Below are 521331 nucleotides of genomic sequence, written 5' to 3'. Positions count from 1 at the left end.
AATAGTCTTGTATATTTATTTTTATGTAGCACAATTATGTTTACAGCACTTTTTTGAGAGACCAAAAGTAAAAGCATAAATGTGAATCCTGTCCAATCAATATCACACATATAGTAATGTGTACCATTGTACTGTTGAAATTAATAGACGCCATACAGGAAAAGTACAGTCTTGTGCATTTTAAATCATAAAAAAATAGATTTTTATTTATATTCAGGTTCTTTTTCTGTCTCATTTCCCTTTCTCATCATTAAGTACTTAAGGGCCCGGGGTAATTCTCACATCAGACCTCTGTGCTTTTCAAAGCATAGCATTTTAACCACAGCTGCTGTGGACCTCAGTGTTTGGCCAGGTATCACCTGAGTGTCACTGAAATGGACTATTTCTTGATCCCACTGGACAAAGTGCACAGCATTTCTGTATAAAGCGAGTCGTCGATCCTAAGCTGTGGCCTCAGTTCGGGCCCCTGTCCACACAGACTGTTCCAGATGGCGAAGGGAGATACAGCAGAGGTAAGGCCACAGTCCTGTGCTGTGACACAGGTGGGGAATGGCCTGTTTAAACCCACAGGAAAGCAGGCCTGGCAGACGCCCCCTTGTCCTTCTATCAGCTGTCCATGCCTACAGAGAGAGACCACAGTTTCCACGCTGCACTTGGGACACTGCATACACATGGGTTTGCTCGAAAAACTCTGCTACACCAAGAAACTAGCTGAAAAACTTGTGTAGTGACCGCGATATTTAATAATAGAATATTTTGTGTCAGCATGCCTGAAAATGGGCAGATAAATATTCCTTTACATTTAATTATTGAGTGAATTAAATTTCTATTATTTTACATTATAACAGACAGATAGATAGATAGATAGATAGATAGATAGATAGATAGATAGATAGATAGATAGATAGATAGATAGATAGATAGATAGATAGATAGATAGATAGATTGATTGATTGATTGATTGATTGATTGATTGATCAATAGATATAGATTGGATGGATGGATGGATGGATGGACAACCGATGTAGGTCAACACTAATCTAGGTGGATCCTGCTTTTCTTGTCATCTATCAGTCTGGGACCACATTAGCCACTTGAATGCTGTTAGGTGAGCCAGAATGGGCATTTCTGGCCGTATGTTTCCCCATCTGAAACAGATAAAGCTGTCCTGCACACCTTTGACTGTGGCTACAGCTGCTCTGCCTGCTCTCACATGTCCTCTCTGCCTACAGCTGTCCCTCTCTCCATCCAGGGCCCCATACGAGGAGCTCCGGCGACCACTGACGTGGACACACATGAAAGCGTCATGGACAACTCTCCTGAGCTTCTGTTTCGTCCTAAAACCTTCTCAGGCTTCAGCTGGCAAAGTGCCCTCTCGTCCATTGGGAAGGTCAGTGTGAGGTGGGACTGAGAGGGTCTGGGAAGGGGGAGCAATTAGGTAAGGTAAAAGTGCTGTTGGAGATCTTCTACTTTAGTCTTATCCCTAAGGACGGGGGAAGGGTTGTGCGTCTGTGCTGCCCGTCTGGAACAGGGGGAATGCGAATGTGTATCTGTGTATGTGAGAAAAGAGGATTTCGAATGAGATCCCCATTACCTTCTCCTGGTCAGATGGAGCCATATGGGACATGTGTGTTTTTATGTGTGTGAGCTTGACAGATGATTGTACAATGGCACAGCTTCAATAGATTTGAAAAGTTCTGTATATTTGAATATGTTCTTAACTGTTATCCTTGTAAAATATAAAGAATGATTGATTCTTAGCATAGTCTTAACCCTTAAATAGCTGCTCTATCCTAAGGGATCTTTGAGAGACAGCAGGGAGTAACACTGTGTGAGTGAGCCTGATTTCTGAAGAAAAAAAAAACATTGAAAAGAAGGACCCTGCGAATCTCAGTGTCAGTCAGGTCAAGTGATCTGGTAAATATTATCTGGCAAAAACTCACCACAGCACAGTTAAAATGTCTATGAACAAAATGCTTACTTTCCCTTTATTTGTTAAATCATTTTATTTTATTTGTATTAAGTCAGGCCTGTTCTATAATGTCTCATTTTTTAGGCCCAAGAGCTATTTGCATGCCGGTTCATGATTAGATTAGATAAGATTTAACTTTATTGTCATTGCACATGTAAGGTACAAGGCAACGAAATGCAGTTAGCATCTAACCAGAAGTGCAATAAGGTCTACAATATGTACAATACAATATTGTCAGAGGGAGGAGTTCAGTAAGGATGTGTGTTCATCTGAGATTCCCCAGAAATAAATAATATTTTTCATTTAAATTATTTATTCATTTATTTTGTCTTATAGAGACCATCAAGACATAGTCTTTACATTTGCATGTTTTTGGCGATGATACCACACTTTTTGATTTGTTTCTTAATGTTAAATTACTTTGCAAAGATAGGCTATTGCAAATTTTAACTGACTGCAGTAGGTCTACATGTAAAATAATGCTTATGACCTGTGTTGTCTGGCAGGATGGAGAGCCCAGACGTGTGTGTGGACATGAATATTCATTTAAAACCTAGGTCAAACTGAGAATACAACAATACTACAATACAGCTTGTGAAGTTCACTCCAGGATTTGTATGCAAGACAGTGTTCTAATAATAATAATAATTCATTACATTTATATAGCGCTTTTCTGGCACTTTACATTTTTCTGTGTGTGACAGAGCCACATCTGCCCATATCAACTGGATGGACTCAATAATTAGTTTTATTTTTCTAGCAGAGTTTTAACTCTGTATATTTTGTTAAGCAGTGGCACTTCTGAGGACTCTCTGCTGTGCTCTGTGTTGGATGCGGTGGCCTCTGGCAGGTCCGCTGGATGAGGAAAACAGTCTCTCACTGCCCCCAGCCAGTGCAGCTGTTACTTGGGTGTGACATCTGGGCTTGATAGATAGTCATGATGCCAGCGGTGCCCCAAACACCCCTAGGTGCCACACACTACATCCATGCCACACCCCCTGCACATCCTACTTTTCCAGATGCATGCTGGGGAACTATAGGGTGCCATCCAACCTCACCGCCTCACAGCCAAGGCTCTCAGACTGTCAGCCAAGCCATATGTCAAGGTCATATTGGAGTGAGAGAGAACTATATTGTTCCTCCTCTGAGTGCACTTAGTAGTTCTATAACACAGAAGAAAATTGTGTTTTTATAATAGCAGTTGTTGATTTGTGAAAACAGTCCAAAAGGGTATTTGGTTAATGCTAGCGGTGTTATAGAAAAGTCCAGTCAAAAATTAAATTTAGCTAAAAATGTTGGTTGCTTCATTAGAACAAATTTGAAGAAATGTTGCATTATATATCACTTGATCACCAGTCCTCTTCAATGAATGGGGGCCATCAGAATGAGAGTCTAAAAAGCTGCTAAAATGATTCACTGCAGGATGCGTTATTATAGATTATGACAAGAAGCGATGGTTAAAAAGCCTTAATGATTGATTTTTTTTAACATGCTGTTTTTTACTTCACAAGACATTAATTGGTACTAAAGTTGTACGGATTACTTGTGGATTATTGTGATGTTTTTAGCATCTTTTTGGACTCATTCTGATGGCACCCATTCACTGTGGAAGATCCATTGGTGAGCAATACTACATTTCTCCAAATCTGTTTCAAAATTTACTTTTTTTTTTTTTTTAGCAAATTTTCATTTTCGGGTGCACTATTCCTTTAAAAAGTGTTTTGTTTGTGTGTTTATTTAAGATGATAAATATGGATTATTAGCACTTTCAATTAGCTTCCCAAGTTGGCCTACTAACTGACATCATGAAACAGCTTTGTTTCAGCTTGGGAACCAAACATTTTATACACCCATGGCTGTGTTTGAAATAGTCGATGAGTACTGTAGTTACTTCTTTTGAATAAGTACTTACTTTGCAACCATTTAAAAAAGCAAGAATGTGTGCAGTATGAATGTAATCTGGATGCACTACATTCAAGTTGTCAGTGACATGTGACCTGCCAGCGTCAGCTGCGTCGCTTCACTGCCATTTACAGCTCCTCTCCCATGGCCTCATGGGATAGTAAAGTGTCCATCTGAATCTCTTCAGAAGTAGTAGGTCATTCATGCACTTTTAGAATTTTTTGCTACCTTATAAATTTAAAATACTACTATTTTAACATACTTGCATCCTATATATGAGAAAAATAGTCATACAACCCTTTTTTTAAATACTGAAAAGATAATGATTTCTGTTATCGGTTCTTGCATGACAATAGAATTGTATATCTTTGTTATTAAATGATTATTCCTTAAAGGTACTAAAACTATTGTTAAATGAACCTGATGTTTTTTACAATTCCCATGCCTATCCTATTAAAGTCAATGCACTTTGCAAAATGAAACTTCAGACTGTTTCAATTTTAGTACAGAACAGTGATTTAAAAGAGTCTTTGTCAAATGTTATAAAACTTTTTTAAAACCACTTCAGCTGTTATTTTGATTTTTTGAGAATTAGGCATATGCAATATTGGACCCACCGGTGGGTCCCCAGAGTTGATGTGGTTAAATAGTGATGTCATTTCTCTCTCTCTCTTGCTTGGAATGTTTGTTGTACTAAATTTGTTTTCTGTCATTGTGGTGTTTTCTTCCTCGGGATGGGCACAACTGGGAACAGCTGGACACAAGTTTAGTGATGTTGGTTTTCATTTTTCTCTGAGGGCTCAACATGCCTTCACAGGGGACAAAGGGACTGAAAGATACACATCTGGAGGCGCAGACTGTATTTGCAAAACAACAACTGGAAGACATATCTTCCCACTTTTCTTTTCTTCATGTCTTGAAGTATGTTTGTCTTGGCTCATCTTCAAGGTACAGACATCACGTGGAACCTCCCAGAATGCAGAGAATCTTCTCTGTGAAGATTCTTTTTCTGAATCGTGGTGAGTTACCAAGTGCTTTTTCACACAGGAAGTTGATCACAGTTTTTTAAGCTTTGTCACAGTATAAACAAATATTTTTTTTAATAGTGTGATTGTTGCAAATGTTACAGAAATGCATTTGTAACAGGGTTTCTTCAAGATCTGTAATGATTTAATGCACCACAGAATACTTTTTATTTTAATGGGACCTGCATAACTACTCACAGTGTGTAGTTGAGGAAAGAAATTGGCTACATTTTGGATATGGGTGAAAATTAAGGGTTCAGTTTCAATTCTTTTGTTTTTGAATATATAGAGCATTTGAAATGTGGAGCATATTACATAAGCAGGTGTCTATCCAGATTATTAGGGTCAAATGGTTAATATTTTTTATGTCTCTGCATCTGTCATTAAAGGGTGTGTGTGTAAATTTGCTCATTGTACTCAGTCATTTGTGTGCAGTGTGAATATATAGTACAGACCAAAGGTTTGGACAAACCTTCTCATTCAAAGAGTGTTTTTTTATTTTCTTTATTTTCATGACTATGAAAATTGTAGAGTCACACTGAAGGCATCAAGGGCAATTTGACCAAGAAGGAGAGTGATGGGGTGCTGCGCCAGATGACCTGGCCTCCACAGTCACCGGACCTGAACCCAATCGAGATGGTTTAGGGGTGAGCTGGACCGCAGACTAAAGGCAAAAGGGCCAACAAGTGCTAAGCATCTCTCGGGGAACTCCTTCAAGACTGTTGGAAGACCATTTCAGGTGACTACCTCTTGAAGCTCATCAGGAGAATGCCAAGAGTGTGCAAAGCAGTAATCAAAGCAAAAGGTGGCTACTTTGAAGAACCTAGAATATGACATATTTTCAGTTGTTTCACACTTTTTTGTTATGTATATAATTCCACATGTGTTAATTCATAGTTTTGATGCCTTCAGTGTGACTCTACAATTTTCATAGTCATGAAAATAAAGAAAACTCTTTGAATGAGAAGGTGTGTCCAAACCTTTGGTCTGTACTGTACGTCTCCATGTGGTTCTGCCATGATTAAAAGCATACTGGAACTCAAACTGAAGAAATATTTAATACTTACCAGATAAAAATTTTAACACAATCTAACAAAAATAACAAAAGGAATAAATTAAGTTTTCCCTATAAGTGTTTTTATGGATGTTATTTTCACCAAAACAGGCCTACATCTTTATTTTTATTTTTATTTTCAGAATATATTGCATGATGGTACCCATATGAAAAATAAACTGAAGAAATAGAAGCTCTCCTTGGAAGGTTTATGCATAAAAATAATGATGTCCGGTTATGGAAAAAATCTTTTTGAGTCAGATCTTTTCAGTGAATCATTTGATTTACTTCACAAGTCAAGTCTGATTGATTCGTTTTTAATCAGACTGACCCAAGGTGGTTAGCTAGATACTGTAACTAGCGTCATGTCCACATATAAATATTTGAGTAAAAAATAGACATCCTTGTCAACTGCTTTAGGAGATCTAGAAGGCACTACAAGGAGGCTAACTTTACAAAAAGCATTCCCATAATCTGCCAAATGTCTTGAAAGGCACATCTGCAAGCCCCTCCTTAGACAAGCCCACCACTGCATCTCCTCACATCTCGCTCTCTCTGATGGATGGTTTGTTGTAGAGTGAGCTGAAAAAACAGCCACTTGCAATTCATCAGCCCTGGAATAATGAGCGGAGAGCTGCATTGATTTAGCCCAAGGCTTACAGCTCGAACATCTGGCCTGGTTGGCAGCCATAGTCAAGGCCAGCACTATTGGAAAGCTTTCTTTGGAGGGTCCAGATGCAGAGAGAGGAGGATCGGTACAAATGCTACAGATGGAAACGCTGGAACAGATGATGTGGTGGGCAGCTCCCGCCACCGTTGGCACAGGTAGCTTGTCTCCAACAGCTGGCACAGGTTAGACATTCCTGGGAATTGGTGCCACAAGGCAAATGTTCGCACTGGCAGAGGTTGTGGTTATGGTACATATACACACTGTTCGTACAGGTATCATCAATCAGGCGGACCGTGGAACTGAATGATAATAGGAAAATAGTTCATCTTTGCTTCTGTTTATGCGATTTATTTCTCCCGCAAATCTATTTAAAGCAAACCAAGTAACTGGATAGGTCTATGCATTTCCACTTTTTGTATGTCAAAGAAGTTAAAAGCAATAAATGACTTTTTTTTAATAGTTCCATAAACAAGAATGTATTACTGAGTGACTTTGTCAATTTTATTCCTCCGTCAATGAAAATAGTTCCAAACTAAGCCACAGCAAAATAAACCATGGCATGTCTCCAAGCAGTGATGTTTAATTTCTGAGTGAATAATGAGTAATGATCTTAAACTTTTTACACTTTATTATGTCTTTCCATTCATTTCACTGAATACATTATATATATAAAAAAAGGATTTATTTTATAAGGACATAATATTTTCCCTTAAGACGCGTTTCTGGTGACATGGAAACATACTTGAATTGTAAAAAGTCACCAATGGCATTTATCAAAAACAGCCAGAGAGATATCTTTCTGGTGTAATTTATTTGTGCTGTTTAGAGTATATTATGAAAAATTCTGCAATATTTCAGTCATGAATTAATTATGAAAGTTAACTAGATTCTGTTCACTAGTGAAAATGTGACCAGCAAAACTATTACATTTTTCCATTAGCATTGATGCCCCTTAAGTTTTTGTGGTGCATTGTGGGATTTTCTAGGGAGCAACATTCCAGTGCACTAGAGAGATTTTGGGATTAAGACTTTTAATTGGCCATGGAATGAAATTAATAGTGTTACTGGCCCTTGAGTGCTCTTGGAACGTTACTCAACCAATCAGAATCAAGCACTGGAACTAAGTCTTTGTTACATGAAATGTATACAACAATAGAAAAATTCTCTATTATATGAAGTATGCTATACTTATAAAGTAAAGAAACTGAAAAAAGCACATGCTTCATACTAAAAGTGACACTTACTGTATACACACACACACATTTGGCCATACTGAGGCATGCTTTTGGATTCACAGAGGAAAAAATAACAGATTGTGTGTGGGGGTTGAGTCTGAGACTGTGAATATAATGGTCTTGCCCAGATGTATGTGTCTGGACTGCTCAGATTGGCACAAAGCTGGCCACTGCTCACTGATGGACATCTGGATAGCAAATTGGTTAATGGTGCCTCCCAGCCAAAAGGTAGTCAGCCATCTCTTCTCCCAGCAATGCAAGAGCTGCCACACATCTGTGTTCCACCTACCCCGGGAAAACATCCCCCTACAGGCCTGAGAAGAGGCTGGAGAGTGACAGGGGGAATAGTGCTTAGTCCAAACCAGATCTCTGTCATGATGTGGGTTTTAAGATCACTGAGTGTCCTATCAAGTTTGAAATGCAGCAAAGACTTGTTTTGTTATATATCATTTTTATATGTAAGTTGTGGGTTTTTTCAGTGACTCCTTCTAAATGTTACAATGTTACACCAGTAGGTGGTAACCAACATGGACAATCATTCAATTTGAAGTGATTCATTCAGAAATGCCAATTCATTAAAGGAACAAGATGTCTCCGGAATTTCACATTTGTGATTTACTTCTTCAAGGAATAAGTCCAATTTGTAATGGTTACTTTTCTGAAATGAGACACCCTAGATGATATATGCGACTAAGAAATGCAACCTCCAGAGGGCACAGCCTTTAAGACATAGCCAGGCAATATCGGTAAGTAACTTAATCATTCTCCAACCAATTTGTTCAAAAAAAGCCGATTAAGTATTGTGGCTTTTACTTTATTTGAAACTATTTTCAGTGAAGAAATAAAACTACATGAAGTAACTGCACTTAATATCAATTTTTTGGTTGTTGAAATGTATAAAAATAACATTGCACTCTCAATCAAGATATAGGTCTGAATATCAGCAGGGCTGCATAACATATATATAATGATAACATAGTTTCAAAAGTTTCATTTGTTAACATAATTACACTACACTGGTTAACAGTTTTAAATATTATTCTGAAGAACAATTTGCCGAACAAATAGTTATTGATTCCATGTTTTCGTTAATTCATTTCAACTGCAGGAACCTCTATAAAAACTTTGATAAGATAAATGATTACTTGCATACCCTTAAGGGACGATTTATGCTGATAGCATTATCAGAAACATGGATGCAAGAAGAACGAGGTGTTATATTTCATATTGATGGATATGAATTGTATCACATTAATAGAACAAATAAGAGATCAGGAGGTGTTGCATTGTTTGTGAATGAAGATTTAAAATGTTAACAAATTCAGTGTATGACGATGGCAATTGATGATATAATGGAATGCATATCGGTGGAAATTGAGTTGGAAAAGATGAGTAATATAATTGTTACGTGTATATACAGGCGACCTGGGTCTCTGATGGAAACATTTATTGAAAAGATGGATGAGTTGTTGAGTAAGGTAAACGAAAACAAAACTTTTTTAGTTTGTGGAGATTTCAACGTTGATTTATTAAAGGTTACCAAGCAGAAGTCATCCGCTGACTTTCTTGAGTTAATGTACGGAAGAGGGTTATATCCGTTGATTGATAAACCCAGTAGAATTACAGAGCAATCAGCAACCTTAATCGATAATATCTTTATAAACTGCTCTAAAGAAAACATTAAATGTGGATTAGTTATAAATGATGTAAGTGATCACTTGCCAAGTAAAGAGAAGACAGGGTGTATATTTGTAAGAGTAAGAAACGATGATGCTATAAATAGGCTGCGGAATGATCTCCTAAATGAAGAATGGGAAGGGGTGTATGTGGAGGATGTTCATGCTGCCTACAATGCTTTTTTGAAACTGTATATGACATATTATGATAAACATTGTCCAATAGTGGTACACAAACAAAAAGCAAATGAAAATAGAAAGCCATGGATATCAAAAGGATTGATGAATGCATGCAAAAAGAAAAACAAACTTTATAGAAATTTTATAAAATATAGAACAAATACTGCTGAAATAAAATATAAGGTGTATAAAAATAAGCTAGTATTAATTATGAGACAGGCTAAGAAGGATTATTATAATAAACTGTTGGATGATAATAAAAATAATATAAAAGGTACATGGAACATTCTGAATAAAGTAATAAGGTAATAAAACAGCACACACAGTCCTGCCTGATCATTTTATTTATAATAATAAGACACTGTATGATTTGAATGAGGTGGCTAATGAATTTAATTCTTTTTTTGTAAATGTGGGGCCAAATCTGGCAGATAGTATCAAGATACATGACACGTCATTGCAAAGAGGATGGAGAGGCGATAGTAGAGTGCTGCAGTCAATGTTTTTAGGGGATGTCAGTGAATCAGAAATTATGACTATTGTTTCTAAGTCCAAGAGTAAGACTTCCATTGATTGTGATGGAATAGATATGGTTATATTAAAAAAGACATTTGATTGTATTGTCAAACCCCTTTGTTATATTTGTAATCTTTCCTTTGGAAGGGGTATTTTTCCAGATAGAATGAAGAGGGCAAAAGTTATTCCATTATTTAAAGCAGGAAATAAGCAAAGCTTCAATAACTATAGACCGGTTTCATTACTGTCACAATTCTCAAAAGTACTGGAAAAACTTTTTGTTTACAAGTTGGACAGTTTTTTAGAAAAGTATCACCTGCTGAGTGAAAGCCAGTATGGCTTTAGACAAAAAAGGTCCACAGCAACGGCCTTAATGAATATTGTTGAAGAAATAACAATAGCAACAGATGAAAAGAAATTCACAGTAGGAGTGTTTATTGATTTAAAAAAGGCATTTGATACTTTGAATCATGATATTTTACTTTCTAAATTAAGTTTGTATGGAATGAGAGGAATGGCCCTTAATTGGTTGAGAAGTTATCTGCATAACAGGAAACAATATGTACAGTTAACTGATGTCAAATCTGAACTTATGGAAATTAAATGTGGGGTACCACAGGGTTCTGTTTTGGGACCTAAACTTTTTCTTTTATATATTAATGACATTTGTGATGTTTCCAAATTATTACAGTTTGTTTTATTTGCAGATGATACTAATTTCTTCAGCTCTCAAAATTTATGGTCTTTGGAAATAGGAAAATAAATGAACCTGTTGCTTTATCCATAGATGGAGTTGATATTGAGAGAGTGTTTGAGTTTCGTTTTCTTGGTGTAATTATGGATGATAAGCTATCATGGAAACCTCACATAACACACATTAAAAGAAAAATCTCCCAAAATATTTTTGTTTTAAACAAAGTGAAGGAGGTATTAAATAATAAAACAATGAAAATACTATATAGTTCACTCATCGTACCATATTTTATTTATTGTATAGAAGTCTGTGGGAACACATATCAGACAAATATAAAACCTTTATCTATTTTACAGAAGAGAGCTATAAGAATTATTCATAAAGTCAACTACCGAGAACACACAAGCAAATTATTTGTTAAATCCAGAATATTAAAGTTAGAAGATTTGGTTAAGTTTCAAACACTAATAATTTTATTTAAAGCAAGACATAAAATCTTACCAGAGAAAATACAACACCTTTTTCAGTTAGAAAAAGAGTTCAGTAGGAGAAGGTATAATTTTAAACATCAATTTGCACGTACAACAATAAAACAAATGTGCCCCTCAGTTATTGGAGTAAAATTGTGGAACTCATTGCATGAAAATCTTAAAAGTTGTAGTAATATTGGACAGTTTAAGTATAAGTATAAACAGAGTATATTCAGTCAGTATTAATATGGTGAGGTCTATGTTTTTGGTTTTTGTTTTGTTTGTTTTTTTGTGTATTGTATATGTATTGGATTACATGTTGATTTGTTGTTAGGGCATTGCCTGATTTATTATATTATACTGCATGAATGCTGATATTTAAACCAACATTGTTTTTGTCAGTGTAATTTTGGCTGTAAGTTGTGTAACCAAGGTTATTTTTTATTTTGTTTTTGGAATAGGGGACAGATATTATAAGATTTAATCTTCTTTCTGTTCCCTTTTGCACATGGGAATTTAAATTATCTAAAGAAGAAAATGAAATGTTTTGTGTTTTTACCATGGAGCAATAAAACAATTAAATAAATAAATAAATAAAAAATGTGAATTTATACATTTACTAATACATTTGTATAATAAACTTAATTACTAATTAATTACTGATTAATTAAAACATATATATTATTTGCCTATTTTATGTCTTCTCGAAGCTGCAAAATCTACTTGGCTCAAGAATCTGTTTGAATGAGCATGACGCCTCTGCCCCAACACAGCTGTTAACATTAGTTAATGCACTATAAACTAACATGAACATGAAATTCTGTAAAAAGATATTGCTCATATATAGTAAATGTTAACTCATGTTAATAAAACCAGACCTTATTATAAATTGTTACCATTTTAATATAACAATGTATTTGGCAAATAGTTTTTCAGGGTTGCTGGAAGTGCTGGATTACCAATGGCACATCACACACCGCACTGCTCCAGATTCTATTATAAGCAGATGTGAATGTGTATTAGACCTTGAAATCATAACACAACACATTAATATATTGGACTTACAGTAACATTTGGTACACTGGTTTCACAAATAATCCATTCAAAGGGCATTACCATCACAACTTGTGTAAGCATGTACGTAAGAATTGCTCAACTGAGAGAAGAAGCATTGAGAAATTAAACGAAAGCTTCCTTTTTGTGGCCTGATCTCCGCCATCTGTGGATAAACAAGTTAAACACACAGCAGTTTCCCCTGACGCCTGAACCTTAGAGGATGTGCCCTCCCCACAAACAGATGCAGCATCTCCAGAGGCTTTGGGTGTGCTGTGGGAAAGAACAGCTGTTCCCCTGCCTAATAAGAGGGCTGCAAGTGAGACAGGTAGGTCATGAATTATTTACTTGAAATGTTATTGTTCTTAGCTTCTGTTAAAAATGTCACCGGATCCTCTAATCTGCAGGAAGTGATTTTTAGGGTGCGTTTATTAGATTTAATTATATGTTGCAAAGCGGGTACATAATTTCACTTGACAAGTGCAACATTGACTGATTTCCTATTAGGACTGTAAGACTGTAATGAATCACTTTAGATAAAAGCATCTTCCAAATGCATTTTTTTTTTCATTAGCCAATAAGCTCTCCCAGGTGAAAAACTAATTCTTCCATAATGTATTTAAAGTGCTGTATTTCTGTGCTCTTATTTTGTTCTTAATATACTAAAAAAGAGGTAAGGTATTAAGGTAAACTTAAGATCATCTAAGTGTACTCAACTGTGTTATTTTGGGACTCCATGACTATGAACTAAAATGCACTTTTAACATACTATCTCTGTATTTAAAAAGTGTATTTAGTTACCACTTGAACCATCTTTCATATACTAGTTACAGTACACTCAAGTTTACTACAAGTGGTGACTAAACATTTTTTTAAATACAGATATAGTAACATTCCAAAATAGCACAGTTGAGTATACTTAGATGATCTTAAGTTTATCTTAAAGATGTGATCTGATAAACTATTACTTATTGTTTGATGACACTAGTCTACAGACGTAGACATAGACTCTCATTGATTGATTGATTGACTTACTGATTGAGCCTAACTCATACAACATTCTATAACTTTGTTTTGTAGATAAAATCTTATGCTAAAGTTGTAACTTAATACTTTATGACATTTAGAATATCTCCCACTGACTCGCATTAATATGAGTCAGTGTGAGATATTAATGTTCAGCTTTTAGAATGCTGTCATGATGTCATTGTCATATTTCCAAACTGAGTTGTGATTTTCTATTTTTTGCATATTGAATTATGATAGCTTTTGTTTTCATAATCTATTAGAAAATAGGCAATAATACCACCAATATTAAGGCCAATTTTAACCAATACAGGTATCTCTTTTAAATGGAAAGCAATTTTTGAGGATAAAATTGGTAATTTGCTCATGTGCACTTCAGATCTTATGATATAAAGCTCACGCTAAATAAATAGTGTAGTATTAGATCAGTATTAGAAGTATATCTCTCAGCCTCAAAGCGTGGTTATATATGACGTTTTGAATGGAAACACACACCTTATTTGAATGACTAATAAAGTCATAATACATTTTGCCCCACATTTGTATTTCAGCACAGAGCTATAGCACTTTTTCCAGCTGCGTTATTTATCACCCAACATTAACCTTCATTTATCAGCATGCTTTCACCAGTTAAAGACGGATTCGTCCATATGGCTGGGTGCTTCATTAAATGCTAATTATTATGAGGTGTAATAATTGTGAGGGTGCTGTGTGCACTGGGTGACGTGCTGCTGCAGTGTCCCAAGAGAGGAGGAATAGACTGAGCTCCGGATAAACAATCCCACTGTTCTCCCGAGACTGTGTGATCGCCCATCTGATGATACGGCCGCATATCTCCAGCTCATCCTCTCCCCTGAGAACACGTCTCTCTGTTGTCTGTCTGTGCTGGGTGTGGAGGAAGGGTGACATTGCTGGGCTCATGTCTCATTGTGGCATCACTCCAGATTTCATAAAGTTTTATAGTTGTGTGTATTTATGCACTACTCTATCCACACCTCGATTTGTAAAAAAAAACAACAACAACAACATTTTTATTTCTGTTATGCCTTACTTTTTTTCTTTTTTTATGCACAACCCCCAGACGTGCTTGTGTTATATAAATATACGCTGTTCCTTTCTGCTTTATGCCTTCTGCTAGGTGCTGTGTTGTGTCAGCAGGTTTCTTGTATAGGATCCAACTTTTCTTTCTTTTCTGATGTTGTTCATCATATGAATCTTGTACTGAGAGCTTGGCTTACTATCACACCTTAAGATTTCCACATTATGCAGTTATTTTAAAGATGCCTCACGTGCTGAAGTGTATGATGAAGATCCACAGAGTTGCTAGTTGGACACTTTCTTTGGGTTTATTATAAATATCACAATCCTACCTACTGCCAGCCGGAGTTGGACACCTCTGAAGCGTTGTTAGGTGTGAGTAGTACTGAGATGGTGTGGATCATATTATGATGTTGCTGTCCAGCTCTTCATCATCATAAGCCACTCTTGAACATCTGCTATAATGATGGGTACATTCTTAGAAAAGGTATGGGAAAACCTTCCTCTGAATGCAAAAGTATGTTTTATCCAGTTCAACTGTAATAGAAGGTCTTATTGATAATATTTGATGTAAATCATTATTCATTCCCACAGACACACACACACACACACAGGCACTGTTAGATGCCACACTGAATTTAAAATGGAATGGAAATGAGGCTGTGAGGGATAGACTTACAGTTTTACAATGGCACACACTGTATAAAGGTCCCAGATCATGTAATTTTCACAGCTTCCAAAACTTTTCCACAACGTCCAAAAAAAAGTTTTTGTTAAGGTTTTTTCCCCCGGAAAGATTATAAACATCATGTTTCATCAGCTGAACAACTGGAATGTTGTTAAACGACAACAAAACCCCTTCAATGCATTAAACCCATTAATATAAATAAAACCCATTAAATTTACATTTATCCCTAACAGCCTCATTTTCACTCCCATCAAAAAGTTTTTTTAATTGACACTGAGAAAGTGACCGGTCCATATGTTAGTGTCAGAATCCAGACCAGAGAAGGGACACATCCTGTTGCTCTCTATGGCTTCAAAGTGAGAATAAATGTATTTAAGATCTGGACACAAACCCAGTATTGTTAACCGTAGAGCATTCAACTGACCACAGGTTTCAGGCCTTTGAATTCATACATTACTCTCTGCATGGATGACATAATTCATACCTGCTGTGAGCGGTGAATTTACTTAATGTTTGCGTTTGGGGCTGTACATTGTTCATGGTCTTTGTTGTAGTTGTGCAGCTGGACAAGCTTTCTGCTCTATTTCATGTTTAATCCCATCATAAAGGACAGAGTACTTGTATAAACATGTGTATAGGTCTGTCTAATAGCTCATCTCCAGATGAAAGTCCTCATGATTTGGATGAGCATGTACAATAGCTTTCCACCACAAATATATTAATATTCCCAGCTTTCCCTATTTTTACTATAAATTACACATATAATATAATCTTAAAGTGGTAAGTATGTATAATCTAGTGCATGTAAGAATGCATGAAAGGCATCAGCTATACCATATTTGTGTTTATGGTGGAAGTTGAGTGAATCCAGTAAAGAATCCACAAACATGGATTCCACAGTGACCCCAAGAGGTGGGAATGCAGAAGTACCTAATTAGAATAAACTGTCAAATATGAATTAATTGGCACTCCTAGCATTACATATATACTGTATATGTACACATAAACACAGAACATAGTCTTGTTTTGTGTTTGCACATTTTCTTTTTAAACTTACATTACAGTTTCAAGCATAACAATACAAAATCAATATCTTGCAAATTCACACTGCTGTACCCTTATCTTTCTGAAGGCATTTGTAAGATGAATTTACATGCCAAATATAATTAATTAAATTAATTTGCATATATTCTAAGTACTGTAAAATATACAATTATAACAGTTATCAGTTAATTAATCCAAGTTGATTATTTCTAAACTGTAACAATAAAATAAAACGCCTTTTACCAGTCCTCTATCGCTCTTCTGAAAACTGCTCTTAGCTGCACAGAAGCGAGGTCTCACATCTTTGACTTCAGTCTGAACAGATGGAGAGAACTCCAGTAAATATAATTTCAAACATCAGCCGTGCTTTGCTGATGGCACCGCCGCATTCAAGAGACTGTCATCTCCAAAAAAACATTTGGGATGATCAAAAAGTGCCTGTTGATTTTGTGGAGCAGAGAACTAACAGCAGTTATGCTAATAGTTGCAACAATATGTAAAACAGACAGTTTTTGCATGAAAACAGTTTGGGGATTGTGCATTACTGCTTAATAAAGAGTGAAATATTATTATAATATTAAAATAATAATTAAATATTACTATATTGCCTAAAGACTGAATAAAATAAAGTTACACTTGTGATTCTATATATACAGTTACACTTGTGTTTTATTAATATACAACCTTAGATCAATGAAAAGCTAATTCAGGAAAACTTGGAAACATAACATCCGATTTGCTTTATATTTCATTATAATTGATTTGACCTGTTGTGAATGATAACTCTTGTACAGAAGGAATATTGTTGAGTGACGACATGGAAAACAACAACAAATCACATGCCTGGACTCATTTGCCACATCAGCTTAATGAGGCCATTATTTGCATTAAATTATAATGTTATTATGTCAACATTACGGTACCAGTAGGACAGTGGTTTGTTTTGAAATGTATTAGTAACGCCAATTAGTTTACTGGGATTCATGAGTGTGGGAGCATGGATGCTGATGGGCGGTGCGTTCAGCAGCCAAATATGAAAAACACGTGACTATGTCCACGAGCTCCTGAGTGAACTTGGCGCATCTGTGGACCATTGCACATACTTAGCATTGCAAAAGTTCACCTGTCGACGCCGCGATCTCACACACAATCTGAATATATGGCATGTTAGCACACGAATATAGCCTTCAGCACAATACTTATGATAGTTTATTGTATTTTCTTTTCTTTATCTAACTGCATTTCATTATTTATGTATAGATTTATAAATTATTTCTATATTTTTTTTCCTAACAAAAAGTTTTTTTATTTTTTTTTTATTGTAGTGTTGGCTATAGCTCAAACTATTATGGTAGTAGCGACAGCACAAACATTTCGGTAACCATATACACATACATTGGGGTACATTGCATTACAAATTTGCCTAAATTAATTTAACAAAAAAAAGATTTTAGAATAGGCCAATGTAGGCTACCCATTTTGCCCGCGTATTCAATTTGAATGACTATTAATAATCTCCCAAATTAAAGCTCCCACTAAGGAAACGACTTGGTAACATTTCATATGATGATGATGATGATAATCAAGAATAAAAACAAAATATCCAATTACAATAACCCAAGTATTTTTTTTCATCCGCTAATAGACGCTAAATATCGGATAAATGATAAGCGCTTCTCAAATGTAATGTTTCACTTTAGACTGTTTCTTTCCGTTGTATTTTGTAGTAGTAATTCTAGAGTTACATCAGACACTGGCGCCCCTGTTCCTGATTCAGAAGAGGTGTAAGCGGCCGTGTCGCTGTCCCCGTGCCCCCATCTCTCCGCAGCGCTGGAGGAAGTTGCAGTACACCTGTTCTTCACCGCTGCTCGGCCCGTGACTACAGTACCCACGTAACATTGCGCAATGTCCCTCGATCCGCGCGCTGCGCCAGTCTGCTCGAGGAACCCGCTCGCTCGGCCTTTTTTTCTGCTTTCTCACTGTTGCCTGGTGTCAACCTACGCCGAGAAAAAGACATCCCTCCCTCTTCCCCCCTCAGCGGCAGCTTCCAATTTGCCTTCGCTTTTCTTCTCGCCTCTTCCATTGGCTTGCGCGCTGCCAGTCAAGCGCTTCCTCTTTACAGGAGAGTTGAGTAGCAACAGCTCGGAAACATCTGGCTGCCGCAGCTCTCGTCGCTCCGCTCGCCTGCTCCGTCTTTCCTGCCACTGCAGGTTGTTATGAAAAGCTGTTGAAAGTCAATCGAGTTGTTTTTCTCGCTGAGAGGATTAGACGGAGGAAGCAGGAAGACGCTGGAGCTGGTTGTCTGTAAGTGTCTGTGATACGAGGTGCTCTTTAAGGAGATGAAAGGGGGGTTGGAGGCACGGACTGGATTGTTATGGGGAAAAGTAGCGATCGTTTTCACGCGACTGTCGGTCTTGACGCGCAGAATGAGTTGCTCGAGCGCGTGGCATCGGGGCCTGTCGCAAAACTGTAACACTGCAGTTTGAACGCTTACTTTTTATTTGTTAGCCTCACAAGCTAGCTTTTCCTGAACGTACGGGGTCAGGATCCAGAGAAAGACCGTCGGCAGTGCTCTGTGTGTGTGTGTGTTTGTGTATGTGTGCGTGCGTGTGTTTGTGTAGGTGTAGCCTGCTTTAATACCATTTCCTACCTCGGTGGACTCGTAGTTTGTTTTATCTTATGTCTGTTTGTTTTGCATCGTAGCTTTTAAGTTGAAGAAGGGGCTTACTTGGCACCATTCGGATAAGACTTTCAGGACAACTTCCCAGGTTTGAAAACAAGTTCCCTTTGACATGTCACCGTATAAAACAATGCGCTAGCGTTTTACCCTCATGTTTACCAATTGCTTTGTAAACCTAAACACGTAATAAGCAAGCCTAATCGTTCAACTACATATTGAATGAGAAGCTCTTATTAGCTTAAAAACCCCTGAGACCAAGTGTAATGCACGTGACAGATGCAGCAAACTCTTAATTCTTGTGGCATTTTATGCATTTAAAAATATTCATGAATATCAATTAGCTATAAATAAAAAAAAAAAAACACGAAATATTCTGTTCCTATTCATGAGTGTGACATCTTTCAGGAGAGACCTTCAGATTATATTTGTGTATCTTTGTTTTGCTGATCTTGATGGTAGTAGGAAACTTGTTTGGTTCGCACTATGAGGGAGATACTTAAGAAGTAATGAGGAATACAGTGCCTTTTGTTTGAACCATACTTCTAAGGCTTGTATGATTGCTCCCATTGTTTCTTATTTCTTTATTTTTCTTCAGTTGTCCAAAGAGTTAGTAAAATGAATGATGGTAATGGTGTGGCCAGTGAACCATAAAGAAGTCGAAAACAATATCAGCTGCATGGATTTGTCAGTTGCAAATGTGCTGTGCTGGCCTTTGTTTATGGTTACTGGAAGGAGAAGGAAAAAAAAACTTGAGGGTATTTAAATTCTCAGTGCGGGAAACTAGGTTAGAAAAAAAGTGTCGGCTTTCAGACGGACCCATTTCCAAGTTCTTCTTTGCTGAGAGATTTTAACTAAAGGGGGGAGTTGGCTAGTTTTCTACAGAAGCACCTCACAACACTTCCCTTCCTCCCGTTTTTTAAAAGGGGGGAAAGAGAAACAAAGTTGTATAAAGGAGAGGCTGGTGGCAAGAGTGTAGAGGAGTAGCATATGGCACTAAAAGGAGCACAGCTGGAGGTAGCATTTCCATCTGAACATGATGTCAGAGCAGCTGACAGGCTGCCATCCCCCAGTCTTTTCTTCTAACGCACAGACTGGGAGTTAGTGTGTGTGCGGATCTGTGTGCAGGAGGAGGCATCGCATTCCCCTCCAACATCTCCTCCACTTTGCATCTGTCCCTCACAGTTTGATTTTCTCTCTCTTTCTCTCGCGTCTCTACCCTTTCATTGATTCGGCGAAGGGAGTTACAGCCGGCGCTACCACAACAGTGGACTTAATCAAGTTGATGCGTACTGCAGGTACTGTACCAGGGGGGTCCGGGCAACAGGGATGTGTTTTGAATAGGGAGCTCTCATTAAGTCTTTTTGCGTGTCTGCCATCAGAGTGTGTGAAATGGGAAGTAAAGGATTTCGAGCTGGTGTAGTGTAACAAGGCTGGGGGACAAGTGACACTTTTAGTTGCCATGAAGAGGTTTCCAGGCAAGCGTTTGATTATTCTGTTTGTTTGCAGGTCTTCTATTTGGTTACTTCGTTCTCAATGGCAAATTGTTGCTCTGTTGTGACAGTATAGAGCGCCGTTGTTAGGGTAGTTCAATATAGTATTACAGATTTATAACTAGAAACTCTCATGCGTTGATTTGCTGTTAAAAGCTGTTTTTCTTTAAGGAACGAGATCTTCTAAATCTTCTAAAGCGATCAAAAATGCAGAAATGCTTTTAGCTAAATAAATCTGCAACTTTATATAATCGCGCATTCTTCAAAACGTCCCTTCGTCAGGCTTTTGCTCAACTCTTTCCTTTTTTTCTTGTTTGTAAGGACTAATTTAGAACTTGCAGATTTGAGCTGCCTGAATTGGCTAGACAGCTGTAATCGCACTCCTCCTAGTCTTAATCTCTTTATCTGGGCAGCAGCTGCCATATGGTCTCAGTCAGCTGGATCAGATGTTCATAAGCCTCCTTCTCCGTCCCTCTCTGTCCTCCCAGTCTCCTAATTTGATCGCTGCTACCTTGCGAGCTGTCCTGCAATCTTTATTTTTAGCCATCTTAAGGATTAGGATTGATGTGGACTACGGGGCACTTAAAGTGATTGTATTGTAAATCTGCTGTGGACCGCCTCTTTGGGAAGGATGTTCCATTTCTCCAAAGATTTGGGGAGGGGAAAAGGGGGAGGAGAGGGCTGGCGAGAGGTTTGTTATCCCCCTGTCCCCCTATAAGCCCCTCATTAATGAAGGTCTGAACACTCTTTGGGGTGGGCTGGGTTTTTGTTGCTTGCTATTCCAATCAGATTTAAATGAAGATTCAAATTAGTCCATTTAAGTCTGCTGCTTGAACATGACACCGGTGCATTTTTTTAGACGGGAACAATCTCCACGGGTAACAGGTGTGATTTCATAATTTAATTTAAGTTTATTTTATTTTTCAACTTTTTTAGTTTGTAAATTGTTTGTGTTTTTTTTTTTAAGATAGTGTATATTTTTAGTGCATATTTTATTTGCAGATTGTCCATCTTTGATTACGCACGTCATGCTGATATTCTGCAACCTCAGTTGTCATTACTTCAGAGATCATGGTACTTAGTATGCTTATGCAGTGTGCCCATGATGGTGAGCTGTTTGTGTACCTGTAAGCCTGTTACCTATACTTGACGTCCTGGCCAAAGTGGGTTATTATAAATAACTGCTCCAGGAGCACAGCGAGGAAAAACAGGAAAGATTCTCTTGCGCAGGCATCTGTGGAATCAGGACTTCAGCTTCTTACATCACGCCATCTGATTATATCCAAACAGTACTGATGGGATGCGAACGGGAGAATTGCTTTAAGTTTAATTTAAAATTGGGATATTTTTCATTTACATTTTTGCGCTAATTTCCCTGGTCTCGTGCTTTTAAACTTTTAATTAAAATGGTTAGTGTAAAATGTTATATTAAACGCACTACTGTGTACTTTAAAGTGCACAAGCGAGGAAAATGCAATTAGCCTAATATATAATCTGTGCTGTTATTCTTTTTGCATGTGCTTTTTTGTAATCCTTTTATGTCAGGACTGTGGTGAACATTTTTCCAGTGTTCCCACAGGGGTGGAGGGAGGGAGGGATAGAGAATTAGAGTGTGAGAGTATGTCTGTGTGCATGGAGCGAGAGAAAGAGAAAGAGAGGGGACAGAGCGGGTGGGAAAAGAGAGAAGTTCCACACAGAGCTACAGACAAAACAATTGTTGTTGCAGTGAGCCTCACTAACATCTGTGGTCTTTTGCAGGTTATGAAGACAGCATGGAGTTTCCAGACCACAGCAGACATTTGCTACAGTGTCTGAGCGAGCAGAGGCATCAGGGATTCCTTTGTGACTCCACTGTGCTGGTCGGTGATGCCCAGTTCCGAGCCCATCGTGCAGTGCTGGCTTCATGCAGCATGTACTTCCATCTCTTTTACAAGGACCAGCTAGACAAAAGGGACATTGTTCATCTGAACAGCGACATTGTCACGGCCCCGGCCTTCGCTCTCCTGCTTGAGTTCATGTACGAAGGAAAGCTCCAGTTCAAATCGCTTCCAGTGGAGGATGTGCTGGCTGCTGCCAGCTACCTCCACATGTACGACATCGTCAAGGTGTGCAAGAAGAAGCTCAAGCAGAAAGCCACGGCCGAGGCCGACAGCACCAAGCGCGAGGAGGACGCATCAAGCTGTTCGGACAAGGTGGAGAGCTTCTCAGAAGGTGGAAGCACGGGCCGGCCGGCCACCGCCGACCTGCTACAGAGTGACGACGAGGACATGGAGAACAAGCGGGACAGCCCTCAGGAGCCGGGGAGCATGTGGATGCGTCTGCCTTCCGCCCGGACCACGTCTCCCACTACGAGCCCCAGGGAGGCGGAAACACATGGCCCCAATGCTGGCAAATCTCCTGCCGGTAGCCCCAGCAGCTCCACAGGCTCCCTCTCCCGTCGCTCGGCTGTGTCTCGGAGAGTCTCCGCTGACACCGATTGCGTGCTTGACCTCTCTGTGAAGTCCGGTCTGGGCGGAGGTCCTGGGGAGACCATAGCTGGCACCCCTTATTTCTGCAGCTCTGTGACCCCAGACAGCCTCCAGAGTGCCCTGGTTCAGGTCAAGGTGGAAAAGGACACGGGCTCGGACGATGACGAGCTGGTGAGCGGTGACTACGAGATGGAGCACAGCGGTGTCAAGGAGCCACCCAGCACCAACGGGACTCACCTCAGCCTCGTGGCGCAACGGCGCTTGGGCCTGGAGGCTCACCTCTCAGCCCTGCGTGAGGCCTCGCTGGCCAGTGAGCTGGAGCGGGACGACAAAGGAGGTGACGACGATGCAGACGTCTTGGGAGGGGACAGTGAGCGAGCACAGGAGGCCGTGGGGGTCGAGAACTCCCTGTTGCCTTACGTCTCCAGCATGCTGGGGTCTCCACATACTCAGATCTTTATGTGCCCCTTATGCAACAAGGTCTTCCCCAGCCCACACATCCTGCAGATCCACCTCAGCACGCATTTCCGCGAGCAGGAAGGCGTACGGTCCAAGCCAGCCGGCGACGTCAATGTCCCCACCTGCTCCATCTGCGGCAAAACCTTCTCCTGCATGTACACGTTAAAGCGCCATGAGCGGACACACTCGGGCGAAAAGCCCTACACATGCACTACTTGTGGCAAGAGCTTCCAGTACTCGCACAACCTGAGCCGTCACGCCGTTGTGCACACGCGCGAGAAGCCGCACGCCTGTAAGTGGTGCGAGCGGCGCTTCACTCAGTCAGGGGACTTGTACCGACACATCCGCAAGTTCCACTGCGAACTGGTCAACTCACTCTCAGTCAAAAGCGAGGCGCTCAATCTACCCACGGTCAGAGACTGGGCACTGGAAGATAGCTCTCAAGAACTGTGGAAATGAAAGCTAAACGTATAGCAGACAGTTTGAACTGCTTGTTAAATTAATGAGAGAGATCTGAGTGGCATTTTGTTGGGGCAGAGAGGTGAAGGTAAGAGTGAGGTGGAGTGACTTCCGAAGGGTCTGAATCAGTCATTTTTCTTGTATGTACATTGCAAATCTTGTTGAATTGCACTTTACTAGCACATGAAAATGTTACTACTGATTTCCTTTTAATATATTTTCTGGTCTCTTTAGGGGTCTCTTTTCTTTTTTCCTGTTCTCTTTGGGTTTTTTATAAAAATGGGTGCTGGTCTCAGTAACTAATTTTGACAGAAAAATTATTCATTGGGATTTTCAACTGTATATAATTTACAGTGTTTGTATACGCTCCTAAATTTCAAGGAACTTCTGCCATGAAAAGCATATGAAGATTTCAGGTAATAGACAAGGAGTTAAAAACTAAGGACACACTAAACGGGTACTCTGGTCATAAATTTACCTGTACACACTCGTCTCTTGTTTGAGTGAGTGTGTGTATGAATATATATATATATATATATAGTGCACTACTATAATTTGCAGATAACATACCTGATGTGTGACTGTTAGCCGTGCATACATGTGTATTTATGCACATACACACACGTACACACGTAGTGTGTGAGCAGGTCAGTCCTTTAAATCCCACGAGGAAGCTCCAAGCTTGCGTTACTTAAGCTCTTGTACATTTTTGACTCGTTATAGGAAACTTGACTGATGGAAGACAAACAAGGCACTCATGCAATGTACAGCCTCCTTTTTCATATTCATTTTTTCTATCTATCTTGATATGATTTGAAGTCATTTTCGCATTTTAGTTGCGGTCTCTCCACATCACTCGTTTGCTACTGAGGTTGGTTTTTACATCGGCTGCATTTCTAGAGATTTCTGTAGTGTTTTATTCAAATTTTTCATTTTTAAAATGGAATCTGTTGTTGCATGATGTCTGACCTGTATATTGAAAAAGATGTGACTTGCTGTATTGCTGTACACTGTAATTGACTGATTCATTACAGTCAGGGCACCTGTCTGTTGAGAAAAAAAAGTACCTTTAATATTACCGCTGTAGAAATTGCATGAATTTTATTTAACTTTCTTTCGTTGTTGTTTTGCATCAGAGAGTGTATTTTTTATTAACTAATTTGTTTCCTTGGTAGATTTGAGTTTTTTTCCTCTCATTAGAGAATGAATCGGGGTTCTGGTGAGGTGGTTTTTTCTGGGCTGTGAAGATTGTGGAAATGCACTGACGTTAGGCTGTAGTATCTACACATGCAACGCGATTTGGTTCCGACTCGCTGTAGGATTCGGGGGTTAACGAGGGGCCAGGTCTCAGCAGAGGCTGGATCGCTATGTTTATTGTTCAGAAGGCTAGCATGGCTCCTGCTAGCATCTCCTCACGCGCTGCTCTTCCCAGTGCTGGGTCCTCAACTGCTGTTTGTCTCAGTGTCCTGTTTACTGGCTGTTGTCATTTGAATCATGTCAGCTCTGTTTGTAATTTATTTATTTATCTTTTCAATTGGCACTTGCTTCAGATTCGATTGCCATGAAGACACATGTGCGTGGCTGATGGTACAGCTCTTCTTTATGGGTGTCCTCAGCAGCGCACATCTATTTGGAGAAGCTGAAGGATCTTTAAACAGCATAAAGCTGGACACACTCTGATCTGAGTGGTTTGTGTGCGTGTGTTTGTTCAATAAATAAGTTTTTTTTTTTTTGGTCACTAGAACGTGTTTGGCAAGGATGGTTGCACCTTTGAAGCTTACTGAAATTAGAATTATGTGCAAAAGAGGCCTTTATCAAATGTATACGCTTAATTATTAACATAATTGAATGGACTTCAATTAAACATCTATAAATTTGTGATTGTTAACTTTTTTTGCTGCATTTGTGATTTTGAAAAATGTTTATTTTGAAAATGTTTTATTTTTTCTTTTAATTTGCAGATTTCTTTTATTAACAGTGTGAAAATTATGTTCATTTTGTTTGTTTGTTGGTTCATTTCACAAAAAACAATTTCATTGTCAAATCCAGAGAAATAAAAAGCAAAGAAAAATGAAAAGCATATGGCTTATCGCTGGAGATGTAGATCAGTCACTCACATAGTGCTGAAATGCTTGAACTACTTTAGTTAGAGAGGGCCGGGGGCTCCGCACATGTTTGGAGCAGGACAGGAGTGTGCGGCACACGGGCCTATGCAGGCCTCAGGAACTGTCCTACCATATATTTGGCTGGTGCAACGGCTAGTGAAAAGGTTGAGCTTTGCCAACAGCGCATGCCCCTCATGGCGTTTTGCACGGTGGTACTCTTACCTTTTGCACTCTAAAATGTGACAAAAAAAAAAATCAACTGTGGGGTTGATTTTTCTATGCTTTCTTTTTCTTTATGTTTTTTGTTGGCTTCTATTGTACTTGACCGCCTTAAACTACTGTTATCAGCTTATACTCAGAGGGTGAAAACTGGAAACTGTCGCTGGAATACTGGATGTCTTTCTTGGACTTTTTTTTGTTTGTTTGCTTTTTTTTCAATGGAAATGAAGCTGTGAAATGGCCTATGAAGCATATCCATAAATTAGACACCCCTTTAGTTTACTTGAAACCCAGGAACCCCAGTGTGAAGAGTAACTGTCAAATTCAAACTTGGTGGCTAATGAGTATGGGAAAGAAAATAATAAATATCTGTTGAATTCAAGGACAATCGGTGTCTGAATAAAATAAAATAAAAAAGTTGATTCGATTTCACATGTAATTGCTTCCCTTCTGAGATTTTTTGCTATGTTGACATTGTTCTTTTTATGGATTTAGACATTTAGCTTTGACAATCATAGTATGTTTCATTTTCTCAAGGGAAGTAAATTATGAGGCTGTTTAGTTTTGTACTTTTGGTGTGCTGTTGGTGAAATTTTTAAATTGTGTGCAAACTGCAATAAATTATAAGAACCTAAACCTCTCCGTGCCTTTTTTCTGTCAGAAACTTCTGGCAGGATTTGCCAGAGCAATGATGATGTACAGATTGGTGAGACGGTGTTTGTGTTCTTGCATTCAGTTCAATAATCTTATTTACTGTAGATGATCGTGTGGGTGGAAACATGTTTTCCAGTGCGTGAGGTCTGTGGATTGAGTATACTGTCCGGATGCGTGTGTGTGTGTGTGTGTGTGTGTGCGTGAGCGTGAGTGTACGCGGTCTTACATGGCTCATGTGTATATGCTGCTTTAATGGCTGGCTGGTGCTCCAGTAAAGGCGTGGGTTGGACCTGGGAAAATGTGCAGCAGCTTGTATGAAGACCAACCCCTCCTCCTGCATCACACACACACACACACACACACACACAGGCTGCTTCCAAAGCTCCTCAAGTACAGTTTTCCAGCAAACAAATCAGCTTTATCTAATGTCTCGCTGTTCTGCAAACCTGGCCTACAGATGCACTAAAGGCTGACCACTTTTAAGTCAGCGAGCGTTACTCAACAGGCCATTGCCACAGATGGTCCCGTGCTGTAAGCCTGCCCCCCTTCCTCTCTCTCACTCACACACACACACACACACACACACACAGCACCTCCTTCTAATTGGTGCTAGATTTAGTTTTAAAACTCATTTTGAACTTAAGATCCATTTCCGCTTGTATTCTTGAAGAAATCTGAACAGTGCCTTATTTTATATTTCTCGACAATATTGTGCACTCTTTCGCTGATTTTCTCAGAGAGCTGAGATTTGATTTGTGACATTCACATACAAATCTGCGTCTAACATCTGGTTGGAACGGACAGTTGGAGCATAATGGTTTTGTCTCTTTGCTTTTTTACTATGAATTTAGGTCATTAATTTGTATCTGTCCTTTGTTTACTCAAGGAGCAGAGACAAAGGGGCAGCTGTGGAAACATTTGGCTGTGCCGAAGGGTAGTGGGCTCGATGTGATGAGTGTGTTACCAGCTTGGGCTTCTATATGTAGCTCCACCACAGAAGTTAGTGGGAGCCGCGTGCCAGCGTACTGGGGGAGAGGCGCACATGGCATCAATAGGGCAGCCGTTGCACTGAGGTATGACTGATTCTGCCCACGCAGATAGCTGCCGAGTGCCTCGCCATACTCTGTGACCAGCTCCAAATATAATGTACACTAGAGAAGCACAGACAGGAAGAGGCCTTTCTGTTTGCTGGCGTTCGAAGAGGAGCCACAGCAGACGACATGCTCCGTTAAGTTTATTGAACGTCATTAATCCTCGTGTTCTGCTTGAATATGAGTAGATTATAATGTGTCAGGTTTATTTTTAATGACACTTCCTAATCTTAAGAGAAATAAATATAAACACAATTAATTATAAACTAATTTGATAACCCTCTAGTCCTTCATGTTACATTAATTATAATTAGGCTCTCAGAGAAAATTAATAATCTGATAGGTGAGCACATGCAGATATTCCCGTTTTTGTTTATTATTTTTTTTTTCTTGATTAATGAATATCAATCACATTTCTGTCCTGAAGAAACAGATGAAGGTTCTTCTTCAAAAAACAAAAACAAAAAAAACAGGTTCTATTAAAAACTCTTCAATGAAACAGTCTTTAGAAACCCAAAATGGTTCTTCTATGGCACTGCTGTGAGAAAACCCTCTTAATTTTTTAAGAGTGTAGGTGTTGATTAACATATTAAAGTAATTTGAATGGGAAATGAGGTTCATTTAAAAATTGCTATTATAATTGTTACACAATATGGGTCTCTTGGACATTCAAACGTAAAATGATATGAAAATAGACTCAAATTGATATTGACAGTAATACAGAAGTTAAAATGTAGAAACATAAAAGCTCACAGCTAATTTTTTTCTTCCTGTCTGAATAAAACAGGTTAACATATTATAATATTGTGCTGTTTTATTAATCAAAAAATATAAACATGATACATATGTAATAATACTTACATGTTTGTATACTTGCGTATGTATATTAACATTAATATACCAAAAGATTAACATTTTCATAAAATATTTCATTTAGTCTCCTATTCACCACAATTTGGTGAAAGAAAATTTCCACTCATGAAGAGTCCAAAAAAGTGCTGGAAATTCAACTGCAGCCAGCAGTTAAGATGTAAAGAATTTGAGGGAATGAAAGGAGCATTAAGCCTTACATGAAAGAGAAAAGGAAAAGAGTACAAGAGCTGAGCAGATAAAAGGTGAGAAAAGCAGGCAGGAGGGACGACGTCTTTTTTCTTTCAGTTGTCTGCCTCATTTAAAAGGCAGCCATTGTTGAGCGCCCTGTGCACACAGACAGAAGGCAAGCAACAAGCGGCCTGTCTTGGCCCTCCAGACAATGCAGTGGTGCTACAGACTGTCAGGGGTGGGGGAGAGGGGACTGCGTGGGGGAATATTTTTGGTTTAGGGAGGGGTACGCCATGCACCCTGCGTCCCCCAACAAAAGAAGACGCAACCCCAACTTAAATGTTAGTATGCGTGTGTCTACGTCTGTGTGTGCAGGTTGTGGTGCTGTTGGTAAGGACTGAGAGGCGCATGTTGTCATCTGTACTAAATGATGATGTGGAAGAACTGCAAACCAGTGAACAGGAGAGTTTAAAGAGTTTGGCAATTTTTACATACACATTTTTAAATCCAAAAACCTGTACAACTGACACTGAAATGTTTGAAGGAGACTTTTAATTTAATACAAAAAACAAACCTTCAGAAAGTAATACAAATCCTTTACCTCTTAATATTTGTCCTGTGGAAGAATATCACTTGATTGCAATTCATTTATAGCAATGGTTTTTGGAAAACTCTTCTAAATTCTATTCTATTGTATTTAGAATCCTACCATTACTCCAATCTTCAGCCGCACATGATCCTGATTTGCTGCTCAAGAAACATTTTTATTATCAGTTCTGAAAACAGCTGCTTAATTTTTTGTCTTTACAGAATAAAAGTATTGTGGCAACAGTTGTGGCACTCAGTGTTCACATATTTCAGTGTGATGACTCTGTGTAACTGACAGTTGTCCCAAATCACAGATTTCCTAACTGTGTTTCTGAAATGTCTCTCTCTACTTTTTTCGCTCCCCTACATCTCAAATAAAAAGAATATTTTCAGCTCAAATCAATATTTCATGTCCTTTCAAATGGTAATAAGTCCTATAATGTACAATCAGCAAGTCATTATTATGAAATACTCCTTAATCTGAGACTTATTGTGCTATAATGACAGGTTGACTTTACATGATCCCTTCCATATAATAGCCAATACAATTCAACCAGAAATTATATTTTACAGGACTCTTGTATTTCCTTGTTATACTGCCTTTTGCAATGTTGGAGGGTGGGCAAACCCTTGAAGTGACTTGTTTGGTCGGCTGTTTCTTTCTCTCAGAACCAGCTGTTGGTGGCTCTTCTGCCCTCTGTAGATAAGTGGGCAGCAGGGTGTGGGATGTTGATAGGGGGTCTTGGAAGGATTTAGTCAGCAGCGAGTCAGCACTTTTCCTGGGTGCAGTGCTGTGACCTTAATGGGGGTCAGATAGACACTGCATATATACATCTGCTTATATACCTATATTCTAAAAAGGTATCCATATCTTGTGGAAAAATATCATGATAATTTTCTGCATACACTTCTGGAAGGGCACATTCAATTGATCAAAAGTGACGGTAAAGACATTTAAAAGTTACAAAAGATTTCTATTTCAAACAAATGCTGTTCTTTTGAACTTTCTATTCATCAGAGACTATTAAAAATGTCACAGTTTCTACTAAAATGTTGAGCAGCACAACTGTTTCAGTATTTAAAAAATACAAATAGTTTCTTGAGCAGCAAATAAGTACATCAGGATGATTTCTGAGGGGTCTTGTGACACTTAAGACTGGAGTAATGATGCTGAAAATTCAAAGGAATAAATCAGATTTTAAAATTTATACAAATGGAAAATAGTTATTTTAAATTATAATAATATATGACAATTTTTACTGTATTTTTTAATCGGCTAACTCCAAAACCATCAAATTCAGAAGCCATATAGTGTAAGTTAAGTAGTAATCGGGTTAACCAACAGCTCAATGCACACTCTACAGACACTTTCAGTGGTGTGTGTTGTAAAAGCTTTGTTTTTCCTGCTGTTGTGCAGCTCAGTTCTTGCAAAAGTCATTTCTAAAGAGACCCCACACCTGTCCACCCCGAATGTGTGACTCAGCAGGGCTCACACACTCTTTACACATGTGCTTGTAACTCCACATGAAGAACACACACACTGTTAGAGCAGAATATCACACTCCAACACCTTCCAGATATGACCATGCCAATACAGACCTCACATCCATACAAACATTACCATAAGGGAATAGCGTCAATACATTTTTGGTGTACAATAACAGTTAACCATAGTATGCTTATAAATTAATGCAAACCAACAAGAGTGCAGTGGCCTCGTCATTTTCAAATCTTTTTTGTCTTAAGCTACAGTAGTTTGTGCACAAAGAGGAGCATTGTCGTCTCAGCCGGAGATGCCAAGCTCTCTGCTCACTGCGAGGTCCGGCAGCGTGGGCCCCATCTGTCGCCTCCACCAACCTGCAGCAACTCAGAGTGGCCCGAGGCCGACTCGCAGGATTAATGCGCACATCCTGAACTGGGTAAGGGAGAGAGAACGTGGGCTCAGCCTGTGGGACCTGGCACAGCCAACGTGCCACATTCCCTCTCACAATGCTGCATTATCCACCACCGCACAGCAACCTTGGCAGGGAGCTGAAAAGAAATCCTGAAGGAGGACGGATGTGATACTGCTACTTTTAACATTGATGCGTCCTCCAATAGGCCTCTTGATTTTGTCCGTGTATGCAGCATAGATTTGTGCAGAAAATGCCTCTGAGCTTGTGATGAGGGACACGGACTGCTGAATGGTTACTGAGTGTAAGATCACTTGCTGATGACACTGTCTGAAAACTTTGACAAACAAGTAAACACTACAGGCACTTTTTTTAAAGGGAAAAGTGGCACGCTTGGTACATATGCAGGATAAGACATGAAGAAAACCCCAGATTTTGCATGAATTCTAGCTTTTTAAAAAAGGAATTTTATAGAAATTTGGGGTCTTCTAAAACTATTATTATCTAAAACTATTCAAAAGTGTTTTCAGTTGTTAAAATAAAGCTGAAGTAAGACTAAATATAAATATTATCTGAAAATAAAAAAACTAACAAAAAAAAAAAAACACTTGAAAATTAGAACTGTGGCTTTGGCAAATAGCTGAAATTAAATAATTTAAGTTGAAGTAATTAAGTTACTAAAACCAAACCTGAAAATAAAAATAAAGCTAAAAATGAATATTAAAAAGAACAACAAGAAGAAAAAGTAACTAATAACACACAAAAAATACTTTGAAACAAAATCTGAAATTGCTAATAAATTTCACAAATAATTATAATATTAGTAATGGCAAGTAATAAATTGAATTAAACATTCGATTATTAATTTTCTTGTAAAACATACTCAAATAATCTTATAATAAAATAAATAAATCATAAAAAACATTTCAGTGTATAAATAAATTACTGAAACGTCAAAATGAAATGAAAACTGAAAATATGAAAATGAAACCAATTTAAAATATTAATAAACAATAGTACCCTATATAAATACTGCTAGTAACATCGCTTCTAAATGATAAAATGTAAAAATAATTTTCGGACGCAGTCTGTCAAGGTTTGATGGATATAACACAAGTTGTAATTTGCCATGACTTGCACAATTAGCATCAGTCCAAAAGATGCTGTGATAAGTATATCTACAATAATGACAGCATTTTTCTAGTTTTATTGACGTACCTCCTCTGACAAACATGGCTTCTGTTAATTACTGTTACATTACTGAAATGATAGTAGATAGAAGTAATTTTGGATGGTTTTTTTGAGTAATTTTTTCGGGAAGTTTTTAGACAAACACTTTTCAACCAACAATACTCATTTAAATTAATTATTAAAGAGATTTATTTGGAAGTTTCAAATAAAATCCAGTTGGTTTATAAAATCTGAGGGGGTGAGTCATTTTTCAAAAACAGTAGCGAAACCTCAACTCTGAATTTCATTAAAGCCAGACGCTCTTAATTTCAGCTTCACGTCTGTATTTCATTTCCTCATTCTGAAAGTCTCAGTGACTAGTTTGGTTTCACCAACATTTTCTTGAAGTAAATATGTAGAACAAATCTGACACATTCAAGTCATCCCACCAACAAAAACATCTGCCTCTTCGTGTTTGCGTCATGAGCTGCGTCCCCGTCCCAGCCTGAGAACAAGCAGGCCTCAGAGAGTGAATGAGCGTCTGCACCCAACACACATCTGCACACAGCATTATCATTAGTGCTCCCGCATCGCCCAGGATCACTGACAAAATGAACAATACCAACAATCACTCCCTTCAGCTGCAGCCATATGGGCGCCATACTTAGATTGCAGGGGAAGAGGAAAAAAGACAAGCAATTGTACTGGCATCTGTTTGGCAGTCCTTAGAAGCTGTTGCAAGATGAATCTGCTGTGCGAGGAAAGTTTTTCCCTCTGTCTCCCTCTCTCTTTGGACCAGTGAAAGTATTGGAGGTTGCGCTCATCCTCCAATTACTGTACCTGCTCTTTAATGTGGCATCCTAATGGGATGGGCGAATACAGGCCCAGATGGTGAGACAAAGTGCTTTCTTCCAGGGTTCTTCTGAGGCGGTGCAACTAGCTGGATTACTTTTCCCTTTCAGTGCAGCTTTGAAATTTCTCACATTTCATTTACAAGAGATTTTATCTTAAAAAAAAAAAAATCCAGCTTGCAAATAGCATTGAGGGTCTTTATCACATTCAGTGGCCACAAAAAATGTCTGGACACGAGTCACGCTTAACAATTTAGGCCTTTGCATTGAAAAAACATCAGAAGCATGCAAACTAGCATTAAAAATGCTAAATTAAATGTGTTTACCTAATAAAATATCATATTTTGTATAATAAATAAAATATAAAAAGCTAATAATAGTAATAATAGTTATACATATGTATGTATATATATATATATATATATATATAATAAATCTGAAAAAAATTTAACAATAAATATAATACATTTAAATTTAAAAGTATAAAAATATCAATATATAAATACATTAATAATTGAAATATATAAAAATATATTAAAAATATATAGAAGTAGATATAGAAATCTATAGATGTGCTATAATCATATGTATATATATATACCTAAAATAATCTTATTTTGTAAAATAAACAAAATATTAAAATATATACAAATAAAAAATAAAAAGCAAATAATAGTTATACAAATTTGTATAAATATAAGATACAATAAACACTGAAAATGCATTATTAAATGTAAATCAGTATAAAAATATACTGAGTGTGTGCATATATATATATATATATATATATATATATATATATATATATGTATATATATATATATATATATATATATGTATATATGTATATATATATATATATATATATGTATATATGTATATATATATATATGTATATACATATACAGTACAGACCAAAAGTCATCACAGAAATAAATGATAATTTAAAGTATAATAAATGTAAAACAATTATTTTAAGTTGTAATAATACTTCACAATATTACTGTTTTTTCTGTATTTTTGATCAAATAAATGCAGGCTTGATGAGCAGAAGAAACTTCTTTCAAAAACATTAAAAATAGTAATGTTTCCAAACATTTGGTCTGTACTGTATATGAAATACAATAAATATGAAAGATGAATTAATACATATAATTATACATTTAATAGTATAAATATATCAATATATAAATACATTAATAATATATATAAAATATATTTAAAATATATAGATGTAGATGTGCTATAATCATAGCATGTATAAATGTAAAAATATAATAAAATATAATTAATATAAATATTAATAATAATAATAAATACATTTAAATCTATATATATGTTATTTCAAATACATAGATGTACATATAGATTTATAGATAAATGAAAAATTATTATAAATAATTTTTGGACTTTTTAGGACTTTGTGGTTGTCATCTGTTAGTGGGTTCCTGTGATGATCTACACCTGGAGATACTGTGTGGAACACCTGTGCCAACTCATTTTACACAACCGCTAAAATCACCATGATGAGTTCGTTAAAATTAACTACAAAATGGCTCAAAAATAAAGTGAATCATTTGTTTTCAGATGCCACCTGGTGTAATATTTAGTTTAAAATGTAATAATATTCGTCAAACATTTTTAAGTGTCACTTGTGTATCCTCAAAAGTGTCCTCACACATTTTGGAGCACCTGTATAAAACTTGGTGAACATCTGAACATAACTTAAAGCCTTCACACTCCTGCAGACTTTATGTGTTTGCACAGGCCATGCCTCTTTGTCGGCCAGTCCGTGTTGTTCTCGTCCTATTACACCCAGCCGTGCAGCACTACAAGCCTTGCCCAAACAGGGCAATCCCTCCTGGGCAAATATTTAAAGTCAAAACAGCTCTGGCTCCATAAAGCTAGTTGGGTGGTGTGGCTACATCTGTCAGTGGGGGGAGGAGTGTACGAGAGAGCGTGCATGTGTGCGGACGAGCGCAGCAGCTGCTGAAACGAGTCTGGACGCTGCTGACGCCAACACCTGTCCGCTCTGGAGACATGGGGAAGCAAATGTCCAGGCAGAGCTGGCCACAGACTCCCACTGCTGTCCAACCACAGGGTGGATGATGAACTTAAAGAGGGCCACGCTTCAAAGTGCTGCCTTTTCCAGCAATGATCACCATTGTGCATGTGTGTGCCTCGCCTGCCAACAAATATTGAGTTACAGTGATTTTGACTTCAACAATGAAGACCATTTAAAGGAATACTCCGGGTTCAACACAAGTTAAGCTCAGTCCACAACATTTGTGGCAATGTTGATTATCACAGGAAATGATCTTCACTCATCCATCATTTATTTTATCTATCTATCTATCTATCTATCTATCTATCTATCTATCTATCTATCTATCTATCTATCTATCTATCTATCTGTTTTTTCTGTCTGTCTGTCTGTCTGTCTGTCTGTCTGTCTGTCTGTCTATCTATCTATCTATCTATCTATCTATCTATCTATCTATCTATCTATCTATCTATCTATCTATCTGTTTTTTCTGTCTGTCTGTCTGTCTGTCTGTCTATCTATCTATCTATCTATCTATCTATCTATCTATCTATCTATCTATCTATCTACCTATCTATCTGTTTTTTCTGTCTGTCTGTCTGTCTGTCTGTCTGTCTGTCTGTCTGTCTGTCTATCTATCTATCTATCTATCTATCTATCTATCTATCTATCTATCTATCTATCTATCTGTACTTAGAATGGAAGTAAATAGGGGCAATTTTTGGAGCATTAGAAGTGAAAAATGAGATGGTTATAACTTTATAAAAGCACTTACATAAATTTTCCTGTTAAAAGTTTATTATTTAAGTTTTTTATTGTCATTTAAGTATAACATTTTCATGACAACAGATTTGATTCATAAATAAATGTTCTCATATAAGGCGAGTTCACTTTTTTCCCCCCATTAAATGTCAAAATATTATTTAAATCATGTTGCTGAACTCATGAAACTACAAGTATATTGTTCAAAACTAATTTTAATAATCACCAATATACCACAAGTGCTGTCAGTTAAGCTTAACTTAACTGCACTGCTATAATTCTAATAGAAAAAGTAGGTTACACTTTATTTTAAGGTGTCCTTGTTACACACGTTACATCTACTTACGATTATAATAACAATAAGTGATGCATAATTACATGCAAGTAACCCTAAACCAAACCCTAATCCTAACCATATATATACTGTATATAAGTACATGTAGTTAATTAATATTACTCAGAACTTAATGTATAATTACACTGCAACAAGGATGCATTAAAATAAAATGTAACCAAAAAGTACTTCCTGGCTAAAGAAATGTCAATAAAGGGCTGCACGCCACTCCTCTGAAACACTTCGGACAGCCCTCTCGGCTAATGTTTTTCTGAGCCATGTGTGGCGTCTATAACCTCCCTCCAAAGCCCAACCCCCAGTTCTTATGCCCCACAGACAAACACAGACTCCACAAGTTTCCCCCCAAAAAGCAACAGCCAGTACTCTAAACTCATAAACACCCCCCTGCACACACAGCCAGCCCCCATCTGGCGGCCCCTGGCCCTGGCCCCGTTGGAGCTGGGGGCTGGGGTGGAGCTGAGGTCAGGGATCAGGCAGACGTTGGCCCTTTGCTCAACAGCTGCCCGTGTTCACAAGCCAGGAGGAGGAAGTGGCAGCCGCCACTGCAGCAGCAGCACATCTGCTCTAATGAGTGTGTCAAAGCCACTAATGCACAGACACACACACACTGAACTGGCCCTCCCCTGACCTTCTCTTCACACACTTAGCACACCATCAGGCCAGAATGGAGCCCTTTGTGTGGCAGTGTGTTTGTGTGCGGTGTTTCGTGAAAGGTTCAGAGCTCTGTTGTGTAATGAGTCAGCTGTGACATGAGGAAGAACTGCAAAGACATTTAATTCATGCCACACACACACACACACACACTGTGAAGGGTCTGAAGGACATTACACTTCTGAATCTATCTCTGTCTGTCGTTCTATAGTTTCTATCTATTCTATCATTCTTTCCATCAATCAATTTTTCTGCCGTACTAGCTATCGTTCAGCCATTCTACAATTATAAAATATTTTTAGTTCCTTAAAGAACCTTTTAGTTGAACTTTTTTGTCATTGTGTGATGAACCTACAAACTGTAAGAAACTACTGTTTTTCTCTACACAAATATATTTTTACTATTTAAAACCTATAAACAATAGTTCGCAAAGAATGTTCCTTCGCTGTAAACATTTCTTTTTCAAAGTTAAACAAAAACAATGATCACGTTTCACGCACGTTTTACAAGAAAATATACACATTATTGTATAAAATATTTTGACATTATAATATACACATATTAATAGGTGCACTGTATTTGCAATATTGGTGGAAAAGTATTAACAACAAAAATACTAACACTAAATCTTAATAAGCTAAACAGGTTATTATCAAAACCTAACACCAATGATATTTTCAGCATTAGATCTAAATCATAATAAGGTTAAGCTGATATGGTTGATAGAAACCAGTTCAGTGAATCTGTAATGAGAGCAGGAAGACTCCTTCAGTCTCCAGGGTGTACAGTATGAGAGATCTCATCATTCTCACCACAGTCTTCACCTCCTACTACATCGCACATATGTGTACATTTATATCCAGGCACCTTCACCAGCCAAACAAGCCAACACACATAGCTCTAACATATAGATCTGCTTGTGAAAGCAAAACATTTCTATTCCAATATCTTCAGTAACACCATCTTTATGATCTGTTCAGCACTCTTTAGTTTTCATAAATACATGACCAGAACTTTTTACAGCAGTTTTAACACATATTAAACATACCTAATAATTCAAGCGAAGAGTGAAATATATATAATAAAGTTTACTGAGTGAATTATAATTTTTTTGCACAAATTGCAGGGGTCACACATCACACAGGTGTCCTTTCCACCACAATCAACAGTTTTGCTCGTTATAAAGTTTTATAAACATTTCAAAATGTAATGCAAAATGTAATTTCCATCGAACTGAAGTTACAGATTGATGTCACATTGCAAATGACCAGCAAATCGCTGAAAGATGAGGGGGATAAAAAAAAAACAGACATTTTTACAAAATAAAAATTAATTACCTGAAAATAAACTTTCCTTTATTTAATAGTACGCTAAACGTTTGTGTTCATATTAAAAAATAAAAATATATAAAAATACATAAAAAACACCTTTATGTCTATGTTTTTAATAAGTTCCCAGCCTTACAGCTAAATTTAGCCTCACCTAGGCCACGCATATGACAACATTCAACAATTAATATCTAAACTCACCGTAGAAACACGGGGGGAAATCCAAGAACAGAATGTTATCGTTATCTAGGAGTAATTGTGTAGCATCACAGGTTATTGTCAAACGTAATTACGAGGCTCTTTTTCTCGATGTTAAAATCAGTGGGTCTCGCCGTGTGTTTGAAGGTAAATGTCTCCCCCTGCTGGTGTGTTGTTGAACCTCGTATTTCCAAGAAAAGACTAGGGGAGTTTCATCGTACCCACCTTTTTATCGATTCCAAAAACTGCAACAAAAATACAGCTAAAAATGAAAAAAGACAAAAAAGGAAGTGTTTCTCACTATATTACTTTATTGACTGGAGTGTCATGACAGTTGTCTGCCATTCATCCAAGATAAACAGAGTGAGTGAGTTTTGGTGCAAATCCCTCTAGATGTTCATGCACACCAGCAAAGTGTACAGCAACAGAAAATTCAAGAGAATATGGCTTTGTGTTCTGTATATACATACATTAAAACCCAATCAGCAGCAATACAACACAGAAACAGCAAAGGATTTCAGAAACCAAAAAAGTTGCGTTTGTGCAAACATACTGTTTTTTTAATGTTTCAACTGTCCTATATCCTTGCAAATTGAATTTGTTCAGAGGATATTTTGTGATAATACAAGTTAAATGACATGTAATAGATGCTACTAAACAAGTTAACAGGTTACACCGTTTATTCGGCAGCTGTGAGCAACAGAAGATACAAAGCATCACACCATCATCAATCTGAAAAAGAATAGAGTTATTATCCTGGATTGTTTACAAAGGCTCTTTATATCACAGCATTCATTTATCCATTAAGATACTTCTTTGGATGCATGTACACTTGGCAAATGGTAATGACACTAATGCCCTCGAAAAAGCTAAAGGAGGTTTTTCAATTAAAAATCCATATAAGTTCAATCAAATGAAGGATTGGTTTTCAAGTTTCATTGTTCATCTATATAAACAAGGCACACTTTATCCTATATTACTTATTTACTGGAAGGTGCAGTACTGAGGGTGAGACGAAACAGAAGCAGCAACTCTGGGTTTTTGAAACAACCCAGTCATATTTCAATAGGCAAGCTCTGTTTAAATCATTTCTAACATCTAAAGGTTCTGTAAATGTATTACTGGAGGTCAGAAAAGCAGACGACCTCCTCCAGCTGCTAGCAACCACAGAAGTGTGTTTTACTGGCTAAACAGAGCCGTACAGTACATCCTGATATGTGTCTGAATTCACACAAACGTCTTAATGATCTATACTTTGACAATCTATATTGAAAGGCAAGTTCATTGATATCTCATTACAGTGGCTTTAATATGCTTGTGGCATAAAGTTGTACAGTTGAACAATAAAAATCTGAGGACTGTGCAAACGTTTACATACATTCAATGGAATCATAACCCTGGCCTGTATAATAATATATGCTTCTTGAGGCACATTTGGATTATATACTTTTTTTTTTTTTTTTTTTTAGAGCAAATTAAATAGATTCAAATTTAAAGATGCTTCGATAAACTGTTTTACTTCTATTTTCGGAAAAACAGAAAACACCTACTGTAATCGTATTACATTTTGAAGCTGTATTGTACAGAATTTATATTCAGAATCGCTTAATATTGAATCTCATGGGTTTTTATGCATCTGGTAAAGAAACATTCAAATTGTCTTTTAAAAACAGTATGTTTAAATGAAGCTGACTTGAGTAAGTCTTTAAAACAAGGAGTGAACACATTGCATAACCACTGATTCCTGTATGATAAAACAAACAAAGAACATTAAATATAACGTGTATAAGTAATCGTTTTACCCAATCTATAAGAAAAATTTATATCTAACAACAATATACATCACTACTGATGCCTGTTTGAAGTAGTAGCACATGTACACCATATGGACTCAAGATGGAGATATTGAGTTTAAGAGAGCTCAAAATAACAGAGGAGAATGATGTAAAGCAGATTAGAAACAGTTAAATGATTACAAAAAAATAACTAGTTGAAAAGCCCTTTTTGATTTACCACAGGAATGCCATTATTTATGGCAAATACTCCATTTCAGAGGGCTACAGGATGATCTGAGTGGCACGCAATTATGTTCTTGCCATGGAGAAAATGAAGTGAGGTGGGAAAAGAAACATATGAGCAACTTTCCAGCCCCGAGTCCAGAGTGTAATCCAGCCAGTGCTACATGCAGGCCGAGCAGCCTCTTAAAAGAGCTGGATCATTGATTCCCGCGACTTCCCAACACCAATCCACTTTACTAAAGCAAAAATGGAGTAAGTCATTAGGATCGCTGTAGTAAAACAACCCAACTGCATTTGAAACGATCAGACTTACAAGAACAACTTACAGTTATAGTGACAGTCTACCCTCACCTTCACGTCATTCTAAAGCTGTATGACTTTATTTTTTGGTAACCGTTTACTTCCATATTATTTTTTTGTTCCACATTTTTGGATTTCAATGGGAATCAAAACCGTCTGGCTACTGACATCTTTCGGAATATCTTTCCCGTTTCACAGCAGAAGGAAAGTCATACAAGTTTGGAATGACATGACATGACGAGTAAATTATTTTTGGAAGAACTATCCCTTTAAAGTCTTACCAGGCACGGCCAAGTGATCTTCAATGTAGCAGACGTATTTCTGTGCATTTTCTGGTAGCTCTTCAAAGGTCCTGGCAGCAGACGTGTCAGTTTTCCAGCCTGGCAGAGTCTCGTATTGCACTTCAACCTTCTGTAGCACCTCTTGGTTTGCTGGGAAACATGTATGATATTGAACTACACTAGATTTTATTTCATCTACTTGTGTGATATTGGAAAAGTGCTGCTTACCTGGGAAATGTGGGATGATTTCACCATCTACGTTGTATGCCACACCAACTTTGATCTCAGGAAGCACATCTAAGATGTCAAGTTTGGTGAGAGCTAAGCTAAACAGACGTATAGAAGGATGCATTTAAGAAAACAGTATTTTATAAAGCACAAAGAGAGAAACCAAAGGAGACATCTCTGAACACTCACGCTGTGAAGCCATTAATCATGTGGGCATATTTGATGAGCACCAGATCCAGCCAACCACATCTTCTTTTGCGACCTGTGGTCACGCCCACTTCCTTGCCTCTCGTCTGCAAGAGCTCTCCAATTTCCTGTGAAGAAGTACAGTATCCCAAGCGCAATGTTTAATTCCTTTGTGTATTTACAGTATGTGTACAGGTATCTTAATATATGCAGTGAATAGTTTAAACGGTCAAGCTTTTTATTGGCAATTTTAATAATACTATATGAGTAATTTGAATTTAGATGTCTAGATTACTGTTGTCTGGTATAAATAAAAAACCTTCTTCCCACTAGATGGAGCCATTTCAAAACTCAAAACTGCAATTTCTAGTAAAAATATATTTGGACTAACTTTATATTATGTGTATATTATGTTAATATATTATGTTTAATATAAATCATACTATGTACTGACATTTCAAATATAATTATATGAAACAATGCACTTATTGTCTACATGCATGTTTTTACATTGTCTTTATAATCGAAAAACACCTGCAGAAACTCCACAAGCAGTTAATTTCTGTAATATTAATATCTGTAATATTAATATATTAAGTTAAGTTTAACTTTTTGTTGTTGTTGTTGTTGTTAAAGACACTATGTATTGCTATGTACAAGTGTGACCATAAAATTAAACCAAACACTATGAAGCACATTATGAATAGGAAATCATAAATGTCTCATACACAATGTATTCTTTGTCATGTAGTGTGTTCCTCCAGTCTCTTTATTCCTGTATAAATCTATCCGTAACAATAATTATGCTCGACTAAAGTCAGGGTCATTACTGCCAAAACATAACACTGAATGCACCAGAATATAAACAGTAGTGCAAGCTCATCCAAACAATGCAGAAACAAAAGAGGAAGTTAAGCAGCTGCTTACGTTGTTCTGTTCTGTAGGGAAAGCTCCAATCCCAACTCTCGTAGTGTAGGCTTTGACAACTCCATACACTTCACCTACGTTCTGGGGCGGCATGCCCAGACCAGTACACACCCCTCCCACAGTGCAGTTTGAGGAAGTCACGAACGGATATGTCCCTAAACAAAAGCATCAGATCAGCGCTGCGTGCCAGTGAAGTGTTAGTGAAGCTTTAGGCAACGTCAGGGTTATTTTCATGACTGTGTGTACGACAATAGACCTTTGTGTCTGTCAACACCTATATTTATTTTGTAAAAAAGTTAGAGGCGCACAGCACTGCTTAAAATCACATTAAATAACCTTCAAAATAAAATTTTTAGGAACTAACAAATTATTTTTTTTACATGGTGAAAAATAAATTAAAGTTAAACCTATTATAATAAAAAAAAATCAAATGATTAAACAGTATATTAAGAAAATGTACATTTAAAATCACTTTATAAGTGACCGAAGTGTTAGTAAAGTTGTAGAGAATGTAATGACACTTATTTTTTTATTTAGAGTGATAAGTATCTCCATCTATCACAGTAAAAAAAAATAAAAAAATTAAGTAGACAATACATAAATCATTCAACCTTAAAAATAGTAGGAACTATATTATTTTAACATTAAAGATAAATAATGAAAAAAAAAAAACATACAATGTGTGAGACTGTATTATTGACTTGTAGACTTATTATTGTTGATGGTTCACAGGACTTAACTAATATCAGAGGACTTTCCCAGAAGTTCACAAATGGGAAACAGCTGGTTAGCACATTGCATAATCTTATGTTACACATGGTCAGGGAATGGTATGTACGATGTGTTTCGGTGTATCCATTACTCACCAAAGTCTATGTCCAGCAAGGCAGCATTGGCACCTTCCACCAGAATCGTTTTTGAAGGCCCATGTAGCGCCTCATACATGAAGAAGACTCCATCTCTCACCATGGGCTTTATCCTGTCTACATACGTCTGAAAAAACAATGTCAGAAAGCCTGGTAACCTTTGTTGTCCGTGTGTCACAATAGATGTTACTGTTGTGAATACAGTAATAAAAAAATATATATAAAAAAAGTTAACATTATATGACCTATATGATAAAAATATGTTGTGAATCTCTAACTCTAACTTATCCAAGTCCTATAAAATCTTGCAATTAACTGTTATGACATCTAAGCTTCTCACCTTGAGTTTCTCAAGTTCCCCATCCACATCAATCTCCAGTGATGGGTACATAGACTTATACTGCGAGGCCAAATGTTTAAATCTGTGAAATAAGGCATAAGACAAGTAGCATGATCAGTTGCTCTTCCATTGTTTTGGTCAGATTCAGTGTTTTTACAAAGGGTGAGGCTTAAAAGTCAGTCTATGGAAATGTGACATGAATGGGTAAGAGTTGAGTTGTCAAGCCCATTGGAACAGGTATAAGCACACCCTGACCTCTCTGAGAACTCCTGGAAGTCAGCCAGAAGGTCACATATCCTCAGGCCACTGCGGGCTGCTTTGGCAGAGTACACAGGCCCGATTCCTTTTTTAGTTGTTCCTAAACTAGGTGGTGAAACAGAAAGAAGGTGAAACTCGGGAGTGATATTCACATGCATTAGTTGGTTGTTTTAAAACAGAGGTCTGCAACCCTTATTCAGGGCCTCCTAAGTGGATATAGAGATAGAGAAGTGAACGTGTTACATACAATATTGAATAAAATTAAAGGAACACTCCACTATTTTTGAAAATAGGCTTATTTTCCAACTCCCCTAGAGTTGAACAGTTTTACCATTTTTTTATCCATTCAGCCGATCTCTGGGTCTGGCGGTAGCACTTTTAGCTTAGCTTAACATAGATCACTGAATCCGATTAGACTGTTAGCATCTCGCTCAAAAATAACCAAAGAGTTTCTATATCTTTCCTATTTAAAACTTGACTCTTCTGTAGTTAAATTGTGCACTAAGGCTGACGGAAAATGAAAAGTTGTGATTTTCTAGGCTGATATGGCTAAAAAACTGTACTCTCATTCCGGTGAAATAATCAAGGAACTTTGCTGCCGTACCATGGTTGCAGCAGGAGCAGTGATATCACACAGCGCCTGAAACAGGCTTATTGGAAGTTACCTAGCTGGGACTGTTTTCAGGTGATGCGTAATATCATTGCACCTGCTGCTCCCATGGATCCTAGCCATATCAGCCTAGAAAAAATCACGACTTTTCATTTTCTGTCAGACTTAGTACAAGATGTAACTACAGAAGACTAAAGTTTTAAATAGGAATAATATAGAAACTCTTTGGTCATTTCTGAGCGAGATGCTAACGGTCTAACCAGATTCAATTATCTATGCTAAGCTAAAAGTGCTGAATGGATTCAAAAACGGTAAAACTCAACTGTTTAACTCCAGGGGAGTTGGTTATTTGCTTATTTTCAAAAAAAGTGTTCCTTTAAGTTTCATTTTGTTTACATACACATTTTTATTCAACACTTCAAACTGATGAAAAGTGAGGGTAAAAACGTCTTTACTAATATAAAGAAATTCTGTTCTTTTGAGCTTTTTTATTCATTAAATAATCTTTAGAAAAATAATAATAAAACTTCATTCAAACTTCAATCTTCACTCTGACAATAAAATGTTCAACTTGGATAATAATAAATGAATCCTGAGCAGCAAATCAGCATATTAAAATTATATCTAAAGGATCATGTGACACTGGAGACTGGAATGAAGACTGCAGAAAATTCAGCTTTGCGTCACAGGAATAAATAACATTTATAATATATTGAAATAAAATAATACTTATTTTAAACTGTAAAAACATTTAACAAAATTACAGTTTTTATTGTATTTTTTATCAATTAAATGCAGCCTTGTTGAGCATAAGAGACTACTTTCAAAAACATAAAAAAATCTTATGGACCACAAACTTTTGAACAGTAGTGTACAACTAAAAGCCATTGAACATATCATTTATTGATGTACATAATCACTTATTTGTACACTACATTTTCATATCACATAATGTTTTAACGTGAAAGGGACTATGAAATATTCATCTGAACTTCAGATTCTTAAATTTAACGCCAGATTTAGCTAATATTACATTTAATATTGTATTTGTCATATATTGAATGTTATGTCATTAAGAGTATAAAATGTTTTCTTTTTGCAGATAGATATATATACAGATATATATATATTCACATTTCACATTAAAGAACTTAGGACTGAAAGTTAATTACTAAGATTAACCTGAGCGGTTAGAAAAGCCACCAATACATGACTAAAGTTGATCTCTCAAAGCATTTTTTCTTTTGTTATGAACTCATGTCATAACATGTTGCTAGCGTGTTGTATGCATGTGCATAAAGCAGGGTTTTTACTTTTTGCCAGCTTGTTGTTGCCTCTCCTGTTCCTGGACTCCATCCACAGCTTGATGGAAATCAAACACTAGAGGCAGGAGAGTGTATACATTACAGTGAGACAACTCATCTCTCTGAGCTCTGAACCCAACATGCCAAAGCAGGTCACCATAACAACACTTGTGTTGACTACGATTGATCCTGTGTCCTTTCATTATAACCACTCCTGCTGAGAATCTAGAATTACAATAAAAGTCTCAAGGCATAAGCCTGATGATACACAGGGCAACTTTCTGAGCAATGTTGCTGGGCAACTTTGGTTAATGTTGGTGTCAACGGGCAACCAGGTGAGACACGAGGCCCACGACCAATCTAAAATATGCAGATAAAAATCTGTTACCCATTCTCAGCAGAAAAGTGCCCAAAATCACTGCTCAAAAAAAAGTTGCCCGACAAAATTGCTCAAAAAGCTGTATCATCAGCAAGCAAAGCATAAAAAACACACAAAAAAACTGAGGAGTAAAAATGCATTGATGCATCAAACAACATTTAAAGGTCACGTTTTTCACGCTTTTTTGAAGCTTTGATTGTGTTTACAGTGTGCATTATAACATGTGTTCATGTTTCGCGTGTAAAAAAACAAATTATTTTCACACAATTCACCTATCTGTAAACCGCTGTTTTCACTGTCATAAAAACGGGCTGATGACTTCCTTGTTCTATAAAGTCCCTCCTTCAGAAATACGTAACGAGTTCTGATTGGGCCAGCGGTTCCTGTGTTGTGATTCGACAGCAGCTGAGCGCAGGCTGCCCTCCTGGAAACGCGATTGGGCTAGTATTGGAGTAGTTTTGAGAAGCAAGTGGGCAGGAGCATGTGCTGGAGATGTACTTATAATCACAGGAGCGTTTTTACTGATGAGATGTGCATGAAAATCGCATTTGATTTTTTTGCACAGCCCTAACATCTAGTTAACAAAGCTAAACAGCGTTGCCCTTTGTGTAATAAGTTACAGAAACTGTTAAACGCACCAACTTAAATAATAAAATACAAGTAGCGGTTGTGGTCCATAAACAACACCTTCTCCAGACAAAGAGGGAACTGCTCCATCTTTCAAGAATAATCTTCGTGTGAATCAGGCATTAAACTGATTGAGATTGAGGAAGCTGTCCTCCGCAAAATGTGCTGCACATAGTTTTACATGTGGATTATAATTTTCTGGAACCGAGTTAAACATAAATTGTAACCATTAATCTCCAAGTACAGTGTCCCTGGGAAGTCCAAACAAAGGTGATTGGACTCCGAGATGAAAATAACAGCGTTTCGACGACATGGTGACAAACACAAACGAAACTCTTCCTCTTCTCCGTCAGAGCGCAACAAGACCACGCCCCCCTTTTTGTGAATTCATGTGGGCGGAGGTTAGTCAAAAAAACTGTTTTAGTGACGTCATTACTGCAGGAACTAGAGGGATGTAGTCCAAACGGGTCGTTTTTTGTAGGCGAATTCTGTTAAATAAAATATCTCGCTTGGCATTGAACTTTGAGCTTTAGAATCTTACAGATATTATTTATACTCTAAAAGCAACATTACACACTAACTCAAGTTTAAAACATGGGATCACGAAGAACGGGACCTTTAAATGCATTATTAAATATTATTATTGATATTAAGCTGTTATAGCTAGTTAGATTTGCAGTTCTTAAAGGGAACAGCAGTGCTTGCAAGACATACAAAGAACAGTGTTAAACATTCAGGTTCAGGAATTTCTAAATATGGAGTCAAAGGGGATTATTTCCAAATCTGATTATAAATTTCATATTAAAAACAGATATTACTGTGCTGACATTTTTGTAAGAAAAAATACCAGTATGTTAGAGGAAATAAAGTTTCTTGCCCTGCTTGTTTTTATTAAATAACAATTCTTGACCATTTTTTGTTGTAAAAGATAAATCCAAATCCAGAACACCCAATGTACATAGTTTATATCAATGCATTAATTTGGCTAAAGTTACATACACTACCATTCAAAAGGATGCATTAAACTGATCAAAAGTAAAGACATTTATGTTAAAAAAATATATATATTTCAAATAAATGTGGTATAAACTTTATATTCAAAGTATATAAAAAACTGTATTCATTTCCACAAAAATAGTAAGCAGCAGAATTGTTTTTTTTTTTCAACACTGATAAAAATAAATGTTTTTTGAGCAGCAAATCAACATAATATAATGATTTCTGAAGGATCATGTGACCCTAAAGACTGGACTAAAATGCAGACAATTTAGCTTTGCCATCATTGCAAATAAGTATTATTTCTAAATATATTTAAATAAAGAACAGTAATTTAAAATTTGAATAACATTTCACAATATTGCTGTTTTTCCTGTATTTTAGTTCAAATAAATGTATTTTTGAATGGTAGTGAAAATATTCAGTATTAAGCATAAATTTGTTTTTATAAGTCATTTTATGATATGATGGTGTTTATATGTCATGAGAGCCATCAGCCTACCGATGTGTGCACGGTCAGAGATGACAAGCCTGTTCTCCCAGCCTTCCACACCTACAAGCAAACTCACTGTTAGACTCCTGTGAATGCTCACTAATACTTAATTATACAACCCAAGGCACAAACAATTAAACAAACCTTTTCCTTTGCGCACATTCTTCTCAGCCTCCTCGAAGAGACCCGGCAAATGAATGACTACACCATTACCTGCAATCAAATGAGGAGCTGTCAGTCATCACATGTTTAGCCACAGACAAACTCATACAGTTTGTACAATCACAGAAACTTGTTTCTTGGGTCATGCTGTGATCGTTTTAGTTGTGACAATATCACAGATGGACAAGCAAGTTGTGTGCTTGTCCATTCAACATTATTAACTTCATAAATATGCAAAAATAACATTAACCAATCTTTATACATGTACAGTGAGAATTCTTTAAAAAAAATGGAACAAGAGGTAAAGGATGACCCATTTAAAGTCTGAAAAGCCTAGTTGTGTCATTCCAGGTTTTGGAATTGATAGAAAGGGTTGGAATATTGAAGAGGAATCTTAAAAATCACACATATCAACCCCTAAGCCCTGCAACACAGATTTCTGAAACCTGTATAATCTAATGTACTTTGAACTTTTTCAAGCACTTCCAATACATCATGCTAATCTACAGTACTGGCAAATGAATCAGAAGGACAAACACAGTAATGGCCATTAGCAAAATTGGATCTTTGCAAATAAACTGCATAGATTGCACTCAGCTATATTAGTCTGCATATGCTGGCCAACATCCAAACACTCCAACAGGAAGCTGAGATCTTTCCTGAACTGGTTGCATGAGAATGTGCACAACTCACATAAGACATGTTATCCAAATGGAGGGAGGAAATTTGACATATTACTCACCAATGAAGGCAGTGACCTTAGGGTTAATAATTCCACTGGGTAGAAGGTGGAAGTCATATTCCACTGAATCAACCACGACTGTGTGCCCTGCATTGTTGCCTCCCTACAGGAGAGAAGAAACACAAAGACTTAGCAATCCTTGAGAAGATGACAAACAAATCTGGGATAGTTAGTTCAAATAAAAAATTCTGTCATTATTTACAGTACTAACCCATGTTGTCCAAAATATCATGGCTGACTTCATGGAACATAAAAGTAAAAGATGTTCTTAGAAATGCCTCAGTGTTTTTGTCCATACAATGGAAGTCATTACAATCCAATGCTGTTTAGACCTCAAATATCATCTTTTCGTGTCCCACAGAAGAAAGTTTTTGGGTGAACTATCTCTAACTATCCCTAGCATTACTATGGTATGGTATAGACATGCTTAGACATGCAGTTGTGAAATGGAAAAATCTGAAGCATGTAAACAACACTGATTTTGGTTGTTAGGTGTGGATTTTATGTGAGAATAACTCTATTGCTCAATTAGATACAAGTAGGAAACCAGAAAGAATCCATTTGACATTTTCTGTATGAATTTTGTGTTGTATCCTTCAGATCAGAAAGGACTTAAACATGGTAAATTGTATTAAACAGCTAAAATTACTACATTCTTATTTAAGGCTTAAAGCATATAAGTATTGTTTTGATTAATCCTTTTTCCAATCACTTGTTTCAGTTTTTATAACCAATTCTTACTGTGTTTCTAGATCCCTACTATCACTACCACTCGCAAACCATGCATCACACACTGTAGGCAGCGCAATCCTAACTAGGGATGCACCAATCATGATTTTTCATGGCCGATTCCGATATGAAATTTTTGCAAGCAAACTGCTCAATTCCGATACCAATTTCCGATTGTTATTTTTTTTAAGCAACAAACAAGAAAGAAGGAAAGTATGCATAAACATGTTTATTTGGTATTTAATAGGCCAAACTGGCTTTTGGCTATTGAAAACAATAAACATAATAAACATCTGAAATTAATGGCAGTAACTGCACCGTAAGTAGCCTACATTCAATACAAACATAGATGGTACAGACATCAGCATTTACAGTAGCTTTTGTTTTTGAATTGGGTTGAAACTACATAGGACTGGCCTTAAATGAAAACATTAACTGTAACCATGTGAAATTAAAGGCAATTACTGCATAGTTCTACGATCCAAACAACACAATCAACACACATTCTATTAGATGTTTCTTAATTGCAGTGTTTGGAATAACGGCGTTTAAAAGAACGGCGTTAGGTAACGACGTTATTTTTTCAGTAACGGGGTAATCTAACTAATTACTTTTCCCTCAGTTACAACGCCGTTAACATTACTGAACGTTAAATGCGGTGCGTTACTATGCATTGATTTGATATAAACTATGCAATCCGAACGCACCCCTGGCTCACACAGCGAGTGAGCAGGTGGGTTAATAACAAGATAAGCGATTATGATTGGCTAAGGCAGAGTCATGTGTTTCATGGTAGCCAATCAGAGCCAGTGTTTTTACACACACGCGCCAGCGGCACCAAACACACAGTCACACACACGCAACAGCTACACAGAGATTCGCAGCAGCAGCAGAAATGGAAGTCGGAAGTCGGTGGGTTTAAAAAGAAATATAGGCAATATATTACAGAAAGCTTGAAATGTCTACTTTTAAACGAACATATTCAAACCAAAATAAATAGGCTACTCTCTGATTATGTAATCCATATGGAGATCATGGCGAGTCCGCATTGTCAACTTCATCTTTGCAGCGACACAGAAAACACCAGTTTATTACTAAACAATTAAATGAGTCCTTGCATTACTTTAACCGGTTCTTTGTGGCAAGCCTTATGTGTGCGGTCATAATGCTTCTTATCCTGTAGGCTATAGTCTATTTAAGTAATTAAATTAATATAAAGGGGCGACGCATTTACTACTTTTAAAAAATGCGGGTCAGGAAGCGGGTCGGGTACAATATTTTCTTTTTCTTTTTTTGCGGTCCGAGTTGCGGGCGGGTTAGTTGAAAACATTGGTCGGGTGCGGGTTGTTTATACATTGACCCGCGCATCACTGGCGCAAATCCAAAAATACTACTGACCTTAATGTCTATCAGTAACTCCTCTCTTTCTTCTCTGCTAATTTCTCCACTGCTAAAATGACATACTACCATAACAAAATTAACAATTCGTCTAACTTTCGCATGCTCTATAAAACATTTTCCTGGCTCCTTTGTCCTCCTCCTCCCCCACCTGCAACAACTCTAATAGCTGACTACATTTTTCTTTTATAAAATTAAAAACATCAGTCCACAATTTTCCACACCACAATCTGTCAAGCACATCTTACCATCTCACATCCTTCTCTTCACTCTCTGAGGCAGAAGTCTCCAAACTCATCCTTTCTAATCATCCTACTACTGTACTTGTCCGCATGATCTTATTCCATCTCATTTCCTTCAGGCCATTTCTCCTGCAGTTGTACCTGCACTCACTCGCATCATTAACATATCCCTCCGTGCTAGTGTTTTCCCCTCAACATTTAGACAAGCTCGCAGAACCCCACTATTTAAGAAACCCCCCACAACCCATCTCTTTTAGAGAACTACACACCAGTTTCCCTTCTTCCTTTCATTGAAAAAACACTTGAACAAGCTGTGTTCAACCAAGTCTCTGCCTTTCTTACACAGAACTACCTCTTTGAAAGCAACCGATCTGGCTTCAGAAGCGGACATTCAACCAAGACTGCCTTGCTCTCAGTTGTTGAAGCCCTAAGACTAGGGATGGGTATCGTTAAGGTTTTTACGGTATTACTACTCTTACCGATACTGCTTAACGGTCCGGTACTTTAACGGTATTCTTATCGGTACTTTGTGTTGTGTTACTTTGTTTTGTGTTAGGCAGTCGAAAACTTTGCATTTCTCTGTCTGCACATAATGCACTTTTGAAAGATGCTTTGACAGATTGATTGTGTTTCCGCCCTTACATGAAAAATGTTGTTGCACTTATGACAACCAGCGTTGTCTGCATCAACTCTAGTGAAGTAAGGGGCCGTTCACATATCACGTCTAAAAACGCGTGGAAAACGCTAGGCACGCCGCTTTCTGATTTTTTTTCCCCAAAGCCTTCGGGCACTTGCGCTCCTGAGGAGTCTGCCGTTGCTAAGCAAAATCCACATACAGCTATCAGCTGTTCCTTCATCTTGGCTGAGCTTTCAACGCTGTTACGGAAAAGGTGAGGAAGTCACATGACCTGCGGTGTGGTTTGGTAAGATAAAATGTGCACGATAACGTTATTAGCAAGCAAATCTCTTCGTCATCGTCACTCTTTATTATTAAGCGGGAGTATTCATACTGTTATGTCTGTGCGTGCACCACGCTCGTTGTGGTGTGTGTGTGTGTGACTGACAGACAGTCTCCAGCAAACCCATCGTTTCATCACAATTTCACCATCCTGTTAGGCACATCAACCATAACTCATTCAAAAGTAGCCAGAAACCTTGGAGTTATGACTGTTGATCAGCTGACTTTCTTAGACCACATTGCTAAATCTGTCTGGTCCTGCAGTTTTGCTTTATTCTACATCAAGAAGATCAGGCCCTTTCTTTCATAACATGCTGCACAACTCCTTGTTCAAGCTCTTGTTCTGTCCAGGCTGGACTAATTCAATGCTCCATTGGCAGGTCTTTCAGCCAGTTCTATCAAACCTTTACAATTAATTCAGAATGCGGCAGCAAGATTAATTTTGAATGAGCTGAAAAGAATGCATGTCACACCTCTGTTTATCATTTTGCACTGGCTTCCAATAGCTGCTCGCATACAATTCAAGGCATTGATGTTTGCCTACAAAACCACCACTGGCTCGGTACCCCTTTACCTACATACATTACTTCAGACTTCTATGCCATATAGAAGCTTGAGTTCTGCAAGTGAATGTTGCTTGATTGTGCCATCCCAAAAAAAGCACAAAGTCACTTTTACGGACTTTTAAATTAAATGTTCCCTCGTAGTGGAATGACCTGCCTAACTCAATCCGTGCAGAGTCCTTAGCCATCTTCAAGAATTGGGTAAAAACACATCTCTTCCATCTTTATTTGACCCTCTAACTCTAGCACTCTCTATTCTAATTCTATTCTTAAAAAAAAAAAAAAACTTGTCCCTTTTAGACTTGCACTCTATTCATTTGCAGCTTGTTTAAATCTAATCTTTTTGTATTCTATCTGTTTTATTTCATTTATTATATAATTAACCAAAGCAAAAAATACCTCTAACACTAGCTTGCTCTATTCTTTTTCTATTCTATCTGTTTTCTTTTTATTTATTATATTATTTAAAAAGTCCTTGCTATGTTAACTGTTACTATGTTAAGCTAATTTAGACCGGTTTGCTCTTTTGTTGATTTTGATTGCTTTCATTGTCCTAATTTGTAAGTCACTTTGGAAAAAGGGGCTGCTCAATGACTAAACGTAAATGTAAATATAAAGCACAATGAAATTAACCTTGTAAATGAATGTGCAAAGGATGAACATTCCACATTCCAGTTCTGCAGAGTTACATTTGTTTCATTTTCTTTTTATCTGTCACCCCTTAAAGCTGTGAAATTATGTTATATGTTACATAAACTGGACTATGCAATGAATGCAAACTGGATTCCTTGTTGACACGTGACTGAAGAGAAGGGAAACCATAGATAACAGAGCACACTTGGAATGCCAACTGTTACTATTGTCAAGAATCATCAAGAGTCCTCACATATGTCTGTTTTCAACATGGCGTCAATCAGCTCTGACCTAATGTCACATCTGACGGAGTTCGCACAAAGTGTGCTCAATAAATCAGTCTTTAATCCAGCAAGGAACAGGGCAGAGCTATTTCAAGACAGGTTTCCTCGGAGCAGTTTAGTAGTGAGTGCGTGGATGCCTCTCCTTTTTAGATCCATTTACGATGTTCTCATACCCATGGTGACCAAAAGCGTTGCTGGAGGCACTTAGCATTACAATTATGAGCTCCTATTACAAGGTTACTTTTGATTCTAAGGGCCCAGCCTGGGAGATTTTTTTATTTGAATTTTTACATCACATTTTCATAACAGCACAGCACACTGACAATTTAGAAACTTGGGAAGCAATGGCTTCATGTAATGAATGTAGTTTCATTACACGCAATAAATCTCTGCATATCACACATTTACATTTAAGAACACGGAATGTAAAGAATGTCTCTGTAAACCAAGAAATCTCAGTATAACACTAAAAGATTATTTTTTTTCTAAACTGTGTTTTTTTGCAAAAATGGATTGTGAAAAGCTTGTTAATGTCAGCAAATATATTTGTTTGTTTTTTTTCCTCTTAAATGTTTAGGAGAATCAATTAGTGCTCATTGTAAATAGAGTCAATTTCAATTTCATTTTGACTTTAATTTGTATTTATACTACATACAGTATTAATTTCTAGAGAAAAGAGGTTTCGTTTGTTTCAGAGAAAGCTCGGAAGAGGCGAGTCATATTTTGAGTCAATAACCTGGAACATTTCTTTCATATGATGTGTCACATTTGCTCTCATGACTGTCTCTGGGGTTTCAGGCCATGTTGGATGGCGTCCAGTGTTCCAAACATGCTAAAAGTGGCTAGAGTGAGTGATCTACTCCACCATCTGTTTGAGGAGGAACAATGGATTGAGGAAATAATACAGGGATTTCTAGCAAAGTTACCACCTTATCACACAACGCTCCATCAGCATTAAAAATGTAGATGAAAAAGTACCAAAACAATGCCATGAAATAGATTGATTAAATAATGTTTCAGTGGTGAGATTATACTGTTGTGACGTTCTGTCTGGTTTGGTTTTTGTTGGTTTCTCAGAATAAAGAGTGTGTGCACATTTGAGAATGAGAATGATGTTGAGACTGACTGTGTGCATTTATTAAAGCTACAGTCCCTTACTATTTTTGGTTAAAAATGTTTAAGTACAGCCAGTGTTCAAAATTATTGCCTTACCTTAACCCAATTTTCTAAGTTAAAAGAAATTAAATTTGAATGGTATTAGAGATTAAACTGTACAGAAATTGAAATCTAACATAATGTAATGCTAATACACACTATATAATGCTGATATGATGTGATATGAGCTAACCAATGGAAAGATTTAATCGCCATTGGTAGCGCGATTTATTGTAATGCTTTTTTAATCAGTTGGTCAGAACAAAATGGCAGACTTGTTACTTACTCTTTCAGATAACAATATCCTTTGAAAAACCTTATATGAATCATACTTCCAAAATTTAGAATCTGTGATTCCGAAATACAGTAAATATCCACACCAGTGCGGTGACTGACAGCCACACGTACTAAAAATGTACTCCTCAAAACATTGGATTCATCCACGCCGAGGTGCTGCCCTCAAGTTAAGAAAATAATTCCACAAATAACTGCAATTACAGGTTTTAAACAGAGATGGCGACAAAGAGGCAAAATGCACAGACTGCAAGTTTAAAAGGATCACTCCACTATTTTTGAAAATAGGCTCATTTTCCAACTCCCCTAGAGTTAAACAGTTGAAAATAATAGTCCCCAGCTGACTTCCAACGGTAGCCTATTTTTAGGGGCTGCATAATATCATTGTGCCTGCTGCACCCATGGTACGGCAGCAAAGTTCCTTTATTATTAATTTGTGACGTGACATACAGCCAAGTATGGTGACCCATACTCAGAATTCGTGCTCTGCATTTAACCCATCCAAAGTGCACACACACAGCAGTGAACACACACCGTGAACACACACCCGGAGCAGTGGGCAGCTATTTATGCTGTGGAGCCCAGGGAGCAGTTAGGGGTTCAGTGCCTTGCTCAAGGGCACCTAAGTCATGGTATTGCCAGCCCAAGACTCGAACCCACAACCTTAGGGTTAGGAGTCATACTCTCTAACCACTGGGCCACGACTTCCCCATTACGAAGCAAGATAAAAAATAAAAAAAAAAGTCAATGGTTTGGTCGTTATCTGGCTCAGCTCGGTGTTCATCTTCAGTTCTCTCTTCACAGCAGTTCAGTGTACTGTTTGAGTAAATGGATTACTCCGGGATATTGGTTTGTTTTAACTCAGAGGGAGTGTCAGCCACATTAAAAAAAGTTAACAGCTCAAGTCATTTGTGGATAAATGCTTATTGGAGATGCAAACTGTTTCAAATGATTCAGTTCGATTTGGTGAACTGGTTCAAGAAGATCCAGTTACTAGGGAGGGGCTTTTTTTCCGCAAATATCACATTTGAATATTTGAGCTCACAAAAAACGAATATTCGAATATTCGTTTATTTAAATTAAGTTTAATGATAGACAGACGTTATTTTTCAGCAACATTTATTGCTTCCGTCATTTTTGAACAAGCTTACACACAATAAGCTTGAACATTACACATCGTGTTTTGTAGCTGAATTCCTTTAACAATGCATGCAAACAAACAAAAGTACAGATTAAAAGCCAAAAAAAAAGCGAACAAAGAAAAAACGTAAAACAGCCAGCATCAATTAGGATATTGTACAGAATGCTTACACGTAACTTTGAAACTGTCAGCAAATATTTTTTGCTTTTTTTTCCCATTGTTTTACATGTTCTTGTTAAGAAACACGGGCATATAAACATGATCGGGGGAAAGTCGGCTCCTTAGTCTGTTAACAGTAAGGCCGGCTGCGGAGAAAACGCGCTCTGACGGCACAGATGTTGGCGGGACTCACAAATAACTGTGTGCTAAGCGAATAAGTTTTGTAAAGCGCTTCGTGTTTTCGTTTCACCACTGAATGGGATCCTCATCTGGTGGAATACATGGCTCCAGCAAGAACTGTTCCCACTCGTCTCGGCTGGACTCTCTGTAATCATCGCTGGAGAACTGGCTCAGCCTTTTCCGACGAGTGGGCATTGCATCCTCTTCATCGTTGGTGACGGCGGCTGCATCCGCACCACTCGCATCAAGAAAAATGTTCTAATAATGTCCAAAAAAGTTTTCATCGAGAAAACTGAGATGTTTGTGCCGAGGGTCTAGGGCGGACACGAGAAGAGGAATTTTCACTGCATTCTCCAAGTTAGCGGTGTTAATTCGTTGCTTGAGAGATGCCGCAACAATGTTCTTCAATTCGGTCACTTTCTGTGATTCTCCACGGCATATTTGAAGTACTGTAAAAGACAGCAGTTCTTATTCATTAATTAATTATTTTTTGCTTGCATACATCTCCAAATATGCCGTGGAGAATCACAGAAAGTGACCGAATTAGGTTTTATTGTGGACTTTTTTTTTCTTTTTTTATGGCAAGCAAAAATATAGCGAAATTCGAATATCATTTTTATTTATCGAATAAGTAGAGCAGAACGAATATTCAAATGTTCGACTATCCGTGCACACCCCTACTGGTTACATCAAGTGATTCGTTCGCAAACCAGATATCACTACACTGCAGTGAACGCGCTCACGACAGACCCGGAAGAGAAGACAATGCTGAATAAAGTAGTAGTTTTTGCTATTTTTGGACCAAAATGTAATTTCGATGCTTCAAAACATTCTAAATCTCTGATGTCACATGGACTACTTTGATTATGTTTTTCTTACCTTTCTGGACATGGACAGTATACCGTACAGACAGTTTCAATGAAGGGACTGAGAGCTATCGGGACTAAATCTAAAATATCTTAAACTGTGTTCCGAAGATAAACAGAGGTCTCACGGGTTTGGAATGACATGAGGGTGAGTCATTAATGACATCATTTTCATTTTTCGGTAAACTAACCCTTTAAGTTTTCCTTCATCAATGCCTTTACAGAAATCCATTATTCCCAGTCAGACCCAATTTTTCAAAATTACTATTCATTTCTTTGTGTAAAACTTTTTTAACTATAATGAATACTGGGAAAAAAAACTAAATTAATCATATAACACTTACTGTTATCAAATAAAGCATTTGGGACTTGAATGACACTGGGTTTAAAAATGGCAACTTATTTATCAGTAAGCAACACACTTTGCCTCACTGATAAACAAACAGCTGCACATTACACAGTTAACATGACCACTGCAACGCTGCAGTCAAGGGATTTCCACAGATACTCAATTATCAAGCTGACGTTAATGTACAAGATATTTTAAGTCACTTAAGTTTAAATTTTAGTAGTAGAGATATATTCTTTGAACCAAACTGTGTCAACTGCAAAGTCAATATAGCAAATCTATAATATTACAGAATTTATCTGTAAGAGCGACAGATGGCCTTTCATTCTTGTCAGACTTGGTGTTACAGTGACAGACCAAACCAGAAAAGTAATACCAAAAGTATAACTTAACTAAAGGATGCTGATATACACTGCTCTAGATGGTTATAAAGCTCACTAAAATCTCTGTACATTCTGTATAACAGGTTAGACTGACTACCGTCTTTTTGTCATCATATAGATCTGGAGACATCGGTTTCCCCACATGCCTGCAAAACCATAAACAATAAGCAAGCCACAAGCAGCAAATGATTAATATAAGCCTGCAATACTACAGTGTGAAACAAACCAACTTGTTAAAAGATAAAACAGATTTATAGGCTGACATGAGAAGAGGCAATATTAAAACAAGTTAAGGGCATTATAAGAGGTCATGCGTTGTGTTTGATCCTCTGGTTTCCGGACCGACATATCAGTTTGGTGTGACATGGAACAGTCATTTTTCCATTCCATCTGCCTGTAAGGAAAACCAGTCAGACTGCTGAGTGCACTGTTTTTATAAAAAGAGTAACACTATCTGCTTTCTGTGCCATCCATTTCCACAGCACACACATGACAGTTTGCATGGTGCAGCACCAAGTGTCTTTTTTAATGCAGTCACAACCTTGGCAGAATACAGTCTTCTTAAGGGAGAATCCTTGCAATGTGAACCTGTTATCAATACCATGCATAGTGACAGGGGGGTGTAAAGCGGCCTGCTATTTGCTGCTCTCTAGCATAACACAACCACTGGTGTGCTGCCACTTTCCCGTTTGTCCGTAAAAGTCCTCTTTTGACGAATCTAAACATTATGCCATTATGCTATATAATTATGTATGTGTGAACATAGAAGCATTTAACCCCAATTAGGGAATCTAAAAAGAAAAACATGGCTTACACACACAAACACATATACATACATACAGTACATAAATACATATTTCATGATTTTTGTTATACAATAAATTTCATATATTGAACAGTTTTGCAGTACATGTTAAGTGAGAGCACAGCAGCGTCTGAAAGCCATGAGGCTGAAATAGTGACACCTGTTTCTTTCTGACGGGCAGTGAGAGATGTTGACATATGGAGCCATATGCTATATAAACCTTTCTTTAGTACACTGAACAACTGCTTAACAAAATATGTGTTTTTTTTTTTTTTACAAATATATATATATATATATACACACACACACACACACACACACTTGGCCTGGGGCATTTTATATAATAAAACAATTTAGGAATATAAACTTTTAACACAGTTAAAAACATCTTATAAATAATACATTTTGCAATTACTTTGAAAATACTTAAATATATATATATAAAAAGTTTAAGATTGGATCCAGAAAGAGCAATATTAGAAAACTCACATTAACAGAAGAATATTCCATAACGTAATTTATGGTTTTATTCATTTTAAAGAGTTTTCCAGACCTGGAAACAAGCATTTTAAAATCCCCTGATATTACCTTGATTTTGTATGAGCGTGACAATTAAGACAGACTTTAAAAATTAAGTGATTTTACAAACCAAGGATACAGCTATTAAAGTGTGTGTGTGTTTAGTCTATAAAAAAACATTCTAGCAATTGACTAAAATATAAATGTTGGTATTTTTATAGCAACATTGTTGGACATAATGTCTGAAGAATCAGTAAGCTGCAGGATTGTGTACATTTATAACACATGGGCACACGAGACAACTGCAGAAAATCAAGTAGCTGGAGGTTAATGTTCCTTGAAATCAACTATTATTTTAATTATTAACACTTGCAACATCTGCTTTGACTGTAATACTCAAATAAATACCACACCCTCGGGCGTCATAGACTTCAAAGGAGTCTTGCCCCTTGTGTTTACATCCTTTTCAAAACACCCCGGATATTCCAACACTAACTGGTGAGCTAAATGACATCTGGTAAGATTTCAAGGCTACATTTCGCTGGCCTTCGCTCAGAAATCACGCTGGCTTCAATATCACATAATTCAGTCAAGGTGACATTTGCAAACACCCTACATGGTGCACTGCTAGCGAAGCTAAACAAGTAACGTTAAGTTAGGCGCTGTCCATTTCCGCTTTGATAACACTGCAAGAGCTTTCACAACAGTGAACATGCATTCAGTTCTTCACAGGCTACTCTCTGATCAGCCATGAATATTTCCGGACAAACAAGCTTGTTGATGATGTACACAGCGCAATCTAACGTTACACAGTACACCGGGGATATTCACATATTCAAACACTAACGTTACAGTTTTCATAAACCAACCTGACATCTGCAGACCATGTCAGCGTCCTGGGCCAGCAGGTCCACCACCTTTCCTTTCCCTTCATCGCCCCACTGTGCTCCGAGCACCACGGTCACTTTGTTGCCCACACTCGGGCATGTCACCCGACTCGATCCTCCGTCCTGCGATTGTGCGTTCCCGCTGTCTGACATGACCGTCTCCCTGCAGCTCCGCAATGATCCTCCGACACACGCTGAGCTCACCTGAGCACACACACACCGAGGCGGAGGCGGAGGCGGAGTCTCTCTCTCTCTCTCTCTCTCTCTCTCTCTCTCTCTCTCTCTCTCTCTCTCTCTCTCTCTCTCTCTCTCTCTCTCTCTCTCTCTCTCTCTCTCTCTCTCTCTCTCTCTCTCTCTCTCTCTCTCTCTCTCTCTCTCTCTCTCTCTCTCTCTCTCTCTCTCACACACACACACAACACTGAATATAACCAAAGATAGTCTTTGATATAAATTACAGCGCTACACTCACACACATACAGTAATCTTTTTTTAATTAACGTTACTCTGTGCTTAATTTTTCAATAAATTCTTCATATTACAAACAACATGGGCCTTTGTTTTGTATAACATTTCCCGACAGTATTTATTAATTTATCATTTGTTTGTTTAAACCATAGACTGTTTAAACATAAACTTCCAACCGTCGACGTGCAGTTATTGTATTGTATTGCAATAGGAAACAGCGACGCCCGTAGCCTAAAGCGAGTATTACAGCTAATCGCTTTGGTTGCCCCTTAGCTTTTGTAACGTTTTTAGTTACACCAAATTACGGGGGAACAAAGTGGAACACGATGTTGAGATTTGGCGTAACGTTAGTGTTAACGTACATTTTATTTTTATATTTTCAAACTGTCGTCGGAATTTGGAGGTAAATTATTAACCAACTAATCTCCATTGATCTTTGGTACTTTTAGTGTCACGAAGCTATGCTATTGATATGTAAATTATTTGTGATTTCGGTTACTGTTTGTTTATTATCAGATACAAGCAGATTTTGGAGGATAAAGAGTTATTCATCGTTGACAGTACTGTAAGTGAAGATAATCTTTTACAAAAATCACGATTGTAACCACTACCACAAAAAAATATCACCGCTAAAATACAGTGTCTTCGATTATTTTAGACCGTTTTCGCCTTATAATCATCCTCGTATATTTATTTCTGATGTTTGGTTTCATTTTTATCTAATTATATTTTGGGGGTTGCTACTGTAAATAATGTATTTAAGGGATAATCTTGTTCATTGTGATTTTAAGGTCTCATAAGCGAACTGCTTTCTCACCCCCAATATAAAAACATAAATAGTTTTTTTTTTATCAAAATACGAGCATGTCGTTTTATCTACATAATAAACCACAAACATTATGTTTCATTCAGATTTTTTTAGAGTACGAAGGATCCTCTTTTTTGGAGTGGCAATATTCTGATGGTTGTCATGTGACTAATAAGAGGTAACAGTTACTTCACATAATAAGTATCATACTTTTCTAATATATAGCTTTATTAATGTGTATTTATGTCTAATCAATTAAATTAAAATTTATTTCTTAAACAAACTGATCCAATAAGTTCACCTCATGCTGTTATGTGGTGTAAATCCCCTGGATTTCAAGCTGTAAAGCCAATTGTTTCTGTAAGTACACACAAATACCTCATGAGGTTTCACATATACTTTTCATCAATTCACATTTTTTAAATATTTAATAATTTCTTTGCAGAATGTGTCTACAGAAAAAGAAGAAAAGCGACACCTTTATATAAGTGACTCATTTTTCAGGCTTGCGTGGTATGCTGTTATTCCTTTGCTCAGGTTTTAACCAGCTCAACTTCTTTCAGCTTTTATTGCACTACAAAATGAATTGCTAAAGTGAGAAAATACTTTGAATAGAATTATATATGCAAAAGTTTTTTTTTCTTCTTTCTTCATGTCCATCAGAAATTCACCTGAACGTGACCCCCAGGTGAGACCTTTACTCTAATCAAACCTTTGCTAGATGCAAACCTGCATCACATGCAGGTTGAATTGTTCCCTTGTGATTTATAATGCTTTTTGATGTGTGCTGTAGACTGTCAGAATATGGATCATTGATCCGGAACTATCCGATGAGGCTGAAATCATAAACACAGCAGTGATTCCCTCTGTAGTAAGTCATCTTCTTAAAACCCCTATTGTTGGTTGTGAATTGATTATTGTAAGTGCCTGAGAATACATCTCTGTACCTTTCCAGTATTTCAGATATCTTACTAGGTGTTTATTTATCGGTGGAGAGTTTGCAGTCATTGGGTTGTCTTCATTCCCTCAGACAAGCGAGAGTTATTTTACAAATCAAGGGTAATGCGGTTCACTTCTATTCAAAGTCAGGCTTTTTCCACGTTTACTCACTTTTTAAATATATTCATTAATGTTCAATAAATATATTTACAATAATGATCTGTATAGTAATCTTTCACAATCATGATTTATTTCAGGTTTTGGGAGGCTCCCCTTCTTGGTGTCCATGAATATCATAATTTTCACATAACCAGTCAGTCAGTATCTTTTCATGGAAAATCTGTTGCTTCTAGTCAACATGTCTTCTACAGGACATCCCCAGAGAAACCACATGGCGACAAAAATGTGTCCTTACGCCTGCCAACTGGTAGTCGAATGTCGATAGTATGGGGTGCATGTACCCCTCACCGAGCCTTGCTCCTATCTGACAAAGGCACATTCATAACTAAAAATGCTTTCCTCACTTATGAGGAGATAACGGTTGATCCTGGAGAACTTTTAATGCCAGCTGAGGGTTATTATGTTGTTTTTGATGCCGTCTTATTGGAGAATGGCTCGATTTTCCGCATAGGAGATGCTCTTTTCTGGAGGGACAATGAGGAAGGAATATTGATGAACATTCCTATAAAACTGCTAGGTGAAGGGCTTAAAGGCCTGAGTTTTAGGACTCAGTGTGCAGATAACTACAGCTTGCTAGTGAGTGTCTCCCATTTGTAAATATCAGTTGTGTTTTCTCAATATGAGGTCACAAAAATGTTGATTAGTCTCTTGAATTTCACTTGCAGGGTTTTGAACTTTCCACAGTTCTTGCATGGACAGACCATGAGCTTTATAAAGGTAGCAAAGCTCTGGATTGGAAGACTAATAGCAACTACATGTCAAACATTCTGAGTCTTCCCAAAACTACTACTATTCTTACTGCTGCATTTGGATCCCATCCAGCATCTTTTGGTGCACTGGTGATGTACACAGACTCTGTACAACTCTCCTTGCTCACATGCTATGAGACTGAAGGCATCTGGAAAACCAGAACTTTACTGAGTACAAATGTTCTCCAAGGACCATTTCAGATGCTCTTTGTCAGCGCAGCATTGGAAACTCTGCTGGTGTGGAACAAAGATACCATACTTTATAGTTTTCATGATGATAGTGAATGGCGTTACCTACAAATAATGGATTCCTCCAACATAAGCCAAGAAGCAAGTGGTAGCCACATTCACCACGTGGTCATGGGTGAGTGGAAGAAATCAGATTATCAGAAGGGCCAGCAGTTATATTTCTTTCAAAATACATTTGAAATGCAAATAAGCTTGATTTGTATCTCTAATAAGAGTTTTATTTAAGATTAAAGCAAGTTTAATCATGACAATTCTCTGAAGATTTTAGCATGGTGATGGATATGACAGTGTTAACGTATTTGGTCTCGGCGGAATAGATCTGCTACGCTGCTCCTGCTGCTGAATTGCTGCTGCTCTTGGTTATTGCTGTAGTTGTAGATTATTATTGCTGCTGCTGTAAGCAAGTACAGGATACATCATACAGTAGCGATATGGTGCTGTGAGTATTTAAGACATACTGCTGCTGCACAAATAGCATATAAAATAACCTGTAGCAGATCTATACAGGTGGAACTGGGGAAGGTGGAGGGTTTCAGAGAAACTCTGAAAAGCGTGTTGCAGGAATCTAGCGAATACTAGCCAGCCATATAAATGCAAGGCTGTAAGCACATTGGCTGTATATGCAGCATGAACCAAGTTGTTTAACTCTCTGAATATAACCAGTTACATTAACAACACATCAGCCTGCGCTATCTAGAGTTTCATGACTAAATTAAATATTTTACATAAAATAAAATGATCTCATGTTCCACTGTTTGTGACTTTGCTCTACAGACAGCTCACGGAACATGCTGGTAAAGATGGAGAACAATGTGCTGTTCTTCTGTAAATTCGGCACAAATAAACTGTTTCGGCTTCCCGCCTGGAATGACCCTGGACGTTCTGTAGTGCTCTACCTAAACCAGAAAGAGCAGATCATTATGCTAACAATGTTAGATGGAGGTTTGCATGTAAAGAAGTACCCTTTTCAGATGGAGATCATGAGTGCCATGCAAGGGGAGGTCCACAGATGTCCTTTTATTGGCTTCACACACAACATGAACAGGCCTGTCTACTACATCGACAAGGAAGAAGCTATTGAGTTTTGGGCCCAGGTAAGTTAGAGTAGACCTACTGTAGTTCATACATCACAAGGGAAGTTACCAAATAAGCTATGCCATGGTAGAACCATTTTGAGTTCGGAAGTGAGCAGTTTATAAATGAAACACATTTTTGTTTGAAGAGCACACTGAACATATTCTGAAGAACCTTTTCCACTACAATGAACCTAATTTCTGATTAGTAATATGCATTGCTGAGAATTCATTTGGACAACTTCAAAGACGATTTTCTCAGTATTTTTATTTTTTTTGCACTCTCCGATTCCAGATTTTCAAATATTTGTATCTCTGCCAAATATTGTCTGATCCTAATAAACCATACCCCAATAGAAAGCTTATTTGTTCAGCTTTCATGTGATGTATAAATCTCAATTTCGAGAAATTGACACTTAATGGTTTGGGTTTTGTGGGTCACAAATGTTAAAGGTTCTTTGTGGAGCCATAGATGCCAACCAAATATTTTTATACTTCTTGTGTATTTCCAGATAGTCTACCATGAAGGTGAAAACATTAATGTGACGCTAAGCTGGAACAAAGACCATGTGTTGCAGATCACAGAAAGGACCCATTTTGAGAGTGTGTGCCATCTGGATACAACAAACAAGGTCTGGACAAGAAGGGTCTTTTACTAAAGCCAGTCTTCATTGAGCTGTGTTTAAAACTATTTAGGTAGTCAGTTGTTTGTGATGCTTATATAAGCAAAGCCTGGTCATATTTACTATCTTTTTCCAGACATTTACCATTTATCAGGATGCAGACTACAAAGACATGATTAACAACTCTGATCTCATGTGAGTGTTTTTTTTAATGTCACATCAATGAATGATTCTTGTACAGATAAATTTAACCATTTTAGTTAAGAGAACAAGTTTTTCCAGCTATTATAACAACCATCTTGTCCTAGAATTAAAAACAGCCAAAACTCAAGTGACATAGTCACTATGGAGCTGCTACCAACCCAGATTGATAATTCATGCAATCTGCCAAAAAATCAGGTAATTTTTTTTGGCTGCTGGGGGGTTACTGAAGATTTTCCTTGTTCTTATTTGTAGAAAAACATTTACTGATGAGAAAGCTACTGTATATAGATAATATACCACTAAATAAGGCATAAATTGTTTGTAGATTTCTCATGTCTTTGTGGGCTGCCCACCAAACAGACACATTCGTGTTATAAAGTAAGTGTCATCTGATTATCTAAACAAACCATTTAGAAAGTTATCCTACAACCATCTACTGTAGCAGTTTAAACCTTTTGACCAGACTTATCATGTTGTTCCTTTTAGACCACTGAGAATTCCATGTAAGATGAACGTTTTTGACAGCTATACCATTCCAGGGTAATATTCACTAAAAACATGACACTTAATAATAGAATACATTGAATTTGATTAAGTCCTGCTTAATAATTTTCCCAATTTTCTTTTACAGATCTGTACTTAGTAATTCATCAAAGGATCTGGTGAGAATCCGTCCTGTGTATTTGTAGATAATAATGTTATCATTTAATCAGCATCACTGAGACAAGAATGAGAACCACAGTGTTCTTTTTGTAATTGAGTCATATTACAGATTTATATAACAAAAAACAAAACAATGCAACTATATTGTGATGACCCGTGCTATAAAAAAAATACATGTGAGGCAACTGGTGATAGTCATGAGTTCTCCAATGTCTCACAGACTGTGTTCTATGACTGGAAGAGCTTTGGCTGTGTGTTGAGAATCCACTACAAAGATGAATTTCGGCCAGACATTGAGATGTGAGTAGGACACAAGCATAATGAGACTCAAAGCTGAAATTAAACCTGAAACAATGAGCAATATGAGTCCCACACTGTTTTACTGTTAGCACCTACAGTAAAACAGTGTGTGACTCATTGCTAATTATGAGGACATATTTCTTTGAGGAAGTAGATTGTTGTTGCAGTGCATTTTTTATAAAATTGATCAAATGTGCAATATATAATATGATCAGGGATTTTTATTTTCTGTAGGTATGATGGCGAGACATTCGTGAGCAGTGTTGATGCCAACTTCATAGTGTGGGAGTATTTTAATCGAAAAGACTATTACTTCAGTGCGACCATGCATCAGGTAATATGTGTCAGATGTGTGTGTGTTCGGCAGTATGTTGCTGTAGAAACCCTAAAGCTTTCTTTGGCTCTGCAGGTAGCCTGCCTTCATGAGGCCCAAACATGGACATCTATGTTAGTTGATGAGAAGCATCCTGAAGAGGCCTGGGGGCCTCATGTGGGTGTCGTTTACTGTTTTATCTCAGTTTAGTTTTCATAACCTGGCTCTCTCTCAGGGATATGAGCAATCGTGTGGTTTATTAGCAATGAAATAAAAAGGGATGTGTGTTATGTCTTTCAGAATTACAGGAGCTGTTTTGTTGACAACTCTGAAAAACTAGGAAACCTTGACCAACCCTATGAAATCATGAATAGGAGTTCCATGAATTTTCTAACCTTTTCTCAAGAACACAGTGCTATTTATGTTTTCAACGTAAAGATTGTGGACCCAAATTACAGGTGCCTGTCACTTTCTTTTTAAATAGCTCTAAAAAAGATTAATAAGTGAAAATAGTTAATAAGTGAGGGATAGTTCACCCAAAAATGAAAATTCTGTCATTAACTACGTAATGAATTCTAAGAGCTCTCAAAATATCTTAACTTGTGTTCCGAAGATGAACAAAGGTCTTACAGGTTTGGAATGACATGAGGGTGAGTAATTAATGACAATTTAATTTTTGGGTGAACTATCCCTTAAAAAGAACAATGGGTCTCGTTTACTAATGGTTACATGTATTATTGGTATTTATACACAAGAACTTTTCACTAAAAATTTCAGTGTAATTTACAATGAGCATACACACATTAAATTGTTCTTAAAGGGTTAGTTCACCCAAAAATGTAAATTCTGTCATTATTTGCTCACTCTCAAGTTGTTCCAAAGCTGTATGGGTTTCTTTCTTCTGCTAAACATAGAACATTGTTAACCAAACAGTTGACGGTAGCTATTGACTTCCATTGTAATTTTTTCCATACAGTGGAAGCCAATGGCTACTGTCAACTGTTTGGTTACCAACATGTTATCTATTGTACTCAACAGAAGAAAGAAAGTCATATAGGTTTAGAACAACTCAAAGGTAAGTAAATGAGGACAGTTTTCATTATTGGGTGAGCTGGTGCTTTAAACTTGTTCTAATGTTAATATAGTTGCAGTATTAAACATGCCCAAGGTATTTCCAATTCAGGTTCTTCTCCTCAACCTATGCTTTACAGCCTCCCTTCCTCATATTTGATATGAATTATATATTCAATTTAATCTTAACATGTTTATAGGCTCGTTTTTGCATGTCATTTCAGTTTTTCCTACATCTTCCTTATGCAGTTTTCAAACACAAATTCTTGCATAGGCAGTTAGTGAATAAGACCCATTGTTTTTTATGGTGTGTTACTGAAGATGCTAATAACCTGTAGTTTTAGTTAAAAATTTGTAGTAGATGATCCTGGCCACCTGATGCCAGAAACTTCATATGCTCTGTTGTGAAAAAATATCTTCTTATTTCTTTCCACTCAGCTTTTGTGATCTTCGTGCTGTATTTGCTGTCCAAACATATGGAATCCCAGAGTAAGCAATTAATTTCTCCTCTGTTATTCATCTAAAGATCATCTTGGAAAATATTTAATGATTGAAACTATTAATCTGCTTTCTTCACAGGGTTGATGAGCTCTTGCCTCTCTATATGTTGTTGTCCCAATCCATCATTACACTCATCATACTGTGCATCAGCTTCTACGGATATACCTCCATCTTTCGAGACATGCTTCAGAAGAAATGCGTGTGAATGTTTAGTTAGTAGATTGTGTATAGTGTACAAATCCAGGTGCCTTGTTCGTTATTCATTGAATTTTCTGTTTAAATGATACTTAACCATTCAGTTCAGTGGGACGATTTACGCACAAATGAATTCATGAATGATATTCACATCTTATGTTTTATAAATAACACCCATTGTTTTCAAATCACATATATGGATAGTCACTTTACTATCAATGAGCCACTTTTAACAAAATTATAACTAATTTTCAGAAACTATATGAAACCATATGTAATTATGTGCAATTTGTGGAATTCGAAAATGGATTTAGAAACTAATATAGCTTGTTTTATATATATATATATATATATATATATATATATATATATAAGAAAGTTTACCCCACCCCCAAATGAGTGTCACAATCTCACATGCTCTGTTGTTAGAGATAATATTGCTATTTTATAAATTCCATTATTTATAGATTCAAAATATGTAATAGATAACTATTCCAACTATTTTAATTGCAGAACTATAACATTATATACAGGTACCATTCAACAAAACAAAACAAAAAATACACAAAATATCTTGTTAAAGAGTTGACTTGGTTTTAATGTTGTATGGGTGTGTAACGATGCTTTAATGTAATGATGAGGTGCCCGTGTGGAGGCTGTTTTGTTCTATAAAAGCAGCAGAGTGGCAGTAATGCACCGCTGTGAGGTTGGCCATCATCATCAGGCACGCGCATTCAGTCAGTTCACCTCAGACAGATAAAACGGGGGAGGATTCTCATATCTCTGGTGCTAAAACGTCTTCCTTTTATCTGACGTTCGCCTGCTTTCATTTCCGTTCACTGTAAAATCACTTCGTCGTCTGAATGGCTAAGTCTCCACGCAAATTGTTATCTTTCTCTTGTGTGCCGTTCATTTTTGTCTCCGCTGGTCATATAGCTAAATGGCAGTTAGCCTAGCAGCGTCGCTACACCCCGTAGCAGGACTAAACAAAGTGGCCTAAACATTGTCAATGAAAACCACCTTCAGGACCAGCTCTTGGATGTCTCTAAACGGTTATAAATCAGCAGAGGTCGAGATAACGCTGCAAAGGTGCTCACGAGGGTAAAGAAAATAAATCCGTGTGCTGAGAAAGAGTGAAAAGGAAAACGGGGGAGGACAGCAGCAGCAGCTAAAGTGAAAGAAAAACATCAACATCCCTGTGATGGCAAACGAGCCGGTTATTCTGAACGTCTATGATATGGTAGGTGACTTTAAACAAATACAGATAACTCGCTCCAGTGACAGAGAGGTGTGTAGTATGGCATTAGTTCAAAGCATTTATTGGCTGTGTCGCAAAACCCGGTGAGCTGCCTACTTGGGTAGCACTCTGCACACTCTTATATGAGTACTTAGTCAGCTTGCTTGGTCCTGTGTCAGCATGCATGCATTTTAAAGCTCCATTAGTAAATGCAATGGAGAAGAGATACAGTTTTATAGTCTAAGAAGGAAATGTGTGCGGTAGCTATTTGGAAGCTTATCAGAGAGGATCCAGCTTCTATTTACTTTCATTAACCATACTCAAGTTTAACCACGTTCCTGTAGTAACAGACAAGTTTGTTAGATGTAGAATTTTAAGTATTGAAATGACAGTCTAGCTGAAAGCTTTGACCCAGTTAATTCAACTGTCATTTGAATCCAGCTGTGTGATCTGAGGCAGCTGTTGAGAAGTCAGGCTAAACATAATGGATGCTTTGCCTTTTAAAATGAGCAATATAAAATACAGCAATATTACAGCCCTCTCCATAGAAGTTTCAATTAATAGCTAATTAATATTAAAGGGTTAGTTCACCCAAAAATGAAAATTAGGCAGTGTTTTACTCACCCCACAGGCATCTTATGTGTATATGACTTTCTTCTTTCAGATGAATCCAGTTGGAGTTATATATAAAAAAAAAAATCTGGCTATTCCAAGGGTTGCAGTGCTTCAGTCCAAAAGATGTTACCGTATTTTTCGGACTACAAGTCGCACCTAAGTATAAGTCGCATCAGTCCAAAACTACGTCATGACGAGGAAAAAAACATATATATATAAAACATTCAAAACATAATAATCACTTTAATGTAGCATGCGCCAACAGTTGTACATGGAAGCAGTTCCGGGCTGATGACAAATGAGGTCGGCATTGCATGTGCAAAAGTGTCAGACAACAATTCTACAGTGTAATTTTCTTTTCTGTCAATCTCAAAAGCAAAATCAAAAACAAGCAAGGTATGGAATAAAAGCCAAAATGGAATTTCACAGAAAGACATGAAGTGCACTTCCTGGTTCAAAGTGTTCTGTAATCACTTCATTCCAGGTTTCCTACTCGAGCTCATGAGGGGTTTTAGCGGGCTTCTGCACCACAACAGCATTATATGGGCCTGCAAACACAAACTTCTGAAAACCAGTTTCAAAAGATACATTTAATACACGACTATAATGAACTACAAACTAAAATATTTTTTTTGGGTGTGTACAGATAACAACATTGTCAGAACAATCCCATTCACAATGATTCTCGAAAACTACATAAAAAGCTGTATTATGCATGCCAGGCCAGTAGTTGGCGATGTAAAGAAACACTGTGAATATGTATTATGCTTGCAACACTGTTTTCCCAAATTCACACATAGATATAAAAAAAAAAAAGTTTACGCAGAGATGATAAATGTATTTTGCATTTTGAAACCCATTTCCAAAAGTTTATTTTCAGGCCTCCAAAATGCAGCTTTTGTGTAATTGAGCTTCCAAATTTTTTTTTTTTAAATGGTGTGAATGCCTCCAAAGTGCAAGTTTTTGAAAGCAATATTATTACCTCTCCTTGCAAACCAAAAAATGAAAATGATGATGTCACTTGCACGTGTATTACACGTTCAGTCTATAGGAATGCATATTTATGCAGACACAAAGTGTTTCTTTACAAAGTGACATCACCAACTGCAGGCCTAGCATGCATAATACAGTAGCTGTGTCCAAAACCGCTCCCTATCCACTATATAGTGCACTATATTGGGTGTCAGCCATTTTGTCTGAATATGTCAGAATTATGAGTGAACTTCATTTGTGACTGCATTCCCTACATTCATCCACTACTTTTTACCCACAATTCATTCTGATTTCGAGTGTACAACCGATGTACACTCACTGAAGCACTATTTCCCACAATCCAATGTGGAGAAGCAAGAGTGGGAAAGAGCGAGTTTGAATGAGAGATGTCGTTTACATCTTTATTATTTCTGTTATAATGCTTATTTCATACAATGTATATAAAAATGTTATATAGGCAAGAACTCTGTTTAATATTTTACTAATTTACTGAGGTGGCATTGTTGTTAACTTACTAAAATGATGATAATTTGGTATTATTTTAATCTCTTATCTGAGCTCAAAACGCTGCTCCGGAGAGTCAAGACACAAAATAACAAATACATAAAATTATGAACTTCTTAATGTCTGTTTATTTTTGTTCTAAGTATTTTATTAGTATTTAATGATTATGAACATAAAAGCGAAACATACCATATATGAAACCACAAAGCTGACACGGAGGGATGTATAATTACAATATAAAGTCATTTTGAGTATTATTGCTATTAATATTATTTTCTAAAATAAGGTACATGTAATATAAAAAAACAAATGACAATGTTTTTGCAACCTCTCCATGTCTTACGCGCAGTGTATACGTCACCGTCCGAATCCGTTCACTTATTTGTTCACTCCTTCCTGATATAGTCCACTCAACTGCTATACACTATTGGTGAATGGGTGAACGAGTGAGCGATTTCAGACAAAGTGTTTTTATTCGATTTGGCAGAACTGTCTGAAGGGGGATTGTTTCAAAAACATTGTTGTCATGTAATCATACTAGGGCTGTGCGATAAATCGAAATAATTGCGATTTGAGTGTGCGTGATTTCTAAATCTCTTTATAGCAAAAACGATTTTCCGCAGCCCCAACCTCCCGCAGTCAGGGGCGCCCCCAAGGGGTGGCCAGGGGTGGCCACGGCCACCCCTGTATAAACTCTGGCCACCCCTAGGATTATTTACAGTGGGTCCTATTAATTTAAATGCAGAATGTAAATTCACAATAGTTTAAGAAGTGAAAAAAAAGTGCAGCACCTGCTGCAGCCACAGTTTTGCGTCTCTGAGCACAGGGCCGGCCCGCGGTATAGGCAAATGCTAAGGGCGCCACTCATCCATAGGGGCGCCAGAATGAGTGAACCAGTGAATTTTTTTTTTTATTTATTTATTTATTTATTTTTTTTACATATTTTTTTTATAATAGGCTACTATTTAAAAACCATTAATTCGAAATACTACCAAATAAAGCAAAAAAAAAAAAAAAGTCCGGCTATTCAATCTTCCCCTATCCATCGAGTGCTTGAAGTGCGTCAGAAACAGAGCGCGCGCGATCAGTTGTTGGTAATTTGTGTAGCGTGCCCGACGCCGCATCCAATGTAGACAGCACTGCTTTTGTTAACACACAGCTCGTAGAAACGGGCCTGGCAGCTCGCGCCAGTTCTAGACACGGTGAAAGTTTCCTGATTGTGACGGAAGGCCGAATTTACATGACACATTATAAATGAGCATAGTCTGCGATAGATACAGTGCCAAAAAGAAGAGAAGAGGATAAAGACAGAGGTAAAGAGATGTAGTGAAAGAACAATTTATTGCATAGGAGTAAGATACTATAATTTCATGGCAGTTATTTTTACCTTAAACTTAATGTTAGCAGTTGTTCTGAGTCCCCAGACTGTGATTTTGTACAATCATGTCAGTTTTAAGACGCATTTTTTATTATCACTTTTTTTTTTTATTAATGTTTTACTCTACAGTTGTGCAGGGGATACAGTACAAGCCAAAAGTTTGGAAACATTACTATTTTTTAATGTTTTTGAAAGAAGTTTCTTCTGCTCATCAAGCCTGCATTTATTTGATCAAAAATACAGAAAAAAATGTAATATTGTGATATATTATTACAATTTAAAATAATTTGTTTTCAATTTATTATACTTTAAAGTATCATTTATTTCTGTGATGCAAAGCTGAATTTTCAGCATCATTACTCCATTCTTCAGTGTCACATGTGACATCCGGTCTATCACATGATCCTTTAGAAATCATTCTAATATTCTGTTTTATTATGAGTGTTGGAAACAGTTCTGCTGTAATGTGTGTGTGTGTGTGTGTGTGTATATATATATATATATATATATATATATATATATATATATATATATATATATATATATATATATATATATATATATATATATATGCGCTAAATCATGAACACAATGACAGGGTGAAATGGGCTGTGATGCATGGGGCGCCAGGTAAAATCTTTCCTAGGGCAGCAAATTGGTCAGGGCCGGCCCTGTCTGAGCAACATTAAAGTGTTTCGTTCCTGAATGAATCAACCGTTTAAATGATTCGGTTCAATCGCAATGACTCACTTATTAACAGTGACTCGCTGCCACCTATTGGCGGTTTTAATTTCACATTTAATGGAACCTTTTCATTTTTTAAATAATTTCAAACATCAGTTTTCAATGTTTTATCTTTAAAATATCAAAACATTATTTGTTCATTTGTAACTGCAGGTTAAAGTATTCCATGTTCCACGGAGCTGCATTAAACAGTGTGTAAAAACATCTAAATGGCACTTCAGATGCAGCTTCTGTTTTATCTACATTGCAAAGATCAATTTTGTTGATACTGATTGCATTTGCTTGGTAACAGCCCAAATGCAAGTATTTGACCTAAAATATGGTGCACACTTTTAGAAACAATGGTGTAAAGGTAAAAAAAAAAAAACTCAGGTGTCTGCACAATTAAAAATAAGATATCAGCACAATAACACTCAGCAAAATAGGGTAATTATCGTTATCGATAAAATCCTAGAACTCACAGAGATATAACTTTTTGTCTATATTGCAAACCCTTATTTTTTAATGTGCCACCCCCAAAATATACTGTGGCATCATTTGGCCACCCCTGATAACATTTTCTGGGGGCGCCACTGCCCGCAGTATGTTATCTCAACCAATCAGGATGCAGCGCACCTAAGTGGAGCGCTAGAACAAAGCAGAGTGGGCATATGCCTAACTCCAGGTTCACACACTCTGTCTGTGATGTGTAGCCTTTTTTTTTTTTTTTCGAGCCCATGTTAACGGATCAGAACTAGGGATGGGACGATAACCGGTTTTATCGATAACCGTGATAAAATGTGCTGAAGGTTAGTAATATCGTTTAAAAATGAATTATCATTAAAACCGTGTTTGATTATCGCGGTTTTAATAACTCGCTATTAAATCATGTCCAGCCAGCAACAGTCTGACGCAAGTGCAGCGCACAATGTTTTTTTGTTTTTTTTCGAGAAGGAATGGCGAAAGTCAGTGACTTTTCTATGCTTTTCTATGCTTCTACACTTTTCATTGTAAGGAAGGAAATGCCACAGAATTTAATCTTTCTTTAAATTAAGTGCATAGAGTTGCTTGTTTTATTAGTTATTTGTTGATTATTAAATATAAAACTTGCTGAAATGTTTTCAGTGTGAGCATCAACTATTTTTGAACACTTTCATCTCGTTTCAACAAAACCGTGATAATATTGATAATCGTGATAATTTTAGTCACTATAATCGTGATATTAAATTTTCATACCGTCCCATCCCTAATCAGAACGTTCACACTGCATGCGGTAAAAGATGAGAACAGAAAAGGTTATAAATAGAAAGGTGCGAAAAGATTTAATATGTTGCGCATGAGTACAGAGAGAGTTGTGAGTGCACAAGACACAGGTTGAGCGAGAGGAGACACGTTGTAAGGCAGCATGTATCTGAGCCTTATACAGTCTATGATCGAGCACACACATCTGGTTCTGTTAACAGAGCAAATCACGACCACGACTTAGGTGCCCTTGAGCAAGGCACCGAACCCCCAACTGCTCCCCGGGCGCCGAAGCATTAATGGCTGCCCACTGCTCCGAGTGTGTGTTCACAGTGTGTGTGTGTTGGGCAAAACATATAACACCTGAGGCACAGCTACAGTGAGCTTTATGACCAATGCATGGCAAAAAATAAATAAAAACACATCCCTGAACATGGGTTTTATTTTATTTTTTAATTATAATTTTTTGCCATATTTCTAACTTTTGTTTGACATCTTTACTTTGTGATTATTTTGACTTAAGTCTTTTCTAGAGACATGTTACAACTGTTTGATAAAGCTCTCATTAGTTTTCTTTTGGAAATATGTTTCAAATTTATACTGAATGCATTTATGACTGTAAAGCATGCCTGTGTGTGTCAAAATCATAATTAAAATCGAAATTGCTAAATGTATCAAAAAATCGTGATAGGTTTTTTTTGTCCATATCGCACAGCCCTAAATCATACCCTCAGAGATTTGAAGTTATGCAACCGTACATTCCAGAAGTAAAAACCCCATTCATCCTCTCCATACGGAATTTTTTTTTTTTTTTACGATAAACTACAGGCTAAGACATTAAAGACAGACCTGCTCTAAGCTATGAAGTTGTTAATTGATGGTATATGCTTTTGTTGGAGCCATCAGCCCACATTATTTACATTTATTTATAAACAATCATGTTCAACAGCAGAATGTCCATTGGAAAAACTACATTATAAATGATTCTGCAAAAGCCTTCACCAATTCCAGAACTGAAACAAGCAATGTGCACCAGAAGAACTCTTTACCACCCATCCACTCTCATGAAGCAGTCCACTGAGTCCAGTTCCCTACACTCTCAAATAACTTGAATGCACAATATATTTGGCAATAAATGTAAATATGCACATCTTTTAAATTAATAGTCACATTTTTGCCATAATTTTTTATTTTATTTATATAATGTACAATTCTTTGTGGATGTAGATCTCCTCTATGTAAAACTCCTTTGAATGTCATTTAGTTACTGTTACCTACCCTCTTAAAATACATTTTGTAGTTGTCTATCGACCTGAGGACCACTAGGTAACTTTTTGGATGAATTAAATGTGTTGCTCTCAACCTTTCCTGAGGATGATACTCCCCTAGTTATGCTTGGAGATTTCAACATCCACCTAGATAAACCTCTGTATGCTGATTTCCACTCTCTGCTTGCCTCTTTTGATCTCAATCGAGTGTCAACTACTGCTACTCACAAATCAGGTAACCAACTGGACCTTATTTATACATGACACTGCTCCACTGATCATGTACTTGTTACTCCACTGAACACGTCCGATCACTTCCCCCTCACTTTTAACCTCAACATGGTCCCTGACACATCACTTACCCCTCCACATGTCATCTTTCGACGTAACCTACGCTCACTCTCACCCTCCCAGCTATCTGCAATGGTTTCATCTTCACTTCCTTCCCCTAAACTGTTAGCATCTTTTGATGCTAACAGTGCTACTGATACTTTCTGCTCCACTCTTACATCTTGTTTAGACACTGTTTGCCCCTTGTCTTCCAGGCCAGCCAATACCACCCCTTCTTCCTCTTGGTTATCTGATGTTCTACGCGAACACCGTTCTAAGCTTAGAGCTGCTGAAAGGATGTGGCGCAAATCCAAAAATACCATTGACCTCAATGTGTATCAGTCACTCCTATCTTCCTTCTCTGCTAATGTCTCCACTGCTAAAATGACATACTACCGTAACAAAATTAACAATTCATCTAACTCTCGCATGCTTTTTAAAACATTTTCACATCCTCCTCTTCCATCTGAGGCAGAAGTCTCCAAACTTATCCCTTCTAATCATCCTACTACTTGCCCGCTTGATCCTATTCCATCTCCTCTCCTTCAAGCCATTTCTCCTGCAGTTGTACCTGCACTCACTCACATCATTAACACATCCCTCCATCCCTTTTTCCCCTCTTCATTTAGACAGGCTTGTATAACTCCACTACTTAAGAAACCCACCCTCAATCCATCTCTTTTAGAGAACTACAGACCAGTTTCCCTTCTTCCTTTCACTGCAAAAACACGTGAACGAGCTGTGTTCAACCAAGTCTCTGCATTTCTCACACAGAGCAACCTCCTTGACTGCAACCGATCTGGCTTCAGAAGTGGACATTCAACTGAGACTGCTTTGCTCTTAGTTGTTGAAGCCCTAAGACTGGCAAGAGTGGAATCCAAACCTTCAGTACTTATCCTGCTTGATATGTCCACTGCTTTTGACATGGTTAACCACCAGATCCTCCTATCAACCCTACTGGCAAAGGGCATCTCAGGAACCACACTTCAGTGATTCGACTCTTACCTATCAGATAGGTCCTTCAAATTATCTTGGAGAGGTGAGGTGTCCAAGTCACAACATCTAACTACTGGGGTGCCTCAGGGCTCAGTTCTTGGACCACTTCTCTTTTCTGTCTACATGGCATCATTAGGTTCTGTCATTCAGAAACATGGCTTTTCATACCACTGCTATGCTGATGACACTCAACTCTACCTCTCATTCCATCCTGATGACCCGACGGTAGCTAATCGCATCCCAGCTTGTCTAACAGACATTTCTTGCTGGATGATGGACCATTACCTTCAATTCAACCTTGCCAAGACAGAACTGCTTGTGATTCCAGCAGACCCATCGTTTCATCACAATTTCACCAGGCACATTAACCATGACCTCAAAAACAGCCAGATACCTTGGAGTTATGATTGATTGATCAGCTGATTTTCTCAGACCACATTGTTAAAACTGTCCGGCCCTGCAGATTTGCTTTATTCAACATCAAGAAAATCAGACCCTTTCTTTTGGAACATGCTGCACAACTCCTTGTTCAAGCTCTTGTTCTGTCCAGGCTGGACTATTGCAATGCTTTCTTGGCAGGTCTTCCAGCCAGTTCTATCAAACCCTTACAATTCATCCAGAACCCGGCAGCAAGATAAATTTTTAATGAGCCAAAAAGAATACACCTCACACCTCTGTGTATCAGTTTGCACTGGCTACCAATAGCTGCTTGCATAAAATTCAAGACATTGATGTTTGCCTACAAAACCACCACTGGCTCTGCACCCATTTACCTACATTTATTACTTCAGACTTATGTGCCCTCTAGAAGCTTGCGTTTTGCAAGTGAACATCGCTTGATTATGCCATCACAAAGAAGCACAGAGTCACTTTTACTGACTTTTAAATTAAATGTTCCCTCCTGCTGGAATGACCTCCCCAACTCAATCAGAGCAGCTGAGTCCTTAGCCATCTTCAAGAATCTGCTTAAAACACATCTCTTCCATCTTTATTTGACCCTCTAACTTTAACACTCACTATTCTAATTCTATTCTTTAAAAAAAATCTAACTACCTTTCTAATCTTTTTGTATTCTATTTTCTTTTCATTTATTATGCAAGTGTGTGTGTGTGTACATTTGAGACCTCTAACAGTAGCTTGCTCTATTATTTTTCTATTCTGTTTTCTTTTTACTTATTATACTATTTAAAAGCCCTTGCTACGTGTACTTTTAAGCTAACTAAGACTTGTTCTAGCACTTGTATATCATTGCTCTTTTTGTCGTTTTTGACTGCTTCCACTGTCCTCATTTGTAAGTTGCTTTGGATAAAAGCATTTGCTAAATGAATAAATGTAAATGTATATATTATATCTTTTAGCCTACATGGCGTAAACCACTGTATGTCACAAGTCACTTTGTGCTGTGTAAGGCTTATTTTTTTACATTAATGCACATTCATTTTACCCCAAATGTACAAAATGTTGTGGGCTGGAAAAAAAGACAATAAAAATTGACCATACCTTTTAAGTGTCATTGATCACAGACACTGAGTAACATGAATAGTCTCCATTTTAAAGATTTAGTCGGTCTCGTGTGTCTCATTGACCCTTTGAAATGTGGAATTGTATACTTAGGCCTCTTCACTCATAGTAGTATGTTGGACTGTTTTAAGCTTATGTTCTCACATAAAGATTAAGGTTAGAAATTTGAGCTGCTCCAGGTTTTAAAAGATGTCAAATAATCTTAATTAGGATGGGAATCACATTACAAGTTACATGCCCTTAGTTAAGCCTATAAACCATGTAGGAGATTTGTAGCTTATAATGCTGGAAATGGTAAATTTGTCAGTAGTAATCTTTTTGTTTTAACCGATAAATGACCTGTGATTTCTAGTGTAATTTGAAAATTTGAGGCTAATTAATTATTTTTCCATGAATCCACGAATATCACAGGTTTGTGTCATGAACCTAGGTTCCAGCCTGACCATAAGGTCTTTTACTGGAATAAAGTCCCCTTACGGCAGTTCCCAAAGGAACTTATCAGAATGAGTTTTCCCACATAGTTCATTTCAGAGCTTGTAGATTTTTTTTTTCTAATCGCAGCTCTTGGCATGAGAATACTCTTGCTGAAAATCACACTTAGAAGCCAGTTGCTAATCACAGAGAGACTAATCCCCAGTTCTGTGATGAAGGATATATATAATAAGCTTTGAAGTAATTGAGGCCAGAAGGATAAGGGTCTTATCTGACAAGCCTGAACAATGAGTTGGAGAACCGTCTAGCTGATACATTTTTCTCATCCCTTTTCACATATTTTTGACTAACTTTTTGTATTTTTTTTTTTTTTTTTTTTGCATTTTAACCAAACAACACTTTACATTATGCCAATTGATATATATTACTCCTCACTGCAGACTGTAGCGCGGTGACGTCACGTATGCGTATATGTATTTACCGTAAATACGATTGTGCGCCATACTGACTTTCATTAATGCGCATATCCAGGTTCATTCACTTCCGGATGTTCGTAAGGTATGGTGGATATGAGATATTACTTTTGTTTTCTTAAAAATTTGCGTTTAAATTGCTTTTAATTGTAAGAATGCTTTGGTCATAATCATAGAGAGTGTCATTGCAAATGTGTGCGATTTCAAACATTTATGACATGTTTTATGATATAGTATTTGAATGCTGGTCTTTGAAGGTCTTATTTCTCCTAAAATGAACCATTAAAGATGTCTTAAAATAGAGGAGAAAGACTTTATTAATATAAGTAATGCCATTGATGGTTGCATGCATTGCAAAAAAACATCATATTTGTAATCTTTTTCATTAACATTATCAAAGACTAATAGATACTGTAACACATGTATTGTTCATTGTTAGTTCATGTTAATTATTCCATTAACTAGTGTTTACCAATGGCACCTTATTGTAAAGTGTTACCTCTTAAATTGACCTTCATATGTCTTAATATGTCTTTTTGGGGACCTTGTCAGTGAGAAGAAATTCAGAGAAGAGACCCACTTCATGTGGCTAGAGTACTGTAATTATCTGTTTTTCCTTCTCTGACAGACTGTATAGCCTGTATAGCAAATGTAAAATTTTCAAAATGAAAAAAACTTCAAACTTTCAGGCCATGCTTTCTCAAGCCAAGCCAACCTAAATTTTGACTTGACAAACTTTATTAATTTAGTTGACGTTAATGCTGGTTATAAATTAAATCTCTTAGGTAGTTTACAGACAAAGCAAATAACACTTTTTCTAACACCATGCTATAATATATTAAAAATACATTTAAAATATTTTCCTTGTAGAGATCTTCTGCCTTTCTTCAAAATGATTTAATATTGCTTTAGTATTGTTTGTTCTTTTATGTAAATTAGGTGTAGTGAACTGGAGTGCATTGTCTGAACAATACAACTAGTGTCCAGGCGTCATGTTCTCTGACCCAGTGCCTCCAGTGCAGTGAGATATTTAAAGACTGTCCACCTGGCTGTGTGAGGAATCGCAGGAGGAGAGTCCTGTGTGGGTTTTATCCAATCAAAGAATTTGAGGGCTACTGCTTGGCTTATTGTTTTATCAGTGATAGAGGTGAATTTCAATTTTTTTCTTGTGTCATGTCTATAGTCTTAATCTATATTTGTATATACAATTATATTTTATGTTTTGCTCTTTGAAATGAATAAAAAAGATCACTGTCATCTTTTTGGTTTTTTTGGAGGCACCTTGCATAAAATGGGATGCAGACACTGAAAATATACTGTATGTAGTCAACTGAACTTAAAACTACTTTATTGGCTTAAATGTTTCCCATGCAGAATTGCCAAATCAAAAGAACAATGTCCAAATTTATAGTTAATGAATAGATAAACAAGAACCATAGCAAAAGAAAGATTAAAATAAGAAAGGCTGTTAGAATAAGAAGTGGCTATTTATACTAAGTGCAAATGGCTATAGATTCTATTTATACTATGTTAAAATAGCAGGATTTTCTGCTATTTATATTACTTATTGCAAATAGTGGCAATTATCTGCACCTCAGTATTGTAGTACATTATAAAACAGTATGCAATAATTACTGAGTGTAAATTATAATTTTAATTAAAATTATTAAATGGATGCCACCATATTAGGACAATAAAGCCCTCCCTCACAACTTTTTGACTATTTCCTTCGTTTTTATTTAAAATAAATGCTTTTCTGATGTGATTTGAAATTTGAAAAGGGAGAAAAAAAACTGTCAAAAGGCAGATTTGGACCTGGATCGATTGCAACAAATTGCAACACCTTTTACCATCTGCACTATTAGAGCTGACGACTGTACTTTATCTGTTGTAATGTTGACTAGCTCAATAAGAAATATAAGGTGCCATTAAAGTGTAATATTACAATATACACAGTGAAGTAAAGTGCAACAGAATGTTAATATATTGTAAGTAAGATACTACACAGATATTACAGAATAAACTTTAATTCCATATAATTTTACCTCAAATGAGACATGGTTATTTTTCCCGTCTTTTTTTACACCTAAATGTTCTTTAATACTTTAACATTTAATTAGAGTTTTCTGTTAAGTATGCGCATCGTTTTAATGCACGCACGGCGCGAAAACAACTAACGTCATCACGCAATGCAAATTGCAAGCGCATGCGCGGTATACACATAGTGACGTACATACGTGACGTACGTGACGTCACCGCGCTACAGTCTGCAGCGAGGGGTGTCTCTCACCGCAACGCAAACAAACAGCTTTACTCGGGAGCCAGAGTTGATTTCACGATACTGTTACCTCACAGCGCTGCAAGATCCAGTGAGAAGTGTTTGAACTCATTGCAGAATGAATAAAGATTGCTGTGAAATCCTGTGAGATGCATTTAAAATTTGCACAGAAATCTGTTATAAACCGATCAAACAGCGCTGACATAGGGAACCAGAAGCAGTAATGCTAACTGTAACCATGGTGTTGTGACAGAAATAGGCAGAAGTTATTGCATTCTTAATTTCAGGGTTTGTACAGCCTTTTGAGAGAAATTTCAATCGAAATCAATTTTCTTTAACTTACAACTACAAACATTTCACACAACTATTTCCAGCACTTTAAAGTTCTAAATAATCAAATTTTTTTATGAATGTTTTTAATAATGTTTATAGCTAGCTTATGAATATCCACTTCAAATGCACATATTGCTCATATTTGGGGCACCTACAGAATATTTCAAAAAATCTAAAGATTTTGAAAGTTCTGCACATCCCTTATTTGTTCCAATAATGATTTAAGTTGCCCATATAATATGATATAATTTATTTTTAACAGGAATGAAAACCAAGCCGTTAGAGTGAAAGTACAGTGCATTCAATGGATTGTTTAACAACGTACCAGTTGTTTGGCTCATGAAACCTTTTTAGAAAAAAAAAAAAACTTTCAGGAGACAGAAAATTACACAAAAATGACATTTTATATTGTATGTAACATTTTTCTGAACATTGTAAATCAAAACAGCAGTCCAGTTTTCCTTGAAACACTTTTACCATTTGACTATGTGACACAGACTTGTTTTGCTTCCTTATAGTACTGGATCAATGAGTTCACTACCTCTCTGGGAATTGGAGTCTTCCACTCAGGAATTGAGATCTATGGCAGAGGTAACACTTGCATTATGACTCAGACACAAGTGAGTCAAGCTGCTCAGAAATCTAATGTTTAACTTGACTGACTGTAACATAGAAAGAAGGGGGTGTCTAAACATAACCAAACCTCACATTGTAGATGATCTGTGGATGCAACAGGAAGAGACCTTGACATTTTAAGCAGTTTCTGCCTTCAAAGGCTTCCAGTTTAAACCGATGAAGAGGAGATGTTTTGTTTTGCAGTTTGTGTGCTAACAATCTCTCTGTAAAGGCAAATCGTGGAGAATCTTTAATAACATAACTCATACTTTCTCTTTTATTGCAGAGTTTGCCTATGGAGGACATCCTTATCCTTTTTCAGGTATATTTGAGATAACACCTGGTGATGCCACAGAACTGGGAGAGACGTTCAAATTCAAGTGAGTCACTATTTATCACTATGCTGATCCGACTGAAAGGATATGTCTGCAAAAACCTCTTCCTCTCTCTGCCTCTTTCTCACAACCTCTTTACTTTCTACTTTCTTTCTCAGAGAGGCCATTGTTTTAGGGAGCACAGACTTTACAGAAGAGGATGTGGAGAGAATAGTGGAGGAAATGGGGAAGGAATATAAGGGGAACGCCTACCACCTCATGCACAAGAACTGCAATCACTTTTCCTCAGCACTATCAGAGGTGAGCTGAAGGAAGTGTGTGTGTGTTTATATATTCCTCAGCACTATCGGAGGTGAGCTGAAGGAAGTGTGTCTGTGTGTGTGTGTGTGTGTATATTCCTCAGCACTATCGGAGATGAGCTGAAGGAAGTGTGTGTGTGTGTATATTCCTCAGCACTATCGGAGGTGAGCTGAAGGAAGTGTGTGTGTATACAGTGTGTGTGTGTGTGTGTGTGTGTGTGTGTGTGTGTGTATATATATATATATATATATATATATATATATATCTCTTTTGGGTCCACTTTGCCGTAAAGAGTCTAAAATCTCACAATATCTCCCTCATGTCTGCGGCAGATCCTCTGTGGTCGAGAGATCCCACGCTGGGTGAACCGGCTGGCCTACTTCAGCTCTTGTGTGCCCTTCCTTCAGAGCTGCCTGCCGAAGGAGTGGTTGACGCCGGCCGCACTGCAGTCCAGTGTTAGTCAGGAGCTCCAGGGAGAGCTGGAGGAGGCGGAGGATGCTGCTGCCTCTGCCTCTGCCTCGACACCGTCCTGTGCCGTGGCACCCGCTCCCAGACCTACCCGACACCAACCGCGCCGATGAACCCTGCTGCCTTGAGTGACCGGCCATCTCTGGTTTGAGCTGTTCTGCCAACAGACCCCACACGGCCTCTCCTGAGAGACTAGCAACTCACCAGCGGACTAGATGAAACCCACCGTCTGTGTTCACGGTATTATTTTAGTATGCTCAAGTGGCCGTTACGGGCCTGGAAACTCTCGATCTTGTTTACTGTAAAACCTTCTATGAGTTCATCAGTGCTTTGACTTACGTTTTGGCCTTTTGTTTTGTTTTAAAAACTCAGGACTTAAATACAATGGCTTTGTTTAATCTGTTTTTTTTTCTGTTTTTTTAATGCATTTATTATGCTGGAGTTGCGCACTAGCCTTTTTCCCCTTATTCCTACAGAAAGCGCCTAGTCAGTGAATAATTTTTTTTATGGAGAACATTTGTTTACAGATTACTTGCGTCCAATCCGTGTATGATTGTGGTGTTGTGTGCGGGTTACAAAAGCCAAATCTCCACACTTTTGTAATGACACACATCCCACACTTTGGTGACTGTGCCTGAAGATTTTTACCGTTATGTGCTCCAAGAGCTCTGCACTCTTTCTCTACAGATCTCTACCTGTTCGGTCTGCTTTGAGTGGCAAGCCTCTTGTCCTATGAGACCTTCCTCAGATGTTTTACACCTTTTTAGTTTTTAGAGTCTTATATGTACTTGAGACAACATTTGTATTCCATTTTATGATTATTAAATAAAATATACAAGTCTGTTCTCAAACAAAGTTATCCGTTAATTCTGACAACTCTGTGGAAAAACAAAAGTATTGTTCATTTTTTGATCACTCTTGTCATTTCGAATCCATGTGTTTCTTTCTTTTATCAAACAAAAATACAAATGTTTAGCAGAAAGTCTGAGCTGCTCTTCTCCATATAATGAAAGTGAAAAGTTACTAGTCTCCAAAAATGAAAAGTGCTATACAACTTGTGCACTGTATAAGTCGCCTGGATAATGTATAAAAGCTTTGTGAGAGGAATGGACTAAAATTTAAGTTCTTGAATAATTGTCATGGCCATGGTCACCATTCACCTCAGTATGTGGAATACAGCGTCTTGGCTGTTCTACTAAACCTCTTTTGTCTTCCATGGAACTTTTTAAATCTTGTGGATTTCAGGAGATATGAGGGTAAGAGAATGATGACAAATCTATCATATTATATAACCTCTTTTTCATATCCCACTTGGTCTCAATTTAAAACCTGTTGAGAAGTGTTGTGAACATTAGTTAGGTATTATAGTGTATTATGAGTATTATAATGCTAATTTTTGAATACATTTTAGCTGTTTGCTTTGTTCTTTTTTCAGATTTTTTTTTTAATGGCTAAAGTCTGGGAATGGTCATTGTGGCATTGAAAACTATTAGAGTTGTTCAAAAATGAAAATGCTGTCATTCACTCACCCTCATGTCTTCTGAAATCCTCATGATTTTCATTGCTCCGTGGAAGACAAAAGGAGATGTTTAGTAGATCAGCCAAGCTGCTCTTTTCACACAATGAAAGTGAAAGGATACCACAGTTGTCAAGGAAGATTTCTATTCAAGATTTTGAATTATTCATTGACTTAAACATCTGTTGGTTCCTAACATAAAGCTATCATACATCTTCAGGCAACTTAAGTTTTATGGACCACTTGCAAGGCTTATTTAAATATTGCATGGGAAAGAACGATCCGATTGGTTATCCAGATAGAGAAGTCAGCTGATGTTGCCAAGTGTAAACGCGCTTTATTCTGATTGACTGATGATCCGATCTGATTGATCTGATCATGGTGATCACATGTTAATGCCAGCCAGAGTTTGGTTCATTTGGATAATGTGAACGCTGTTTTCTGAACTCGGGTGCCCACCTGCAAACTGTACCTGAATGCGCCTAAAAGGGTGGTCTGGGGTATGGTTTGCTTATGGTGTGAACACAATCATACTCAATCATGAAAAAGTGAATTGGTCAAACAGTGCATTATTTGTTTACTCACTCGCTTTCCTGATAAGCATATGATGCCCTGCAGTGGAGTCCCACGTTATTTTGAACCTTTGCATTACAATCTTGACAAATGGACCCCGTGCCGTTCACTGTTGGCACTATGGAACTTAATCAAATTTTTCAAAATCCAAAGTATGAACAAACCAGTTGGAGGGGGAACAATCAAACTCTGGTTCAGACCAGGCAAGCGAGCAAAGTGTGAATGTTGCTTAAAGCATTGATTTAAAGTGTCAGTTATTGCATTATTATTTCAGTCAACCCTATAACATCCTTTGTTACCCCAAACTACATATAAAAGCCTGATCAGTGGCATAAAATTAATCAATGTAGTTACTTAATCCTTTGTTACTCATTAACACATGAACTTCCCCTTGCTCTGCCCTCTATGGGAATGATAGTGTTTCCATTAAGTGCTATTAGAAGTGTTGTAACAGATTCAGCATTTCGACACCTCAGTAAGGATGCATTTAACTCGCCAAGCAGTTAAATAAAGGATGTATTGATATTATGAATTGGCGAATTTTACTATACCAATATTTTTTAATTGGCTGTTAAAGTTTATATAGGAATATTGCATGACACACTGATCCTTTAACAATGCATTGGCGCAAAAAAACACACCTTTTGGACAAATCTCCCAGCATGATTTATCAACTGCTACAAATACTACCTAAACAAAATACAGATTTTGTGCACTTTATTTTCTGTACCAGTTTTTAAATTGGCCTTTGAAAAAAAAAAACTTAGTCTCAGCCTCAGATGTCACGCCCACAGACCGTTTGGCTGAAAGTCTGATGCATATGGCACACAAAAGTGGAAACACTTCATATAATTATAATTACGTACCGAAGGGGGAGGGGCTATCAGACTCAGATTATGAATGACAAAATAACCTTATATAATTCATACTATACATGGTTGCGTACATAGTGCATGAATACGGTGCCATAATGCAAAGTGTAGTGCATCATTTGGGACGCAGCTCTTGTCTTGCCAAAGGACCGACAGAGCCCATTGATCTAACTTGATGAGCGCTCCAAATGCAAACTTTGCATGCAACAATCAGGCAGCAATTGACAACGCCCTGATCCAATGGCATACAGGCATCATCAGTTTGACAGTTCTCTAGCCCAATGATGTTGGGGGATCCAGTGGGGCCCTATGCGACCGTCTTGCTCACCTATGCCTATAAACGGCACTGAGTGGATGTGTTGGTTTTGCACTTTTTTATGTTTTAGAGGTTCACCCTGTCATTGCTGTGTACTTTTTTCTGCATTGTGTCAGATTTATAGATTGTACAAACATTTCTAAGATTTTTTTAGTTTTTGTCAATTTCCCATTCATTTCCTATGGTCGGTCATTTTTTACACAAGTGTGACTATTTTTAATTTTTTTTACGATCAATTAGTTTGCTAAAATTATGCCTTTTTGTGTGTGTTCACATTCCAAATGCCATAAAAGTCCCCAAGTTTTGTTCCATTCTGATGAAGCTGAAACTAAAAAAACTGAGCGCACCATAGAGTTTAAAACAAAACAACAAACTAACAAAAAAGAGAGAGAATTATTCATGTTTAGTGAGGGATGAGTAAACAATGACAGAATTTTGAATTAAGACATTTTTGGGTGAACTATTACAAAGCTGTAAAATGCTAACAATCAAAATAACTCTTATTTGTTCAATTTAAATTTTCTCACAGCTGCGTAAAGAACCCAGATACTGTTTCCACAGTGTCTGTATTCACAGAGTTGGTTTCCTCCTGTGTGTTTGTCCTCGCACAGCAGGGAAAGGCCTTCAAAATGTCACCAATTCCATTTGTAAGGAAGATTGAGAGGAATGGGTCCACCAGTGGACCAAGATAGAGAAGAAGATCAGATACAAGTCCCAAGTAGTATACATAAGAGCTTAAAGCCAATGCTTTGAGCAGAGTATTTAGGATAAAGGGAAGGTAAAGCATGCTGTAATTACACAAGATGACCCCCTGCATACCCAGAATCTTGTTTCTGTTAGTCACAGGTGCTGGCCGTCTTGTACACCACAAGGCTCTAAAAGAATCCAAAAAGAAAAACCCCAGGAATGGCAGTGGGAGAAGAAGAGCTATGGAGAATAAGATGATATATCCTTGGTACGCCAGGAAAAGTATTGCAAATGGAGCTGCCCACACGGCCAATGAAATCATGCTCGACTGTTTGATTTTCATGCAGAAGGCATTATATCGTGGACAGGTTACCAACAGATATCGCTCCTGAGCAACACAGACCATGAACACAATGTTAGATATGATCCCAAAGTAGAATATCAGGGAGGATATGTCTGTACTCTGCATACTGGTTTTCTGAGCATCCTCTGCAGATGTTTTCGGTCGCCCAAGGATGTTGAAGATATCGGATGCGAGAAGGCTTATTAGGTAGATGGGAGCAGCCTTGCCAGTTTTTGCTTGCATGCCCATGAGGTAGATAGAAAAGCCGATGCCAGGAAGCCCAACAGCAAATGAGATCCATCTGATGATCTCTTCAATGTGGTCTACACGGATGGTGCCATTGTTCAGAGGAGTCGTGTTAGTACTATCCAAAACTGTGGTGTTATCCATATGTTGTAGAATCATGCTGGTAGTTTCTAGTTCTGGCTACCCAAAATGTGAATAATATATAAAAGCTGAAGCATTTGGTTATATGCCATGTCAAGAAGAATATGTTCTTCAGTTCCAGTAAGCAACGCGGAAAGCTATGTGGCTCTTTACTGGGGTAAACAGATCGGTATATTTTACCTATCACCATTTTTATGGCTCTTCTGCAAACTGTTCCTGTAAGCACTTTCATTGCTGGTTAGACGATGCAAATATTTCCTATGTATTCACATTAGTTTTATCTATGCAAGCTCTTTCTAGAAGCAGTTTGGGCCAATGAGGAGTGTTAAGTTACACATGAAAAATAAATATATACAAATATTTTAATTAAAATATTGAAATTCAAACAATGCGAGCTTTTCTGACAATTTATTTCATTGACTCACATTATGCCAACACATTCAACAATACTGGAAGCAACATTATGCATTTTATACAGTTTAATAACAGGTTAATAACTTAGACAATAGTAACAAAGCTAACAATTGCTAACTTAAGACCACTTGACTACTGACAATCTCTTGAAGCAAATATTCAACAGTTAATAAATATTGTTAAATTATGTCTTCTCTATTTTTAACCACAGCAGCATTCACCTGATGTCATCCCGTACTTGCTTGGCACTCAATCTGATCATTCATTCAAATTTGTATTGTATTTTCTTTACAAAAGCACATCGGCATGGCACATTCAAGCATTGCAGTCAAGCACAAAGAGCTTTAAATCTTTGACTGTTATTATATATTTGAAAAGTGAATGAGAACATATTATCCTTCCTGTCTGATACTTGAGAAACTGTTATGAGTACATGAAGAGGGTTGTGCCAAGGAATCACTGATAAAGTAGCATCTGATCTGTTTTAAAGCGAAAAACTAAGCATTCCTACATTGAATCATTCAATGTGTGCTTGTTTACGGTACATAAATAAAGACCCAAAATTGGGATTTTGTTCACCTTTGGCCTCCTGAATCTAAAGGTTCTGTAAACATTGCATGTATAAAATGACAAATCATAGGTTTGAAAAAGATTTGAAACACTTGAAAATTGAGGTGCATTCACATTAGCAACTTTTCAGTGAAATTTTAGTCACTTTCAAACCAAGCAGCTTACTTTTGGTTAATGCAGCCAATCCACATGGCCAACTTGAATCTGTTATGAAATCTGAATGGGGAATTATGCATAATTTCCAGTCGGGTGGATTCCCAGTTGAAATGACTGGATTTTGCCAATGAAAATTCGATGAACAACCACAAATGAGAACTAGATTTTTATGATTTATGAAGATAATGTACGCGATGCTTGTACATGCAGGACTTGATGCACACAGGTGCTTCAGGTAGTTGCTAAAGCAATGCTATAAGATTTTCAAATGTTCTTAGTATGTTGCGATGCAATTCCTATGTGGTTTCTAGAGTTTTCGGGTGGATGTTTACTGGTCAAATCACATGACTTCTCCATTTTATTGGCATTTTTCCTGTTTTATTGCCCGCCAGTTCAAAATTTTAAAGAAATAGTTCCCCCCAAAATGATAATTCTGTCATTAATTACTCACCCTCATGTCAGTCCTAACCCATAATACCTTCATTCATCTTCGGAAAAACACAAATAAAGATATTTTTGATGAAATCCAAGAGCTTTCTGACCCTGCATAGACAGCAACACAACTGAAACAAAGGCCAAGAAAGATAGTAAGGACATCGTTAAAATCATCCTTGGGACATCAGTGGTTCAACCTTAATTTTACGAATCTACAGGAATACTTTTTGTGCACAAAGAAAACAACGAGAAAATAATGACTTTATTCAACAATTTCTTCTCTTCAATGTCAGTCTCCACTACACATTCACAAGAGCATGACGATGCATGTTCTGAAGATGAACAGAGGTCTTGTGGGTTTGGGATGACATGAGGATGAGTAATTAATGAGAAAATTCTCATTTTTGGGTCAGCTATCACTTTAAGTCAAATCACTTATGAAGCACCACTGATTAAACACATGCACAATTTGAACCGCAATCTTTTTAGCTAAATAATTGTAAACATGGATCAATGGGAATCCAAATCAGGAAGAGAAAGAAAGGGATCAAATGGATACAGATATAAAGCAGCAGGGATCATGCTGAATAAAGTCTAATTGTTAAAGCGTCCTCAGAATCACTCATGTTGGAAATCTATAGTCTTTATGTATCATATTACAGATTTGGCGTGGTACTGTAGATATAATCAAAGCTTTCAAAATGCTTGACTTGATCTATTGTGTTTTTTGATATTGGATTCTGGCACCAGATACATCCTCCATTATATCTGTTGTTTCAATTTGAAGACTGAATGTGAGTAAGTTTGTTTTTTGGGGTTATTTTAAGTCTGAAGAAGGCGATGAACTCTCTGTAACTGTATCTTTGAAAGCACTAGACGATGCATTTCTTCCTGTCCTCGGGCGCAAGGCATCATCACACGACCGACTAACACAGCATCCCCTTTCTTCTCCTCTTTTGCCTGAGAGCAGAAGGAGAAAGAATAAAGGATTTATATAGACCCAAACGATGTACATTTTGTGTATTTGTCTTACCTTCACAAAGGAAGTGCAGGGAAAAGTGGCAAAATCAGACGAGGCTTGAGCACCAGGCCTGTGAGTCACTACATGTTCAGCAACCTCATCCTTCAGAGAAATAGGTTGCTTAAATAAGTGCAAGAGACATTTTTACGATGACTTGATGGTTTCAAATAATTTTTGGTTTACCTTAAGCCTATCGAGTGTTTCACTGAGTGATTGCAGTCTTGCTGTTTGCTCCAGGAGCTGCGCACTGGGACTCACTGTTAATGAAAACACAAGCACTGTAGAATAATTACTGTATGACAATAGAAATCAAAATGTAAGTGTAATTATGCCAGACCTGGAGATTTCCCAGTGATGTCCACAACTTTCACATTGGCACTCATCTGGAGGAGAGTATCCAGCAGTTGGTCTGTTTTGCGGTAGAGCGCGCTGGACAGCACCTCAGACCTGCAGCCCTCTCGCCAGCCCAGCTTTGGCACATTCAGAGGAGGAAGAGATGCCAGCTGTGCACGCATCTTTTCTGCCTGCGGTCCACATAAACACACAAAAACAAAAGTGAGAATAAATCTTCAGTGCCTGCATTGGGGAAATGTGCTTGTGAAGCAGTAGCGGAGACCTTTAGTCTGTTGTTCTCGTTCTTCAGGTGCTTTATACTGAGTCGCTGAGCTTCGATCTGCTGAGTCAGCAGTGGAGAATCTATTACTTGCACTCCTGCAGCTGAACAAACACCTTTAACATACAACAAATTACATGTTAACAAATACAGAAACAACTCATGTTTTTCTAAAATATAAAAAATACTGTATATACACAGCAGTTCAAAAGTTTGAGATCAGTAATTTTTTTATAGAGAAATTAATACTTTTATTTAGCAGTAGAGCCTTTTAGAAAAAAACCTGAACAAAATATCAGTTTGCACAAAAATATTAAGGATGAAAAGCCGTGCAGCAAATCAACATATTACAATGATTTCTAAAGGATCATGTGACACTGAAGACTGAGTAATGTGGCTGAAAATTCAGCTTTGCATCACAGGAATAAATAAAACTTTATATATATATATATATATATATATATATATATATATATATATATATATATATATATATATATATATAATATTTCACAATAATACTGTTTTACAGTAGCAGCCTTGGTGAACTTATTTGAAAAACAAAAAAATTTACCAACCCCAAACACTTGCCATGTTAGTGTTTATTAAAATATTATATTATTTCAAAGGGGGCATTTTCTGGGTGTATAATATTAAATCCATTCAGCTTATTTTAATGCATCACTAAATAGAGATGATAAAACAGATGCAATTAATGAGATTCCAAATATTACATTGATTTACAAAGTATATATATAAGTGATAATACTCGTTATAAAAAAAAATAAACCCCTATTATTATTATTTATTTATTTTCCTGTTATGTCTAGTTGTCTTTACATTATCATGTTTGTTAGATGGCTACATAATGTAATAGATGAGAAGAAAGAGTCCAGAGATAGTTTTATTGCAGACATGAAATAACATGTAAGCTGTGAGGAAGGAAACTACACTGTTGAATACTACTTAAATATATTAAAGAGTCTTCGACCAATCATAATCAAGTATTATGTGCAATAAATGACACTTTGTTATGGTCACTTATTGCATGGCTCTTGTTTGCAGTACATGCAACTCGTAAAAGCATATAAGCAAGAATAACATACATGCACACATGCAGCTCACAGAGAGACCATGAGTGGGAGGAAAAGAGAGTGAAGAGATATAAATGTCACACTGACAACAAATTTACCTTTTTGTTCTTCTAAAAGGAATAGAAAAAATGGAAGACATATTAGACCAATTAAAATAAAGACTTAAGACATTTTAGCTTAGTGTTTAAGTTAAACTGATTCCCTCATCTGTCTCCCACCTGCAGTGATGCCACAAGTCACAACAGAGGCGATGCCAGAGCCTTGACTTCCTCTCAGGCCCTCCATGGTCATCTTTGATTGGCTGTTGATTCTCTGCTTAAGCTCTACTTTCTCTGCCTCTAGTTGGTCTACGTCAGCCTGGAGAGCATCCATGGTCTCTTCAAACTCCCTACAGATTATAATACCCATATTAAAATAATATAATTTCCCCATTTCTATAATGGAACATTAAGACCCAAATTAGGAGTTATGTGCAACAACCCTCTTTGTCATCACTTACTTTTCCTTCTTTTTCAGGAGCGAAACGGTCTCATCTAGGACCGTCTGGATCTTCTCTACTCGCTCATCTGCATCTTTAGACGAACTGTCCAGCTTTTTCTCCAATAAACTGAGACGCACATTCGCCTCGCTCAGTTCTTCTCCCTAGAAACAAGACAATTTCGACACCATTTCAAGCTTTTGTTATCTTAATGCCTCTTGGCATGTCTGACCATGATTTCTTCTACCTTTATTTTAAGGGATTTCTTGAGCTCTTTGATGACAGTTTCTCTGTCTTCAAGTTTGAGGCCGAGTCCTTCAGCATCAGTGATTTCTGCCCTCAGTGCTGCTGCTCGGACTTCCACAGGAGATACCTACAATACATGCATATTGAGACACAAGCACAAAGATTCATAGCCGTAGGGTTAGACAGGCAGACTGAGCTCAGACGCACTGCATTATGAGGTCTTTCAGAGTCATATTCTCCCTCCTGCATTGCAGTAGCCATCTTGTTCATGGTGGCTATGACAACACTGCATGACTGACGCAGACACTCTTGAGGGTTTATGCCCTGTGACCCATAGATCTGAAAAAAGAAGAAGAAGAATTATATTATATTATATTATATTATATTATATTATATTATATTATATTATATTATATTATATTATATTATATTATATTATATTATATTATATTATATTAATGCTTATTTGAATAAAAAAATTATTTAAAAATAATATTTGTTTTTTAAATAAGTGACAGCAATGAGAATTGCTTAAATATAAAATGTCCAAACATATTATGTGCTTAATAATTAAGCACTTAATTAATAATTGTCAAAAAAATAAATAAATACCTAATCGTTCACAGTTCTGGGGTCAGCATATATATTAAACTGATCAAATGCAGTAGTAAAGACATTTATACTGTTACAAAATATTTAGATTTCAAATAAATACTGTTCTTTTGTAGTTTATAATCATAAAAAATTCTAAAAAATACAACTTAGCAGTTTCCAAAAATATTAAGCAGCACAGTTGTTTCTTGATCAGCAAATCAGCATATCAGAATTATTTCTAAAGGATCATGATGTAAGAGTAATGATGCTGAAAATTCAGCTTTGCCATCGCAGAAATAAATTACATTACATTATTCAAATTACAATATGTTTAAAAAGAATACATTTATTTATAATTGTAATAATATTTCAAAATGTGACCACTGTATTACTGATCAGTCTTGAACATAAAAGACTTAAACATTTTGTATGTTATTTTTATTTCTTTTTTGTGGTGACCCACACTTGTTTTGTACTGTATACCTGTTCAGCTGCTTTAAAGGCCATGTCTTCCAGTTTGACGGCTGGCAGTCCCTCGTGTTCGCTGAGAGGGGCGATGAGTTGAGCGGCTGCTGCTGCCACTTCCTGCAGCACTGCATTCACCCAGGCCAGCTGCCTTCTGCTGTCAGCCAGGGTCTCACACACCTACATCAGTGGAAGCCTTAGATATCAAAGGTACAGAAACAATTGAATGTATAGATAATATGAACATGAGGGCTGCACATCACCTGTGGTCCAAAGCTGAGGGCAGCTGGGATGCCTGGTGCGTCTGTGCCTGGCATGCGACGACGGATCTTCTTGCAGAACTGTCGTATGTCACTACAGGAAGTGTCCAGATCCTTCAGCAGCACAAAAAACGTTTCCTCGTCCTGCCCTGTCTGTATGAAGGCCTTCAGACGCCCGACCTCTACTGCCATACAGTCCAGAGCACTCTGGGTAAACTAAACAGACACGTGAAGATGTGTTAAAGGTATGTGTACCGATCCGGGTCTCTCTCTTTGAGTTTGTCTAAGTGAGTTGCTTACTTTGATGTGGTCTGCTAGCTGCATGGTACAGTCCTCAGGCTGTCCAGCGAGATGAATACTGTAAAGGTGCTACAACAAAGAGAAATGCATGTCAATAAATATCTCTAATTGCATATTTGAGGATACAGCCAGAGCTTGAAAGACCAATAGTAGTTCACTAGGTAAGTTTAGGTTTCAATCTTTGGCATGGGAGATGCTTTACTGCAGTCATGATACTGGGTGAAAAATATTTTTTCTATCAGATGGGTATGAGTATTATTAGCTATATCAGCTTATTAACTTTGACCAAGCACAATGTCATATGCACAGCGTCAGTAGTTTTTATCAAGGAGATACGTCTGATATATCTACAGTAACATCTATTTTTTTTAAACAAATTAATACGTTTGATTCAGTAAGGATGGAGATATTAAACTGATCAAAATTGGCATTAACATCATTTAAATTCATAACAACACTACTGTTTTTACTGTATTTTTGATCAAATAAATGCTGTCTTGGTGAACATAAGAGTGAATTATTGGAATGAGCTGTAAAACATTCTGAAGAAAAATAATGAGAATATATTAATTTATGAGAAATATTATTTCATTCTGCAATGCAAGTTCTACAAAATGGCATTGTGCTGCGATACCTGATAGTATTTAATAGCTTTGGTAAGAGGTTCCACATTGACGGTTTCATCCAGCAGGTCTTTATATAGGAGGTCTATGAGGAAATCCAGGGATCGCTCATGAACGCTCATCTCAGAGTACAGAGAACCCACACGCTTGTACACCTCCACACTGCACTGACTCAGAGCACTGCACATGACAGATCAAGAGAGGCACAAGACTTTTGAGGTGCTTTACCACAACCTCCCGCTTCAACAAGAAATAATGCCATAATTCATGAAGCCTTTAATGCTCTTGAGGATGTTAGTAAGTGTGTGTAAGTTTAGGCAAACTGACTGTTCATATTTGTGCAGGGTTGCCTGTAGCAGTGTGAGAGAATAGACGAGTCCAGCAGCAAAGCTCAGCTGTTCTCCGGCGGCTCCTCTCATGCCAGGCTTCTGAAAGCACGTCTCAGTCAACTCAAACTTCTCCTGAGCCTGCTTACTGATCAGCTCTGCCTACAGCATACATGCACAAACACATTCAACCAAAACTCACAAAAATCACATAGCAGACTGGAATGACCATGGTTTAGTGGTTAGCAACATGTATATTCAGAAAGTTGACCTTGCAGATGAGTCGTGGGATGAGCAGCAGAGCCAGGATACAGTCATGGTCTCCTCCGTGTTTCAGGAAGGAGTCAGGCATGAAGGAAATCAGCAGTGACACCTGTCTGTTAGCCTGAGCTACCTCCATTTTACGCAGCTCCATTTCTATGGCCTAGAATTACAAACAGACATAAATTATGAGAGACACAAACATCTGGAATGTTTCCTACAGGATTTGTTTTTGTTTTTTTACCAACATGGGACATCCATCCTCCAACAACAAAAAAATAACTAGTACTAAACAAGAGTTGGTAGTAGGTAAGCATTTTTGTAGGTAAGAAAATAAAGTGAAAACAATACAAATGTTTATACATTTTTATTTGAATTAGAAATATTTCGGAACATTATGTTTAAAAAAAAATGTTTTTACTGTCCCTTTAACACATCTGTGCTATTAATGTGCTATTATTAGTATTAACAAACGATTTAAAAATCTTGCAAGCCCTTAACTTTTGAACAGTAATATGCACTATTCAACATTTGAAGTGGATCTAAACCTTTCATCAAAGTTGTCCTAAAACCAAAATGCATTCTTGTCTTAGGACAACTTTGATGAACTTTTCTGATCCACTTCAAATGTTGAATGTATTTTATTGCTACTCAGTTAAACAATGTCATATTGTCATACAAGTCAGCAATTAACCTCTGGCTCATTTTGAGTACAACATACAGTAATATCCTGCAGTTCAGTGAAGAAATGAATCATCTGACAATTCAGTTCATAATAAAAAAACAAAAAAAACAATGACCCCTGTGTTCAGTTCAGACTGATTTACCAATCAATTCAACTGATTCATTAAAAAACGATCATGAATTAGTTTGTGAATTTCATCTGTTTATTAAAAATCACAGGACTACATAAAAAAGTAGCAATTTTTTGCTTGTCTGAACTTTTTCATTACCTGGATGTTTTAGTAAGTCATGAATTTAAATAGATGTGAATTGGATCCTGAATAGCAGTTCAAGAAATACTGTATAGATTCACCTTGGCGTAAGCTTTGGTTTCTGCAAATTTGATCTTGAAATCGAAGATCTCTGCAGGCTGTTGCTGCTGCTCAGTGCTGGCTTCCTGTTGGCTCATCAGCTCCCTGTTCACCTCCTGCTCCACAGACACACACACACACACACACACACACACACACATACAAACTATGTGATGTATGTGTCCCATTTGATTTATGAGGTCTGCATTTTAGGCTGTATTAATGTGGTGAGGTTAATATGTTGTGAAGCACAGCGGCACCTGCAGGTGTGCGGTGAGCTCTCTGTATTTCTGGATGGTCTGCTGGTAGTCTGCCACTGTTTCTTGTGCCGCCTCCACCCGCTTCTCCACCTCCCTGATGCTGGCAGCACTCAGATCCAACTGCTCTCTCAACTCCAGCTCCGTCTCTCTGGCGTTCTCCTGCAGCTCATCATTCATCTCATTGATGGCCTCCTACCTCAGCACGTGTACACAAACCTCAGTATACGGTTACATCATGGCACATACTTCTACACAAACTCTTTGAACACTCACCAGATCTGTGACAGTTTCTCTGAGCTCCCGTACTTTCTCCTCCAGGTCTAGATTACGCTCCGTCAACATCTCCACCATCTCCTCTGCCCCTAGAGCAGCATCCACCTGACACACGAGCACACACATATTCGAGTGATCATTACCACATCTATGACTAGGGGGTCACTGATCTTGACTAAATCACGTTTACAACTTTAATGAGAAGAAATGTATATTTAATTTACACAGTGAAGAATATGCAGCATTTTTATACGTGATTAAACAATTCTTTTTAATTTTTTGTGATGACACTGGTGACAATAATTATGAATTTTCCATGGTATCAAAAATGTTAGTATCATAAAGACCATATTTAAAATAAAATTAACAATATTGCCGTTGCGCTACAGGCGTCCCGAGTTCGAATCCAGGCTTGAGGAGCTTTCCTGATCCCGCCCCCCTCTCTCTCACACTTTGTTTACTGTCACTTTCACACTGTTCTCTGCTAATAAAATGATTAAATATTTCAAAATTGAAATGTAAAACATTTCTTTTAAATATTTTTCCTATGAAATTGCAATGGAAAAAACATAGCATTCATTGAAATAGCTTGAAGTACCATAGTATTCTTTTTTGGACATGGACCATGGTACATAAATATGATATTCATTCAATACAATGGTTCAATGATATACCATGTGTTATCAAATGACTGTTGCAAAATGACTTTTCTCTAGAAAAATATGATTATATTTAATTTATAATGTAGATAATAGTAGTATTAAAAATGTTATATTATAATATATATGTTATATTGTCAAATAATTATTATAATATATTATTGTTTTGATATGTAACATTATCATATTTATCATATCTCTCGAACTCACAGAGATATAATAAACTCTCATTACATCTTTCAGTGTTAATAGTGGCACCACTCACTTGCTCTTTGAGCTCATCAACTGTTTTCTCAGCCATCTTCATTTCCTCCCGTAGGTTCTCTTTCTGGCATCTCAGCGCATCCAGCTCAAAATTCTTCTTTTCCATTAGCTTCTGTTGCTTCGCATGCTCTTGTTTCTCTGATGCAGACAAGTCACGCATCCTAATGCACAAAGCAGTTAAGATCAGGATCTTCACAGAGCACAACCAAAGTCAAACAACACTGATGTGAACCACTGGACTCATCCTTACACACTTACCTCACCAAAGCCTCCTTCAGTCGAGCATTCTGCTCCTCTAACTGCTTCACATGGTAACTAGACGCTGCTCCATCTGATCCTGCAGGCCAGTTATTATAGGTTCATCAGTGAATACTAACACGCGTACTGTGAAATTTTGGGATCAATAACATTAGTTTTTTGTAAATAATTAAATACATGAATTTATCAAGGACTCATTCGATTGTTCAAAAGTGTCAGTAAAGATTTGTATAATGTTACAAATAATTTCAAATAAATGCTGTTCTTTTGAACGTTCTATTCATAAAAAAAAATCCTGAAAAATCACTCTGACAACTGGAGAAAGGCTGCTGAATGAGTAGCTTTGCCATCACACCTGTGCCCCGACTAGCATATGTTTAGGTGTGTTTGTACCTTTTTCCTCTATCTCATGTTTGAGTATCTCCAAGTCCATGGTCAGCTCCTCCACTCTCTCTTTTAGAGCGTCAGCCTCCAGTTGCAGTGACTCGGCCCGCTCTTCAGCCATTTCCTTATCCAGTGTGGCCATCTCAATGGCATCTGCTGTATCCGCCATCTCTTCCATGTAGCGCTCTTTAGCTTCAAGAGCTTCCTTAGCTTCCTGCATAACAGGATATCAGCCACTTTCATTAACCACACTCTGACACTTATCGTGATATATTCCTGTGCAGTAATTTGATACCTTCTTGGCCTCCTTGAGATGTTTCTGCAGTTCATTTTGTTGTTCCTGCATCTTACTCTTCCACTCCTGCAGCTGCTCCAGTTGAATCTTGTGTTTCTCAAGCTCCTTCAGCTTTGCCTTGTCTTCTGTCCTCTTCATCTTCAGCGTCTCCAGCTTCTCCTCCAGGTCCTTCACCTGGCCACGCAGTGACTCCTCTTCCTGCAAGAGAGTGAATGCATGCATGCAGAGTGCGGACACTGTAAAAGACCTTTCACATTTACGTGAATATCAGAGAAAGGTCGTGCTGTGGTTTTTGTCGCACAATAGTTCTGAACCTTCTAAATGATTTGGATGTAACCAACCAGTATATTTGATTTGTCCACTAACAATGTGTAAATATATACATTAATGGAGAATTCGGTCATTTTTTCATTCATTTCTATTACATCTCAAAATTTGTAGTTAAAAGTTTTGGAAATTTTATACAAACAATTAACTAATATTTTATCTTTTATCTTTTTTCATAATCTTATGAAATTACAGCTTGATTGAAAATGACACACAATTAAAATATTCTAAAATATTCATATTTCTATAACTGGTTTTAACATTTTTAGGATTGAGTGTCTAGACCTGGGACAAGGGTTAATAATAAAATCTGTTAAAGAGTCATTTAAATTATAACTTGTATATATATATATATATAAAACCCATTATAAATGGGTGTTATAATATATATATATATATATATATATATATATATATATATATATATATATATATATATATATATATTATAACACCCATTTATAATCAGTAAACAGGTAAATAGCCTTTTGTTGAACTTTGCATAACAATCTGTGACCTTGACAATTAAAAATAATGCAAAAATGAATACTTTCTAGTTTGAAAATAAAGACAGAATGAAAGTAGTGGTTATATTTGTGTCTGTATTTGTGACCTTGGTGGGTCCTGGGATGGGAGGTGCCCCGGGTGAGAGCAGCGTTCCCACAGGTGAAGGTATAACTGGAGCAGCCAGTGGTGTTTGGGCAGGTGTACTGGGTTCACTGCTGCTCATCTCACCAGCAGAAGCTGATCCTGAGCCCAGCTTCACCCCCACTCCAGCCCGCGTTTGCTGAAAGACACACGCACAGACCACTGAAAAACTCTCTGATGAATCACATCAACTACAAACTTTAATTTAGCAAACACAAGCGCACACAGATGTGACCTGCAGGACCGAGCTCACCTTGGGCCTTCTGGTGGTGGTCTGAGGAGAAGACAAATGTTTAAAGATATTTGACCACCACAGGTCAGCAGACAGATGAAAAATGGAGAATCAAGGAAAAATAGGAGAAAACACATTTATAGCAAAGATTACTAAAAGAAAGAAAGGAACATGCATTAAAAGAGAACTGAAGAATCTGTGTGAGTCTTAAAAAACGACTTGCACATTTTTTCCATCACATGATGATAAGCTTGCTTTTGTCTTTAATATCAAAAATGTTCTTTTAGCACGTAAGGAATCAAACAGTAAAACTCTTTATGGCACTATCTGTCTGCCAACAAAGAAGAGTGCCTGGCACAAACCGGGTCAAGCTATTGCACTCGTTTACATACAGGCATGCACACATACACGCACAGACTGTCAGCACGTTACACATAATATGAAACATTTTTTTTAAACTGTATGCCATTTACATAAGTTACACTACCATACAAAAGACTGGTGTCAGTAAGATTTAAAATAAGTTTTTTTTTTTGCTCACTAAGGCTGCATTTACTTTACGATAAATACAGTAAAAACAGCAACATTGTGAAATATTTGTACAATTGTAAATAGCTATTTTCTATTTTAATATATATTAAAATTGTATTTATTCCTGTGATGCAAAGCTGAATTTCCAGCAGCCATCACTGCAGTCTTCATTGTCACATGATCCTTCACAAATCACTGTAATATGCTGATTTGCATCTCAAGAGTTTTTATTATTAATATCAATGTTAAAAACAGTTATGCTCCCTCGTATTTTGGTGGAAACGTAGCATCATAAATGTCTTTTCTGTCACTTTTAGTAAATTTAATGTACTTTTTCTTAATTCAAATGTATTAATTTCTTTCAACAAAATCTTACTGACCCCACTTTTTATTATAATGTATATACATACAGTGGCCCTAAAAGTCAAACTTATGAATTTCATTCCACTGTTTTTCAGTCCTGTCAGAGCAACTATGAATATGATCAACTAATCAGAAAGTGTCCAGATACTTATAATTTTGAACAATATGTCTGTTGTTTTATTTTTTGTTGCTATCTTTTTATGAATAATTTTACTAGTAAGTTTTGTTTGTGATTTATCCATTTAACATCAATACCACATTTAGATATTCTGTATTAAAATACAAAAACATTCAAACATTTTTACGTTAGATACTTTTTGTGGCCACTGTACATCATCAATTCATGTTAGTAATAGTCACCTATTAAGGGAACAAAATGTAGTAATCACTAAGACAACTGAATTAAAATGAATCTTATAATCAATAGGAAACAACCTATCACATGCGCTGACATACCAACAATCAAACAGATCATCATCTCCAAAAATCACACAAACACCTTAGTTAGACAATAAACCACTGAGCATCTTGCATGCCACATACATAAAGTAAACAATTTTTTGTACCTTACGAGTCGTAGGTGCCTGTCTCATCATATTGACGATTGAAGAGGAAACACACAAACAGGTGCACACACAAACACACACACACACACACACACCAGGTGCAGAAAAAGAGCAGGAAGAAGGATTGAGTCACATTAACAGCAGATCGAGATGAGAGCAGGTCAAGCCCCTAGCAAAGCCACAAACACACTCATACAGCAGCTGGCAAGTGCTAGCCAGACACACACACACACACACACACACACAGCAACGGTGTTGCAGGTCGTCTCTGCTGCAGCTGAAATGTCTCCCCTCTCCTGCACTGCAGTGATTAACTCCTTTTTCTCCAACCGGAACTGAATCGAGCCCCTTTCCAAACACTTCTCTGATTATAATGCTGTCCTTGAGGCTCTGCTAAACTGTAGCCGCCTCTCTCTGTCTGCATCCATCTCTGGCTCTCTTGCTCTCTCCACTTGTAAGCTCACAGTGCCAATGGCTGCCTAACAAGCACATTACATCACTACACATCCACCCCTCCCTCCAGACGAGAGAGAGACAGGCTGGAACAAAAGCAGAAAGAGGGAGAGAGGGCGGGACCGATGGGAGTCTGGCCTGTATCCTAGCAACACTCCATTAGTATCTCTATGGGCTCTCCAGTCTGTGAATGCAGGCACACCATGTTTTAGCAACTTATAGTTTAAACTTAGACTCAAGTTTAACACATGTAGATATGTACAGTTAACAATGTAATGGGACCCTTAGTTCACTTACAAATCATTTTAAGATCTGAAATGTGTTTCTGTATGCCTTAAATGCATTACTGCGGCTTATAAGAGCAGGCACATCGTTATTTAAGGATCCATTACAGAACGTAGTGGGGAAGGATGGGGACAGATTGATATATCACATTACAGCTCTGCAAGAGAGAAAAGTGATGTGTAGTAGAAAACAGAGAGAGGGCTGAACAAACATGAAAAATAATCCTGGACCTTCACTGTTTTCTCTCTTCATTCTATACTTAATATTTCATGTCATATGAATCGCCTGCATTTATTACGGCTTATTATTTGTGATTCAGTACTAAATAGACCTAATATTACAGATTACATATAATCAAGCTTGTTGCTACATTTTGAATGTGTTTTACCACAGAACCTCTGAGTATTTCAAAAACTGCTGATCTACTGGGATTTTCACACACCACCATCTCTAGGGTTTACAGAGAATGGTCTGAAAAAGAGAAAATATCCAGTGAGCGGCAGTTGTGTGGACGAAAATGCCTTGTTGATGTCATAGATCCGAGGAGAATGGGCAGACTGGTTAGAGATGATAGGAAGGCAACAGTAACTCAAATAACTACTCAGTACAACCAAGGTATGCAGAATAGCATCTCTGAACGCACAACACGTCGAACCCTGAAGCAGATGAGCTACAGCAGTAGAAGACCACACCAGGTGCCGCTCCTGTCAGCTAACAACAGGAAACAGAGGCTACAGTTCACACAGGCTCAACAAAATTGGAATTGGAGAAACGTTGCCTGGTCTGATGAGTCTTGATTTCTGCTGTGACATTCAGATGGTAGGGTCAGAATTTGGCGTAAAGAACATGAAAGCATAGATCCATTCTGTCTTATCTCAACGGTTCAGGCTGGTGGTGTAATGGCATGAGGGATATTATCTTGGCACACTCAGTACCAACTGAGCATCATTTAAACGCCACAGCCTACCTGAGTATTGTTGCTAACCATGTCCATCCCTTTATGACTACAGTGTACCCATCTTCTGATGGCTACTTCCAGTAGGATAATGCACCATGTCACAAAGCTCAAATCATCTCAGACTGGTTTCTTGAACATGACAATGAGTTCACTTTAATCAAATCCAATTTACACCAGATCTCAATCCAATAGAGCAGCTTTGGGATGTGGTGGAATGGGAGATTCGCATCATGGATGTGCAGCCTACACATCTGCAGCAACCGCGTTTCCAACACCTTGTTGAATCTATGCCATGAAGAATTAAAGCAGTTCTGAAGGCAAAGGGCATCCAATCAGACACTAGCAAGGTGTACCTAATAAAGTGGCCAGTAAGTGTATATATACATATATATGCATTAGATCACATTAAAATATGCATTAGATTAGCTACAATTCTATTTATATTTGTATTATATATTATATACACTCAGAAAAAACAAAACTTTAACTGCTACAAAAGCTTACACTTAAACTTTTTTTTTTCATTTATATATAATTTTTGCACATTCTTGTGTTGTTTTCTTGATCATTTTGGATTCTTACTAGGACTGCACAATAATGCAATATCAATAGGCTATATATTGCTAGTATAAATTTTTTAAACATTTTTAAATTCACATTTTTGTTAAATCTTAAACACAACTGGCTCAAAAAAAATGAGCACGATGTGATGACATTTTTCTTTTTATCTGATGTAAAGTAGTGTTCATGAATGCGGCGGCATTGTTTTGTGTACAGCCGTTACCAGGGAAACCACTGTTTCTGCCGCTCCAAAAGCGCCTCATGCTGGCAGAGAATTAATTAACATTTTCAATAAGCCCTTCTCCAGCAACATGTTTTGTTGTTGCTCACACTTTTTTCAGTTTTTTTAAGCATATTGAAATCGAATAATAGCGCGGTGCTGCTGTGGAGGGAGGAACTTCAGTGAACGAGAAATATGAGTAAGTGGATTGCGTGAACGAGAATGATTCGTAGGGAAGTCGTGGCCTAATGGTTTCTTTAATTACTCACAGATCCACCATGATTTATTCCATAGGATATGATTAAGTTACTTTGGTGGATTATTAAAATTTGCAAAAAGCAGCTTGTAAGCTTAACACTTACTGTGACTTTAGCTTTAAGCAATAAATTAAACTAAAACCCCACACTGACAAACTGTTGTTTCTATTACCAAATTCATGCTGAGTTTATTTACACTGAATCAAGGTTTAAGACAGTTAAACACAGGTCCTCTTCTACATTAATGTCCGTTTTTACTTTAACCCTCTGTTCAAGAGCACCAAACAATTCATACTGACAGCCTGAACTAGATAACCTCCCAGTGTTTTCTTCTAAATGTCAGTGCTTGGGGTAATGCTGCTTAGGAGGTTATCTAGTTCAGGCTGTCAGTATGAATTGTTTGGTGCTCTTGCCCAGAGGTTTAAAGTATAAATGGACATTAATGTAGAAGAGGACCTGTGTTTAACAACAGTTGGTCAGTGTGGGGTTTTAGTTTAATTTATTGCTTAAAGCTAAAGTCACAGTAAGTGTTAAGCTTACAAGCTGCTTTTTGCAAATTTTAATAATCCACCAAAGTGAGACAACCCTTGCACTGCGGCCTGGCTTGGCATTAGCTGTCTTGTCATTAGATCACCACTGAAATATTGGATTTGAAAGCTATGTGTGGTGATCTAATGACAAGACAGCTAATGCCAAGCTAGGCCGCAGTGCAAGGTTTGTTTTAGAGAGAAGGAAATGCTCAGTCTTTCATCAAACAATCTTATACCATAGTCAAACACAATGCTTATTTACAATAAACACATTGTTTATCATAATTTAATAATTTAGTGATATAAAAATAGTGTATAATCTTTCATTATTATTTTACATTTTACATCATAACATTATTTCCTTTCAAAATCCTAAACCTTTGTTTATTTCTAGAGGTAAACTACATTTTAAATCTTAGATTGTTGATATGGTCTTAGCCTCTTTTATAATAATTATATATCAATACAAAATAGTGTGAAGATTGTTTCTAAACTGTATATGAGGATGAACAAATATATATGTGTAGTGATGAAATTTAGGGCTTTTGTGTCAAACTTGACCTTCAATTTATGAGATAAATGTTTACCATACATGTGGAGCACAAACATTAATAAATGTGCATTACAACTTTGAAGAATTAATAAAATAATGCATATTAATCAAAATCACAACTAATTATTTTAACTATTTTCAAGGATTTTGAAAATATATTCTGCAGTCTCTAACCTGAACACACCAAAAGTCAAATCTCTTTCACTCACACATTCACTAGGTCTGTCTCACACAAATAAACACATTGTACTCAGCATGCTAATTCAGAATATCCATTTAAAAGAAGAACATTCATCTAAGAACACTGTCATTCAGCTAGCAAAGCACTCTAGCACACATGAATAAATATACATAAAATTAACAGAAACAATATAGAAACACCCCTGATGAACACACACACACACACACACACACACACACACACACAGGTAATGTGCTGTTTGTTTGATGCCATGCAGCAGAGCTGTTCAATATTGCCATTGCTATGGAAACGGAGGTTAGAGAAACATGCAGCACCTTTTTGGGTTTGGTTCCTCGCTGCAGAAGAGGTGACACATTAAAATTTGATCAGTCAGTGTGTTTGTAATGAGCATGAATGTCTCTCACATACAAAAGCAGCAAGACTCCCACATAAACAGCGCAATAATCTTTTTGCATCTTAGACAGAAACTTTATGTGTCTGTGACGCAAACAGGTTGTGTTAATGCATGTCTGTATTAGTGAGTGTAGACTTAGGATTCCCTGTGAAAAATAAGTACACTTTAGCATATTTTTTAAAATGAGTATACAAAAGTGCAAACTGAATGTAATATTTAATATTCTCAGACCCCTAATATGTTATTTACATTAAATTAAAATGTATTATATTTATAGTAAATGCAACTTAAAAGTGCTTTTTGATCCATTTAAGTAGCTTTATGTGTAATTGCATAATTATTGCATAATTATTATTACAGTTGTATGTACTGACAATCACTTATGGTAAATTACAATATACTTTAATATTGTTTCTACTATATAGTATGTATTAAAATATATTTGTAATTACACATTTGTAAGGATGAAGTTGCAATTAATTTAAAATGTATAATCTTTAAATGTAATATCAAATAATCCACTACAGTTGTGCTTAGTGTTTTAGTATGTTAGCTGACACATTAAAATAAGTGTTTTTAAAGCATGACAAAGTTTTATTGAAACAATAAACATTAAAAACGTTTAAGTAAATCTACAAAATGCAGTTTTTATAGGTACTTAAGTGTGTTAAGAGACAATACTATATTATCTGCAAGTACAGATTTTTTAATATAATTTTACTAGACGTGCACACTCAATAGCCTACAATTACGCACATTTCGTTTTCACAAGGGACAAGAGCGAAAAGACTATATGTGTGTTCATGCAATATAATATGTATTTTTTGGTTGGGAGCAATTACAAAGTGCAAAGGCATGCTTGGTAAATTCATGTATGAGGTGAAATCAGAAGGGAATCAGAAAAACGGTTGACTTTTACATACACTGACACAGGATGAGTGCTATGTCATTGCCAAAGAGAGCTACAATATCTCCCTCTTCTGGAAAAGAGAGGTAATACGCAATCCTTTTAATGTAAAGTAGCCTTAGATGACATACCCACAGTCCATTCTCAGACTGTCAAATGCATATTACACACAAATATGGGATAAGCTCTAATCTGACAGGCTGGCACTAAACTACTTTTCTAAGAGCCTACACAATGGGCTCAAGGAAGGGTCCAGTGCATTAAAACTTGTTCCAATGCCCTGCAAATTCAAGTGATAGCAATGAACCTTCAAGGAAGAAATAATAAATGGATATGCCCAAGTTTTCTAGAATACTGACGTTATTTTTTACCAAAGAAATTCAAAGTTTCTTTTGAGCCTTTCACTAGTAAGTAAACTGCATATTCACTAGAAGAACTGAGTAGTATTATTCCTTGGTCTTAATAATGGTATGTATTTATTCTGAAATTCTAATTACACACATTTTTAATAAATTCTCTGCTGTTTTCAGTACAGCCAGTGACAGAACAGACTATTATTGTGTGTATCAACAATTTCAGATAAACTCGCCCCTACATGACATTTAGAAAAAATCTAACTATGGCCGTTGAATTTTAAGATAGGTCAGACCAACCTTTCCTGTCTGAGTGGGTGGTTCTTGGCCAAAATAAACTGGCTAAGTGAGACTAAACACCTTTTCAAAAGGGCACCAGTGTTTGTATAGGAAAAAAATGTTATGAATATACACACACAGTCTCACAGAAACACTGTGCACAAGTACCAATGTAAGAATGTATTCGTTATTTTGAAACCCCTTTCCTCACTCACCACTTTGTTTGACTTTGGACCTTCAATTATCTCTGAGAAAATAAAAGATAAAATGAGATCATTACAATTTCATGTGAAAAATATGGTTGCAAGCAGATATGTGCCTGGAATTGTTTGCCTACCCCGCTTCAGCATTTTGGAGGTGGCAGCATCAGGTGTTTCAGGAGAAGTTGTGTCAGCCCCATCTTCCACTAACTGGATCTGCAAGAGGGTCACAGCAGTTTCTAAGAAGTCAACAAAAGAATATTTACATGTTTTCATCTGTCAGTGTTTATATATATGCACGCATATATGGGAGTACCTGTGACTGGCGTACAAATATCCCATGGTTCTCCTGACAGGTGAAATATCGTTTACCCTGCACAGTCCCATCATTCTTGCCTTTAGGTTCATCTAGAATTACTCCCACCCATTTTCCAGAGGCAAAGAGGGTGTTTCCAATATATGCCACCGTGCCTCGATGACCTTTACCGATGACCTCAACCAGAGAGCCCACCTTAACGGGCCGCCCACCTCCATCTGAACTCATCCTGCTGCTGCCGCTGCTGGTGGCCTGGGGACAAGAGAGAAAAACTCTTAAGGGACAAAAAGACCTTCTTATTTTATCAAAAATGGTAGATTGGACAAACAGATTGGGACAAACTGTATAACTTATCAAATGCAATGGCATTTAGACATTTTGTGGAATAAAGTTAAAATATTGTGACCAGACAATCTGGGGGAGTTAAAGCCATTTGCAGGCTCCTCATTAGGTGTCTGAACAACTCTATCATGCCCTCCAGATTATATGTCTCAGAGGAAAATTGAGGGTTATTTAGGAGCACTCAGACTAGAGCTCAGGGCTGAAAAAGTCTTTGACGCAGCCTTATTCTTTACTGCAGAAGACATCACTGTTACCTGCAGTCACAGTGTGCAGGAACTCACACACACCAGCCGATCCTGAGAGACCTGCTCTATTTCACTTCCAATTCATCATTTAAATTCTCTCGAATCACACAGAGGCTGGGGTCCAAAATGAGTTTTATTTCTGAAACTACTGTATACTAAAAATATGTACTGGTCACAAATAGATAACGATAAGGCACACTATTTGCAGTGTTATTTATTATTCTTGCTGACTCTAATGTAAACTCTAAAATGACCTGAAGTGATGGGAACATTATTAGGTTAGAATGGAACAATAGAAACAGCACAGAAGTGATAGATTTGACCCCTCCTGCAACTCGAAAACAGAGAGCTGTGCTGGCAGCAGCTCACTGAAATGTGACATGTTCATTCATTTCACAGATTTAATGTGTAATGAATTAAGTTACTGGCTAATTTTTAAAATCAGCTGAAGGATACGTCATGTTCACATGCAGGACACAGGAGATAAAACTGACTGTGACTCAGCAAAATTAAGTCACTGTGTCAGTATTAGGAAAACTCCGGCTTTAGGAATGCCATTGCTCATAAGGAGCTTGTTAAAAAAATAAAACCAAATGATTTGAATGATTTTAAGTTACCTATACAAACTTGAAGCTTAAACGGCAGAGCTTTGCCATGTGTGAGTCATGTGCTAAACATAAAGTGTCTGTATTTAAGGAGATTTGTGTACTAGGCCTGATGCTCTTGAATGAATTAAATGTTGTCATTCAATTCTTTGCCCGCATGCTTTCATTGTATTGTAACTATTAAATAAAGGCATATATTTGAGTACTTAATTACTAATGTTTTAAAAGCTCTAACAGTCTACAAAAGGTTTCAGGGAATAAGTAAACATGAATAAATAAACACACACATTTGTTTTTCTATCATGGTGAGGACTTCTATCTTACTTCTTTTGTTTTTATACTGAACTATTATACCGAATCTTCTAACCCTCATACAATACCTCACCTTTTTGTCTTTTTTTATTAAGACATATCAGTTATGTTTATTAATATGTTATCCACACAGAGAACTGCTGGCTGCTCCCCAAATGCATTCTGGATTTATTATCTTTGTGGGGATGCACCACTATTCACTAACAGTCCATTTTGGATTTTTATGTTTATGTTAATAGTAGTGCTGTCTAATATTTCATGCAAGAAAGAAGACTAATGTTGAGTTAAAGGGTTCCAAATCTGTTCCAAATCCAAATCTGTATGACCTTTGAATGCATACTATTTTACAAATTTTACTATTATACAAAACATACTATTTTAAAGAATATTGGTAACCAAACAGTATCGGTTCCCATTGACTTCCCTTTTTTGTTCAAAGAAAGTCAAACAGGCTTGGGAAGAGTAAACGATGAGATTATTTTCATTTTTGTGTGGACTATCCCTTTAATAGAATCAAATTTAACATGATTTTACAAAACACTTTTAGTCCATGATAACATGACATACAGTGTAGACAATCAAATAAAAGCAAAAAAGTAACACTAGTCGAATAATGAACATCAAAATGTATCATATTCATCTCTGTATCATGGTCTTTTTAATGTTTTACTCAACAGCTGCCAACAATTGCATTACTGGCCTGCAGCAAAAACTGCCTCAACCATACACTGCAATTGATTGTAAGAGTTTGTACAAAAGCAAATGCATTTTAGCCAAAAGCTGAGCCTTACAAATTCTAGAAGACTGGCTGAGCCCACGCATGCTCTCTCCTGACACATGCTACAACACCTGCACAGCATCACCCACAACTGCACACTAATTCTACTTTAATACAAGTAAAAACATGCATGTATTCACATGTACCGTGGCAGACGGAAACAGAAATGATGTCCACCGTATGACACTCACCCTGCTGTAAGTGTATCGTTTCATCTGAGACATGCTGCTCCTGCGTCGCCGTTGACAACGGTTCCTTGCCTTGCTTCAGCAACCCTCAAAGGCTTTTCAACCCCCCAACCCACTGTCTTTCTATCTCTCTGTCTGTCTTTCTCTATTTCCACCTAACTCTCATCACTCAAGCCTTTGTCCTTACGATTAGTATCAGAGATGCGCGTTTTGGTCCAGCTCCAGCAGAGGCACAGACTGAACCCCAGAGGGGACACAGATACAGACACCAGAGGAGGTCCTACTGGATGTCTGAGCTCTGATGAACCCGCTAACATGTGAACTGTCAGAAGGATCCCAGCATTAGATTGAGTTGGAGTGAGATATGTGTAATGCAGGTTTGACTGATCTGTGTTGGTAGGTGAAGTGTGTGAGAGCAGTGCAACTGCGCTAATGTCTGCGCTGCCTTCTGCAGGAGAGCAAAAGAGGCAGAACTGGGTCCTAAAGCCCTCCAACACTGAATAATCATTAAAATTGTATTAACATGTAAATGTACTAAGTGATTTAATAAATGTATTTATTAACATGCATTGATTGCCACTTTATATTCCGACCCTTTCAAACATTAAATAAATAGCATCTTTGTTTATTACACAACTGAAACAGGTGACTGTGTTTTGACTTGTTATTTTTTAGCATTTCGATTCAATATATTAAATCATTATTATAATCAAATTACATTAAATTATTGCTATATAGCTCTGAAATACTTGACTCTGATGACATAATGGCAACATTCTGCTGTGAAATATTCTTACATAATAGCATAATTGCATTAATTTAAACTCAAACAAATATTTATGTCTATTTGTTTATTTATGTGGTAAGCAACAATGTAAAACCTGGGATGAAATACTTTATTATTGCAAAATAAACTCCTTCAGGGTGATACAAGAGAGTCGTCCTGATTACACTGATGGGATTTGTGATAATAACCATCTGATGGTTCATTATCCTTTACATAATGGGGTTTTATTAACAAAGTTCGGGAGGAGCACGATCAGATAATCATCCAATTTGGCACAGGTGCATCTCGTTTAGCTAACCATCTTAACTAGCACAACATGTGTATATATATCCAGCCTTCCTACCTCCTGTCCTATGACAGTTTTTCGGCATCCCTCCTCCACCCCAACTCCTCACTTCGAATCTATTTTATCCCAAATTAGGGATAGGGGGAGTTCTTTGGGTTCGGGCTATGCTCCGGGCCCGGACCCCTCCCCCAGGACAGCACGCCAAAATATGCTTACTATTCGCTTTCAGATTAGATGTGAATTAATCATTGGATTACTAAAGGCCATGTACAGCTATGATCACTGATTTAAGAGCTCTTTTTACCATGGTACCCTGGGCAAGGATGTTGTTGTTGAAGAACAACATTCATGCACAAAGGTTCACATGCTTATAAGATTATATTTAAGGCAGCAGGTCTCTTTAAGGCCGGCTCTCTGTTCAGTCTCTTTGTTTCTCTCCAGACTTATTTGAATGTGACGCAGCTTCCAATATAAAGTCGTACACAGAGAGTGAGTTCAGAGAGAAGTGTGCACGAATTGACAGACTGACAAACAAACACACATTCACACTGCCAGGATTAACACTCTTTATGAACTACAACTGCACTGAATCCCCGGGGGCTTTTTTCTCTATTATGCATTCTACACAGAAAGCAAATGCTGATGTTTGCAACACATTCACTGTTCACTGTTATACAGTTAGAAAGGACAGTTGCAATGCTGAAAACATTGTGCTCACCAGTAAGCAACTGTGGGTCAATCTGAGCAGACATCCAGACAATGCACAAATAAAATCACACAAAGACAGCTGCTCTCCTCTGACCACTCTATTAAACAGTGGCTCTCATCTGTATCGGTGATACACAGCATTACACTCTATTCAGGCAAGAAGTCAACAGGGCACGGTGGGAGGTTTGGTGGGGAATGATGTTTAAATGCAGAAAATACAACATAGGGTAAGAGAGAATTTACAAAACATCAATATGAGGAGGAGAACATGCTTCAGTGGGGGAGGAAATCAGCTGACACAATGGCGTGTGCACTCAAAAACACTGCTTCAGCTTAATTATCAGTGAGACGTTCCATAATATGTTTTACATGAATGTATAAGAATGTCTGCTAGAACATAAATGTAATGTTTTAACATAGCTGTACATGGTACTTTTATAATATGCGTGGTGGTTTACTGCATTTATAATAAAACTTGATGTATATATATATATGTATATATATATATATATATATATATATATATATATATATATATATATATATATATTACAACTGTTTTATAATAAAACTGCAAGTTTTATTATAATTCTATCATAGTTATGTAGAAAAGTAAATTTAGGGTTTATAACATTATAATTATACATAACTATAAAATAACTATAATAACAATTTATTGTAAAACAGTTGTAAGCCATATATATATATATATACGCCAATGATTTTGTATGTGTGTGTGTCTGTGTGTGTGTGTGTGTGTGTGTGTGTGTGTGTGTGTGTGTGTGTGTGTGTGTGCAATGTCTCTATAAATGTCACGTATAAACAATATACAGTAATGTGTGTGTGTGTGTGTGTGTGTGTGTGTGTACGTATAAACATATATAAAATATTGGCGTCAATCATTAAGATATTAAATAGTCTGTTTAATGACTCCTCTGAGCATTAATGAATTAAACTATCCTATATTAACTATATATAAACTATATTAATTAATTAAACTCGTATACAAGAGGAATGAAAGCGGTGTGATTGTGCACATTTGATTATTTTCTGTGCAGTGATGATCAACTGATGATGCATGCACCTGCCAGCCCTCCCCCACATGAATCAACAAATAAATAAATATTGCAGAACGATAGAGTTTTCACTGTAATTTAGGTAATGCTGTAGTAGTGAATAGTAAAAACAGTGAATTCAAGGGAAGCGCCTGGCCAGCAGCTCATCATCCTCCCATCGATCATCCACTACAGCAGCTACACCCCTCACCTGAACAATGATTAGTAAATACACCGAAAAAACATCCAGGATGTGAGGCCATTGAACGGTTCTTTCATGCTTCTTATTTCAAACCATGCATTTAAGCTTACCGTGATGTTTTTGACGAGTGGTGTGTGTTTTCCCGGACAATGTGGATGTGACAGTTACTTCCTGAGGAGCGCGACGTCACAAACACACACACACACACACACACACGCACACACACACACACCGCCGGAGCGCGCCTCACTGGACACGACGGGAGGGGTGTTTACCTGGAGAAGGGTGGTCTAAAAAAAAATAGTGTCTGAACCCCAACCTCAGTGAAAGGTCGCTTGACTAAACATATGACATATTTAAATAGCTAATCTAAAAACCTGAGCAGCCTATCAGTAACATGATTGTAATTACAGCTAGAGCTGTAGATTATTTGATCTTAAATTAATTATCTAAATTCAACGAATAGGTCAACCCAATTTTTTTCACCTGTATTAAATCATATTGATAAAAAAAATGATAAAAGCATCACAAAAAAACACACGACTCGACTGCATCAATGCTAAGTCAAATGAAAAATTGTGTGATTATTGTGATGTTTTCAGATATTTTTAGTCCCCTCTGACTTTGCATAATGGTATTTTTTCCATACTATTAAAGCCAATGGGGACCAGCAACTTTGTTAGATAATTAATCATACAAATATAATCTTATGACAAAACATGTGATTAGTGCCTAATCGTTAAATAAGATTTTAAAAAAATAATGGGATATCAAAAAACACTATATCATCTGAATTTGTCTTTGTGAAACCTTTGTTTATTTGATATAAAATTAAACATTTTTGGCAAATGTTTTTCCTCCATTGGGAACTTAACAGATCATGCAAAACTTAAAAAAATAAAAATTCTAGCATGACATGACACCACCATTTCTGTGTACACATTTAAACACCATGAAATTGATCAGCCTGGCCAGGAGTGATGGCCAAACTAACTCCTTCTCCTTTTCAAACCCAATGCTGTCATACAGCTTATGAGCATCTCCACTCTCTTCACATTATGTCTGGCAACAAATTCCAAAGCAGTTTTACAAAGAGCTTTCACAAGGCCATGACCCCGAAACTACTTTTTCACAGAGATCCTTTTTAGTTCCCAAGCACCTGGCTCCTCCACACAGGGCAAAATGCCCACCGGCCCGACAATAGACCCTTTCAGTTCTGCAACCCAAAAGCAGCTCCTGCTTCCAGGCTGCATGAAGGAGTTCCCGATGTCCAACAGATCCTCTCTGAGCCCAGGCTGATGCTCAAAAATATATTGCACTGCCAGCCGAGTAGCTGGCATAACCCCTCCAACACACAACATGCAGGTCAGGATCAAGCCGGAGAGGATATTAGTGAGAAAACAGAATCCACAGCATAGCTGGAATCCATGGTTGCTTCAATGCCAGAAGATACCGTTCAAACATGCTATCTGACCCCAGTGAAGTATATCGTCCTCACAGCAGAATAATCTGCATCCTGAGACTCACGGATCTGATACCACAGCATCAAGGCTTTAGGACTGAGATTCAAATGGGATTGTGAGAAAAGCAGAAGATATTTATTACAATAAAGTGCCTTTTTAGTCTGAGAACATTTTAGAAATAATACGAATGCACCTAAATGCATAACAAAATGCATTGTTATATCAAATATATATTGATATATGTTATATATTTATATTATATAAATATATAATATATATAAAATATTAAATATATATTGGCTACCAATAGCTGCTCGCATAAAATTCAAGGCATTGATGTTTGCATACAAAACCACCACTGGCTCTGCACCCCTTTACCTAACTGTATTACTTCAGACTTTTGTGTCCTCTAGAAGTGAACATCGCTTGATTATGCCATCCCAAAGAAGCACAGTGACTTTTACGGACTTTTAAATTAAATGTTCCCTCCTGGTGGAATGACCTCCCTAACTCAACCTTAGCCTTAGCCATCTTCAAGAATCTGCTTAAAACACATCTCTTCCATATTTATTTGACCCTCTAACTTTAGCACTCACCTTTCTAATCTTTTTGTATTCTATCAATTTTCTTTTCATTTATTATAAAATTATTGAAATAAATGACCTCTAACACTAGCTTGCTCTATGCTTTTCCTATTCTGTTTTCTATTTTATATTATTTAAAAGCCCTTGCTACGTGTACTTTAAGCTAACTGAGACTTGTTATAGCACTTATATATCATTGCTCTTTTTGTTGTTTTTGATTGCATCCATTGTCCTCATTTGTAAGTCGCTTTGGATAAAAGCGTCTGCTAAATGCATAAATGTAAATATATAGTTTTTTTAAAGCTTTTCGTTACACAGGCTTCTCCTGCTTGAACTGTTATTCACAGCCCACAGTGCTAAATGTTGTCGAGAAATGCAGTTATTCAGTATTACATTATTACATAAGATAATTAAATATTTGAGCTACGTCATTAGATGATTTTTCAATTCAGAGGACAGAGTGTGAAACTTCCCATAGGAAATCACATGATCTTCAGACCACTGATGGTACTCACAGAGTTAATCAAACCTGAACACAAAGCAAGTCAGGATGAGAACTCTAACCAATCTATGCATTAATAATGTTTATAATCAAAACATGGAAGCAGTTCATAAAGTTTTTATGTATTTAAGTTATTACAAGAAAAAACATTTGGTTTTATTAGAACAAACGACTTTATACAGATGCTATTAGTTACTGAATCCAGATTATTCATTATTAGAGTTATTAAAACATTCAATCACAGGACAATCACATTTTACATTCTTTGCTATATTAAAAACAGAGAATAGAAAATAATCATCTACATAGTAAAATTAGTGATGATGATTCTGTTATTTTGCTAATAAGCTTAAACTATTAACATCGATTATAAATTTTCACATTCTCACTGCCATTGTAATCAACTTCAATGCCCCGGAGGGGGAAATGTAACACCATGAGCACCATATGAAAATTTCTAAGAATTTACATCTCATGCCTCTCATCGACAAAATGCAAATACTTGACTTACAGGAATCAACTGTTTTTCAGAGTCATAGAAATGGACAGGCTATGAATAAATAAATAGAAACGATCTGAAGCAACATAATCTCAAGGGCTACAGACTACAGAAATGCTTCTGTTTCAGTGGTGAGAAGAAAAGATCTGGACCTTTTATTCAAGGTTTTTAAATGGATCATTTACCCAGAAATGTATATTCTGTCACCACTTACTCATCATCATGTATTTCCAAATCCATACAACTTTGGTCAATCTCCAAAACCAAACAACGAAATCTTTCATGAAATCAAAGATAAACAAAAGAAATACAGGTTTGGAATGACATGCAAATGGTGAGTAAATGATTACTGAATTTTAATTTATGGGTGAACAATCCCAAATCAGCCTTTTTTTTTTTAATGAACCATTTCTTATAAAAGAAAAGTTTCCTTCTTTTAAAGGTTGATGATTTGAAGAAGAAACAGACAAATGATGATAGTGGTGTGCTTCATTAGATGGATATCTCAATCTCAGTTGCAATGCTGTTTGAGGATGAGCTGGTACTCCATCAATCTGAAGTTAGTCAGCTTGGCAATCGCATCCGGAGCACTAAATTCACTGATCTTCTGGTAGCCCATGTGCTCATAGAGCTTCTGTGCATCTGTCTGGACCACCGACGTGTGAAGCAGTACTCCTCGAAAACCACGCTCACGAGCGAAGTCAGCCACCGTACGGCAGAGCACTTTGGCGATGCCTTGTCCACGGTGAGTCTTTTTAACTGACATCCGCTTCAGTTCCAGGAAGTTCTGGTCTTTCTCGGCAGGCAGACACGCTACTGTACCCACGACACGACCCTGGCTCTCAGCCACCCAGAAGCAGGCGTTAGGTGGATCCAGGTAGGTCTGCTTAATGTGGCTGAGATCTTGCTCAAGGCAGGTCTGGATGTACTTAGTGAACATATAACTCACACTCTGCCTGCCTGCGGCCAAAAGCAGCGTGACCGCTAACACAGGTAACAGAATGGACATCGAGCTGGTCAGCAAAGCGCAAAACACACACCCCAGAAACATCTGCGCTAGGGGCTGTTTGAGAACGTGCATGCAGGACGATGGGATGTGCTCGCTCATCCCGAGAGTAAAAACCTCCTTTACTTCTTCATGATCTTCCTCCTGATAGAGACGAATCTGCACCTCAGCCATGACCTTCAAATCAAGCATGACATTACAAATAATTACACTGCAAGCTAAAGACTGTGTTTATTAAATCTTATTACACCTTTCTCGTCATTATCATGTTTTGTAAGCAAACAACATTTCAAATCTAGATAACGATTTAAGTTATACATGTAAATTTACATGCATATCAGATTTTGCATTTACTTTACATAAAAAAAAAACATTAGATAAATAGTATCTCCCTTTGCTAGCCGAAAAGTTTAGACACAGAATTATATAGTGGCACAGAAACTCACAGCAAATTTCTCGATTACCCGCACGCCTCGACCTTGATAAAACGAGATTTCCAGATTACTGACCTTTACTCAATGACTGCGGGCAGCCAGTGAGGAAATATTTAAGGCATTTGTGTGTTTACGGAAGTGTTTAGAGCTTTATTTACTATGGCATAGAATATTAACTGTAACAATATGCATTTAAATTTATGCGAAATGAAATATGCCCCCCCCCCCCTAAATTTTCGTTCATTTTAAAACAAATAATATAGAATTATCTTACCTGTACTGTGAATGATCCTACTAAAATTAATGCGTTACTTTGTTTGTTCCGAGGTTTCTTCTTCTCTTTCAAATTTTGACAGTTTGAGAGGAAGCATTATCGCCATCGACTGGAGAGGAGGAACAGTTTTCTTTTTTTCTTTCTTTCTTTCTTATTAATTATTAAGATATTGTCGTGAATGTAAAATATGTATGAAGAATGGATTTTCAGTGAACTGACGTGCAGTTGCCCAGATTATGCCGTTTTAAAAAATGATTTATGGATCGCAAGGTTTTGAGTTGAAATTGAGTCCAATTTCATTAATATGTGTTTATGAGTCAGTGTTCGGTCAGTGTGATAGCTATTTGTTTCGTTTTAATATGATCAACAACTGCTAATAACGCTTATGCCTAAAAGTGGCTGAAAAAAGACAGATTGATGATCAAAACACGTTTTTAAATTATTTAGATAGTCACAAGGGGGTTCATTTAGTTAAAATGTGAATTGAGATTTGTATAATCTGGCAGTGTACTGCAAAGGAGCACTAGCGCCATCGAATGGACAGAAACAATCTTCGGGGATATAAAATAAATAGTCTGCAGCTCAAGCAGAAACTTACAATGATTCTGTCATTATTGCCCTAGACATGAATCGACAAAGAGAAAGCAAAGTAGTTGTATGTCTAGAGTTCATTTAAAAAAAAGACAAATAAATAAAAAATAGGTTTCCAGATTAGAATAAAAGAGATCATACAACATTTATTAAAAGTCCGGGGCGGTAACCAAAAGCCATATCACCACAGTAATGATTGATTTTGTGATCTGTATTAGTTTTACTTCCAGCACACATTATAAATGATTCAAAGCTGCTGACCAGTTTTGTTGCTCTATCGTTGACTATGGATTACTCATATTCACACTGCATTTGAAACCATTTCCAAAAGTGTACCATCACATGATGATAACTGTTTAATCAAACTATACCTGCAATGATTTCAGTTCATACATTGCTTCACCACTTGGCCCATGTTCTTCTGCTGCTAGATAATTACAAACATCTACATCTACAAACTTCCTGTTTGTCCTGGTGCCCTTATCAGTAACAACAGTTTTCATGATTGTTACAATTGTGCCCCTCTGCTATCTCTTATCAGGAAGTCAGTGTGTAGAGGAAAACTAAACTGAAGTATATAACAAATGGCTCTAGGTGTTTGGAGAACTGTACATTATTGCAATGAATTGTAGGAATTCTGTGTGAATTTCAAAGTTATATATTGATTCATAATGTACAGTATATGTCATGATTCCTTGTCACAGATTGTCATGATGTGTTTCCACATCATGGATGTAATGGCATAATTAATTAATGAATATTGATTAATGTAAAATTTTAACACTATACTTTGTGTTATATTGGCATTAAATTACTTATTGTATTATTTATTTTTAAAGAAAAATGTTAATACTGCTATTGAAAGGGAAATGGCAAAAGTCACATTCCTAAAGCAAACTTCATTAAATTTAAATATAGAATATAACACTTTAAGCGATATATAGCGTTCTATGTATGAAAAACCTTACAGAGAGCATATTAGCTTTAACTTGTCAGTACTACAGCAAACAATTATTTAAATATTATCTGAAAAAAAATGTTATACTTTGTGTAAAAGTTAAAATCTCATGTTAAAATTTAGGAGAAATATATTTAGTTCAATTCATATTTATTCGTATAATTCTCTTCATAAGTATAATTAAAAAGCAGTTTTACATAAAATAATGGCATATATATAGCTAGTGAGCTAAGGGTGACAGTGGGGAAAAAACCATCAAGAAAGACAATAAACTAGAGAGATGAATGATTTAAATAAATACCTTTTTCAAAAACAATGTACAGTTTTGTTTTTCCTTTTTTTTTTCCTCAAATACATTGGGTAAAATACATTTTGTATACAAGTTCTGACTCAATGGAAAGAAATGAAAGGTTTAAATTCACACATTACCCCCCAAATGAAACCAGCTGTAAAGACACACAAAAGCACACAGCAGTTATCTTCACTCCCATTTCCTTTGGTTAGAGACTGTGTGAACATGATACAGTCTCACTCAAAAGGTGCTTCAGCACTGACATTTGGATGACAAAGCTGCTCAGAGACTCAGTCACTGTAACTGCCACTGAGGAATTCCTCTTCACACAGCAGAGTATTGTTGCCTGTTCACATCACACACTAACAATCACATCAGTACAACAACAAAATCTCATTAAACAGTGTAATAAAAATCATGTACTCCAGGATCATATGATTGTGTTATGTTTTCCCCAACAGCAAATACAGTACTAGTCTAACATACAAACTGCAAAAACAACAGTGTCTGTCTCAAGTTTTTGGTTTCTTGCACTGACAACAATTGTTCTTTGTTTCTCACTTTCATTCGCTTCTTTCTTTCTCACCCCAGATTGATATCACCAGCGAACAGGGTAATAAGCAAAATTACAGTGAATCCGGTGAGCAGCCCAGCATTTTGGATCAGGAAGAACACAATCTTTCCTCGATAACCTTTGGCATGTGTAGCCATGATACTGTTCATCTCTGGGAACTGTCAAAACAGCAAACATTGTAATTAGAAATTTAAGGAAAGCTTTTAAACAACCCTCTGGAATACTTGATTCTGATTGGTCAGTCGTGGCATTTTGGGGAACATTTTTACTGTTGTTCATGACAATGGTACAATTTTACCTTTTCTAGTATCACAGCTCGGACTTTGCTCGTTCTTCTTTCTTACAAATGCAACTTAGTATTGCTTACAGTGAAAATGATCTTAGATTATTTTAAAATAATATAAAATTGTTGCCAGGTTGTGACAAATTGGGTCCTCCCACAAAATTTGATCTTCAACTAGCTGTACCATGTACACACAAACTATAATTATTTAAAATATGTGTATAATTGCTTCACAATGCATTAAAAACAATGGGATATAAATTATCTTTGACTTCACATTTATCATAACATTTAACTTAATTCTAAGAACAACAACAACAATAATATACACTTATTATTTAACACTTAATTTAAAGATTGTTGTGATGTGTGTAAACATGTGGTGCATCAGCTAAGCTATCAGGCTAATAAGGTATTGATAAGCTAACTGAAACAGATTTGAATGGCTTTTAAAATGTATTTCAAACATGTAGGACATGTTGTAGGAACTGTGGTCAGGCTTAAAAGAGAGTATCCTTTTTTCTTAGTGGAATCTTTAAGGTATAATAAAACCAATAAATGAATTTAAACTGAAATCAATATTTCATGGGCATGTTTTAAGTGGGTGGGATAATGTACATTCAGGCAGTCATTACTGCAATTCATTTTAAGATATACCACAATAAGGAGATTTCTTACCATGTCTGCAAGGGAGATATAGAGGAACATCCCACCAGCAATGGCAAAGATAGCATTTGGAGCAAAACTCCTGCCCAGCAGGATCCCCAATGCAAGACCCAGATAACAGCACATCGCTGACAGCAAATTAAAAAATGCAGCCTGACCAACACTCATGCCCGAGTTCAACAGAATCACAAAATCACCTACAGAGAAACGTAAAGAAAAATCTGACTTTGTGTAAAAAAAAAAAAAAAAAAAAAAAAAAAAAAAATTAGGTGATCTTTTGATGATACAGTAGGTCTCTTATGTCTGTGTTTTACCCAGCTCATGAGGGAACTCTTCACAGAAGATGGCAATAGAGGTGCTGAAGCCAGTGAGAAGAGAGAGAGTGAAGGACGCTCCGATGGCCAGACCATCGATGAAGTTATGCACAGCGTCACTGACAGTGATCATCCACGCCACAGTCTTTATATTAGACATTGCCTCCCCTTTCAGCCAGTGACAAGTAAATAACACGCATGCATTCTGCACAAATTGAAAAGAAAACAGACATTGATAAATCGTTCTGACCTATTGTAATAAAGGTAAAAAAAAAAATCTAAACTACATATCACCATTTGAGATAAAGTCAAAAGATATATCCAAAGCTGCATTTTTGACTTATAAAGTCACTATCACAAGAAATATATAGTCACAATTGTGGTTTTTAAAGTTATATTCTGATATATATGATATTATAAGTAGTACAGTAAACTCTGACTTGTGTAGTCTAGTATATGTTATATGTATAAAAATAGTGGTGGAACGCAAGTGCTTTGACTGTATGGACGGCCTTATAGTTAAAATATTTTTAGATGGTGAGTGAACATTTCTGAGAGCACCGAAAGGACACAAAGTAAACAAACAGCAGTTGACACAACCACGTCAAAGATCAATAAGCGCTTCTGTAAATCATTCATCTTTAATCTAATTTTTATTGTGCTTTCACCACATCAGGAAATCATGAAAATTTCCTGGAGGATCTGGTAAACATATCTGGTTACTAACAGGGAAATAGCAGTGTAGCATTAACGATTGATAATCCTGCATGTTTATTTTTGTTTGACTATGTATAGAAATCCAAATTAATTGTTACCTGTTCAATGGCTGGACTCACACTTGGGTTGTTGGACTTTTCATTGATAGAGTTGATCTCATGATTGGTGTTGTTTGTGATGATGTCACCGCTGATGTTGTTTATGACAGCGTCATTGCTAAAGGTGGTGATGGTGATGTCAGCTGACTGCAGGGGAGGGAAATGACTGTGTCCCAGCTGCAGTGGAGGTGAACCATTCAGTTAGGCCTGAAAACAGCTTGATCTGTTCTAGTGAATAATGCCCAAACACACGCAAGCTCTTACCTCTGGATCTGCTTTCAGTACCATCTTTAAAACTCGTTCAATGAAGAACAAAATGTAAAATCCACCAAAAATCCCAACTACGTTTAGCACATAGTTATCGTCTTTAGGATCTAAGCCAAGGGCCTGTTCAGTTGGCAAAAAAAGATAAGAGTTAATTTGAGTAACTGACTGGTTTTGGCCAGTCTGATAACGTTTTCCCTCCTAGAGCTACATATTTTCCCATCTAAACCTTTGTAAGCCATTTTATCTCTCAAATATCATCTCATAGTCTCATTGCAACTCATTCTTACCTCTGGGATAAGTTGCAGTACAGCATTTGAAAACAGTGTCCCAATGGCCAATCCAATGAAATACGTCAAGACTTTTGGAAAATATGTTTTTTTAGTCAAAGGCACCAGAAATAACCCCAACAGAGCAGCGAAGTTTATCACGGTCACAGCCAGGAAACCATAACCCCAAACTACAGGAAGGAGGACATAGATTTACACACATTTTAACCATATCAAAATTTTCCCCAACAATTAAATTCAAGAAGTGAGAAGAACTTTAGTTTCAGTTTCTCACAATTCATTGCATCTCAACACAGAAACCTAATGCAGGAAGTGTATTAGGTTTCGATACTGGGATGCAGTGAAGTCAAATACTATCTCTTGTACAGTCTGTTAGTGTGGACATCATTACCATATGAAATGGGAACAGACAAAGGCTGTTTTTTTCTGAATGTAAAATGAGAAACTGATGCTGCACAGTTCAAGTCCCTCAACAAAATGAATGAATCAACAATGTGATGATGGGTCATGGAAAATCCACTTATCAGTTAAAGCGTTAGTTCTCTAAAAGAATCTGTGTGTAATGTGTGGAGTGACAATATTATTAACTTTTAACCATTATAATTCATAAGAAAAAAGGGCAAAACCATGATTACACATAAGTGTGCATTTCTTTGTTAAGTAAATACACTGTACACCCAAAATAAATACTAGGCAATCAATCTGTAACTCACTGATAAACTGATAAAAGATTATAAGGTCTCCAGAGGTTTTACTGTAAACTCTGCCTACTCATTACTCAAAATATATTTTCCTGGCTCCATACAGCACATTTGATTGTCGCTTCCACCAAGGTGAAGGCATTTGTGGCAATCATACTCACCTTTGTGATCAGGTAATGATGAAGAATCATTATGGTTTGAGAGGGAGCTGTAAGGGCAGGAAGGAAGTAGGACCTGATTGAGAATAGCTGGACACATCATCTCCAGATCACTGGGACTGACGGCTGATGCGTTGCTTAATCCAAAGACAGACAGCAGCTCTGACAATGAAGAACACTACCAAAAAACATATATATATTTATTACATTTGATATGCAAAATATGTTTTGGTGACAATTCTATACATAAAAATCATATTTAATTAGGTTTTCAAACTTTTCAGGGACCCCGTTTTCATATACATAATTACCTTTATTTTTTAAGAAACCATATAACAATTAATTATGTTGCCAGAGTTAAACATTACTTATACATTTTCTCAACCGTTACCTAGATATTTTCTATTTTCATTTATTTTATTTCTATAACTCTTCTGATTTAAATTAGACAGATATAAAGTAAATATTAAAAAAAAAAAAAAAAAAAAATTCGGTTTCTAAACCAAAAATATAAAGAACGTTGCACAAATACATAATACACATTATCCAAACAATAATACATTTTTTATATATTAAAACAAAACACATCGGTACATCAGATTATGCTGATCGCCAAATATAGCCTACAGATAAAAAAATCAAATTATTGCAAATTATATAAAAGAAAAACAGAAAGAAAGGGGTGATTGAAATAATATAATCTTCTAATCATTATGACTCAAGATGCAACGGAAAACAGTTTCCTCAAATTTTGTCAAATTAAGCTATGTTGCTATAAAATTAAATACAAACAGGTAGAGGTGCTTCCCGTTAGTAAAGAAGAAAAGTCAGGCCTTCTACAAAGCCAAAATAATTCCACATTGAAAAGGTAGACTAATATTTATTCGGGTGAGGCTCTCCAACAAATTTGACCATGCAGCCTCGAGCGATTAATCCAAAATATGTATTTTCACTTGTGACTTTCACTTGTGTTGCTTATTTGTTCTAATAGATAAAGCGTTGCTTGCCAATACAAACATATACAACCTTTCCACTTGCATTTTCATATAAATGGGTAAAATCCTAACAGAAAGAGTGAGATGGACGGGCAGATGTGTGTGAGACGGGACGCACGTGCACCATTACCTCGGTGTTCTTCAGCGGATTGGTGTTAGCATCGACCGACGGCGCGCGGCGACTGGTGATGAGGCGCAGAAAGTTTTCCAGGTTTCCTGTGGACAGCGAACCGCTCTCACCGTAGAAGCGCAAAACATTTTGAATAAAACTTTCCTCCATAGCTCGATCCTTTCGATATGAATAACTTTACCGAACAACTATCCGAGAGTCAAGACGAATGGAAACCACATGCGTACATTCAAACTATTAACAGAAGCCGCAGGTTAATAAATGACAAACCCAATTGTTTTATTTCCTTTCCAGAAATGATGTGCAATCTCCCTAGGGTGGGAGAAACAGCTATTTGTCGACTTTCCTAATCAGTGCAGTCAGTGATACACCTCTGACGCGCCCTCCATTCCTCCGCAGAGCTCGCGCGAGGAGCAGGCTGCTGGACAGAGGGGCAAAGAACAGCGACATGCTGCTGCCCAAACACTGCCACACCAGCGATCACTCCCTGTGTCAATGAAGCCTTTGTTTGCGCTTTTCCAGACATTCTTGCAACGTGTTCAGGTCTGACTTGAGTAACTTTCGAACAAAAAAGAACAAAATCTCAATATTTACACATTTCTCCATCAAGCCTATTTTTAATTTTTAAGGTTACTGACCAACCATGACTTGCGTTTTTCAAAAATAGTCAAATTAACTAAAAATATAAAAAAATTAATATTTTATATTATTGCAAATATATATATATCAAATGATTCAAGTATTTGACAACAATGCACTTTGTTTTTATATGGATAGTTATGGAATAATATTTTAATATGTATATAAACTTAGCCTAATAATTAACAGTTGTATAGTTGATTGTAAAGAAGCCAGACAACACAAAAAGCATATAAAATCAGTAGACATCCCTGAGAGACGTGATATGAAGGTTTGCAGTGATTTCTTCAGCAGTGGTGGGTCTCCATGCTCCAAAAATAACTGTGGACTTTTTAGACAGCATCAGGAAACCATTGACATCAAAGTGACCAGGAATATTGTCAACATCCAGCCAAACATACACAGCTGGAAAGGAGCAGTGCAGAGTCACGAAAAAGTTCTGCACAATTCCAGTGTCCTTTACCGTAAACTGCAATATATACATAAAATACACCTGTCAGTCAGTTGAGGGATTCAGTTTCTTAAGGACAAGCTCTATTTGTGTAGAAACACATTTTAGGAATGTAGTAAATGAGTGAATTATCTAAGGAGGGTGGGGGTGTGTCTGTAAATGGTGTGTGAGAATGCATGGTTTTTACCGTGATGTTGGGTTTCTGCAAACCCTCTGCATATCGTGGAGAGCTGAGGAAGAAGTGATTGTGAGGGCTGATCATTTGATCATCCGGACTACTGAGATGAAAAGCTACTATGCATGAACGCCGTGTGCAGTTCCCACATTGTGTTAGCAGAGCAGATATAGAGTGCTGAAACACAAGGGTGCTTCCTCCTGCTTTTATTTTAGTCATGTTGGACTCTAAAGAGCACACAACATTAAAGCTGCTCCAGCTGTGTAATTTCACCTGTGAACATGAGTATAATATGAAAAATTCTGGTCAAAATTCATAAATAAACTAATGCAAGTAAACACAAAATGAAAACGTTTATGCTATATGGAAAGTCCATTGTTTGCCCCAAAATTTGGCTTAAAATATACTCACTCTCAGGCAGAGGAGTTTGTTTATTCATCCGAGCAGATTTGAAGAAATGACATCACTTGCTCACCAAAGGATCCTCTGCAGTAAATAGGTGCCATCAAAACGAGCGTCCAAACAGCTAATAAAACTTCAGTCCATCAATTAACATCTTGTGAATTGAAAAGCTGTGTATTTGTAATAAATCCAATAGGGCACTTTAAATTTAAAGCACCGCTTCTGGCCAAAATACAAGTCCATAATAACATTAAAAAGTCCATTCACTGTTGTCCTCTCACATCAAAGTCAGACATGTTTGTTTAGAACTGTTTTGGACTGCTGATTCTAAACAGTCCACATTTTTGTGCATATTCCTCTCCTGATTCAGACAAGACAGCTTTTTAAAATGAAGAAAACAATACTACGGGTAGAGGACTCCTATTTAAGTGTTTTTAAGCTGGAAGCAACGGTTTAAAAACACCTCAGTGATGGGTTTATTAAAAACAGGCAGCTTTTCACTTCACAAGAAGTTAATTGATTGACTGGAGCAGATTATTGTGATGTTTTTATCAGCTGTTTGGACTCTTTTTCTGACGGCACCCATTCACTGCAGAGAATCCACTAGTCAGCAAGTGATGTAATGCTACATTTCTCCAAATCTGATGAAGAAGCAAACTCATCTAGATCCTGGATGGACTGAGGGTGAGTACGTTTTCAGCAAATCCTCATTTTTGGAAAAACAATTTCTTTAATTCTCTCTCTTAAAATTTCCATTAATTCTCTAAAGTAAAATGTCAATTTTAATTCTATAATCATTATATAAAAACCAAAAAAAACAGTACTACCATCTTACCTTAGCTTTGACATTCTGCTTCTCAGAGTGGCTGTCAGAGACAGCATAGATCAGCAGGTCTCCTTTATCCTCAATCCCCGATGAGAGTATAGGAGAATAAAAATCTGTAGCCCAGTAGTGTAGCATTTTCCATTTACCACCAAACTCTGAATTTACAAGATATTTCTCAGTCAACAAGCATACTTTGACTTTACATGCTCATGTGCACATATACATGTAAAAAAAATAAACAATGAAACATGTACATGATTTATTTACCTACAGAGGACCAGGAAGGCCCCTGCCAAATATCATTGAGCTGCCAGTAAAGGGTGCCCATCGTGTGACCTTTGCCCTCAATGATGTCACTGCGGCTGCGGCGGTAGAATTCTGTTTGAATCTTCACACACTGGGCCTGCATCACCTGTTCAAACCAAAGTGTGTCATATTGGGCACATTACTAATGTCCTGGAAGACATTTGAGATATATATATATATATATATATATATATGCTACTGCTTAAAAGTTTGGGGTTGGCAAGTTGTTTTAATCTCTTATGCTCACAAAGGCTGCATTTATTTGATCAAAAATACAGTGAAAACAGTCATATTGTGAAATATTATTACCATTTAAAATAACTAATCTATTTTAGAAGAGGTGACGATTTAATGAAGTGATGTGCGTTCACCTGAGTGATGTAAATAGTGTCTCTATATTTCTGCACCGGGTCTGTGCTGTTAGGGAGAATGTAATGTAGTTCTGCTTGCTTTAACATCTGCTGATTACCATCTTCATGATGCTGCCGATGAGCTGAGAAATTGCTGCTGAAATCCCAGTCTGAAGACACTGAAACCTGGTTGAAGTTGAAGTTGGAAAAACAAGAGTGCTTGATGATGATACATTAGCCTTTGGAAAAGAGGCATGCTTAATTGTTTTAAATGTGCACTTGTAGTGTACTTCGAACCTATATAATATATATATTTTTTAAAATGTGCTTGCAAATTATGCAAAATTAAACAAAAGGCCATTTAAGTGTACCTAAAAAGAGCACAGTTTCATTGGGATCAGAACATAATCTAGTATTAGGTGTTCCATACTGTGACTGTAGGATTTGCATTAAGTATAATACCTTACTAAGTGTTGACAATGAAGGCCAGGACTGGAAGCCATACTCAGAAGCAAAGCGTGTACGAGGGAAAGCAGTCCAGTCCCAGCAATCCTTGTAATAGCTGTAGTAGTGGGTGTCTCCATAGTGGGAGTCATATGGGTCCTTAGCCACCCAGCCTTCCTTCTCAGACTCAACCCCATTGGTTGGACTGGACACTAGAAAAGGACGGGTGCTGTCCTCCTGAATTAAAGCACAGCAGCATTTGGTAAAGGCTTAAGTTGGTACTTTAATGTTATTGTGTGTGTGTGTCCCAGTCTCACCTGCAGAACGATGTCTCTGATGTTCTCAACATACAGACTGACATAGTCTTTCACGTACAGTGGTCGCGCAGCAACAGGTATGTTGAACCAGTCCGTTGCTATGGCAGCTTCATTCTCATTGTTCCCGCTCCAGATGATCACAGAGGGGTGAGATTTCAACCGTCGGACCTGAAAAAAATGTCCATATCATTGATACTCACAATGATGCTCATTTTCTTTCTCCTAGATGTGTCATTTATTCAAAAGATACATTAAAAATGCAAGTCACACATACGATGGCTTGAATACACTTCTAATTTTTTTATTAAAGTTGAAATATAACTGAAATATAAATATATCTCTTAATAGTAAAAAAAAAACATTTGACCCTTGAAGCAGTATTATTATTATTATTATTATCATATTACTTACATTTTTGATTAGCTTTAATTTTTTTACTTTAATTTCAGTTTAAGGTTTCGTAATTCTGTTATGGAGTTTTGTCGTTTCTATTAGTTTTTGTTTTTTAGATTTATACTGAGCTTTAATTTATTTGAATTCTATTTTAGTACTCACAGAAAAAAACTTATTCTATTTTTTGTTTTTATATATATTTTACATATATATATATATATATATATATATATATATATATATATTATTCCTCTCAAATGATTAATCACGATTAATCGCATCCAAAATATAAGTTTTGTTAATGTAATATGTGTGTGTACTGTGGATATTTATTATGTATATATAAATATACACACATGCATGTATATTTAAGAGAAATGTTTTATATATGTATATATATATATATATATATATATATATACACACACATAAATATTAAAAAAATATATACTGTTTACTGTATATGTATATATACATTAAAAAATATACACGGTACACGCACACATTTAAACAAAAACAAAAATTTTGAATGCGATTAACCGTGATTAATCGTTTGACAGCACTAAAATTATTATTTTTCAATTAATAACAAATTCTAGTAGTGATAATACATTATATTTGTACTAAAATACTTTAACAAAGTATCTTCTTTTGTGTTTAACATAAGTAAGAATCTCATATATTAATCTCATATGTTAAATTCTAAAGCTCAAAGTTCAATGCCAAGCGAGATCTTTTATTTAACAGAATTCGCCTACAAAAAATGACCCATTTGGACTATATCCATCTAGTTCCTGCAGTAATGACATCACTAAAACAGTTTTTTGACTAACCTCCGCCCACATGAATTCACAAAAAGGGGGGCGTGGTCTCGTTGCGCTCCGACTGAGAAGGAGGAAGAGCTTCGTTTGTGTTTGTAGCTAGTCATCGAAACGCTGTTATTTTCATCTCGGAGTCCGATCACCTTTGTTTGGGCTTCCCAGGGATGCTGTACTTAGAGATTAATGGTTACAATTTATGTTTAACTCGATTCCCGAAAATTATAATCCACATGTAAAACTATGTGCAGCACATTTTGCTGAGGACATGTAGCGGGTGATATAAATTATATGATTCAAAATTAATTGTCTGTATTAATTAGCAGACACTAATAACAAAACAGTATTTAAATTATTTACACTTTGAGCTATATATTTATATATATATATGGACCAATTGCACACCAGAAAATCACAGGAACAGCTACTAGAGGTAGCACTTTACTTTGTAAAGTACTTTACTTTGAATAATTTCCCCAAATAATAGTAGGCCTTTTCAAAAGAAAATAATTAAATCAACAAAAGGAAAATAAAACAACAAATAAATCACATTTTTCAATGTAAAATAAATAAAAAAAACCTCTTCAAATATAGTCAGTTATCACTGGTTTACAGTCACCTGTTACCGTCACAGTGAATTAACCCTAGTAACACCAGATTCACTGTGTATAAGATAACCCTCTCAAGGAAAACTTCTTGAAAGCAAATCAAAGTTCAGTTCAATCAGTCACTGATATCAGATTTCGTTCAGTCACTTATCTCGAATCTAACGATGCATCTGTTAATTCACAGTTCCATTCAGGAAAAAAAAAGAAACAAAGATGTCTCTGTTGTCCTCTTTCTTCTCCTAGCGTTTGATTGGGTGGCTCGCCATCAACGGAACTTTCCGATGAATTAAAAAAACCTGACCACATCCAGTATTTCCAGACGATAATACTTCAAGATTAACATTCACACGAACATAAAATTAACTGGATTCTTTCAACACAACTGTCTCTTCATGAAATCCAACATGAAATCCCGTTTTTAAACAAAATCAATCAAGTTTACACCTATTTCCTTCTTTTTTTTTTTTAGAGAATACTTGCTCTAGCTTATTGCTCTCCTCTCGGTTGCTATGTCAATTTTCGCTGCTTCTACTGACTCAGCAGGGCGTAGTTTCTCAGTCTTCTCTCATTGGTCAATTCTATTCTCAAGTCTTATTTGAATTATTCCTCTTCCACATTTATTTTTTCCTCTTACATTATTTTTTCAGTTAACAATCATATAAGTATACGTTATAATTAATTTAAACTATATACAATTCTTATTATTAATCCTGAAATTAAATCAGGTTTACACTCTCCCCTCCTAACTGTGTATGTCCTCGGAACACAAATTAAGGTAATATAACCTTCACACAATCTGTGTTTGAGATATTGCAATCGACTCACTAGGATTTGCAATACCACTCAAGGCAGTTACAAAAGCAGTATTCAATTCTTGGAACAAAGATTGGGCTACCTGGATCAAGGGATTTCCAAGACTTGGATAGGTAAGTATCCTAGGATTTGTCTTTTCCCTAGTAGAACGTCTGCACTCAGTTTCCACAACAGTGTTGCCTACATTCAAAGGGCTGTTATCCTCACCACTCTCTCCTCCAACATTGTCTCCATTAACATTTTCTGCTTCCGGTGTATGGGTCGACTCAACGGATGCTGCAACATCAGGTGAGTTTTCAGCAGAAACTTTCACAGGCGAGTGATCTTCTACCATTTCAGGTGATTGAATTTCTTCTGTGTTACCCACAGGTAAAGAACTTCCTGGAGTTACAACAAGTAAGACATCCCTTTGTCTAGGAAAGTCATGGTAAGTTATGAACTTTGTTTCCTCATCTGGATAATTGCGAAATGCAGAATCAGAGATTTCATCGTACATTTCTGAATTAACAGTCAACTCCTCTTGTTCTTGCAAACCAAGACTCGACCTAATCCTAGGCTTTGGTACAACAGGATCCACACTTTCAGGAGCAGGCAAAAATCCGCAAGGAAGTAGTAGGTCTCTATGCAGAGTACGAACTGGACCATCCTTTGTCTCCGGACGAATTGTATAGACAGGTATATTGTCCGCTCGCTTCATCACTACATAGACTTCAGACTCCCACTTATCAGCGAGTTTATGCTTCCCACGAATCCTAACATTTCGCACCAACACACGGTCTCCCACTTCCAAGGTAGACTCAGTCACACGCTTATCAAAGCGAACTTTGTTCCTTTCCGCAAGCTTCAGCGCATTGCGTGTAGAAATCTCATAGCTCTCTTTTAAGAGTGACTTCAAGTGCTGCACATACTGGGAATGCGATGTCTGTAAGATTCCTTCTCTAGGAAACCCAAATGCCAAATCAAGTGGCAACCAAGGTTGTCGCCCAAACATTAATTCATACGGAGAAAATCCTGTACTCTCATGCTTAGTACAGTTATACGCATGAACTAAGGGTTTGACAAATTCCTTCCAACGACTCTTATCTTTCTCCTCCAGAGTTCCCAGCATACCTAAGAGTGTGCGATTGAATCGCTCCACTGGATTCCCTCGAGGGTGATAAGGTGTAGTGCGAATTTTCTGTATTCCAGCTATTGCACAAAGCTCTTTGATCGTATGCGACTCGAAGTCTGGCCCTTGATCACTGTGCAAGCGTTACAGGTCTTTATTCTGTGTTCTACCTCAGAACCCATTCTCGGCCAATAAAACCGCGCTCGGACCAAATCCAGGGTCCTTTCTATGCCCATATGACCCATCTGATCATGTAATTGGTTCACGGCATAGAATCTGAGTTCCTCGGGCAACACCAACTGGTATGTGATAGAATCTCTGTGCAAAACTCCCTCTTTCATTTCTGCTTACCAGCTCGGTACTGGAGTGTGAATGAGAACGTGTATAAAGCAGCAAGCCATCGGTAACTGACAGCATCTAACTTGGCAGTCGTCAATAGGTAAGTCAACGGATTGCTGTCAGTAACAACCGTGAATGAACTGCCGTAAAGGTAGTCATGGAATTTCTCTGTTACCGCCCACTTGAGCGCTAAGAATTCAAGTTTGTGCGCTGGGTAACGCGATTCACTCCGGGATAGCCTCCTGCTGGCAAAAGCAATGACTCGTTGCTGCCTGTCCTGCTCCTGATACAGCGCAGCCCCCAATCCTGAGGTGCTAGCATCTGTATGAAGAATGTAAGAAAGCTTAGGGTTAGCGAAACCCAAGACAGGAGCAGTAGAGAGCTTGATGATCGATGTTTCAAACGCTGTTTGACAAGAAGGGGTCCAACGACCACCAAATGGCTCTTTGGTATTGCAGTACTGATCTTCTTTACCAAGCTTTTTGACACCTTTTCTCAATGGAGGATATCCAGAAGTCAATTCATTCAAGGGCTTCACAATCTGGGAATAGTCCTTTATAAATCTCCGGTAGTAACCAGAAAACCCTAAAAATGACCTTAACTCTTTAAGGGTTTTAGGATGTGGCCAGGTCTTTATGGCCTCTATCTTCTCGGGATCAGTTTCTACTCCACGCTCGGACACAATGTGACCCAAGTACTTCACAGAAGTTTGGAAAAACCGACACTTCTCTGGTGACAGCTTCAATCCATATTCTCTCAAGCGAGTAAGCACTTGCAGTAAGCACCTTTCGTGTTCCTCCAGAGTCTTGGAAAATACAATCAAGTCATCTAGAAACACGAGTTCTTCCTTCAAGTTGATATCCCCCATGCACTTCTCCATTAACCGTTGGAAGGTACTCGGTGCGTTGGTTACTCCTTGAGGCATCCTGTTGAATTCCCAAAATTCTAAGGGACACACGAAAGCGGTTTTGGGTTTATCGGTTTCCTCTACCTCAATTCGATAATATCCCGACTTTAAGTCAAGCACGGTGAACCATTTTGAACCATTCAGAGCTGCAAATGTCTCTTCCAAGTTAGGCAAGGCATATGCGTCCTTTATCGTTTGCAGATTCAACTTCCTGTAATCAATACAAAGTCGGACATCGCCGTTCTTCTTCCTAACCACCACTATGGGTGAAGAAAAAGGAGACTCTGATTCACGGATAATACCGCTCGACAGAAGCTCTTGAAGATGTTTGCGCACAGTTTCAAAATCTTGCGGATGAATGGGTCGTGCTTTCTGCTTAAATGGGGTCTCGTTATTCAGCTTGATACGGTGCTTTACTTTCTGAGTCCATCCAAAGTCTAGTTCATGGTGGGCAAAGACCTCAGGCATTTCGTTAAGCTGCCTGGAAATCCTATATTTCCACTCTTGTGACAATGGTGAATTACCAAAGTTCAAAGTCACCTTTGACTTTTTACTCATCTCAGGTTCAATGCTCTGCGAATCAGACTTGGATACGGCTCTATTAGATGAAAGCACGGACTCCATCGCATGCATTTCAGCAATGATGCACCTTTGTGGGATTATCACATCATGATCGGCCTCATTTGTGAGGACCACAGGAAGACATCCTGACTTCTCAGGAGGAAAAGTAAGTAAACAACACTTCACTACAACTCCCCCTGGTAAGGACGATACAGTTGGGTGTTCCACCACAACCCATTTGTCAACTGGAGTTTCCAATACATGAATGGCACCCTCTAAGACAAGTGTTTGACCAGCGGTCAAGACTTCAGGTGTCCAACTCTTCAGTCTGACATGACCAAGAATACCAGTTTCACAGCGTTTGTGACGTAGTTCAAGAGTGTATAGGACAGCCCTATAACCATACAAATCTGGAATGAAAGGGAAGGATATTTGTTTTAGATGTTCTTCATACAAAGTATCCAGAGTGTTTGTTCCGACTAGAACCAAAGGTTGGGTGTGGGACTTAATGTCCGGCACCACCAAAGCAACGGTGGGAATCTCAGTTCTGACGCCAACAAATTCTGCTGGAAAGGTTATGTTCAGGTGCACCCTGCCACAAGTTTTGGAATTTGGTTCGGAGTTGCAATAGATTGCTATGTGGCTATCTTCTCCACACTTGAAGCAATACCATGGCCTGGGCTTTTCAACTTGATTCCTCATTTCATTCACGGTAGCTTCAAAATTTGTTTTCTGGGGTTTCTTTTCCACTACAGGGGTTTTCCGAGCTTTGACTGGCAGAGTAGTTTTCTTGACAGCTCCAGCATTAGTAGTCAGTCTTGCCAGTTGACTCTGAAGACTGGCTATTTGCCTCCTTAGCTCCTTAGTCTCAGATGCGACTGACAGCACATCAGGACGCCCTGGTTGATCAGTCTCATCAACCAGCCATGTTCTTTGAGTGTGGACTTGAACACGCTGTTTCACTCCAGCCAAATGTTGCCTCATGCGCTTTGCTTTGGTCGCATATTTGTCTTCTTCAACTCGCAGCATCAGTAACAACTGTGCAAAAGGAGGATTCTCACGTTTTTGTTCCAGACCTAGGTCTGCTATTAGGTTGTTATCCCAGCAGCCCCGACAAAATTGTTTCAACAGATGACGGTCTGCTTCAGTGGACAAGACACCACCCCTCTTAACAGCTATACTCAATGCAGCTTGAAGTCTAGACAAATAAGCTGAAGGTTTTTGAAGTATTCATGAACTTAGCCAAAAGCTCGTCACCATCCTCTACAGTGCCAAAAGCTGAATCAAGTAGTTGCAGATAATCAGATGGAGAGGCTTCAGGGCCCAAATGCTTCACAATGTCAGCAGCCGGGGGTAGAAGGCTGTCTAAAATCTTCCGTGACCCATGAAATTTAGATATGGCAGGGTCTCGCAGGATGAAGTCGACACTTGTGCGCCACGTGTCATATTCTACCTCATTCACAGGCCTGGGAATCCTCCCAGAGAAAGCTCTGAGCCTTGTGGTTGTGAGTGCTTGAGAATTTACTTCCTCAGTCCGCACCACATGCTCAACAACTAATCTTTGTACATCCAGTACAGTAGGTGAAGAATTGAGTTACTCACACAAGTAGCACCAGGTGTCACTTGCTGGCCTCCTGCTGAAAGTGGCTCACCCATTGCTGATGTGGTTTTCTCCAGTTGGTCCTGATCAACATTAGTTTCAGAATGTTTATCAGCAGTGCCTGCCTCAGCACACAAGGGAAAAATTCAGAGCTCATCTCAGTTAGCATTTCACTTAGCATTGTCTCAAAATGAACTCCACTAAGCATTGCGATTTATCTCAATCCTTTAAGATAAGATCTGGTGGCATCCCCTCCCAACTGTTTAGTATACACGCTGGAGACCTCACTACATAGCTAATTTCGGGGTTGTCAATCAACTTGTGGGTGTATGGTAATACAGGTTCTAAAGTTTGCATAGCATTCCCACTGCTAAACTCAACAATCAAGTTTTGGTGAAATTCAGATTCAGGATCTTCAACCTTAATTACTTTAGCTATAGACCCATATTTCTGCAAGACTTCAAGTAACTTCTCATCATCTTCAGTTCCAGTTACTTCACTAACTATCACTGCATTAGGGACCTTGATACCTTCAGTGACAACTCTTTCAATTTGTCAACGACCTTTTTGAACTACTCACCCTGTGTGTCTTCAGTAATAAAACACCACCTCCTGACTGTGCTCGCCAAAGTTTTCTATGTAGCGGGTGATATAAATTATATGATTCAAAATTAAGTGTCTGTATTAATTAGCAGACTTTAATAACAAAACAGTATTTAAATTATTTACACTTTGAGCTATATATTTATATATATATGGACCAATTGCGCACCAGAAAATCACAGGAACGGCTACTGGAGGTAGTGGATATTTACTGAAGAACACAGGAGCCAATAATGCGGTAAGTACTTTACTTTGAATAATTTCCCCAAATAATAGTAGGCCTTTTCAAAAGAAAATAATTAAATCAACAATAGGAAAATAAAACAACAAATAAATCACATTTTTTCAATGTAAAATAAATAAAAAAACCTCTTCAAATATAGTCAGTTATCACTGGTTTACAGTCACCTGTTACCGTCACAGTGAATTAACCCTAGTAACACCAGATTCACTGTGTATAAGATAACCCTCTCAAGGAAAACTTCTTGAAAGCAAATCAAAGTTCAGTTCAATCAGTCACTGATATCAGATTTCATTCAGTCACTTATCTCGAATCTAACGATGCATCTGTTAATTCACAGTTCCATTCAGGAAAAAAAAAGAAACAAAGATGTCTCTGTTGTCCTCTTTCTTCTCCTAGCGTTTGATTGGGTGGCTCGCCATCAACGGAACTTTCCGATGAATTAAAAAAACCTGACCACATCCAGTATTTCCAGACGATAATACTTCAAGATTAACATTCACACGAACATAAAATTAACTGGATTCTTTCAACACAACTGTCTCTTCATGAAATCCAACATGAAATCCCGTTTTTAAACAAAATCAATCAAGTTTACACCTATTTCCTTCTTTTTTTTAGAGAATACTTGCTCTAGCTTATTGCTCTCCTCTCGGTTGCTATGTCAATTTTCGCTGCTTCTACTGACTCAGCAGGGCGTAGTTTCTCAGTCTTCTCTCATTGGTCAATTCTATTCTCAAGTATTATTCGAATTATTCCTCTTCCACATTTATTTATTTTTTCCTCTTACATTATTTTTTCAGTTAACGATCATATAACTATACGTTATAATTAATTTAAACTATATACAATTCTTATTATTAATCCTGAAGTTAAATCAGGGTTACAGACAGCTTCCTCAATCTCAATCAGTTTAATGCCGGATTCGCACAAAGATTATTCTTGAAAGAGCAGTTCCCTCTTTGTCTGGAGGAGGCGTTGTTTATGGACCACAACCGGTAAGTGTATTTTATTATTTAAGTTGGTGCGTTTAACAGTTTCTGTAACTTATTACACAAAGGGCAACGCTGTTTAGCTTTGTTAACTAGATGTTAGGGCTGTGCAAAAAAATCGAATGCGATTTTCATGCGCATCTCATCAGTAAAAACGCTCCTGTGATTATAAGTACATCTCCAGCACATGCTCCTGCCCACTTGCTTCTCAAAACTACTCCAATACTAGCCCAATCGCGTTTCCAGGAGGGCAGCCTGCGCTCAGCTGCTGTCGAATCACAACACAGGAACCACTGGCCCAATCAGAACTCGTTACGTATTTCATATTTTGTAAGTCATCAGCCTGTTTTTATGACAGTGAAAACAGCGGTATACAGATAGGTGAATTGTGTGAAAAATACTGTGTTTTTTTACACGCGAAACATGAACACGTGATATTGCACACTGTAAACACAATCAAAGCTTCAAAAAAGCGTGAAAAACGTGACCTTTAAATTTTAGAATCATTCCATTTAAACGTTTCTTGAAAATGATTTTAAACACTCTGTAATATGTAACTACCCTTTTATTTGTCATTTATTTGAGGTGAACATAACATATGAGAGTGCAATGTATGCAAACCTGCTGAGTGACCTCTTCCCTCACTGTCTGTATAAAATCCTTTTCTGTAGGGTACAATTCACAGGCAAACATGAAGTCCTGCCAAATCTGAAATAAGAGCAAACAAACAATCAAATCAGTTATCATTTAAAGCATGTCACAGGTGGAACATGTCGTATAATAAGCTTACCATGATTCCATACAGATCACACAATCTGTAGAAGACGTCTTGCTCATACACTCCACCACCCCACACTCTTAAAGCATTCATATTGGCCTTCTGTGCAGACCGGAGCAGGATCGTGATCCTGCAATGCAAATGCAGAAACATGACAAGATGACTGAAGTTTCAAAGTGATTTCACATTAAACAGAATTCAGTCTGGCCACTGAACAAGGCTGTTTCAGGTTGTAAATCTACTCACATTTCAGTTGTCACCTGGTCCTGAAAGGCATGAACAGGAATCCAGTTTGAACCTTTAAGGAAAATTGGTTTCCCATTGATCCGGAAGTAGAAGCTGAGGCCAGTGGAGGAGGGTATAGGCTCCTGGACCAACTCCACTGTGCGGAAAGCAACCTTAAACAGAAAACCACAACACAAGAGTGAAAAGGTGCAGACTGAGAATTTTTTTTTATTAAAATAAATAAACAGAGAGAGACATTACCAATCGGTCTGCATTAAATGTCTCTCCACCCTCCAAGTTGACATCTATAGTCAGGCAATATAGAAACTGCTCTCCATGTCCAAACGGCCACCACAAAGTGACATTCTTAGAGTGAACACATTAGATATAATCATATATATCAAGGTTATTAAATAAAAATAAAAATCACTATTTGAAATAAAATAAACATGAAATGAAATACAATAAAATAAACCTTGATTAAAATAACTAAAACTGAAAAAAAAATCTATAAAAACTCTAAGACATTAGATATATATATATATTATATATAATATATATATATATTATATATTTAATGTGTGTGTGTGTGTGTGTTCAAAACACAACAAAATGACTAATTGATTACCAATTAAACTATAATAAAAACTTTTTAAATATTAATTAAAAACTATAATAGTATCCCCAAGTATAATACTATCTGAATGCTAAAATAACCGTGATAAATATGTTATTTCCTCTGAAATGTATGTTTAAATGACACAGGGTGGTCATAATGAAGCAAACTAGACCTGATCTCACCTGATTGATCTGTAAGACAAAGGACTTTTTACCCTCCCCCGGTGTAAGAGACAGTTGAAATTCTGCCTCTGACTGCAGTAGTGGTATGGACAGATGGACAAGACCCTTAGATGCAACAAAAACGTCAAAGAACAATTCCACTTCAACATTCCAGCTTGAATGTTCAGAGTCTGGATACAGAGAAAGACAGAAAAACATGGACAAGAATACAGAACAAAGAGGGTTTTGCATATTATATTGATTTGTTTTGCTATTAATGTCTAAAAACCCATTCTCCTTCATATGCAAATATTTGTGTGTACCATATTTTGGATTTGAAGTATAACCGAGAACCCTTGAAGTGTTGAAGACTTCCAGATGAACTCCCTTCCAGATGCCCAGAGTGGGGAAAGATGGACCCCAGTCCCAGCTAAATGAGCTTTGAGCCTGAAAACACCAAGAGACCAAAACAATTCAATTAGGAAATCAATAACAATAAAGTTTTTTAGCATATTATTTAATTAATTAAATGCATATTGGATGCATATTTATTTAAAATCAGTACTTCAAAAAAAAAGGCATATAGCAATATACTCTAATAAATGTTTTGGGTATGCGCGTGTTACAATGTTTGTACCTTTCTTATAAAGTTAACATGACACTCTCCTTTCTGTACAGGAGGAGGACAGTCAGGCGGTACCCTGTATTCAGTGTGGGCATGACTCCTCTGAGATGCATATGTCACAGCTGACATAATCCTCACCTGGAGAACATTCCCTTCATCCTTCAGCATTCCAGTGACTTCGAAATCCTCAAGAAAAATATATTATGATTTCATTTAAAAAAGTGCTTTTTAAGGACAACCGGTGATTTTATTATTATGCTAGAGTCTGTAAACATACATATAAAGCACGATTCATTAAAACTTCTACTCGTATACGAAACAGTTATTCATTTACATATCTGCGGAACATGTTGTCTGTCTTTCCGATGGTGACTCCATTCAGAGAAATTGTAGAGACTGTGTCCACTCCTTCAAACACTAGGACGGCTTTTCCTTTTCCTCTGTAAAAAGAGCACCTTGTATTCATTCTGTGGTAATGTCACACTGTGGTTATCATATAATCAGCTCTAGATGTACGGTACAAATTAGAGGGTGGGTTTAATTAAACTGAATCACCTAGCATGAGCAGGTACTGAGAATGATGTAGTGTAAGTCCAGTTGTCAAGTGAAATCCATCTGTAGGCCAGGTCATTAAACCTATAATATGGATCCTGCTACACAGAATAATGTTTTTAGGGACAGTAATTTCACAATGTTTGGACTGTTAATACTGACTTCAGAAAATGTGTTTATACCGAAATGAATCCCTGACGCTGCAGAGCAGTATGAACACATCCTGGTACCTCCGCACTGAGAGAAACAGACGAGTTTGAGTTCATCAGCTGCCATTTCCCGTTCAGAGAGATAACATCAGCTCCCAGACTGGCTCTCTTCACTTCAGACGCGAGTGCGCTGGCAAGAAAAGGGACCTCTAAGAGGTAAAAGCACGCAAAAGTCCATACCACACGATTCATGTTTATCGATCATGGCAGACTTGATACTACCAAAGTCATTTCTGTATTAAATAGTTGAATCACGGGACTTGTGAAGCCATAAACACACACCGCCCTGATGTTTTCTGCTGCACTTCCCGGTTCAAATCAAAAGCACAAGCGATCAGCTGCTGTCTCACGTGGAAGCTAAAACATCCGCTGGCGTTAAGGGTATGCGGTTGTCAGATATTCTTCAAAATAATGCTAGAATTTTAAAGACAGAATTTTGACAATGCTTGGAAATTAAATGTAAATGTTGTAGCGAAAACAACTACTAAAACAACTAAAAGTGAAATGATGAGGGCTTTTATTATGCCTGCACTGTGTGGTGGGGGTCCAGCCTTGTAACTTGATTCTTTTGAATACCTTACTAAAAAGCTAATTCACTGATTTGTTAAGTTTTTTTATATAAGTGGACTTTCGTGCATTAGAAAGCAGTAAATTATTCACGCGCTTTAAAGAGGATATCATTAATTCGCCCAAAAATCTAAATTTGGTCATCATTTATTCATCCTCATGTCGTTCCAACTGTATGGATATATTTCTTATGTTGAACAAAAAATAATATATTTTGAAGAATGCTGATAATCAAAGAGTTGATAGTCCCCCTTTAGTTCCACAGTATTTCTTTCCCTACTAAGTCAATGGGGACAAACAACTGTTTGGTTGTTCAAAACAGTTCAAAATCTGGAATAGTTTACAATAAAGAAATAGGTTTGGAATGACATGAGGGTGATTAAATGATGACACAATTACAATTTTTGGGTTAACCATTCCTTTAAAACGAGAAATATGAGTCTGTCAGTGGAAGTGAACGCAAATGATCAACAAGATTTGTTCAAAAACACCAATTCATTCAATAACAAAACACCACTAGAAATGCAGTTTAAAATTTAATTTAAGACCACGTGTAATAAGAAAACGTTTTATGTCTGAATTCTCATCACTTGCTAAAATATTTTAAAAATCTCAACTGTTTTGTATCTTCCAATACAAAATTCTCCAGATAAATATCAATTCGTCCTTACCAACCCTTATCGAGTACACTAATAATCAGATGACTTATTCTAAATGATTCATGATCGACTTAAATGGTCATTTCAAGTGTAAAACCATAATCACTTTCCATATTAAATATGACAACAGACAGTTAAATTAAAATAGTAAAACACAAGCACACAGTATGAGTTATCCATGTTTATTGAAAAGAAAAAGTAGCGGGATTTAAATAGATATTTAAGCCAATCAATTAAGTTGTATCTCAGTGTCACGGCTGTGAAAAGTTGGGCCAAGAGCTGATCAAAATGTTGCAAATCTTTACAATCAAACAGGATATAGGAATCAGTCCCAATCTCCCACTGATGTACAACATCAGTCCTTTTCTCCTGCGTTTGCATGCATTCCAGGAGTAAGGCCCCAAAAAAAACAAGACAACATAAAGACATTCTGTCCCCGAGCGGCTCAGAGAGAACACACTATGGTAACACAGGCATGACGTGTTGTGGAGTGAGAGCAGTTCGATTGGTAAAGATCAAAGATAGGCAGAGCTGAGAGTGAAGGAACTTCTGTCAGACTGGCGAGGTCCATTTCAAGACTTTGTAGTGTGGAAAGGCCAGGAGCAGGCCTGCATTCCTGTTTGATTGTGCCTCCATAAGAGACAGATGGAGAAATATGGTCTTGCAACAGTGTCCAAAACATGAGAGAATAAACAGTGTATAAATGTGTCCAGCCAACATCACATGGCATATTTCTGAGTCCATTCCCGCGCTATTCTGTTGTATCTGCAAAGAGGACAGAAAAACATTAGACATCTGAAATCCAGTGACCCTTCGTGAAGCCAAGATGCAGTTTGGTTTCGAACCTTTCTGATTCCAGTTACTATGTAATTTCTCCTTTATTAATGATGTGCTTCAGTTTATCGTGTTCATAAACATTTTTACTTGATGATTTAAGGCAAGACATCCCAAAAGAATATGAAAACAATGAATACACATCACAATAGTTGATTGATTACATTAAGATTAAATGTAACATTAACATTAAAAACCCAAAAACAACAACCTGTATTACACTTCTGAAATTTCATATTTAATCTAAATATGCACTTATTTACATACATTTCCTGATAACTAAACATTGGATAAAACCTGGTAAATCAGGAAAATACAGTTAGCAGCCAGATTTAAAAAATAAACAAAGGAATAACTACTTGTTTAAAATCAGGTGAATAGTATATGACAAAACCCCTCTGTAGAATTCCTTCTGAGAAAACTGCCTTAAATGAAATATGTAAAACATACAAATGTTAGCTCACACAAACCAAAAATGCTCAGCCATTACAATTTACAGCTCTAACAATGAAACATGTACAATGAAACTACTTAAAAAACAAACAAACAAATGTCATGCTGCTGAAAGACTTTATGGCTGGCCATGCTAACTGTGAGGTTTAATGCAGGACTAAATAAACCCTATCAAATCACAAGACACTGCAGGGTTTGAGAAAGATAAAAGCATATCTGACTTTTCACTTGAAAACATTCTGTGCTTTTTCTCAGTCATTTCAGAAGAGACATGACAGCATGTATTAGTGATGCACACCTGCTGTGGCCACACGCTCATGCTGCACCACGCCGGAAGCAACAGTTTGCAGTGCTTCTCACTCTCTACAGTACCTCTAATGTTCACAATGCAGAGTTGAATTTCACCTACAGCATGGCATATTTCTCTGTCCATTCCTTTGCCATTCTATTATACCTGACAGAGCATGACATAAGGTGCCCTTATTTATTACATATTATGTTTTCTACAACAGATACTGATATTATCTTGGATAAACCTCTGTAATTGGTGCTGACTGCATTCAAAAAAGCTTTTTGGATCAGACTTAAAATGTAAATGTAACTGGCTTTTCTAGCTAAAATAATAATAATATATTATTTCTATTTCTATATATATATATATATATATATATATATATATATATATATATATATATATATATATATATATATAATGTGTGCGTGTGTGTGTGTATATATATTTATATATTAAATTGCTTTCACTTATCAGGCATAGGCGATGATTTTTATGGTCTTGCAAAAAATGTGTACAAATTTTAGTAAGTTCAAATGAAACATAAGCGGAAGATAACAAAATACAATAAAGAAGTAAAAATGTGAAAATATTGCAAAATAACGTTACAAATAGCAAACAATGTATAATTTAAAAAAATAACATCTATACCAGATGTTGCGCATTTGTTTAAGAGAATATAATTGTGCTTCAGTCTGTACTTACTTCTCTGTGTCTGTTTTATAGATTCGGGCAATCTCTGGCACAAGAGGGTCGTCTGGATTGGGGTCACATAAGAGTGAGCAGATGGACAGGAGAACTGCAGAGATAAACACATACACCACGTGATTGACATACGGCACAGTGTATCCAACTATACAAAATATCTCCTTGCTTGTCCAATCAAATTAGTCGAGTGGAGGCTAGCTTATGTATTTATTAAAGGCCTAATGTGTTTCCATTATTAGAACTAATTGTTTCTAACCATTTTCTAGTAAAGAAACACCTATTATAGTGTGTACCTTTAGAAATAGTAAGTGCAGGAGACCACTGGGACCTGAGGATGTCCAGACAGATGCTGCCATTACTGTTGATGTTGGGATGGTAGATTCTTGTAGTAAATGCAACCTAACACAAAAGAAAACAAATGTTATACACACCTACAGTCACACAGGGCTTTGTGCTGTTTTTGAAGCTCTTACCTTTGGTGGTTTAAAAGGGTAATCTGTTGGGAAGTGTATGGTTAGGAAAAAAACACCACCCTGATATGGACTTTCATTCTGTTTTTCAAAAAGAAAAAGCAAAAAAAAAAAAAAAAGGAAACACATTTTAGTACATTTACACTACTGTTTGAGGTCAGTCAGATTTTCATGTTAAATACTGATAGTTATGACATTATGTTTCAAAATATTACCAAATAAATGCTGCTTTCTAAATTTTGAATCCTTAAACATTTTTCAAAAAAAAATATTAAGCAGCATAATTTCCATATAAGAATCATTTTAAGGATGGAGTAATGCCTGCTAAAAATTCAGCTTCACCATAACAGGAATAAATTAAGATTTAAAACATTTTAAAAACAAAACAGTTGGTTTAAATTGTAATTTTAATTGTGTTCCTGTGGCTCACATGGTAGAGCATTGCATTAGCTGCACAAGGTTGTGGGTTCGATTCCCAGGGAACACATGTTAGGTAAAAAATGTTAGCCTGAATGCACTAAGTCGCTTTGGATAAAAGCGTCTGCTAAATGCATGAATTTAATAATAATAATAATCATCTCAACATATTGCGGTTTTTACTGTATTTTTGATCAAATAAACACAGCCTTTATACTGCGTACATTCTACGTCAGCATTATACTATTCAGCAACATGCTTCTCCCAGCAGTGTTTTATAGTACTCACCGGCCCCATGATTGTTGCCTGCCAGTGGAACACTGCAGGAGAGATTGCATGTATAGCATCAGTTTACAGTAAACACATTCAGCCGTAAACACCACACAATACATGTAAAGTCTGAGATCTCACCGTCATCCCCCACTGGACCTGCTGAACACTGTGCAGGAGGATCACGTGCCAAGTCATTCAGTTCCTACAGGGAAGAGCCAGAATGAGTTTCATAAAACAAGCACACAGACAGAACTACAGAAAGACACAGACTCTCCATAACGAAGGGTCAATAATGGCGCTTTGCTCTTTTATCACTATGGTGACAGCAAGATGAAACCAGTAGATTGAATGTGTAGCAGCACAGTGTATTTATAGCTCCAGAGGGTCATGAGAGAGAAGAGCTGGCACACAACCTGAAGCCCACAGGCATGTCCGTCTGCGCTCCCTACTTTAGGAGCACCATGTTTATTTTTATTTCAACATGTCTGTTGAGTGGGAAGACACCTGGGGGTCTATTTCATGACAGGGGGGTAGAAAACTGCCATCAATCTAGAGCTTTTCCATTGCACAACTACAGACAGGCTGGAGAAGTTTGCTTCATAATATGGATACAAAACTATTTGGGATCCCGAATTGAACCTTGCAGCCCCTAAAGGTCAACTAAAAAAGCAGTAGTAAAAAGGAACCTCGACGTCAAAACGTTTAGGAATTATCACATTAGTATGGACTTAGAAAATAATTAACAAAAATACTGTTTAAGTTTTTGTTTCGTTTCGTAAGACTAACTGTGGTAAGAATTTACTGCCCACACCACGAGGCAAAGTGCCAATAATACATTAATCGTTTTAATAATTGTTTATGAATTAAATATCGATGCGAGTTTTATCATTTATAATCTAACCATTTTAATTTATAGTGCAACTCATGACATCGAAACGTAAATAATTATTAGCGGTCAAGACCATTATTCACACTTGATGACAATGGCGCGTTAAAATTGTTCTGTAAAGACTTATGGAAAATAATAATAACAATAATCCCAAAAACGACAGGTTTGATGTCCTTATTAATAAACACACACACAAAAAACATTCGTCGCGTGTATCAGGAATAAGCACGCCGACACGGTGATAGATGACTAAAATAATCAAAGATACGCTGGTTTATAATATGTCTGGCTGATATACGTTATTTATACTCGATATAATTTCCCACTTACCTTATTGATTCGTTTAAGCGCCATCTTCCCGCTGGGTGTAACGTTAGTGGCTCCTGAATATCTCGCTCTCTTTCTCAATATATGAGCCAACCTGAGAGCTAGCCAGCTGCCTAAATGCCAAGTAACATAAAAAAATGTCAGAATGACAGGAAAATTTTTTTTACATTCACCTTCTAGAAAAATGATATGGCAATCAAACGCGTAAGTACAGACAGGCCCTGACCCTGTCGCTGAGTGTAATGAACACTTCTCTTTCAGTTTGTCTGAACTGACAAGATGTCCGTGAGCTTGTTGTTAGCCTCTTCTTCTCGCGCGGATTCAAGAGCAACGATGAGCACAGCGCCACCGCGAGCGCTGGGTGACAGCACTCAAATACTAAAAATGCAAAGAAATAAGAATACGTTTTTAATAAAATTCCAGAATTATAAAGGGATTATCCACAAGCATTTTACGCACTTCTTTGTAAATGAAATGTTTCTTTTGAACTACAGGTAAATGAGATGTAAAGCCTAATGGTCATGGTACTGTGAAACCTAAACAATGGCAAATTTGCACAGCAAAAGGGGACATTAGTAAGTGAATTCACCATTGAGCCTTATAAATACAAATAGAAATTAGTAAAATTAAATACAAATGAGTTCAAATACAACTCTGTCTGAGCTATGGTACAAAGATGGTATCAAATTCCTTTGGACATTGGATGTGTATCAAGGCAAGCCTGCGGTCTTGGGATGACGAAGATCTTGAATAACTGGATCAAGGTTGGGGATTAAAAAATTTATAATTTGTACACCATTAAAATATTTTAAACATGTTTTATTTATAAAAACTTCCACTGAGTTTTACTATTTTATAAATTTATAGATTCTTGGATTAGGATATTATTGGAGTTTTATGATTTTATTAATTATGGTTTTAAAAAATAAGTTAGGCAACTTATCCAGGATTTGAGGGAGTGAATTAAAAGATATAGATTTTTAGTTATTTTGGCTTTTTAATTCTTGTTTTGTCCTAAATGAAATCATTTGAAATCATTTTCAGGCCCCCTGGTTTAGAACAACGGATCTATGGGATTTTTTTTTTTTTTTTTGTATTCAATGATAACCATATTAGTGATATTTAAAAGCTAATTCAAGGTACAAAGAATAGTATTAAAATGGACAACTTTAAAGGCAATTTTCTCAATATTTGAATTTTTCTGCACCCTCAGACTCCAGATTTTCATATTGTAGTATAAATCTCAATTTCAAAATAACTGACTCTTATTACAGGTTTGTGGTCCAGGGTCACAAAAAGCATTACCAGATTTTAAACACCAGGATACTACCAACTGCTACATACAAGAAATTTATAAGTTCACTTAAACAAAAAAAAAAAAGTAATGCAGTAAAAAAAAAAAAATACTTTTGAATTAAATGTATAAATAATAAATATATTAGCCAGCAATAATGTATGTTGTTTCATACATTGTACAACATAAAGGCAATAGAAGAAACAGTGATCTAGACACCTGTCTCCAAACCACAAAGGACATGAAATTGACGTGAGATTGTATAAGCCTTTAATCGTTATTCTCTGCTCTGTTAAATATAGCCTCAACTGGAATCTCCCCAATAACAATGATCTGATCTTTGATTTATGCACATCTCGCAGCTTCATTGACTGTCTTTTATCCTTTCTTTCATTCTGGCAGAACTCATCCACAAACCATTACGTATTTGAGAGAATAATCACCATGACTCCTTCACTACAACTACATAATTTCAGTTCAAATAAAAGCACACAATGGAGCGATACAAAAAAGTCAGAGGCACAGATATCAACAATCGCATTACGAATGAATGAATGAATGAAATTCACACATGTACCATAACCTGTATCTGAAATGACCCAACAGAAAAGTCACAAATGACATAAAAAAAATAAATAAAAGAAATCCCAGAATTAGTAACTGCTAACAAGAATTTGTTTGTAATAAATCTATTCTTTCGTGTCTTCCTCAGAACTGGACAATCATCATTGAATCATCCAACTCTATATCTTAACAAATGTCAAGTAGAGATTCTTTGAAATGAATATCATTTGGTAACTATGATCTAATGCTGCAGAGGTGCTGTAGTCCTAGCACAAAATCAGCAGGACGTCTTCTGAGTACATCATGCACCTGCAGTCTTTTGCAGCATTTCTGTCTCTGTTATTCGTTACAGGTCTATTGTTATGGTTTCCTTTCAGCTCTGCTCCGTTTTCTCCCACTGTCAGTCTGTCTTGTTGCAATGGTGTTCATAATTCACACTTCTCTGGCTGAGCTTATGTTTCAGTCCGCTTCCCTAAGCTCCTGAGAAGCTACTTCTGGGTCCCATGCGTTGAGCAGCTGGGTACAGGATTTGCCACACCTTGTAAATCATAATTTGCACCGTAGTGCAAGTGTTGGAGACTCTCCTTGCTACAATTCCTCTCTGAGTTTGAGTATTTCCTTTCAGACTCATCACAGTTCATCTCAGCAGAGCGAACACTGTCTTCATGTGATCCCTGCTCTTCCTCCTGATGGGTCTCAGGAGAAGGCTGTTGCTCTGATGGAGCTGGGCTCTGGTGGGTCGGTGGAGCTTCACCTGCTGCAGTCGTCGGATGAGCCGAGGAGGGTTTAATGGAGGCATGGCACATGGGGCATGTCTCTTGCACATACAGCCACTTTCTCAAACAGTTGCCATGGAAGAAATGACCACAGTATGTGATCACTGCTGATGTCATATCCTGCAGGTTAGAAAAAAAAATACATAATTGTTGTGCTAAGTTTAATTCGATCACTTCATTGACACGACTAAGCAGCTTTTTGAAAAAAGTCATTTTTGCTGCATTTACCTAAACAAAAATATACAGTAAAAACTGTAGTATTACAAAACTGTTTTCTACTTGAATATATTTTTAAATGTAATTTATTCCTGTGATAGCAAAAGCTAAATTTTGAGCATCATTACTCCAGTCTTCAACTTCACATGATCCTTCAGAAGTCCTTCTGAAATGCTGATTTGGTGCTCACTCTTTGATATTTAATTATGGTAACACCATAGGTATGATAACAATTATGATTTATTTTAAGGTAAAGTTGCTAATCAGGAAGCATATTACTAATATTGACTATTTCTTAGTAGTTATAAAGCACATAATCATGCCTTATTCTGCATGAGCATATTTTAGATATTTTATTCCTATCCTTTACCTAAACGTAACTACTGCTGTACTAACTATTAATAAGCAGCAAATAAGGAGTTTGAGGAAAAAACTCCGTTAATAGTGAATATGTGCTCCCTAATCTAAAGTGTTACCCTAATTATTAATAATGATTCTTATTTTTAGAAATGTTGAATATTGAATATTTGACATTGTTGCTGTTTTTAATGTATTTTTGATCAAATAAATGCAGTCTTGGTGTGCATAAGAGCATGCTTTCAAAAATCAACTTTTAATTGGTAGTGTATACACCCTTTAAATATGAAAACATTCTCAAAACTTCCACTAGCACATTTGAATATGTTGCAAGTCAAGGACAAAACTTGATTCTACCCTAACTATGACACTGCACTTTGTGCTTGTTCTGACCTGGAAGCAGATGGCACAGACATCATTGTGGTTCTGCAGCTGCTCTGTACTGGCCCGTGGAAGCACATTGATTTTGCGAGCAGCTTCTTGTCTAAGCAAGAAGCTTTTCCAGCCAGCCTGGGCACGTAGCCACACATTGCAGTAGGAGTGGATGATAATGACCGATGCTCCCATCCAGCTCCACTCTCCCCACAGGGACTCCCACGCCCCGTACGCCACAACACACACAGCCACCGCAAACTCCAGCACCCGACACACTCCATTCACATAATAAACAATCTCATCCAATCCGGGCAGGGCAGCACCGCGCCAGACCTCCACCATGAACAGGCTGTAGATCAGCAGAGTGCCTGTCACCTATAAAAGGGAGCACAGCATTCTGTGATCTCACAGAAAACAAAATGAAACAAACGAGTTCATAAAACAGAGCATACCTGCAGTGATGTGAGCATACAGCTAGAGACCAAGATCAGCAGCCAGAAATCCATGTTGAAAAACTGAGAGATCTTGTAGGCCATGAATCCCGGAAACAGCAGCAGAAAGCCACACATAGATAAACCACGCAAGTGCCTCCACACACTCCTGTGGAGACAGGAAAAAAAATGAGGATTTGCTCAAGCATAAAAAAAAAAACAGCATTCAACTCTCAGATTAAACATGCTTTCGCCCAAAGTAACTCAGTAGGTAACTAAATTGTTGTTTACATTTCAAATATAATAACAAATTTTGACATTTTAAAAACAGCTTTTACTGTATTTCTTGATGCAACAAATGCAGCCTTAGAGAGCATAAGAGACTCTTAAATAAAATATCAACCCCAAACCTTTGAAGTTGAACACATCTATATACTGTATACACATGTATGCATAAAAAAAGTCAGAGCTACTTAAACAGTGAATTAAGTTCTTTAATTGATTTTATTTTTGGGAGGGGGATTTGGTACACTGGTAAATTAATTCATACTTGAAACAGTGCAAAAACAGCTGTTTCAACAAAGACACTTGTTGTAACAAAACAATGGCAGCCAACAGAACAAAAGTATTTCACAAACACATTTCCACAGTATAGCACAACGTTTCTTTGCATGTATCACTAGTATACACACAACGTCAATCCATCATTAATATAGTCATTTGTTCAGGTTGTAAATGGAATCGCATACCTGTTTCTACTAGCTCCGAGCCCCAACACAACAGGCTCTGTGATCTCACTCATGCTTTGTAGAGTAGATGTGAGAACGATGAAGAGGATGATAAAGAGCAGAAAGCAGCGCTGTAGAGCTGCCATGTCCAGCAACCCAGTCTGCAGGGCCAACAGCAGCAGAGTCACTCCCTCTGTCACTCCACTACAATATATAAAAACATGAGCGCTTGAACTGAACAAACACACGCACATAGTAGACATACATCACTTTCTCTTACCTGTGCATGACATTATGGTTCTGGAGAGCGCTGAATCCTCCGAGGTAGAATTTACAGAGATTTAGAAGTCCAAGAGCCACATAAGACACCACAAATGTTAAGCCAAGCAGGGAGAATGGGCTAGCACAGCATTCAGACACACTGAAAAACACACGCTCGTTAGATTCAATTCACGTCTCATATGGCCATTCAATGAGATTGAATACCCTGCCGTTTACCTGGTGAGGAGGTAGAGTAGCAGACCCTGTTGGACGGCAGTGATAGTGCCATAATTGGTAACAAGTTGCACTCCGAACAGCACAAACCAGAAAACACTAAACAACACAGGCACAGCAAAGCCATGCCAGAGGGACACTCCGACTGCCATCAGTCTGTACAACTCAGTCACCTACAGAAACAACAGAGATTTAGAAAAGAAGAACTGAGCCGATGTGTGTTAGAGATGCAAGTGTGTCAGTATGTGTTTGTGTTTTACCTCTATTGCCATTATCTCTCTGTAAGCAGCTCTGACCAGTCTGTATGGCACAAAGAGGTTGGCGAGGAGGAAGACGGTCACCTCGACCCCTGTGATCATCATGGACACGGAGGACAATGTGAGGAGCCAGTCCAGAGGGACAGACACCACACGTGCCAGAAGAGGGAGCAAGTGTGCTGAGAACAGCCACACCCGTTGAGTCCGCATGAGGAACGCACACAACGTACTGACTATTATCTGACCTGCAATGATCACACACACACACACACACATATATAGTACATTCATACACATTCATAATCAGTACTGATATGCACAAATATGTCAAAGGTGATTGTGCCATTGCACAAACCATACAAAAAAATTGCATGATAGACAGCATACTTTTCTTGCACCCTCTCTGAAGGGCTTAAGTTATAATTTTAGGTAAATGTAGTACTCTTTTCAAGCATGTTTTGCAATTTATACATAATATTTTAATTGCTAATCAAGTTCTTTACGTGTCACATGATCCTTCAGGAATCAGTGCAAGATGCTGATTCATAAAAAAATGCTGGAAACAGTTTTGCTATATGTGTGTGTGTGTGTGTGTGTGTATGTGTATATATATATATATATATATATATATATATATATATATATATATATATATATATACATATACATATATACATATATATATATATATATATATATATATATATACATACACACACACACACACACACACACACACCGTATTTTCCGGACTATAAGTCGCACTTTTTTTCATAGTTTGGCTGGTCCTGCGTCTCATAGTCAGGTGCAACTTATTTATCAAAATTAATTTGACATGAACCAAGAGAAATAAACCAAGAGAAAACATTACCGTCTACAGCCGCGAGAGGACGCTCTATGCTGCTCAGTGCTCCTGTAGTCTTCACTGAAAACATAGAGCGCCCTCTTGCGGCTGTAGACGGTAATGTTTTCTCTTGGTTCTTGGTTCTAAATAAATGCGACTTATACTTAGGTGCGACTTATAGTCTGAAAAAACAACAACAACATGTTTTATATATATATATATATATATATATATATATATATATATATATATATATATATATATATATAAACATTATTAACCATATATAAAACATATTATTAACCTAAAAGAGTACAAAGAAAACCAAAACAATACAACCAAGTCAAGTCAAGTCTGCTTTATTGTCAATTCTTCCACATGTACGATTCATACACACAAAGATTTGAAATTGCGTTACTCTCAGACCCTTGGTGCATACAGATAACACTAAAAGTAGAACATTAAATACAGATAATAAAATATATGAAGTACAACTATACAAATAGGTCACGTAAAAAGAAAGATAAGTAAAGCAGCACAAGGCATATGGCAGACAGAGTGCAAACCAGTGAAGTAAACAGTGCAGATATAATGACTGTAGTGCAAAAGAGCTCATTCAGTCTGATTAAAGTGTCAAAAATCTCAGAGAGCAGTTCTAAATTTAAACTGACAGAAGAGGTAATCAGATAAATGCTGAATGAGGTAGTGAGCAGGCCAATGCTGTACAGCCTGATGAATGAAGCTGCCCTTCAGTCTGCTGGTCCTGGCCTGGATACTCAGCAGTCTCCTCCCTGATGGCAGCAGACTGAAGAATCTGTGTGACGGGTGAGTGGGATCATCTGCGATGCTGAGGGCTTTACGGGTGAGATGGGTTCCGTAAATGTCCTGGAGGGAGGGGAGAGAGACACCAATGATCTACTCAGATCTTCTCACTATGCCTCGAAGAGTCTTCTGGCAGGACGCGTTGTAGGCGCCATACCACATAGTGATGCAGCTAGTCAGGATGCTCTCGATGGTGCCTCTGTAGAAGGTGCAGATGATGGGGGCCAGGGCTCTGGCTCTTCTCAGTTTGGGGAGGAAGTAGAGATGCTATTGTGATTTCTTGGCCAGTGCTGCAGTGTTGTCGGTCCAGGAGAGGTCCTCTGTGATGTATACACCCAGGAACTTGGTGCTGCTCACTCTCTCCACAGTCGCACCGTTGATGGTCAGAGGAACGTGCTGAGTGTGCTCTCTCCTGAAGTCAACAACAATCTCCTTTGTCTTCTCCATGTTCAGAGAGAGATTGTTGTCACTGCACCATCCGGCCAGGCGGCCCACCTTACTCCTGTAATTTTTGTCTCATCTCTGTTGCTAATGAGACCCACCACAGTCGTGTCATCCACAAACTTAATGAAGTGGTTGGAGTTGTGTGACGGTGTGCAGTCCTGGGTCAGCAGAGTGAGGAGGAGGGGGCTCAGCACACATCCTTGAGGGGCCCCAGTGTTCAGTGTGATGGTGCTGGATGTGTTACTGCCGACCCGTACTGCCTGAGGTCTTCCAGTCAGAAAGTCTAACAGCCAGTTGCACAGCGAAGTGTTGAGTCCCAGTTGGACCAGTTTGTAAATGAGCTGTTGAGGGATGATTGTGTTGAATGCTGAACTGAAATCTAGGAACAGCATTCTGACTTTCAGTCTTTTTTCTCTAGATGTGTGAGTGCTGAGAGGAGGGCAGTGGCATCATCATATATATATATATATATATATATATATATATATATATATATATATATATATATATAGTGCCATTATTTAAATATTAAAGCAACAATTAACTTTCACAAGACAAAGTTTGTTAGATCTTGATTGTCGGGCTTTGTGGAAAATGTTAGGCAAAAAGCTAGTAAGCGAATATGTTTGCCAAAAACTTAATAGCTTTAAGGTCTAAGTACTTTTTGGCATTGCTATCGGGGTTGGGATATTTGTAACTTACTGGTCAGTGCAGTCACAAAACGGTTCAATGCCGGAGAGTCCAGAAAGAGTGCACCATCATATCCATACTGAGCTTCATCTCTTACATAATCTCTGTTAACACAACAAAACCATTTTAAAAACTTACCAACAAACCATTCACTTTATTCACGATTTAAAAAAAAAATGTGTAAAGAGCAAAACCACATTGTAATTCTCACCTGACAATCTGATGACCCATGTAAAGAAGCAGGGCGCAGAGAACATGCAGGTAGAGCTGGATAATATGCCCAAGTGGCAACAGCAGCACCACGGTGCTCACTATGTGACCTGCAGGACACACCAACAACATCACATATGGCATATTTAGCCAACACTACAATATAATGACTCATGATAATCACATAATATTTACCCAAATAATATATGTTCCAGATGACATATTTGTACTTGAAGAGCATGTCTTCTGTCCTTGCTTTGAGATGATCCGTGAAGCTGTCAATGTCACATTTATACAGCATGTCCAACAGCAAGATGCTGGGCACCCTGAGGACAACATTAGCGACTTCCTCTAGTCGTGGCATCTTAACACGGACACAATAACCACCTGCACCGTGTAGAAGGCTGTCACATTATGACAGCTGTCATACTATCATGCTCCTATATTCTGCTCCTGTTTGGCGGTCCTCTTGAAAATGAAAGGACATAGTTTGGTGTGGCTAATCAGCAGATCCAATCTGAAAACTGTGAGATGAGAAACAATGGCAGATCTTTGTTTTTCAACAAAAAAAAAAGAGTCAACAAAATCCAAAATTCCGGCTTGGTCTCTCAGCCTGGTTTTAAATGGATTTTGGGTACTTTTCGTTTTAAGAGAGGCTGGGAGACCAGCGTAGCAGACTGAAAGACCACCATAAACCAGCCGAGACAAGTAAACTATCTTGACATATTTAGTGATTTAATCGTGGTTTAAAGGTACTTCATGGGAAAATAACACGGACTGTCATTTATTTTTTTCTCTCTCAGTGTATTTTTAAAGACGGTTGCACCCCACCTCTAGTCTGTGTTCGTAGCGTCACTGCAGCTCGCGGGTTACTCGTCTCAAAACAAAAGCGCCTCAGCATAAATCATCAACGAAAAATACACATTAGGCATCGGAATTGCTGCTATATGAGATAATGACTTTGCAGCAGCGTTTTTGTACAAAGGCACCTCATGAAACTGATTTCGGACAGGTTTCTGAGGCAGCGTAACGGGTTAACGATCTAACGTTAACAACAAAATAGAACACGTTTTGGTGATAACTACAAGAATATTCAATTCATATAATACTGATTTCTCGCTAGCATCAAGAGGACAAAAAGTTAATCAGAAATATACATTTACACACAAACTGACCACCAAACGCAACTTTCAGGCGCCATCTTTATTTTGTAGCTCAAGCGTCACGGAACAGAAAGGATTTCAAAGGCAGCGAAGGATACATCTACGCTGCCTTAAGAATTCGATCAGAAGAAAGTACCTCCGGAGACAGGAAGTAAAGCAGAATTTGGATTCAGACGTGCCTTCCTGCCTTGGAATGCTGCCTCCAAAGGCAGCATTTTAGAGCTTTCGGACGCAGCCACAGTTTCCACACCTGTCACGACCACGACAGAAACACTGCTTAGAAACTACCGTCAGCTGCAAACTCCACTTCCCGTGCTCTTCGTCTTCTTCTGTGTTTTTTTTGAACGGCGGCGGCAGGTCGCAAACTAAAATAGCGCATTACCGCCTCCTACTGTTTACAGCGCTTCCTAATCATATATATATATATATATATATATATATATATATATATATATATATATATATGTATATATATATATATTTATATAGATTAGACTACATGTTATGTTACAAAAAAAAAAAAAAAAAAAATAATCATATATATATATATATATATATATATATATATATATATATATATATATGTATATATATATATATTTATATATTTATATATATATATATATATATATATGATTATTTTTTTTTTTTTTTTTTTTGTAACATAACATGTAGTCTAAGTGTGACCAGCTCGGGTGAGAATACTCTTCTCTTTTTCTCCACTATGTTGAATTTATGATCCGTATTGTTAAAATTTTATGCATAAACATGCAGTCACAAAAAAGCTAAAGCTATACCATGACTTTCTATCACTGTTTCCTTTTAACATTTTGAAGGTCTCACATACCATCCGTTTTGGCCTTCATACACTTATTTGCTTTTACTTTAAAAAACTGAATAGAAACACTGTGACTCATTTGTGTATTTCTTTATTTGTGTACATAATTTAAAGAGAGAAACTGCCACTTAATTTCGAAATACACATAATGGTGGATGGAAATGTATCATAGAGGTTTGTAAAGATATTTTAGTGGAACTAGGCCTTCGGCTTCACTGTATCTATTCTGTGTTTGTATTTTATGTTTGATTACTTTATGTACCTATTCGTTCATGTTCAGTGTAAATTATAATTAATTCATGTATTCAGACAATAACTTTTGTTATAGAACTGTATTTTATGCTACAATTTTCCATGTCAATAGAAAAATTTATGTATTTGGCATGACATTCTGAAAGTCCTTTTATGTTAAACCCTAATAGAGACTAGAAGGTAAAGGCCACATAGAGAGGTAAAAAGCACACTATTAATAACCCTAACCCTTATAACTAATTTGAAAACTAATATTTATGACACTGTTAAGATTCAATAGTACACATGGTTCTTTTTGGAAACTAAAGGGTTTTGTTCAGCAAAAAAATAATGGTTTGCTATTGTTACAAGCTAGAAGAACTCTAATCTGGTACTGTTTAGAACTTCTTTTTGTACTTATCTCTTCTCTTATGGTCTAAACCTTTATTTATCCACTTTATCACATTTTTAATGTATTTTTTATTTTAGTTATTTTATTAATCTCTGATCTATACGTGATAAGCAAATGTCAACCACGCAACTATACGTGGTTTGCCAAACTCTCTGCTTCCTCATTCCCCTCCATTCACATCAAACATTAAACATTACATTGCAGTACATCTACATTTAATAAACTTGCGTTTGAAAAATGTGGGAATTTTCAACACCTGCTTATTTGTTTCTGGCTGTATATGGCAGAACAGGCATCTCCGCCTACAATTTTCTGCCGTAACCTTTCAATCCACTGTGCGGCCAGCATTTTTTTAGTGAAGGAATCTTCTAAGGAAACTAGTTTTAGTCAGACTTCCAAGGCGCCGTAGCGTCATGGTTTAGATGGATACATGTGAACTTTAGTCATAACCAAGCAAATACTGAATAACGCTAGAAAATAAATCATACATAAACAAAAAGACTATCAAATGAATTCAATAGTTTTTAATTGCTCCTCTACATTTAATTTTTTTATCTATTAATTTACATATTTTAATTGATGTAAGTTTCGTAAAGTCATCTAAATATTTTCAGTGTTCTTCTATTATTTAATTTTAACAGTGCTATTCTGAAACTAAGATACTGACAAGAATAAAGTACACTGACATTAAGACAAGAATTTCCAAAGAAAGCTGTGTAACTGAAAAACTGTCAAAAATGATCACAGTTAAAATATAAAAAATTAAGATAAAATATCAACTAGTTAAATCAAGTAAACTTACATATTAAACGACTAATCTTGCTAAGAATAGCATTTTAACAACTTATGAAAGGATTTTAAAAGAGGATAGTTTATGAGTTTTTCTATGGCCTGACAACTGTAAGTTTAAAAAAAGATAGCAATAACTATAACTTCCACCACTGCATTAACCTTACTGATTTAGCAAAAACAATTTACAGGAAATAAAGGCAAGGTCCACTTCTGCTTATTTCAGCAATCATCGTTTTCTTCTTAGTCATGCGTCTCAACTGTGACATCGGTTTTCGGGAAGGCAACATCATGCCAGAGACTGTACATGGAGGAAGAAATTACATCAAACAGTGACCTCGGCTAGCCCTCACCTAAGGAGAACACACACATTGAGCATTTGAGAATGGTAGCTATTAAAATATGTTGCAGGTAAAAAGCAGTGGGTGCTGTAAAGGTCTGAGTCTCTGTGAGCAAGGGGGAGAGGAAATGGGCTCAGTGACCTTTGCAGCCAATTTCCCCTGTGTTCAAACAGCAGCATGAAAGCATGGTCTGTTTCTGAAGTCTGTGCAAAATGTCAATTGCAACTTATCCCACCAGCAGAAGGATTTGCTCTGAAAGTAGATTCCTCTTATTGTGGCCATCAGCTTTTAAGTCATTGCACATGGATGGTTTGACCCTATCCTCACATTCTTAGTATGTGTCCTTTTTTAGCAACAACCTACAAATTATTTAGAGATTTCAAAATGACTTTATAAATAAGGTGGTTTCGTTTTTGCATCATCTTCCATCCTGGCATATATTTTTTAGAAAAAAAAATACTGAATATTTTCCATGTCATCATTTGGAACAGTGCAAAAACACAGTTGTTTTTGTTCATATTGTGGTGGGGTGAATGTACAATGGAAAAAAGTGCTTTGTGGGTTAAACTAAACTGTTCATCAAAGATAGCACATTATTATAAGTTAACAAATCAAAATGTAAGAGTTGGCTCAGGGAGAAATAGCTCCTATAAAAAAAAGTATTCATCCCAAAATGAGAATTCAGTCATCATTTACTCACCCTCATGTCATTTCAAAACTGTATGACTACTTTCAAAATATCTTCTAGACAAATTTTTATTTTATTTTATTTCTTTCTTTTTTCTTTTTCTTTTTTTTTTTTGAGTAGCCCATATAATTAATATCAATGGTTCCAGAATAACACTGGACCCCATTTTGTATGAACAAATAACAAAGGGAGATATTTAAAAATCTTGTGTTCCACCGATGGAAGTAAATTTGTAACAACATGAGGGAAAAGTAGGCTAATTGATCAGAGAATTTTCGTTTTTGGAAGAAATAACCATTAAGATAACAACCGCAGGTTAACAAAAGTTCTCATTTCACTACATTATTAACTGATCTGATGTTTCCTTTACATGCAAATTGAAAATAATGAAAAACCCCCATCATATCCACACAAGCAGGCAGCTTAAATAGCCTACTTGAGCCATCAATTAAATTATGTATTTCAGTAAGGAGGGAGAAAAATGTTCAATGACTTCATTTTACAGTTAGCGATAGATGGAAGTATGTGGGGAGTGGAACAACTGTATTCATGGTTTTAACACCACACCTCATTATGATGCAATATACATGTATCAGTCAGCAGAAAATTCCAATTGACAAGTTTTTAGCTATTTTTGTCAGAGACTACAGCACATGTAAACATGACAATGCAAATGTAGGTTCCACATGTGCCATTTCCATTTCCTTTGGAACGAGGCAGCGTCGTTACTGCCTCTCTCTGCTAAGTCACATGCTCTTGTCATGAAACTGCTCTTTTGCAATAAGGGGAATTCCTGGTTCCCTCTCTGACAAGCCCTTTTTTCTTTCTATCCGTCTCCCTTTTCCCCTTTTTTGTTTTATGGGAATTGAGGGCTGAACCAGTGTGAGATGTTTTTCCTCAGAAGCGCTTTGTATTGATTCATTATGAGGGGGCGGGAGACTCCCTCCCACTGCTTCCTTCTTACTGGGAAGTGATTGCAGGCTTACGGTACTGAAAGAGCATGAGGGAGTGAGGGAGTGAGTGAGTGAGTGTAAGAGAGAGATAAAAACAGAAAGAGAGAGCGAGATAGAGATATTTGAGCTGAGAGAAAAGAGAAGTCATTTGCAGAGGTCACAAGAACAGCACTCATCTCTGGCTTTAAATGTGAGTTACTGGAGACTCTGATGGCAAATAAGGATTGTGGATTTTAAAGCAATGGCTTGATCCATGATAGTCAGAAACGCACAGGAACGAAAGCTGGGATAATCGTGCCTCTCCTTATCAGATAAGTTTTGGATGTTCTGTATGACGTGTTTTTTGGAAGAAGTTTTGGGGAACTTGTAAAATTAATTGTGAGAGATGTGTGCTGGGTAAAAAATAATATCTATTATTTACTGTGTTTTCATGAGATTTGTAATGTTTGAACTGTGAATTTATACAAATGTAGTTTTTATCTCAATTCAAAATGTGGTGTGTTATTCATCAGAGCATTGTAAAATAAATTAAATAATAATAATACTAATGATAGCTATTTCTGGGACTTCAGAGGGGGTTTCCAACTGTGCACCCATCAGGGCAGTTTGACTGGTTCAGTGCCGTTTATTGGGAAGAGACAGTTTCCTGAAAGTCCTCAGGTGTGGCAGGTTCTCAGTTCAGGACATGAAGTTCAATGCTTTTTCGCTGCAGTTAAGTAATGATCAAACATTAAACAAATATGTGATGGAGATAACATTGAGACAAAAAACATGAGGTGAATTACATCACTAACCCTGTGGCCTTCGCAGAAATACACCTGTGAATTTATTAGCTGTGCTCTTGTTCAAGGAAAACAAAAATGGCAAAAGTGTATCAAAAGTCTTGAACTCTGTAACGGCCAAATGAACATGGCTTCTTGGTTGTCTGTTCGTATATTTTTTAAGCTTTGAGAAGTTTTAAGCTTTGGGTTTAGTCGAAGCAACATAGGGACTGTATATCAATTTTAAAACACACCATGGACAACAGCATAGCTGTATCATTAAGAAATGAGTGTGATTTAAAAAAATACAAATAAATGTGTGTTAAGTAAATGCTGACAAAGTTTGTCTTGAGCACTTAAGCCCTGAGAACTGAATTCCATAGATGGTGTTCATAAAGCGTTCATCTATGGGCTCAGTTCTTCTGGCATTGTGTTCAGTGTCTTCTAAACAAATTTACAAAAAAAGAGGTCAAATAATTTCTATTCATAAAATGTACATTGAATTGAATTTCTCTCTCTCTCTCTCTCTCTCTCTCTCTCTCTCTCTCTCTCTCTCTCTCTCTCTCTCTCTATATATATATATATATATATATATATATATATATATATATATATAATTATTTACAATTATTAAAATTATATTTGTGTGTGTTAATATAAAAAACGTATACAAGTTATACAAGTTACTTCATGTTATGTTACAGTGCCTTATTAGTCAGTGGTTAATACTTTACTTTTGAAATATTTTATGATAAGTATGTTTTATGTGTTCTCCAGTAAATGTTTACTTTACTTTACTGTTTTTAAATGTTCTTTTCAAAGTATCTTTTATGGCTGTTTTTAATTAATTTATTTCTATGTTTTTATGATTCAGTGTGTATCATGTCAAATGCACACTCTCATTTATCTGACACTGTGGGTGTGCTTATCAAATGACTAAAGTCTGTCCACTACTTGTGTGTCGTTTTTCCAAGTACAGGTCACTTATAAGTAAGATAGGTCAGATGTTTAACCTTTCAGAAGCTGTATGACATTGATTCATCTTACTTTTATGTCTGTGGGTTGGATATAAATGTATTGCCAGGCAACATGGCCAGATTTTTCACTAAACCAGTGGTGATCTGACGTTATGCAAATGATGCACTGACTCCCACGCTATAACCGCAGGCATGTCTTATCTCTTATTCCCAGCAAATGACTCAGGATCGATTCCTTGGAAATCTGGAGTAATGGACACCGTCACAAGACAACTGTTCATGACCAATATGAATATCGTAATGATCTGGTCAACACTCATTCAATGCAGAGACAATAAGAATGGTAGTGGCCATCTGAATACAGTTTGGGGTGTCTATACATCTATGATCTTTTTATGCATTACGATCACTCAGATACTGGTATTTTGTGTAGTAGTGCGTTTCGCCATTGTTTTGCTGAAGTGTTACTTGCTTTTGGAGTTAGATGTATATTTTAATAAGTTTAAGCTATGTATTAGTGTTAGTTGAAGATTAAATTAATTAATATTCTCCCCAGTTGATGATAACAAATATACTGTGATAAAATGTTTCTTTTTTCACATATCCAGAAGAAATACATTATTTTTGAAACAGTATCAAGGTCACTTTAAAGATGTGAATATAATTACGGTGTGTGTGTGTTTCACTGAAAAAACTTTTTTTTTTTAAACAATTTTAACTCATTTCATAAGTAATTACAAAGACATGTAAAGGAATGCAAAAGTAGTAAAAAAAGTAGTAGTAGAAAATCTAGTAATTTCTTCAGTAATCTTTGTTTTATTTACCACTTAAAAAAATGACACAATGTGTAAATATGAATAAATGTAGGGTGTCAAATTAAATTGTGGGTAAATAAAAACGATCAACACCTTCAGAATGTGATGCATACATTTACATACATACATGTATATACTTATATTCATTATATATGAGATTCATGTAATGGAAGGGATGTTAAAATATTCTATATTACACCGTGAAAAGATTTTCCTCAATTCTAAATAAAACATTCAAGTACATTTCACAATACGAAACTATTTCATTTTTTTCTTTTAAAATTTCACGTTTAATTCAACGTGTTACTTGCCATTTCTTTTTAATTATTTGTTTTTATAGCAATTCCTTTGTTTTAGCACTATCACTTTCCAAGTGAAAAATTCACTTTTTTTGTGTGTGTACATCAATATTATCATATTTTAATTTCCCAAACTTCATTCGTTGCTATTTACACACTAGATTTGTCTTATATATGCTCTAATCCCTCTTTTTTTCAACTGACAGTAGATAGCGCTAAACAATAGCAATATAGTCATATTTAGTCTTTTTGTTCTCTTTTATTTCACTCACTCTATGCCCTTCTGGAAGACTTGTCTCTTTTCGCAGCACATTCTTTTCTACCATATATTCCTGTTGTTCCCTCACACTAAAAACTCCCAGCTCTGATAGCTGATCCTCACAGATTACCTGCTGGGGTAAGTGCCATACACCCTCTTCAGATCCTCGTTCACAAAGTCTGGAAGCTCACGCCGAACACTCTCTGGAGTTTCCCCCAGCACAGCTCCCCTCTGAACCCTTCCGGTCATGCTTCACTGGGCATCTCATGGTGACTGAATCCTGGGGCTTGTTTTGGAGCAACATTTGGCAGAAGAAGCACTCTTGATTGATGGTACCAAATAAGACTAAAAGAAACTTTTTGGTTTGGTCCATAGAAATGGTGGTACTCTATATGCTCAGCTGTGTCTTGATATTTCTGGATGCTCTGTGTGTTAAGGGTCACTGGCTCCAGCAGACGACTGTAAACTGGCAAGAAGTGGCCAGAGTCATCCAGTCAGAGTGAGGAGCCAAAGTGTACAGGGAAAATCTTGGATGATAAAAGTTTGGATAAAATATGCTCAATATATAACTGCATGGATTTAATAGAAGAATAAATCCTGCAGGAAGAACAAAAGAACACAGTTTTAAAACATAATCAAACTAAATACACTCAGAAAAACATAACTGGAGTGTGAGCAAGAACCCAGTGTGATAATGTAATTTAGGAAGACAAAATTACACAACAACAAAAATGTACATCAACAACAAATAATTAAACTCTAGTAGTAACACAGTTGAATTATTTGTTGTTGATGTCCATTTTTGTTGTTGTGTAACTTTGTCTTCCTAAATTACGTAATCACGGGTGTGAGATGCAGTAGGCAATTTCTTGGTTTTCATTGGTTTACTTTAAATTAAATTAAATGAAATAGCTAAAAATTTCAAATAAAACTGTATTGTACATACAGTTCTACAGGAAGTCATGAAAAATGAAATGCATTATGTGTACATTTCAGCAACTCTGTATATAAATGTACAGGAGATTTTTCTAGTTATTGCAGCAGCCATGAACTGAGGCATATTTTTCATATAATTAAGAATTTAATTTAAAGTGAAACAACGAAAACCGAGAACTTGCCTACTGCATCTCTTGCAGCAAATAGTAAAACAAAGAGTTTTGGTATTTAAGAAACATAACATGTAGTCTAAATATATTATCAGTCATAATGTTAATCTCGGAAATATTTTTCTAATATAATTTTGGACATAAGCATATTCTTATGATGCAGAAAGACAAAATATACTAAATAAAACTCTGGCAAAACACTATACCAGATGGATGCTGTCAAAACAACTATATCTAGTGTCAGCATAAGGATACGTTGTTAAAGGATATTACAGTAAAATGATTTTAACATCAGCAATGACTAATAAACCACATGAGACCATCAGTTGACCTCTCTGACTGCTGTAGGTGTTTCAGTTGAGGGAGTTAAGTATTTGTGTCATTACATCACTTTCCAGAACTTATGACTATCTTTTCTTTGAATAAACCAAGGACAAGATATCAATCTAATATTAATAACACAGAATATTAATGAAACAAGAATGAGATGTAATTCATACTGTTAATTTCGACGTTTGCATCTTATATTATCTTACATTATTGTTAACATAAGGTCCAGGCATGTGCTGTCAATAGTCTGTCCAGCAGGTGGCACTAAACCTTTATATACTTTGGAAAGTACAGTTAGTAGACTTACAAATTTCGGCTTCAAATGAAATAGATTTTTTAAACAAATAGATAAACGACTGAAATCTTTGGCACGTGAAGAAAAATACATTTTAAGTATCATATTACTAGTAAATGATTGAAACCGTAAAAAAAAAATAAAAAAAATAAAAAAAAATCTAAAAAGTATTAATTAAAAAAAATTTTTTTCTAGGAAAAACTTTGAAATATGAAAAAAAAGAGGGAAATAAAAAAATGAATAATATGTTAATTTACTTATGTGTGCATGAAACAGAAATTGATATGGTAATTTACAGTTTTTGCTTTCTTTGGGATTTTAAGAAAGGCCTCCTATGAAGCATTCAATCTTCCATAAGCAAGCTTTAGACTCATGGAAGCTAATCTTTAAATATCATCTTCCACCTCATATTATTTTGAATAATCAATATGTTTTATCAGCTTGTAAATCAGTTTTCTTCCCTGATTGGTTCTCCAAGGGCATTGTGTCTCAGATTTAATTAGCAACAGTTTTTATGCTTATGTTGATTTTATTATTTAAAAAATGGTATATATCCTTCAAAATGGGACTATACTATTCTTACGAATTCCATTCCTCCTAAGTTGTTATTTATAATGAAGTCTTATAAAATATATTGTAATTTTAGTTTTCCCTCAACTATTTATTCAAGGGGTTAATATTATGGATAATAAGTGTACCAACAAGTTTTTGAGAACTTTATTACTGATAATAATTCTTCAGCTTTTAAAGCTAATGAAAAGTGGTTGGCACTTTATCCAAATGTTCATTTTCAGAAGGTATAGACAGTGCCAAACATTAAGATTAATAAGATTAAAGATTAATAATAAAATAAAATTATTAATCATTATTACCCCTGCAACAAATATTTAAGTAAGTTCATACAAATCTTTCTCCACTCCACACCATTCTATTTTTGTCCTTATACTAAACAAGTCTGGCTTCAAATTTCAGCATCTTTACTTATCATATTATTTAGTCTATATAACATTTGTGTAGTTAAGGTTCTCTTTCGTTCTGTGGTTTTCTGACAATAGGGAGCTCTAGTCTGTGCCCTGGACTCTATTTGTATGATGGGAAAATTCCTCATGCACAAAGTGGAATGCCTTAACTTTAAACCTAACTGTAAAATATTCACTTCTGATTTACTTTTGCTTTACTCATCACTTCAAAGAATCTCCTCTAATAAAAAAAGCCTGAGAAACATCCAATCTTTATATATATATATATATATATATATATATATATATATAAAATCATAAGTTGTAACTTTTATGATTTTAAAATGATTGTATAACTGTACAAAATGTAATTATTGCCTTTTCTGTACTTTTTTAATTAATTAATACACTTTTACTTATTTTATGACCTTTTAATGTCTGTACCCCCGTCCCGTATGTTCTTGTTCTAATGTTTATCTGTTTCTTTCTGATATATATAAAAAAATTAAAATAAAAACAATTATTGTGTCTATGGAAGTGATTGGAATGTTAACAGAAGCTATTGAAATGCATGGAACTGGAAGACATAATTCATTATAAAATAGTTAAATTCATCTCTAAATTGCGCAAAAGTAATAAATACGTTTATGTGAATGGTATATTGGACACTGACTGAGCTCCACCTCCACATGGATCAACAGCTAACAAAGTCATTGATCGCAATTTGTCCAATCGGTTTGCGTCTCTCATGTCGTTTCTTTCTAACGCCTGTTCTTATTGGGTGCATCAAGTGTCAATCAAAGCGTTGGTTACGTCCCCTTTCTGGACATGTAACCACAGAGGGAAAAGCTGCAACAGGGTATAAACATAGGGGCAAATTGTTACAAATCGTTTTTACTTTATCGGTTATTTAATCTGATTTTTTTTAATCGTACATTTTAAAGCAGACCCATTTTCCCTGCTTTTTCGACATATTTTTTTCCCTGTTTGGTGCGGACGTGTGGGGATGGATGAGATGCGGCCTAGCAGCGGAGCAGGAGCGCACCTCGGCCTCGCTTCGATCTTTCCCCCGGGATTGCAGGCCATTTATGGGCAATGCAGGCGTCTGTATCCCGATCAGGCGAACCCGCTGCAAGTCACAGCCATCGTGAAGTATTGGTGAGACGTCTTAAGCATTACTATTTTATGTTGTTACTTGACATGCACACATAAAACAAGTTCAGTAAAACTGGATTTTATTCAAATAACTATTTCAGATGTAACTTAGTTTGTACTATTAAAACACTGATCATCTGAGTGGTGATCAAAGATTTAAAAAAAAAATCACATTTAAGTCATGAGAAGCATTATTAATCGGCAAATGACACATTTTCAAGTGTACTTTTCCATCAGTGACTCACTTTTTCCACCTATAATCCTCTTTTCAGGTTGGGGGGTCCAGATCCTCTGGACTACATTAGTATGTACAGAAACTTGGGATGTCCTGGACAAGATGTACCAGAACACTGGCACTATGTCAGCCTGGGTCTAAGTGACTTGTATGGGGACAACAGAGTTCATGAGTAAGAATGACGGATTATGAGATAAAAGTTTCATTACATTACAATGTTGTTAATACCCAGCTAGTTTAGTTCAACTTATATCATATTTACATTCAAGTTTCAGCAGTAGAATGCATTTGACGTTTAGTTTTGTGTCAAGATTTGTAGGTTGGCAGGTATTGAAATTCAGCTGTATTCTGCTTCTTTATAGATTCACAGGTCAAGAGGGCCCAAGTGGTTTTGGTTTTGAACTCACATTTCGCTTGAAGAGAGAAGCAGGAGAGACGGCACCCCCTACCTGGCCAGCTGAGCTCATGCAAGGCTTGGCTCGATACGTGTTTCAATCAGGTACTGTACCTGCACCCACTCTTTGGGGGTAGGAGTGTTATATTTTCTGGAAGCATTCCTTTTGTAATTTCAAAACAATCTAGCAGCTGTTGTTTTCAGCTTTAACAGATCTAAAGTAATTTAAAATATGGTGTAAATGGTGAAAATGTAGTTTTTCATGATCATTATTTCTCAGCCTGATAGTATGAACCATTTATGCTTTTAATCTACACTTATATATTAGAGATTACACTTATATATTAGAGATATATTAATATGTTAGAGTTGTCAAAATCAAAATGATACTTAATTTCTATGTTCAATATTTAAATATTGCTCTCATGAAAGTATGCAACCTCTCAGACAAATCATTTGCTCTGCAACAGAAAACACATTCTGTAGCGGCGATCACATTTCGTGGCACAGTCCGTTGGACAACAGTGAGTCTAGAATCCAGCATATGCTGCTCACAGAGGACCCTCAGATGCAGCCGGTGCAGACCCCCTTTGGTCACGTCAGCTTCCTTCAGGTCAAGCACAACAAGCCAGCAGTTTCCAAAAAAGTTGTTGACCGTAGACTAATATAAAATCACATTTATTTAGTTTTCTTATTTTTTTTCTTTAGCCTTTGAGATCAGTTTCAGACATGTTTATATAGCTGTTAATGTTCAACTGAGCCCCACTGTATATTTGAAACAACCTTAACACATTGTTTATTAACCTTGGCCTCTTATGCACGTGTCTCCTCATGATTGGTTTAAATTAAGTTTTTCCTTCTGTGCTCATCAGATTGTGGGTGTTTGCACTGAGGAGCTGCAGGCAGCACAGCAGTGGAACGGTCAAGGCATTCTGGACTTGCTGAGAGAAGTGCACATGTGAGTAATCCCACAGACAGCCATGAGACAGGCCAAGGACATGCTCGTGCTCAATTGGTGGGAAAACTACGTTAAAGAAACCGCAGGACTGACTTAACCAGCTGAGAAACTAAATTAATGCCCGTGATAATTACTTTGTCTCTGTGGCATTTATGGAGGGGTGAAGTTACAAGTTTGTTTTAGTGCAAGAATATGTGTGTCATGTTTCTAAATGATGTTTCTTTTCCACTAAGTGGGCCAGGAGCTTTCATTTGCTCTGAGATGTTGTGTGCTGTTTTTGTTTTTCATTAGTTCTGAATTGGGTCTTGTTTCGTCTGCTGTTTTGTTTGCAGAGCTGGGGGTCCATGGTTAATTACTGACATGAGAAGAGGGGAAACTATATTTGAAATTGATCCACACTTGCAAGTAAGGCTTTCTAAAGTTTGCATGTTGTTGAAAGGAACAGATCATTCACATCCATTTTTTTTTTTTGTGGAACACGAATTTTGAAAAATGTATATGCTCCTCTTTAACATATGACAACTGTTCGTGGTTATTTGCTCAAACTGTTCCTTTAAAGATGATTTTAAATAATATTTTGGTCTGCTCCTCACACAAATATAACTTTAGTATTTCATTCAAATTATCATTACTGGTCGAAATTATATATACTTCGGGCGATATTGAGTATTATGCTAGTATGAGGTTGGTAAAAATGTTATTGTTTTGGAAAGAAGTGTCATAAATACTGTAAAATAACAGTATAAAGGATGATAATTATACTATACTATTATGTTGTTTTAACATGTAAACATTATAAAACAACATCTTTACTCCAGTCCTTAGTGTCACATGATCCTTCAGAATTAAATCTAATATGCTGATTTGGTTCTCAAGAAACATTTTTATTAGATGTATAAGTATTTTATTTATTTTTTTGCACAGACATTTTCATCATCAGTTAAAGTTATCTTTTAAAACACTAAATAAAAAAAAAACTATTAAATGTAATCTTTAGCAGATCTCAAAATGAATATCCATTATCATACTGTACATGACATTTTGTAGTGATGCCTAAATCTGCTTTTTTGTTTTGTTTGATGTTTTTGCTCTTTTATTTATTTAGAGAAAATAGCTTAGAATTTTAATATCAGTCATTCGTTATATTGTTGATTAACTTTAACATAACATAATAATTGTTTGCCTATCTGTATCAGCCAGAAATTTAATAGTGCAATTGCTAGTGTTTCTTTGAAATATTCCTTTAAATGTAAGACCTTGTTAACTGTGTTAACTAAGATACTTTTGTGTATCCAAACTAAACTGGTCATTTCCTAAGCATGTTTATTCCCCAGTCTATTTATTCCCCACACATTTTGCCTCTCTCAAGTAATGAATGATAATCATTTCTGGCGATTAAGGTCATCTGTTATAGCACATACTGTGATGCTTCAGGAGTAATGGGAAAAGATGGAGTGTAATTAAGTCTGTGGCTGTTAAACGCAACACCTCCACCTGCTGTTAGTCCTCTGACCCCTCGCTCTCTGCACTGAGACGGACACATGTCCAGCCATGCTGATCTCCTTCTGATTAGTGCGCATGTTGATTGCTCATCCCAAGCAGGAACGAGTGGATAAGGGCATAGAGACGGACGGCTCTAACCTGAGTGGGGTCAGTGCCAAGTGCGCCTGGGATGACTTGAGCCGACCTCCCGAGGATGAGGACGACAGCAGGAGCATTTGCATTGGGTCACAGCCACGCAGGCTGTCCGACAAAGGTGGGTGCCAAGGACAAGCGCAGCCCGATTTAAAAACAAGACACCAAACTCTGTATGCTTCAAAGATTTTGTATTGTCTCAAACTACTGTCACATTGTCATGAATATTTGTGTATTGTTCATACAGACACTGAACAGATTAGAGAAGCCCTGAGGAAAGGACTGGAGATTAACAGCAAGTCTGTCCTGCCTCCCATCAGCAGTCAGAGGCACAGTCACGACCGGCCACAGTAAGTCCTGCCCTTTCATGACAATCAGAGCTTTTGGAGTGCGTAATTCTACTGGTCAAACGGAAGTATGGTTTACCCAGTGCTGTGACCTTAATTCTCAAAGTAGCAGGTTGAAAAGTTTGTTTCAGGACACCAAACTGCTTTGGTTTACTATGCCACCTGTTCAGGACATAATGGAATCATTATGGTTTATGGCTAGGAGACAAAAGATATTTGGAGCCAGGTCTAGGCACTCTGACTGTATATACATAGTGTGAAAAGTTTGTCACCAGGTAGAGATTTTGCTATATTGTTTATAGCACACAGGGCTGCATTATTAATCACATAAGTGATTGAGATTATGATTATGGGTTGAGCAGTGTAACATCACAAACATTTCTGTTGCGCGCATTATTGTGTAAATGTATAAGTTGGTAATAGGGCTGGATTTATTGATTTCCTAATTTTAATCAGTCTTCATTTTCAGGGTTTCTGCGGGGTCTTAAAGTCTTAAATTTAGTGGTTTCAAATTTAAGTCATTAAAAAGTCTTAAATTGTACAAGAAAAAGTCTTAATTATGATTTCAAGAGGTTTTAAATTTGGGGATGGGAAGACCAGAATTGTGATATGGCTGAATGTGATGATTAAACTTCAGAAGGCTAACATTATGATTTCATTGAATAAACATGAGCGATGCACGTTCAAAGTCCAGTGCTGTGCTGCTTTGTGTTCTGCCTTTACTACTGAGGAAATACTGGGGATATTTCTACCAAACGCTCCACCTGCTGGCAGAGAATGAATGAGCATTTTCAATACAACTTTTGTTTTGTTCAGAGTTCAGAACAATGCGAAAATCGACCCATGTTTTTACCCTGCAAACATGCAGAGCTTTAAATGTGAACTGTTGGATCGATCAGAAGACAATGCATTATCAAAATCCAAACATAGGCGTGTGCAATATGTATGGTCTGCGATTAATATCATAATTGTAGTTTTAATGATGTGCGATTTGATATTATATCACGAAAAGCAAACACAAAACACACCTACAGATTGCACGCATACATTAGGTGATGAAGTCTAGTAATTTAGTGCGCGTTCATGCATTTAGAGTGCATTCTTTCACTGCATGCATTAATCAGTCTATTAAAATGCATTTAAAATTCTCACATAATTGAAGATGGGGGCAGAATATTTATACAATTTCATTTAGTTAATATCACATGAAGAGTGCAGGTTTTTTTTCCCCAAAAGCAAGCATGATTACAAATGTGATATTAATTTTATACAACAGTTAAATAAACAAGTAGTTAATATTAAGAGGTTATGATTTAGACACCATATTTCCTGTTTTTGCTCTATTTCTCCAAAAAAGAAAAAAATTATTTCAACCAGCCACAATGCATCTCTGAGCAAAAGAACGCTGTTTTGTTCCTGAATGAATCAACCGTTTAAATGATTCGGTTCTATCTTTTCATTTTTTTAAAATAATTTCAAACGTCAGTTTTCAATATTTTATGTGTAAAATATCAAAATATTATCCATGCATTTGTAACTGCAGGTTAAGGTATTCCATGTCCTTCTGAGACATTGACATTCTGCATTAAACAGTATGTAAATGCATGTAAATAACACTTCTAATGCAGCTACTGTGTTTCCTCTGCATTGCAAAGATAAATTCTGTTGATGCTGATTTAATTAACAACCCAAATGCAAGAATCTGATTTAAAAGATGGTGCACACTTTTAGAAAAAAATGACTTCAATGTAAAAATAAACTTCATGGAAATTATTGATTTCCATTACTGCTGTGAACTGATATAAAAAAATTCAGGAGTCAGCTGTCCACGGTAGTCCTTAAGATATCAGCACAATAACGCAATCAGCAAAATATCAGCTCATATCTATCAATATCATCAATTATCGTTATCGATAAAATCCCAGAATATTTTGGAGATATCTTTTTTTTTTTCATCAATATCACACTCCCCTAATTTGTTATTTAATTGATATAATAATTTACTGATAATAATAGTTTAAATTTATAAATTAATTAATACTTTTGACTTTAACGGCTGAAATGTAAAGTTAATCATTTTATAAATAAATTCACTGCACACAGACTGAAGTAGTTTAAGTCTTTGTTTCTTTTAATTGCAATAATTGTGGCTCACATTTAAAAAAAACAACCAATTCACTATCTCAACAAATTAGAATACTTCAGAAGACCAATAAAAAAAAAAAAAAAAATTTTTTAGTGAATTGTTGGCCTTCTGGAAAGTATGTTCATTTACTGTACATGTACTCGATACTTGGTAGTGGCTCCTTTTACTTTACTTTAATTACTGCCTCAATTCGGTGTGGGATGGAGCTGATCAGTTTGTGGCACTGCTGAGGTCGTATGGAAGCCCAGGTTTCTTTGACAGTGGCCTTCAGCTCATCGGCATTTTTTGGTCTCCTGTTTCTCATTTTCCGCTTGACCCCGTAGATTCTCTATGGGGTTCAGGTCTGGTGAGTTTGCTGGCCAGTCAAACACACCAACAACATGGTCATTTAACCTACTTTTGGTTCTTTTGGCAGTGTGGGCAGGTGCCAAATTCTGCTGGGAAATTATTTCGGCATCTTCAAAAAACTGGTCAGCAGAAGGAAGCATGATATGCTCCAAAATTTCTTAGTAAACAGGTGTAGTGAGTGACTTTGGTTTTCAAAAAACAAAATGGACCAACACCAGCAGAAGACATTGCACCCCAAATCATCACAGACTGTGGAAACTTAACATTGGACTTCACGAACTTGGGCTCTGAGCTTCTTCACCCTTCCTCCAGACCCGAGAAACTTGGTTTCCAAATTAAATACAAAACTTGCTCTCATCTGAAAAGAGCACTTTGGGCCACTGGGCAACAGTCCAGTTCTTCTCCTTAGCCCAGGTAAGACACCTCTGATGTTGTCTGTGTTTCAGCAAATTCCTTGACACGTCTGTCCCAGCTTCAGTCCATTCATTCCTTCACACAAATTCTTGAATAAAGTTTGCTTGACAATCCTCATAAGGCTGTTCTCTCGGTTGGTTGAGCATCTTTTTCTTCCACACTTTTACCTTCCACTCAACTTTCTGTTAACATGCTTGGATACAGCACTCTTACCCTCCTTGTGAAGGGTGTCAATGATTGTCTTCTGGACTATCAGATCAGCAGTCTTCCCCATGATTGTGTAGCCCAGTGATCCAAATTGAGAGACCATTTTGAAGGCTCAGGAAACTTTGGCAGGTGTTTTGAGTTGATTAGCTGATTGGCATGTCACCATTTTCTAATTTGTTGAGATAGTGAATAAGTGGGTTTTTGTTAAATGTGAGCCAAAATCATCACAATTAAAAGAACCAAAGACAAGCTACTTCAGTCTGTGTGCAATGAATTTATTTACATTACATTTACATTTACACTTATTCATTTAGCAGTTGGTTTTATCCAAAGCGACTTACAAATGAGGACAGTGGAAGCAATCAAAAACAAAAAGAACAATGAAATATAAGTGCTATAACAAGTCTCAGTTAGGTTAACACAGTACATGTAGCATGGGCTTTTAAATAATATAATAAATAAAACAAAACAGATAGAATAAAAATAATAATAGAGCAAGCTAGTGTTAGAGGTCTTTATACACACACACACACACACATACACACACAATTGCATAATAAATGAAAAAAAAAAATTGAATACAAAAAGATTAGAAAGGTAGTTAGATTTTTTTTTAAGAATAGAATTAGAATAGTGAGTGTTAAAGTTAGAGCGTCAAATAAAGATGGAAGAGATGGGTTTTAAGCCGATTCTTGAAGATGACTAAGGACTCAGCTGCTCTGATTGAGTTGGGGAGGTCATTCCACCAGGAGGGAACATTTAATTTTAAAGTCCGTAAAAGTGACTTTGTGCTTCTTTGGGATGGAACAATCAAGCGACGTTCACTTGCAGAACGCAAGCTTCTAGAGGGCACATAAGTCTGAAGTAACTAATTTAGGTAAACATCAATGCCTTGAATTTTATGCGAGCAGCTATTGGAAGCCAGTGCAAATTTATAAACAGAGGTGTGAGCTGTATTCTTTTTGGCTCATTAAAAATTAATCTTGCTGCCGCGTTCTGGATTAATTGTAAAGGTTTGATAGAACTGGCTGGAGGACCTGCCAAGAGGGCATTGCAATAGTCCAGCCTGGACAGAACAAGAGCTTGAACAAGGAGTTGTGCAGCATGTTCAACTTGATGTTGAATAAAGCAAATCTGCAGGATCGGACAGTTTTAGCAATGTGGTCTGAGAAAGTCAGCTGATCATCAATCATAACTTTTTGAAGGAGTTATGGTTGATGTGCCTAACTTGATGTTGAAATTGTGATGAAACAATGGGTGTGCTGGAATCACAAGCAGTTCTGTCTTGGCAAGGTTGAGTTGAAGGTGATTGTCTATCATCCAGCAAGAAATGTCTGTTAGACAAGCTGAGATGCGAATAGCTACCATCGGATCATCAGGATGGAATGAGAGGTTGAGTTGAGTGTCACCAGCATAGCAGTGGTATGAAACGCCATGTTTCTGAATGACAGAACCTAATGATGCCATGTAGACAGAGAAGAGAAGTGGTCCAAGAACTGAGCCCTGAGGCACCCCAGTAGTTAGATGTTGTGACTTGGACATCTCACCTCTCCAAGATACTTTGAAGGACCTATCTTATAGGTAAGACTCAAACCATTGAAGTGTGGTTCCTGAGATGCCTTTTGCCAGTATGGTTGATAGGAGGATAGTATTTAATACTCAAGTTTCACAATTTGAGTTGAATTACTGAAACAAATTAACTTTCCCACAACATTCTAAATTGAGATGCACCTGTATATGTTCAGGTCTTAAAAAGTCTTAAATTTGAGCTTAAAAATCTTGCAGAACCCTGATTTTGAACTGATATTTACATTTCAAGATGGATCTGTCAGTCTGTTCTATTTTCAGTTGATGTTTGCACTAAACATCACTAAACAAAATACATGATGTTCTTCTCCCATCCACGAAGCGATCATCTCTTCCGCTTTAGTAGTAGTTAGGTCTGTATCATGGAATAACCATGAATTAATATCAGAAGTAAGGTACGTTGAAAGGAACATACTGAAACGTATCATGTTTCAGCTGTGGAAAGATCTATCAGTTTGTAAACACTGTAATGTTACATTTACCTCAGGAAAGCCGTTAAATCACAGCTTGATAATTTAGCTAAAAAACTCAGTTAAGTTTTGTTTACTTTATCTAAAAATAAATGGCAATTGACTTGAATGGTTTGTACTCCTTTTAATTTTAACCTTTAATATATGGCAATATACCAGTTGAGAGACTTTTTCCCTTACAAAAATGTCAATACGTTCTGTAACTGTTAATATTATTATTGCTGAAAACTCTTTAGGACTGCTTATATTTATTATTAAACAAGTTTAAACAGCATTCATTGATTTAACTTGGTGAAACACAAAAAATAAATACATAGACATCCAATGTATACTGCACCCAAACACCCATATGCATACTTCAAGAAAAGCAGTGTGGTAAAACTCTACAAAATTACTGATCATGAATGATACATATGTGATGCAGTACTGTTATATAAGGTTTTAGTCATGCCGCCCACCCCTATTTGGTGCACAGTTAAAAAATGGCTTTTAAACAGTCCTGCAATTTTAAACAGTTAGGAATGAATTTCATCAACTTGGTTGGTTCAACTCAACCGCTATATATATATCAAAATCACTATTGGTTTGACAGCGGTTTAGAAACCTGTCCAATATGTGGATAATTACCTGCAGGTATTTTTCAGACACAGCCTGTCCCTTTAATCTTTGTCCTCATGAGTGCTGACTCTTTGCCAGCTGACCTGCTATTGTACAGCAGTGTTACTAGCTCATGAAATTAGCTTCAAGTGCCAATAGTCTGCCAGTACAAATATGCTTTTCAATTGGGTGCTGTATTATGCTATACTGTCCTTTTAGACCCATGATTATTTGTGCTATAAGACATTGCCTGTAGTCTTTGTTATTAGGACTGTGATAGTAGCAGTTAGCTGGGGTGACTGTTTTAAGCACTCCATCCTCATCTCATTAAATGCTGTGCAATCCAGATCATCTCAGTGCATGGTTTGTCTGGATTAATCTCACTATCCTGTTGTCTGTACCCCCTTGTTTTGCTCACGGTCCCCTGCTACTTGTAGCCCAGCCAGAGATTCAGACACACATCCTGGAGCTCAGCCTGACTGCCTGCTGAAATTGTGTTGCCTGTTCCAAATAATCATGATGAATGAGAAACATAATGCTGAACTAAAGTGATGTACAATGACCGTTTCTAATAAAGAACTTCACTTCTGTAAATACTTTCTTTATGGAGAGGAAAATGATTTCAGGCTGCTGCACTGACTGAGAATCATAAAGAATTTAACAGTTTTGGTTCAGATTCCTTTTAACGATTCCAGTTTCATTAACAATTCTTTTAGTACTTGTGTTCAAGTCGTTGTGTTGAATTTCAAGTTTGTCGTGATGAAAGTAATGACTTACAGTTTCAGTAAGTTATTAATTTACTTACTTGCCCCCTCCGATTGATTAAATTCTGATTAATTAGTTGGGGAATTTGACTACTTTGGTTGGCAATGTATCATTCGCACAATAGATTCAGTAGCCGTTCAAGTTAAAGCACAATTAACAGAACCAGACATGATGAAAATGAGTTGAATCCTGTTTGCAATTTTATTCATTTACTTATTTTTTCCCATTGTTTAATAAAGCAGTCAAGTTATCATTATGCACACTTAACTGAGAAACTTTGATGACCATGTGTCATGAATTTATTTGTCAGTTGTTGATCAGTTGCTCTTTAAAGGAGCCATTCCAGTCTCTTAAAAAAGGGAAAGTTGACTTTTTTTAAGTGGCTTTTGGAAAGGATAAAATTGATTTGCCATTTGGCAGTAGTGGTAAATGCATTCATTCACTTGGCTGTGGTACAAATCTGCCCCTAATTTCTCCATAGACAATCAGTTGGACATTTCCAGACCCAGCAGATATCAAGGTAAGAGCCAACTGTGAAACTGAGTGAAACTGAAACTACTACTCCAGCAAATGGGTTATGGAGACTATTCTTCTTTATTCCTCTTTGAAAATGGGTGTTCAGTAAAGTGTCTGCAAGTTACTTTTTGTTACAACAAAATGGAAACAAAACTCTGCACTACACTATTTCTTACTTTAAAAAAAAACAAAAGTATTTAGACAGTTAAGCTATACATGTATGAATATCATTGCACATCATTATTTGGAACATTTCTGGGATTTCAACATTAGTGGATCAGGTTTGTAGTTAATGTGATGAACACTGTTACCACGTGGTTATCTAATGTAATGACTTTTATATAATTCAAATGTGGCACTTGGACACACATTGGACACTCTCATTCTGTATTTTCCTTATTTATATTTTCCCCTCTTCTATTATCCCAGGAGCCGTAAGGACAGTCTAGAGAGCGAGAGTTCAGCTGCTATTGTCCCTCATGAGTTGGTGCGAACACGACAGCTGGAAAGCGTGCATCTGAAGTTCAACCAGGAGTCTGGGACTCTTCTCCCGCTGTGCCTCAGGTAGGGCAAAACTCTGTTCAGAGTGTACTTGCATATTTAAAGGTCGTTTGCCTTAAGTTTTCTTGAAATCCACAAGGGTTTAAAATAAGCTTTCCTGTTAATTTAATTCAAATTCAGTTCCAGTTCATTTCCAGATGCATTTTGTGCTGTCTTTGTCAAATACTGCAGAACAAACGTTTTCAGTGGTGACTGAACGCCTCTGATTGGCCATTGCTATAAACTATACAGAAACCTGTGATTGGACATAATGGATAAAAAATACATCATAATGTAAAAAGAAACCTGATGAAACAATAGCAGATCTAAATGTAATAAAGCAATCAACTTTTTTTTTCTTTAATAGATTTTAAAAGTCTTAATAGATTTAGTTAATTTTTTGCTCCCTTATCGTGAATTTTTGTAGCATTTTGCTCCAAGCCCCCCTTAATTTTCATCCCTGAAAATCACTGCCAAGGCATGAACTTTGACTATGGCCAGGGATTGTGATTTCACTCAGAAGTGAGAAGTAAAAGTACACATTGTACTAGTGTGCTGATTTACACTATGTTCATATTACAGTATATTCTAGTGTGCAAACAAATTGAGCTCACTGAAATGTTAACAGCTCTGATATTGCTGGCACTGAAAGACTGGGATATGAGTTTTATGTAATCTCCTTGTTTAGACAGAAACAGAAACGAGGCTCACAGAGAAGCCTTTGTTTAAAGTCCAAGTGAGAACAGGGAGAAAGTGAACATCAGGTTACTTATAGCTTTAGCCTTTGATATTTCCCTCTTAACAGCACTTATCAGTGTGTGTGTGCAAATGATTAATTCAGCTTTTTTCTTTTTCATCTTTTCTTGTAGAGGTCGTCTGCTTCATGGCCGACATTTCACATATAAAAGCATTAATGGAGACACGGCAATCACCTTCGTATCCACTGGGGTAGAAGGGGCCTTTGCCACTGAAGAGCATCCATATGCTGCTCATGGACCATGGTTACAGGTAACAGACATTCATTACTATTACATCACAAAAAATGGCCTGGTGGTGAGTAAATTTTCAGGAAAGGTTTCATTTTTGGTTGAACGATTTCTTTAAAGCTCAGTGTTGTTCCATGTGTGTGACTTTGTTCTGATCCCCTCACTTTAGATACTCCTTACTGAGGAGTTTGTAGAGCAAATGCTAGCTGACGTTCGGGATTTGAGCACCCGTGAAGTGGTAAGATTTTAGACCTCGCATTAAGATATTTCACTGGTTTTATAAACTTCTCAATGTTTTTAACATGATATATCTCTTTACCCTCTCACCCAGTGTAAGCTGCCGAAGGAGTACAGCTGGCCCAATAAGAAGCTAAAGATCTCTGTCCTGCCAGACACAGTGTTTGACAGCCCACTGCAATAAGTTTGGGAGCACACTGTCCCTGATTACAAACCCACATCTACAGAAAGGAGTTCAACTCTTTTTGCCAGGCTAATGTGCCTACAGATGGTTGAAGGAAACAGACATTCAGACACTTCCCCTTTTCCAAGAGAGTATCATAGATGATTGCAAATGTCACAGAATTTTTTTTACATGTGTACAACATTTTGTATTTTCCGTTATACCACTTGTCTTAGCATAGGACTGTGCAAAAAATCAAATGCGATTTTCATGCACATCTCCTCCGTAAAGGCGCTCCTGTAATTAGTAGTGTATCTCCAGCATGTGCGTTTAGGTCAGGGTTGCCAGGTTTTCACAACAAATCCTGCCAAGTTTCTTCTCAAAACTAGTCCAGTCTCATTTCCAGGAGGTTCCCCGATAAAGATTGCATCCCGGGGTTAAAATACAAGTTTTTTGTCAGGGTTGCCTTGATAAAATTTGCATTTTAGGGGCTAAATATCACGTTATTGGGGTCGCTTTGAGCAGCAGACATGGAAAAACTACCGCGGACTTGGCAACACTGGTTCAGGTGGAGCGGCATTTATTACACAGAGCCATAGTTCATGGACAAGCAAGAATCGCCTTCGATTTTGAAATCGATTTTGTGTATATTGTCAGTGAATTACGGCTCGGTGTGTAGTAAATGCCAACCAGTGTTGCCAAATCTGCTGTTGTTTTTCATGTCCGCGGGTCGAAGCAACCCCAATCCCAATAATGTGATATTTAGCCCCTAAAATGCAAATTTTACCAAGGTAGCCCTGCCAAAAACGTGTATTTTTATCGCCCGGAAGGACACACGATTGGACTAGTTTTGAGAAGCAATTTGGCAATTAGGTTTTGTTTTGAAAACCTGGCAATCTTGATCTGAACGCACATGCTGGAGACATATTCATCTTCGGAACACAGTTTAAGATATTTTAGATTTAGTCCGAGAGCTTTCTGACCCTCCATTGAAACTGTGTGTACGGTATAATGTCCATGTCCAGAAAGGTAATAAAAACATCATCAAAGTAGTCCATGTGACATCAGAGGGTGAGTTAGAATTTCTTGAAGCATCGAAAATACATTTTGGTCCAAAAATTACGACTTTATTCAGCATTTTCTTCTCATCCGGGTCTGTTGTGAGTGCGTTCACGACACTACTGACATGTTTTCTGGTGCGCCCAATAACACGTCAGCAGTGTTGTGAACGCACTCACAACAGACCCGGAAGAGAAGACAATGCTGAATAAAGTCATAATTTTTGGACCAAAATGTATTTTCGATGCTTCAACAAATTCACATGGACTACTTTGATGATGTTTTTATTACCTTTCTGGACATGGACAGTATAACGTACACACAGCTTCAATGGAGGGACTGAGAGCCCTTGGACCAAATCTAAAATATCTTAAACTTTCATTTTTGGATGAACTAACCCTTTAAGAAAAAAAAATGGTGATTGATGTTTTTTTGTTTGTTTTTCTGGTCTGTTTAAAAACAAAAAAAACATTTCTTGTTAAACATTTAGCAACACAAGACAATGTGCAAGCACAGGTGCCTTAATTCACCTTAGAATGGACTGAAGTTACATTTTAAAAGAACATTTGCTTTTCTAAATCCTGCTTGTAATGTGAAAAAAAAGCATACAAAGCATGCTTTTTAAGCATGTTTGTACAAAAAAAAAATCTGGTTTTACTAAATTGCATATATATATATATATATATATATATATATAAAATACAGCTGTGCCTATTTAAGGTTGATGATATTTCATAAGGTCTTCATTTAGTTTAGTCAAACAATAGCTGGTTAGTCAGTTCACCTTCACAATACCAAAGCCTGTACAGAATAGGTGTTTTCTAACCTCATGTCAAATGTAAAGTTGAAAAAGCACAAAATAGTTCCCAGATCTTTCTTTTATTTTTGTTAACTATTTTACATGTATTGAACTTCATATCATTTGACACTATGATTGCATTTCATGCCTCTTTATAGCGAAGCAAAATAACTGTTTCCTGGACAGCAATCTATTTTCTAGAATCTGCATTTGTTGTTTTTGGGGTGTGTGCACGATAATATAGGTCAAAGTTTAAAGAAGACCCTGTATTAGTGCTTTTAAAAAGATGAATTTAATTAGTGTACTGGCATTTTTTTATATTCTGGAGAATCACTACACTGCCTGTGGTTTTGTTACCCTTAAGTGCATTAAAGTTATTTACATAAATTGGGATGTTTGTGTTGATTTTGATGACACAACCTGAAAAAAAGCCTTGTTCCACTTTTGCACATTAACTGATATGGCTTATTTTTCTTGAAGACGACCAGGCACTAAAATTCCTCATAGAGAACCAGCAAGTCTGCCTCTGACTAGAAATTTAATCTCTGTATTTAGATTCTGTCTCTTTAAGATCTCAATGTTAATTCCCTCTTTGCATGTGGAATAAGTAATGGCGTTCTGGTGGGCTGGTGAGATGATGGTACATTCAAGCACAGCTCTTCAGTTCTAAAACACAGAAGAGAATTTGACTTATGGGTTCCAGTTCCAATGTTTACACGCCATTTTTATTTAATTTCATTTTGGCTATTGGGAAGAATGGCTTATTTCCTGGAGAGAAACTGAATTTAACATTTGACAGCTCCCAAAAAAAAAAAAAAAAAACTAGAGGTGTGTCCCTTTAAATAAACCCCCGCCCCTGTTTAATAACCCCTCCCACATTTATGTATCAAGTCCGCGCTGATCACGTGACCAGGGAAGGGGGAGTATGTTGAACTGTATCCTGAGTTGCAGTCCTGTGCCTGCATTCCTCTCATCTAGGATTAGCTTGAAAGGCGGAAAAAAATCATAAATAATAACAGACGCAGATTGGAATACGGCGCTGAAGCATCTGTTTTCAATCAGGACTAACGTTTTAAAGGACGTGATATCCCTGGGTGATCGCAGAACTGGATCTGTTTGCTTTACGGGAGCCGTGTAAAATAAAGGGCACACAAATGAGAGGAAAAGTACATAGATACGTCGTTTTTAATTCGCGTTCAACCGGAAAACGAGCGCTGGTGAGCGATAACAAGAAGCCAAACGATATCGTCTTCTTTTAAGAGCAACAAAGGTATCTGGCTGTAATACATTAATATTTTAGGCGAGTTAGCTTCGTCAAAATAAAAATACAAGACATTAGGCTTTCAAAATGAACGCAATCCGTCTGTGGTAAGTGCGGCCAGGTAAACATCAGGCGAAACATGGACAGAAATTATTCTATAATGTTTAACCAACACAGATAGCAAGAGAATAGCTCTGATAATTATAAAATCGCAGCTCTTTGTGGTTTAATGCTACGAGAGCATGTTGGTATGCATGTATACGCGCCAATTGTACGTTCATTCAATGTCGTGTCATTATAATATATAAAATAGTCTTTCTAGCTTCACCGGCTTCCTCTCTTATAGTTGTAGGGGACAGAAATCTTATCGCTATAGTGTTACACGAGCAGCACCGATACTCAGGTCTACTTTATTGTAATTCCAGCAGTGCAAATGTCATGTGCCCTGGGCACAAATCAAACGCGTGATCGACTGCTTGGGTGAACGACTAGCGCTCTACAGCTGCTTACGAAAGGACGTTTCAGCGCAACTTGTGGCGTCACCCTTTTCCTGTTTAAAACTGTTTAAACGACGATACGATTTTTACATTTGGATTTAACTGATCTTATCTTGACTGACTCTGGACGTTAGACGAGGTCGTAGCTTTTAACTAGTTAGTTCGAGTTATCTTTCAGCGGATTGTCAGGCGTCTGTCATTTAACGCGTGCTCCGTCTGGCACTGGGTTTGGAAATAGACTGACAGTTGGTTTGACCGATGCTTTTCAAACCTATTCGAGCTTCTGCGCGGATTCGTTTTGACCGTTAAAAGGCATTATTTACGGGATCTCTGAAGAATAGTGTATTACAAGGTAACCTATTTTCAGGTAAAGTAAAAAAAAATTGGATATTGTTAAGCTTAAATCAGGCAAAGACGAAAATAAATGTGCCACTATTTGGGTCACCAACTACTTTGCATACATTAAATTATTATTACTGTTGTAATAAGCAATTCATTACTGCGTTTTAATGTTTTTGTTTAGTTGTCAGACTATCAAATGATATTAAAAATCGGAAGTAAAGTTCGTAAAACGAACACAACGGTTAAACTGATTTTTCATAATAGCATTTTAAATTAGTTAATTTTCTATCATGTTTCGCTCGCCCTAAAATGTTACCATAATCAGTTAGTGCTCTTTTTTATGGTTATCATTTGTCGAAGTTTCTCTCGTTAAAAAGGAACCCTAGACGTCTTAGATTCCTTCTTTCACGCCCGTCTGTGGTATTTGATTGCTGACTAACTTCGCCAGGAGCACAAACGCTCCCTTGGTATGTTTGGGTCTGATCAGCAGCTGTTTCTCTGGGGCTTCTGTGCTCGACTGACCTAACACCTGGATCTAAATGAAAGAGTCGCGAGAATGAGCGAAACCTTGTTGGGACGGTGCTAGAACTTGATGTGTGCCTTCCGCGAGCGGATCAACTTAAAACTGTATGTCTGATCAACTGGTTGAGATGGCTGAGAACTGGCGGAACTGCTTCGAGGAGGAACTCATTTGTCCCATTTGTTTGCATGTGTTCGTGGAGCCCGTGCAGCTGCCGTGCAAACACAACTTCTGCCGGAGCTGCATCAGCGAGGCCTGGGCCAAAGACACGGCCAACGTGCGCTGCCCGGAGTGCAACCACGCGTACAATCAGAAACCCAACCTGGAGAAAAACATCAAACTGAATAACATTGTAGAGAAGTTCAACGCGCTGAACGTCGAGAAAACTCCGGCCGTGTTGCATTGCATTCTGTGCAGGCGAGGGCCTCCTCTGCAAGCGCAGAAAGTGTGTCTTCGTTGTAATGCACCGTGTTGCCAGTCTCACATCCAGACGCATCTCCAGCAGCCCTGTCCCGCTCCCGGACACCTCCTGGTGGGGGTTGAGGAGGTGCGGGCCTGGAGCTGCCTGCACCACGATGAATACAGACTCTATCACTGCGATGCGGAACAGGTGGCGGTCTGCCAGTACTGCTGCTTCTCCAGATGTGCGTCCAACCACAGCCACGCGGTGTGCGACGTGGAAGTGCGACGCAATGACATCAGGGTGAGTACTTGACCTTCTCTGTAGGGGTGTAACAAGACTCCTCCCGCATCAGTAACTGAGCACACATGCTGTGGATCAAGTTAAAGGTGCTGACAGATTTACCTGTTGTAGATCATCCGTGTTGTGTTATTGTCAAAACGCATAATCAGAGAAGTACTAAATAAATAGCACTGTCTGAGCCAATGGTTTCAGCCCTCCAAAACTATTTTGGCCAAAACCATAAATTCATTTTTTTTGTGTGTGTGTTTCAGCCAAATATTCTGGTTGACGAAATTGCGTTACTTATTTAAACAAAATATCAGAAAGGTTCTGAAAGCTGTTTCTTTTACTATAATTATACTTGAAAGGACTGAACTTTGTCTCCCTAATCAGTTTCATGATTTTTTCATCATGAGCGGACTGGAGATGGATGGGGTGGGGAGTGAACTCCGTTTCAAAAGGCTGAAGCAGTCACTTCCTCTTGAAACATGAGTTTATGCTATCATTCCTAGTTACTTCTGTCATATCCTTAGTCTCTCTGCCCTGTCAGCTGAACGTTAACACCGTTATAATGAGACTGTCAACACTCCTCAGAGTGAGAAATATAGAAATTTCTGCTTTATTAAGTTGACTAATAGCCTCAAAGTGAATTAGAACAAGTGTAAAAATACTGGCTTTAGTGCCATTCGTAATGTTCAGTAGCCCTTTTGTTCAGGACAAGTAAAATGATTTTATCTTTTCCATAAGGTAATCAACTTTGAATTAAAACTTTATCATTCAATTAAAGTTGTCTAAAAAAAATTTTAAGCATCAAGCTCTTCAGTACTGGAAAATGTAATGTTCTATAATCATATACTGGCAAATACATACAGTAGGATCCAAAAGTCCACCTAAGTTGATGTAAATGGAGAAATGTTTCAGATTTCTAGGTAGGTAAATGTTTGATCATGTGACTCTTTGTGTAGCTGGTCAGATGTTCTTCTTTCACTGAAGGTCTTTAGATCATCTTAGATCATGCTGGACAACATTCAATCAGGTTTTACGAAAACTTAATGTGACTGCCATTTAGGCAAAAAGGAGACAAAGACAATTTGAAATTCATGTTTACTTTTCACTTATATCTTTCTACTCTAATTGTTATGCTTTTAACATAATTTGTAAAGGGAAATAATCTTGTATTTTGTAAAGACATCTTTCTATTTGTATTTCCTGCATTTATTTGTCTTGATCCCCAAAGCTACTTATTAAACCTCGTTTTACCTATCAATTAATCTGTGATGGATATGTTAATGAGAAAATTAGCTGGGACATTCTGCAGTGTAGGAGTGAAAAAACACACTGTTCCTTCAGCTGCCTTCCAGAATAATGAACTGTTGTGAGGTGAGCTGCTGCTGGACTTGGCAGGGACGACTTCTGGATGTGTGGAGGAATGCTTTTTAGATGGCCAATGTGTCATGGCTCCGAAAGCAGCCAAGTGTCTGTAAAAGGAGGGGGAAAGAGAGGGAGGAAATGGACGCAAGGCTTGCTCTACCCACAGCTGCTGTTGAAAGACACACACATCCCTCTGTTCTTTCTTTCGCAAGTGCATAAATTTAGAGAGTGTGACTCAAGTGGTCCCACAGTAAAACTGCCTGGCCTTCTTTGCTCCCTCGCCTCTTGTTCAGGAATAGGACGTGGGTTCCAGGCAGACACAGGAAGGGAGTGACCTCAGTTCCCTCTCTGCAATGTTCCCAATAATCCGCCTCCTGTTTGCAGGATGACATCATGGGAGATCCGATGGAGGATCACCCCGCTATCTCTTTTCCTCCTATTTTCTTTCCCCCTTTTTTATGACAGGAGTCAGTTTGAAACCTGTTTACTCTTTTGGACAGTCCAAAAACATTCACGCTCCGTAATAAAACTCCTGTGTTTTAAATATAGGACACAAGCAGTGAGGAATTATGCGTGGATGCCTGGCTCAGCCCACATTTGATCATTTTCTGCAAATTAGTCATGCTCTCTGTTGGATCATTCGGAATGTAATTGTCCTCCAGATTTTGCTGTAGAAAGACTTGAAAATTGATTGTGGTGTCGCTGAATAATTTGAGAGGACGTTCTTATCACGCCGCTGCATACAGGCAAGCCCGGACAGCGTTATTTGACTCTCGCAGTAGGCCTTAAGAAACAGTCGGATGACTTCAGATGTTTGGAATCACAGTCCTATTATTGTGAAAGTGGTGAATACCATTCACTCTTTGCACCCGTGACATGTAAGTTCTGCTTACGATCACATAAACAGGTAATCATTTGGTGAAAAGTGTTCTGGAATGAACTGCAAAAGCAAACCTTGAGTGAAACGAGTCTAATAGGAAAATAAGGTGGATGTGGAATGCCTTATCAGCTAGACATGTTGCCGGCAATGTCTTTTGTGATGGCGATTCATCTGGACAAAGCTGCTGCTGCTGCAGACGAACATACGATGTGATTATGTGGAAGCAGTTTGTACTGTAATATGGTGCTTTTTTTCATCATGTTTTGGTGCCATGCCATTTCCCATTGTAATCATGCCCCTGCCAAGATAAACAGACTTCTTTAGTTTTTTCCACGATATTGGATAAACTGTTCAGATTTAACCAACAGATTGAAACCGATGTCTGTTTTTGCAGCAAGGTAACTTTCTACGTGTAATTTTTAATTATTGAAATATAATTTATTACAAAAGTAAGATGTGTATCTTTAACTCAATCAATGTCCCAGTAACGTTAGCTCTCAGAAATAACAGAAAAATACATTTGTCACGATAATGTTCAGTTTAGTTCAGTTCGTGTCATGCCTGTTATGAGCTCTCATTAGTTACCATGGTTTCTGATTAATCCTTGTCCAGCTGTTCCTATTTAGCTGTTTGTCAGTATAGTCCTGATTCTGTTCTATCCTTTGTCGGTTATTATCCTGTTATGTGTTGTTCTACACCTGTGTTCTACGCTTGTGACAACTTAACATTCCTCCAGTTTTTGTACTGTTTTTATTTTGTACTTCTTTTTCTGTTATTCTTGTGAGCTACTGGAATGGGGATAAAGAAAAATACTGTACATCATGCTCGAGTCTGTAAACAGGACATTAACTGAGCCCAGAGACGCTGATGTACTGTAGCAGGCAGAGCAAGCCCACTGTTTACTATGAGCAAAACATAGGAAGAAATATATAAATAAACTAAAGGAACCTGACTGTCTTTAGAAAAGTTTTGATGACAATTGCATTTTCTCCTCCTCTCACCTTCATATAAAATATTATGTATAAGCACAGCGCTGCTTTGTTTACAGCAGTAACATAGTAAACGCTTTATTGCTGCTGCTCCATAAGCGCCACCTGCTGTTAGAGAGTGAATTTGAGTCTCATTCAGCCTGTCTGCTGTTTTTGTTCATGTAGGTATGTTTTATGTAGCATAATTTCACAAAGCTAAAGTCAGGCTTTTCTGTTTTTGCTTTAAATTTGGAAATTATACAATCTTAATTCAATAACAACTGCTCACATTCAACATGCGTGGAGTGTCTTTGTTTGCATTGTGATTAATATGTCCCTAATTTCAAATGGATACTGATAGTTATAAGGCCAGTTTGCATGTTTTTTTTATATATATATAGAGAGAGCAAATACACTGTCAATACATTTGCTTAAAAAAAAGTGGCAGCCAGCATCGAAATCAGTCAATTTGCTTGTTAAAAAAAGGAATTTGAATGACCATGAAATGAAATGAAAGGCCTCAAATTGCAAGTACAATCTTGGCTGTCTTTCTCTCTCAGTTCTTCAATTTTGTCTTTCATGAAGGCCGAGGTTTTCTTGGGGTTAAAAAGTTTGTGACCACTGAACTACACGCTGTTGTATTTTGAGACCTACTGGCTTTATAGTAAAAATTTGGAGTTCAGTAAGCAAATCAAATGTTGACTCAGGAACCACTCTTTCAAATTAAGTGATTTATTTCAGTGAAGGACTTTTTAGGCCATTGTTAAACTGCTAGCTTGTGATTGTGTGATTCTTTTAAAATGATTTATTCAAATTAAATACCATGTTTTTTGTGGTATTGGTGGTTAAACAGAGTACAAAAAACTTTTGTATGCATATAAAGCAAATCTAAAAGTTAGGTTGACGAATATATAGAGATGTTTTATACATACAGTAATTAGTTTCAGGATGAATGATCAGGAGGAAGATACAGTTCTGTCAGCAATTCCAAATAAGCGTTTACATAAATTCAGTTCAGTGTTTCCCACAGAATTAGATTCTATTTGCGGTGGTGTGGTGTTTGGGGACCGGGGAAGGGGGGGGGGGGGGGATTAAGTTAAATATATCATATATTTTCAAATATCTTCCTTTGTGTTCAACAGAACAAAGAAACTCATACAGGTTTGGAACAACTTGAGGGTGAGTAAACGATGATAGAATTTGAACTTTTGGGTGAACTATCCCTTTAAGGTATCTGACAAGTACACATTTCCATTGCCAACACTTAGTGTCAGATACCTTAAACAGAGGTAGAACAGGCCATAATCACCATTTAAGTGGGGATGTAAATATTAAATGTGCTAATTATATAGGTACTTTTCACGATAGGTTAGTTTTATGTTAGATAATGGTTTATGAAACCCATCTAATAGCTCTTACTGCAGATACTCTTTCTTATAGCACAGAAAGGTCACTGTATTCATGGAAAGTGTCAGTCTGTATGTAGGATGTGTCTATACTGACCTTTCTTTGATTGGATCTGTACTCTCATCTGTTTTATGAAATCATGCACCCATTCATTTAAAAATCTTTTTATCCATGATTATGAATGAATACTGTGAAACACATATGAGGTTTTGTCCATTTATAAGTGAATTGTAAGTTATGACTATGCAGTCAGAGCACTGTGCCTTTCGCACATTTCACATATAGCTGCCAGGATGCCTGACCTTTTGTCTTTGCTGTGAATGTACGTAGGTTGTTTTGAGTCATTTACAAACTGCAGAAATAAATCAACTCAATCCAGCATTTAGCTGTGAAATTCACACACGCCCCTCACACTACCCCACAAAACCAGATTATTCTGGTCTCAGTCTGAGCTCCGATCTTCTTCACCTTAAAGGCTTAAAAAAGCCATCAACAAGCCTATCATCAGGCATCGCATCGCTGCAATTTAATGGCTTATATTTATCAAAGAAACCGTTCATTGTCTGTAGAAGTCTGTAGATCCTTTAGGTGCTATCTTCCATGCTCCCAATCAAAAGAGATTGACAGATCGTATCTGCACATCTGTGTGTTTTGAAACGAGAAGCGCTCGCACAGATGAATAGTACACAGATACATTCATCTGTATGCCAACAGTTGTAACAAATTAAAAACCTTAAATAAAAGGTCCTCTTTTGATTGCTGTTAAGCTAAATGAGAGCAGTAATTTTCTGTAACTTCCTGCTGGTATGTTGAGGGAAGCTTTGGCCATTGTCGAGCTGAAGATGTACAGTTTCCTTTACTCATAATCGGTGACTCAGTCTGATACCACTGTTGACACGGTGCTCGAAATGCCAGCATGTAAGACCAAAGCAATGGTACACTCATCTGTTCAAAACTATTGATCTGTTCCACACCGAAGTGAAATGTTCTGCTGTCTGCTGTCTGCTGCCTTTAATGACAGCACGCTGACTGAAATGGAGCGCTCTTCATGGACAAACAGATATCTTCACTCAAAAGGAGAGATCAAATTACAATTGTCTTTGAATTTGGCATTAACATGCTGCTAAGTGAATGTACATAACATTTTTACCAGTAATTTTTGGTAATTAATTAATTAAGTAGATTTATAGTCAACATTTCATCTCGTAGTGCAGTGCATTGAGGTTTGTCAGTAAAACTCAAAATATTTGTATTTTATTGGTATTTCACAAATTATAACATAATACAAATAGTTAACATAATTCAATAATATAAAAAAAGTCACATAATTTTTAAATAAAATAAAAACCAACTTCAACAAACTCCCAGATCAGGCATTCACAAAAAAATTTTGTGAGCTGAAAATAGTTTTTTGATGTACCCCTTGAGGTTTTAATTTAATATTTTTAATAATTCAACAACACATGCACTTGTTCTAAGGTCTCTTAGAGAGACTATTTGTCATGACATGCAGGTAAATAAAATATTCAATCTTGTATAGTGGTTTGTTGTTATTTAAAATGATGTATTTACAGTATAGGCCTTCATAATTTGGACACAAAAATTATGTTGTAATTATTTTGTATGATATTGTGATTTGAACTGCCATAGATAAACATTTATTCTTATAAGAATGCATCTTGTTGCTGCTGCTGCTGCTGAAACATGCTGGTGAAAAGAATGTTTTAATATCAACATTCATGGTTTTAAATTGTTATTCTGAACTCTAATTATAAAACAATTAGCAAAATAGAAATGTGTTGTAAAATGAAAATGAATGCTTGATAATTTTAATATAACATTTTCATTATTGCTTTTATTAGTTTTTAGCTCTTCGTTATAAAAAATGCAAAAAAAAATTGAACAATGCAATTGATAAATATAACATTATTTAATGACAAGTTACAATACTAATATGTGTTAAATTCTTAAATTTATTATTCAAATGTGGAAATAAATGACTGAAAACAGATCATTAGCTGTTAATTAATACAGCGCACTACTTTCGAACACACTAAATTGCAGCCTAACCCATATTGCAATTTTTATTTTAACTTAAAAAGTGCAGCCCTAATTATTTATTTTTAACTTAATTTTTTTGTGATTTATTAGCTTTTCATTAGCTGGGTTTCCATCCAAACTAGGGCTGGGATAAACGATTATTTTTTAAACGATTAATCTAGCGATTATTTTTTCGATGCATCGATTAATCTAACGATTAATTTTTTCAGAGAGTGCTTTTCCAAAACAAAAAAAAACATTAACAGTGGGAGCCAGCAGCCTGTCATGGAGAAAAAAAAATCTCCGAATGCTCCACGTGAAACTTTGGCATTCCGCCCTTTTTCTATCGTGTCTAATGATTTTGGTTAATATTCACGAGGGGAGGGGGGTGGGGGAAGAGAGAGAGAGAGCGCGCTCGTGTAGTTTGAAGACTGTAAGTGAAACTGCGTGTGAAACTTTGGTGTTTCGCCCTTTTTCTATCGTGTTTAATAATTTTGATTAATATGCACAAGGGAGAGAGAGAGCAAGAAGCGCTCGTGTTGTTTGAAGACTGTGAGTGCGCGCGCAGCCGGGGCTCTCTCTCGTACGCGCTCTGTCACTGTCACTCACCGATCAAATAAGGCTTTGACAGCCGCCAAAAAAAAGATCAATGCAGAAAAACCCCTGGATTGGTTATATAACGTTGGACAGAATGTTGATCCGGCCATCGCGTATATTCAGCGCACATAAGGTAAACGTTTTGCAAACGTTTTTTAGAGAAATAAAAACAGGTCGACGAATCAATGCGCATATTTTGCGTCAACGTATTTTTTGCGTCGAGGTCATCGATGACGTTGACTAGGGCTGGGCGATATATCGAATATTAGCGATACTATCGGAATAATTTTGACGACGATGTACAATTTGAATATATCGGGAATATCGAATATTTCAAATTCAAGCATACTTTCCCAAAAGAACGCGCCGAATGTCCAAAAAAGGAACCTGTAACTGCTGACTGCTCTACGCCCCTCTACTACGAGAGCTGTGATAGCGGTTGCCAGATAACAATAGTTTAAATCTCCGAATCAGAGCTCCACTCTTACAAGGATACATTTTCTGCCCGGTGTTTGCTTATTTGAAGCAATCTGGCAACCATGCGCACGTGCTCACTCCTCATTGCGGAAGAGCCGCCGACGATAATCTGAAAACACTAACAAGCTGGAATTGAGCGATCTAATGAAAGCGTCGTTCAGCCGGTCTGTGTTCTGTCGTGAGATCTCAACTGTATTGTTTGCATTTGTGATCGCAAAATAAATGCACTTACTCGACCGCTGATGTTTGAATAGAGAAACATAGGCTATGGCCATTTGGAATTACTATTGGGGAATTTCACTGATATGTTTACCAGTTTCCATAATATAGACAGAGAGAATGCAAAAGTCTTTGGTATTCATTTATATATATTTATATATAAGAAATAGCTATGTGCTTCAGCAACTAGCTCCCCATCTAAGAGGGTTTTTAGTGTCAGTAGGAACATAGTTTCATGCCACAGAGCTTCTCTTAAAACCACAGACAGTTGACAGACTTGTGTTCTTAGCTTAAAAACTTGTTAAAAAATTAAAATAAAATACTTATCCCAGTTGCATAGTTTAAATTGTGAATTGCATGCACTAAAAAGTTGACAGAATGCACTTTCTGTAACTGTTACTTAATTTGCACTGCTTCAGTTACATATAGGCCTACATGTATTCATTAATAAAAAGCAGTAAGTGATCTCTTGGTCTAGATTTTTTAACTGCTTAAATTAGCTGTTTAATCTAAATGTTTTTTTTTTTTTTTTTTAATGGGCAAAAGAAAATAATGTTTTATTTTTTATTATTTAAATGCAAACATATCGAGATATATATCGAATATCGTAAAAAATTTGACAATATCGAGATATCATTTTTTTTTGTATATCGCCCAGCCCTAACGTTGACGCAAAAAATACGTTGACGCAAAATATGCGCATCGATTCGGAGATTTTTTTTTCTCCAAAAATTAAGCAAATCTTTATAATATTGGCTAAAAAAATCCAATACAAAGTAGGTGCATTTCCATTAAGTTGTTTGTGTGGATAACGGTGGTATTGGTAAGCATCAGCGGAAACAGACAATTTGTCATGTGGATTTACTGTTCAGAATTTCATCGGCAAATGCATTTCCATCTCCCATTATTTGCATTACTCACGAAAACATCAAACATTTTTATTTATTTTATAAATTTGGTGTTTTGATCATTAATTTCTGATGCAATACTTCAAAATGGGCATAAAAAATGGGGTGATGGAAACATAGCTAGAAACTCATAAACCCCTAAGGTGTACGATATCTTGTATATCAGTATATAGCGATACAGCAAGTTCTCTGATTGATGAATCCTGCCTCATAATGGTGGATAATGTAGTATTTCATTGTTAATTTTCCATTTTAACCGATTTAAAAAAAAAAAAAAAAAAAAAAAAAAAAAATATATATATATATATATATATATAATTTTTTTTTTTTTTTTTAAATGATACTGACTTGTGAGCTTGGAGCTCATGTCTGTTTCTCTGAGGAGAAAATGAATGTAATTTATTTTACTTGCGCCCCGTTGCGCTCTATCAGTGTCCATGGTGACCAGTGACCGCTGTTAACAGTTGACTGTAGAGATGCTGTTTGTTTGCCTGGCACCCATGCAGGGGTTTGCAAGAGCCCAGGTTGCTGTAGGCCTCAAGAATGTGTCTCCTTCCATGTGACCTATAGATCCTGCAGCAGTCCTGTGCACATCTCACTATTCTGGGATAACATGACAATCTGTCACTGACACTGAAAGAAGCCCTTGCAAACAAAGGGAGAGATAGCGAGCAAAATGAGAGGCCGAGGCGGCCTTGCCCCCTCACGCTCTGCTTCAAATTTCCACACTTATTAATGCGCACACTCGTGCATGCACAATGTGCGTTATTGTTGTCATGACAGCTGCATTCTCCCTTTGCAGTCAGCCTAGTGCATGTTGCATGGACGTTTATGTGATTAAATGACTAAATTGGCTTATTATTCAGCATCCTGTGGACTTTGGTGTGGTGAGGTGCAGTGTTCTTCTTGTGGGCATGTGAGACTGAGTATAAAGGGGATTATAAAAGCTTCAGCACACTGTCAGGCTTTGATTTGACTGGGGGATGGGGAGCTTTGGGGTTAGTGGCTTCCTCTGAATCCAATTTAAAACCTGTCCAGGCATCTAATAGCAGGCAGAATCACAAAGCAAAAGTGCGTCTGTGATTCTGACGAATTAGTCTCATTGCAGACATGTTTTGTTTTCCTCATTTGCTTTAATAAGATTTTTATTTTTTGGGATGTCATAGAGAAGGCCTGCGGGATGTTTGAGGTCTTATTTTGGAGTAGATGGGGAATGCATTGCTTTTGTTAGCTTGAGTTTGACTTTACAATGGAAAATATTTCAAAACATAGTTCATAGTTCAGGTGATCCTTGATCTTGGAGTCATGTGTTTTGTTGAGCTTGACAGATCATGAATCTGTGGAAAAAGGTTTGATTTGTGTTGTTTTTCTCTCCCTTCAGCATATGTTAATGAAGCAGCAGGATCGCATTGACGATCGAGTGAAAGACATTGAGGAGCAGCTGTATAAGTTAGAGACTGACAAACTGCTGGTGGAGGTAAGGAGATGCTGATGGGAGCATGCACACACAAGCTTCTTTCTTCCTCTGTCTGTCTGTCTGCATGTCTCTCCCCTCACCCTCTACTGCAGCTAATGAATATGTAAGAGGCTGTTTTTGGTATGACATTGGCAGCGGTTGTGTTTAAGCCTTGTGTAGACCTTTTCTCTCTGTCTGCAGTTTTATTTTTGTTTAAGGAAAATGAATTTGATAAGTATGTTGCAGAACAAAACAATGCTGTCGAGGAGAGGTCTGGTCTAAGTCTCCTGTTTCGGATTTGAATCTCTGTTAGCTTTTACAGCAGCTGCTGGTTTTCCTGAGTTCCACATAAAAAAAGCTTGAAATTAACAATTAATATTAAAAAGAATAATAAAAAAACAGGAATAAGTAAGAAAATAAAATCTAAGGAATCTAATCTAGGAAGCTATCAAATCATATAAACGTTTCATTCAACCTGCATACATGAAAAGCAAAACAACAGAAGTGCAAGATCACATAATAGAGCTGAACTGTGCTGACACATGTGGAATATTCTCATATTAAGCTACGAAAGCAAAATGATCAGAAACCAAATCTGAACGTTTTATGACTGACTCATCTCGACTGACACAATGACCTGCATGTTTTGAAAAATAAATATGAAAGTGTTGTTATTATTAACTAAAAAGCAAACTTTTAAACATACAGTATAAATACCACATGAAATACTTGAACTTCAAAAACTCAAATTTCTAATTCCTAGACAAATATCAAAGTAAAATGCAGTTTAATGATCAGTAAGGTTAAAAGTTTACCTTTTATACAAGCTTTTATAAAATTAAAAGGTGGTATGTGGATCCAGATGATCTTGTAAAAATATATTAAGATTCTAAAATATAATTTAGTGCAGATACCAACCTTTTGTGCATTTAACACACTATTAAACCTTCAAAGCTGTCTTCAGTCAGCCGCACTACAAACACTATCAAATATACATTGTTGTTTTCCACCCTTTTTATTTATTCAGAGGATAAGTAAGCTTTTGTTTATTTTTGCTCTGTGGTTGCTCTTTTAAAGCTTTAGATGCGTATTTAGGAAATCGGTTCAGATTATTAATCTCTTTTGATCATTTTTCAAAACAGTAGGATTATAGCTCTATTAAATGACTGTGGATAGCATATATTTTGATTGCATACAATTTGGTAAAGTCTGCGACATTGTTGTGATCTTTTCTGAAACTAGAAACGGAAACTAGAAAACTGCTGGGGATTTTTCTCAGAGTAAACATCTGAGAAGCAAAAATATTAAACAAAATGATTCATTCACTTTCCATTTAAAATGTATCTTTAGTGTTGTATTCAGTTTCCTTTCCAACAGAGAGCTATTTCTTTAAGTGTTCACAATGAGAGAGACTATAGAAATTCAGTATGCACCCTTGTGTGTGTGTGTGTGTTGTGCAGGATAAGGTACAGCAGCTGAAGGACGAGGTGCGTGTGCAGTATCGCAAAATGCACCAGCTCTTAGAAGATGACCTGGGGAGAACTCTAGAGGTGCTGGATAAAGCACACTCCAAATACTGCCAGGAGAACTCGACCCAAACCCTCCAGCTCAATGAACGCCATCAGGAGGCCAAGAAACTGCTCAGCTCTGTCCAAGTTGTGTTTGACAAGGCAGAGGATATTAACTTTATGAAGGTGAGGTCGATTCTCACATTCACCCTTCAAAGATGCCCTCATCTGCTTGTTCTTCACTGTCTGTGCAAACAACGCTTAATTCCTAATTCTTTTGTTTTACACATATGATTCTATGTCTAGCAAGAAACAGGCCATGTAGTCATTAAATATTGCCTGACTTTGATTATTAAACATGATGTCATGGTATCTTGGAAGTGTGTCTGAAACCAGTTTTTATGTGACTGGACTGCTCTGGGTTTAAGACGCAGTGAATATTTCCTTGAACATACTCCCATCTGACTTATGCTATAAATCTCCCACATACTCTCATAAACACACAGTGTGAATGTGCCCATACCTGTGAGAAATGTTTCCCTGTCTGTGTGTGGTTGTTATCAGCAGATCTGCACTTCCAGATTTTTCCGTGTTTACTGACAAAGAGGCAGTCAAGCAGCAGCTTGTAGGCTGCGGGGAGACTAATATTTTGTTCTGTTTTGTTTTGCTTTGTAGAACACGAAACCAGTAAAAATACTCATGGACAGGTATGTCGTTTAAGTGCAGAAATGAATATAAATTGAATACTAAATTACATTTTGAATATGCAGTAATCTGGTCATGTCTTTTCACAGATCACAGTCATGCACAGGCAGTGTTCTGCCTCCTTACAAAGTGGGTCATCTTAATTCCAAAATATTCTTGTCTGAAGTTTCAAAAAAGGAAAAGAACTTGAGAAAAGTACTGGAAGGTAAGTAAAAATTTAGTGTTCAGTGACCGTAGGTGGGTCACACCTCTTTTCTATTTTGATTGTTGATTCTAAATAAATTTCCACTAGTTATGTAATCATGTATAGTTATGATAGTACATTTTTGGCACAAATCTGTCAGTTGGTATAAGCAAGCCAAATTAGACAGGTACCAATGTAGAATTTTTTGCACCTTTTACATTGAAAATACAGTTCATACACACTGTACACCTTCTTTATGATGAGCATGTTTTAGATATTTTTGGGGGCATTAAATACAACATGTTATGATGATGCAGCACAACCAACACTGAGATACGTGCAAGAATAAAAACAGGTCAATAGTCTTAAATATCAGATCAATTTACCTTTTTATGACAAAGCAAGAATAGTTTAGGTTGTCATTCTGTGCAACTCCCTAGAAACTTACATATAGTTATTATAATGCATGATATTTGTAAAAAAATACAATCAGGTCCCATTAGTTAACATTAGTTAATGCATTAGATTAACAATGAGTAATACATTTGTTACAGTATGTATATTAATTAACTTTAGTTATTAAAATACAGCAGGTCATTGTTCATGTTCTCAGATCCATTAAAGAATATTAAGAGAAACGATTTTAGTTTTTAATAATGTATTAATAAATGTTGAAATTAACATTTAACTAAGATTGTTAAATGCTTTTCATTATTTTAGAAGGATTTTTTTTCATTATATCAGTCATTATATTGAAAAAAACGTTTGTAATCCCCATATGAAACCAACATGAAAACAAAAAGTGCACTGACGTGTATTATCTCGATTTTAGATAATTTTTCAGTTTCTGTATCTCTTATTTATCATTGGCCATGGAATGCCCTCATCCTCAAAAAATCTCAAAAAACAATAAAAACACGCAAGAAACAATAAATACTGTGTTTTAAACTTTTGTATTATAAACCATTTTTTTGGTTGTACAATACTTGATGCCCTAAATTATAATTTAGGGTCCTTAAGCACAGCCATTTTGAGAATCACTGTCTTTGCTTGTAAAAATTATATCTGTTCAACATAGGTTTTTTCCACAAATCAAACTCTTTGTCCTCGTCCCCTTGTTTCCAGCACCATTCAGTACTCCTGCGCACTTCCTCCAGAGTGTTTCTGTCCACCCCTCCAGTGTGAATACCTCTGGGGGTGAGAAACGCAAACACTCCAAGGCCTTCCCTGAAAGCAGCACCAGCCTGCTGGAGTCATCGTCAGGCCCCATGAGCAAACAGCAGTTCCTGGGTCAAGGTTCCCACTCCACAGACGGGCCGGCGTCGCAGCCACCCATGGCTCCCTGTAGCTCCACCCAGCACATTGTAGGCCTCAGCAGTAGCAGCAGTGCCCAGTCTGTCCATCATTCCAGCTCCGTTTTTACTCCAGCCGACTACCCCAACCCCAGCTCGTCCCAGCAGGCCATGCTGCCGCAGTACGGCGGCCGTAAGATTCTCATGTGTACGATGGACAACTGCTACTGCTCTAGTGTCCCCTCCATATCTAACCACCGTGGTCATCCTCCCTACCCACGCTCTGGATCTTTCCCTTGGACACAGGACTACACCCACCCCCTGCCCTCCACACCTTCAATGTCCCAGCCTCTCCAGGGGCTCTCCATGCATGACTGGATCGATGCCTCACAGAGCCATAGACACCCTGATTTCTATGGACTCTACGGGCAATCTTCCACTAAACCATACGTCACCAGTTAACTTCCACTGCAACTCTGGTTTATCTCCAATAACTCGCCCAATTACTTAAGTTTCAGTCACATTTGCAAAATGTAAGTGAAATTTTGCATGCAAAAACAAGTCCATTCTCAATAGCATATAGATGTTTGAAGACTGCTTCAAGCCAACAGTAAAAAATGAGCAAAACTTTTTTGAGGAATTTTTTCAAAACAAAATTGAGAAATTTTGCCAAACAACGGTAAATGTGACAATAACTTTAGACCTTTTTTGCCCGCCTGTCTTTCAAAATTAGGCTTGTTAACATCACAATCTAACACCACTTTTTAGCATGCAATGCAAGCCTCTTGGCTTCAAAACACCAATCTCTTCCAGCTTAAACCTTTTTTGTCCCTGCGTAAAACATGACAAGGGAATCTTTCTTTGAGAAATGTGGAGGCGGGACCCAGCTGAGTTTTTAAAATTACTAACAGATTTTGGATAATTGCAGAGGGTTCTGACCCGGAGCAGATAATGATCGCTTGTAAAAGAGTTAGTTTTAACTCCTTTCACCTCCCTCTTCCTGCCTTTAGGGCATCTGGAATCTGGTTGGTTTTTATGACGTGGTAAAGTTTCCTTTTAACATTGTTATTAAACTTCTACAGTTTTATTAATAGAAGATGGGGAATAGTGTTATATAAAATAAAGAGGGGTAGAATGCATTTATTATTTATCATATTTCACCTCTACCGAGCTTAAGTTTCTGCTGAACTGCTCCACAGGTAACCATGTGACTGGGAACTCTGATTATGGTTTGACGTGTTACTTACATTCCTTAGAGGCCAGAGGATCTTGTTTTTCTGTTGTGTTTACAATTATGTATTAATATTAATTCATTAAGTTTCGATAGGTTGGAAAAGATCAGTATAAAAACTCAATGCAGATTCATTGGAAGCTTCAAAGATTTTCCACCGAGCATGTATTGAGCTAGTGCTTCTGGATTCTGGTTCCTGTCAGATAATGTTACTTCCTGCATTCAAGCACATGTGAAGGACGTTCAGGATGATTGGTGCCTACACACACCTCTCAGTCTTATAACGGTGTAGACATACTTCCTGTTTTAGTCGGTGACGGTAAAGCCCAATGGGGTCTGTGGTCACCGTGAAACACTGATTGTCATGAACATGCTGGAAAAACTTCCTGTTCGTGATTGTAGTCATGCGAGAAAGCCTATCTGTGCACTCAGAACTCCAAGGGATTCGACTGAGTGAGACTAGAGGACAGTTGGGTACATTTTTTCACACATTTTATACAAGAAAACTGAAAGGACTGCATACATTTGGAGATCGAAATAAATGTGCTTCAAAAATGTATTAAATGCTGGTTTAAACAAAAGTGTATGCAATCTCATTTGTAATTGTGCAATTATTCTTTTTGCTGGTAGAACTACAGAGCTTCTCAACGGTAGGCCTCAGCAAACTTCTAGTCATGACTTAAAATAAGACAAACAAGCATTAAAATAAGTGAATACAACTAAAATTCTGTATATTTTTCTTGGACAAACGAGGGTCACCGCTGTCTTGAAAAACCTGGATATAAGGAGTTTGTTGTTTTTTAAACCTGGAAGGGTCATGCAAATTAAAATGTTATATGTCCATGGGTATTTTTGTACATTTTATAAATACACATTTTTCCAGTTATTCCAAACTCTGAAAAATCTGTCATCAAATAGAAATTTTGTGTAAAGATATATTTATTAGAACCTAAACCTTATATAGGAAATCACAAACAACTGGAAAAGTCTTGGGGCCCTTGAATATTATAATGGAGTCAAAAAGGTTTCTAAAGTGACATTTACAAAAAACAAAAAGACTTTAGCACGGATTTTTATAATATTTTCATGCATGAATGAGGAAATTCTGTGTGAGCACATAAAACATCTACCTGTCCATGGCAAACTACATGACCTACATGTTGCTAAGTACCATTATTAGGCATAAATAATGATCATGGCTGTTAAAAAGAAGCATCAGGTACTTGTGTGTGATTACAGCCATCACAGATTGTTAGATCTCTGCTGCTGCAGATCCAAAGAAATCTCAGAAATCAAGCATGACTGTGTTCGTCTTTGGCTTGGATCATTTGCCTAGACCTTGTTGCTGATTATCAAAACAGGTTTGGAGGTTTTATTTGAAGTGAGGTTAATCATTCGTTAGGCAGTTAATCATTTGTTTACATGATAGCAATGGTATTACGAACAAGTCCAAAGTGAAACTTCTGTGAAATATGTAGCTTCCAAAAATAAAAACGGCCAGACTCTTTCAAATCATTTAAATATAGCAGTCTAATGATTTATGCCAGACTTTCCAGCTCTTCCTCATGGGTCAATGGGAGCATCAGTCACATTTTTCCATTAAAGCATGGTGGGATGGGGGCACAGGGCTGGCTGGGTTAGAAAGGGGATGGGGGAAGTAATCAGGCTTGAAGAACAGCTCATCATTTATTTATATAGTGTAGCGTTCCAGCCTTTTTCCTCCCACAAACCCTGTACATTCACCTTAACTGCGCTCTCAGGCCAGCACAGTCAACATTTTGTGACCAATTAGATATCTGACTGGATTCTACCCTCTTTTTTTGCCCCAGCTTGCTGTGGGTGGACACGCCATATGCTCCAAGAGCTCCACAATGGGTTTGTTTTTCTGAGCTCTGCCGTCCCATGATGCTAATCACGCTGGCTGCTCATGCTGGCTCATTGCAGCCCGTGGGAGGACTGTAGCCTTCCGGAAGGATCGATTGCAAAACACAACAGAGGCTGCTCAGCTCCACTCCTCTATACATGTGCTCACATAGGGATGTATTTGAGGCCTGAAGTGAAAAGGAATATAAAAAGCACCCAAACATGGGGATTTGTCATCTTTTTTTCTTGTAGTAGAGTTGGAGTGTGAGAATTTGAGGGTGTGGATGTGTTTGTACAAAGGCTTTGGGGTCTTCCATGCTGCTGTTCCCTTTGGGGCCATAATAAACAGAAAAGCTGTAATCCAAAGCCTCTCGTTTTTTTGCAACAGCCATATTTGCTTACTCTTCCTTTGCCATCAGTTTTTAAATCCTGCCCAGTTATTCAGGGAATGGTGTACAATTATAGCTTTGCTGGTGTTTATCACATTTGTGCTTTTGGCTTGTATTGCTCTGTTTAACATAGTTTTAAGAACTTGCTGATTAGAGAGTGGACACAGCAGCCTGAAGGCCTGTTCACACCAACACAAATGTGAAAATTCAGTCCAGTTTTCGTATGCGATGTCTATTCCAGATTCTGACATTTTCAGTTGAATGAACACTGTTTGTAATACCTTAAATTCAACATCTTTATTTTTACAAAGAGGTGTTCTAATCTATTTCCTATTGTACTGAGGAAAACCAGTGACACCAAAGAAGTGATTCTTTTCGATCAACCTGTTAAATCGGTTCATTTTTATATACGTATTTTTAGCAGGAGTATCTGAGTAGGCTATATAAAATTGCAAAATAAACATTTATTAATCAGTAGCACTTTTCAATTTTCTAGACTTTTACTAATACTTTCACTACTTTTTAATACTAATACATTTGTACATTTAAAAATCAGATTCTTTAGTATTTCTTACCCAAGTCAAATTAAAAAGGAGTATTTAATAGTTTTACTGTATAAGTATTATTCTATATGGGTATCTCCTCAAGTACTTGATTTGTGTACTTTGTCCACCTCTGTAACCATTAAAATAAATATATGTTTTAAACAGTATGAGTATGGTATTATGAATGAAAATTGCACATACATGTGCCATGTTGTCATGTGACCTACCAACATCAGTTGCGTTGCTTGCTTTTCATTCACAGCTCCTCTCTTGTGGTTCCTGGAATAGTAAAGTGTAAAGTTAATGCACACTTCAGAATCTCACCAGAAGTAGTACGTCATTCATCTACTTTTTGCCTACTGTTTTTGAATACTGTGATTTTGGAAACTACTCTTTTGGCATGTCTTTCACCTAGTATATAGATAGTAGCTTGGAAGCCATTGTTTTATATAATAGTAGGCATGTGACCAGAAGTGCTAATTAGTGCTAATCGTTTGACCCTTTTTTTGCAATGGAAAAGAGATCAGAATACCTCCATGTTCAAAAAATCATTGGACAGCATTGTTTTTTAATTGACATTTGCGTTACAGTTCTTATCACCCAATGCAATTTCAAGAAACAATTTGAATGGGACCAGAGGTGTACAGGTTACAGAAGGTCATGGGACATGGGACATGTAGCAGACATTACATATTACATTAATAAAAAAAAGTGATTGTATTATTATTTTCTAAATAAATAAACATGAGTATATAGAAGTGGCTGCTTGCAATAAAACCATGAAAGTAGGCAGAGAAATCAAGATGTATTTTACCTGACACTGATGTTCACAGACATGATTCGGAAAGGATTAGATTTGACTAAAAAAGTAATTTGCTCTGGAACCACCAAATTGTGTGCTTACTTGACCGACTACAAATTCAGTGTGGTCAAATGCGTACCTTCAAATGCAGTTTGAGTGCTTCGATTACAAGACATTGTGGATCCCATTTACACCTGTATTCAGTGCTGACCACATCAGCTGTAAATCTGGGACAGATGTTAATACTTGATGTATGCAGGGCCTTTGCATTTTCCTGCTTCTCATTCACACATTGCTTTTTACACCAATACAGTCTTAGAGTGAGAAGGAAAGACAGAGGGGGAAAGGATAAAGTTTTCAAGAGATTTACAGAAAAAGGAAACACTGAAAGATGAGACAAAAGAGGGAAGGCAGCATCTAAATTGCAATGTCTGTCGGTGCCTCACATGCTCAATAATCTATTTACCATGCAGAATTAAGATTTCTGCTATCCAGCACATTGCAGCTCCAATCCCTAAAGCCAGGACGGATAATCCAAAATCCCTCTTGGGTCCTGTGAGGCCAGCCCTGGAGCAACATAGTCAGGAGAGCTGCAGGGGCCTCTTCAGAGATATTCTGCACTTCCATTTCAGTGTATTTGGAGGCATTTAAAAATGTGTAAATTTTAATCAGTTTTACTGAATTCTGAAGCCTGGAACTGAATCACACAAACGTTTTTATTGTTCACACATGCTGAAAATAATATATGGATACCAGTCGCTGTGAAAAACAGATCAGGACAGGGTTTGGAGAAATGAATGAGATGTTTTCAGTTTGTTGTGCTTGGATTGGAAGTTGAAATGAGTAAACCAGTGTCACCAGTGTCAAAATAAAAACATTTCTCAATTAACTTGAAAGGGATACATGAAAATGCTGCCACATGCTGCTATTTGTTTCCGTGGAAACATTTTGAATGATAAATCTTCACACTGCTTTTTTCCATACACGTATAGTTCGTAGTGACCAGAGGCTGTCAAACTCCACAAAGGACCCAAAAATGCCTAAAAAGAGTAATAAAAGTAATTCAGACTGTGAGGCACAGATTGAAATTTAATTCATTATTCTCGGATAATCTTTTCCTTTGTAGCCGCTCTCAAATATCATTCATACACCACTGTTCAAAAATATTTTTGATATTTAAAATAACTGCTTTCTATTTTAAAAGATTTTATTTATAAGGTAATTTATTCCTGTAATAGGAAAGCTGAATTTTCAGCATTACTCCAGTCTTCAGTGTCACATGATCCTTCTAAAATCATTTTAATATGCATTTGTTTTTAATATGCGCTTGTTTTTTTTTTTTTACTATGGAAACTATGAAAAAGAATTGTGTGAATAGGAAGATTTTACTGAATGTACATTTACTTTCTATCAATTTAATGCATATTTGCTGAATAAAAGTATTAATAACTTTAATATATATATACAGACCCTAAACGTTTAAAAGCTAGTGTATTCAAACTTGTGTCACATTTGGCTTCAAAACATGCAAACCATTTTACACCAAAGAAATCAAATTTACTATAATAACCATGTCAGTTTAGCCTTTTTTTTCTAAATGTGAATTAGATTTCTGAGCAAATAACTTAAATTTTATTCTTTTCCACATACAAAACTATCATACAGCTTTAGAAGACAATGGAATACATCGCATGGGTCTGGTTTTATGGTGATTTGTATTGTCCTTTTTGAAGCTTGACTATGATGGCCCAGTAGTCCAAAACACAATGAAATATCTACAACACAATGTAACACTCAGCCTAAATAAGGCGGGCTACACAAAGTCATTTTACCACTTTAAAAAGCTTGTTTGAATGAGTGAAGACAATAAAGGCCACAGGTATCAAGATTGAATGCCAACCCAAAGTGTATTAAATTAAAAGACACGAAAAATGATATACAATATATACAATAAATGAATGGGTGTATACATTTGTACTGTCCTTTAAAGTCCAATGTTATGTGTCTGCGCATGTTTGTTTTTGGTTCGGCCTTAACAGGGAAGTATATTGGGTCTGGGAGCATGTAGAGGAACAGCGCTGTCCTGTGATGAAATCCAAGAAAAATAGTCCCTAGTGTCACAGCAAAAAAACAGCAGTGTATGAGATGATTGATCATTGATTATATTCCAAAATGAGCACATTGAGCATTGCCTCTAAACGCTGTTAAACCAGTGTCCTGAGATTTTATCCTACCCGCCAGATTGTCAGGGTTTACAGTGCATGCATTTTTCCAACAACAATATTTAATGTATCTGCATTACTGTAAGGGTAGGTTTAGGGTTGGTGTAGGTGTAGACTTAAAAACAAAGTCTTAAACTTTAGAAAATTATTTATTGTTGGTTTCCTGTAGTTGTATATCCCTTCTAGCAACAACTACAAATATAACACATAATTACTGTGTTTGCATTACTGTAATGTAGGTTTACATTTAGTCATTTTGCAGATGCTTTTTTAGCGTCAGGTTTAGGGATGTGGTAGCTGTATACATTAATAAACCATCATTTTACAGGTAGCATTTTTTGTTGTCGAATTGTACTACCCTCTGTTTTAATAGGTAGCAAAATCTGACAGAGTAGCACAAATCAACAGAACACCAGCTTTTTTTATTGGAAGTGTATTCCCTGGTACATCGTGATGTACTCTCCTGAGAAGAAACAGGGTCCACAACATTCAACAGGGCAAAAAAACTAAAACAAAGGGACAACAATCATAGCTGTGATATATCAACGATGAAATTAGCATTTTATCAACACCTTTATGAATATCTCCCTCTTGTGTGGCCGGGCTACATAGATCCCCACCCACCCCACAACCAAAGGTGTTGGAGGTAAGTGTCCATAATAACACTTCAAAAAATGAACCACATTAATCACATCTGTTTTAGGTGGTTGCCGCAGCACACAGTGTAATATATTGGGCCTGTTTAACTTTTTATTTCAGCTGGACCCTCCCACTTGGGCACTAGCTTGGTGGAGAATTTGGATTTGGCACTGGAAAGAGGATGGGTTTTTAACCAAACTAGGTCACCCGGTTGAAACTTTTCTATGGTAATTATAATACCTAGCTTGTTTGGCTTGGCTCTTCCTCATCCTGTTTTCAGCCACTGGTCCCAGGTTTGATGTCATTGTCCAATATAGGCAGTAATCAATGTTTTTACCATCTGGTTGATTGTTTCAGTTAAGTTTGCTTGTGGGTGATAGCTTTTTCACTATTTTCTGGGTTTTGGCATCCCTAAGTGAAAACATCTCCAACCACTTCATGTAATAATCAACAATGACAAGGAGGTAGGTGTTCAGTTTTTTTTTTACTGGTGGGGAATGGACCCATTAGATTGATACCTGATTTCTGGCATACCTCACAGCCTTATACCTACTCCCAAACGTTCTTCCTGATGGACAGCCACCATGCCACCTCCAAGATTTTCAGCAGGATTTCTAACTGCCCAAAATGGCCTCCTAGAGTATTGTCACGGTAGTAATGCAGGAAATCAGTTATTAGAGCCTGTGGTACTACCAGCTGATAGTTTTCTCCCTTATTTTTCAAAGGAACTTTGGGGTACCACACCCCTTGGTGGTCTTCAAAGGTGATGGGATGTACTTTGACTGAGCGAAGCTGGATGCCAGACTGCAGGTGAGCAATGATATTGTCTGAACCTTTAGCTTTAGCAATCTGGTAAGGTTGTTGAGTGATAAGAAGAGATTGAGAGGCAAGGGGCAACATTAGTAAAATGTAAGCCCATAACACATCTGGACCTATGTTGAGGCAGCCCAGTCGGAGAGTCCAGCGAGTGACGCGTGAAGATGTGTTGGGGCAGCTGAAGGCCCAGGTAAGTGCAGCATGATCCATAAAGACATCAAACGACCTCCCCTCCAGGTAATGCCTCCACTTTTCTGTGTAAACTTGGAAGGTTCTGTTGATGTCTGGTTGGATGAGTACAGGTTAGTTTCGTAATGCTTGTTTAAGTGAATCCATGCTATCTTGACACTCTGGAGTCCACTCCCACTTAACTCCTTTCTTTTTAAAGTGTTTCAGTGGAGCAGCGATGTCAGCAAAGTGGGGTATGAACTTATGATACCACCCTGCTAAGCCCAGAAATCTTTGCAAAGCTTTAAAGTCCTGCTGTAGGGGGAACTCTGCAACAGCCCTGGTCTTCTCTCGGTCAATCTCCACACCCCTCTCAGAGGCTATATGATAGGGGAACTTGACCTGTCTTTTGAAGAAGTTGCCTTTCTTTATATTCAGGGTCAAATTGGCCCCTGGGTAAGTAAATGATCACAGACTGTGTAAACTTAACACTGGACTTCAAGCAACTTGGGCTATGAGCTTCTCCACCCTTCCTCCAGACTCTAGGACCTTGGTTTCCAAATGAAATACAAAATTTGCTCTCATCTGAAAAGAGGACTTTGGACCACTGGGCAACAGTCCAGTTAATCTTCTCCTTAGCCCAGGTAAGACGCCTCTGACATTATCTGTGGTTCAAGAGTGGCTTAACAAGAGGAATACAACAACTGTAGCCAAATTCCTTGACATGTCTGTGTGTGGTGGCTATTGATGCCTTGACCCCAGCCTCAGTCTATTCCTTGTGAAGTTTACTCAAATTCTTGAATCGATTTGCTTAACAATCCTCATAAGGCTGTGGTTCTCTTTTTCTTCCACACTTTTTCCTTCCACTCAACTTTCTGTTAACATGCTTGGATACAGCACTCTGTGAACAGCCAGCTTCTTTGCAATGAATGTTTGTGGCTCACCCTCCTTGTGAAGGGTATCAATGATTGTCTTCTGGACTATCAGATCAGTAGTCTTCCCCATGATTGTGTAGCCTAGTGAACCAAACCGAGAGACCATTTTGAAGGCTCAGGAAACCTTTGCAGGTGTTTTGAGTTGATTGGCATGTGTTGAGATAGTGAATTGGTGGGTTTTTGTTAAATGTGAGCCAAAATCATCACAATTAAAAGAATCAAAGACTTAATTAAATTAAATTTATTTAATACACAAGTTTAACAATTTGAGTTGAATTACAGAAATAAATGAACTTTTCCACAACATTCTAATTTATTGAGATGCACCTGTATTATTGATGTAGACAAAAACCCATCTTCTCCCTCAAGTCAGCCAGAACTCTCTCCATCAAGTGAGTATCTGAGTCCATATGGCATAGACTTGAATTAAAAAAGCCCCTTGGTGATAATAAAAGTGGTCTTCTCTTTACTCGCCTCGTCCATCTCCATTTGCCATAATCTGGACCGCAGATCCAATGCACTGAACCAGGAGGCACCTTCTAGGGATTCTAGGATGTCACGAATCAAAGGCATTGGGTATGCGTCAGGTACAGTGTTGCTGTTTAACTTTCTGTAATCCACACAGAACCTGTACGAGCCATCAGGTTTGGGGACCAAGACCACAGGTGAAAACCAAGGCGAAAAGGAGGGCTCAATGTTGTTGTCTTGGAGAATCTGGTCAACTTCTTCCTCAATGATTCCTCAACTCTTGTGAGAAGAAACAGGGTCCACAACACTCGATGAGGCAAAAAAAAAACAAGGGGACAACAATCACAGCTGTGATATATCAACAATTAATTTTTTTTTATCAACAGCTTTAATAAATACCTCCCTCTTGTGTGGTCGTACTACAACAAGGCATAGGACTGATTTCATTGTGTTGTGCTAATTTTGCTGTGTTTTAGCTTGTTTCCATTTTGATGTTCTAATTTACTTGTCTTGTGGATTGTTTGTTGTGTTGTGCTAATTTTATTGTGTTTTGCCTTGTTTCCATTGTGCTGTGTTAACTTTGTTGTGTTGTGGCTTGTTTCTGTTGTGTTGTGCTAATTTTGTTGTGTTGTGGCTTGTTTCTATTGCTTTGTGCTAATTTTGTAGTGTGGCAACTTGTTTCTGTTGTGTTGTGGCTTGTTTCCATTGTGTTGTGCTAATTTCATTGTGTTTTGCCTTGTTTTTCATTGTGTTGTGTTAACTTTGTTGGGTTGTGGCTTGTTTCCATTGTGTTGTGCTAATTTCATTGTGTTGTGGCTTGTTTCTGTTGCATTGTGCTGACTTCGTTGTGTTGTAGTTTGTTTCCATTGTGTTGCAATTTGTTTCCATTGTGTTGTGCTAATTTTGTTGTGTTGTGTCTTATTTCCCTTGTGTTGTGGCTTGTTTCCACTGCATTGTGCTAATTTTGTTGTTTTGCGCCTTGTTTCTGCTGTGTTATGTTAATTCTGCTGTGTTGTGGAGATTTCATTGTGTTGTGCGCTACTGGGCAAATTTACTGACAGCTCCTGGTCACAATGCTGTCTTTGAATGGACAGGAGCAGACCAAAATGGTCCTTTCATGCTCCACAAAAGAAACACCATACATGTTTAGAACAACATGAGGGTGAGTAAATTACAGAATCTTAATTTCATTACATTTTAGACTCACAATGTTCCTTTAAGTAACTGACATTTCTATCTGTGTGTTTTGTTAATACCAAGGATTAAAAAATCCTGGTTAAATATAACACTAAACTAGGCTTATGGCAGTGTGACTTACAGGAAACACTGTGCGTCTGTTTGGAGGCTGAATTCCCAGGCTCCAGTGTTAATCATTTGGAGATAACTCGGGTAACAAAGAGGGCAGCCAGAGCAGCAGATTTCCCCTTCGTCTCCAGTTACTCATTACAGGAATATGAAACCAGAGGATCTCTGTAGCATTTGCTGGCCTGACGAGCCCTGCGACGTGTGGATGTCTTTGATTAGGCTTTGGAATTAGAAGTGTGATGTATCATAGAGAGAAGATGGATAAATGTGCAGGGCTTTGGGCCTGTTAATGCAAGCGGCAGCTGCACAACAGCTGATGGGCTCCCAGCGGAGCAACAGCAGTAAAACACACCTTTAGTGAGGCCCCTACACTGAGGCATGTGGGTGCGCAAACACACATGGTTGCCATGGTAACACACAGCTGTCAAGTGCATCAGACCACACCCCAGTGAACAGGCAAATACACACCAATGAGCTGTCTGCGTTTCTCACTCTCTTACTCAAACTGTCACAAGCAAACACGCCCTCGAGCTCCATATGGAAAAATGCTGATGGGAAGTATTAAGCCATTCAAATAGAAACAGTTAATGTGATCATGTTGTGTACATGAAAGATGTCATCATCTCATTAGATGTGGTTAGACTGAGGATTGTGGCACAGCTCTCTCTTCCCGCTTTCCTTACTGTTACGGCTACCTATGTGTTGCAATGTTCATTTTTGAAACAGCAACTTTGACTGTAAACCTCATTGATTTCTACACATACGTGGTTATGAATCATCAAGCCAGGAGGATTACGAGAAAAGACAACACTGGCTAAAATGGAAACGCGAAATGTCATCAAAGCCAAAAATTAGGAACTGAAAAAAAAGAAAAAAAAACTGTAACATCAGTGGATGATTTACGTAGGATTCATTATTCCTAAATATTTAGCTCAGAACATGATGATACTTCCCACCTGATATATACATTTACTTCCCACCATATACATACATACATATATATATATATATATATACATATACATTTTACTTATAAGTAAAATGGCTTCTTAAAAGAAAGGGGGAAAAAGGGTGACTTAATTTTGAAAACAAAATAATTAAGAATAAACACTGGAATATTCCATAAGAGTTGTCAGTTTAGATTTCATGAAAAAGAAATGCTCAAAAATTATTTTCTGTTTATTAATGATTCTATACTTGCAAAAGTTTATTTAATCTGTGGGAATGCATAAGTTTTTTTTTTTTTTAAACATTTATTTATATAATTTGTGCAACACAGATTCTTAAAAGAAGCTGCTATATATTACTAAACAGGAAAATAACAGTGTAAATGTAAAATGATCAATGGTCACACTATAATTTAAGGCCCAAGTCTCACTATTATCAAACCATTAATAATTACTTTTGCCTCATTAAACTCCTAATTTGCTTATTAATAGTAATTATGTAGTTGTTTAGTTCAGGTACTGGATATTAGGGGTATAGAATATGGTCATACAGAATATGTGCCTTATAAGTAACAGCCAGTATGTTAATAATAGGCATGCTGGTAAGCAGCTGGTGGGAGTTGATGCCTGTACTAAAGTGTTATGACCAATTATGAAACAAATACATTTTTCGTAAAGCAGCACTTCAGAATGCAATAAGGTCATAATTCAGCTTAATTCTCTTCAGTGTTGATTCAGTTCAACAACATACATTGTCAGTATTGCAAAGTTAGTGTCATTGTCTAGATTAATTCAGTTCAAATGTTGTTGTCATCTGATAGTGCCAATACATTTACAACAATAATAATTGTGTAAAAGTTAAAATAGTTAAAACATGATAAAGAAAAGTATAAAGGATTGAAGATGACATTTTTCTTTTCTTCAGCATAACAAAATACTGAATTTTAAACAGGTTTGTAACTCAATATTAAGTTAATTGTTTTAATCTAGAAAGTGGAATCAGAAGTCTGTGGGTTGGCTTCATCTGCAGCTGACGCACCTCATCACCATGTCCTTCACAGGCCAGGTGGCCTCTGTAGAGAATTACAGTTCAGTGTCATTCAGGGGACAAACCAAAAAATCAGCCAATGTCTGTTGCTCACTGATTTGTGAAGGAAGGTGCTGACAGTCCCCATGCATTGAAGCCCATCCCGTGTCTCTTTGTTTTAAGAGTGCAGTGTTTGCTGAGTGCTTGGACTGAAGACTGGGCCAAGCAAGGAGTTGAGTGAATGTATACTCTGAGGAATGAGTTCTTTTGTGAACCCACACCATCTCTGAGTGCTTTGTCTGTCAATCATGCATTGGATTTCCAAGTAAGCTTATGCATTTCAGTTACCAAGAATAAGGAATCAATATCTATTAGTTATTCCAGAGAAAAGCGGGCAGTGCCTTTACACATTTATGGAACAGCAGGTCTCCACACATTTAACAGTTCTGACATGACCATAAAGCAGCTGAAGCAGCTGCCATGGCAACGCAGGGTTTGATGGAGGTGTGACATTAGCTCCGCCCCCTGAGGGGGAGGAGACCCTCAGTGAACACAAGGTCAGGGTCATACCACCTGCCCACATCTGCCTCCACACAGATGATCACTGTAACAATAGATATATATAATGACAACAGGCAGACAGAAAGATGTCAACTAAGTTTGGTGAACAGAATTCACAAAACTATTAAAGCTTTTCCCATGTGAAAACTAGCCCCGTCTCCTTTGGTTTTAAGTTGTAGTTTAAGCAAGCCACCTTCCTGTCTCTGTAACCGGAAATTACAGCCAGGAAATGAAATGACTGGAAAATTTCATGTGTTCCTGAATCCTGCATTGTGCCGACTTAATTTGACGCTGACAGTGTTTCATATGTAAATTAAATCACACACAGTGGATGCTGCTCACATATGGTAATTGCAGGTCTCTTTACATTGAGATTCATTCAAGGCTCAGAAAGGTAGTAATGACATTCTTAAAATAGCCCATGTGATATCAGTGGTTCAGCTGTAATTTTATGAACCAATGTGAATACCCTTTGTGTGCAAAAAATACTAAAATAACGACTTTATCCAGTGTCAGATTTCGACAGCACTCACGACAGTAGTTACTGTAGACACAACGTTACTGAACTACCACCAGGACACATGGTAGCTTCGTGCACTGCGTTCAATGAGGAGTCAGAAAACTCTTAAAGATTTCATCAAAAATATCTTAATTTTTTTCCGAAGATGAACTAAGGTTTTATGGGTTTGGAACTATGGTTTGGAGTAATAATGACAACATTTATTTATTTATTTTTTTTGAGGGAAAAATCCCTGTTGAATGAGAATGTACAGCCTCTGCCACACACGTTAATGAAGCGTTATTCATCATGCTTTTTTTTGTTTACCACTAGCCATGCTGACGAAGCTTATTCTTTTGTAGTCAATAGATGTCATCATCGTACAGTCTACACACGTTGAAGCCAAGTTTATTAGATCAATGTAGCACAGTTTGACATGCAGTGATCTTATAGGATTGCTAAAATCATGCAGTGTGTTTTGGGCTTAAGACTTTACTAATTTGAAATTACTAATTTGACTTTCTCCATTAAATTTGCCCCTTCATACAGACATACAAAAACATTTATGGACATAATTAAAGCCTAAGTGTTGAAAATAAGACAATGCAAATGAGAAATATTTCATTTTCATGTTGTAGACATTTTTTTAAAAATATATTTCTACTCATAAATTCTAATGTATTGTTTTGTAAGAGAGAAAAATGATAGAATGATAACAACGAGAAGTATAAGTTTGATTAACTGAAATAATGTTCTGAAAGCAGGAGTCATTATTCATCCTAACATCCAGCAAACACCCTCCCACATTCCTAAAAACTATTGAGTAGAACATGCAGGAAATAGACACACCTCTTAAAATGGCCTGTTTTACTCCTATGATTTTGTCACAAAAGAAAAATCCAAATTATCAAGAGGTCATAAATGCCATCTTCTGATTTCCTGTTTATGACAAGAGCATCTGTGCTGCTGATATGGTGCTTCAGTCTTCTGACTTTTACAGGTGGCTTCATGTGAATGTACTGCTCTCAATCTCACGTCCTCATAAAGAAAGAACCTCTCCACTGCCACAGCCAGATGCTTAAGTTGGCTAAACATGTTACAAGCACTCATCCCACAGTAAAGTGTATATTTAAGAACTTGGCTTTCATAACACTTTGGTTCAAGCCAGTCAAATAACACGGGCTATGCAAGAAAAAAAAATCTAGCACAGTGTAAAACATCTAAAAGCAATAAATCATAAAAATTCAAGATATTGAAACAGATTCCAAGATCAAACAGACTAAATAATAATAATAATAATAATAATAATAATGCAAAAACACTTCAGTGGTAGACTGGACATTATAAATCAAATTCATTCCGAGTATCATGCTGTTGCACAGTGTTTATGAAGTGATTGTGAGTCAGACCGATGACGGAGGAATTGAGGCAGTGGCTGAGGTGGTTCAGAGAAGAAAAAAAGAAAAGGCTCTCTGAACCTCCTCATATCCCTTTAACCTGAAAGAGCTGGTAGGGAATCCACACAGTCCACAAAGCTTGCTTTTCACATTCCCTGAATGGCTGTAGAAAAATACACTAGACTCACTGCTTTTTCTTCTTTGCTGTAACATTCTTGCAGACCCAGTTCATGCCATCCTGAAAGAAGGAAGCATTTTAAGTGCAAACCAATCTCTGATGGGAAGGTCCAAAACAAATGCATGGGTAAATAAAAGAAGGCCGATGACTCACCTCGACTCCTTCTCCTGTAAGTGCCGAGCAGGACTGAATTTGCCACATGCGGTCCCGAATGGTGTGCAGATTCAGTCCCTCTGCGATCTCAGAGGCCGGAGCAGCAGTCAGCAGATCTTGCTTATTTGCAAAGATTAAAACAGATACCCCACTAAGTTTCTCCTCTTCCAGCAGCTCGGCCAACTCCTGCACATCACACGAACCATTTAAAATAGCTCATTCAAATACTTTTAGTACTTGCATATCAAGATCAAGTATATGCTTACACATTTCTTTGGAGCCATCTAGTAGCGTTTCACTTCAAATCAGTTTAAAATATCAATGCTGCAGTGAACTGAACTAAGCTGGAAAATTTAGCAAAACCTGAGAAAGTGTGAAGCCACATAGTCTGAGTAATATCCTGCAGAGGACTTGGATGCACACACACAAACATGACAAGCAATAATAAACGTATTTTCTATATATACCTGCCCCGTTTCCTCAAATCGCTTCCTGTCTGCACTGTCTATGACATAAATCTGAAAAACAAAAAATAATGACAATATAGGACATATTACTTACCCAAAAAATATAAATACACTACTGTTCAAATACTTTGCGGCAGTACTTTTTAATTTTATACTTGCATTAAAAAGATCAAAAGTGACAGTAAAAAGATATTTATAATATAAAAGAGTTCCTTTTCATATACACATTGTTTTGAAATCAATAAAGAAATGTATTACGGTTTTCCCCAAAAACGTTAAGCAGCGTTTTCAACATTTGCTAATAAAAAATGTTTCTTGAGAAGCAAATCAGCATATTAGAATAATATGCAACATGGAATAATGCAAAAAATTAAGATTTGCCATCAGTGATAAATTACATTTTAAATTTAGACTAAAATACACAATTATTTCAAATTGTAATAATATCATAATATAATCTTTAGCTCTATTTTTGATGTAATATAGCAACCTGAGTGAGCATAAGCGACATCTTTATTAAAAATCTGCCCCGAACTTTAGAACAGTAGTGTATATGAGAATAAATGAACTATAAATGGACAATTTGTTCAGTGGTCTGGCTATGCACAACTCATGAACACAAATCTCTTAAGAAACACTCACGAGCATGTCTGTATTTTCAAAGTAGTTTCTCCAGTACGGCCTTATCTTCCTCTGGCCTCCAATGTCCCAGACATTTAGTTTGAAGCCCTGAGACTGCACGCTCTTAATGTTAAAGCCCTGGCAAGGACAGAAGAATTAAAAGCAACTGGGCAAGACTGTGCTGTGCTAAAGAGCAAGACCAAAATAAATGCAGAAGCACTTACAGGATTACTATATAAAAACAATGATAATAAACTTTTTTACAGGGAAATTTGTAATTTCTGCAAAAGAAGAGATCATTTCTAGTAGCTTCCTTCTGTGTGTTACCTGTGTTGGGGTGATGTGACTGATATCCTCAGAGGCGAGCTGTTTGAGAAGTGTTGTCTTTCCACCGTTGTCTAATCCGAGGAGCAGAATGCGTACCTCCTGGTCTGGGGCACTCTTCAGTTTTCTAAGAATCGACAACAAACCCTGGAATAAACATAATCTGCTTAATAACCAGATTTTAAACAAGACAGCAATGACAGTGACACTGTGAGGATGTTTGTGAGAAATAAACTCTTTTTATAACCTTCTATAAGAAGGTATTAAAAAAACAAATAAGATATTATATTATTCAGATGATTGTTAAATACAAAATGCAGCACAAAAGGGGATGTTAAAATAACAGCCTCAGTCACCATTCACTGTCACTTTATACTTTAAATTTACTTGAATGATTTGGTCGTTTTAACACCATAATTTCAGAATTGTTTATTAAATATGAATTTTACGTATATAAGTCATTGGAAAAAGAGGCAGGAACGCCGGTTTTCGGAGTTGTGTTTCGTTTACTGTAATTAACATAATATCTAAATTGTCTGACTAAGTGAAATCATTCCTGCTTCGGGGAAATAAGTAACGTTAGCGGGGCGAAAATTACAGCCTTAGCGCTGCTGAGCCATCAGGTTTCACTCCTACAGGAAACCCACTAACTTACTGCTGCTAATGATCCAGACTACACGCTCCCAGTTCCGATAAATGACGCGTAACTCGTTATAAAACACACAAAGACATGACTACAAGCAGAGAACTTCTCACCATCTTTCTCCAGGAATCTTCCGAGACGCCGAAGAGGGTTACTAGGGGGAGCTCAGTGACGTCACCGTCCGTCGGCGTCGTTTTAAAGGAGCAGCGTTTGTTCGTGAACATTGAACATTCCTCTGGTCGGGTTTCAAAGTCAATTAAAGTCACGTCTGACTACATTTACTACAGCCACTGAACATTCTCACCGTTACTGCCCAAGAAAAACTTACTACTAACTCTATATAGGGCAAGTTGTCACAATAGACCCTATTAAAGAGTCAAATTACAAATAATAGAATTATGAAACGCTAACAATTCAGTAAACAGCAGAAATTTAAAAGGGAAAGGACAAAAATAATGTATAATTAGATGTGTTCAGCGATTATATAAAGTCAAAACAAAATTTATTCGGACACCTTCAACATTTCTCACCTTATCAGTTTAAATTTATTTTTTTGTTTATTTACTATAGTTTAGAAAAAGGTGATAAAACATAAGAACTCAGAGTTAAACTGTCAGAAAAAATTCATCTTGATAATGTCAGATAACGGTTATGAATTAAGATGAATAGCTGTTAGCTGTGTACACAATTAGATAATACCAATTTACAATTCACCAATTTCAATTACCAAGCTATGCTTAATTTTGTTCAGTCTGTGTAAAAAGGTCACATTAGCAATTAAAGAAAAAACACTTAAGGAAAACATTGTCAGGTCAAAGTGTCTGAAATCTTTTGGGCCCACATTTTTCCTGGTAGCCCACTGTATGAAGAATTTTTGGGTATATGTCAGTTTACTTTATTTTGCTCTCCTCGTTTATATAAATGAACTAGTGTCCTGCACGCACTAATAAAAAAAGAAAAAGAAAAAATATATCTGGTGCGTAAAAAAAAAAATTTTTTTTTTTTTTTTTAACGTAGAACATCTTGTCCGAATGTATACCTTCATGGGTTTATTGTGATCACATTGCCCTTCTGATTGTCAAATTTTGTATATAATTATTATCAAATTATTGAGAATGTTCATTCTGTACAATATCATGATAATGATAACTCTCTGTTTTTTTCAGACAGCTGATGTAATTGCACCAAACACAGAAATTGTTATTACAGCTTTCAACATCAGTGCTACAGAACCAAATCTACCAAACCAGTTATAAAGTCAGCTTTTAAAAATGAAACAATTGAACTGATTCTACTAAAACAACTAATTTTATTTACAGAATCTGTAAACAAATCTGTGAAAATACAAAAAAGGCAACCATGGCAATTCCTTCTAGACTGATCTCGACATAAAATGCACCATGCAAAAATTCATTCAATTCAAATCAGTCCTTCAAAAAGGGACTAGGATATAAAAACCCTGATTGCCAAAAAAAATAAAAATTCAAACAAAGCAGTATGAGAGGAATATCTGTAGAGAAGAATGCTGGTGTTTTCCCTAAAGGCAGATGAGTGACAGGCCGTCACTGTCTATATCATTTCACAGTATGTTACAAGGACCGTTCTTCTGGAATCAACCTGGCGTCAAGTGCCTCACTTAAGGCCTCAGTGGGAACAGGACTGTTTGTGAATTCTCAGTCCCTGAACTGAGAGTGAGTCGGAAGTTTGATGTTGGCAGTTACTTACATACACATAAGTAACATGGATGTTCATGGATCTGGTTGTAATGAGGCTTTAACCTTTCTATTTAACACTTGCAACCATATCTGTAAGTACAAATTTCCATTAAATTCCTAATCACTCTTCGTCACATCTCATAGTAGATCATTAAGTCTAATACTGGATAAAACATAAAGGTCTGGTGTAAACATCTCTAATTAAGCTTTCTGCTTTTTCTTGGCTGGTTTGATTGAGGGCATTTCCTCCTCACTGACATCATCATCGTCATCATCTTCATCTGATAATTCAGACCCTTCATTCTCTGTGGCTGAAGGAGAATTTATTAGCATAATTCATTTTCAAAACAAAAGATAAAACAGCTTTGCAATTTTGTGACAAAGAACTACTGTGTGCTCGCGAAACAGTGTTGTATTCCTCACCAACTAAATGTAACCCACTGACGGTCACTGGTCCAGTTCCAGACTTCAGGCGTAGTGTGACAGGAGCCATCAACTCAAACTCCCCGAGGTTCACCTGAGTAAGAAAACTGATTTCAAAACTTGCAATATGTTGGAACATTTATAATGTACAACAGCAGAATTGAAAAAAAGGAACTCAGAAATATGTTGCATTACCATAGGCAGGCAGGAAATGTTGAGATTAGCTACAGGCACTGATATTTTCTTTCCTTGGTGATTCATAGCAGTCACTTCCACAACATTATTCTCCTCTTTGGCACCGTCACCCAGACAAATCTAATGGTTTGGGAGAAATGTAAATAGTTATGCTTTTAAAAGCAGATCATCAAGCAGCTACAGATCCTTTCTTCTATACTGTGACATCCATCAGAAAAGTAATAATATAGGACAGGGACCTGGTTCTATTCATCGGTTGTTCACTGGATTTTGAGAAAGTGGAGGCAGTTTAATGTGACATCTACATATTCAAGCTGGTCACATGGATTCACTGCTTCCACTGTCAGAAAGCTGTTTTGGTTTGAAAGTGACTTTGGTGTGAGCTGTGCTTCATTGTTCTAGTCTATGGACAATAGACAATGAATCTTTTTTGCCTGCAATATTTTTTAGAATCTGCAAACATCTTTAAATGACTGATGAACAAATGTTAGGTAAAAAAAAATGTTAGCCTGAATGCAATGTAAGTCACTTTGGATAAAAGCGTCTGCTAAATGCATACATTTAATTTAATTTAAGTGATTGAAGAAGTCCTGCACATGTCACCAGAAAGAAGTCAGTAATTTCACCAGAAGATCAAAGTTAGAACACTTTGATTAAATATTTAAAAAGGTCTAAATAAACAAACATGCACAGTTCAATTGTTAAAATATTCATATCTATAATATGCATTTATAAAATAATTGATAGGGTGCATTTCAATTTCATACTGATTTAAAAGCATTATTCAGGCAGAAATAAAAAATATATAATTATTTCACCTCCGTATTAAACCCAAATTATTTGTTTGTTTGTTCGTAGAACACGGCAGTCACCATTCAGTTTTAAAACAACATAAGCGGACTGTTCTTGTAACAAAACAGTCTACGAACCGTTCTAAGCTCGAGAAAATGTTCCACATCGTCATCTTCATCTGCTTGAAATGTGTAAAATGGAACTTCAGAAGACAACTGGCAACCTAAATGAATCCAAAACCACAATATTAAATAGCTTTATATAATTTAAATGCATAAATTAATGGAATTATAGAAAACGACGGCGTTTGAACTATATATTCATGCACAGTGACCCAGGGTTCTTTTAATGAATGTTAAACACCATTGGCTACAATTACAAGGAAAGACAATTGTCGTTGTCCCACGTGTTAGCAAAAGTACAAAACATGCAGCTCGCCACTGTTGATCTTACTGAACACATAGCTTTCCAACCGCGAGCGCGAGTCCATTCCACTGCTTGATACTTCGTCCTCCACAAACGACATAATTGTTCATATGCTACTAAAATCACTTTTAATACAGGCTATAAAATCTACAGTGCAGGTCGCGTTTTCAAAACACATGTGACGAGTACACAAAAACCGTCGCAAGAATCAAGACGTCATCAACATGGACACGGAATTGGGCTAGTCTTTTGTCTTTTTTTTTTTACTAATTTGGCACAATATCTTAATAATAAAGATGTTTTTACAATTCTTAATACCACTTTGATTTGTCCTCGTTGATGTGGTTTATGTTTTGAAAGTCATTTATTCGTTTTAGCTTACCCTCCAGTACAGTTAATTACATATACTAGCATGCAATAAAATTTGGATTGTTTAATTTTTTTTATACAATTTAAACCACCTGCAAAGTTTTAATAAAGCCATGACAAACATTTTTCATTTAACTCACTAACCACTGATTTTTTTTTCCTTTTCTATTTAACATTTTAATAGCCATTTTAACTACATACGTCTCTTACAGAAATTACAACTATATTACATTTACAGAATCATAATTACATCAAAGTACAGAAAGGTTTTCATTTTTTAAATATATACATTGGATATGACCTTAAAAAAGAAAAGCCCTTTACATTGGATGTGATCAACAAAAATAAAATGGGGCAACAGTCCATGTAGAGATAACCAATAGCCATTTTTTGGTACAAATTTCCCTTAAATTGGGTGAAGAAAAAAAAAACACCACAAACCTGTTGGCCCACATGCACAAAACTATTTACATTTTTCTTTAACCCAGGCATTTTAAACATTACACATGGAAATCTGCAGGAGCCTTTTGTGCTCATTTAGTTTTTCAGAATATAGCACAATACAATACAAAAAATAAAAATAATAATAAAAAAAAAACTGTTAGTAACGTTGGTTAAAAAAAGGGAGTAAATACAGAGTTTCTTTCGCACCTACATTCAGGAAAACAATCCTAGCACTTATAATGCAGAGCGGACTTCAACTGTAGGGATTTTTAAATATACTGATAAAGAGGAAGACGGTCATTTAAGAACAAGCAAAGTTATTCTCTTCAGGCATAAGAAAAATAAATATCTCTGGTATTTTAATGATAATTCACTAATGTACCAGCATTTATTTTCAGTTTTCACTTTGATTAGTGTCAGGGCATTGGTCTTGAGGTTTACAATACAAATTGTACTTCTTTTTCTTTTGTTAAACATAAGCATCTCAGAATTATAATGCAACCCCATTGTGTCTTAGAATTGTATCATTTACCATTTTAAACAAAGTAAGAACTGTAGGAAATTACTTTTCATTACCCTCAAATATATTCCAGAGAAGGGCAAGAGCCAAAAGGTGTTTTTGTAAAAAATAAAAAATTGTACACCTAAAAGATACACATGCTAAAGGTTTACACAAAAGTACCCCATGCGGTCTTAAAGACAACAGATTTGATCTGAATTTACTTCTGCCTGCTCAAAGTTCAATTTCAGTTTTTTTCTTTTCTAAATAATAGAGCAGCATCCCAAACCTCAAAGGATAGCTTTAGCCTGTTGTGTTCTCCATAAGAGAGCTCACAGACACAGTTTGAATCTGGAAATGTATGTCCTAGAAAGCAAAAACAAAGTTATGAAGTCCTTCTAGATTATTGCTTTGAACATATAAAGCACTGAAATGAAATATTAAAAACAGCAAAGTGAAGATGTCTCCTGTCAAGTAATGGCAAGTTTTCAGTCTAGAAACTAGACGTTAACTTAAACATGCACATATTCTGAACACAAACTGCAACTCAGCCATATCTTAGAGATTTAGTGGGTTCAATGGCCAACTCAAGCAAACGGTACACCAGAAAAAACTCAAAGTTACTCATGCGTCCTGAATTAACCTTGCAAAGCCACTTCAATTATTTTTCCATTTCTGAACACACCAATGTGTGCATGTGTGTACACCCACTTTCAAACTTCCACCACGCACTGGCAAAGTGAATTAACAGCACCTAAATTTCTAGAGGTGGATTTGACATATGATGTGAATGAAGCTAAAGTCACCAGAGTTGCCATTACAAAACTTGTGATAGTCACATGAACAGGTAGCGTGTTGGGGCAGAAGCTTTGTGCAATTTCTGGAAGGCTCCCGCTGTACTTTTTTTTTTTTTTTCAGCAGCTCAGATTCACAAACTCCTCCCCATAATTATAACATCTTTTGGGAATCCCTCCATTTTGGCCACTTCAAAGCAGCCCAGTTTGCTATAAAAGTCCAACATCCGTTTGTCCATCTGGCGGACCTCACAGAAAGCACCATGTGAACCTGACAACCAATGAGGAAAAGATGCATATGAAACAAAGAATTTAAACAAATCACTGTAGCTTTTCATGTCCTTTAACATGTTAACATCCGAAATGTATGAACTATAAACACTGCTTACTAAAGTCAAAGTCAAGTGTGGCAAGAGAGGGAAGATCACACAATTTAAAAGCAGCTTTAATGTACAATGTATTTAATTACCAGTACTCCATGTAATAACAATGTTATTACTATAACAATGAATAATGTATCATGTTAAATAAAAGCACATGCCACACAACCAAACTTTGCCTACCATTGGCTTTCAATGATGAGAGGAGACATCCCATCATGCTTTTGGCAACACTGGGGTCAGTAACCTTTGCGTGAATGTCCACTTTAATGAGTGATGGGAAGTTACTGAGGAATGATTCTGGTAAGCCTTCCTCCTCCTCATGGAAACTTAGCATCATTTTCTATAGAGGAAAACATTATTAAACATTACAAGTTTCTGTACAGTTGCTGTATATATATATATATATATGTCAGATTTTATTGAAGTTAATAAATTGTTCCATAAATAGAATTATATGAAGACATGACATGCTAACCTCAGCTTCTGACAGGTCCTTCTCTGTGTCTGGCTTGTTGTATTTCTCCTGCATGAATGGAATCCAACTCATCTTGCATTTCTTCACAAAAGGTTTGACATCCAAAGTGCCCAGAGCATAGCCACAGATATCTTCCTCATCCTCAAGCACAAACCCATAGTCTGGGCTGAGCGTCAGGAAACCTCCCACTAACCTGCAATGAGAAAGAAGATGGTAAAAAAGTTCACGTTATTAATCAAGCACCCACAATACATTAATGTGACTAAACAAAGTGGAAGCTAAAAGCACACCTGTCTCCAATAAGGTCTGGTGACTCATCTGAGAAAGAGATACCGTCACAGCCCTCAGTGAACATCTCTTTGCAGATCTTGTAGACAGCAGACTGAGGACAGAGAGTGAGAGAGATGCAGTGTGTGAAGGCATCTGACAGCTTTCATTCCACAAAGTGCAAGCCCTCTAAGGACTAACAGGTGGACCAGACTGCTGTTTCAGCAGAATGCTTCAGATGTGCTGCAAATAAACCTAAAAGCACAGCTTAAACTGGGACACCTCAGCTGGGAATTCAAGCAGCCAACAGCAACGTTTTATTTAGACAGAGCATCTACAGAGTTTTCATACTACAGACAGCATACCGTAGACAAGTCATGTCCTCAACATAAAGAACAAAATTAACATTTTAGGGCCGGCTGCACAGCTGTGTGATTTTGATTTTGCGTTGCACCATTAAATAAACTTATTTGAATGCAACTCTAAGTATAAATTAAATATTTATAGAAGCCTGGTGATAAGCTTGAAAAAACAACAAATTGATGGAATTGCATCATTAATGCAATGCTCATATTTTACCTAACTTATTTAAATCCAATAGATATACAGTACAGACCAAAAGTTTGGACACACCTTCTCATTCAAAGAGTTTTCTTTGTTTTCATGACTATGAAAATTGTAGAGTCACACTGAAGGCATCAAGGGCTATTTGACCAAGAAGGAGAGTGATGGGGTGCTGCGCCAGATGACCTGGCCTCCACAGTCACCGGACCTGAACCCAATCGAGATGGTTTAGGGGTGAGCTGGACCACAGACAGAAGGCAAAAGGGCCAACAAGTGCTAAGCATCTCTCGGGGAACTCCTTCAAGACTGTTGGAAGACCATTTCAGGTGACTACCTCTTGAAGCTCATCAAGAGAATGCCAAGAGTGTGCAAAGCAGTAATCAAAGCAAAAGGTGGCTACTTTGAAGAACCTAGAATATGACATATTTTCAGTTGTTTCACACTTTTTTGTTATGTATATAATTCCACGTGTTAATTCATAGTTTTGATGCCTTCAGTGTGACTCTACAATTTTCATAGTCATGAAAATAAAGAAAACTCTTTGAATGAGAAGGTGTGTCCAAACTTTTGGTCTGTACTGTACTGTACATTTACACTTCTTTCCTTTTTAAAAAGAGAGAACTGCTCTTTAACACAAACCCATTTTTTGTAATTAGTATTTCTTGCCCTCTTATTAATAAAAAAATTAAAGTACAGTTTCTGTATTTCATTTACATTCATTATTTACATAGATGTTATGTTATTTACAAAATAACTACTGTGGTATTACATGCTTAAGTATCAGTGGAAACGCATTTTTAATTATTTAATTAGAAAGCATTTTTTGGATGATTGGGGGTAAATGGAAAGCTTATGAACTACTAGCTACGCCTTAAGAACACAGTGCAAGCAAATTAAGAAGGCTACAGTAGATAGTTACCACCTAGCTAGTTACTTGACCCTTGTCTGGACTTTACGTTTTAAATAAGAACTTATAAATGGCTAAAGTTTTTTTGCAAATGGAAAATAAAATGGCTGATATCAGTGGTTAGAAGTGTTGAGAAAACCTACCTCATCTTTGGGAAAGTAAGGCCTTATGGTATAGATTTTGGAAGTTGGCATTGGTGGTGGTGGCTGGTAGAAAAGATCATTTGCCCCATCAATTGGCAACAGTCTCTGTGGAGACCAAAGCAAAAGCATTGTACAGTTTAGTATCTCTCTAGATTTGACCATGTGACTGCAACTTGAAACTTGGGCTGCTGTTTACCTGCTCCAGCTGAACTGACCTCACACAATGGAGCTGAACAAGAATGTGCCTAATAACGGCATGGAAATAAATCGCTTCACAAGTAAACTTGCTTCTCTGGTAGGTCAGTGTACAGCAAGAGCACGTAAACATCATGCAAAAGATACGCACCACTGAAAATCATTGCCACCTTTTTTTCTGAGAGAAACAAAAATGAAAAAAAATTGCGCAGGCTTGGTCTGAAAAAGGCTTAACTGGCTAAAGGAGATGCTCCTTTCCCACTCTTTTTCGCTGCGCAAGATCTTCCTGTAGGGAAAAGAATGAAGCTGGCGCGCAAAGCAAAACTCCATGACCAAATATTTCCAGATTAAAACACATTTTCCTTAACTGACCATTTAAGAAAGCTGAATAACTCTGAGATGTTAAGTATGCCGAGGTTATGGATTAGTAATCATTTGTTCATGGAGCTTTAAGCAGGTTCGCAGTCGCACACGCAAGCGCAGTGTTGTGGACGCAGGCGCAGACAAAATGTGGTGATAATTTTTGCGCTGTTTCCTGCAAAGAAACAAGATGTCATAAAATAAAACCTAGCCATGCTGCGCTGACGCAAGCGCAGGGGGAAAAGCAGCATCTCATTTGGGCAGTTGCTGAAAGAAATCCAAATTTAGGCTGGGTTAGAAAACGCCATCACCCCAAACACTAGTTCTGACCCATTTTAGTTTTCACTTCACTAAAAAGCCCAAATGGCTCTCAACACCCCTTCACTTTTCTATGCAGCTGCTGACAGCTCACCTTCAACAGACCAACCCATACCCTTTCGCAACCATATGAACATCTAAAAAAAAATGAAAATATATCTTCGTGTAACATTTTGCTGGTAATTCAATATTGGATACCTGGAACTCTCCTGCTAGACCGCCCCTAAAGGCCCAGGGCTCTTGGTCGCCACTTAAGAACTGTGCTGACGACTGACTACGACACCCTGTTGAGATCAGATCCAAGCGGAGAACATTATGTGAGGGGCTTTCTGGCATAATGAGGGGGAAGGGGTATAGGATAGAGGTGTCTTATTTCCAAATAACTTAAAAATCATGATTAACAACAGTGAAAACTGCATATATCTTCTGCCTAGGGCTCAAGCAGCTTAAGCTTACAATGACAGAGGGCTTACACTGACTGCAATGCCAGATTTGGGCGCATTACTGAAACCATAAATTTTGACATGATTCTTAGGCATTTAGAATTAAGTGAGGTTTGTGATGCAATCTAGGATAAGGTCTCAAGCACTAGCACTTCAACTAAATAATGCTGCTAGTCTGTTTTGAAGAGAAGAGACATTTAAGAATTATTGGCTGTATCACTTTTCCTACATTTTAGATGGCCTGTTGTTGGTGATATGTCATCAGTTCACTCGCTGGTACTAAATAAGCTTCAGCTGTTTAAGCCCTCTGAATTCTAACCTTTCTCTGAAGTCACATTTAGACCTATCTGCCTTGTCACATGACTATCAAGCTCTCTTCATCAGCCATCACAGTGGACAATTTCTTTGATCGATTAATAGTTCATATCATATAATCTTATATGATCGACAGAGCAGATCTGGACCCTTCATGGGCAAGTCACAAAATAAAAACCTAATTCAAAAGTCTGCAACAACTGAATCTTTCCAATCACTACGCGCACATGCTCCTGTAGAATATAATGATAAAATTGGGTGATTTTCATTGCTACTGTACACGCTTTAATCTGCCACTAGAAACCCAGTTATTGCTAAACAACAGTACCAATGTGAGGGGATGAGGACTCGGCGTCATGTAACAAGACAAATGCAGCGCAGATCCCAATCAATTTGATCAGAATTAAAACACATCCTGTGGTGAAATGGCTGGACGCACAACACACACCATCTGAGGGGAATTTTACCACATCCTTTTCTTTTTTTCTTTTTTATGTATTTATTCAGAAGATAATTCTCTTTGTAACTTAATAGTCTTACTATGGAGGTGTGTTTAGATGACTGAGTCAAGGGTATCAATTTTCCCCTAAGTTGGTGTGGTAAAGCTGGTCTGAGCCATTTCAATTGGGCCTACTGATAGAAACAAAAACCATGTTAGAGCTGCCAGAGAAAAGAATTAGGGGGTTAACACCTAACACTTGAGCTATCGCAGCGCAAATGTGACTTCAAAGCATTTCCTCTCCTGATAATGCACATAATGAAAAAGAAAATTTATTCATAAACCCCTCAAAAATAAAAATGATAATCGCAGCACTGTGTATACATCAGGCACTGTCCATCCAATAGCAGTAGAAACTTGTGCTGAGGATTCTTCCATCTGTACATAATGAAGGGAGAAGACAATAAAAGAGCTAATTAGTAACTGATCTCAGCACGACAGCAGTGAGCCGCTGACTGAATGCCATCTGCACTGCTTTGGACAGTGTAGAAATGCTGGATGAAAATGTGCTGGGATTTGGACTGTCCGTGCAAACAGAGGCTGAGAAGCATATTGAGGGGGGACTGTCCGAATAAATTAACCTACATTAAAAGAACAGTTAAATCAATATGAATAAATCAAATTTGTCGTCTCGAATAAAGAAAGCCTTTATGGGTGTTCTGAGAAAACAAGCCAAATGTTTAAATCAGACTGTACAGAACACCCTTATTAATGTGGCAGATTATACATTTGATTTTCCCCTCCATCAGCTAATGACAACTTAGATGTGGCATGCCAGTTTTGGTTGCTGCCTGCTGTGTTGCTTTGTTATAAAGCTGGACAGAAACCTGTAAATGAAATGTGGTTACCAAGGTAACCCAGGCCATGCTGGTGCTATAATTAATCAACCAACTTCCAACAAAAACCTCATTTAAAGCAGAATCCGTTACTCTAACTGTACTGTAGTGATGCCCAGAAGCTACATGGATAACAAACATGGGCATTCTCAGTAAGTGATGGGTCTCTCAATAAAATCATAATAAATAAAAGGGCTGGCTAATGACTCAAGAGCTTCTCAGATAAGAGAGCCTTCAATTCGCTGACTGCACAACTGTATGTAGGACCATGAGAACTGTGTACAGTTCACTGGAATGTAGTGACCAGATCAGTTCAGTTAGAGTAAAGCATACGCTGGGGTTGTTTGTGGAGTCTCTTCCTATAATGCTCATAATCAGCACACATGATGAAAGAAAATCCATCAAGTACAAAGTATTAATTTATGATGCACCAGAATAGCCTTACACAGCCGCCTTGCTTTCCAAGATCGCATGCGCGGCGCGCTAGGGGCTTATTTTCCTTCACGATCACACCCTTGATCGAAAGAGATTGCAACAGATGTTGCCAAGTTAACGCACAATGATACTGAATGCACAGCAAGCAGCAGGACCCACATCGGCAACTGTGACCACAGCTGTTCGAATCATTCTACCTGATCAAGAGTGGCCTGAAGGACAGGCATTGACTAGCAATGAGGACAGCATCCAGTCAGTAGAGGAAAACAATATTTACACAAAAAATAAGTAAGAAAAGGCAAGTGTGCACTAGACTGAATTTCCATGAATGGCAGACTTTGCCCAAGAAATTTCAGTAGCGCATGTGGAAGCTGTTGATATGGTGCATGAGAACTAAGGTCTTATAATTGAGTAGAAAAGTGTTAATTCACTCTCTCAAGTCTAAAAATATGCTCTGTGCCATCTGTTAAGAAATGCATTTTAAGCACCTGAAATCTTAGCAATGCCACTGTAAAACGGTGCAATGCATGAAGTGTAGATCTGAACGTTTTATAAATCGATGGCTATTGAAATGGGTGCTCATTGTTTTTGGATTCTACTGAATAAAGTTCAAGTATTTCATTGGCTCAGCATGGTTAAAAAGCCTTGAGAAGCAGCAAAGAGATGTCGCCATACCTACCTAACCACTGAACAAATGATTTCACCATTGAGACGATACTCTTTATATCCCAGATATAGGGATACAGGTCATAAAGAATGGTCCTGTTGGCTGAGTTGGAGAGTCTGGTGAACATCTGGATGACGGAGCAGCACATCTCCTCAAATGTTTCCGCTCTGGATTGCCATTCAGCTACCTATGTAAAACATAGGAATACCACCTTTATCATAACCACACCATCAAACGTCTCCTGCTTCAGCAACTTCAAAAAACTTGCAATTACCTACAAAGTGAGTCATAAAGGCACCACCATGTGGTGAAAATAATTACTGCATTTCCACCATTTTGTGACTAGAGTATATTGAGCAAACATTTTTGTTCATATTTAACTTAACATGACCAAAACAAGGCAGTGACAAATTAAATGAGTTCCCATACATTTTGACCAACAAAATTTCTATGACCATTAATAATCATTCAAACCTACTCAGATTGGCAAATGAATCATTCTGATTCATTTGTGAACCTGTTAATTTGCAGATTTCGCTCAAACTCTAAAGAATGATTATCTCACAAATCAGAAAAGGATTTTTTATCCCACACAAGAATTTGAAGTACATTAATTATAAGAATTTCCAGGAATTGATGAATCTTATATCTTATAATCTTATATCTCTAAATATATAATTATATATCTTTATGACTGTCCAGGCCAAGATAAACACAATTTTAAAAACAAAAACTTGCTTTTAAACATTACAATGCTCACCTTCTCTGGATCCTTTGCTTTGGAGTTTACACTAACATAATTGCTATTTGCTCTCAACCAGTTAAACTCTTTCAGCATCTGTACTGCTTTGGGACCGTGTTCGTATGGAAGGTAGAAGAGTTCAGCTAGCAGGGTCAGATCCTCCAGAGTAAGTGGCTCAGTAGTTAACATTGGCTTCTCGTTGGGGCCTGGAACAAACACTTCCTTGTTGAGCTGATCATCAGTCTGCATTGGTGCAATGTCGCTGCCTGAATCCTCTTGAATGGACATCTCTGGGGACTTGGACTCTGTTATGCTCTCTTTGTCTGTGTCCATGGGTCTGAGATCTTCTGTCATTTTAGCCTTGACAATCTCTGTGAGGATCTGGTTGACATTTTTAGTGTCTTCCACCTCGTCGTGTTTCTCCACGACCATCTCCATGGGTTCTTCGTCAGACTCCTTCTTCTCCACCTCCACCTCCTCTTCTTTGCCAAGCACATGCAGTTCATCGCTAAGGGGCACGGTTGGACTCATGATGGGCTGTTGGAAGACTGTAGTCACTGACGTGGAAGTGCCTAGACTGGGCACAGTGAGTGCAGGAACATCTATAGAAGTGCTTTTAGTTCCACTGTGAGGAACCTGCCGACCTACAACAAAGAAAGAAAGGTTAAGATAGACGATACCAAATTCAGAACAAATAAGATCACGTAACATATCACACAAAGAAAAAATAGTTACTGTTGTACTGGTGAGGCACTCCAAACTCGCTCAGCCATTCAGTGAGAGCCAGCTTGAGCGCGATCTGTGGGCTGTAGAGGATGTCTGTTTCTAGCTCCTCATCACTGCCTTCGTTTTCCAACTTTATCTGGATGGACACGGTGCTGTCTTCACTGTCCGCTACACACAGAAACCAGAAGCTATGAAGCTACAATCAATCAAGATTAAACACACAATATGATATAATGTTGATGGATTAGGTCAATCTTGATCAATAATATGAGCCAAATCAAGACTTAAGTAGAATTCAAAAGGAAAAATCCATCAAAAATCCAGAATATTAGCTGTTCTAGGGACATAAAACCACATTAAAAATCTTAACTGAATCAGCATGAAACGGAAAATGCAATTGTCCTTCCTATTGTGATGACAGCTTCTCAAATGAGGAAAAAAAGGTCCATTTGAATTTGATTGGATCATTGTCATTTGCTAACTGAAAGAGCTGCACAGATATATCTTTTTTTTTTTTTTTTTAAGTGCATTTATAAAATATTTTTTGTTTTTACAATGAAAGTATATTGGAGCTGAAAATGTTTGTTCATGCTCAACAGAAAAAAGACATTCACACAGATTTGGAATGACTTGAGGGTGAGTAAATTATGAGCATTATATTTTTTTCGGTGAACTTACCTTTTAAGATATATATATATATATATATATATATATATATATTAAACATAAACGTATTATAAAAACAATGTTTCCATAAAGACATACTTACTCATGACAACATCTTTTCTCACTCCGTTCATGTTAGACTTATACCACGTGGCTAACGTGTGAATGGCCACAAAATTAGACTCAAATTCACAGTTGGGGTTGGTGAGGACTCCCTTCAGCCGAGGGATGAGTTCTGTGGACCTGCCTTTATAAGGCCCCAAGAAAAGTCTCTTCTGATCGTAGTCATTAGCATGAATATTGTCCCAGATGACAGGAGCTCTCCTCAGTATCTTTGTGACTTCTTCAATAGATTCAACAGTAATGTCTTTAGAAACTACCTTGGGACCTGTCAAACACGTAAAGGCATTGTTAAAATCCACAAGAGAGCAAACTATTATTCCAGTCCCCTCAATGAAAACACAACTTACCTGTCCACAGCACCTCAATACCAGGAAGCAGCTTTTCACCTACTGTGCGCAGGTAAGGCGATTGAGACACATTTGGATAACAAAATGTTCCACAATACTCTGAAGACAAGGAAACATTAAATAATTATGAGATGGTATGAAATAGAAACAATACATTCACATTACACAAAGTAGCATGGTTACTTAGTAAGTAATAATAATCATCTTACCTGTGGGGCAAAATACAAATATTTCAGGTTCTCCCAAATATTGGAAGATCTCATTGGTGATAGACACTTGAGCATGTGCAAAGGAGCTGAATACCTCCTTGTCAGCTGGACAGATGTTATGATCAATGTCATCAAAAAGTAAGGCAAAGGACTTGCACCCAAAATGAGAGACCTGCACAAAAGACAAACACTGTCATAAAAACACAGACAAAAGCACAGTATAAGCTTCCGAATAGGTTCATTCTCACCTGGTCTAACTTCCTTTTGAGTGTTGACACTTCCTTCTGATTTGAGAACGTAATGTCCAGGCCAGGGGAAATGGCATAAATGAACTCAATCCCATGCTCTTTAGCAGCACTTATTAAAGTTGTGAGTTGTTCTTTAGAAGCAAAAGACATTAGATTAATAAACTTAAGCCAAACAAAGCATAACGACCAGTACCTTTTAAAAGAGCATGAAAAAAATATATATATTCACCTGCTTCCTCAACAGAATACATTTCTCTCCAAAACATTCTGTGTTTGTAGTCATCTTTTGGGGCATACAGATAGGTGTTCAAACCCCATTTCTGCTGCCTGAAACCCAAAAATAGTATTAGCGATTACAATAGTGTGTGTAAACTTGTCCAAAAGAAACAGAATTAAATTTACTGGCAAGTTGAATCAGAAAGGGGAAGGATATTTGCACAATACCTCCTGAAAAGCTCTTTCCTTTGTTCCATAGTCCATGGTCGTCCATAGAAGCCTGTGTGGAGAACAAAATAAGAAAAGACTTGTTTTTGTTTTTGGCAAACGCAGCATATTCCACAGATGCCACAGTCAATCAACACCTAAGCAATATATAAAATGAGATGTTTTCTAGCAATGTAGGTAACTAATTAGAGTGATTTTAACGGTTGCATATGCTTTACATTTGGCAGCACACGTTGGATTTGTCTAAATTATCTCACCCTCCACCACCCCAGTGATGAACTTCCTGCGGCCTGTTCGCTCAACCCCGACACTGGGCTCGTCCACGGGACACTGCGAATCCGCGACAGCTTCGCTTGGCACTGGATTGGCTTCACTTTCTGACAGTGTCGATTCGATTATTTTGTCTTTCTGAACCATTCTGAATAGTGCTTAACAATTTATGTTGGAAGTATCAGTCTAGTCGTCAGCCAGAGGTTTTCTTCTGCAGAAACACTAACGTTACTGGGTTAGTAGGTCATTGAGTCACCGGCAGGGAGCGGACTTCTGTCGGATGGAGATTTTCTGCACGAATTAACGTTATCTGCAGATTTCTTCGTTAAAACACGACAGTCATTCACATAGTGTTAAAGTCTTTCTGGACAAACTTGACTGTCTGCTCGCTCTCGAGCAAGCGAACTGGGCCCTTGTTTCAACGATGTCAGTATCGCAAATGAGCATTAACGTTACCCGATGTTTTCTCTAGTGACTTTTGTCGAGTCTCTTTACATCATGTGCTAATCATAAATTAATGTCGTTTAAGCTTACTGTAACGTTACACCTGCATAGCGACTTCAAACAGTTCCTATCAATGTAACGCAACGTTCGTCGACACGGTTTAATTTTGCACTCTTCTTCCTGTTTACACTTACTGCGCAGACTCAGGAAACCGGTTTGAACCAGTAAAGGACGGTTTGTGCGAGTCTGAAAACAAATCTCTAGTAAAGCTCTTAAAGGGGCAGCGGGAACATTAGCTCTTGTCCAGCCTGAACAAGAAGGGTGGATGGGAACCGGTTCATTTAATCCATTCTATAATAATCGTGGATACATTTTATACAAATGTACGTGTAAATGTATTAGTACAAAGGAACTTTGTTGCGTTTCTGTACAAAACCAGAGACACTGACATTATCGGAGACTCTTTGCATTAAAAAGATTATAAAGACCAAGTATTTTATAAGTTGTATAACATTTTAGTTTGCATCTTTAACCCAGTGTTAATTATAGTATTGTAGAAGGTTAGTGTTTTCAGAAAAAAAAGCTAGTAGAAAACGACCTATATTTAAAAACCTAGTTTAAACTTGGTAACTTTCTGTGAAACCGGAATGAACATCTCTTACGTCCAAAGTCTCTATGCAGACGTGCGGTAATGAATAAAGATTATTAATAGCACGATAGCAAATACATTACAATATAGGATTTACAATGTTATATATTTTTGGATAAAATAGTTAATCTAGGGTATATTTACCGATCACATTAAGCAGCCATTGGCCTCTTGCATTTGAGATATCACCCCTCTATGTATCGTGAATGGTTCGTTCCATTGCTTCAGCGCTAGTTTCAACCATAGACTGTATAAAAACATGGACGTAGTGTCCGTGACGTCACCCGTCACCACGCATGTTATTTGATTGATTTTAGACTAGTTAAATAGAGAAAAAGCTGAACATGATTTATTATTTTTCAGTACAAAAAAAATATCTTTATGATTATAAAAATAACGTTCTGGAAATATGTTTGTATTTGAAGTGGCCACATCTCTTTCCATCCATGCTGTTGTCATCACAGTGGCAAACGTGTTAAGGTACCGAGTAGCAATAAATTAACATGGTAAACTAAGAAACCCAAATTCCATAATCTGCATATTACATATGAATACATGAGACAATTGTAGTAAGGCTTGTCACAGTGCAGCATGAAACTTGTCTGAAAAATCACCAGCACTGATTCTGGTCTACTCTTTATTTCTGTGCACAGCCCTCTCCATCTACAGTCCACACCCATAAATGTGGAAGAGGAGTCTCAAGACAGCAATCAAATCAAAAGGTACTGATCGAGACTACTGCAATGCTCTCCTGACCAGCCTTCAATCCAGCACAAATAGAGATGATTCTCAACAAAGCTGTGCATCTGATTTTCATTCAAACAAAAAGGACCACTGGCTCCCTGCCTAAAATTGACCCATGACATGCAATGAATCAAATTTTTTTCTGTAAAATGAGAATCCCCTTTATTTATACACTAATCAATATGTTGCTTATTTGGACGAGATTGACAAAATTTACATGAATGTTGCAAGGGTCTGTTCAAGAGAGAATGACACACTGATTTTTAATCTCAGAAGAGAGACAAGAACAACTTTTAATCTCAGGTTTAGTTAGGTTGAAAAATTCAGCATTATAAACCCGTTTTCACCAACATAATGTTTTCATTCAGTTCATGTTAAAATGTATCCAACATTCAGCAATTCAGATTAAACATTTAAATAAATTTAATCCTTTTTTTTTTAAAAAACAATTCTATTATTTCATTCCACAGTTTCTTTATATTTCATTATCTCTTTTTTTTTTTTGCACTTTCAAGTTTTCTTACAAATGTTCACTTCAATAGAAGGTGTAAACTTGCAGAAACAAACAAAAACAAAGAGAAAAACAAAACAACAAAAACAACCAAAAACAGTAATTGAGGGGCAACAGCATTTTGCTCGGAGGTAATCGGTCTTCTCTCCTGTGGCTTGACTAATTGTTACCTTTTCAGGTTCTTCTGAGCCTGTTTGAGTAAAGTGTCAAAGTCTAGTGCATCAAATTTGCCTTTTGTAGGCTGTGGATCGTACTCCCGGTTTGAATCTGAAAGAAATCAAAAAGAGACTGTAGCATCTGGAGTCTTTAACAGGAACATTTTCAAAGACTGTCAATGAGTGATGCATTAAAATTTCAACACCCGGAAATATACAGCAGAAACATCAACAATTGTCCTAAAGTTACAAGATGTAAATATGTCAGCAGTGTTGATGCACTTAACTGGGACCAAAAAGGATGCTAGAATAGCAATCTGTAAAACTTGAATCAGAAATGTAGGCTACCTGTTGCTGAAGAAATTTTGTGTGACTGGTTTCTGAGAACTGAGAACACAACACCCTGAATAGCATATAAAGTTGTATAGGGTTCTAAAAGACCTGAGAAGTATATTTTTCCTATGCAATAATATTTACATATGTGATGACGCAATATGTGCAAAGCACCTTTATTCCTCGAGGTGGCGATGATTCACTCATAATTACCATAGGCAATTATAAAACAAAAGAATATCATCTGCAAAAACTGAACTGGTTTGAATGGCTTTACTGCAGAGCAATTACTGTACGCAATGAAATATAAATGTGATTATAAATGGGATAAATGTAATTTGATGCTGGGTGTGGTGAATAAGCTGCCAGTGATCAAAATACTGTTTTTGAAGTCATTGAAATCAATATGGTTGAGATCGCGAATATGAGCCAGATTCTGAATGTACTGTGGAAATGTGCTCTGACGACGACAGCGATGGTAAAATCATCTGCTCAAACTGAACCCTTCTAGGTTTCAAAAAGTAACAAAACATGCTTTATATTGTATTCTTCTATAATTGTTCTTAAAATATCAAGTTTTTTTGTTATTGCAGCAGTTAGCGAACCATCCATGCTGTAAATATAAGCATTTAAGAGTTAAATGAAAAAAGAAAAAAAAAAAAAGTCATGATGCTAAGCTCACCAAGATCAGCATAACTGGTCTTGCAGAACTGTCTCCTGCCTCCAAAGCACAGGTCAAATGGAAGCTCATTCTGCTCTCTCAGCTTGCTTCCATTCTCAATAGCGTCAAACGCATCCTTGGTGTCATAGTATGTAACAAAGCCATAGTTGTCCCTGAAATAATAAGAGAGTTAGCAACATTCTTTTCTTTTTTAGTGTAAACAATATACCAAATAAATACAATTAAAAAAGCCATACCCATTTTCTCTGAAGTGCACAGTGCACTCCTCAATTTCTCCGAAGAATGAGAAGCGCTCCTTCAGCTCTTTACGAGTCATGCTTCCACGAATTCGTCCAACATAAACAACTCTCCGCTCCTCCTACATAACATTTCAATTACAACATCAGAAATCAGGTGCTTTTGAGGAAAATCTAAAAGGCACGTCTTTCTTGATTAAAATACTCACAATTGCTTTCTCCTTCCATCTTTTTGAATCCTCATTGGAATTTTGTATACACCGGTAACCAGATCTCTGATTAGGGCTATCAATAAAATCAAAACATATTAGGATTATACAGGTCCTTCTCAAAAAATAAGCATATTGTGATAAAGTTCATTATTTTCCATAATGTAATGATAAAAATTAAACTTTCATATATTTTAGATTCATTGCACACCAACTGAAATATTTCAGGTCTTTTATTGTTTTAATACTGATGATTTTCGCATACAGCTCATGAAAACCCAAAGTTCCTATCTCAAAAAATTAGCATATCATGAAAAGGTTCTCTAAACGAGCTATTAACCTAATCATCTGAATCAACTAATTAACTCTAAACACCTGCAAAAGATTCCTGAGGCTTTTAAAAACTCCCAGCCTGGTTCATTACTCAAAACCGCAATCATGGGTAAGACTGCCTCCCTGACTGCGGTCCAGAAGGCCATCATTGACACCCTCAAGCGAGAGGGTAAGACACAGAAAGAAATTTCTGAATGAACAGGCTGTTCCCAGAGTGCTGTATCAAGGCACCTAAGTGGGAAGTCTGTGGGAAGGAAAAAGTGTGGCAAAAAACGCTGAACAACGAGAAGAGATGACCGGACCCTGAGGAAGATTGTGGAGAAGGACCGATTCCAGATCTTGGGGGACCTGAGGAAGCAGTGGACTGAGTCTGGAGTAGAAACATCCAGAGCCACTGTGCACAGGCGTGTGCAGGAAATGGGCTACAGAGAAGCAGCACTGGACTGTTGCTCAGTGGTCCAAAGTCCTTTTTTCGGATGAAAGCAAATTTTGCATGTCATTCGGAAATCAAGGTGCCAGAGTCTGGAGGAAGACTGGGGAGAAGGAAATGCCAAAATGCCTGAAGTCCAGTGTCAAGTACCCACAGTCAGTGATGGTCTGGGGTGCCATGTCAGCTGCTGGTGTTAGTCCACTGTGTTTTATCAAGGGCAGGGTCAATGCAGCTAGCTATCAGGAGATTTTGGAGCACTTCATGCTTCCATCTGCTGAAAAACTTTATAGAGATGAAGATTTCGTTTTTCAGCATGACCTGGCACCTGCTCACAGTGCCAAAACCACTGGTAAATGGTTTACTGACCATGGTATTACTGTGCTCAATTGGCCTGCCAACTCTCCTGACCTGAACCCCATAGAGAATCTGTGGGATATTGTGAAGAGAAAGTAGAGAGACGCAAGACCCAACACTCTGGATGAGCTTAAGGCTGCTATCGAAGCATCCTGGGCCTCCATAACACCTCAGCAGTGCCACAGGCTGATTGCCTCCATGGCACGCCGCATTGAAGCAGTCATTTCTGCAAAAGGATTCCCGACCAAGTATTGAGTGCATAACTGAACAATTATTTGAAGGTTGCCTTTTTTTGTATTAAAAACACTTCTTTTATTGGTCGGATGAAATATGCTAATTTTTTGAGATAGGAACTTTGGGTTTTCATGAACTGTATGCCAAAATCATCAGTATAAAAACAAAAAACCTGAAATATTTCAGTTGGTGTGCAATGAACCTAAAATATATGAAAGTTTAATTTTTATCATTACATTATGGAAAATAATGAACTATCACAATATGCTATTTTTTTAGAAGGACCTGTAGTTAACTAAACCATGACCATTTAAAAAAAAACATTAAATTTTTTTTAAAAAATAAACTTGATTTCAGCTAGTTGCCAAAGTGTTCTCAATTTTAAGTTTTTACCCTGATGTCTTAACTGAAACATGAGTAAAATTTCTTTGAAAAAATTCAACAAATCTAATAAAATTTTCAAATGAAAATGGAAGATCAAATTCAAAACATTAGTAAAAACTGTAATAGCATCTAAAAGACACTATGTAACACTGAAACATGTGGCCACCTTCTATGTCTTTTCCAGTGCCTATGCTCGATGTCGGAGGAGCGGGATCTGGATCGAGAGCGGCTGCAGCTCCAGGATCCAGAGCGTGAACTTGAATATGAATACCGTCGCCGCCGGGGCGGGGAAAATGACCTGGAGCTGGATCGGGAACGAGACCGAGATGATGAACTGGATCTGCTGCTTGAGTGACGAGACCTGTATCTGGAAAATGAAAAAAAAAAACACACATTTGGCAAAATCCTCTAGAATGATGTGCTTCAAAGTGCCTTTATAATTATTATAAATGTGTATAACCACATCGAAGCTGACCTTTTCCTAGGTGGTGAATGTGATCGGGAGGAGGAGGAGCTGGATTCTGAGCTACTAGAGGACCGGGCTCTGTATCTCCGCTTCGAGCGGCCTCTGTCCTGTTGGTACTGTCTGGAGGAACGCTCAGAGTAGTTCCCAAATTCCTGCTGGTTGCATTTTGCTTCACCCAGTAAAGAGATTTCAGAGTCAGGCCTGTTTGGAGAGGTGTCTGGAGTCTCCAAGGCAGAACTTTTTAATGTACACCTATCTGCAGAAGGTTGACTGAGGCTGAGATGTCTCTGGGTTCCCTCTGTAACTGAAGACGATGTAGCTTTGCTGTTCTGGGCTAGCTTATTGGGTGGTAGCTCAACGGTCTTGATAACAATGCTAGGCTGTTGTTTGACATTCCACCGACTGCCAACTTCATTTGGACAGGGTTCTTTTGGAGGGAGGCAGTAGTCGTGGTCAAGGGAAAAAGGCTGAGTCTGTCCAGTAGAAGTAGGGGTCTGAGGCTGGCTGCGCAGCTTATTTGAAGGTAGTGGTCTCGCCTCTATCTGAATGGCCTTGTTAGGAGTTGGTTTAAGGACCTCTGACTTCTTGGTTTTCCCCAGTAGTGAAACTGGTGCAATAGGCTTCCACACCTGGTGTGGGGGTGTGGCAGGAGGTGTGAGACCTATGGGAAGAGTCATTTGATTGGAGGTTAATTTTATTTAAAGAAATGATAACGGCTTTAAATGCCAATTTTGATATAGAGTGGCCTCAAAATTGATTTGCATTTAAATGAATTTGTTTGCATTACATAAGTCAAACCATGTGCCATTTATTTTAAATGAATAAGCTATATATGTACACTACAGTTCAAACGTTTGGGGACAGCAAGATTTTTTTTTCTTTTTCAAATAAATGCTGTTCTTTTGAACTTTCTATTCACCAAATTATCCTCAAAAGTAATTTTTTTTTAGCTCCAAATCAGCATATTAGAATGTCTACTGAAGGATCATGCGACACTGAAGACTGGAGTAAATGGAATAAAAAATTGGAAAATAATAAAATACTTTCTTTTTAAATGAAAAATAAAAAAAAAAGATTAAGAGACATTTCAAAAACATTGAAAATCTTACAGCCATTAAACTTTTGAACAGTAGTGTATATGTATTTAATTTATAAAAACAACAACAACATGTACCATGTATTTCTGACGAATAAAAATGTATACAATTTATACAAAACATTTATTTAAAACAAACACACACACAATAAAAACACCATACCTGCTGTGCTTCCCAGGTCATGGTTGCGGGTTTTCTCCACTGCCTTAGTGTCCACCTGCTCATAACTGAATTCAAAATAAAAATATAAATGAATACAATCAGCAGTGGAAACTATGTTAAAAGCACTGAATTACTAATGTTGTTAAAACATTGCTCAGACTAACACAAGCTATGCTTGTTAGTCTCCATCCACCTTCACATTCTGAAGCCATGATGGGGGACTTCATTTGTTTCGGTAGGTCTTGGTGATAAGTGGCCTTTGTCCACACACACACACACACACAAACACTGAGTTTGGTGTGAGAGCAGCACAAGGGCTGTAGGGTAACTCCATCACTCCACCTCATGATACTCACCTGGAGTTTCCTACAGCGGCTGCTCTACCACAGACCTCCAGTACACTCTGCTCCTCTTTGGCTGGAAAGAAAAAGTAGGGTTGTGAATGACCAAATACAGGAGGGTAAGATGGGACAGACCCTTAAAATAGCTGAAACAATCAGACTGTCCAGCATCTAGCAGAATACGGCCACAAGCAGCATAATGTATTGTGACACTCTACAAAAAATGCATTGCATCTGCCCACTCAACAGCTGAAAAGCAGCAGACTAAAGATAAATGCTTGCTTAATGGATACGCTGTCAGTTTTCCGACCCAGCATATCTACAGACAAAGACAGCCAACTGGTTTTAAAATGGTTTTGTTAACAGGGCAGAATTCCAGCAGTTCAATGAGCTCATCCTCACATAGCAGCGGTTTTCATTGAAGCCACGCCTTCTCTTAAAGGAACAGACCCTATTCTTCAGGTGTGGTGATACAAGCAAAACTGTCTATTATTAATAGCATAGCTGTGTAAAAAGCACAGCTCAGACATCAATTATTAGTTGGTCAGCATGGCGAATTCACGTGACCTAGTTGGAAAATAAGCAAATTCTGTGGGGAAAATTATTGGTCCATAATTGACACTACTGATCCCGATTAGACATTCCTATTGGAATGACCAAAAATATATTTAATCTGCTGATCTTTAGTATTGATATAGTTCTATGTGACGTGTTGTAAAATATATATAAAACAATAACCATTCAGGTTAAAAACAGAATATCACTAAGAAAAGGAAACAAACCTTTACATCATTTAAACCAACCCTCTTAACTGGAAATTATGCATATGCGACAATGTTCATTCTGGCGACTAAATGATGTCTAATATTAGCCAATGGCTAATAAATTCTCAGATTTTACTCACCAGTGTGTTTGTTGGAGGCTAAGTATAAGTTTAACTGTAAACTGTAAATAAGTTAAACCGTAAAATCTAGTGTGAAGGTGCACAAATCGCCGTCGCTTTCTCTCACACACACAGAGAGAATTGACGTGCTACATTTAAACAATATTCTTTGTTGCATTTTCCTGTCCAAATAACGGCGATCCTATGGAAGTCTTCAGCTTTTAAGAACAGTTCTTATTATTAGAATTCATAATTATTATCCCATCAGTATTTTTGTAAGTTTTTTCCCAAGGTGTCCGTAGAGGGTTGTGAACCGAACACTACTATTACGTCAGTAGAAGATATTTTTTTTGTGATAAGTTTAATCTAACCACTAAGTCATGTTTAATTGTGAACTCTGTACTTGAAATCTGTGCTTGACCTGGGAACATGGACACAAATTCTTTCAACTCAAGAATGACAACTTTTTCCAAGCTCAAATGTTGGCCTAGTTGCTTAAGGTGGGCGTACACGGTGCGAATTTGGATGGTCGGCAGATCGTATGTCCACATACACGTCACGAGTGAGTTTATCTGAAAAACATACGGACGAGGTGATATACGACACGATTTTACGACCTGCCGAGAGAGAGAGAGAGAGAGAGAGAGAGAGAGAGAGAGAGAGAGAGAGAGAGAGAGAGAGAGAGAGAGAGAGAGAGAGAGAGAGAGAGAGAATTAAAAAGCATGGTACACGCTGCTAGAAACCTCATACAGCGCTCGCTGTTCAGCGAGTTTATCCTCCTGGTCAATAGTCCACATTCGCCATAGCGCTGCTGTCTTCGTCTTTCTTCTTCGTGGTTTTCCTAGTTCGTGATTGGTTAACTTCAGATAGATCAACAAATCGGCTCTTTCAATCGCACATGTCACAAATTCAAACCGACAGCTCACAAACTTTTTAGACATGTTTAAAAATGATCGGTAGGTCGGGAAGTGCTCGTAAGGCACTCTGCTCGGCTCGTAATTCCTCGCACATGATACGAGTCGCGACCATACACGATTTCCACACGATTTAAAAAAATATATATATATAAAAAAAAAAAAAACGCATGCGAACTCGTATGACAGCAAAAATCGCACCGTGTACGCCCACCTTTACAAATGAATGGTCTGCATTCTAAAGAAGGCAGTATGGGTTTACATATATTCACTAAGAGGGCACTCATTTCCAAAGAAAGCTCTGCTGTGCTCAGCATTAACATTCTTCACAAAGTCTGCTTGACTTGTAGCATGATTTTAACAACCCTCAAATACTTTGAGAGTAAAAGCTCTGAGATAATATCACTTACACTGAGATTCCTCAAACTGCTCCAGGAGGCTTGAAAGATCAGCAGCTTCAATACCTAAAAGAAAAAAAAAAAAGTTTATAATAAACCACTCCACAGAAATTATTACCTAACAAAATATGAACAAACGCTCACCAATTTCACTTGTGAAAGACTCAATCAGCTCAACTGTGGTGTTCTTCGGTTTGGGGATCTCAGAGGAAGCCATCCTCATCTGCTCTGCCAGTTCAACAACTCTGGCCTGAACTTGAGCCGAGAAAAATGGCTGAGCAGCTATTGGTGCAACGTGAGGCTGTGAGCGTGAGGTCAGCTTTTTAGAATTAATTGGCACGGTGTTTTTGCCTTGATCAGACACAGGGGCCAAAACAACCTGCTCAGTCTCTCTCTTTGCAGGCACAGCAGCACTAGGTATATGAGGGCTGGAGTTTGAGCTCTGAACTTGTGTAGTGATCATCTGAGGCCTTGAGGAAGCTTTGGATGGAGCAGCATCGGGGTTCTCATGTAAACATTCCTTATGACTCTGTGCACTGAGACCTTGAGGGCCTCCAGATGTAGTAGACACTGATAATGAAACGGTCCTATCAGGAGCCACATGTTTGATGGAGGCAGAGGACTTGGTGTGAATACTGTTTTGTGGCACACCGATGGGAGCAGGTAGTTTTTGGGGTGAGGGTTGGACTAACTGGGGTGAACTTTTAGATGTATCAGAAGGTGGAGGGGTTGGTTTAGAAGTTGCAGGTTTCTTAGAGGAAGCCGTCAGTGAAGCTGGTGGGGTGAGCAAAGCTTCAGGTGTTGGGGGAGCAGCGGGGCCCCTCGGGTGCCATGCCGGCATGATTTCAGGTGCAATTTCTTTTTTAACAGGAGTATGCATGGTTTTACGTGGATCTCTGGCGTTGGGGTCTGGCAGGCAGGGTATTGGTGGAAGCTCCTTGGGCGGTTCAGGCAACTTGGGCCATTTAGTGCTGTAATCCTCCGTTTTGTCCACCAGATCTGGTTTCTTCTGCTGGCGGAGGAGACGGTATTGCTGTAAACTGAGAGGTTTGGGCTTAGTTTCATGTTTGCTAACAGGTGCCTGTTTCGAGGGTTCTACCTCCACAGACTTTTCAAGAGGTTTGTTCTCTGGCTGCGAGACAGTGATTTTTGCTTCAGCTGGAGGGGTTGTGATATGCTTCTTTTCAACCTGAGGTTTAAGGGTCGTCAACTCTGTAGGACGATCAAGTTTAGCGTTTTTGGGCTCTGCTGATGCGAGCACAGGTGAGAAAGTCACCTTTTTCTTCTTTCGTTCTTCTGGGCATTTCTTCTGTGGCTCTTCTTTAACTCTTGATCTTCTCAAAACTCTCTGTTCAGCTATAGGGGCTTCAAGAAGTTTACTTTTCTTTTTCCCTTTACGTACCTTGACAACCTCTTTCTCCTCCTCCACAGGAGACACTTTAGTATCCTTAGGTGGGACATTTTTAGCACCATCTTCAAGCTTTGGTTCTTGCTTGTCTCTGCTATTCTCCGGGACTCTTTGTTCACCTTCTGCGGAGTCTGTGTGAGAAAGTGGGATGCTGAGATCTGGGATTGCCAGGATGGGCTCTCCATGCTCTCCTTGATCAACCACTTCTAGCACAAGGCCCCTCTCAGGCAGAAGATGCTCTTGTCCCTCTTCTCCTTCCACACATAATGTCATGCAGTAAGGGTGCATGTGTTTTACTAAATCACTGAGATTAACAGGCATACTCTCTCCATCCTGCTCTAAGGACTCAGGAAGGCACCAGTCAAATTCATCCAGTGATGCCAAATCAATATTGGCTATGGGGGTCAAAAAACTATTGTCTCCATCTTCCTCTTCTCCTTCACTGTTCTGCTGGGACACTCTTTGCATTCGTGGGAGACTCTATAAAACGAAAACAAAACACATCTTACATTATGCCTGTAAAGTTAGGAAATGAAAGAAGTTATGATGGCCACATGGCAGCCATTTTCACAAACTTCTAGAGAGAATTGCTTATAAACTGGCTGTTGTCAGCAAAAGAAGCTTTAGTTCCCCATGCAGTTTTTCACCAAAATAAAAGATGTTTCAACATTTGAAACTGAAGGAATTAATTGTATTATACAGCAATTCTCTTATTTACAATTAAATCTAAATATTAGGTTAGGCATTTTGTTGAAGAAAGTGTAAGAACTTAAATACCTTCCCAGGAAATTGTCTTGTGTGAATCATTGACTCTGGAGGAGACCGTGTGATGAACTTTCTCAGCTAGAGTGGGAATAAAAGAATATTGATATCTGAAAATTAATTGAGCTGTCCTACAAAATGAAACTAATAAACAACTAATGCATTCCTGACATGCTTAGACAGGTGAAGACTCACTGGTGAATGTTCCTGACCCTTCTGCCCTGAGAACAGGTCTGAATCCGGCAGAGTGTCAAAAGGGGACAAGTTTTCATCATCAACATTGTCAAGTATTTCAGTGAGAGCTGTGAGCAGCGTCGCTTCACTTTCCTCATAAATATTACTTTTAACCTGAAAAAGAGGAAACAATTTATAAATGCCATTGCTGAGTGAAATCAAAACAAGTGAAATTCAATAAACAAAACATTATGCTGAAATCAATTCATGCAATGAACAAGTCTTCTGTTGACAGTTTATAAAAGGCTTTAATTACTTCTCCAGTGGGACTTTCTTCAAAAATGGACAAAATAGAAGGATCAAGACAGCCTTGTAAAGCCTCCAGAGCATCTCCATTGTTAAGGCCAGGATACTCCAGACAGCCGGCAGTGAAGCTTTCCACCTTGCAAGAGAAGGAAAAACAAAAAAATAGGTTAAAGTTTGCAGACCTAAAATAGTTGGTCTTGCTTGATCCATCAGCAAACCAGACCAATCAGCCAAAACACTTCAACTTTAAACTGTAGACGCATTTCTGTCCGTTTACTGGACAGCCTTTTCGGAACAAATCGAGTGTTAATATATAGATTATTATTTTTATGCATGTGCCTAAAACTATAAATCACTGCAAGGTGTGATATGCATTAGGTGAGGCTGCAATCAAGTCAATGTTCCTATATTTAAAAAATAAATAAATAAGGACTTTGCTCAACAGCAAACAATGTGCTGTCTTTGAGGCTTGTAATTGGTGGCCTGTCCAGTAGCAGCTTTGGTATTAAGAGTTCACAGCATCATTTATCAACAGAAATGCTGAAATGTTAACACTTAATTCCCTTTAAATGAATCTTCTGAATATTTCCCCATGAACTTGAAAACAAAACAACCTAAGAAATAGACGAGCTACTTAAAATCGAGAAAAGCATCATAGTCTTAAATTTGAAATCGTGTTAAATACGAAAAATATTAAATGCAAGCATATCCAGTTAATTAAGGCGTTCATTCAAGTTACAACCACGTGTTGCGCACATCACGACATCCTGCCGCAGTGCATTACTGGGCAAACCCAACACCGGCAGACTTCAAAACACGCCTCGCTACAACAAATCCTAATTATTATTTTTCTAAAAGCAATCGAGATTAAAAAATCAGGCCAGACTGATTATAATAAACCATTGCGTTTAAAAAACAAACAAACATGGGCTCAATGAAAGGCTGCTGAGAGTAAATACACACGGCCCAAACACGACTGACCCACTCACACCTGCACCACGTGCTGGACAGCGAACCAACGCAAACCGCGATGAACGACTGGGGACAAATTTTCTTATTCACAGTCACAACAATGCAAAAGACAATAAATGCAACCAAACGGAGCAGAAATAATACTTAAAAGATACTGGCATATAAAGTAATATGAGTGACAGATGCCATCTGTTGAAATACAGATTGTGATGTATTTTAAACTTTATCAGGCCTAATGTAACTTACTAAAACAACCAGTTGCAGTTAACGAGTGAAATTAAGGTTACATTTACGACAATGCATGAAAAGAAACGCTGGTAGTTTCATACTTAAAATGCGTGAACCACGTGGGAGTGAGAGAGTCACTGGAATATCTAACAAACAACAAGAAAGCCAGATCTGACCATTAAAGGAATATCTGAATTAGGGAGTCACTAATAATGTCAAAATACATAAGCATTAAATAAAATAACCTTAAATAATTAGATCTGACACGTTTAAACAGCTAACCATTCCTGGTTACAGATTATTTATCACCACCATCAAACAATGCATTTATGGTTAACAAAATGCAAAACTAAACTTTTATTGATTTATTTTAAAGAGAGAGAAATAACTATGTAGTTGAATCATGGTCTCGAGTGATAGAGTAAGGTCAAAAGAATGCAGAAGCATGGCAACATCAGCTACTGTTAGCAAACTTATACAGTCATACCTTGACATGCGACTTCTGTATAGATACGCAAGAAATCTAGCAACACTTGGAAAGTAATAAATGTTTACTTTCCTACGACCATTTCTTAAATAAACTCACAGGTGGCAAGAAGAACCTTAAAAGCTATCTCACCATCACCATCCACGTGTCACAAAGTCTTGCACATCATCACGTATTTGCCTCAAATATTAGACGGTGTGATGAATGTCAACAATTTCATTCAGGCGCAACACTCTCTAAGTATCCATATGTGCTGTTCTTACCTCGTCAAGATTCACCGGTGAGAACATTTGAGTATTACAGGCTTTTAACATCTCCTCGCCTGTTCCCCACCGCGCCGCCATCTTACAACTCAAGTGAACTCGACTGTGTTGAAAAACGTGAATCAATGCAGGCGCAGCAGCCAGTGTTGCCAGATTGGATGGACGATTTCCAGCCCAGAAGCTCACAAAAACCCACCCAGCCACTCCAACAAAAAACTGCCCAAAACTGTCAAACTAATGTGATAGAATGTCAGTCAAGGTTGTTAAGAGACATTTTAAGTCCTTAACACAAAATAATGACGACAAAATAATATATAACAACGTTAGATAAATTTCCCATGGGTTAAATCGGGGCAAATATATTAAAGTGAATTACCAAAATATGACTAAATATGCAAACAATCACTTTCAAAACGTCAATCAAGTAATTCATCGATAAAACACATGCAACGTTTTCAATGTCAAGAGTAAGAATTTAAATGCAAATAGTTCCCAATAAAAGTTATAGGAAAAAAACAACAACAACGTAATTAGGTATTTCACACGTGTTTATGTCCATGACAGTCAAAACTGTGTCATCATTCATTGATACATACTGTATAATAATAATCCGACAAAAAAAAATCAACAACAACAATAATAATCGCCATCCGAATCATTGATCACCGAGGTGATATGAATTTATTTTTACATAGATCCACATGAGAAACAATTACCGTCCGAATCGGGCTTAAGTCTTTCGTGAAGTTAATATTGTAGAACATTACATATCTTTGCACAGTCAAAACTGACAAGTCCAGCTATTTTCAAGGATATACCAATCTGGACTCTTTAAAAGACAGAAGACAGGATCGTATAATATATATATATATATATATATATATATATATATATATATATATATATATATATATATATATATATATATATATATATATATTGATAATTCACTGTGCTCTAACATCTCTCCTTCAACAGGTATAATTCGAATGCAGTGCATATACAAAGTTTGTCCAGCCGCCCAAGCGAATTTTTACCCGCACAATCAAATTCAATACCGCCAAACTGGGCCCCAATCTGAATCTGGCAACACCGGGAGCAGCCGGCTTCAAGCGACTGAACTGAACATGCTTAGTCACGCCCCCATGATGCGTCATCGGCCCTAGCGTTGTCGTTTCTTTGGTTATATGGGGGTAAGTAGTACAACTTTTTTTTTCTTTTTTTTCTTGTTTGTTATTTATAATCTTGTATTATATACATTTTTGTGTTCAGAATAATGAAAATAGAGAAGTGTGGGTTGAATCAGTGCATTTGAAGTGTTATGTTTTATTGTTAACACAAGTTAACACAACCCTTTTTTTACAACGTAAGATACCATCGGTTTCAGATTTCTGAAACATTATGAGGAAAGTATTGAAATGAATAAATCTTGATACCGAAGTTTGCGAACCGAAATAAATAAAGAAAGAGAAATAAATGATACATTAAAATATAACATGTATAAAGTATAAACATTATAGAAGCATACAAAGACTTTTATTTAAAAAATAAATAAATAAGCACTGCATTAGAAAACACAGGGGGCGGTAATGCACCAATAAACTGGATGCCAACCGGAGTTAAACTGAAAAGAAGTAGAAAACACAATTCCTTAAAAACAACTTAATTATCTAATTATATTTTTTCAGTATAAATTTGAAACATGGCCCATGCTCCATGTTTACAGTTAACCTACATGGTTCTATTAGGTAAACACCATTAACATATGTAAATATTTAAAGGTTAAGGGGATAACAAAAATAAGATTCTCAAAATTCTTGGATGTGTTTATGTTACTAGAATAAAACCCTCACCCTTATTTTTTTCTTAGTTGTATTAGTATTAGTTTGTTCTATTTTTATTTTTATTTTTTTATCTTTCACTGTAGGCCAATGGAGATTTGCCCTGTTAAAAAGAAGCGGGGTCAGTAATTCTGACGTTTCATAAATTCCTGTTCTCCCATCAAACGTTTTGGACAAACTTTCTGTCTAAATGAGCATTTCTTTTCCAGGTAGAAATGCAGAGGGTTCCGCGTTGTGTGCTGTTAGCCACTAGATGGCGCTATTAAATATTAATTTGTCTTTGGTGTCCACCACCTCTTACCTTTCCCTTTAGTACACTACTAATTTAACAAAAGATATATTTTGTTGATTGTCACTCTTTTAAAGTTTCACTGTTTTATATTATTGAAGCTGCTTCTCAAAGACCCATGTTCAGTCTCCAGAATTCTGAGATATATATACAGAACATTCTTGCTTATTATTGTTTATACAGTATCTTACAATTCTGACATTTCTAGCTTTGTTAGCAACTGTAAGATATAAACTTGCAATTCTGAGAAGACTGTTTTATTGTAAGTTTATAACAAAAAGTTTGAACTGTATGTTACGAACATCCATAACTATCCGTAACTATCAATATGTGCAGTATGTTATCTTTTTCTTACACTTTCGGTGTGCCGTGAATTGTGTTCCTCACAGACATTTAAGAACAGGCACCAATGGCTTAATGATGAATTGTTTCAAGTGCATGTCTGTATGAGCATTCAAAACGTCACTGCGTCATCTTGAGGGTTTTGTTTGCGTAAGCAGTGTTTGTGGGTTGCTTTAGAAAAAAACAAACTGCTCAGCATCTTTCACCCACAGTTCGACGGCGTCTTAGTATAGCTGTCTGTGTTTGTGGGTAGACGGCAGCACTTACAGTGAACATTTTCAGGCAGAAGAAAATGCTGCTCTGTGCTGTCCTCCTTCTATTCCTCCTTTATTCCTCGCAGCTACCCAACTGTACTGAAAACCATTCATCCACTACCACTGTTGCTATGGCAACAAGAGGGGAAATCCATTTCATCAGCCTCTTCGTCACACTCCCTCCTTCCGTCCCTTCTCTCTCTCCCTCTCACTCTCATTCCCTCCCTGCCATCGTTTTCTTTATCTCTCTGTGTGCCATTTCTTGTTATTCTTCTTTCTTCCTGTCTCAGTCGAAGGGAAGACAGGCAGCAGAGGATGCAGCCCCTTCCTCCATAAACAGAGCACAGCTATATGGCATCAAGCTGTTATAATAAATCAAATTCTGCTTTATTTTTGGTTGAATCATGCTGTGTCAGTCTGTTGTATTGACCACAGTGACACTTTTGTACTATGTACTAGTTAATAATCATGTGACAAATCTATTGCTCTTTGCACATCTGAATATTTCACAATGCAGTTTCTATTTAGTTAAGGTATAATTGCAGTTTAATTACAGTGACTGTGCTTTTTCATTATGTCTTATAACCTTTTTAGATTATCATTATAATAGATTATATATCTCCTAATATTTTATGTGATTAAATTTACATTCTGTGAAGAGCATATTTTACTACTAGATTTATGAGTGACAAATAAACTTTACTGTTTCAAAAGAAACATGCAGTACATTCTCGTTCAGAAGTTTGGGGACAGTAAGATTTTTTCTTTTTAAGAAATTAAGACAAGTATGCATGTTGATTAAAGACAAAATGTTTCTTAGGCAGCAAATCGGTACATTAGAATGATTTCTCATTCATGTGACACTCAAAGCTGAAGTAATCATGCTGAAAATTCAGCTTTGCCATCGTAGGAATAAATTATATTTTAAAATATATTACTTGAAATTGTAATATTATTTCACACTGTTACTGTTTTTACTTTTTATATGTTCACTAGGAACATTACAAGTATTCATGTCAAATTCAGCCTTTGTTGAATACACAAACAAAACATCTGTATAATGATTGATTACCATCTTTGTGCAGGGAGCCTGTGTTGAGATCAGGGTGAGAGTGGCTTCAGTGACATCCTCGTGGTAATCCCATGGGGCAGTGGGGCAGGCCAGCAGCTACTGGAGACACCAGATGGCCTCAAATTAGAATTGAAATCATGCACACTCACACACATACACAAATTCTCGCTCAGTCTTAAATGCATCTTAAATTCTAAAGAATAATTTGTTTTTTTCACTGAATGCAGCCTTTCGTGATGATGTTGATGGATAGGAGTATTAATGTAATTATGTTTTAGCGAGTAATCCGAAGGGTTAACTCCATGAGATGATTCCATTAGTACACATAATGAATCTCGGTAATCATATCACTGATAAATTAATTCCATTATATTCCTCTAAAGCTGATCGGCCCAACAAATGCTCTACTCTGCTCACAAATGCTGACCAAAACTCACTCCACCTTTAATTGATATTTTGTTTTTCAGTTATTATAACCATCCATCTACTGAAAACTAGTCTTTCTTAAAGCATGAATCAAAATATGCTGCACATCCCAATAAAAAGATTAAGCAGCACAACTGTTTTCAACATTGATAATAATAAGAAATGTTTGTTGCGCAGTAGATCAGCATACCAGAATGATTTATGAAGGATCATGAGACACTGAAGACTGGAGTAATGATGCTGAAAATTCAGCTTTGCCATCAAAGTTATAAATCACATTTTAAAATGTATTAAAATAGGATACAATTATTCAAAACTGTAATATTTCATAATATTACCACCTTGGTAGGATACTTCTTTCAGAACATATATAAAAAATGGCTCAAAAAAAAAAAAAAAAGGTTTAAACTAAGAAATAAATGAGTGAGATAAAAAAAAATTAGAGAAAAAAAGGAGATAGAGACAAATTGCAAACCCACAATTATGAAAAATAAAGTTCCAATGCAATAAATGAGATATAAAGTTGCAAGATATGAATTTTATTTTATTTTTAGTCAGAGACAAATGCAGGCTCCCATTAGAAAAGTGTTACAGACATTTCTGCATTTTATGCATTTCTAAGCTGGTTTAACCCAGAAAATTCTGGTTTGATGCTATTCTAGCTGCAGGGCCAGCATATTCACCAGTGAATAGTCTGATTAACCAGAAATGACCTTGGCTGAACAAGGAAGCCAAGAAGATCAAGCTAGTTAGAAACCCTGGTGACCAGCACAGCAGCATCCCAACACTGAAGACCAGCATCCAAAACACAGCATATGATAGTGACCTGCAATGCTCAGCTTGCAGTTAGTCTATTGGGATCCCAAAGTGCCATCTCAAGAGACACACCAGGCAGAGTAACTGTTTTACTTTCCAAATATAGATTAAAAACAGCCACAAACACATCTGTAATCCTCTTAACACCTTATCATCTCAACCTCCACTGCAAGGGTTTGCTAGATACAATTCCTTATTTAATCTTCTGTCACTCTAATATTGTGAGACTGAAGATTAAGCATTTGATTACAGGAGCTTTGGCTGTGTGTGTGTGTGTGTGTGCACAATGACTCTAAGAGGGAGGGTCTCTCTTTCTTTTACACACACATACAAATGGTTTGGGGGAGGGGCAGATGTGGATATTTATCCATGTTCCTTGTCAGCTCAGTGCAAGAACCTCTGTGGTGAACTGCACACGCATATACAGGAGCCAAAGAGCAGAGAGCAGAAACAACACACTTCTGCACAACAGCACTGACTAAAAGCCACCAAAATGGTCTGACTGGGGCAGCAGGTAAATAATCTCATTTTTCTTTTTAAACAATGTCTTTGTGAGTGTTTGGGAGCAAGAGGAAGTGGCTTTCAGCTTGCTTCCTGAGCGATTCCACTAGTTGATGGGCGGAGCGAGAGGAAGGTTGTCAGCTGGGGTGGTGTAGCAGGCAGTGAGTGTGTGTGTGTGTATGCCTGAGTGTCAGAACAAGGAGTGTATGCGTGCTTCTGTTACATACAGCTCTTGTGTTATTGAAGATTATAAACACATTGAAAAGGTGAGTGAAAAATCTTTTCATGAGCTCATTTCCATCAGAAAGACCAGAGGTTTGTGTGTGCAGACAGACAGGCATGAAGATGTGTCAGTGGGGCAAGCTGTCTAAATGAAATCATATGTTACTATTTGGAAAAAATACTGTGTGGATGGGTGTGTTTGTTCTATCTGAGTAGTCTTGCATGGACAAAAGGCTTGTCCACAGCCGTTGCATGTGTGTCAGTCTAAATCAGTGTTAAATTGCTCTGGGGATGAATATGTTTGCTTGTGCTTCACCAGAGGATGTGTTTGTTAGCACGTAGCAGGGATTCATAATTTACGTGGTGTAATGTAGTGCAGAAATGCCTTTTTTGGTCAGGTGTGCGTATGAGGAGCACCAAGCATCTGTTTGGGGTAAATGCTGCCGGAGATGGGGGGATGAAAGTGGAGGAGAGCATGGGGGAGGGGAGGGAGAAGATGCTGGAGAGAGAAGAGAGTGATGGAGAAAAGGCAAAGAAAGGAGAGAGGGTTTGAATATTTGAGAGGAATCCCCCCAGGAGTCCCCAGAGTGCTGTGATGATGACTCTAGAACAGTGCTCTTCCTTGCGGAATGTTCCGCTCAACAGAATGCCAGGCTGAGCTCTGGTTAGAACTTCACATATGGCTCACATACATTAAAGAGTATTAAACACATGGGATCATTCTTATTAGAGCATATAGTCACATTAGTAGTACCTTGTAGATGGCACAGGAGAAAAAAAAATATATATATTTAATTTATTGTCATACTTGATGCTTCCTGGTTTGGTGGGGCTTTATTTAAATTGAGTGTTTTTTTTATGTTTTTTTTTTTTTATTAAGTCAGTCTGGATATCACAAACACTTTTCATGTAATGTTGAACTGTTATCATGAAGATATCAGTAGTTTAGTTAATAAGTGAATAGTCAGGCCATTAGATTAGTACTTGCCCTGCCCAAACTTTTTACTTGCCACACCACAAAACATTAGCTACATATTGCACATATTCTCTCTCTCTCTCTCTCTCTCTCTCTCTCTCTCTCTCTCTCTCCCATATGTGCTTTATGGGAAGTCTCTATAGGCATAAAGGTATATTATATCCCCCTATCCCCTACCCTAACCCTAACCCTACACCTAAAACCTAACTCTTACAGAAAGCTATTGGCAATTTTTGAATTTCAAAAACCACTAGTATGTTTTTTATGCCATCTGGTTTAAAGTGTCACAGCAAGTGTCCTCATAACCATGCTTACATTTTAGTACATTTCTGTAAGAGTTAGTGTTCCTGTAGCTCAAGTGGTAGAGCATTGCGTTAGCAAGTGCAAGGCTGGGAGAAAATTGTTAGCCTGAATGCAATGTAAGTTGCTTGCATCTGCTAAATGTAATGTATAAGTACACATTTCTGCATAAACCATACGTACTAGAACACACACACATATGTTATTAATGGTGTAAAATATGATCATTTTAAGACTAGTAAATGTCATATTGTACATACTATACTATGATAGAATTAAACTATATTAGCCACCTTGACTAATATATCAAGCTATATTAGTCACATTCAAATAATTAAAGTTAACACCACATAAAACCAGTGTTTTAACTAAACAATAATTGATTTATCCATGTTTTTATTAGTATGAGTGTGTGTGTGTGTGTGTGTGTGTGTGGGTGTGTGAATTTATGGGAACAAAAATATAAAGTGTTTTCCCTTAATAAACTGGTCCCAGTTTATATTACATGGCCTTAACTACTATGTACTTACATTAAAAATAAGCAGTGTGTACTTATCCTGTTCATATTGCATTGTAAAACAGTTTTGCCGCTACTGAGGTGCGATACGGGAATAGTTTTGGTTTGGTGGTATGGGTAGGTTTAAGGGTGGGTTAAGATGGGTCAACTGGGTAATTATAAATACAGATGTAATTACATGCAGGTATTTAAAAAATATAAGTACACTGTAAAAACATGTATACACAGTAAGTGCATTGTATCAAATGATTAATTTACATGTAAGTACATAGTAATATAAAATAGTAATATAAAACGGGGACCAATAAACTCCTAATTACTGAATATTGTTAGTAAATGGCTGTTATAGTACATAAGTTTAGGTATTAGGTAGGGTTAAGGGATCTAGAATATGGCCTTGCTATATAATATGCATTAATAGCCTATGTGCTTTATAAGTACTAATAAACAGCCAATATGCTAGTAATGTGCATACTAATAAGCAATTTATTAATAGTAAATAGTGTTCCATAAGCTAAAGTTTTTTGTTTGTTTGTTTGATATCCTACATATTCCATATATCTGTATAAATATCTTCTAAGATCTAATTATATATATATATATTTTTTTTTTTTTTTTCAGTGTTTCCTTGGGTTGTTAGGCATATACATATGATTATATTTATTCTATATTATATATAGAAGACATAAATGAAGCTTAGTGATATTTTCCGAACACTAACACTGAGCCATCTTTATTGCTGAGCCTTGTGTTTATGATATGTTCTTCTGAAGTATGTGTACTTTTGGGAAGAATAAGAACATTACTATGAATAAGTGTTTTTGTTCAAAGAGAAATAACAGGGGGTGGAAAGGCCCTCGAATAGATGTGAATACTATAAGAGCAACCCCAGCACACATCTTACAGTTCACTGTTCAGAATGGGTGGATCTGGTACTGTCTGCCGTTTATGTTGGTGTGGATGTTTGTATAAGTATGAACAGCTGTGAGAGACAAAGGTCTTTGTTAAAAGCAGAACTACATTTCTTCCATTTATTATTTTTCCACTCTTTCCTGAGAAGCATAACCAAACTCTTTCATCATTTTACTCCATTCTAAGAGCGACATTGAGTGAATGTGTGGACAGAGAGAGAAAGAGCGAGATTCTCATGAAGGAGAAAATGACTTCATGCTCTATTTGTAGACTCAACCTCTCTGACTAATACTCACACCAGGCCTCTTTTCTCCACCTTATGTCAGACTACAACTGAAAGTTGATTGCTGTTGTGTTTTTATGAGTGTGTGCCTGTGTGTGCTACATTGGGGACAGAAGCCTGACAAAATCTCACTATGTGGACCTCCTTACAGGGAAAAAAAAATCACAAATATAGACTTTATAAATAAAATCTAACATGTTTACTTCATATAAAAACTATAAAGGTTCTGAACTAGTGATTAATGTGGTATGGTGAGGGAAAAGACTTGGATTTATTAATAAAGGGACACCAAGAACTCTGTGTGTGAGTACATTTTAGTATATACACATGACTTTGAAAGTAGAGAGAGCCCAGATGTTTGGAATATTGTTCACTCTTCGGGAACCTTGGGTGTTGCTCTCGGCCAAGTGGCAGATTCTGCAGGAAGTCATTTGAACCCATAATACACACACAAGCTCCTGTTTCATTAAACAACATACATCTTGATAATCATGAAGGATCTGATCCTTTATCGAAATCTATTTTAATTTAGATTTATAAGGTTTTATGACCTTTTTGAATATTGTATGAAGGTTAGTGTATCGCTATATTCATGGAGAATTGCCTGTAGCTTTTCTAACTCATTACTTGTGAGGGAAGGCTAGTCTTATGTTTATAAGACTAGAGTCTTACACAACAACAGGCTGTTTTTTACAATCTGATAAGACACCCGGACACCACAGGAAACCAACCATGGAGCTGATATTTTAGAGTCACATACATTTCATATTTAAATGTGAAGGGTGGTAGCTTGCGTCACATTTGCGTGGGAGGTTTTTGTGTCTACAGGATGTGCTGATTGAATCTCTAGTGTGTGGCAGATGTTAGAAACAGAGTGACAGTCATGGTATGAGTCTTGAGATCTGGTGTCAGGGTCAGTGCCTACTAGGGACCCTGAAGTGTTATAAGGCATTATAAATCTGTCTCTCTCTTCTCTCTCTCTCAGACACACACTCTCTGTATAGCATCTGGGGCTTCAGTGGATAAATTATTAAACTGACTAGTGTCTGCTGAGGCCTGGTGAGAATGTTGCAACATAGGCTCACTGGGAAAATGGGACTGTATCTTCATTGTTGTAAAACTCCAAAAGGCAATTCACTATAATTTCTAGCTGAAATGAACACTAGTGGCAGTAAAACACCATGAACCTTTATTCCTTTTCAGATAAAGTTTGTTTGTAAAGTCAGGTGCAGATTATCAATTAATAAAGGCTTATTGTACTAGAATGTCTAACACTTTGTTAGTGTAACATTTGTAGACTAATATATTTTGCATCACATAACCAGCTCCATATGTATGGCTTACCTGATGTAGTAAATGCGTTCAGTAGCTCACCTGGTATAGCTTTGCCCTTATGATGTGGAGTACTTAAAGGGTTACTCTTTTAGTCCATCTGCCATCAGTGATTCATCCGTAATGTTATGAAGTGACAAGAATACTTTTTGTACACAAAGAAAAGTAAAATAACGACTTTATTCAACAATTCTTCTCCTCTGTTTCTCTCTAATACGCTGTTCTGGATTGCGTATTCCGCACTGCTCAGATTTGCCAAAATGGCGCTACATGAGCGCTACTCATCACTTCATAACGTTACGGTTGAATTACAGATGGCAGATGGACTATTCTGATGATGCTTTTCATACTTTTCTGGACCTTGATACTGTTATTTATTTGGCAGTCTATATCTTAAATTGTGTTCCAAAGACGAACAAAGCTTTTACGGGTTTGGAACAACATGGGGGTAAGTGAATAATGACAACATTCGCATTTTGGGATGGAGTATCCCTTTAAGTACAAGTCCCGTAAAACACGAGTCACAATAAAAGAACATAAAGAGTTTGTCGAAACCAGCTAAAGCATTAACTTTTAAGCACCACTCACCGGACCTTTTGGTGCCACTGGACACACATCGTGCACAGACATACAAGTTTCTGCGGAGAAGCACATGTGTGATTTATCTAAATTTGGTGCAATGTCAGCATGATCTCTTAATGCACATTCTTGGGTTTTATTATACGTAATGCATTTTCCTGAAGAATGTTTGTTTTTATAATCTTTCATGAAAACCACTTGTTATTTAGGCAGTGCAGACTACTGGATACTGTTAAAAAATAGATAAATGTCTAAAATTTGCATTTATTGAAGTATCTAAATGTAAGGCCACTTTTTACAATTCAGTCTATTCACCAATAATAAAATCAAGGTTTGCTCTGTTCCTTCTTGTTGAATATCCTGTTTAACAAGGGAATGTACCACATTACAGAAGTAAAATTGGATTTGAACACAATTAGCCTAACATTGAATGTAATACTGGTGGTGGGGTTGGCCAAGCAACAGTTCAAAACATTTGAAATCTTCTTACAAAAGCTTTAGATTGTTTTGCGTCTTATACAGTTAAGGTGGTTTTATTGGTTTAAGATGGTCGCTACCTGGCCAACAGGCCAACTAAGACAAGCAAACCAGTTTAAGATGATTTCAGTTTGGAAATTCATCATACCTATTTTCTAAATGTGCTTAATTGATCTAATTGTTTATTTTTTTCTGATTTCTCTGGTAACATATGCCAGACTTCTCCAACTATTTAGTCCACTTAAACTCCACCCTTTCTTACAACTAACTGCAAGCATTTCAGATCTCCCTCCATCCAATCAGTAACCAATGAATTTGAACCAAGTCCCCAGCCTACATTTTTTGCTTTGGATAATCTGTTTCATTCGTATACACATCACAGTACTGAAGAATGATTTATTTCCATTACATCATGGCTCAAAGATGCTTTTTTTCAACAGGGTTATGGATACAAATTATGCATGAGCTAATTAAGAATTAGCACCCCGTCATTTATGTGATTATTCACCACAATTAAACATTAGATACCAGAATCATTCATAAAGAATTTTCATATGGTTATTTATTAAGATTCTTTTTTTTTGTTGTTGTCAAGAGACATTAGAAAGCCAAACCATTTACTAAAAATTTAAGTACACCTTTACACAAGCAGTGAGCTAGTGGTTTTGTCCAGTGAGTAGGTGGATATGTGACTGGTGTTTTATATTAAATCATGAGGCTACTCCTCTTGTTCCTCATTCCTGTGTTATCATAGTCATTTCACCTTCAGTGAAACTATGCGTGAGAGTCCATTCAGTTCAAAAACAAAGTATTACAGCAACAGGGTGACTCAGTTCCTCCCAACTTGCGGTGGACCCTGGTGTTGTTTAAATATTTTGGTGGTGCTGTCCACTGAGACAGAAGAGATGTGGAGAGATTAGATGTTGCTGGAACGTTTTTGAGTGGAATTGATTCACAATAGTGGAATTCCCTGTTGCTGCAGAGCTGCTCTAGCAAAGTAATTGGCCCATTTATCACGTTGACGGATACAGACAGAGGAAGAGAAACAGGGAAGGTGGGGTGGAAATACAGGAAGACCAATCTGTACTCTGAAAAGTTCTTTTTAACACGGCTGTATCTTTACAAATAAAAATCATAGCGATCAACTGAACGTGTTGTTCAGTTATTTTTGTTCTGATAGTGCAGCCTGGGCTTTTGTATAGGCTCATAATATAAACTTCAGTCAGGTCTGGAATGTTTCTCAGTGCAAACAGTCTGGGAAAGGTGTGACATTCTAAACCCCTCGACCAGTGCACACACACACACACACACACACACACACACACACACACACACACACACACACACACACACACACACACACACACACACACACACACACACACACACACACACACACACACACACACACACACACACACACACACACACACACACACACACACACACACAAACACACACACACACATGCACACAAAAGGCCTTGAGCTGCAGCAGGTATATAGAACACATGGACTCTAACTGCATGGCTTCCTTTCTCAACAGGGGCTGAAGACACACCAGAGGAGGCCAACTCACTTTTGAAGGCCAACAAATCAGGCAGAAGTCAAAAAGAATAAAAAATAAGGTGAGAAAATATGTAAAAAGAGAAAAGGAGAAACAAATGCACTCCTAACACCCACTGTATGCAGTGCTAAAAATTTTACTAGTCTACAAGTGTAACAGAGCATTACAAGCTGCGCTGATACGTTTGTGGGTGGGAGGGAGTGTGTGAACCATTAGTGGGTTTATCAATGATCATGCCATTTTTTAAATTTCATAGCACTGTGTTTTTTTGCGGTAAGGCAGAGGGCGTCCATTTTCACATGTTGCAGTTCTTCTTTAGAATGTTCCAGTAAGAGGAAGCTTTTCTGCCCAGGGAGACTTGATATTATACCTTGATTATTCTTGTTGTGTTGCATTATAACAGACCCTTCAAACGGCCCCTGCAGTGGCACTTCCATTTCCCTGCTGGCCTTCCTGCCCCTCTAGAAATGTGGCAGAGTCGGCTAAATGGCACACATATGGCCCTCTCTCTGGGGATACAGACTAAATGAGCTCCCCCTGTACTTCTTCAAATATATACATGCTGCTTTATAGACTCCTAACAGATTAACAGATCAGTCTTCGGATGGACAAATCAACAGAGATGATTGAAGTTACAAACAGTGAAGACTGGCTATTGCAGCTGAGGTTGGCTCACTTAATTTTCAGTGTCATGGACCATCAAATATGATGATCCCCCATGAGGGACTCTCTTCCTAAAATATAAAGACAGCCATTTATAATGTGTGAATAACATTTAAACATGGATTTATAAAGAAAAGTTGACTTAGAATTATATAAATGTCCTTTATACTGTACTTGCCTTACACTAAATTAACTCGATGTACTGAAGCAAATTATTAAAATATAATCTAGAAAACATGTAATAGTTAAATTAACAACAAATCTTGTTTATTTCTCTTTAGTAGAGTAATATTAGATATATAATCCTGAAAAGTGACATCTTTAGTCTAATTCAATTTATGGAGTTTAATAGCCAATAGAACATTTTATGGAGTTTTTTTCCCCACAAAATGATATGCATATATGTTTATTTAGTTGTTAGTAGAATAAAATACTTGCAATTATTTCAATGATTTCCGATTTTAGACATTCATTAATATTCAGCAATTTAAAAAGAAATCTCAAAATAATTTGAAATTAACTTTGTTGCAGGATGCTTTTAGAGTTATATAATTGAGTATAATTGAAAAAAGTATAATTTTCAAAAAAGTATAAAAGTAATTATTTTGATTAATTATTTTACAGATTTTTATGGAGAATAGATAAATGTTTTTTATTAATGAAATGCAATGCAGATATATTTAGTTATAAACTATGAGTGTTAACAGAAATATATATACTTGACTTAAAGGGATAGTTCACAAAAAAATGAAAACTCATGTCGTGCCAAACCTGTAAGACCTCTGTTCATCTTCGGAACACAAATTAAGATATTTTTGATGAAATTCAAGAGCTTTCTGATCCTCCATAGACAGCAAGGGTCCTACCACGAAATAGTCCATGAGCCATCAGTGGTTCAACCGTAATTTTATGCAGATAGATTACAGTTACATTTATTTTGTAGTTAAATTATGTAATTCCATGACATGTAACTAGTTACTCCCCAAGACTGATTGGAGTAAAGGGTTAACTGGCGATAGATGTCTCTAGCTCATTATGCATATCAGCAGGCTTCACACTCTTAAAGTTACTGGCACTATTCTCTTTCCTATCACTGACATTCTCCTTCAGTCTCCTGTGTCTTAATCCCCGCTCTCTCTGACCCCCTATAAGGTAAAGTTCGGTGCTCCCGGAAGACGAATAGAGACTGCAATCTAAAATGGCTTTTAAACATAGACTCCACCCTGGATTTGTGCTGATGTTCCTTGTCTGGCTGTAAATGTTTCTTTAGGCCTGATTTACAGAGGTAGGCAGTGTACTGAAGCGGTCCCCTCTCTGAACTCTTCAGATGTATGGGGTCCCCCTTATAAAGTTGCCTTTGGTGAGCTCCATCCTTGATTTTAGGAGTGGAACATTTTAATGCTGTCAGATCGCTCTGTATCTCAGTTGCCTAGCAACTGAGGTCCATTGCTAAGATGCCTGGGATGGTCACTAGGTTTAATGAAACAGTCTTTGCGACAGATTACCAGGAGCTGAGGATGAAGATGCTGCTCTTTTCAGGATTTTGAGTCAGGGTTACAAATACAAAATGCGTCGTCTTTAACTAAACATAATTGTATTTATTCACTTGTTTATCTAATGGTGTTATTTTCAGTGGCATACGACATGAGGCATTAACTGCTGCATCATAATGTAATCATGGCGGGAAATAGAATTGTAGATAATGTGATCGAAGTGAGGACATTATCCATAAACATTTGGATGTCAAGATACTGACTACATTTGCAAGCTTTATTGTTTACATGTGGAACGTTAATAGGCTATGATGAAGTTGTTTCCTTTAGGCCAAGTTGGCATTTTCTCTCATTTTCAATTTCATTAAGGACTAAACCTTGAATATTGAATTAGATTCACATTATAAACACTCAAGGCAAGGTGTGTCTTGTGTAGTAGTAATAGAGAAGTAAATATGTGGAGTAAATAATGCTGGAAGTTGTTTAAAGATAGGAAGTTTCTGCTGTCTTTCATTGAGCCGGGGTTTGGGCTCATTATCTACAGTGGTTAACCTAGAATGAGGTCAGTCTGACAGCTGATAGTCTAGCGATCCCTGCTGTTTGCTCTCAGCAGCAGGCCTTTGTATTTAACCTCGCTGCAGGAGAGCCGGCTGAGATTAAAAACTCTGATACACCACAGACCTTTGAGCTCACAGTCATGACAGGTGTGTCACAGTGTGCTATCAATACCCATATGGCAGAGCCACGTGAACATGAAAGAAGCACACACGCGCATTTGCTTTTTTATGTCGTGGTGGCCGGGGACTATCCGATGATGTCTGTCGGTTGTATATTATAAGCTACTAATATTTTCTACCTCTTACTGCTTCATATTCATAGATTCCATTGAAATTAAATGACATAGCGTTGACTGAACAACTGTGAGGGAAACAAAAAACAAACAAGCAAAAGATTTGTAGGTGTTTTTTTTTTTTTTTTTTTTTTTTTTTTTTGCTATTAACTGTGTTGTGCCTTCTGTGAGAGACTTTAAATATTTGGGAGTTTTTAGAGTCTAAATAGGTCAAAGCAGACAGTGTGGTAGGAAGTGAAGTACGGTATCAGTGCTTCTGATGCTGTTCTCCAGCATGTGAGAGTATGATGCTGTCCCCACCCTTCCTTTGTCAACCAGAGTCAGACAAGTAACAAACCAAGTCTAACCAGCCTAAATATTGATCTGTCACACTGTACTGGCATAATACTTTAGAACAAGGATTTCTCAATTATTATGTTTTTATTTATAAAAAAAAAATGTTTATGGTATTGACCAGCAAATACAACAATCCCCTTCTGATTAAATCTTTGTCTAAGAATATATTAAAATATGCTGTGATAAAACATAATTTACAGTGCTTGGCAGATTTATTAGACCACCAGCACCCGATGTAAGGTTTGTGCCACAGCTGCCCTAAACTATAACTGTACTGGGGATGACCAAAATTATTTTTTTATGTTTCATTAATGGTTAATCCACCAGTGTGTGTAAGCTCACAGTAGTGTTTCTAATGCTTAAATATAATTATTGTTGTTATCCGTGAATTTCTGAATTTACTGTTTTACAAGGAAAGCAGAAAAAATAGTAATGCACTTTATTAATTTTTTATTCAGATGCTTATTTACAGTCAATAGCAACAGATACCATGGAAAAGTAAATAAAAACAATGCCAGCAAGAATGCAAGGTCATTAATGCCAAAGGAGGCCATACAATATATATATATTTTTGGTTATGTGTAGTTGTTTCAGTTTGTTATTTGCTTAATAAAAGATAATAAAATGTTTAGCTTTAAACACATTTTTGACCAATTCCTTAAATGCACATACAGTGCTTAACAAATTTATTAGACTGTATTTATTGACTGTGATTGGGCATCTGAAAAAAAAAATTATAAAATGCTTTAATATTTTTTCTTCCTTCCCTGTAAAACAGGTAAATTTAAAAATTAATGGATAACAACAATAATTAGATTTTAGCGTTACGAATACTATTGTGACTAAAGAGCTTACACATACTGGTAGATTAACCATTGCAGAAACATAAAAAGTTATTTTGGTAATTAGTTTATGGCAGCTGTGGCACAAACCTTTTTTTGGGGTGGTGGTCTAATAAATTTGTTGATCACTTTATATGTATGAATATTAAAAATGCACTAGTGTTCAGAAGATTGAGTTCAATTTTTTTGTATCAATTTATTAAATAAAAAATACAGTAACAGTAATTTTATATTATTATTATTATTATTATATTGTGAAATATTATTTCAATCTAAAATAACCTTTTTTATTTGTATACATTAAAATGTACTTATTTAAGAAATTATTGTAATCTTCTAAAAATTTAAGTCAGTTATTTAAAAATGTGAATCTTTTGCAACATTATAAATGTTATAAATTATAAATTCACTTTTGATCAAAGTTTTTTTTTTTTTTTATAAATAATAAAATGTATTCTCACCCCAATTCTTCGAATAGTTGTGTCAATCTAATTTGTGAATGATTTTATGATTTAGAAATCAGAATGTTAAATTGCCCATTTTAACCTGATTTTATTCTATTTAATTCATTAAAAAAATTTTTTTTAACATTCAGACCCCCAAAAACAAGTTTACAGAAATGACACCTAAAACAATGTTGTCTGTGTAGGCCTCTTGAGGCCCATTGGGGGTCCTGAACCCCAGTTGGAAAACCCTTGCATTAGAGAGCGTTACAACTTTTTTTCTCATATCAAATTGTTGAAAGTGAATTCACACTGGCACATAACACAGCTCCTCTTTATCCATTTTTACATTTCTTAATCTTTTATCCATATATGTCATGTCAAATTTAGGGAATGTGTTCTTCCATGTATGTTACAGTGCAGCAGCCTCATGGCCACCAACAACACAGCTGGCATTGCTCAGGCTCGCAAACTGGTGGAGCAGCTCAAGATGGAGGCCAATATTGACAGGATAAAGGTAAGAAGGATATCAACACAGCATCATTTCATCCAGTTGAAACATGTTAACTTGGTTAGGAGTGAAAATGCATGAGCATTGTTTGGTGACTGTTTGTGATTTCATGAATCAACATCAGGTCTCCAAAGCAGCAGCAGATCTGACATCGTACTGCGAAGCCCACGCTAAAGAGGACCCCCTGCTTTCCCCTGTGCCTGCGTCCGAGAACCCTTTCAGGGAGAAGAAGTTCTTCTGTGCCATCCTGTAAGCAGCGCTGCCCAGCCATGGACTCGCCTGCTTCCTCTGGGATACACTCATGGACATTAAACATGTTGATCTTTTACAAGGGCTGGAGAGATGCAGTGGAGAACCCATAGATTCTCTCAGCTCTCTATGAGCCCCGATTAAAGCCACTGACTCCACCTAGTGGCCTTGAGATCCAAAGCTGAGCACAGTTACAAGAATGTGTTGACATTCGGGAGCAAGAGTAGAAAAAAACAAGAGTGACTGTCAATGTAGCAGATCAGATGTGTTGTGAAAATATTCCAGTATTCAAAGGTTTCTGTGGTTTTGATGAGGTATTCAAATATTTTTCTTTATTGATTTTTAGTGGGCTGTGATCTGATCACTGATCTTAGAACCCATGGATTACTCAAGTTGCTGTGTTATTTCTTTATTTTCTTTTTAATAATCTTTAATAATCATTTTGCTATATGCCTACCATTTAGGTAGCTTTCTGTAGCCATTTGTGGGTACAGTAAAAAACAAAATTAATAAATGACAGTTTAGTGAACTTTTCTAATGAATTCACGCTTGGACAAATATTCCTAAAATGAAATATACTAATCTTTTAGATGCTGATACAAATGATTTGTCCGTACAGTAAAGAAAGTTTCTTTCTTTTTTGGTCTTAAGCATAGTTCTCTTTTTACTCTTTGTACAAAAATGTTAGCAAGTTGAGCTGTGTTGTGCTATATGGTTTGAATATTTGTGGTGAAATCAATAATAACTGCATGAAGCCTGACAAAATTCTGTCTTTTTTTCTTTCAAACTGTTACCAGCAATCAAATACACATACATACATACAACAACATACAGTAAAAGCATAATTGTTTTTTCTTAAACTGATCAAATGTTTACCTTCTTTGTTAATCATGGTTAGTTATTTCTTGCCCAGGGAGGACCCCTAGTTTCATTACAAACGTTCTTTCTAACTTAACGTTTAAAAAAAATAAATAAATAAAACTAAAAGTATATATACACTGCCATTGAAACGTTTGGGATCAATAGGATTTTTATTTATGCAAATATTATTTATTTGACCATAAATACAGAAAAAGCTGTAATATTGCGAAATATTATTACAATTATTGGTTTCCTATTTTATATATTTTAAAATAGCATTTATGTCTGTGACGCAGCACTGAATTGTCAGCCAAAAACAACATTTATTCAAAATATAAATATTTTATAACAATATCTAAGTCTTTACTACCACATTTAACACATCCTTGCTGAATAAAAGTATTAATTTCTTTAAAAGAAAAAAGTCAATAAGAAAACATTATGCAAATACATAGGTAAACATTGAAAAAATACTACATAAATAAGGACAGACTTCATTGTTTTTCTCTGCCTTCTCTCACTGTATTTCAGAATGCATCATTCGGATGTAGGCTATATTTATCCTTCCATCTGATTAATCAATCATCAGACACATACAGTGACACGGTGACTCAGAGCCTGATCCAGACACGTACAAAAACACGCAAGATGCCTCATTTTTAGGGAAATAACAAACTCATCACGTCAGCTTCCTGCAAATGCGTCTCGAGGTGTGTGATGCATTGCCATGGAGACCGCACTGACGACAGTCTGCTAACACATGCAGGCATGAGAGACTCACTTCTGTTCTGCACAAAATAAGATCAAATGCCCAGGCGATTGCTTCTCCATGTGTGCCAAACATGAGATTACTGGGGGGTTATTTGAGCTTTTTCAGGTGAAAACATAAATACTTGTTCTGTGTGCTTTTTTAGTTCTCAATTTTTTCAGTAATTAGACAAATATGTCAAATATTATTATTACGACTTTTTTTTCCGCTCACATGAAACACTTAATGTAGACAATATTTATTTATTCATATATTTATTTTTATATTTATCTATGGTATGCATTATGTTCTAACCTCAGGTATTTTTTTCAAATAAGTTTTTATTACAATAAATAGCTAAAAAGTAGTTTTTCTATTAAATTATGATTTCCTTTTCCACACATACAGACACATATACAGATCCACACACACTCATCGTTATGGTCTCTGAAGGCTAACTCATCCTCATTGTCGTCACATGACATCCAACTCTGCACTTTTCTTATTGCCCTTTCCGTAAAATATAGCTGTATTAATTTTCTGAAAAGAATAAATAATGTTATTATTAAAATATAAATACAACTATACTACCATAAACACCTCACATAAATAAATAACTGCAATCATATTATTGATGTTACTATCTATAAAAAAGCCCTATGGGGAAATACATGACTTCAGTTCCACTGTGGTACAGCGTTGACAGGTGGCAATATTGAAATCATCTCAGTTTGCAGTAAAACTATGTTAGAGAATGCTGACTTGTGAATAAAAATATGTAATTTACTAACCAAAGATGATGCAAAAATAAATAAATATATATAAAAAAAAACCTTTAGAAGAAATGTTCCAAAATGAGGTTTACAGAGCAATTTCTGGAGCACTTCAACAGGTGTCCTCCATGTGAGGGTGACAGTGAAGGTGTTTTGGGGAAACATTCAAATGTCATTTTACTTAAAAAAAGCACATCATTGACCACCTTTTTAAAAACCTTTTTTAAACACTCTTTAGAGCTACTTTATGTGTTTAACAAAAGAAATTCTGGTTTTAATTCTATTTCCGCAGAAGCACATTCTGTCCTGGGCAGCAGGTGGCAGTATAATCTCACCTCCAGGTTCTTGGGTTTAGCCGATGGAGGTCATTTACATACTTCACTCATGCAGGTACCTACAATGGCATTAAAATGCTTGTGTGTTTTTAAAAGAAACAACAACACCAACAACAAAAAACTATAAATGTATCCTATTACAAATACACATTCCCTTGTTTATCTGAGGGTGTGAAACAAACCTACATTTTTTAATCATTCTGTGTATATTGGCCTGTGTATAAAATCACAAATTAACACTTAAACTGTACTCATGGAATGTCAATATATTGCAGCCAATATTGCTTGGTGTTGAAAGATAGAATAGGCACTTGATATTTGTAACAATGTGTTGTCTTTTCTTTGGTTTCAGAATATGATCTGACCAACACTGGGCTGCAGGATATTGCACTTATTAAACATAAAAAAGTTTCCCAAGAGTATCCTGAGCTTAAAGCAGTAGCTCAATCCAAAATGAATTTTGTGTTTTTCTGAAAATGTACTCACCCTCAGGCTATCCTAGATGTAGATGAGTTTGTTTTGAAATGACTGTGTCTGATGGTTTTGTTTTTTACAAACGCACTGCTTTTCACTTCACTACACATTAATTGATAGACTGGAGTTGGGTTGTGGATTATTGTGATGTCTTTATCTGCTGTTGGTCTCTCATTCTGATGCCACTAATTAACTACAGAGGATCCATGGTGAGCAAATGAGAAAATGCTAAATTTGCGCAAAAGAAAAAATGCAAACTCTGGGATGACCTGAGTAAATTTTAAACCCAAGAGCACAGTGCTGAAAGACTACTGGGCTACTGCACCACCACACAGGTAACCTATTACACATCCATCCTAAACCGGCATTTCCAGGAGAAAGAGGATAGTTTTAAGCAATACAGGAAAATGTTTGAATGAACTGAATATTTATGAAAATGCTGAGACTAAAAAATGTAATGTATGTCCTACGAGTTGGCTGCTTGTTGGTTTTCACAAGAATTACTAATTTGGTCCTGCACTTTGTCTACAATGTAAACCACTTCGACAGAATGTTTTTTTACATGATAATTTGACAAAGACTAAATGATGGATGCAAGAACCCTATCTTCAGAAGTGAAGTATGACATGGATTATGTTGGATTGAACCGAGACTTGATAGAGATGTGAATATCTTGCACACTTCATATGTGGTCTCTATACTTGGATTGGTACACCTGATGATTGTGATTACCTGTTTATATATGAAGAGTTCAGATGCAAAAGCCTCTAAGTGCCATCTGAAATTTTCATCTAAAATTTGGATTTTTATCAGGCTCCTATATTTATGTTCAGTTATTTCACTTTAATAGCCTGGAAAAGGACCTGCACATTGCAATTTAAGTAAAATGACTCAACCTAAGCATAGGAGGTTGATAAACATCCTAATTTTAAATGAAAAGTTCAGATGGCACTTAGAGGCTTTTGCATCTGAACTCTTCATATATATATATATATATATATATATTGTATTCAGAAAAGGGCACATAAAACTGTTCAAATATATATAATCTTCTAATGTTTATGATGTTAAAAAAGTATTCTATTTCAAATAAATGCTGTCCTTTTGAACTTTCAAAAAATCTAAATGGTTTCCACAAGATAAATAAATAAATGATGCTGAAAATGATGCTGAAAATTCAGCTTTGTCATCACATGAATGAATTACATTTGAAAATATATTACAATTAAAATGTTATTTTAAAATGGAATAATATTTCACAATATTTCTGTATTTTTAATCAAATAAATGCAGCCTTGGAGAGCCTGAAGAAAGCTAACCTTTGAACATCTAAGAAATACTATGCTGAAGTGTAAGTAAAATATATTTTTAATAATACTGGAAACCATTTTGGTGACCAGTGGCTTCCTTTGCGTGGACAAAATAAATACCGAGACATTTTTCCAAAATATATTTTCTTATTTTACACAAACAATTTCATACATACAGGTTTGGAAAGACATAAGAGTGAGAAATGGCAAAATGATTTATCAGCTACTATTACTTATTTTATCCAACAGGTGGAATAAATGTAATTGATGTGTAGTCCTGATGTCCATGCGCTCTCCAGTGTTCAAAAGTGTGAGCTGTGCTGGCTCTAGGACCCGGTGTCCCCTCTTGCGTCTTTTGGCTACTTGATGCTCTCCAGGCTCACGCCTAGACTATATGGATTTCATACAAGCCGCATCAGTCCTCACATGAGCAGCTTAGGCTATACAGACAGGTTGTGTCTTGACTCTTGGTTACTAGGGGACGCACCTGGACTGTTTCCGTAAAGATCCGCAGAAGAAGGCATATCTCACTTATCAGTTAGCTCACGTGCCAGTCTATATGCCTTTGCGCGCGCCCTGGGAGTCTCCGTGAATCTACGGATGAGACGCCTGTGGAAGCGTGAGCTCGAGGGGCACAACTTTTCTTATTTTTTTTGTCTCAAAGGAGCTGCGCTTCGGTGAAACCAAGGTAATTTGTTGTATATTTTACATTTTTTCTTTGGTTTTGTAGATTATCGATCAGTTTCCTGGGGCTGTGAACATTTTGAACATCTAAACTTAGCGACAGTGACAGCGACAGTTTTACACACGATTCTTCTTCTGTTTGAACAGGTTTAATTTATCTCATTTAAAATGTAAATACGCTGTAGGCATGGCTGTTATATTTGCAACAGTTTCAAAATGTAAAACTTTTGAAACACAAAAGTCTCGCTGGCTCCAGTTTATGACCATTAGTGCGCGCTCTGGAGAAATGCGTGTGCGCAAACGCAAAACGCTTACAAGCAGAAATAAATGTCACTGTAAGTTTTGCCTTGATTCATTCTCATGTAAATAATTTGTAAGACTGTCCTGAAGACTGAAATAACTTCTTTGACAGGGAATAACTCAACAATGACTAGGCTATGGGGTCATTCGCATGGATTTCTAGTCTACCTGTTTCTGCTGGCTTTATGGCGTGCATGGTAAGCAAAACAAAATACCCTTTTTTTTTTCTCAAGAGAGAGCGCGCGGATTTTTTATATTATTTCAAGATAAAACCCAATAAACGTGTGGTTATCACAACCTCTCTCTCCCCCCCAAAAAAAGCTTTTTGGTATGATTGTAACCATTTACAATACTGCCAAAAAGAAACAATATATATTAAAATAGACATAAATAAATAGACTAGTTTAAAGTTAATATCACAACACCCAAAATTAAAATTCTGTCATCATTTACTCACCCTCATGTTGTTTCTAAATTTGCATAACTTTCTTTCTTCTGTGGAATATAAAATAAATTTGGAGAAAATCGTTTATGTTTTGTTTTATGTCCATACAACGGAAGTCAATGGTCACCAATACTGTTTGGTTACCAGCATTTCTCAAAAAATCTTCCTCAGAGGAACATCAGTCAAGCATGTTTTAAAAGGACATGAGGGTGAGTAAATGATGACAGAATTTTCATTTTTAGGTGAACTGCCCCTTATACTGAATGTTCTGAGTTCAATGCAGTTCATCTTAATAGACAGCATGTTGAATTACCACCACAGATAATCATTTTGATAATATTTTAAAGCAAAAATCTTTTTTTTTTTTTTTTGTAAAAGTCAATATTTGAATACATACTTGTGATCACAAAATGATTATTTACAAAAAGCTAATTATAGAAACATATGTAAATATGCGCGCACCTAGAGGGAATCATTAATAGATTGGGCGTTTGGAGACAAGTTTGCTAAGATGAAGTCTCAGGTGTTTTGGTACAGCTGTCATGCTTGTGCTTTTGCCAGATGGTCATCCTCTCATAACTTTATGGGACAAGGTTTGTAGAGAACAGCTTTTTCTGCATGCAGCTCAGTAGCATATGTTTATGTAACAGACTTTTGAGATGCCAAATGTATCTTGTGTAGTTCTGAGACAGATGTATCCGGCTCAGATGCCTTTAAAAACAACATTACCCTCTTCACACGGATCTTGGACCGACTGCTTGATGGTTATGACAACAGGCTGAGACCTGGTCTTGGAGGTAAGAACACCTAGGGAATCAGTGCTGTGTCACATTTCCTGATGTTGATATTATAGTTATATGCACTTTATGATCTATTAATAAGTTACTGTGACTGTGTTGTTTCTGTTTAGGAAATTTATAAATAGCACAACAAGATAAAAAATAATGGCTGAAATTAGTAAAATGTGTCATTATGTGTAAAACATTTAAGTGACTCATTGTTTATGTGCATTGTCACTCTGACCTGATTTTACCACTGATAAACTAATTATAATGAGGTGTTGATGACCTGAGAAATTTTGAGCCATGCCTGACTAAATAAGCCAGCAATCTCATCTCCACTTAACAATCAACAAACCCTGCCTGTGTCGTCTGCCAGTGTTAATATATATTTATGTGGCCCTTGTTAATGTTTGGAAGCTCTGAGCTTGGCAAAATATATGACATCATGAATCGAGCGATGCCCACCATGAGGCAAATAGATTTCTTATGAGTGTTTCCTTTTTGAGATTTAGAGAGACTAGCACACAAAAACGCATTCACAGGAGTCAGTGGACATGCAGTCGAGCCAAGAGCCAGAATGAAGTGTTGCCATGGTTCCACTAAAGATAAGCTAAAGTAACAGTTAACTGTCTTTTTTTCACCTCAATGTCATTTGAACACCAAATTAGTTTCCCTTCATCTGTGAAACACAAATGAAATCTCAGGCAGAATATCTGAGCTTCTGTTTCCCATTCAGGAAAGTGGATGCGGATTTATCAAGCTTCAAAAAACATGACTCATCTGCTATATTCCAAGTCTACAGTAGTTTTATGCGAGGAGCGGGCTGAAATTTAAGTCGTTCACAACCATATAGCACGTTATACTTGAGTAGACTTATAAAAGAGGAGTTCCTTGTTGATAACATTGTAATTTGGCGTTTAATTTTGCTGTGTGACATAGATCGAGTGACGGAGGTGAAGACCGATATCTATGTGACCAGTTTTGGACCAGTATCAGATACGGACATGGTAAGACATCCCTCTTCTCACATTAGATGATTTGTGTGCTGTATAGTGAGAGTCAGATAATATTTATCAGAAATATTTTATATTTTCGTGTTGGTTATCTCACTTTTTTCTCCTTTATACCACATCATCTCTCTCTCCTTCAATCCTTGTTTTCCATCTGTTGTCTATTCATAGCATTTGGTACCTGCTGCTGGCTAAAAGCTTTTCTCAGTACTCTTCTTTTCCCCCACTTCACACTGTCTGCTCTCAAATATTTAGAATAGAGAAAGAGATGGAAGAAAAGGGATTTTTCATTCATTCATTCATTCATTATGTATCATCTTTTACTGGCCAGTGGTGTGTTTTCCTAACCCCACTGAACACTCTCACTATCCTGTACTAGAAAAATTTCTGTTCCTAAATACTGTATTATGTCAGGACGATCATCACACTGGGTATTTCTGTCAGTTGGGTGTTTTTGGGAAATCATGATTTACCAGAGTACATTGCTTGAATCTGCAGTGTTTCTCATTTCTTCAGTCATCACCTGCGATGAGTAACCCAGTCAGACTCTAGCGAGAGATTTGCATGATTTTGTAAATAATATCAAACATATCACTGCTCTATAACGTCTCTCTACAGGTTTCCACAGTATTAATGTGCATCCTAAATAATGTTTAAATGTACGGTACCTTATCTTAAGTCATTAAGTCTCTTACAGTCATCAAGGCTACATTTATTTGATAAAAAATAAAATAAAACAGAAATATTTTTTACTATTATTACAAGTTCAGATACCTGTTTTCTATTATTTCAATATATTTCAGTAAAAAAAAATATATATATATGTATACCACAAACTTTGAAATGGTATTGTAGATATATAAATTATGGCAACAACTAAGATGATTGATGCTATAACTTTATACTATACTGCTAAAAAACTGAATCCAGGCCAATTACAATGTAATGTCCAGGGCCGGGTTTCCCAATAACAATTGATCTTTGCACTTAAGAGTGTTTTCTATGAATACTTTTATGAAAGTTTGTTATTGTTTCATGTGCGTTTCCCAAAAATGCACTTAACACAGTCGCATTTAGCCGTGCTTTATGCTCTACTTAGGAGTCGCTTTCCATTTGTCAAGTACTGAAATGTCACCTTATAGAATGGCTCGTAATTGTAGTAGGATACATGCTCGTTTATTGAAATGTTAACCTAATGCTGCATTACAGACAGCTCAAATATATAATATAATATAATATAATATAATATAATATAATATAATATAATATAATATAATATAATATAATATAATATAATATAATATAATATAATATAATATAATATAATATAATATAATATAATATAATATAATATAATATAATATAATATAATATAATATAATATAACGGTTATAAGTATATTTGTAAAGACTTTATTTCCAGGCCTAAGATGGCTGCCCATCAGTAAGTCATTGATAGTTTTATTTATTTATTTATTTTACTTTATCCCTATTTTTCCCAGTCTTTGAAGCATGTTTCCTACATTACTTTTTTTTATTATTTTTTTTTTCAGTCATTTAATTTAGATGTGTATTTTCTTCTTCACTTTTTAATTATTTCATTTATAAATTCAAATTTAACTATAATCACATGAATAAAGCACTTGAATAAAGTTAAAGGTGTAATCTGCTTATTGTCCTGGGCTGCGTTTCCCAAAAGCTTCGTAAGCCTAAGAAGTTCGTAAAAACGATCGTACGTATGATCTTAATATTATGGTCTGTTTCCCAAAAGCATCGTAACTTAAGTAGCACTTGAAAATCATCGTAGATCTACGAGTGCTCTGGAGTAATCGTAAAGCCCTAAGTGCATCGTAAGAAGACAGATTTATGCGGTCACCTGCAGCACAATCGGCAGATTACACCTTTAACTTGATTCAAGCGCAATGTGATTATAATAAAATGATTTAATTGTGCTTTATTGTACACTTTATAACTCGTTTTCTTTAGTTTTTTTTTTATTAATTTATAAATGAATTAATTAAAAAGGGCAGGAAAATGTAGAAATACACATTTAAATGACTGAAAAAAAGAATAAAAGAAGTAATGTAGGAAATGCTTCAAAGACTGGGGGGGTATATGTCAATGACTTGCTGAAGTGCACGAAAACCAGCTATATATTGATGTCTAACTCTCTCTCTATAATGTATATAAATAAATAAATTTAAATAAATTTATGCATTTAGCAGACAGTGCTTTCAGGCTAACATTTTTTTCCTAACATTATATATAAGTATATAAAGTATATTATTGTGACGAGTGGGGCGGGGCCGAGGGACGTGGGAACAGGATCGAGGCCGGTGGAGTGATTGGAGATGAGTGACACCTGCGACACTCGTCACAATTATATATTATTATGTAAAGTAAAATATTGTAGACTATAATATAATATTGTATTGTATTATAGTTATTATATCCAAGTAGTCTGTCTGGAATGCAGCATTAGGTTAACGTTTATAAACGATAGTGTACTACAGTGAAGAGCCATTCTATAAGGTGACATTTCAGCACTTGATAAATGGAGAGCGACTGCTAAGCAGCACTTAGAGCACAGCTACGTGCAACTGTGTTAAGTGCATTGTTGGGAAATGCACGTGAAACAATAACGAACAATTGCAAAATTACTCATAGAAAACGTTCTTAATCGCTAAGATCAACCGTTATCAGGAAACCCGGCCCTGCAGGTGACCGCATACATCTGTCTTTTTACGATGCACTTACGGCTTTACGATTACTCCAGAGCACTCGTAGATCTACGATGATTTTTAAGTGCTACTTAAGTTACGATGCTTTTGGGAAAACGACCATAATATTAAGATCAGACGTACGGTCATTTTTATGAACTTCTTAGGCTTACGAAGCTTTTGGGAAACGCAGCCCAGGATAGTTGGATTTCTTGACATTGATTTTAGAAGAAATTGAAAAAAATGATTAATAAAATAATTTGGATATTTCATACTGAATCATACTGGCTATTTTTTGTCGTGTTTTTAACCCACCCATCTGATTTTAGACTCTGAAATATACACCCACTGCTATGATTGATAACAGTTGTGAAAACGTTTGACAGTATATCCCTTATAGATGAACGCTGCTGTCATTTAGGTCAAAATCACATAAATACTTATATCAAATTATCTGTAAGAAGAGACAAAGCAATAGTGACCATGTAATAAAATCAGTGACATTACTGTCGGAACCAATATAGTTGGCGCAGCCTCATCTTTTAGTTTTACTCTTTCAGAACATTTCAAGTGACATGGTCTGAAAGTGACGCAGTCTAGAACTTCATTAAAAATCATCTCTCTCTTTATATACAATTTGTGCGCGAATTGGTAGGCGGGGCTAAACAGGCATGATGTAGAAGCAGGAGGTGGTGCTTATCCGTGCTTGGTCTAATGAAAATGCTTATACATAGTATGCCAACAAAAAAAAAAACAGAAACTAGTGGTACTGATACATAAAAATGGACTTTGGCGTGCCTATGATATATGCATATAATACGCAGTTTTCGCTTGCATATGATACGAAATTTGTTGATGTGAATATAATACACAGTTTTCACTTGCATATGATACAAAATTTGTTGACGTGCCTATAATACGCAGTTTTCACTTGCATATGATACAAAATTTGTTGACGTGCCTATAATACGCAGTTTTCACTTGCATATGATACAAAATTTGTTGATGTGCATATAATATGCGGTTTTTGAGTGCATATGATCCAATATTTAATGACCTTAATATTATACGCAGTTTTCACGTGCATATGATACGAAATTTGTTGATGTGAATATAATATGCAGTTTTTGAGTGCATATGATCCGATATTTGATGACGTGAATATAATATGCAGTTTTCATGTGCATATGATCTGAAATTTGTTGACGTGCATATAATACTCAGTTTCCCCATTAATATGATAAGAAATTTGTTGTCATGCATATAATATGCAGTTTTCGCGTGCATGCGATACGAATTTGTTGACTTGCATATAAAACTCAGTTTTCACGTATATATGATAAGAAATTTGTTGACATGCATATAATACACAGTTTATGCATGCGTATGATATGAAATTTGTTGACGTGCATATGTCAATTTTTGCATATCAATAAAGCAATATTTTTTATTAATTTGGCGTACTATTTATACACATTTTCATGAGATCGGGTTGGTTCATTCATACTATTACATCATATAGTGACACATTCCACAACTTGTCATTTTGGAAGACTGGCTTCAGTATAAGCTAATTTTAGACCAATGAGAAAATTTTGAACTCTAAAACGTACATAATGTTTTTATAGCACAATGACTTCTTATATATCAAAAGATCAAGAGAATTTAGATTTCTCATTTCATGACCCCTTTAAAGAATTTATAATATTGCTGTAACTGATCCTGTTATGGTCAAAGATATACTAAATCTTCAGTATTAAATCTAGTGTTGTTTCACATAAATCTTTCTATTTGCCCCCTCCCTTTTGAATGATCAGTCTAGTGTTCCACAATTTCATGTTCCTTTGAACAATATAATGCCTTAAAATAGACATATACTATGGAGGATCACAAAAGCAGGTTATTTTTATCAGTCTTACTGTGCCACTCCCTTCAGGCCGTGTGGTTTTGATATGACAGAATGGAAAGTGACAAGAATTGTCTTTTTGCTTGAGGAGTTATCCTGCATAATGGAGGGTAATGTTGCAAGACGTTAGCAAGAATATCAAATGATCAGGCAAGCTTTCCTCAAAGTTTGTCCAAGATGAAGGTTTTAGATTTTATAATAGTACTGGAATTAACTTAGTATAGACCCATAATAGGTTTGTTCCATTCTGTATGATATTGAGATTGTGAAAGTTGATGCAGGATGGATGGAAGAATGAGAAGGAAATGAAGCATTACAGATGGGGCCTGTGATTGCTGGGAAGCCCTGGCACTCCAGTGACAGCATGTACTGTCACACAATATTATGTTTCCTGTATGAGTGTGTGGAAGTGAATAAGTATTATCGCTTACGTACATAACATTGTGTTTTCTGTCTCTGTGCTGCCATGGAAACTGGATGCCCGCCTTCACTCTGGGGGTCGGTGCATGGCAGCGCAGTGCCCGAGGGATTGGGATATAATGCAGTGATGTGGAGCGCTTCTGACACTTTGCCACTTTCTAGTACTATAGTGAGGATGATGAAACACACATTACACACAGACAATGAACATACTGAGTGAACTAAAAAGTTGCTGGCACTTACTGAGGGAGAGCATTCAGTCTTATTTTTAATACTTTTCTGAGACCACATTGAATATCTGAGATTTAAAATCAAATTTCAGTTTCATTAGTACATAACATACCTGTAGACACAAATACCATCCATTGCCCATTTTGTATATTTTGTATATTTTCTTTAAATATGTTTTATATTTTATTATCTGTGTCTTGTCTGTCACTGTCATTCTGTTTACACTCAAATGTGTAAAAATACCTGGCAATAAAGCTCTTTCTGATTCATCCTGAACTACAAAAAAGTAGGATATATAAATACTACAAGTATATTTTAATATTCCTAAAATTTACACTACTATTCAAAGGTTCAAAGTGTTAGTAGGATTCCCCCCCCCTCTTATGCTCACTAAGGTATCAAAAATAGAGTAAAAACACTAATATTTTGAAATACTGTTACAATTTAAAATTATATTTTTCTCTTTTTTATTTAAATAATTAAAAGTATTTCAAATGTAATTTATTTAACATTTATTTATTTTAAAACATTACATTTGAATTTATTGCTGTGATGGCAAACCTGAATTTTCCGCAGCCATTATTTCATTATGACATGATCCTTCAGAAATCATTCTAATATGCTGATTTTCTGCACAAGAAACATTTCTTATTGCGAATGTTGAAAACAACGTAATAGTTTTGTGGAAACATTGCTACATTTTTATCAGGATTCTTTGATGAACAGAAAGTTAAAAAATATAAATCTTTTTTTAACATTATACATGTTTATATTGTCTCTTTTGATAAATTAAATGCATCAATGATTAATTAAATTTTTTTGTTTGTTTTAATAAATTAAACTCAACTTTTCAAGTGGTTATCCTTATAATATATTTTTTAATAAAACCAAGTTGAAATAGACTAACAGCATCATTTAGACTTTGGATTCCACACTGAATGAAAATATATTTTCTGTGTCAGGTATATTTTGTCTGATGCACACATCAGCACTGCAGAATGTCTTGCACTCTTGCACTCTTATCTCCCCTGGTATGTCACTCCATTCTCAGGAATACACAGTGGATGTGTTTTTCCGTCAGCGCTGGACAGACGAGCGGCTGAAGTTTAACGGGCCAATGAACATCCTGCGTCTCAACAACCTGATGGCCAGTAAAATCTGGACTCCAGACACTTTCTTTCACAACGGCAAGAAATCTGTGGCTCACAACATGACCATGCCCAACAAACTACTGCGGATTATGGAGAATGGCACTCTACTGTACACCATGAGGTACCCGTACTAGGATTATCAAATAAATTAATTTAATGCTGATTATTTCATCAAACTATTCAAAATCAATCACATTTATCAACATTTCATAAGAAAAGTCCCCAAAATCAATATAACTGAAAAGCATTACAAAAAATGGCTATAGAAGTCAATATATTGTTTTCATTTCCACTTCAATATACACAAATGCCTTAAAAAAATTAATTAAAATCTTAAGACCAAAAACCATTTCTGCACTATCGTTCAAACTAGCCAGTAAGATTTTTTTTTTAGGACTGTCAAACAATTAACTGCATCCAAATTTTTGTGTTTAGATATATGTGTTTGTACTGTTTATTTATTATATATATTTTTTTTATTCTGATGGGTATGAATTACAGCTTAGGAAAATTAAAAATTCTGCATCTCAAAAATGTAAAATATTTTCTCAAAGATCAATAAAAAAAAAAAAAAAAAAAAAAATACAAAGCAGAAATGTTCAAGATCTCCAAAGCAGGTTTAATTATGCACTCAATACTTGGTTGGGGCTCCTTTTGCACGAATTACTGCTTCAATGCGGTGTGGCATGGAGGTGATCGGCCTGTGGCACTGCAGAGGCGTTATTGAAGCCCAGGTTGCTTTGATAGCATCAGCTCCTCTGTATTGTTTGTCAGATGTTACTTATCTTCCTCTTCACAATACCCCATAGATTCTCTGAGGTTAAGGTCAGGCATGTTGGCCGGCCAATCAAGCACAGTAATATCATGGTCATCAAACCACTTGAAAGTGGTTTTGTCACTTTGGGCAGGTGCTAAAGTCTGGCTGCTAAATGAAATCAGCATTTCCAAGCTTGTCAGCAGATGGAAGCATAAAGTGCTCTAGAATCTCCTGGTAGATGGCTGCACTGACTTTGGACTTGATAAAACACAATGGACCAACACCAGCAGACGTCACGGCACCCAAATCATTACTGACTTCAGAAAATTTACACTGGACTTTGGATTGTGTGCCTCTCCAGTCTTCCTCCAGACTCCAGACCTTGATTTCCAAATGAAATGAATTTTCATCTTCCATTTTCAATTTACTTTCATCTGAAAAGAGGACTGTGGACCACTGAGCAACAGTCCAGTTCTTTTTCTCCTTACCCAAGGTGACATGCTTCTAATGTTTTTTCTGGTTCAGGAGTGGCTTGGTTCTAGGAATGTGACAGATGTAGTCCTTTTCCTGAAGACGTCTGAGTGTGGTGACTCTTGATGCGCTGACTCCAGCTTCAGTCCACTCCTTGTGAAGCTCTCCCAAGTTCTTGAATCAGCTTTTCCTGACAATCTTCCCGAGGCTGTGGTCATCCCTGTTGCTTGTGCACCTTTTCCTACAACACTTTTTCCTTCCTGTCAACTTTCTATGAATATATTTTGATACAGCACTCTGTGAATGACCAGCCCTTTCAGAATTGACCTTCTGTGGCTTACCCTCTTTGTGAAGGGTGTCAGTGTTCATCATCTGGACAACTGTCAAGTCAGTAGTCTTTCCCATAATTGTTGTTGCATGTTCTAAACTAGCCCAAGAGGTACCCAGTATTTATACTCAAAATGAATCAAACTAATCAAGCTCAAAATGGAATATTCTAATTTATTTCAGTTATTTATATTCAGTTATATTCAGTTCAAATAATTAACAGTAAGCTTGAATTGCTCTAATGGTGGGAAAATTCATTTTTTTATACATTTTATGATTTTTACAACTAAATATACTAAATGAATGAATTAAACTGACAGCCCTAGTATGAACACATCATTTTAAGGGGTGATTGATTTTAATGTTTGTGTATTTGTGCAGGTTGACAGTGCAAGCAGAATGCCCGATGCATCTTGAGGACTTTCCAATGGACTTCCATTCCTGTCCGCTTAAATTTGGCAGCTGTAAGCAAAAATGCTAATCAATTACTTTAATTCCTATGATGCTTAGTGTCTGTCTGTGCTTTGGGTTTTATTTAAATATATTGTGTCTGTGTGTAGATGCTTACACTCTGACAGAGGTGACGTATGTTTGGACACGTGATGCCACCCTATCGGTGGAAGTAGCTCCAGATGGTTCTAGACTTAACCAGTATGACTTAACAGGACAGACTGTTGGCAAGGAAACCATCAAGTCCAGTACTGGTAAGACATTCGCAAGCAGTCCCAAAATGATCTGGATCCATATGCTCCTATCCAGCTTTCTTCCCTCACTCGTGTTTCTCTCCTGCTGTGAAGGTGAATATACAGTGATGACTGCCCATTTCCATCTGAAGAGGAAGATTGGGTACTTTGTGATTCAGACGTACCTGCCTTGCATAATGACTGTCATCTTATCCCAAGTCTCTTTTTGGCTCAATCGAGAGTCTGTCCCAGCACGCACTGTTTTTGGTGGGTGAGCATGTGTTGTGCAATCAGAACATTATGTGGAAAGATTTTTAATTCAGTTTACTATGACACATATTTATTTGTTGGCTGTGTACATCTTTTCGATGAAAAATCAATTTAGCATGCTGATTTTGTAGTTCTGATTAAATTACTGATGCAGTCATGGGTAAAGCTGATGTAGAATGTGTGCAGTTTTTGATTTTCTCTAGCAATTTTAATTTCCTTCTAAACTCAAGGGATGAATTTGAAATGGCTGCAAGCGAAGGCAAACAGCTATAAAAATTGGCCTCCGTGTGTATTTCTGTGTTTTTGTCGGTGAAAAATTTGCCCAGTTATGTGTGTGAATGTGTGTATTTTTTTCATTCAGTGGGAGGAAGCCTGAGCATCCAAAACACATTTAAATTAAACACAGACTCACAGGGGGAATTCGATAAGAATGAAACGCTGATAGCGTCTTTTATTCACATGGTTTGTTGTTTTAGTGGCCAATTTACTAAAGGAATTATGCAAATGAAGTAAACACTCATGAATTGCTGAACGTAATTTGCACACCATAATTCTACATCTTGCATCAGTGCTCAGTTGCGGGGGATGCAGTTAACTACCCGTGTAAGGTACACATTACTGGGACTGTACAACATTACTCCACCGCTGTGATACAGTCACCTATTGTAAATTGGCTTTTAAATATGCTGGTTATATGATCATTTGGCCATCATTTGATTAGTTAATGCTGCCATGATGAAATAAAATAAAAAAATCACAATGGCAAAATTGAATTATGCACTGTGCAGCGCAGTACCAGCACAGATAGCAAATGGGCTCAACCAGATTGCACGTTTATTTATTTGCAAGAAAACTGCCAAAATCACAATGGGTTAACATTTGAAAATAAATAAATTGTGTGTGTTTTTTGTTTTTTTGGTTTTACAGTTGTACTACTATATAAAATTAAAAAGATTTTTATTAAACACCAAATAATTTTATTTTATATTGTGAGTATAATACTATTACAAGTCTCACTATGACTGAATTTATCTGTTCAAAAATATAATAATATAATAATAATAATAATTATCATTAGACTTTAAAATAACTGTTTTTTATTTAAATGTATTTTAAAATGTAATTTATTAAAGGAGCTATTATCCATTTATTTGAAATAAAATCTTACATAACATTTAATCTATTAATGCATCCTTGCTAAATGAAAGTATTCATACAAATTATTACTATATTATAGTCGTACTGAATGGGTTCAAAACAGTGGGAAGATTTTTCTTTCTAAACTGTGCACTTTATGGTTTCTGAAAGAGGTTTGAGCTGGTTTTTGTTATGAGTAAACTCAATTTTTTAAAGTTTTTCCCCAAATCATTCTGCCATAATAGTATGTATTGCATTTAAACAGATCTTCAGAGTAAAAAGTCATTTTTTATAGTCAGTTTATCATTATTTTTATTTTCCTTGCAGATGCACTTATGTATAAAATCACCCCACAAAGCTATCCAAATCTAGTGAAAATTCCTTTATCGACCTGAAAGAAATGTCTTCAGTTTAAAGTGAGATTTTTGTACATTTTTGTGAATTTTTCTGTTCTCTCCCTAATATCTGTTTATAATGATGAATATATCTGGATTGATTTATTTTCCCGAAGGATGCAAAGATTCATTAAAATTGGTTACAAAAAACAGAAGATCATCTATATAAAATGAAGACAGGAGGTCCACTCAGGGCACATGACTGACTGCTGAAATGAACATATCATTAGCCCAGGGCATTTGTGATTACACGTGTACATCTGTGCTGTCTTTTCCACAAATGAGTGAACGGCATAAATGCTGGTAATTATTTGCAGAGAGGCATGCTGCACTAATGCGCTACATACAGCACTCACTGAGTCTTTTTTTGTTGTTTATGTTCATATTTTTGTCTAGGTGTAACTACAGTGCTAACGATGACCACTCTGAGTATCAGCGCTCGAAACTCTTTACCAAAGGTGGCCTACGCCACAGCCATGGACTGGTTCATCGCTGTGTGCTACGCATTTGTTTTCTCTGCTCTCATCGAGTTTGCCACAGTAAACTACTTCACCAAGCGCGGCTGGGCCTGGGATGGCAAGAGCATTGTCAATGATAAGGTAACCATGACGACACAGATCGGGCTTTGATTGTGGAGTGGAGCACATCTGGTAGCTTTGATTATTGTCATTGAGAAGAGGGGATATTAAGATCAACACTGTTAATTCAGCACAGTTAAAGGAAAAATTCAGCCAAAAATTTTTATTGGCTGAAAATGTATTCACCCTCAGGCCATCCAAGATGTAGATGAGTTTGTTTCTTCCTCTGAACAGATTTGGAGGTATGTAGAATTACATCACTTGCCCACCAATGGATCAATGATGTCATCACACAATGACATTACTACGTCATTTAGCAACAAATTTACCTTCCTTTAGCAACTTTCTCTGAAAATGAGTTAGCAACACTGCACAACACAACTTTTTCACTGGAGACAGCAAAATTATGGACAGAGGACTAGTTTTAACAGGAAGCAATGGTTTGAATTTAAAAATGGATTTATACCTTAATGATAGATTTATTATAAACGTAGCTTTTGACGTCCCAAGATGTCAATTGATGGATTGGAGTGGTGGAATACTTGTGAATTATTGTGATGTTTTCATGACTCTATTCTGGTGGCACCCATTCACTACAGAGCATCCACTGGTGAGCAAATGATGTAACATTACATTTCTCCAAATCTGTTCTGATGAAGAAATAAACTCATCTATATCTTGTATGGCCTTAGGGTGAGTACATTTTCATCAAATTTTCTATTTTGAGTGAACTGTACTTTTAAACTCCCATCATTTTGAACAATGTATGACATTACGTGTTTCTTTTTAATACTATTATAACATTTAGCTTAATGTCATTGACTGATACTGTAGCATTGTGTTGACTAATTCCTTCTGACTTCAGAAAAAGGAGATGTCCGTTATTAAAAAGAATAACGCATATGCAGTCGCCGTGGCAAACTACGCGCCCCACATTGCAAAGGACTCTGCTCTGCCCACAGTCTCAAAGAGCGCCACAGCGGAGCCCAGTAAAGCTCTGCCAGTGGCTAAAGAAGCACTGAAGACCTTCAACAGCGTCAGCAAGATTGACCGTATGTCTCGCATAATCTTTCCAGTGCTTTTTGGCAGTTTTAACCTGGTTTACTGGGCCACGTATCTCAACAGAGAGCCTGGTGGTAAGAACATGGTGCCCTCCCAATAAGCCATTAGCTATTGCACATACAATCATTCCTCTACTACAAAATTATAATAGCAGATTTTGTACAAATTCTTTAGTGTACCTTTGACGTATCTGTGATATGAACGCTTTTTACAACCTCCTTACAATCTTACCACTGCCAGGAAAATGTAAAGAGTTTCTTATCATACTTTACCGGGACAAATTAACTTATTTCAACAGTTTTATTTTTGTATGTCGTTGTGTGATTTCTGAGTATTTAACTGATTTTTTCCTTGCCTTTTTACGCAGTGTTTACTGTCATTTTCATACAGACCTCTGTTTTTTTATTTAACTACATTTGTGTATTATATATTTATAAAATATCAACCTCCTTTGGTTAATGTCAGTGTTTTGGGTAAATTATGAATTAAGCTCACAGGTATTGTGCATTTACGACATTATACTGTTTAAAATGAAAGCGCATACATACTAAATGTGATAGCTGTGTTGTTTTGTTATAACTGCACTACAGTATCTGTAAGACAGATCACTGCACCTTTATATTGACAGATGTAGCATTTCAAGTCAAATTAAATATGGCACTTTATTTTTTGATTGCATATAAGCTTTCACGCACATCACGCAGCTGTGCATATAATTCTCATCCGTAAGCAATGCCCCATCAATGAAAGTGTACACCCACACATGGTTTAAAGGTAAATGATTCAATGAGTTTGTTTGAAGTACCACAGTGCTTTGTATTGTTGTAGACACTTTGATCCATGAGCACAGTCTCAAGTGGAATTAGCACTGCATCTGAGCCACTGCTGTTTCTTTGGTTCACAGTGAATAGAAAATGCTGCTGAGCTTTTCCCACATACTTTGGGCAGATTTACATTTCAAATTTGCTTGTGTTGAAGTGAGAGCAATGTGTCGGTGTTCTGTATATGTTACTCAAACAGTGATGCTTCTAAGGTCCAGGCCACTGATACTCACATTAGCTTAATGTTGCAACAGTGATATGATGTTGTTTATATGGGATTTTCAAGATATGTCTATTGTAGCTTCATGATTAATGCAGATAATGGTTGTAATGGGCTTCTCAGTATGATATATTCGCCTAATGATGCTATGAAAATGGGAATCAAAATGTACTGTTCGCTCAATATATCATTTGTCAAACATTCAGAGTTTTCATTACTAACATCAACAATCCCGACAAGAGTAATGAACTACTGTGGGCTTACTTTTAACAGCTTTTCAATTTGCCATATTGTTCTCAGTTTTCTGCCTGGGCAAAGAGACAGCTCCCCTGTTGACTGAAATAAAGTGTTGTCAAATCCAACATGGCTCAGTTACTCTCCTTTTTGTGTGGGTGGTCGTGTTTGTGCCCCACTCTGCAACTCAAAAATATCATGGTCCTTATTGCTAAAAAAAAAAAATTAAAAAAAAAAAACTCAGCTTCACAACCGCACAGCACAAACCAGTGTTATTGTGAAATCCTTTTATAGTTTCTATAAAAACTTTGAAGTAATTTTTGTTTGTTTTTATGTATTCTGTTATCATATTAAATTAAACGTTTTAGTAATATTGTTGTGTTTGGTCATTTCTGTTTAGGTTTTCTGTCTTTTTTTAAATTCATATTTATTTCAGTTTTGTTTTTTAGTGCATCAAGTTAAAGGAATATTCAGCCAAAAATTAAAATTTGCTGAAAATGTACTCACCCCCAGGCCATCCAATATGTCAATGAGTTTGTTTCTTCATCAGAATTGCAGTGAATGGGTGCCATCAGAATGAGAGTTTAAAAAACTGAGAAAAACGTCGCAATAATTCACAAGTAGTCCATGCCGCTCCAGTCCATCCATTAATATCTTGTGAAGTGAAAAGCTGTATGTTTGTAAGAAACAAATCCATCATATAAGCGTTTTAAGGTTAAACCGTCCTTTCTGGACAAAATAATAGTTCATAATATATAATAACGCATCCTCCAGGAAAATGTCCATCCTTGTTGTCCTTTCACATCAAAATCAACCAAAGAATTTGTTTAGAACTGTTTTGGACTTTTTGTACTCGTAGACAGTGCTTGATCTTTGCATATATTTCTCTGGAAAAAGCAATAATAGTAAGAGGATTTATATTTTATCTGGAAGCAACAGTTTGAAGCTAAAAATGTCTTGATAACAGACTTGTTTTTCGCATCACAAGATGTTATTAAATGGAACATGGATTACTTGATTATTTGTGTTTTAAGTCTGATTCTGACGGCACCCATTCACTACAGAGGATTCACTGGTGACCGTACACAATATTGTCTTTCTGCATATCCTTGCCTTTTTCATCCTTCTCTCCGTTCTTTCAGAGAGATTTTTGTGTACACTCTTAAAAATAAAGGTGGTTCACGATGCCATAGAAGAACCCGTTTGTCTAAATGGTTCCATAAAGAACCTTTAAAATCTGAAGAACCTTTGTGGCGAAAGAAGGTTCTTCAGATTACAAAAAGGTGTAAAAGAGATGGTTTTTGATCTAATTGTTCGTTGTGGAACCAAAAATGATTATTTTATGGCGTTGCTTGAAGAACCTTTTGAAGCACCTTTATTTTTAAGAGTGTAGCCGACTCTGCTTTGACTAACCAGCAGAATTTGAGATTAGCAGCGCTGAATGGAGAACCGGGAATCCATGCACATTTATCTAAGATCTTGCTATAATAGTATAACGGTGGGGCTTCCCAGCTTATTTCTTTTGGTTATGGAATCGTTATCTGTCTGTATGCAATACAGCTATCAATGCCCACACAAGGCTAAACAGAGAAAGACAGTACTACATTAACATCCATTCACTCCTTTGCACCTTCTGGAAAAGCATATCTTTGGGTACAAACAAGCATCTGTCAGAACAGATGTGTCCACTTGTGAGCACAATCATAGCAAACAGAAACTTGACCAGAGGGGAAACTCAAAAACTAAGCTGGATTTCATTTACTGGCCCCTTTTAAGGTGGAACTGATGCAGACTCCTTGTCAGGTGGCATTAACAAAGCGTTCTGCCTTAAGCGACGTCTGTAAGGATGTCGTGAGGGTTTATCAGATGTGAAAGATCACAGAGGCAGAGCATCCAACCAAGTGTGTGCTTGCTTATGTCTGGTAACAGGCTGAAGCCATTTGAAGCCTTTACAAACACTGCCTAACGTTTACAATGAATTCCACAGCTAACAATGTGCATCAGGATGAGAGAGAAACAATATGAGAACAAAACAAAATAATTTATTCTTCCAAATAAAGGGAACTAATGTGGTATTTACTTCACCTCTGGCACGTGTTGAGAATGTTTGAACATCTCTGATATGTATGCAGAGCTGCTGCTCCAAGTTATAATTGTTTGTTTAATGAGTGTATTTCATTGTTTCCTAATTGCATTCCTCCTCTCCAACAGACTGACAATGTCACAGCACTTTTCTTTTAAGATTTGATTTGTTGTCGCTTATTATAAATGAACAATCAGAGAGAACAAACAACTCGGTGGAATTAATGGCCGGTCAATGGGAATATATTGCCACTATTGTTTTCTTTAGCGCATGGACATATTCTCTAAACAGTACCTAGCTATAACATTGTTCTCTATATTTAAAATAAAATAAAATAATATCAAATTTCAGTTAGTTGCCAAGGCAACATTTCTATTTTTAAACATTTGTGTGTGTGTGTGTGTGTGTGTATATATATATATATATATATATATATATATATATATATATATATATATAATGAATGGGAATATAGTTATTACTTTATTTAGCACATGGATATGCTCTCCTTACAGTACTTTACTGTAATCTTTACAGCCTGTAATCATTAACCTAAACAATAAAAAAGTATTTTAAATAATATATGTGATATAAAAAAAAAAACTTAAAAAACATAAACAAAAATGTTGAAATGTAGAACTGTAGAGTTGTCTTGACTAGTTTAATCTAAAGTACAAAAATTGCTACTAAAACTAAAATAATAATAATAATAATAAAGTAAGTTTCAGCTAAAAATAAATAAGACAAAAGGATGTAACAAAACTACCAGACATTAAAAACATGTCATGAGTCATTATGAAATTGGTAGTGTAATGCATAGGAGGTTATCATAGGAGCAGACGGAAAATCAGATTCATCTGTGCCCGTGTTTATGCATGCATGTTCATGTGTGAGCTGAAAGAAGAAGAAGAAGAAGAAGAAGAAGAGGAAGAAGAAGAAGAAGAAGAAGAAGGTGAAGAAGGAAAAAAGACAGAGTTAAAAGGTTACTAGATGGCAGATAAAAAATAGGGGAAAACGGGGAGAAATGGGGTTGGGATTCCTCTACAGAGAAACCAGCCAAGCATGAATACAGAGTTGGTTGAGTTGCCTGGCAACAGAAGGGACATGCACAGGGCTTTGGTGCTTAAAGCGTGTGACAGAACTTGAATGTTTGTTCTCTGCTCTGCAGTAGTGTGTATTATATATATATATATATATATATATATATATATATATATAAATAGCAGAAAAATATAATTATTGTATTAAAACAAATATTTGTTTTTTTTCCCCAAGTAGATTACACTAAGGACAACTAAAAACTCATTTACACAGATGATTTATGAAAATTTCAAACATTAAAAATCCTGATTAGGTTATTGTGACCTCATCATTAAAGACCTCATCATACTGTCATAAAAATGTGTGTGTGTGTGTAGTCCAGCAGAGAATATCTTGGGCACGTCTCAGGTACTCATCATTTTGTCTTGCGATGTTAATGGCTGACAAAATAATAGAGATTTTTTCCATTCCTTTCATTTGTGTCAGAGCATCTGAATACAAAGTATTCATCATGAAGAGAGGCTGCAACAGAGCACTAGCTTTTATACTCAAATCATTCCAGCATTTCAAATGTTCTGTGAGAAATGTATAATCAAATATAAATCGAAACATACACAACATATCATTATTGAAGAATATTACTATGAACTGAATTCATGTGATGTTCTGATACACATCTGATATTTTGAACTTTTGAATGACATTTTGAATGATGTTATTATTTGGTTTAGAATTGAAGAAATGATGGAAAAGAGAAGAGGAAACTGTCTTGAGGATGAGGACTCAACAAAGTGTCTATTTCTGTTCTTCTTGCTGTGTGGAGCTCTCCATGGTGCTGACAATAATGGAGTATAAAGCTGAATGAACAGCCAGCTAGCCTATATATATCAGGAGGTAAATGTCTTCCAGATCACAAAGCCATATATGGCCATGAATATTGCAAAGGTGTCTTAAAATGGAGCTGCAATGGCTATGTGTTGTAAAAGTCTGAATCTTTGAAATGTGTTCATCTGCCATGTATTGTACACCATACTGTGTGTACCTGGAGGGTCAAAATGGCATTGAGGATTTAATGGTTTTGAGTTGGATTGATCTTTCTGAACTTTATTTTCATTGTAATGAAATCATCTAAGAATTTAATCATACACACGTTGTATCAGTCATGTTCATTTGTTCATTGCACGATATACAAGGAGATTTGCGTGCAAAATCAAACACACCTGCACCAGCTCATTAAGAGCTCTAGGAACACTTGAAAATTACAAACAGGTGTGGTGGAGGAGGAAAGCGGAGCTGTAAGAACAAGCACTCCTAGGCTGCGTCTGAAAGCTGAAAAATGCTGCTTACGCAGGTAGCATATGGAGGTCAGATGGCAACAAGGCACGTCTGCATCCAATGATCGTGTCTACTGAAATACCATCATTTGATTGATTTTTTTGAAGAGCATATGTATCCTTTGCTGCCTGTTATATCCCACAATCCTGCGTGTTTGATTTCCTTTGACAGTTGAGTTAATAAAATAAAGATGGCATCTGAAAGTTGTGGTCAACAGTCAGAAAATGACAAACTTTTACCACTTTTGATGTCATTTTTGGTGAGAAAATAGAATTGTAGTAATTAAATGTTTGCTTTGGTGAGATATTTGTATTTTAGTAAATAAATGTTTGCTGGGTTATCACAAAAACTCTCTATTTTATGCTGTAGTAGATCATTAAACCATCATGCTGTCTCAGAAGTCCATTCAAAATCAGTTTCGTGAGGTACCTTTGTTTGTAAACGCTACCTGCAAAGCAACTGTCTGATAAGGCAAAGTGGGATCAAGTCAGCTGCCTAAGCTTTTGGACACAGCCCTAAACACATAAAACACACATGTATGCATGTTTACCTATCAATCTAAATGGAAACATTTAGACTTTTATCCATTGTTTTTATATAAATACTACAACCAAAAAAAAAATACAAAATGAAAAAAATAAATTAAATAAAAATATTATAAAAAATAAAATAAAAAATAAAAAGTATAGATTTTTTTTTCTTCTTCTTTTTTTTACTAGTGAGGATATTCCCAAAATGAGGTCTTGTCAGATTTATCTCACTTCTAGGTACAAATTTGTTCTCAAAATATTGTTAAATACACACACACACACACACACACACACACACACACACATACTGTACATGAAGAATATTTGTGTTATATGAGGATACTCCATAGACATTGATTTTTATACTGTAAAAACGTTTCTTTCTAATTCTACCCTCTAAACCTAACCCTCAAACAAAAAAGTTGCACAAAAAAATTTCATAAAAGCTTCAAATATATTCGCAAACAGAAATCTCGTCAGCCTGAGAAGATTATAGCAACAGTACGCCACTCGAGCTCACATTGTAGGCCTATATTTATATTTTCACTTTATCATACATTATTAAATGATTAAAACAACAACACTGAAAAAATTTTCATTGTTCAAATTAAAAAACATTTAGGGTAATGTAATGTAATGTTTCACATCTATAGTTTTTAACTTGAGCCAATGAAAAATGGGACTGTTTGCCATCTTTAAGATTAGCCTGTATAATGGCAAAAGGTCAGCGCTAGCTATTGGAAGATCTGGTGATAAAATGAAGCTATGTTTGTAACATTGATAATAAATCAGCATATTAGAATGATTTATGTAGGATCATCTGACACTGATCTGACTAGACTGGAGTAATGGCTGATGACAATTCAGCTTTGCATCACAGAAATATATTTTAAAGTATAGGCTAGTAAAACAGAAAAACATTATTTTAAATTGTAATAATATTTCACAATATTATTGTTTTTTTCTTCTGTACTTTTGATCAAATAAATACAGTCTTGTTGAGCATAAGAGACTTCTTTTAAAAACATTAAAAATAGTAATGTGTCCTAATATTTGTACTGTATGTCACGATTGGTAAACCGTGATCTCTGGGTTTTGCACTTTGTGGGTGAAGTCTGTATGTTACGCATCAGCACTGATTAGTTTGTGGGCGTCTCTGTTAATCGTCATCAGCAACAGCTGTCATTCATTATTCATCCCTATATTAGATTAGATTAAATTCAACTTTATTGTCATTATGCAGAGTACAACTACAGAGCTAATGTAATGCAGTTAGCATCTAACCAGAAGTGCAAGAATATAGTGTTTTATATACATAAAAGTGCAGAGTAAGTAAAGCTATGATATACAGAATGTACAGTGGAGTTGCTATATACAATATTGATCAGAGTATATACAGAATATAAATATGAATGCAATGAAGGGATTGTATGTACATTATGAACAGAGCAATGAAGGATTATATATACATTATGAATAGCAGGAATGTGTGAACAGTGGTAATAAATACAGTTGGATGAGTGTGCAAAAGTATTGTTGAACAATGTATTATATGCAAAAAAACAGTAGTGCAATGATATTTTTTGTAGAAATAGTTTACTGTGCTTGTACAGTAACAACTTTAGACAGTTTATAGTGTAATAGCTTTAACCATGTGCAGTCTGTGCAAAATATGAATAGTGCAAATAATGTATGTAAAGTACTGTGACCAGTGCAGTAAAAGAGCAGGTGCAGGTTAGCAGTGTCACAGCCTCGGGGAAGAAGCTCTTCCTGAGCCTACTAGTTCGAGAGCGTAGGCTCCTGTAACGCCTGCCGGATGGAAGGAGGGTGAAAAGTCCATGGTTAGGATGAGAGGCATTCTTGATGATGTTTCTTGCCCTTCCCAGACAGCGCTTCTGATAAATGTTGTCGACGGAAGTTAACTGGGTGCCGGTGATCCGTTGAGCAGTTTTCACCACCCATTGGAGTGCTAATTGCTGTACCATACTGAGATGCAGTTTGTGTATGCAGTATGCTCTCAATTTTACAGTGGTAGAATTCAGCAAGGATCCTGGGACTGAGGTGAACTTTCTTAAGGCTCCGTAAGAAGTAAAGGCGCTGCTGTGCCTTTGTGACCAGGGTGGAGGTGTTTAGGGACCAGGTGAGGTCATCTGAGATGTGGATGCCAAGGAACTTAAAACTCGACACACGCTCCACTACAGCTCCGTTGATGTAGATGGGTGTGTGTGCATGATTCCTAGTCCGCCTGAAGTCCACAATGATCTCCTTAGTCTTCTGGGTGTTTAGTTCCAGGTTGTTGGTGGCACACCACACAGCCAGGTGCTGCACCTCATCCCTGTAGGCTGACTCATCGTCATCCTTGATCAGACCTACCACCGTGGTGTCATCTGCAAATTTGATTATGGTGTCGGAGCCATAAAAAGGAACACAGTCATGGGTGAATAGGGAGTACAGGAGAGGGCTAAGTACGCAGCCTTGGGGCACTCCAGTGTTCAGGGTGATGATGGAGGAGGAGAGGTTATCTAACTTAACAGACTGAGGTCTGTTAGTCAGAAAATCTAGAATCCAGTTGCAGATGGGTGTGCTGATTCCAAGATGACTGAGCTTGGAGGGGATTACCGTATTAAATGCAGAACTGAAATCTATGAACAGCAATCTCACATGTGTGTTCTGACTGTCCAGGTGGGTGAGGGCAGAGTGAAGTGCCGTTGAGATGGCGTCCTCTGTTGACCTATTGTTGCAATAGGCAAATTGGAATGGGACTAATGTAGCCGGGAGACAGTTTCTTAAAGCACTTGGCAATGATGGGGGTGAGTGCAACAGGACGGAAGTCGTTAGGGACCGAGGCAGTGGAGTGCTTCGGTACAGGCACGATGGTGGAGGTTTTGAAGCAAGTGGGGACCGTTGTTTGGGCCAGGGACAGATTGAAAATGTCCATGAAGACCTCAGCCAGCTGCTCTGGACAGGCTTTAAGCACACGACCAGGTATTCTGTCAGGGCCAGCTGCTTTCCGTCCATTCACTTTACGCAGAGTGGAGTAAACATCTGATGTGGAGAGTGTGAGAGGCAGTTCACTGGGTTGATGCTCAGCTTTGAGTGAGATCTCCTTATTATTTTGATCAAAACTAGCATAAAAGTGATTGAGCTCGTCTGGGAGGGAGGCAGAGCTGGAGGCTTGTCTAGCCTATATATTGGCTTGTCTAGCGTGTTCATGAGAGCTTTGTTTCATGTTTGTGACCTATGGTTTGCTTTCTTGTGTGTTTCTGCGTTGGATGTCCGTGTCTCCCCGGAACCCCGTCCACTCTATGCAACCCACCACCAAGCAACACCACTTACCTTCAGCTCGCTTCCCCTGTGTCACCCTCTCCTGCTGCCAACTCACCTCCGCCTTCCGGATTCATCATTCATCACCACCATCTTGGACTGTGCATTCCTCCCAGCGTTATTTGTGTCTCAGTATTGTATTGTTTCATTGTCTTCATTAAATCTCATTAATCTCGCACTTGCTTCCTGCCACTCCTTCACCCAGTCGTTACACTGTATAAGTAAAAATGCTAATTCTATAAATAAAAAGGTTGAGGGGTAGGCTCCAAAATGAATTTTGTCTAGAATCGGCCCTGCAGGGCGATACACAACAAATTTGGTTAAACGAGACTGAAAGGAAATTCTGGTAGATATTCTTTTAAAAAGCTCATCCATATACACCATCATAAACAACATAACATGAGATCAATTTGATCTTCTTTATACATTCTAGGGTTAGGTTTGGTCACAGTATGCTACTTTACACATCTTGGTGCAACGTCATTGTCAAGAAATTGTCGCATTTGTCCTTTTATTAATCCCAAACAACAGCAAAACTAAGTAAAGGTCTCATAAATCACAGCTTGATGTAATGTCTCTGAAGTAGAGCAGTCAGTTCTTTTTCCACAGGCGGTTTCTAATAATTCCCGGAACATCGAGAGCGTCTCACTCAGCAGATCTCTACATGAACGCAGCGGTGCCGCAATCAGCGAAATCCCGCATTCACATCCACACCGCCTCTGCTGCCTGACACACAGACTGTGGGCTCAAGCGATGTGCATTTGTCTAGACAGCAACTGACTGCATAAGCTGACGCTTTCTAACACCGTGTTAAGAATCGCTTAAACCTCTCAAAGGTTTGATCGTCTTTAAGCTCTAATTCATCTCGGAGATCGTTTGGTTATAAACCGAGAGTTCACACGATGGTTCTGCTGCATCGCCGCCGGAGAAAAGAGACGCTGGTTTGGCTGTTGCCGGGTCTGCTTGGAGTCTGGTAAGTTTTCGCTTCACATGGGGCAAAAGAAACAAGGAGTGCAATCAATGTGACTACTAAAATAACCCTTGACTGAAACACACACTTGGACAGTCTGTTAGTCCACACGACGCGAAACCGCTGGCGTGATTCTGTAACGCGAAGTGCTGCAGAACGATTTACTTTTAGCACATCAAATTTATCAGCCTAAACACTACCACCTATAACCGTCAACCACGACACGTGCTGCTGTCTGTACACTTGAGATAACATTTGAGATAATAATACAGATTGTAAATGACAGTTTTGCTCAAGGCATTAGTGTTAATGTCGTGTTGTCTTTTTAGCGTGGACGTGCAATGACAGTCTACAAACAAACAACCTTGAGGATACTTTAGCCAGCAATCAGCTACAATTCATCAAGCAGCACCAGAACTACATCTACACACTATTAGAATGTATGTATGTATATATATATATATATATATATATTACAGAATCAGATTAAAAGTGTATTTCACAATTTCACAATTTCATTCCAAAAACACTTTTCCCCCTCTTATTCAGGCATTTGTTTGTCTTCTGTGTATTCACTTGGCTCTGAGGCCCACAAAGGTCATTCAGAGGCTACTGTTGTGTCCAGACAATATCAACTGCATATTTAGTATCTGAGTAAAAAATCTGTCTGCATTTTCCATTGACAGCCGGCTTTTCAACCACTCAGCGCTGTGCCTACGGGGATCAATAACCTACATTCTCTCCACCCACCTGGGTCTCATCCACAGGGATGCCTCATATTGATTTTTCTGTCTTTCATTATTTGCATATGTGTGGGAATGTACATTTAGATTTCTGGTTTAGAGACAAAACTCAAATATATAATCACATTTATCGGTCTGTCTGGGTACTTTTTTTTTAAGTTACATTTTTAATGTTTTATTGTATCACATCTAAATGAATGACAGTACAGTACACTTCATTAATAGAGCAAATATAATTTTGCTGTGTCTACTCCGCAAAATAACAGACATTAAATAGATTTGAATCTTGGGACCTAACATTTAAATTAATAATTTGATACAATTCACTCAAAAATACCTGCAGCAATTACATCTTTAATTAATTAAGATCTATAATTATACTGCTCACCCTTTAATCCACCTTTAACCACATCTCATCTCAATAACAGCAAACGTGTTTTGCCAAGTAGAATGAATATATTAAATACACTGTACCTGACAAATGTAGTACATAGTGGCTAAAGACACCTAATATAAAGTAGAACCGAATCTTGTTTTGTATATTTTGTTAATTACCCAAGAGCTATTAGCAGCTTCAATGCGCGTCACCTTCATTTCTTCAAAGCAAAAGTTGTGACATCAGAGGTGACTAGACAGTGTGGGAATGGTGCACATTTCAGTTAGAAGGGATACCAAATATGTCTTTTCCTATAGATAATGCTCCAGAGAATAATTTTCGGAGCTTTTACACCATATACTGCAAGGGAGCGAGTACTAAAGGGAGTTGCGGGTGATAATTTAAACCCCTCACCTTCAGCTGTTCCCACCCTCCACTGCCAGAACACATCTCCATTAATCACTGCATTCTTTTATTAGAACCTCCTCTTTGTATTTCCTGCACTGCACTCATTTAAAAGACTCCTCTCTCCTGCTGTCATGGCGGCCCATACATTTACAGTCACTGATGACTTCTTCTATCTGTTCTTCCTGTGAAACTCATCATATGCATTCTCTCTTTCTCCCTCTGTCTGTCAAATTGAGCTTTCTAAACCAGTCGCTCGCTCTTTAGAGTATAGGCTCCTAATATAAACCGACTCCTCTTTTAACTACTCTCAATTTTAATCCTAATATTAGGCTCCTAATATAAACCGACTCCTCTTTTAACTACTCTCAATTTTAATCCTAATATTGCTCTGTTATTTACCTTGCTGCTGTCTGTCTATTCATATTGCCTCTGTGTGTTTCTGTTTTTATGACAGCATGGCATTTGGCCCGAGCAAAGCAGAGGAGGAAGATTACGAGGATGTCCCCATAAATAAAACTTGGGTTTTATCACCAAAGGTCTACGAGAGTGACGTCACCCTTATCCTTAACAAATTACTCCAAGGTTATGACAACAAACTAAGACCAGATATTGGAGGCAAGTCCAATTTTTTGAAAAGGTTGAATGTTTACATCCAGTATCTGGGCACACAAAATTGCTTACAGATCCTGTCTAGGGTTGTTTATGATCCTCAAACACAGTGTGTAACTGAAATAAGTTAATAATTATAAGATAATGCCATCATTATTATGAAGCCACATGAAGAGGAACACACTGTGACAATTAAACCCTCCAAGCAATTCAGAGTTTCTCTGTAATCATCATTTTTACTTTACCATCAGCATTATTGCAGTGTTAAAAAAAGGTGCTAGGCTTTAGGATTTTGCTGATGTTTTTCTCTACGCCAGGTCACTTTATTCTCAGTACATCAGTGTTCTGGAAGTGACACAGCTGACTGGAGTTCAGTTATTTAAGAGGATTTATCTCAGTAGTGTTCGGGTACAATAGACCCAAATCATTATTGATCTTCCTTCTTTATCTGTTTCATGTGTCTGAGATAGAGGGAGAGAGTGTAAGTATGAGCAGTACTCATTTAATCAGATCGCAGAGCAAGTGCTGAGGGATTTATAGGTCAACTTGCCGAGTTTTTGTAATTTGTCACATCTCTGTGGCTGGATTTCCTGCGACAGGAATATTTTTGAAACCGCAAGGGTGAGGATTGAGGCAGCTTTGATTAATTTGTGTAGTTGTTATGGGAAACATGAATTGGTTTGCAGCGCAGTTCACTTCTGTAATGAGATGGATTTCTGAGTGATACAGGATACTCAGTGAGAAAATTTGATTGTATGTACTGGTTGGGAAATGATTGGATGGTTACATACCAGGAAGAAGCAAAACTGAATGTTACTGTGAGTTTAGTAAAAATAGCTGGCTATTGGTTTTGTAATTGGCAATTGGTTAACATTATTCAATAGTCCACACTAAGTGATGCAGAAAGAGAAAGGAAAAAGATGAATAATAAGTTAATAAATGATTAAAGCTTATGGAAACACATGATGAGTACGTTTTGAAAAATTTTCAAAAATCATGTGTTTTCATTGTGCATTCCAATTAATCAAACTGCATTTGGGTTATTTTGATTAAGTAAAAATTACAAAAAATACAGCTAACTATCACAATAAAACACAATGAAAACATGATGACAAAAAAAAAAACGTTGATTAAAAACATTTAGTTGTAAATTTAGTTGTTCTGTTTTTGCAAATAAACTCTTCACATTTTTCTGTGGAAGCCCATTTCTGTCACAGAATTATGTGAGATATAGAAACTTGCTACTATGAAATATAAATTCGCAATTCTGAAAAGAAAAAGCCAAATTGTGAGATAAAAAGTCTTAATTACCTTTTTTATTTCATGGTGGAAAAAAAAGAATTATAAAATGCAAACTTAGAAAAATGTCAGAATTGCAAAATTTAAACTAGGAATTCTGAGAATACTCCCATATTTCCCATTTTTTTCCTATAACATGAAAAATGTGCATTGATTAACTATGGTCAGTTTTGATTTTATGGATATAACAGAACATCAACCTTTTCTGAAATGGATGCTAAATACAGGCTGTATATAATATACATTTTTATTAAATCACTTACTGTTATTGTATTGTTTTGAAATTATAACTGTGATTTATATGTATTTATTTTTATTTTTATTTGATTGTTCTGAATAATGAATGAATATTTGAATATTTCAAATTATATTCTAGTAAGACCGACTGTGATTGAGACGGCAGTGTATGTGAACAGCATAGGTCCAGTAGATCCCATCAATATGGTGAGCAGAAATGTACAATAACACATTCATTTCAGAGCTGTAAATAAAACACTCTAAGCAACAGTTTAGATCCATTTCACGACTATCATATCCTCTGTCACAACCAATAGCCACATAATACTAGTTACAAAAGCAACCATAAGGTTTTCACAGCTAGACCTCTCATTGACTGGTGTTTTTTTAGGAGTACACCATAGACATCTTCTTTGCTCAGACGTGGTACGACAGCAGACTCAAATTCAACAGCTCAATGAAACTCCTCATGCTCAACAGCAACATGGTCGGAAAGATCTGGATCCCTGACACCTTTTTCCGCAACTCACGCAAATCTGACGCCCACTGGATCACGACACCCAATCGTCTTCTGCGGCTCTGGAGCAATGGAAGAGTGATGTATACTCTAAGGTATGTCCAATAAGAGCAAAGTGAATGTTTGTACGACAAAATGACATGTCCTCGTATTCCTGCATTTGCTTTCGTACCAAATGACACCCTCTGTCTGTTGCAGCACATGTTTAAGCCATTACATCTGATTCACATTTATTTATGTCAGGGACTGTTAAATCAGACTGGGAGTGTTCATAGTACAAATATCAAAGCCTGCACAAAAGCACTACCTCTTAAATGTCACAATCAACATTTTTTGTTTGTTTTGCTATTGTCTATGATTCTTTTTGTTAGGTTGACTATTAATGCGGAATGCTACCTTAAGCTGCATAACTTTCCCATGGATGAACATTCGTGCCCTCTGGAGTTTTCAAGCTGTAGGTGTTTAATTCTTATGTCAATCTGTCACTCAGCCTCAGTCCTGTCCTAAACGCTGCCGGGCAGCCGATCCCCATACATTGCATCTGTCAGCCAACCATGCATTGCCAATATTGGCAAACCAAACCTTAACATTGCAGAAGGTCTGCACCAACTACCGTCCTCTATCCTTGCAATGAGTGAGGACAGGCATCATCCTTCTTCAGCTCTCTCTCCATCCCCTCTCTCCTCTTCTCAGTCTGTGTGACCCCTCCATCCGTAATTAGCATCATGCCTCAGCTTCTCATGTATCATCATCCTCTGTAGGCACGGGAAGGGCATGCTGCGCTTCAGTCTAACAGAGTGCTGCTGTGTGAAGCCTCAGTGCCATTCTACCATCACCGTAACTTCTTATTTACATATCAAAATGAAAGGTCACGTGTGATCTGGTGAATGTGATTTTTTCCCCATTTGCAGATGGGTATCCAAAGAATGAGATCCAGTATAGATGGCAGCGTCGTTCGGTTGAGGTTGCTGACCAACGATACTGGAGGCTTTACCAGTTTGCCTTTGTGGGTCTACGGAACACTTCTGATGTGGCACACACTCAGTCTGGTATGAAAAAAAACACATACACAATGAATAATAAAAAAATAACAATAATTTCAGTAATTACTACTAATAACAACAACAATAACTTAGGCTATATTACATGAGCTAGATAATTTATAATAAGTTAATGCATAAGTTTAAGGATTTTGATTATTTAGTTGCTTAATTGCTGTCCAAAAAGTGTCTAAAATGCCTTGATGTCTTGTATTAATAGGGGAATATGTGGTTATGACCATTTTTTTTGACCTGAGCCGGAGAATGGGCTACTTCACCATCCAGACCTACATCCCGTGCAGCATGATTGTGGTTTTGTCCTGGGTCTCTTTCTGGATTAACAAGGATGCTGTGCCTGCCAGAACATCTTTAGGTCATTTAAAAAGCTTCAGAATTAATACAAATCAATAGGAACAACAATAGCATTTCATTATATTATGTGAATGCATTACAGAAGAGCATGTGATAATTACGAGGAAATGCTTCAGTGGGGGTACTCAATTACTGTGCATCTTGATTGGCTTAGGTATCACAACTGTGCTCACCATGACAACCCTAAGCACCATATCGAGGAAGTCCTTGCCAAAGGTGTCGTACGTGACAGCCATGGATCTGTTTGTGTCTGTCTGCTTCATCTTCACCTTTGCTGCTCTCATGGAATATGGGACCCTGCATTATTTCACAAGCAATCGACAGAACAAGAAGACCAAATCAAGCCATGCGCAGGTGAATGGACTTCATTCTGTTATTTAAAGGCCAGTTCTCCTAAAAAAGAAGATTCTTTCATTTACTCAGATTCACATCATTGAAAAAGTGTCTAACTTTCTGTGGAAAGCAAAATAAGAAATGCTGTGCTCTGTTGGATAATCAGCACTTTTATGCTTCTAAAAGGAACAAATACACCATAAAATATCATAAAAGGTGGTCCATGTGACTTGTGTTACATACTAGGTTTGTGAAGAGACTGAATCTATGTGATTCATAAGCAAATCATAGAGGGCACTTAAGAGAATTAGATGAACCAAAGATCCCATTCAAAAGCTACTTCTACATGCTTAGCAAAGCTCAAATGACAGGGTTTTCTGTGAATTACCACATAATTCTGGTCTGCTTCTAAAACAAAGCTATCATATCAACCACTTTTCTGACACCTGCATTGCGTTTTTGCTATTTACTTTCATTATATTAAAAAAAGGGCCTGGAAATCTTCAAAAATATATGTAATAAATAATATAGTCACATGAGGATGATAAAATATTGACAAATTTTTTAAGCTTTATATTGCTTAAGCACCTAGCTGATCATTGATATGTCAAATTTATTTGCTTACTGCAAAGCTTACTTACTTATTCACAGCTCACTTTAGAATAGGCCACATTGTACTTTTGTGTGCGGTTAATTGAGTGTGCTGTGCAGCAGCTCTGGCATTTGCTATTGTACTGCACTCTGTTTTAGCAATGAAGCGGTAGTGACCTTGCTGTTCCTCTGTGTAGAAACCCAGCATGGTTAACATCAGACCAGGGACATCTCTGCTGCAGATGAACAATATTGCTCCCTACCACGAGGATGACGATTATGCGTATGAATGTCTGGACGGAAAAGACTGCGCCAGTTTCTTCTGCTGCTTTGATGATTGTCGCTCCGGAGCTTGGCGTGAGAACAGAATGCATGTCCACGTCTCCAAAATCGACTCCTACTCCCGAATATTCTTCCCAACTGCCTTTGGTCTCTTCAACCTTGTCTACTGGATTGGATATCTGTATCTTTAAAGATGTTGGGACTCGTTTCTAGTAATATTTGCAAATCATCTGTAAATTCTCCATCTGCTAAACCTGTCAGCATAAACCTTTGAGAGAAGGGGATGTGTGAGGCTTGGTTTGGATGAATTAGTACTTAATGTATCTTTAATTTGTACCTGGTATTTAATTTATTGAAGGATCTGAATCTTAGAAGGACAATTACTGTGATTCTGCATCGATGCCAACTGAATTACCAGCGATCTCTGAGAAGGAAATGTTTGGTTTTTCATCATTTACAAAGGCCATCAGTTGCCTAGTTTAAAAGGATCTCTTAAAAACACCAAACCACCTGCATTTTTTGAACTGCAATATTAGCATCATGTTATCATCACTATTGCAACTATGATAAACCTTCAGGTTAGTATCTCTCTGGCTGAAGCAAAATATTATTATTTGGAAGGAGAACTAGATATATTAGTTGCTTCTGATACTAATTTTCAGAGATAAAAGAAAACAGCAAGCTACATGTCAGAAAACGAGTATTTACATATTAATCTCTCTGAATGTTTTTATTTCAAACTTAAAATAGCTACATTTCTGTGTGAATTACCTGCATTCAGTCATGTACTTAACAAACCAAAGCATAGATACCTGAAGGTTACATGACTAGATTTTTGTTCAGCTTAAGAATTACCCAGAAGCCATTTACTTGGAATTAGCCAATAATGATACTGTGAAATGTTCTTGACTTGAACTAATAAGCTGTCTCTGCAATAGATGACACAATGAAATGCCAGTGTGCCCAACATAAAATGGTTCACATGTAATTTTTTATATATCAAACAAAAGGAATAGAGCAGCCTTTACAATTCACAAATGTCCAATGTCCTTTAGTACAAATTGTTCATTACTCTCTTCTGTATTCAAGACAGCATTTTGTCTCTTCTTGCGAATGGCTAGATTTTTGTCAGTGTAATTGCATGACTCATCTGAGCTCCTACGGCTAATCAAACCATATTTGGAAACGGGTCTGATGGACTTTCTTCAGCAGAAGAGCTCTAGACAGTGCTGTCGCACACAGTCTCAAAACGGATGGATGCCTTCTATATTGTTAATCGTCTAAATCAAAAGGCCATTTAATATGTATTTGCCTTACATTAGGTTAAATCTGATCTCAGAATCCTATTTGATTTGAGAAACAGATGAAACCGAGCGTGTGAGCAAGAGTGCCATGTCTTGACCCGACTCTAAACATCTTTACACCAAATGTACAAGTGTTTTTCTCAATCTCCTGTTGTTCTTTCAGCTGTTGCTTGTTTTATTTCATGCTTCCATGTGGTTTGTCTTTTGCTGGGTGTTATCTTGATCATAGACTGCTCTGTTGTCTCCCTTTCTGAACATCTGTCATGTACTGTGTTGTGCCCTGTAGCTTAATATATTCTGTACTGTTATCTTTTTTTTTATGACAGCCTCACAGTTTCAGACTCATGCAACAACTAAATAAAAATATTCTTGTCATAATGTTTATATGCAAAAATATAAATAGATTATCTTTCGATATATCTATTAAACAGCATCTGTTTCAGACCTTTAATAATACAGATCAGTGACCTTCATGTATCTGTGTGAGCGTGTGCATGTGTGTCTGTACATAAGTGTGTATTCAAAGCAGACTCCGTCCCTCACTTTACATCTCTTCGCTCAGTTCTCCACTCGTTCTGTCGTCATGTCTTCTGTAAGTGCTAACCTTCATGCTTTTAACGTGTTCATATGTTTTTGTAGCTCTGAACACTGTGAGTAATAAAACAGTGCCTGCAAAAAATGTATAACATTCTACGCTCTTTCAAACTCTGTTGATCTCGCATCTTATCAAAATCCCAAAACGCTGGATAAAAAGGATAAATACATTTTCCCTCAGGCGGTTATTCTTATAATAATGCTTTGTTAATATCACAATTAGTTTTATAATTATTGCCACAAGTGAATGAGCAACAGCATTTCCATACACATAAATTAAATTTCATTAATTTATGGCTCTTAATTGTTATTTCACACATGAATGAGGGATATAAGATGAGTTACTCAATCTTAGGGACCACATGAATTAATACTTCAGTCATTATACATCTACAAAACCAAACATTTAAAGGGATAGTTCAGTCAAAAAAGAAAATGATGACATCTTTTACTCACCCTCTGTATGTGTCGCCATGTGTCTGTATGAATTTCATTCATCTGTAAAACAAAAGGAGGAATTCAATACATTCCATAAATGTTTCTTTGTGTGTTCTATTGAACAATGAAATTCATACAGAATAACATAAGGGGGAATAAATGATGACAATCTTTTCATTTTTGGGTTAACTATTAAAGCAAAAATGAAAATATGTTGAGAATTTATTCACCGTAGGCCATCCTAGATTTACAGTAGATGAGTTTGTTTCTTCAAAACAGATTTGGAGAAATTTAGCATTACATTAGTGAATGGGTGCTGATAGAATGTGAGTCTAAACAACTAATGAAATCATCACAAGTAATCTTCAGTCCACCATTTAATATTTTATAATTGAAAAGATGTATGTTTGTAAAAAAAAAAAATAATAATCTATTGAGATGTTTTTAACTTCAAATTGTTGCTTCCAGATAAAACATAACTCCTCTATCCATAATGCTGCTTTCTCAAGTGAACAAAAAAGCACTGTTAACAAGCAAAAAATCGAAAACAGTTTAAAGTTAAAATGCCATAATAAGGAATTTCACACAGCTTTTCACTTCACAAGACATTACTGATGGATAGGAGTCATGTTGTGGATTATTGTGATGTTTTCATCAGCTGTTTGGACTCTCATTCTGACGGCACCCATTCACTGCAGAAGGTCCACTGGTGAGCAAGTGATGTACCTATAATGCTACATTTCTCCAAATCTATTCAGATTAAGAAACAAATTCATCTACATCTTAGATGATCTGAGGGTGAGTTTTCATTCATGGGTGAACTATTCCTTTAAATTAAGTTTCTACTTCTCCCACATGATGCTAACATGAGTGTATTAGACCCATGACTCAAATGTCACAAAAATAGAAAGCCTTTATTTGTCGGAGACAGCCTTTTCTCTCTCCCCACCCTAACTTTACTCCCTCTTCTCTTTTCTTTAAGTTCAGTCCCTTCTTGACAGTTTAAACACTCTATATACTTTCCTTCCATTCCCAGTTAGCCATTATAGGCCTCTGTGATTATCATACTTTAGAATGAAGACTGTTGTTTAACTGTATGGGAAAAGAATACAAGCCTGCCATTTAGAGGATAGACAGTGGGATGAAGGATGAAGAGAGAACTAAAAGATAATTTTCCTGAGCTTTTGAAACAACACAGACCCTTTTCAGTCAGGTATCTTCTCTATATGCTTGGCTGTGATAAGTACAGTACTATCCTTATCACTGCACTGTGAGACAGCTTTGGTTTAATAGTGTTGCTCTTCCCTGCTTGCTTAGTAATTGTTTTGCAGCCTCTTTACTTCTCAAATGCAGTGTTGACTGAATCATGTACAGTACTGCAAATGACTGAAAATGTAAATAAAAAGGTACACAGAACACAAATATGAGAAAAATATGCTTGAAGAATAGAAAGATTTTGCATAAAATGTTGCAGCTGAGTGGGATATCTACATCAGAACCTTCACAAATCAATATCTCCTTGCAGCAGAAGTATGCTAGTTAATGCAGCATGAATAAAGAAGCTTGAACAAGGTGTTGTTCAGTACATACTGCAGATGGTCAGGTTATGAATTTTTCATATCTCAAACTGTCCTGTAGTCGCTTAAAAGGATGTGCTTGTTTCTACCAAACACGAGGTCATAAATAATTTAAATAAATAATTCTAAATCTTAGCAAATGTTCACCAATATTTCATGAAGAAATCACAGATACAAATAATAAACAAATAATTTTGACAAAAGATAAAAAGAAATAGAAACTTAAGATAAGAAAAGGTTGCTCGTTTACGTACAGAGAAGCTGTTTATATAGAATGAAAGGAACTCAAAAATACTGCGTTCTATGTGAACCTTGTTTAAACATCAGTAAACCCATTAAAAATGTACCACTTTTTTTTTACTAGGTACACACAAAGCAAAAATCTGGATTTGATTAAAATCAGAACTTTTCGCCACTGTTGGTAGTATAGCCTATACAAAACTATAGCTACTGTACTATTGTAGGCTACTATAGAAAATAAATAATTAAATAAGTAAATAAAATATAAAACCAAATAGACAGAATCAGGATTATAAAAAAATTCAATAACAATAATTAACAAATATAGTCAAAGCGAGAGAAACTGATTAATTGGTTTCAAGATCTTTTAAGCCAGCTGAGAAAGCTTTGCTTAGCCTGACAGTTCGCCACTACCATATTGTAAGTAAGTAAATAAATAAATAAGCAAATGCATGTCATTGGATTTCTAAAATAGTAATTCTACTGATACGAATAGAAATTATACTGATTCAGATGTATGCAAGCAGGGATATTTTCTTTGTCAGCTGCTGACAGGTCTGAGGCTTTGGAGGCCCCTGACAGTCTGAGGCCTCACATCACTAGCCTCGCTGGCCAAATTTCCAAATCAATCATCGAGACGATAGAACATCAAAGAAGCAAAACTTTAACTTTCAATAAAATGTTTCAAACCATGCAAATTATATCTCAGGAGTCGTTACCACCAATACAAGCACGAAGTGAGACTGTTTATGTGATAGGTCTCCCTTGATGAAAGCTTTGTTTGGCTGAATTTCACTTACTTGCCCCCACACATCTGTGCGCCTATGGCACACACACACACTGAGCTCTGTAGGTGGGCTTTCCCTTTCCACTTTGCTCCGCTCATCCTTTTGAAGATGGTACACAGAAACGCTTGATGAGAGGGAAGAAAGGGCATTTTTAACAGTTGTGACAGCATATCAGATAAGCGGAGCGATGCAGACTAATGAAGGAGAGGATGAGAAGGATGTTATTTAGGGAATAACTAATCATACTATTCCATACCAATTTTGTTTTAATGAGAGATTGTAATTGGTAAGTACCTATGTTGCTTTTTTTGTCCAACATACGGACCTAACAGCAGTTTTCTGTTGATTACAAGTATATGTTGCAAGTGCTTATTAATTTTTACGTTTGTTTATGCACATATTCACCCTTTATGAACAATGTGAATCTCATTCATTCAAAGCAAGCGGCACTCACTTTAGTGAGTACAGACCTAGAGCTTTAAAATAAATGTGATATGTGATCTATGATACTTATGTTTTACTAGCACAGGGCATAAAACACACTTATATAATAATTGTTGGTCTTAACGCACATAACCATAGCATTTCATATTCTTTGCTGAAACCCACAAATAATTATGATTCTGGCGGGAGTTTGCAGTAAATTTGCTGATTACAGTTTGTTGGGGTCTTTACCTGCTATAATTTGGATATTGATATTGGCAAAGAAGTTAAATAAGAACTGGAATGTAATACAGTATGGAATAATTGATGCTAAAGCTGAATTGTCAGCGTCACATGATCCTTCAGAAATCTATATTAATTTACTTACCCCAAACTTTGGATGGTAGTGTATCATGGTTTACACAAAAAAATATCATGCAGCACAGCTATTTTCAACACTGATAATAATCAGAAATATCAGAAATATTTCTTAAGCACCAAATCAGAATATTAGGATTTCAAAAGGATCACGTGAAACTGAAAACTGAGTAATGAGGCTGAAAATGTTTTTGCCATCACAGAAATAAATTACATTTTAGAACAGATTAAAACACAAAACAGTTATTTTAAATAGTAATAATATTTCACAATATTACTGTTTTGCTGATCAAATAAATGCAGTCTTGGTGAGCATAAAAGTCTGCTTTCAGAAAAACTTTTATCCGGGACTGTATGAGATATTTGATTTGATTAAAGCTAGCTACTATACTACGGTAATTGATTATTAAATATCTACAGTATGATTATTCTAATAGCTTCATATTCTTAATAAAATACAGTATGATATGAAAATTATGAAGTGTAGTAAGCATATACACCTAATAGTGTAAACCATGCACACATATCACCAGCACAATCTACACACTCACCACTTCTCATGCACACTTAATCTAAGTCCCATATCAGAGCACTTCACTTTCAGAGCAGCCTGTACAGTCATTACAGCAATCTTCAATAACCTTTGACCCTTTAGACAACTCCAGAATAAGTTAGACTCAAACCTTGTCACTATTAATTTCATCTTAAAACTGAAGATCCTCAATTATCACTTAATTTACATACTGTGCATTCACCTGCAGCGCAAACAGCATGTGAGTGTGTGAGATTTGTAAATCACTTGACTGTGGTTAGGGGAGAATCCGTCTTGATTTTAGTCCATTATGATAATGCCAACCTGTCACTGCAGTGCTCCCCACAGGCAGCCCACTAGTAATAAAGTCAACTCTGATTTATTACATGTGTGTCAAATGTGTGTGTGTGGAACAGTAAAGGTGTCAGAGGATGAATGCAACGTTCATAAAAGAAAGAGCAGCAAATGTGGCAATATAGAGACCAAGGAGTAGCATAATAATGTGGATGTGGATATGGATATGAAATCGGTTTAAAACTGAATAATGTGAGTGATTGAGATTCATCGCTGCTCTCCGACATCAGTATGCACATATACTTTTAAGTCAAAGACCTTATGGTCAGAAATTCTTCTGGCTGGCCTATAAATCTTGATAGAGTTCATCCACAGCACATCCACTCTCAGACTCCATACAGATCTTTAATTATTTATATCCTCAGTTCTGATCACCCAGAACTAATTCAGGGCAGAGGTAGTGTGTGTGTATTTATATATAAGTGTACATGCATATGTCTGTTTATGAGGGTCACAATGGCTACACGTAAATATTGCATGAGAACGGCCTTTAAATATGAATCCAATCCAGAGAGATGTACTCTTTTCTAGCCATTCATCTGAGGTCCATTTATCACCACACTGCTTTTAGAATGCCGAGAAAGGAAAGAAAAATGGAGAGGAAAAAGATTAAATGGATGAAGTCTAATCATGCTGTTGAGATAGAGAAAGAGTGAAATTGTCCAACGTATCTTTGATTTCTACTGATTTTTAACTGTTTTTCTATAATGCATGAGATGAAAAGGAAGCAGTTTGGAGCGTCAGTGTGTGGTATATTTGCATAAAGGCAGCACAGCCATCTTATGGAAGCACCTCTGCTGTCGGCTGGCCTCCCACCTGTAATTACATGGCAAGTGGGTAGAAAGACTCTCATTTGTATATTTGTGTATGTGTGTGTGTGTGTGTGCATCCATGTAGCTAAGACACTTAGCTAAGACAATTTCTCAGTAAGGATTAGTGAATAAGAGAGGGATGTGGTGGATTTCAAGGTCTATTTACATGCTGACTATGATACACTATGGCACTAAGATACACTAAGAGAATTTGCTTAATGAGGAAATGTGGAATAATGTTTTCAGGATTACTGTAAAATGATGTCTTAAATTCATTTAGGCACATTCTTTATGATTTGATACATGGTTTCTACACAAAACAGGTTGTACTAGTTCTACTTTGTTTCTTATTAAGATCTAATTTATTTATTTCATTTATAATCAAACATAAACAGATACTCAGATTGTGTTATTGCTTTCAAAACTACTGCTGAATAAACAGATAGTTGTTAATGCAAACTATAATAAAAGGAGGAAATACTGAGTAATGTAGATTCTAAACACAGTGTGATTAGTAAGTTCTATATAGCGAGAAACTATAAAAAAATATATTTTTATTTTTTATTAATTGGTTGAATGATAAAATGGCTCACTCATGAAGACAGTTCCTTGTTTTGTTCTTGAATGAATCAGTGTGTTTGAACATATTGATTCAGTGAATGATTCAGAATGACAGTCTGTCTGGAGCTAATTGGTTGAATAAAAGATTTACGACTCTGTCATAAAACAGTCTTTCTCTGGAATGTGTAAACATAGACAAGTGGAGTGTGGAAGCTCGTTCCCGCCACAGTTGGGAAAAATATAATTCTTTAAGTCATAATAATGACTTCGTTTTTCATAATAATGACTTAGTTTCCATGCATGCAGGAAGTTTCAAAGACTAAAGTCTCAAATCCAAAGAGATATTCTTTATAAATTTAACACTCGTCCACGCCCCCCTAAAATGGCTCGTTCTAACACGCCCCCACATCTCTACATCACTGTGTGGAAAGATTTGCATAACGGCACCCAGATGTTCATGCAAAGAAAGAAGGCGTACCTTTTATTCTCTTTGTAGTATTGTTGCTGCCACTGCCGTCATGGCGTACAGACGCTGTGTGTTTCACTGTGAAAGTGAAACTGCGTTGTTTGGCCTTCCAAAAAAGGACAATAATCACTTCATCATGTATGGGCATGTATCGTATGTGGACCGTCGGATCGGCTTTCACAGTGGACGAAGCGGCGTCAAGCTCTGGGTTGTCACATGTGGTTGCTGCAAGACCAAGGTATGTTCCTTCATAGAATCTGCCTGCCGCACTGTTCTCAAGCCGTTCTCATTCTAGCCCTCCGGTCTCTGCTCACTCAAGACCGCGGTGTGTGCCACTGTTTCGTTGAGAAAGCGAAACACTTTTATTTTAGCCTTCCAAAGGAAAACACGACTAGAAATCATGTTTATATCATGTTTAGAATGGGTTTTTTGTATTTGTCTCATCGCTCCTGCCGGACAGGGCATCACAATATGTTAAGAGGCATAACATTTCCATCACAGGCTTGAGGCATTTAGTAAATCACAACGCACTGGATAGCTGGCCAATCACAGCACACCTCGCTTTTCAGAGAGATTAGCCTTGTGAAAAGAAAGCGGGGCATAGAGGAGAAACAATAATGTACAGTATACGAAAAATAAGTTTTTTTTTTTTTTTTTTACCTTAAACCGCATAAACATATTTCATTACACCAAATACACAAAATAAAGTTCTTTATAAGTCATTATTACGAGAAAGTTTCTCATTATTATGAGATGTTAAATCATTATTTTGAGAAAGTTTCTCATTATTACGAGATGTCAAGTTATTATTACAAGAAAGTTTCTCATTATTACAAGAAAGTTTCTCATTATTACAAGAAAGTTTATCTTTATTACGAGAAAGTTTATCTTTATTACGAGATGTTAAAGTCATTATTATGAGAAAGTTTCTCATTATTATGACTTATAGAATCATATTTTTTTCAACTGTGGCAGGAACGGGCTTCCATAGTGATATGTTGTCTTTGTATACAGAGGTATTTTTCTGTGCTTCAGAATTGTCTCAAAAATATTTGTTTTTGTGCTGATTCGTAAGGCTGTACCAAACTAATCTCTTATTATCATTCCTCGTAAGCTTCTGGCAGATCTGAAGAAGAGAATGAAAGCATCCATTACAATTCATGGGGGTAACACACAGCATAAGGTAATGTCCTGATGTTGCCATGGTGATGCAAGGCTCTGAGATCAAAGGTTTGAGTTGTCATTTGGGAAGACTAAATGGTTGATTCAAGGCTGAGACCGGCAAAATAGAAAAAAAATTAACCAATGTTTTTTAGCTAGCACCATAAACTGAATTGAGATATCTCAGGGGATCAAGGTTTATTAAGCACTTAACCAAGAGAGTAAATTAGAGGGAGGATCGATGGGGGTGGTACAGTATGTGTGTTGTCCTTGAGGTCAGGTCATGTCCATGGCACATGAATAGTCAGATCAAATACTGATGAAAGTGATATAGAGAGGACCATTTTAAAAACTGAAATGATCAAATCCACTACATATTTATTGAATATGCATTGAATCTATTTACATTGATATATTTTACTTTAATTTATATATATATATATATATATATATATATATATATATATATATATATATATATATTAAAGTGATTTTAGTTCCTTTAATCTTTTCCAGGCACTAAAGCCCCTGATTGTACAAAACATATTGATCAACTTATTAAACTGCGATTTTCATCCGCAGCAATAGTGCAAAACTAATAGCCAGGGAAGATCTTCCGTCATCAAGAAACAAGACTCAATAAGACTTTAATTAGGATGCATATGTTTTAGAGTAACACTACTGTGGTCTTTATAAATGTAATATGTATATATTAAAAGCAGTTTCATTTAGCAATGATATATCATTGTCCCCCTCGCCATGTATGTGGGGAACAGAGTTAAAGCGATTGAAATTTTTTCCACAGCCTGTGGCCACCAAAAACAAATTCAAGGCCATTTTCTGAGTGACAACAAGGCTAATGAAACCACTTAAATGCATGTCATCATCCAAGCACACTCTGCGTTAGTCTCTGCAACCTGCTTCATTTACTCAAGTTGCTCTGCACTCTGCCTTTATGAAGGTCACCTGCTCATCTAGATCCAGACACTTGACCTTTCTTGGCCCTAAATAAGGGAACAGCATCAAAGAGAACATTCTGACAAACATTTTGTTTATTATGCTTTATCAAGTAGATTTCCATGTTATATGAACTAGTGTGTCATCCACTAGGACCACTAGTTAGAGTGCTTTATTGGCATTTTTCCAATTTATTACATTTATTTTGCTACAAAATATTTCAACAGCAGAATTATTTGAGTGAAATGTTGAGACTAGTCCAAAAACCATCTGTGCTGTGCTTTTTAATCTTGTTATGGGAATTTGTAATTTGGTAACACTTTAGTATAGGGTCCAATTCACACTAATAACTAGTTGCTTATTAGCATGTCTATTATTAACATATTGGCTGTTTATTAGTGTTTATAAAGTACATATAATGCATGACATCCATAATCCTACCCAATACCCTAAACTTAACAACTACCTTATAAACTATTAATAAGCAGCAAATAAGGAGTTAATTGAGGCAAAAGTCATAGTTAATGGTTAGTTAATAGTGAGAATTGGACCCTAAAATAAAGTGTGACCTGTAATTTTGTTAATCTTGCATTGATTGCATTCATCTCATTTAAGTCTTTTTAAACATACAATGATCAAGGTAGTATATAGTCCATAGGGACATTGAGTTCTTTTATCTAACTTGTGCACGAAACTGCTTTATGCTGAAAAACAACATTTAAGGGGAAATTGTGTACCAGGGACGGGCAGTTTTGAGGGTAATCAGACATCTGCCATGTAATGTGCACGAGATGTGCATGTGTTATGGGGTGATGTGCACTGAGCAACATGATTGGATCTAAAGGTCCTAATCTGTTCTTCAATGTATCTTTTTACATACTATAAAAAGTGGGCTGTGAGTCTATGTGTTATCTCTTTGCACACAGACTCAAGCTGTGTGTAAACCAGATAATTCTCTTGTTATTGAATTAGAATTTCCACGACAGTCTGAATAGTCTGCACTGAGAGTGTCATGATCAATGTCACAAATTTGTACTTATTTGATTAGTATAAATATACAGTATTTAATATATATATATATATATACAGAGGTGTAGTGGTAAAAAAAAGAGGTGGGTAAACTATAAATTTTGGGTGATCACATCGTGGTCACGGTAAGGTGGGCCACTGCCTACCGTTGTATGTGTATCCTGATGATATCGCTAAAATTTGATATTACTACCAAGGGTATCACTGGTTGTTCCCTCATAAAGGTCACACAATCACTATTCAATTCATACATTAATCTAAGTTTTTGTTAAAGAGACTCAAGAAGGAATAATATGGTTGAAATCTATAAAGTTTACTAAATGACAAAACAAAGAGAACAACATTTTTTAAGAGAGATAGAGAGGGAGGCTTATATCCAGGGGTTCCAATGCAATGCACTTGTACATAATGATTAGGGATTTGGGATTATTTTCATAGTCAATTAATATGTTGAATATTTTCTCAATTAATCGATTAGTTGTTTGGTCTATAATATGTCAGAAAAATGTGGATCAGTGTTTCCCCAAAAGCCAAGGAATGGTTCTCAAATTTCTCGTTATGTCCACAACTCAAAGATATTCAGTTTACTGTCACAGAGGAGAGAAGACACTAGAACATATTCACATTTAACAAGCTGGAATCAAATAATATTTTACTTTTGTCTTAAAAAATTAGTCAAACCGACTAATCGATTATCAAAATAGTTGTCGATTACAGTTTTTTCCAATTGCTAATGTAACAGGTGCAGATTAACGACAAAAGGATGAATCTGGTGCCATATTTTAAATTGAAAGAAAACAGTTTCTTTAATTAACAGAAGAAAGACAATATAAGTTACACTGTAGTTTCCACAAGTGTAATGGCTGCCAACATTAACAGATGATTTTGCTAAACTAAAAAAACAATAAAACCAAATTAATATCACAACAATGCCCAGAGTGCCTCTTTGTCCACTTGAGGTGATGGCTTGCTAATGATATTGCACTGATGTCATAGCTGACGCGAATCAATAAGAGGAGAGTAATCGCTAACTCTGTTAGCTGTTTGAGCTCTTCAGATCGCATAAATCAGTGCAAAATGAATAGAAATGTTATTCTGTATGACAAAATATTTTACAAACATGTCATAAAATTATTATTTCTCCAAATGTGCGCACCACTGGACTACAACCCGAATTCCGGAAAAGTTGGGACGTTTTTTAAATTTTAATAAAATGAAAACTAAAGGAATTTCAAATCGCATGAGCCAATATTTTATTCACAATAGAACATAGATAACGTAGCAAATGTTTAAACTGAGAAATTTTACACTTTTATCCACTTAATTAGCTCATTTAAAATTTAATGCCTGCTACAGGTCTCAAAAAAGTTGGCACGGGGGCAACAAATGGCTAAAAAAGCAAGCAGTTTTGAAAAGATTCAGCTGGGAGAACATCTAGTGATTAATTAAGTTAATTGATATCAGGTCTGTAACATGATTAGCTATAAAAGCTTTGTCTTAGAGAAGCAGAGTCTCTCAGAAGTAAAGATGGGCAGAGGCTCTCCAATCTGTGGAAGACTGCGTAAAAAAATTGTGGAAAACTTTAAAAACAATGTTCCTCAAGTCAAATTGCAAAGGCTTTGCAAATCTCATCATCTACAGTGCATAACATCATCAAAAGATTCAGAGAAACTGGAGAAATCTCTGTGCGTAAGGGACAAGGCCGGAGACCTTTATTGGATGCCCGTGGTCTTCGGGCTCTCAGGCGACACTGCATCACTCATCGGCATGATTGTGTCAATGACATTACTAAATGGGCCCAGGAATACTTTCAGAAACCACTGTCGGTAAACACAATCCGCCGTGCCATCAGCAGATGCCAACTAAAGCTCTATCATGCAAAAAGGAAGCCATATGTGAACATGGTCCAGAAGCGCCGTCGTGTCCTCTGGGCCAAGGCTCATTTAAAATGGACTATTTCAAAGTGGAATAGTGTTTTATGGTCAGACGAGTCCAAATTTGACATTCTTGTTGGAAATCACAGACGCCGTGTCCTCCGGGCTAAAGAGGAGGGAGACCTTCCAGCATGTTATCAGCGTTCAGTTCAAAAGCCAGCATCTCTGATGGTATGGGGGTGCATAAGTGCATACGGTATGGGCAGCTTGCATGTTTTGGAAGGCTCTGTGAATGCTGAAAGGTATATAAAGGTTTTAGAGCAACATATGCTTCCCTCTAAACAACGTCTATTTCAGGGAAGGCCTTGTTTATTTCAGCAGGACAATGCAAAACCACATACTGCAGCTATAACAACAGCATGGCTTCGTCGTAGAAGAGTCTGGGTGCTAACCTGGCCTGCCTGCAGTCCAGATCTTTCACCTATAGAGAACATTTGGCGCATTATTAAACGAAAAATACGTCAAAGACGACCACAAACTCTTCAGCAGCTGGAAATCTATATAACGCAAGAATGGGACCAAATTCCAACAGCAAAACTCCAGCAACTCATAGCCTCAATGACCAGACGTCTTCAAACTGTTTTGAAAAGAAAAGGAGATGCTACACCATGGTAAACATGCCCCGTCCCAACTATTTTGAGACCTGTAGCAGAAATCAAAATTGAAATGAGCTCATTTTGTGCATAAAATTGTAAACTTTCTCAGTTTAAACATTTGCTATGTTATCTATGTTCTATTGTGAATAACATATTGGCTCATGTGATTTGAAAGTCTTTTAGTTTTCATTTTATTAAAATCTAAAAAACGTCCCAACTTTTCCGGAATTCGGGTTGTATATAGCCCTGGCGGATCGTGGATATTGTATGTATACGAACACAAATAAACCGGAGATGAGATGAATGGCTGCTGTATGAGTGATGACTGCAAACCACGGCTGTGTGGGCCACCACGGAGCTACCAGCAGCAACTGCTGCACTCTGTCCAGCCGTATCCTGGATAAATCCGCTGGAATTAGACGAATCGGGGGAAAAGCATACAAGCTGGTTCTGGGCCAATTGTGAGCTAACACATCCAAGCCCAGGGGTGATGGAGGGTATAAGGAGAACCACAGCGGGCAATGCGTAGTCATGCTCGACGTGAATAAGTCCACTCTTGCTTCTCCAAATATTTGCCATTAAAGGCTCACCATTTGGGGGTGCAACCTCTATTCCCCCTGCTCCAGAGTCTGTCTGGATAGCAAATCCACTCCGAAGTTCAAACGTCCGGGGACATGAACCACTCGGATTGACAGAAATCTGTTCTGAGACCAAAGAATAATATTTCTCGCCAGCCTGCACAAGGGGCAAGAGCGTAATCCTCCTTGATGATACAGATACGACACAACCGCTATGCTGTCTGACCTGAGTAGTACATGACGGCCGATCAGCAGATTCGAGAAATATTGGAGAGCTAGAAAAACCGCCAGTAATTCCAACCTGTTTACATGCCAACTGCATTGTGTCGCCGTCCATACTCCGTGAGCTGAGCGCCCTTGACAAACAGCTCCCCCATCGGTCAACAGGGGAAGCCGCTGCCATTAGACCTAAAAGTCTGAGGCACAAACTCACCGTCACTGTTCAACCCACTTTGAAGTGACGCACGCAAGACACGAGAGACTGAGCGCGCGGGAGAGATAGTCTTGCTGTCATCGCGCGAGAGTCCAAGTTTATTCCAAAAGGTTATCCGCTGAGAGGGAATTAAAACACTCTTCTAGAAATTTGTGCATAAGCCCAGGCTGTTTAGATGATTCAGCACAAGATCCCGATGGGAGTGTGCTTGAGTCTGCGATTGTTATTAACACCAGCCAATCGTCCAGGCAATTCAATACACGAATGCCCTGGAGCCGCAACAGGGCCAGAACTGCGTCCATACGTTTTGTTGTGTCTAATCCTGAAGCGTATCCGTGGCAGAATTAAATCCAACAAAATGAACATCGGGCCACGCCGCTAGCGTGATTACAGCAGCTGTGTTAGCCGTCATAAACAGGCTGTCTTAGTCAGCCTCTTGTGCCGTGCCTCAACTCTGAAGGCTGGATTGTGCAGAGTGTCTGAGGGGGCGCTCAAGTGATAGCTCGATCCAATGATGCTGCGAGGCAGTCAGTGTTAGAGCATGGGGACTGCAGTGAGAGGGCTGGATGTGCATTAGCGGTCCAACAGCGCTCTCTTATGGAGGGCACAGTCCCTGGCGAACAGGAAGGGAAGCGTATGCGCCAAAGTCGCTGCGTTTCGTTGTGTATAATCCTGAAGCGTATCCACGGCAGGATTTAATCCAACAAGATAAACATCGGGCCACGGCGCTAGCGAGAACGCGTCAGCTGTGTGAGCCGTTAGGAAACTGGCCGTCTTTGTCAGCCTCTTGTGCTGTCCCTCAAACTCTGAAGGCTGGGTTGTGCAGAGTGTCTGAGGGGGCGCCAAATGATAGCTCAATTCAATGACGCTCGAGGTGCCTTTGCTGCGAGACAGTCAATGTTAGAGCGTGGGGATTGAGGACAAGAGGCTTTCTCGTTAAGAACCGCCATAAAGTGAAGTAAATTTGCCAAGATTAGACACGACTCGACACGCCTTCGACGAGACTTAGGCCGCGGCCAAGTTTGGCGCGATTCGTTTGGCTAGAGAGTTAGTTCACCAGCAGCATTGCTGTGTAACAGCAGTCCGCCATGTCAGCAATGGTGGCGAAACCTGCGGCGTTCGTGACGTGCACTGATTAAGGCTGCTTCCAGGACCTCGAAACCTCTTGGTGGAGAGAACCGCATGTGCTGGCCAGAGCCTACTCTGAGTTCGAAGCCGCGGTGGACAAACATAGTTTGAAAAAGCAAATCTGCTGATTAACACGCTCGAGTGGGGGAGAGCGAGCAAGTGGAAAAACTCCAGTGCATCACTGTATTCATAGGCAAAGCCGCACATATTGCCCCAAACCACCACCTTGTGCGGGGCCTCAGCGACTGCAGAAGCGAAATGGTGGGGGTTAGACGTGAGGCGACCTATAGAAAATACACTCCAGAGCGTGGATTCTTTTTTTTTTTTTTACTGTAGCCGTAGGCTATCACGGAGAGAACATGTAGAGAGGCTGCTACGGACCTCTCATGAGTGCCTCCTCATGATAAACCCATTATACGGCTCTTACCTTTCGTTGACTCATCGCGTCTGCGAAGAGGAGTTGAACACTGCTCGAAGAAAAAAACGCTGAGAACGCGAGATGGTTTCCTTAGGGCCCAGATGATTCGCTTTCCTGAAGGAATGAAATCTGAGCGAAATAGTGCGCGGCACTCAGGTATACGATGCGTACGCATGCGTAGGGCGGTGCCAAACGCTATTTGGCCAATAGGATTGGCGGGATGGTATAGGGCTTCAGACATTCGTCACACCGAGGGATGTTCCCATACGGTGACGTCACCGCAGCATCGAAGTGACCTATGAAAGGGAACGGAAGTTTACCGTACCCGAGTCTTTTATTCCTGTCAGTCCCATAAGACGGAAAACTCGTGAAGCACAATGTTCCTCCGTGTTTTCTCAGCACTAGATCATAGAAAATACGAGGTTTGAGAAGTTGAAGGCGGGGCAACATTTAAAACATTTCAAAAAACGGTTTGACAGAATATACCCTGACCGTCAACACTGACAGTTGCAGCACAATATGAAAGACTTCGTCTTAGGTTTAACAATAAACAACCTATGAAACTAATAATGAACAATATGAAACTAAAGCGACATAAGCTTAATTTAAAATGGCTTAGGAACTGTAGGCTATTTAGAGGTGGATAAACTCAATTTAAAGGTGGATAAACGCACTTTGGAGGTGGGTAAACGCTATTTCCGAATTTTGGAAGGTGGGTGCGTTCAGCCTCCACTACATCCCTGTATATATATATATATATATATATATATATATATATATATATATATATATATGAAATAAATACATTTAATCATGTTTTTATCCCAAGTTTTTTCTTGACTTAGTTCCCCCAAAAAAGAAACCCGAAAGACCTTTATTCATCTTAAATCTTAGCTTTCTGACCTTAGACAGCAATGTTACTGAAATGTCCCTATAGTCTCAGAAACATAATAAGTACATTGTTAAAATAACCCATGTGACATCAGTGGTCCAGCCAAAATTTTACGAAGCAATAAGATTACTTTTTTTACGCAAAGAAAACTAAAATAATGATTTTATTCAACAATTCCTCTCTTCTGCTTCACCGTCCTCCACTGTTGTTGACAGTACCACGACGCGCACATGATTCTTCTGCTCGTGAAGAAAGCGCAGCGCACGTGAGTTCTGTGTCAGCAGTAGCACATGAATGCTTCGTGGTATTCTCGATAATGACACAGAAGAGAAGAATTGTTGAATAAAGTTATTATTTTTGTTTTCTTTGCGCACAAAAACCAATCTCATAGTTTTGTGAAATTACGGGTGAACCACTGACGTCCTATGAATTTTAACGACATCCTTACTTCTGGGTCTGGGAACATTTCAGTTACATTGCTGTCTTTGGAGGGTCAGAAAGCTCTCGGATTTCATCCAAAAATATCTTAATTTGTGTTCCGAAGATGAATGAAGGTCTTTCGGGTTTGGAACAACATGAGGGTGAGTAATTAATGACAGAATTTTCTTTTCTGGATGAACTAGACCTTTAAGCTCACTGTAGCTGCCAAAGCTGTTGGAATCTACTTTGACAGACAGCAAATCTATTTATTATACATAATTAATGTAAAAAAGGATGTTAATTTGCATTGAGTGGTAAAATATAATTTTATCTAATAAGTGTACCTGAACAGTAAACTGATTTTGACAGCCAGCTGCACTGTACAAAATGGGCAGAGCAGGCTCTACTGTCTGTTGAAAAACAGCATTACACTGTGATGTAATGTACAGAGCAGATGAGCAGTGATGTGCTGGATGGCTGCAGGGTGTGAATCTGCAAGACTGACGGGTGAGTTGATCTGTGTTAGTGCTTGGGTCATTGATTTGGGGGACAAGTAAATCATTTGGGAACAACTTCATAGTGCTGGGCTGTCCAATTCAGTGACTCATATGCTTAGAAGAAACGACCATCAGATCCTCTCACTTCTTTGCTTCTGCTCCCACTCAAACACCCACAATGACATGGACATTTCTGCAATTATGACATACATATGTGATATAACTGGTATGTGAGGTTATATTTTAGTGTGTATGTGTGTTTATTGGTTTATGTTTATTAATGTTGCTGCATCATGTGTTCTCATTATGAATATTATCTTTGTGCTTGCTTGTGTATCTTTGACTTGCCAGGGGAGTGGAAACTGAAAGACTCTTAGTCATCTCTTTTAATGTCTGATTGGGGCTGACATTTCGGGAACCATAGTGATCAGTACGCCTCACCTGATGAGTCATACACTTTCCTCACATACTCCCCAATCTATTCACCATCCACACACTCTCATTGTCATACGAAGACAAGTATACATTATGAAACCCTGTGAAGGTTATTCAGACAATGAATAAGACATGAAAACACACATCAACGAGATCCAAAGATTTTCTTCATCATGTTTATTGCAATGTTCCTTGAATGAATTCTGTCATCTTTTACTCACCCTCATGTTGTTCCAATCCTGCATGACTGACTTTCTTCTGCAAACATAAAAGGAGAAACCAAAAATAGTTTTTTCGATTGGAACATTTCACTTCTGAAATGTTTCAGAACATTTGGTTTTTGAATCAGCTCAGGATTATTGAGATTTGAGAGCTTTTTTAAAGGGATAGTTCACTTAAAAATGGGTCATTAATTGCTCATCCTCATGTTGTTCCAAACCCGTAAGACCTTCGTTCTTCTTCAGAACACAAATAAGATATTTTTTATGAATTCTAAGTGCTCCCTGACCCTCCCATAGACAGCAACGTAATGTATGAAGTGACGGGAACACTTTTTGCAAGCGAAGAAAACAAAAATAACGACTTTATTAAATAATTCCTTTGTCAACGGTCTCCTCTTTCATACTTTCCATACCTTTTATGGACCACTTAACCCCATGACTTACATGGGGGTAAGTGATTAATGACAAAATTGTCATTTTTGGTTGGAGTAACCCTTTAATTGCAATTTTCTTACACTTGTAACTTTTTATATTACTTGTGAATTTATTTCTCATAAAGAATGTCCCACAATTGCAACTTTATTTCTTTTAATTATGACTTAAAAGAAAAATTACTCACCCTCATGTCGGACAAAACCCAACCAAAACGCTTCCGGTATTTGAGTCCGCGCTTCTACAGCAAATGCGTCCTGCGCATTCATATGCGCTGAATACTGCCAAAGATTATGTATTTATAAGCTAAAATTAATGGCGTTCAATTAAAGGTCCTATCTGACTCGTTTCAGAGTTGCTAATGAGTTTTGAAGTCAGCAAAAAGCAGCGTCACACACAGGCTAATCATGAGCGATCATGTTTACATTAACAGTCATCAGACTTCAGAAAACTTGTGCACATCTCTAGTCCTCCTGTGTATTATTTCTTTTACTGTCTATGTGTATTAGCTGTTGTTGTAATGCTTAAATATAACAATTAATTTGCAATAACCCAATAAATTTGGTATTTAAGACAAGTCTAGGGCTGATCTAAAATTAAGAAGTTATTTACGATGATTTTTAAGAAGATTCTTTTCAAGAATTTGAATTCTTCTTAGGTTTTGTCTTAAGAACAATCTTAAGAAAAAAGATAAGAATATTCTTAAGATTAATTTATGGGAATACAAAATATTCTTAACTTTTTTCTAAAGTTAAAAAATAAGAAGAAAACAGCAATTAAGAAGAAATTTCTTCTTAAGGATGTTTTCGTGAAGGAGGGCAGGAGTTGTAGGTGGGGGAGGGAGTTAATGAACAGCGCTCTCTTCCACCCTCAATACCCATGGCTGAAGTGCCCTTAAGCAAGGATCTATAGCTGCCCACTGCTCCAGGTGTGTGTTCACGGTGTGTTCATTTCTCACTGCTGTGTGTGTGCACTTGGATGGTTTAAATGCAGAGCACCAATTCTGAGTATGGGTTACCATACTTGGCAAATGTCACGACTTTAACTTTCAGTCATAACTAGGAGAGTCACAGTTAAAAGACATAAAGTCACAGTTGTGAGATAAAGTTGCAAATCTGAGATATACAGTATAGCTGGGGAAGTCTTGGCCTAGTGGTTAGAGAGTTTGACTCCAAATCCTAGGGTTGTGGGTTTGAGTTTGGGCTGGCAATACCACGACTGAGGTGCCCTTGAGCAAGGCACTGAACCCCCAAAACTGCTCCCTGGGCACCGCAGCATAAATGGCTGCCCACTGCTCCGGGTGTGTGTTCACAGTGTATGTGTGTGTGTGTGTGTTTACTGCTGTATGTGTGCACTTTGGATGGGTTAATTGCAGTTATAGTGATTTTGATGCAATTAAGAGAAATAAAGTTGCAATAAAGATAAAGATGTGAGAAAGCCTCACTTTAGATGGATGTACTGTTACTTCATCTACATTCAAAAATCTGGGTGTTATATTAGACAGCAACTTGTCTTTTGGAAATCATATTTCCCTTGTCACAAAAACAGCATTCTTCCAACATTGCCAAGCTACGAAACATGTTACCTGTTTCTGATGCAGAAAAGCTGGTTCCGTATCAGTTACAAATTATTATTACTTACCTATAAGGCCCTTAATGGTTTAGCTCCTACATACCTAACTTTCGCATTTGGCTCCCAAACTATATATATATATATATATATATATATATATATATATATATATATATATACTATGAACTCTTAATATAGTTCAGGAAGACTGCAATAAGCTCTCATTCCACCATTCTCAATAATCCACCATTCACTGAAGGTCAGACTGATCAGACAGTGAAAGTGCAAAAACACCTCAGATCAAAACGGGTGCGGGGGTGTCTGCAGGGACACCCCGAACACACATGGAGAAATTACTCTAGTCATGTGTCAATGATGTCACCCCTCTCGAGCCTTATCTTACTAACAGAAAGGGAAAGGTGAGCAAAGGGGCAGTTGGTTGTTTGGTCAGATAAACCTCCTGAAGAGAGCGAAATGCCACGACACACATTAAAATGACAAGCACAGTGTGAACTCATACACGCACACTTTAAACATTTGTTCCCCTGCTCATTGTCCCAAGAGAGCTGTGTAGTGGATAAGAGGCACAGATGGCCACTGTCAGGACTGCTGATAAAGTGAAACGCAAAGAAGTGTTTCTCATCTCTCTCTCTCTCTCTCTCTCTCTCTCTCTCTCACACACACACACACACACACACACACATACGTTTTGTGATGCTTTGGAGTTCACACTGGATTATCAACGCCTCTTTGGACTTATGATGCACATTCAGATCTCCTACTCTGCTGACTACTTCAGTACTGATAATACCACAGCAATTTAAACTTCATTAAAGAAGTGTACGGTAACAGTACATTGCACAACAGGGCATATAAATATACGTATATAGCTATATCTAGACATTATTAGAGAACGAGATAAAGCCTAAAAAGAGCAAATGCTGGGGTAAATTGTGAAAGCATGTTCATATTGCGCCCCCCAGGCTAAAGAAGTAAATCCATATGCCCATATACAAATACAGAGAAGGAACGTTCATGCACATACTAAGCATGCACATCAAACATCGCACAAGCAACACATCAAACATAATCAACATACAGCATATTCATAAAATTTTTGGTAAAGTCACTCATGTCAAAGACTAGATTCACATCACATCAGATTATAAAAACAGGCCAGAGGGCTTTGTGAATCATACTACACTCACAAAACATGTCAAGACATGAATCATTAGATTAATTCCTTGTATTTTCCATCATTCCTGCCTTTTTTTTTTTAACACAGATTTCAGTTCGACTCTTGGCAGATGGATGAGTGGAGTCAAGGATTCTTCTATAGATAGAAGTGGTGCCCATTGGTGGTGAGCCATTTTGAAGCCATCAGCCTAAATAAATGATGGCTTGATGACAGAGGAGTGTGGAGCTGATAAAGATTTCAGCTGAAAATCCACATCCCTTTTGAAAGTGAGAGAGTGAGAGAGTGAGAGAGAAGATAACTAGCATGCATCTTCATCAAGGCAGTTTAATCAACAGTTTCCTCAGGGTGTAATTTTACACATCTCTCTAAATCTGATTCAGAAGCGGATATGAAGGACTCATGTTGCATTACGCTACTTTGAGCAAGCAAACAACTTTAATCGTTACTTCTGTTTATTGCCATCTCGAACGCATTTTGAATTCCTCAGTGGCAAAACACTGCAAAGTCCAATAATCTAGTGCATCTGACTCATAACAGGAGAGGACTGTAGAACGTCAGAGTTGAAATTCGGAAGGGAGCTCTGAATTTCAGTGGTCTCTGATTCTGATTCTGACTCTTTCAGAGTGAGATGTACACTGATTCTTCTTTTGAAATATTACTTTATGACTGTTAAATAGTACATTCTATGTAGGGTGAATGAGTGTAGTATGAATATTTTTGGCCCTACACAGTCCCAGATGCTCTCATGTCTTATTCATGTACCATTTGGTCTTGAATGATGCTTGACTTAAGTGTCTTGCAGCAGCCTCAACTTTGCCTGTGTATGACATCACTTTTTAATCTCACAGGGTGGTTTTTCTACCCAAAATGCACAAACCATGAGTACTTTGAACAACTTTACCTTAACATCTTGGATTTGGTGCTTTCTTTTCAGAAGCTTCCTTGAACTCCATTCCATCTGCCCTCAAGCCCTCCAGTTTCGCCTCGCCATATTTCTACATGTGCTTTAATCTCTGTAAAAGGACACAAAACCAAAAACAAAAATATATTGTATACACAGTCAGGAACATTTGGCTACAGCATGACCTTGAACTGCAGAGAGTGTTTGGTGCATGCTGGGAGTGAAGTGGCTCAGGTCAGTAAATCTGGTTGCATTTGCACTTGTTTAGTGTTCCTCTTTTTCTCTTTGTTCCTCTCTGCACCCTTCTTTCCATCACTCAGATTGAAATAGAAATAGTGAAAACCTTTTCCATCTACCCTTAAAGTACACAGTGTTATTCAATGTGAACACTCTAACAGCACAAATAGACAACAGAGATTTATCTAAACATCACTGGAACCTTTTCTCTTGCACACACATGCTTGTGAAAAACATTGTGAATTAAACCATGTCTGATGATCAAAATGGCCTGTGCAAATAAAAGAGCCATATAAGTGTGTGTCTGAGTGTCAGTGAGGACATATCTCTCATTTGTCAGGTCAGTAATACTGATCAAAGCTAATGTCACTCTCCTTCAAGCTTAAATTATAAGATAAAACTACACAAGAAATTTCTAAAGCTTCCAGAAGCCGGAAAGCTTCCTTTCAAGATGTACTCAATGATTTTGCCTTCATTAAGAAGTTTTACATAGAGAGAATTAAGAGTATTTTTCCAAAAATGTTTAAAATGTTGTTTACTCACATGAGATGAATCCAGTCAAAACACTCATAAAAGTGGTTCATGTGACACGCAAGCAATGTGTCTTCTAAAGCTAGTAATGGGGAAAACTTTTAGAAACTCATCTGAACCAATTGCTTTGCAACAAGATACTGTTTTGAAGGGCTTGAAACACCACATTCTGGTCAGAACGGTGCACATGCAACAAAATCTCAACCCTGTTACATGTCAATAATTATCCGGTTGCAATGGTTAGTGGCTGACTGGAGAGAAAATGAGCAATAAATAACACTGTAAATGTCGTACACAATTTGCGTAAGAACAATTTGTTTCTTACACAAATGTATGACTTGAGATCACTTTTATGATTCTTATGATTCATAAGAATTATAAGTCCTTAGAGCTTGAAAGTGCATGGTCTTCACATTTTCTCCTGTTGTGTTTGAAGAAAGGAGACTCATACGTGTTTGGTATGACACAGTGGTGAGTAAATGTTGACAAAACTGACTCACGACATATTAATGGCTTTAAGGAGTATTGTACTTTAACAAATGACACAGGAGTAAAAAAAAACAAAACAAGTAATACAATTTTTTTTTCTTTTTTTAGATGTGCCCATTTTTTAGATCATTGCCCATTGTATGATGTGTCCTCTGGCAATATGGCAGCCTTCCCATCTGACTAACAACTTCTGGGATCCAGGTCTATATTGCAATAGTATTCAATTCATTCTGACCAAGACAGTTTAGTAATCATGCTGGTATATTTAGAGCAGTGAGAACATGGCAGTGTGTTGCATGAATTATTTCATATTATGTGGCAAGTAATTCATCTTGACTAAGAGTCTCATTTACTTACAATCCACTAGTAGGAATGATAAAGCATGTACCCTGATCCTCTATTTGCAGATGGAGATGTTTGACTGAGGGTAAAAAACAGTTTCTATTAAAAACAGGAACAACTATCAATCTGAAGCTTTGGGAAAAGCTTGCAAGCACTCATTTGCCATACAAAATAATGGTTGATTTCCATTTGTTCCAGTCAGGGCACAATTTAATCATATCAGATCTATTATCCAAAACATTTTTGATGTTGGATAACAGCAGCAGTATTAGTGGCATCACAAATCACTCATATAGATTCATGATTTATGCATGTGCACGCGTGTATCTTTAAGTCTGTAATAATGGTTGGAAATAGGGTCAGACAACCCCTAAACAGACCACTGGCACTGTCGCCATAGCAACAACCAGTTCTGCCATCCCCCTGAACTGTTGCCAATAATCTGATGTCTTTCAGAAGACACACAAACACAACACATGTCCTTTAAACTCAACAGGGGAGGTCTAGCATGATGGACAGCAGATCCTAACATCGCTCCAGCTACTACAAAGTCTGTCACAGGGGGTCTGTGTAGTCATCTATTCAAGCAACACAGGCTTCAGAGGCTAAACATGTACTGAACAGCCAGAGGCCTAATGTCCAGACCCCACCCACTGGGTCTTTATATGGAGTGAATGCCTGAGGAGCTTGGTGCTCCGTATGAGAACAGACCTATAACACAAAAACAAGTCTAGTTGACAGCTGAGTTGCATTTTATAGGAACATTTACATCTCATTGATCCTTTGTTATGTTCGTTACAGTTAAAATGTCAACTCTGTACATATTTACTTACCCTGATTGTATTGCAAACTCGCATGACTTGCTTTAACAAAATAGATTTTGAAATAAAAACTTTGTTATTACAATGAAAAAGGGTAAGTAAATGATTAGAGGACTATTCCCTATATAGCTCAAGTAAGATAAAACTAGTAAAAATGATCATAATTACAGATTTACCACCTTTAAAATTAGCACTGTCTGGTAATCCTCTAAATGTCTCATCTGTGGCACAATTGTTTTATAATTTTTCCAAGCTTAACATTCTGCTGTATATGAGTACACTACATGGACAAAAGTGTGTGGACACCCACTTATGGGATTGACTATTTCAGCTATGCTGTCACTATGCTCTCAAACTCTATTTTAAGAAGACAAACAATGTTTTCTTCCTTTGTCATGTAGATCGAAAAGGTTGAAAATTTGTCTATTATTAAAGCTTATGTAATTCCGGAGATGTCATCTGGTACATAAATGGATACTTGGAGACCAGCAATATTGACTTCATCTCTGTTGTTCAGCCGTTGTGTAGATTGTGATGGTTGGTGGTTTTTGTTCCACTACCCTCCACTGTAGTACTGTTACAAACGTGCCACAATGACACAATTTTCATTTTTGAAGGAACTATCCCTTTAAAGATTATATTTAGAATTTGACAGCACTGTAGAAGTGTGTTTTTTTTTTCTGAAGGCCGCCTTGGTTGTTGTTGTTGTTTTTCATGCTTCTGATCTGAAGTTTTGCGCTCACATATCTTGTTTTGTTTCAACTATTTCCATTACTATTGAAAGGATAATAAAATAAAGCATACAGCCATACAATGCCCTTTGACAAATGTCAGTAGAATGTGGCATACCAAAGAGCTCAGTGACGTTCAAGGTACAGTGTCCTTGGATGCAAAAGAAAGATAGCCTGCACAAAGCCCAGACCTGAACCTTACTGAACACCTTCGGGACATATATATATATATATATATATATATATATATATATATAAATCTTAAAACATCTCTATTTCTGTAAATTCATTTGTTTGAACAAACCAGCCATGGTGCTACGGTTACAACAGTGAAAATAAATATTTAAAAATACTTAAATATTTTGATTTTGCAACTCACTGTCCACAGTGTTTTTATATTGTCTCTTCCTCATCAGTCAATACTTTGTGTGTGTGTGTGTGTGTGTGTGTGTGTGTGTGTGTGTGTGTGTGTGTGTGTGTGTGTGTGTGTGTGTTTAAATTGTGCAACAGTTTCCAAGTCATTATTTAGTTAGTGGCGCCCCCTAGCGCAACCATTGATCCATTACAATAATTAAAGCTGGGTCTCCTAGGGCTCAAGACTTCAGTATTACCGCCATCATCTGGATCATATCGGAAGTACTTTGCTCCTGCAAAATACCCGTCTTTCTCCTTTTTTCCTATTGATTGTAGAATGCATATAAAAACAAATTTTCAGTTAATTAGATAACATGATTTGTTATATGTACAAATTACCAGACCTCCTAGGTTTATCATCCTGTTTTATCAAGTGCAGTGAATTTTGGATTATAATCCTGCCAATGAAAGTGCTATCAAAACTGATGAAATTCTACACTGACCTTGCTAAACCTTAAGCTTTGTTATAGTGTGAATCATCCAGTGATCCCTGGACTGGTGCAACACAACAGCCTACTGAAAGCCAATGAGGAGAAGCTGCAGGTAAATGATGAGGATGGTATTTTTCACTCACTCATAGGGTGCCGTTATATTTGTGGTCTTCGGTTTTCACAGTATGAGAGCCACAGAGGCTGTGAGGAGTAGGAAGTGAATCTGACTCAGTATTTATTTTTTTGCTCGTTTGGGTTGATGTGTTGTCTATGTGTGTGTGTGTTTGTGTGTGCATGCATTCAGTTGGTGTGGCTGCTCATTTATCAAATTCTTTTTTTTTGGGGGGTGTGACTAAGTCACTCTTTTCACACATCACACTTACTGACTATATCTTTTGCTTTAATTACTAGCTTTTTGTGAGGTATCAGATGTATTGGATTGTCCTGCACAGTGAGTGCAAGCATTACAAAAACCTATAGATGGTGACGTTTCTGGTTTGGCCAAATCTAAATATTGCTGAAATTATTAATTGAAGAGTTGAGGCCTGTTGAATATAAAGAACGATAACTATAAAAATTAATATAACAATAACTTACAATAACAATAGCATCGGTGTAATATTATGTTTATTATAAGCATGCTGCTGTTTTGTCCTCTGCTGCTTTAAATGCTCAAATACTTTAAAATAGAATGGATTCTGATTGACTGACAATGATTTTATTGTTCATCAGAAAAAAAAAAGTTCTGAATGCACATACAACAATGTCATTCCTCTGTGTCATTACCATTTGTGGTGTTAACTTTGCTATTATTTTACATTTAAAATAATCTTGTGTGAACAGGCATTTACGCAGGTCATCTGGTCATTTTTTTGCAAGCTTTTAAAACTTGTGATGAAATCGAATTAGTGACCGATCTTTTATTTTGTATTGTGACATACATCTGAGTAAAAATGATTATAATAAAGAAAATAAAGTTGTGTGGTGTTCTATCCGTCAGTTGATTGGATGGAGGCAGATCTCAATGTTAACTTTGGTTGATTGTAAGAAATGGGCTTTTAGAGTTTAAGCAGTCTAAATGATTATAGAATTCTTGCATATATCAATAGAGATAAGCCTGCCATTTTAACAGAAGAGGAAGTTATGATTAAAGTTCATAAGATCTAAAAAAAAATTACACATGGAACATGCATGGATCAACTGTTCACAATCAATAAGATGCATTTAGAAAACAAATAGGATGAATTTCTATTTTGTGCCACTCAGTGGTTCTCAACCAGATTAGCTTCATGATCTAATATTTACATTTAAGTGACAAGCCTAAGGCTCCAAAAATCGTATCGAACAAAAGTATAATGCACTGTACATACTAAATTATAACATGACTCAATGGAAACTAGTAATAAAGCTTTAAAGCCGCAATTAATTCTGGTGTCACATCTTTGTCAGCATTTCTCTGAATCATTCTGTTTCCCTCTAATTTTAAATTTGTATAACTTTGAAATATTGTGCATTTCTTGGGATCAAACTGAGCTCCTGTTCTGCATTGTTCGCTTCGGTGACCTCTTACACAGATCCTTCTAATGTTACAAAACCTAATTCCCAGCCGGCCTGAACTTTATGCACTTGAGGATTTAAAGATCCCAAAAACCTACTTTCTAAATAGTACTACCTATTCTCTTGCTCATGGTATCTCAGTTCAGCTCAAAATGGAAGGAACTTTACAAAGCCTATTCACCGTAGTATACACCATGGCTGAGCATCAAGGCATACTGCCTAAAGTCCAGAGGGGATGAAAATACAGCAGCCTGCCATGGTGTCTCAAACTATTTGCTCTACTAAACAATAAATCTTCTTCCTGACATGGAGTTTAGTTCCTGTCAGGCAAAGGAGACGATTTGACAGCAGTGTAGTTATTTATATTGTAATTTAGCAGACACTTTCGACTGCAAGTTTACCTGCTACAAAGAATCTCTCCCTGTTGTATCATATTTCAACCAATCTCAGAAAATGGGACTATTTTAGAAGCTGGCGATTTACAATTATTTTTAGGGGAAAGAAGCCTGAAGGTCCACCCCTAAAACTAACCCTCAGAGGGACGCAAGTAGTTCATATACAAACTAAATGAGATCATACAAAGTTTCTATCTGCTTCTGATGGTTAGTTTTAGGGGTCGGACCTTCATGCTTTTTTTCCCCATGATTTTTTGTCAATTGTTGCGACTTCGCCTACAGTTGAAAGCATGTTAAACGTTTTCATGATATCTTGTTTTTCTGAAACTTTGTTCTTGTTGTTCTGTTCAGAGATGTGAATTAAACTGACAGAACCTTAATGAGAGACTTAAACTAGAGTAATTTGTCACAGTATAACACTGCATTAAACAGGCTACTTTCAAGTGAAATCCGCAGGATGCTAAAACAGAACACCATTTTACATTCTATTTAAAAGAAGGTGTTTGAAACCAGCATTAGGCTACTAGTCTACTAGAGAAAACTAGTTTGACGTCTAAATGGACGTTTGGTCTCAGGTTATGGGCTAATAGATAACGGATGTAAATACTAATTATTTGTTTTGGCTGCAGTTTGAACAGAATAACGCTATACTTCACATCAGCTGCCACACGCCCTGTCTGTATAGCCGCACAATTAATTATTCACGGTATCCAGATATTAATGCGTTTTTTCGCTGTGCCCGCTGTTTTAATGCGTTTTCCGAGTCTTTTAAAAATAATTCACACTGTCTCGGCCGCGTGATACCCTGCAAATTGAAAGATGGCGCGAAAAAGCTCTTGAGTCAGGTGCACACACCTCCTCCAGCAGGAATTACGTACTCAGCCCCGTCTCCCTCAGACTGAGTTGTTTTAGGCGCTCGGAAGGGCTAGGCGCATAATCTCAGCGCGACAGCACGTCTAGCTCCTCGATATTAACAAGAAGACACGCGAAGGACTGCCATTCATGAGCTGTCGTGTCCAGTGACCCGCTGGCGATGGGATCTGACCAGCATACTGATCCGCTCCACCAGCAGCGTCAGCAGCACCGGAGAGCGCGATAGACGCAGGAACGCCTCGCGCGCCACTTTGGTCTTCGTTAGAGTTTTTTTTTTGTTTTGTTTGTTTGTACTATATTGATGTTGGTCTCGTCGTCGCGCATGCGTTACAGCGTGGTTGAATTTTCTGGAGCGCTTCTTCAGACTAAGTTTGGGCTGCTGCTTCTCGGTCCATGATGAGAGGGATGCTGATAGCTCGGGATCACTGGCGCGCGGGGATCTTGTGTCTCCTTTTGCTCGTGGTTTTGACGGTGGGTCGTAGTCCGACAGCGCACAGGTAAGAAATAACGTGCTTGTGTGTTATCAGTCTGCCTGCATTCTCTTCGGAGCCATGTTAAACCATCCTAAGATGGTTTGCTGGGTTTAGCTGGTCCCCCAGCCTATTGGCTGGTTTCAGAGAGGTTTGGGCACTTTTCATCTGAAAGCCAGATGAGTATGAGCATGGCTAGGCTGAGGAACTAGGTAGACCAGCTTGACCTGGCTGGTAGACCAGCTAAGACCAGGTTTGCCAGCCTTGGAGACAGTTGAAACCATCACTGCACTGGCTATTCTCGATGTCCTGGTTTCTTTAAATCACAGTTTCTCAGATATCACACTACTCTTCCACAGTGTAAACGAACCAAGCAACATGTCATATGTCAAAGTCACTGTGGATAAACTACTCAAAGGCTACGACATCCGCCTCAGGCCTGACTTCGGAGGTAAAGGCGTTATATTGATTTAAAACACTTCTCCATTCTCACTGATGGATGTGACCCTTTTGATGGATCATTGACTGTCATCAGGCCATGTTGGAGAGATTGTGGTGTCTGTTTGCTTTGCAGGTCCTCCAGTTGATGTTGTTATGAGTATTGACATCGCCAGTATCGACATGGTGTCGGAAGTGAACATGGTGAGTCTACAGGCTACTCTGATTGTTTTAATAGATGGTGGGCTTACTGGGCTATTAAGGAAGGGGACATCTCTGTCAACAAAACCTATTAAGACTGCAGTGATGAATAAAGTGGGAGAATAGACTAGAGTCTGTTGTTGTAGTCCACTTAGGAAAGAGCTACAGGCTACTGTTTTCTCTCCTGCTCACATACACACAAACACAGCTGACTGTGAGATTAGAGAGACATTGTGTTCATTTTGCATTATGATTGTTTTGGCATTGGAACTGAACTGTCTTAAGCCTTTACTCTGACTCAGCATAGAAGTACAAAATAAGCAATTTTGTAAGGAACATGCACACAAGACTCCATATATGCACACCCACAGGTTGGAGTAGGTTGATGCTAAAACACAACAGTGATTTTAATGCCTCTCTGAAATGGAAGTAAAGATGATTTTGATGAAGATGGTCATGATGGTCAATGGTTTGTAGGATGTGTAATTAGCTTAAATTTATTGGCCCATGTCCAGTGAGAATGCTGTATATAGAGCAGCATTTCTTAACCTTTTTGAGCTCTTTGCTCAATATTCAAAGGAAACAATATTCAAACAATCTTCCAAGAGCAAAGCAAATTATTGTTGGTTCACAAACAAACAGAGCCGATGAAACTCAAGTGATGGGTAATTACTATCACCAACAGGTGCAAAATGGTTTAAAATTAGTTTGGGGGTGGGGAGGGGGGGGGGGTGTTAAATAATGGTGCAAATACAAGTAAACTGACTACTGCAAATCTTGCAACATTCTTTTAACCTTGCAGGATTCATTAATACTCTCCTCCCATAAATTCTGTATCTGAAAGAGAAGCTTGTACAAATGCATATGCAGTAAGGATAGCCTTTTCATTGCTAATGTTTCATTGCATGTCTTTAGTTTTTAACAGCAAAAGAGCAAGAGAGTGCACTGGCACAATCTGTTAGTAACTCTAGCCCTAGGAGTGTTGATAAAAATAATTAACCACAATAAATCTTTCAGAAGAAGACATAAGAGCAAAGATTCTACTTCCGTATGCTCTTCGATTTAAATATATATATATATATATATATATATATATATATATATATAGAGAGAGAGAGAGAGAGAGAGAGAGAGAGAGAGAGAGGGGGGGGGGGAAATAAATATGATTTCAATCTACATATTGATTTCTTTGTGAATTCATTTTTTATATAATGTGATTAATTAATCCTGTGACCTCTTGGGAATTTCTGAAGGCTCACAGTGGGCCCCAGTCCCCTGTTTGAGAACAACTTCTACAGAGGACATGTGAGCTCTTTTTTATCTCTCAGATGATCGTCCTGAACTGGAGATTAATGCAGATAATTTTCTTTTCAAAATGATAAGAGAGTAGTAGAATAACAGTAAAATGTGTTCTGAAATAAACTTCAGGCGAAGCCACTCTGAAGGCTGATGCAGTCTGGGGGTTTTCTAGGATACTTCAGGTCTAAGGTTGAGGTTGTCACTTTTGTTATGACAAGGTGTCACTTTGGCCACCCTGGAAAAAGCTTTTTTTTGTGAATTATGGATAGTGGGCCTGAACAAAATCCATTTCTGTGGTGGTTTGTCATACATTAATTATTTTAGCAAGTGGGAGGCCTTTCAGGGAGGACACATGAGGGTGGGAGTTAGTGAGGCGCGGCAGAGAGATACTTAGCGTTTGCAGCTGCTTCAGGACTCACTGTGCCTAGAAATTCTGTTTCTCTTAAAATATGCATTTAAATAAAATCTAAAATAGTCAGAATATATGTACAGTATATAGGAATACCACCTGGAGCTGTTTATGTCAGTTATGGCAAAATTAGACTAGAAACCATCCCAAATGTTATTGTGGAGTTATAATGTAGAGTTGATTGCATTCACCGTTGAAAGGGCAGAAGGAATCAAATAACTTGTGTATCTTAAAGTGTTTTGAAGATCTTTATTTCATCAGTTTCTTATGATTGCTTTTTATGCAGTGGTGAATTTCACAAGAATTGATTTAGATGTTTTTGAATGTGATATGAGCAAAAGTCAAGTTTTGTGAGGTACCTGTAGTTGCTGTCATTTTTGTGGAGTAGCTGCAGAGACAAAAAGGTGTAGCTTTCAACAATTTGTTGTGATTTTAGAGAGGTAGGCTGAAAAAAAATGTGATTCAAAATCGCTTGATCAACATAAATACACCTACAAAACAATTTTCAAGGCTCAGTCAGGTAGAAATAGAAATTTCAGGTTAACACTTTTCCAGTGTACCATATTATTTTTCCGGAATATTATAATTTGATGCCTGAATTCATGTACCATTTAAAACTCTAATTTGTTTTTAATTGAAAGCAAATAAGCATAAAAATTTAATAACAGTGATTTATTGGTTATCATCTAATAAATGAAAATAATTATCAGCTCATTGCTATCGGCCAGAATTTTAAGCTCAGTGCATCCCGAGTGATTTTAGAAAATCAGATATTAAACTCTATTTGCCTCGCTGCAATATCTCTCATCCAATTTTCTCCTGTTTGTTTGCTTGAAATGAAGACACGCATACACTTCGACATGATTTTTATAACACTTCATGATTGAAGCATCAGATATTGACAGATGTGTTTTCTTTTTCTTTGCTTTTCATAGCACAGAAAATCACAGGTTAAGAGAGCACTGCAATCCTTATCACAAGAACAGAAAGGTGATTTGGCGGAGAAGTGGGAAAAAGCTGAATTTAAATAGCCAATTTAGAAACTGCTTTAAACTAAGAGACAATCTACTGCAGCTCCCATTAGAATATTGCAGAAGGTCAGCTGTTCTCAGTGCTGTCAAAGCTTCATAGCCAGCTCTTTTACGCTCCTGCATTGATTGTTAATGTACACTGCTGGTTACCTCAGTTGCTCTTGCTCACCACGTCGTGACTGCAGTGTGAGGATACATGTTAAGTTTGCAGTAAAAGATGCTTGATGTGAGAAGTGGACTCTTGGCTGCAGTGTGATGCTGATGCTTTTATTAACAGCTGGTGTGGACTTCAGCAAAGTAGACTTCACTTTTACTTTCGTTGTTCAGATTCTAGGACTTATTGTAAATGATTAATCAGTGTATATAAGAAAAAAATGATTATTTATAACAACAATTATAACAGTTTCATCTTCTGACGTCACTTAGATGATGCAAGCTAATGGTTAGCAAACAAAAATATGCTCTAAGAACATTGAGCTAACATTCCCTTTAAGTTATGAAAATGTTATTTTTCCTTGGTTACAGGATTAGTTCACTTCCAGAATAAAATATTTCTGATAATTTAGTCACCCCTATGTCATCCAAGATGTTCATGTCTTTCTGTCTTCAGTCACAAAGAAATTTAAGGTTTGAGCAAAACATTCTTCTTTCCAAAGACACCAAAAGTATGTTTGTAACACACTGAAGTAGGAAACTGTTACAATTATAAGCAAGCTAGAGTACTTTCAGCTGTGAGTCCCATAAGTGCTGGCTAACAGGTTAAAGACCAGATAACTCTGAACAAACTTTCCATCAACATTAATGGAAGAAGATCTGAGACACTTGCCAGAACGATAGCCAGAGTTCTAAGAGCATTTTTTAGTTAGCTGGGTGGATACTGTTAACCAATATCCAAATGACTTATTAAGCAATATCCAATAACCAAATTACCTGATTTATTTGCATTTGGTCTAGCTTCTTTCTAGTTAGGGCTGTGTTAATGCAATCACATATCAGCATACATTACTTTTTTTCACCATATTGCATTTACATTCAAGTTTTTGAATTGATACATATGTGAATGTGAAAGTCATGACATTTGACCCATCCAAGGACACACACACAGTGAGTACGGAACACACACCCAGAGCAGTGGGCAGCTATTTGCTCCAGTGCCCAGGGAGCAGTTGGAGGTTCAAGGGCACAAGGGCATGGGTAGTGAGGGTGGAAGAGAGCGCTTTTCATTCACTCCCCCCATCTACAACTCCTGCAGGCACTGAGACTCGAACCTGCGACCTTCGGTCACAAGTCAGACTCTCTAACCCTTAGGCCTCAGCCTACCCGTATCAATTCCTACACTTTAAAAAAAGGGGTTTTTCAAAGTAAATAAAAATTCATTATTGGAGTACATTTTACAGTAAAACACTATTTCAGTCTTAAAATCTACTTAAAACGTTCACGTTTAATTCAGTGTGCTATTTGTCATTACTTTGTCATTATTTATGACCTTTAATAGCAATTTCTGTGTGAAAATGGTTTTAAGTATGCTGTTCAATTAATAAAAAGCAGTTGCCTAAATAAACAGAGTCTGGATTCACATTGTCTTTAATTCTGCAGCAACCTGCACCAAACCAAAGCAGATTGTTTTGCAGTGATTTCCTCTACAGCTGTCCTTGTCCTCAGTCTCAATGAGTCTCTCTTTTTTCCTTATTTTTCTTTTTTCAGTTTTTGTTCTTTTAATCCTGTTGTGTTCCTCTCAAGTGAGGATCCCTCTCAGCCTCTATTCTTCTGTTCCTCTGATGTGTGATGGGCACAGTGAAATGAGTTCATTTTAGACCGCACTGTTAGATAGGGCTGTGTTACCATAAGTATGGCCTCCATTGTGTGTACAGGTGTGTGATGTGAGGTGTGTTTCCTTTAGCATTTGTATTTGTGTTTGTGTGTGTATCTGTCAGGGTGCTCTGTGAAGAAGTTGAGCTGCTGGAGTGATAATTTTAAGCAGTTGTCATGGGCAACAGCTGCTTCTAATAATAGAAGCTGAAGGAGGCATTTGTCCTAAGCGAACCTGAGGCACACCCATGCATCCTTTCTCTCTTTTAGTCTTCTGTTTTCTGCGGCACTCACATAAATACACTCAAATGTTGTCATCTTCATGGGGCTTCACCCTTCCTGTCTGAAGAGCAGTTATGTGTTCTCTTACGAGAGCTCTCTCGTACTGCGTCTTAGCTAAGACGCTACGGGAAAAGTCTCTTTTCACGAAATACTGAAGCAAAAAATTATCCTTAATTTTGTATTTTTGTAAAGCGCATTTGCAGCAGTACACAGCCATAGGCGAGACGGCTCGTTCGCTCATTGGCTTGTTCTGCGGCAACTGCACAGCCTATCGAGCGCGGGCTGATGCAACATCAGACCAATAAGGGCGCTTCGCGCCCTTCTTGCCACTTCCCGCCGAAACGGGTGTGGCCCAACCTATAAAAGGAGCTCGAAAAGGCTGACTCACCTGATTTTTCATCTCTTCAGCGAAGCTCACGCATCGCTGGATCACGGAGGAAGCAAGCGCCGTCTGAGAAAGCACATCAGCAGGACGAGCCATTCTGAAGCTGCTGGCATCGCCGCCTTCCATTGCCGTTCCTGCTGCGCTATCCGGCGCCTATATCCTTTCAATCCTGTTATATACAAGCTGTTCTTTATGTGTGTGTGTGTGTTCGCCCTGCGACACACACTCGTAAAAGAGCTCGCGTCTTTTTTAAGATGCCTTCCTGCGGCTCGTCAGAGCCCCACTCAGCGAGGGAGACCGGTACGTCATCTGTGTCTCCTGCCTGGGTGAAGATCACGCAGCGCTCGCTCGCTGACGGCGGATGCCCCCACTGCGAGCTGTTGCCATGGTGACTCTGAGGACTCGCCTGGCCTTTTTCTCTGAGCCTGCATTCTCCGCTGCGCTGAAGCGCCGTAAAAGCATCGCTTCCAGCGGATTCCGGAACCGTCTTCAGCTCAACCGAGCTCGCCGGTTCGCCCTGCTTCACCGGCCCCCCCCCTGCATCGCTTCCCGGTGGGCAGCGCCCGCTGTTTGCCGGCGCGTCGTCCGAGGAAGTCGATCTCAGGGCCGCGTCGGGGGAAGAGGACACGCGCTCTCTGCTGGCTTCGGGCAGTGATGGCTGGGCGAGCTCCGAGGATCTCGCGCCTTCTGCTCAGAAGCCCAGCAGACGAGCTGACATCGAGAAGGAGCCGGGGCGAATGCTCGTGTTGGCCGCGATGTGTCTCGGCCGCGAGTGGTTTGCACCAGCGCCCCCCCCTCTCGTTCCCGGCTGGATGGTATTTCCCTTTCGGATGAGCGTACTTCTCAAAGCCCGCCTCATTTCTTCCTGAGCTTCACGAAGAGGTGGCGAAGGCTTGGAACGCTCCATATTCAGCACGAACTCGTTCGTCTGTCTCACTAGCATTCTCCACACTGATGATGCTAAAAACAGGAACTACCACTCACTTCCGCCGGTGGAACAGGCGATAGCGACGCACCTTTGTCCGCCCTCTGCTGGACGGCGGCAAAAGCGGTGTTGCCATCTAAAGCCTCCTGTGTGACGCTGCGTCGGCACTACTAACGATGACTGCTTCATCGAAGCGCAGGTGTACGAGTTCCGCTGTGGCTGAGCTCTCACCCAAGCGCGCCGCTGTTTCAGTTCCAGGAGTTGTGACTGTCTCAGCGTTTTCTGCAATGCGCAAGCCTGCACAGTTGCCCGCTTGCCTGCACACAAAAGCCGTTATCACAACAGCTTCAGCAACGCAGCTCGAGACCCCCGTTCTCGCTCTACTGGACGTCGCCCCGCGCCGCGGGGACCGCGGCAGAGGATTACGGTGAGGCCGGGAGCCCCGAAGCCATCCTGGGAAAGCCATCTACGCATGCTGCATGACGCTGCGTCGGCACTACACACGATGGCTGCTTCATCGAAGCGCCGGTGTACGAGTTCCGCTGCGGCCGGGCTGTCACCGAAGCGCGCCGCTGTTTCAGTTTCCAGAGATTGTGACTGTTTCAGCGTTGTTTGCAATGCGCAAGCCTGTACGGTTGCCCGCTTGCCTGCACACGAAAACCGTTATCACGGCTACCCAGATATTTCCCGAAAAAGGTGTAATTTCTGGTGTCCCGGCCACGGCCGATGGTGCTATAAATGTAGTGACGATGCCCACTGCTCAGTGCCCATCTCCGCATATAAGCACAGCCCTTCACACAGGGCTCGCGCCTATAAAAGCGACTCAAGTCGATCACGCGCACTACATAGTAGACGTGCCCACTCCTCAGTGCCCACAATCACTATGTCACACGCGTCATGTGGTTTCTGTAAAAACGAAACCCGTGCACGTTCGTCCGGCCACGGCCGATGGTGCTATAAATGTAGGGACGATGCCCACTCCTCAGTGCCCATCTCCACATGTAAGCATAGCCCTGCACACAGGGCCTGCGCCCATAATGTCGACTCAAGTCGGTCGCGCACACTGCATAGTAAACGTGCCCACCCCTCAGTGCCCACAATTACTATGTCACACACGTCATGTGGTTTCTGTAAAAACGAAACCCGTGCATGCTCGTCCGGCCACGGCCGATGGTGCTATAAATGCAGTGACGATGCCCACTACCCAGTGCCCATCTCCACATGTAAGCACAGCCCTGCACACAGGGCTAGCGCACATAAGATCGACACAGATCGGTCGAGCGCGCCGCATAGTAAACGTGCCCACTTCCCAGTGCCCACATACACTATGTCACATACGGCGCGGGGCTTCTGTAAAAATGAGACCCGTGCACGTACATTCTGCACAGGCAGACAGCGAGTTGAAAGTGGTAAAAGTGCACACATGCAGCCCACGGTTACTCGCAGATATATCGAGTCCCACGGGACCCGCTCAGCCTCCCTCCAGTCGGTTAAGCGCCGGAACGGGGTCGAGGAAGAGCGATCTGCCCGCTGTGATCAGCGCGCTCCCCGCCTCAGATGCGCAGCACACTCGAGCGCCGCCGTTGCCCAGTCAACAGAGCGCGTTTCGCATCCAGCCCTTAGCCATTCATGCAGATGCATGGTCAGTGCTTCCAGGGGTTTCGGATTGGGTGCTAGGCATTATAAAGAGAGGCTACTCGCTACAGTTTTCTCGACGCCCACCGTGCTTTTCAGCGCGCGTCGAAACTACGGTCAAAACAGAAGTAGCACACATACTTCGGGCCGAAATATCAAAACTGTTGAGCAAAGGGGCTGTAGAGCCTGTGTCTCAAAGCGAGGGGGGGCTGTACAGCAGATACTTTCTGGTGCCCAAGAGAGACGGGGGTCTCCGGCCCATACTGGATCTAAGACAGCTGAACAGGCATTGATGAAACACAGTTTCAAAATGTTCACGACCAGGAAGCTCCTCGCGCAGATTCGCAGAGGGGACTGGTTCATGTCAATAGATCTGAAGGACGCGTATTTTCAAATACAGATAGCGTCAAACCACAGGCGATATTTGAGATTCGCCTTCGAGGGCCAGGCATACCAGTTTGCAGTCCTGCCATTCGGCTTGTCCGTAGCTCCTCGTACGCTTACGAGGTGCATGGATGCAGCGCTCGCTCCTCTTAGACTCAGAGGCACACGAGTGCTGAATTATTTGGACGACTGGCTGGTTCTGGCCCGATCATGAGCGGAGCTCATGGACCACAGAGCCGTTTTACTCGATCACCTCGAGAAGCTCGGCCTCAGTGTCAATTGGGTGAAGAGTTCGCTGAACCCGTCAGACGATCCTGTTTCTGGGTATAGTTCTGAACTCGTGTTCCATGACGGCGCGGCTGTCACCACAGCGCGCGATGGGCATTCAGCGTGCAGCGAGTTCTTTCCGCTGTGGCGCGACTGTGTCGCTCAAACACTGTCAAAAGATGCTGGGTTTCATGGCCTCAGCATCTCCGGTTCTGCGGCTGGGCCTGCTCCGCATGCGCCCCCTGCAGTTCTGGCTGAAGGCTCGGGTGCCGCGCAGAGCGTGGGCGTCTGGCCGGCTGCATTTCAAGGTCGATCAGAGCTGTGTTGCGGCTCTAGCACCTTGGACAGCGAACGGCTGGTACCGATCAGGTGTAAGCCTGGGGACTTCCCCGAGTGTGAAAATGGTGTCGACGGACGCCTCCACTTCGGGATGGGGAGCGCTGCTCGAAGGCAGACCGTCCTTTGGCCTATGGTCAGAACGGGAAAAGCTCCATCATATCAACTGCCTGGAAATGCTGGCAGTGGAGAATGCGCTGACGCGCTTTTGTCCCCATATCAAGGATCACCACGTCGTAGTCCGTTCGGACAACATGTCCATGGTGTCCTACATAAATCGCCAGGGCGGTCTCGGGTCCCGAAACCTGTACAGGCTGACGGAACGCCTCCTGATTTGGGCTCAACGCAACGTGCGCTCGCTGAGAGCGGTGCATGTGCCTGGACTGCAGAATCTGGGTCCAGACAGGCTGTCCAGAGGCAATGTCCCTACGGGAGAATGGTCTCTACACCCGCAAACAGTTCGGCTGTTGTGGGAGAGATTTGGCATGGCGGAGGTGGACCTCTTTGCGTCCCACGGAAACGCTCACTGCCCCACATTCTTTTCCAAGAACGAAAGCGCGCTGTCACGGAAATGGCCGTGCTGCCCGCTTTATGCGTTCCCTCCCGTCTCCCTCCTTCCGCAGGTGATAGAACGGGTGAGAGAAACGAGATGTTCAATACTGCTTGTGGCACCTCTTTGGAAGAACCATCCATGGTTCCCAGATTTGATGCAATTAGCAGATGTCGCCCCATGGCCGGTACCGTTGAGGAGAGATCTCCTCTCGCAGGCCAGGGGCTCGATTTGGCACCGATTTGACCGGAGTTGTGGTCCCTCCATGTATGGGCACTCAACGGTTACCCGCTGATCTCGCAGGGGGAGTGCTAAATACCATCACTCAGGCTAGAGCTCCGTCGACACGACGTCTGTATGCCTCGAAGTGGTCGGTGTTCTCCAGCTGGTGCACAGCTCGAGGTTATTCACCCCTTAGTTGTGAGGTGACGGAGGTCCTCTCCTTCCTACAGGAGCTGTTGGATAAGGGCAGAGCCCCATCCACGCTCAAAGTTTATGTGGCGGCCATCGCGGCGTTTTCTGAAACGGCGTCCGGTCAGTCAATAGGAAGGAACGATTTAGTCATCCGGTTCCTCAGAGGAGCTAGGAGGCTGAATCCTCCCAGACATCCGTCAGTCCCTATGTGGGACCTCGCGGCGGTTTTGGAGGCCTTGAAGGGTCCCCCTTTTGAGCCTATCCAATCGGTTAGCCTTCAGCATCTGTCGTTCAAGACAGTATTCTTGTTGGCTCTCGCTTCTGTGAAGCGTGTGGGTGATTTGCACGCGCTCTCGGTGAGCCAGTCGTGCTTGGAGTTTGGGCCCAATGACTCAAGGGTCATACTCAAACCTAGGCACGGTTATGTGCCGAAATCCCTCAACACACCGTTTCGGGCTCAGGTTATTGCCCTGTCTGCCCTGCCGGTGTCAGGGGAGGATGGAGACTCGAGTCTTCTTTGCCCTGTCAGGGTTTTAAGAGCTTATGTGTCTTGCTCTGCTGCCTCTCGGCAGACGGAGCAGCTATTTGTCTCGTTCGGTGGACGTTCCAAGGGAATGGCTGTTTCGAGACAGACTCTATCCAGATGGATAGTTGACGCCATAGCGTTAGCTTACGCTTCCAGGGGCCTTCAGTGCCCGTTGGGCGTCAGAGCACACTCCACAAGAGGCGTCGCCTCGTCGTGGGCGTGGTCTACTGGTATCTCCTTGCAGGATATATATATGTATCGCCGTCTACATTTATCAGGTTCTATAACCTGGAGGTTCCCGCCTTGCAAGCAAGGCTGCTGTCGGTATAGAAGAATCAGGGCCCTGAGGGGAATTCTGAATTCATGAGCGCTAGGCGCTGCCGACTGTTATATGGGCAGTATTGCGTAAGACCCGCATTGCCACATTGGTCAGGCCTTGCCTCGGCTGTGTGATGTCATATTGCCGCATCTACGGATGCTGCTAGATATGGGACGGAGGGTTTTTCCCCCTTTTTTCTGTCCCGGACTCTCTGTGAGTCCCTCAGGTGACTGTGCACTGTAAATCCTGGGCGTTGCTTCAGGTTTATCGGTGTGTGATCCCTGCGCGCACGGCGTTTTACATCGGGTTCCCGTAGCGTCTTAGCTAAGACGCAGTACGAGAGAGCTCTCGTAAGAGAACGTACTCGGTTACTAAACGTAACCTCGGTTCTCTCTAGAAGAGCGAACGAGTACTGCGTTCTCTGCCGTGCGTACGATTCACTCTGGTTCGCTTCGGCGATGAAATAAATCAGGTGAGTCAGCCTTTTCGAGCTCCTTTTATAGGTTGGGCCACACCCGTTTCGGCGGGAAGTGGCAAGAAGGGCGCGAAGCGCCCTTATTGGTCTGATGTTGCATCAGCCCGCGCTCGATAGGCTGTGCAGTTGCCGCAGAACAAGCCAATGAGCGAACGAGCCGTCTCGCCTATGGCTGTGTACTGCTGCAAATGCGCTTTACAAAAATACAAAATTAAGGATAATTTTTTGCTTCAGTATTTCGTGAAAAGAGACTTTTCCCGTAGCGTCTTAGCTAAGACGCAGTACTCGTTCGCTCTTCTAGAGAGAACCGAGGTTACGTTTAGTAACCGAGTACGTTTTATTCATAAATAAAGGGGTGATATTATGAGGAATATCATTTCCTTGATCTTTTAATATAATATTGTAACTTACTGAACTCAAAACTTCTAAAAAAGATGATATGTTCGTAATATCACAACCTGTTATTATTTATGTGATATATGATGTTCTTTTAATTGTTCAAAAAAAATCACAACTTCCACAAAAAAATATTAAGCAGTGCAACTAGTTTCAACACTGATAATAAGCAATGTTTTTTTAGCAGAAAATCAGCATATTTGAATGATTTCTGAAGAATCATTTGACATTGAAAACCAGAGTAATGCCTGACGAAAATTCAGCTTTGCATCACAGGAATAAATACAATTTACATCATTATTAAAATATGGTAAAATAGACATATTTTAAATTGTAATAATATTTAATGATATTACTGTTTGTTCTGTATTTGTGATCAGATAAATGCAGTCTTGGTGAACATACTGTATGAGACTTCTTTCAAAAACATTACAAAATCGTAACGATCCCAGTCTTTTAAATGGTAGTGTATGTCAAAAATATTATTCCTAACATTAAATGTGAGCAAAACTGCATGTATCATCTCTCCCTCCTGAAGGATCCCAAAGTTCTTGTCACTTGTAATATTTAACAAGATCTCAGTAGCATTTCCAAAATTGAGTTAAAGGTTCATGGAATTGATGCAATATATCATCTCAGAATAAAAAATGTTTAAGGACATTTTTTTCCCCAAAGACATGTAATGAAGTGATTGCATAGGAAGTTTTAAATCTGCAAACTATGCTGGATGATGTGCGTGTGATCTGTGAGAAGCATCTTAACAGAAACTTTGCAGTACAAATCAGTGTGGAGGAGCAGTAGTGCTACGACAGGACCTACCTGCACCCCTTTAGGGCAGCTGAAACATCTGAAGTGCTTTTAGTACATCACACATATGGAGAATACTAATTCATCAAAATTATTTACATTTTTAATAATCACTGCTGTTCCTTTTATATGTTTAATGAAAAATGTTGCATATTCCCTGGGTTAATATTGATAGGATAACATTTTACTGCATTGCAGCAAACAACGCCTTGTGCTAAACTGTTATTACCTTAGAACACAAGAATATATATCTAGACCTATTTAACTATTCAAATGTTTATAATAAAGGAAAATTAGAGAAATTAAATAGCTTATAAAACATTTATTCAGTCGGGTATAATGTATTTGCAATATTTTATTTTTAGCCACAGCAGGACAGATAGTCTCTTTAATTTGTTATGCTATATTTTTTACACAGTTTTTATCTTTAAACTTTAGGGAAATAAACTGCACACGGCATTCAGCACCGATTTCATGCTTTTTAGTTGAACCTAGAACAGCGGGAGATGGAACTGTCCTGTTTTGATCACAGAAATAATGTTAACATGGACAGGAACAAAGAAAATTTTAAATGAATGAACAGCGCTCTCTTCCACCCTCAATACCCATGGCTGAAGTGCCTTTGAGCAAGGCACTGAACTCCCAGTTGCTCCCCGGGTGCTGGATCAAGTCAAGTCAAGTCAAGTCTGCTTTATTGTCAATTCTTTCACATGTACAGTACATACATACAGAGAATCGAAATTCCATTACTCTCAGACCCCCGGTGCATACAGATAACATTAACAGTAGAGCCTAAAAATCTAGATCAAATATAAAATATAAGAAACAACTATACAATAAGGGAATGTAAAAAAGACATAATAAAATTAAAAATACAGTTAAATAAAGCAGCGCAAGGCACATGGCAGATAGAGTGCAAATCAGTGAAGTGAACAAACAGTTCAGATAAAAGATTTTTAGTGCAAAAAAAATATATAGCTATATATACAGTAGCTGGATATATAGCTGCCCACTGCTCCAGGTGTGTGTTCACGGTGTGTTTACTTCTCACTGCTGTGTGTGTGCACTTGGATGGTTTAAATGCAGAGCACCAATTCCGAGTATGGGTTACTATACCTGCCAAATGTCACGACTTTCACTTTTTCACTTTCGACATTTCTACTTGAAACATTATGTTAAGTGGTTGAACGTTGAAAAAGAAGAATTTAATAATTTGCATTATAACTTGCAGAGTAGAATAAAATAGTTACAATTATCAAATATGTGTTACTTTGCCTGTCACTTAAACATAAACCATCATCAGAGAACTGTGAATTAGGGCTGTGCAAAAATTGAATGTGATTTTCATGCGCATCTCTTTCAAAACAAAACCGGCCCAATAGATATTTAGCCCCTAAAATGCGAATTTAACCAAGGGAACCCTGCCAAAAAAATTTGTATTTTATCTCCTGGAATGCAAGGTTTATCAAATTTGATGTTAAATCAATATAATGTTAAAGTGAATATTTTGCGTCTTGACAAGAAAGTTTAGGAACCTCTGGTCTACAGTAATTAGTTCTAATTTAATGCAGTCAGAAGTTATTGTTATCTTTTTTCCCTATATCAGTGTTGGTTTTTTAAAGATGCATAAAGTACTTTGATTCTGAACTGCTTTAGCTCCATAAGTTTTATCTGCCTGTCAGTCTAAATGTGTCTTAAAACAGACACAGACTGATGCTGTGATTGTTTTATAGGGGTTTGTAAATGTCTGTGAGAGACAGGGAAAATCCACTCTGTCTGTTTAACCTTCACTCTCATTTCTCATGTTGGTTTAATGGGATCTCAACTTAATTTGTTTCACCACTTATTCAGCTGAAAAACTTGGCAACTGGTAGATGGAGTTTAAGCAGAAGCCTCTGTGCAAATGTGGCTGCGATTTTCAGCCTAACCTTTGACTATACATTTTGTCCCAATGCATTTGGGATCTTAAGAGGCTCTTTCCTTTTCAGAGCAAACCTAAATGAAGTGCACAGTCATGTAAGTGGCAGTTACTGAGAGCAGAGCAGTGTCTGAAATATGGATGTTCTGTTGGAACGGGATCTCATTTAGTTTAATTTAAGTTGGTGATTTCACAGACTTGATTAACTTGACCTCAAAACATTTATGAATGCAAAGCATCTTTATGTTATTGTGGAGCATGAAGCACCAGGGCCACGCAGTTGTTATAATTGTGTTGTTTTATCTGCAGAGGAGAGCTTGTCATGTTGGATGATGCTTTGTGTTTTTACACATCTGGAGGCAGTGGCTGTGTGACCTTCAGCTGAGAAAACTGGGTTAGTGTGGTCTTGGCTGAGGGGAAGGGAAGCTTAGTCTCGAGGTGGTTGACATCCACTTAAATATGTCAGAAAAAGGATGCAGATGTCCTCCCTGAGATAACAAATGCAGATGAAATGGGGGACGAGATGCATAGCAGTGATGCATTTTAGTTTGTGATGTACGTACTTTGTTTGCATATGCTAATAATCATGCACATGCTTTCACTCTTAAAACAACTGGAAATCCACACAATTTTCATTTAGCATTTTTATTTTCATAAGTACATACTTCTGCACATTTTTTTCACGTTATACTGTCCATGTCCAAAAAGGTAATAAAAACATCATCAAAGTAGCCCATGTGACATCAGAGGGTCAGTTAGAATTTTTTTAAGCATATATGTTTATATTCCAGATATATGAAGAGGGTTAATTACTCCAAATTTCCATGCAGAGGGAGAAATTCCTTGTGTTATCAATAATTTAATCATCTATGTTAGAGGTCTGGTAAATAATTCTTTATGAGTTAAAAAAAATAGTATCAAATTCATATTTATCTTTAGCTGTTGAATTTTCAAGTGAACTAATTATTCTATCAATAGAATAATTGATAGAATTCAATTTCTTCCTTCCCGTTCTCTATTTGACACCTGGTAAGAATAAACTTGGACAAGACACTATCCATCAATGCAATACATGGATTATCCAGACAAATAGCATGGTCGCTAATTCATCCAACTCAGATTTTTTATATTTTACTGTGAAATTTCTCAGATTTTTCCATATCAGTTTAGAATTCTATTATAGAATTGTTCTTGCTTTTCTAATCTGGCTTATTACTCTATTTATTAATTTATTAAAATTACACATCTCACATTCCATCTTAGATTTTAGAAACTGTTTCAATTCATTATCTCTTTGTTTGATGAGGTAAGCAAGGTAAGCAATTTTTCTTCCTTGGTCTGCTTTTAACTTGTCTCTTAAAACTATTCACAGTAGTTTGAAAAACATTCATTAGAACATTTGTATCCCTTTAAACACAATTTTGAGAAAAATGTTCTTCCCACTTTATATCTTCTATGCCCTTTTTAAATGACTCAAATCACTTTGGTATTCTAAAATCCATGTTTTTCCATTTATAGTCTGATGGTTAAACATCTTCTTTGTCAATTTTCTTACAACCAAAGTTAAATTATGATCTGGCAATCCTGAAATAATATTAAAAGTCTTAACTACGTGATCAGGTTTATTTGTAAAATTTAAATCAATTTGTGTTTCAGATGATCTTATTGTTGTGGGTCCATTTACAAGCTGCTTCAGTTCAAAGTTACTAGTTATATTTTTCAGTTTCTTCCTTCCCATTTTATCTAACCAATTTATATTTAAGTCTCCAAACAGAATAACTTCTTTAGTAAAATCACATAATTTAAGCAACTTATATAATTTATCATATTTTTTTTTTTTTTTTTGCCAAAGGTGGCTGTTAAACTGCTATATTTATGAAATACCTTTGTGGTGAAAGAGAAACATCTAAAGCTACATATTCAATATCAAAGTTATAAGATAACTAATCAGTACACAGAATGTTTAATATGAATATTAAACATAATACCCATCTCTACTCATCAATTATTGGCTATCGTCGGCCCAGGATTTAGACACATTAAAAATCCTGATTTCTCTGCAACACTCCAGTGAGGCAATCGCCCTTCACTTGTTGAGGTGCACCATCCGTAGTAAGTGCCACTGGTGCATTCAAGTGAGGTTTAGTCGGTCCCAGATTTAGATGTACATCTCCTGAGAGTAGTAACAGAGTCAAGAGGATATATCCAAACACACTCCATCTTTCTTCGACCTGTTTGATGTTCTTTCCTTTTATTCATTTCATTTTATTTGCTGATTTTGCCCATTTGCCCTTTCATGCATGAGTATATTCTTTTAAATTATAAAATGTATAATCCGTCATTGGTATGCCGTTGATGTGATTTTTTTACAATATAATTATCTAGTTTTTATGCTATTTCCTTGTTATGTGTCCAACTTGAATGCATAACTTCTTGTAATAATAAATGCCAGACTTGGAGGTCCAAGTTTTCCATGTATACTTGAAGGCAGTGATGCTCTTGACATCCAAAAAAAGTCTGAATACTTTTTGTCTTCATTTTGAACTGTAAATTTAAAATTGTATCATTTGAAACCAAATATGTTTTATTTGAAATATGTGCTTATGCTGTCTTTCTTTGCAGTAATTGTCACTTGTTTTAATATATTGTATCTAACGCAGTGACAATCTGGCAAAGTGTCCAATACTTTGGAACTGATAAAATGAAATTTTTTTTGTGTGTTTTTCAGGACTATACCATCACCATGTATTTCCAGCAGTCCTGGCGTGATAAGTGCCTGTCCTACACAGGGATTCCTCTCAATCTAACTTTGGATAACCGAGTGGCTGATCAACTCTGGGTGCCTGATACTTACTTTATAAATGACAAGAAATCTTTTGTCCATGGGGTCACAGTGAAGAACCGCATGATTCGCCTTCATCCTGATGGGACTGTGCTCTACGGCCTCAGGTCAGTAAGTTTGTGCATCTTTTTTATGCTGTATTTTTGTGTGTCACTTCTTCTTTTTCTCATGCATTAGGTTAATGTTTGGTTCTTTTGTGTGTGTACATCTTTACATTTATCTCTGTCTGCATGTGTATGCTGTATTTTTAGCTGACCCTATTCCCTTGGCTGTCCTGATGGTGCTTTTTCGAATCTAAAGCCCAGTGAGAGATGTGTATCCTGTCTCAGTCAGGGAATATAGGTTCTTTTCACCAAAGAAAGATGAGCCTGTCTTTGTCCTGGTTGAACCAGGCTACTCTGTTAACATCCTATTTATCTCAATGGCAGTTGCAGAAACCTTCTGGAAGAAAACAATTAAAAAATCTTCCATCTTTGCTCATGGAACCACAAATCTTTTTTGTCTAAAGCCTGGAATACGCTATGTGATACAGCTTGGATAAGTTGACGCTAGTTGCCAAAAGTCAAGCCAGTCTGCAGATAAGAGTTGATAGAATTCATAGAAAATTGTGTAATGTGATGGTCAAAGACTCTGATTATTCAGCTTCAGACTATGATTCCATCCAGTCGGAAGATTCCAAATATATTACAAAGTTGGTAAGTGTATGATGCCCAATGTTTTAGATTCTGTTCTGATTTTAAAAGTTGTGGAGTGTATTTTATCCTTAAGATAGATGTCAGCAATTAACAGAGCAAAGTCTGATTCTGAACCCTAGATTTGATCTATGGAGCAAATAATTTCTCAGATAGTTATAAATCTAAAAAATTTGTAAGAGAACAGAAAATGTAAATCATGAATAAATTATATGTACTATTGTTCTAAAGTTTGGGAGTATTAATGTTGTTAAAATATTAGTCTGAAAATATAGTAAAAACAATATTACAATAATAGTGTTAAATATTATTTACTGTTTTCTTTATATTTTAAAATGTAATTTATTTCTGTAATGGCAAAGCTAAATTTTCAGCAGTCTTCATTGTCACATCCTTCAAAAATCATTCTAATATTCTAGTATTAACTTTTTTGTAAAAAATCTGATATATATTTATATATTTGTAAACATTAAACAAAGTTTCTCTACATTTTGTTAGATTTATGGTAAAAATAAGATTTTTTTTTTTACATTTTTTAATTAGAATGTCGTGGAAAAGTTCATTTATTTCAGTAATTTAACTCAAATGGTGAAACTCGTGAATTAAATAAATTTAATGCACACAGACTGAAGTAGTTTAAGCCTTTGGTTCTTTTAATTGTGATGGTTTTGGCTCACATTTATCAAAAACCCACCAATTCACAATCTCAACAAATTACAATACTTCATAAGACCAATTAAAAAAAACATTTTTTGTGAATTGTTGGCCTTCTGGAAAGTATGTTCATTTACTGTACATTTACTCAATACTTGGTAGTGGCTCCTTTTGCTTTAATTACTGCCTCAGTTCAGTGTGGCATGGAGCTGATCAGTTTGTGGCACTGCTGAGGTGGTATGGAAGCCAAGGTTTGTTTGACAGTGGCCTTCAGCTCATCTGCATTTTTTGGTCTCCTGTTTCTCATTTTCCTCTTGACAATACCCCGTAGATTCTCTTTGGGATTCAGGTCTGGTGAGTTTGCTGGCCAGTCAAGCAACACAACACCATGGTAATTTAACCAACCTTTGGTGGTTTTAGCAGTGTGGGCAGGTGCTAAATCCTGCTGGAAAATGAAATCAGCATCTTCAAAAAGCTGGTCAGCAGAAGGAAGCATGAAGTGCTCCAAAATTCCTTGGTAAATGGGTGCAGTGACTTTGGTTTTCAAAAAACACAATGGACCAACAACAGCAGATGACACTTCACCCCAAATCATCACAGACTGTGGAAACTTAACACTGGACTTCAAGTAACTTGGGCTATGAGCTTCTCCACCCTTCCTCCAGACTCTAGGATCTTGGTTTCCAAATGAAATACAAAACTTGCTCTCATCTGAAAAGAGGACTTTGGACCACTGGGCAACAGTCCAGTTCTTCTTCTGCTTAGACACCATGTAAGACACCTCTGACATTGTCTGTGGTTCAGCAAATTCTTTGACATGTCGGTGTGTGGTTGCTCTTGATGCCTTGACCCCAGCCTCAGTCCATTCCTTGTGAAGTTCACTCAAAATCTTGAATCAATTTTGCTTAACAATCCTCATAAAGCTGCGGTTTCTCGGTTGGTTGTGCATCTCTTTCTTCCACACTTTTTCCTTCCACTCAACTTTCTGTTAACATGCTTGAATACAGCACTCTGTGAACAGCCAGCTTCTTTGGCAATGAATGTTTGTGGCTTACCCTCCTTGTGAAGAGTATCAATGATTGTCTTCTGGACTATCAGATCAGCAGTCTTCCCCATGATTGTGTAGCCTAGTGAACCAAACTGAGAGACCCTTTTGAAGGCTCAGGAAACCTTTGCAGGTGTTTTGAGTTGATTAGCTGATTGGCATGTCACCGTATTCTAATTTGTTGAGATAGTGATTTGGTGGGTTTTGTTAAAAGTGAGCCAAAATCATCAAAATTAAAATAACCAAAGATTACTTCAGTCTGTGTGCAATGGATTTATTTAATACACATGTTTCACAATTTGAGTTGAATTACTGAAATAAATGAACTGTTCCACAACATTCTAATTTATTGAGATGCACCTGTATATTACTGCGATGTAAAAATAAAAAAGTGTATCAGTTCTGGTATTTAAAAAAATTCTCTAGAAGGCAATTAACTTTGAATATACACTATTAAAATGTCAAAACATAAAATATTGATTAATTACTTGAACAATATTAAAATATTGATTAATTCAAGTCAAGATTCATGTCTTTCTAGAGAGGGAAAGCTTTCCCAACATATTTATTTATATAGCTATATATGGTTTTGTCTGGCCGATATTCCATCTCTCTCCATCTTGCTCAAAACTGTATAATTTATATCTAATGTACTATGCCTGAGGGGTATGGACATGTGCTGCTCTATACAGTGTGCACCTATGAGTGTGCCTATAAATATATGTGAAAACTGATTAGATAACCATGTGTCTGCCCCTCAGAAAAAGAATACAGTATAATAAGGTAAAAATAAAGTGTGTTTTTGTAGAGGTGGAAAGGAAACTTGTATTTATCACTGTGTTTGTAAGGAAAAAGTGCTTTATACCAAAACTCATCCAGGACTGCAGAACGAAGAAGCAATTCCATCATAAGTTGTCTAAAAGGGCAGCAGTCATGCACTGAAAGGCCACAGCATGTGTTTCTGTGTTAATTAAAGCTCAGCGTAATTAAGATCCAGCCAGAGGCATTTCAAAGAGGGGCTGCAGACATGACTGAGACGGCGTTAAAGCCATTACACAGGAGAGGAATAAAGAGGGATGAAACATGAGAGTGATATAAGGAACACAGTTTATCCAGGAGCTTGTGTGAGAACATTTCAGTGACTTCATGTGAATAAACTATAAGCATTTATTAGTCTGTATTATTAGCCAAGTACTTGCATCTATTCCTTTTAACGTGGGTTGATTGGGAGATGATTACACTTGTTATTTTGTTATATGAAGAAGTACACGTGCTTGTCAAATCAATATTAGTTCAGCATGAGTTAAAGTTCTGCAAAGCTTTCCTGAGCAGCCAATGCTTTGAACATAAATCTCTTTACAGGTGAATGCAGGTGGCTGTAACACCATCTGCTCTGTAATGTACAGCTTAAATATTAGACTTGCCTCCTGTAGATCCAGTAAGCAACTGCTTGATTATAATATTACTGTGTTGTGTGTTGATTTTGACCTCATATCTGTAGGATAACTACCACAGCTGCTTGTATTATGGATTTGCGCAGATACCCGCTGGATGAGCAGAACTGCACGCTGGAGATTGAAAGTTGTAAGTGCTTTTTGTGGTTTAATCTTAAACAACCATTAGTAACTCAGTTGGCGTAATCTCAATTTATCACTTATATCAGTAATAACTGAAAAACCCCATATGAAGATAATTCAAATTAATTATAGTTTTGTACCTGATGAACACATCAAATTGACAAAAAGTGGCTTTTGAATCTGTTAGTTCCATAGTTCCAAGGAACATTCACAAACAGTGTCGCAAAGTTGTGTGTTTGGAACTACAGCTATGTGACCTGTGATTACTCTCACAATGGTCTCCTTTGAAGCTTCAGAAGAGATTTTAACAACATCACACACTGTGCTCAGATATTTCTCCTTAGCTTTAATTACTTCAAGACAGTTAATGGGGGGGGGGGGGGGAGTCATAAATTCAGAGTTAAATGCTTTATTGAGGGAGAAATTATGCAGAAATAAGGATAATGTTACTTTTTATAGGACAATGTTTACCTACTCACTATTGTACATTTATTTATTGTCCGCACACTGGAAAAATCCAATCATACCAAAAAAGGTCTATCAAAAATATATATTTTTTATTTTCCATATGCAAAAGTGACAAAAGTGCAAAGTGTCTTAAAATCAGACCAAAGACCAGACATACCATTAAACGTTACATATTGATATAAAAAAGCAAAGAGAAAGGATTCCTAGAAATCTTTCTTTCTTTCTTTCTTTAGAAATGGAAATTTAAAAGAGGGAAAAAATAATTAGAAAAAAAAGAAAATTCTGAAAAATTTACTGGCATTGTGGGAATATGTAATCATGTAATCCATAAAAAAGTAACTGTAATCTGATTATGAGAATTTTAAAATGTAATATACTCTAATTACAAGTACTTACATTTTTTAATCTGATTATTTAATCCAGATTACATGTAATTAGTTGCTACCCAGCACTTTGTATGACATTTACTACAGTTTTTGAAACATGAATGAATAGTTAATTTTTCCAAAGATATATAGTACTATGGTGGTTAAGCATCAAATTTACACCTGTTGTATGGGAAACACACCCCAGAGCAGACTTGAGGGCCATTCACACAGGACGTTGTTGTATTCTATATTTGTTGTATTGTTGTACTCTGTTTCTTTTTTTTTTATTATGTACATTTAGCTTTTGCATCACAGCTTTTTCAGCATCTTATGCATTTTGAAGACACACACGTCTTAAGCATTGAGTGTTTCCTGCACTCTGTTGCTTGTGTTCCAACTTGCTGTTACTAATAATATGAACATGTCCTCAGGCATCCTGAGGTAAATATAGTAATTCAAGCTTGTATTGCTCCTTAGGTAGGAAAATTGCCTCACATTATTCTTTTTAATTAACTGCACTAAAATATTGTATATAATAAAGAATAAATGTAGAATTTTTTTTTATACAATACACAAGTAATACATCCTAGATCCTACCAACACGATAGTCCAGTTTTCACTGAAAGTATTACATAAAGATGTTGAAATGCCTTTATTGCATGCAATTGCAAGCAACAGTTGCAATGCGGCAAAATAGTTGTGTAATCACAATGCTTGTATGCAATGCAGCATCTCATTTATCATGAAAAACATCTGCAGAGAATCTGGCTGTGTTGACTAATCTCTCTGTTTTATCTTTCTTATTCTCTGTGACTGTCTTACTCTATCACTCTTTCTTTTTTCTCTCTTTCATCTCCTCTACTCCATCTCTTTTACACTTTGTCTCTCTCGGTTTGACAGACAGTGTTTGTAATTGGGTTTCTGCTCTTTTGGGCAGACAGCTGTAGCCCTGTGAGGCTGCTGTCATGTCAGAGCTCTGAGATGTATATCACAGCATGAAGGAGAAACCACAACATCACAGCAGATATAAACCATGCCACCTTCATGACATACACATCATCCATGGGACAAGGCAAAAACAGACTCACTGTAAAGTAGGCAATAATACTTGCCACAAGTAGGGTGTTGTTAAAGAGATAGTTCACCCAAAAATGAAAATTCTGTCATTTTCTCCCCCTCATGTTGTTTGAAAATAAGGACCATTAAAATATTTATTAAAAATGATATTACCAGTGACTTCACTTGTATAGACAAAACAAAACAGACATTTCTCAAAATATTTTGTTCATTTCATGTGAATTTATTTATTTATTTATGGGATCTGACTCTAGTGCTAAAATCACTACAGCAGGGCCCATTTGAGCCTTTGAATTCAGTTGAGCTAAAGTTTATTTCATTGAAAACTCTGCTCCTGCTTGTGCTGGCCTCCATCAAGAGGGTAGGGGACCTGCATGCATTTTCGGTAGACAATTCCTGCCTAGAGTTGGGCTGGCTAACTCCCAGCTAATCCTGAGGCCACGGCCTGGCTACGTGCCCAGGGTTCCCACTACATCCTTCAAAGACCAAGTGGTGAACCTGCAAGCACTGCCGCTGGAGGAGGCAGATCCAGCCCTGGCTTTGCTCTGTCCCGTCCGAGCATTGAGATGCTACGTAGACCGGACACAAAGCTTCAGGACCTCAGATCAGCTCTTTGTCTGTTATGGAGGCTGGCAGAAGGGGAATGTCATCTCTAAGCAGAGGATGGTCCACTGGATTGTGGATGCCATAACCCTGGCTTATCAGGCACAGGGTGTGCCCTGCCGATTCAGGTTGCGAGCTCACTCAACTAGAAGTGTTGCATCCTCCTGGGTGCTGGCTCGTGGCGCCTCGCTGACAGATATTTGTAGAGCTGCAGGCTGGGTGACCCCTAACACGTTCGCTAGGTTCTATAGCCTTCGTGTAGAGCCGGTATCCTCCTGTGTTCTCACCTCAAACGGGTAGTGGCACTGAGAGGCCTTGGTTAGTGTCGGCTTGCTAAAACTGCTCCAGAGTGTCTGTACTGTAGACTCTGTTGAGATCCTCCATCACCCTAGGCAGCTGGCTGTGGTGGAACATCTGGCACCAGGCCTTCATGATGAATCCATGAGAACCATTGAAGGCTGGGTTCCATATTGAGACCTAAGCGGTACTCGTATGTCTACAGTCCACGGTATAGCCTTAGAGCTCGTGTTTCCCCGGCAGACTTCTGCCTTCCAAAGAGGGTTTTAATCACCTCAAATTTCTCCATATACAGCTAAACGGACATTCTGAAAACTCCTTCGGGAAGGATGGGGCTTCCGCAGTGTCCCTGTTCCAAGCGGAACGGGTACATTTTCCCTGTGCTTTGACAGGTAGTGCTTTGACAATGGTGAGTGAAACTACTTGTTCCAAGTCCCGGTCTACACCTAATAGGGGCGCAGGAGGCTCGCACAGGCCACTGGAAGGGGCAGCACCCGTGGCGTTTTAGTAGGAATCCCAATTCATCGGTCACCGATATGAAGTTGAGAGTGACCGACTGAAAGGGAACGTCTCGGTTACATGTAGTAACCCTCGTTCCCTGAAGGAGGGAATGGAGACATCACATCCCGTAAAAATAATTAAATTTACACTCGAAGTAGACTGGTCTATCGAAGCGATATCGCAATTCATCGGTCACTGAGGTGACATCTCTGGGAACCCCCTTCAGGGAATACGTAACCGAGACAGTTTTGTTGTTGGACTTAATATTTAAATACAGTATTTTTACTACAAGTGAATTGAATATCTATTTCCATTATGCATCAATTCAACACTGTTATTTTGGTACAGTTAACAGGCTAACAATCGTTTTAAGGCAGTCATGGGTCACCCTATTTGTAGAAAACAGTGACATTTAATTCTCTCATTTAAATCTCAGTTTCAAACATTAAAGAGGAGAGGACTTCAAATGACAGAAAAAAATCAGAGAGCATTGCAGAGCGGGAAGAATAGACACTATGTAACGAGCTGATTATCTGAATTAGGTGTGTTTACAGAGAAACATGCAAAGTATGCAGAGCTGGGGGGCGCAAGGACTGGAATTATGAATCCACTGCTAATGACCTCTGCTGACTCCACCCCTCTCTTTCATGGAGTGACGAATAGACTATAAACTTCAGCCGTGAAACTGGTTAACTAATACATTATTAGGAAAAGCAATTTACAAAGATTCATTCAAAAAAAAACATTATACCTACTTCTTCTGTAGATGAAGCTGGATCACAGATAATTTGTGCGAACTTAAACACATTTAGGCAGATAGGTGATCGGCACATCCCCTTCAAAAACGAAAGTAATGTTAATCCACTTCATGGCTCAGATGTCAGGGGTAAATGACGACTGCTATGTTCATTATTGCATCCAACAACAAATCATCTCAATCGCTTAATCTGAGACATTATTGTCATGCCCTGCACCAGAGTTGACACAATGGCGGACAGATCTCAGCTCACTCAGGGCGGATGTAAGGTAAGACGGCCTAGGCAATCAACTATCGTGGGAGGGGCCTGTGCAGAACTACATCATTCTGACAGGAATTTCAGAACAGCCTGCTTTTGAGAAATTAAAAAATAAATTAATTAAACACTGGGGGTGGATTTTTATCATTATAGGGTGGATTTGTACACACACTTCCAACACACATTTATGTACAGCCAACTTGTAAAGTTAATTTTGCATCAGATGACCCCTTTAATGAAGAACAAGGAGAATTGAATATCACAAGACTTCATCCTCTTATTAAGCTTTAATGCTCTACAGTACTGTGTACTCTCTTGGAGATAAGCACAGAGAGTCTGCAGGGACAATCTTGTCAGTTAGATCTGGACCAGACATCTAACAGAAGTGTTGTCACTGTAATCACATGCTGATTTACTCCACTGACACAGACTGTGGGCATGGGAGAGGCAGCTTTTCCCATTCTGTTTTGTGACTCTGTTTTTCTGAATGTTTCTGTCCCTCTTTCGTCTCTCAGATGGCTACACCACAGATGACATTGAATTCTACTGGCAGGGAGGAAGTTCAGTGACGGGGGTGGACAACATTGAGCTGCCACAATTCTCTATTATTGATTATAAAACACTGTCTAAGAAAGCGGTGTTTGCCACAGGTACAGTGCGCTCCCTGCATGTTCATTCGATGAATAGACTTTCTTTCAAGATGAGTCAGCCCTCTACTTTATGCCAGGATTACCTTCGGTTCATGTCAGTTCAAAAAGTTGTTTTTAATTTGTAAGCAGAGAAAGAAATATAAATGTGTGTAGTTGTAATGCTGTTCTGATATTAAGGACATGATACATAAAGTCTGGACCAACATGCAGCTTGTTCTTGTGAAGACCTGCCAAGTTAGACAGGAATCTAAAATGTAAAATGACCAACCACAATGTATCCGGAGTATACTGTTTTTTTTTTTTTAAAGAAATTATTTTATTCAGCAAGGATACAATAAAATTGATCAAAAGTTATAGAAAATACGTTATAAATGTTTTCTGTTTTAAATAAATACTGTTCTTTTTAACTTTCTATTCATGAAAGAATCCTGAAAAAAGATATCATTGTTTCCATAAAAGTATTAAGCATCAAATCAGCATATCTTAATAATTTCTGAAGGATCATGTGACTTTGAAGACTGGAGTATCGGCTGCTGAAAATTCAGCTTTGGCATCACAGGAATACATTTCATTTTAAAATATATTCAAATAGTAAACAGATGCTTAATAGTAATGATATTTCACAGTATTACTGTATTTCGATCAATAAGTACTTTGTCGAGTATAAGAGATGATTTAAATATCTTACTGACTCTTTGAATGCTAGTTTATGGTAGGGTTTCTCATCTGAATGTTTTTTTTTGTGTACTACACTGACAGTACTTTCATTTCTTACTTTCAGGGTCATATCCTCGTCTGTCTCTCAGTTTTAAACTGAAGAGAAACATAGGATATTTCATCCTGCAGACCTACATGCCCTCAACATTGATCACCATCCTGTCCTGGGTCTCTTTCTGGATCAACTATGATGCTTCCGCTGCAAGAGTTGCACTAGGTGTGTGTTTGTGTGAGGACACTTTCGTTGCACTTTCTCTTCACTTCTTAAATTTACTTTTTGATGTCGACTAGTTTTCTAAATAAGCATTTTCAAACATTGCAATACTGACTCTCTTTAGGAATCACCACCGTTCTGACTATGACCACAATCAACACTCATCTAAGGGAGACTTTGCCCAAGATCCCTTATGTGAAGGCCATAGACATCTATCTGATGGGCTGCTTTGTCTTTGTGTTCCTGGCCTTGCTCGAGTATGCCTTTGTCAACTACATATTCTTTGGCCGTGGTCCAAACTTGCAGAAGAAAGTGTCAGAAAAAACTGCAAAAAGCAACAATGAGAAGAGTCGCTTGGAGAGTAACAAAGTTCAGGTGGGTCTAGGGATGCACCGATCCAATACTCAGTATCGGAAATGGCTACGAGACTGGCATTTTCTGCCGGATCGGGTATCAGTCAGAGGAGACCGAACCAAATACCATATTCTGCATTTAGTATTCTGTTATTGATAAGCCCCACGAAAAAAATAAAAAATAAAATAAAGCCCCACAAAGTTCTTGTGCACTATATGTTCCAGCTATTCCGTAGTTCAATGTTAGGTACAGTTAAATATCCAAAGATGTCAAGTTCATGTAAACTTGTCACGTTCAGTTACGAAGGTCAAAACAGTGAAACACTTTCCAAGAGTGCACAGTAACTTTAAGTTTAAAACTGTTAAAAGAAAATGCTTAATAAACTATCACACAGATATAATATACTATGCATCAACATCTCTTCTCTTTGTGCTTTGAACTTGTCTATGCAGAGCGCTGTGCATTGTGTGCATTCTGAGCACGGGATACACATACTGTAAGCAATTTGTGCCACTTTGTATTATTGGAGCCTTTCGTATTAAAGTACTTTTGTGTAGTTAAAGATTACTAACAGCCTTTCTTATTCTGTCCTATCATATGTTGCCACCTCCATTACTGTGCTATACATTTAAAATAAGTGTCTTTTTAATTTATAGTATATTATAAATAAATATATTTACTTGTTTTTTTATGAATGTATTTTAGAACATTACAAAGAGCAATCAATGTTATCTACTGTCAGTTTTAGCAGATTTAGTCCCATGCTTATTCACTTATATTTGTTCCCCATTAAATAGTGTTATATCACTAAATGTTTAGATTTTATAAAATTATTGTGCACTCATGATTTTTGTAGAACAACTTTTGCTGCTGAATTATACACTTACCTAGTTTATAATAGTATTTTTGTCATAGATTTTGATTGTATATTTTTCATTTGTTATTTTTCCTATTAAAATTAAGTAGTCTATATTTAGTAGATTGTGTTTAACACACAAAACAGTGATGAACAGGTTAACATATACACTATAACATATACATATATATACATATATACGCTGATTAAAAAACAACAGTACTGTATTGGAACAGATCGTTTCGGTTCTGAAAAATGGTATCTGTGCATCCCTAGGTGGGACTTTGACCCTTTAACGTGTTTTACATTTACTTCAAATTGCACCAATTAATTTTTTCATTACACTGTTTGGAGTTGTTGTTGGTTTTATGTATAAACCTTTTTGTGAGAAGAAACACTAAAGCTTACCTCTTTTCTTTGCTTATATACTCTTCTTTTCCATTAAAGGTTGATGTCCATGGAAACATTCCTCTAACAAACCTTGACCTGCGCCTTAGCGGGGCAGATATGTTAGGTGCTCTTGGGGACCCGAGGAACACCATGTTCTCATATGATAGTGCCAGCATCCAATACCGTAAGCCCCTTACAGGTCGGGACCTCTATGGCCGGCCCACTGCCTCTGTCGAGAGGCCGATGGCACAAAAAAAGAGTCATCTGAAGAGGCGAGCCGCTCAGCTAAAGGTGAAGATTCCCAACCTGACAGACGTAAACGCCATCGACAAGTGGTCACGTGTCATCTTTCCCATCACCTACACCTTCTTTAACTTAGTATACTGGTTGTATTATGTCCACTAGGGAGCAGCACTGACTCGACCCAGCCATTCACACATCAGGCTCTCTTACCCTCCTTGTGGTTTTGCCTGTCTTCTCTGTAAATTATTAAGAATATATAATATAAATCTACGTTATAATTTTTAAATAAGACAAAATAACCTAAAACGACTGCCCAACTTTTAAAACTGTTAATTGTAGATTACGTCACAAATATTAGTTACAATTTTTGCCCTTTGCTTCTGTAGGACCATTTTCACTAACTGCAGAAAGTATAGCTTCAGAATGGGGAGAAAAAGGCTTTTCTTTAGAGATGACTGAACTGAAGCTGTAGACAGGCTTAAATCTTAAAAACAGCATTCAGAAGTTTGATGTTTTCATCATCCATCTTGCATATATTGGAGGCCTGAAGGTCTTAAAGGGATGTCCTTGGTTTATTACAAGCTGTATTGTGGTATGAATTTAATTACAACAGAAAATACTTTTAACTAATTGCTCAGGTTTTAATAAATCATTACAATTGGGAAAGGAATTACAAATGACTTTTGTCTGGTACTTTTTATACCCAGTAGATTTTATTAAAGATGTATCACTTTGTTTTACAACAATTTAGGTTTTTTTTTTTTTTTAAAGCTAAAAATAGTTATTTAGTATAGTGAATTTGTTTCTGTTTGAGGTCAGTATGACCCTGGCAAAAGATTAGTAAGATTAGTAAAAGTGTCAGCCTAATTCTGTTTGATATTTGTGGTATTAGTATTTAAATGGGGTTACAGTAAGACACCTACAATGGAAGTACATGTGCCAGACAACTGAAATAATAATACCACATAATGTAAGTTATTCACATTGGAATGACATGACATAAATACGGATAATATGCTCACGGACACCTGAAATTGATACCTGAAATTGATGTAACAGTTGTACTCTGCTTACATAGTTTAAGCTCCACCTGCAAGACTAAATGTACAGTATCATATACTTTTATACGAACTGAAGAGAAGAAGTTCATTTACCTCTAATAGTAATCCCTTAAAAGTAATTTTATAGTCAGTTGTTGAAGCTTAACTTGAACGAAAACCCGGAACATTCCTTTAAAATCAAGACCTACTGCCTCAGTTTAGACACATCACATACTGTACATTAAACCTGTTCATCTTAGTAAGACTTTAGCAACTCTGCTACCAAGAAATGAGCAAAAGAGCTCATCGTTTGGGTTACAGCATTTATAGGGCTTGGTTAAGATTATCTGTCTATATGCAACACACTTGTTCTCTATTATCAAATGTAGTCAGTCTGCGAGGAAATGATGTTCTTACATCAGCATGACGACACATGATGACAAGCAGGATACGAGTTTCAAGTCCTCACAGTATGAAAATGTGTACATTAAAACATATCAGGTATTGAAAGATAATTGATGTCATTATGTTTTTCTCTACTTTTTTTTATAAACCAACAAATCCATGCAGGATTTCATTCATGGCAGCAGTTGACTTTTATACTGTAAAGCCCAAAATATAAAATCCAGATTCATTAGCAAGAGGTTAAATGACAAAAAGGGTTTTAGGAAAGTGATGTATTATTTCCTATTGTTCAGTATTTGAATCAGCATTCCTAACATTATTGCAATCATGTAGCTATGATTTTAGATATGGACATTATTTTAGGGATGTAGTTATAACTATTTATCTAGGAATTGACTTCACAGTATTTAACTTTCACATTTGCATTTAGCTTTAAACTGCTATTCACTGTGAGTTATTAATTATCCAAGCTCACCAAAATGGCTAATAGGTCTTAAAAACAAATTAGATTCTTCTTCTTTATGGCCGAACTTGTGCCTTTTAAGAAAAAACAAACAACAACAAAAAAACGTATTTTACAGGGTTTAACATACAACAGCAGAGTAGAAATATTCTGAATGGATTTCCACTTTTCTATAGAACAAATATTACTTAAGGGTGCCACACATAATTAAAAATAAAGGTACTTTCAAGGGCTTTTCCAGTGCCCTGCATTAATATTCCGTATTATATTAGAAATACATAAAATGCATTTGGCATGTAAATAAATTGCTTGCATTGCTACACTCTTTTTGTTTCAGTGACAATCTGACTGGGACATGAGCTGCTCAGTTTATTGTCCAGGAGTGAATTAACTTTACGTAATTCTCCATTAATGCTTATCAAAGACTGGCAATGTATAAACAAAGCATATTCACACGCTCCAGCCATAATCAGCATGAATACACAAACATGTTCACATAAAAGTGAAGTTATATTTAACTTTCGATAGGCCAGCTGTCATTCATACATGGTGTTATGGCTTGAGATACCTACAACAACAAATGCCAAAAAAGAAAAAGAAAAAAAGGCAAAAGTATTTTTAAAAACAGTATCCTATTAACGGTGTATGATTTCAGTAATTGCACTCATGCTATCTGCCAGTGCACTTCCGTGCAGATGTGGAGTGTGTTGAAGGAGAATTTACTGTTACTGTATGAGACAGGATGTTTGTATCCATGTATTTAAGCCTAGAACCGCAACAACAGTTGTTCTTAATGATACTTTTTTTTAAATCATAGACATTTTGAATGAATTCAAATAAAATATCTCACCAAGCATAGTGTGAAGAGCTGATTTTTGTACCCGATTGCATTTTTGTTGCATTACCACATGGCATTGATGTTATTGTGAGCTGGGAAGTCTAATAATCAATGACAGACACTGAATTAACTGGGGAATGAATAGAAAAGGGTTAATTGTTCTCATAAACCAATCACCCTGTGCTCTTTAGGGAATGGACCTATTAAGATGATCTGACAGTAATGAAGACAAAATTCCAGTCATACAAGTTACTTGATTTAATCCACTTTAACATGTGCACACCAAACCCATTAATCAGGATTACCAGTGATTGGTGTCACATGATCGCGCCAAAAGGTCTGGGGTTTTCTGCCTTTTTTCTCCATTTTAATCATAATGTTGACTTGCATTAGCAAAAAAAGAAACCACTCGACACTCAAGTGTTGACGTTTAATGTTTTTCGTTACTTTATTTAGAAAGGCAACCTTTTGGGGTGTGAAATTAAAATGCATTTGCATTTCATGGAGAATTGAAAGCAAGATCTGTGGCAGACATTTAGCTTTTCATAGTGCAAAATACACCCTGCCACCATTACTTAGGCAACTTCAAGTCAACTGTGGTCCATACTGATGGAGCTTGAACAATAATATTCAGTCCTTAATGAACGCCTAAGAAGAGACACCGACAGGTTTTCGGTTCGGTCCATAAGGTTTCTGTTTACTCGCATGCAGGCATTGTCTCATAATACAGACCTTAGAAATCCTCTGTATGAAAGATTGATGCCACAGAACCATCTTTCGCTGGTATCATGATTTCAACTGCAACACAACCTAAAATAGGACACATAATGCCATAAGAGTTGAGTGTAGGTTCCACTATTGTCTATTTACAGGCCATTACCTTTCAACATTTTACCTGAGAAAAAATTATCTTCAGTCCTTAAAGGGTTAGTTCACCCAAAAATGAAAATGTCATTATGTCAAACCTGTAAGACCTCTGTTCATCTTCGGAACACAGTTTAAGGTATTTTAGATTTAGTCCGAGAGCTTTCTGTCCCTCCATTGAAAATCTATGTACGGTATAATGTCCATGTCCAGAAAGATAATAAAAACGTCATCAAAGTAGTCCATGTGACATCAGAGGGTCAGTTAGAATTTTTTGACGCATTGAAAATATATTTTGGTCCAAAAATTACGACTTTATTCAGCATTGTCTTCTCTTCTGGGTCTGTTGTGAGCGCGTTCACGACACTGCTGACATGTTTTCTGGTGCGCCCAATAACAAAGATAACATGTCAGCAACGTCACTGCAGTGTTGTGAACACGCTCACAACAGAGTCATTAATGGCATAATTTTCATTTTTGGGTGAACTAACCCTTTAACATCTTGTGAAGCAAAAAGCTGCATGTTTGTAATAAAGAAATCCATCATTAAGGAGTTTTTAATTTCAAGATGTTGGTTTCCAGGCAAAATACCAGACTATATCCATATTCCATAATAATCAAAATCGACCAACATATTTGCTAAGAACTATTTTCACCTATAAACAGTGCTTGAGCCAGATGCCCTTGAGCAAGGCACTGAAGGCCCAACTACTCCCCGGGCGCCGCAGCATAAATGGCTGCCCACTGCTCCGGGTGTGTGTTCACAGTGTGTGTGTGTTCACTGCTGTGTGTGTGCACTTTGGATGGGTTAAATCCAGAGCACGAATTCTGAGTATGGGTCACCATACTTGGCTGTATGTCATGAGGACTCCATCAAAAGCAATGGTTTGAAGATAAAAATGGCTTAGTTATGGATTACTACTAAATATTGTAGAAACATAATTTTCTGTAAAGTTGCTTTGTACCGATTTGTAAAAAGCGCTATACAAATAAACTTGAATTGAATTAGTTGATTACAAACTGATTTTCACAAATTGAAGATTAGAGATTTCTTATGGATTATTTGTGATGTTTTATCAGCTGTTTGAACTCTTGTTCAAACGGCACCCATTCACTGCAAAGGATCTACTAATGAGCAAATGATGTAATGCTAAATTTCTCCAAAGCTGTTTTGATTAACAAACAAACTCATCTACACCTTGGATGGCCTGAGGGTGAGTAAATATTAATTTATGGGTGAACTATTCCTGGAAACATTACCTTATTAGCAGCCTCTAGTGCACTGATGAGAGACTGCAGCTCCTCTTTGTTCATTTCTATATTCACTGTTCTCGGAATTCCATTCTCCTTCAGGTCCAGACTGAGATTTAACAAAGGCGTGTTTAAAGCTGACAGCTTGTCGCTGGATAATGCCAGCTAGAGTGAGACAGAAGGAAAGGGAAGAGGAAGTAAGAAAGCAATAGATGATCTTATCACTCTGATTAATAATGCATGCGTGTATGTATATATATATGTGTGTGTGTGTGTGTGTGTGTGTTTGGTGCACCTTTAACTGCCAGTTGAAGTCTTGAAGCTGTGTGCTTGAGATGCCATTGGTTCTGTCCACCAAAGCATGTCTGATCTCATCAGACCTGGAGCGCACACACTGGAGAACAGCCTCAGCATGTGCCTTGTCCAAATCACTCAGCAGCTCCTGGATCTTCAGACGTGTGTGCAAAATAATCAGTTACTCGTGTTTTGCCAACCACTAAATCTGCTTGAACACAGACATGTCTGGTCAGATTCATCTACTTGCCTCTTGATCTGAACAGCCCCTTCCTACAGCAAAGCGGATAAAAGAGGAGAGAGTGTTCATTAACTCCACCCATTCTTTCAGACTCCACCGTTCACCGTAATCTGTTCGCCTTGGATCACTTCGGCCGCACACCCCATCCACCACCCTGTGTATGAGCTGACAATACAAAATAGAGTTGAAGTATGTGACGTGGTAATCTATACTTGGAATTTGTCCTCCCATTCAAGTGCTCACACACAGAAGTGAGTAGTGAACACACCTGGAGCAGTGGGCAAACTTTTGCTGTGGCATGCAGGAGCCTCAAGAGCACCTCGGTTGTGGGTAATAATGATGGTGGAAGAGAGTGCTGTTCATTCACCTGCTTTAAATTATGGTTGTGTGTTCACTACTTACTGCTGTCTGTGTGTGCATGCGCACTTGGATGGCTGAAATGCAGAGCACAAATTCTGACTATGAGTTACCATATTTGGCTACAAGTCACGCCACTGTCAGTGTTGTACAGTGTGATGACTTTTGCCCATTTTTGATTTGTACTGTCAAAGAATGTATTAAATCATATACCGTTACTAATAACTGTATCGTAGGTTTGGTAATATACAATAATGCTAAAAGTTTTGTTGAAGCTCATAAATATTGAATTTCAAATGCCAAGTTGCATAATTGTATATAATATTAATTTCTAGTTCTCCAGTAAATATACAATTAAAAATACTAAACTCGGCCACAATGTTTATTGCTTGATATGGCCAATGCATATTACAAAACCTCATATTTTTTTCATTAACTTAGGTCTGCTTTAAACATTTCAATAATATTTTACAGATTTAACGCAATTTTAAACGACATTTATCTTTTTTTGTGTACAATTATGACTTCAAATTGGTTTAGGTATATAATAATCCACAAGTCAGAAATGAACTACACATCTTAATGACAGTATCTGGTTTAAATTTAAATGTGTTTTTCACCAGTTAAACGGTTTAAAATAAACAATAATTTCATGAGTAAAACGCATTATTATTACGAGCAGCATGGCTGTTCTCAAACTGACGTGAGAACAGAATGACTGCATCTATTTGTGCATATTATTTGCTAAATAGTATTATATGTAGGACACTGCTGTGACTTACTTTAGGACATTCTTCAGATGGTAGTTTTTCGAGAAATTTTATCATAATGCTGTCAGTCGTCTTCCTCAGCGTTAATGATGTCAGCTGATCGAGCGTCACGTGACTTCATCTTTGTCTTCAGGAAGTCGGCTGCATAGGTCGGCTGCACACTGTTGGGATCATTGACATAAGATACGTATCTATGGTTTGGATTTATTAATGAACAAATTTACAGGTTAATTACATGTACGTGTTACAGTCGAACTATTTCAATGTTGTCACATTTACACAACTTAAAAAACACACACCCGGAAGTAGTTGTTCATACAATTTCAAAATAAAAGTTTAAAATGACAAATAAACAGTAAATTAATTAAACAGTAAAATATTTTAAATTAGATCCACATTCAAAATAAATGTATTTTTTACACAATTTAACCAAAACTTTCGAAAAAGATAAACTTTTCCCACATCTTAAAACAAAAATGCTAAATTAGTTACAAGATGTACTGTTCTGATCAGAAATTATATATTTTACTTAAAATCCTTTGGAAATGCTGGTAATTTATTATGGTTATATACATTTTACGTAAAACAAACAAACAAACAAACAAAAAAGGATTCTGTTTTATTTCGATTGCCAAAGAATGATAATACATGTTTTTGCAAAGAGAAACTCTTGGGTGTATGTTTGTGGAGCTAAGAGCACACAGGATCCTCATGCGCTAGAAGAGCTCGTGAAGGGACAAAAGTTATCTGATGTTGGTTACTGTAAGCCATTTAACGGTTTAATATAATAACTGAAAAGCTGGTGCATGATTTGTCCAGGAGCTTACTCTGAAATGTGGCCAAGTCCATGACTCGACGGTAAGTTTAAGGCTTTGTTATCTTAAATATGCATTGGCTGCTGTCTTGTTTCCAGTCCAGACGCCTCAGTTTTTAATTGGGTCCTTTAAGAAGTACATGCACATACTGGGCCATAAAGCCGACATAAACATTTTATTATTTTACACTCTTTTTGACCTGCGTTCAATCGAGGTCACATGCACATCGCTTCATATGTGTCTGGTCAATGTGTTTCCGGATGTGGAAAAACTGAGCTTTTTTCTTTTCTAAATCCAAAATTTAAAGCACCGTGATATTTTCATCATGATATTTTCTCGTCTTATGAGCAGCACGTGATTCACTGAAACATTTGTTTGTGCAAACTGAGAAACATTTGTTTGTATATCTCGCAGTCATTATTGTATTGCATTATATGTTTCCAACCACAATTAAAACTGCAGAAACTCCACAAATCTAAGCATTTAAATATAATTTTACTGAAGACATATCTTTTGGACATATAGAGCGATAACTGATATGTATGTACATTTTTGTAAGTACACTGCTATACGATTACAAATACCTCTTTTACATTACAAGAATTCACAATTTCATCTTGCTTGTAGGTATGTTAATAACAGGAAAGGTGATTTTTCTGACTTTTACTTAATATGTCAAGCTTTACGGGGTTGAAGAATTGATTATATTAATTCAAATTAAATTTTTGATTTTACAGCAAAGTTGCCATATAATGATTTTAGCTTTAGATGTGGTTATTCACCATTGAATGCTGTGTAAAGGATAGAATAAACTAGTTCTGGTTAGTTAAACTAACCAATGCCCTTTTTTTACATTTATTTGTTAATTTCTATTTGGTTGTTCTTATTTTGTTTGGAAAACAAGATAACTAGAATATGTCCATGGTCACCTATATCTGCTTAATGTTTTTTATATAGTCGTTTTTGTTTTAGAGAGACATTTTTCTCCTTCCTCATTTCGGGTCATGTCATTCTTGCAGTAATTCTTGCCACAGAGAGCGAAACAAAACACTAAAAACCTTGTTTTTTTGCCTATGTGAAATTTGAGATGGTTTATTTGGAACTAATCAAACATTTCTTCCTCTTCCCTTGTTACAAGGAAGTATGAGGCACAACTTCTGTGTTTGCTTTGTCACAAGTTAAGCCTGTTCAACAGGATTAAAAAAAGAAAGAAGTAGTAATGGCAGGTTGCAAGTAATTTACTGTACAGATTTATATTAGTTTTGTACATGTTTATGTGTTCAGGAGGTGGGCTGTTTGTAGTGTACACGGGGACTTCGTCATTTGGTCTCCTCAGGCTTTGGGATCTTCTCAACCTCATGGAGCGACTCTACTGGGTTCGTCACAGATGTCTGCAGCTGATATCCACAGACAGGAGGAGGGGCTGGTACTCTCCTCCTTCATCACTTCCCACGAAAAGTAGCCTGGATGCTCAGGACCCTCTGGTTCAGAGGTTCACTGGAAAGAGAAGAGTGGTGGTGTCACGATGTGGTCCACACCAAGCGGAGTACCACAGCTTCTCCAAGGGCTTTCAAGACAACAGGATCCGCACCACCAAGTACACCATCATCAGCTTCATACCCATGAATCTTTTCCAGCAGTTTCACAGGTCAGATATTGAGCTGAATAAATCATGTATTGTCTAAATTATTTGATAGCGTGTTGTTGTTTATTTATTTATTTACTGACACATTTGGTTTCTGACAACAGAGCAGCAAATCTGTACTTCCTGTTCTTGGTGTTGCTGAATTGGGTCCCAGTGGTGGAAGCATTTCAGAAGGAGATTACCATGATCCCGCTAGCTGTTGTGCTAACAGTCATTGCCTTCAAAGACGCCATGGAGGACTACAGACGTTACCGCTATGACAAGAAAATAAACAACGCACTAACACATGTCTACAGCGGGTCAGTATGTGTACATCCCTGTTTATATAATGTGGTCAATGATAAGACTTTTTAATGATCATGTGACTCTGTTTCGGTTTCTGTTTGGGTGAGTTTTGTAACTTCCTTTCTTGTCTGATTTGAGGAATACACTTACAGTAACTTATATTTTGTTACTTGCCTGTATTTTCCCCATATTGCATTATGACCTGTTTCAAGGTAAATGCCTAGTGAGGGTCGCTTGTGTTCTACAGGCAAAGCCCCATGGATTGATACAGATTGCAAGACCACTGTCTGTTGTCTTTTCACCTTTGACATTAAAAATTAAAACAAATTTACTGATGGATAAAAGTGATGCAATGCGATCTGCCATGCAAAGGTCCCATGCAAATTGTAACAAAGTGATTTATAATTTGTCAAAATATTAATCATTGTGGGACCACTCAGCCATCAGTGAATTTAATTTTTTTTTTTTTTTACAAAAGGTAAAAATAAAATTAGAACGTAGTGTTGTTCCAGGCACGGTGTATCACCTGCACCTCTGCATATCTCTCAGGAAGGATCCCAATGCTAGAAAGCCCTAAGTTTAGATTAACTGCTGTCTATGGCCTCTTGACTTTGTTTCTTGTTACTTTTTTTTCTGTGCACTGGTTTGCTAAGCTGAACTGCCAGTCAGAGTGATCTCTCTCACCACAGGTACAGACACCAATTCAGCATGCTCAAACCAGCCACCACCCTGTTTTTTTTTTTTACTATAAACGTGGAAGTCCTCACTGTCACTATCATTAAAAAGTGATGACTGTAGACACAGATTCACTGAAACACTGCACCTCCTAGATTAGAGGTTAATTTCCACGAAATAGGATTGCATAATTTCCATATTGTGCAAAACTTCCTTCTAGGCTCTCAAGGACTTAAGACAATTAGAATGAATGATTTTCCTTTGTTTTTTTCTGCAGTCTTCCATTGCCACTTTAAAATGTGCAGTTTTACTGTACTGGGTGGTCCGGGGGGTTCTTAAAACCAGTCAGTATCTGGTGTGACCACCATTTGCCTTATGCAACACATCTCCTTCACATAGAGTTGATCAGGTTGTTGATTGTGGCCTGTGGAATGTTGGTCTACTCCTCTTCAATGTCTGTGCAAAGTTGCTGGATATTGGCAGGAACTGGAACATGCTGTTGTATACGCCGATCCAGAGAATCCCAAACATGCTCAATGGGTGACATGTCTGGTGAGTATGCTGTCCATGCAAGAACTGGGATGTTTTCAGCTTCCAGGAATTGTCTACAGATCCTTGCAACTTAGGGCCGTGCATTATCATGCTGCAACATGAGGTGATGGTTGTGGATGAATGTCACAACAATGGGCCTCAGGATCTCGTAACGGGATTCATCCGCGAACACCTCTCCAAAGTGCCAGACACCATCAAATGTGAGCATTTGCCCACTCAAGTCCGTTATGACAACGAACTGCAGATGAGCTTCCCTCAAAACTTGCGACATCTGTGGCATTGTGCTGTGTGATAAAACTGCACATTTTAAAGTGGCCTTTTATTGTGGCCAGCCTAAGGCACATCTGTGCAATAATCATGCGTTCTAATCGAGCGCCAACCTCCCGCTCTCTCTCGTGAGGCCAATAAGGAAGTGACTGAAACTGCAATTCATCGACTGGCCGCTTGTGGCTGGCTGCAAAAGGGAGTCAGTCCCATAGACTCCCCATGTTAAAATGCCTAACTTTACAGCAGGAAAAAACATGTTTACAGCCTGGTTCAAAAAATGATTTTGGTCTAAATAGCTAATTTTGCCCTTCATGACAACTGTGAGGGGGGTGAATTTTTTTATAACTCATCCGTTTAAATTATATTAAGACTTATAGTTCTGCATAATTAAGGGCGTAGCCACTTGAGTGACAGGTGGATTGCCGCTGCTGACACAGCCGTCGTGCTAGGTGGGTGTGGCTTCAGCAACTAGCTCCCGCCTTTTTGCCCATTTTTGATTGTCCGGCAGAGTCGCGCGGTGACGCGCTGCCAAGATGGCGACGACCCGCTCTACACACTTTAGGCTTCAAAAACACACTTCAGGAAACTACGGGTGACGTCACGGACACTACGTCCATGTTTTTATACAGTCTATGGTTCTAATCAGCATCTTGATATGCCACACCTGTGAGGTGGATGGATTATCTCAGCAAAGGAGAAGTGCTCACTAACAGATGTAGACAGATTTGTGAACAATATTTAAGAGAAATAGGCCTTTTTTGTACATAGAAATAATCTTAGATCTTTGAGTTCATTTTGATGTCTTGATCTGAAACTTCAAATGTAGTTTTGAAAGTGCCACCCCTTTTGGCCAGTGCTCATTTCTTGTAACAAGAGCACACTTTGCTTTCCCTTCATCTGTGTTCGACTATAGCCACGGTAAAATACAAAAAAAAATGTCTTGATCATATCTACAACATGCAATTAAGAATAGCCTTGATAAAGGAATGATTGTAATTGTAAACTTTATAGCAATAATAATAACAATCTTGGCTTCAAAGGTCCAGAGCTCCTTAGATGATAAATAACTTGTGTTCTCTGTCCGAGATAAACGTCACACTGCAAACAGGTCACATATTTACCAGCCCTCAGTTTTCCCTGTCTAAAAACAGCCTCCAAGTCATAAAAAGCTCTGTCTACTTTGATTATGATGCTTGGGAGTGTTTCCTGGATAAGGAGCGGCCCGGTCTATATGTTGTAGATTATTACAGGTTTCTGAGCCACACGCACTACTGTTAAGACAAAGGTTTTGAAGAGCGCAAGGCTTCTCAGGTGTCAGATCTTGCATGTGTTGATCATGGCTTGGACAGAATCAGATACGTGAATTTGACTTGTGATGGTGAGACCTGTTGGACATGCTTGGGATAGAGAAACTGCCTAAATTGGCTGGACCGTTCTTAAAGACTGAGCGGAAGAGTCCGGCTGCCATGATTCAGCAGTTGGAGCAAGTTCAAGGAGGTTGCATGGGAAAAGATCCAGCCAAAAACAGAAGGGTTGTCATGCAAAGTGGGACTGAACATGAAGAAATAAAGGAATTACAGCAGTCATACAACAGGAATAAGGTCCGGACGACCAAGTACACCTTCCTGTCTTTCATTCCCAAGAATCTTTTCGAGCAACTTCATCGTTTTGCCAATGTATACTTCGTCTTTTTGGGCGCATTGAACTTTGTGCCTATTGTAAATGCGTTCCAGCCAGAGATCTCGATCATTCCTATTGTCGTCGTGATGTCTATTACTGCTGTTAAAGACCTTTGGGAGGACCAGCGTCGGAGGAAGTCTGACCAAAAGGTCAATAACCGCTTATGTGAAGTTTATGACAGGTAAACTAATGAAACATTCTGAATGTCAGAATTGAAAATATACATATAACACATACTGACTACAGGTGCATACCTGTTTTTGTACTTTAACCACGTGTGACATTGAAGCTGATTTTTGCAATCAGCAGATCATAGCGTAGCACATATATGTGTTCAGTATATACATGCATTTTTGTTATTCAAAAGCATGTTTAGTTGAGGTATTGTTTAACCTACTGTAGCTGTGAGGTGACTTGCCCCAGATATTTAACTTTTGACAGTTTCTTGATCCCAACATCGGCTTGTTCCTCAAACAGTCGGAGATGTGGCTTCATAACTTCATTGGATGTGTCAAATCCAATAAACTTTGGTTTTTCCAAATACAGTCATTTGGATCTGCATGGTAAAGTGTCACAGCTACAATTTTGCCTTGGATTTCCAATCTCCCAAACTTCTGTGTTTATTTCCATTCTGTATCCTGTGCTGTAACCCATTTATTAGTGTATCTGTTAGTTAATGGTTAACTTTAAGTATAGTTATTATCGAACTGTTTGTCTTTTATAATTGATCGACTATCTTTTGTTCAGAGGTTTGTTCATTGGGTCGTGTGTGTGTGTGTGTGTGTGTGTGTGTGTGTGTGTGTGTGTGTGTGTGAGAACAATGGCATATTTTAACAGATAATTGATTCATAAACTGCTAAGTGTGATTTCTCAGAATCGACAAAAGCTTGTAAGGTAACACTTTAGTACTGACTAGATGATTATTAGCATGCTTATTATTTACATATTGGCTGTTTATTAGTAAAGTGTTTATTAATAAAGCACATGTTCTGCTTGACCATATTCTACATCCCTAATCCTACCTAATACCTAAACTTAATTACCGTACTAACTATTTAATAAGCAGCAAATTAGTTTGAGGCAAAATTCGTAGTTAATAGCAAGAATTGGACTTTAAAATAAAGTGTGACTTATTATAAATATTCAAATGCTGTCTTTGAATTGATCATTAATTTTTAAAGGCTTTTGGGTGTATTGGTAGCATGTTGCTACTATGTACAGTGTAAAGTCAACCGTCTGGAAATAGCAGGTATGAAGACACTGTTTATATTTTGCTTTCTCGCACTGATGACCTGACAGATATTGTACTAAAACGTTGAATTATCCAACATTTGGCTCTAGCTAAGCTGTTAATGCTGCTGAGTTTATAAAGGCTCCCTTGTGATTGTCTTGCCGCAGGGGGTCATATTAGTTTGCCTGTTATGGAGCTGTTGCCGTGGGTGACGACGAAGCGCAGCGTTTGCTTGATTACTATGGCATTGAGGCTGTTGTGTTTAGTTCAGTAGGCATGAAGCAGTAATGCTTGAATCCGTTTATGTGTGTTTTACTTTAATCATATGGCACATCATCGATGCACAGAAACAAAGCATCATTGGAAATGCATGTACCTGTATGTTTTTGTCATGTGGGATTGTTCACAATGGTTCTGTAAATATTCAGTTATACCACCTGCAAGACAGGTTTTGAGTGTCATCAATATTGTGAGGGCTGTTTTAACTGATAATAAACCCGTCTCTCAGGAATACTGTGTTCTGACTGATCAGTCTACAGTCAAATACTTTTGTTTAATGAGAACTAAATAATAATATGTTTGCATTTGTAGTTCCTGGCAACCAACAAATAGTTTTTGCCTTTTGTGATCATCTTGTATAATGAAAAGAATAAATATGAATATGTATAAATATTGAACTGTATCTTTTTTTATTGTGATTTTCGAATTTACTGTTTTTAAATACTGACAATGAAATCAATACTTGAATCCTGTTGTTTATAAAATTTTAATAGTGAGCCCAAACAAAGAGTATGTGTGTTTGTGTTGAAGGAAGCAGAAGCGGTATGTGGAGCGGCGTTGGGCAGAGGTGTGTGTCGGTGATCTGGTCCGTCTCTGCTGTAATGAGATCATTCCTGCTGACATGGTGCTGCTGCACTCGTCTGATCCTAACGGTGTGTGTCACATCGAGACGGCCAACCTTGATGGAGAAACCAACCTCAAACAAAGGCAGGTGGTCCGTGACCTGCCACAGCAGGTGAGTGGCCAGCCATTTCATTATCATATTGTTTTTCCTCCATATATTTATGAGGTGAAATAGGTTTTGCTTAAAAGGGTCAGTGTTTTATTGCATTAAAATCCATCAAGTTGTTTAAAAGAAATAAAATGCAGTTTATATAGACGATTACTTTAATTTACATGATCTATGATTCTGCGTTTCTGAATATTTTAGTTCTGAACAATGCCTGGTGAAGGTCACATGACTGAAACGTATGAATTGCAAGCTATAGCAGTGTGTTTAATTCATTTATTTTTCACAGAGTTGTGGTGGTAGTTCTTTTATATTTTGAATTTGTGAATTAAAATAAATGTTCTTGTAAGGCATTTTTCTTCATTGCGAACAAAATGTCTCACAATCTTCCATTAGGGATCTGAATTTGTTCCAGAAAGCTACAGCAGTCACATTGAGTGTGAAAATCCCAACAATGACTTGAGACGGTTCAGAGGCTTCATGTGAGTAAAAGCAGTAAACTTCTTCTGCAAATGATAAACGAAAGGCTGGAGACTTTCAATGAAAAAGATAGTGACTTTGTTTTTGTTTGTTTGTTTGTGTTTAATGCAATTCCAGCATCTGTGACTATTTTCATGGCGAGAAATATTATGGCTGAATTATAAAATGTCTTTACAATGTGTTTTACTGAAAAAAAAACCTCCAAAACTGTATTTGGCTTAACTCTCTTCGAAAGAGTTAACTGAGATTATTTTTGTACTCAGGGAGCATCCTGGTAAAGTGCGTGTTGGACTCCACAGTGAAAACCTGCTCCTGAGGAGCTGCACTGTGAGGAACACAGAGACTGTGATTGGTATTGTGGTCTATGCAGGTCAGTTTCTCATCTCCACACTCAGAGATTAACTTCAGATATGACAAGTTCATTGCATCATTGTAAAAAGCTCGATTGAGCAATAAAAATGTTTGTGTGTGTGTATGTTCAGGTCATGAGACAAAAGCAATGCAGAATAACAGTGGGCCACGCTACAAAAGAAGTAAACTGGAGCGTAGACTCAATATGGACGTCCTGTGGTGTGTGGTTTTACTGCTGCTCATGTGTTTTATTGCTGCTGTAGGTTAGTATTCCGGTCAATGGCATTCTTGTGACAGGACTTCAACTTTTAAGTACTAGGTTAATGTTATTTTTGTGGGTTTAGTGAAAATGTGGTTGTGATCTACAGGTCATGGTTTTTGGTTGAATGGACTACAGAATCCCATTTACATGATCCCTGATGACACACACCCTGCTCTCGCTGCCTTTTACATGTTCTGGACTATGATCATTGTTCTGCAGGTGCGTGATAGTGAGCGGAAACATTGTATATCTACACAAACAAATACATGTAAACTACCTGGAATACGGACTCTTTTGTTCACTAAGGCTGAGCTTATTGAATTAAATATACAGAAAAGAAACTGTAATATTGTGAAATGTAAAACTGTTTTCTATTTGAACTTATATTACAATGTAATTTCTTTCTGTCATGGCAGTGCTGAATTTGCAGCTGGCATTACTTCAGTCCTCTATGTCACATGATCCTTCAATAATCATTCATTTGCTTTTTTATTATTGTCAATGTTGGAAACAGTTAAGAAACTTAATAAACTGCATTTATTTGAAATGGAAATCTTTTGTAACATTATGTTTTTATTTCCTGTCACTTTTGATCAGTTTTTTTTTTTTTTTTTTTTTTTGTCTGTGTGTTGTTGTCTCTGTTTACTGGAAGCTTATGTCACTAAAACAAATTCCTTGTATGTGCAAGCATACTTGGCAATAAAGCTCTTTCTGATTCTGATTCTGATAATGTACCCTTGCTAATTAAAAGTAGTAATTTGAAAAAAAAAAGTCTTGTATGATGATTTCCACAGAATTATTAAGAAGCAAAAGCTGTTTTCAACATTTATAATGACAAGGAATGTTTCTTAAGCAGCATATTAGCATATAAGAATACTTTCTGAAGGACCATGTGAGACTGAAGACTTGAATGAAGCTCATTAAAGTACATACCTAGAATATCTGACATTGCTGTCCTTCTCTGTCTCCTTTTCCCTCTGTTGCAGGTGCTGATTCCCATCTCGCTCTATGTGTCGATAGAGATTGTGAAACTGGGACAGATTTATTTTATTCAGAATGATTTAGATCTGTATAACCCAGTACTGGACACAGGAGTGCAGTGCAGAGCGCTGAACATCACAGAAGATCTTGGACAGATCCAGCACCTGTTCTCTGACAAGACAGGAACCCTCACAGAGAACCGCATGCTGTTCCGCCGCTGCACTGTTGCAGGAACCGAGTACCCTCACCATGAGAACGGTCTGTTTACTTCACAACAGCCTTCAAAATATACCCCACTGATTTTTTGGACATGCCATTCATAAGGATAAACCGAAATATTGAATTGATTGACTGGCTTACTTTTAATACAGTTGATTTATGGTCTAAAGAGATTTTATAGAATGTTTTAGAAAGAAAATTAACATTTTTAACCAAATTTACCGTATTATGGTTTACTTTTTTATTCCGCTCTCTGAAAACTGGTAATAAATCATGGGATCAGTTGGGATTATATTATATTAAGAGCCATAATTAAATGGAAATTGTGTTTGTGTGTATACAGTGCCTTGCGAAAGTATTTTTTTGGCTTACATTAAACTGTTTTAAATTACTTTTTTTTTTTCACACCAATCCTTAAAATAATCACAATTTTTCAGTTTTTTAAATAACATTTATTTGATTTTATCAAGCTTACTATTACTAGTTTTTTTTTCTAGATATTATTATTATTATTATTATTACTAATTTGCTTTTCTGTTTCACTAAATATAACTGGGTGTTTATTTCATTAGAGGCACCATCATAATATTTAGGGTGTTTGGAATACGATGGTGTTCTAATGATAAAGATTGAATGTTTGTCTGATAGTCTCCTGCTTACGATCATGTTTACTTGTAACTCTTCAGCGATTTCTCTGGAACAGTACGAGGAGCAGGGCGGTGGCGATGCAGATCACTCTCTCACCCTGAGGTCACGCACTAGCAGGAAATCACTGAGCTGTAAATCACTCAGCTGCAACCGGAGTTCAGTGTCCCTCAATACCCTCACTGCAGAGTCTGACACACACTCAGTCCACGACACACTCCGCAGACACACACCCGGAGCTTTCAGCAGCACCATGGTGAGACGAGAACAGACGTATCTTAACATTTACTGTACATGTGTACTGTTCCATGTCTTTATTACTTTATTAGTTATCTATTGATTTTTACAGTAACACACACCTCAAGAATTTATTGTCACTGAATTGACGTTGTGTTATCTAGGAGTGTGCCGTCATTCCAGACCCTCAGCTGGAGGCGAAGCTGAACACACTGTCTTCACCCATGTGTTCCCCTCTCCAACAGCAAGCTGCTGAAATCTCTCACATACTCGACTTCTTTCTCGCCCTCACTGTCTGCAACACTGTAGTAGTCTCCTCACCCACTCAGCCGAGACATGTGGTATGAAGTCTTTCAACTGATAGTCTCAAACTCATGCTATCATGTTTTTGGTCACACTCTTATTTTAAAGTCCAAATTCTCGATATTAACAAACCATTAACTATGAATTTTGCGTCAATAAACAAGTGTTCTGATACAAGCATTTTATATGAAAACAAATTGTATGAACTTTACAGTCAGTATGGCAAGTGCTAAATGTGTGGTTACTAAGCAAAATGTTGGTAAAGGCAAAAGAGGCTAACTGAGGGCAAAAGATCCATTGCAGACAAAAAGATCTATTGTCAATAGTGTAGGGATGCATGAAGCACCACTCACAATGAAGCCACTTTCAAACCAAGCAGTTTTATAGTCAACACTTCAAATCTGTATGTTCAACTTCAACCCAAACTCAGCTCTCTTTTGAAATTCCAGATCAAGTTTATTTATATTGAATTGAGTACATTTCACCTATGAAAACTGATAAAACAGTAGTAAATATTAGCGCACTTTTAAAATGTGTCCAGTTGTTTTTTAGAGCAAGAACCTGAAACCAATCAAAATATACAGGGCTTTTTAAAAACCATTTTGATGTCTGTAAGCAGAATTTTAGGCATCACTTTATTTTATAGTGTCTTTGATATGCGTTACATATAGTTACTATAGTAATAACAGTATATTATGCATCATTAGATTAAACCAAATCCAAACCCTAACCCTATAGTAAGCACATGGGTACAGTAAGTACGTGAGTATTGTATGTTGTTAATTTATATTACACAGTACATAATTGTATACTTACACTTTACAAAGGACACCTTGAAATAAAGTGTAACCCAATGTTTTACTATTAAGCATTTCATTCACAATAAATATGCAGTAAATAACAAATGATTAAACATGCAGTGTTCCTATTATTAGATGCTAAATAGAATAGATTTAGCATTATTTTTCAGTGGTCCATTCAGTTTTTGGGCTGGCTGTCAAACTGAATTAACCTTGAAACAATTCAGTCTTTGCAGAAATTCTTTTCTTATTGCTGAAGCATAATCAAATTGGGCAAAATATTAAATAAACCCAAATTCTGTATGGGCATTTATGAATGTTGTTGTTGTGAACTGTGATTAATCATCATTTGTAATGTCAGGTTCAGATGCCCGTGGTGCGCACACCCCTGCGCTCTCTAGAGGAGATGAAGGCTATGTTTCAGAAGCTGAGTCTGCCTCGCTTCCCCTTATCACCTAGTCAAAACACAGACACTCCTCCCAGCCTAACTAAGAAACTCTTCACCCGGGGTCGTTCGGCTTCCTACTTCCCTAACAACAGCCCGCAAATACCCATCAAGACCCTACAGTCACCCTCCACACCCTCTGGCACCTCTTCAAACACCCCAAGCACCCCCGTCACTCCAGCGCTGTCCAGTGGGGCATGGGGCAAGGACGTGGGTGACATACAGAAGGCCAAAGATAACTCTGCTAATGAGTCAGAGAGCGATGATGAAGATGAGGCGGAAGAGTTGTTGTACGAGGCGGAGAGCCCGGATGAGGCGGCATTGGTGCAAGCAGCGAAGGCCTATGGGTGTACTCTGCTGGGCCGGTCCCCAGAGCAAGTCCTTGTGACTGTTCCAGGCACTGGGCCGCTGTCCATTCCTCTGCTACACGTACTGCCATTTCATTCTGCCCGCAAGAGGATGTCTGTGGTGGTGCGCCATCCACTCACTGGACAGGTGGTCGTTTACACTAAAGGAGCCGATAATGTCATTATGGAGCTGGCTGAAGCAGGTATGTGAGGTGACGTCTTTTAATGTTTATTAAGGTTGGTTCCCACTGTCCCAAACAATGCAAATGCTTCAGATATTGTATAGTCAGTTTTTGGACTTCGTTAATTGATAAACACAGCATTCTTAAAAGGATAGTTCACCCAAAAATTGATAAATCTGTCATTAAATACTCACCCTCATGTCATTCCAAATCCATAAGACCTTCGTTATACTGAATGTAAACACTGCTGATTACGTTGATTACTTTCTGGGTTACCCTCCAAAATGGCGAAAGAAGGTAACTTGGGGAGAAAAGTTGTTGAATAAGTTTTGTTATTATTGTTTTCAAAGTGCACAAAAAGTATTCTTGTAGCTTTATAAAATTAGGGTTGTACCCCTGATGTCACATGGACTATTTAACCGATGTCCTTGCTATATTTCTGGACCTCGATCGTGGTAATTACATTGCTGTCTATGGGAGGGTCAGAGAGCTCTCAGATTCCATCAAAAATATCTTAATATGTGTTCTGAAGATGAACAAAGGACTTATGCGTTTGGACCGGCATGAGGGTGAGTAATTAATGACAGAATTTTCATTTTTGGGTGAACTATCCCTTTAAAGCAAGATAGATTTACTTCAGAAGCAAAATGACATAGTTTTAAAATTAAAATAGTTCACCCAAAAATGAAAATGTGGTCATCATTTACTCACCCTCATGTCATTCCAAATCTGTTTAAGTTTCTTTCTCATGTTGATTTTTTTAATATCCAAACAGCTGTTGGTCCTTCTGGAAAGAAATACTGTACTATGGAAGTCAATGGGGACAATTAACTGTTAGATTACCAGAATTAAAAAAAAAATACTATGATAGTTCAACCAAAAATGAGAATTCTGTCATCATTTACTCACCCTCAAGTTGTTCCAAACCATTGTTGACTTTCTTTTGTGGAATGTAAGATAATAAATTTTGAAGAATGTAGGTAACCATCAAGCAGTTGCTTGTCCCCACTGGCTTTCTAGTATGTAGAAGTCAATGGGGACCAAAAACTGCCGAAAAAATAAATAAATAAATATAGGTTTGGATCAGCTTGAGTGTGAGTAAATGATGACAAACCTTTCATTTTTGAGTGAACTATCCTTTGTGAACTATCCTTGTGGAAGTTTTTTTTTTTTAATTCAAAATTGAGTGACTTTTTCTTTCCCCTATTGCAGATATTTTTGTAACATTTCATGCTGCTGACATTTCATATTACTTCTGCTGAGATATTAAGGATTTAAAAAGGCCTCTTTCTGTTGGTTCAAAGGAGCGAAGCACTCAGAGGGTGCAGACAAATTTAACTATTGTACGCCAAAATGCTTTGTCCAAAATCTCTATAGGAATCTGTGCAATTGGGAATGATTTGCCTATGGAATTTAATTTAAAGTGTCTGCAATGTGACCGTGCCTTGAGACTTCTCAAAAGAATCAAGTGTGAAACACTTGAGTCATGATCCCCTCAAGTGTTTGAAGTATCACACTGGTCCATAATGTCTTTTTTGTTTTAATTCCAGTAAAAGGGGTAGGAAAAATGAAAATTTGCTGTTAATTTACTCACCCTGAGGCGATCTGAGATGTATATGTCTATCTTTCTAAAGAAGAACATTAAAGATGATGGTCCCTTGTGATTCATAACATGCAAGTTAATGGGTGCCGTCACTTTGCCAGTCAGAGGAAAAACAGAAACAGGAGAGACCAAATTAATACATTGGCTCCTGATGATATATTGAGGCCTTATGAAGTAAAACTTATGAATATATATATTTTTTATGAATATATTAAATTGTTTTTTTTTTTTTTTTTTACAAAATTATTACTTGTAATCCATAGCCTTGGGCAATGAAGTGTTTAATTGTGCAGCCATTCGTGTTATACATTTGGATGCTTGTTGTCCCAGCAGTGTTGAACCCTATAAACTCATGTCTTTGTTTTGACTGTGTCTGCATGTGGGGTGCAGCGGAAGATGGTTTCTCTAGAGAGATCATGGAACGGACTCAAAGAAACCTGGACCAGTATGCAAGAGAGGGACTGCGCACTCTCTGTGTTGCTAAAAAAGTATGTCTTCATCTCTCACTTCCCTTATTTGCTACATTAATGATCATCTGTTTGCATACAGCACTGAAATGCCTCTGCATGGAGGTCAAGTCTTGAAACAAATTGTCGGCATATGATTAACAGGTATTGGAAGAGCAGGAATACAAAGCCTGGCTGAAGAGACATGAGTATGCAGAAACCAGCATTGAAAACAGAGAAGAGCTTCTGCTTGAATCTGCCGAGAGACTGGAAACTAATCTCACATTATTGGGTGATATATTAAGACATTGAAGACGAAAATTAAGTTGTCTGGAAATGTTATCGTGTTTTGGTTGTCCTAGCCTATTTGTGTCTTGGCTTCCAGGGGCAACGGGTATAGTAGACCGCCTGCAGGAGGAAGTGCCTGAGACTATCGAGGCTCTGCAGGAAGCTGGGATTAAAGTATGGGTCCTCACCGGGGACAAACAAGAGACGGCTATTAATATTGCTTTTGCTTGCAAACTCCTCAGACCTACAGACCACATACTGATGGCTAATTGTGACAGCAAGGTAAGTAGAGGTGGTGGAAAAACAAGACTAAAGGCCCGTTCACACTAAGAACGATAACTATAAAGATAATGATATTAGCGTCCACACCAGCAAACTATATTGTTTGTGTATTCTAAGCGGACGCGCGTCTGTTGCTTTAAATTCACGAGCTCATTACAGCAGGATTGATTCTAATTGGTTGGCAATGTTTTTATCGTTCATCAGAAAAAAAAATCGTTCTGAAAGTGATTCCAATGATATCGTTTCTCTGTGCCTTTATCGTTATAGTTGTGTGGACTCCGCTATTCTTTTATATTGAGAACGATTTTTAGAACTATATATTTATCGTTATCTTTATAGTTATCGTGCTTGGTGTGAACGGGCCTTAAGGCTGCTGATACATGGGGCAATCTTTTGAGCAATTTTGGCAGGCACCTTTTTTTGAGCAATATGTCTTAGGCACTTTCCCACTGAGAATGGGTAACAAATTTCAATCTGGATATTTTAGATTGGTCGTGGGCCCTGTGTCTCACCTTGTTGTCCATTGACAGAAATATTTCCCAAAGCTGCCCAGCAACATTGCTCAAAAAGTTGCCCGTTGTATCATCAGCCTGACAGTGCTGGCCATTAAGTGCAGCTGTTGACTACAATAGCCTGTTTAACACAGACAATGAAAAACAAGATGTTGCTAGATGTTGCCCTATCTCAAAGAATGTGGCTTGGAGAATAGAGCACATGCTCTTGATATTTTGTGTGGTGATGCTTATGTGCAGGCAAACATTTTCCATATAGTTGTGATATTTTCCATATGCTACATAATACAGAATACTATATAATATACACTATAATAAATAGAAATGTGTGTGTATATATATATATATATATTTTACACACCATTCTGATTTATATTCACATTCCTTATCTTAATCCTAAACTAATAGTTTAATTTAAATATTTATTTCTGTCAATTTAATATTTTGTGCATAAAATGCAGTAAGCTAAACCACACTTGACTGTAAAATACCAAAATAAGGGTTTTTCTTCATATTACTATGACCATCTGTGTGTCCAAAACATTTACATATTTCTGTAGCTCAAACAGTAGAGCATGATGCTAACAGTGGCAAAATTATATGTTTGATTCCCAGGGAATTTGTGAACTAATAATAATAATAATAATAATAAAAGTCCACTTCAATTCAATACAAGTCATTTTGCATTAAAGCTTTTGCCAAATGCAAACAATTTAGGTGATTTTTGGGATTCCCGTTAATTTAACTAATTTATTTAATTTAATTTAAAATGTAATTAATCCAATTAAAACCAACCTAGAAAATATCACAAAACAGAAGCAGGGACACCCATATGCTCAACCCAATCTAAATGACTTTTCTGTGTGTGTTTTATCCCTTAGGACACGTGTGAGGCTCGACTTCATGAGTTACAACATGAGATCAGAAAGGTCACAAAGGGAGGTGTGTCTGAAGATGATAGCTCTGACTGTGTGATGGTCATTGACGGCCGTACATTGGACTACGCTCTGCAGAAAGAGCTACAGGGGTCGTTCCTGGAGCTCACAAGCTGCTGTCGCTCAGTCATATGCTGCAGATCAACTCCTCTGCAGAAGAGCCAAGTGGTGCGTCTCGTCAGAGACCAGCTGAAGGTCATGACCCTGGCTATAGGTAAGGGCAGTGAAAGGTCTTATGAAGGCGTATGGTTGAATGTCAGTGCAGAATGTTGTTCAAACTGAAATGTGTGATGTTTATATTCAGGTGATGGAGCCAATGATGTCAGTATGATTCAAATGGCAGATGTTGGCATCGGCATCTCAGGCCAGGAGGGCATGCAGGTACAATACAAGCAGAAACCAGGGTTGGGCACATTTCAGAATTAAGAATTAACTACCTTGCAATTAATCAGGATGAATTAATCTGGATAAAACTGGTTCGACAATGTTACACAGGATGTTCTGTTGGAAAGATATAAAGAGTGATTTACAAGATGTGTAATTGCATTATTCGTTTTGACTAATCTAGTTAAACTGCATTATAAAGTCTGTCTACTATGCTCATCAAGGCTACATTTATTTGAGCAAAAACACAGTAAAATGCTAATATTATTACAATTTAAATATAATATTTTAATGTGTAATTTATTCCTGTGATGTCGTCAGTGTCACCTGATCCTTCAGAAATACTTTTAATATGCTGATTTGCTGGTCAAGAAATATTTCTTATTATTATCAAAGTTGCTGCTAAATATTTTTTGGAAAAAGTGATGCATGTACCTTTTAACAGTAGTTTATGTCGAAACAAATATTTATTTAATTTTAAAAATGTCAAAACCATTAACACCACAGTCTAAACCATTAAATGTCCACTACATTGTTTTAACAGCTTTATAAAATATTGACATCGAAATTTGAGTTGACTTATTATGTAATAAAGTGAGCTGTAACCACATTAATGGATAAACAGTACACTAATTCAGATTGATGCACAACCCTGGAACACACACAACACTTCCCCTTCATCTCTGTCTTGCTACTTTTATGTCAAGCGTACTTGAAGAAAAGAAAAATAACTCAGAGTGGAATCCACTCTGAAAATATATTTACACACGTTGGACAATTCATTTTTATAGAATTAATGAGTATATATATATATATATATATATATATATATATATACATATATATATATATATATATATATATATATATATATACATACACACACCCACACACACATATATATATATATTACTCAACAATTATTCAATTGTTCAGAGCCTTGAAGTTCATCTGATAAAGCATATCTCTTTTCCATATATATAGGCGGTGATGTCCAGCGACTTTGCTATCTCTAGATTTAAGTTCCTGAGAAAGCTAATTTTGGTGCATGGTCATTGGTGTTATACTCGTTTGGCGAACATGATCCTCTATTTCTTCTACAAGAATGTGGTGAGTAATACACACATTTACACAGTTCCTCATGCTGCCTTATCTTCTGAATCCGTGCGGTCCTGACTTGTTCCTCTTCTTTTATTTTTTGTCATGTAGATGTACGTGAACCTTTTGTTCTGGTACCAGTTTTTCTGTGGATTTTCAGGCAGCACAATGACCAACTCGTGGGTTTTAATCTTCTTCAACTTGCTCTTCACCTCCGTCCCTCCAATCATATACGGCGTGCTGGACAAAGATGTGTCCGGCGAGACGCTCCTAGACCTGCCTGATCTCAACAAGTCCGGACAAAACTCCCAGGTGGACATCCTGTCTCACACTCTGTTCCACTGTGTTGTTTTGCAGTGTGTTGCACATGGTTATGATATAGTGATAGCTTATGTGTAGTTCTATGATGCTTGATTTTCAGGCCTATCTTCCATCAACATTCTGGATGAATATTATTGATGCGTTTTACCAAAGCCTAGTGTGTTTCTTCATACCTTACTTTGTGAGTCTTTCTAAAGTTCTTCACTTTACTGAGTATCATAATGTTTAATTGTCAGTAGTGCACACATTTAACAATTTATATCTTTTTTTTGTTGTTGTTGTTTTGAAGGCATATGCAGGGTCTGATATAGGGGTATTTTCCTTTGGCTCTCCAATCAATGGCTCCGCTCTCCTCATCATCCTCCTGCATCAGCTCATAGAGAGTCGCACAGTGGTGAGCCAATCACAGTTGCTCAGCGCTATTTTGTTTCTCGTCTATAATGCTGTGTAATATGTAAAGTAAATCTTTAGAATAGTTATTGCATTCCATGACAAATGTAACACCAAGAAACAGATTTAGTGCTTGTCAAATTAATGGTATCTGCACCATTATTTAAGCCCCCCAAAAAATGTGTCTTAAAGCAGGCACTACTTTTTGCTGCTCTTGGTAGAGGTTTTGTCCCACCCATTGTACAGTCTTGTTGGCCCAAGATACAGCTTCACAAAACTGTACATTTAAAGCTCAGATATCATTTGATTGGCAGCATACATGATGTCACATCATCATTCAGTGATAAACTGTGTCTGACAGAAATAACCACAGTAACAACACAGTATTGAGTTATTCTTGTCACAAAATGTGCATACCATAGCAGGATATTTAACGTGTTTATTTATGGTTTTGTGTTTCTGTATCTTCTGCTAATCTTGGTCTTGTGCTATTTTTTTTCAGACATGGATACATACTGCATTGCTGCTCTTCAGTGCCGTGTTCTATTATGTCTTTGTTCTGTTGTTCAGCCTTACGTGTGTGACGTGCAATTCTCCCACAAACCCCTTGGGCATTGAGACAAAAATGATGTCCGAGCCGCTCTACTACCTAGTGTGTGGACTTACCACAGTCCTGGCCCTGCTACCTAGGTATTACACACACATCTGAATCAGCTCATTTACATATCAGTCACAGTAAAGGACTGTAACACTGACAATGCGATTATTATTAAAATGTTTACATGTCACAAGCGAACCTCTTAACTCCCGTTTACATGCAATTATTCTGATTATTCACTAAGACATGGTTATTTTACTACCATTATTTGCACACCCAACAGCAGGATCAAATTAAAAACATGTCTAGAGATGTACTAGATAGAAGGTTGCCCTATGCTGCACCGCTTCATTTAGCGATTCTTAGTGAAGGGAAAACATTAGAACAATGACAGTGAGTTCATTAATGAAATGATGGAAACAATACACAGCATCTGTGTACATCCAAGCACATGCTCAATTTGGTCATCGCAATTGACGAACGACACATAGTTTGATGTGATTATGGTTTCAATAGTTATGAACTTAATCACATTAGTTTGATCGAGGTATTATGTTAATGTGAAGTAAAGTTTAATTGCTATATTGCCAAAATTCCATTATAATCACATAACGAGGGTGTATGTAATTGTAGCGCTGTTTTAAAATCCAGTGACCTGACTACCAAGATGCCATACACTTGCTGACTTTTTAAATGGCTATAGAATAAAAACGGTTATCATACACTTAATAAATGTATGTGCTGTATGTTTCAGAGTGAAGCATGGCACTGTTTTCAGACATGAGCATCTCATGATCTACCAGTGTTTGTAGGGTCTCAGAGTGGCTCCATCTCTGCATCTGCTCTGAGTTTGGGTCACTTCAGAGGGATAGTTCACACAAAAATGAAAACTCTCTCATTAATTACTCACCCTCATGTCGTTCCAAACCCATAAGACCTTCATTAACATGTCAACTATCTACCCATAATTCTAACAAGAAGTGCTTATCAATATGACCTTTAAGGTCTCCTTGACATTATTGTACAATAAATACAAATTAATTAGAATTATTATTTTATAGTCATATTGATACATAATCAAAATGTTGGCCAAATTATGCAGCCCTACAAACAAGCACAGCAAATAATATATGTTTTAAAATAATAAAACTGGTTTGATATTCTCCAACTGGATAGAATCAAAGTCTGGGCAAAATCTGTCAACTCTATCTTCTAAAAACTGACTGACGGTTGACTCTTTCGGACTGCAAATCTGGGCAAAAGTCATGTCGTGTATTTCAGCCTTTAGACACACTTCTGAAACAAAGATTATTTCAATTTTTTTTTCTATTTCTAAGGCAATGATGCATATCTTTCACAGTGAAGGCAAGAACCTGCTAGTACAAAACCTAATAGTGTGATTTAAGCTAAACTAGTTTTCAGTTGTCCCAATTCAAATAGATAGGATCTATATTCTATTCCTTTTAGCTGCATAGAAAAGATGCCTGTGGGTGTTACTACAGTGGCTGGTAAAAAAAAAAAATTCTGCCAGACTTTATTGGAATCAGTCTCTCATGGTTTTTATCTTGTCTTTCTGTGTCACAGGATCCTGTGTCGTGCCTTTTGTAACACTATCTGTCCATCTGACCTGGTGAGAGCACAGAAAATGGAGAGACTCTCAGCACAAGATTATTCCATGAGTTTACGGCAGTGGAAGGAGAACAAAGCTGCTCAAAGACTGTCCTCCAGACACATCCCTCAGAACCTCAGTGTAACTGCTGACATGCCCAATTTAACAGACTGTATCGCTGAAGCAGGCGCTGTTCTCTCATGACCAATAAGGAAGTTGCCCTTGGTCATATAAACATGGTCCTTAGTTCAAATAGTGACCATATATTCTTGCACTTTAATGATTGGCAGATACTCTGACCAGTCAGAAGTCAGATCTGGCTTTTCTCTGCCCACTAAGTGTTTTCACTCTGATGTAAAGTACCTGGGCTCTGTGGAGCTTACACATGAACTGCATTGCAAACTCATTCCAGTCCAGTGATCGCAGAGTAGACTTGGAGGCTGGCTCTCGTAGACAAAAGATAGTCAGAGAATTGTGTACATTTCACAAGGCTATGGCTGTGACATTTTTAATTACACATGCACTCCAGAATTACGCAAGAACCTCAGAGTTGTGAGGATGAATTGTGGGTTAGGATGTGGCTAGTGTTTGCCAACCTACTGTGGCGCCTTTGCTCCTACTTTAATGCAATACTCAATTTTTGGCTTCACAACTGCATAGATCATGAGAAAATGAGCTTGCACACTTAGTGTGCATAAACTAACACAAATTCCCACAGTCATATTTATTCAAGCAAACTGCAAATGATGGTCTTACTCTTTGAGAATATAGGAATGATCAAATTAAATGATTTTATTTTTCTGGTAATCTTTCAATAATTAGGAGAAGCATAACTGTGTCTGTTTGATATCTGATCATGGAGAAGTTTAATACAACGAGGCCTTTACATTAAATTAACTTTCCCTGCTCAGGAATAAAATGAGGTGAACATAAACAGGAGCTAATGTATTCATGACCCAAGGTCCTTGATGTCCATTTGTGTGTTCAGTCTGACAGTGAACATCCTGACTGCATGCATTACAAACGGACCAGTCCAGTATTTTATGATGAATGCTAGATTGCTTTTTATAATTCAATGGAATTTTATTTTCATTATGAAAGTGAATGCTTGAATTTTGAAAATGTTAATTAATAATCCAGAATGATCTCCTAAAAGGATTTTGAGTCACTGACTAGAAAACATTATTTATAGTCATTATTTTACATCTTATGTGAGCCATTTGTACATTTGCAATAAAATACTCAAAACTATAAAACTTGACTACTGCTTTAATCTGTACATATACACAACAGGTAAACAACCGAGGAAAGATGTCCAGACATATTTTTTATTTGATTTAAATTTTACTAAGAAAATAAAAATGTATGTCTGCACTGTCAAGTTTATTCTAAAATAATTGGCACGTGATCCTGTATACTGAAAAAAGGCCTAACATCTAAATTAACTGAACTGCTGTGAAGAGAAAACTTGAGAGATTGATTCTGTATATATATATATATATATATATATATATATATATATATATTTATATATATATATATATATATATTTATATATTTATTTATTTTTTTATTTTTTTATTTTTTTTTTTTACAGTAACGCAAGTAGTTACTTTCCTTGGTAACGAGTTACTTATATTATAGAGTAATTCAGTTACTAACTCAGTTACTTTTTGGAACAAGTAGTGAGTAACTAGAACTAATTACTTTTTTAAAGTAACGTTCCCAACAGTGCTCACAACAGACACGGAAGAGAAGACAATGCTGAATAAAGTCGTAGTTTTTGCTATTTTTGACCAAAATGTATTTTCGATGCTTCAAAAATTCTAACTGACCCTCTGATGTCACATGGACTACTTTGATGATGTTTTTATTACCTTTCTGGACATGGACAATATACCGTACACACAGTTTCAATGGAGGGACAGAAAGCTCTCGGACTAAATTTAAAATATATTAAACTGTGTTCCGAAGATGAACGGAGGTCTTACGGGTTTGGAACATGAGGGTGAGTTATTAATGACATAATTTTAATTTTTCGGTGAACTAACCCTTTGCTGAATAAACCTATAAACTTATACCAACAAACTTATCAGGTAGAAATACGTGTACAGTGTATAGCAATATGGACAGTTTTATCCATTTATTAATAGGTAAGTTATGCCTACACGTCTGCTATTTAATCAGCACCTGAGTTAGTTATCATGTCATGTACGATGCCACACAGCTCTCCTATCGTATGGAGTTTTGAAGTTTCAGGGTTTCATTTAGATTCTAAAAGGCTCTTATAACTCATCCCTCCAAACAGATGCAATGACCTTTGACATAAACGGCAAAGAAACTACTTGAACGTGTGTTTCTGTGTTGAACTGTTTAAACTTCAACGGTTCACGTTGCACTGCGCTCGGGAGAACTACGATTACAATGGGAAGTGAGAAAATGTCAGCTTATTTCAGTTATGTCATTTTTTTAGTTAGCATAACGTTACACGTTTATTTCAATAAGCTAAAAGAAGAAAGGTGGTTTATCGCGTTGTCCAGGCCTGTGCAATTCTCTGCCAGGTGGTCTGTCTTTTTTAACATGAATCCCTAAAGTATAAGTATCTTGATAAAAACTGTTGTGAATTGATCAATAATCCTGGCAAGAGTTCATGTTATATCCTAATATTTTAGATACTGTAGATTTTATTGGACCTAAGTTAACTTATACGTATAGGAAAAGATCTGATCACCGTTAGACAGCCGTAATAAACATGAATTCAAATATATAATTCAAACCCAGAAGAACAACGAAGCTGATGGAGATGTTTCCATATATTTTTTTCTGTGGATAACTGTGAGTATTTGGTGGTTGTAGTTATAGTATAGTAAATTATTCGTTTTGCTAAAGTAATTGTATATTATTCTAAACACAATGTATTTGGTTGATTCCTTTATTAGAGATCACTTTTAAAGTTTTTAGTTATTAGTGTGCTGAAAAGTGGAAGTCAGGGGAAACATGACCAACTTGCTACAGATATTTTGCACCATCACTGCAGCTCTGGACTATGGAATGCAGCATGACTTGTTTGGTCATCTACATTCAGATGAAAACACCACACTCCTCTCTAATTCAAGTAAGTTTTAAGATTTGATTTAATAGTGAGAGATTTTCTTTCTTTTTCCTGTTGTATTGTACTCTTCATAGGTGTAATAAATGTTTCTCTGACTTGTATCCCCATAATAGGATGTCAAGAGTACTCATCGCAAGGAGAGTTAGCATCAAAATGGATGCCTCACCAGCAGGGCTGGACTGGGACAAAAAATCGGGCCGGGCATTTTTGCCCAGACCGGCCCACTTTATGATCATAAACACCACCCATCTTTGCACGCCCTTAATTATATGCATACCAACTCCTATTCATTAAAACCACTAACGCCTGTAATGAGTGAGTATAGGAACAAGTGAGATTTAACAGATGAAATAAGTCAAAATTGTATATTTATTAATACAGTTGAACTATACTCCACAGCGGTGAATCCTAAAACAAGCTATAAGCGGCTCTGGCATAGCAATACCAGTGTTTCTTACAGGATTTTTGTTAAAACTATGGTGGTGTGTCCTCGGTCCTTCTAGGGGGGTTCGTGGGCATGCCCCCCCGTGAGAAAATTTTGTGCATTTTAATGTTAAATTCATTAATCTGGTGCACTTTGAGAGTTCAAAATTAAAAGCTCCAACCCAAATTCAGTTAAACAAAGAAAAATTCAAACCTCTTTTAGTTACAGTGTCTATTTACATTACACCTATGCATAATAATAGTTATAATATTAATCCAATGACAGTAATAGCCATATTTTGTAAAAACAAATGCACAAAAAAAAGGAAACTTTCTTAATTAGTTGTACCAATTTCTATACTTGAAAGAGATAAGCACATGATCTTTTATTTTGACGCAAACTGCATCAAGCTATTATTTTGGCGGAAAAAATGGTTTACAAACGCCTCTTATTAAATTTCTAGTGAATTGCGGTAATCGTCAACTATGCAGATGTGGAAATAATCTACACTCATGACATGGCCTAAGTGTTTTGAAAGTAGTTATGCTTACCGCAGGCTCTACACTTTCTCATCTCTCTCCTGATCCTCCGTCCTCACTATCATCATCTGCCACAGGAGCTGATGAAGGTCAGAAAACATATATTTTGACACAGTTTACAGTGTCTGCTTTAAGGGCCTGGTTCTATTTTTTTCACGCTATTTATCTGCACATTGCTTGCCTTTCTTCTCCATATTTTTTTACAGATACACACTGACACTGCCACCGCTCGCTCACTTGTTTAAAGTTGTGATTGGGCCAGGCCAGTGTCAATCAAGAAAAGAGCCAATGGGCTGCTGATCTACGTGTTTCATGGGCTGGTCTGTCAGAAAAAAAAAAACTAACACTGACTTTGACCAATGCATTACACCGGCACAAACCCAGCGCCGCCAATTAAGCAAAGCAAAACAAAACAAAACGGATGGGCCGCCGATGTACAAATTTTATGGGCCGTTTAAAAAAAAAAAAAAAAGTATGAGTATGAGATATATCGACCCAAAAAGCACGTTGGCCCACCGGGCAAATGCCCAGTATGCCCAATGGCCAGTCCAGCCATGCTCACCAGTAACACAGAGATGTCAGAAGTATCTGTTTGCTGTCTACTTTTTATTTAGTTATATGGAGCATCCAAAAGCCATCACTCAGTTAATTTCAATCAGCACTATTTAGCCCTTCACAATGCTGAAATTGTCATAGGCCCTTTGTTTTTGTTTTATAAATAAATAAATAAATACATAAATAAATATATCTGAATGTAAAATTAACATTTAATGCTTCTACATTTAAAAACAATACTACTACCGGTAGTTAGTCTTTTAGCTCCCTTCTCAAAAAGGCAAAAGTTGCAGTATTCAAAAAAGTAAGACTAGTTGGTTTATAGGATAATGTGGAGTAAATACTTGATATTTATTTAAGGTAAAGGGTAATGACCTGGTGGTGAGATGCAAAATATGACAAACTTTTCAAATTCTCATTTTACTTATGTATTTATTTGTTTGTAATAATTTTTCAAGTTAACTTTCAATTTATTTTATTTGTGCAAGTTAACAATTTTTGTGTGTGGATTCTAGCAATCAGCATATATTTGTGACTGAAATGTTGGATGGGTGATAAGGTGAAGGGGATTGAAAAACATTATCTCAAATGGAGAATGCTATTCTAGTGAGGTAAAAAATAATAAAAAGTATGAATAAAGAAAAATGGATTTACAGTATGTTAATCCCCGTAACTGTTGCACTGTGAATTGCTGTTTTATATATTGTCATTGTAAATGCTAATAAAAGTGTCTTAAATGATCGCACAACACCTGTTTGTTTTTAGTGATAAAATAGCCATATGAGCTGGTTAAGTATTCAAATTGTGTATGCAGTTTGCGTTCAGTAGATATTCTCCAAAATGGCGATACGGTGATGCAGAGAGTAAAAGAGTTTAATAAAAAAGTACGAAAAGTTTCTGGACTTTGACAGTGTATTTTACTCAGCAGTCAATGGGACAGTCACAAGCCTACCGGTTTTCATCCAAAATATCTTCAGTTGTGTTCCGAAGACGAACAAAGCTTTTACATGTTTGGAACGACATGGGGTATGCGATTAATGACAAAATTTTCATTTTGGGGTTGAGTAAACCTTTAAATTGTAAGCAATGGATGTGCCCTAGCCAAATAAATCTGCATAATAATAATTTTACTTTGGGATGGGGGGGGGGGGGTGTACTATTCATTATTATTCACAGGTATTCATATATCATACATCATTACACGTGAAGAAATGTAAAGTTACTAAGACCCACAAATATATACAATAGCAACATTTTCACAGGATTTACCTTTACTGGCAGGTTTCTGATGAAAGAATGTTCACCTAAAATACATTTGAACTATACTGGTTAATATTGCTGAACAAATTAAGTTTGAAAATAGCATAATTCAAGTTAATTTTCCCAAGGGAACATGGCCTCTTAAGATTTTTAGCTGAGTCAACTAAATAGGTTGTACAGTTCCACTTGCATATTACATGTGCTTTGTGGTGAACTTGTAAACAAAGCAACCTATTAGTTTTTTTTTTTTTTTTTTGTGAATTAGATTCAGAAGTTTCTTTTTCAGCTGCATGAGAGTTGGGAAACAGCTGAAATGTCTCTTGAGCTAAAAAAAAAAAGCTGAAAGTGTCTTGTAGACTGGTTTTCATATTCCATTCCCATCTAATCATTTGAAGTATAAAGCTAAAGAGCACATTATAGCAGGGAGTCATAGTCAATAGAACAATGAAATGCATTAGGGACTAAATGAACATGTACCACTGTTCTTATACTGGCTGTAGAGTCGTCCTCAAAACCAAGACACAGCTATGTGCCTAAAGTGCTCTCCACTCCGTTTAGAGCACAAGTTATCACTCATCCAGCTTTTCCTAAAGCCGAGATCACACTACAGGAGTTTTACAATCATAACCGATTTGAAATCTGGTTGCAGCACATGAATAAGGAGAATCTTTGCAGATTATCTTCCCTCAAATATTAAACATGCACACACTACAAGATTTGAACATCGAGGCACATAACACACTGCAAGATCATTAAGATTATAATGCCAGAGGGAGCGCCTCACGTCTCACATAGCAGATCTGGAGCATTCTTACTCTGCCAATAATAACAACAAAGCAGCAAGTCAGGTGGCTAACCTGTTGGATGCAGCCAATATCATTGCTTCAACAAATATTATGTAGACTATGAAAAATTAGCTAAAGGGTAATGGAAAAAAGTGATTCAAATGGAGATTCAGTCTAAATCAAGCACTGAATTATTTGGCAAGGTAAAACAGTCCCCTGGCCTGAAGGCAGAGAACAAGTAAATAAAATAAAATAAATCATATTTTATTTTAATCTGAAAGCATTTCTCTCATATTTTTTAGATCAATTAAGATGTACATTAATAAAAATAATACACAATTATACTACTTTTTGTGACAATGAGCATTTACTCATACTGGACACTTATTGTTAATCCTTTTTGGCATTGTCAACATTCTACTAATATGCATTTTCTTTTTTCAACATTAATTAGATTAATTTTGAGTATCTTGTGTAAAGTAATCTAAGTCTGCATTTAATCATCAGTTAGCTTAGGTAGGTGCGCACACATTCCTACTATCAAGAATGATTTTATAAGCACAGGACTCTGTGACGAATTGTTTATGTTCCTCATTAGTAAATTAGCGTCCATAAGATGATTGATTTGTTGCATATTTAGCCCTCTAGAAATATGTTTCATAAAATTACGGTCTAATTACTTGATTTGTTCTTATACTATTGTGTCCTTATATTCTTTAACCGTCGTACCTAACACCTTCAGCCATAATGACTATATTCACAACACGTAGCCTACCTTATTGCCTAATTATTTTACTTGCTGAATGAGTTACATTTTGCCGCGTAGTTTGCTTGTGCTGGAGCTGGTTTAACCGTGGCAAGTCTTATGTAAGAACTAGTACAAAATCAGCACATGGTTCCCTAAATTAAAACGACACTCATGTGTCAGCTGTGGGCGGATCTATCGGACTTCCCTGTGCTGTCGCTTTCGATTGTAGCGTAATTAGCAGCTGTACGTGCGCAGCGGTTTACTTCGACCTGTCTGAGGGACTGACAGTGATCCAGCGGCGCACTGAAAACCTGCTCGATCCAGTCCCTGCAGATCACACCATGAGTGTCAGCTCAAGACGGAGCAACGGGGAAGACCTCGACGAGCTGGAGTCAGTCAGGTGAACCAGCACTCCGTTTCTTTCTTGACCTACTTGGACCTGTCTGAAAGCATGTTTACAACTCATGAAATAATAATAATAGGCTATCCTTTACCAGACAGAGAGCACATAATCTCAGTTAAGCGCAATAACCATACACTTTTTTTTTTAAGCTCCCCAAAATTAAGTTTGTGTATTAATCACCGATCCTCGTTTCATGACCTACATTTGTTTGTGAAAGTAGTTTATCATATTGTTTTACAGTGTTATACGCAAATGTTAAAATGAAAAAAAAAAACTGCATAAGTTTATGAAAAGCAAAAGATAGTGTTGTTGTTTATTTGATTTGTAGCTACACCTGTTTGTTGTTAAATAGCGGTGTCAGCGAAAGAATGAGGAAATACTTCTATCAATGTAGCCTACTCATCTATTGTGAATGAAAGGCTTGAAGAAAACTGATTGCTCATTCACTTTTATATAAATCAACTTTTTTGTTGTTGTTAAAAGGTAACATAGCAAAACAAACGTAGCCTAAAGCATTATTTTTCAGTGTACATTTAATTTTTATAGTAATTAAACAGAGGCTTTTACAAAATCCCACAAATCTCAATATTATGGGAGGCCTTTTGAGGCGAAACTCATTGAAAACTTGTGATACACACTGAAACACTTGTGCGTACAAGTGAATCACTTGCGATACACACTGAAAACCTTGCGATACACACTGAAACACTTGCAATACTCACTGAAACACTTGCAATACTCACTGAAACACTTGCAATACTCACTGAAACACTTGCAATACTCACTGAAACACTTGCAATACTCACTGAAACACTTGCAATACTCACTGAAACACTTGCGATACACACTGAAACACTTGCAATACACACTGAAACACTTGTGCGTACAAGTGAATCACTTGCGATACACACTGAAAACCTTGCGATACACACTGAAACACTTGCAATACTCACTGAAACACTTGCAATACTCACTGAAACACTTGCAATACTCACTGAAACACTTGCAATACTCACTGAAACACTTGCAATACTCACTGAAACACTTGCGATACACACTGAAACACTTGCAATACACACTGAAACACTTGTGCGTACAAGTGAATCACTTGCGATACACACTGAAAACCTTGCGATACACACTGAAACACTTGCAATACTCACTGAAACACTTGCAATACTCACTGAAACACTTGCGATACACACTGAAACACTTGTGCGTACAAGTGAATCACTATATATCTTTGCAAATATATGAAAGACATGCAGTTACATAGAAACTCTTTGCATATACCCTGTAATCGCCCACGTACTGTTGTGCCTGCACAAAGACTGCACTTTTAAACATTCTCGCGTGTGAGAGAGCATAAACATTTTCAGTGTGTCCGGAAGTCATTTCATTGCAACAGGAAGTTATAGCTCAAATATTCTCCACGTATATGGCTCCTTCCAAACTTGTTTAAAAAATGAGGTATTTGTTGTTATTCTTTACACTAGGCTTTTTCGTATGTGATCACTCGTGTGTTATTGCCAATTCAGATTTTTTTTTTTTTTTTTTTTCTTTCCCGTGTCCTTCGGTTCATTTAGTCAGAATATATGAGGAGAATATTTGAGCTTTAACTTCCAGTTAGTGGGTTTAATTGTATTTATGTAAAAAAAAAAGATTTTTTTTTTTATTTTTATTTTATATTATTATTATTTTTTTCTCACGTTTTGAAAGGGTAAACTCTGGTTCACACTCCAATACAGTAGGTGGCGATAATGCACCTAACTTTGGTGCTACCCAACATAAAACCGAAGAAGTAGTATAACAAGGGTTTCAGTGTGTATCGCAAGTGTTTCAGTGTGTATCGCAAGTTTTCAATGGGTTTCACCTCAAACGGCCTCACCCCAAAAGAAGCCTGTTTTAGGACCAATATGTTAATTCATTCGATCGTTCGTTAAGTTGTTTGTTTAAAATTGCGACATTATTTTCATGACCTCTAAGCACTTTCACGTCAATAATAATTACGGTAATGCATGTGGATGTTTTACACTCGACTATCAAAGGACTGTTGAAACAGTCATGAGAATCATCCCATCCATAAATTAGGTTTTACAACAAATATTGTTAGAACATGTACATAGTTGACCATTTTAATAGCTTATTTTATTTATTGATTTATTTTGCATTACAATAAAATTAACCCCATAACATTATGCTTAGGACATTACTATTATGTTGGCATAATGACAGACAAACACCATATCAATACCGCTGTTCTGTAATATCATTCTATTAAACCGTAAATCATGGTGCTGTGTACATCTTTCTTGAAATTCATAATAATGGATTTCCATTTAAGTAAAATATGCAAATGACGTGTCAGCTTTTTTTTAAGAGAAATCATTCCTGTGCATCAATATATGATACACATATCCGTTGTGTTGTCTGACCCAGATTCCCATTTCCAAAAAAGCTGTCTGGTAACAATTTGACCTGGTGTAAAACTGCCCCATTCTGTTTCTTTCTGTAGCTGGTATCATTATGATTTGTCCCGGCATGCAGCTGAAGCTCTTCTCCTTTCGAATGGGGTGGATGGGAGTTTTTTACTCAGAAACAGCAACAAAGGACTTGACTGCTTTGCTTTGTCTGTTCGGTAAGAAATGTCCACTGCTGACAAAAGTTTATAAGCAAATTATTATGATATTAAAGTGCAGTATGCTCAGACACTCCATTCAATTTATGGAAAAATGTATGCAAGTGTGCCTAGGACAATAGACATGATAATAAGTTAATGTAAAAACATGTAATAAGTAAAGACTTGGTAGACTTAGTTGAAAACAGTGAAGCTGAATTTTCAGCATCATTACTCCAGTCTTCAGTGTCACATGATCCTTTAGAAAGCATGCTGACATACTGATTTGCTGCTCAATAAACATTTTCTATTGTTATCAATGTAGAAAATAGTAATATGTACGTTTTTCAGGATACTTTGGTGAATAGAAAGTTTAAAAGAACTAGATCCATTTAAAATAGAAATGTTTTGAACATTATACATATTTTTGCTGTCAATTTTGATCAATTAATTGCATCCTTGCTAAATAAAAATAGTAATTTCTTTGAAATCTTACTGACCCTAAACATTTGAATGGTAGTGTATATATACAGTATATACATATTTAATACTGTAAGTGAACTTATCTGACCTTAAGTTATTTGCAGCAATATAGGCCCTTGACATTTCTAAAATGATTTTCCCTCTGACCTTTTATTAAGCAAGCAAGTTAAAAAGTAAAATGGTGAACCAATATGGTTTTTGTTAGTCCTCTAATTTTTCCATTTCTCTTATTTTCTGTGGTTATTTAGATTACTTTAAGTTTTTCAGTTCCCCCTTTTCAATGTATCCGCTGTAAACTTCACTTTGTTTTGTGTCTTTAAAGTAAAGCTACTTTTTCTGACTCCTACTGAAATATATAGAATCTGATTCACAAAAGCCATGAGGCAGTAACCTGCCTGGTCATTGTGACTCTGACCCATGCTTAAATGCCTCGATTTTTGGCAGCTCATTAATAGAGTGTGACCTGTAGAAATAATCAACTGCCTATTTCAATACAACTAGGTATGGTATCGCTTTTATACAACAGTTCTATAAACAAGTTAACAATGAACAATAATGAGAGTTCAGACACCGCAAGACATCACTTCCTCACTGCTTTTATATCTCCAAACTCCTTTAGAGCAAAGGATTCAGTGAAACACTTTCATGTCCGGAGGCAGTTTGGCAAATATTCCTTTGGCTTCAATGAATTTCCTTTCCTTCAGGATTTTTGCAGTCACCTTGCCAATCAGCCGCTGCTAGGCAGTGACACAGGTTAGCAATATTTACAGTTCACAATCTGCTTTTGTACATTTCTTTGGTACAATGACCCTGTTTCCTGTTTGTAACCAAGGAAACCTGATAGTGCTACGGTTTCCATACCCACGGCAGGTGGAAGAACCGTCCATTTATGAGACTGTGTGTGTGCATACGGCCATGCAGACAGGTCGACATGAAAACGACCTAGTGCCTAATGCTCCATCAGTAAGTAAAGTGACATTATACAGACCTACACACACACACACACACACACACACATATATTTGAAAGTGTAAAGTTGAAAGTCTTTTTATATTGTCAACAGCTTGGCACTAAAGAAGGTTATCTGGTTAAACAAGGAGCTATCATCAAGGTATGGTTACATACAGTAGGTTACTATATCAATATATACTTGTTTAAAAAATTAAACCAGGGTTTGCAGTAAATGTCAGGTAAATTATAACTGGGTTAAACTAGTTCTAGAGCAAACCTTGACCTAGTTTTGTTGGCTTCATGGGTTCATCTTCATTTATTTTCTGGGCAGAACTGGAAGCAGAGATGGTTCACACTGAATAGAAATGAACTTAAATATTTTAAAGAAAAGATGGTAGGTCTGTGTATTTTGTTCAGTGAGATTTATAATTAGATCAGAATTATTAAAGTTGATTATTTACCTCACAAAAAAATCTCTCCTCAGTTTGTAGAGCCAATACGAACCCTGGATCTGACGGAGTGCTCTGCTGTTCAGTTTGATTACAGTCAGGAGAGGGTTAACTGCTTCTGGTGAGGGATTTATAATATGGTCATAATTCAAGAAACCTACATTATGCAAGGTTTTCTTTTTTGGCAAAATTCACGATTTAAGAATATCAACTTCCTTAAATTGAAACTGTAATTACAGTTACAATCCTTTATCCTGTTGGCTGCAGAGATATTTTAGTATCATTGATATACAGTTTTTGAATTAGATTTTATTTTTATATTTTTTTACATTTGTTCTTATATTTTAAGTTTGACATTCTCTCTAAAATGTCTATATTGTTATTTTACTACTTAGACTTAAACTAAATGAAATAAATAAAAAAAAAATTATATTTTGTATATTTGTATTTTTTTATGGTTTTATTTTTAGTCAATAATAATAACCCTGGTTTACTGCTGTAGTTCAACTTCAGAAATGTAATCAACGAGGCCAGTTCATTTCTGAATTTCTCTATGACGAACGGCAGTTAAGAATTTCACTCGTAATAGAGATGCCTTTCAAATGTTTCATTCAATTACAAAAGCAAAGTAAAAAAAAAGTAAGACCCTTTTCTGTTGTGCTATACTTGATATCCTGTAGTTTTTACATCTGAAACTTCTGCAATTAGCCAACCATAAAATTATTGTCTATTTTTGGCAACTGAGCTGGCGTATCTGCAGCATTCAAGTGCCTGACAGCTTACAGTTCCTGTGCACACTAAATCAGCATCACAGACAATCTGCAAAGCATGGATCAAAATTCACATTGTCCGTATACAAACTGAGAAGTAATAATAGGAAGTAATTACAATTTATATCAAAATCCTAATATTCTGTTGTGTGTGTGTGTATGTATGTATGTATGTATGTATGTGTGTATATATATATATATATATATATATTGTGTGTCTGGTATTTACCTATATGTAAGTGATTCTGAGTAATGAGGAAGTGAAGTCAGAAACTCCTATACATGGACTTCCTCCTACCCACATATTTTCCGACCCATGCTCATGCTTCAGCCTTTTATTTCAAAATACATCTCATTATTAAGATTTAGAATATTTTTGTCTTTCTTATAGTCTGGTGTTCCCAGAGAGGACGTTTTATTTGTGTGCAAAATCTGGTGCTGAGGCAGATGAATGGATTAAAATACTGCGATGGAAACTGGTAAGAGGACCCAAAAGTTAAAAATGAAAGGACAGTCACTATGAATAATCAATGTACGTAATAGTTAACAAATCAAATAGAATATATTCTTTCTTGTAGAAATAAATTAATCTGACTACACTTTACCAGTCTAATCATACTGCAAATATATTTGTCTGTCTGTTGTTCTTATCTCTAATGGTGATTACCCTGCATTTCCAGTCACAGATAAAGAAAGGATGATGATGTTCAACGTGGAGAGAAGTTGTAGCGGAGCAATGCGAGCTGTATACATTTAAATACTAGTATATACAGAGGATACATCAACTGCATCTGATGCTCTGTGATCTTGGCATCACGGTTGTACAACTGGTCACACCTAAAATATCTTTTGGTCAATGAATAACAGGTTTTTACATAGAAGAAAAGCACAGTTCCAAGGCACCATGCTATTGTGCTTTATAAAGCTATCTGAAGACGGTGCACTACCAGTATTGAGATTATAATTGACAAGTTTTTTTTTTTTCTGTGAGTTTGTTCTCCTCATTCTTCTCCAACCCCAAGTTAAGCAGTGTGTCTGCTTTCAAACATATGTACATTCCCCCTTATATACATGTTTGCAATTTTGTTTGTCGAATCCTTTGGATGCAATAAGCTTTTTCCAGAATAGAGAGCTGCTGTAATTACATATTTTTGTAGGCCAACTTTTTTAAAGCTTAAATATAGTCACTGGAATTAAAAATCCAAATGTAGGCTATAAGCAAACAACACCAGTTAAGAGTTATTAGAATATCTCACAGGAGTGGGATTATATACACTACATGACAAGGTGATGTGAATGCAGACTAGTGATTAGATGAGTCTCCTTGTTTTGCTTAATAATGTTTTCAACCTTTGTAGACCAAAATGTAAAAAGAAAAAAAAAAAATAACCACAAACCTTGTTTCAGACTTGAGCTCACACTCAAAAATCTTCAGGATGATGGAACTGAAAGTGATAAAATGCCAACTTGCTACTGGGTTTAAGGCTACAAAAATACTTAATACCTGCAGCACTCAATAGACCACCAAAGTATAATTATAATAAAATGATAAATTCCCTAAGTAGCAGTTCTTCTCTAATGTGGTGTTAACTAAAAATGAACATGTACATAATGCCTGTTTTCAAACCAAGATTGTAAAAATGTATTAATAAAGCCAATAAATAAAATCTATTTTTGTAAACCAAAGCTTTAGACAAATTTATTAATTAGGAGACAAAGAGGAGCAGGGTACACACATAAACATAAACGACATACAGCATCAAGACCATCCAACATTACGTATGTACATATGTGTGTAGGGACTAGAACAAAGAGGCATCAAGACATCCGACTCTCTTATCCTCGTCCAAATGCCTAATGGTACAGAGATGAATAACTGCTAAGCTACTTCCACCACCTGCCTAAGTTCTTCAATCAGAGGAACTAGTTCCTTCTCAAGACTGAAGATCAAACCTAAATATGAAAAATGTTTATGTTATTATAATGAACATACAATTAAAGCATCTCAGTGGTTTTTGTACTACCTGTGGAGACTCACCTGTGTTAGCGTTACTACTTGCGATAAAACTTATGACTAAGGGTAATCGATTAAACTGTACAATCTGTGAAGGAAATGCATAACAGAACATATTAAAACCAGATATCAAGAAACCTTAACTAGCAGTAAGTCAAACGTTCTTTGATTTGTGTAAAGAAAGTACCTGGTATGTGTTATAGTAACAAATTATGCTCTTATTTTTGGACAAGCCCAGCTTGCTGCCCTGGTCAGTCGCCAACGCAAAGGTGGACAGGAACGCCGGCCGCAGGGCATATTCAGGAGCATTGTCATTGGCAACTAAAAGGGAAAACAAGCCAAATCTCAGATAATGCTTCAAGAGATAAATAAACAGACCTGGATGTCAGAGGTGATGCTGTTACCTTTGATCACAGGGACTCCATCTCTATCCGTCACCACTATTGCATGGAGTCCTTCAACACTGATGATGGAGAGAAATAATCAGTTACTACTCCCAATGCAAAATTAAGAAAACTTGTGTAAAATGCAAGACAAGTTGTTTTACCTCGGCAGTTGTTTATACAAATAACTCCTCAGATTCTGTAATAATTAAATCAAACGCATTAAGAACGCAACGCATCCAAGAAAACGTAAGCAAATGCATTACAAATATACTCACATCTGCCATATTCATTAGATTGACTATGTAGCTCGCCTGCTGCACCCTGTATCAAAAAGAGTAAAAAACGAGGAGGAAATTACATGAAATTACATCTCATTGTCATCTCATCGTCTCGTTTCTAACTACTAACATGTCTAATCTAGTACATTTTTTATAAATGGAGTACACGTTTGTTTAAAGCATAATACGCAAAATTACCTTCAATTTAACCCAGGTTTATAAAAAGTTCCTGATTTGTTTATGTGCGATCATCACATGACAGGGAACCAAAACACAAGCCGTTTCCGTGTACGTTACGTAATATCCGTTCTAACGTCACGTCCAAGGAGAATCCGTGCGAACACGGTCATCTAGTGGTTCATGTTGGAGTTGCTGTTTCTCTCAATGAAGGTATTTGAGGTTTGGAGATTAGTAAAGCGAGTTGATCTTTAGCCCTTTATATGTGCGATGTTTATAATCATAACACGTGGATTATAATGAAAGAAAAAGTTCAAAATCACATTATGTAGCCTATGTACGTAAGTTAGTGATATCTTAGCCTTTTCTTTCCTTATTCCTTAGTTTTGTTTATTTAGCCATAAGCTTTGAATTTTATTTCAAAATGAATAAATGAATTAGATTCTCTGAGAATAAAAAATCTAAATAAAATCTTGCACCACGGTGTTCTTAGTAATGAATGTTGTTTAAAAATCTCAAAATAATCAGATCACTAAGGTGTTACAGGTCTAACAATCTGGTATCCCTTCTGCACCACATTATGAAATGTTTGGTGAAAAATATTTCTTTATTGACATCGATGACCCCATTGATAACCTTTAACATCCATGGACCTTTCCATTGCACACGAATCTTCATAGTGCAAAAATGTTCCTCACACTAAGAAGAAGAAGAAAATGGTTCTTTTGAGAACTTTTCACTGAAAGATTCTTTGGGGAACCAAAAATGGTTATTAATGGCATCGCTGCGAAATCCCCTTTTGGAACCTTTACTTTTAGGTGTGTTTTAAAACTAATCATCATATTTTTATCTGTTTTAGTTTGTGACAAACAAGCTACTTTACTTATAGTATTATTGGGTCCCTCAAGATAACAAGCTCCACTTTATATTAAACAAGTTGTTTATCCCAAACTTGACATTCTTGAAATAAAAAAATTAAAAATGCTGTAGGAAATGTTTCATTTATCTGTATTACACACAATCCTGGTTTTGCTTATCAATATATTACTGCACTTTTCTTATTTCAAAAACTGAAATATATAAGTGCACTCCACGTTCCAAGAAAGCTTTTCTGTGGCAGAGAATGAAAAGCTTTCATGTGAGGATTAGTACAGAAACAACGGTTTCTTCAGTCCTCACAAACCAAGCGCAAAACATAATTAGAGAACATAATCCAGGCCAATGCTTTTCCAGCCCTTCATTCCCACAATCACTCCGTAACCTTCTACATCCACTAAGCACACACACACACACACACACACACACACAGTTTCATGAGCTGCTTCTAGTTATGAAGAGGAGAGTCTGGATTCTTTCAAGCCCCATAATTTTGTTTGAACAGATGTGAATGTAAGTCTGAGTGGTATACATATATGATTATTTGTGACAAAGAGATGGCATCTGGATTCCCGAACGCTTCTGCCGAGAACGTATATGGTGAAAAGAGCGCCTTCACACAAACTGAACACAATATTGTTGCTGCATACCTCATAACCGCAGGTAAAGAGCAGTGTGTGTGTGTGTGTGTGTACTCAGTGTTTTTGATGTAAGCAGTTAGCTAAAAATGTACTGACACTTTTAAATAATTTAATATTATCCAGATTTTTAGTTAGCATCTAAGAGAAATGTCTTTGAGGCCTATGATTAGATTCAGCACAATGTTTTTAAGCATTCCTTGAAACTGACATTTACAGATTCAGCCAAGCATGTGAGGTAACTAACCAGCAGGGGTGTGTGTGTAAAATGGAAAACTGAGAACGGAAAATGTTTTAAATGGACTGAAATATGGGGTGGGGTATGATAACCAAATCTGTCGACTTTTTTAAAAGGTTTTATCTAATGAAAAATTAGCTTTATTTAATGAAAATTAAATAAATAATTATGTATTTATTTAATATTATTTATTTATTTATAAACTTTTTTTTCCTTCTTGGGCCTGAAATGAAGGAAATTTGGTTAATATTGATAATTAAACAATATTTTACTAAATGTGCTTTTGTAAAGATTACAATAAAACCACTAGTAGGTGGCAGCAAGCCCCTGTTTTGATAAATGATTTATTGAATTTTCAAATCAAATGTCAAATCAAGTTCAAAATGGCTAATTCAATTAGATATGTCTGAATGGGCCGTAGAATCACTGGTTCACTTGATTCATTCAAAAACTGTTTAATTCAAGGAGCACTGTTGTATAAAATTAATAGCACGTTTGTGCTCGTGCATGTAGGCCTACTGATATTTAGAAAAGAACATTGCTTGTGCAATAAAAACAAAAACATAAAAACTCATACATGGGTATTTTTTCTTTCATTGCTTGAATTATAAGGTTATTTTACCTGTATTCTAATATTCTTCATCGCACAGTGAATAATTTTGGACTCTCTCGAGACTTGTTTTTGTTTGGTTTTTGCAAGATCATTCCTCACAGTTACACATACAGCATAGATAATTTTAACATTTCGTTTGCATTATGTTTAACATAATACACACTATTAATCCAGAGGCGATGGATTTAATGAGGGGATGCTTTTTGTGTCATTTTTTTTTTTCAACCGGGGGATGCCATCCCCCTGCAATACGAGCTCTGTATATTTGTGTGAGAAAACGTCTGTGTGTGTTCACAGATGTCTTAACCTCCTGTTCTCCCTGTCTGTGTCTTTCTCTCTGGTGGCAGGAGTGGTCAGTCTGTCTAGTAACATCGTGGTTCTGCTGATGTTTGTGAAGTTCAGGGAGTTGCGTACCGCCACGAATGCTATCATTATCAATCTGGCTTTCACTGACATTGGTGTAGCTGGGATTGGTTACCCCATGTCAGCAGCCTCAGACCTGCACGGGAGCTGGAAATTTGGTTACACAGGCTGCCAGGTGTGCATAAACCAACATACCAATAAACACAAAGTCATTCTGATTGTATAATTAAGCAATATTGTGAATATAATTATAGCTAAAGAGCATTTTTGGGTATTAATAAATATTAATTATCTGCCTAGGTCTGCTACTTTTTTTTACATGATGTAAACAACAACAGAACTTGTTGTCTCTTTTATAGATCTATGCTGCCTTGAACATATTCTTTGGAATGGCTAGTATTGGACTGCTCACTGTGGTTGCCATTGACCGATACCTTTCCATATGTCGACCTGACATAGGTATGCTATTCATATCACTTGAATGAAATATGAATCACTAAGGACTGTCATTTGTGTTAATTTCTTTACTCAGAGACGGGTCAAATGCATTAGGAAATCTATTAATGAGTGTTTGTTACAGGACAGAAGCTGACAACAGTATCATACACGCTTATAATTGTGGCTGCTTGGCTGAATGCTGTGTTTTGGTCATCTATGCCCATCGTTGGTTGGGCAGGATATGCTCCCGATCCCACAGGAGCCACCTGCACCATCAACTGGAGGAACAATGACACGTGAGTCAAGAATGCTATTACAGGCTCGACAGACCCTTTTTATCAGTTTTAACATTCTGTAAAGCTTTTCTCCAGAGATTGTGAATTTTAAAAGTGGAGTGGGGATTACCAGTGGGACTAATCCTGTCTGGTTTCAGATCTTTTGTGTCCTACACAATGACTGTGATCACTGTCAACTTCATCATTCCTCTGGCAGTCATGTTCTACTGCTACTACAACGTCTCAGTTACTGTGAAGAGATACACAGCCAGTAACTGCCTAGACAGCGTCAACATAGATTGGTCAGATCAGATGGACGTTACCAAGGTAGTACCAGCAGTATTATTATGTATTTTGTATTTAATCTAATTTTATTTATATAAATATGACCTAGACAGTTAATTGAATTTACACTGGAATAAAATAAAATATAAAAATGATGTGTAAAAATATAATCTTAAACTTAAAAAATAAGTAAAGGAAAAAATAAATAAATAAATAATAATAATAATAATACAATTAAATTAGAAATGCCGACTTGGCAACTAAATAAATCAAGTTTAAGTACTAAAATTAGGTATAAAATAAAAATATATATAAATAAAAATATAAATGAAAACGATACAAATTTTTAAAAGGTCAAAAGTACATAACAAAAACTACTAAACAAGCTGAAATGAAAACTTAATTACAAATATTAATAAAATATATGACTAAAATAACACTGCTTGACAGGTCTTGTGTCCTTTCTGGTTCAGTTTGACCCGAATGCTCCTTTATTTTTCAACAGATGTCCATTATAATGATAGTGATGTTCCTGGCTGCCTGGTCTCCATATTCAATTGTGTGTTTGTGGGCATCATTTGGTGACCCCCAAAAGATTCCAGCTCCAATGGCCATAATTGCCCCACTCTTTGCCAAGTCCTCCACCTTTTACAATCCTTGCATCTATGTCATCGCCAACAAGAAGTAAGGCCTCCTCGTCCCACTTTTGTTGCGATACGCCACTTTGTTTCCTTTTCTTTTTTTACTAATTAGTTGTATTTGTTGACTGCAGGTTCAGGAGAGCCATCATTGGAATGTTACGATGTCAAACACGACAGAGAATCACTATCAGCAACCAGCTTCCAATGACGGCATCATCTGCGCCACTCTACCCCTAAACGATGAGACGATCAGAACATTCATAAAACATCAGCACTGGGCGCTTTCTGTCTGCTCCAATGTTTAAACACTGCTAGGCCTCAATTACTTTAAAGTTTCATACAAATGCAAAGTGCCCTTTTACCATGAATGTCCTTCCTTCAACTGACATTGACTTCCTTTGACCTTATTGTTCAGTGTAGTCTGATAATATTTAGTCTGATGCTTGTTACACTGTGTTCAGTCTACTGCAAATCCTGTGAAATTGATGTTGTTGATACTGTATTCACGTAAAATGTTTTAATTTGAATAAAATAATTCCACTGTGATTTACCTTTAAGATTTCTATCGTATATAAAAGGCTGGAAGACACATGACTTTTTAAATCAGAACAGGCATCACACACTCGCCGACTTTGTAAATGGTTACAGAGAAAAACTGGGCATCATACATTAAATGACAAACAACAAACTCCTGCAAAAAACACCATGATAAATGAAAATACCGTCATGTCAACACGTTTGACATCTTCTGGGTGAACAGAATCAAAGTCTGAAGCTAAAAAACTGTGCCTGTCATATACTACATAATATTTAGTGAAATCTGTCATTTCTGACTGCCCAAAACATGCAAAATGATTTTCAAAACTTGTCCGAATAGAGGTAAAAAATCTGTGTAAATGCAGTTATGTGGTGTATTCCAGCCCTTAGTCTTCTAAGAAAAAACAACAAGAATATTTTGAGAACATTCTTTTATTGAAGTTCCTGAAAAATGTCATAACACAAGAATGTATGCATCCTTTAAGACATTTATTTCACATTTAAAAAAGAATTAACATAATGATTAATGGACACATTAAATAGAGAATGTACAATCGCTAAAAATTTGTAATGCCTAGTTCCAAAGAGAATCTATGTTCATTTAACTGTCATGCCAACAGAATTCAAGACTATTCTGTAATAAGAGTGTTTTTAATTGTGGCTCTTAAGTAGAATTTTTTTTCAAGCTGCCCTGAGCAATTCATTGACAAATTTAGTGGGGGTGGTAAAATTGTTCCGATGCTGGCTCATTACAGCACTAGTTCTCCTGCTCCACATTGTTATCCAGCCAGACTCGGATCTCATTCATGTTCCGATTCATCCATTCAATGTTGTTCTTCACAGTCTCTAATGCCTGCTTTCTGGGCATCTCACCTGCTCCTGCATTCGGATGAAGTGCAAAAAAGTGCTCCATCTAAAAAGAGACCAACTTATGTTAAAGTGAAAACATTGTAAAAAGGAATATTACAAAGGCAAAACCAAGTAGTAAGTTCTGAGCACAGCCTTTGTTTCTCACCTTCCACAGCTGCAGATCAGTGTTGAATGTACTAGTAATTCTGGAGGGGAGGCGGCCCAAGTTTCTGTCATTAATGGTGTATCTAAAACAGACATGACATCATATATCCCGTTATGACATTCTCAAAGGGAAGGCTGATTTTCTTCAACTGTTAGATGAACTAACCTGTTCACTAGGTAATCCCAGTTGAGCGTGACCCAGTCCCAGGCCATGGTTTTGCCAAGTGGGTTTCGAGATACATACTGCACTAAAGTAAAAACATCTTGACTCCTCACAATGCTTTCATTTTTAGCAGCTTCAAGTAACCTGTTACAAAAGCAAGACATTTGAATAAAGGAATAATCGAGTGCTAGTTTATATCTACAAAGAGGTCAGGGAAGAGGGAGTTTACCTATGAAGGAGAGTGTTATCTTCTACTGAAGCCAGGCCGTAGAGCAGCTTGTCTTTCTCCTGGGCAAGAGTGGCAGAGATATACTTGCGGAACATGATTTCCCAGCTCTGCACTGATCCTGACTTCTTCATCCCGTATCGGTACACCAGCAACCGTAAATTGACATCCACACTGCTGCTCCCCAATCAGATAAAGAGCCTCTTCAATACACACATTCTGATTGGACCGCTGGAGGTATTTATGTATGAATGTAATTACCTAATTGTTCCATCGATCCATTTATTGAAAATGTCATAGGCTTGGTTGAGAGCTTCCTGGTCATCCATCTGACATGCAATGCCCAAAACTGTCTCTCTCAGCAGCCTGTACATGAAAAAACAACAATAATAAAAATACTACAATATTCAACTTTTTCATTTAACTTTATCAAATTGTTTTGATTTTTTTTTAATTTAATTAATAGAGAATCCAAAACAGAATTTTAGTGAGGACACAGGAAAGCTATTTAGAACACACACTCTCTCTCATACACACACACACACACACACACACACACACACACACACACACACACACATATATATATATATATATATATATATATAATCCATAATAAACCATACATCAGTGGAAAGCTTATTTATTCAGCTTTCAGATGATGTATAAATCTGAAAGCTGAATAAATAAGCTTTCCACTGATGTGTGGTTTATAAGAATTGAACAATATTTGGCATAGATGCAACTATTTGAAAATCTGGAATCGGAGGGTGCAAAAAATCTAAATACTGAGAAAATCGCCTTTTAAATTTGATCAAATGATTTCTTAGCAATGCATAATACTAATCAAAAATTAAGTTTTGATATATTTAAGGTAGGAAATTTACAAAAATATCTTCATGGAACATGATCTTTACTTAATAGCCTAATGATTTTGGGCATTAAAGAAAAATCTATAATTTTGACCCATACAATGTTTTTTTGGCTATTGCTAAAAATATACCCCAGTGACTTAAGAGTAAGACTTGTTTTGTGGTCCAGGGTCACACAGACACACACACACACGCACACACACACACACACAGACACACAAACACACACACACACACAAACACACACACACACACAAACACACACACACACACACACACAATGAATATATGTATCCTCGGCCTGCTGTCGGAAAGGTTTTGTAGTTATTTCTGCCCCCCCAAAAAAGAAAATCTCACTGCTGTGTTTGCGTCCCCTCATCATTCCACCCAAGCTCTTTGGATATCTTCTGCACATGATCACCGAAGAGTTTCTAAACAGAGATGACGTGAAACAAACCTTTTGAGTAACAAAAAATATAAAACAGGAACTTCTGGCTAACATTTATATAAAGAATATCAGCTATAAATCTCACATATAACATTGTACATCATAAATTGGGTTATTTTCTTGCATTGAGGTATACTGAATACTTTGGGATCCAACCTGGAATTTACGGTACAGCACTCTATCATCAGCCAACATGTCTCTCACATAGGAGATGGAAGAAGATACTTTATCCCACACAATATACTCAGTTTCATTGGCCAGATATCTTGTTAAGTTGAAGGCATTTCCATAATCGACAATATCTGCCCTGTTAATATAAAACAAAATGCAGCATTTTTCTCATGACTTCATCATCATTACTTTATGTTCTCCACTATAACCATAAAAAGCTGTGTTATGCAAAATCATTTCACATTTATTTTTTTTGCCTGTCATCAAGTCAAGATTGAAAGCATATGCTTTCTGCAGCTGGAAGGTGTTCGTACTAACTCACCGTCCAAATGCAAAAACATCATCAATGTAGCTGCTTCGGTCAGTTGCATTATACACCTAGAAAAGATGAGCATTATGTGAGTTATTATGTTTTATTACACAGCTCTCTGCAATACTTGATCCTGATTGGTCAATCTCTCTCTCTCTCTCTCTCTCTCTCTCTCTCTCTCTCTCTCTTTTTTTTGATCAAATATTTTTTCCTGATTGGTCAATCTCGATATTACAACTCTGTTGTCCTGGTTACTGTCATTTAATTCAAACCCCAAACATAATTAGCAGCACCCCATATACAATTCTATAATATTCCAGAATATTTTTTATATATTGCATCTGTATCTTTATATCTGTGTTTCACAGCAGAATACATGCAGCATCGGGATAAAGCGAGAAAGACGATTCAACGAATCAACAGAAGCATTCAATGAAAACAAACAGTACGGAGGCTCTGGTTCTGCATACAAGTAAAATTGTAAAATATTGAATAGATATATAATAGATTATCAGTAGGAGTGATTTACATTATAGGATTCTGTTCTTTTTTTTTGGAGCTACAGTTCTGTTACTTAGTTCTGTCAGAGAAATTTATATGAATAATAATACCTGATGATTTACAGAGAGTTGCTCGGCAATAGCGCTCCACACATAGTCATGGTGGTTTACTCGGTAAAAGCCCATGTGGTCTTTGTTGACTTTGATGAGACCATCGCTAACGGGGGAGTATCCAGCAATTACTACCTCTAATTAAACACAGGCCAATGACAGAAATTACACAGAAGAACAGTAGGCTAAAATAACTGATTCCTCAATGCCCCCCCAAAAAAATAAAATAAAAATAAAATCTGAGCACTTGTTTACCTGTTTCTCCCTTGTCAAATTGGAAAGAGGCACTTTTGGAGTCAAGTGTGCTCCATTTAACAGGAATGGTCCATTTGTAGCTGTGGGACAAGAGATAAAACATCTGGGTGAACTAAATAAGAATTCAGTTCAGAATTCAGGTCATTATCTGTGTTCCTTCCTGTGAAGAATAATCAGGGGAATTATTATTTGTCATCGTGTTAAAAGATACCAGAGCAGTGCTTTTCAACTTGTCGGCAGTGAATAAACGATGGGTTTCAGATCTGTTCTGATTTCAGACAGTAAGGATAAACCAACCTTAAATTGTGAAGAATTCAGAAAGCAAAATAAATGGACTTATCTACTTTTAAAAATGAGCACAAAAGCACTTTCCTTGTGTTTAGTTCTTGACGTCAAAGGGTGTGCTTTTGATTAAACAGTATTGTGGTGCAAATTCACCTGTCACTTGGCAGCATGGATAATTCAATTTATGCATTTTGCTAATGTGTGCATGGCATGTATGCTAATTTTATTTAGCAAAATGTCGGGCCTATTTGGTTCATGGTAAAATGACTGATTTTCAGTATTTGATTCCATTGATATTTTCATTGCGTGGCACAATCAGACTAACCCCAGGGGAGTGCTGGGCAGGCTGTGGTCCGCATTGGGGTCCAGGAGAAACCTGGTCTGGGTGAGTTTAGCTTCAGTGTCTGTGTTGGTCAGATTGAGCACAGGATATCCCATCTGCTTGGTCCATGTGTCCATGATATCTGCCACAGGTACCCCACTCTCCTATGACCCAAGGGAGATGTATATTGCCAGTCTCCATACAATATTTACAATATTTCAGATTTTATAAAATGCTTTTGAAAGAAGTCTCTTGTGCTCACAAAGGCTAGATTTATTTGATTGCATTACAGTAAAAAGAGGAATATTGTAAAATATTTGTGTAAACTGTGTTACACTATCGTTTAAATGTCATATGATTATTTACAGAAATTAATAAAAAAGGAATTAATACTTAATAAAAAGTAAGTTGATAGTAAAAAGTGACAGTAAAATATATGTTGTAAAAATTTTCTTTCACATAAATCCTATTCTTTTGAACTTTATATTCATCAAAGAATGCTCTGAATACAAAATAATACAGAGCAAAACTGTTTTCAACATTGATAATAATAACAAGTGGGCAACAATAATAACTTATAACAACTGAGCACCAAATGATTTCTGAAGGACCATGTGACACTGAAGTCTGGAGTAATGGATGCTGAAAATTACGCTATGATAATAATAATAATAATAATAATACAGTTAATACATTAGTGATCAAATTGGGCAAAACATTAAAATGCCAATGTATGCTCAATAAAAGATATTTACATCAGCCAAGGCCTTCCAAAAGTCTGTAGTCTTTGCATTCTGGAATTGGTAGTTTTTTAGATATCGCTGTAGTGAAAAAAGCAAGAAAGAAAGGGGTCTTATTTTCACAGCATCACATGTTTAATATGTAACTTTGGAGTCATTTTGGAAAATATATGTAAAAAGCAAGGCGTCTTACTCGACATCCATCCCTAAATGTGTCACGGCCAAGCAAGTCCTCCAGCATTCGTAAAATAGAAGCGCCCTACAGTAGAACGACATCACAATTATTGATTCATAGCCAATAGATAAGAAAGATTAACAACAACACTAGGTTAAGCATCACTGACTTAACCATACCTTGTTATATGAGATTGCATCAAACACAGATGTGATCTCAGCAGGGCTGGAAACATCCACGATAATAGGATGGGACGAGAGAAGAGCATCATCAACCATGACAGGAAATACATCATTGATTAGCATGATGTCACGCTGAAAACACACAAGGTCAATTGGCATAAACATGATGTCCAGCCTGAATTTAACTGAATGGTTTCACAGAGATATTGCCTATTTATGAATACATTTGAATGATTGGGGCATATGCTCACCATTCCCCAGTCGGGCTCGGCTTCTTCCACTCCCACATACTCAAAAAAGCTGGCAAAGCCCTCGTTCAACCACAGGTCGTCCCACCAGTCCATAGTCACAATATTTCCAAACCACTGCAAATTAAAGTCAAAACAGTTCCTTGAACGGTAGACCCCAATACCTCATGCTTATTCAGCCCTATACTGTTCCGGGAATACTGCTCCTTTCATAAAATGTGTTCATTCTAGGAAAAAGGCATTTGTACATCTTGTACTATTTTGTTTTTAAAGGTCATTTTGTTCGTTTGGATTCAAACTGTGTCCAACAACCTTGGACCTAGCCATAAAAAGATAATCTTATCAGTGAGCAATATGACTGCAGTGATTATCCTAAAAACCATAACTGTAATGGATGCTTCTGAGAAAGTGCAATATGTAACTATGTGATAATAATCTTTATGGCAATCATATCATATATTTCTCTCTTGGCCTTGTTACTGTAAATGGATCTGAAACATTCATCCTCTTTGAGTGAAAATGCAGGAAACCGTAAAATGAGATGCATGCTCAGCACAGGGTGTTCTGCCAATTTGTTTCTGACATGTGACTGATGATGTACTGTATACTCGATTGTCCTTGCTTTGTGTAGTGTCCTGGACAGAGCACCTGTTCCACCCATTTCAGCACTGCTGCATGCTATGAATGATATCTAAGCTGCAGTCTGGATATAGTACAGGAAATTAAAAAATCATAACTGTTCCTTATTCACTAATCAGATGTGTAATAGGGTTAGTAACCTGGTGAACAAGCTCATGCGCAATGACACTGGCCACTCGCTGTTTGTTGATTGAGGAGGACTCGTTCTTATCGAACAGCAGGTTGGTTTCTCTGTAAGTGATCAAGCCCCAGTTCTCCATTGCTCCTGTCCCAAAGTCTGGGATTGCTATCTTATCTGCAACAGAGACAGAATATATCCAATGTTCTTTTGTCACAATAATCGTGGCATAGATAAACAAGATATGAATCAGTGGATAAGATATGATGTAAATCACGAATCCGTGTCTTTTTTTATGAGATCGTGATGTGTAGTACAGCTGCTTCAAACTGTATAAGGGTCAATGACAAATAAGAGTGTCTGCTAATTTACCAAGTTTCTCTATAGAATATTCCATGTCAAAATACTCCTCAAAGTAATCAAATATAATCCTGGTGACATCTGCAGCATATTCAGCGGTTGAGATCTGCAAAGGCTGAGCATAGATCCGTAACTGTCAGGAGGGAGAGGAGATGAATAATGAAAATCCACAGAGGTTCCATTATACTGATTGTCAGGAACTATTTGAGCAAATTCTGGATTCAACAGAACAAACATTGAAAAAAAGTGCTTACTGGTATATTTCTCTTCGAGGTCCGCTCCACATAGTGGAACTGGTGAACCGCAAAACATACCAGATAGGTACTCATCTTTACTGATTTTTTAAAGGATGTTTTTGTCTTTTGGTCCGAAACTTTTTCTATGTTCTGTGAAAGAGAGTTTTAGGAGTTACACTTAACATCTATCAACTGAATAGAAAGTAAGCATATAAATGCAACCAGACCTCATTTACCAGAGCTGTAAGTAAAACCACACATAACGCATAACATACAAGCAGACTGATGGTTCAAGCCACACTTTGAAACCTTCAGTAACTGTTTTGAAGGCTCAAACAGTAAGGCAACGTACCTCCATAGGCATGTTGGACAGCGCTTCATAAGCACTGTCATGGGTGATGGAGATTGTGTAGGTGGCCTTTTTGTTGGGCTCATCAAAACAGGGGAAAGATTTACGAGCGTCAGTGGGTTCATGGTCTGTTGCAGCGATTTTCCTGTAAAACATCAGAGAGGGGTTCATAAAACTCAACTTGTGGTTTATATTTACCTCAGTAACCTCATGTGGGGAAATTCCAACCACATTTTCATTAGCATCTAACCAAGTTTGATTACAACTAAATTAAACTCACTGTCAGCTCTATGTGTGTGCAACAAAATTAAATTTGGTGGCCTGTGAAATTTTGTCCAAGTGCTTTAAAACAAAGTATAATGTAATAAAAAAATGATATTGATAAACATAATCTATTTATATGTGGTGTGAGTCATATATATATGACATATATATGATTAATATAATATAATATCGTGCGCTTGTTTAGCAGCTCAGATCTGAACCTGAAACACAACAGAATATAGCAGTAACAGAGCTTAAAACCATGTTACTTCATGAATAAATAAGCTTTAGCAGATGTAGATCTCTCATTCTTGGCACCTCTCAGCTTTCGTTCCAGTCAGTTCGGTGCATTTGTTATAATTTCACACCATCCCCAAATCAGATAATATATAATGACCCCACTGATGGCTAGATTCCTACATCAACAAAAATACTACCTCTAGGGAGTGCGTTTGAATATGTTGCATCAGAATCAGTTGCACATAGAGAAATAAAAGGGAACAGCTTGGCTTTAAAATAAATGTTCAAATGTAGCATTGTTAAATACTTGTAATCTTATTGGGATTTTCCAACATTTTGATATCTCCCTCAGAGACTATAATATATCTTATAATATATATATTTTCTCTGTGGAGCAGAGTTCTCAGATCATCTTAATCAAACTTTGGGCTACATTCAGACATTCATTTCCTGTGTAATCTGTTTCCTATCAAATCAGAGGAGCTAAGCTGTAATGATTTGAAAATTTAGATAAAAAAGACTAAGGCAAGACATTTCTGGGACATGTCGTAATATGGTAAAAGGACATTTGCATTAGTGGGTTCTGACTGTTGAAGCTAAATATCAAGTACATCGGGAAGTTTATCCTCTGAAACATTAAAATAACTTGGTTAATATCTGAAATTATGAGTGCAACCGTAAAAGGTCACTTGTAGTTCAGATAGATAACGTCTACTACTCATATTGGTCAACATATTTGTAATCAGGCCAGGTCACCTAAAGTCTATGGCAACAAAGTTTTGTAGTACAAGAGTGATGATTTTACAGATTGGTAATGGATGGGAAGCTCTGGAACTGTAAAATATTTTTATCTAAGTGCCTAGATATGATAGCAAAAAAACCACACAAAAAAAACAATACACCTCATCAGGTCATCCATTAAACACTGGGCAGGGTTGTAAAATAATGTAGTAACAGTAATTTAATACAATACACATGATTCATTTGTGGAATTTGTATCTAACTTGAGTAGAGCTAAAACTGATTACTACAATAATTGTTTTATAAAGGAAATTATACTTTTTACTTTTTAATACTTTTTAAATTAACTTTTACAGCCAATGATCAATCAGCTTAAAGAAGAAACATTGGACAAAGAAAAAGATGGACAAACTTGACTAAATTATGATTGTATAAATAACTCCACTTCTGTGCAAACTTTGGGGTCAGTAAGCTTCTTTTGTTGTTGTTAAGAAATGCCTTCACTTTTGATTAATTTAATGCATCCATATTAAATAAAATCATTAAAGGCATTTATAATAACCATCAAAATATTAAGCACCCCGCCGTTTCCAACTGATAATATTAAGAAATGTTTCTTGAGCATCGAATTTGCTTATGATTTCTGAAGGATCATGTGACACAGGAGTAACGATGCTTCACCATCACAGGAATAAAACGGTAATATATTCAAATAGAAACAGTATTTTTACGTCAAATGATATGTTAATATTATGTTTTTACTGTATTTTTGATCAAATAATTGCCTTGGTAAGCATAAGAGACTTATTTAAAAAATCTAAACAAATGGTATTGTGACAGTGCACACACTTTCAAGAACAATTTCTCAGTACTTTTCAAACCTATTATTGTGCATACTGACTAATTACATACCAAAAATACATTTCTACAATATAGATGACTTGACGCTTACTTGGTAACTGCATTCTCCTGATACGTGGTCCTGTAGAAACCAACCAGAGAGCCGTTGAGCCAGCCCTGGAAGTGTAGAGTGAGGACGTAGTGCTCGCCTGGGCCAGTGACACTCAGCTGCTCGGCCGCCTCCACCACTACATACTCCTGCGGCTTGTACTCAAAGCATTCCTTCACCTGGACAGAGGTCAAGCCGGATGGGCCGCTGCGCTGCAGAGAGGGCACCACAGTGACAAAAGTATCTCGAATGTGGAGCCACAGGTGCTGACTGGGCTGTGTCAGGGTCAGATGGATGGACACGCTCCCGGTGTAGATGTCTGTGTCGAGGTCAGGCTCCATGTGCAGGTCATAATGGAAGGGTACCATGTAGTCAGGTAAGCGGAAGTTGTTCCACCCACCATTTGTGTTGTCGGATGGTTTGCAGGGACCCCGGTCATCTGGCGGCACTGTAGGTAATGGTGTTGTGGGTAATGGTGTTGGTTTGGGTTCCTTTTCGGATGAGGAGGTCTTCTGGCTCAAACCAACTCCGAGCCCCACAGCAACACCTGTCACGATGACACAGGCGCAGATGATAGCAGCATGCTTGCCTCGGATAAAGTACCGCTTTTCCTTCTTTTCGAACTCCAGGCTTTCCATGGCGAGAGAGTCAGAATGTGTACAGAACACTCAAAGTTCAGAAAGTCAGAACACTCTCTCCCTGTGAACCCAGACACACGCACACACACACAAACACACACACACACTCTTTCCTTACACTTCCTTTTGCCTCCAAAGAGAGAAAACAGCTGTGTCTGGATTCCCAAATGTGTGGACATATGCAGACCCGCACACACTCACGCAGGGCAGCCTGCGGGAGGCACAGAGGTTAAAGCAGGAGGAGGTTAAGTTTCACCACCGTCTAAAAAATTGCTCTGATCTCTGTAAGGTCACGGCCACGCAGTTGTCAAACGTCTATAGTGTGAGGTGATCCTTAAGCTGTACTGTGGAAAGTCCTCACTCACCAAATCCCATGCTGACTGAGGTGATGCAGGGAACAGGGACTGAATTTGTACCGCCCTTCAGTTAAACATAAATCAAAATGTTAATCAGCAGTCAGAGAGGAATGATCACAAACAAGTTATCATGAGGAGAGGAAGGGGCTTATGGGAGTGATCTGGGGAATGTTACGAAATTGTGGCAATTTAAGTGGCTAAAGAAACTAGATTCTGGATTGAAACTTTAAATTATGAACAACTGTCACTTGTCATTTCTTTCTAATTATTACTCAATTCCTGAGTGTAAATCTTATATACATCATTTTCTTTTCAATGTATGAAGGGCCAAAAATAAAACTTGATGGTCTGAAAGTATAATGTTCCAATAAATCCAACCATATTTTCATAAAATGTATATATATTAAAATAAAATCCACATTTCAAGGCACAAACAAAACAAAACCAAACGTGTTTATTGTATCCGCTTCAGTGTGTGAATTTTACATCAAAGTGAATTCAATAAATTGAAAGTAAAAATTTGGATAATTATGTTTTGGTCATCTGAGCTAGATGTTACTATTTAGTGTGATGATAATCAGGTGTGAGTTTGAAAACCATCACAAAAATGGACTATTGCAATTGCGCTTAGTGTTTTGGGGCTGCTCAGGGCAAATTCTTAATAAAACCACAGAGTTTCTCAACATGGATATGGTGTAATATTTTACTGGAGTAGACCTAACAGGATTTCTTTTATAAGAGTGCTGGAATGTAGATATGAAAGGCTTAGTTAAATCAGTTATCATCAATGTACAAAAGGCATATTAGTTATCATAATCATATATCATTTGTTATCATCAGTTTGTGCGAAAGTTTTCTGGTAAATATAAAATAATAATGAAGGGTATGGTGTTAAGCCGCGTTTCCACCGAAATTACCCAGAACACCACTGCCTCCTTTCGTTTTCACGTTTTCATTTACACATATTAATGGCCACAGAAATGTAGTTCAGTGAAATGTTTAGCCTACATTTCAATGAAACAAAATATTATATCAAACAGTATTGCCTCTTTTTATTTTCATTTTAACATACTAATAGATTAATTGAATAAAGACCAAAGATAACCTGTTTGATTTATCCAAAGTGAATTATATCTTATGTTTATGTCAGAAGGACTAGCCGAGTTGAGACTGCTCTCATTGTTAAACATGAGCACTGAGGTCGTGGAGCTGATCGTCTCCGAAATTTGGCGGAACACATTTTTAAATCGGCACTGTCTTTATAAATCACCCCACAGATTTGAGTTTTGAACTACGGTGCCTCGGAGATGACATGGTCGGTTCATACAGTGGCCACGACATAACTACATTCTCGCATGGAATACTTTTAAAACTACATTTTATGAAACAATAACAGTAATATTTTGAAAATGATTGTTAAATGATTAAAAGTTAAATGGTGGTTGAAATCACAATGCTGCATGAACTCAACCAATCTGCGTGTTTAGCGCCCAAGTCCCGCCCACGAGAGTTACGAACCTTTGAAAAAGTACTACCTCGCGAGCAGGCCATGGACTTTCTGAGGGGCATTTTTTACCCAAAAGGAACTTTATTTAGAGACTGGTTCCTGTGGTGGAAACACACTGAGTACCAGCCCAAAGTCCCTATAGTTCCTGGGTAAAGTTCCAGCCGTGGAAACACGGCTATACTTGATGTAGCCTGTCAATACACAAATGGATGACAATAGGTCATCAATTAACCTAATACTGCTGTACTGTATGTGACTTTTATTAGATTACTGATATGACTAGTGGTTCATGTGAGGGAACATCAATTTTGACACTTTTCAAGAGTACAATTTCAGTTCACTAGCTTGTCATGAAGTATCATTAGCTCAGAGCTGCCATCTGGTGGTCATAGCTGAGTAAATAAAATAAAAAAAATTCTCAGTTGAGGAAATCATTCGTGTGAAAAAAGAAACTTCCGGAAAATATACATGTATAATCTGAATGTGTCAGGTTCGAATTGACATGGAAACATAAGGTTTTTGTCTTCTTTGCAGTTGATTTTCAGAAGCAATTAAAAAGTATCTCTGTGGCAGGTTTTTTACAGCTGTCCGGTCTCTTTTCATTTTGTCTCTGCTTGCTTTGGGGATTTTCATGACTCTCTTTGGAGGGGAGAGTGGTCTAGTCATGTTTCGAGGTAGCATAGAAGGTATTGCCTTAGATTTCTGGTTAGGCTTCCTCTTTGTATTGTTTGATTTTGCAGCTGTTTGCTGTTGGTCAGAGTTTTTGGAGTCTGCATATTCAGCCATTACCCCAACCACATTCAGACTGACAATGGCCTCTGAAATCCCTGCCATGTTTTGTGCTCTGCACCGGTACTCTCCTGCATCGTTATATGATATTCCATTCAGACTGACTGCTGACCAGCGGATTCCCACACGTGGAGATTCTTGTACATCTGTAGGCAGTGAAGTGATTATGTGATCAGACATTAAATCAAATAAATGAAGATAACACTCACTTACGTGACAGTTTACTAGCTCATAAATTAGTAAAACATTAGCACCAGTGTGCTTTGTAAGATAATATTTAAACACAAAGGTTTTAAACTAAGTATACTACGGCTAAAAAGTTAATTATTTTACGTGTGAACATTTCTAATGGTAACTTACAGCCAGAGAGTTTTTTGGGCAATCTTTCAGTGTCCATGCGGCTTTGCATCTGCTTACAACAACCTTAAAATAAAGGAACATATACACTGAAGACCAGAATTCTGAGATTATCCATGAAAGTCACTTGCAAACTATTTTTCTTATATATATATATATATATATATATATATATATATCAGCATAACAATTAAGTGAAACATTTAACTGAAAAAAGGTTTCACATTTGAAGTCTTAAATTTTTTCTAAAAAAAAAAGATAAACGTACAGAAAGAGACAGCATCATCTATTAATGATTTTGGTATAATTTATATACTATTATACAGTAGTATTTTGTAATATTTTGAATTACAACCCCAAATCCAGAGAAGTTGGGACATTTTGTAAAATGCAATAAAATCAAGAATCTTTGATTTTTTTCATTCTCTTTAACTTTTATGTAACTGACAAAAGTACAAAGAAAAGATTTCCAAAGTTTTCACTGACCAACGTAAATGCATTTTGTAAATATGAAATATGAAGTTTGGATTTTGATGGCTGCAACACGCTCCAAAAAAGTAGGGACAGAAACACATTTAACACTACTGTGTCACATCAACCTTTCTTTTAGTTACAGTTTCATAGTTTGGGAACTGAGGATACTAATTGTTAAAGTTTTGCAAGCAAATCTCAGTAGTCTGAGATCGTTGTCTGATTCTCCTTCATACATTTTCAGGCAGGCCAGTCTTATCACATTCTCTCTGTCTCTAAACCACGCTGTTGTAGCACATGCAGAATGAGAGCTGGCATTGTCTTGATCTAATAACCATGGACTTCCAATGAAAGACATCATATTGATGGCAGTATATTTCTCTGTACAATCCCAATATATGCCTCCGTGTCCATAGTACCTTCGCACATATGCGAAGTTGCTAATGAAAGTCTGGATGGTCCCTTTGGTCTTTGGGACTGAGAACTCGAAATCCATTTTTCCCAGAAACAAGTTGAAATGTGGACTCATCTGAGCACAGCAAACGTTTTCACTGTCTTTTTGACTATCTTAGATGAGCTTTGAACCAGAGAACCCGGCATAGAATTGAAGTATAGCTTTCTCCTAGAGTAACAGATATTCAAGTTGCATTTGTTGATGCAGCAGCAGACTGTGTTAAGTGACAGCAGTTTTCTGAAGTACTCCTGAGCACATGTGGCTATATTTATCACATATTTATCACATGCAGCACGATGGTTTCTTATGCAATGCCATCGCAGGGCTCAAAGGTCAAGCACATTCAACTGAGGTTTCCTGCCTTGCCTTACATGAACTGTGATTTCTCTGGATTCCCTGAATCTTTTCACAATATAATGTTAGGTACTTAGTGAAAGACCTAAATTCTTGTGAGAAATTCTTCTCTCTTTGGAATATGATTTTTTTATTTGTTTGACACTTCTTTTGTGAAATTTGGCACAAAGTGATGAGTCATGATCCAGCTTTGCTTGCAAAGACTGAGATACTTCTCTTATACCCAGACATGATACCCTGACCCATTACCAGTTAACCTACTTACTGTGAACAAAACAGTTTAACATGGATATTCTATAACCTTTTCACTTTTATTTTGCCTCTGTCCCAACTTTTTTTTTAATGTGTTGCAGCCGTCAATAAAGAAATTTGTTCATATTTACAAAATACAATTACGTTGGTCAGTGAAAAATCTTCAAATATTATCTTAAAAGTTATAGAGCTTTTTTTTTTTGCTTTTTACAAAACTTCTCTTGAATTGGGGTTGTGGCTTTTATTTTATATTTTCAGTTTTTATTTTAATGATAGTAATTTTGTTATATGCTTTTGTCATTTTTAAAAGATCTTTTAAATATTTTTACTTAGCTTTAATTTATATTTCAGCTTTAATTTTAGTACCTTAAATTTTATATTAGTTATCAAAATTTTGTTTTAGGTTTTTACGTTTTTTAAACCTAAGATTTATATTTTATTTATTTCATCTGAATTTCAATGAACAAAAATATTTTAAATATTTAAATACATGATTTTTATTTAAAAACCATTATTTATATACAACTGCTAATTTATTTAGTATTTATTAGTCATTTGAATTATTTTTATATTTTCAGGTTTAATTTTAATTTTGGTCATTTTGTTATGTGCTTTTGTTATTTATTTAGTTTTTTATTATATTATGTTTCTAATTATACATTATTCAGTTAGTTGCCAAAGTAACATTTCTTGTTTTTTTTTTTTGGAATAATTTTAGTTAACAATAACAACACTGGTGTGTATGAAAATATGCCACATGAGTATATAAGAAGATACCTTGTTTATAAAGGTTGGGTATAGCAGATTTGATCCACATAAGTGTTGGGGTCGGGTGTCCTGCAGCTTCACAGCGAAATAGGACATTGCTACCCAGTAGAGCTGTGATCTTGGTGGCAGAGGTCACCACATAAGGCCTGCGGCAGCGAGTGAGCTCCACGCTCTGAAAGGGAACTCCAGCAAGATCTGGCGGTTCACTACAGGTCAGGAATCGATCCAACAGGACCAGAGAAGTTTCTGGGGCTTTACTTATGTCAAGCAAAGTGGAAAGCCTACAGTCACACACCCAGGGGTTGTCCTGTAAACCTGCAGAAAGGATGAAGAGGGTGAGAGAGGGTGATGACACACTGGGTCTAAAAAGGTGTACACTGATTACATAATCAGTTCTCTCCAGCATGACTGGACTAATCAGAGTACAGGGCTTTGGTTTCCACTGGAGGAACGCAGTGAGCCATCAAAAGGCTGAAGACTCTCAGATCGCACTTAGATATCACGTATGTGTTTGTGTGAACCAGTCAGGTGGGGTAAATATTTAATTGCCATGAGACATTCATGACTTAATTTGGTTTCACTGACTTTGGCAGTGTCTGTGTGCATGAGTGTGAACAACTTGTCGATTAATTTTGTGAGAGCCAATCAGGGTGTGTTTACTAGATTGTAATATGTTATATGTTCAAATAAAAAAAACTGGCTCACTAAAAACAGCTGGATCCAAATTTCAGAAACCACAGAAAATCTCGGATCCGAAATTTAGTTAAAAGGGATAGTTTTTACCCCAAAACTGTATGACTTTATTTCTTTTGTGGAACATAAAAGAAGATATTTTTGAGAAGGAAGAGGGTTTTTGAATTTTTTTTAAATATCTTCCTGTCCTGCAGAAGTAAGTAAGTAAAGCAAGGCAGGAATAACATGAGGATGAGTAAATGATGACAGAACTTCATCTTGGGTGAACCATTCCTTTAAATTAAGATTTTAGGACATTGTTAAAAACAAAGATGTAGAATGAATGAGAAATAGTTCAAATCTGTTTAAATTAAATATTGAAGAATAAGATACAACACACCTAAATTAGAAATTTTTTTAATTGTATATTTTTTTAATTATTAATTGATTTTAAGTATTATACTAACAATGTTTTACTTTAAAAAACAAAAACAACTTTTAATATTTAATATAAACTGCAAAATAAGAGTCTTAGTTGATACACCTTTGAACCCCACTGTAAAGTACCTCATATTGTCGCCAGTAGCATATGCTATTTGTAGATCACTCACAAGCAGTAGGTTATCTAGTTATCAGTGACTTACATTTGCTTTTTTTCATTTTAGTTATCATCCAAACAAATGATCTACAGTGTGGTGTTTCACCTAAAACCACTGAGCGCTGGGTCTGAGTGCTGTCACTGAACGGCCAGAGAGCAGTCAGATCATTAGGCAGGGTGCTCAGCCTGTTGCTCGAGAGGTCCAGGTAAGTCACATTGGCAAGGTAACGCGCGGCCAGGGGAGGGATTCGTGCCAGACGGTTGTTGTGCAGTCCAAGAGTTCGGAGGCGGGGCACATCCTTGAGTCCCTCCCAGGGGAAGGAGGAGAGGAGGTTCCCATCCAGTCGTAACTCATGAAGGAAAGACAGGTTTGTGAAACTCCTTGGATGAAGAACAGTGATGGAGTTATATGTAAGCCACAAATACAGCAGTTCTGGCATGGCAGAGAAAGCACCTCTGAAGATCCTGGAAACAGAGGTGCGCTCTAGACGAAACTTGACTGCATCGCTTGGCAGATCTACTGGAATGGCAGCCAAGGTTGGGTTTTTACAGAGCACAGTTCTAAGGAAAACATGAATTTAATTTTTAATGCCCATCACATTGTTATATACAAATCGAAAAGTCCTTAAAAATAATGCCCAATGTACAGTTAATATAAAGAAATTTGCTGCATTAATTTTTCACATTTTCAATAGTGTCAATGCAGTTAAAAATCTACAACTTACAAATACACCTGACCTGACTAATGGCACACTGCGAAAAATAGTAACAAAACAACAAGAGATTGGAGGCGAGAGTGTGTGGATGGAAGAAGCCAGGAGCACAGACTTAACCAAGCAAAAAAAGATTACAGATAAGATAACCCATATGACTGTACCTGAGTCCCTTGCCATTGCTGTGACCATGGAGCACACAGGTGCACAGAGACGGACATGATGGATTCTGTGCACAGACCACCAAAGCCAAGCACAAAGTAAGGTCTGCATACAGAAGTGGATGCATCGCTTTAGAGACACATAAAGCATCCCACATGCTTCTGTTCCAGGAAAGAAGTACCACTCTCTGTCTGTGACATTCCCAAATACTGCCGTAGATTAAGACAAACGCTAAAAGGATTAGTTCAGATTACTGTGGTGAGGAGCAGATCAACACCTATAGTCAGTGTAGTAAAGAGAAACATGCCCTGGTACTGATGTATTACAATAAAAATAGAAGTACGGTGGAAAATTACTCTATTAAATTTAAAGAATATGTGTATATAGTGCAGGTGGCTGATAATGCTTAACTTATTTAATTCACTGATACAGTAGCAAATTGGATAAAGCTACACATAAATTTCACAATGCAAGTTTGCATATCTATCACTTTGATTGCATTAATTATTCCATCTTTAATTATAAATATATAGTTTTCTCTCATGAATGGAAATGGAAGCAGAGTAATTTGTATAATTTGGCCTGTAGAGATGGGCCTTTTTCAAAGTCTGCTTTGTGAAGCTTCAAAACATGTTTATTTTGTTTTTAATCAATGGTTTGGAGCTTGTTTCAAACCTGTGGGTCAAATCACATGATTCTTAAAAACTGCTCTTTGTTACATCTTAAAGTACAGAATGTTGGATTCAAAAAATGTCTAAATTCTGTTTTGGATTGACTTTTCAAATTTTATTAAAATACTTTTGTGTCAGTTGAAACTTGTGCTTTCTGTTGACTCTTTTGAAAGCAGACCCTTTCAAATTAAATTTATAATTAATTGTTACGGTTTCATGCTAAATTCTAGATTTATAAATGTAAATTTCAAAGAAAATTATAATTTTTTTTATAACTTTTTTCCAGAAAGATATGATGTACGTATATTGAATTCTTTAAGGAACTCTTACAACTTAAATGCCTCTAAAACCAATCTATGGTGTAATAAAATATAATAGAATTTGTCACTAGATTGCATTGATCAGTTAAACCTGTAAACGAGTGCCTGATTTAACTGATCTCGGGTCAGTTTTATAATGCAAGTTACATTTTTCAAAATAATTGATGTAATTAATAATGCTACTGATGTCTGTATAATACAGTTTGTGTATTATGTATATATACATAATTCGAAAAGGGGAATGCTGTTATATAAATCTAATTGCAAATGCTTCTAATTAAACTGCCAAGCCCTGCCCAATAACATAATGCAATCACTATAGGCTACACTTAATAAAACAAAACAAAATTTACAGAACCTTGATATTTAATGATATTTCATATTACATTTAATAGATTACGCTTTCATGAAAACATTTGTGATTGGTTTGTGAAAGCTGTCTTGCTTGGGTTTTTGTTGCATTTTGATCAGCAGGTGCTGCTAGTCAGTTGTGTTTCGAGCGCTTAGAAATAGTAAATATTAAAAAAAAAAAATGCTTCAGTTGATACAGAAAGATTCGCATCTCTCAAAAACTACCCGTAGAGAGAAGGTCCGCGTCCGCGTTGCTCAGAGTTGGGTTTCTCTCGCTATGGGGTCTGGGAAGGGAAAAACCCCGGGGTGGAGCCACGGCGGCGTGATCACAGAGCGCTTTCAGCGGAGTTGAAGAACTCTCTCTGCCGCTCCGCTCCACTTATATACAGAGCTCCACTCCGGCTTTCGGTCTGCGTTGCTTGGTAACTACCTTGATGCTTCGGTTTCTTGTGGAACTTTTTTCCGTTTGCCCAGAAGAAATAGTCTAACTAACTTCCCAGTTTCGCCTGCTCAATAATTGTGGCTACAATAAGGTAAATTAAAAAGATAGATAGATAAATACATACTCCATCCTGCCATGATTCACAAGGTGGTGTTGGAGTCCCTCCCTCTGCTCTCAGATGACTGCAGCAGCAGACAGCAGCGCTCTCTCTCTCTCTGACCGACAGCAGCAGCAGAATGGCGGCGGTGGAGACACGGGAGTGCGAGACGGAGGGCTGCCGCAGCGAAGCGAAGCTACAGTGTCCCACCTGCATCAAACTCGGAATTCAAGGCTCATACTTTTGCTCTCAGGTGAAGCTCTGACACTTTTGGTTTAAGAAACAAGCGAAGCACTCTGGGTCTCTCGCTCATGTCACGCTGCCGGCCTACGAGACTGAGCTCAGCGTTAGCTAGCTAACATTAGCTGCCTTACATCACAAACAGACACTTTAAACCTTACTCTGAGCTTTGACGTTTACATCAAAGTATTGTGCGTGATGATTTTCTGGATGACAGATTTGTCTGAGATGTTTAACCCTTAAACACGGAGTGGAAATGTAATTTGCAAGCGGTTTCTTTGCTCAGCGTGCTTTAAATGACTTCAGCTCAACGTGGCTCGCGTGCTGCTCAGTTGTCAAATCATCACATTAACCCTTTACTTATTTTATTTCTAAATTTCTAAAGATTTAGGGCAAAACTATGCATAAATCGGTGCAGCCTGTAAGAAAATGTAGCTCTTTTCATTTTCGTGTGATTTTGCTAGGCACTCCTAGCCTGGGTGTGTTTCAAACCTTAGTGAGCTGCCTGTATAGACAGCATTGTGGACATCATAAGTGTTTTATGAGTCACTTGCTCATGATTGTCAAAAAGGCTGTCTAGTTTGGTAGCTCACTCTGCTTTGAGACAAAATCTACAAGTGCCCAATATTTTTTAAATGTCTACATGGACAGCATTTTGGCCATCATATGGGTTTTTTGAGGCATACGCTCAAAAATGCTGTCTAGGTAGACAGCTCATTACATTTGAGACGCCTCTCTGGACTCGAGCACATGTTGCAGGGCAGATCTGCTGTCCTGCTTGCTGGGTTGAGAGGCTGATTTGATGACAGGGCGCTGCCAAGCCCAATATATCTGATTTGACATTTCCACCAATTCCATCTGATTCAAACTCTCGCCCTAATTAGATGAGCTGTTGTAACTCACCCTCATATAATTCTAGACCTGAATGAATTTCTCTCTTCTGTGGAACACTTTTGTGTTTCATACATTTCATAAATTGCAAGTAAATTGTGTTCAGTATAGTTTGGCCACCGACATTCTTGAGAATATCCTGTTTTATGTTCCACAGATAAAAGTCATACATGAGTATTTTTATATTTGAGCAAGCTATCCGTGTGATACTGTAAAATGGTGCCGAGGTTTTTGAAGTATTATGTGAAATTCCTTGTAATTGTGCTAAAGTATATGCTTCAAGTATGTTTATGTACTTCCTATTTAAATAGGAAGTCAGAGATGGAAAGGTTTCTGTCTTTTTTGAAAATAACCAATAATCGTTAATTAACATTACAAGTGTGAACCTCGATTTATTGCTTATTTATTAAGTAGACTTTTTGCATTTGTTTCAAGATCATCATCAAATTTAAAGAGTGTGTCAAATTTTAATTAATAGAAATTAAGTATTAACAGATGCTAAAATATACACTGTTCAAAAGTTTGGTGTTGGTAAGAGTTTTACTATTTTTGGAGAAGTCTGTTATGTTCACCAAGGCTACATATATTTCATCAAAAATACTATAAACAGTAATATTATTAATGAAGTGCTGTTATAATTAAAAATAACTTTTCTCTTTAATTATATGTTCAAATATCATGTATTCCTGTGATGGCAAAGCTAAATTTTCAGCAGTCATTATTCCAGTTTAACATGATCCTTCATTATAATATGCTGATTTGCTGCTAATATCTTTGTGTAGAAACTGTGCTATCCTTTCAGGATTCTTTGATGATAGAAAGGTAAAAAAAGATTTGAAATAGAAATCTTTTTTTAGCATTTTTAATGTAATTATTGTGTCTTGTCTTGAGTGCATCCTTGTTCCATCAAAGGAATATTTTCATTCAGAAAGCTTTTGAACAGTAGTGTAACTTTGTACACTAACATATACATGCCTCAAAGCTAACAGACATTACGTTTTATGGTCTCTTTAAGAATTGACGTTGTGCGAGTAATAACTTGAGTTTTGTTTGTTTTTAGGAATGTTTCAAAGGCAGCTGGGCCACCCACAAACTGCTCCACAAAAAAGCAAGTATGTAGTGTGTTTTATTCACTCTCAATGTTGAGTGATGTTCAGTTCTGAATTTGCATTTTGTATGTGGAATACAAATCATGTCTATCATTAATATCTGGCTTTTCTTTTGCAGAGGAGGACAAAATAAAAGATGAGGGAAAGAACTGTGTGGAGAAAGAAATCAACACAGACCCGTGGCACGGGTACAGATACACTGGTAAACTGCGACCCCACTATCCACTGGTAAGGAGGCATGAACATTGACTGCGTGATAATTACAGCACACATACATCAGCATAGAACAAAACAAGTTTCTGCATTCAAACAGTTAGTTTCTTCCTTTTTCTACATGTTTTCAGACTCCCATGCGGCTTGTTCCCAGCAACATCCAGAGACCAGACTATGCAGATCATCCTTTGGGTATGATTGCAAATCCCCTCACACATAATTTAGACCTCATTATGTAAATTATGCACTGATCAGCCGCTGTCAACTGGACTAGCTTTCTTGCTCCATGCCCTTTATTTGAGGCATTGCACTTTTCTAACAGACTGCCCTGTTCATTATTACTCCTGTGTGAAGTTTAAACTTTTGAGCCTTGAAATGGCCCACTGACATACAAGCTTTTAAACTAATGGCCTCCTTCTCATCAGCTGAAGTGCTGTTTGATTTTAAATGGAGGAGTGTTTGCTGCAGTAGCACACGTCTGACCAGATCAACCACAGTTTCATGAAGATGTGCAAGAATAACCTTTGTTTACAGAAAACTCTTAAGTTTGTTTGGCATGTCGTTGGTGCATCTTTATCATCCTTATTATTTGGAGATTAATGCTCTTATAATCATTAGATTATAAAAAGAGGCCTAAAAAGTTTTATTTGGTTAGTTGGATATGCATAATCCACACCTACTGCATGATTTTCCTGAAGTCCTATTTAATTAGGACTAGGTTAAACCTGAGGAGCTTTGGTCATTTGTTTGTGAAAGTGTTTTTGTTGTCCTTATCTTTTCAGAATTAAGCAAATCAAACCTTTAAGAAGTAAAATTAAAAACCGCACTATTGTGAAATATTATTAGATTTTGAGAATTCATTTTTATTTTTAGGTATGTTAAAATATAATTTATTCCTGTGGTATAAAGCTGAATTTTCAACAGGCATTGTCACATGATTCCTCAGAAATCATTCTAATGTGATGATTTGCAACTCAATCAATTCTTATAATTAATGTTGAAAACAGTATTGCTTAATAGTTTTGTGGAAACAGTGATACTTTTTTAAATAAATGATTAGAAAAAAAAACCACAATTTATTTTTACACAAAAATCTTCTCTAACATTGTAAATGTCTTTATTGCCATTTCACTCTACTGAATTAAAGTATTAAAAATCTTACTAACTACAGACTTTACACAGTGTATAAATATATATATATATATATATATATATATATATATATATATATATATATATATATATATTTAAGAGATTATCACTAACCTGCTAGTTACTCTGTTAGTGTGTCTGTGAACTGTGTAAAATGTGAAGCTCTTAGAGAAGGTTATATTTATTGCAGTGAAATGCATAGATGTTTGTGTGACTTAAGTGTCTGAATACTTTTTGGGGGGCTTGTAAAGGATATTTTAAATAATACACGTGTCTTTGAATAGAAGAGCGATTGCACAAACCCTTTTTTTTCTTATAGCATAGAAGCATCTCTCATGAATCACTGTTTTGTGAATAAATGCTCATTTGTTCTCCATTAACGGATGCTGCAGAGTCTTCCCGTAAGTAACCGTTATGGTGGTGGTTAGTTGCTATTAGTCTCCAGTAGTTCCAGCCTTTCATTCCTTTGTTATTAGCTCATCCGTGAGTCTCCGGGCCCCGGCTCTCAAACAGTAGAAGAGTGAAGTGTTGAAAAAGCCAGAAAAGTTTTAGAATGTTTAGCATGTGTTACTGTAAAAAAAAAATGTTGTGTAATATAATTTGTTTGTTTGTTTGCTGGTTTTTATTCTATTTGTTAATCTTGTATTTTTTTTAATGGTTTTTGCCATGAAAATAGCCATAGATGCTGACATGGCATTAAATAAATATATACTATACTATTGAAAAGCCTAATGTCTTCAAAAGCATCCAAAGGCTAAGTCAGGAGTGAGTGTGTATCTTTAGGACTTCTTAGTAAGAGCGTGTGTGTGATGGTCCTGAAGTCACCTTATAAACGTTTCCATTTACCTGTGTGTGTGTGTGTGTGTGTGTGTTGGGGGTGGGCTGCTGCAGTGTGTGTCTGAAGCTCTTCTCTCGCTCTCTGCAGCTGCAGAGGTTGGGTTGTTGGCAGGTACGAAGTCCCGCCGCTTCCCACGTGTGTCCGGCCGGTGATGTCCTCTTGTTTTAACAGTATTACAGGGAGTGGTTTGCTCCGCAGTGGGTGTATGAGTGTGTCTGTGTAGTAGCATGGCTCTGTCTGTTTCTGCATGGCTGATGTCGTTAATCAGGTGGGGCTAGAGTTGGGTGATATGACCATTGTTGTATTTGTATCCATTTTTGTTGGAAATTAAAATTTGGCTTGCGTTACTTTCCCTTGTTTTATTTAGCCTATTTATAAATTTTTTGCACATCCTGCTCCGTCTTTTTGCATTACTCTAAATTCCTTTACTGCTTTCAGTGTAAATAAAGCAGTTGTGCCAATTGACAACAATGCAAATGTGTCCACCTCGGTGCAAATGGTACACCGCAGGTCAAAAGTTTGGAATAATTGAGATATTTTGATGTTTCTGAATACTTACCAAGGCTGCATTTGTTAAATATAGTAAAAAAAAAACCAGCAATTTTGTTAAATATTATAACCATTTAAAATAGCTGTTTTCTGTTTGAATGCATTTTAAAAAGTCATTTATTACTGTGATAGCTGAATTTTCATTCATGTGTGTCATGTGATCTTTCAGAAATCTTTTTAATATACTTATTTGGTGCTTAATTTATTATCAATATTTAAAACCGTAGTGCTGCCTTATAATTTTAAGGAAACTTGTGATAAATTTAGCATCCTTGCTAAATAAAAGTATTCAATTTTTTCCAGTGGTAGTGCAGCAAAAACTGTTTTCAACATTGATAATAATAAGAAATGCTACTTAAGACGCAAATCAGCATATTAGAATGATTTCTGAAGGATCTTGTGACACTAAAGACTGGAGTAATGATGCTGAAAATTCAGCTCAGGAATAAATTACTTTTTATAATAGACAATAAGTCTCTTATGATGAGGGCATGAGTATTATTTCAATAACATAAAAAAAATCATAATTATTGTAAGCCTTTGATTGGTACAATATATAAAATCTCTTATCTTCAATGCCACACGATATATAGTCATATCGCCCAGCCCTTGCAGGAAGTGTCTGTGATTTACGTCATTGCCAAACTGTCATGTCCCAGACCTCACTGGATCAGCGACCGTGTGCGTGCGTGTGTGTTTCTATCTGTAAGAAGTGGTTGTGTTGTCCTCATTAGCTGACTGGAGACCATGCTGTTGAGATTCTGTTGTGGTGAAGGTCAGTAGGCAGAGCTAGTCCATATATTTGAGTGATAGTAAGATGCTTTTGTGGGTAGATGGGTATCTGCATATTTCACTGCTCATCAATTCACCAATTCATCACTGCTTGCAGGAATGTCAGAGTCAGAGCAGACCATGAAAGGGACGTCTCAGATTAAGATCCTCAATGCTGAAGAGATTGAGGGCATGAGAGTTGTCTGCAAGGTAATCCAACATCATAACTTCACACTTGATACCTTTGTGTAAAGAATAATAATTGAAATGCAACAGCTGGTATTTTGGGTGTTGCAAAAGCCATTTTCTGCCTCTATTTAAACACAGTTGTTCTGCCACAATTTGTTCTGCCACTAGTTTCTAATTTCAGATTTTAGTTAAGAGAACCCCAGAAAAACACTTGGTCACATATGATAAATATGCTGAAATATTGTCTAGTGGAATGGCAGCCTGTCAAGTCTCTGATGAGCACAAGTAAACAAAAGACATTTGAATTGGTAAATATAAAGACAATGTTTGTTTCCTTCAGCTGGCTCGAGAAGTCCTTGACATTGCTGCCATGATGGTGAAACCTGGAGTGACGACAGAGGAGATCGACCATGCGGTGCATTTGGTAAAATTTCACAGCATTTTTTCTTTTTCTTATCTACATTTTACAAATTAGCAGTCTGATCAGAGAAGAACGTTTAAATATAGGTTATCTAAGGGAAATGTGAAATTTCTTATGTATTTCACATTACATTTTATTTATCTATTATTATTTGTTCTAAATCAGTGGTTCTCTTTGAATCCAAGGCCCTCTTTGTCCAAGAGTTCCTCCTATTTAAGCTGTACATTTGGTACTTTTGTTATAGTAAAAACTCGTTGCCTTGTTGTTATCTTTGTTTTAGCATTTTTAAGCATTTTTATTAAGATTGTTAATATAACTAATTTAAATAATTTTAAGAAATCTTGGGGGTCCTCTTGGATGTTTGCCGAGGCCTCCTTGTGGACCCCTGGTTGAGAACCACTGCTGTAAATGTCATGTTTCATGTTGGAGTTTCCTTCTGGATCCAGTTTTTTACAATTGTTTGACAGCTGTTTTTGACAGTATGCATTTATTTCTTGTGAATTCTACTGTCACTGTCATTTGAGTAGGAAAGCCTGTATAAATGTTGATGCTAATGCCAAAGGATTTGTCCATTTTTGTTGGTTAAGGCATGCACAGCGAGGAACTGCTATCCCTCACCTCTGAACTACTACAACTTTCCCAAGTCCTGCTGCACTTCTGTCAATGAAGTCATCTGTCATGGGATCCCTGACCACCGTCCACTCCAGGAGGGGGACATACTGAACAGTATGTATTGACATACATTTGAACATATAGTATATGAATGCATCTGGCTGGCTTTACTCTCAAGTAGGCTGTTTTAAAGGGATAGAATCACCCTCCCTCTAAATTGACATTGTATTTCATATTTCAGTTAGTCAAGATGTCAGATAAACATTCACTGGACATTCGACATTTGTGCGTGACTGATTTTTCCACATGTTCACATTTCTGTGGATGCATTGGCTTGTTCTTGCAGAGCTCTGTCCAGAATGATGTTTTTTCCTTCCGCTCATTTTAAGTCCAGTAGTTAAAATGCCATATTATTAAAGCTATTTATTCTTGTTAATGCCATAATAAGTAAACGAAACAAATGACCAGTGACATGTAGATTTCTTTAGTCCTAGCTACGTGTTTTGTCATCGATCACCTTAATTTAAATATCATAGGCTACAGCACAGAGAACTGCTTCTATTTACATCTGATGTCAAATTGACACTGAACAGACCTTACGCTGAAGGCAGTATCCAGAACCAGATGGAATCTGCAGCTTTTTTTTTTTTGTGCTTTGCACAGAGTGTTAAAGTCTGTGGAATGGATTTCTGTTAAATGCAGGGTACTTTGGTTCAAATATTAGCTGAAAGCATAATCCTATCATTTTGTCTGTTTGTGTAGTTTTTTTACAGAGTTCTGTGTAACAAATGCAGAAAATAAATCTTCAGTCTTAAGGTAAATTGCACTAAATGTTACATATTCATTTTTTCTGCAGTCGACATAACAGTTTACTACAATGGTTGCCATGGAGATTTGAATGAAACCTTTTTTGTGGGTGAAGTGGATGAGGGAGCCAAGAGATTGGTTCAGACCACTTATGAATGTCTTATGCAAGCCATTGAGTCTGGTGAGTATGAAAGCACATGCAAACAACTATAACAATTAAAATTAAAATTGTACGAGTTCGACATTTGGCCTACATGATATAGTACAGTATGTTTGTCTGATGTGATGTACACTAATGATCTTTAGAGGGCAGACTTGCACAGAGGGATATCTGTGTTGAGATCTGAAGAAGCTTGTTTCTGTCTTGTGTCTAGTGAAGCCTGGTATCCGCTATCGTGAGCTGGGAAACATCATCCAGAAACACGCGCAGGCTAACGGTTTCTCTGTGGTACGGAGCTACTGTGGACATGGCATTCACAAACTGTTCCACACGGCACCAAACGTGCCACACTATGCCAGTGAGTAGTGTCTGAATGATACAAGCATTGCACACTGTGATGTAATCGAAACTGCAGAGAGTGCAAACACTCAATAAGCTTGAACTGTCCTTGTTTTATGTATTTCTGCAGAGAATAAAGCAGTAGGAGTGATGAAACCTGGTCATGTATTTACTATTGAGCCCATGATCTGCGAAGGTTAGAGACAAATCACAAAATTATTTTCATATCCATCCAAATTGTGTACTTATTGTTAAGAATGTTTTTCTTTTATAGTTAATGCATTCCAACGTGATTGGTTGGTTCATTTACACTTCCCCTTAAAGCTTTGGGGACAGTAAGATTTTTATTTTGTAAGAAATCATTACTCTTATTTAGCAAAGACACCTGAAAAGATATTTAAGATATTAAATAATATTAAGCCACTTAAATGTTTTCAGTATTGATAATGATAAGAATTGTGTCTTGAGCAGCAAATCAGCATATTAATATGAGTTATGAAGGATCATGTGACACTGAGGACTGGAGTAATGTTGCTGAAAATTCAGCTTTGCATTATAGGAATAAATTCCATTTTAAAATATATCAAACGGTTCTTTTCTTCTGTTAACAGATACTATTAACTATAAAAATGTGAGTTTTGATGAGATTAAGCATTGTAATCAACTGCTTATTTAAGAGTCTTTGCTCTGTGCAGGTGGCTGGCAGGATGAGACGTGGCCAGATGGCTGGACTGCAGTCACTCGTGACGGTAAACGCTCGGCCCAGTTTGAGCACACGCTCCTCGTGACAGAGACAGGCTGTGATATCCTCACGTGTCGTCTCGAGGATAATGGCCGTGCTCACTTCCTGTCCCAAATGTAGAATGATTGGGGTCATATCAGCCCTATTCTGCAGTGGAGGATACAACAGCTCCGCCCCTTATCACCAATCAGCCAATCACACAGTGGTTCTCTGTTGGGCAGGAGATGATTGGCCATGTGGCCGTGACAGTGGATTTGGGCAGGAGATAGAGATTTGTTTACTTCTGAATGTGTCACCTGACAGTCACATTAATCAGCTTGGATCCGAGTAAATACAAAGGCACTGGCCTTTAACCTGGTTACAGTGCCGCCACACTCTGTCTTCACAGCAGTGGTATCTGTGTGAGTGGTTTTGTGTGTGCGCACCTGTGTGTTTGAGAGAGTGTGTCGGCTGTGTGAGGTCTGCTGTCTCAGTCTGCTTCAGTGTGTTTGTATGCCTTGGCTTGTTGCAATGTACCATGTTTGTTTTGTTGGGGTTCGAGATGCAATGAGTCAAGTGTATGTGATAAAACACTGGAGTCTCTCCAAATCTCATCAGATGATGATTGATATATAAAACTCTTTACAGCTGAAAGAGTGCCTCGTAACATTATTGAACATTGTACAAATGTTTTTCATGAACTTCTACCAGTGTTCATAAGGTCCAATTAAATCGATCTTGTATGAGTGACTGTCTATGAACATCTAAAAAAACATTAGGCTAAGTACAATGGTTTAATTATGTTTCACCTGTTTGATGGACTTTCTGAAATGTCCTTTTACTGCAGTCATCCATAGTCAACGAAAAGATGATTTTTGTTTGTCTTTGGTCGTTTAATACCACTTAAAGAGCAATGTGAAAGTGATGCAGGCCTCATTGTCTGTTTGACGCGTCTCTTGAAATCTGTTTCAGTGTTTCAGGATTCAAGCTGAATTAAAGTATATTTTCTTCTTTATTGTGTTTTTTTTTTTTTGGTGTGTGTGTACAACAAATGCCAAACATCTGTCAATCAATACAAAGGAATGAAATTTAAACAATGACTTATGAAAGTAGCTGATAAGATCATCCAAGAGATTAATCTGTTTGAATTATTGTAGATTTTGGGTGAAACAATAAAATTTTTAGCCAGGCAGAAGATTAATTCCATCACTTTGGTTATTTCTACACCTTTCAGAAATAGTTACAGTACTGTAAACTAGTATTGAGTGTGTCTTCGTTGAGTCTGAGCGATCTGTTCCCATCTGGTTGTTTCAAACTGTTGGAGATGACTTGATTCTCATTTGGATATATTCAGGATGCATCGAATGCTGAAAGATAGGAAAAATGTTAGAACTTTCTAATAAGATTAACCTGAGATGATAACAAAGTGAGAAATGTACCATTGTCCAGTTTTCATGAGATGGATGGCATCATTGATCTGCTCCAGATCCATTTTGTGGGTTATGAACTCATCAAGCATTATTTTGCCAGTCATGTAGTCATTAACCAGTTTTGGAAGAGAGTCCTTGAGCTTAAAACCTTTTTCAAATAAACAAAAATGAATACATGCACAGACATGTACCCTCAAAGTCGAAGAGCATAAACTTACAGCTGGTTTACCTCCTAAAAGGGTTCCCTTCCAGGTTTTCCCAGATATGAGTTGAATTGGCTTTGCTGAAAAGTCTGCATCAGTATAGCCAACCAAAACACTCACACCCCAACCTTTAATACATGACTCCAGTGCAGCTCTCTGCGGTCAAAAACCATTAAACTCACACACAGAAGAATTGCAAGTACTGAAAGCCTTTAAACAAGCAAGTAAATGCATGCACTTTACAGTTGAGGCTTACCGATACTTCAGTGTTTCCCACACACTCGAGTGAGAAATCCACTCCTCCATTGGTAAGTTCTGCCAGTACTTCAGAGATGGGTTTATCATATGCTTTCGGATTCAGAAAATCAGTGGCACCAAAGACCTTCGCCTTCTCAAACTTCTTCTCATTAATATCCACTGCAAAGATGCGGGAGGCTCCGGCATTTTTACAGCCCATGACTGCAGCCAGACCTACTGCACCCAGTCCAAACACTGCACACACTGAGCCTGGAGTGACCTTCACACAAACAAACAAATCACTTGTGTAACGCACCTGAAAGGTCCCGTTCTTCGTGATCCCATGTTTTAAACTTTAGTTAGTGTGTAATGTTGCTGTTAGAGTATAAATAATATCTGTTAAATTCTAAAGCTCAAAGTTCAATGCCAATCGAGATATTTTATTTAACAGAATTCGCCTACAAAAAACGACCCGTTTGGACTACATCCCTCTAGTTCCTGCAGTAATGACGTCACTAAAACAGTTTTTTTGACTAACCTCCGCCCACATGAACACGCAAAAAGGGGGCGTGGTCTTGTTGCGCTCTGACGGAGAAGAGGAAGAGTTGCGTTTGTGTTTGTCGCCATGTCGTCGAAACGCTGTTATTTTCATCTCGGAGTCCAATCACCTTTGTTTGGGCTTCCCAGGGACGCTGTACTTGGAGATTAATGGTTACAATTTATGTTTAACTCGGTTCCCAAAAATTATAATCCACATGTAAAACTATGTGCAGCACATTTTGCTGAGGACAGCTTCCTCATTCTCAATCAGTTTAATGCCGGATTCACACAAAGATTATTCTTGAAAGATGGAGCAGTTCCCTCTTTGTCTGGAGAAGGCGTTGTTTATGGACCACAACCGCTACTTGTATGTTATTATTTAAGTTGGTGCGTTTAACAGTTTCTGTAACTTATTACACAAAGGGCAACGCTGTTTAGCTTTGTTAACTAGATGTTAGGGCTGCGCAAAAAAATCGAATGTGATTTCATTGCGCATCTCATCAGTAAAAACGCTCCTGTGATTATAAGTACATCTCCAGCACATGCTCCTGCCCACTTGCTTCTCAAAACTACTCCAATACTAGCCCAATCGCGTTTCCAGGAGGGCAGCCTGCGCTAAGCTGATGTCGAATCACAACACAGGAACCGCTGGCCCAATCAGAACTCGTTACGTATTTCTGTAGGAGGGACTTTATAGAACAAGGAAGTCATCAGCCCGTTTTTATGACAGTGAAAACAGCGGTATACAGATAGGTGAATTGTGTGAAAATAATTTGTTTTTTTACACGCGAAACATGAACACATGTTATAAGTCGTTTTGATAACGAGTGGCGCCGATACAGGATGGCTGCCTCCGTGACGTGCTCTGCAGTTGTTTTTGTGTTTTTGTTAGTTCGTCCTGTCTTTAGTTATATTCCTGCAATCAGTTTCACCAGGGACGAATTGCTGGATATTCGGCAACACACATCTCCCGATATTTCACCGGTTTTTTCGACTATTCTGATGTTTTGCTGGACATTCTTGTCGGCGGAGCGGCTGCGCTGATCACACGCTTCAAGAGGACGCGCAGACGGGGAAAAAGAGCTGGCGCGCTCGTGATACTCAGAAAACGCGGATTTCGAACGCCGTTGCCCAGCATCCATCTGGCAAATCTCTGCTCTCTACCCAACAAAACGGACGAACTGCTTCTGCTCTCTCGGACAAATAAAGATTTCTCCCACTCTGCTGCTCTGTGTTTCACGGAAACTTGGCTGAATGACACCATACCGGACAGCGCGCTCCATCTGCCGGACTTTCAGCTGTTTAGAGCGGATCGCGACGCAGAATCAACGGGGAAATCGCGCGGCGGCGGGACATGCTTTTACATCAATGAACGGTGGTGTACAGATGTAACTGTGTTAAAGAAGACATGCTGCTCAAATCTCGAAACGCTCTTCATTAACTGCAAGCCGTTCTATTCGCCGCGGGAGATTCATTCGTTCATTCTGGTTAGTGTTTACATCCCTCCTCAAGCGCACGTGAGCTCAGCTTTACAGAAACTCGCTGAGCAGATCACAGAGACAGAACAACAACACCCCGACTCTGTTTTAATCATTCTTGGGGACTTTAATAAAGCCAATCTCTCCCGTGAACTGCCAAAATACAGACAGCATGTTACTTGTCCCACAAGAGACAGTAATATATTGGATCACTGTTACACAACAATAAAGGATGCATATCACTCTGTTCCACGAGCAGCTTTGGGACATTCTGATCACCTTCTGGTTCATCTTATACCGACCTACAGGCAGAAACTAAAATCAGCTAAACCTGTATTAAGGACTGTAAAAAGATGGACTAATGAAGCAGAGCAGGATTTACAATCTTGTTTTGACCTCACTGATTGGAGTGTTTTTGAAGCTGCTGCCACCGATCTGGATGAACTCACAGAGACCATAACATCATATATCAGTTTCTGTGAGGATATGTGTATTCCTACCAAGACTCAACTAAATTACGACAATGACAAACCGTGGTTCACTGCAAAACTCAGACAGCTCCGTCAGGCCAAAGAAGATGCTTACGTGAAGGGGGACAATGTCGTGTATAAACAGGCTAAATACACACTGGAAAAGGGGATCAAAGTGGCAAAGAGGAATTATTCTGAAAAAATAAGGACTCAGTTCACTTTGAACGACTCCGCATCAGTGTGGAAAAGCCTAAAGAAGATCACCAATTACAAGACACCACCCCCCAGCACTGTGGAGAATCAACGACTGGCAGACGATCTGAACGAGTTTTACTGCAGGTTTGAAAGAACACCCATCACCTGCCCTGAACACCTCTCCACACAACCATTCACACCATTCACAACTCCTGCAACCAACCCTGAATGCCTCTCCAAACAACCGTTCACACCATTCACAGCTCCTGCAACCCATCCTGATCACCTCTCCAATCAAGTGCTCTCATCATTCACACCTCCTGCATCCCCCCTCTCCCCCACACCTGCAATACAGATCAGCGAGGATGCGGTGCGCCAGGTCTTCCGGAAGCAGAAAAGGAAAAAAGCACCAGGCCCAGATTGCGTTACACCAGCCTGTCTGAAATCCTGTGCTGACCAGCTGGCCCCCATCTTCACACAGATCTTCAACAGATCGCTGGAACTGTGCGAAGTCCCTTCATGCTTCAAACGCTCCACCATCATCCCTATCCCAAAGAAATCCAAAATTACAGGACTAAATGACTACAGGCCTGTGGCTCTAACGTCTGTAGTCATGAAGTCATTTGAAAAACTGGTGCTGGCCCACCTGAAAGATATCACTGGACCCTTGCTAGATCCTCTTCAGTTTGCCTACAGAGCAAACAGGTCTGTGGACGATGCAGTAAACATCGGACTGCATTATGTTCTGCAACACCTAGACAGACCGGGGACCTATGTGAGGATCCTGTTTGTGGACTTCAGCTCTGCCTTCAACACGATCATCCCAAACCTCCTCTTGCCCAAACTAACTCAGCTCTCCGTGCCCACCTCCGTCTGTCAGTGGATCAACAGCTTCCTGACAGACAGGCAGCAGCTAGTGAGACTAGGAAAATACACATCCAGCACCCGTACAATCAGCACCGGAGCTCCCCAGGGCTGTGTTCTCTCCCCACTGCTCTTCTCCCTGTACACTAACGATTGCACATCTAAGGACCCCTCTGTCAAGCTCCTGAAGTTTGCAGATGACACCACACTCATCGGCCTCATTCAGGACAGTGACGAGTCTGCTTACAGACAGGAGGTTAAAGAGCTGGCTGTCTGGTGCACTCTCAACAACCTGGAGCTTAACACGCTCAAAACAGTGGAGATGATCGTGGACTTCAGGAGAAACCCCCCTGCACTCCCCCCACTCACCATCATGAACAGCACTGTGACTGCAGTGGAGTCATTCAGGTTCCTGGGCACCACTATCTCTCAGGACCTGAAGTGGGACATTCACATTGACTCCATTGTGAAAAAGGCCCAGCAGAGGTTGTACTCCCTTCGCCAGCTGAGGAAGTTTATCCTGCCACAGGATCTTCTGAAACAGTTCTACTCCACCATCATCGAATCCATCCTCTGCACTTCAGTAACTGTCTGGTTCAGCTCAGCTTCTAAATCTGACCTCAGAAGACTACAGAGGGTAGTCCGGACTGCTGAGCGAATTATCGGTACAACCCTCCCATCTATTCAAGAACTGTACTTATCCAGAGTGAGCAAAAGGGCTGTTAAAATCACTCTGGACCCCTCACATCCAGCACACTCCCTCTTTGAACTGTTGCCATCTGGTCGACGCTACAGAGCACTGAGCACCAGAACGACCAGACACAGGAACAGTTTCTTCTCAGGCAATCCATCTTATGAACAGCTGATAATAACTGTGGGACACACTACACTATTTATATTTATATACACTACACTTTTTATCCAACACACATACTTAGCGTACACTTAAATCTTTTGCACATAATATACATGTACATACATGGAACACAATACACTACTTATATTTATATTTATATACACATACACTTATTTATCCAACACACATACTTAGCGTACAGTTAAAACTTTTCCACATAATATACATGTACATACATAAATGCTCATTTTAATATACCTGCCATACATTGTCAATTTGTATATTGTCAATCCTTACCCACCTATTTGTATTTTTTTGTATTTTTTATTCCTTATTGTGTTTTTTGTTCTGTCACTGTTATGTTGCACTGCGGAGCTCTGTCACGAAAACAAATTCCTCGTATGTGTGAACATACCTGGCAATAAAGCTCATTCTGATGCACACTGTAAACACAATCAAAGCTTAAAAAAAGCGCGAAAAACGGGACCTTTAATATTTACCTTACTGTTCAAGCCACAGCTATTTGAACTCTTAAGTCGGAAAACTAAAGTGTAAACTCTATTAAAGATTAATTAATTTCCCTCAATAAGTGACATCTGCACTTTTTGTCTTCTTTTTTTCTCCATGAAAAATCATGTAGTTGCAACATATGCTCTTCAATAATTTGCATGCAGTACTAACCTTGGCCACCAGGTGACAATATCAGTTTGAGTTTGAATGGTGCAATCACAGGAAGATTTTGAAAACCTTGTTTAGTTACCACACAATATTGGTTATTGTTGACAAGATTGTTAATTATTTTTTTCTGTTATGCAGCACAGAAACATCACATCAGACGGGCAATTTCGAATCTTGATAGAAGCAGTAAGTGGAAACTGTACAGGTCCTTCTCAAAAAATTAGCATATTGTGATAAAGTTCATTATTTTCCATAATGTAATGATAAAAATTTAACTTTCATATATTTTAGATTCATTGCACACCAACTGAAATATTTCAGGTCTTTTATTGTTTTAATACTGATGATTTTGGCATACAGCTCATGAAAACCCAAAATGTCTCAAAAAATTAGCATATTTCATCCGACCAATAAAAGAAAAGTATTTTTAATACAAAAAAAGTCAACCTTCAAATAATTACGTTCAGTTATGCACTCAATACTTGGTCGGGAATCCTTTTGCAGAAATGACTGCTTCAATGCGGCGTGGCATGGAGGCAATCAGCCTGTGGCACTGCTCAGGTGTTATGGAGGCCCAGGATGGGCACCCCAGACCATCACTGACTGTGGGTACTTGACACTGGACTTCAGGTATTTTGGCATTTCCTTCTCCCCAGTCTTCCTCCAGACTCTGGCACCTTGATTTCCGAATGACATGCAAAATTTGTCCAAAAGTCCAGTGCTGCTTCTCTGTAGCCCAGGTCAGGCGCTTCTGCCGCTGTTTCTGGTTCAAAAGTGGCTTGACCTGGGGAATGCGGCACCTGTAGCCCATTTCCTGCACGCGCCTGTGCACGGTGGTTCTGGATGTTTCTACTCCAGACTCAGTCCACTGCTTCCGCAGGTCCCCCAAGATCTGGAATCGGTCCTTCTCCACAATCTTCCTCAGGGTCCGGTCACCTCTTCTCGTTGTGCAGCGTTTTTTGCCACACTTTTTCCTTCCCACAGACTTCCCACTGAGGTGCCTTGATACAGCACTCTGGGAACAGCCTGTTCGTTCAGAAATTTCTTTCTGTGTCTTACCCTCTTGCTTGAGGGTGTCAATGATGGCCTTCTGGTCAGCAGTCTTACCCATGATTGCGGTTTTGAGTAATGAACCAGGCTGGGAGTTTTTTAAAGCCTCGGGAATCTTTTGCAGGTCTTTAGAGTTAATTAGTTGATTCAGATGATTAGGTTAATAGCTCGTTTAGAGAACCTTTTCATGATATGCTAATTTTTTGAGATAGGAACTTTGGGTTTTCATGAGCTGTATGCCAAAATCATCAGTATTAAAACAATAAAAGACCTGAAATATTTCAGTTGGTGTGCAATGAATCTAAAATATATGAAAGTTTAATTTTTATCATTACATTATGGAAAATAATTAACTTTATCACAATATGCTAATTTTTTGAGAAGGACCTGTATTTCTAATTTCATAACAGCTTTTGCATAATATTTTGTTTATATTAGCTTAGTTATTATTTAGTTTGCATTGATATTAAGTAGTTAGGTCATAGTCATATTTAGGTATGGTATGAGTCTTTGAATCATTCCACAGATCTGAATCGTTGATTCATTAATGAACACATCTCTAGTGTGTGTTTCTCAGAGACTTGGAACAGAGCAAAAATACGCAAAGCAAGTGTCTATACATACCCCAGCTGTGTTGACAGCAGCTCCATAACCAGTAGAGACGCCGCAGCCAAGCAGACACACGCGGTCGAGTGGGGCATCATCAGCAATCTTCACCACATAAATCTGTTTGATGACAATGTATTCAGAGAAGGTACCAGTGCCTGTGAACTGCAGAATGGGCTGACCACGGCAAGTGAAACGTGTTGTGGGATACGACATCAAATCAACGTGATAATTTAACCTGAGAAAAAAAAAAAAAAATTGTAACGTTAAGGTTTCAAAAACAGAGGGATGAATGAAATATGTGAAAAGTTGTGTTGTTTCTATTTCTCACCAGCTGCGTTCACACAAGTTTGTTTTTGGACTCTTGCAGAACCTGCATTCTCCACACTGAGCGGCCGAGACTGGAATGACCTTATCACCTGTTTACCACAATACACAGATGTGTGTGTGTGTGTGTGTGTGTATATATATATATATATATATATATATTTATATATATATATATTTATATATATATTTATATATATATATATTTATATATATATATATTTGTTGTTATTGTTATTAACCAGCATATGTATAGCTAGAGTTATAGGGAAGTAAAAAAAAAAAAAAAAAAATTCTTGTCATAATTTTCTCACACTTATGATGTTCCAAGGGATGAGAAATCAAACCATGTATTGGCCTGGTAACATTATGTAAACTGCAATTACAAGAATTGCACCGCTGCAGATGTCATATCATATTAATCTATCAATAAATACACACACACACACACACCTTGTACTCTCTGATGTTCGCTCTGCTCGGCGCCCCTGCGGATTGAAGCCCCCCTAAAAAGGGCCTAGTGACGGCCCTGTTCCAAACCATATATATATATATATATATATATATATTATATATATATATATATATAGTAATGTAAATTTTTATTTTAGTATTATTTATATATTAGTATTTATTAATATTTTGATTTAGCTATGTTTTTATATTTTCAGCTTTCATTTTAATTTTACATTTTATTATTTTTTTTATTTTGTTGTTTTTTATATTTTTCTTTAGCTTTGATTCAGTTTTAGTTTTAGTAATTTTAGTACTTAAACTTATTTCAGTTAGTTGCCTATATATATATATATATATATATATATTTATATATATATTTTTTTTTAATTTACAATTTTCAACTAATACTGTATGTATTTAAATTTATTTAATCTTTAATTCAATTACTGAATATGTACTTTTAGTTTTCGTTAAAAATAAGTATTGTGTGAAGTATTGTATTGGTTGCTTATAAGTGGCTTTCAAGCTTTAAAATGTATTTTATAGAATATGCTGAAGCTTTATGTGAGAAAGAGACCAAAATTTATGTAAGTCATACAGGCTTGGAATAAACATGGGAGTGAATAAATGATTAACTTTAATTTCTTGCTAGACTATGCTTTTTAAAATAGAAATCAAGACATTTTATTTTGTGACCTGGTTTGAAATCAGTGACTCCAGGTCCCACACTCTCCACCACACCAGCGCCCTCATGTCCCAGGATAGTGGGAAAGCCCCGGTTGTCCTTCCCTTCAAACAGGTGGAAAAGCTCGGTGTGACACAGACTTGAAGCTACAATCTGTGATGGTGAAAAAAACTTGTTTACCAATACATGTTGTGTTGCATGCTTTAACAACTGATGTGTGACAACTTTCATGGGACATTTCCCACCTTAATTCGTATTTCTCCTTCCTGAGGTGGGCCGACTTCTATTTCCTCCATTATCACAGGGTCCTTGGGCTTCCAGGCCACAGCAGCCCGACATTTAATCACCTTCAGCAAATAAAAGAACTTGGTTCAGCATGTTTTATAATGGCTGACTACAGATGACTATAAATGCTGAGCTTGACTGGTTCAAAGATCACTGCTCTCTAACCATAGTTAGAGGTTGTCCAGCCAATGAAATCATCAAAACTTGTTTTAAGAGCCACAGCTATCTGTGATTTCACTGTAACTAAAGATAAATATTAACTCGATGAAACTGCCTATGCAGGAACAATTTGATGGAAAACTAGGAGAATTACAAATGGAACCTCAAAAAATTGTGCATTTGTAAAAAAAAAAAAAAAAAAAAAAAAAGACTTGTTAGATGATGATATGAATAATGCACGAATGTCACTTTGCACTTTTACATTTGGCCTCCAAACCTCTTTATGTAGTCTTTATATATATTCTTTAGTCTTTATATGGACAGTCAGTCTTGATATATTGCATCATAGTTAGTAAATTATTGCAATCAATTTTGCATCACAATAATAACACATTTCTAAATAATGTAATACAAGACATTGATCTTGATTTCCCCCCCCATCACTTTAACCAGTGTTTGCTTATGATAGCTACAGTAGCTAGCTCAAAGCTTTGATAACAATCTTATGAGTCTTATTCATTTTGCATTACGTTGATTATTTGGAATAAAAATTTACTTAATTGTAGATGTCTTTGCCTTGTAAATTGTTTCCTTATGCAATCAATGTAATGAACGTATATGGGATTTGAGTCGTATTAAAAATGCATTAACTATTAAAAGAGACCAAAAGACAAGTTTACAGACCTTTCCTGCAGTGGCCATTTTCAAATGTAGTCGTATTGCTGTGATGAATACAAAAAAATGCAGAGCTTTTCTGGTGCCTGTTCTTATACTCAGGTTTTATACATGAAGCAATCTCTCTCGCTCTCCCTGCCACTCTCTCTCTCTCTCTCTCTCTCTCTCTGATTGTTAGATTGTTACTCTATTTTCTGAATTTGATTTTACGAGAGCTGGTCTCTATTGGTCTCTTATTATATTTATTTATGACTCAATCATGCATCACTCATTTATAAGAGATATTCAGAGTAAAGAGCAGTTTAACCTTCAATGAAGTTATTCAAAAGCATAATTAGTGTAAAAGTCAACTGTGATAAGACTGTTTTCTCCATGATTTAACAGAAGAATTATCATTCTATTACTCTATTACTAATTATATTAATTGTAAGACATGTGGAGAATGAGGAAAGATGGCCTCTAGTGTAATTGTGTAGAGAACACAAGACTGACACTTTGACTGGGCAAAGAAGAGTAATGGTGCTTTCAAGTTGTTCAGCACACTGAAAACTGAATAAAACATAAAAAAGATAAAATGTATAAATCAAACACAGCTGATTCAAAATCTTTATTCATCATTTTGTAGAATTAGAGTACATTTAGCTAATTTATTACAATATCTTTCTATTTACCAACTTCTAGACAATGAATTTAACCATGCTTTTAAACCAAATTAATGTATAACTGATCTACTCAAAATAAGAATTTGTTTAACTGAGAATACACCTGCAAAGGTTTCCTGAGCCTTCAAAATGGTCTCTCAGTTTGGTTCACTAGGCTACACAATCATGGGGAAGACTACTGATCTGATAGTCCAGAAGACAATCATTAATACCCTTAACAAGGAGGGTGAGCCACAAACAGTCATTGCCAAAGAAGATGGCTGTTCACAGAGTATTCAAGCATGTTAACAGAAAGTTGAGTGGAAGATAAAAAATGTGGAAGAAAATGATGCACAACCAACCGAGAGAACCGCAGACTTATGAGGATTGTCAAGCAAAATCGATTAAACATCACAAGGAATGGACTGAGGCTGGGGTCAAGGCATCAAGAGCCACCACACACAGACGTGTCAAAGAATTTAGCTACAGTTGTCATTGTTCCTCTTGTTAAGCCACTCCTGAACCACAGACAACGTCAGAGGCGTCTTACATGGGCTAAGGAGAAGAAGAACTGGACTGTTGTCCAGTGGTCCAAAGTCCTCTTTTCTTGCTTTTTGAGAGCAAGTTTTGTATTTCACTTGGAAACCGAGGTCCTAGAGTCTGGAGGAAGGGTGGAGAAGCTCATAGCCCAAGTTACTTGAAGTCCAATGTTATGTTTCCACAGTCTGTGATGATTTGGGGTGCAATGTCTTCTGCTGGTGTTGGTCCATTGTGTTTTTTGAAAACCAAAGTCACTTCACCCGTTTACCAAGAAATTTTGGAGCACTTCATGCTTCCTTCTGCTGACCAGCTTTTTGAAGATGCTGATTTCATTTTCCAGCAGGATTTAGCATCTGCCCACACTGCTAAAAAAACAAAAGTTGGTTAAATGACCGTGGTGTTGTTGTGCTTGACTGGCCAGCAAACTCACCATAACTGAATCCCAAAGAGAATCTACGGGGTATTGTCAAGAGGAAAATGAGAAACAGGAGACCAAAAAATGCAGATGAGCTGAAGGCCACTGTCAAAGAAACCTGGGCTTCCAATACGACCTCAGCAGTGCCACAAACTGATCAGCTCCATGCCACACTGAACTGAGGCAGTAATTAAAGCAAAAGGAGCCCCTACCAAATATTGAGTACATGTACAGTAAATGAACATACTTTCCAGAAGGCCAACAATTAAATAAAAATACTTCTTCTGAAGTATTCTAATTTGTTGAGATCGTGAATTGGTGGGTTTTTGTTAAATGTGAGCCAAAATCATCACAATTAAAAGAACCAAAGACTTCAGTCTGTGTGCATTGAATTTATTTAATACACAAGTTTCACAATTTGAGTTGAATTAGTGAAATACATGAACTTTTCCACGACATTCTAATTTATTGAGATGCACCTGTATTTGGGCTGGATGATGTACAGTGAAGGCTGTCAACAAAGCATACAGTGTGAGATTCATGAAATGACCAATTAACACTGTTCTCACGCTCACATGGCACACATCCATTTTCTCACACATTGAAAAACAAACTTCAAACGCAAGCAAGGGCACTCTTAACACTTCTGGCAACTTCCGCAGTGCCCATTTGTCTTTGCACTCAGTGAGCATCAAAAGTTTTTATTTACTACGTGATTCATAGCATTGAGCAATGTAGCCAATCACAGACACACTGTAAATTATAGATTAATTGTGCAGCGCAGAGATGATTATAATGGAACTTTTTGAGATTGCAGTGAACTTAATTTAGTGACAGTTTTATTGATTATAAAGGAAGCATTATTTGCACACTCTCTATATCCTTTCAGAATCTGAATAAAAGTTTTGTTCTTGCTGCTAAGAGGACTAACAGCCACATACCCTAAAGTCTCGGGAGTGATATGTAAACCTCTCATTCCTCATATAAATGCCTGATTCATTTTCAAAATCATAGTGATCACATACTCATAGCAATGGATGGGATACAGGGGAGAGCAGGATGATTTGAGTTTGTGGGTAATCAATCAATCAACTTTTATTCAAGACACATAGGTCCATAGAGACAACAAAATACAGATATATATAAACAATACAAAAACATTTAAGGATGATGCAGACAAGGCATCATTAAAACATATACAGGCTTTGGGTCCAATGTTTCCAAAAGCAAGATGTATACCTTGTGTCACTCTTAGAAACAACAGCTATGGACACAATGATCATATTCTTAGACCCTGTTAGTCTGCACATTAATATATAAGATTTCTTAAAACAGTGTTAAAAGTGGGCACATTATTAGACACAAACATTTCACTGGCACTACACCACCTAGGAATTTTAAGCACAATTCTCAGTGCATCATTATAAGCCACTAGAAGTTTTTCATTTTCGACTGACTAAAATTACACCACAGGTGGGCAGTATACAGTGGAGTGCAGTAGGTTTTGAAGAGTAAGATTTTAACATTGAGTGTGTACATGTGGAATTCATGTGCCAGCATGTTTGCCTGCCCTTACAGTTTTCCACACTGACGCTGCACATCATCATCATCACAGAGGTCATCTCTTATCACATGTCCCAAATATTTAATTTTCTTTACAACCTCTAGTGGTGCACCTGCCAATGAGAAAGAAGGATAGACACCTTTCATATCCTCCTTGGTTCTGGCAATCAGTACCACAATCTTCATCGAGTTAAATTTTATATCAAGTTGAGTCATCCCTTGTTTCTTGGCAAGCTTCAACAAAATGGATGATGTGACTACAAATATTTAAAGAGTTATCCATTTTACTTACCCTGTGATGAAGAGAGGCCCATAGAATAAATGTGTGTCCTGTCATCCCTATTAATCTGGTCAGTCCTGTGACTATGACGTCAATCCTTTTACTGTACATTAATTTCATAAAAATGTAAAAATATATATATTTGATACAGCCTACCAGGTTTTTCCATTGTAACTTTAACTGTTTTATTTCAAACAAAGCTCTTTTTTATTTCTCTCTTGTAATATATATATATATATATATATATATATATATATATATATATATATATATATGTGGTCACACTCCAAAGTTAGGATGTTCTTGGTCATTTGAATGACAAATATAAACAAAATACCTAAACATGAGGTAGAAAAATTGTCATAAAATTACTATTTAAATTTCATAGCCTGAGATGGCTATGAACACAATTTCTACAATAGCAGACAAAACTCTGCTTGCTGACAGGGTTTTATTTTTCCTACCACAAACCCCTTAGGAATTCTTCCTCTAAGTTGAACTAAAAAGTTGGCAGCTCTGGTGTAAAGCGTGTTTGTCTGATTTGATGTACACTAATGATCTTTAGAGGGCAGACTTGCACAGAGGGATATCTGTGTTGAGATCTGAAGAAGCTTGTTTCTGTCTTGTGTCTAGTGAAGCCTGGTATCCGCTATCGTGAGCTGGGAAACATCATCCAGAAACACGCGCAGGCTAACGGTTTCTCTGTGGTACGGAGCTACTGTGGACATGGCATTCACAAACTGTTCCACACGGCACCAAACGTGCCACACTATGCCATAGTTACTCACTATGTGAGTAACATTTTGTCAAAAAGACAGTCTGAATGATACAAGCAATGCACACTCTGATGTAATCGAAACTGCAGAGAGTGCAAACACTCAATAAGCTTGGATAGGTTTTATGTATTTCTACAGAGAATAGAGTAATAATAGTCGGTCTGTAATTATGTAATGGAATTATGTGGTGAAAAAGAGGTGACATGAGGACAATGAGGGTTGGTATATGGCAACACCAAAACAAGTGTCTGAGATACAGTTCTTGTGGATTTCTGGCCTGACATACACATTGATTTCCATTAATATGTGACCACAAAATAATAATCTTACTGGTTCTTACTGTTAGAAATATTAAGCTTGGCGGCTGCGTGAGGTCTGTTGTCTGGCTTGTTGCGGTGTAGGCCAACCGTGTTTATTTGGTACAAACTCTCCAAATCTCATCAAATCAAGATTGAATTATTAAAAGTCTTCACAGATAAAAGAGTGCCCTGTAACATTATTGAACATTGAACAAATGTTTTTCATGAACTTCTACCAGCATTTATAAGGTTCAATTAAATTGATCTTGCTTGAGAGGGAATGTGTCTGTGAAAACCTAAGGGGTACATTAGGTTAAGTAGGCTACAAATGGTTTAATTATTTTCTGATCAGTGCCAATTAAAGAGCAATGTGAAAGCCTGATAAGTTGCAGACATCTTCACTGGTGCTCTTTAATGCTTAATGCATCTCATGAAAAAAAAATATAATGTTTTTTTTTATATATATAGTTTGCAAGCTGAATTAAAGTTGTAGGAGCCATTTTAATGCAATTATATATTTGTCCATTGGGGGTGCTCTGACATTGTCATATTAGGAGCACATGGGTAATTAGACAACAGGTGTATTGGTAGTGGGGAAGCACACAGTTTTTGACCGTGATAAGCCATGTACTACGTGGAATATTATGCTGACCGTGCTTCTAAGATTGTGTTGGATTGAATTTAATGGTGCGTAACCATGCTTCACTGTTAAAGAGTGATGTTCAAGGACATATGGAATATGGACAATGTTTGTGTGCTATATTATGCAAGGAATGGACTTTGATTCTTTGAACAACAAAGAATGAGACACTACAAGAAGCTAACTGGAAGCAACGTTAATCAATTAGAGCACAATAAATAAAAGACATTGTTGAATCTTATATCTGTGTTCATGGAGTTTATACGCGTTGATTACTTGCTTACTCCTATTACCAGTACAACAGCAGCTTAATGAAAAGCTGTTACAAAAGTATATCTTCTTTATTTTGGCCTGTTGAATCTGAATATCAAGAAATTATCACAAATAAATTGCCATTTCATTAATAAAATGTCATAACATTTTAGTTAAAAGCAGATTTTCTGCAGTCATCCAAGAGTTTCATCTGTTGCTGCTTTTCATGCCATTTATATTTTAGCCAGACAGAACTGGAGTACAAGATTCATACCTTTAGTTTTATCTACACCTTTCAGAAATAGTTTCAGCATTTTAAACTGGCACTGAATATGTCTGCATTAGGGCTAAGCAATTTATTATTCATCTTAAACATTTTTAGAAGGGTCTGGAAAAACGGATTCTGCAAGTTAAGACCGAATTGACCAGCCATGACAGACGGATATGAAGAAAGCATTTGAGAAAGACATGATGTAAAGTATTTAGTGTGTTTATCAGTGTTTGGTTTCAAGCTGAAGGATGCAGCTGCAAATTTTCTGGTGCTTCCCAGCATTCCCATGATGGTTATGTAAACAAGACAAATGCTGGAGAATCTGGCTCAGAGGACAGAATTAAACTATGTTGATGGCATCATAAATTGGTTATACAAAACCACTTGAAATTATTTATATGCTTGTCTCTCTTTTTATTTGGCACAAGATAGCATTTTCTTGCAAAACTTTTCAGAAGCATTTTGCCTTGCAGATGAATAGAACCATTTTTTGATGTTAAACATTAACATTTAGTGAATCACTTAATAAAGCAGAGGGCTGGAATATGCTATTCAAGAGGGTCCTTGAATGCACCCAGCTGTTACTCAAATACTGCAAAGAAGGTGAAGCGCATAAGCTGAATATAACTGGCCTAGAAACTGCTTGGGTGAAGACGATTTGCTTCTCATTTGGATATATTCAGGATGCATCGAATGCTGTGAGATGGGAAACAAAGATTAGGACTTTATTTTTTACAATATTAACTTCAAATACAGAAAGATCTGAGTGACGAATATACCAGTCTCCAGTCTTCATGAGGTTGATGGCATCGTTGACCTGCTCCAGACTCATTTTGTCAAGCTTTATTTTGCCGTTCATGTAGTTGCAAACCAGGTTTGGGACAGAGTCCTTGCTTTTAAAACCTTTACATAACCAGAAATGAATGTACTGTATGCACAAGAATGTACTCAAGTTCTTTGAAAGCCATAGAAAGCATTAACTGATGGCTTGTTTACCTCCAAACAGAGATCCTTTCCAGGTTTTTCCAGATATGAGCTGAATTGGCTTTGCAGAGAAGTCCTTCACATCAGTCCAGCCAACCAAAACACTCACACCCCAACCTTTAACACATGACTCCAGCGCAGTTCTCTTAGGTCAAAGATGCATTAATTCATACACATTTAACATACTGAAAGCTTTTAAATGAGTTAGTAAATAAATGCACCTTTCTCAAATGTGTCAGGCAGGTCTTACCATTACTTCAGTGTTGCCCACACACTCGAGTGAGAAATCCACTCCTCCATTGGTAAGTTCTGCCAGTACTTCAGAGATGGGTTTATCATATGCTTTCGGATTCAGAAAATCAGTGGCACCAAAGACCTTCGCCTTCTCAAACTTCTTCTCATTAATATCCACTGCAAAGATGCGGGAGGCTCCGGCATTTTTACAGCCCATGACTGCAGCCAGACCTACTGCACCCAGTCCAAACACTGCACACACTGAGCCTGGAGTGACCTTCACACAAACACAAACAAATCACTTGTGTGAGCATCTTACACAAATATATACATTAATATACAGGTGCATCTCAATAAATTAGAATGTCATGGAAAAGTTCATTTATTTCATTAATTCAACTCAAATTGTGAAACTTGTGTATTAAATAAATTCATTGCACACAGACTGAAGTAGTCTTGGTTATTTTAATTGTGATGATTTTGGATCACATTTTACAAAAACCCACCAATTCACGATCTCAACCAATTAGAATACTTCATAAGACCAATATAAAAAAAAAAACATTTTTAGTGAATTGTTGGCCTTCTGGAAAGTATGTTCATTTACTGTACATGTACTCAATACTTGGTAGGGGCTCCTTTTGTTTTAATTTCTGCATCAATTCGGCGTGGCATGGAGGTGATCGGTTTGTGGTAGAGGGGGACACGGGAGTGGATTTTCAAATCCCGTCCCAATCCCGGAAGAATGAATCCCGTTCCCTCCCACTCCTGTGTTGTTGTTGTTGTTTTTTTTTTGGGCAAAATCTGTCAGTTACAGTAGAATAAATAATAAAATAAAATACAGTACAGATCACAGCATGCCAACATTAGTTTAATAAAAATCCAAAATGTAGTTTTTTTTTTTATTGAACTGAAAGTCATCTTAATGCAAATTGTGCACTGTACACATAAAATTTCATGTGAATCATCCATCATAAACGTTTTCTTTTTTTTAATTTGAAAATAGACATTTCACTCTCTATAGATTTATTTTTCATACACAGAGTTTTGAAGTTTCTTGCTCAAGTTCACATGAGAGAGACGTCAGAGAGCGCATCTTGTTTGCTTTAATTATTTTTCAGAAGCGCAACGTTCCGTTGTTATTCTGAGTTCATACAAATAAATGTAGAGTCTTTACGGATTCTAAAGATTTATTACTTTTATCTGTATGACCAAAAATTATGGAGTGTATTAAGAGCCAGTGAGAGCACCGGTGCCTCCATCTGTCCTGCTGTGAGCGCGCTGCTGTTCAGTTTCCACACACACTTCAATAGGTTAACATTAGATTGAGCGTCCATGTAAAGTTATTACTACATACATCTCTTAGATGAAAAGCTATATCCGAGGTCGATTAATGATAGGTGGGCTTTTGGATGTCCTGCCCGATGTAGGCTACTGTATTACCACATAGACCAGCCATTAACAATCTGTTAGTCATGCGTAGGTCATTCACTTAACCACACACACCAAAGCAAACAGGAGGAGAGCATAAAGAGACTCAAGTAGAATTGAGTTTAAAATTAAAATATAGGCCTACAGTTTATAGTTCATTTATTTAAAAGTTAGGCTATATTTGTGTAAAAAGTTGGGGATCAAAGTGTTATTATGATTCCCGGTCCCGCCCACTCCCGCTTACATTTTTTCCTATCCCGTCAAATCCCCATGATTAATAGTTTTGTTTTTTTCTGTGATTCCCATGACCCGTGGGAGTCCAGAAAAAATGTCATCCTCTAGTTTGGGGCACTGCTGAGGTCGTATGGAAGCCCAGGTTTCTTTGACAGTGGCCTTCAGCTCATCTGCATTGTTTGGTCTCGTTTCTCATTTTCCTCTTGACAATACCCTATAGATTCTCTATGGGGTTCAGGTCTGGTGAGTTTGCTGGCCAGTCAAGCACAACAACACCACGGTCATTTAACCAACTTTTGTTTTTTTAGCAGTGTGGGCAGATGCTAAATCCTGCTGGAAAATGAAATCAGCATCTTCAAAAAGCTGGTCAGCAGAAGGAAGCATGAAGTGCTCCAAAATTTCTTGGTAAACGGGTGAAGTGACTTTGGTTTTCAAAAAACACAATGGACCAACACCAGCAGATGACATTTCACCCCAAATCATCACAGACTGTGGAAACTTAACACTGGACTTCAAGTAACTTGGGCTATGAGCTTCTCCACCCTTCCTCCAGACTCTAGGACCTCGGTTTCCAAATGAAATACAAAACTTGCTCTCATCTGAAAAGAGGACTTTGGACCACTGGACAACAGTCCAGTTCTTCTTCTCCTTAGCCCAGGTAAGACGCCTCTGACGTTGTCTGTGGTTCAGCAAATTCCTTGACACGTCTGTGTGTGGTGGCTCTTGATGCCTTGACCCCAGCCTCAGTGCATTCCTTGTGAAGTTCACTCAAAATCTTGAATAGATTTTGCTTGACTATCCGCATAAGGCTGTGGTTCTTGTGGTTGGTTGTGCATCTCTTTCTTCCACACTTTTTCCTTCCACTCAACTTTCTGTTAACATGCACGAAAACAGCACTCTGTAAACAGCCAGCTTCTTTGGCAATGAATGTTTGTGGCTCACCCTCCTTGTTAAGGGTATTAATGATTGTCTTCTGGACTATCAGATCAGTAGTCTTCCCCATGATTGTGTAGCCTAGTGAACCAAACCGAGAGACCATTTTGAAGGCTCAGGAAACCTTTGCAGGTGTTTTGAGTTGATTGGCATGTCACCTTATTCTAATTTGTTGAGATAGTGATTTGGTGGGTTTTTGTTAAATTTGAGCCTAAATCAACACAATTAAAAGAACCAAAGAATTAAACTACTTCAGGAAATTAACTTTTCTACAACATTCCAATTTATTGAGATACACCTGTACACACACACAAACAAATTGTCCAAATCCTTTTATATGACAGTTGCTCTAATTGGTAAAGCAGTGTTCCAATTGTGCAACCCCCCCCCCCCCTTTTCTTGTAAGGCTTAATCAATGTAATTTAATCTCTTACTCTTAAATATAATGGTTTGGTTTTCTGAAATGGAACAGCTTCAATTACATAGGAGTCCAAAAAAGCAACCTACTGAGGCCTTTGAAAGGAGACTTTTATAATGGGAAATGAGAAACTTCTATAATTGAGCCACTGAATTATTCACTCAACCAAATAGAACACACGGATTAATTCGATAAAACACACTGGGGTTTGCAAGTGAGTGAACTGCAGGGGGTTTGTGGGTTAATGATAAGATTATAATTTATTAAATCATAAAAATAAATAATTCAAAATAAAACTACACTTACTAAAATATTTAATATTTCATTTGTTTAATTGCATGGCTTGTTTTCATTAACTGACACCAGAGCACTATTGGAATGTGTTGTAAAATTACTGAATTACAACTTCTAAAGTCTAAAGTAAATATTTTAATCTTGTTTAAAATGTAAGTCACTCAATATTAAGTTTTGGTTTATTTATTGATTGTATAGCACAGCTGAGATAAACTTAAAGGTGCTCTAAGCGATGCCGGGAGTCGTAACTTCTTGTTGACGTTCAAATTGTTGTCAAACAAAACGGAGGCTAGCTAGACCCTCCCTCCTCCTCATCCGCGCACTAACCCCCCAAACCTTTCTTGTCGGTTATTGGCTGGAACAGTTTGTTATGTTTTGTGGTGTGGGTGAGCCCAGTTTGTTTTTCTTGTTGTTTGTGGAGGCTGTGGTGTCTAGAGAGACCCCGTTTTTTTACAGTGTGTTCAGGGGACAAGCAGCTAGCGGATAGTGAGGAGATGTTTGCTGGATGTGACAAAAAATGTTTTGGCCTAAAAAATGTGTGACATCACTTAGAGCACCGTTAACCTTTATTTTAGTAAAATGTTTTTCTTAAAGTGTCCTTGTGCTCTTTTTTTTTTTTTTTTAATGAACAGCCCTTGATTCAACATTGTTATATGAAGCAAAAACTTTCAAGTGTAGCTTAAGTGTCCAGATATTTCTTGAGTGCACACAACATCTATACACACCCCGGCTGTGTTGACAGCAGCTCCATAACCAGTAGAGATGCCGCAGCTGAGCAGACACACGCGGTCGAGTGGGGCATCATCAGCAATCTTGGCCACAGCAATCTGGTTGATGACGGTGTACTCAGAGAAGGTACTGGTGCCCATGAACTGCAGAATGGGCTGACCACGGCAAGTGAAACGTGTTGTAGGATCAGACATAATGTCATGATATTTACTTGACCTGCCAGAAAAAAAAAAAGATACATTCCCAAAAAGCAAGTGGATGAAATATATGACCCTGGACCACAAAATCAGTAATAAGGGTAATTTTTTTACATTTTGATTTATACAGCAACTGAAAGCTGAACAAATATGTTTTTCATTTATGTATGGTTTGTTAGGATATGACAATATTTGGCAGTCTGGAATCTGAGGGTGCAAAAATATTGATAAAATTGCCTTTAAAGTTGTCAAAATAAAGTCCTTAACAATGCATATTACTAATCATAAATTAAGTTTTTATAAATTTATGGAAGGCCATTTACAGATATCTTCAGGGATCACGATCTTTACTTAAAATCATAATGATTTTTGGCATTAAAAAAATCATTTTGACATCATACATAATGTGAAAAGTTGTTCTGTTGTTTGCATTTCTTACCAGCTGCAGTCACACAGGTTTGTGTTTGGACTCTTGCAGAACTTGCATTCTCCACACTGAGAGAGGAAGAGTGGAATGACCTTATCACCTGTTCACCACAATACACAGACTTATTTTAACGTAGTGTTTCGTTCATGAACAAATCAATACAAACACAATACAAAAGTTAGGTAACCAGATAACAAGATTCATATAAAGGTTCAATTCAGAAGACATGAGTGTGAGTAATTGAAGAGAGTTTTCATTTTTGAGTGAACTATCCATATGCGTATCAATAAGTAGTTTTATTTTGTGACCTGGTTTGAAATCAGTTACTCCAGGTCCCACACTCTCCACCACACCGGCGCCCTCATGTCCCAAGACAGTGGGAAAACCCCGCTTGTCCTTCACTTCAAACGGGTGGTAAAGGTCAGTGTGACAAACACCTGTGGCTACAACCTTAAAAACAGGAGAAAAACCATGTTAACCAATAATAGTTAACAATATCAGTGCGATTTGACAACTTTCATGGGACATTTCCCACCTTAATTCGTATTTCTCCTTCCTGAGGTGGGGCGACTTCTATTTCCTCCATCATCAGGGGCACATTTGGCTCCCAGGCAACAGCAGCCCGACATTTAATCACCTTCAGCACATAAAAGAACTTCAGATGTTTATATAACCACTGTGCATGAGCAGCCGCATGATCTAAACTCTTTAACCTTAGTTGGAAATTGTCCAGCTGTTTGGCTTAAGCCAATGGAAACATTAAACATCTGTTTTTAGAGCCACAAATATCTGTGATTTCACAGTCAAAGGTAAATATTAACGAGATGAAATTGCCAGAGCACAATTTTTGTAGTTGTAGCATAGTTTAATGGTTTCCATTTGTCAGTACACTGGCATATATATACAATTGTCACTTCATTTATCCTGACATGTGGACTTCTTTATATTGTCTTTGTACATATACATACATACACATATGTATACACACACACACATATACATACACACACAATTTTTGCAATGTAAAAATAACTTGCTGCACTTATAATTATAATAGAATAGAATTATAACTATAGCAAGTTATTTGTGCATTGCAAAAATTACATATACTCAAGCCATCACATTTGAGACAAGACATTTATCTAGCATATTTTTCTTAAGCATAACATTTTTGGCTTATATTTTTTAAGCATAAGTTAAGTTATACTGGATGGCTTAAAGCATTCATAACATTCTTATGAGAGTCTCATTAAAATGTTAGCATTATATTGCTCAGAATCTTATTTTTAAGATGACTTTGCACTGTAAACTGCTCCTCATCAATAGATCAATTGAAATAAGGCTAAATGTATAAAGGGACTGGAGTCGTATAAAAAATGTATTAAGTACTCTTCAGAAAAAAGGAAAAGAGACCAAAAGACAAGTTTACGAACCTTTCCTGCAGTGGCCATTTTCCAATGTAGTCGTGTTTCTGTGATGAATGCAAAAAGAGGCAGAGATTCTTTGGTGTTCGTTTTTATACTCTGGTATTGTGTGGATGAAGCAACCTCTCTCACTTCTCTCTTTCTTTTACTGAAGTAAGACTGTAACCTTTTAATATAGTAAATATATATTAAGATTATTAAGAATTTAAGCATTTCTATGCATGTCTTGTTCACATTTTACTTTGGTTTAAACAGGAGATACTTTCAAAAGGTATACTGTATATGATGTAAAATTTTCTTAAGACGATTATACAGGACCCTCCACTATTATTGATTCCCTTGGTAAATATGAGCAAAGATGGTTGTGAAAATAAATCTGCATTGTTTATTTTGATCTTTCATTGAAATTTTTTTTTTTACTTTTGTTTAAGTAAAACAATTGAAAGTGGGGGGAATCTCATTAAAATAAATGTTTTTCTCCAATGCATGTTGGCCACAATTATTGGCACACCTAGAAATTCTTATGAGTAAAATATATCTGAAGTATATTCCCATTTATATAGAATTTACTTTAGCACACCAGGGTAACTAGGAGCATGCAATTGCCCAGCTTTGACTTCCTTCCAGGATTATAAATATGAGGAACACAAAAGCCCAATTCCCTTAATCATCCATCACAAGGAGTAAAACCAAAGAATATAGTTCTGATGTGCAGAACAGAAAAGATTTTTGAGCTTCACAAAATAGAAGGTGTCTGTAAGAAAGTAGCTTGAGCATTGAAAATCCCCATTTCCACCATCAGGGCAATAATTAAGAAGTTCCAATCAACTAAAGATGTTATAAATCTGCCTGGAAGAGGGCTACAGTATATCGTCCTAATGCACATTGAGGAGGAGAGTTTGAGTGGCCAAAGACTCTCCAAGGATCACAGCTGGAGAATTGCAGAGATTAGTTGAGACTTGGGGTCAGAAAGCTTAAATATAAAAAAAATATCAAGCAGCCCCTTCATCACCACATGTTATTTGGGAAGGTTTCAAGAAAAAATTCTCCTTCCTCATCCAAAAACACACTCTAGAACAGGGTTCCTCAAATCTTACCCTGGAGGGCCAATGCGTTGCAGAATTTAGCTCCAACCCTGACCAAACTCACCTACCTGTGATTTTCTAATGATCCTGAAGACATTGATTAGCATGTTCAGGTGTGTTTAATTAGGGTTACAGCTAAGCTCTGCAGGAAAATGGATCTTGGGAGCCAGATTTGAGAGACTTGTGAGACCTTGTCTCTGCAGAGAAAAAGTGGGCGTTTATCACCTTGTGGGTGTTTTCAAACTGCTGGGTGTTTCTAAATCATGCATTCAACATGATCCCCCTTACCAAACCCCACCCCTAAACCTACCATCACTATGACGTCAGCCAATCAGGTATCATGGTGTAAAAACACCCTGATCTGGTAACTCCCATTACTTTCCTGCAGAGACTTGAGATTTGAGGATCCCTGCTCTAGCATATTCAGTTGTCAGACATGATTGGAACTTCAAATGGGACTGGCTTCTATGGTCAGACGAAACTAAAAAAATTGCTTTTTGGCAACAAACCCCCCATATGTTTTAGTACAAACAGGGATAAAAAGTACCCAATGTCCAGGGTTAAATATACTGCTGGATCTTTAATGCTGTAGCCCTGGAGGTCCTGGATGTCTTGTTCAGATACATGGCATAATGTATTCAATCAGATACCAAAAGATAAAAAATCTAAACCTGACTGCCTCTGTTAGAAATCTTATAATGGACATTGTTTAGATCTTCCATCAGGAGCGAATTCCAAATCAAAATTAACACAAAAATGGGTCACTGAGCACAAAATGAAGCTTCTGCCATGGCCTCTGTCCTAAATCCTGTAGAAAATGAGTGTGGTGAACTCAAGAGAAGAAGCACCAACATGGAGCTGTGAATCTGAAGGATTTGAAGAGATTCTGGATGAAGGACTAGTCTCTGATCTTTTGTCAGGTGCTCTCTAAACTTTTCAGGCATTATTGAAGAAAACTCAGAGCCGTTATCTTGGGACATTGCAATAATTGGGTGCCAATAATTGTGGCCAACATAAACTAGAGACATTTATTTCATAATGAGATTTGCCAATTGTTCAGTTGTTTTACTTGAATAAAAGTTTAGAGTTTTGTGAATGTTTTGAATGAAAGATCAAAAGGACAAACAATGCAGATTTTCACAGGTGCCTTGGTTCCTATTTACCAAGGGTGCCAATAATAGTGGAGGGCACTGTATATTGGTAACCCCTTGCCAGGGCTGCATTTCCCAAAAGCATTTTTAAAGTAGATCATAGATATGATTATGATCAATAGGGCTTACAGTGCTTTTGGGAAACACAACCCAGATTAATTTGATGGAACTCTGTGGCAATAATTGGACTGTATTACAAAAAAATGATTTAAAACAATGATAATCTTTTATTATGATAGATTTAAAGTTTAATTACATTACAGAATCATTTAAAATATACATTCTTTCAAAAGAAATTAATCGATAAAAGTCCTAACAACCCACCACCACCTAGAATAAAGCATGGTGGCATACAGAAAATGATATGTTGGTTAAAATGAATTCATGGCACAGAAGATGCTAATTAACACTGAAAAAAAAACATAAATGTAAAAGGGAAGTTTTGGCAAAGTATCCGCAGTTATGAATTATAAATTGGAGTATTACATACCAAATAAAGCTTTGAAATCATGTTGATTTTCATGAATATGAAGTGATGCCATCTTGCAAAGATATTCACAGTTACATAAAGAGCAGCTTATCCTTGCTTAAAAAGTTAGAGTTCATTCAATAACTTTCAAAAATTATAATTCATAATTCATAAAGAAAAAGCATGAGTACAGTAAAAACAGGCCTTTTCATGCTTCTGCATACTAAATATTTTCGTTATGAAATCATCCCTTGGATTTCATTGTTACTGATATTGCTACATGAATCTTTGAAAAGAACAGACAACATGAGCAGATTACGGTAAAATCAACTAATAAAAACACCAAATAGGAATTTACAGTATATGATGTATGTCTTTTATCATAAAAGGTTTGATTTTAAACAGTTTCTTCCATTACTCAGACTATTAGAGCATTTTATTTAATGCATACTTTCAAAGTCATCTCAGCAGCCCCAAAACATTCACATGCAGTAGTATTAACACATTCAAGTTTTAATACAGAATGATTATTATTCCCTGATATTTTTCCCAAGACGTGTTTAGGGTAAAACGAGGAAGGTTGCCCTCTAGTGCAATTGTGAGGAGAATGCAAGACTGACACCTGGGCGAATAAGAGAAATACATTCAACAAAGGTAATGACCGTATAACTGATATGTACAGCTGTCATTAGAATCCGGTTATCCTATAGTCAGCATATCAATATGCACCCATTTTTGTCAATGCAAATATCGAAGGGAAGCATGCTTTTCAAAAGTACTTTTCACAGCTAACGCACGGTACACATAGACCGGACGAATCATTCCCGTAGTTAAGGTAAATCCTCTGATTAACTTCATTAACTCACCCTCTTGTTACAAACCCACATAAAAAGAAGGCAAATAGCACAGACTCAAATATACGGAACAGGTAAAACTTTCAAATGACATTCATGAAGCTCATCTTTTATAGAAAGGAGTCTCTCCTCTCTTTCACTGGCACTGGCTGCGGGTGGCAAATGAACCTTCATGTGTCTGTCCGTCTTCACATCTGTTATTTCTGGATATAAATGATAACAATGCATAGAGTTCCCACAAGACCGAGGGCTTGGATACCCAGGAACCAGAGCAGCATCCAAAACACCAGCACAACCACAGGCTCCACGATCTTCTCTCCGAAGTAAAGCTGGGTGAAACCAATGCCCCTCAAACACTTATTGAGCTCCCCGAAAAGAGTGCCTAGCCTCTCGCAGTCATCCACCAAAGGAGCCTCTGCCTGTGGCTCTGCTACAGAGTGACTGTGTGGTCTTTCTCTTCCCCTGAGGTCATTCTGAGAGCAAAGACAGTTTGACTAGATTACACAATGCTTTTTTAAAGTGCCCCTATTATGGATTTTTTAGAATTACCTTTCATGCAGTGTGTAACACAGCTCGAATTGAATAAAAACATCTAAAAGTGCACCATGTACTTTTCTGGACCTTGACAAGTGTATTTTATATGCATAGGACAGGGTTGGAAAAATTAATCGGTGCGCGAACTGTTTCGGAGTCGTTGAGCAAAAAAGGAAAAAATAAATGTATATTATAAGACAGGTTTCCATCCAAGGATTTTTTTCACATTTTTTACCGATATAGGTGATGGAAATGCCATTTATCAATAAAATATCTCATGTGTCGAAACAATCTTTTTCCGTTTAACTCTAGTGCATAAATTCTATATCGATACTTGTGTACGTTAATTTTTACAGTGCACTGTTCAGTTTAGCCTGCTGTCAATCTGCTGACCACCATACCATACCACCATATTATGGCAAGCAGATTTCGTTTTACGTGGATATTGGAACGCAAATTACAAATTTAGTTAATTAATTTGTTTTGGCTTGTTAGTAGCTTATTTTTATTCTTGTTTTGTTCTGAGTTCTGTTCAGTGCTGTTAAGAAAGTACTGCTTAAACGCACGGTGCGCAGTGTCTGATCACTTTTTTTCTCATAAAAGTGGAAACAAACAACAATACTCCTTCATTTGTGGTCATATGAGAGTAAGACATTATTCAAAACTATTCAAAATATTCCTTCATTTGTGTACATTCACAATAAAAACAAAACATTGTGCTTTTGTAAAATAAAGGAAACAAACAGGATGCCGCTTTCTTAAGAGCGCATGCCAAAAATAAGCAGAAATTCTGCATTTAGGCTGCTAATTATTGCACAGACTTTTTTTTTTCTTTCATTTGGTTAATTTATTATTGAGAAAAAATATATTTTGCATATAGGCCTATTTATTTCTTTTGTATATAGCCTAGCTTTATTATGTTTTTCTCAGTTCGCAGAAGCGCTGCAGGTGCGTGTCCTCACTTTCTGTTGTTTATGTTGCTTTTTGTGTGTATACAATTCATCCCTAGAAAACAAATTTAGGTATTTTTAATGGGTCACAGCCATGTATCAATTCAAATTTAATTTAATTGTAATTTAACATATCGGTTAGGACAAATAAAATAACTGATATTAACATTTCCTAATAAAGGTTCATCAGAAAAATAATAATAGACTAATACAACTGCATCCGTTTATGAATATTGCTTGATGATCAAGTATATAAAGAGTCTATAGCCTAAGTACAAAAAAAAAAAAAAACCTTTACACTTGTCAAAAATATTTTTATGCGGTCCTATACAATTTAATAATAGGCTATATAATAAAGTTTTGTTTCAATGGGATGTAAAAACAGGCTACAAGCCTATATAATTTATGCAATAGGTGAAATTATATATGGAAACAGCTCAAGGGTAATTTTTTTGCAATACACCAAAACTTACGACAAATCAATTTTTTAAAGGATTAACGTCATCACACACACCATTTTATTGGTAAAACGCCAGTTGAATGGAAACGGTCTCTAAACAGCAAATTTTTTTACGCAAATTTTTTAACGCATATTCTTTTTGTCGATAACAACATAAAAAACTAGATGGAAACTTGGAATTAAAGTGTTTTTTGACCTTGCATGCATGTCAACTAAAATATGAACCTTTCATAACCCATAATAAGGGCACTTAAAGTCATACAAATCAGGAAAAGGAAAATTCTGTACAAGATGACACCACATGACTGTGGTGTGAGAGTATCTGTGGGAGTGTGATTATATGTTACATGTTTGCATGTACTCATGCTAAATATAGGCTGGTAAAAAAAAAAAACAGTTTGCTATACTTGGGCTTCATTAAAGTTAGCTAAGACAGATATTGTTGAGGCATTACAGATTAGACTTAACGCCATGAACGCCTTATGTAATAGCTAATGAATGTGACAATACAGCTATTAATAGAGCAGTGTGGTGTTCTATGTATAAATGTCTTGATAAAGAAAGGGAGAGACAGGGCAGAGTATGGAGTTACTGATAAACCAGTCGAGTATGTCGCAATTTCCGAGCAAAAAATGAAAGGAAATGACGCCAAATACATTCATACAACTCTATTTTTTGTTATTACATTAAATAAAATAAAAATATCACAGCTAAATATTGTGTAGAGCTGTATCAGATCTGACACTCTTAACGTTACCTGCTCGCTGTGAGCGGGTCTTACAGCAGCCTCATGCTGGCATCCACATCCGCTTCGTTCTCGCGTTCCGTTTAAGGCATCACGTTGATGTACCTCCGTACCAATTACAATCCGATTAGTTCTTGACATTTTTTTTGACACAAAATGATTACTGCTGACCTGAGATAGGGCCAAAGAGCTGAGAACCAGGTGGCTGCTGGCGATACTTCCGGGTCTTGGCTGTCAACAGAGGGGACATTGACGTCATGAGTCACAGTGCAGTCAAAATAAAAGATTTATCGTCCAAAATAGTAGGAATTATTTTAGTATGTTTATTATAACTGTCATAACGAGAAAATGTTAATGAATTTAACAGAATTAAATATATATGTCGACTACGTAGAGTTGATGGAAGGAGCCATTTTAACATTTTAATTATTTTTGCGAGGTTTAATTTTCTAGCCTGATTCATAGAATAATTAATCAAATGCACTGGAAATGTATACAGTTATTGAAGCGCACGGCTATGAGCCACCTGCGCAGGCAACATTTGGGGGCGTCGTTTCCGCGAAATGGTTCTTTTGATCCGTTCATTTCAACAAACCGATCAAAGACGATTCAGCTGCCTTTTCACGCTCAAAACGCTCGAGTAAATTGACATATCTTTACTTATGTCTGTTCATTGCTGTTTATATTTATTATAATTTTATTCAGATAACTTTATGGCATCCCTGATTCAGCGCATAAAACAACATAAACATAATTAGCATTTACATTAAACAGTACTAAAATTAATATATCACTTGGCTAAAAATAAATTTCTGATATTTAAGTAAATACTATTTAATAAAATCGAAATGACATATTATATAAAATATTTAAAAAAATTGCTTTAATATAAAACTTTTTTGTAAATGCACTCTGTGATCATCATATAAATCATACAAATTCAATATATCTGGGTTATTTATTTTAAAGAGCCAGTGATTTAGTGATGTTAGGTAAAAACTGTTTGCCTGAATACACTGTAAGTCGCTTTGGATAAAAGCGTCTTCTTGAATAAATTTAAATGTAAATTTGATTTCAGAACTGTGATTCGTGATTGTGAATGGTTTGTTATTCTACCTGTAAATGTTAAATAAACAAGAAATAAAAAAGCTATATATATATATATATATATATATATATATATATATATATATATATATATATATATATATATATATATATATATATATATATATATATATATATATATAATTTTAAAGCCTTAAATCTACTATTTGAATAATTTCAATAATTACTTGTACTTGTTTTTTATTGTTTTCGTTAATTATTGTTTTTGTTTTGATGTTATTTATATGTACTTGCACTTGTATATTCTTTGTTCTAAAAACTGCAATAAAAAAAAAAAAAACAAAGAAAAAAACTGGTGTTATTCATTATTAAGATCCGATTCAAAAGAATGATTCATTTACGCACTGGTCATAGCTAAACAGTGTTCAAATGCTCTGGTAGGCGTCTCCAGGGCTCTGGCGTCTCGCAGTAAAGTTTTGAGAAACAGCTTGTGATTCGCTCTCTGCGCCGCGTCAGCCAATCAGAGCGAAGCACTGAAGTGAAGCCTGAACGTCCCTTATGAGGCCTTGAACGGCTCAAGGAAAATGGCGACGGCGGAGCCGGTGAGTCAATAAACTTCTCAAAGATTATTTTACACTTTCAGTCCTTCAGCGCTACGCTACGAACTACCTGCCCTTAACAATATTTTTATACGTCCTTTTAGGCTAAACTTACGTTTAAATGTCATTCTCTGTAAACTTTAAAAAAAGTTTTTCGGCATGTTTGAATGGGGTGGCTCAACAAGTTTGGCTGAAAGTGGACGAGGCTCGTTCCAGTCGCGTAGGGCACTTAATTACTTTTCCTGATGTCTTAGCGTCACCACTACCCTATATGCATTTGGCCACACCTTTTATCTTGCTTAATTTTCTTTCGGGAGCAAAGCGCCCCCACCACTGCACAGCTGTCAAAAACTAAAACAGCAAATGAGGAAAGTGAATTGAATTGTAGTGAAACGACACCATGCTGGATCGAACTATAAAAGCTGTGCCAAACATCTGTTACAATCTGCTATTAAGTTATAGATTGACACGTTAAGTTAATTTTACGTGTATAAATTTGTATCTACATTTTCTAAATTGCTCACACGAAAAACACTCGGTCATAATAATGAATGACTGTAAACACTCGAAGCTCATGTTAGGTTCAAGTTGAGCAAAACTAACAGTGACTGTAGTCTTCAGACTATCAGATACAACACGATCACATCTGCCAGGTATGGCACTGGTCCCAGCTGTTGAATTAGTTCTATTCTGGATGCTTAAATAAATGAGGACAATAAAGGGACATTGCCTCCAGTCTTTCTCTTCTGTCTGCACTGTGTGTGTGTGTGTGTGTGTACTGTCTACTGTGATGTGAATTTGAATGTATTGGATTTAAACTAATCTTTTAAAGGTTCCTGTGCAGGAATTAAACTCAATTTCTTGTAAGAGTGAAGAGGAGGACTCAGAAGAGACGAATCAGGAGCTTGTCAGCCCTGAGAGCTACATCAAACACCCCCTTCAGAACAGGTCGAGTGGATTAATGCACTTGTTTTCAAATAATGTGCTAGCATCTAAATGCAGTTTTTAGTTTCTTTAGATGTTGTCTTTATTTTATTTTTTTCCTTAAAGATGGTCTTTATGGTTCTTCAAAAATGACAAAACCAAAACATGGCAGGCCAATCTCAGACTGATCTCCAAATTTGACACGGTAGAGGATTTCTGGGCGTAAGACTGACTTTGTTTTTACAAGAGATATGCATATATTAAAACACCCCCCCCCCCCCACATTAGTTGATTAGTCTAGTTTTATGAATCTCCTCTTTCTAGGCTTTATAACCACATTCAGCTCTCCAGTAATTTGATGTCAGGATGTGACTACTCACTTTTCAAGGTAGGCTTTCATCATACCTGCTGCCATTTTTATGTATTTAAAAGCTTCACCCAAATAGTTCACATAAAAAAAAAACAAAAAAAAAACATCATCATTAAAGCTGTATGAAATTTTACCCAATAAACACAAATAACCATGATTTCTAGAACAAATTGACCATGAGCAAAGCTGCACTAAAACATTACTGACCAATCATACTGAAGCATCTGTTGCAGTTTGCCATATTATCAGATAAGCTGTCACTCTTTTCTAATGTAAGTCAATGTGTTAGGACTAATTTGACTGAAGCAATCCAAAAATATGGTGAAATGTTGCCAGATAACTCTTAGAAGTGACAAAAGAGTCTCTCTTACAAATCTTGCACTTCACTAGGATTTAAACCCATGAACTTGGCTATGCTAGTGGCATGCTTTAATGTTTGAGCTACAGGAAATAAAGAAGAAAAAAAGTCAAGACGTTCATTGCCATGGCATCAAGTTAATTTTACTTATTCAATATCATTTATACTGTGTATTATTTCTGATTATTAAAAAAATAAAATAACTCATGTTATTCAGTTTTTTTATAGCATATTAAATACTCTTAAAGTTCATCATTAATTCTTATAACCCAAATCATAATATAATATTAGCATTTACCTTTTTATTACCTTGTTGTCCTATTTAGGAAAATCTCCAGTGGGATGTTATAAAGGAGGGCAGAGTATAGGGAAGGAGCAGTTGCCAAAAGTGTAGCATTTGTAAAACATATATTTGTGTATGTCTGTCTTTTTTGGTAGTTTCTTTTTGCTTGTTTACTGTTGCTTGCTGCTGTTAGAGATAGTTTACGAGACTGCTGTGGACTTTGGTTTGTGCTTGGGTTGCAGGATGGTATTGAGCCTATGTGGGAGGATGAGAGGAATAAAAAAGGAGGCCGCTGGCTCATCACTCTCAACAAGCAGCAGAGAAAGTATGACCTGGACCGCTTTTGGTTGGAAACTGTAAGAGTTCTGAGTTATTCACTGATCGCCCCCTCAAAATACACGCAAGTAATTCATGTGCTTCCATAGCCCTGACTCATTAACATTGACCTGTGTCATACATACAGCTGCTGTGCCTCATTGGTGAGGCCTTTGACGACTACAGCGATGATGTGTGCGGGGCTGTAGTCAACGTCCGAACAAAAGGAGATAAAATCGCCGTCTGGACAACTGACTACGAGAACAGAGAGGCTGTAACACACATAGGGTGAGGCTCTCATGCATTCACGCTTCATGTTAATGAAAACATACTGAGGAGGTTACAGTGTGTTATTGTGTTTGTTTGACAGGAGGGTGTACAAGGAACGATTAGGCGTCCCTCTGAATATGACCATTGGCTACCAGTCTCATGCTGACACGGCTACTAAGAGTGGCTCCACCACTAAGAACAAGTTTGTGGTCTGAATATCTTCAAGGGCCTGGATTCTCTCTCTCTCTCTCTCTCTTTCTCTCTGTCTGTCTCTCTCTCTCTCTCTCTCTCTCTCTCTCTCTCTCTCTCTCAAAACCAAAGCAACAAAAAACAGACTGGACTGAACTGCCATTAAACCCCCTAGCAAGTACACTTTTTTACAAACACACTCCTAGTGTTAACTTGCACAACCAATGAGGTTTGCAGCAGAGACAAAATTTGAAAAAAAAAACAGTACTCTGCTGCTTGTTTTATTCACACACATTTTAAGTATTACTTCTGTATCATGCTACACTACACACGTTCTCGCTTTAACCCACCAAACATTCACACATCACTACAGTTTTCACCCTGAGAAAAAAAGGAACATGTGCATAATGAAGGCACATTCAGTGTTTACCCCTGGCAAGTATTTTTCAGAGTTTGTAAAGTATTTAATATTAATATTGTTTTTTGTTTTTTGGAAGAAATTGTCAATTTATTTGATGGCAGTGGAAAGGAAATGTCTGTGTTCTTTTATCCAGCAGCTTTGCTGCTTCAGTGCCTAATGAACTTAAACATTTTAATTTATTCAGATGAATTGTCAACAACTCATTGAGATGATATCTGGCCATTGAGTGAATCTGATCAAGCTAATCTTCATAGAGCTGCCTTATGTCTAAGCATTAACTTGATTAAATTTGAGGGGTTTGCAATTCAAGATAAGTGGTTTTATATTGTGAATTTTTGATGCATCATAAGTTTACATTCCTTGTTAGAATAGTAAACTGGGATTTGTTTTGCAGTGCTGTAACAGATGAATTGTGCTTGTCTGGATGTCATTGGCTTGAGTTGGCTCTTCAATAAGATAGCAGCATTATCAAACAGGCCGTGAAAATAAAATAGATTTATGTTGATTCAGTTTATTTCACTGAAAAGGGGAAAAGGCATCTCTGTATTCATCACCACAGTGTTGCAGGATGTTAAAGGGATAGTTCAACCAAAAATGAAAATGTGATGTTTATCTGCTTACCCCCAGGACATCCAAGATGTAGGTGACTTTGTTTATTCAGTAGAAGACAAACAAAACATTTTTTAACTCAAACTGTTGCAGTCTGTCAGTCTTATAATGTAAGTGGATGGGAATCACGGCTTTGAGTGTCAAACAAACATACACAAACAAAACCAAATTGGTGATGATAAATTGATGTGTAAAGGTCTGTGAAAGAAACTGAACAGTATTTATATAGTTTATTTACCTCAGATTTTGAACGCAATGTCCGAACTGTAGTGATGTGATGTGATGTTCGACATGAAAAAAATGATGAAAAAAAAAAAAAAAAAAAAAACGAAACATCTCAGTGAGGCACCGTACCAGAACTTGATTAGTTTTGCAAAAAAAAACATGCGATCTGTGATGTCCACGTGACTGCTTCGTATTCTGATTCAAATAACACAAACCACTTGTGTCACTCACTTTGAAAAGAATAAGTCATAATACAAATAAATATTTGCATGTTTAGTTTTGTTCATGTTCATTTAGCATTAATTCTTGGTTCACAGACACTTTAACTGACCATTCTATGATAATCTTTGGTTATTTTAATGATAGCATATATAAGCTTACAGCCTTGCCTATTTTCCCCACAAATGTATTCAGACTAATATTGCATATGTATAATGCAATGACTGACATAAGGACTTATATAGACTTCATATTTTCTTCGCTTTATACAGGTTTTCATAGCACAAACTAATTTATCATCTGAAACAGTCCAAAAATGGCTGGGTCATCCTGGATGAAAAGGCAGCTTTTTCCACCTTTTGACCACAAGATGTCGTTAGTGTACACAGTTTTGAAAAGCTTCAAGTAATGAACCTTTTTATGATCTAGTTGAGGGTAAAGCATCAGTGCTTTGCAAAGTTAAATTTTTCCATCACTATGGAACTGTCCTGAGCACATTCTCGACAACCAGTATCTGACGTGTCATCTTCTGCTACTTGCTTTATGGCAGATTGCAGACTTATAAGTGTGTTACCACCACCTATCTCTCAGGTTGACCATTGACACTCCTAATTGAGATTGTAGATAAAGTGTCAATGGTCCATTTGAGAGATAGGTGGAAGTAATCCACTTATAAGTCTGCGATTTGATGTAAAGCAAGAAGAAGAAAACATTTAGGAGCCAGCTGTTGAGAATGTACTCAGGACAGTTTGGACATTGCACAATCAATCGTTTTGTGTCTTTACACATCAGTGTATCATCACTAGCAGCAGGGTTTAATTTGGACTCTCAAAGCCATGATTCCCATCCACTTACATTATATGAATGACAGACTGCAATGGTTTGAGGTAAAAATCTTTGTGTTTCACTGAAGAAACAAAGTCACCTACATCTTGGATGCCCTGGAGGTAAGCTGATAAACATAAAATTTTCATTTGTGGGTGAACTATCCCTTTAATGGGCGATTAATTATTCAGAACAGTAGAACATAAATTCTCACCATAGATCAAAGAGGTAGCATACATATCTTGACTGAGGAGGAGATGCAGAAAAATATGGTTATTAATAAAGTTAATGTATCTGCTTTTTGTCAGGTGGAATCAGAACCACATTTTTCTGCGATTTGTTACACCCGACATACTCAACTTTCAGACGTTTTGAAGTTCACTCCATTCTTAGGAATGCAATCTATTTTTTTTTTAACTTGACACATTTTAAGGAAAAGCCACATTATTTTCTAAATCCAATATTAGTATCTATTTAAATAAATTCATAGAGCTCAGAAAAAGTATATTTATCATGCAGTAGACTTTGAACAGTGCTGCACTATGATATTGCACCAGATTGTCGCATGATACTGGCTGCTAGAGCAAGGACAAAGGGTTACTGCAAGCACATAAAAAGAAAATAATGATTTTTGGAATTCGGAATCAAACCGGTGTTCAAACTGAGATTTTTTTATCTCAAGGACAGGTTATCAGTACAGTCATTTTTGTGGTTGTGTGCTTTTTCCTAGGGTTGGGTATCAGTTGGGTTTTTTACGATACCGGTGCCTAAATGGTGACTGAACCGATACTTAAGAAAAAAAAAAAGCCACAAAAAACTAGGAAGAACATTAAAGAACTTTAAAAATATTTAAAATAAATCCATAGCATTCACACACTCCTTGGATGCTCTCATTTCCCAAGCTTCCCTTACTCTAAGGCTAATAAATTTGCTGTAAAGTAAGGATGCTTTCAAAAATATTTTCATAAATGGATTTTATTTATCAATTAACTTCTATTAACTAAATCAAATTAATATTTGGTGTGACCAACCTTTGCATTTAAAACAGCTTTTGTCCAGGTACACTTGCACATTGTTTTTCAGGTAGCTTTGAAGGATTCTTCAAGCATCTCGACTCAGCTCCCATGTTGCCATGTTGAGAGAAAGCGGGAGTAAGTGCAGAGGCGTTGCATTCGCTGTGTGATGCTTACTGTAATTCTTAATAAGAACATATTTACTAATCTTACCTGCACAAAAACATTAAATATTCTCAAAATGAATAACAACAGTCAAATGCAAACTCAGAATATTACTCAAATCTACATTAGCCGAATTACATTTAAATAACACAAATATCATTTATGTATTTAAACCCATTCTATTAACCAATGTCTTTGCTACAGATTTTTAATGATGCAAATGTAATCATACACATTTGTGTTTAATTTTTGTTATTGCTGAATAGTATTGCTGAAACATTTCTTTTAGCCTAAGGCATATTAATTTCACTTTTGCTGTGAGAAGGGCTTTTACATTTGTAAAAGAAGAATTTATATATATATATATATATATATATATATAAAATCAAACAAGTAAGCCCTGCCCAGATTAAAAAAAAAATAGTTACTTTTCAGTAATGCTTTAGTTTATAAAATTAACTTTCCCCAACACTGTTGGTCAGTGTATGAACAGATGCTTTAATAAACAAACAAAATGGGAGGGCTGTGACAAATCAACTTTAACAACTGCAAATCTCATTTTACCATAAAAGAGTATTCTGGCTTATTTAATGGCTGCGATCCAGGGTCACTAATAATGGCAAAAAGATGCACGCAAGTGTCAATAGTCTTTAATATCATTTTGATGTCCTCTGTTTGTGTATGTGGTATTGGGCATCAGGATAATGAGATGACAGTCGGATGTGCTGTTTGAGCTTCCTCGCTTCACACTTCTAGCATCTCTAATGAGAGACCCTTGAATCAGTCTTAGTGACCCTCACAAAACTCTAATGAGGAGCACGCCGTTTGTTCACCAATTACCGGTCTCAAGCAGATGGAGATATGCAGTGCTGAGATCTTAATTTAGGTGTCTGTTTTGCATGTAGTGTGAATACTCGTTATGTGTGCATAGATACACAATCTGGGAAGAAAGTTTGGTATTTGAAAATGAAGGACTCATTGGAAGGAAAAGCTAATAACAGTCAGACCTCTGAACTGAGATGAGACTAAGATGGGCAGTGCAGGGTATTATACAACCGCTCTAAAAAGGAAAAGAGCCACTAGGCATATCTTTGACATGAAACCCCGTCCGACCCCTGAATATCATAGTATAATTCACTAGGCTGGATGCTCTAAGGCTAAGTCATGTCTTATTACTTTATATGTTTGTTCTTGCCTCTAGCTACCAGAGAGCATGAATGCACCTTCATTGTTGCAGCAATCCTGGCATGTGGCTTGGGGTTCTTGCCAAACATTTTCAGTATTTTGACAGTGAATGGCAGTGATGTAAGCATGTATGGAGAGAGCATACAGTATATATTATCACCATAACAATGCCTTTCAGAATTTCTCTAAATATGTTCTCATAAGTATGTGATTTTAGGTGAAATACAGGCAAAGGTTAATATCTTTGGTATTGTAAGTGGCTCTTTTGGCCTTAGTGCATTTCAAATGGCCCTGTGTCAAATTAATTTTTCAAAGTATAAATATTTAATGTTGCTCAATTAATATGAACTCATAAAAGATGCAAGCAAAGTGATTTTTCAAAAAGTGGCAGGATACCTTTGAAAATAGTTTTAGATGGATTTTAGCATGCAGTTTGTGTATTTATATATATATTATATATTCCTATGTATTTTATGTACTGTATACAGTATGTTTCCTCTGAATCTTTGCGAGTGTGTGCATGCATATGTGTTTATATATTATACACTACCGTTCAAAATTTGGGATCAGTAAGATATTTCAGCATTTTTTAATGAAATCTCTTAGTCTCACTAAAGTTAAAAATTACAAATACTATTTCAATAAAAAAATAGTTTATATTTTAATATATTTAAAAATGTAATTTATTCCAGTGATTCAAGGCCTGTGTGTGTATATATATATATAGTGGGGGAAATATTTATTCGATCCCCTGCTGATTTTGCAAGTTTGTCCACTTACAAAGAAATGAAGGATGTGTAATGTATATGGTAGGTTTATTTTAACGTATAGATGGGTCTTCCAGCATGATAATGACTCGAGACATATACTGCCAAAATAAGAAAGGAGTGGCTCAAGAAGAAGTACATTAAGGTCACGGAGTGGCCTAGCCAGACCTCCAGACCTCAGTCCTATAGAAAATCTGTGGAGGGAGCTGATACTTCGAGTTGTCAAATGACAGCCAAGCAACCTTATGGATTTAAAGAGAACCTGTAAAGAGAAGTGGATCAAAATCTCTCCTGAGATGTGTGCAAACCTGTTGACCAACTACAAAAAAGTCTTACCTCTGTGCTTACCAGCAAGCGTTTCTGCACCAAGTACTAAGTCATGTTTTGCTTGGGGATCAAATACGTATTTCACTCACTGAAATGCAAATCAATTTCTAACCTTTATATAATGTTTTTTTTTCTGGATTTTTTTTGTTTTGGTTGGGTTTCTTTCTCTGTATGTTAAAATAAACCTTAATTCCTTTGTAAGTGGGCAAGCTAACAAAATCAGCAGGGGGTCAATAATATAACTTTATGTAATATAATATAATACACACACACGAAGAGTTCAGGCTCCTATATTTATGTTCAGTTATTTCACTTTAATAGCCTGGAAAAGGACCTGCACATTGCCATTAAAGTAAAATGACTCAACCTAAGCATTGGAGCTTGATAAAAATCCTAATTTTAGATGAAAATTTCAGATGGCATTTAGAGGCTTCTGCATCTGAACTCTTCATATATACATACACACCCACACACACACACACACTGACTCCAAATTTTGAACAGTTGTGTGTGTGTATATTTACATTTACATTTACATTTAATCATTTAGCAGTCGCTTTTATCCAAAGCGACTTACAAATGAGAACAACAGAAGCAGTCAGGTCAACAAGAGAACAACAACAGTATACAAGTGCCATGACAAGTCTCAGTTAGTCTAGTATAGAACGCATTAGGTTTTTTTTTTTTTTTTTTTTTTTTTAATTAAAAAGACAAGAAAAGGAAAAGTGCTAGTGTTAGTTGGTTAAGTGCAGGCGAAAAAGATGAGTCTTTAGATGTTTCTTGAAAATGAGTAAAGACTCAGCTGTACGAATTGAGATTGGGAGGTCATTCCACCAGCTGGGGACAGTCCAGGAAAAGGTCCTTGAGAGTGATTTTGAACTTCTTTGGGATGGTACCACAAGGCGTCGATCACTTGCAGAGCGCAAACTTCTGGAGGGCACATAAGATTTAACCAATGAGTTTAGGTAAGTTGGTGCCGTGCCAGTGGTCGTCTTGTAGGCTAGCATCAGTACCTTGAATTTGATGCGAGCAGCTACTGGTAGCCAGTGTAACCTGATGAGGAGCGGAGTAACGTGAGCTTTCTTTGGCTCATTGAAGACAACCCTCGCTGCTGCATTCTGAATCAATTGCAGAGGCTTGACAGTACATGCAGGAAGGCCCGCCAGGAGAGCATTACAATAGTCCAGTCTGGAGAGAACAAGAGCTTGGACAAGAAGTTGGGTTGCTTGCTCTGACAGGAAGGGTCTAATCTTCCTAATGTTGTATAAGGCAAACCTGCAGGACCGGGTAGTTGTAGCAATGTGGTCTGTGAAGCTTAACTGATGATCCATCACAACTCCTAGGTTTCTAGCTGTCCTCGAAGGAGTAATGGTTGATGAGCCCAGCTGTATAGAGAAGTTGTGATGAAGCAATGGGTTAGCTGGAATCACCAGGAGTTCTGTCTTTGTAAGGTTAAGCTGAAGGTGATGGTCATTCATCCAGCTAGAGATGTCACTCAGACAGGCTGAAATGCGAGCAGCTACCGTCGGGTCATCTGGTTGGAATGAGAGGTAGAGTTGGGTGTCATCAGCGTAGCAGTGATAAGAAAAGCCATGCTTCTGAATGACAGATCCTAATGATGTCATGTAGATGGAGAAGAGAAGTGGTCCAAGTACTGAGCCTTGAGGAACCCCAGTAGCAAGGTGGTGTGACTTTGAAACATCACCCCTCCAAGACACACTGAAGGATCTGTCAGAGAGGTAGGACTTAACCCACAGGAGTGTATATATATATATATATGTATGTATTCCCCAGCTTAATGTAAGATTTTGTAAATATAGTGGTATCCTCATTTACATGCTTCGACAATTATCACTTACACAATATGCACTTTTACTGTGCAGCATTTTTATCTGCTAATAACCTAAATGTGAAAGTAATATACTTCAAGAGCCTTTGGGAGGGAAGATTGTGAGATACACATCTATGAATATTATGATTAATGGCCACAAGATGGAGACTCAACCTTCACTTTGTCTCTGCCAATTAGTCACCCCCTCACTGACTTGAAGAGCTGAGGCCTGCAGGTCTGCAGCCTGAGATCACTGCCACCGAGTTCACATGACTTCTCTGTTTGTGTGAGGAATCACATGATTCTGCTCGATTTACTTTATGATGAGGTTTAGCACAGCATTTGCTTGCAGTAAAATAAATGTTAAACTGTTATCTATACATGGTTTTGTTTAATTGAATTTAGCATGACATGTTCAGGTATAAATGCTATCCCTGTTTATAAATGCTACATAAATCACATTCATATAATCTCACCGAAGGGTGATTCATGTACAGATTTGTATCTATTTGCCTTGTTCTTTAGATTTATATTTGCACTGCCCAATAATTATTCCATTTTCTAAAATGTCTTGCTCAATATCCAAGCACAGCATGACCCCTAAATGCTTTCCCAGCTGTTATTAGACTGCTGACAGATGAGTTTCTATTTCTTTTATGAGGCAAGGTGTGAGAAACCGAATTGTCTGCATCTTGGAAACGGCACTCTGTCACACACACAGTTAAGTGTGTTTCAGTGAATAGGATTGCTCGTGGCAGGAGTCCCTGGAGGACTCGTTTTGATGTGGTCTGATGGTTTCCCATAGCAACTGACTGGCCAGTGAACGGCTACATGTGGAGTGTGTGAGAGAGTTGAGAAAATGTGTTCTGTTCACACTTAAACTCTGACACACAATGCTGCATGATTCTCACTGGCGCTTCTTTTTGCACGGCAGATGTGTGAAGAGACATTAATGAATGGATCTCACTCTAGGCTCCTTTTTCACGTCAAAGTGAGCCGTCGTGTCTCTGCATCTCGATTTGTTGCTTTCAAACAAAGACGGCTGAAATGAACAAACATGCAAAGAAACATCAAAGCATCTCCTGCATAATTAAATTGGTTGTTTTTACATTGGTTTACATTAGAATGTTTTATTCTTTATTCATAACGAAGAGGTAAAACAATTGTCTCTTCAAATGTTGTCAGTTCCTTGCATCAAGCCTTTTTATTGGTGAATTCAGTCATGTTTATTTGGGCACATGATAGGTGATGTCATTTCTGTGCCGCAAGCAGAACAACCTTATACAACTCTTATACAATACGTATGTAAGATTGGAATGAGAAAAAAAAAACTTTGTTGGTGTTCCAAACATTCACTATTTATACAACCAGAAAACATTATGTATAGCTAAAAAAAAATCAGTTTGACAGTTTTGGAAGTGAATGCACTTAATGTTAATTTAAGTGTGAACAGGAGTCACTCCAGAATTATCTGGCTGCCCTAGTGAAAAATAAATATACTAAGATGTTTTTGAAATACATTTTCTTTTCATGCTAAGTATACTACGGATACATTTACATATTTATGTAAAAATACCCTGCAATTGTACCTTTTGTTTAATACCAATTGTTTGGTACATGGTATACTAAACTTGTATACTTAAAGTCTGCTAAATTGGAAAAACTAATTTTGTAATTGAATAAGTGCTGAAGTCCAACTAAAAGATACACTGAAGTATATATGTGCTTGAGTTAAACTATTGCAAGTATACTTTAGGTACACTTTAAATATCTTGCATTTGAAGATCGATATTATTCAAAGATCATACAATCCTCATCAATAGTGACATTAAAACTAATTTTAGGCTTAATATTAAGAAATGTGTGTTGTGCACAAATTATACTCCAAATAAAGTTTAAGCCTCGTGCGATATGTCAGTAACTATGTTAATAGATTTTGGACTATACTTAGTATGAAATAAATATATTTTAAATGTTTTACTGTGTTAAGGTGCTAACAATAAACATGGATGCTAACCTGTTTGGCTTTTTGTGAGCAAAGTAATATTAACAACCTGAGGCATCTCATCATCTGGAAAGTTTTTCTTTTCATTTAGCTGCTCTTTTTAAACTGCATGCTCTCTTTGAATAGTAATGGATCACCATTAGACCACAGGGCTGGTAGAGAGAGACAGGTGGATGTCAAAATTTGCTAATAAGCCAAATGGTTATAAGAATAAATATTTTAAACTGGTCCTGTTTTTTCAACCGGTATTTTTCGAGTAAATTTGGTTGTAGAATGCAGTTGTCCCTCTCATAAATAACCAAAATTAGAGTGTACAGAACAAGATTAAGCAGTCAAACTAGGAGTGACTCTGGATTAAGCTCCAGTTTGAACGTAACATTTCTTCGTTACTTCGCATTTGTTTGTATGTTCAAAAGCACACACTTTTGTATACACCTAAAACCAATAGAGATTGTACTATTGCTTGCACCAAACAGAATGCGATTTTCTTTGTATTACTGAAATGTGGTGAAGTCTAGCCTGCCCAGGCTTCACTGTAATTGTCTCTGGGTGTATCCGGCTTTGCATGTGTGGGATTCCTGCTCCTGGAATGTGCAATCACAGTAAGCTTTCATCTCTTTGATATCAGATCAGCATGACAGAATCAGATGATAGAGCTTTACAATTACAGCTGCACCTTTGAAAACACATTTGGCATTCGGCAGAGCACATGCCGCATACATTGACGCCCCAGATACCGTCGACTAACTCATTGCTATCAGATCATATACATCAAGGCTTCATCTGTATGGCCGACAACCTATTCAGTCAATTATTCTCTTGTTAGTTAGGCTTAAACCTGATGGGGAGTGGCTTAATTATAACACCCTCTACACTGTGCACAATTACTGGCTGTAGTGTCCTTTGTTTAGTGTGTAGAATGAAGAGCCTGTCATACCCCCAATGGCAGATTGCCATCTACACCATGTTAATATGAATTAGACATGGCTTTTTGTGTTACCTAAAGTACCATCAGGGAATCTGCCCTTGCTTCAATCCACTCAGCAGGGTTTCTTATTGAAGCTCACGTTGCTGGACAAGCGAGTGCTTTGTAATCTTAGAAAAGGCGGCAGGTTTAAGGCTTTTGGCTACAGCTATTTTAATCTGAAGGCTGGAGCATTAAGTCAGATGCACGATAGAGCAGTAGAAGGGCCTCCCCGAGGGCTAGCCGGTTACACAAGGAAAGCTCAGGAGGAGACAGCGAGAATATGTGCATGCAAATCAGCAAGAGTCCCTCTTTTAGCGAGACGGTTCTTCTTCTCTTTTATGCCAAACTGAATCAAAAGTGCCGTATGGTTGTGTTGTAGGGCTTCACTAACACCACTTCTTTCTTTCTATCTCTATCTCATGTCATTCACCCTACACTCCCTTCATGGGCAAATATCTCCATGACGACCCCATCCTCTGTCTCTCCATCTCCAGTCTCTTTCTCTCTCTCTCTCTCTTTCTAGTGTGCGTCATGAAGATGAAAAGTGCCTAATCCCCTTGTGGAACTCTAACAGACACATACAGAATCCCTGCTTTTTGGAAGACGTCACACACAAGCGCGTCACTCTCTCCGAGTGAGCGTGGCTTTACAGCGGGAAGCGGCGGATGGAGAGGGAAGAAGAGAGAGAGGGAGGGTGGTGATAAACGCTTATTGTTCTTGAGGATCCTGAACTGGAGGTGTGGCATCTGCCGGGCGTTGTCGTGGAGACAGAGTGCTGGCTGTTCCCTCTTCCTCTTAGCTGATCGCTCAGACGCTGATCACAGGAACGCTGATCCTTATGGCATCTAGAACAGCAGCCACAGGTAACCAGCAGTAAGCATTGGGCACATAAGCCTACCTATGCCGTGAGGTGTGTTTGCGATAGAGTTGAGACTATTTAAACTGTAGTGCATGGAGGTAAAGGTAAAAGAAAGTGCGCGTTGGTTTGAGACGCTCCGCATTTGGCAGGTAGGAACGGATCAGAGGTGTGTATGTGTGTGCAGTGTGACTCATAAAAAGGGAAAGTGGTGTTGTATTCTGCCAGGGGTTTCAGCGAGTGCTGCTGCGAATTTCCACAGCCTGTGCTTTAGTGGAGAGGTGGGGAAAAAGAGAGAGGCACAGGAGCGAGGGAGACATCACTGAGATATTTCATCAGTGCGGTGCACGTAAGTGTGTCACTAGTTCACTTTGTCTGTGACGGACGGTCAGGTGTCATTAATGCGCTCGGTCATCGCGGAGCTCCTCAGTAGACGGCAGCCACTGTGATTACCCCTTCAACGCTTCCGATCTCAAGCGCTGATAGACTAGAAGGGCTCCGGACAGTGATGGATGCTGTTCATAGGTAAAGAACAAAAAGTGTGGATTTCAGGGGGTGGAGAAGGACAGGTTTGGAGCTGTCAGACACAATAAAGAAGACCTGCCTTCGGGAGAGACACGCAGAGCTTTTGACTGGCTGACTGACGGTAAGTAACTTACAGGATGAATGTGTCAGGGTGTGATTCACGCATTTGCATTTTCATCTTATCAAAGTGTGTCGTCACATGTGGCAAGAGCACGATTATTTGGTTTAAATCACATTAAGACAAAATATAAACTCAGCAGATCTCCGGGATATGCACTTCTATTTTCACATCCATTAGGAGCTGAAGTAAGAGGGGAAAAAATAGGGATTTAGAAAATGGACCAGGCAAGTTGATCCGAGGCTATTTAGACGTATGTAGTGATGTAGGGAACATTTGGTAATCTTTTCCCTTCTTTAAAAAACTAACTTTTTCAACTTGCTGTGAAATAATACATCCATGAACTAGATGAGTGTGTTGGCTTTAAACTGAATTAGCATGAATTAGTGTTGTCTTGAGGAAAAGTTAGTAACACAGCTTTAACCAAGAGACTCGAGATGTCTTCATATTCCATATCAGAAAGGCAAGTATGATGCTGTCTACACCCTAACACCTTCTGATGTATTATCCTTTATGTCCGAACTAATTAAATCACAGCATCATGTCGCATCACCCCCCAGAGAAACAGGAATTCTTTACATTCAGAAAAAAAATGTGTTCTACCTCTTTAACATTTTAGCTCCTAACTAGGCTCTGGGGGAAATGCTCTTCAATGTGGTATATTACATGGTAATTACCATGTAATTATTATGTAACAAACGTAGCTCAGATTTGACAGTGTTAAATAGGTTTAATCTCGTCTTTATTCTCCTTGTAAGCTACACCAACAGGTCTGTATAAATGTTATGTGCATACTGCTGTTATTTTTACACTTTGTACTAACTGGACCATGAAATAAAGTTTTTGTCTGTTTTTTTTTTTTTTTTTTAAGCAAAGCAAAATGGTTTACCCAGATTAGTGCTGCCGTATTTCAGGAAAGCCTCCAGACTGCTTTTACAGAAATTCACCAATGCTGCAAGAACGGAATGGAATTTGAAATGATTTCTCAGTGAATTAAATCAACTTGTTTTAAATGTAAATGTAAACACTGAAGACATAACATTATGCTACTGTTTGAAATGCTTTCACGAGGCATGCAGAAATGCATTTACATTAACATAAATACATTTTCTTGTATGCTTTTTGTACACCGTGTCTTACACTGCCAAAGTGACTTATTAGAATGTGCATATATTTTATTGTTAAAATTAATCTTCAGCAGAACGCAGAAGATATGAATCAAGAATAAAGCCAGAGTGACAACAAGAAAGTGGCACTGAAAATATATATTGCTGTCTGAAGAAATGGTTGTCTGATCCAGATATAGTTAGTAGACGTGGTTAATGAATGTATTTATTTTCCTTGCTCTTTCTTTCTTATTTATTTATTTATTTGTTTGTTTGTTTTACAGTTAATTGGATGTATACTTTTTACACTGTTTAATAGGAGGTTTGGTCTGTAGTTGGTTTACTGTTTTCCTTTAAATGCCTGTTTCACCATTTATCTTGATCTCTTAATGATTCGTCAATTGCTTCGATTTTTTTATTATAAGCAGTTCATTTCCCCATAGTCTTGGCACAGGCTCAGACAGGACACGACTGTGTTTGTTGTGTGACAACATGGTTGCAAACAAGTAAATAGCCATCTAGCAACAAACAGCCAAGTAAAGACGTTTCTAGAAGCAGAATGGTGTGCACCTTTCCCTACAAAGAAATGCAGCTTTGTCACAGCAAACTAGCACAGATGTATATTGAAGCAATTGAGAACTAGTGGCAAGTAATGTAAACCCTACTTCCCCTGGGGATTTGTAAATCACAAATCTGTTTCTCCAGAGCCAAGCCTAATAAGACTGACAGTTTAGCTGGGTTCATTAAGGAACTTTGAGGGAAGCCAACAGGGTTACAAATTAGACACACTACTGTGAACAATTTATAGTATATACCTGGGCCATATGGGGAGGATATGTAGGAGATGTCTAGGCCGAAAAGAGGGGATCAGAGCAGTATTTTTACTGAAGGGAACCAGATTTGACCTGCAGTTCTTTGTTCGTTTCTTTTTAAAGTTAAGAAAAATCTGTGATCTCTCTTACTCCAAGATCAGTCCAGCACATGCAGTTGCATGTCAGCAAGAATTCATATTAAACACTGTTAATAGACAATTAGGAGTCTGAATGAAATGGAATTTGTTAAATATTATTGGAAAACAATTTTTTAAAATACAAAACATTTCATGAAAATTCATGATTTTGAAAATGAACATTAACATACATTTTACATATATATATATATATATATATATATATATATATATATATATATATATATATATATGCAATCATATAAATGCAATTTTCCTTGATTTCCCTTAGGTACAAAAGGAACAGTTACAGAATGCTTTGAGTGGAAAGAGATTAGATATTAAGCTGCAAGATTGAATTTGTGTTGGGCTAATTTGAGTTTCTTTTGTCAATGTTATAGCATAAGGGTCCACTGACCTAAATATTAGCAGCCTGTCTCACTGGAGATAATATCACTGTATGTTGTGCTATGACTATAGTTTTATGAGAGCTTCTAGAAGCCTCACAGAGCAGCTCACGTACATGTTAAGCCAACTAATATTCACAATTAGACCGATTCATTATACTGTCAGAAGTATGATATGACGAAAAAATGTCCTGTTCTGAATCCTGTCTGACTAAGCAAGTGTTTTTGCGTTTTAATTAGGCTCCCCTTCAAAGCGCCGATTGCGATCGCTCTGCTTTAACTTCACTGGCCCTGATGGCCTCCAGGAGCTTCCTGAGCGTCCTCTAGGGAGACGGCACACTAGCAGATTTTTTATGCTAAATTTATTCCCTCCATTAATGCTATGAGTCATATTTGAATAGTTCGTTTTGAATAACTCCTTTTTTCACTATTTCTAAAGTTTTTTTTTTTTTTTCATATTCAGGAGTGGCAAGTTCCAGCATCTTAATTAACTGTAACAAGGTTTTCTGTGGTTAAGTCTTACATCTGCACGCTTAACACAACGCTGCATGGGAGAATGAGGTTATATATTTGTTCCTCCTGATCACTTGTTAGCTTGTTTGGGTACAAACAGTACCCAAAGAGCTGACACCCAATTACAATATCAGTAATCTGCATTATGTGCATGAATTAGCATATATCAGGCCAAAAACTAAATATGCATGTGTGGCTGTGTCAGTCATGTCTGTATGTGAGATTTTGTGAGCTTTTGGCAGTTCCGTTAAGCTGCTGTGAAACTTATGCGCCCATTGCCAAAGTAATTTCACTTAGTGTCTCACTTCACTTACTTTAAATTAAATTGCTTTCCATTAAGTTTGCTACGGTTATTTAGAAAAATGAATTGGGTGAAGCAATGATATTTAAGGGGAAGATGTGTTTGTTTAATCCACTTGTATGCGAATCAACTCATGCGTTTTGTTGGTGACAGTGGTTGTTACGTTAGCCTTATCATTATCCATCTAAGTGCCAAGATTTAATGCAAGAGCTGGTTTGGACTCATAATGGTAATGCACTCTATGGATTCAGAAACAGACTGCTTTTAAGAGCACTGCTTCTTAGAGCAGCTGACATAATCCTGATTCAATTCCCTAGAAATGCCAAGCAAGGATAGATGTTCTGTCTCATCTCCAATAAAAAAAGTGTCCTCTAGAGTGTGATCACCACCAAAATCTTCATGAAGAAGATGTTTTGTGGTTCCCATGACCTAAAGATCTTATTAACCCATGCCAATTAGTGGTATTTGCTTTTTAAAATCCACTTATATTCCTGAATTTGATTTTAATTGAGGTTGCAAACAGCAACTAGAACTGCATACTTAGAACACTGAATTAGGAAGTACTGAAGGAAGTAGATTTAACCCCTGAAACAAAGACAAATTTTGGCTTGACAGCAAAAGTGGAAAAAAAATCTCCCACTATAGAAATCTGTCATTTATATTTTTTATATAAACTTTTTTTTGGCCCATTGTGGGGGACAAACAAACAAACAAAAACTTGACTTTCTCTGAATTTTCAGTAAATTTCACTTCCAGTTATTACAAATTCCAACTCAACTTCCTGTGTTGTGTGGCCATATCAAATCAAATTTGCACAATTTTCTTATTAAAGTGAATCTTCTTAACTCTCATATTCTTATCACCATCTCCTTTCTATTATATCTTTGGATTCCTTTTTTCTGTTCTATATTCAACAATTTTTTCTACCCTTACATAATATGTGTTCCCTCTAAGGACAATTTTCTTTTGAGCGTCTCTCAAGATTTACTTTTTTTTTTTCTGATAGTTTAGAGATTACAAATTGAAATTGAAAAAAGTTAAATTTAACCCCAGTATGTGACATTTTTAACAAATTGGAAAATTTGTCAAACAAAACTGGGCTTAACAGCCAGTTTTGTCCCCTATAGAAATCTATACTTAATTTATACATTTATTTATATTGTGTTAAAATTAGCCAATTAATTTTTTTTTTTTAAACTGTACATGGTCGAAAATATAAATTCTACTTCTTAATATTCCTTTTTAAATTCCAATTGAACTTCTTGTGGGGTGTTGTCAATTAAATAAAAATGTACAATTTTACACAACCCTGTTTCATGGGCAAGAATAATGCTGCAAATTGTGACCAGATTAGATTTTTTTGGTTTTGACTAGCAGTATGCAAACACCTATAGACGCCACATATATTTTCTGCAAGAAATATAACGTCTGCTCTCTGTTGTGTTTGAAAATACTTAATTAAGCATACTTATTAAGTGATTAGATCACCTTTTAGATTAGACGGAAATTAATTATTAATGAAAATAAAGACAAAAGGAAATAACTCGGCAGCATCTATGTAAAACTTTCATACACGGTAAGCATTGAGGTCCTGTATGTGGGAGGCTGTGTGTGTTTATGTTGAAGGGTTAGTGTCTTGGTGGTGGTTTTTGCCTGGAGGGTTAATTAGCATTGCAGAAGCGATGTCTGGAGGCAGTCGGCTCTCTCGCATCCCTTTCTTTTTTGTGTGTGTGTAATTGGGTACACTGAGAATTTTGTGTATGCAGAAGACAAACCAACAAGAAAGCATAAATGATGCTTCCACTACACAGTATGGCGGTAATGAGCACACACACAGCCAAATGCCAAAGGGAGGAGGAAACCTGTTGGCCAAATAAACGTGACTGCACACACATTAATGTTATTACCCAGGCACGCAGGTGGAAAGATGAATCAGTATGCCTGATTTCTTGTCTCGTTGTTTTTCTCTTATGCACTGCAACATGTTCCTCTTTCTGAATTACCTCTTCTTACCTCTTATATTCTTCTCACCAGCTCCTGCCTGTTATATCTTTGGATTCTTCATTTCTGTTGTCTCTTCAATTGTTTTCTCTTCCCTTACATAATATCTGTGTTGCCTCTGAGGGCGTTTTGAGCTTCTCTCTTCAAGATTTACATTGTATTTTTATTTTCTAATAGTTTAGAGATTACAAACTGCTCAAGAATTCTTCGTGCTGAAGATTTGTTTTAGTGAACAAGCTTTATGGTGTGTGTGTATGTAGAGCAATTTGGCATGATATATGTCACAGCAGTTTGACTGTAGGTCATCCGAACGATTTTAAACAGCATTTTTTTTTCAATGCTGTATTGATTGTTATGCATAGTTTTGACTTTAAATTAATTGGGAGAATACATAATATTTGCATAAAAAACAGCTGCCTTGATATTTATACACATACTATAATAATTTAATTTAACTAGTAAAAACAATAGTGTAAAACAGCAAATAACACACTATAATAATCACAAAATAGGAATTAGGCGAATCGTGTGATCCATATTTTCAATTATAACCATGCTTGAGAAAAAAGTTAAGTAGTTCGCCTTGCTGAATATTACTGTCAGTCGTTTAATATTTATATGGAAAAACAGTTGTTAAATATTAAATATTTTGCTACTTTCCTCTTCTCTTTCCATGTCAATGCTGGACAAATGCATTAGATGATTGCATTTTAGATGATAGGCATTAGAAGCTGAGCCCAGACACCCTTCTGACTGTGAACTGAATGTCCGTTAAACATGAAAACATTGCATCAGTGCTGCCAGCGAGAAATACACAAACATGCACACATTCATAAACATGCTCATTTATACCAATAAGGATAGCTGACAGCATGAAAACATGCAGGAAATACCAAATTCCCCCATACTTTCTTCTCGTGGGAAATTATTTGGGTATTATTAAAGTATATTCAGTGGATTCTCACCTGAGCTCTAGGTATATGAAACATTCAGAGATAAGGGTTTGATTGACTGCTCGGTTGCCATGGGTGCAGAGGGGTTTCAGTCTTGTGCAATGTGAGAGACGTGTGAAGAAGTGAATGTGTAATAACGCAGAGATCAATAGCAGGAGTCAACAGAGATCCACAGGGCTAGATCAGAGCATTGTAGAGATACTACAGCATGGCGTCTGAAAGCGGCATGCTGGGAACACACACAGCCCGTGGCACCTACATTTAGACACCTCTGTATGAAATAATCACCAAAATGTAGTTCAAGCTCGCGCTGTAGTGCGGAATTAAACAAGAGATCCAAAGACCCCCAAGGGTCAAGGTCAGCACAGTAGCACTCTCTACCATACACATGCTGATATATGTACTACATATGCATGTTTCACAAACATTCCCAACAACGAACTTTTGCCTTTTCCTGTTCGGTCTCACACACAGACACACAGACTATACACACACGCACCCGGTGGGAGATGGGACACTGCGCTCTCAGTGGCTGTGGTGGTTTCACTCAATGAAAAATGGATGAGACTTAAATTAGATAAACTAAAATTAGACCAAGTTAATCTGCAGAATGTCCTCAAAGTAAGAGAAACCGCAGACTTCACAATCGCTGTCTGTGGAATCAAGACGCTGATGTAGAGCAATGAGGAGACATGGCCAGATTGTTTTCCACAGCTCACCAGCAAAGTATGAGGAAACGCTCTGATCTTTACTTTGATAAGCTAGAAGAGGACAGAGAATTCTTTTTGATACATTCTTGGAACAAAAATCAGGGAGTGAAACTATATTGTGATCTCTGCGCACCGCTGTTGTTTGATGTCTGTATGGAGCGTTAGCTAAGGTTAAATCGAACAATTTTAATTTGAAATGTTTTTTTCTTCTTCTCAGTTTGTCAATACATTCCATTTTTTTTTCCAGTTCAGTAAACACGTTTCATCTACATTACACTGAGCTAGTGTACTTACAAAAACTTTAAAAAAATTTTTAAACAGGACTCTGGAAAATGCAACAACACATTCGCCAGCCCAAAGCAGCACTTTTTTATTTATTTATAAGTATGAATGTATATATTCTAAATATATTATAATACTAGAGCTGTTATTTTAAGTTGTCACTGTATTACATTTTATTCATCCATCATTGTACTGTTTAATGAATAAACTTGAAGCCAAATATAAAACTATGGCTGTCAATATGATAACTGATGAATATTTCTAAATTTGATTTATTCTATTTTTTATTATTTACATTAAACATTATTATAATTTATTTTGTGATTAATACTTTATTATTAATTAATTATTATATATATATATATATATATATATATTATTATTTTTATTTTTTTTCACGGTTTGAACAGGTTCTGGTTTTGAGAGTCACCTTACACTCTCAGTAAAAAAGTACAAACGCTGTTATTAGGATGGTACCCAGATAGCTACACCTTTTTACCTTATTCACCCCTAAAGATGCATATTAGTAGCTAAATGGTACTTCTAGTACCTTTTGAAACAATAGTTTCGGAACCAGAATCACCATCTTTTTCCTATGTAAAAGCTCGGCTGCCTTGTCTGTTTGTTGAAGAGAAGAGTGACAGATTGCTTTTGTGAGATAAAGATTTTGTGAAAAGACTGAGGAGAATCTGCTCCCTGCTGTGTGACAACATATCCTGTCAAATAATGGCTTATCTCCATTCCCAAAAAGAGGACTTTGTAATGATCAATTGATAAACTTTGCCTTAGAAATGTATTTCTAATCTAGACACCTTTGGCAAGAATTACATCAACGCCCATGCTCTCCCCTGCTGCTGATACTGTCATCAGATCGGCTGGGATGAATTGAATTATTAACTCATTAAAACTTAATAAACTCCTCCTGTCAGTGAGCTGCTCCCCATAACGAACCACAGGCTTAGCGCTGCTCCCTGATGTTCCACCCAGACGTCTCCTCTGTCTTCATTCTGACACTCAGGCTGGCAGGCGAACATTTGACGTGTCGCGTCGCAACAGACCTGATGGAGTTGAGAATGAAACTGAGCACCGCCAAGGTTGAGAAATGCTTCTGTTGTACAAGCAAGGCCATTTGCAGTCACACTCCTTGAAAAGCAGTGCAAATGTGGCAGCAGAATTTGTACATGTATTGATATTGATTTAAAATGAAAGCATAGCCTGGCTCTTACTAATCAGCGTTCGAATGAGGCAACCTGTACTCGTCATACAGGGTTTGAGTCATTTAGACCAGTGAGGTGAAATAGATTTTTAAAGAATTTGCACCTCAAACTTTGTCTTGGTGATTTTAACGAGTACTGGCATTTAAATGCATTAGATACCTTTTTTAATGGGATTTCCATTAGATTTATACAAATTAGTAAGGAAAATTGTAGTAGCAACGCATGGTAGATTATTATTGACATAGTGAAGCCACGTCTAAATTATACATTAGAGAGAAACTAGGCAAAAGGTTTATTCTGTGCATGCAGGTCAATCTGTTGCTATATTGGTTATGAGAGCACTCCATGGTGGCTTGCCAGTTCACTGAAAATTGTCTGCCCCATTTTTCAGCCCAAGATTATTACCATTTCTCTTTATGGTCATTTTAAAGCAATAATGGAAACAGATGCCTTTATGGTTCTGTTCTATTAATAATTAATTGAGAATACGTGCATGTAACCTTTCCACATATTATGCCCTTTGATAATTATGTTTTCAAACCAGTTGCTACACTCATGTATCTTTCATAATAATGAGAAACACATCATCTTGAATTATGCAACACTGTGTATCATGTCTGTGGAAGTATTTAAAGAACAGCCCAGAAGTGAGAAACATAAAGAGATGTATATAATTGGAGCTGCTGGGATGTTGTAAGATGTAATTATCCATTCTAAAGCCATTCTTCAGATTTTACGATGGAGACATTAATTTTTTATCACAAGACTAAATGGCTGTAGTTTAGATGCAGGTTTAAATGATGCATTCTCATGCAAGATAGATACCTCAGAAAATGTAAAAGCTCCCTTGCTGATGATTCTTATCTGAATCTTGGCTGTCTGTTCGGTTTTTATATTGTCTGAAATAAGGGGTGCATTTCAACCCATTTCATGTTGGTAGGAAAGTCAATCAATAGATAATAATAGATAAGTTATACAAAGGTAAATTGTCATTATATAAAATACACAATCACAAAAATCTCCTTTTTGTCTCAAATATTGTTTTTTTTCCTGATTTTATATTGTATGCCTATTTAATTGTTTTACAGTTATAATAGTACACTCCCTCATCTTCCCTAATTACCTGGTGATTGCACATAAACATAAAACATTTAGACAGACATGGTTAAAATCAGTCTTTGTATCTAATCTAAATGACATATTTGTGATTTGAGTCTAACAGACCTGTGGAATGCCTGCCATTTGCTTTCCTCCATTATTGATTTCGATTGGCCAAGCAGGACTTCTGCCAAGGGAGCATGGGGTTTCCATGGTTATGGCATGTTTGGAGATGTCTTTCTGAAAGCAGGTTTTGTGTGTGTGTGTGTGTGTGTGTGTGTGTGTGTGTGTATGACAGACAGAGAAAGAGACGATCGATGCACCACCATCAGCTAGAATCAGCAGAGGTCTTGGACAGAGGAGGTGTTGGGAAATTGGGATGGAACAAAGGACATAACGTGCATGTGTGTGGATAACAGGGGTCATTCTACAAAACACAGGCTTATTTGTGTCGCTCATGCTGTACACATACTACATGTATAGAAATTTATGCCAACTTTTACTATTAAACATTTTTACACATTTTTTTTATTTTAATTTATTGATATTATAAAAGACTGTGCCACCAAGTCAATGGTTAAGAAAAAGAGAAAATCTGGATGTTAACTGAAATCGCATTTTGTTTTGTCCCCCTCAGTAACTTTTATTTTTATTGAAGAACAAAAATGTCTGGAAATTTCTGGAATCACAAACTAAACTGTGCTCTTTTAGTATATCAATACCCCCAGTTCCTCTTAAAAAATAAGTATATATATATATATATATATATATATATAAATAAATACATTTAAAAATAATATCACAGCTGGTAATTTTAATTAGAATTTTGTACAATGGCCTATAGTCTTAGAGTGTATGTATGTGACTGTTTACATTACTTTGAGTGAGTAACCATGCAGCCATCTCTCTCATCTATATTTCTCTGTTTTCTCTCTGTAGGTGGCCATGCTGTTCTCTTCATTCTCTTGTGCTCTGGGGCTTTCCCTCCTGTCACTCCTACTGTTTCAGTGCCCCGCCCATGCCTGCCCTGCCCGCTGCGAGTGCTCTGTGCCCACACGTTCTGTGTCATGCCATCGCAGGCGGTTAGTGCAGGTGCCTGAGGGCATCCCTATAGAGACAAGGGCATTGGACCTCAGTAAAAACCGGCTGCGCACTGTGACACCACAGAACTTCTCCTCGCTGCTGTTGCTGGAGGAGCTGGACCTCAGCAACAACCTGTTGTCATCTGTGGAACCTGGCAGCTTCCGAGCTCAGCCGAGGCTACGCTCGCTCCGATTGCGAAGCAATCAGCTGACTTTGTTGCCGCGCGGAGCACTGGCTGGCCTCAGTGAGCTCACCTTGCTGGATGTCAGTCAAAACCGTCTTGTTATTCTGCTGGACCACGGTTTTGAGGAGCAGCGGAGGCTGAGGGTACTAGAGCTGAGTGATAATGAGCTAGTGTTCATCGCCCCACGAGCCTTCAGTGGCCTGGCGTCCCTGCGCTCTCTAACGCTGCAGCGATGCAACCTGAGCACAGTACCCACACATGCTCTCGCACATCTGCACGGTCTAACCAGCCTGCGATTGCGGGACTTGGGCATTGCAGAGCTTCAGGCACACGCATTTAAGGGTCTACCACGATTGAAACACCTTGAAGTGGACCGCTGGCCTTGGTTAGAAGGGTTTCCGACCTCCACGTTGCAGGGGCTGAACCTCAGCACACTCTCCATTACCCACACCAATTTGACGTCCGTGCCAGTGGTGACACATCTGTTGTATCTAACGCATCTCAACCTGTCTTACAGCCACATACGTGTCCTGCCAGCAGGATGGTTGAGGGGACTGGACCGGCTGGAAGTTGTACGTGTGCGACAGTCTAACCTGCTCAGTGTGGAAACTCAAGCCTTTCAAGGAGCCTCCTCACTGCGCCTTCTTGACCTTTGTTACAACCGTCTCTCCACGCTCGAGAGGAGTGTTTTTCCTGCTTCTGAGGCCCTGCAGACTCTTCTGATTGGCCAGAACCCGTTAGTGTGCGACTGTCGTCTTCGCTGGCTCCTGGAGAGGACTCCACTTTTGCTGTATGGTGATGTTCAACCTGAATGTAGTGCTCCTGCTCCCTTGGCTGGGAAGCCTCTTAGGAACCTGGTGGAACCTCAAATCTCTCGCTACGTTGTCTGCACCAAGCCCAGGGTTGTCTCAATGGCAATTTACCCAGCACAGGCAGAAGAAGGACAGAGAGCTTGGCTATACTGCAGTGCGGACGGGGCTCCACCACCTTCTGTCTCATGGCTGACACCGCATAGGCGGCACATTACCACAAAAAGTACGGGAAGAATGGTTGTCCATACCAATGGCTCATTGGAGTTCCGCATGGCAGAGCCTCAGGATAGCGGCATGTACGTATGTGTGGCATCGAACCCAGCGGGGAATGCCACTCTGTCCATTACTGTTGCTGTTAAAAGCTCGGGAATCAGGGATAGAGCCCTTTACGCCAACCGCAGCTTTCTGTTTGACTCCGACTACAACAGTTCCCTGATTAATGGCACGGAAGAGTACACCATCAGGGTGGTACTGGACTTCACCACTATCCTGGTCTCCACAGCAATGGGGTGCCTCAGCTTCCTGGGTGTCGTCTTGTTCTGTTTCTTGTTGTTGTTTGCATGGAGCCGTGGCAAAGGGAAGCATAGAGGTAGCGTGGACATTCAGTACGTCCCACGAAAACGGAAAGGCGCAAACTCAGAACTTACGGAAACAAGTGGGCCCAGACGTGTCAACATGAAGATGATCTAAACTTTTTATATGGCAGAGGATTTCACGGGTTGCATGGTTGCGTATGCGTGTCTGTTGGACTTTGTGAGTCTTTGGATATATGTGCTGCAAAAGATGCAAAGGATGTATTTTATCATGAGAGTTAACATGGTATCCCAATGAAAAAAAAGAAAGAAAAAGAAAAACGCCAAACCATATAATGCGCGTCTTCTGCGATGCTCCATCTGTGGAAAGCATTATTTGGACAGTGCAGACGTGATTAAGTTCAAGCTGTTGTATATATATTTCATATTTGTGGGAAAGAATGGTATATTTCTATATATATATATAAATATATGAATATATCTATTTACAGATACATTACAATTACCTTTCAAAACGCTGCAAAAACTCAAGTTGTCTTCCCCAATTAGCAAAGTATCTACTGGAAAAAGCCTCGGCAGTGCTGTGTTGTGAAGTGTTTGGTTTTGCTCAGAATTCCTGTTCTCCTGGGACACCCTCTTCTTAGCAGAACCTCCGGGGGAACCGGAGAGTTTCCTGCCATTTTGTTGTAAAGATGTTAAAATGCAAGAAGCCGTTTGGCATGGTGGGTTCCAGGGGTTGTATTTGTGACTCAGTGGAAGTCTGTGGAACTGTGTGAAAATGTTCTTTTCTTTTCTTATGTTCTGTCAAATGCTGCTCAAATGTTTTTACATACTAAATATTTGGTTATATTTTCCAAAGAAAATAAATTTAAATCGTACAGCTTGATAAGTGTTTCTGTCATCTTAAATTGTATTCTCGCCCGTCTCAAGTGTTCCCGGTGGCACAAAACACACTAAATAGATATGAACCTACACCATCTTAGCCTTATTGCTTTCGGTGTTTCTTATATATTTCTTATATATATATATATATATATATATATATATTTATATATATTAACCTCTTTATTTACTTAACTTAATCTCTTAATGGTGGAAAGTTACACATTTTTGCATGCAGGATATTTCAGTTGCTAAATTTTCCAATAATCTCAATTATGGAATAGATTATAGCTGTGATTGCTTGGCATCAGGCATATTAAAATGTGAAATCTAAAATCTCAGTTCTGTTGGTCAGTTGAACCTTTGTTAAATTGTCTTTGCTTTATATATTTTTTTAAATTTGGCATCTCACTAAATTACAGAGGACAACTAAAAATGACGGCTCAAGTAGTTGACAAAATTTCTTCAAGGAAACATAGAAATACAAAATATTCCATTCCATTATTGATGTCACAGCTCAGGATTGACACTAGTGAAGGGTTTGGGATTGTGCATGTATTTCATGGTGTGATCAACAAATCAATGTTATCATGATGTCATTATCCTACTTTTCCAGGGTTAAAAAAAAACCTGGCTAAAAAAATGGTATCCAGAACTGAGATCCCAAGAGCAAGGATGGCAGACTTTAAATTGCACACTTCCAGGTGGTCACATGCCAAGCAAGCACTTGCCATTGAAATTAATAGGATTCCTAACTGATAGCTTTCTATGTGTATTATTGACCTCCTTGATTTAGGTGTACAAGCACAAAGCTTTTACTTAATACAGTTAATCTAAATTGATCAGGCTGGAATACTTATTATTTTACTTAATATTTTTAATATTTGCTTCTCTGAGTGAAGTCATGTCCATTAATTTCAAACAAATTATGGATGAAACCCACACTAATTTTTCTAATTCTCTATAGTACATTCATATTATATTTCTTTTTCTGTACTGAATTTAAAGGACTCCTCATCTTTTGGAAAATGTTTGATATCTTTTTAATACATAAAGGCCTAAGCTGTGTTGGTTTGATTTTCTCCAGTGTCATATGCGATATGTCTTCTTGAATGATCTCTTGTTCTACAATGTCTTTAAAAGTGTAATTTTTTAAATCCTTATTCCAAGTCTTGATGCCAGTTGTGTTACATCCAAGCATTTATTTACCTGCTTCTTGCTGTTCAGGATGGACCTTGTATATTGCAACTTGAAGCTATATTTATACTATATTTCATCTTGACTCTGTCTTAACTCAATTTAAAAGGGAAGACAGATTGCAAAATTTTTATTTGATATACAGTAAGCACTGCTCTGAATTAAATTTAGCCTATCCAAACAGATTATTATTTTAAAGTCTTTCCTCCACTTAAACTGCTTTAGATTGATCGCGTTACACAAAAGTACAAGGACAGAATTTTCCATCAAGACAATGTGCCTCAGGTTACTACTTTTTGTCCTTGGTGCCAAAAGTAGTCCAGCTGTATTAAAGAAACTGCAGGCCAAACCGTTAACCTACACACTACCAGTACCTTAAAATTCCCAGAAGGTTTGCTGGTCTTTATGAGCTTGTTTTGTTACACAATCAAAAGCATCTAAATATACCTGAACTAATCATGTCCATCTATGACTCACAAACAAAAGAAGTTGCTTTTATATGAGAGTGTGTGTCATCATCATACGACTATGGTGTTCTGTGGTGAGTGCTTGACCTTGCAGTGTTCTGTCAGGACTCGTTTGGGGTGAAAATATGAGCAGGGGCCACTTTTCTATGTGAATGAGTCTTCCTCAGAGACACATTAAAGTATCAGGAACTGATGCATAAAGGCTTGCTTCAAGATGGACCTGGAGAACTGTCTGCTACCCAAAAGAAAGTGCAAGAGAGACAAACATATTAGAAGCACAACCCCAACCCCAAGAAGGATAATTTATAAAATCTAATTTTACACTTTAACAATTTAATTATTCAGACATACCTTGATTTAATTGTGGCTTAATAAATACTTCCGATAACCTATAGTGTTCAAACTGGATCATAGAGTGTAAAAGAATGTTTTTTTCATACCATATCAGGAAAATGAATAATACAAGTACCGTACTCAAATTCAAATTTGAATAGGGGATAATTTACCATATGTATTTTTCACGAAGCAACACAAGTGCATCACACACCAAAGCAGTCTTTCTTGTGCCATTTTCAGTGGTGCCACTTCTCATGCATTTCATGCTATCTCAAGAGCTTTTTATGAGTGCTATTTATTTATAGCACTGTGTCTCTGAATCAGAGTATCCCGGATATCAAAATTTCAACAATAAACTTTAAAGATAACTCACTAAAACTGTCTGTTGTTTGCTATTGTGATCTGATAAAGTGACTTGATGTTGGACACTTGATGTTAAATATTTCAACCATTTAACAAAAATACAATGCCAGGCAGTCTGATTCACAAGCATTTTGAGCTGGCTGTTTTAATGAATCGTTTTGTATGACTCACGAACTGAAGAGTCTGAATCAGTCTGATGAATCCTTCACAGAATTAACTCAACAAATTTGTCAGAGCAGCTACTAAATCAACAAATGACTCACCTACCGAACTGAATCATTACTCCACTAAAGCCATTAGGCTGTGCTTACATGCTGTGCCTCCAGAAAAACAAAAATATATTCTCTCTTTTTCTGTATACTTCATATTCATGTCTTTGTTGATAATTATCCCCATTTTTATAGTTTATGGTAATGCAATGAAATTCTCAGCCTACCAAATTCAACAGTATGAATGAAATAAAAAACAAAAACCGATAGCAAAATGAGAGAGCAAATGGGTCTTTTCCCCTCACATTTCACTATAAAATCTTTTTAGTGGTCGTTCTTGAGAGTAATTATGCCTCCTTAGAATAGGGTCATAGCTTGAAAATGTTTGGGACCCCCTGCTGTGAACAGTCCCAGTTCAGCAGTTATTTCAGCTAAATTTCCTTCACCCACTCAGTTGCCAGACAAAGCTCTAGGGAGTCCCTGCAGTTAGTGTACTGTAAATCACTTCAGATAAAAAGCACCTGCTAAATGACAAGGAATCAATATTTTCCTGGTCCTGATTTTGAGGGGGAAAAAACGCTCCGCCCAAAACACTTTCAGATTTTTACCCTGTGGATTAACGTCGCTGGAAAATGGATGTTGGCTAATGATTACCAAGATGAGGTTCATCTCCCCCATATATTTCACTCTGACTGATGGTGAAAGATGATGAGTTTAGACTAAAGGTTTGCCAGCGGTGCCTATCTGCCTGCCAAATAAGCAAAATAAGAAACAAAAGGGGAAAACATGTCACCTGCTGAACCCCAGTCATAAATCTCTGAGCCTCTCTCATATTTTAAAGTGGCTTCAGTTACACCATCACACAACACAACCATCCCCCACGGGTCTGTTTGCCAGGTTTGTCCTTCTGTTCTGACTTTCTCGCCGCTGAAAGCATGCTCGATTTGAGCTTCAGCCCGCTAACATGATGGTAATGTTGCATATGCAATCTTTTCAGACCCATGGCATTAGTATGACTGTTCTAGAAATAATAACCCATTACCCATCTCTGTGCGGGCTAGAGCCATGCATCTTCACTCTTCCACACCACAGAATGATGGGATGAGGAATGGGGTGGGAGGAAATCACTCTGTAATGACTCTGTAAAGAGCACACATGACAACTGCTAATCAGCACAGCGAGTCCTAATCAGCGAAGGGAGCATGTGAGCGCGAAGGTTACGTTTAGAAACGCACACACATACACACAAACTCATCAAGACTCGCTCATAATCAGCTTCTCTTCATGCTGATACCAAAGCTGCACATTCATCCGTACTGAGCTGCAAATAATTTGTTGCTGTATTTTCAACACATTATGTAGCCAAGCAAATCAAGCAGAAGGCAACAGCTCTATAACAAAAGCCTGTGCAAATGATTTCCTTCCCGTGCTGTCTTGTAACCTGGCCTTTGGATGCATGGATATGGTTGCTAGGTGCCACCTAAAAGTGTTGCTAACGCTGCTTCTCACTATTGTTGCCATGGCAACCTGAAATGCCTCCGTCCCTCTCCGGTCTCTGCTATCACAATAAGTCAATGAGGTTTGTAGCATTGTAATGGAAAGCTGAGAGCACAATATATATCATCCGACAACAGTGGTTCGAGGTGGTGAGGGTCAATTGGTGTATTTAACCACAAAATTGAGATCAGTGGACCAGTTCAGCGAGGCCTGATGGTGTGTATTACAAAATTAGAGGTAGACGGATGATGTGCCAATCAGGAGGTTAAGAGTGAGGATGATACTGCAGCTAACCAAGAGTGACAACAAGATAAATTACATCAGTACATTTGGGTGATTTCAACGTTCACCTTCTCACTGACCTATGGAAAAAAAAAAAAATTCTATCCTACTACCCTTACAAAGGTTAACCAGACTCTAAAAAACACTGGGTTAAAAACAACCCAATTTGGGTTGTTATTAACCCAAGGGCTGGGTAAATATAAGACAGAACCCATTTTGGGTTAATTTTACCCAGCAAATTAGGTTATTTATTTAACCCAGCATAAGGGGTTGATTTAACCACGATAAAGTTAATAAATTTTTACTAGCTTATTTTTTACTTCATACATTAAATAATGTTTACAGATAAACTTAAATCCTCTAAACTTTTCTAAAATAATCCACACAACCGCTGGTTTGCATGTTAACTTCCTTTATTTTCCTTTAATTATCATTTACAGCATTGTTTATATCGTTTTTGAAAGGCTATACATATTGCCCATATTTAAACTTGTTTAACAAACAATAAAACTAATAAATATAGCTGCGAGCAGCAATTACGGGGCCAAGCACTCCACTGGCAAATTTAGGAGCTAAGCATGGCATGGAGCATCACACCAAATGCAACAATGTGCAATTAAAGCAATTTTAGGATGATTGTAATTGAAATGGCTGAAAAATCATAAATACAACCACTAGTAATATGATTAAATGGCTTATCACTTTTGATCAAGAGGTGGCGCTGTTATCAAATCATTTTGGCGTGTTCTGTGAGAGATGACAATTGGCACACAAAAAGTTTGGTGTCAATATGCCAAAGCATCGCAGCGATACAGGCTAAAATGTCATTTTTGGCATGATGCCTCAAATTCGTTGCGGTGGTATGTGAAAACGGTTTTGTCTATCGACACAAAATCCAAAAAATTTTGTCAGCACAGTCTGAGGATCATCTGATTCGAATTTGGTGAAATTCGGACCCACGGTTGATGAGGATTTCGAAAAAGTAGGTTGTCAACATAAATATAAATGGCGGACAGGAAGTTCAGCTTACTCTGGCATATTTGGTATCTATGTTGTTGGCATAAGCCAGGGAATATTTTGTGACCAGTTTCATTGCAATAGGCTAATGCATTAAAAAGTTATTAGCATTTTTAAGTGCAATTATTCATGGTTAATTAATGGTTTATTACTCTTGACCAATAGGTGGCGCTGTTACCAAATTTATGTGGCATGGTCAGTGTGAGGTGGCGATGACAGATACAAAGTTTGGTGCAAATATGTCAAAGATTTGCAGAAATACAGCCTCAAATGCATTTTGGCACCGTTCCAGCAAATTCTTTGATATGCTAAATGAGAACCGTTTTGTATATCGATACAAATGCCATAACTTTTTGCCAGCATGGTCTGAAGATGATCTGAGTCAAATTTGGGGAAAATCGGACTAACGGTTTAGGACAGGGGTAGGCAAGTTCGGTCCTAGAGAGCCGCAGACCTGCAGACTTCAGCTTCAACCCTAATCAAACACACCTGAACAAGCTTATCAATCCATTCAGGATTACTAAAATACAGGCAGGTGAGTTTTTTTTTCAGGGTTGGAACTGAACTGTGCAGGACTGCGGCTCTCTAGGACCGAACTTGCCTACCCCTGGTCTAAGAAGAGTTCGAAAAAGTAGGTTTTCAAAATTAATCAAAATGGCGGACAGGAAGTATGGCCAATTTTCTCATAATTGGTATCGATGCTCTCGGCATGACCCAAAGAATATAGGGAGACCATTTTCATTTCAATAGTCTAATTTATTCAAAAGTTATTAGCATTTTTTTTTATTTCATTATAACTCTTGACCACAAGGTGGCGCTGCCACCAAACTTTTTGAGTACCTTCAGGGCATGGAGCCGAATATTTACGTTAAACAGAAGTAATTTACGTGTTATTAACCAGTCTCTGTTGTTCTGTTTCCACCGTAACTACGCTGCATTGGTTCTCGAGTCCGAGCTAGAGTCGTGTTCGATGGGCAACTGCTCACGCCTGAGGCCGCCCCCCCTACGTTTCATTCATAGCCGAAATATACTGCGATTGCCTTTATAACCTGCCCCAAAACAAACAGTAAACAGCTTTGACGGAATATTTGTTTTCTGTATCTTTATAAATAAAATCGTTTATTTTATGCAAAGCATCAGGCTTTTTCATCACTCGAAAAGACCGCAACACTCGTTAAAGGTGATTCATACCGCACGCCTGTATGTTGCTCTGAATAAAATTTGATCGATATTCAGCACAGTAATGATTTTATAGATAAAGTAAAATGTATACAAACATGTATTTTACCGACGAATGCTTAAATTCGATGGCGCTAACTGCTCTCTCCAGAAGAGAAGCAAATCACCGCGATAAATAACTCAACCACTGGTTTAAGTCTGACCCAGGATCTGAGTAATACAAAAACTACCCAAACATTGGGTTGTTATACGTTTGACCCAGGAGCTGTGTAACACAAAAACTACCCAAACACTGAAAAAATAACCCCCAAAAATTACCCAAAAGGCTCAACCCAGCATTTGGGTAAAAAAAATACACCTGGATTTTTTTTGAGTGCATGGTTATTCAAAAAAAGGATAAACCGTGGTAACCACAAAATAACCATGGGTTTGCTACACTAACCTTAGTTTAACCATGGTATTTGTAGTAAAACTGTGGTTTTATAAATGGTAGTCAATACGACAAAAACAATGGTTACTACACTTTTACTATAATAAAACTATGGATAATTTTTGTAAGGGTATATTTGTTTTCATACAGTACATTTATCAACATCACAATATAGTTTAGTCTGCTGTTCTAGTAGCATATCAATGTACAGTGATGGTATCGTGTAGTACTAAAGGATTATTGTATTTACAGTATGTACCGGTTGCAAAATGTCTTTACCTGCAGTGAGTCATTCACAAGCTGCTCTCGCAGATGTTTAACTTAATAAAGACGTTGGTCGATGGCAAACGATACAAAGCGAGGTTTGTTTCAGTAGAGTGTATGTGAAAACTCTTCATCTAATGTTCTTTTAGCTCTCTGTGTTGTTACAAAGTAAAAAAGTGCTCCAAACGATTTGATCCGTTGGTGAACTAACGTTACTCTGGATTGATTAAGTCTAATGGCGGATTTATTGAGACTGTTGGCGAACCTGTAGCCTACACTGAAGCTGAACTCTTATCCGCACACTATTACTAGATTTACTATGGCAAAAACCGTTAGAATAGTATTCTTATCTCCCGAAATAACGTACTGAGGCAGCTTTGAAACTCCATTTAGGTAGTGTAAAGTTATGGTTAACAAAAAATCTATTTAATATAATTGCAAATAGACTGCAACACAGTTCGATACTACAATATAATAGCAATATCTTCCTCAATACAACTCACAGCCTGAAGTGATGGTTTGATAAAACGACTCGAGAGGTAATTGAATTTCTTCCTCGTCTCTCCGGTCCCGGGTCACGTAATCAAATGACTCATTCAGCCGCCAGAGGGCGCTGTTGTGCCCTGAGCTTCAGCAACGCACTTCTTCGCAGCCTAGTGACAGCAAGGGAACAAGGAAAAGCGTTGACGAATGTGTTGTCGTTTTGAGTCAAAGCAGGTAGGATTCTGTATGTGTAAAATACTGGCAGCAAAAATCTGATTCACCACGACTATTCGAGCTAATGCAGACGTGTTTTATACATGAATGTCGAAGTGTCGTGATTAGCTCGATGTATGTCATGTACAGATACAGGGATCTCTGGAAAGGCTCTAACACATTTGGATATTTTGACACCAGTGATTAATTCTTAAGTCGGAAAGCTCGTGCTTTTTATAACAATGCAATTTTATAGCGTTTTGTTGTCCTAGCTAACATGTCACGTCAGTGTTTTCACTTTCTAGTCCACTCCACTTTGTTTTTTCTGTTCCTCTTCCACAGATTGCATGGGTGCAGTGTAACAGCAGGAGGATGTTGCAATCTGTTTGTCACCTCTGACTTCTTCATTGCGAGACTGACAGCAGGCTGACTGTAGGTCTGTGTGAGCAGCCGTTATGTCTGCAGCCGGTCCCCCGCAGTCTCCTGGTGTGGCTAAGACTGAAGTGCTGGTCGAGCACTGGTGTCCCGTCCTGGCTGCAACCTTCGCTTACTGGGACAACATCCTGGGACCGCGTGTACAGCACATCTGGGCCCCCAAAGGTCAGAGGTTGCCGCTGCTCAGTGATGGAGAGGTCACGTTTCTGGCCAATCACACGCTGAACGGCGAGATTTTGCGAAGTGCTGAGAGTGGCGCAGTGGATGTGAAGTTCTTCGTCTTGGCAGAAAAGGGAGTTATCATAGTCTCGCTGATTTTTGACGGAGAACTCAAGGGAGATAAGAACACATGTGCGCTGTCAATCATCCTGCCGCAGTCAGAACTAAGCTTTTACCTGCCACTGCACAGTGTGTGTGTGGAGAGACTCAAGCACATCATCCGCAAGGGACGCATCTGCATGCAGAAGGTCTTTGCTCAGAGCTGTGCATTTTTTACTTGTAATCCAGTTATTGTTTCTTAGTTTTCATAATGTATGTGCTGTGTGCGTTTTATCATGTAGGGTTACAACATAATCTTTGTGTTGTCATCTGAGATTGTTCCCATAATGGAGCTGCTCACCTCCATGAAGAAACACAGTGTACCAGAGGAAGTCGATGTGAGTATTTTGACATAGTTGAGGGCCTAAATAAAACTAAATAGAATAGACTACATAAAATAGAATGGTACAGATCAAATAAAACAGTACCATTACAACAGTTCTTGAAAAAATAATAGTACTAATGCAATAAATTAAATAAAACAGTACTACTGCAATAGTAATTAAAAAACAGTACTTGTGCGATACTTAATAATAAGACAAATGAATAATGAAATTAATTAAATAAATAAGAGCAGGTGACCTCTCGATCATATCATATTTTGGCATTTTTCTGCACTATTAAGCAGTGACCAGAACTGAAATGAATTAAGATTATGCCAAGCCACTTAGTGTGTTCTTCAAAAATTCAAAGGAATTAATTAGGTTTTTTCTTCATTATAAAATAAGGAAAGTGTCACGCTAACATTTTTGTGCCCCCCCCCCAAAAAAAATCACCATTCATTTTAATTCAGGAAAAATTAAATCATGCATCACAGCATAGGAAGAAATCCATTCAAGTCATTGTACGTATGAAAGGTACTTTAAAAAAAATATTAATATCCAGAACTAAAACAATTTGAACCATGTCATTGACTAGCACTGTAAATAAATGTTTTATTTAATACATTTGATGTACTATATTAATTCTAATTTATAAATGTCGTTGTACAAACAACACGTTGGTTAGTTCCTAAGGGTGAGCAATATGTATCTAGCTGGAAGAGATCTTCACTCAGTGACAGTTACATTAGATCTTTTCCTGACAATTTTGAAATATTAAACATTTTGATTGTTTTTCTCACTCTCACTGAAGCACATAAAGAAATACTTTTCCTCGTTACAGCTAAAGGACACGGTGCTCTATGATGATGATATTGGCGACAGCTGTCACGAAGACTTTTTACACAAGTAAGACATATTGCATCTTTAGTATAAGGCAATGATCTGAATTGAGTTGCTTGTTTTCATTGTTTAGGTTGTGATGTTTGTCGTCCTTCTCTATCATAGGGCTATCAGCTCTCATCTTCAGACTTGTGGCTGTTCCATGGTGGTTGGCAGCAATCCTGAGAAAGTCAATAAGGTGCACATTCCCACATGTACATTCTCAGCATTCATATCTGAGCATGAAAGCCGACTAATGATTGTAGACCTTTTATAGATCGTTCTCACGCTGTGCCTCTTCCTCACTCCTGCGGAGAGAAAGTGCTCTCGGCTGTGTCACCCCGACGGCTCATTTAAATATGACACCGGCCTCTTTGTTCAAGGCCTCCTTAAGGTATCCAGAGTGTCCCTCATAACCACTGCCCATTTGTACAGAATATCCAGTTCTAAATGACATGGGTCCATAACCATCTGGTGGCTTTGCTGCGTGGTAAAGTTATTAAGGTCCCTCTTTTCTCCTTCCCAGGACTCCACAGGCAGCTTTGTGTTGCCCTACCGGCAGGTGCTCTACTCCCCGTACCCCACCACCCACATCGACGTGGACATTAACACGGTCAAGCAGATGCCACCCTGCCACGAGCACACGTATCATCAGCGGCGCTACATGCGTGCTGAGCTCAGTGCCCTCTGGAAGGCTGCCAGCGAGGATGACATCAGTTCTGACAACCTCATCAATGCCCAGGACTCCTACACACCAGACTTGTATGACCTTTGACTTCTACATACCTTATCAGTCTGGAAACTGTATCATGATTGGCTGATTCTTACTGTAAGGATAACAAGATATCATGGTCTTTTATTCAAATACACAAAATCTATATTTAAGGAATATTGTACAGTGAGTTGGTTATTCTTGCATAGTGAAGGGATCTTATTTTGTATATAAGGTTTATTTTTTTATTAATGGTGACTGCTGGTGATTAATGACCTACTGACTGTACATTATCCTGCTTATTATATGACTAATTACCAAATTTATAAAGAGATTAAATGTGAGAAGAAAGAGATCGCAGAGAGATAAAACATGTATCAAATAAATGCAGTCTTTGTGAGCATAAGAGACAAGAGCGCAAGGTTGGTGGTTCGATTCCCCGGGAACACATGATAGGTAAAAATTGATAGCCTGAATGCACTGTAAGTCGCTTTGGATAAAAGCGTCTGCTAAATGCATACATTTTATTTAATTTAACAAAAATCTGAATGGCTGGTATACATGTTAATTCATAAAGCTATGTAGATATTAACATTATAATTTAGATTAGTTAATGCTGTAAGATTATAATTCGCTGTTGCTGTTGCTTTAATGTAATGTAACAGTAATGTTAATGTGAACTGCTAATGTAAATGTATTTTGATCTCGGAGTTCTCTGAATGAAGAAATCAGCTTTGAGATGCTTGTGTATATGGATGTGTGTCCTTGAAATTGTGAATACTCTCCACTCTCTGTTAATGTCATGGTTCAGGGCTGTGGCCAGCATAGAGCTGCATCATTGATTTGTTTTCAAGGACTGTCAGTGACCGTTTGACCAAAAACATTTCAATTTAAAAGTACACAGAGTTGCTGAGGGGTGAAACAGTGACATTTAAGATCTCATTTTAGGGCACTCACCATATCATTCGTTCGATACGCTGTGTACACATACAAAAACAATGTAATCAGAGTCACATATCAAGTAGTAACTTAACTTTGAATCTTTTTTTAAGAGAATTAAAAGCAGCTTTCTCAAGAGGAAATAAGAGGTTTCTTTACCTTCTCAATCACTAACTAAACTACATGGCTTTTCCTAGGAATATATTTCAAGACGTGATGCACAAAGACACACTTGTGAAGTCTTTCATAGATGAAGTAAGTTTGCCTGACTATCTTTCTTCTAAGCTTTATAATAACATCCTTTGCTTTGGCCTCGATAAGTTGTATTTGTTTGCTTCTTTGTCGATCGATAGGTGTTTCTGTTGAAACCAGGACTGTCTCTGCGGAGTGTGTATTTGTCCCACTTCCTTCTCCTGCTGCACAGGAAGGCCCTGACACTGCTGAGATATATTGAGGATGAGACGTAAGTACAGCAGCTTTGAGCTCACATCTTCTACAGACACTACACAGTGTCATTTATTGAAAATATTTGAACTAGGATGTAAGTGTCATGTGCTTACTGTAGATAATTAATGCAGTCACATGCAGCGATTGACAACAATTTTCAGTCAAATTAAGCTACATTTTTGTACTATTATGTACTGTAAACTAAGGTGGGTGATATATACTGACATTTAGAAGTTTGGAGTTGGTAATATTTTTAAATGTTATTAAGAAAAATAAGTATTTTGTTCACCAAGAATGCAGATATTTGTTCTAAAACACAGTGATGTGAAATATTACTACAGTTGGAAGTTATTGCTTACTACTAATTTTTTTTCATTTAATTTATTTAATTTCCAGCATCATTACTCCAGTTTTAGTGTCATGTGATCAATCAGAAATCATTCTGATATGCCGATTTGGTGCTCAAAAATATTTCTTATTATTATCATCAGTGTTGAAAACAGTTGTGTGGTGCTAAATATGTTTTGATTTTGATGCATTATTTTTCAGGAAAGTTATTTAAAATTATTAAATTATTTTTTAATGGTAGTGTAAACTATTTTGTTTAGTTTGATTTTTAATTATTTTTTTTTAATACAAGTCCTTAAAATTATAATGAAAATTTATAGATTAATAGAAAATGATTTAATATAATATGTTGCTGTTTTAGCTGCTCTGCATTGCTTATTTCAATCTAAGCAAAAAACTAAAAATTCTAATTAAATTTAAATTAATTTAAAAACTCCCCTTTTTTAAATTAGAATTACATTTTAATTTTAATTAATTTAAAAAGGGTCTTCTTCTTTTTTTTTGGTTAAACTTGATAAACATGAATTCCAGTATTCCTTTAACATACCTGGTTATATTTTACGGTAGACTCATTGTGTTATTAATTATTATTAATTATAGGCAGAAGGGCAAAAAACCTTTCAGATCTCTACGCAACTTGAAAACTGATTTGGACTTAACAGTGGAGGGTGACTTGAATATCATTATGGCGATGGCAGAGAAACTGCGGGCAGGCCTTCACTCCTTCGTTTTTGGGAAGTCTTTCCTTACCAGTGTGCAGGAGCGTGACCTCCTCATTAACTTCTGACCTCTGAACCCTGAGCTCATCACACCACAGGACACTCTTGCATCCTGATGTTTATTTTAGTATATTTATTATGCAGTTTTCTGAACAACACCTGCTGCTGAAATGTCGACTGATTCACATGTGCTTTAAAATAATGATAACTTGCTTATGATGCTGATGAATTCATATTTGTTTGAAGAAGACTTTGTTCATATGAGATTCTTTAATGGTGGGAATATTAGACACTTGTCCAATCATTGTTTGGATCTTACACTTAATGGGTTTTTGCTTAACAGCTAACTAAGATATACCTTCTTTCATAGCACAATCAATTGATGATGTGTAACATGGCAAGGAACAAAGATGAAGTAATTTTAATCCCACTCTAAATTAGTCTTCATGGACGTGATTTTCCTCTTATTTAAATTGGAACACCATAAAGTAATTTAAAATATGGTTTAATTAAAGTAACCTTCACTCTGTAATAACATTCCCTGGCCTTTTATCTATGATGGTCTGGAGACTTTACAGATGACAGATGTGTTACTTTGCAGAATCCTATTTACTGGGAGGCTTTTCTTTGTTCCTTTACTTGAGTCTAACAAACTAAACTAACGGTTAATTAAATGGCTCATACTTTTGCATCTGGCTTGGGGCATGAATATAGGAAAGCTGGTGGAAATGTGGGAAAAGCGAAGTAAAACTTGACTAATAAGACCAAATCTCTGGTGTACAATGTGCAAGGAAGTCAGCAAATAACAGGAAGGGCCCCATAGACATCTTGCTTTCATTTTGAAGTGTTCTTCCACAAGATATTACTCTAATGCTATGTATGTTATGTATCAAACAGGCAGTGCATTAATGATAGATTCCTAATGTTTATTCAAAACATAAATTGAGTTCTGAATGTTTGGACTATTTATGGAATCACAGTTGGAAGTTTATTTTAAACTGTGACGTGTATGTTGTTATATTTCAAGTTGTAAATGTGTAAAAGACCCTCTGGAGTCTAAGGGTATTTTTGGGGCCTGGAGAAGTTTTGTCATGACATTTGTGCTTTTTTCAGTTTCTTATAAATATCTAAATGGGTAAAGTCTACTCTCACTGTAATCAGCACAAACTGGGCTGTAATAATATGTGAAATGCATGTATGTACATGATTGTGTTTTTGAGAAAATAAATGTTATGCGTGGTTTGTGAAAAACTAAAAATGTTAAAACACTTGAATAAGGCAAAAAAACACATAAAGAACAATGGTTCCCAGGATTTTTGAGAACTGGAGCTTGTAGCCTAGAATTTTTCTTTCTAAATTATGTGAAAATCATCTTGTTTACTCACTCACAGAAAACAATATATTGATTTAAATTTTCTAAGACACTTTTTGTTGGTAAAAGTCATATGCGAGTAGGCGTCAACTATCATGAATATCATTGTGATTTACACCTAAGAAGACAAAGGCCTGCATAATGAGCTGCATAATGAGCCTTTGAGTCAGCTATGTCACTGAGAGGGAGGAGTTACAAGAAAGATTGTGAGAACAAAATAAATGTATATAATTTTATGTTTTTAGTTTATTTAGAATATATTTAAATTATCCCACAACATAATTTAATATCCACTTGGGGGAGCAGTTAAACAGTTTATTAGGAACAATCAAAGCTAACTTTCAAACTAATTTTTTGCATCATTACTCCAGTCACACAATCCTTCAGAAATCCTTTTAACAATCTTATTTTCTACAAAAAAAAGAAAAGAAAAATGTATTGTTAGGGGCCAAGCACCGAAGGTGCGTAGGACCCTATTGTGTTTGTTCCCATTCTTGTTATTATTCTTCCTTCTTCCGACTGGGAGTCTATGGCAGCCCATAGAACCGATTGCGGGAAAGTTGTTTTGGTTTGACATTCTGATAGAGGACAGTCCCAACATTAAATACACCAATTTTGGTGTGTCTAAGTCATTCCCTCTAGCGCCACCAACTGTCCAAAGTTTCACTTTTATTTTGCTGATAACTTTTGAACTGTAACGCCAATCAACAAAATTCTTTTTCCCTCTGATTCCTGAGCTCATGACGATTCGATTACACCATATGACGTCATTTTCCGTCATAAAAACATGGCCGCCGTTTTAAATTTTTTGAAAAACCTACTTTTTCGAACTCGTCCTAGACGGTTTTTCCGATTTGCACGAAAATTGAACCAGATCATCTTCAGGCAGTGCTGACCAAAAGTTATGGAATTCAAGTTGATTCGTCAAATCATTTTCGATAAACGCTCAAACTAATTTTACGTAGCGCTTACAAAAACAGTCATAAGGCTGTATCTCTGCAACGATTTATTGTATTCAGACCAAACTTGGTACAAGTCATAACAAGCATGACCTGAGGATACATGCTGCGTTTCAGCGCAGCACCACCTACTGGTCCGGAGATGTGAAAAACTGCTCTTTTTGCTTATAACTTCTAAACAGTTTGTCCAAAAATCACATAATTCAGGGCAACATGCCAATTTTACCATTTCGGCCATTTTGACTGTCGGCCATTTTGAATTTTGTGCTAAAATGCTGTATTTTCAGAACGCATCAACGGATTGTTATGAAACATGGTATGGGTCATCAGCACAATGTCCTGAAGGAGCATGAGAAGTTTTGAAACAGCGCCTCCTAGGGGTGATCATCTTTTTTTAAATGCTTATAACTTTGGGTGTGGTCGACTTATTTTCACGAGACTCGAATTAGACTCCTGAATCCTTACCGAGTCCTACGATACCAAACATGCTAGGTTTCGCCTTACGGTTTGTGTAGCGTTGTGATTTAGCTCTTAAAAAACATATATCTTCGAAACCGCTTGTCTGATCGAGACGAAACCACCGTCAGAAGTTCGAAAACATAGGTCGATAGCTAAACACCAATGCCCAAATGCCAAAATATTGATAGTAAGGGGTAGTAAAATTCAATCAAAGCCAAGAGTCAGTCATTTTTTATGTGTTTTTTCATATAAATGTCTATAACTCTGAAGTGAATTGAGATATTTTCACCAAAATTGACACACATATGTATGGGCTCATTCTGATGACACATTAAAAAAATGGTGGGACTGAGCCTCTTGGTGGCGCTATAATAGAACAAAACATGAAATTCCCATTGACTTCAATACAGTTTTGTGAAATAAAATGCTATACTAAACAAATGCATTGGTGTAATATTACGAAACTCAGAATGTGCCAACAACACCATCCCCTGAAGGTACTCAAAACATTTCGAAAAATTCCAAAAAGGCTAATAACTTTTGAATAAATCTGGCTATTGAAATGTCGCTGGATTTAGTAGATTTCTTGGGTCAAGCCGAGATCATATATACCAAGCTTTCCTTATTTGGCCAAACTTCCTGTCCGCCATCTTGACTTTCAGTCAAAACCTACTTTTTCGAACTCCTCATCAACCATTGGTCCGATTTTCACCAAAATTGAATCATATCATCTTCAGACTGAGCCACCTAAAAGATATGGATTTCGTGTCGATATACGAAACGGTTCTCATTTAGCGCATCAACGAATTTGCTGGAAGGATGCCAACATGCATTTGAGGCTGTATCTCAGCAAAGCTTTGACATTTTTGCACCAAACATTGTATG

At 37.3% G+C, this 521331-nt stretch overlaps 36 protein-coding genes and 2 long non-coding RNA genes across 70 annotated transcripts; 17 read left to right on the top strand and 21 right to left on the bottom strand.

The window, feature by feature from the left end:
• The first annotated feature begins 18039 nt into the window (after positions 1-18039).
• On the top strand, positions 18040-26759 carry zbtb18 (zinc finger and BTB domain containing 18). 7 transcript variants are annotated; one of them, XR_009437527.1, is made up of 3 exons: positions 20414-21298; positions 22172-24154; positions 24243-26759. XR_009437527.1 is itself a non-coding variant. In XM_059566465.1 (2 exons), exon 2 carries the CDS (start codon positions 22186-22188, stop codon positions 23797-23799), a length of 1614 nt encoding a protein of 537 aa, XP_059422448.1. In that variant the 5' UTR covers positions 18040-18547; positions 22172-22185; the 3' UTR covers positions 23800-26759. The 7 variants fall into 7 exon arrangements, 6 of the variants coding, with proteins under 6 accessions (XP_059422448.1, XP_059422450.1, XP_059422447.1 ...); XM_059566465.1 differs by lacking the exon at positions 20414-21298 and adding an exon at positions 18040-18547 and having other exon boundaries at positions 22172-26759; XM_059566467.1 differs by lacking the exon at positions 20414-21298 and adding an exon at positions 18596-19011 and having other exon boundaries at positions 22172-26759.
• A 13279-nt stretch (positions 26760-40038) lies between these two features.
• Positions 40039-61218, bottom strand: LOC132157218 (adenylosuccinate synthetase isozyme 2). The gene is made up of 13 exons (XM_059566461.1): positions 60993-61218; positions 49466-49568; positions 48706-48774; positions 48571-48621; positions 46076-46142; positions 44150-44257; positions 43895-43976; positions 43555-43681; positions 42689-42843; positions 41765-41889; positions 41576-41673; positions 41348-41497; positions 40039-41002 (listed from the first exon to the last, which is right to left on the bottom strand). Exons 1-13 carry the CDS (start codon positions 61161-61163, stop codon positions 40950-40952), a joined length of 1359 nt encoding a protein of 452 aa, XP_059422444.1. The 5' UTR covers positions 61164-61218; the 3' UTR covers positions 40039-40949.
• A 530-nt stretch (positions 61219-61748) lies between these two features.
• Positions 61749-62634, top strand: LOC132156586 (uncharacterized). Its single transcript, XR_009437472.1, has 3 exons — positions 61749-61878; positions 62388-62461; positions 62580-62634. It is a non-coding gene; the product is annotated as an uncharacterized LOC132156586 (long non-coding RNA).
• A 301-nt stretch (positions 62635-62935) lies between these two features.
• On the top strand, positions 62936-69672 carry LOC132157592 (cation channel sperm-associated auxiliary subunit epsilon-like). Its single transcript, XM_059566950.1, has 18 exons — positions 62936-62971; positions 63077-63154; positions 63239-63342; positions 63480-63978; positions 64068-64515; positions 65175-65494; positions 65986-66105; positions 66233-66291; positions 66405-66495; positions 66626-66678; positions 66787-66840; positions 66932-66962; positions 67184-67263; positions 67498-67597; positions 67673-67753; positions 67877-68034; positions 69086-69136; positions 69227-69672. Exons 1-18 carry the CDS (start codon positions 62936-62938, stop codon positions 69351-69353), a joined length of 2490 nt encoding a protein of 829 aa, XP_059422933.1. The 3' UTR covers positions 69354-69672.
• Positions 69673-70049: 377 nt separating this feature from the next.
• On the top strand, positions 70050-86239 carry LOC132157217 (deubiquitinase DESI2-like). The gene is made up of 5 exons (XM_059566460.1): positions 70050-70583; positions 84185-84257; positions 84568-84661; positions 84775-84916; positions 85249-86239. The coding sequence occupies exons 1-5, from the start codon at positions 70545-70547 to the stop codon at positions 85495-85497; spliced, it is 597 nt and encodes a 198-aa protein (XP_059422443.1). The 5' UTR covers positions 70050-70544; the 3' UTR covers positions 85498-86239.
• Positions 86240-88300: 2061 nt separating this feature from the next.
• On the bottom strand, positions 88301-91195 carry si:ch211-132e22.4 (uncharacterized). The gene has a single exon (XM_059566459.1). The coding sequence runs from the start codon at positions 90094-90096 to the stop codon at positions 89185-89187; it is 912 nt and encodes a 303-aa protein (XP_059422442.1). The 5' UTR covers positions 90097-91195; the 3' UTR covers positions 88301-89184.
• A 1107-nt stretch (positions 91196-92302) lies between these two features.
• LOC132157214 (dynactin subunit 1-like) lies at positions 92303-116212 on the bottom strand. Of its 5 annotated transcripts, none has more exons than XM_059566458.1 (31): positions 116115-116212; positions 110497-110748; positions 110318-110396; positions 110196-110227; positions 108362-108382; positions 104029-104046; positions 102590-102610; positions 102302-102475; positions 101362-101559; positions 101076-101280; positions 100683-100761; positions 100426-100585; positions 99502-99606; positions 99229-99420; positions 98971-99084; positions 97945-98097; positions 97675-97835; positions 97359-97527; positions 96725-96793; positions 96428-96640; positions 96183-96344; positions 95313-95444; positions 95107-95232; positions 94881-95023; positions 94600-94769; positions 94480-94491; positions 93291-93403; positions 93012-93198; positions 92858-92931; positions 92687-92776; positions 92303-92613 (listed from the first exon to the last, which is right to left on the bottom strand). In XM_059566458.1, the coding sequence occupies exons 2-31, from the start codon at positions 110722-110724 to the stop codon at positions 92476-92478; spliced, it is 3738 nt and encodes a 1245-aa protein (XP_059422441.1). In that variant the 5' UTR covers positions 110725-110748; positions 116115-116212; the 3' UTR covers positions 92303-92475. The 5 variants fall into 5 exon arrangements, with proteins under 5 accessions (XP_059422441.1, XP_059422437.1, XP_059422438.1 ...); XM_059566454.1 differs by lacking the exon at positions 116115-116212 and adding an exon at positions 112970-113406; XM_059566455.1 differs by lacking the exons at positions 94480-94491; positions 116115-116212 and adding an exon at positions 112970-113406.
• A 698-nt stretch (positions 116213-116910) lies between these two features.
• LOC132157591 (probable N-acetyltransferase camello) lies at positions 116911-117550 on the bottom strand. Its single transcript, XM_059566949.1, is given in 4 exon segments — positions 116911-117047; positions 117050-117399; positions 117401-117454; positions 117456-117550. Coding segments are annotated over 4 exon segments (636 nt in total).
• A 1643-nt stretch (positions 117551-119193) lies between these two features.
• LOC132157213 (probable N-acetyltransferase CML1) lies at positions 119194-120805 on the bottom strand. Of its 3 annotated transcripts, none has more exons than XM_059566452.1 (2): positions 120767-120805; positions 119194-120235 (listed from the first exon to the last, which is right to left on the bottom strand). In XM_059566452.1, the coding sequence occupies exon 2, from the start codon at positions 120230-120232 to the stop codon at positions 119564-119566; it is 669 nt and encodes a 222-aa protein (XP_059422435.1). In that variant the 5' UTR covers positions 120233-120235; positions 120767-120805; the 3' UTR covers positions 119194-119563. The 3 variants fall into 3 exon arrangements, with proteins under 3 accessions (XP_059422435.1, XP_059422436.1, XP_059422434.1); XM_059566453.1 differs by lacking the exon at positions 120767-120805 and adding an exon at positions 120568-120707; XM_059566451.1 differs by lacking the exon at positions 120767-120805 and adding an exon at positions 120505-120702.
• A 1860-nt stretch (positions 120806-122665) lies between these two features.
• On the bottom strand, positions 122666-128356 carry slc39a8 (solute carrier family 39 member 8). Its single transcript, XM_059566450.1, has 8 exons — positions 127798-128356; positions 126676-126850; positions 125814-125983; positions 125524-125646; positions 125260-125436; positions 124445-124649; positions 124143-124327; positions 122666-123339 (listed from the first exon to the last, which is right to left on the bottom strand). Exons 1-8 carry the CDS (start codon positions 127945-127947, stop codon positions 123190-123192), a joined length of 1335 nt encoding a protein of 444 aa, XP_059422433.1. The 5' UTR covers positions 127948-128356; the 3' UTR covers positions 122666-123189.
• A 275-nt stretch (positions 128357-128631) lies between these two features.
• On the bottom strand, positions 128632-144210 carry manba (mannosidase, beta A, lysosomal). Its single transcript, XM_059566449.1, has 17 exons — positions 143833-144210; positions 143654-143748; positions 143433-143538; positions 143111-143284; positions 142797-142920; positions 142495-142664; positions 141955-142059; positions 141715-141866; positions 141481-141598; positions 141312-141398; positions 131708-131875; positions 131409-131627; positions 130968-131132; positions 130558-130702; positions 130300-130445; positions 129075-129335; positions 128632-128905 (listed from the first exon to the last, which is right to left on the bottom strand). The coding sequence occupies exons 1-17, from the start codon at positions 144049-144051 to the stop codon at positions 128675-128677; spliced, it is 2685 nt and encodes an 894-aa protein (XP_059422432.1). The 5' UTR covers positions 144052-144210; the 3' UTR covers positions 128632-128674.
• A 1041-nt stretch (positions 144211-145251) lies between these two features.
• On the bottom strand, positions 145252-150086 carry ube2d3 (ubiquitin-conjugating enzyme E2D 3). 3 transcript variants are annotated; one of them, XM_059566447.1, is made up of 9 exons: positions 149975-150086; positions 149752-149861; positions 148671-148734; positions 148548-148579; positions 147846-147923; positions 147666-147771; positions 147370-147463; positions 146745-146826; positions 145252-145850 (listed from the first exon to the last, which is right to left on the bottom strand). In XM_059566447.1, the coding sequence occupies exons 2-8, from the start codon at positions 149773-149775 to the stop codon at positions 146778-146780; spliced, it is 447 nt and encodes a 148-aa protein (XP_059422430.1). In that variant the 5' UTR covers positions 149776-149861; positions 149975-150086; the 3' UTR covers positions 145252-145850; positions 146745-146777. The 3 variants fall into 3 exon arrangements, with proteins under 3 accessions (XP_059422430.1, XP_059422429.1, XP_059422431.1); XM_059566446.1 differs by having other exon boundaries at positions 149752-150052; XM_059566448.1 differs by lacking the exon at positions 146745-146826 and having other exon boundaries at positions 149752-150044.
• A 1209-nt stretch (positions 150087-151295) lies between these two features.
• zmp:0000000662 (RING finger protein 145) lies at positions 151296-159798 on the bottom strand. Of its 3 annotated transcripts, none has more exons than XM_059566445.1 (11): positions 159703-159798; positions 158447-158775; positions 158253-158361; positions 158054-158145; positions 155245-155486; positions 154988-155157; positions 154770-154910; positions 154511-154693; positions 153783-153930; positions 153349-153705; positions 151296-152502 (listed from the first exon to the last, which is right to left on the bottom strand). In XM_059566445.1, exons 2-11 carry the CDS (start codon positions 158613-158615, stop codon positions 152095-152097), a joined length of 2019 nt encoding a protein of 672 aa, XP_059422428.1. In that variant the 5' UTR covers positions 158616-158775; positions 159703-159798; the 3' UTR covers positions 151296-152094. The 3 variants fall into 3 exon arrangements, with proteins under 3 accessions (XP_059422428.1, XP_059422427.1, XP_059422426.1); XM_059566444.1 differs by lacking the exon at positions 159703-159798 and adding an exon at positions 159551-159681; XM_059566443.1 differs by lacking the exon at positions 159703-159798 and adding an exon at positions 159083-159266.
• Positions 159799-170252: 10454 nt separating this feature from the next.
• Positions 170253-184075, top strand: sufu (suppressor of fused homolog (Drosophila)). 4 transcript variants are annotated; one of them, XM_059566440.1, is made up of 13 exons: positions 170254-170625; positions 170895-171029; positions 171220-171356; positions 171722-171864; positions 172124-172209; positions 172542-172614; positions 173812-173965; positions 174092-174194; positions 181207-181245; positions 181671-181805; positions 182651-182789; positions 182937-183005; positions 183099-184075. In XM_059566440.1, the coding sequence occupies exons 1-13, from the start codon at positions 170474-170476 to the stop codon at positions 183186-183188; spliced, it is 1455 nt and encodes a 484-aa protein (XP_059422423.1). In that variant the 5' UTR covers positions 170254-170473; the 3' UTR covers positions 183189-184075. The 4 variants fall into 4 exon arrangements, with proteins under 4 accessions (XP_059422425.1, XP_059422423.1, XP_059422424.1 ...); XM_059566439.1 differs by having other exon boundaries at positions 170256-170625; positions 173809-173965; XM_059566442.1 differs by lacking the exon at positions 181207-181245 and having other exon boundaries at positions 170253-170625.
• A 419-nt stretch (positions 184076-184494) lies between these two features.
• On the bottom strand, positions 184495-396978 carry LOC132157207 (uncharacterized). Its single transcript, XR_009437526.1, has 2 exons — positions 396863-396978; positions 184495-184551 (listed from the first exon to the last, which is right to left on the bottom strand). It is a non-coding gene; the product is annotated as an uncharacterized LOC132157207 (long non-coding RNA).
• Positions 185949-202925, top strand: trim8a (tripartite motif containing 8a). Its single transcript, XM_059566438.1, has 6 exons — positions 185949-188348; positions 198576-198671; positions 200111-200344; positions 200834-200865; positions 200953-201068; positions 202173-202925. Exons 1-6 carry the CDS (start codon positions 187755-187757, stop codon positions 202799-202801), a joined length of 1701 nt encoding a protein of 566 aa, XP_059422421.1. The 5' UTR covers positions 185949-187754; the 3' UTR covers positions 202802-202925.
• Positions 217344-220801, bottom strand: LOC132157203 (ADP-ribosylation factor-like protein 3). The gene is made up of 6 exons (XM_059566437.1): positions 220653-220801; positions 219900-220043; positions 219594-219710; positions 218952-219002; positions 218485-218670; positions 217344-218391 (listed from the first exon to the last, which is right to left on the bottom strand). Exons 1-6 carry the CDS (start codon positions 220761-220763, stop codon positions 218338-218340), a joined length of 663 nt encoding a protein of 220 aa, XP_059422420.1. The 5' UTR covers positions 220764-220801; the 3' UTR covers positions 217344-218337.
• Positions 222436-224316, bottom strand: npm3 (nucleophosmin/nucleoplasmin, 3). Its single transcript, XM_059565537.1, has 5 exons — positions 224118-224316; positions 223802-223887; positions 222873-222992; positions 222678-222771; positions 222436-222565 (listed from the first exon to the last, which is right to left on the bottom strand). The coding sequence occupies exons 1-5, from the start codon at positions 224188-224190 to the stop codon at positions 222456-222458; spliced, it is 483 nt and encodes a 160-aa protein (XP_059421520.1). The 5' UTR covers positions 224191-224316; the 3' UTR covers positions 222436-222455.
• LOC132157202 (protein O-GlcNAcase-like) lies at positions 225074-236925 on the bottom strand. Its single transcript, XM_059566436.1, has 16 exons — positions 236766-236925; positions 236509-236560; positions 236294-236391; positions 236065-236195; positions 235817-235988; positions 235608-235706; positions 235241-235525; positions 234481-234639; positions 233764-234389; positions 233016-233190; positions 230007-230092; positions 228936-229040; positions 227345-227436; positions 227055-227247; positions 226760-226919; positions 225074-226467 (listed from the first exon to the last, which is right to left on the bottom strand). The coding sequence occupies exons 1-16, from the start codon at positions 236923-236925 to the stop codon at positions 226331-226333; spliced, it is 2730 nt and encodes a 909-aa protein (XP_059422419.1). The 3' UTR covers positions 225074-226330.
• Positions 239060-251543, bottom strand: LOC132157201 (peroxisome proliferator-activated receptor gamma coactivator-related protein 1-like). Its single transcript, XM_059566435.1, has 14 exons — positions 251338-251543; positions 249398-249523; positions 249103-249255; positions 248923-248988; positions 246882-248625; positions 246750-246803; positions 244558-244618; positions 244202-244266; positions 242952-243603; positions 242643-242843; positions 240742-240817; positions 240533-240654; positions 240297-240448; positions 239060-239393 (listed from the first exon to the last, which is right to left on the bottom strand). Exons 1-14 carry the CDS (start codon positions 251416-251418, stop codon positions 239293-239295), a joined length of 3654 nt encoding a protein of 1217 aa, XP_059422418.1. The 5' UTR covers positions 251419-251543; the 3' UTR covers positions 239060-239292.
• Positions 256743-269906, top strand: LOC132157199 (guanine nucleotide-binding protein G(I)/G(S)/G(O) subunit gamma-2-like). 6 transcript variants are annotated; one of them, XM_059566434.1, is made up of 4 exons: positions 256743-256891; positions 264022-264103; positions 269093-269186; positions 269305-269906. In XM_059566434.1, exons 3-4 carry the CDS (start codon positions 269100-269102, stop codon positions 269431-269433), a joined length of 216 nt encoding a protein of 71 aa, XP_059422417.1. In that variant the 5' UTR covers positions 256743-256891; positions 264022-264103; positions 269093-269099; the 3' UTR covers positions 269434-269906. The 6 variants fall into 6 exon arrangements, with proteins under 6 accessions (XP_059422417.1, XP_059422414.1, XP_059422415.1 ...); XM_059566431.1 differs by having other exon boundaries at positions 256744-256891; positions 269088-269186; XM_059566433.1 differs by lacking the exon at positions 256743-256891 and adding an exon at positions 257003-257144.
• On the top strand, positions 274454-290661 carry gabra2a (gamma-aminobutyric acid type A receptor subunit alpha2a). Of its 2 annotated transcripts, XM_059566427.1 has the most exons (10): positions 274454-274618; positions 275027-275111; positions 276041-276156; positions 277081-277148; positions 283479-283699; positions 285515-285597; positions 285694-285837; positions 285931-286083; positions 288015-288217; positions 289062-290661. In XM_059566427.1, the coding sequence occupies exons 2-10, from the start codon at positions 275041-275043 to the stop codon at positions 289356-289358; spliced, it is 1356 nt and encodes a 451-aa protein (XP_059422410.1). In that variant the 5' UTR covers positions 274454-274618; positions 275027-275040; the 3' UTR covers positions 289359-290661. The 2 variants fall into 2 exon arrangements, with proteins under 2 accessions (XP_059422410.1, XP_059422411.1); XM_059566428.1 differs by lacking the exons at positions 274454-274618; positions 275027-275111; positions 276041-276156; positions 277081-277148 and adding an exon at positions 281379-282365.
• On the top strand, positions 299407-308600 carry gabrg1 (gamma-aminobutyric acid type A receptor subunit gamma1). The gene is made up of 9 exons (XM_059566423.1): positions 299407-299819; positions 301798-301962; positions 303632-303695; positions 303880-304100; positions 304377-304459; positions 304917-305054; positions 305266-305418; positions 305572-305771; positions 306539-308600. Exons 1-9 carry the CDS (start codon positions 299749-299751, stop codon positions 306812-306814), a joined length of 1371 nt encoding a protein of 456 aa, XP_059422406.1. The 5' UTR covers positions 299407-299748; the 3' UTR covers positions 306815-308600.
• Positions 336690-367290, top strand: gabrb1 (gamma-aminobutyric acid type A receptor subunit beta1). 2 transcript variants are annotated; one of them, XM_059566421.1, is made up of 9 exons: positions 336690-337210; positions 337543-337634; positions 337758-337825; positions 354718-354938; positions 358724-358806; positions 363645-363779; positions 364561-364713; positions 364835-365085; positions 366368-367290. In XM_059566421.1, exons 1-9 carry the CDS (start codon positions 337107-337109, stop codon positions 366713-366715), a joined length of 1455 nt encoding a protein of 484 aa, XP_059422404.1. In that variant the 5' UTR covers positions 336690-337106; the 3' UTR covers positions 366716-367290. The 2 variants fall into 2 exon arrangements, with proteins under 2 accessions (XP_059422404.1, XP_059422405.1); XM_059566422.1 differs by lacking the exons at positions 337543-337634; positions 337758-337825.
• On the bottom strand, positions 369723-373240 carry commd8 (COMM domain containing 8). Of its 2 annotated transcripts, XM_059566424.1 has the most exons (6): positions 373089-373235; positions 372218-372319; positions 371959-372114; positions 371710-371862; positions 371424-371579; positions 369723-370109 (listed from the first exon to the last, which is right to left on the bottom strand). In XM_059566424.1, the coding sequence occupies exons 1-6, from the start codon at positions 373131-373133 to the stop codon at positions 370086-370088; spliced, it is 636 nt and encodes a 211-aa protein (XP_059422407.1). In that variant the 5' UTR covers positions 373134-373235; the 3' UTR covers positions 369723-370085. The 2 variants fall into 2 exon arrangements, with proteins under 2 accessions (XP_059422407.1, XP_059422409.1); XM_059566426.1 differs by lacking the exon at positions 372218-372319 and having other exon boundaries at positions 373089-373240.
• Positions 373621-395192, top strand: atp10d (ATPase phospholipid transporting 10D). 4 transcript variants are annotated; one of them, XM_059566418.1, is made up of 23 exons: positions 373621-373934; positions 375228-375539; positions 375641-375835; positions 381037-381241; positions 381632-381717; positions 381979-382085; positions 382198-382329; positions 382435-382540; positions 383308-383567; positions 384215-384429; positions 384575-384751; positions 385875-386508; positions 388481-388578; positions 388702-388828; positions 388922-389106; positions 390500-390767; positions 390858-390934; positions 391922-392047; positions 392147-392347; positions 392457-392537; positions 392646-392750; positions 393249-393436; positions 394929-395192. In XM_059566418.1, exons 1-23 carry the CDS (start codon positions 373924-373926, stop codon positions 395155-395157), a joined length of 4125 nt encoding a protein of 1374 aa, XP_059422401.1. In that variant the 5' UTR covers positions 373621-373923; the 3' UTR covers positions 395158-395192. The 4 variants fall into 4 exon arrangements, with proteins under 4 accessions (XP_059422401.1, XP_059422400.1, XP_059422402.1 ...); XM_059566417.1 differs by having other exon boundaries at positions 373623-373934; positions 382435-382547; positions 383315-383567; XM_059566419.1 differs by having other exon boundaries at positions 373625-373934; positions 375176-375539; positions 382435-382547; positions 383315-383567.
• Positions 396979-402562: 5584 nt separating the features above from the next.
• On the top strand, positions 402563-409030 carry LOC132157190 (dual adapter for phosphotyrosine and 3-phosphotyrosine and 3-phosphoinositide-like). Its single transcript, XM_059566415.1, has 9 exons — positions 402563-402776; positions 405295-405417; positions 406499-406632; positions 406712-406842; positions 406943-406990; positions 407162-407224; positions 407315-407400; positions 408441-408528; positions 408730-409030. The coding sequence occupies exons 1-9, from the start codon at positions 402718-402720 to the stop codon at positions 408748-408750; spliced, it is 753 nt and encodes a 250-aa protein (XP_059422398.1). The 5' UTR covers positions 402563-402717; the 3' UTR covers positions 408751-409030.
• Positions 409031-409720: 690 nt separating this feature from the next.
• On the bottom strand, positions 409721-411056 carry LOC132157191 (ragulator complex protein LAMTOR3). Its single transcript, XM_059566416.1, has 7 exons — positions 410926-411056; positions 410725-410770; positions 410611-410645; positions 410468-410526; positions 410251-410384; positions 410088-410151; positions 409721-410002 (listed from the first exon to the last, which is right to left on the bottom strand). The coding sequence occupies exons 2-7, from the start codon at positions 410737-410739 to the stop codon at positions 409929-409931; spliced, it is 381 nt and encodes a 126-aa protein (XP_059422399.1). The 5' UTR covers positions 410740-410770; positions 410926-411056; the 3' UTR covers positions 409721-409928.
• Positions 411057-412218: 1162 nt separating this feature from the next.
• Positions 412219-415817, top strand: rrh (retinal pigment epithelium-derived rhodopsin homolog). Its single transcript, XM_059565536.1, has 7 exons — positions 412219-412443; positions 413617-413807; positions 413992-414091; positions 414213-414366; positions 414504-414672; positions 415136-415314; positions 415403-415817. Exons 1-7 carry the CDS (start codon positions 412317-412319, stop codon positions 415506-415508), a joined length of 1026 nt encoding a protein of 341 aa, XP_059421519.1. The 5' UTR covers positions 412219-412316; the 3' UTR covers positions 415509-415817.
• Positions 415818-416224: 407 nt separating this feature from the next.
• Positions 416225-426964, bottom strand: enpep (glutamyl aminopeptidase). Its single transcript, XM_059566414.1, has 20 exons — positions 425730-426964; positions 423536-423677; positions 423202-423333; positions 422960-423080; positions 422610-422764; positions 421834-421947; positions 421580-421714; positions 421419-421484; positions 421241-421306; positions 420489-420649; positions 419879-419958; positions 419624-419760; positions 419025-419080; positions 418688-418838; positions 418441-418514; positions 417473-417577; positions 417215-417388; positions 416989-417129; positions 416824-416905; positions 416225-416721 (listed from the first exon to the last, which is right to left on the bottom strand). The coding sequence occupies exons 1-20, from the start codon at positions 426362-426364 to the stop codon at positions 416566-416568; spliced, it is 2883 nt and encodes a 960-aa protein (XP_059422397.1). The 5' UTR covers positions 426365-426964; the 3' UTR covers positions 416225-416565.
• A 1700-nt stretch (positions 426965-428664) lies between these two features.
• Positions 428665-435859, bottom strand: lrit3b (leucine-rich repeat, immunoglobulin-like and transmembrane domains 3b). 2 transcript variants are annotated; one of them, XM_059566410.1, is made up of 6 exons: positions 435726-435859; positions 433820-433922; positions 433049-433503; positions 431682-431987; positions 429377-429439; positions 428665-429162 (listed from the first exon to the last, which is right to left on the bottom strand). In XM_059566410.1, the coding sequence occupies exons 1-6, from the start codon at positions 435736-435738 to the stop codon at positions 428714-428716; spliced, it is 1389 nt and encodes a 462-aa protein (XP_059422393.1). In that variant the 5' UTR covers positions 435739-435859; the 3' UTR covers positions 428665-428713. The 2 variants fall into 2 exon arrangements, with proteins under 2 accessions (XP_059422393.1, XP_059422392.1); XM_059566409.1 differs by lacking the exon at positions 435726-435859 and having other exon boundaries at positions 433820-433944.
• On the top strand, positions 435821-445725 carry LOC132157186 (methionine aminopeptidase 1-like). The gene is made up of 11 exons (XM_059566411.1): positions 435821-435951; positions 437890-437941; positions 438057-438166; positions 438283-438343; positions 441580-441671; positions 441991-442074; positions 442659-442797; positions 443540-443671; positions 443865-444008; positions 444120-444185; positions 444685-445725. The coding sequence occupies exons 1-11, from the start codon at positions 435838-435840 to the stop codon at positions 444849-444851; spliced, it is 1161 nt and encodes a 386-aa protein (XP_059422394.1). The 5' UTR covers positions 435821-435837; the 3' UTR covers positions 444852-445725.
• Positions 445726-445888: 163 nt separating this feature from the next.
• adh8b (alcohol dehydrogenase 8b) lies at positions 445889-456066 on the bottom strand. Its single transcript, XM_059566412.1, has 9 exons — positions 455914-456066; positions 455031-455132; positions 454797-454938; positions 453649-453736; positions 453336-453555; positions 446600-446860; positions 446370-446499; positions 446150-446288; positions 445889-446077 (listed from the first exon to the last, which is right to left on the bottom strand). The coding sequence occupies exons 1-9, from the start codon at positions 455929-455931 to the stop codon at positions 446047-446049; spliced, it is 1131 nt and encodes a 376-aa protein (XP_059422395.1). The 5' UTR covers positions 455932-456066; the 3' UTR covers positions 445889-446046.
• A 5905-nt stretch (positions 456067-461971) lies between these two features.
• Positions 461972-470034, bottom strand: LOC132157188 (alcohol dehydrogenase 1-like). The gene is made up of 10 exons (XM_059566413.1): positions 469984-470034; positions 468896-468933; positions 467998-468099; positions 467771-467912; positions 467475-467562; positions 466835-467054; positions 462816-463076; positions 462578-462710; positions 462361-462484; positions 461972-462277 (listed from the first exon to the last, which is right to left on the bottom strand). The coding sequence occupies exons 2-10, from the start codon at positions 468911-468913 to the stop codon at positions 462247-462249; spliced, it is 1119 nt and encodes a 372-aa protein (XP_059422396.1). The 5' UTR covers positions 468914-468933; positions 469984-470034; the 3' UTR covers positions 461972-462246.
• Positions 470035-472509: 2475 nt separating this feature from the next.
• On the bottom strand, positions 472510-475377 carry fam241a (family with sequence similarity 241 member A). Its single transcript, XM_059566408.1, has 2 exons — positions 475147-475377; positions 472510-472918 (listed from the first exon to the last, which is right to left on the bottom strand). The coding sequence occupies exons 1-2, from the start codon at positions 475273-475275 to the stop codon at positions 472643-472645; spliced, it is 405 nt and encodes a 134-aa protein (XP_059422391.1). The 5' UTR covers positions 475276-475377; the 3' UTR covers positions 472510-472642.
• Positions 475378-476687: 1310 nt separating this feature from the next.
• On the top strand, positions 476688-480508 carry eif4eb (eukaryotic translation initiation factor 4eb). Its single transcript, XM_059566407.1, has 7 exons — positions 476688-476804; positions 477646-477749; positions 477852-477947; positions 478050-478113; positions 478979-479092; positions 479200-479339; positions 479422-480508. Exons 1-7 carry the CDS (start codon positions 476787-476789, stop codon positions 479534-479536), a joined length of 651 nt encoding a protein of 216 aa, XP_059422390.1. The 5' UTR covers positions 476688-476786; the 3' UTR covers positions 479537-480508.
• A 10070-nt stretch (positions 480509-490578) lies between these two features.
• Positions 490579-504606, top strand: lingo2b (leucine rich repeat and Ig domain containing 2b). 2 transcript variants are annotated; one of them, XM_059566405.1, is made up of 2 exons: positions 490579-490932; positions 502045-504606. In XM_059566405.1, the coding sequence occupies exon 2, from the start codon at positions 502051-502053 to the stop codon at positions 503872-503874; it is 1824 nt and encodes a 607-aa protein (XP_059422388.1). In that variant the 5' UTR covers positions 490579-490932; positions 502045-502050; the 3' UTR covers positions 503875-504606. The 2 variants fall into 2 exon arrangements, with proteins under 2 accessions (XP_059422388.1, XP_059422389.1); XM_059566406.1 differs by lacking the exon at positions 490579-490932 and adding an exon at positions 490990-491571.
• A 7839-nt stretch (positions 504607-512445) lies between these two features.
• Positions 512446-518710, top strand: LOC132157180 (guanine nucleotide exchange factor C9orf72-like). The gene is made up of 10 exons (XM_059566404.1): positions 512446-512557; positions 512879-513438; positions 513532-513627; positions 514454-514518; positions 514618-514690; positions 514769-514885; positions 515018-515253; positions 516340-516397; positions 516496-516605; positions 517538-518710. The coding sequence occupies exons 2-10, from the start codon at positions 512992-512994 to the stop codon at positions 517722-517724; spliced, it is 1389 nt and encodes a 462-aa protein (XP_059422387.1). The 5' UTR covers positions 512446-512557; positions 512879-512991; the 3' UTR covers positions 517725-518710.
• Positions 518711-521331: the final 2621 nt, after the last annotated feature.

The sequence above is a fragment of the Carassius carassius genome, chromosome 14 (assembly GCF_963082965.1).
Source record: "Carassius carassius chromosome 14, fCarCar2.1, whole genome shotgun sequence".
NCBI lineage: Eukaryota > Metazoa > Chordata > Actinopteri > Cypriniformes > Cyprinidae > Carassius > Carassius carassius.
The sequence above is the reverse complement of the archived record's forward strand: the minus strand, read 5'-3'. Positions and strand labels throughout refer to the sequence as shown.

What these genes read in the sequence shown, in the direction of transcription:
- eif4eb (XM_059566407.1), top strand. An exon ending in ACCGCTTTTGGTTGGAAACT is followed by an intron (nt 479,093 to 479,199) that starts GTAAGAGTTCTG and finishes TCATACATACAG; the next exon opens with CTGCTGTGCCTCATTGGTGA. An exon ending in GAGGCTGTAACACACATAGG is followed by an intron (nt 479,340 to 479,421) that starts GTGAGGCTCTCA and finishes TTTGTTTGACAG; the next exon opens with GAGGGTGTACAAGGAACGAT.
- LOC132157213 (XM_059566452.1), bottom strand. Translation starts at nt 120,232, where the DNA reads ATGGCTGAGGTGCAGATTCGTCTCTATCAGGAGGAAGATCATGAAGAA.
- zbtb18 (XM_059566462.1), top strand. Translation starts at nt 21,250, where the DNA reads ATGACACCGGTGCATTTTTTTAGACGGGAACAATCTCCACGGGTAACA. An exon ending in ACAATCTCCACGGGTAACAG is followed by an intron (nt 21,299 to 22,171) that starts GTGTGATTTCAT and finishes GGTCTTTTGCAG; the next exon opens with GTTATGAAGACAGCATGGAG.
- gabrg1 (XM_059566423.1), top strand. Translation starts at nt 299,749, where the DNA reads ATGGTTCTGCTGCATCGCCGCCGGAGAAAAGAGACGCTGGTTTGGCTG. An exon ending in GCCTGCCAGAACATCTTTAG is followed by an intron (nt 305,419 to 305,571) that starts GTCATTTAAAAA and finishes TGATTGGCTTAG; the next exon opens with GTATCACAACTGTGCTCACC. An exon ending in CCAAATCAAGCCATGCGCAG is followed by an intron (nt 305,772 to 306,538) that starts GTGAATGGACTT and finishes TCCTCTGTGTAG; the next exon opens with AAACCCAGCATGGTTAACAT.
- LOC132157592 (XM_059566950.1), top strand. Translation starts at nt 62,936, where the DNA reads ATGTCCATCAGAAATTCACCTGAACGTGACCCCCAG. An exon ending in CAGCAGTGATTCCCTCTGTA is followed by an intron (nt 63,155 to 63,238) that starts GTAAGTCATCTT and finishes GTACCTTTCCAG; the next exon opens with TATTTCAGATATCTTACTAG. An exon ending in CAAACATATGGAATCCCAGA is followed by an intron (nt 69,137 to 69,226) that starts GTAAGCAATTAA and finishes CTTTCTTCACAG; the next exon opens with GGTTGATGAGCTCTTGCCTC.
- LOC132157191 (XM_059566416.1), bottom strand. An exon ending in TTGTATAAACAACTGCCGAG is followed by an intron (nt 410,527 to 410,610) that starts GTAAAACAACTT and finishes CTCCATCATCAG; the next exon opens with TGTTGAAGGACTCCATGCAA. An exon ending in AAGTAGTAACGCTAACACAG is followed by an intron (nt 410,003 to 410,087) that starts GTGAGTCTCCAC and finishes TTTCATATTTAG; the next exon opens with GTTTGATCTTCAGTCTTGAG.
- LOC132157218 (XM_059566461.1), bottom strand. Translation starts at nt 61,163, where the DNA reads ATGTCAGACAGCGGGAACGCACAATCGCAGGACGGAGGATCGAGTCGG. An exon ending in ACATGGTCTGCAGATGTCAG is followed by an intron (nt 49,569 to 60,992) that starts GTTGGTTTATGA and finishes TCTCTCCTGTAG; the next exon opens with GGAGGCAACAATGCAGGGCA. An exon ending in AGATCACTTGGCCGTGCCTG is followed by an intron (nt 41,003 to 41,347) that starts GTAAGACTTTAA and finishes TTTTTGCTTTAG; the next exon opens with TAAAGTGGATTGGTGTTGGG.
- lingo2b (XM_059566405.1), top strand. Translation starts at nt 502,051, where the DNA reads ATGCTGTTCTCTTCATTCTCTTGTGCTCTGGGGCTTTCCCTCCTGTCA.
- atp10d (XM_059566418.1), top strand. An exon ending in TGGTATTGTGGTCTATGCAG is followed by an intron (nt 382,086 to 382,197) that starts GTCAGTTTCTCA and finishes GTGTATGTTCAG; the next exon opens with GTCATGAGACAAAAGCAATG. An exon ending in GTCCTGGCCCTGCTACCTAG is followed by an intron (nt 393,437 to 394,928) that starts GTATTACACACA and finishes TCTGTGTCACAG; the next exon opens with GATCCTGTGTCGTGCCTTTT.
- LOC132157180 (XM_059566404.1), top strand. Translation starts at nt 512,992, where the DNA reads ATGTCTGCAGCCGGTCCCCCGCAGTCTCCTGGTGTGGCTAAGACTGAA. An exon ending in GACGCATCTGCATGCAGAAG is followed by an intron (nt 513,439 to 513,531) that starts GTCTTTGCTCAG and finishes TTTATCATGTAG; the next exon opens with GGTTACAACATAATCTTTGT. An exon ending in ATCCTGAGAAAGTCAATAAG is followed by an intron (nt 514,691 to 514,768) that starts GTGCACATTCCC and finishes GACCTTTTATAG; the next exon opens with ATCGTTCTCACGCTGTGCCT.
- zmp:0000000662 (XM_059566445.1), bottom strand. Translation starts at nt 158,615, where the DNA reads ATGCCACGACTAGAGGAAGTCGCTAATGTTGTCCTCAGGGTGCCCAGC. An exon ending in TTTTGTGACTGCACTGACCA is followed by an intron (nt 155,487 to 158,053) that starts GTAAGTTACAAA and finishes TGATCATTGCAG; the next exon opens with GTCAGATAATAGTCAGTACG. An exon ending in GTATGCTCACATCACTGCAG is followed by an intron (nt 153,706 to 153,782) that starts GTATGCTCTGTT and finishes TCCCTTTTATAG; the next exon opens with GTGACAGGCACTCTGCTGAT.
- sufu (XM_059566439.1), top strand. Translation starts at nt 170,474, where the DNA reads ATGGATGAGATGCGGCCTAGCAGCGGAGCAGGAGCGCACCTCGGCCTC. An exon ending in ACAGCCATCGTGAAGTATTG is followed by an intron (nt 170,626 to 170,894) that starts GTGAGACGTCTT and finishes TCCTCTTTTCAG; the next exon opens with GTTGGGGGGTCCAGATCCTC. An exon ending in GGGGACAACAGAGTTCATGA is followed by an intron (nt 171,030 to 171,219) that starts GTAAGAATGACG and finishes GCTTCTTTATAG; the next exon opens with ATTCACAGGTCAAGAGGGCC.
- adh8b (XM_059566412.1), bottom strand. An exon ending in AGTCACTGATTTCAAACCAG is followed by an intron (nt 453,737 to 454,796) that starts GTCACAAAATAA and finishes TGTGGTAAACAG; the next exon opens with GTGATAAGGTCATTCCAGTC. An exon ending in CTGCTGTCAACACAGCTGGG is followed by an intron (nt 446,861 to 453,335) that starts GTATGTATAGAC and finishes GTTTGTGTGAAG; the next exon opens with GTCACTCCAGGCTCAGTGTG.
- LOC132157186 (XM_059566411.1), top strand. Translation starts at nt 435,838, where the DNA reads ATGGCGGCGGTGGAGACACGGGAGTGCGAGACGGAGGGCTGCCGCAGC. An exon ending in GCATGAGAGTTGTCTGCAAG is followed by an intron (nt 441,672 to 441,990) that starts GTAATCCAACAT and finishes TGTTTCCTTCAG; the next exon opens with CTGGCTCGAGAAGTCCTTGA. An exon ending in AAACGTGCCACACTATGCCA is followed by an intron (nt 444,009 to 444,119) that starts GTGAGTAGTGTC and finishes GTATTTCTGCAG; the next exon opens with AGAATAAAGCAGTAGGAGTG.
- manba (XM_059566449.1), bottom strand. Translation starts at nt 144,051, where the DNA reads ATGAATCGTGTGGTATGGACTTTTGCGTGCTTTTACCTCTTAGAGGTC. An exon ending in ACACTATTTACATCACTCAG is followed by an intron (nt 130,703 to 130,967) that starts GTGAACGCACAT and finishes TGGTTTGAACAG; the next exon opens with GTGATGCAGGCCCAGTGTGT. An exon ending in TGCAGAAACCCAACATCACG is followed by an intron (nt 128,906 to 129,074) that starts GTAAAAACCATG and finishes TATATATTGCAG; the next exon opens with TTTACGGTAAAGGACACTGG.
- LOC132157203 (XM_059566437.1), bottom strand. Translation starts at nt 220,763, where the DNA reads ATGTTCACGAACAAACGCTGCTCCTTTAAAACGACGCCGACGGACGGT. An exon ending in AAGATTCCTGGAGAAAGATG is followed by an intron (nt 220,044 to 220,652) that starts GTGAGAAGTTCT and finishes TGTTTATTCCAG; the next exon opens with GGTTTGTTGTCGATTCTTAG. An exon ending in GTCACATCACCCCAACACAG is followed by an intron (nt 219,711 to 219,899) that starts GTAACACACAGA and finishes TGTCCTTGCCAG; the next exon opens with GGCTTTAACATTAAGAGCGT.
- LOC132157217 (XM_059566460.1), top strand. Translation starts at nt 70,545, where the DNA reads ATGGCAAACGAGCCGGTTATTCTGAACGTCTATGATATG. An exon ending in GGAGAGACGTTCAAATTCAA is followed by an intron (nt 84,662 to 84,774) that starts GTGAGTCACTAT and finishes TTTCTTTCTCAG; the next exon opens with AGAGGCCATTGTTTTAGGGA. An exon ending in TTTCCTCAGCACTATCAGAG is followed by an intron (nt 84,917 to 85,248) that starts GTGAGCTGAAGG and finishes TGTCTGCGGCAG; the next exon opens with ATCCTCTGTGGTCGAGAGAT.
- enpep (XM_059566414.1), bottom strand. Translation starts at nt 426,364, where the DNA reads ATGGAAAGCCTGGAGTTCGAAAAGAAGGAAAAGCGGTACTTTATCCGA. An exon ending in CCGAGCCCGACTGGGGAATG is followed by an intron (nt 421,715 to 421,833) that starts GTGAGCATATGC and finishes GTGTGTTTTCAG; the next exon opens with CGTGACATCATGCTAATCAA. An exon ending in TGGATCGATGGAACAATTAG is followed by an intron (nt 417,389 to 417,472) that starts GTAATTACATTC and finishes ATTGGGGAGCAG; the next exon opens with CAGTGTGGATGTCAATTTAC.
- LOC132157188 (XM_059566413.1), bottom strand. An exon ending in AAGGAGAAATACGAATTAAG is followed by an intron (nt 467,913 to 467,997) that starts GTGGGAAATGTC and finishes CCTGTTTTTAAG; the next exon opens with GTTGTAGCCACAGGTGTTTG. An exon ending in GAAAGGATCTCTGTTTGGAG is followed by an intron (nt 462,485 to 462,577) that starts GTAAACAAGCCA and finishes GGTTATGTAAAG; the next exon opens with GTTTTAAAAGCAAGGACTCT.
- commd8 (XM_059566424.1), bottom strand. Translation starts at nt 373,133, where the DNA reads ATGATAAAATTTCTCGAAAAACTACCATCTGAAGAATGTCCTAAA. An exon ending in CATCTGAAGAATGTCCTAAA is followed by an intron (nt 372,320 to 373,088) that starts GTAAGTCACAGC and finishes CATAATTTAAAG; the next exon opens with CAGGTGAATGAACAGCACTC. An exon ending in ACTTCAACTGGCAGTTAAAG is followed by an intron (nt 371,580 to 371,709) that starts GTGCACCAAACA and finishes GTCTCACTCTAG; the next exon opens with CTGGCATTATCCAGCGACAA.
- LOC132157202 (XM_059566436.1), bottom strand. Translation starts at nt 236,925, where the DNA reads ATGGTTCAGAAAGACAAAATAATCGAATCGACACTGTCAGAAAGTGAA. An exon ending in GTATTCTGTTGAGGAAGCAG is followed by an intron (nt 236,196 to 236,293) that starts GTGAATATATAT and finishes TTGCTTCTAAAG; the next exon opens with AACAACTCACAACTTTAATA. An exon ending in CTCATCATTGAAAGCCAATG is followed by an intron (nt 226,468 to 226,759) that starts GTAGGCAAAGTT and finishes ATTGGTTGTCAG; the next exon opens with GTTCACATGGTGCTTTCTGT.
- trim8a (XM_059566438.1), top strand. Translation starts at nt 187,755, where the DNA reads ATGTCTGATCAACTGGTTGAGATGGCTGAGAACTGGCGGAACTGCTTC. An exon ending in AGGATATTAACTTTATGAAG is followed by an intron (nt 200,345 to 200,833) that starts GTGAGGTCGATT and finishes TTTGCTTTGTAG; the next exon opens with AACACGAAACCAGTAAAAAT. An exon ending in CTTGAGAAAAGTACTGGAAG is followed by an intron (nt 201,069 to 202,172) that starts GTAAGTAAAAAT and finishes CCTTGTTTCCAG; the next exon opens with CACCATTCAGTACTCCTGCG.
- gabra2a (XM_059566427.1), top strand. Translation starts at nt 275,041, where the DNA reads ATGACTAGGCTATGGGGTCATTCGCATGGATTTCTAGTCTACCTGTTT. An exon ending in CTGGCTTTATGGCGTGCATG is followed by an intron (nt 275,112 to 276,040) that starts GTAAGCAAAACA and finishes TATCTTGTGTAG; the next exon opens with TTCTGAGACAGATGTATCCG. An exon ending in GCTGAGACCTGGTCTTGGAG is followed by an intron (nt 276,157 to 277,080) that starts GTAAGAACACCT and finishes TGTGTGACATAG; the next exon opens with ATCGAGTGACGGAGGTGAAG.
- LOC132157190 (XM_059566415.1), top strand. Translation starts at nt 402,718, where the DNA reads ATGAGTGTCAGCTCAAGACGGAGCAACGGGGAAGACCTCGACGAGCTG. An exon ending in AACAAGGAGCTATCATCAAG is followed by an intron (nt 406,991 to 407,161) that starts GTATGGTTACAT and finishes TTTTCTGGGCAG; the next exon opens with AACTGGAAGCAGAGATGGTT. An exon ending in AATATTTTAAAGAAAAGATG is followed by an intron (nt 407,225 to 407,314) that starts GTAGGTCTGTGT and finishes ATCTCTCCTCAG; the next exon opens with TTTGTAGAGCCAATACGAAC.
- LOC132157201 (XM_059566435.1), bottom strand. Translation starts at nt 251,418, where the DNA reads ATGGCGGCGCGGTGGGGAACAGGCGAGGAGATGTTAAAAGCCTGTAAT. An exon ending in CAAGACAATTTCCTGGGAAG is followed by an intron (nt 248,626 to 248,922) that starts GTATTTAAGTTC and finishes TTCGTTTTATAG; the next exon opens with AGTCTCCCACGAATGCAAAG. An exon ending in CATTCACCACCTAGGAAAAG is followed by an intron (nt 242,844 to 242,951) that starts GTCAGCTTCGAT and finishes TTCATTTTCCAG; the next exon opens with ATACAGGTCTCGTCACTCAA.
- gabrb1 (XM_059566421.1), top strand. Translation starts at nt 337,107, where the DNA reads ATGATGAGAGGGATGCTGATAGCTCGGGATCACTGGCGCGCGGGGATC. An exon ending in CGCTGCAAGAGTTGCACTAG is followed by an intron (nt 364,714 to 364,834) that starts GTGTGTGTTTGT and finishes GACTCTCTTTAG; the next exon opens with GAATCACCACCGTTCTGACT. An exon ending in TGGAGAGTAACAAAGTTCAG is followed by an intron (nt 365,086 to 366,367) that starts GTGGGTCTAGGG and finishes TTTCCATTAAAG; the next exon opens with GTTGATGTCCATGGAAACAT.
- ube2d3 (XM_059566447.1), bottom strand. Translation starts at nt 149,775, where the DNA reads ATGGCGCTTAAACGAATCAATAAG. An exon ending in AGGTCCAGTGGGGGATGACG is followed by an intron (nt 148,580 to 148,670) that starts GTGAGATCTCAG and finishes TCTCTCCTGCAG; the next exon opens with TGTTCCACTGGCAGGCAACA. An exon ending in TGCACTTACTATTTCTAAAG is followed by an intron (nt 147,464 to 147,665) that starts GTACACACTATA and finishes TTATCTCTGCAG; the next exon opens with TTCTCCTGTCCATCTGCTCA.
- LOC132157199 (XM_059566429.1), top strand. Translation starts at nt 257,058, where the DNA reads ATGCCTGAGTGTCAGAACAAGGAGTGTATGCGTGCTTCTGTTACATAC. An exon ending in ATTATAAACACATTGAAAAG is followed by an intron (nt 257,145 to 269,087) that starts GTGAGTGAAAAA and finishes TGTATGTTACAG; the next exon opens with TGCAGCAGCCTCATGGCCAC. An exon ending in CCAATATTGACAGGATAAAG is followed by an intron (nt 269,187 to 269,304) that starts GTAAGAAGGATA and finishes AATCAACATCAG; the next exon opens with GTCTCCAAAGCAGCAGCAGA.
- fam241a (XM_059566408.1), bottom strand. Translation starts at nt 475,275, where the DNA reads ATGTCAAGAACTAATCGGATTGTAATTGGTACGGAGGTACATCAACGT. An exon ending in GACCCGCTCACAGCGAGCAG is followed by an intron (nt 472,919 to 475,146) that starts GTAACGTTAAGA and finishes CTTTGCTCTCAG; the next exon opens with AATGACCTCAGGGGAAGAGA.
- npm3 (XM_059565537.1), bottom strand. Translation starts at nt 224,190, where the DNA reads ATGTCGTTTGTGGAGGACGAAGTATCAAGCAGTGGAATGGACTCGCGC. An exon ending in GTTGGAAAGCTATGTGTTCA is followed by an intron (nt 223,888 to 224,117) that starts GTAAGATCAACA and finishes GGATTCATTTAG; the next exon opens with GTTGCCAGTTGTCTTCTGAA. An exon ending in ACATTTCCTGCCTGCCTATG is followed by an intron (nt 222,772 to 222,872) that starts GTAATGCAACAT and finishes TTTCTTACTCAG; the next exon opens with GTGAACCTCGGGGAGTTTGA.
- rrh (XM_059565536.1), top strand. Translation starts at nt 412,317, where the DNA reads ATGATTATTTGTGACAAAGAGATGGCATCTGGATTCCCGAACGCTTCT. An exon ending in TTGGTTACACAGGCTGCCAG is followed by an intron (nt 413,808 to 413,991) that starts GTGTGCATAAAC and finishes TCTCTTTTATAG; the next exon opens with ATCTATGCTGCCTTGAACAT. An exon ending in AACTGGAGGAACAATGACAC is followed by an intron (nt 414,367 to 414,503) that starts GTGAGTCAAGAA and finishes GTCTGGTTTCAG; the next exon opens with ATCTTTTGTGTCCTACACAA.
- slc39a8 (XM_059566450.1), bottom strand. Translation starts at nt 127,947, where the DNA reads ATGGAGGAAAGTTTTATTCAAAATGTTTTGCGCTTCTACGGTGAGAGC. An exon ending in ATCCGCTGAAGAACACCGAG is followed by an intron (nt 126,851 to 127,797) that starts GTAATGGTGCAC and finishes GTTTTTTGGTAG; the next exon opens with TGTTCTTCATTGTCAGAGCT. An exon ending in TACTGAAAGCAGATCCAGAG is followed by an intron (nt 125,437 to 125,523) that starts GTAAGAGCTTGC and finishes CCTCCACTGCAG; the next exon opens with CTGGGACACAGTCATTTCCC.
- lrit3b (XM_059566409.1), bottom strand. Translation starts at nt 433,944, where the DNA reads ATGCATCCACTTCTGTATGCAGACCTTACTTTGTGCTTGGCTTTGGTG. An exon ending in ACCCAACCTTTATAAACAAG is followed by an intron (nt 429,440 to 431,681) that starts GTATCTTCTTAT and finishes CTTTATTTTAAG; the next exon opens with GTTGTTGTAAGCAGATGCAA. An exon ending in GCCCAAAAAACTCTCTGGCT is followed by an intron (nt 429,163 to 429,376) that starts GTAAGTTACCAT and finishes CACTGCCTACAG; the next exon opens with ATGTACAAGAATCTCCACGT.
- si:ch211-132e22.4 (XM_059566459.1), bottom strand. Translation starts at nt 90,096, where the DNA reads ATGATTCTACAACATATGGATAACACCACAGTTTTGGATAGTACTAAC.
- LOC132157214 (XM_059566454.1), bottom strand. Translation starts at nt 113,002, where the DNA reads ATGTCTCAGATGAAACGATACACTTACAGCAGG. An exon ending in TATTTGTACGCCAGTCACAG is followed by an intron (nt 110,397 to 110,496) that starts GTACTCCCATAT and finishes ACCCTCTTGCAG; the next exon opens with ATCCAGTTAGTGGAAGATGG. An exon ending in AAACACTCGATAGGCTTAAG is followed by an intron (nt 92,777 to 92,857) that starts GTAAACCAAAAA and finishes ATTTCTCTGAAG; the next exon opens with GATGAGGTTGCTGAACATGT.